At 42.5% G+C, this 528,903-nt stretch overlaps 7 protein-coding genes and 1 long non-coding RNA gene across 28 annotated transcripts; 3 read left to right on the forward strand and 5 right to left on the reverse strand.

Moving 5' to 3' along the window:
• Nucleotides 1-3,566: 3,566 nt before the first annotated feature.
• On the reverse strand, nucleotides 3,567-37,050 carry FHIP2A (FHF complex subunit HOOK interacting protein 2A). 4 transcript variants are annotated; one of them, XR_010606496.1, is made up of 19 exons: nucleotides 36,966-37,050; nucleotides 30,085-30,163; nucleotides 28,007-28,176; nucleotides 25,772-25,876; nucleotides 25,305-25,427; nucleotides 22,757-22,795; nucleotides 20,688-20,984; nucleotides 19,627-19,823; nucleotides 18,335-18,449; nucleotides 18,153-18,229; nucleotides 17,857-18,049; nucleotides 16,502-16,671; nucleotides 15,515-15,658; nucleotides 13,708-13,798; nucleotides 11,916-12,059; nucleotides 9,098-9,238; nucleotides 7,928-8,031; nucleotides 6,408-7,832; nucleotides 3,567-5,228 (listed from the first exon to the last, which is right to left on the reverse strand). XR_010606496.1 is itself a non-coding variant. In XM_065639515.1 (18 exons), exons 1-18 carry the CDS (start codon nucleotides 37,008-37,010, stop codon nucleotides 7,727-7,729), a joined length of 2,340 nt encoding a protein of 779 aa, XP_065495587.1. In that variant the 5' UTR covers nucleotides 37,011-37,050; the 3' UTR covers nucleotides 3,567-7,726. The 4 variants fall into 4 exon arrangements, 2 of the variants coding, with proteins under 2 accessions (XP_065495587.1, XP_065495588.1); XR_010606495.1 differs by having other exon boundaries at nucleotides 6,356-7,832; XM_065639515.1 differs by having other exon boundaries at nucleotides 3,567-7,832.
• ABLIM1 (actin binding LIM protein 1) lies at nucleotides 36,795-253,995 on the forward strand. Of its 13 annotated transcripts, XM_065639530.1 has the most exons (29): nucleotides 36,795-37,083; nucleotides 39,022-39,160; nucleotides 39,761-39,827; nucleotides 41,047-41,099; nucleotides 41,590-41,823; nucleotides 142,671-142,805; nucleotides 158,358-158,541; nucleotides 161,068-161,177; nucleotides 175,513-175,639; nucleotides 176,810-176,903; nucleotides 199,301-199,388; nucleotides 203,957-204,015; nucleotides 206,486-206,548; nucleotides 208,909-208,956; nucleotides 213,154-213,231; nucleotides 215,975-216,130; nucleotides 220,809-220,844; nucleotides 222,101-222,230; nucleotides 231,813-231,917; nucleotides 234,413-234,460; nucleotides 236,805-236,945; nucleotides 239,074-239,165; nucleotides 239,294-239,390; nucleotides 239,959-240,020; nucleotides 240,333-240,393; nucleotides 241,341-241,348; nucleotides 242,597-242,671; nucleotides 245,601-245,681; nucleotides 246,941-253,995. In XM_065639530.1, exons 5-29 carry the CDS (start codon nucleotides 41,733-41,735, stop codon nucleotides 247,052-247,054), a joined length of 2,283 nt encoding a protein of 760 aa, XP_065495602.1. In that variant the 5' UTR covers nucleotides 36,795-37,083; nucleotides 39,022-39,160; nucleotides 39,761-39,827; nucleotides 41,047-41,099; nucleotides 41,590-41,732; the 3' UTR covers nucleotides 247,055-253,995. The 13 variants fall into 13 exon arrangements, with proteins under 13 accessions (XP_065495602.1, XP_065495589.1, XP_065495599.1 ...); XM_065639517.1 differs by lacking the exons at nucleotides 242,597-242,671; nucleotides 245,601-245,681; nucleotides 246,941-253,995 and having other exon boundaries at nucleotides 236,799-236,945; nucleotides 241,341-242,592; XM_065639527.1 differs by lacking the exons at nucleotides 236,805-236,945; nucleotides 242,597-242,671; nucleotides 245,601-245,681; nucleotides 246,941-253,995 and having other exon boundaries at nucleotides 239,071-239,165; nucleotides 241,341-242,592.
• Nucleotides 52,139-54,078, reverse strand: LOC135991197 (uncharacterized). Its single transcript, XR_010606497.1, has 3 exons — nucleotides 53,956-54,078; nucleotides 53,518-53,654; nucleotides 52,139-52,917 (listed from the first exon to the last, which is right to left on the reverse strand). It is a non-coding gene; the product is annotated as an uncharacterized LOC135991197 (long non-coding RNA).
• Nucleotides 253,996-267,002: 13,007 nt separating the features above from the next.
• AFAP1L2 (actin filament associated protein 1 like 2) lies at nucleotides 267,003-338,959 on the forward strand. Of its 4 annotated transcripts, XM_065638835.1 has the most exons (20): nucleotides 268,035-268,144; nucleotides 311,446-311,574; nucleotides 312,100-312,177; nucleotides 316,724-316,815; nucleotides 321,172-321,262; nucleotides 324,367-324,450; nucleotides 326,851-327,056; nucleotides 327,638-327,817; nucleotides 328,404-328,493; nucleotides 329,240-329,324; nucleotides 330,518-330,622; nucleotides 331,277-331,488; nucleotides 333,177-333,322; nucleotides 333,683-333,794; nucleotides 334,729-334,968; nucleotides 335,052-335,229; nucleotides 335,490-335,657; nucleotides 335,923-336,104; nucleotides 336,676-336,798; nucleotides 337,164-338,959. In XM_065638835.1, exons 1-20 carry the CDS (start codon nucleotides 268,129-268,131, stop codon nucleotides 337,188-337,190), a joined length of 2,544 nt encoding a protein of 847 aa, XP_065494907.1. In that variant the 5' UTR covers nucleotides 268,035-268,128; the 3' UTR covers nucleotides 337,191-338,959. The 4 variants fall into 4 exon arrangements, with proteins under 4 accessions (XP_065494906.1, XP_065494907.1, XP_065494903.1 ...); XM_065638834.1 differs by lacking the exons at nucleotides 268,035-268,144; nucleotides 324,367-324,450 and adding an exon at nucleotides 267,003-267,068; XM_065638831.1 differs by lacking the exon at nucleotides 324,367-324,450.
• A 5,043-nt stretch (nucleotides 338,960-344,002) lies between these two features.
• VWA2 (von Willebrand factor A domain containing 2) lies at nucleotides 344,003-364,607 on the reverse strand. The gene is made up of 13 exons (XM_065639357.1): nucleotides 364,556-364,607; nucleotides 363,828-363,902; nucleotides 361,666-361,799; nucleotides 359,646-359,755; nucleotides 354,717-354,911; nucleotides 354,231-354,361; nucleotides 353,399-353,531; nucleotides 351,565-351,620; nucleotides 351,061-351,168; nucleotides 349,344-349,925; nucleotides 348,464-349,015; nucleotides 344,795-344,917; nucleotides 344,003-344,070 (listed from the first exon to the last, which is right to left on the reverse strand). Exons 1-13 carry the CDS (start codon nucleotides 364,602-364,604, stop codon nucleotides 344,003-344,005), a joined length of 2,316 nt encoding a protein of 771 aa, XP_065495429.1. The 5' UTR covers nucleotides 364,605-364,607.
• A 9,550-nt stretch (nucleotides 364,608-374,157) lies between these two features.
• TDRD1 (tudor domain containing 1) lies at nucleotides 374,158-395,909 on the reverse strand. The gene is made up of 24 exons (XM_065639009.1): nucleotides 395,876-395,909; nucleotides 394,432-394,502; nucleotides 394,075-394,222; nucleotides 393,561-393,666; nucleotides 392,334-392,394; nucleotides 391,002-391,106; nucleotides 390,461-390,643; nucleotides 389,672-389,818; nucleotides 389,079-389,247; nucleotides 387,542-387,625; nucleotides 386,946-387,122; nucleotides 385,659-385,766; nucleotides 384,044-384,214; nucleotides 383,161-383,409; nucleotides 381,692-381,814; nucleotides 380,465-380,575; nucleotides 380,115-380,285; nucleotides 378,836-379,081; nucleotides 378,208-378,324; nucleotides 377,877-377,987; nucleotides 376,561-376,728; nucleotides 375,910-376,131; nucleotides 375,685-375,731; nucleotides 374,158-374,250 (listed from the first exon to the last, which is right to left on the reverse strand). The coding sequence occupies exons 1-24, from the start codon at nucleotides 395,907-395,909 to the stop codon at nucleotides 374,158-374,160; spliced, it is 3,222 nt and encodes a 1,073-aa protein (XP_065495081.1).
• A 7,008-nt stretch (nucleotides 395,910-402,917) lies between these two features.
• Nucleotides 402,918-439,605, forward strand: CCDC186 (coiled-coil domain containing 186). Of its 3 annotated transcripts, none has more exons than XM_065639118.1 (17): nucleotides 402,920-403,004; nucleotides 406,997-407,156; nucleotides 417,036-417,726; nucleotides 420,129-420,255; nucleotides 422,607-422,735; nucleotides 423,656-423,868; nucleotides 424,595-424,714; nucleotides 425,356-425,460; nucleotides 425,803-425,901; nucleotides 426,632-426,718; nucleotides 427,559-427,701; nucleotides 430,546-430,801; nucleotides 431,439-431,628; nucleotides 432,634-432,714; nucleotides 433,757-433,967; nucleotides 435,000-435,219; nucleotides 435,653-439,605. In XM_065639118.1, exons 3-17 carry the CDS (start codon nucleotides 417,050-417,052, stop codon nucleotides 435,734-435,736), a joined length of 2,742 nt encoding a protein of 913 aa, XP_065495190.1. In that variant the 5' UTR covers nucleotides 402,920-403,004; nucleotides 406,997-407,156; nucleotides 417,036-417,049; the 3' UTR covers nucleotides 435,737-439,605. The 3 variants fall into 3 exon arrangements, with proteins under 3 accessions (XP_065495189.1, XP_065495190.1, XP_065495191.1); XM_065639119.1 differs by lacking the exon at nucleotides 402,920-403,004 and adding an exon at nucleotides 403,764-403,811; XM_065639117.1 differs by lacking the exon at nucleotides 406,997-407,156 and having other exon boundaries at nucleotides 402,918-403,004.
• Nucleotides 439,606-442,377: 2,772 nt separating this feature from the next.
• Nucleotides 442,378-472,623, reverse strand: ADRB1 (adrenoceptor beta 1). Its single transcript, XM_065638990.1, has 4 exons — nucleotides 472,612-472,623; nucleotides 466,711-468,063; nucleotides 457,258-457,312; nucleotides 442,378-442,706 (listed from the first exon to the last, which is right to left on the reverse strand). The coding sequence occupies exons 1-4, from the start codon at nucleotides 472,621-472,623 to the stop codon at nucleotides 442,378-442,380; spliced, it is 1,749 nt and encodes a 582-aa protein (XP_065495062.1).
• Nucleotides 472,624-528,903: the final 56,280 nt, after the last annotated feature.

Consider the following 528,903-nt stretch of genomic DNA (forward strand, 5'->3'; position numbering starts at 1 on the left):
GGTTACAAACTACTGCACTTCCCTTGGTCCGAGACACCAGTTGTCGCCCACCCACCTGAGCAGACGTGGCTCCTCATCCCTGTGCTGACCTGGTGCCAAATACGCTGTTGGCAGCTCAGAACTGCTGCCCGGTTGTGCAGACACACTCTTTAAATCAATAGAAGGTGTCTCCTTAAGTGTCTGTCTTTTAAACACGACCAAGCTATGCAGTTTTCTTCAGGCATCATAAGAAACTCATGAACCCAATTTTTTCTTCTCTGATAATTTTCATTCCTGTTTTCCTTCTGAAAAACATAAAACTTCATCAGAAATGCCAATATGAATTCGTGAAGCAGAGAGTGCTTGACTTTGTGTCATTTCTATTGATGGCAAAATTCCCACTGATTTCGGTGTGCTTGGATTTTAATTCTGGTCCCACATTTGCTGTGTAGACAGGATTTCCTGCACAGATCGTGCAGCTGGACCTGGGTGGAGAGAAGCAGCTCGGCTTTGGTCTGTACGGTCCCCAACACTCCCCGCCTGCTGCGCTGCACAAACTGCTGACAGCAGAACCCCCAAGGCGAAGGACAAGACGAGAAACATTTTCAGGGATTTGAAAGGATGGAATTAACAAGGCAGGAGAACGTGAGTCTCAAAGGGAGGATAAACAAGACAAAGATTTCTTTCTGTTACAAGAAGCTGAAAGGAAAATTGGCTGGGAATATGCACAGTGTTGATGGACATCCTGCTAATGGTTAAAATAGGAGCCCCTAAAAACCTTAGGAAATAAAAATTCATGACCCAAATTAAGAAATATGAGCTTGACAGGTGCTTCCCGAGGAAGCGGAGATGAGGGAAGTAGAAGTGGGTTTCTCAAGTGAAGGATAATGATGATGCAGAGAACAGGTGATTTGTTCCTTCCCTCCCAGGCAGCTCAGCATGGGGGGATCCTGGTCCCGCTCATCGCTGCTGGAACGGGTGTTGCTTCTGCAAACAGGTTGTTATGGAAGCGAGTTGTATTTCGGGAGCCTGAAAATTGCTTTTCTCAGATTGCAGTAACTTTCCTCATTTATAAGAGACACTCAGGTGGATCAGCCGATCTCACTGCTTTCTAGCAGAACAAATACAAGTTATTCAGGAGCCATTAATTAGCTGGGAGACTGAGGATGTAAATGCATGTTTACTTCATCTCCTCACCGACAGGCTGGTTTCCTCTTGAAACATTCAATGTTTTGTCCAGTTTGGTTTTAAAAGTGTGAGGTTACAGCCTCCTTCCATTTCTCCTGCTCTAGCAGCATTCATGGCCAGGAAGTTTTCACTGACAATGAATATCAGTTTTCCTCAATGACATTACTTCATTCTTAATTGTGTTCTAATAGATTAGGCTCCGTAATTTCTTCAGTCTTGATGCTTAAGGCTTTCAAATCTTTTTATTGGGAAGTAATGTTCTTCTAACTCTAAGCCATAATTTCACTATGCTGAACTTAGTTACCTCTGTTGCCCTCCTCTCTTAAATCAGTTTAATATCTTTTGTTTTCTGCAGAACTTCCCGTGGTCTTGTTACATGTTATTACTCGGCACAACTTACTTTTTCACTGCTTCATCTTTCCAAACTGGAAATGGGATACTACACACCTCGAAATACATTATGCAGATGTATTGTTTCTGCTGTCCCCAGTGCAAATTTCTGAAGCAGGTTTATACTTACCACCTAGGGCTCCCTGTGAATGGCACCCTCCCACTTTTCAACAATTGTTCTTCCAGACAACTGTTCACTTTAGAATACGGTGAGGTTCACCTTTTTTGAAAATGAAGGTGGTTAAGAAGAACATGCTTTTCTTCATGCTCCTACAGCCTAGCACTGCAACGGGATCCTTCCTTTCCCATTTTCCTGTTTTTCAGTACGTAAAATGTCTTTCCAGAGGGAGGGGACACACACAAATCTCTACTGAACTACGATGCTGTAGAGCAGAAAGGTAAAGCCAGCAAGATGTATCTACTTCGTCAAAGTTACAAACATGGACAAAGTTGTCAGTTCCACAGCACTATTCTAGCGGATTTTATACCACCAGCAGGGATTTGATGAAAAATGGTTCAGAATATATATCCTAGTAAGAGCAATTTAAATAGCCTGGTGAGAGACCGTGTTCCAAGATGCATCTTTTTATCCTCATGGATCTGACTCCAAAGATAATACCAGCAACTGGTCCAAAAATTTAACTTTTCACATTTTGTTTCTTTTTTGGCATTCCCAAGGATCTTATGACATCTGAAAACTTTAATCCACCACATGCTCTTGAGTCCCAAATTGCTCTTCAGTTCTGTTTCTTATCCTTTGAAGGGAACCTCAGCTGATAAAGGATGTCCCGGGAACATGTGGGTTTAGGCTGAAAGGGCTCATGCGAGTTGTGACAGATTCACTTCTCTGAGCGTTATTATTATTGCACTTTAATCCAATTAGATTGTGTACCAAACTGGCAAAATCCTTAAGGCTTCAACAGCACTGGTTCTGTTAATATTTGAAGGTTAACAAATTCGGTAGATCCTGCACTACTTGCACCTACGCTGAGAGCTTCAACTGAGAATTTCTAAAATGAGTTAACAAATACGAAGTAGAGACCACACACTGGTAATACTCTGGTCTTTTTCCAGTAGGATGTAGAGCCCCAAAATCTTGCATCAGGATGCAATTGCCATAAAATTATCATGCTTCAATAATCCAGTCATTTCAAGGATATCAAAGTAAAAGTACAAGAAGACATAAAATGTGCAATTTTGATGCATCTTCCTCACTGCTTGAGGAAGCAAAAAGTCCCTAAATCTCAAAATGCCTCAAGCAAGGCACAGCAAATAAATGATCTAGGGTGGGAGATGACAATCTCTGAGACCCAAGAGGATGAGGGAAAGATGCTGAGAGCTGTTAAAAAAGCTGTCAAGTGTATCATCTTGCTGTAGCTCTCTTGTAAAAGATGCAAGAGCACTTGCAGTTGCTAAATACTGAGAAGGAGAAACAGCTTAACATCCAAGTGGAGCCCTCAGAGGGGATCTTACAGAGCAATGAGATTTTTGAAACGCTGAGGAAAACTTCAAGGACATCAAAACTAGATGAGATACTAAGAAAAGATACTCAACAAATACAATTTTAAAATATATGAAACCATATGTATAAAAGCATTCCTCAAAGGCCCTGAAGGAAGAAACGATGCTTACTCACGTACATGACATTTCTATCCAATTCAATAAACTCATGCTGTGACTGACACACTCTGCACTCAAATGCAATAGGAAACCAAGGTCTTGACAGATACTAGGGTTTTCGGGAAGATCAGACGTGAATCTATGTTCAGGTGACTCAAGTCTGGCCATTTCATTTTGCTCCCACTGTTCATAGGCCAGAATGAGCTGATTCACTCCCAGCCCCTCCAGTGTCCTACAGCACTGTACAGGAAAGAGGTTTATCCCAGAAGATGCTGCAGTGACAGACTCAAAATAAATGAAAGGACTTCAGGATCAAAAGCATGATGGAAAATGTTAACGTGTTTTCTGTCTCAAGGTCATCCATACAAAACCTATTATGGATTCTGTAATAACAGAAGCAGTGACTTCATTGAAATTGATTTATTTTGAGAATATCCCTTTTAATCTCCATGCATTTTTTAGCACAAAAAGTTGGAATTTATCACAACCTCCTTCATAAAACTTAATATTGTATGTCTGGTAATGTGGCTGTTTCAACAATTCCTCATTGGAAATCCCACACCCGTGAAACCTTGGCAACACTCTCAGTAAGTGACCTACACGAAGTTTAATAGAAAAATTTTACTGAATATCCTCTGTTTAATGTAAACAAGGCAGGAGGCAAAACAAGGATATATATTTTATATAGTTACACTATTTTACAGGGCACAGAAAGTACTGAGGATCATGGTTTGAAAACCCTGCATGATATGCAATATCAGATATGGATTTTCCATGTAGCCCCAAGTCTACGACACAACCCTTCAATTTTACCTAGCACTTCGGTTTAGTATTTCTTTCAGCAAGACAAATACCACTAGTAAAATGTCATCTGTGAAATACACAGCAGGTTATGGTAGAAATTACCATGCATTTACAAAGCCGTTCCATGATTACTTGTGCCCTGTAAAATCAAGTGCAACAATCCTTACACTAATCGTAGTGTAAGTAAGCTTGGGATTCTGGTCCTTTTATATATATATATATGTATATATATACATAGGTGATGTACAACCAGACTCAAGCTGTGTATCAAATCACAGCTTTTATATTGCACAGACAAATACATAGTAAGGACATTACACAGATGGGATCTGAATACCAGGAATATTACAGTCATATGAGAAACTAAGGACGAACTTGTTCTACCAGAGCTAGCACATGGCTTATTACAAAATTTTCTACATCGGAGTCTAAATCAAATACATACTGTAAATGGAAAAAAAGTAAAAAACGTGTCTATTTACACACATGTGCATCAGGGTTAAAATGTGGTTTGGATCTGCTTTTTGAAATAAAAAAATTACTCTAGTATTACCTCTCAAGTATTTCAATCTAATACTAGTGGCCGTATTCTCTAAAGTGATAAGCACTTGCATTTCCCACTGACATCTGGAGGATATGCATATGCTGTGAACTTCAGGCCATGTATTTTCTCAGGTGTCCATTTCTGGGTAATAAATAACCACATACAAACACACACACAGAAACAAAATGGGCATCTCAATGACATGCATAGATTGGAAAGGTGAAAACATGGACCTGAACTAACTTCTAACCTTTTCTTTTTTTGAAAAAAAGTGCATGAAAAATATCACCACGAAAAATAATTAAACGAGTTCCATGTCTGAGGGAAGATTAAATCACTTTTACAAAAATAAAGGTCATTGTCATCATGTACGGTAATTAAGGGCTTGTAGGCAGCGCTCACAAAAACCATTTAGGCCAAAGCAACTTGGATTGCTTCACTTTCACCAGGATGGGTCCATGTCTTATCAACTAAATAACATTTAGTTTGCAAGAACATCAGCAGTGTTGCTGGAGACCGAACAATAATATGTTGAATTTAAAAGTGTTTATAGCTATATCTACCTATTTTTTCTCATGAACAAGCATGAAGAAATTATGTTTGCAGCTCAGTAGCCTGTTTTGCATTAAATGCCAGAGAGGTTGCAGCAGTCCTTCCAGCAGCTGATTGATACAACTCCTCAGTGTCATGAGCTCAGGTACCACTGAAAACAACAACAAAAGCCGCGATGTTACTGCTTTCATTTGAGATCAGTCATCTCTCGAATGGCTTTATAAATTGTTATATTACTTGGAATGCTCTTGCAAATTTTGTTTAATATTTCTCTCACTTTCGTTTATAGTAGTAATATCACTTCCAGTTTCCACTGAAATCAAGACATTAGAAGTATTCTGGAACATACACTTGAAAAAAATAAATAATAAGATAGAAAATTTAAGGAAAAAGTAATTAAACTCAAGCAAAACCAACAAAGACCTAAATTCAGGAAAGCATCAGCATTTGTGCACAACAGCTTAACTTCGTTCATGTAAGAAATTGTGATTTAGGAATAAAATTATTGAAATGAAGCTTATGTTTAACTGCTTTGCTGAACTGGGACCTTATTTATAACAAATGTATGTATCAAACATCCTCTGCATAGACATTTACATGTTCTAAACTGTGTGTCAGGTATCTTATATTAACAAAGCTTCTAATATGGACTGACTGCAATACATATTGCTAAAAATTATCTGCTACTTTCAAGTTACGTTTCTAAAGAACAAAAATGAAGAAAGTGTCACTTTTTAAACTTTATCCTACTATGCTACTTTGACCTGAAAACACTTTGGGGCTAAATTTCGCAAAAAAAAGGAGGCGAGGAAGTAAAACATGCTTTTGTTTGCCAGATAAATGCAACACTTTGTACAAAAGCCTCCCAGTATAGGGAGCCAGTGAATACAAGTTTCACCTGCCAAAATATTTCCCTGGTTCCAGAACTGCTCTCTCCAGCTGAACCTGTACTGGAAGCTTTTAGAGCAGGATCTTCTTCACTGTTGTGATAGGAATAAATGTAGCCCACTAATGTGACACTGTTCTAATCAATCTGCTAACTTAAAAGGCTTCTCAACATCCAGGTTCCATAAATATTAAAAAAAAAAAATAGAACCCTCAAAGGCATGGATTCAGAGCAGAATCTGTTTCATGTAAATTCAGAAAAATTCTAGTGACCAAGTAAATTAGTCCATATTTGTGTATGAGCAATCACATCTGAAATGGGCATTAGTTGTGCAAATGGGACGGTAGGAAAGACAAACGAACACAATATAAACACAAGGAGCTCAACTGTACCTTGCTTGTCTACGCTATGATATTTGTAGGAGCAGAAGGAGGGACCACACACCTGTGCGGAGAGCAGGACAGGTCTCTCATCCAAGTCCCTCAGTGTCACCTGAAGGTTAAAGCCCGGAGCCCTGAACCTGCGGTGCAGAGGTGGCACTGGGGGAAGCGCAGGCTGCAGCACCTGTCACGCTGGAGAAATAGAAGCAAAGCACTCTGAAGTCCAAACACTTGCAATGCAAATGCCTGGCCTGGCTGATAGTATTCATATTGAGAAAGATTCACTGACAGACATTTCTGCATCCCAGCACTAGGAAAACACGGTGTAAATTTTGGTCCTATATATGGTATCGACACTTAAACTGAATTGGCATCAGTCAATCTTTTGCTGAGCACTACTGCAATGGTTAGATAAGCAATCAAAACATTTCAAAAAATGACAGAATGTTTATGCTGCCAATTTTCAAGGCACAAAAGATTCTTAAGCCAATTCAGGCTAAATATAAATTTAAAAGAAATTAAAAATACTGTTTCAACAACAATTACTAATGACCTACAATAACTTCCCTGTAAAGGTGACATGAGCCAAAGCAACTAGAGTTCACAGGCAGAAACCTAAAGCAAATCTAGTTACACAGATGAGCTGAAGAGCAATCACTTGGAATGACACAGACAAACATGCCAGAAACACGTACACTTCAGATATATTTGTTATGGTTGTGATGCTGAATCAGGATTAATTCCATTAGTATTGATTTTATACTGATATATCTCCTGGAGTAATCCATTGGGGAATCAGTCTCAGAATTGTCCTTAAGATTCACCAAAACAAAAATGATCCCTCATTAATATATCCCACTGTGTATGGATTGGTGGATTTTTTTAACCTCTTCATTTTTAATAACACACATCGGAACTATAGTTGTAATTTCCTTTCATGTATCCAACTGAGAAGAAAAAAAATTAAGACATAAAAATGTTAGAAAATTAATTCGCTTTTAAAAAGTAACATGGTCACAAAAAGCGAACTGGCATGTGTGAGCCCCAGAACATACAAAAGACCCAACTCTCTAAACATTGTCATTATAACAGAATAACCAAGGTCTGATGTCTGTGGTTCTTCATGCAGCTTTTGCAGCTCTTCACACAGTGGCTAGAAATGCTATGTATTGGTTTATCCCCAAATGCCTTCAATCATATTCTAGGTCCACTTGAATCCCTCTCTATTGCGATGTCAGCACCTGGTGGGAGTAACTTCTCTTCCAATTCTGCCAAATGTCAACTGACGCTTTGCCAGGAGGCATCACCTCCTTTTCTCTGGGTGTTGTCAACAGTCTGAAACAGGCTGGGTGGTTTTACAGCCTGGCTACTCATCAAGGCTGCTCATGGTGTAGACGAGGCATGATACTTCACAAACGCAATGGCTGCCAGCTCTTTGCAGAATTCTTCCAGCACAATCACGCCCTCTAGTAACGTCATGTGGTCAATGCTGAGAAAGAGAAAAAAAAAATCAGCAGAGAATCAAGACTGGCACACAGAAAAACCAGCCGTGAGTCTTGGAGAATATGCAATGTATTTACTCACATGGGCCCTTCTGGCTCCAGGCCCAAAAGGCGTTTTCTGACCAGCAGAAGTTTGGGAGTGAAATCTGGGATGCGCTGGATTCTAACCATGAGGTCCCCAACGACCTGTGAAGCATAACGCCATCAACACGCAAAGTTAACACCTTTGAAGTGTGCCTGGTAGCAAGGTTAACTGGCAGTCTCCAGTGCCCAGGATGCAGAGCCACTTCAGCACCCTCACAGGCTCACAAAACAACACGCAGAGTATCTGTTCTGCCCCAAAAAAGGGTGAGTGGGTGCAGAAAGTAAAGAGATCCAAATGGGCAGGAACTCTCGAGCCTTACTAGCTGTTGCCACAAATGGTATTACTTATTTTAATTATGCCAACGATTAATTTGTCTTAGTAAATGCTGATGCAGGCAACTGAGCAGTAAATTCCTGGGTTTCAGGAAAGCACAAAGGGAGAGAGTGAAGATTATATTTTGAAATGAGGAGGGCTGCTGGGAAAAAGGGAGCTAAGCCCTCTGTTAGTACTGGGCAAGCACCATTAATATGCTTCCGACCAGCTAAATAACAGCTGGTGCGTGGGGCAGGGAAGGGATCTCTGACTGAGAAGCCGCAGTGTGACAGGCACCCAGCCAGCACTTCTAGGATGCAGCTCTGGCAGGAAGAGATGGAATCTGAGAGGGAAAGGAAGGAAAGGGACTTTTGAAAAATCCAGGACTTCAGCATCAAGAACAGAAAAAAAAAAAGGATGAACAGAGATACACATCACGGCACAGAATATTCAGGAGTGTCCTTTGCGTGTGTGTGAACCTGGTGCAAACCTCTACTTGGCCTGTTCTTACAGCACTACCTGATATTGCCTGTAAGTGACAACGATGTGACCTAATCCAGTTTAAAGCAACATCATTGCCAGAGAGGTGATTTTGCATATACACAATGAAACTAAGCAAATGAACAACTTTCAAGACATGCAGAATGAAAAAAAATGCTGGGAAATACATTTTCCAATGGTTTTGGTAGAAAATTCATAATTCTGATTTTCAAATCAAGAGCATAAGTACCTATGTTCAGTGAGAAGCCATTTGCCATCTTAAACTAGCTAGCAACAACCACCACTAACTACAAAGTTAATAAATATATCACTGCTGTACAGCCATATGTAAATATTAACTGTGTGTTTACTCACCCTGACAATGACAGAGAAGAGAGACCTGCAGCCAGACGCCAGGTTTACGTAAGGATCCAAAAGGTATTCATGTATATGAGGATGGGGAAACAAGGACAGTTTGGACAACACTGACGTAACCTGTAAATTTACATCATAGGGCTGCAAAGAAAGGAAACACAGGGCTCAGTTATTTCATGCTGGCTTCTTTTCATCCAGCCAGTGTTTATTTAACTACTAGAACCTTATGCACAGGGATATGAATATATAAAGATAAAAAGTTAGATTAGAAGACAGGCCCAAAATCTCTGCTTTCCACAACAGGACTGATATGAATATGACAGTTAGTTATTAGATGCTATTATCTCTGTAACTGCTACAACCACTTGAACCTCTTGCACACTTGTTTACTGTAGGATATGTCCTCTTCCTGTAAGACATTTCTTCAGCTCAGTAACTAAACAAATAGCACAAAATCAGCCTAGATTAAACATCTGCTTGCTTCTCCTGGATAACTGTGAAGTGTACGAGCTCAGGAAATTGAGAGAGGTAAACCCATGTTTACAGCTAATATGGCATTTCTCTTTGCCTCTCCTATTTACTTTTTTCTTGGAGAGAACCATTGCAGAAGGCCTGGTCATCTGGTGGCAGCATCATATGGGAGATGAGACAGTCCTGAGAAGGCAGCATGAAATTCTGAGCTTTTTCTATACCTCCTTCCCCAATCAACCACACGGGAGAGGCAAAGCTGTCAGATGCTGGAAGACGCTAATCAGTCACAAGGAAAAAAAATTAGTACCTAACTTTCTAGGCAAAAATAGTGACTAGCTTAAAGGATTTTACTATTGTAGTGAGAAACTCATTTCCATAAAAGGAAGTATTTTCACCATAGCTTCTTTATGTTCCGAGTGCTTTTTTTTTCCGTCTTTGGTTTTCTCATCACAGTGAAAACAAGCTGATATTTTAATTCAGCCCCAAACTTGCGAACTAGTGGAAGTTCCTTCCATCTATTCAGTGGTGGAACAGATGACGTTGATGAGAGATGGACAGACATTCCCCTTGTACACACCTATGCCAGCCTGAAGATGTTACTGACACCCAGATGGTTTAACTTAATCTTGTTTGTTTTACCTGAAGTGGATCACAGGGCACTCACTCGATCCCTTTGACTGCACACCAGCAGTAACATCCTCAGTGGCATAATCACATCTAGAAGAGTATGATTTCTTGGCCTCAAATTATCATCTTAATGCTCACAAGTTAGCATCCCACTCAAGAATCAGAAAACAGATTCTTCCCTTTTCCAGACTGTAAGATTTGGAAGAACTCAGCTTCAGATTAAGACAGATACATTTAGATGGGTCTACATGTCTTTAAGCTTGCATTAGCCTACTCAACAAAGATCTGACACTTCATACACTTGCCTGCACGCAACCATCTCATGTCATCTCAGGCGCTCAAGAGCATCTGCTGGTCCCTTGATGGTTCCACAGAGGGTGGATCCTGCAAGATCTCTGTTGTGACCACAAGCTTGCAGGAATATCTTGAGCACCACAAAAATGGCAACAGATACCTCAGCTCAGGCAACTGAGTCGAGCTTTCAGTCAACAGAGTCAAGGAAGCTGAGATGGCGATTCACTTCACAGTAGAACAGATTTGCTTTTCAGTCTAACAGCTCCAGAGACTGCCGGGGCTGTTCTGACAAAATTTCCACTGACTAGATGTGGGCATCTAACTAATATTTAGGTACCTCGCTCCTCAATTCATTACCACACACTGTTGCATTGCAAAGGGAGCTGTCTTATAGATCTTTTGAAGTGAAAGCATATATTTCTCCCAGTCAGTAGCAGTTATTTCTGCACTTGGTATTCCAGCAATAGATTCATTCCAATCTAACCAATGAAGCTCTCAGACCGTGGACCGGAGATGTTAGAGGTAATAGAGATCACTACATTTTGAGTTATTGTGGAAAAGTTACTCTGCAGACAGAGGCACAAATTCCTTCCATAAATCCATTCCACTGTCTACCTAGTGAACTGTAGACTGTTTTTAAAGTTGTCTGAGTCAGTCAATTCATTAGGAAGCTTTGAAGCCATGAGCATTATTTGGTTTTCACAAGAAGAAAAGGAAAGCAACTAGTAACACGTGCTGCATTGTTCAGACAGATTGCTGTTGTGATTTGAACTAATTGAGAGCATTAAGGAAAGCTGCTTCTTTACACAGAGCTTTTATTTCTCTCCATATGTCAGCAGACTCGGTTAGACAGCCTTATATCAGATAACACCCTAAAAATTTCTCTGTAACTAAAAAGGTTTAAAATTTTCAGAAAATTCTTACAAAATTCTTACAAAACAGTCAGTTCCATAGAAGTGACATTGAAGTTCACTGAAATGTGGCACTAAGGAGCTCTATGTTATTTGCTGAAAAATGTACATGCTTTCTCAGTGTAAATGCTAGAAAATGAAAACAGAACCAGTGATGCTAGTACTGAAGGATTCCTCAGATGCTATCTTATCCTCATCTTTTATCTTAAAAGATACTATTTTCTTACTCATCAATTTAAATTATATTTCTGGTCAAGAAAATATTTGGTACACAAAAAGGTGGCTAACAAAGAGAAGAGAGTTTTTGTTCTCTGCTTTTGTGAAATAATACTGATCACTGTAACATCCTGCAATCTACAGAGACCTGCAACAAGGACACGGAACGTTACGCAATAATAATCATATGATGCTCAGTGGACATCTGAGTGATGAGAATACACAGGACCTTATGGAGATTAGTCCTTTAGCAGTGATGAAGGCATCAGAAATGGAATTCATAACCTGCTTTTTCTTACCTGATCAAGAATCCTGCCCATTCTTTCAAACAGGACTTTCAAGAAGTGTCCTTCAAAAAATGGTGCTTCTAAATTGCACTTTTCCAAAGATCTGGGATATCCAGGCCACTCCCACCGTAAACAGATGACACAATAATCCCGAAACTAGAAAGAGTAGTGAAGAAAAGAGACTCAAACCTCCACGGAAACCATTTAATTTCCTTTTAATAGTCCATACACCTTAAAACCATAATCTGTAGCTAAGTAATAAATCTAAGTTCAAAAAGAAATGTCACTCTAATGTAAACGCTATCAGTTTCTATGCAGGCAACTCATTTTCTTCTTGACATTCATGCTATTAGGGTAGTTTCAGAAAAAATGAGTGGAGAACAACAATTGCATTCATATACACACTCTTTTTCTCAGTCCATTACCCCACTTTCACCCTGTTATGTGTAGTTTATCTCAGTATCCAATTGATACTGCTCCCTAATTCCCAGAAGAGGAAAGGCAGGTGTTATCTGCAGGAGATCCAAATGAAAAGTACTTCAGGGGTTTCTCTCCCCTCTCTGTTTCCTATCACCCATAACAGACTTTCTCAACCTCTGCCTCTGGTTTGCTGTGGGCTGCCTGATGTCTCACTTTCCAGGAATTACACCTTGAAAGGAGCACAGGTTATAGCAGTGAAAATAAGGAACCCAGGAATAAACAGTAGCAAAAGAGAGACAAAACACACTCAGAAATTCTGCACTGCATGTACGTTACCTACTTGTGCAGGCTTCCAGGAATAGAAATACGGAAGTAGAACAGTTATTTGGATGTAATAGCAGCAATAGGCAGGGCTATTCTTAGGGGGGAAGTATTTTAAGAGTAGCCATATCATTGTCACGAACTGACAGAAACCAATTCTGTTCTCTAATAACTCCCAGAATACTCTTTTTCCCAAGGCATGAAAAAAATACAAAGATGATATGTGTTTTCTGGCATCCAAGAATAGAACATAGGGGAATTTTACATCAATCTTTGTCTCCCTGTTCTCTATTTTCTATTTTCTTTCTCCTCAGACTACAGATAAAATTATATAATAAGTACGGAAATTCAAGCTTCCCACCCTAAACTGCTGATATTATAAGTCAGAGGTTTTGGAATATTTATGGAATATAATAGTGCCTACTAAATATAGCTCTCTCAGTTACTCTACTCGTTTGCATTATTTTTTTTTATTTTAGAAGATTCACAGGGCTTCAATAAGAAAGCTGCAAATAAACAGTGATTGTCCTCTGACCATGGAAACTTTAGATTGTTTGTAAGAACAAAACCTGCATTACTTCAAAACTGGAAATCAAAGACCTTTCCCTATCTACCAAAACTCTCAACTTCAAACCTGAATGCCTTAGGCTGCGCATTCCCTGTGATGAGCCTTTATTTTTAAAGTCCCAGATTGCATAACTCCTATGCAGCATTTTAATTTCCCTCTAGTCCTTTCAAACAGCTTGGCAGGCAATTCTCCAAGAGAATGCAGATAAATGCAAAAGCAAATTAAGAATCTATCTGCAGTTCAGATTTTCTCTCAGTGTATTTGTTACATGAATATTAATGCACTTAATGTCATCCATCATTCCCACTAGAGTAATACAAGGGGGATTCACCGTCAAAAGACCTCGAAAGGTAAATTTTCATTAGAAAATAAAAACTGGATTTTCCTATCTTCCATTACTAAAAGACGCATTTAATAGGACTATTTATAGAACCGTTTGTACATACTCATAGCATTTCAATTTCTCAAGGACTCAGGAAGACTTCACTGACTTACTTGTCTGTGGGCATCTCTGAGGTAAGTGTCATAACCTGTACCCTCCACGTGGTACGATGACTTGGCTTCATCAGGTACAAGACAGAGAAAACTAAAGAGAAAAAAAGTACATTAATGAATATCTACAATCCACAGAGCACCAGATCAATACTTGCTCACCATTCGTAACAGTGTACACAATACTGAATTGCTGGCCAATTAATCCACAGATTCTACCATAACTTTATGTGAAGAACAGAGAATACATAATCTATCTAACTGCATCTATTCTAACTACTGTTCATAATAACAAGATATATACATCAGAACTTTCATATTTAGCACTAGAGGTAAAAATCTCAGTGGAAGCATTTTCTGAGAATTAGCAGACAGAATGGAGACGAACAGGAATATTCATAACCAGGTCAAGTATTTGCTAAAGGTCAGACTCAATCTTACTACAGTACATGGAAAATCTACTGGGGAATAAATGAGCAAAAAGAGAAGGAGAATTGCAGTCAATATTCCTCTTAACCTACTGCACAGGCAGTTTTATTTACCATAGTTTGTTCCGGTAAAAAATGAACACCTAGGAACATAAATATTTGCCTATAAGTGTCCCAGTTACAAATAACATTGCCTTTGCCAGGTATGTAGTGCAAATACTGTATGTCCTTATTACTTCACCAATATCAGATCTAAAAAGCATCAGAAAATTCTGAATCTTATTACAGAGGAACTGTCTTTAAACAATAAACCCCTAAAATTTCTGGACAGCAAAATAAAACTCAGTCTTTGGGCTCTGTTTCCAAATTTCAGCTTTCTCCACACCCCAGGAACTGCTGGAGGCTCCCGCAATATTTATATGCAGAAAGATGTAGCAGGTGACTTTTCATATGGACTTCATCTTATCTGAAAAAATACAAATTTGCAAAACACTGCAAATCCTGGTAACATTTCTATTCAACGAGGGAGATGACACGAGGTGAATTTAGGAGAGTGTTCTTTGCATCTTTGCTCCAAACCATGTCCACCGTAAACTATATATAGCAGTACTGCGGGAAAAGGGCAAGAAGCGACAATGCCACTTTCTGCTGCCTGCCCTCAGGCGGGTTGCTTCCTTTGCCTAACACCTTTGCTTATTTCTGGACAAGTAGATAGGTCAGCACTGAAATACCAGTGCTGCTTTGCTACCGTGTACTAACAGAGCAAATAGTGTTTGTCCTAATACTAGTTGCTAAGAGAATTACATCACTAAGTTGCTTAGAGCAGAGCCGGTCCTCTTGGCAATATCCAATTTGCAAGATGTGCAACATGCACACAGGTGTGTTACAGGTGACAGAGATGCCCCTTGATTTTCAGGGAACAGAAGGTTTTCTCTATCATGGCAATTATTTACTTTTTTATATGTGTTTAAGAAAGATTAGGAAGTTTGAGGGCTTTTTTCCCCTAAAACATTTATGGCAAGACTTCCCAGACTTCTCCAGGAAAGTAAAGTCCTGTAACAGCAGTTTAAGTATAGCATTTTTTTTTGCGAAAAGAAAGTTCTATAATCAATGACACTTTCATCGTTAATTCTGAGTATTCAACTAGACTATTAGCTATAAAGTTCTTACATTTTTCTCTTTTGTGTTGAATTATTTTTACTCATTGTAAGCTCTAATCTTTCAGGAGTAGCTTGCTGATAAAATGCCACATAATTTCCTTCTGTGGAGTCATTTTACCAGCTGGCACAGAATAACATCAATTACAGAGTACATTTAATTTGCACAGTATGTGCAGACACCCACACATTCAGACATTTCTCTAAGTGTTTGTTTCAACTTACCTATTTACAATTTTATGAACTTCAGTCTTCCCATCATTTTTTGGATGTTCTGGACTGGCAGGTGGAGAAGCACTGAGCCACTCTTGAGTTGACAACGTGTTGTCTGGAGACAGATCAGTAAATAATGGATCTTCCTCTAGGTCTCTGTAAGATTATGGTAGACAAAAACATAATGATTCACAGAATATTATGGAAGGCATGTAAATCTCTGGGGCAAAAGGTATGTTTTCTGTTTTTCTATCATATGCACATCTTTTTACCTAACGAATATACAGAAACACCAACCTTTACAGATACCCAAAAAACTTTATTTTGAAGAAAATCCTAACTTTTTAATCTGAACAACATATTACATTTTTGACTCGTACAAAATCACTGCATTATATCACTTAAAGTCACATTTTTTACATGACAGAGAGTTACACTGCAGGAAATCTTAAGATTATTTTACACAACTCAGAAATATCTAAATTAAGATGCCTAAAATAGCTGGTGTGACTAGTCCTTACCCCTTCATCAGTAAAAAAAAGGAGTTACAAGAGTTACACAGGGTCTTTAAAAGGATTTTATGTAAAGTGTCCCAGAAAAGTTCTTCTATCAAAAAATTATTCCAGAACATAAATATAAGCAAGAAACCCAAGTGACTGACTTCCAGGAATAATCTCATTGAAAACAATACAAATATGTATAGACTTAAGCTAGGTAGATGCGTAAGTAAATTGATACATGAAGACCTTTGGGTGACTATTGTTCAGGAAAGAGGCTTTTGATAATTTTAGCTTTTCTGTTACAGTTCTACCAATTTCCATAAGTTGCTGATATAATAATTTCTGCATCACTTTATGTATATGGATTAATACGTAGAGCAATTAAAGTGTTATCTGTCCTCACTTTTCTTTCAATTACTGAAAAAACCCAACTGTTTTGTTCTAAAAATAAGGATCCAAGTTAGCTGTTGTGAACACTTCCCTTAAAAAAGAAACTTACACTGCTCCTGCAATCTGTCCATTCTCCACCACATCTTTATCTTCTTGACAGAGAGGCTTGTATTCCATGTAGTTTCTTTCTTCTAAATTTCTCAGAACCAAATTATAAAGAATGTGCTCATTGGGTTTTTGCAAAAGGTGCTCAAACATTCGTAAAGTCATTATGCTGATCTGCAACACAAAAAGTGAAAATTCAGTAAGTGGAGGCACTGCTGCCTTATACTTTTAACCTTATATCTGGTTTGCACATCCTAGAATATTGCAATTACTTATTAACATTATGGAGGGAAGCAAAAATCCTAAGAGAAAGGGGGAAATTGTTATGCTGAATGTGGTATAAACACAGATGAAGAGTTCACACACATTTGAAAATCCATATGTGGATGCACTGTTTCCTGTAAGCCAAAAATTGTTCTAAAATCTGCCAAAAGAACAATACAAAGAACATTCAGAGAACTTACAGCTTAGCTTTCCATATTACAATGAGATCCATACTGGAAGATGGTTATCGTTGTGCCAGTGAGACACAGAACAGGACTGAATGTTAGTAATAAATCCCAGAATAAAATAAAGTAATACTGGGATACTGTGACTAGAACTATAGGCTAAGATTTTTACATGGAGATATTATGTAGGCTTTTAAAAGTAGACTGACTTTAAGTAATACAGAGACAGTTTTTAAAGACAATTTTAGAGTGCTTACCTTTGCAAAGATCAACTAATTTATAAAGAGAATTGATTTTGATGGGGTGAGCAGGTAAGCATACTGAAAAAAGTGGATATATGAAGGCAGAGATCCGTATTTCAGGCAAACTTGGTTTGATTTGAAAAAGCAGAGTGTGGAGGCTGTTTCATGGAAAAAATGAAACAAGCACCTCCTGAGGAGGGATTTTACTCAAGTCAATTATTTTAACAACGTTCACTGTGTGTAAAGTGCTTGAAGTTACTATATCACCTTTCAGTTAGCATTGTGTGTATTCTCTGATCACACTTACTTGATATAAAATAAGTTTTTAACTATACCTTATACGATAACATGACAGAATTGACACAACATGGAAAATAAGTGCGACAGAACATATAACAAAGCGCAAATTAAAATGCAATTACGGAAACTGATTTTCCCCTATCATATTGATAAGCCAGCCCAACTAGATATGCATAGGGGCAAGGAAATTTAGCAAAGAATCTTTATTGATGGGAACAATGTGCTAGCTGGAAAAAACAGTTTCACTTTCATTTTCTAAAAAAAGTTAGTTGACACAAAGATGAGAAGACCCCACTACGACGTTTTTACAGCCTCTGCGCAAGACAGAACTGACCAGCAGACATTATTATGTTGTAACCACTTCTCACCTCGTCAGAAATATGATCACAGTGTTCAATTAATCTGTGTCGCAATGGATGTCTGTTGATGTCTGTCAAAGTTTCTGGCTCTCTGTGTTCTCCAAGTATAAAATAAACTATTTCCTGCAGCAGTACATCTGAGTTCACTTGACGAACAATGCGATGCAACAGTGCAGTTGATGTGAGGATTCCAATCTCTGAACTGCACAAAAAGTTTCATGTCAGATAGGCAGTGGATTTCAGCTGAAAAAAAAATCAGCCTGATTCAGATTCTGTTCTGCTGTGTCTTGCAGGATGCTACTCACGTTTGCATCAGCTGGGGTTCCAAAACATCAATGAAAAATCGTTCCCGCATAGCTTTTGCCATAGCAACAGCCGCAGTCTGAAACAAAAGTACAAAATGGTGTGTCTCAAACTAAAAAGCTAAGAAACAACTGGAACTACTTATTTGCTGAATATATTTGTATCGTCGGTAAAAATTTCAAACCTTTTGTGCTTCTTTGATGAGTTGATCACAGTAGTCAAACCATGAAAGAAACGAAATCAACGCTCTTTTCCCTGGAAAAGCAGATGCATCCTCTTTGTGGCTATAGGAATCCAAACTAGACAACACAGGGAAAAATACTTACTTAGTCTGTAAGTAACTGAAAAATCTTGGACTTTATTCTTATTAAACTTAACAGAATGAGTAATGCTCTATTTGCAATGAAGTGAACATTAAAATAGCTTTTCTGCCGGTCTCTACTCATCTGGCAGTGCTATCATCACACAGGTTTTCAGTGGAATGCTAAAGGACACACAGTATAGACAGCAGAATAATTCTGGTTAAGCATTTCTTGAGTCAGAAGGGAAAACTGATCACCTAATCTGTTCTTCCAGGAAATGCAGACCACAGAAACTGAATCAATAACTCCTGTAGTCAGAGAACCATAACATGAAGGCAATTGTTCTTCTCTACTCTGTAAACAACCTCAATCAAGTTCACCACAGCCACACAGTGTATACCTGAACTAGATTGTACCTTTCAGAAAAACACGTGTATCTCAATTTAAAGGCTCTACAGAATAACAAATTCACCATTTTCTTTGGTAAAGCAGTTCAACAGTCATTTATACCACTGTTTAAAGTTGGTTTGTCCCTTTTATCTTCAAACTTCAACCATGGGAAATTTTGGTAGTTGTTTTGCATATACCTACTTTTAGCCTCACTACTGATATATCAGGAACAATTCATAATAATGAAGGCAGAGTAGGGAAGAGAAGCGTTTTGAGAATCCACCATGCAAGCAGTTAGGCTAGCAGGCATGTATTTTTTACTTCATGCCGATAAGTTATGCAGTTACTCTTTCCTTCTCCTTTTTTACTGCAAAAATTTTGCAACAACAGCCTGTTATCGAATACATTCTTTCTGTCCCCTGCAGCAGCTTACGCTGCTGTGTACAGTGAAAAGTTTATGTTTCCTAAATCCTACACATCTGAACAAGAAAATAATTTGTACCTGATACTGCAGCTACACCACCACAAGTTGCTAATGTAATTCAGTGGAAAAACCTGCCCCCTGAGGAATCTCTGCAAGGGACTGGCAGCCAAACCTGGCCCCGTGGCAGAAATCACACGTACCAAAGTCGTGCCTTTACTCTGCAGCTGGGATCCCAGCTCTGCTCTTGAGACTTTAGCGTGGGGGTGTGAGTATTTTATACATCTTATCTACCTACAGAAAACTAGTTTCAGGGAGAGGTATAGTCACCTTGGGTATTAAATATAAAAATAAAATTCTTACCCCCAGTTAATTGCCTCCACTGTTTCAATGTCTAGGGGATCCAGTGACTGAGGAAGGGCTTTGTAGAGAGTGGCCAGCCTGTCTGTCAACAATTCACACAAACAAGTGCTTTGAGTCAGGCACTTGGCAGCTGCTGGTTCTGGCAAACTCACCAAAAGCATGAGACCCTCACAGGCCTTCACTGCTATCCGGCCGTCCTGGCAGAAGGACATGGAAGAATTAATCAGAGGGTGAAAAAAGCTCACTTGAAACCAAGAAGCAAACGTCTCCCAAATAAAACCTCTCCATTCCCCCCAGTGAGCGAATGCATTTATTTTCGTTGCCTTTTCAGTCATTGAAACTTAATTCTATGGAATTTGGATGGTATAAAATAAAGAATCTCCCCTGAATCGTGTCAAGTACTACGAATGCAACTGCAGCCTTCAGGTTGACACAACTAGGGCTGTAGGTCAGCTTAAGACCAAAATATTAGGCAATGTAAACTATCACTTAACAATAATGAGGTGCATCATCAGGTTCAGTTTTCTGCTCTCACACCGCTGTAGCGATTACAGGCTTACCCGACCCTCCTCTGAGTTTTCTGAAAGACCTGAGTATGAATTCAAGGGTGGAGCTGGGTAAGACATACAGCAGTTGTTTTAAAAGAAATCAAACCACCGCAGATAGCCCAGTGCCTTTACAAAAAAAGTGGGTTTGGTTAAATCAGTACAACTGAAAACACTTTTTTTAATATTCTCTTGTGGTATATTTAACCTAATAATTATCCTATGTAGCCTGTCTGCATGCAGCATCCTATACAATTTGCTCAAAAAACACCTACATTACCATCAACAAACTTAATATTAATTTTCTCAAATAGTATTTTTACTTTAATCTGAATTGGCAAATAAAATTGCCAATTTACAAAAACTGCCTGCAAAACAAACCTCGTTTTACTTTTTATAGTTGAAATACAGTATGTACATACACGTATATTCACTTCTTCTGCCCACTTCACAGAGCACCCAAACTATTTCATTTTATTACACTAAACAGAGAAAAAAAACCCCTCCACAACTCACAGGACTTTTAGTGAGGTTTAGTAGAGAATTCACTAAATTATAGTCTTGATTTGGACAAGTGGTGGAGGACTCAGGTGATGACGTGACATTTAGTTCATCCAGACTGAACGAGAGATCATCTGCCTGTTGTAGCAGGAGGTCGTCGTCATTCTCCATTTGCTCCGCTCCAGCAGCACCGGGTATTTCTTCAGGCTGAACGGGCTGTCCCGTGTCTGTTGTCAAAGAGTCTTGGCCTTTGAGCATGTCTTCTGTGATCGCACCTGCTGATTCCTTGGAAGCCATTGCTTTTAACTTGCTCTGCAAAGCATTTTTGTTGCGATTACACAGTTGAAATTACTGTTTATTCTGAAGCATAAACTTACTAAAGGCAAATTTTTGACACCAGCCTTTGGAGTAGGTCTCTACAAGACTGGATGCCGTAACCACGTAGAATGTAATGGGTTGTGGGAGCATGGGGGTTTTTAAACCTAGAACATTTTTTAATCTGCTTATATTTCTCTTAAGCCTTGTACCATTCTGCTTCAAGTCTGAATACGCCATTTACAAAGAGATGACATCTTTTTCTGTCCACCAATGAAGGCACATATCACTTGCTTTGCCTACTATTTGATAGAGCTTTTTCATTTCCATTTAATGAGTGCACCTTTAGACTTCAGCACACACTATAAAACTTTCCTTCCTAGGTCAAGGCCTCAAATTCATCTAACGTCTGAAACACTATTTCCAGTTGGCGTCATACAACTAAACTCATTCTAAACTGCTTGAGATTTTATCTTCAACAGAAAAGGGAAAAAAACCCCCAACTTTTATGACAGCAGAGTACTCTCAAGTTGTGTTTCTCATTAAGAAAAAACTCCATAGATGAAATGGAGAGAAGATACCAGAATTTAGCATTGGGCACTGAGTACTGTAAGAGACCACAAAGAACGTCCTCAGAAGCCACAAAGCATCACTACTTAGCCTGAAAGAAAGCAACCACGCTGTCTTCGCATAAATCTGTCTTCAGCACAGAAAAAGACATTTAAATTTGTGCTCTGTGATACCAAGAAGCAGCTCACAGCAAGGCAAGAATTCAGTGTTCTTCTGGCATAAGCATGAGTGAATAATACTTTATTAGAACCATAAATTAGACTTCAGCACAAGACATTTTTTCAAGTGAGTACAGTAGTGAGATAATAAATCCAAATGGTTTCCCTTCTCTGTGATAACACCAAAATTATTGCAAATATATCTCAAGCATTAATAATTTAAAAGAGTAACCATTTGGGGTTAATGGCGTTTAGTGCATACAAACCAGCAGGGACATGACGGTCTTAAACAGCAAACTAGAGAACTGCTGTGAATTCTTGCTTGATTGATGTGCATTCATTGTGGAGAATTTGTACAGAATGTTGTGATACACTCATAGAACCGATTCCCTGGAGAGGCAAGCCACTGGTAAAAGCAGCACACTGCATGCTATAAAATAAGTATGATTTTTGACTACACTAGAAAAATTACTCCTTCAACATACATATATATATATATTTACAGTGTGAAATGCGTAATGCTGCCAAGCAACCAGAATGTGTCTGTCTGATCCACGCCTGTCTACCCCTAAATCTTTTAAAGTCCTCTAGCATCCTCCCATATATTTTATCAATACACAGGAATATCTGAATCACAACAATGAACCTTGACCATAAAGCAGAACTAAAAGCTGGAACTGCATTTCACTCCTGGATTACACACTGTTGCTGCCACTACTCAAGTAGCAGGCAGGGTTGCCAAAGAGAAAAGCTACTTTTTTTCAAAAATTAGAAAATATTTTGTTTTACACCGGCCTATTACCTCCTGTCTGCACTCTCTTGCCATTCAAAAGGCCGTTGTTTGTTTAGCTAAGGCATCACTGAGAAGACTTAACATATAGAAATGTATAAACGCCTCTAGAAATTTGTCCATAGCTCATTGCTCTTCCACTGGCAGGTGACACAAAGTGCTCTGTACATTGAACAACACACAGGCAGAGTTTTTGCGTGTATTTAAGCTTCTATTGCCTAATCATGCAATTCTGCAGCTTAGCTGCTCACCTGCCTCCTGTAAAGGTGCAAAACAGGATCCTGAATGACCTAACAGAAAAGGTGACATAAAACACATAGTCAATGTTTTCTAGACAAAGTACTCCTCTAACTGAATCCTGCACCAACGGAGAGCGGACAACATAAAAATACCTTTTTATATTTTCATTATATGTGACTATCAGAGTTTCAAAATCTGTGGTGGATGATGTTGTGTCTGAGTTCAGGCAGATTTAAAAAGAATTCTGTGAAAAAATGAAGTGCTATCACAGCTAACGAGAATCTCTACTTAATTCACGGTGAGAAATATAAGGCTGGTAATTTGTAGTAATGAAAGTAGAAGTGAATAGTAAAACTATTGCTCATTTTATGAAATGCAGGTACAATTTTTTAACAGACACTATATTAGAACTTGTTTAAGGTCTCAGGAGCAGAAATAGAAACACAGAAAACCAAGTGTCCCTTTGCATGGAACCAGTTGCAAGGAGAATCCTCGTGTAAGATGGGATGAGATGGGGCAAACGAATAAGGAAAAACACGAATTAACAAGTTTAGCATAAAATAATGACTGAAATAGAGGTGATAAGTCAAACATTCTCATGTATATTCTTCCTACGCAAAACCAAGGAAAACTCAGTCTAAAGAAAAGAATAAATTAAAGCCGAAATAAAATTAGCATACTGATTTTAAAGGTTTAAAAAGTAGAATCCAGTTCCTCCAGTGTTTATTTCCACAACAAAAGTAACCTGCTGAAGAGATACGGTTAGGCCATATAGCCTTATTGGTTATGCAATATAGGTGAAAGATCTTACTAAAATATAAACAGCACTCCATCAACAAACTATTTGATACGGAAATGATATGAACAAAGGAAATAAAGGGTTTGTACATAGTTTTTTATGTTCATAAAATACTGTAGAAACTGATCAGGAAAAGTCAAAGAAGGAAGAAAAACAGACAGATACAAACAGACTGCTTAGGAGAGACCTATCTGCATTTCAGTGTATAAAGTGCTGGGAGATTTGAGAGATAAATGCCATTGAATTCTGCAAATTTACCCTTTCATGCATTTGAAGGTCAAAAACTACAACGGCACCTCAAAGAGGCATAGACATGAACCAGAATATTCTGTTCTAATATCGGAGAACTCTGCACCCCAAATACCTTATCCGGAAACAACTATCAGAAGTCGTGAAGACGTGTGCCTTAGGCTATGACATTTAGAACGAGGTTGTGAAGGAAACCGGAGCTACAAGAAATGTTCTTCAGCTTGCCTGAACTCTATCAGCAGCATTTTGTGAAACTAGAGATCTCTTTAAAATTTGGAATAACGTTTTTCCATGTCTGATTTTTAATACTGTAAGCTTGCTATTTTGGGGAAGAACACTGATGTCTAACAAAACACTTGAGGTTCTTATGATTGGGGTTCTCAGGTTGGACTTCAAGGGCATTATTTGAGTATAAGAGCCATTCAGAGGGTTCTTTTCAAACCATACAACTTAGAAAAATTACATCGAAAGTAATCCTGGTTCGGACTTGTACCACGTAAAATACCTAGCAGTTTGCTTCTGAGGGCTTCTCGTGTTCAAACACTAACTTTTCAATCCTTACACCATTCCTACCGCTTGTACAACTACAGTGGATACAATGGCAATCAGAGTGGTATTTAATCAAGGCAAAAATAAACTCAAGATGGATTCTTTACCTTATAAGTGATATCCATATATTCAGTGGAAAATAATGTATCTTTGCGGTTTAGCAGCCTCTGCTATTACAGATCTCGTTTGTGGAAAGCTTTTAAAATACTCCTGAAGGACACTATATCTACATCTTTTCACCACAGGAAACACCAAAGTGGGAGCAGGAGGCTTTTCTAAATGGACTTTTATAAATTAAACTTTTATATGCTCCTTCTAAATGGGAACAGAAAGTCAGTCTAGAAATTATTTCTCCTCCCACTCTGATTTCATCAATGCCACATGTTAAGTTCAAAGAGGGAGTAAAGATTTTTGGCTTTCTTACAGCCAGAAAATAATGTCATGTTGTAGATTGCGAGCTGGCACTGCAGCTATACCATATGTGCCACTGCCAAATAAGGGCCCAATTCTGCAGAACACTTTGCAACTTGCAAGGTTCCAATGCCTCATGCAATATGTCCCTTAGTCTTTATTGGGCTGAAGACAAAACAACATCAGAAATCCGAAGTCTCCCTCACCCAGTGTTCTACATTACGATTCATATCCCTACTCTAAAAGCCCTTTCACTAGGAAGGATAAGGATGTCAGGCAGGTATATTTGTGAGCTCTGAATGAAATTCTAGTAAAAATAACCAGATGTATCAAGTCTCTGGAAGAAAAACAAACAAACAAACCAAAACAAACAAAAAAACACCCCAAACCAAACAAACACTCCCCACACACACCTATTTTCTAATATTGCAGGAAAAACTCACAGAGTGAATGAAAACTCAGTTATGAAGCACAATGTGATACCTCCGGTTCCCTATTAGATTTTGTCTGTGACACTGTAAATACACCTGGAAATGACCGATTTGATTTACCTCAAGGAAGAAGTTGACCAGGTATGGATCCTGTTTCAGCTTTGCACATACTATACACAGAAACTGAATTTCTTCGTTTTCTGTTGGTGTTGCCAGAACTTCACCACACAGTCTGATTAATTTCTGTCACATAAAGAAAAGTGAACAATTAGAGAGTAAGTTATAGCTTTTTCTGCAAATGACAGACTGAATTATTTTTCTATATACATACTACAAAGATTTATGATTATTGACTTGAACATCTGCTCTAGATTTAGATTGCTATGAACAGGATTTCTTTATTACTTATGACTTGCATTGCAGGGGCAGTTCAAGGCTTTAATTGTCAATACATTAAAACTGATACTGCACTCCAGCAGTTTCTTTAACTCACTTGATAATGGAAGAATTACAGATACTATTAGATACAGCAGAATAAGAGAAACTTGTCATGCAAAAACATAGTTTACTTAAAATTTGAACAGTACCTGCACTGGCCTATGCACATTTATGTGGGGAAGAAGAGGTTGCCGTATTCTTCCAAGAAGTTTTGTATAAAAAGCCAAAACTTGCTGTTTCATTCCTGGAGGACACTGAAACAAAACCAGATTAACAGTAACAAAAATACAATGAGTGCAGAGAGAAACATAGATGCAAATTTGTCACTCAAAATGGCTAAATAAACAGCAATAATTTATCTGAAAGTATTTTTTAAAAAATCACCATCTGTTAACATACCACTTTTATCAATATGGACAGAGATCAACAAAAACATGTTGCATCTCATTACTCTTTTCTTTTTCAGATTATTCATACTTTCAGTTAATTGCTCTAGTGCAGACTTCTACTGGTCTTTCCAGGAAATATTCCCTATCAATACAGCGCTAAGGGGAAATCAACAGAATTAAGTGGCTACAGATCAGCTCTCTTTTACGGTACTGTGCCACAATATCCAGCAATTCAGTGAGTCAGCACATGCAAATATACAATGATAAACTATAAACATCTTAATGTCTACAAAAGCTTTTAAAATTCATGTGCAATTAACCTTAACAGATAAAGTGTTTATAAATGCACAGATGTTCCAGGACAAGAGAAAGCTGTTGTTTTCCCTGAGATTCAGCAGAATGTAAACCATAAAAAAAACCTCATTCTACTGTCCCTCATGCACTATGTCAGATGAAAGTACTTCTTTATCTCCATGAGATCTGATGGCTCGTGGTCCTTTATGTACCTTTGTTTCTAGCTAAATCCCTCCTGACTCTAATGTGTTCGACCATGTTAACAAATGCTGTTATTCCATAGGTTAATTTTAAACCACATCATTTCCCTCATCTGGTTCACTGCACAGGTGAAAGAAGCATGGGTGGCAAGAGCCAGCAATGGCAGCTGCCTGACCTGGTTCTCCTTCCAAGGTAATTATCCTTAGATTGTTCATTCCTAATTGTCACTCAGTTGTCAAGCAATCCATTGAAAAGAACGGCCAACTGTGTACCATCAGGGTGCATCTACAATCATGTAGTAAGTCTAAGTGGTTGCTGTGAAAGGATATTATTCATTTTGCAACAGATCTTTGCAACATCCTGCAAGCACTGAACTGTGTGTTTACTTCAGATGTATCAACTCACAAGTGGCAAAGTATAAAGACAGGCTGTACAAGAATTGCTTGTGCAGGCGTATTTGCATGAGTGCAAAATGACTTCTCTCAACTCTTAGAAACATATTACTAATTACCCGCTTCACATATGTCACCATTTCATCTCGGCTTCTTGGCAAAGTTTATAGATGACTGAACGAGCTGTATTTCTGAGCAAGTATTTTCAATTCATCAGGTATCTCAGCCTGGTCGTAGGACAGCTGGTAGAGCAACAGAAATTGTATAGTTCTCATCCTTCCAGAGCAAGGAACAGTCCAGGCTCAGACAGCTAGTACCCTGCATTGTCTACATATGTAAAATCCAGTAGATTAAAAACTCACAACCTGTAAAAAACTGACTGAGAATGAAACAACAGAGAGCTCCATTTATCCTTGGAATGGAATATACCATGATTTCTAACTGCATCTGTATCATGATACAAAAAGTTCTAGCACAAGGGCTGCAAAGCTATTTCACCCCATGATCCCACCAGCCCCACACATTTCAGCTCATACGTCTGTCAAGACACATGCCAACAAGAATGCACCAAGACTATGAAGATAATTTCCCATGTGCCACAAAGCAGACATGAGAAGAACCAGACAACACTGCCAAGGGCTGCATTCATACCAAAGACTCAGCTGCGAAAGCTGTCTGGGGATCAGCTTAAATTAATGTTTTCTGACATAGAAGTCTTTCCGAGCAGCAACTCATCACATTCAGAAAAATTAAACAAAATTAGTATTTAATCCACCACTTTTCACCCAAGAATCTCCCAACACTTAACAAAGGACAGAGAGGGACTGTCTTGTAGAAGCCAGAAACATTCTAGACTGAAAAAAAATATTTCGTCTCCTTCTGGCTTCACAGTCAATATTATCAGACTGGTGAGTAATGCATCTTGGGGTTCTGCCTTAGCATCTCTCTGGTTGTCTCACTCTAATCACGCTTGCAATAGTGTCGGTAACATAAGCAAACAGCTCTTTGCTAGAGTTCAGTGTCCCACACTACCACCTACTGTAGAACTTCAGTCCCTGTTACAATTGAGAGCTCACACAAAAGATAATCTCTGCTGAGAAGTACATACATCAGCTTTTCCTAGTGTGTAGAGTGTCTCCAAAATCTTGTGATGTAGCAAATATTCCATACATGGTCCTGTTTCGCCTGATTCCCTCTCATTTTCTTCTTGAACTAGAATATCCAACATCTGTTCCAGGTGAGAAGGAATGTTGGTATCAGTCACAGGAGCTTTGTCATCTAAATAGAAGAGACAAGCAATTAAGAATGATTAAAATATTGTCCTCCCTTTTCTTAAGTTCAGTTCCAAATTTAAGATTCAAAAACATGACCACTCATTTAAAGAATCTTTTATATAGTATGTAAGTTTTTCAACATGTCTTAAATCAAATTTTCAGAACCGTATCTGGAAATGTAAACTGGAATATGCGCCAGGCAGATATCTAACCTTGCAATGGGGAAAAGGTGAAATGCCAAATTTCAAAACATGCGTTAATTACACAGTCAAAAAGGAAAACTTTTAAAGCCAATAACCAAGCTTAGGGAGAGAAAGGTTCAAGTCCCAATTTTCCGATTAGTATCCACCCTGTCCTGATCACTTCTTCTTTGACTCCTCACATAGTAATTCTGAAATCTACACACAGCCTCTAACACATCAGCTCAATTTGCAGTCGAGCAGTTCCTTTACAAACTAGATAATAAATAGTTTTTTCTAACGTTAACAACAAAGAAAACCCAAACTCTATGCTGCTTATTCTTCAAAAGTTTATACATTTGTCTTTTATACTTTCTGCATTAAGATAGCATTCTGCCAAAATTGATGTAGGAAAGGGTAATACTCTGATTTCATTACACTAAAGTCATGGAACTGTCATGGATTTATGCCACTAGCAGTGGGAGCTGGCACTAACATGTTGCAGAGCACGTCCTCACACGGAGATTTTCCATTTTATTTTTTTCAGCTACATGCTACTTGAAATATAGCCCACTAGGGAAATGGTTACTACTTCTTATGCAATAACCTAAAAATAACTGTCACTTGCATGCAAATGGCAACAAGATCACAAAGGAAAACTGCCATGTCAGAGTGATTTTGATCTCTACCACAACGTTCAGTTAGCCTGGAGTGTTTTGCTTGAGTTTCCTAGGCATAATTCTGCTCCCACTGCGAGGACAGAAGTACATCCACTGAGTGGAAACTTGTTTTCCACCAGACTTTTGAAAGTCTGGGAGAGAGGTCGGCTTTTATTCTGCACCACATAATCGCAGGTATCAGTTTTCCCCTACCACCCTGTCATTTCTACCTCGGGAAACATCACATAGCGTTCCAAAAGATGGGTATTTAGAACCAAGGGTCAAGTTTCGGCTTTTAAGAGTAAATGTTGATCTAAACAAGATCACCAGGCCCAGACACAAATACAGATTCAATAGCTATGCTAGCAGAAATGCAGAACTTGAGGAAGGCATGGTAACATTCACTTTTAAAACTTAATAGTTTAATAACTAGAACTAAAAATTAAAAATCTAAATGTTGTGTAACCATTGTAGGAAACCAAAGAAAAGTTTAAAGAAAAAGCAACTACAGCCATATTTCATCAGAATACCCATTTTTTAGAAGAGCAGAGTAAGGGCTGGATAAGTTTTAACAAAATGTATTCTAAACTTTCTCACCAATTCACTTTTCAGAGCTATGTTATCAAAACAAAAACACCTAATACTGAGCACACAGAGTTCAGATGGTCTGGTAAAATCTATGATCACAAAATAACTTTTGTTAAAATCCTAGAAAGAAGAAGAAAATCTCTGATGCAAAACAATAAAAAGGTCAACAGCAGGAACTACGTTTCTGTAGTTGTCTGTTCAGATTAAACAGAATATGTGAAGACAGAAATTGGGTCAGACGTGAAAAGGTACAACTCTCTACATGGTACTCAGGAAAGACCTTCTCTCGATCATTTTTCATACCTACTTTTTAAGGGATGAATGGAGGTACACAATATTTTTAATTACTAATTATTATTGTTGGTATTTTGAGAAAAGACAAGACTCATTTTAGTATTCCTTAATCTTTACTTTTTAACAACACTGAAATTGGGAATTCTAGTTTTCACAATAAAGAGACAAAACCAGAAGGTTTTCTTCTTTTACCTGATGTCTCTATGTAGTAATGAGTGATTGCTTTCCAGTGGTAAACAAAATCTTCTTGTAATGGAAGGGAAGGTGCAAGCTATAGGGGAAAAAATAACAAACAAAAACCAGTCAGGAATGAAATAAACATATTTCCTTAGAGATAAAATTGAATTTTATTTTATGCTTGGAAGTAAACTGCTGCAGACTAGTGCTACGATTCTTACTCTATGCTCTTTTACCTTTAACAAGGACAACATACATTATTCATGGCATAAGCCCCATGTCATATTGCCTAGGTTGTGAACATCAGTAATAATCTCTGTGATGTCTCTATGATCAGACAAGCTATTTGAAGCAACAAAAGCAATCGCTCATACAGCAAAACAACAATAGAAACGTAGGTTAGAATTGTTTAGCTCTCAGAGTTTTGTCCTGTCGAAAAAAAACATGTTCTTTTACATTTGTTCTTGGAGCCATCATCCCTTTCTGTACATTCTGTTTTCCTCTCTCCCTCTGTTCCCTCAGAAATACTGAATAGCTGCTTCATATAGTTTTTGCCATGCTTTTTACTCCTGTTAACCACAGCTTTCAAAAGATCTTTGTTTCTTTTTTTTTTTTTTTTTTACACCAGGCTGATCGCCACAGCTTTGACTGGTTGTTCTTTTTTTAACAAATACACTTCTTATTTCCCTTCAGAAACTACAGATACCACATTTGAGATTAATAACTCTGAATTCCTTTAGTGTCTCCTCGTAGGGCCTAAAAAGTGCTGAGTTGCCTCAGTTCTTGTACAAACAGAAGCACACAGTTCAGACATCTGTATAATCTTCACTGGGTACTGCTGGTCTCCGAAAAAGCCTTGGAAGTTCTCCACATCAGTCTTTCATTTTACTTGAATTTAATGACAATTAAACTTATCTTGGCAAAGACATAAAGCCCAGTATATGAACAGCGTGCCCTGCTGTGATAAGAAAGTGGAATGCTAATTGTTAACGACCCTTTGCACATAGAACTTTGAAATGTAAGACTTTAAAAAAGTAGTGATAAGTATCTACACCTGCATCCTGTGTGGAAATGTGTCCTCACAAACGGCAACGAGGAAATCAAGCTGGCATTGCTTATCCATTCCCTGACAGTCTGTGGGCTCATGAAGTCTTCCATATTTCCAGGGCTGGGCACTGAGAGCAGCACTGTAGCACCAGCTACCACAGAAGAAATATCAGGGCACTGCACACTGGACAAAACCAGTTTATTTTACTAAGAAGTTTACTAGGTTATTGAAATTCAGAAGAAAACCTGAACGAACTGAAGACTGAGCACATGATATTTTGTATCACGCTTCATATATCACACTTGGCTGCTGCAGATGTGTATTTCAAGCAATGTAATGATCATTTTGCATCTTTCTGTAATAAAACTATACCTAAAACTCAGCTCGGGCTGATGAATGGCACAGAGATCACTCTTGAGGAATACCAGGTCTTTTAGACCACTCTACTTCCAAAGTAATACATAATAGATAACATTAAAGATTTATCCTTGACTGATGCGATTTTCCTCTCTGCTGCTTCTAGCCTCATCTGCCTTGAGATGACTTTAGTGCCTCTGAGCAGTGCCAGGAAAAGGATTTCGCTTCTCAGCACTGTCAATAATTTATCCACTGCGGGAGAGAACCTTGGATACAGACATTCTCCCTCCCAACAAACGCCTCCAGGGACTCCTCTCAGAGGTGAAAAGGTAACTCAGGGACAGGTCGTGCCATTTTTAATTAAAATATTCAGTGATTTCAGAGTCTTCTCTGTCGAGGACTGCAAGACAGAGTTATCAAACAGAGATACCATTAGCATGTGTGTGCATCTGTGCTTGTGTGTACATGTTCACCTACTGGGAACATTCGATCGACCTTGACACCAACTGGACCTGGTGATACAGAGCTATGGCAGCTTTGCCTACATTGAGCTACCAGACTCAACAACCAACGATACAGAAAAAATGTATTTCTTTACTTGTTCAGTTAAAGTATTCCCACCCCCAAATTCCTTTTCCCACCGCAGATGGACATAGTATAAATCTGCTTTTTACAGCACAGCTTTTCCCAGGAATATTTAACAGAGATGTAACTCCAGCAATGATATGTATTATTCTGAGAGAGGCATCCTACTGACCAAAAAAACCCCAATCCTCTTAACTGAGTTAGTTATTCAGACACAAAATCAAGGTACAAACCAAGGTACCAGCTTATACACAAACAAAGCCCAGCACTGGAAAGCATTAGAAAAATGTGAGGTCCCAAACACTTGGTTGACATGCTTCAACCCTACTAGGACAGGTAATTCTAGGATGAAGCTGTAGTTTCTATTTTAGGATGAATTATTAGCTACCAGCTGAAAAGAAATACGTCACAGTTGCCAACCTGAATAATCACTCTTTTTTAAAAGTACACATACTTTTATAAAGACTCTGAAGCAAAACAAAATCAATTGTTAAGGCCATTAATCCCTGCTATTTGTCTAATTTGAAGGAATTACCCTGAAAGCGCAGTTATTTCTCACAGTTATATTAATTCATTTTGATGTAATTACACATGTCGTTACTAATTTTGAACTATTAGTTCCTAATCTCAAAGTGAAGTTCTCCTCCTTTCGGGAAAAAAACCCCAACATCTTAAAGATTGCAGCGTAGGTGTTGGTATATCAAATAGCCAAAACTCACTGAGCACTCCTAAAAATCAGCCAATTTGAGCAGACATTGTTTAGCTCTTCCATCTGGTCCCCAATTCCAGCAGTCCAGCTCCTGGGACTGAGCGAGTGTTCCCATTTACGAGCTAAATTTAACACATGCTGCCTTATCATTCTGGTGACAATCCATTACTAATGATCTAACCCCACTCCTTCCAGAAAAAGTGCTGTTCTCAGGAGAACTATCGATCTTTGGCCAGAACTACAGTCTGCTCATTATAAAATCTGTCCAAAATACAATTCCACGTAGTTTTCAGAAGTATATAGAATTTGTGTTTAGGCAGGAAAAAAAAAATGTCGAGATCAAAGAAACCTATAAATATTCAGTATTTAACAGCAATTCCTTTGTGCATTTAAAAATTATTGTCATATTTTTCACGTATGCTTTTCAGAACTGCAATTCAATACAAAAAAGAATGGAAACAACCAAAGCTGTTGATAGCCTGCAATACCTTTTGCACTAGTCCACAAAGTAAAGAAAACACTGTATAAAAGAATAACAGGTACTGTCTGGTCAGAAAAAGAAAGCAGAAACTGGGCAAAAAAAGAAATTAATAAGTTCATACACAGTCCCCTGACTAACACAAGGAAAACTGCAGCAGTCGGTTGATTTTTTTTCTTCAATCCTACTACTTTACTAGTGTGAAGGTTTGCCCCAAGGGAAAATCTGAAAAAAGACTAATGCTTGAATGTTTATGTTATTTCTTCAGCTGGGGAATGAACCGAGTTTATAATGGTCACTGCTTTCAAGCATAAAATTAAGACTGCACATGCTTGCAAGCCATGTATTAAATTTTGTCATCGTAATTTGTTAATAGCAGCACAATATCAAAGCAATCGGTAATGGGAGGTCATTACATCTAGTAAAGTGGTTTCCAGAAGAATAAATCTTGTCCTGAGCAGTTATGCAGTTAATGATTTTGGACCAGTACCTGTAGCAAGTGACTCAGTTTCTTCCAAAGCTCAGCTTTGCCTCAAAACATGAACAGAAAAGAAGCTACATATGAGCATTTTAAGGTACCAGTGTAAGAGATACAGTGGAATAACAGGTTGGTAGAGAGGGGTCCCAAAAACGTGCAGCAGATACCAAAATCTAAATTCACTCCCAGATAGCGAGTGACAGAATAATCTTGTCTGACAGCAAATTGCAAAATTCAAAACAAAAACAATCATATTTTTCCTGCTCAAGGTAGACAGCTCAAAACCATCATTTTGACTTCACTACTAAGATGAAACATCTCCTGATAGCCCAAATCAAACACAAACAGAAGTCCTTTGAAGACTGAGTGACCACTTTACAGACAAGCTGTTTTGTCTAGGGAAATATGAGTGAAGAGCACAAGATAAGAGAAAAAAAGAAGTCTAACTTGCTGCTTCGTTATTGTGCACTACATTTTGTACATTCCTGAGAATGTGGCACTCCTGGAATATGTCTGGGATAAAAGTATATCAGAAATGCATAGCAAAAAGCAAACATCTGGAGACAAGCTGTATATAAACTGTCACAGACTCATTAAGATTAACCTCATAAAATACTCCCATGTGTATTAGACCATCAACCTTTGGAACTCCTCGTCATAGTTCAGAGAGGTGGCATTTGAGGGGAAGATAATGATTATCTAATAACACAGGAACTATTACTATTTAAACACATCTCTCAGTCTGCAGGCCCAGAGGCCCTGAGGCAGGACAGGAGCATTTTTATAAGTGACATGCAGGAGAAAGGAGAGGGGAGAAGGGATATCCAACCATCCTGATTTAAAGTCGTCCTCCCAGTGAAAGCCAAGCCTAGGCACTTGGAGTGTATTTGAGTGTCCAGCTCAGCTGAAATCTGTTCAGCTGCAGCTGAATTCCTCTGGGATGTAGAAACCTAAAACCTTTGAGAATTGATATCTTAGTTAGCAGTTATGTTGCTAATATTGAGGGCTGAAACAGGGTCCACTTGAGGCTGCATGAGCTGTACTTGCTCGACTCCAAAATCTCTAGGTTCTGAAAACAGCAGGCGGCATCAAGATGGACTTCTCTAATATTTAGGATTTACACCAATTTTCAGATTTACACCATCATTTTCAGAGTAGAAATGCTAAACAGCCCACATACTTCAGTTAAAGAGAGAATGAAACAATGATGTGAAGTCACATACGGCCCCCAAACTGGTTAAAAGTTTCTATTTCTCAGTTCTGTGCTTGAATTACTAGGTCAAACTTCCCAGCTGAAGTAAGAAACACTCTTAACATCCTCTTGCTTTTGTGATTCCATGCTTCTTTCCTAGCATGTGGTGCTTGGTATTTGTCACAACCCCACAAATGCAATTTAGTGCAGTATTTATTATAAGGAGATCCATCACAGTGGTGTTAGCAGGATCAGGCAATTCTAAAAGGGACAGCAGAGTTGAACACGGATATACAGCATGTTGTTTGATACCAGTCACTTGCAAAGTGATGTTATCAAACTCTACTTCTCTTTTTCTTTTTATTATCATTCTTAATAAAGATCGTCTAGCCCCTACTACCTCTAGTTTTCCCCTTTTTCATTCAACTCATTCTCATTCATTTTTCCTAGTTTTTTATGGATCTCAAGTAAATGAAGGGGGGGGAGATTGTTTGTTTGTTGGGTTTTTTTGTTTTGTTTTGTACACATCACTAATCTAAACGTTCTTCTAGGAATAACTTTTATTAGCTATCTTGAATTGGTAAGCCTGACAGAATAACTTCTCCTTCACTCCTGCATCTCTTAGTCATCCACTCTTATTCAAAAATGTGGCACATCTCACCATAACAAGATTTCTTTAGTCAGGCAGCCACTAATTTCTGTTTCTCCTCCAGGGAAAGCACTGTCTATTGAAAGCATTCATATGTGGTCATAAAGAGTTTTCAAATAAGTCGCTTTATCATTACTTAAAACATTTATTTCCAATTGCCACTCTACCACTAAAAGAGGAGACTAGGAACCTGCAATTAATTAATACATGCTTAACTTTAAACCCTGAATAGTCCTGCTAAAGCCTGCAGAACCACAGGCAGAACTAAAATCAAGCATATGCTCAAGTAGATGCAGCATCAAAGCACACATTGATGCACAAAGGGTGCCCCTCACATGAGGTAGGATTTGGCACGAAGGCTCTTTTTTCAACCATTTTAAGCATTTCGCTTCAACACTTTCCGCCTTCCCTGCGAGCAGTATTTCACAACCAGTTTTTAGCACCTAACCAAAGATACACCTCTTCTAACTCAGTCTCGCAGGTGCCCTGGCTTACTGAGAAAGGTGCTGAAAGCCCAGACATTACCACCAGGACCCACCTCACCGAAAAGCAAACAAAAATAAATCGTGCAGACGGTAAACAGGCAATAAATAAGCAGGCAGCTGGACGCGGCCTACAGAAATGGCAGCAGCGTCAGAACCAAGCCCTGGCGCTTCCCTGTCCCCAGGGCGGCCCCGGGCTCAGCCGCGTGAGGCTCCGTGAGGAAATCTGACCGCACATACACAACCCCAGGTCCTCTCGGCTTCCCCTTCCACCCCACCCAAATTAAAAAAAAAAAAAAAAAAAAGGAAACCAGGGATGAAAACATGGGTTTGGAAGAGACAACACCACACAAAAGCACCAGAGACAGCGACTGCCGTTGTCTGTTGCCCACAAGAAGAGAATCCCCAGAAGTCTGCTGAATTCACCCCCTTTCTTATGAGCCGTGCAGAAGGCGCCCAGCACGGCCGGGCCAGGGCCGCCCTCAGGCCCCGCGCAGCACCCGGGCCTACTGGGAAGAGCTTTGCCCGGACAGCCCCGGGCTGCTCCCGCAGAGCCCCGGGCTGCAGCCGCTCCCTCCTCCCCGGCAGCCCCGGCCCGCGCTGGGGCAACTCGCTGCCTTGGCGGGCACCGCTCGGGGCCGCCGCTGGCCGCGGCCTGTCCGGGCGGCTCGGCCTCCGCCTCCCTGCCCCGCGGCACGGGCGAGCCGGGATCGGCGGGGCCGCGGCTGCCGGCGGATACGCCATTCGGCAGGGCCCCTCGCCCCCGCAGCGAGCCCCGGGGGAGGCGGCAGGCCCGGGGCACCGCGCTTAGGGACCGGGCCGCCCGCTCCGCTCCGCTCCTCCCCGCGGGGCCCGCTCGGCGGCTGGGCCCGGCTCGCATCCCCGGCGCGGCGTGGCCGGGCCCGCCGGCGGCCTTACCGCCTCCACGGCGTGCTGCAGGATGGAGGTGAACTTGGAGAACATCCTGTCCCGCGACTGCAGCAGCCGCTGCCGGGAGGACCGCGAGAGCTCCTCGATCCGCCGCCGCCGCTCCAGGGTGAGGGCTGCATGCGGGGGCCTGGCCGCGGGGATCGGGCGGGCGGGCGGCCGCCGGCTCTGCCTCTCGCTCCCCGGCGGACACCGTGGCACTGACTCCGCCGGGCTGCGGCGCCGGCTGCCGAGGCTCCGGGTGTCCGCCCCGCCGCGGCCTGCAGGGGCCGCCACCCTCCGCACGCACCCGCCGCCCCGCGGGGAGGCCCCGGCCCAGCCCGCCCTGCTCCGCCCGGCGCGGCCTGGCCCGGGGCCCGGGGAGCCGGGAGCGCCGTCTTCCAGCCCGGGCGGTGGGGCCGCTCGCCGTGCCCCCGGCATTACCGATTGAACCGGGCCGCTTGTGCCGGGCCTGCCCGGAGCAGGGACCCTGTGCCGGCTCCCCGGTGTGGGGCGCAGCTCGGGCTGCCCCACGCCACCCCCGGCTCTGCGGGCAACTCCCGGGCAGAGGGCGAGGGGGAAGGGGCGCCCAGCAGCCCTGTCTCGCTGCCGTCAGGCTCCGACCGGGGCCTCTGGGTCTGCACATGCCGCCGCTGTGCTCCGTGCGGGCTGGGAGAGCTCGGCCTCCCCGCGCTCCTGGGTGGGCAGGTGGGGAGAATTGTGTCCGGTAGGGAATATTGTGTCCAGTTCTGGACCCCTCAGTTCAAGAAGGACAAGGAACTGTTGAGAGAGTCCAGCGCAGGGCCACAAAGATGATGAAGGGAGTGGAGCGTCTCCCGTGTGAGGAAAGGCTGAGGGAGCTGGGGCTCTTTAGCTTGGAGAAGAGGAGACGGAGGGGTGACATTAATGTTTATAAATATGTAAAGGGTGTCACAAGGATGGAGCCAGGCTCTTCTCAGTGACAACCAATGATAAGACAAGGGGCAGTGGGTACGAACTGGAACACAGGAGGTTGCACTTAAATACGAGAAGAAACGTCTTCACAGTGAGGGTGACGGAACACTGGAACAGGCTGCCCAGGAGGGTTGTGGAGTCTCCTTCTCTGGAGACATTCAAAACCCGCGTGAACACATTCCTGTGTAACCTCATCTGGGTGTTCCTGCTCCGGCAGGGGGATTGGAGTGGATGATCTTTCGAGGTCCCTTCCAATCCCTGACATTCTGTGATTCTATGGGAGCAGGCCTGGCGGGGCTGCCCAAAGGCCTGGCTGGCTGCATGTTGGGACACTTGGGATATGTCACCGTCTGCAGGGACAGCGAGGTCCTCAGAGACACGTTGGCATGCCTGGCTTTCCACAGAGCAGCGATAAGGGCGATGAACTCAGAAAATCAGTGACATGTTGTTGCTGCTGGGTGAGAGGGGCTGCTGGCCTGGTCCTGGCTGTGGCCCTGGGGCTCGCAGGGTACCGCAGCGTGACAGGGCTTGTGGCTGTGCGCATGTTACCTGTTTCACTGCTGGTTCTTCCCCCAGAACTTTGACAGGAAACTAAGGGGAATTTACTTCACCTCCAAGCCACGTACCTAAGAGAAAAAAAATCATCCCTGCCAATTTTGCTGTGCTGCAGGGAAAGCAGAGGTGAGGTGGGCTGAGCAGAGGTTGTAGATGTGGCTGGTGGGTGGTGTGATGTTTTAGGAACAGCTGCAGTTCATGGGATAGTGTTTGGGCACTGGGCAAATGGATGTTGGGGAACAGAATTGATTTGGCACTGGGGGAGCAGAGTGAAATGCTGGGAATGTGACAGAGCAGCATGGGGAAGGGAAGAGGACCTGTTGTACCTAGTGGAGGAAAACTTTGTAATTAATTTCTGGACATGAATGAACATCTAGTTCTTCATACACTAGGAGCAAGGAGAGACACAGAAATCAAAAGACAGGACAAAGCTACTATTTAACTGCTGTGTTTTAAATAGTGTCATCTGGGAAGTCTGACTATGACTGTTGATCCTATGATGAAGTCTTACTAATGATTCTGCTGTACTGATTTTTGTTACTACCCCCATGCTTTGCAGGCTTGAAGAGCCACGATCCGAGTACCATATGGAAGTAAATGCCAGTTGTATGTGGACACCTTTGCTGAAGTTGCTAAGGAGCAGAGCTAGCTATTTCCTTCTCAAAATCCAGACATATCAAATAACATAAATTTATAAGGTAATTATGTTTTTTTATTTGTTTTGGCCTTTTGTGTTTGTTTTTTATTTTTTAGTCTGCTTGTTGTGGGTTCTCAAAGTTATATTCTATAGATGTTCTTAGGAAATGTAAATTTGCTATGTGGGTGGTCATATGATGAAACATATGTACCATCTCTGCATTTATGTAATTATTAACTGGACAGATGCTACATTTGGAAGGTGCCTATCTTCTGTGATTTAACTTGAAAAGTTCTGTTAGGCTTTTTAAGTGCTCTAGGAGGCAAACGGTTCTTCAGATGAATTTAAGTGTTGTCTACTATAGTTTTGCAATGTATCCAGCATATTATTGATATTTATGTATATTTTTATATGTAAAAACTTGTATTTATTTGTATTTAAACTAGTATTTTTATGCTGTAAGTACAGTTCAGGAGCTACATTCAGCCTGCTTATATGGTTCGTATTGAAGGTTTGTATTGCTTTCAGTAAAAAAACACAAGTTGTAGGTTTGAATGCAAACATGTTGTCGGCAATGGGCTGAGTAGTGGCACAGCTTTTCTGCTATCAATGTGAGGGTGTTTACCATGTTAATGGGCACCTTCCTGTTCTCTCACCATAGATACCGTTTTGGAGCCTGCATCATTTCTGAAGAAAATGTGGATTTAAGGCATGCGTGCTTGATTAAGGTATCCAAGAGAACATGGTAATTTAAAATGCTCTTTGCCATCCATTTGTTTTTGCAAAAATGCCTTTTGGGTGTGCCTGGGCCTCTTTATCTCTGTGCAGCGGAATGCATAAAGAAACAGTAAGATATCGTGAAGATATAAAAGGAGACGGTTTTATAACAGTGAGAATATTCCTAAGCATACTTCACAATTTATGAAATCATAAGTTGCCTCTTCACAGATGGTGAGGTAAAGCTTTTCTAGTACTTAAGGGCCTCTTATTATTCTAAGAGTGCCTGATGTATATAAAAGCACTTTGTTAATATGGAACATTTCATTGTGATTTGAATTCATCTTTTGGTTGTAAAAGTGACTTCTTATTAGGACTTCTCGATATGAAATGCCTTACAGTAAAGGAAACAAAGAAAATATCACAATTATATTATTATCTCTAAGCTTATTAATCAAATTGAATCTCTGCAAATAACCCTATATTTACTTAACAATATATTGATCTTGATTTTGTAGCCATATTGCAGAATCCAGTTGGTGGTGCTTATACATGTTGCAAATTGTAGGTTTTCTTTTAATACTCTTTTAAAGTAATCTCAAATTTCTCAAATTTCTCTAGTATATGAACGTATTTCTCACAGCTAGGAATATTAGATAAATACCGGCAGACCACTAATGCAGATCCCTGGGAACTGATGGAAGAATTATTTCACCAGTGTTAGTGCAAAAGAACTGAGCTGAAGTTACAATCTGTTTGGATAATTCGTGTTCTCATTGGAGGTGATGCAGCTGGAGGTGACTCAGTTATGGACAGGCTACCAATGTCGGGTGCAACAGTACATCTTCACCTGCTCGTGCTTGGCGTTGTTTGCACTGAAATAAACACAAACATTAGTCCTTATTTTAATACTCTTGAGAGCAGAGCTCTGCTGGTTTTGTTTGGGTTTTTTGGTGAGGTAGTTCTTTTTTTGGGGTGGTGCATGCAGTGAGTGTTTCGCCTGAATGTGAGTTAAGACACAGCTTGAAAGTGAGGCTGTTTTAATTGATAGAGCTTTTGGGAACTAACTTTTCTCCTTCTTGCAAATTAATGAAATTGTCTAGATTAAATCAATTTAAATGGAGTGAGACAGTGAGATAATGTGCTAGCCTTTCTATCTGAAAATCTCTCTGCTATTTAGATTGATGGCACCAGGCCAGTCCCTAATGGATGTATTTGTCTGCATTACAGAAAAACTTCCTGCAGTCTGGACTTTTGCTTTAGAGGGGGTGAAAATTTGGAAGGTACATTTTTGTGCCCTAGAATGAAAAGTTGCTAATAGAGCTATGCATAACATCTATTTATATTCTGTACAGGAATTTATTGTGTTTATAATAACGAGATTGACATCTATGTTTTTAGTGACTACTTGAATGAAATAAAGAATGAAGTGTTAGTGGCTCAGCATGATCTCTGCTTTTGAGGAGGGCTAAAGAGACATGTAAAATCATCTTTAATACCTTTCTGATTCTGGGCTTTATTATAGAAAGCGAGCATTCTGTGCATCGGATACCGAACAGCACACAGTGGGATTGAAGGCCAAACTATGCTTCTCCCAAATTTAATCAGTGTCTCATATGTGATATTGTATGTGCTGCTTTTCACTGCCATTTTCTGTCATGAATTTTCTGGTTGTCTGTGCTCTCAGCTGTGTGCAGCACCTCCCTGCTTGCTGGTTCTCTAGTAGCACTACGTAATCAGCTCATGCAGTATTTCTTTAAATCCCATTTTCAGGTATTTCCTGGTCTGTGCATCCTGCTTCACATCCGCACATCTCTTCCTTCTGTAGAGACGTTCATCCTCTGATGGGTTACAAACTTCCGAGTCATTAATTTATTGTCTAATTGCTTACCTGTCACATCTGCAAGTGTCTTTTTATGCCATTACTCATTGCTACTGTGGAAGACACAATACTGGACTGGATGGACAAATATGCATGCTCAGCAGGATATTTCATCTGTACTTCAGGTACACTGTCACTACTACCCTGCTTTAGCGTATATAATAGGTTGTAAAGGAGACCACGAGGAGGTCAGAAGTACATATTGTCAGTGAAATGAGCTATTTATTTTCCAAAGACATCATGTTTCCCTCAGATGTTTCTATTCCATTGGAAGTGTTATAATCCAAGCTTTCCTCTATAAGTAAATACATGAATGTTCTTCCATACGGTATCTGCAAGTGTTAGTATATAATTAATTATTCAAAGCAGATAAAATACTCTCAAATATGATCACTGAGAATTTAGCCAGTTTCACTGAAGTCTGCAGGTTAGCAGGACCACAACTTTACTTGTTTGCATGGTAACGGAGGCTTGAAGCAAAGAGATTAAGGATAAACATCTGGGTTTATGCTATATTGCCACTGCAAGAGTCTGAATGTGGGATAAATAGACATAGAACTGGATTTTGCCCCAAAATCTTGGAAAAAAAAATTGAGTGGTCCTGCTGCTATAAATTGGGTCCCTCAATCATTTGTCTGTGTATCTGCAGAGAGGGAATTCTAGCAACCAGAATCTGAATGTATTTCTGTGGATAATTTTCGCGCTTAGCCTTGACTCTTCTAAGAGATTTCAAAGTCATTTTCAGATCAGCTCTGACTGCATTATTTGTTTTCTAATACATGATAAGATTTCATTGTTACTTACATCTTTGGATTTAGGGGTATAATCTGTTAATCCCTAAAATGTCATCACATAATCTGTTTAATCGTCAGCAAAAGCTGATCCTGATAGTCAATATGTGTTATGCAAAATAGTTCAGGCGCACTACTGCTGTGCAAGTATAGAAACTTTCAGATCTCTCTTTTGCAGTTCTCCACAATTAAAACTAGGGTTTTGACAGAGTTCCCCTTCATCTTTCTTTGTACTGAGGCATAACTGAAATCTTTCATGGTGTCTGAGACTTAATTTTGGCATTGTAAAATGTCTTAATTTTGAAGCGTCTAAAATATTTATGATGCGAGGTATTCAGTAGTGGCTTCATGATTAATTTTAAATTATTGATGGTGCAACTGTCTAGAAAGGCCCAAATACTAATGTTCACTATCCATACAGTCAGGTGACAAATGTCCAGTGATGTTCTTCAGTATTTTGTTACACCAGGAAGGTGACCAGTTACTCCTGTGAGTCCCGTTCATGGCTTCTTGGTAGAAAGCTGCTCTCACTTGCAGATGACACAGGTGACCTCATTTCATCTGTAAGACACAAAGCGGCAAGAGAGAATCCCCCATAGCTATTTTTAGGAAAAAAATAACTGTATGTATCCTATGTAGAATGAATCAGTATACCAACTAGTCATGGTACCTCTGGGGTTAACTGCTGTGTGTTACTTGGCTTGTAAAAGCTTTAGTTGCTACACATGACAGCCCATCATCTTAGCAGTTCACTTGTCCCACTTGGTTCTCAAATGATGTTATTCGAAGCTACAGGACTGGTTTGATTTCACGAAGACATTGACTTACCCCTGTGGCTATCATATCCCACATGACATTTGCATCTTTGCAACAGCTAAACCCCGGTGAATTTAGGAAAGGTCTTGTATTCAGAGACTGGCCCTTCTTGACAGCTGACTGAATTCTTGTGTGGTTCCCAAAGAGGTGAGAGTGACTATGTACATCACCATTACATTATTTTACCCATGGATGAGGGTAGAGGGAGCCATCTGAACACTTCCAGTTAGAATTTCATGCTCGGAAGCTGTACTCTGAGCCAAACTGCATTTCCAGAAAATGTACAACTTGATCCTTTGTAATTCTTTCTGAGTCATCAGCCCTGCAAGAACGAGCGTCTGCACTTGGATGAAGCCCTTAAGGAACTGAGCTGAAGGCATTACTGACAAGCAAAGAAAATGAAGTCTGTAGCAGATCTGGGATCATCCAGAAATGTTTCTGTTGCTCGTCCCTTTTTTTTTTTTGCCTCAGGCTGCTTTGGGCTAGTTTGACATTCAGTCCTCACGTTGTGAAATGCTGAAGTAAGCAGCCCTGTGTTTGTAATACGCCTAATTTAATGGAACCTGTTCCTGATTAGATCTTGGAGTGGTGCTATAAGGCATGGTCCTTGATTCCTGCCTGGCAGCTCACCTGCCAAGGAAAGTATTTCCATCCATTTACTTTCTCCGGTTTTGTGTTCAGAAGCTGTTCTCCCTACTCTCTGGGTCTCTGGGAATTCCCAGGTGGTGTCCTATCCAGATGTTATTTGTACCTGGGGTGCTTGACTGCTGCATCAGACACATGCAGTCTGCATTTCCTTCATCCTTTCTGGCAGTGACAACCAGACAGCAGAAAGCCAATTGTTATATTTGGCGTTACGGGTACAGCATACGTCAAAATTCTGTGTACAAGCGTAGAAATCGTGTACCGGCGTTATGCAGTTTCCATGAGCTGTTGCAAAGCAATTCATCCCGGCGGTAGATCATAGCCCGCAGAGGGCAGCCTGCCCTCGTGTTTTACGCCAGCGATGCGCTCAGCTGGAGAATTCAGTCATCTGCTGGCATCTCTGTCTGTCAGCGTGACTTGCTGTGAAATAAACAACTGAACGTTGCAGAGAATGAACATCAGCCCTAAATTCCAACAGATTCAAAAGTGGACCAAAAAAGAAAAAAAATTGCTTGACTAAATTAAACCTTCTGGTATTTTTTTTTAAACATATAGAAAGAAAAAATTGCATGAGAAAACTCAGCTAGACCTGAGCTTTAAATACCTCACATGCACAACAGATAAGTTTGTTCATAAATGTCAACAGGCAAGAGAAGGAAAATAACCAGAATATGTGTACCTGAATGTACTGGACAAGACTAACAGGGTAAAAGCGATTTTATTTTTTTCCAAATCTCTTCAGGAATCTTTCAAGATTTCAAGTTACTGTTACCACAACTGTAAGACTCTGACTTCGGCTGGTTGACCCATGTTCTTTCACAAGTGTGTCCCGAGTCCGTGTGAAACAGTCACCAGAATTTCAAGCAGATTTTGTCTAAGAGGTTGTGTCTACACACAGGCACGTGCCTTAGCTGTAAAACTGCTGAGTGGCAGGTTTGGGACTAGGGGTTGCTGTCTTGACTGACTATGACAAGAAACAAGGCATTCAGTTCCTGAAGAAGAGCCAGTACTTTGTGTCTCTCAAATTGTGTCCACCAGCTAACTAAATAATGATCTTGATGTGCTCTGAAGGGAGGCCTGTCCACTTCTATACTTCTCAGCCAGAGGGCCCTGCAATGCAGTGTTCGGAGTAGAAAATAATTGTAAAGAAAATAGCATTTCAGGAACTAAGACAGCATCAGTAGTGTTTGATTTTCAGAAGTATGGGAAGGAACCTAAGTATCTGTTATGATCGGATGTCAAGTTACTCACTAATGCACTTTCACGTCGATTTAGATAATTAATTTCTTTGGCCTCAAACTTTCTATCCCATATAAGCATGACTGTTCACAGCAGAACGTATATGCTTCTCAGAGTTCATCTGACTGAAATTGCAACTACAGGTGGATTTTCACTTTTGATTCCTAAAACTTTCTCCCTGTATAGGAGTGCAGAGAGATTTTGACTATGATTTATTAATAATCTTTGCTATACTTGGTGTGTTATTCATAAATACCTTTGCTAATGTGAAGTTTGACCAAGAAAATATCTGTCACGTTTTATGTTGATAGCATGATGCAGAAGTTACTCTATGTAAAAATGCTTGTAGTTTTAACCAACTCTGATTGCATAATTTAATTCAGTTTGGCCACAGCAAATTCTTTAGGGTAAAGGGTGGAGTAGGGCACACAGTGAGATAATGCCCTTACTTGATGCATATCTAAAAACTCTAATTTATAATTAACAACAAAGGCAGTTTATGGGATTGTTTCCGTATCTTCTGTAGGCATGCACTGAACACAAAATTAGAAGAAAAAAAATACTTAGGAGACAAAATTCACAGCTCTTGTTCATGGTACATACTTCGTAAGTGAGACTGTGAGAACCTGATGCAAAACCTGATTAAGTCTCTGAGCTCTTTGTTGGGATCTTCCAGGTAAGGATACACGTATGGAGTGATGCCAAAGTTCTTCAGCAGTAAATGCTGGCCAACATTTAGTTGATCTCTCTAAACCTGACTAATTTTGTCATTTTGGCCCTAGTGCCCTAAGTTCCCACAGGCACATTGGCCATTTTGGTGCAAGAGCAACACAGACTAGATATCAACAGGCTTATTTGGGGGCTTTTCCTTAGGTGCTAGATCACCAGCATTTCTTGGTTATATAAAACCTATAGCATTTTTGCAGTAGCATGATCTTATATTATCTGTGTATGAAATGTTGGCTTCTTGAGTCTAGTAGTAAGTACTGACTTAGGATAATGTAGGTTTAATATTATATTTTTTGCCATAAAGGTGCATGTGCCACAGACAACATTCAGGGTCGGATAACATCCAGAGGATTAAGAAAATTGGTTTTATACAATGAAAAAAAAAAAAAGGAAGGTAACTTTGGTCTTTGTCTCGCTCAGAGAAACTTTCTGACTTATTTTCTTTTTTTTTTGGATAGCTAAGTATCTTTAAATATATATATTTGTGATATTTGGAAAAAATTTTCGGTAAAACGTTTCTATTAATATGTCATGAGTAATCTGGAGCTCAATTCTTCTTTGAAATCTCAAAAGATATTAGTGGGAGCACACTGAAATCAGTGAAAGGCCATGTATTTATGTGAATTTGCTGTTCACTACTGGCTAATTGCAGATCGTAGTAAGAGTCTTACATTCAAAGTAAGAGAGCTGTCACTTTCATGTCATTCATGTGACAGAGAACTATTTATTGTGGTGTTATTAAAATTCTGATTAAATCATAAGACTTACCAATGCTGTAGGTTTTGTTGCTTTCTAGTGTGACTGCTATAGATCTGATTTCCCTAAGAAAGGAGCCAGTGGAGTTATGGTGGAACATATGATAAAATCTTGTAGAAAACCCCTGTAGTTTCTGTCATTCTGCAGCATCCCAGTTTCGGTTCAGTGAAATACCGTTAAATAGATTATTCAGGCTAGTCCTGGCCATCCTTGCTCTTTGCCTTGCCCACAGGAACTGTTTGTTGAAGTCTACTTCTGTAAGATTTTGTCTTTTGTTCCAAAAAAAAAGACACTAACTTTTGTCACAATGACCTGATTTCAAGAGGAAACACACTGTGTTGTGCAAAGATGAGTGTATTCTGACTGATGAGTTTTCTGCATCATACAAAGATGTAATGCTGACTTCCACCTGCTCTTTCATCCATGCTAAATCATTCTTCCCTGATTTTAATGAAAAAAAAATTTACGTACAACCGATGGGATCGTAATTATTTTTAAAAATACTGTCCTACTTTCATATGTGGCAAACATTCAAAAGTGATGAGGGACAAACAATGAGATCATAGACCTTTTCCCTGGGAATTGATGTGAAAAGTATCAATAGTTTATTTCTTCTTTTTGAGGGGATGAGGAGAATGTAGGGAGAAGGGCAGGGACTGTAGGGACTAGTACCAGTTAATTGTTGGAAAGCCAAAGCACAGACCTTGCAGTGATATATTACAGATATACAGCATACTACAGAGATGATATAGAGTCTGACGTGAGGTGTCTGAGTCTTGGTCCAAAAGCTACTGAAAAGCAAAGGTGGGGATTCTCACCCACATTGCTCTGCAGATCATGAGTGGGGCAGTGTATTGGCTGTAAGAGTTCAGTAAAAATGATTAATGTTTCCACATTTCAAACTTACAAATCCAGCCTTCAGTGCCTTAGCTGTGCATTATCATTCTTTTAAGAGTTTTCTGTTTGTTTAAACCCAGTATACTTAATGGAAGGAAAACTGAATTTTCTTTTATATATGCACACAGTGGCTAAGTGACAGCAAGGTATGCTGCACAGGGAATACACTCCAATATTTAGGATACTTTTCTTTAAAGATGCAGTTTCTATTCTTTGCTCTGACATAAATTTTCTTCGTGACCCTGGACAATGTGCTTTGCTCCTCAAGGGCATTTGGGCATCTGAAAATACCAATGGGGGATTTGAAAACACCTGCTGTTTGGTAAAATATATTAATCTGTTTGGGTGTCTCTAAAAAATCCCAAGGTGCTTGTTTGCATCTCTTAAAGCACAAATACCTTTAAAAGATGGTGTTAGTGGATTTTTTTCCACTATCTGAGTTTGAAGCCTAGTTTGTCTGTATAGTCAGTAAGAAAATGCAGGAGGTAGGATCCTGCTTCCCAGCTGACTAATTCAGAAGCCTCAGGTAGATGCCTGAAATGAAACAGTGTCAATCGCTGCTCCTTAATGGACTTCTAAAGTAGTCAGGAAATGGCTTGGTCAATCAAACAGCTCAACAGCTTGCTGCTGCTCAAAAGGATCATCTCTTTTCCTTCTAATGGTTCCTCCTCACCCCTTCCTGGCTGTGCAGTTCTGTGCTGGCTTTCTGTCAGCACCGGTGTTTATCTGAGCCTCTGGTTTCTTTCTCTGTTCTTCTGTATCCTTATCTGGCAGAAAGCTAACCCAGGGCAAGAAAGTGAGCAATTTTTTGCTAATGAATGAGCTAAAGTAGTTCCTTGAGGGTCAGACCAGTGGTGATGGTGCTGCAGTAAGAGGAGCAGGAGCAGGGCTGGAGTAAGAAGAGGGGGCGCACAGGAGGGTACGTGTCCGCCCCTTGCAGAAGCAGCAGTGAACTCTTGGGTTGGCTTGTCCATCTTATCTGACTCAATGTCTTTTGTCTAAGTATCTGAGGTCTTCATCTGTAAAGTAGTCACAATGATGTCTCGCTCTCTGTACCTCTCTTTTTCACCTTCTTCAGCTCCCTTCCACGTTCCTTAGATGTTGGCAGGATCTGAGACAGCAACTGCAGGAGCTGATTCAGCTGCACATGTACAGTTTGCCTGACTGGTACTTGTAGCTAATGAAGACACATCTTCCAGAAATGGTAGCTGTTGAGTTACCACTGCAGATTTTCTCCTTCATTTTAATTTATCTTATTCTAATATTTGTGCTAATTTCCACAAAACTTGTAGGGTTGTAGAACTCTTTCTGAATCATACCTTTTAATCAACTTGAATTGAAATTCTCCATATCCAAATCTGAAAATTCTTGGAGGGGACTTGACAGACAGACAGAAGAATAGAACTCTATCAGCCTCAATTCCACCAAAAACACGGCTAAAAAGCTCTTTTTAATAAATGAGTGCAGTATGTGATCCATTTTAGCGTTCTCTAACATCTCTGTTGAACTTCTCTGCCTTAGAGACTTTACACAATAAATGGAATAAAGTCTTTGTGTTCTATAGAAACCCAAGTTACAAATGTCTTTCCCTTCCTACTTCCTAGCAGTATAAAGAAAGGAAGTTCTTAATTAAAAAGCTAATTTCTGCATGTTCCTGAGCCTTTTTTTTTTTTAAAGCCATCTATTAAGTGTCACATGGGAGAACCCTTGATAGTGCTACTTAGAAACTCAGTGAAGGAAGTGCATAGGAAATGACTCAAAAATACAAAATGCTGTCATACTGCGTTGACTGAGGAAAACCTTTACTTTTTTTTCACAAGAAGGAAAACTTGAGTTGTTTGCAAGTGGAAAATTCTACTCATTTCAGTAAAGAAGATGGAAAGGAACTGTTTTTCAAGTGGGTGTCAGATCACCAAGTGAGGATAATGCCATAGGAGTTGGGAAGGAGAGGAAGAACTTAAGGTTTATTTCATTCCTGTTGCAGGATTCAGAAACATTTGCAATGGGCAAGAAAACAACAACATGAGTACAATGCAACTGAAGGGTGGGAAACACTGGGGTAATCCACGGCACATAGAGCTGGGTGCGACTGTAAGTCATTGCTGTGTGTGAGCACAGACACAGTATCAGAGAAGCAGACATAGCGATTCATTTCTTGTGCATTTATCACCTGAGGAGAAGGCACGTGTGTGCTGTCCATTCTGCTGCCGCTTCCCTGCTTTCTTACACATACACACTCTCTACTCAGGGGCGATGGGGAAGATGAGTGGCATAAAGCACTGCCCGGGGTTCCTCTGATGGAGCAAATTCACTGGCCGGGCTGCGCTTCCAATAGCAGTGGGAACACCTGTTACTAGCACCCATCTCTGCTCTGCGGACACGCAGTGATGCGATTTTCGCCACCTCTCTTACATTTGAGTATTTTGGTAATTAGTTATTTTGATGGAAAATTTGTGTAGGCTTCTTGCTAGTATGAAGATGTATAGTGTAGAGCAGCGTGGAGGAGTGTGATTCAGTCTCTCCTGTCACTTAGGTTGTGTGCTGGCTTCTCACTGAACATCACAGATTGCGCTTTCTGTTTCTCCGTTCATTGTTGCTCATTCTGAAATTGATAAGAGTCAGCTCTAATGTTTTAATTTCACTATTCTGATGTGGCCTTCTAACCTGTTGTTCTTGACAAACTAGATTGTTGTTTTGCTTAACTCTTGCCAGCATCTAATAAACTGGTGGCATAGGGGTTTTCTTTTTAGTGTGGCTTGGGAGTATTCGGCTTTATTAAATGGGAGGCTCAGCTACTGTGGGGAGGGGTGTCCGCTAGACACTAACCATCTTCTTTGGTGCTTTGCAGTTGGTTGCTTTTATTAAGGTGCTTGGAGGAAGCTGAGTCCTCTTTTTTGTATGTTAATGCCAAAATTTACAGACAACATTGCTATAATTTTTATGTTTATATACTGTTCACATACAGATATGCAGGTGTATAGTTGCTCTGCTCTGTTGCTGTTCCGTGGGTGAATTTCAAGTTGTGCCACAGACTTCAGTGTCAGATCATAAACAAGCTGCATTGCTGTCGAGCAGCACTGGCAGTGATTTCAGAAGAATACCCGCCTACCCGAGCACTTTAAGGAGCACAAGGTCTGGCGGTGCTTTTTCCAGCCGTGCTTTTGCTGCCGGTGCGGCTCTCCCCCCGCGCATCCCCGCCCGGACCGCACCCGCGCCGAGCGACATTTCCCGGTTGCCGAACCAGCAGCGACCATCGCCTTGTTCCGCGGCCCCCCCGTCCCCGCTCCCGCCGCGCAGTCACGCCTCACGGGAGCCGCCGCGGCCCCGCGCCCACGGACACCGGCACCCACGCACCCCGCCCCGCAGGGAGGCCCCCGGCGCCGCCCCGCAGCGCGGCGGGCAGGGAGGGAGCGCGGCGGCGGCGCGGACCCGCCCGGCCCAGCCCAGCCCAGCGCCGCCGCCCCCCGCATCGGCCGCCGCGGAGGGCGCAGGGCGGCGCGGTCCCTGCGCTGTCGCCGCCGCTCCGCGGCTCCTCGCCCGGCTGAGCCATGTCTGCCAGAGGTGGGTCTGTGCCGCGCCGGGCTCCGCGTCCCTGCGAGCGACCGGGGTGCGGGCGGAGGAGCCGCGCTTGACCTTGGGCGCCTGATCGTGCTGCAGTGCCTCGCTCGCTGCGCTTGGGCGGAGGTTGCGCGGGCGATTTCGGAGCAGGGAGAGGCGAGGAGGTTTCCCCTCACACACACCGGCCGTGTCCTCCCGAGTACCATTGTGCAGCTCGGCCGTGGCAGGAGCTGCAGAGCGGGCTGGGCGCCGCAGAGCATCCTCCGGGCAGGGCACCCCCGCACCTGCCGGGCGAGGCGTGGGGACCCGCTGCGCCTCTTCCCAGCGCCCGGGGAGGCGGGGGGCGGCCGTGGGGGTGCGGCGGTTTAGTGCGTTTTAAATGGTGATGGGAGCGTATGAAAGGAATATGGTGGTGTGGGGGAGGTTTAGGGTCAGAACCCGGTGGTTATTACTACTTAGGAGATATTAACTGGTTGGTACTGGTGTGTCTGCTGAGCGCTGCTGAGGCATCTGGTTTGTTCTGTCGCTTGTAAAGCAAGAGATCCCTTCAGGGTGTGGTGCTAAATCCAGTGGTCAGATTATACCTCTGGTGGTGGACATTTCATCCGGCTTGAAATTAACGTTTTGAAGTTTTACTTCAAATTTGCATTTGTTTTAATAATGGCCTAAACTTGAATAGCCTTTGTCCTTTGCATGCATTTGTGCGTAGGCTCTGACTGTGCATTTGGTAATTTTGGGCTGGAGATGAACAGATCAACCCTTGTTGACTGCAGATCCTGCCTCTTCCAAACTTCTGCTTCCGATTTGAGAAACTGATGCAGGTGTGGCCCAAGACTGGTGCTTTCATTTTGTGATGGTTTTTATTTTTTTTTATTATAGTTAGTAGCAATTAAAAAGCTGGAGGCATGAAGTTAAACATTTTCTGAATGTTGTCATAACAAAGCAGAAATACTTGCAAGCATCTCTTTTTTTTTTTTCCCCCTGAAGGAAGAGAGAAAATTACCTACACAATAATGACAAGTCGAAACACCCCTCAGTTATCTCCAAATTGAAAAAATACTTTGTCAAAATTATGTATTACAAATTAACAAACTCATGAATATAGGGATACATTTTTTCTGTCCCTTTATTTTTCTGCATCTATTAAATAGTGCTCAGCATGGACCAGCTCTTTCATTTGCCTGGATTCCTATTGCCATCCAGATGAGCTTCATGCACATGGAAGGTGTCGGGCAACTGCTGAAAGCCTGTCAGCATTTTGTGGTTAGGACCATATTCCTAAAGCATCACACTCATTTCAGATATGAATAATAAATGGTGTTAGAACAGTATCATTCTTCATGGCACAGTATTATCCTTGCTTTAGGAAGAAATGGACCGTATCGGTCTCCAAAGAATCAGTTGCTGGAAGAACAATAAGTATATTAGCCTCAGTTCTGTGCTAAGGCTGCATTAGTACTTGTGGGGAAAACCCAGCAAAGCTTTATGACATGGGTTAGATCTGTTGTCTTCAGAGGGGTACCCAGATTTGAGGAAGCGACAGAAAAATTTTGCCATTTCAGCTCTGCAGATGACTCCCCACAACAGTACTGTACAGAATGGGAATCCAGGGAACATTTCCACTGGCCATATTCCCTTTTCCTCCCCCCCACCATCCCTTGTTCCTATTCATCTGCACAACACATGATGTTTGATGCCTGCTAGATTCTGCTGGAGAGCTGCCTGGAGAAGAAGGGTGAAGTCTTTCTCAGCCTCTCCCCTGCCATCTATTTTTTTCAGAGTAATTAACTGGAGAGAGAGAGAGAGAGAGAGTCTGTAGGACTTCAGGGAAGTAGTGAATAAGATTCATAAAAGAGATTAAGATATTAATTTCTATCAATATCTGCTTTAACAAATGGACTGACTTGGAAAATAAACATGTCTGTGCAAGTAAATAGTGTTATTCAGTACTGACCAAAGGCTATTTGTGTATGAAGCAATATAGACCTTTGTTACTAATAACCATTTTAAACACTACTGCTGTTAAAAATCTTACATATGAACTTACTTTTACACACTTATGTGGTATGATGGGTCTTAATGAGGTTACTCATGAGAATGTAGCTCAAATAAGAAGTGAATCAGTATGGGATTAGGGCTTTGTTCAAATGTCAGATAGTGGCCCTTTGCTTCATGAAGGCAGATAACCTCATGCATGTGCAGTCTCATTAAAACCACTGTATCATTGGGGTTTGCCTGCTCAGCGAATATTGATTGTTAATATTTTATGTTGTGTTAGTTGTCCGAAAGGTGATCGTTATTATTCTGAATGCATCAGGCACTTGGAGCTGTCTGCTTGTTGGTTATATACCAAACATAACAAGAATAGCAAACGAGTTAAACATTCACCTGTGCCATTTTTATTATTAAACTGCAGAAGATATTCAAGGGATAGTAGAAAACACTACAATATTATCAGTGTTCAATCTGTGCAGCTCTCTATTCATCTCTTTTGCTCCAGGAGGCAGCATGGTCTAGTGAACTGACTGCAAGAGATGACAGAAGAAACTCCTGAAATCCAGTGGTACCTCTGTACTTTTGGAACGTTCCTTTTAACTCTTCTGCTCTAGTTCCCTGTTGTTATTTAACCAAAACTACCCATATAGTCAATGACACTATGACAGATTGTAAGTCAACACATAAAGTATAACCGATAACACAAATTCATATAGTTTTGCCTCAAATGGAACTCTGGATGAGGAGTTTTATGCTTCTCTACTTGTAAAATGCAAAAAAAAATGGTAGCTAACTTTTTCATAGAGGCTGCTGTGAGGACTAATGGCTCACCTGTGCTTTAAGATGAATTTTCTGAATTTTCCTCTGTTTTCTTCCACCCTTCACAGGCGAGGTTGTCGGAGTCCTTTATGCCTGTCCCTCACCCCTTGCTGTTACAAAAGCGTAAGGTCTCTAACGTTCTTCCACCGCTTCCCTCATAGTACAGCTCTAGCAGATGTTTTGACCACGTGCCAGATGCAAGAACGTAGACGAATATTCCCAGAAGCTTGAAGAAATAATCATTTTGGAAATCTTGTGACTTGATGTGATTGAACTGGGAGCTGAAACGAACTTTGAAAATCCCTTTTCACTTCCCCGTCGAGCTGGAGCCCTTCCCAGGGCTCTCACGCCGGGCTCCGCAGCCTGTTGGGATCCGTGCAGAGCTGCCATTGACGTCAGTCGGGCTTTTCAGTTTTGCAGATCGCAAAAAGCTTCATATTCTGCTTTCAGCTGCTGTTAAGTAGTTGCTGTTAGGACTCATATATGACTGAATTTGGGCGTTGGAGGAAACCTTATAAGATTGTTGCTTACCTAAGGGCTTGTTTGCAAAGAGCTGTAAATCCCCTGGATGAAAGACATTTTTCTAAAGCCAAGTATAACTGTGACCTAGTTGTGCATGTTATCTCAAACTGCTTAAAAACTGTCAAAACTACTTGTTATCATGAAGGTCTAAGTTAACTGAAAAATGGCTATTTTTAACTATTACAATCTTCAGTTATGCTACAGCAAACAGGCACAAAGGGTAGTGTTTGCTATGGCCCAGTAGGAAGACCTTTGCTAAATTTCTTTTTCTAGATGTTGAAAGAATTAGCATGAGCTGTATTTAGTCTAGTAGGCAACTTATTCAGGAAAAAGAAGGCACGTGAAATAGGAGGTTTATCAATAGTGGTGTCTTTTTAGCCTTTTTTGTGCCATAACAAAAATCACTGCATTTTGACAGAAGCCAGCGTCAAAGAAATATTATTGCTGTCTAATATTAGCAGGTTGTGCTGTGCCACTCTGTTGCTGCAAGTGTGGGTGTTGTAGAGAAAGTAATTACATTTTGAAGCCTACTCAATAGTGAAAGTAGTAGAATTGTTTAGCTTAAGAATTTATTTTATAATACAATCTTTGTCTTTTCCTCTTTGGTTTTCTAACAAATGTAGATCAAGCCCTTCTCATTCCAGACAAATAAATCACCTTAAGGTTTTGTCCTCATTTTACAGGTGAGACAAGAAGTGAAATGATTATTCCGAATATGGGTAAAGACTTATGGTTTTTTTTCTCTAGTTACTTGTTTTAGGGCTTGAACCTCAATTTAGTGGTTTAAGTAGCTCAGAGCACCTGGATTGTCACCACAAGCTGTACTTGTCTGTACATGAGAATCAGTAGCTGCAGCCAAATCTTTAGGCCTGGTAGAGCTTTTGTTTTGATGAGGATGAAGACAATTTTACTGAAGCGCACAACTTAATTGGTAGTATCTCTTTTAAACTGCTCCTTTTTAAGTTTTGTCTCGTCCCATCTTTTTTCCCCCTCAACAAAGCTTCATCTGTGCTGTTTAACTTTTGTGATTAATGAAAATTAGTCCTGAATGCATGGAAAAAGTTGCATAGGCTAATGGCAACAACAAGAGGAAACTGGGACAATGAGGTAGAATCTATTTTAGATGCATGGCTTTGAAAGGAATTGCACAGAAGGAAAATAAGCCTCAGCTTATGGATGGAAAAGGCAGCAAAATTGCTTTTAGTGAAGAACACCAGAACCTCATGTGTTTTGCAGTCTCTGAAAACAATCTTTTGGGTTTTTTTTTTTCTTTAATAGATTTGAATTGAATATTTTGAATTATTTTTAATCTAATCTGTTAGTAAAATGAAAACCACACATGGTTAGTTCATGTGACTGGTGTAGTATTTCTTGGGTTTGCAGTGTAAAGGCAGAAACACACACTGGAAAGCAGACTTCGGCCTGTAAGTTCCAAGACCAGCAAGTAGCCCCTCATTTTTTTATCATATGCCGTTTAGGTACAATGTTTTTATAATTAGGTGTTGTTCTTCATTAAAACCCAAAAAAACCTCTTAGACATTACACAGTAATAGGAGAAAAAACCTCTATGAGACACACATTTTTTTAAATGCTCAGCCCTTATTGTGGCATGTTTTCAGAAAGAACTTAATTTTTAGAAGCTCACACTCAAATAAGAGTCTCAATACTATAGACGTTATTGAGCATTACATTCAGTATGTTTACCAGTACCATATGGTATGTAGGGAAATCTTTAATTTGTAAACAAGGCTGGACCAGGCAGCTTCAGCAAGGTACACCTGTGATGGAGGAGCCTTATGTTCTCCTTTTCCCATTCATAAGCCAGCATTAGCACTTGGGTGAGTCAGTTCGTTCCATGTAAACCATGAAACACGGGCACATCCACAACACCGTGCCTGCTGTTTATGTGCACACACTGAGTTGAAGTCAGGGTGGTGCTGATGGTGCAGAGCATTAGTGAGAGCTGAACGGGAGCTCCCTGAGTACCTGCCCAATTTCTTGTGTGGGTTTTGCAGCCTGTGTTGACTTCAGTGCTGTGGCGAATGGTTTGCTGTGGCCCATCTTAGCAAACTCAGCTGTGGTGGTGACTATGGTGTGATGACACAGCCTTGGAGTTACTTGGCCATGGCCAGAAAAGACTGCATGCACCTCACGCTTGGTGAAAACTATTAATCTGTTCATCTAAGATCTATGTTTTTGAAGAGGAAGGAGGATTTGTTGTCATCATTTTAAAAAAGACCGAAGTGTAAAAAGGTATGATGAGCCAGAGTGTTTCATGGCACCACGATGTTCTCTGCCTTCAGAGAAGAGGTGCTGGGAGTCCCTGCTGGGCTGGGGGGTGGCTGAGAGACACGGGAGAGATGCTGTGACCAAGGGATGCTCTGGGGCAAGAGCACGAAATAGGAAACATCCAGAAGAGAATGTTCTCAAAAGTGAGCCATAAGGTTATTTTGTTCCCCTGTGGGATATTTGCAGTTTCAACTTACAGGGAGCTGAAAGAAAAAACGTGCAAGTCAGTCAGCAGATTGTGAGTTTCTGTCTCCCTGAAGCCCTTAGAGCTGTGCTTAGCACTTTTTGGAGCGTGCTGAGAAGTCCAGTATGTGTTGCTGTTGATTGATGAAGCCAACAGCGTCTTTTTGTGTTTCATGAGTATAGACATTTTCTTGGTGACTTACTGGCATGGTGCTTAGTAGTGATCTTTTTGGAGACAGCTTACAGAAGTGAGTGGTCTTATCACAGGGGACTTTCTGAGGGCATCACGATGAGAAATTTTAGTTCACTGCTTCCTTACTAATAAAGATGGTTTATTTTGTTTCTGGAACTGCACAAACAGTTCATGTATTGTCATAGAGATGGTAATGTTTTAATCTAAAGTGCAAAGCTGAAATAGTTTTTTTTTAACATTTTTTTAGTACTTAGCATTCCCTTTGCTATCCCTGAAACCTCAACATAGTTGTTTCTAATGTGCTCTCGTTTTAACTACTGTTTCCTCCAATGTAAGTCCTGTATGAGTAAGAACTGTGGGATTTCACTCAGTAAAAGGATTCTGCTTTAATTACTGTTATTATAAACTTGATTTTGTTTCTATCGCATCAGGCTTGCATGGGGCATCTTTGATCAACAGAGAAGTCATGAAAACTGCTGTTCAAATTATGGTTTCTTTTTAACTAATGATGAAAGCTTTCAGTTTATTTTTGGCATCAGAAAGTCTGGGAGACAACCAGGTTAGATAAGAGATTAAACCTAGTTAATGATAAAGGAACGTAGCTAGGAGAGTATACTAACAGCTCAGAAAAAGATGTTCCAGCTCTAACTCTCTGTGACCCTACACATACAGAAAATGCAGAATGGTTTATGCCAAAGTACTGGCTTTCTCTGGTCTCCCAGGTTGCCACTTCTGTTAATGTGCTTGTGGAAGATTTGACTTCAATAAAGACTGTGGAAGGTGAATGAGTTTCATAGAATTAGAGTGCAAAAGAAGAGATGGATTTAGGACTTGCTGTTTCACTGAAGATAATAGTAAGTACCTTGTTCAGTGGAACAGGGATATAGTTGAGCCGATGGTCAATAGACAATGTGGAAATCAATGGTTTTCTCGGAGTGAAAACCAAAAGAAGAAAACCCCTTTTTTTCTTGAATGGAAGAACACCTGAGTGAAGCACAAATCTAAGCACCTTTAAAATTAGGTTTAGTTGCACAAGGAATTATGCTGAGTATTACCCATCATGAAGTAATCTTTTATGCCTATTAATGAAAGTTGACATTATGTAAGTATACTAATTTTCTCTGCCGAGGACTTTCTTTATTCCAGTCAGAAGGATGTGTACACACATGAACAGGCTGTACTAAGGTGTGTGTGAATGCCTCTGTTCCATAAAAAGAAATCTGCAGATGTCTTCAGTGGTTTCTAATGAGCAGAGCTGTAAGACCTTTAACTGGAGTTGTGCTCAGTTTTATTTTTTTTAATCTTAGTTTCATCTCTTCTCATGAATATCCTCTGCGTATGAATGTAGGTACATGAGACAGGATTTGAATGCGTCTATGGCCTTCTGCTGCTGCTGCATAATTTTCTCTTTTATTGTCCTAGTAAGCCAATAAAACAATTAAATGATAGTCAGACAACCCACTAAAAACCTGTGGCATATGTAAATAAGAATAAAACTTATTGCAAGAAGACAATGCTGTTATATAATATGTGGTTATCCAAAACTGTTTATTCTACTTTATGAGCTGGAGATAATCCCAAAATTATCCGGTCCAGACTTTGATCTAAGGAGGAATAATAAAACTTTGATCATTGTTGAACTGACAGCTGCTATAAAAAGCCTATGTCATATTTCTCTCTTAGTAACGCTGGCTAAATCCAAAATAACTGAAAAAAGAATTTGACGATTGAAGCTTAGGGATGCTTTCTGATTTGACTTGAAGTAATCTCTGTCCAAAAATGTCTGTAAATATTTTTTCTGGTTTCTGTTGCCAGATGTTTTGATATTTGAGATGAATAACAAAAATGTTTTGTGTACTTGGATGTGTAATCCACATTTGGAGGCCAGTGTTTCAGAGAAAGAGGCTCTGGTTAACAGATTATGTTCATATATAATACGATCAATTTACAATAAAATTCTGATGCCATTATCTTGCTTTCTATCTTTCTGAAAATGTCATTTAAAATTTAAAAAATGTAAGTGGCTAATGTCCGTGACTGTATTATAGTTATCAGAGTGATACCATGTTTCTTTCCATACTTGCAACATAGTAAATGTTTTCCTATACATGTTTGTGTAGGAAACACAGCTTGTGATGTTCTTCCTTCAGAGTTGTGGCCAAACAGTGGCAAATTTTTTTAGGTTTAATATTTTAAAACTTAAAGAAGAATTAAAAAAATGCCATCTAACCTTTTATTCCTCATAATTTGAGATTTTTTAAAATAGCAGAATTGTAAGGGTTAACAGAGCTGAAAGACTTGTAAAGTTTCTTTGGAACTTTTGGATTTCTACCCATAATACATTCATTCAATAAGGAAAATGGCTGAAAACTTAGACTCAAATGGCAGTTGATTTTAGGATCTTTAAAGTATTTTGTATATCTAGATGTAACATGACCTCAGTCCCTAGGTAACGTGGGGGTTTTTCAAATCTGTGCAGCAGGGATGTTGAGAGGTTCGTGTCAGGTTTGGTACCGTGTTTCAAGAGTGAGGTGCCGTGGAAGGGCCACATCTTGTTCTTCTTTCCGCCGGGCTCTGTGGATTTGGCTTGTTCTGCACGGTTTGTGGTGGGGCAGAAGTTGAGCAGGGCAAGATTCGACCTCCCCCCTCTTCCGCTGTGTGTTCTCCTCCTGTCTGGCTCCCTGCTTAATGTAGATTATCTGCAGATGTAAAGTTTTCTTTAATAACACTGGTCTTGTATTTTGGGCAGTAAATCCTATTATGCTAAACATGTTCAAAATTTAGGTTTGGGAGATTTTGTGGACTTTTCGCAATAGCAGTTTCCCTCTCGTTCTCTGTCCTGCTTTTGTGGATACCAGGAGTTCTCATTTTTCCTTTCTGCGAGGCGCACAGGCCAGGCAAACCAGTGCTAGAAGATGCACTTTATTCTCTGTCCATTGTTGCCACTGCATATTTATCCAAAGCAAAAAGCCTGTGTGCCTGAAGGGGGATTAAGAATCCTACCGTCTTGCTATTTATGATGCTCAGGAGGTATTTTTAGCAAAGGTTGTTGGTGCTGCTGCCCGAGGGGCTGGCTGAGGGCGGGCAGGTCAGGAGGCAGCCAGCCGAAACTAATGGGTGCTGTGGCTGGGGTTGCAGGGAAGGGCTGATCCCTGCAAAGATCCCTTCGGTGGTTTTGTGCGTGTGTATGAATGTGTATGTGTACACAGAAACAGATTTGGAGTCTATGTATAGAAAGCAACTAAATCACCTGTGCTCACTGCAGCCATTTGAAAGAGAGGAGGAGATTAATTCATTCTCTGTTCCACACAATTCATCTTCCTGAAAGATCATTAGAGTTACGTGAAATGTTTTTCATATGATACTCAGTTTCCACAGCTGAACCCTCCCTCCAAATGTACAGGTCCAGCAAGATCTGTGTGTTACTAATACAGATTATGACTCAGTTTTCTGAGGAAGCAAGGTCGAGATTAAGCCTTGTTCTGCCCTTGTTAAATTTGCTTCCTACACTTTCCCCTGGAGACTAAGTCATGAGAGCAGTGGGTGAAGGAGATGGTGAGTAAGAGCTGGAGAGAGTGGAATAGAATAGAAGGGCACCTGAGAACAGTGAGCAAAAGTGACAGATTTCAAGCAAAGTGAGGCCAGAGAGTGTCCCTGGAAATCCTTCCAGCTCTTACAGAGACAGAACTGACACAGACCAGAACTGGCCCTGAACCTGAAAAGATTAGACGAGATGGGAGCAGAGAACATTTGGAGAGATACAATAAGTGTCCTGATGTCAAAAAGCTTTTTGTTTTGATTTATTTGTTTTTGGGACACCCGGAGTAGCCCAGCAGTCAGTCCAGGGGAACACTGGAGCGACTGTCCTTAGGCTTGCTGCAAATATTTTTGTGATTTTCTGGAGGGAGTGGAGGGAAGTATTGCTTTGAAGTTGCCGGATGTAAAACTCTGAGCTGCCTAAAACCTCTGAACGCTTCACAGGCTCATGTAGGAGCTGGTGCTCTGCCAGCTCTGATTTTTAAGCAATTAGGTTTCTCTCCCAGCCTTATGAAGTTCTGCTTCTTTTTCAATATCACACAAGCATAGGGCCTGGGAAGGGAGGGAGGAACACGTGTGCAAGCATATGACTTTACAGGGAAAAAATATAAAATGAAGTTTGGTGCCATGTTTCTGTGTTTGTGTAGCAAAGGGCTGATTCTCATGGAGACTAACATCTCCAGCCCGGCTGTGTGTCCATCCTGCTGAGTTACAGTCTGTGTTGCTACTTGAAAGTACAATCTGCTCTTTTCCTTGAATACACTGTTAATTCTTTTCTGCTAATGCTTTTCTTTGCACTGCAAGTTGAAGTTTCACACAGAAGTATTAAGAGATTTCCTAGGACAATTAGGAAACCCCATCAGCTGGGGAATGTAAAGGAACTAGAAAGCATAATGCCGACGGAAGTCCTATGTTAACTCGCTGGGAATGGATTAATTATGAGATCAGCTATGATGTCCTCTTGATTTCTGACTTATCTAAAGAGCACCACAGATGCAGCCAGAACTGATCAAAAGTGTTTTCATGAACACAACAACTAGTTTTTCTATTTGCAAAATTCACTTAATGTAAATGAAATTGGAGAGACAGAAGGAATAACTGGATGAGAAAATAAATTCCACAGGAATCATCACTGCTGCCTAAACACTAGTAATGCTATTAACTTTGAGTTCCAAACTTAACAGTTTTAGTCAGAATATATCTTCCTTCATGCTGGCAGGAAAGCTCAGTTTACTTAGTGTGTTCTCATTTTCTGATTTCCAGCAATAAATGTTATATCAAAAGTGTGGCCAATGGACCATAGAAGAGTTAGAGTGTCTGAGATTTTTCCAAGTTCTAGGGTAAAAAAATGATGTCTTGACACCAATATGGGGGAGAGTTGGTCAGTTTAAAATGCATGTCAGTGTTGCCTGCTCAGAATTTCTTTCAAGTGCGGAATTCTTAGTAAAGAATTAATTGATGTTTCTTCCCCACTCTGTATTCCAGGAAAAATACTCATCATGGACTTGATGAGTTCTTGAATCCTATTAAGTTTCATTTTCTACCCCACCCTCCTTAATTTCTGTATGCAAAATAACCCAGTAGGAAATCTTTAATTTGGCTTTTCATTCTGTCCAACATTATTTACTGCTAATATTTATGGGTTCCGTAAGCATGCTACTCTTAATGCTTCATCTTGGGAGTGCAAATATTTAGCATCAAGTTCATTTTCCACTAGGAACTAGAAGTTAAAAGCCTTTCAGACATGGCTGTTTTCCTGTTTTATATGTCTTGAAAATGTCAGGCAGTACTGTTGGTTACACTTGAGCACAGTATTCTGCAGAATCAGAGGGTGAGAGCGACACAGAGATTTGATCTTTCCTGAGTGCTTCAAAAAATAATCAGCATGCCTTTTATTTCTGATCTGTTTCTTGGCTGAATGACTTTGCTCATTTTGTGGGCAAAGAATACATTGACAAAAAGTCTTTTTTAGTAGCGGAGCTCTTTGAAGACAAGCTGTGCCTCTTGTGTTGTGTGAATCTGGAATAACTGTGGAGGCCAGCAGGGTAATTCCAGATTTATGCTGATAAGAGAGATGAATTGGTCAGATTTTTGGTGAGGATATGAAGTAAAGGAAGACATTGAATAGAGGATGGGTGGTAGAGACAGTTCATCCTGCCTTGGAAAAGGCACAGAGCTTGTTCAAGTCCCTTTCACCATTAGTATTTTCTAACATAGGGTTCTGTGCTATGGGACATACGGGTTTATTCAGCCGTGTTCTGCCTGAAACCCTATTTTGGAGTCTTGCTTTAATTTTTTTTTTTTTTATGTTCATTTGTATATGACAGCACTACAGAGAACCTCAACAATATATTGTTATTTAGAAATGTAGTTGATAATGAAGGTAGTCATACTTCAGCATGTGTAAAAGAACGTTAATTGTATATGCAGTGATTCTTAAGCTACATGGAGCTGCATAAGTATTCCCCCCATTTGAAAGCACAAAAGTAGGCATCGTGGTCTTTGGGAAATTGTTCATCCTGGCAGTTACAAGAGTCTGGGTAAAATCTGTATTTCATCCACAATCTGCTTTACCTGATCTAGATAACATACTATCCTAGAAGGAAGGTGTGAAAATTACTTTTAGCTGTTTCTAGAGTGTTATGACTGAAGTCAGATGTAGGTTAGTGCAGAGGAGTTATATAAAACTCTTAATGAGTTCCACTTCTGTATATTAATCAAAATATTGGTTTCCCTTCCTCCTTCTCTCCCTTCTTCCCTCTGGGCTAAACCCTGCTCTGAACTGCGCACCTCTGATGAATTCTCTTGCCATCCTGGCAGCCACATTGGAAAACTGCTGGAAACATGAGGAACTCCACGAATTGTATATGCATGTATAGAGATGTTTTTATTCAGTTATTCATGATTTCTGGTCAGCCGAACCACAGACAAGTATCCTTTTTTTTGCCTAGTGCACAGTTTGCTTTCTAGTCGTTCCTTATCTTCTCTGAAGAAAGCGCAGTACCTGGATATAGTTGTTATTTAGTTTTAATACCTCTTTGCTATAGCTCGTGTGCCAGTAGGAGCACGGAGGTCTTACCCCTGCTCTAGAGCATGGTGGCTTTCTGTTCTGGAGGACATAAACACTGTCAACACGATGACGAGAGCTGAGACATTGTTTAGTAGCCAGGGGCAGAGATTTATTGCATATTTTCATTACCTTTGCATCTTTTCATTACCTTTTACAAGGTAAACACCCTGTGAAAGTGAGCTGCAAAAGAGAAGGCAGCATGTTGCATTATGTTTCATTATGTTTTCTGATGCTGAATTCATATGAATTTCTTCTATATCTTTTTTTTTTTTTTAAGCAGAGATTTGGCAATGGCTGTTTTTCAATTTATTTGACGTTTGGCCATCTGGAGCTGAGCAGAGCTTTAGTCACACACGTTAGCTGTGTTAAGTGGAGCAGTGTAGGATACAGGGCCCAGATTCAACTCTGAAGTAAGCACAGTGGAATTAGCAAAGTTACACCAGGATGGGACTGGGTCTTTCAGGTGGCCGTTTGCTATGCGGTTTACTGAGAAATTTCATCTTGTTTTCTCATTTCTGGGGGAACTTGATGTGAAAATGCTCGATATGCTTGGGGTAAATTGCTGGACAAGTAAATGGAAACCAGTCAAATAATTTCCAGCACTTTGTTTCTATCCAAGTTAAAATAAATAATAAGTACTTCTCTCTTGGTAATGCTTTGTAGGGAATTTGAGACCTGCTAATGGCCCAGAGCTCGTGCTTACAGAACCTGTACTTTTGGGCTGCGTTTAGGATGCATCATATTCGCAAGGTATCTCCCCAGGCCCTGCATTGCTGGAGCTCTCTGCCCCAACTTTTCCAGAAGGGATGGCTCCAAAAGCAGAAGAGAGCGAATACAGCGTTATTAGGTGGTTGAATGATTTACTGCTGGTTTGTGTGTTGACTTTGTGCACTGTGTACAGGGAATGGTATTAGATTCAGTGGACAAGTTCCCTTATATAACATTATCTCCATTTCCTTGAAAATGAGGCTGTCAACACCCTTCTGGGTAACCAGGTTTATATTCCGCAAGCATTATTACTGGTGAGGTTTCTGCAGTCCATCATTGTGATGTCCAACTTCCTTAGGGGTCACATGAACTGTTTTTCGTACCTTGTGTAACAAGGCACCAATGAGCCTGTGTCTCCAATCAGCTGACTTTAAAAGACGCTTGTATTCTGTGTTTCAGGTTTATCTCTATGTGAGGAAGAATATAACTTTCATGACGCTTTCCCTCTACTTGTAAGTTGGCCTTGTAAGTGTTTTGTTAGTACCAGAAGGAGATTGTTGTGGTTTCTTGAAGGGAGGTATCAAGACGGAGCCTAGTTAGGCTGGAGATGGTGCCACGTACAGGAGCATGAACTATATTTCTGTTGCTGAAGTCCAGGTGTGCAGCAAACAAAGCCTTCTGTTGCTCCTGTCTACAGATCAGAGGTGTGATTGTAACTTGCCATATGACATGACATAACAGCTTTAATTGAAATAGTTTGGGTAACAGTACAAGGGAAGTCACAGCGGCTCGAGTTTTAGGAAAGAACCTGTATGTTTTGATGAATAGGCTGAGTTGAAATTCATATCACTGTGATTAATTGTTAGTTCCCAAGCTTCATATGAGTTTGGGTATGGCGACTGCTGCCGTGGTTGTGCTTTTGATGTGGTTTTGGGCAAGTCCCTGAGATTCATTTCAGAACGTCTCTACCCATTTTGGTTGCATTCTTGCAAATTTCTACCTAGTATACTGCCCAGCCCGTCACTAAGTTTTTTTCCGTGTGTGGCACAGCTGGACAGAATGAAAACCAGCAGGATTATAAATGTATGCAGCTTCAGGTGTTATCTTTATTTTGTAAACAGGTAGTCTAGCTAACAGCTAATGACTTCTATTCCTCTTGGACTTCGTTTTCTCAGCTGCAGACAGCTGCTCACAAACAGCTGTGTTGGTCCATATTTACAAAGCTTTGAGGATTAATGATTAATGATTTTAATGCACAATACAGTAGAGGAACTTCGCTAAATCAGTGCTCCCTCATTTGGTGCTCATGCTCTTTAATAATTAAAATTATTGCCCGTAGTGTTTTTCTGCCTTTCCTGATGTCCAGAAGAGCAGTTCTAGACCTGACACAAGTGCTTGTATTCTTGTGCAGATGAGCCAAGGCCTGAGCCTAACCGCTGCCATACGGTGGGGTCAGGAGCTGCAGGACAACTTCCCCTCAGCAGCTCTGAGAAGTCTTTAGGCAGATTGTAGAAGCTGATCTGTGAAATCACCTCACCTGGATTTTCAGATTTGGTGTAGGAGGAATGGTTAAGAAGTGCAAATTATGGGAAATGGAGTATCATATAGCCCAGATGCAGAATCACTCCATGAGAAAACACACTTGTGCTACTGTTAGTGAAGTTCATTGTAAAGTATCTGGTTAGCGGGCATTTCCTGAGATTTAAGTGCACCATCATAGATTTTATTTCTGGAGGTCAGACTGGCTGATGGTAGGTGCCTTAAAATCAGTGGATCGTGGAATGAAAATAAGTTGAGGCAGCAGTCATGGGACACACTTTGAGCAGGACCTCTCACCATCGCAGCCATCAGCTGTCACCTGCAAGTTGGTCTTTTCCTTCAAGTGCAAACTGTCATGCCAGTCTGGTGAACAGAACTGCCTGTTGAGGACATGGGACAAATGAGGTGGCTCAAGGCCTTGCCTGGCAACATTTACTCTCATGGTCCAAACTCAGACTGGAGTTTGTAGTGTGAAGTCACCTGTATCACTAGATTTTTGGGATTTTATTTTGAAAGCATTGATTACTTAGCTCTGTCCACTTCCTGAATTTGTGGTTTGCTAAGCAAGGATGTAATTTAAGAGAGTTCAGTCTTTATAGCAAGTTGCTGTGTTTAAGAAGATTCAGAGAACGGCAATTAGGAAGTTTTGTGTCTGTGTTACCACTGATGTCATTCAGAGCTGGCCCTAATTTTGCGATGCTCCACTGCTAAGTACAGGCGAACTCAGGCTTTCCTTAGTGCTGCAGCTTCTCGCCTACTCTGTGATTCAACATACCGGGTGTCAATGGTTGGTGTGATCTACGATGGCAGGTGCAGGTCGAGATATAGGAGAGGATATATAAGATGAGGCTGTTACAGTTAAGGGGATTAGAAGGCACAGATGATGGCATAACCTAGTAATGCTGTGTTGGTCCTTCCCTGTCATCTATTCCAGCACACTAAGCATGTCTCCCGTTACCTAATCCACAGTGGTGCCGTCTCATTTGTGCAAGAAGAACGTTAATGATATTTCAAATAGGCTTAAGTAGGGTTTAAGTGTCATGCAGATGTGGGCTAATCTTTCGCATGGGGTTGTAGTCAGCTTTTTATGCAAATGCGTAGTTGGCCTTTTTGCTCAAATGTAGATAGGTACGAAAATTAACAGGTTTGAATTACAAATATGAGTTCTTTGAAGTCCACTTGGTAACCCAGAGAGCATCGCAGTATCTCTAACACACTGTCCTGAAAAGATATAACAGACATTTACTACAGCATTTCATAATGCAAATCTATTTCTAGGTAGGTGTCATGTGATTATCAGAGAAAAAGAAAAGCGTTTTTGGGGGTTTTTTTTTAGTTTGAACAGGGTAAGTTAAAAGACAAAATTGAGTTTTTCCAGCTTAACTGCTTTAAAAGAAAATACAATTGGGAGAAATCTCTGTAACTGTATTATTTTATGTTACCTGCCCAGTCATAAATTGATATACCAGGTGATCAATTTGGAGAGGAAAAAGTCCAGAATAACTTAAAACCAGAGGCTTGTATCGAAGCCACGCTAGGGAACAAAATAGAGCAGGTTTAAAGCTGTGTTTGGATGACCTTCAAATCCCATCTGCAGATTTCTTTTTAGCTTCAAGTTTCAAATGTCAGCTGCAAGTAGATCATTGCACCAGAAACACTTCGGCAATAAAAGATCAAGGATGTCCTCTCTTTGCATTTGTTTTAGAGGAGACGGAACTGCGTTCTCTCCTCAGGAACTGCTGTCTGTGGGTAGACTGATGCCTCTGGACAGAACTGGGAAATCTTGCACACTGGCACTGGGTTGATGTATTAATCAGGGGTGAAAATTGGAATATCTCCACTAGGTAAAACAAAAGCATTAAAAATCCACTATGTTAACATATTGTAACGTACTGCTTTCGTCTGGTGTTCAGGTTTTATGTCATGAGGTATGAATATCCATGGCTAAGAGCTGTAAAGATTTAGAGAGTGTGGATGTTGGGGAAAGACAGCCAAAACAATACCAGTGTAGAGTCAAGTATATTTAGCCAGTAGTATAATCTCTTACTTCCTTGAGCTACAGAATTTACCTACAAATCCAAAAGGCAGGCTGAAGGGAGAAATCTCTATCTCCTGTTTTAGTTGTGGGCTTCCCTCTTGTGTTTCCATTGCTTATATGAAAGAAATGGGGATAAAGGGGAAGTATATACAAGACATTGTTATTTTAGAAGCAAAATATTAGGTCAGAGATTTCTGTCAGCCAGGATGGCCCTTGAGTCCAGTAAAAACATTTGAGCCTTAGCTGCCTCCAAGAGGCATTTGGGAGAACTGGAAGGTTGCTCAGAGAACGAAGAAGCTGCTCTGAAGTGCTGTGAAAGCTTCAGGAGCTTTAATTGTTGCTACTGATGTCATTCAAGCCTGATTCCCACTGGAACTTCGTTTGTGTTAATTATGGTCCCGAGGATGATAACTTGGCAAACGCAGCTGCAGCGTTGCTGTTGCATCACTTAATTACTCACCAGGCTGGGCTGGAGAGAAGTCGTGTTTCTTTACTTTTTATAAACGGCTGTAGAGAAGCAGAAAGGTTTTGATGACTGAAAGTCCCTTTTCAGCCGTGTTACAATGTGAGGGCTGCAGGATCCTAACACTAGTGTGCAGGTCTCATATAGTCATGTTTTCAAAAGCATTGGTGGTGCTTTTTATCAAAAAGGAAACATGAAACACATCAAATCCACAAAAGCAGCTCATCTCTGACTCCTCAATACAGCTATAAGAACAAGCTTTATGAATAAAATTAATCCAGCTTTCATAACTTTTAAAAATAACTTTCACAGGTGAAGGAGATCGTATTAGGAATAAATTGAAGATACGCAAAGTGGTTTTCCTATGCAAATGTAGAGGGATTATTTCTGGGATGGTTTTGGGAATAGTTTACTTGCAGTGGTGATGCTGATTTCCCTGTAGGGTTTTTAGTCTTCCCTTAGTGCCTCTTGCTGACCTGCTGCTTGAAGCAATGCAAACATCCGAAGAACACCGCTCGTAGGATTCCCCAGCAAAGCCTCAGCTGTAAGAACGTGGCCTTTGAAGTGACTTCTGTCAGTTCGTCCCTGCAATGCTCTGACCCTCTCTTTATCTGGTCCTGTTAATCATAAGGAATATTTATGGAATTTGTTGTCTGAAGTGCAAGCTGTAGCAGCTGAATGTTGTTTCAGCTAAACTTTGAAGCTGATGAGATGGCACGTGTTTACATTGCTGAACTGGGTCGCTCTTTTTCTTTGTGAAATTTGATTCTGAACATGCTTGGGAGCAGAAATAACACTTTTCTAACACCGTTATTTGGTTCTTTAGGCAGATAAAAGCCTCAAGCTGCTTTGTGTAACATGCCTCACAGATCCTCTTGTTGGCTTTTTCTAAGGCAAAAATAACTTCCAGAAATGTCAACTGAGGTGAGAAATTATTATTTTGGAGCTTGTAAATTAAGCTAACTGCACTGAAGTTCTTTTTATGTGGTGATGGGAAACAGTGATAAATATGACATATTCATAGTGATAAAGATATTCTACAATCTGTAATTATGTTCTTCCTCGTTTGTTAATTAACTGATTTCCATGGCATTCTTGCTGGGAGGGGAGGGCTGTGTTTTATTAGTAGAGCACTGCAGAATTTGGTTTTGTGTCCGGTGGGCTGCACTGCCTGCCCTGGGGAGCACCTGAGTCTGGAATGACCTTCCTGGTGCTACCCAGGAAAACCTCGTGCAGTGCCCCGTGCTTGGAATATTCCCCAAGATGTGCTTCATTGTGCTACAGGTGACCTGCCTTTGTGGTGACAAAATAAAAAATGACCTGGCATCCTGCCTTGTAGGGTGCTGAGGTACCTGCTAGAAGTGCCCTGGTATCTGCTGTTGCAAAACCAGTGAGGTTTGTAGCAGATCTGCATTAAGGTCAGGATATTAAAAATTAAAAAATACCATTTCCAAACGGTTGTCCCTTCTTTTGTTTGTTTGTTTGCATCCAGTTTAGGTCAGGCGCAGTGAAATTGTACTTTATGACTGAAATAAACCTGCCTGCTCTTGGCTGCCAAGATGCAAACAAACAAACAAAAGAAGATAGTATTGAGAAAATCACTGCCTTCGTAGATCAGATTCGTGTCAAATAGGACACTAACAAACTTTTTTTGAAACATGATTTAAGGTCATTTAAATCTGTTAAACCCATTTTTTTTCCCCTCCATTTTTAAAACTGTAGAGATTCTCTTTAACACCAGTTGTTTTGAGTTGACTTATCCAAGGCAAACATTTAGTTTGGGAAATACTTTTTTTCTTTGAGGAAGAAAAGGAATAAAAAGTGTCATCCCAAAAGAAAAATGACAAGGCTGATAAATTAATATTCGTAGGTACTTGTTAATTGGAGAGAAAGCTTTGATGATTTAGTGTGGAGGAGATGCTTCTCTTTTGGGCAACTACTGATAGATAAGGTGAATCTTGCTCTAATAAAATGCTTTATACGATTAGATTTGCAGTGGGAAGCCCAGCAAGGCTGGGTGAATGATGGGCGTTGTACCAAGTACCATTTACACACTGTGAAAGATCAGTGCCCGGGGACTTGCTAATCTAAACAGCAGAAACAGAGAAACTGTTTGTAGTCCTTATTTATCTACTTATAAAACCAGCTATGTAAAGCTTTTATTTTAATAATTTGGACTCTGGTAAGTTGTTGTAAAGGAGCTGGACTGACAGCAAATTGACGAGAGTTCATCAGAGAAGCACAAATAGACACAGTTCATCAAATGGACTAACCATGACATGTATTATAGGTACACGTAAGATGTTGAAAAATGAGTGACAGATCCTGAATCAAGTTAATAAAATTCACTTTGCATGGCAGAGTAATGGATTCTTCATTGCAGATCAAGGGAGACATGGCATTGTTTAGGGAGCGCTTTTGAGCAGAGGCGTGTGCTGGTGTTGTGCTGCATTGGGAAGGTGTGAGAGAGACTTTAATATCTCTGGCACATTTTCAACTTTGGCCATTACAGCCTGGTACATAGATAATCTATGTAAAAATGGCCGTTTAAATCAATTTCTTTACTTTATTCAGGCCAGTACATTGAAATGAAGCTGTATCTTACATTATTTTAGCTCTAATGTACCTACTGATCTTTAGCAACGCACTAAGAATCATGAGATTTAGAACATCGGTCTTAAATATATTTTCCACAAAAACTGAAAGGTGAAAGTGATGCATGGAGGACATTTGCCATCCTCAGATGGTGGCCACTAATTTAGGTCACTTCTGAGTGTAAGTACTGAGGCTGTCAAGTGTAAATATGACTTATCCCCCAGCAGATTGGGCAGAGGAAGGTGCTTCAGAACTGAGTGCCTGGGGGACCGGCCTCCCTCCTCCGGCAGAACGTCTGATGGGTGTGGGGGAGAAGTTACACAGGGATTCACGACCGGTTCCTCAGGGCCCCACCATTAATGTTTTCTGCACTGAAAACTGCAGCCAAATATTAATAGTTCTCCGCTCTTTGTTGGCATTCAGCTCACACATCCCCTTTTTGCATAAACTCTTGTTCTTCCACTGTAGTCAGTTCCTCGTTCACCTGTAATTTCCGATCTCCAACTGTGGTCATCTTTTCCCTTTGTGGTGGTATACAAAATGGCACCGGATAAAATGTTATTGCTAAACTACATAACTGAATTTTCCTTACCTAAAAATAATTATCCAAAAAGATATTGGGGCACAGTCTATTTCTTATAAACTTTGTTCAAGAAAATCGTGCATTTAGATCAGGAAGCCAGGTTTAAAAATGTTTGGATCTCTGTTTTCTGTTTCTTAACCACAACTATGATCTTTGTTCTTGCATATTATTATGATATGCCTCTGATTGAACATATTAATTTTTTTTTGCTAAATAGTTTGGGATTTTATATGCTAGCCCTTTCATTGTTCTGAGATCATCAGGTTCTCCTGGTTTGAGCACATACATGGAGTGTGGTGTGGCCCTGGTTCAGTTGGCATTTCCCATTTTGTACTTGTACCCTGCTCAGCTTTCTTCTTGTACTGCCTGTATGTTCAACACTGGATGTTATTGAAAATTGAGGTGAAAGGGTTGTTGCATATACTGACCTCTCAGAGCATTACACCAAACTTCCTGATGATTCTTTGCTGGTTCTCTCTGGTAACTCTGAATAGCCCTTCAGGATTGGGTGTTTACATGAGTAAGTAGGGAGCCTGCCCACATCAGATTTTTTTCACCCTGGCTTTTATCGCAGATAGTTTTTGCATGTTTGTATTGAATCTCAGCCTCCTCTGTGTCAATCTGCAAGGCTTTTGGATCTCTCGACGTCTGTAGTAGTTCTCTTAGTTCACCATATTTGGACATGAGGCACTAAATAGTTGCAGTCCTATGGTTGTATTTTCAGATTCACCTTGCTTGCATGATGTGCTAGTGTGTAAACAGCTTACCCCTTGGGAACAAATGAATGTCTTTGCTGGCAGTTTGTTTGTAGATACTGATTTGATTTGAATTAGCCATGCCAGAACTCCTGTGACATAGTTTTGCATCCCTAGTGTCACGGAGGCACCCCAAAAGTCAGTTTTAGGTGGACAACAAATCCCAAAACAGACTTTATTCTAGCCGGAAAAGTGTAGCCAATAAACTGACTAGAAACAGGGTTTATACAATTATTTAGCACTCCGACAACATAAAATACAGGCTCGGATATCAGTTGAGGAGATTACTGGGGTACGACAACAGAAGAATAATGAGAATCCACAGCGTGCATGCACACACTCACAAGAAACAAAACCAGAGGCTTCTCACTCCAGGGCACCCACAAGAAAATAATCACTCGCCTGGGTTAGGCAAGGGCTCACACTTGCCTGGGTTAGACAAAGACTCATTCAAGGATATATCCAGTAAATAACCACTCACCCAAACAAGGAGGTGAGATGTTCTCAATCCCTGGAAGTCTCCTCAGCTGCGTCCCAGTCTAAGGGGAGGGCTCCAGTTCACAATCCCGCTGCTCCGAGAAGACCACTCAAAGGTGGTCTTCAGTGGGGACCCCATTTCATAGCCTGGTCAGATCTGGCTGTGGGCATTACAACATGGTCCAGAAGCTTCTCAGCTTCTCTGGGCACCTCCTTTGTTAAGGACCCTGTCAGTTGACGGAGGGACCCACCCCTCCTGCCGCCCCAGCTGGTGGAGGTGAAGTCACCCCGTCCTGGGGCAGGGGAGGATGTGACTGTCAGCACTTTGGTCCCACCCTGGGTGTGTAGGTGGGGACAGGCACAATGGGGCACAAAAGGCGCTAAAGAGCCATCAACTGCCCCATTGAAGGCTCCCGGATCTCAGGGGAATGTGCAACTGCCACACCTAGATATAAAATGGGGTTGAAAGGGAGAAAGGTGGAATGACCTACAGTGACCGTCAGACATTCTGAATGTCCAAAGGAACTTGCTGCCTGTAATTCAGTTTCTGAAGTCTTCTGGAGCTGTGTCTGCAGCTCTTTTGAAGGCGGTCTAGACCTGGAGCAGGTCAGCTTTGGTCCAGACATCGTAGCATTGTGATTGCCCTGTGTGGCCCCCTTGGCGCACCTCCATTGCTGCGGAATTACAGGCTTCACCTGTAAAAGAAACAGGCAAGTCAGTTCTTCTAGCAAGAAGCTGATTTTATTTCACAGTGTAGTAGGTATAAGGAGCAAATTTAGGCTCTACAGTGTTTCACAAGTTCTGTTCGGTCTCGGGGTGTCGAATCTATATCCCAGGTATTTTATCAGTTGTGCTCCCACTCTGACTCTCCCAACTCCTTTAATCACTTGTCATTTCCCCTGACAAAGGGGGTCAGTGTCCCAAGGTTGGAGTAATTTTCTAGAGCATCTCTGTTTCTTCCCAGTTACCCCCCAAGAGTCAGGGCTGAGCAGTCTGCCTGTCTGGGCTGGTTCCCTCACCTGTTCCCTCAGTTGTGACGTTGCACGTGCGGCCAGGGAAGAGCGTAAGGAAACTGCGGTGAACCTAAAATGAAAAACTAACACTTTGCTGGACTGAGTTGGGTTTTCTTTTGCTGAAATAGATCTGATATACCAGGTAGTGTCATACTGAAGCAATAGGGTGGGGAGGGTATCAAGCTACTTGCGTCTCTGTTGCTGTAGTGGTATTTATTTTCCTTGTTATATTTCCTTTTTCCTGTTACTGTACTTCGGTGTAATAAAAGCAGCTGGTCTTCAAACAGAAGAGAATTTTTTTCAGAGTTTCAGTAAATAATTTAAAACAATTACAGGTTTTATTTGGATGTATGTGCATCCTGTTTCCACTGCTTGTGGCAGGGAACAGTGTGGGAGGGATTGTTAAAATCACTTATTGCTTTTTCTGTTGTCAGTGTGAGCTGGTGGCCTGCTGGGATCCTTTCTCCTGTGCCCGCAGTTTGGTGGTATGAGAGAGAAGCAAGCAGTATTTTTTTGGATCTCTCTGTTTGTTAAATACCCTGGCAGGGATGGTTTGTATCCCTTTTCTCTGACTTGCAGCCATCTGACGGTAACTTGTTCTTTCATTCCTCTCAGCGGTGCAGTCTGGAAATCTCCCACTGATTTGTTCTGTTTTCCTGCCAGTGTGCAATTTCAGTGGCAGTAAGGGAGTGGGTCCCTCCTTGTTTTGGGTAGGGAAACTTAAACTGCAAGACAGTTTCACAGCAATACGTTACATAATACTGCGCAAAGCGAAAAGTAATTAATGTGGAGGTGGAAAAGATATCCCTGCTACTCAGTGCAAAGTCGGCTTGCCTTTCCGACAAAGATAGTTACCTCCTACCTCTCCATTTCCATGAGACGCTCTCTCAGAACCCCAAAGATTAAAAAAAAAAAAAAAAAAAAGAAAATTGTCTTTAATCTTTAGCAGAATCTGGCAATACACGCAAAAGCTTGAGGCAACGTTATTCTGTCACCTCAGCTGCTTAGTATTTGGAAACAGCGAGGAAATAAGTGAAAAAAGACCCAATGCCCCCTCCTCAAGGCTGCAGAATTCCAGAGTTTTCAGCAGACCAGCCATATTCTCATCTCATGCTGCGCTGGAGAAAATCTGAGTAACACAGTGAAACTAATTAATTTTCCCAGTATGGCTAAAATCACAGTGTCACGGCGTATGGAATTTAGGAAAACTTCAGTCTGTCTAACTGCAGTAACTATTGAATAACTTATTATTGCAGAGTCTGAAGAGGTGAAGCTCTCCTGAAGACGTTCCCTGCCCCAGAAATGACAGGACTGCTCAGTTTTATCTGTTATACCCTTTCTTAAGCAGCCCTTCATAAAGATTTGTTTTGCAGCAGTCTCAAGTTATATGAGGGTATGATAACAAGAACAGAGTCTGGCTAAACCTCCTAACTGGTGCTCATCTGATTTAGACAATGTATAATCATAGATTAAAAATACCCTGAGCTTGGTTGCATACTAAAAATACTGTTCAAAGTTCTTAGCAGCTGTTAATAGAAATAGTGTACTGTTGGCTAGGAGGTACAGTAAAAGCTGAAAATATAAAGACTGGGTTTCTTTTTTTCTCTTAAATATTCATCATGACTTGAATACTCTGTGTTCAGATTAATATCTGTCAAGCACTTGCTCAGGCTGCTTATAAGGACCGAAGACATAAGTCAAAGGGGATAGGGAATGTGGCATATAAAAAGTACTGTTCCTTTAAATTGATCCGTGATGCAGGTTTTCCTGCAATATTTTGCAGTTCTGATTACTTCATCTTAAACTAGAGAAAGCTCAGAAAAGGGAGATTAACATGGTCTATGCTGGAAACACATGATGAAAGACTAAACCCCCCTGGGATTATCTTTTTAGGCTCCATTCTTTATCCCCTTTCTGTGTCGTATCTGTAGCTAAAATTATAAATGGTACAGAAGAGAGAGATAAGGACCATCTATTTTCTTTCTTCTTAACAAAAATATTGGGGTACTCAGTTAAATACAAATCATGGCAAAGCTGTAGAGGGAAAAATGAGAGTGCTTGGTTAGACTTTGAAACTCATTGCAACAGGCTTTTGTTAAAATCAAGAAATTAATGAAATGAAGAAAGAAATTGAGTCAATGAGACTAATTTATCCAAATTCCTAGTTGTACTGAAACTAGAAAATTATTGGTTCTGAAGTGCCGGGTATCAGGTGAGAGGGTTATGCTTCACACTATCATAAGAGCATTGTGAGACTGAAGGAAGTATGGGAAAGTGCTATATGTCAATATTGCATTTTTTTTAGAGTTAAGAACATGTGCCAACAAACAGTTTTTAGATGCCTGCACCAGCCCTGGGCATGGCAGCCGTGCTCCTAGTGCTGTCCAGATCTGAGCTGCATTTCTTTCCTGAAATAAAGCCCCAGAGATGCAGTTGATCAGGCCAGTATGTTTCATGCGATTGCCAGTCCATGTTCTCCCCTTGAGTAGTCTTCATATTAGCTTTTTCTGTGGAAACCTGAGAACTATGTAATTGTCTGCATTGCAAGAAATGCAGTCCCAGGAGTGTGTTTATCTGCAGAAATACTTTGTGTCCTTTTAAAAATCCAAGGAATTGTCAGTAGAGTGTTAACATCAGTACGGTACTTCTTCTTGTCTGAAAAATTCTGCATATCCTTTGTTTTTCTTTTTGAAGTTTGAGGCTTCTCTTTTCATTGTAAGAACTTACTTTAAAATCCAGAAAAGCTATATATTATATATTTATCTAGTATTTACTTTTATTTTGAACAGGTTTTTTTCTTCTGTGATTGTTGCCCCAAGACCAAATTAGTGTGTATATTTTGTAAATATTGCTCTTACAAAATTTTGGCCTTACGACGCATCTTCTAAAATGTGTTATGCTCTTCACAGGTGTGCATGTTCTGAGTGTAAATCCTATTTACTGGTAGACATCCTATAATCTCAGTTGCCAACCCTCCAAATTCAGTAAAATAAACTGTATTTTGTGGAAGTCTTGGCAAAAAGTGCCTTTTATATACAGTAAAAACAGATGATGGCAAGCATAGCAATCACCATATTGCTCAGGGGTTTTGAGGTATTCTGAAGGAGCAGCAGCATTAATCATGTTACCACCTTCAAATTACATTCACCTTTTGCTTGTGGAAAAGATGCTTCTGTTTGCAGGGACCTGCAACCTGGATCTCCAAGGATTAGCACGCTGGGCAAGCCCACCTTGGGTAGTTGTTGATACTTTGAGGCAGAATGCTACTTCATTCTGTTAGTACCATTTAAGAATTTTCTAAAACTTAGTTTTAGAAACTTTGTTTTAGCTACTGATCTTTACCTGTGATAATTTTTGCATCCTATGTCAAACAATTGTTGTTGTTAATGCTGGAGGTGAAATGAACAGGCTTTGAAATGGTGACTTACCTTTGATTTTGGGAGTAACTTTTATGAATCTACGGGGCCTAGAATTACAGAAACATAAAGCAGACATACATTTTCTATTATCTCTTAGTGGCCTTTGTTTAACAGAAGGGAGAATGGAAGAATTTTGTTTCAGGACTATTTCTGATGCAGAATTATTTATGTATTCTTTTCATTCCTCTTCCCTAAATACTGTCTAGTGTTCTGCAGGGCTTTTTTTTGTTTGTTGTTGTTTTATTTACTTATATATAAATTATAAGCAGGGTTAGATTGCCATACTGTTTTATTTATGTATTTATTTCTATTTGTTTATGTATTTATTTACAGTTAGATTGCCATACTGTTTAGCCCAGGGAAAGCTGCCTTTAGTGGCAGATAACACCGAAAAATGACTTCACTGCTAGCAAAATGTTTTTAAGATTTGGGGGACTTTTCAAAGAATTAGTTAGGTTTGTAGTTCTCTCTGGAATTCATTTGAGTGAGAGAGTATTGATGTTACTTCTACCATTTGTATCTATTTCTTCTGATCGCAGTTTGAGTGGAAGTTTCATCAGATCTGGGACCATGGTAGACACACCTCATTACAAGTAGCTGCAATTATCTAACCGCGTGTTCTACATAATTGTTATCTAAAGTGTATGGCATTAGGTGATCAATAATATCTGTTCCTATTTTAAAAAATATTGAGATTCTGGTTTTTAAACCATTGTATTTTATTTCACGTTCAAATGAGAGTAAGAAGATTACCTTCTTTAATTTTGCAGCTGCGTGCAAATGAGTAGTATTTCCTTCACCAGTTTTAAAAGAGATTTGGCAGAAGGCAGACTGGACAGTAGCTGCATGGTCAGGTGACAGATGAGACTGACATTAGGAAGATATTTTAATTTTTTTTTTTTTGTTTTAAACCTTGTGGCACTTATGTTCTCTTTATTTTTGGCATCTGAGTAATCATCAAAGTCATAAATGAAAGAGATCTAAATTTTTCTGGAGTCTTTACAACGTGAACTCCATAGCTGTACAAAACTTAGAGAAAAAAACCACAACATTTTCTCTTTTAAAGAGGGTAACCTTCCCCCAGTATTTTTTTTAACTGTAACTGCGGTAATTTTTTTCCATTTTGAAAGCTCAAAAGCCTGGAAGTTGGGAAAATTGTGTGTTTAACAATCATTTCTCTGTTTTGGAAGCTATACCGTGTTACTGAGTTTATAAAACAACAAACAAACAAACACAAACAAAACCAAAACCCTCCAAACAACCAAACAACAAAACCAAACAGAAAGAGCCGACACTAACGCTTTACTATACAGTTAAGTTTTTAAAAGTCACAGAAGCAGCCAAGGTAAAACCTTACAATTCATGTAGGAGAAACAGTGCATAGACAGACAGATAGGTGGGGTCAGCTAAGGAATGGAAAACAGAAAGATTTAGGAATATTCCCCTGCCTCTTGGCTGTCTGGGTAAATTAGGCAGGTATTGCTTATGTGTCTGTTGTGCCTCATGTTTTTTTATCTTGTCTAGAAAATTCACCTGATGAGTGAAGATGTACAGGTTTAATGGCAGATTTATAAGACTTTTCTTTCTACCGTTAATAGTCCCTTGCTGTTGCCCCATGGAGTTCCCAGAATGCCTGTGCTGGGGAGGACGCTTAGACATTTGTCAGAATCACTTCATTTCAGAACAGCTGGCTTGCCGTTGTTGGTGACTCTGACTTCTCTCTCTCATTTTAAAAATTTAAATAATCGGTGTCTTTTAATTAAAAGAAATGCAGCTTGCTTTAATCCAACGCTAGTGAAGCATACAGCTGCTGTAAAGTGTCTGCCACTAATATATTTAAAATAGTATAGCATGGAGTTGAAAGCCTGTGTGTACTTCTCCAAAGATTTTGGGGTATTTTGCAGGATTTAGATATTAATATTGAAAGCTGCTTTGGACAAATTTGGGTACTCCTGTAGCTGGATACCACAGTGATGGTGCTACAGGAAGCTGTAAGGAAGCAGAAAACAGAGCAGCACTTTATAAATAAAAGAGCTGGTGTACCAAAGAGTTTAAGTGAATACTTGCAAATCACATTTATGTGCATCTTTTTTCCTTGAATTTTGATTTAACTGAAATGGAATGGTGGGAGTGGATCTTTTCTGTCCCTTAAATAAACTTTGAAAAATACTTGGCTAATTTTTTTAGGATACATACTAAATCTGAGTACCATAGTTTCTGGGTGCCTATTTCAGATAGTTACAATTTGATTTTTGAGAAGTGATGCACAGACTGTCTTAATCAGGCAAAGGAAGAGATTCAATAGTTTGCCTGGAAATTCTGTTTTCCATTCCTGTTGGCATCCCTGTCTTGTTCCTTTACCACACTGCATTGCCTGTTTTAAGCAGTATCAGGGATGGCCTCAGAAATATGAATATGGTATTATATTTGGCGTGCTCTCCAGGCAGGCTTCTCATCCAGTCCTATATAAACGTTCATTTACAGAAAGAAAATCATTTAAACCAAATTCTTTAAAGAAGTATGGACTATTTATCTGGATCTGTCAACCTTTGTTTCTAAATAAATAATTCCTATTCAGCTGAAACTGTCTCTCACAAATAGCCTGAGATGAATCTGTGCCCATGAGCAGGGTTGCTTACAAGCTCTATCTGAACAATTGCTGAATACTGACAATGTGAAAGGAGGAGCAACATCACATGTTCTCCTTATGCAGATATACCTGACAGTCTCCTCTTTCCCCATGAAGGTGGTAAGTACAAATGAGTTTGAATTTGAAACTGATAATAGCAGCAGTGCTAAGAAGAGCTTTTAGAATTTGAGACTTGCTAGCAAATTATTGATGCAACAAAGTGGAGGAAAAAAAACTTACCATTTTCTCTTGAGACCTCAACATGACAAGTAGCATTTTAGTTTCCCCAGGTTTGCGTCTTTCCTTCCTTGTTTAGCGTTTTCAAGAGGTGAAAGTTACGGCGAAGTACTGGAGCACTAAAGGCAGGCAGTCTGGAAACAGTACTGCTAACCAGTGTTTGCCAGCCCACTCACAAGGCTAGAAATACACTAGAATAATAAACAGATGTGATAGGGGAAGGAAGGCATAAAATTCAGTCCACTACACAGAATAATGGGGATTTTCATTTTTAGCTCTCACCAGGAAATTTCCGTGAGTAAGGAATATGATGGATGCTTGGCCTATCTATTATACTGGTGTTGGATTTTTGACAATTATACTTTTAAAGTTTTAAAGACGTTTGCCTTCTGTGCTCTGTGGATCTTTTAAATCATGCCGCTCATCACCACCTTGCTTCTCGTGCCATTTTTGTAATGTAAGGCAGTGTCAGACATGACTCATCCTTGAACGAGCTTGGGCGAAGGTGAAAGGGTCGGTGGCTGCACCTCTGCGGGGTTCTCTGTGTCAGGGCTGGGAGGGCACGGCCGCGTCTGTGGGCTCATCGGGAAGGTGCTGTTGGATTCCTTGTCAAATCAAGATTCTGACTGCACTCAAGTTCCTAAAACCACCTCAGCAATCCCAGATCAAATTTTAATGAGATAGTTATTTTTTTTGTTTTCCTAATCCACACATAACTGCTTGCTACATCTTTACATCTATCACTGAATAGTTTACTTTATGGATATGAAAGGCTCTGGTTACTTGATTATGGTACTTTCCACTTCTTGTCTCAGTGTTGCATGAAGTGGTTGTATTCCCTCTAAGAGACAGCTTCTAGCCTTAAGCATTACAGTTTGCTGATTCAGTTATCGCATGTGCCAGTTCGTTTCCTGTTGTTCTGTTACAGTTTTACTGGTAGAAGTCATCCCACGCAAGACTGTCTCCTAGAACTTGTCTTCATTAGGCTGTGGGTTTGAATGCATGCAGGTAGGACACTTAGCAAAGTCACCTTTGTTCTTACCTTGTGTCATCTCTGCTTCTTCTCTCTTGTCTCTCTTCAGGGCTTTTCTTTTGTCTTGGAGAGGATAAGGAGTAGCTGCATGTTTCTGAGAACCAATATTTGACCTATTTAATTCTACGACAAAATGTAGACAGAGAGTAAAGCAGAGAGAAAAAGTTGTTCATGGTTAAACAAAATTCTTTCAATCATACCGTGAAGTTCATTGGCTTCAAACAATGTGCTCTGCTCTCAGGGCATGGATTTACCCTCAAGCAGTTCTGTCCTGCTACTGTATTTGTAAGTCCTATCCCACAGGTTCTCTGGATGTGAAACTCCTCCTGCTCACTGACCTGGGAGTTTGGCGTATCAGGACTTTGTATCAGCCTACTTCATATTCCGCTAATGGTTGTAAATTTCTTTGAATTCTTTGGGACAAACAGTGCTATGTGTGTAACTCGGAGGTTACTCGGTGGGTGGGTGGCATACACTCTGTAAAAAGCATAAAGTTTGGTCTCTTTCTCCTTCGTCTCCTGAGTGTTACATAAGAACTTTCAGGAAACCTTCAACTGAAGAAGACAAAGCACTCTTAAGGATTTATAGTTTTTTGTCAGTCTCAGTGTTAGACCTAAGGCAAGTAAAACCAGCCATTATTTTCCAGTGCACACAGTTGTGAGAGATAGAAATGATATTGCTCAAGATTCCTCAGAAAGTCTGACAGAGGTGGGGTTTAAGCTCAGACATCTTGGATGCTATTTCAGGCTTTCAGTTACCACCTTCTTCTTGCTCTTCCCTGCCTCCCTCTCGCTGCCTTTCCACTCAGACCTGCGTACCGGTAATAGTGGCACTTCCACAACAGCGCAGAGTGAAGTAGCGCTAGAGGATCACTATCACCCCCTCGTGCTTCACTACACACACTCTGGCATGCACGCATGCTTGCAAACTCGCAGTAATTTATATAGGTGGCAACATAAGGACAAATTCTCCAGGATTTATGCTATGTCAAGTTTCACTGACAGTACAGCTCAGCCTCTGGCATCCCAAAGTTTTACACTCCTATGAATTTCAAAGTAACTGGTGAAGCCTTCAGTTAACACACTACCACTGGGCTGATTCTCTTTAGATAGTCAATGTCGTACTGATTTATCAGTAGAATACTGCACAAGTTCTCAAGTGCTCGCTGCTTTACAGAATCATCGGGGTTAAATGCAAATTCTTGACACATAGAAGGAAGCTACTCTTCCAATTAGGTAAAAATGTTGTCTGACTAATTTTGTTCCTGTAGTAATGCTGTAAGAGAGTAGAAAATGACTTAAACATTGTGATCCTAGGGAAGATGTATTATTTGAGAAAGTGGGCAATACTGCTTACAGCTTCTTGTGCAAAATATTAGGAAGATGCTTGGCAAGCAGCACGAGTTTCTTCTCAGCTTGTTTTGCCTCCCATCTGTCTATTTGACTTTGTTCCACTCTGCAAATGTAACTTCCTTGCATTGTCAATTGGTGAAAGGGTGTTGTTTGAAGGAAATGGTTCATAAAAACTTCATTAAAGGTTTAGGGGGGAATGGCAAAAGCAGTCAATCTGTCAAAACAGGTTATTCCTGTCCCCTAATGAGGCAGCTGGCAACCCAGGTTATAAGGAAAAGTCTCAGTGTTCAGTGACTGCTACCTGATCTTTGAGCCTGTTTCCAGCTCTGAAAACTTCTGTAAAACGCTGGCTGTTTTGGTTTATTTGCTTTGAGCTCCTTCGGTGGTCTCTATATAGTCTGCGCTCGAGGAGAACCCAGGGGCTGTCAAGTGCAGCTCAAATCGCAGTTGGCATCATGCACAGCATCCAGCCCCGAGTGCCTTTGGAGTGAGGCCTGACAGATGCGTCATTTGCTTTTGCTGCTTTTTCTGATGTAGCAATGTATCACTTTCAGTTAGTACTGAGATATTTTTGCTCTATCCAGAACAGTGAGTTTTATAGCCATGATTATTTTTGTGTTAGAAACAAGACTGTAACAGCCTTGTGTGAGAACATGTTGTGTTATGGGAGGTTAAAGTGTAATGACCAGGGAGATAACGCAGGGAAGTTTGTTTCTTTCAGTTTGTTCGCCAGCCTAATAGTTTGACATAGTCTGATGGAGAGACAGAGGAACAATTAATTCAAATTAAATAAAGAAGTGAATTCAGAGTTGAAGGGGCTCTGATTGATCTTAATTTATTCTTGTAATGAGCTAACTGAAATTGATTAAGGTCATTATTATTCAGGAACGAGAGTGTCCGCAAAAGTAGTTTCTGTAATCTATTCCAAAAGTTAATTTGAATTAATTTTCTGAAGTGTCCGCAGGCGGAAAACCCATTACAGTCTGTGTATGACGACTACAAGCACTCCAAAATAAATCGACCTGGCTCCAGGTCCTCAGTGCCGCCATAGGTAATGATTATAAAGAAGGAGACTGCAGTATTGCAGCGGGCTGCAGGCAGCACGGTGTTACACCTCAGGGCCATGTCCCCAGGTCCCTCCTCTGTGTGAAACGGTTGCCTCGAGCTTGCGTCAGGGATTAAGGACTCCTTCAAATCTCATAAATGTTACCAGACTCCTACTCCCAGTGCATTAATTTACATTTGCTTTACCTTGGCTCTGATGTACGCCACCTTCACCCACAGCTGAGACAGCAAGTCTTTAAACACTTTTTCCAACACTTAAGCCAGAATGACTCTGTGGTTCAGCTGCTGGGTAAGACTAATGCCAGGTTCCCTGAGGAACAAATACACCACCTGGCCAAGGAGCTCCAGTTGTCTGGCCCTGTGCCTTGCAGGCTTCCTTGTACTGCCAAACATTGCCAGTTAGTCCCAGCGTGTAATTTTTTGTTGTTGCTGCTGTTTTTATTATTGACTCAGCCAAGATTGTTTTGAAAAAAACCCTTTTAAATTCAGGAAGGCTGTGAAAAAGGAGGAAAGGCTGAATGCATGGGAACTGCTCCGAGCTGTTTGTAATGTTCCCTCTGTAAATTAAAGCTGGAATATCACTCTTGTGCTCTACCTGTGCCACTCTACCACATGAAAAAATTGCTTGAGAATATTCTGACAGACTCCTCTGCTGCTTGGAGTAGGATGCTTGTTTGAACATCTCTTCAGATTCAGGGCCCTGTCATACGCTATTATTAAATGACTGTGCTGGTCACAGGCGCTAATTCAGCAGCCCAGGAGATCCCTTCTATACTCAGAGCTGCCTAGAAAAGACCTTTGCTTTTATGGGGTAATTCTAAGGGATATGCAGAGGTGGTTTTTTATCTTCTATCTTCTCAGATGCCAAGTGCATTGACTTCCTACGAGTCACAGTCCCTGCCTACTGAATCGATTGTTTCCACAGTACTCCTGCTGTGGAATATGACAGTAATGAGATACTCTGCAATGAGAAGGTACATTAGGATCACAAACAAAGAGCTCATCTCCTTTGTGATAGCTACTACCAAGCCATAAAATACTCTGATACCTTAAAGCCTTGCTTGTGAAGCTGGAGCTACGCTGGGCTAAAAACTGAGCTCATGCAGAGAGTTATACATGGAAGATGTCCAGGAGCTGAAGTCAGCGCAGGCTGTGGCTGTTGCTAATGAAGTTGTGTTGGTGGCTGCAGTGCCGGGACGGGCAGAGGTCCAGCCTGGGGAACCAACACCTCTCCCTTCCTCGCATTGACCAGAGCAGGTGCGGCTCCTGTAGGTCATTCTCAACCTATTCTGAGGACAGCTAAATCTTCTCCCATGTGGTTCAAAGGTGGAGGCATTCGTCCTCCATTCTGCAATATTAATAGACAGTGTCACCTCAGAACACAGTGCTGGTTTTTGTAGTCCTCTGGTGGGGAAACCAGGGATGTAACCTGGAGGTCAGTTCGGCTGGCAACAGTGGAACCTTGTTTGTGCAGCCCTAGTTTGTGAGTCTCCGAGTATTTGTTTGCAGAGACCTTACAGGTGCAGTGTGTAATGGGCTTACACAGGGAAAGACGTTTAGGTGGGAATTCATTTAAAGAAAGATTTGGAGCCGTCTTCCCCAAGAGTAGTTTTTTCCTTAAATAGAATTTTTTTCTCCTGAGCTGCAAACGAGAGTTGTCACTACAGGCAGGTCTGGAACATGCATTTCAGCTACTTTTAAATAAGCATCTCTATTATTTAGTTCAAGCACAGGACATTTAATTACCTCTCTAAGGCACTGGAACCATTTAAAATATTTCCAAGGCATTTCCAGCTCATCCTCCATCAGGTTGCCTTACACTAGTTATATTCATAGTGTGCATTTAAATTTATGAGGTGCCTTTAGATTTTGGTGTGTGTGTTTGTGTCAGAAAGGAGCATCTGTTCTGGTATGGCAGAGTTGAGTAGGAAGCAGTGACTTCTAGATATCCAGGATTTTTCATCTACTTTAACTGCATTATACACTAGAGTTGGTTTTTTAATTATTTTTAAACAACTTCAACAGGACAGAAACACTTAAGCTTTTTTTTCCTGATTTTAGTGTGGTTTTACCCAAAAGTAACATCATTTGCACTGAGGAGCAGTGTTTTTGATTTCTGACAGTGTGAGCAGAATGCATATCAGGACATAGGTACTGCTGATTATTCCCAGGATTAGATTTTTTTTTACTTTCTTATGTGATTATAATTGAAGAGCAATAATAATGACTTTCTCTGATGACCCAGCTCATTTGTCTAGTTTGGAAGCTGCTTGTACTCTCAAATTTGCTAAAACTGACTTTCTGGAAAATGAGACCGTCATTCTAGATTTCCAGGAATTACTGCTTTGCAAATTAATTGATGTTAATAGTGAAGAATATGCCTATGTTTGCCAAGACAGATGACTAGGAAGTGAGATGGGGGATTGGCATGATCAGATCAATTGGAGATTTTAAAATACAATTGGATAAGGTATTCTAGTGCCTCTTGGAATAGGCTGTGGGTGGCCTGGAGATAAGGAAAATTATGTCTCGTATCTTCTGATACAAAATGCCTGCTTTTGAATTTGGAGTCTAAAACTCAATACAGCATTTAAGGGTTTTTGTTTGTTTGTTTTTAAATGGATGGATAACACCATAGTTTATTATTATTTTAGTATTTTAGATTGATGAAAAGAGAATAGTAATTGTAAATTTAGTCCAGAGATCACCAGGAAAATTTTCTTGGCACTGCAAAAGCATGAGAACCATCCAAAATGCATCTTTAAGTACACAATAAAATTAAGCCTAGCAATGAGCCAGTATTTAAGATTAAAAATAGCGTTCGGTCTGAAGCTGAAAATAGTTCTGAGCTGGAAAAATTAGTGACACTATAATAAAGCTATCTGGAAACTGAGCTTCTGAGAATATGTGATCCATGTAAAGGTGTCTATGTAAAAAGGACAAATGCTTGGAGTGGAACAAAGGCTTTGTGTTTCCAGTGTAGGTGTCTGTAAGGTATGTGTTATCCAGCCTTTCAAATCTCTCATCAGAGACATGTAGTCTAGATGGGATTTCTTTTGAACTGCCTTTTTTTGGCAACACAATTGACCTTGAGTTAGTCTTCTGATTCCCTTTGGTGTACATAAACAACCTGCTAAAAGGCCAAACGATTTGTTGGGTGGTGGTTTTTTCTTCACGTTTGATTTGTCATGGAACAAATGTGAAACTCATGATAAAAATTAGTAGAATTAGTGTGTTAAGGTGTCTTCAGCATACATAAATTGCTGACTAAGTGCTCAGTTAAATGCCAGCTAAATCTCATTGGCTTGTGTTAATTTTTGTTCATAAAATCATTCCATGGGTTCTCAGATGCCAAAGGGTGGAATTGTTTTCTGATTTATCTGGGGTGCATGGCTAACAGCTCGGTCTTTAAATAGAATAAACAGACCACATAACACGAAAATGAGGTGTTAAAAGGCCTGGCTGGTATCCCTTTAGTGAATATAACAGGAAAAATGGACAAATGGAGTAAATTGTTACTAGTAATCCATAGGAAAGGGAGGAATTCCCAAGTGTTGATTGTTTCCATTTGGGATGGATGCATCTGAACACCTTGGGCTTCTGAAATAGTGAAATAGCTTTTCTTAGCACTAACAACTGCTAAATTTCACCCAGTGGCGACCACCCTTTAACCTCTTTTTTCTGGACTTCAGTGTGTAGCAGGGGCGCAGCTTTGAACTCAAGTGCACTCACTATTCTCCAAGCCAGCACATAAAGAAATTGATCTCCCATCATATATTTGTAGTCAAACTGGGGGTTATGGACCAGATGGGTGGACTACAAGGTTTGCGAAAACCTGGCTAGACCTTCAGGCTCAAAGTGTCAGTGTTTCGAAGTCCAGCTAGCAGCCTGTGCCAAGCAATGTACCTCAGGGCCTGATGCTGGAGTTACTGCTGTTCAACATCTTTATGAGTGCCCCAGGTTGTGGGGCAGAATGTCCCCTTAGCATGTTCACAGGTGACACCAGGTCAGTGCACTGGAAGGAGCGCAGGGCCGCCATTCAGAGGGACTTAAGCAATCTGGAAGAATGGGCCAGCAGGGAGCTTGAGATGTCCGGCGAAGATAAATGCGGCCTTGCACGTTGGATGGAAAAGCTGAAGGAGCTGGCTTTGTGTAGGCCTGGGCAAGAGAAGGCCAAGGGCTGATACCAACACTGGCTTCAACTATTATACGTGAATGAGTCCATGGTTTCTCTATAGCCCCCTTCCCCACTCTCCGTGGTGCACAGTGAAAGGATGGAAGACAGCAGTCACAAATTGCATCAGGAGATATTCCAGCTAAATAGAAAGATGTTTTTTTTTTTTTCCCACAGTGAGTGTGTCTGAGCCCTTGATAATATGACCTAGGGAAGATGAGCAAACTGGAGATTTTCAGAAGTTGATGGAAAAAGGCCCTGAGCAACTTGATCTGGTTTTGAAAGTAGCCCTGCTTTGGGCAGAAGGTTGAACTAGGGATCTCCAGAGGTCCCTTCCAGCCTGATTTGTTCTCTTGCTTCTCTTTTAAGACTCAGGGATTCTGATGGCAGCAGAATGTGGGGCTCCTGCCCTTCAGCAATCCAATCCGCCGTCTGCAGGAGGTAGGCACAGGCTGTACTTTTTTTAGGCTGTAATCTTTTTATCCTTACTCATATCTTAAGGGACAGTGAGGATATCAGTGGGCTGCTTGTAAAAGAAAGCACTAGCCGTAAGGTAGGATCTGACACCAGAGGAGTTTCAGCATTCACATAAGAAATTATCTTTTCCACCCCGCAAGCATTGCTCTTGCTTGTCAGGGCTCTTGCTTTGAAACTCTCTCCTCCTGATGGCGAATGACGTGACAAATGAGTGATGGTCAATGTGAATTTCTGTATCTTCAGTCTCTTGCCCCACATATAAGTCCTCGTCAGAATTCCTCTAACTTTAGCAGAAAATTTGGGCAGAATGGAGAAAAAAGTTGCACTCGGATGAGCTCTCTGTACTCCTAGAGTGTGGTTTATAATGTAATGTGGAACTACTGGTTAGATATAGCAGGTAGCAGTGGATGTGGTTCTCATTTTCTGTCCTTTGAAAACAGATACTAAATAAATAAATAGAAACACTGGTTCCGCGAGGCATCCCTTATGCATTTTAACTAGAAGCAAATGCCATTGCCCTACTTCTAAATAAAACTTTCAGCTATAAAATCATGTGAATGTCAGTTAAAACAAGGATAAATCTCCCTTTCTCTATCAATTTTAATCCTGCATGTTTCTGACTGTTTAACTTTCTTTACTGCTTATTTGTTAGATAAATAGAGTGCAGATACTCCTGAGGTCTGTTATGCTAGCACTTTCTTTTTTTTTTCTGCTTACCGTAACAAAATACGAACAACAACAAAACCAAGACCCAAACATTATTTACTCAGGTACACTAGTGTTTAACATCCTGATATTTCCAGTGAGCCTATTGACCAGACAGGTGTTGAATTTAAGGTCGTAAAAACCCATTTTGTTTAAGTTTCTATATCACCTTTTTTTTAATTGTTGTGATAAGAAAGAAATTTTCTTGGTCTAGAGTCACATCTCATATGTAGTAATTTCAGTGGTAATAAAATTTTAATGAAAGCTTTTTTTATATAGTCCAAAAGGCTATGATAAAAATTGCCTTGCAGCAACAAAAAAAGAGCTATAAGGCATCATTTGAATTCTTCCAATATTCTTGCCTATCAACTGTGCTTTATACTTAAAGCACATGGAGGACTATAAAAGCCTTTAACACTTTCAGATTTGCCTCTTTTAGCACATTTTTGAGCCTTGGTCTTCAGATATATTGGTGATTTATCTACGCAATAGTTATCATATTGAGACAGTTATTTTTTTTAGTTGGACTATATTGTTCGTTTGTTCTCATTTTTAATGTGCCCATCAGGCATATCCGTACTTCAAACAAAGAAACAAAACTGAAAAACTGTCTTGTGGGTTTCTGCCTAGACTTCTAAGTTCTCTGCCTGGCTTTCCTGCTGATCTGTGGTGTGCAAATTTAGATTAATTAATTCCTTTCTATGTCCTAATTTTGTCTCCTGTCCTGTGGTTCTCTCACCTGTTCAGATTTTAATTGATACAGAAATGTTACTATGTTTTTGACAGATCTTAGCCCAGTACTGTCTTGCCCTCAGTAGAAGCCTATAGGCTTTATTAAAATAAAAATAATAGTTTTGCTGTACAGTAGAGGGTTTTTTTGGGGGGAATGACTGTAGAGAACGTTTATGCCTTGTTTGATGACAGGATGGTGGTGGGTAGAGCTCTAAACAAGGATGTGTTGCTTCAGCCTAACAAAAGAGAAAATATACCTGTCAGGATATGACACTTGTGAAGGGGTAAGAACCATTTTAACGAGTGGATGATGTTGTCACCAGAAAAAGGTTTATGAACATCCCATTAATAAATGTAGTGTAGGAGCTAGAAGAAAATTAATCTCCACACCAGCCTTCCAGTGGAACTTGTGAGTGTTCCATGTTTTAAGGTGGAACTCGATAAGGTTCTGTAAGGAGCTGTGTGGTGTAATAGCCTGTGATTGCTGACAGCTGAACATGATACACTGGAAGTTGTATCTATTCCTTCCATCTGAGTATGGTATTTTTCTATGCAGTGCCACACCAAAATTTCTTATAAAAAAGAACAGTGAAGTCTTCCCTTTAGATGTTGCATTATCATTTTCTTTCCATTCTTGCAAAGGATGGAATATCAGAAAGACACTGGTAAATTAAATGAACTTCCATTTTAAAGAGTCTCAGCAGGTGATGTGTGAATCTGGCTGCTGGGAACGGGCACGGCCTCAGGAACCCAGAGCACGGAGCATCGCTCACGTCCTGGTGTATCACACCACAGACTGTTCTGAGCCAGGTGTGATGGCTTGTGCTGAAAATCCGGACACAGATAATACCGCTTGTGTTAAGGCTGAAGAAGAACATTTGCAATACTGACTTCTGCCTATCACTGTTTATGCCGTGGGCTAGGAAATTCTACATTTTCATGCAGGTTTTTGTAGAGAAAATTGTTATTACATCCTTGTTTTTCCGTCTCTTTTTGCAGAGCGTAAACAGAGCATATGAAAAAGTTTTCACTAACATGAAAGAAAAAAAGTGGACAGGAAAAAAAGAGGCACTGTTTAAACTGTCTTCTTTTTTTAAAAAATGCTGTCGTGCTTGCAATGACGTACACTGAAAGTAGTCTTTTGCATTTCTGGTCTGTTTGGGCTTGCTGTAGCAAACATTCACATGGGCAAGATGTATACGTGAGTATCAGTAAGTTTTCTTTCATGTACGGTGCTTACAGGCCTAGGCTTTGTTTTAGTGTAATAGAGACCAACATTTTTATTTCTGACAATCTTTACAACTATTGCTCATGGTGAATTAATCCTTCAGCCAGGACTTTCATTTAGGACTTAGGTCACTTCTTTGAGGGTTAATAGTCCTCCTTGAAAAAATCAAGGATGTAAATATTATTCTGCTGCTGACAGAATGTAAATATTTTTCTTTTCCTTGAGAATTGTTTGGCAAGTGTATCATAGTTGCAACCAACTTGTATCAAAATTAGGACCATTCAAAAAGATCTGTTGTAAGTTTTTTAAAGGCAAGGACCGAAACAACGATCAGGATTTCAGTACTGTAGTACAGCATTTAGTAACTTGCCAAAGATGAAGGAAAAAAGATGGCAAGAAATTAGGATTCAGATTGTCAGCAGATGTAAACTGATCCCTCCACTATAACATCATCTTTCTCAAAGAGAAAGTTGGTGGTTTTTTGGGGTTTTTTTTTAGTATCAGGGAGCAAAATCAACCATAACTAGCTGAGTATCTGGCCCAAAGTTATTTATTATAAAGATCTGTTAAATGCCAGCCTTGGACCTCACTAGAAGTTACTCCTTAAGCTTAACACACTTTCCTTCTGAAAGATAAAGCATTTGCTTAACCAACAAGTTGCCAATAAAAAATAGAATTATGGAAAAGTTAATTAATGAGGTGGTTTTAATAGGTTCTGTTTTATTTCTTGGCAACAGAAAGTATATGATAGTCGAGTGTCTGCCAAATGTTTTATCTCCCTGTTATCCATTTGTGATCCATTGCCTGGCGCCTGAATTAAAAGCTGAGTCGGGGAAAGCAATTGGTATCAGCGAGTTCCCAAGCTGCCTTCGAGAGTGGGAAGGCAGAGAGAGGTTGCACGTTATTGTAGCTTTGCAAACACTTCGCTTAGCTTAAGGAAAGACAAGGTTGTTAAGTAAATCTTTAAATGAAGTGTAATGGGACACTGCCTTTTTAGTCTGAGAAACTATTTAAAGCTCAGTGTATCACAACCGGAATATTTGCATTTCTTGCAAGTGTACATTGAAATCCCAGGAGAATTGACTCAGTCTCCTTCCTTCCTGCATGGATATGTTGGGGAGCGTGGAATTTACTCCTGTTCTTTGCCTTCTGATAATGATTGTAAGGACACAGACGCCTGGGCTTTCTCATCAGGGCTGTCACTAGCTCAGTGTGTGACTTCAGAAAATAACTTGGTGTCTATATGGGGGGAATTTTTAAAGCTATCTGCCTAAATTTAGATCTCTAAGAACAAAGACTTTGTATTCATGCAGATGTTAAGTCTTCTTTCAGATTATTTTGTTGGAAAAATTTGGCCTCTATGTTTGCTTACCTGTAAAACTGAGTGGTGTCGAGAGACATGATAAAATATTCTGAAATCTTTGTGCAGAGAAAGCATGTAGAGAATGATTATTTTATTTTAAGTGGTTTGTTTGTTTGTTTGTTTGTTTTTTATTTTCTCCCAAGGACATAGGAATTTTGGTCTGAACCGGATCGAATCAGCAGGTGACAGGCTTAAAAGCAAAAAAAGCTATTTTGGATGTGTTTCTTCATATAGCACTGGAATACAGGATGGAGTTCACTGCTTCAGAGTATAAAGCAATGAAGAGGAGGGAGACATTCCAAAAGGAATAAGAAAAAAATTCAGAGATAGGTGTATTGGCAGCCGTTAAACACTGATCTGGAGGCAATCATCTCCAGCTAAACCATCATTTTGCTGTAATGTGAGAGAGAATTTAGAAGGATCACTCAATATTTGCCCTGGTTCATATTTTTTTTCCCTTAAGCACTTCCTCTTGACTACTAGCAGAGGCATTGCAGGTTTTAGATCTTTATTTATGCCTTACCTAATTAAAATACCATACAAGTTAATTAATGTTTTTAAAACAGTGAGATCATCAAATGAAATGGATATGCAAGAATTTCAAATGATGTCTGAAGGGGAAGGAAAGGTCTTTATTTAACTACAGAGATTCAGTATTCTGCCATTGGCCAAAGCTTTCTCATAATGAATTTATCTACAGGCTGCTGTCCTGGATTCTAGACGTGTCTGGGTACTAGTAGTTCTGTATTAATATAGTCTCCTTTTAAAACCATGTGACAGTTTACAAAATGCTCTGGGATATACTAGGATGAAAAGTGCATAAATACATGTAAAATGCTATAATTAAGATGCAATTAGCAATGCACAAGAAGGAAGTGTTTGCCTGGCTACACTTTCTGTCTATAAAGTTTCATTTTCTGGAGCGCAGAATACATGGCATATCACTTGTTCTAAGCAGTTGCACTTGAAAATAATTGCTGTGTAAAAGCTCTGAAGAGGTTATTGTAAATTTGTTTCTGCTGCGAGACAGAGGCATTGAAAGTGATGGAATAATTTCACAGGATGAGGAAAAAATTCCGGAGGAGTCACCACTGGGAGCTGTAAATGAGCAGCAGAATTACTATTCCAGCAGTCGGGACTCTCAGCCTGGACTCGCAGGTGAGGGGAACTGCTGAAGGCACGAGGAAGAGTCGGGTTGTACTTTTCCTCCTGTGATCTCTTGGTTCTGCTGCTGTCCCTTTGGAACCAGCTCTGGTGAAAAGGTTGTGGCACCACGGGAACTGTGTAGGGACATTTTCTCTTATGTGGGACTTGGGGTGAGGAGAAATAAGGAGATAAGCTATGAAGGAACAGGGTAAGTTCATTTCTTTTGATAAGAGCTTATTGGTTTCGCTAAAGTCTCTGTCTTTTTTTTTTCTATTGTGGTTTTGTTTTGTTTTAAATAAATAATGTTCAACAGAAGGTGTAATTGTTAGACCATTGGGTTGGGATTCACAAAACCTAGACTCGGTTTCTAAGCTGGGCACAAGAGTTTTGTGGTCCTGGACAGATCACTTAGTTTGCCTGGTGTTTTCCTCATCTGTAGTATGGAAAGAATGTCTCAACAAGAATAAAATCTTCCAGGGAGCAGGCTGAGCTAATACGGTCTAATGTTGTCTAAGAAGAACTGCTTTTGAAATCTGAAGGAGAAATTGTGATGCCTTGTGTGTCTCCCACTGGGCACAACAGGAACATGCTGCCTCATGAATCCCGTGGCTGTCTGAAGCAGCCGATAACGTTCTTGATCAGTAGGTTTTCTGATAGCAGGTAGTTTATAATTGTGGGTGCTTCTGGTTGGGTTACATGAAGTCTGGAGGAAAAAGAAAAGGCAGTAAAAGAAAATTAAAATCACACAAATGAATTCTTAAATTTAAGAAGTGTCAGATTGTGTAGTGGAGTCATGGAGAACAGTGTTGTCTTGCTGTTCTTCTGGCGCCAGTGTGGTTCTGCATATCCCTTGCAGCACAGGGATTGATTATTCTCAGTCGCTTTGTAGGAAGTACAATAGGCCTGAGAACTGTGTAGGATGGAATAAGCTAAAGCGGATGAAATTGCTGGAGAACTAATAGCCAGCAAGTCTCTGCTGAACTTTAATAGCCAACAAAAACATCCCTCTGCTGAGCATGATAGACTGCAGTGTTTCAGAGTGTAGTCACTTGGCGAGATTTATGTGGTTTTTTTTCATGGGAACAACATAAAATGTTTATGGCAGCACACTGGCAGATTTCAAATTCTGCAGAATTTCTGGAGGTTAGACCTTCAGCATTGGGAAATGTGTACAGAAATTACCGAGATGAGACTCAGGACTAGTACAATGTGTGGGAAGTGATCGCTTCTCACGTCGTGTACTAAACTACTGGCTATGGTCAGTTAATTTAACATAAATGAAAATCAACATATAATCAATTGTGTTGCAGAGGTGATGTGTATGTACCTACAGAGCTATACAAAAGACAAGTTAATACGTGTCTCGGATATAGCGTCTAAAGCTATAGCTACTAATAATAACTAGTGTGAGCATGATGACTTGTACAGTATGTAGATGTATATTGAATCATTCTCATCTTCCTTCTCTTTCATCTCTTCACCTAAATAAAAAAGATATAAATGTGGGTACCTGTGGAAGTCACACTGGGGGAAACTCCAGGAATTTGTCTCTCAGTGAGGACAGAAAAACTTGTTTCTGGACCCACAGAACTTCTCTTCACCGTTGTATCTGAGCTGGATACACGATACACAGTTGTATCTAGGAGCAGAGTAAACAAAATAAATAAATGCTGGTGGTCAGCACTTCCTAGGAATGTAGTGCTTTAATTTTTTTGTCTGTAAAACAGGAATAATTGTATCTGCTTACCACATCAGAGTCGTAGTAACGGTAATTAAAGTGTGGAGTGCTTTGATTATTAAAAAGAAGAACAGGGGTGGAGAGAAAGCAGTGTTTCTGATGAGCTAATTGTTTTCAGTCAGGCACGTTGAAAGTCCAAACGGAGTGAACGCCCTGTCCTGCACTCCACTTAATTTGGCAGCAAATGAAATGTGTAAAGCCAAAGGAGCAGAATGCCAGACTGAGAATAAAGGCAGAGAAACCAGATTCTGTGCCTGTGTTTACATTTGTCTGTGCGTCTGCATGAGTGTGTATTTTTAACAAGCTCGCTGAGAAGATGACAATTCATTGCGGTCAAAATGAAGTCAAGAGTTCAGGAAATTCAGGATTTAGTGTTTGAAGCAGGGAATGAAACATAGTCGGCCAAAATTTGGTTGGATTTAGCAGTTCCCACCCAGGAACCCGAAAGTTTTTGTGTGTTTCTGGGATCTTTTCATGCACGTTTAGAGGAGAAAAAGCTTTTTTTTTGTCATCTAAAGTGATAAAATGGGATTTGTGTTACAGCAGCATCTCTCAATCCATAGTAAAGTACACAGTACAGTAAGAGTGCTCTAGGGAGGGTTTTGGGCTGCAAATTGTCAGCGTCTGCACCTTGTGTTTGGCTGCTTTTCAGTCTCCTTTCCTAGGACATGAAGGTTATACAACTGCTCTGTCAGTCTTCCCTCTCTCCTCTTTTCAGGGAAACAGAACTTAAAGATACTAAACAGTCATTGGGGTACAGGAGAAAGATGAGAGTGAAAGCAGTGTGTGGTTTAGGAGGTATGGGTAGAAATTGAAGATATTGAAGCAGTTATGGAAGACAGCTTAAGGGTTCTGTGCATGGATTTAAAGGACATGGAGAGGAACTGGGAAAGCAGACAAATTGCAAGGAACTGAGAGTATTTCTGGGAATGGTATTGCCAAGAGGATGTTACATGGAGACAGAACAAACCTGATGGGTGTTGAGGATGTTGCACGCTAATCTGTCAGAGAAAAAAGATTCATTAATACAGCTGCTCGTGGAACAGTTTGTCTCTGGATCTGTACAACTGCGCAGAAGGAAATGCCTGGAAGTCTACACTTAGAGTTGGCCTGATTGCCTCTGTCTGGGTGGGACGTTGTGGGAACTTAGAGAAGATGCCCAGGACTTCGGCTTTCCCTGCTGTGTGTATGGAAAGGGATAACGGTGTTTCTTTGATCCCCGTCTTCCACAGGCTCTTACCCTTTTGTTTAGGTGCAATATATCCGTAACTGAAAGCAGTGGAGTGGAGATGAGACAGAGTGAAATAGAAAGAAAACAGTTGCAGGACAAAATTGAGTCTGTTTGCAGTCAACCTTTGAGGCTGGTTAGGGTCCTTTTGTATGAAAAAGAAAGTTACCAATAGTATCAGCTGCTCTGAGGTGGTCAATACATGGAAACATGTCACTGTTTGAAGGACAGCACACCATGGTCCTGATGACTAATAGAATATCTAGAGGAAAATAGTCACTCTTCCTTTAAACTGTTTGGGAACACGGACACACCTGTTTTGCTCAGGCCACTCCCTTAGTCCTGTTCAACCCAGGAAATACGAGGAGTAAAGCCATAGAGTGAGAAGGATCTCTGCTGTTCCTCCAGCTTGTCATCTGTCCTCCGAAAGGCTGTAGCTTTTGAGGTCCAGGAACACTACTGCTTGAGAGCCCAAATGGAAGTAGAAATACATCAGAGCTCCGCAAATGGCAAAGGTTCGTCCTGGGCTATAGCTCTGCTATTGAATTCTCTATTGATAATGTCATAGGTTAAGCCATCCATAGGACATTAATTCTTGGATTTACAGAAGAAAACCAGGCTGAGGAAGTTCTGTTGGACTGAAATTGGGATGTTTGTTGCTAGAGCAATTTCTTAATTTTAGTTTGTTTTTCCTTTACTGATTTAACAGTTAAACTTCTCAGTCTGTTGTATTCTGTGAACAGTGAACTTTGTGACAGGGCTGACCAGTGCGTGCATGTAGCCATATGTTTGTCCCCTGGACTGGATTTTTTTAATATAAGGAGCAGAGCACAACTCAGTGCAATTAAAACCAGGCTTGTTGTCTGTGTGTATTTTTGTGAGAGGTACCTCACTGCTCTGTTTTGCAGTTTCTCAGTAAAGATGATGCCAGCATGCTATTGCTGTGGGGCAGGTTCTGTACAAAGAGCTTTTAAAGTCTTGTAATGAAAGGTGGCACAAAAGGTCAGAGTATTATTAATTAATGCTTTGAATGAAAAGTTGATAACTGATCTGTTTTAGGGTGCTGTTGAGGGCAGCTTTCTTTGGAACTTAACCTGAGGAAACGTTGTTGTACAAAGTGTGACTTAGTGACCGGGCACACCTACGAGTCCTGGCTGTCCTGCCACCGGCTGTCACCGCTGTTTGCTGGCAGCGGGACCCGGAGCAGCTGCCGCTGAGCAGCACTTGTTCCTTGAGCAAAGGTGCTGCAGGTGTGACCGTATAGCACAGAATCCCAACGCGTAGCAACCCGCACGGAGCTACTAGGAGGTGTGAGTCAAAGCACTTAGCTTCTAAACACCAAAAGCATGTTCAGCACAGTTTTGGTGGTAAGTTACAACAAAGTAGATACTCTTTGAATCCAAGAGGCATGCAAATCTCAGTTTGCTTAGTAAACATTTCTCTCTTTTTATACCACAATCTTCTGAAAAGGTGGGCGAAGAGGCATAAATATAAAAAGATATATTTAGCTTTCTTGGTAACTCAAGGGTGCGTAGTTGTTTTGTTTGTTATGCTTGGGCAGATAAATAAACCTTTAGGGTATCCCTTTGACTTCAGGGGTTAGAACTGGAAGAAGTGAAGTCTTATTTTTTCTTTATATTGTCTAATCCAATATTTGTCACTTAAAATAACATCTCACACAGATATCATCTATCTTTATGGGTCTGGAGCTTAAAAAATGTGCAGGTAGACATATTAAAGAACTGTGTACTTATCTTCATGAAAAGCGTCAATTTACCTTCAAAAGAGCCCACAACCCCAACTCTCTACTGTTTATAACAACAACAACAAAAAACCCCTTTTTCCATTGCTAGTTAGTCTTCTAGGCCACACAACCTAATGTGGAACTAGATATAACAGTTCTGTTTCTGTTGTTTCTCTCAACGTGTGCTGAATTAAGTGCGCAAAATTACTTCTTTTTCCCTCCTTATTTCTTTACTATTTATTTTTAAAGTACTATTTTGGATTTATTATGTTAATATAACTTTTTCTCCTCAGAAGTACAATACGATAGCATTTGGTTAAATTGTTGCGATATGGGAAACTACTATATCATTATGTGAACATACCGACCAAATTAACATTTGTCCAAGTCCTGTGGGGCTTAATTACAGTGAGGTTGGGCTGAATACCTGATTCTCCACCTCCTGACCAGATAGACTGAGAACTGGGGAGGTCTTGCTTATATATCTCTGCCTGCTTTGGCCAGTGCAGGTGACCTCATCTGTGGATGTGAAAACCTCTTCTCACTGGTGCATCCTGTGAGATGGACACATGTAATTCCATTAAAGTGGGTAATCAGAACAGATTGTTATATTTTTCTTTAGTTTTTAAGCAGTTTCACATGCTGGCTTTCACATTCTAGAAAAATGATCCACTACTTCTTTCTGTTGGTTGTCTATTTTGGATCAGAAGGCCTGACCTTATTCTGATGATAATCCGGTAAGCAGCTGGAGAACTGACATCTCGTACTTCTTCAGAATCAATTAATTGGTTCTAGGAAAAGTACTGGAAGGGTTTGGATTCCAAAGAAATCATAAGTGTGGGGAAAAAACTCAATAATAAAACAATCAGAAAACCAGTATAAAATAATGCATTATCTTGTAATTCATTCATAGTTAAAAAGGAAATAGCAGGAAGCTTCCAGCTAGTTTCAATCTGAAAATATGCACAACATATGTTTATAACATAAGGTTCTCTACTGATAAGTCCTGTGATGGTCAGCACCTGTTTTAACTGATTCATCTGAAAATATTGCTTTATGCTGCTAGAAGTAGTTCATCAATCAATTTTTATTAGCACAGCCTGACAGGTTGGCTGGCTTGCCTACTTTCTTTAATTCTTGTTTTTGTTTTTGCTGTTGTTTTGCTATTCTGAATTGCAGAACTATTCCTAAATCGTACCAGAGCAAAACAGCTACCAAAACACTGAAGATGCGTAGAGAGTGTTAATACCAGAAGTGATGCTGAGGCTGATCTGCGTGGAAAAGGGAATTTTTTTTTGTCATTGATTTGTGTCAGTGGTAAATCTGTATATTAAATAAGTACCACAGTGGTAATATCAACACAAATAAAACTAAACTTTGCTTTAGACTGAAGGAGTGTTTACACTTAAAAACACAAATGAACAGACCTCCTAGTTTGCGCTAGTAGAAGTACTTTGCACTCTACATAAACTGCAGAATCAGTTCCCATTGTGGAGGAACTGTCTAGACGCAACGTTTAATGTAACCATCTGGACTTTACATCGTGTTTTAGTTACAGTTTATTTAAAAATAATTTTAAACCTACACTTTCATTTAAAGTTCACCTGCTGGAAAAACTCCTTTTGTTAGTAGCCCACGACACATATGACCTTAACTGGCCAAACCAAATAACCTCAAGAGATGGAATTTGGTCAAGCAGTGGCAGGATAAGATCAAGAAATTCTCGCTGAAGAAATGCTGCTGTAGATCATTGTTGCAAATATAATATGGTAAATATCAATCAAGCAGTTGACAAAGTGGTCTTCGATTCTTTGTAGCTATTCCATTTGACTCATTCACCACTCCTATGTTTATGATACCACTGAAACTGTTATTTCCAGTATTGTAAGACCTTATTTCCTACCTTCTGTTCCAAAATTGTAGCTTGCTAGGTGCTGAATGCCCTCTGCTTCCCCTGCAGGATCAAGACTCTTGATGTAGCACTACCTTTGAATAACTCTCATAGGATTTGATGGGCACAGCTTCACAATGTTGTACATGTCAGGGAAATACCATGAGATAAGGCCTATTGTGTCTTGAGTGACAGTGGAAAAGAACAATCCCAGCCGTACCTGTTGTTAGGTCAAGGACATGTTTGTCCTTTTTAATGTCCTGCCAGGTTTGGGAGTTTGCTGTGTTTTTCTGGCTGTTGCCAGATTACAGAATTTATTAAAGTAGATTGCTCTTAAAAATTGAGGGAAAAAAACCCAAGCAAAATGAGACCCTGAGGTACATGATACAATATATGTAATTTCCTGTCATGAATAAATTAAACCAAATTCCAAATCTTTTGTCTGCCCCATCAATTGTTTTTTCAGATGTGTCCAGGCCTCATTTTTGCCTGTCCAAAGCACGGTCCCTGTGTGAGAAGTGAGCTGCTCGTAGAGTCATAGTTTTGCTTATCTGACGGTTTCTGGGTTTTTAACGTGGCTCTCGATGGCTGGTGTGAGTGCGGCTGATCGCACCAGGAGATAGCGCTGACCGCCAGGGGAAGGGTTCAGCGGCGCCGTAGGATTCATTTAATTACAAACCAAAGAGTAGCCAACACAGCATATTTAAAGCTGCTTTTAGTAGGAATGTTGGCAGCGGATGAACTGGTCTGATGTCATTTCTGGCATCCTGTATCTTGCTGCCATACTTTCCACTATATAGAAAGGTAACCTCCTATTCTTAGTTTTGACAGACATTGACAAAAAGTTTGTGCCGGCTTCTGGTAGGTGCTTGAATTAGTCCTTATAGTATGAAGAAGGAATCTCTTTCAGGGCTTCACTGAAGCTAGGAGAGGGCACCATGACTGCAAAAGTTGTTCTGTTAGAGTTATGCCATGCTCCAAGAGTGGCTGTGATGTTGGAGACCTCGAGAGTTTGATGCAGCAAGAGAAAGACTTAATTCTTCTATGATCACATGTGCTGGTTCTACATCTACAGAAGATCCACTGGTAGGAGAGAATGGAGAATGTTAAACTAAGATGTTCAAGAAGTCCTGCAGTGGCCTAGGGGAACCTTTCTTCTGATATAATTATTTGTTCAGCATTTGAATAAAGTTGCTGTGCATATTTCCGTAATCATGTGACTTGTCAGAAGAGAGAGTATAATAATATCCACTTTATTTTAATACGTAACAAGTGGAGTGGTGCTTTCTTTGGTGTCATGCTTGTAACACATCGCTCTTTGTAAAGGTACAAGAAATAAATATGAAGATTGAGAGAACACTGAGCTTTCAACTTTCATCTCTTTGCTTTCCAACTTATTCCTGTCTCAGTTACTATGAAGTCTACATTGAGAAGAGAATGTTACAAAGAGTTTCTTCTCTCAGCTGGAAGAAAAAATGTTGAAGTTCAAGAAAAGAAAAGAAAAATTCTGATTAAAAGAATTACATTTATCTTGAAAGTCTTCGCTCACTTGAAGCTACCTTTGTGATTGTCTGGAAAGCAAAATTAAAATGAAACACAATAGGGAGCTATTTTAATGTACCATCTTCAGCTCTTCAGGCCTTTAGCTAATATAATTTAGTTGTGGTTTGTTTGTTTTTTATTTGATTTGATTGTTTGGTTCTTTACAGGCTATTACAGGCTTAACTGTTACACAGTAATGACCACAAGTAAACAGAAGAAAATTAAAAATTTTAAATGCTTTTCCACAGTACTTATTTGCTTCTCAAATATCTGTTTGAATAAAAGATACCTAAACATTGCTGAGTAGGAAAAAAAAAAAAAACACAAACAACAAACCACAACATTTTGGTACTGAATATCTGAAGGACTGCCAGCTTCTGCCAGGATCCTTTTTGCTAATTATTCCCTAGAGTGGCTTAAGAGTCTCTTTAACTTCAAGCACAGTGCGTGGCCCCATGGAAGTCGTGGAGTTATTTGTAAGCTTTGAGGTAGGCAAGCACTGGAATCGTGTTGTTGAGTCAGTTGTTCGATCATACAGAGTCTTGGAAGTGCAGCATTTTTATATTTATATTTCATATAGTTCTCACTATATCCTACCCACAAAATTGCATGACTTGTCAGCAATTACAGTTGTGTTTTTTTTTCCTGCTGTAAGTAAAAAAGATTGGTTTTGCTGTAGGAATACATGGTGCAGTGTTCTTGACATTACAGATCAATAGATTAGCCTTGTGTTGCCAGGAAATGAAATGCTGAACCACCTCATCTTGTAATAATGCAATAGATGGATCCATTAATGCACACACTGTAATTTTATGTCTGAAAATAGTTGAGGACAGAGATTTTTTTTTTTCCCATGACTAGTCCGAAATAAACATTAGAATTAATAAAGTAAGGTAAATAGCCTTTGGTTGGATCATGCGTTTTGTCATAACCGGATAACTGTGCACTCTTCTAGTCACAGCAACTGGAGCAACAGAGATTTTGCTTGTTTGGGGCAGAAGAGATAAAAATGGAGTTTTCAGATGAGAGAAGATGTACAGAGTTAGTTATGTTTGCCTTATCTGGTAACATGATTCTCCAGGGGAAATGAGCACTTTTAGTGTTAAATAAGGGCTGCGATCTGTTGGAAAATCATTAAGAAATACAGTAATGAAGTTGGAAGGTAATTAAGATCAAGGAGAAGCACTCAGCTATGCTTAACATGACCTCTTTTTTTTATTGCTAACTAGTTACTCCCTAGTGTTGTCTGTGGTACTTCTATAGTTCCCAGTATCACAAAATCTGAAAACTTCAGTCGTTAATGTACCAATTGTTACAATTCCCGTGTGAGGGGGGAAAGTGATATGGGAAATGCAGTAAAAGAGATTAAGGGAATGGCTCAGAGATGAACAAGTCTGTGGGAGAGCAGTGGCTGCAGGTTTCTCAAATCCCAGGTTAGCATTTCAGCCCTTCAGTCTTAATTTCTTGCTATTAATCTCAGTATTTATTAATAATTTGAATAATTGATTATGGAAGCACATACCTTGGTAGCTGTGATGGCATTAAATACTAAAAATGGATTTCAGCAAATGGTTTTGCTGCTTATTTAAATGTGGTAGAATGGGATCTCCATAGGCTGTTCTGGATGTGGCAGTAATTCATGTGGATGTTGGTGACATTCTTCACCAGTACTTGTCTTAGTGCAGCATCATCCCAGAGGCCTTTGATCATTAATAGGAAAATAAATCAGCATTGCAGGTGCAGTGCCATAGGAATTGCACATTATTTCTGGGTTCCTTTGGCAGATTGAGGTCCAGTTCTGAATGCATGAATTTTCAGCTTTCTGCCTCCAAAGGCACTGCCGTTTTTCTGTCACAGGTTGGGGATTTAGTTGTCTGTCTTTGCTTTAGCTTTAAACCTGGTAGAAGAAATAATTTTAAAAATGAAACTGGATAACCTTCAAAGATACCAGTTTCCTGCAAAAGGCAAAAAAAATCATTTGAGAAATCTCTCTTAAAAATGTTCCAGTTGGTGAGTTTGAGAAGTACAAGGAAAGTGGAAGTTATTGTTTGTTGGGGTTTGTTTTCCAGTTCCACAGAACAGCACTGTCGAAAGAGTTAATATTTTGTTAGCGAACTTAAAGTTCTACAGATGGTTTTGTTAATAGATTAACTCTTATTTATTTGCAGTATTCTTGGTGGAAGTGGATTATCCGATATAGAAACAATGTAGTTATGAAATGGATTCAAACCATTTCATTCCCGGTGGTTGTACATGTGATCCCTGACAGTGGCTGATACCTGATGCTTGAAAGGAATGTTTTAAGGCTTCCAGAGGTAGTAGACAATACTTTGCTACCTGACATTGTTGTTTCCCCCCATCCCATCATTTAAATATTTCATTTGGTGATTGATTTTTCTGTGTACTATTTCAGGCCAGCTAATAAAAGCACATGATGGTAAATGGCTGCTGCTGCTCTCTCTTTTGTCCAAGAAGAAGATTATTAGATATAATCTCAAGCTTATTGTTTAGATTTTTTTTGTTTGTTTAATCTTTATATGCACTGCTTCACTGAAGGGTAAACTTGGTGGGTTCAGGGGTTTAGGGAAGTGAGTCAGGTTCAGTTTCTGAACATACAGCAAAGGGAACAGCGTTGCCAAGAGCTTGTTCTGCTGCCTGCCCAGCAAAGCTGCTCTTTTGTTATCAAGGGCTCATGTGCCATGGAAGTTCTCAGCCATGGTTGATAACAGGAAGCTGAGCACAATGCTTTACTTCAGCTGGAAGATTTTGCAAATGTCATCGGTTGGGAAAGGAAATTGTCACCATGTGGTCTTAGTTAAGCCTGAGATAAAAATGTAGCTGCGTTTTTTCTTGGGTGCAAACTGTAACAGAAGAATAAAGGGCAAAGCGATGTTTCATGTGTGTTTTGGAATGAACAGCAAGAAGAAATCAATGCATAAAACAACATTTGCTTTCTTATTTCTGAATTAGTTTAACAAAATAATTTGTGCATGCAAATCTTGCTGTTAGTGTATAAAGATGAGATGAAATTTGCAGCGCGCAACCTCAGGAGATCCCCAGATGGCTTTTCAAAGAGTTAATATTTGATGTAGATGTAGATTTGATGTAATATTTGATGGAAGATGATACAAATGTCCTATTCAGACTTGAACTGGCTGCTGTCCTTTCACAGACCTCATGGACTTGACAGACTTTGAAACAGATCTTTAATACCGCATTTTGCACGTGTGTGCTGCAGAAGCAGGTGTTTTGGGTGGAGTTGGGCTAATGATTAGTTAAATGTCAGTTCTAATAGCAGTGAAGAAAAAATTTTGACTTGACAACTTCTTAACAAGCCTATATGGGAGACTCGTGCTTAATTGGGTTCCTCAGCTGAGTTATAACACAAATCATTTTACCTTTGATATCAATTTGAGTGAGCCCTTTTCAGTAAGCCACTCTTTTTTTTTTCCAGGATAGAGATGCCCTGGGGCTTTGTGGTCTTTATGTTCCTCCTGCCACAGGCAGTAGTATAGCTTACCTTATAGAACCTTGTATGGGCTGAAACCAGTAAACTAACTTGGTAGAGACCTGTGGACTGTAAAATTCCTGTCTATGTGGATCCTTCATAGCCCGTAGCACGATAAAAGACACGAATGCCTTATGCTTTTATAGACAATAAATTTGTTTAAGTAATATTAAATATTAATAACCAGGCTTCTCAATCCGTTGTAAAATTTACATCTAGATGTACTAGTAGAGATCTCTTTTTAAATTGTCTACCTGGTAGTAACAGTGCTCAGTGTGGACATCAGCAGTCATTATATGATCTCTACTAAATATTTTTTCCTGAGTGGATGTGATCTTAGTGCAGAAGCAGCAAGTGTTAAGTGAATGGAGAAAAAACCAGGTGTGGTGGACCAGGATCATATTTGTTTATGAGGAACACCTGTTGTTCATTGGTAATGGTCACCTGAGTCAGAGAGTACAGCCAAAGCCCTTCTGCAAGTATTTAGCTGAACAGGTGTCACTGATTGTGTGATTTGTAGTGGATTTTTTTGGTTGTTGTTAATGCTCTTTCTCTCCTAGTTAGTCTGGCAGCGCTCTGCCCTGGTCTCTGGAGAGCAGAACAGATACAGGTATGTGTGGTGGCTGCAGCTGGCCCAGAGCAGGATTGCTGGGTCAGTTCTTGGGTATTTTCTTCTCAGCCAAGATGGCTAAGATAAGATGAGCTTCACCTCCGGTGAGGGAGCTGAGAAAATACCCTTTTCCTGGTGCTCCTGGCTGTGGTGCTTTAGTTTGTTTGAAATACTTCATGCTAGAAAGTGCCAGAAAATATGATGTTAGTACTTGGGCTCTGTTTTTGTTTGATTTTAGTCCCCAGAAGATCTATAGCATTGAGAAGTGGTGCGTGGCAATATAAGGTGAACTAGTGGTGCTGTTACAGCAGTGGATGTGTTTGCTTGCTGGAGTATATTGTAACACACTTCTTTATGTGGTAATTCTGTTTCTGGGTCTGAGCTGGGTGAGTATTTTAAATGTCTCACTGATCTGAGCATAATGCCACCAATAGTTCCACCTGTGCAGCAAGAGAATGGATTTTGTTGCAATTTGAAGATATTTTCTGTAAGCTATTGGAATATAATAAGCTGCGATACTTTTTAAGGGCTAATAACATGATTACTTCAAAAGCCACAAAGTAGCTTTGTGCTACCGGTTTTTAAAGCTCAGCAAGTTTTACGTAGTACCTGAATTATTAATGGAGATAAATTGGAAGAGGAAGCTCTGTTGGCTTCTCAGTCTCAAGCAAGCAGGAGCTGGGTGACTCTGCAGGGAGAGGCAGCTCCTCCTGAAGCCATGAGCGAGCAGGTCCTGGGCGAGGAACCCCCCAGCGACAATGGCTTGTGTCACTATGCCCAGAAGATGACGGCCTGTTTTGGACATTTAGGTAAAGAAATTAAAGATGTGCGTGTGGATTTCTTGGTCTCCGTTATGTGATGAAGTGTTTCCTCAAGTTCACAGTAAATAGCTGAGTGTTTTGTACATCACCCTGCGGTCTTGAGTAAGTAAATTGTGTGTGTCAAAAGTGAAAAAGCTGCACGTGTGGAGTAATTTTACCACAAGGAGAAAGATTTTGTTTCTTTTTATCTGTGTGTGTGTACTTGAATGTTAGAACTATTTTTTTACTCTCTCTTTTGCTCTTTTAACTATTTTATTGGTTGGATAACTATACTTCTTGGTATAAATAGACATAACGCTTGCTCATTTTTCATTTATGTGAAGGACCTTTTAAATTTTTTTTCCCCTTCTCCTTACTCTCAATATCTTTGAGAATTCACACATGGGAGAAGAAAATTATCCTGTTGCCTTGGATAGATGCGTGAAACATCGTTTGGGGCCGTCTACCTGTGCAGTAAATGCGTTACCCTCTGATGTGGTATCAGGGGAAAGGAAAATTTCATTTTGTTTTACATTGTTTTCTGTGTTTGTATTTTGATTTTTCTTTGCACTTAGGTTTTGCTGAAGTAGTATGACGGAGTTCAATTTTATTTTTTTTTTGGTTGGACTTTTTGTTGCTTTCAATGCAAGAATAAAGTCACAGTGAAATGTATTTGCAGGCAGTTTAATTCTGATGGCAGAAGCAATTAAAGGCAGCATTAGTGCACTACACATTTCTGCCTTTTATTTAGCTGCAGGGCCAGTTTAATCCTGAGTGTTGTTCAGGAGGATGAAAAGATGTTTCTTCTACTATGATTTTAGCCCTTGGTGTCTAATTTTTGCTGTTATTCAGCACCTGCTCTTCTGTTGTGCAATTTATTTGTGGATTGCTTTCAAATTTTTTTTGGTTCTTCTATTCCAGTAGCATTACTACAGAAGCTTCTATTCCCGGTTGCCTATGAAACGTGTATGTATTTTTATCATCGAGGCAGCCAATGAGTTTGGTAAATTCAGAAGGAATTGAACAGGAAATGACCTTGAGATGGCTGAAAATACTTAGAAATAAAATATTTATAAAGTTGGTAAGGAGATAAAATATTTAAAGTAGGTAGTCTGCCTAATTCCTGTCTCATAGCCAGTCCCTTGTGGGAACGGTCAGTCTGGAAAGCGCCCATACCTCAAACTGCGCTCTGCGAAGCCTCGAGCCCCCAGCACTGAGTACTTGGACTAGGTACGGCTCTGAGTTGGCAGTCATTGAAAATTATTTTGCTACTTGGCAAATACTGAGGAAATTTCCTCAACGCTGCTTCTGGGTTGGGCGCCTTGGATTCCTGAGAATGTGTTTCAAGAAACATAAGGACAGGGTTGTGCCCTTGTGTTTTCTGCCTTTTTCTTTTCTCTTCAGCAAGAACATTAGAAATCAATCTTTTCCACTTAATCGAGTGCCTGACTTAAGTGGCGGGAGATTGCCACTGTCTTTTTGATTATGGCTATGGCTAAATGCCGATGCCTGGTCACTGTGTGGTGTACACGGCTGTTTGTCCTTTACCTTGGACACCAGGATCTGACCCTCGGAGCCAACCGCTCCAAACAGCCCTTCGTCTGGCTCGGGAGCCACTGTGATGCTTCCTGGTCTTATTTTGCTCACTTCTACTTTTTGCCCTCTTTTATAGTGCATATTAACATGATAGAGGCTGTTGAAGACATACTCTGTACTTAAAAAACACAAAAAAATCATATTGCTTTGTGTTATAAGCTTCAGCTAGTATGCGGCCTTTGAGATTGTAGTTATCAGACAATGACAGCAATAGCCAGGGCTGGAAAGGGGCATCATTAGAGTGGTCTCTCTTACTTTTAATTAAGCAGGATGCTTCTCCAGTGACATGTTAGGGTTACAAAATGCTAGTCTAAACAGAGCTGTTCCCATGGTCCCCCACCGATCCCACGTCTTGCTGGTAGGAGGAGCCTGGATTATACTTCGCTATCTGAAATAACATCAGACCCTTCTACAGCAGTCACGGGCTGACTGCTCCCGTGGCGGGGATGCTGTGGGAAAGGGGCACGGACCTCCGCTGCCCCCCAAGCTCACGCTGGGGTTGCAAATGTTGGAACAGTTAAAAAAGTTCCTGTACAGCTCACCTTTCTGCTTTCTGAGGGTTCTGAGTTAGCGTCAGAGCAATGTGTACTTTTACCTCGCCTACCTCAAAGGGTGAAGTCCACCTTGACGTGTTGGGGAGACGGGATAGTTGGCACTGCTGTTGTCAGATGTCAACATCCGTCACTGATTATCCAGCAACAAATAGATATTCCTATGCTAAGCTGAGAGGTAGCTGTGTTATGAGTGCATCAGCTGTCTCCTATGAGTCATCCCTTTGCTTTAGGCACGGAATGGTGATCCACCTTCAGCTGAAGTGGGAGAAGCTTTAGGAGTTTCAGATGATCTGTCTTTTTCCACCGAGTGGCTGTGGTGTGCAGGTCAATAGGTTGTGAAATCTGGGAGAGAGTGAAAAATTGTCACAAAGCTTCATTTCCTAGGGGGAACACTTGAAACACAGCATTTGCTGAGATTTCTGATCTGATAGAAGATACTGTAAGGCAGACCTCAAAATGCTGTTTTATTGAGCCACAGCTCTTCCTCAAATGTACATTAGCATCAACGCATCAAATCTAGTACAGTGGTGCTGATTTATTCCAGCTTTGACCCACTGTGTCCATGACTGGTTATAAACCCAGGACAACAGCTGTTTAAGGAGAACTGTGATTTCAGGCTTATTTTCAAGATAACATAGACGTCCTACTTGACAAATAAAAAGCAAAGGATCTCATAGGAGGTGTGTAATACTAGGTGATCAAGGTCTGGATTTGTGAGATGATATTTTCTCTTTAAAATAGTAAATAAAGCAATCTTCCAAGCCTGTCTCCATCTATAGATAGTACTTGAAATCTGGGTTTCAAGGGAACAATTAAATGACGGTTTCTCTCTGTGCTCAGTAAGCCTGTTAGTGTTTTTTCCACCTTCTAATTTAGCAAAAGCCTAACTGGAAGCAGTGCAATTATTTCAGCAGGTCATTTTGCAGCTGTAGCAAACTTCTCTGTGTTAAGGGGAATTGAAACCTGGGCCAAACACAGTCTGCACAGTTTGGGAGTCTGGCTGAGTAAAGAACCTGAAGTTGTCTCTGAGCAGGTCCTGGTCTACCTGTAACTTTCTCTTGCAGATGATGCATGTGGTTTTCCTGTTTGTTTTTTTGTTGGTTGGTTGGTTCTTTTTTTTTTTCTTTTTCTTTTTTTTTTTTTTTTTTTTACCCCCCCCCTCTTTTTTTCTTTTGCTTTGGAATTTCCTGTGACTTTCCAGTGCCCCGTTGATGATTAACTCTGTCTTTACCCAGGGAGAAATATTCATTAGATGATTAGATTAGCAAGTCACTGGAATTGGATTAATGTAAATACTTCTTGTAAGTGAAGCAGGAAGTATCTGTGGTATCTGCAAAGCTTCTGCTGTTGGCTACACAGGAAAGCGGAGAGGAAGAGCACAGGCAAACCAACCCTTCATACTTAGGGGAAAGCTTAAGGGCTTTTGTTTGGAATAGGCAGTGAAAGCCGCAGAAGGAATTCTCTAAAGAAATCTGCTTATGAAGCAGTGCTAGCCAGCCCTTGCACATTCCTCAAAAAGAAGGACCAACATGTTCTACCTTTCCTGTAACCTTTTTGCTGTAGCACACGTATGACCTGGCATGGAGCAGGGGCACGGTAGATTATGTGCACAGATGCACATTTGTAGCTTATGATGATGATTCTTCCATAATAAGATTTTTGACACAGCAAGGTTTTTTGATTTTAAACTAATCCTCTTATATACCTCCGTTACGTTCTTTCTCTTGTCCTGAATATTAATCTGATTTTCAGATACTCTTTATGATTTTACTTTTGATTTTTGCATTCCCAGGGATGAGTTGCAACTGATTACAATAGTTCTAGATGGCGTCACCTGACTAAGCATACTGACATAATCTCTGGAAGATAATCACTAAAAATATATCTTCCTTAATCTCCTTTGCTGGATAAGAGAAAAAGAGAAGGATTGGTAAGGGCAGTGTGCCGTGAGTAGTAGACTGACTACAAGCACCAGAAGTTGCTTTTCCTGGCTGCTTCTGAATAGAAATGCCGTCTTTCCCCATCTTCAACAGCTTTGGGAAGCTGTGTGGATCAAGTAAAACTGAAGAATTGGTGCTGGAAAAGGTGAAATTCCGAAATTCAATCAAAAGGATGTCCATTATTGAGGATGGGGATATTGCAGAGGTCTTGTATCTCATTCCAAAGCAGAGCTTGCTGAAGCAACTGCCCTACTTGAATCCTGATGACTACTACTTGTGCGAGCGGTTATTTGACACTCCTGAGGATCTGGGTAAGTGAGGACTGGCATTGGATCTTGGATTTTAGCTGGTGAATAGGCTAAATTGCTTCACAGTCAGCCTGGTTTTTTGTGTAGTGGCAAGATACTTTATGACAGCAAGTGTATTCAGGTGTGGAGAAATATTTTATCACTGACAGAGAGGAGGGAAAGAAGAATAAAAAGCCGAATTGGAATCTCAATAGTCAAAAGCAGTTTGGATATAGGTGCAGCTCTCTCTGTGTGGCTGTCCTGGGACAAAGGAGACTTCAATGTGCAGAAGTACTCAAGCTAGAAAAATGCCTTTGAAAGCACAACATCTTGTAGTAGTGTGTTCCAGAGCTTTCCTATGGGTTTTATGGAACTATATTCCCTTTTGTTTGTTTTAAACCTATTGCCAAGTAACTTCATCTGAAGCTTCCTCATTCTTGAATTGGAAGAGGTGATTAAAAGTCTTTCTGTGTTCACCTGCGTCTCATCACTTGTGAGTTTATTAGAATTCTGTTGTATCTTTTATCCAGGTACCTCATGTTCCAAGATAAGCGGTCATAATTTATTTAGATGCATTTTGTGCAAGACCCAGTCCATGCCTTTGATTATCCTTTTTACCTTTATTTTTTAAATTCTACTATAGCCCTTGAAAAATTGTGTAATAAAACTGTATTCAACATGTAGCATAATGTGGATGTTTGTACAGAGGTATAACAATATTCTCTATTCCTCCCAGTAGTTCCTAAAATTCAGTTTGTGTTTTTCATTAATATTGAGCAGTGGTTTATTCCTTCATAGGGCTATCAGTGGTGGGAGGACTTATATCTAGAATTCATCAGCTTAACTGGTGTATTACAATCCATTAAAAAAAAAAAAGTTTCCTGGAAACTCCCATCTATGAAATTGGCTATAAATGTTAATATGAAGTTTTCAGATAAATTTCAAAGGTATTATCTTTTAGGACTTACTTTATGGACCTCAGTTTTGATAACCCAAACTAGTTATGTACTGGAGTTTTGCCTGTACTTAGCAGATCAAGAAAACTGCTACATACTTGTCACTCTGCTCTTCAAAATGTTAATACTGAGTGATTGTATATGGTAGACAAGTATTTTTAAAAGATCTGCTTTTAAGTTTGTCATTTTGTCAGTGCCAGATAACATCTTTTCCTCTGTACAAATAGCTTTTTGCTAGTTAACTCTGTACCCAATGAACTTCTCACTGTAAAGGTAATACTGGCTAAAACCCAGATGCTGGTTTAGATAGTTACTGCTTCTGAGCGATCAGTTATTTTAAAACTACAACTTTAATTAAGGTGTTGCTAAAACATGAGGCAAATATATAATATGGCTGTGAACCAAAAAAAGCAGGTATCATTCTACCTTGCCAGCCCCTGCCCAGGGTTTCACATTGGTAATCTGGAGAAAACTTCTGCAATTTAGGCACTTTGATAAATCACAGTTCAAGATAGAAAATTAATTGAATGTACAGTGACCAGCTATATGATCAATCCATGCAGGCCTCCAAAGAAATTCTTTGCCATTGTAGCTGGCTGGGAGCCACCTTTTCGCACAGGTACAGTTTTCTTTTAATTTGTATGGGACTTAAATCGATCTAGAAATCTGCAATTTTGCATTTTTTCCCTCATCTCTAAGAGAACACAAGGATAGTGGGACAGGTTCTGATTAGCATTATGCTGCAATAGGTAATGCAAATAAGCACTGGGGCTATTTTTCCTTTCATCCTACAGTTGGGGTGCTACTGTGCAATAGGATGGTTGTTGTGGTCCTGCTTTCCAGTGCCATGAATAATGCTATCTGAAAGGCTGCAAGGTGTCTGGTGTCTCAGCTTTACTGAAATTACAACAACTGGAATCAGAATCTCACCTACCTAGAGCAAAAATAGTGGAATGATATTGAAAATGACCTGGTTGTAAAAGCTGTATGTGACTTTAAGATGCAAAACGCATGAGTCTGTCTCTTAAGCCATGTGCCTGCTTGGGGATTATGGTGCCTCAAGTACTAGGAGATTTAGCAGTTTATATGCTCTGCTGAAAGACAGTTTCCTGTCCGTATTTGGCTTTACAAACAGAGATTAGAAATTGTGCTGTTCAAGGCATTTGGAGAATCACTAAATATTTTCCTTGCTGCTTGTAAGTGGAATCATAACCATCAGGAAGGGTTCGTATTTTAGGTTTTTGGAAGGTCTGCAATTATCAGCTAGTGCAGAGCTATTTAGGATACAGGAAAGTGAGTCTTTTGAGTCTCAACAATTTAACCCGCAACTTGCTTTTACTTAGCACTTGTGTTATAAAATTCCATCCTCTTGGTAAGGAGAATGGTGGAGGTTAAATGGTGGCATGATACTGACAGTCAAAAGTACTCTAAAAATTCAAGAAAACTTTAAAAAAAGAGTTCAAAAGATTCTTTGAATTACTGAAAGGACCCTCATTTTGCATTTCCCTTGAGTCGTTTGGCCAAGGACTGCTGCAAGGAGGTTTGCTACAAACAAGTCTGGCTTAGCCTAGAAGGCCTGGGTTAGCACGTGGCTTTGATCCTCTGGAGGCCAGACTTGGATACTAAGAATTCTATGGAAAAATGTCTGATATTTAGAATGAGCAAAAGTTCAAAGTTGGTTGCAAAAGAGCAGTGGAATTTTAAAGAGCAGATTGGCTTGGAGCTGTGTGGTGTTGCTTCTTGTATGGGGTACTGTCATCTGTCACTTGTGCAGATGACACCTTGTGCACCTCTCCAGAGTGGTGACTCTTTGGATGTGGCAGCGGGATACACCTGAGGGAAAGGAGATCTATACCGTATTACCTAACCGACCTCATGTGTGAGTTTAGTAACTATTTATGTAACAGTCTTAATTTAAAGCAGTGCTTGTGAGAATGGCTGCTTGTGTTGGATCAGTCAGATATAAAGGAAGACAAAAAGAACCTGAGAGGATGAGAAAAGCATGGGGGGGGAGTCCAGAGAACATGAGAACAGCTCAATGGTAAAGCCAGGGGGCAGACTGGACTGGTGCAGGAAATTATATGGAGAACTGAGTGCCTGTGGGAAATGGGGGTCTGGGGAAAAAAAGGTCTGATTTCTATGTGTATATATTTGCAGGGGGGAAGGGTGCAGGACGTCAACATGGTGATGGGAGCAAAGACACAGAAGTAGGGTGTTCTTGAGAGGAATGGGTTTGACAGATTTTAAACCAGACATCCAATTCTAAAATACTAGCTGCAGCGTAAGCGTTTCAGGCTTTGCCCACTGTTTTACGTCTAAGTTCCCACACGTCAGCTGGCTTGTATCAGTGGGGTTTTCTTGTTGTGTTATGGCAAGAAAGCTGGAGCCCCCCGCTCAGGAGATGAGCAGGCGGAGTTTTGTGCACCATTGTCATCTTACGCTCTTAGTACCCAGCCCAAAATCACCCTGAAGGCTGCAGATTCTTTACCACCAGTCCATGTCATTACCTGGTCAGAAAGAAGGCAGGCACAGATGGGGAGGAGAAAAAAACCAAAAACCGTAGTATTCATATTTTAATCTTTGGTCTTACCTGCTAATGGTGTTCACAGTAGCTCCCCCCAGAATGTGTACTTGATGTGACCTACAGTCATAGGATTTTAATGGTGCTGTGTGAACTTGTCAGGTGTCCAAAGCCAAGCAATCTTGAATGTGGCAAGTGGTGATGTGGGAGAGAAAAATCCAGGTTCTGTTGGCATTGTAGTAGGTGGTACCCTGTAGATGCTGGGAGGTGCTGTACAGACTGCTCATGTACTTCAGATAAGGTAGTTTTTCTTTTTGATAGCTTTTCAGATGGATTCCTTCAAGTGAGTGCTCTCTCCTAGCCTCAGTCCTTATATAATTTTCTTGTTTTATAATGCTGACTTATATGATTATATGATTGAATAGGGAGCATGCTTTTAAAGTTTGTGGTAATCCAGGTTTAGGAGCATTATGTGATTCTTCTGAAGGACAATGTCTGAATTCAGAATAGTCCTGATAAGTCAGCTAGATTATTTGAAATCATGCAGCTGAATTTCAGTGAATAAAAGTGTGAAGTGTTTGACTTGTACAGATGAGGAATGGAAAATAACACAGCTCCAAAAAAGTATATGCAGGTTAATTATGCTTATCACACTGTAAATATAGATCAACTGTATAACACTGCTGCAAAAAAGCCATTCTTTTTCTGGGTTGTGTCAGCAGGAGACATGAACAACAAGGAAGAGAATTCTTCTGTTCCTGTTAACTGAAGAGGACTCTGCTTGATACTGTCTTTAGGTTTGGACATTGCATTTGGAGAAAGATACTGATAAATTGGACGCAATCTAGTAAAAGGCAGTGAGAATAGTATTAAGAAAAAAAGACTTGTGAGAAAAGATTAATAGAATTAGGTTTGCTGAATCCAGGAGAGCAGAGATAAGTGAGGGATTTAGTCAATCTTCAGATGAATAGGGGGTTGTCAAATGGGGATGTGTTCTGTATTGTCCTGAGAAGCACAGAAAGAGGTGCGTTTGCAGCAGGGAAGATCCAGTTTGTATAATGGGAAGTAACTTTCTAGACAGGGAGGCAGAGAAGTGGTGGAACAGTTTGCCTGAGCATGTTGTACAATCTTTTTGGAGGGTTTTATGAATCTCACAAATGATCTAGGTGCTTGAGCCTACCCAGCACAGATGTGATTTTTTTGAGTCTTTCAGAGTCTTTTTCTGTGCTTACAGATCACTGTCAGCTAAGGACCTGGTTGAGTGCACTGACACTTGCTTATTTTTTAATTTTTGTCTTTAAGAAGTACGTGGCCCTAGTGTCTTCAGTTTTGGGGAAACTGGATTTCTCCCTCCTTGAAGTCCCATTTTTCTGGGGACAGCTTTGCAGTGTTACAATACAAGTTTCTAGGCGTATTGTGCTTCATGGACCAAGCATGTCATGGAACTTTGGTATCACCCTGGGAGCAGCCTCCCTCTCTCAGGTGCTTTTCAGCACCTCTGGGAATTGCTGGCAAACCCTCTGCGATACCAGTGCGGAGCTGGGGTCCAGCATAAGGATCACACATCCCTGACGAAGACCATCAAAGAGTGAGAAACTTCCCTTTTATGCTTGCTGCAATGTCTAGGTATTACCCTGGTGTTAAATAGCAAGGACTTGTTTGCAAACTTCCCACAGGTGGAAGTTCTCCCTCTCCCTCCTCTTCTCTCACTTGCTGATACTGGATGAATTGCTTTCTTCTCTGCCCTTTGCTGCAGTAACAGTGCTGATGTGGCTTTGATCCTGCAATGATTGCATCCATTGAAGATGTAGTTGCTTATTTCATCAGCTTTACCAGGACAGGATGGTTTTTCACTGCTCACCTATTGGATCGTAAACACAAGCAGATGCCTTTGCTTGTGTTACTGCAGGGATCACAGAGTGGCTGCAGTGAACAAAGTTCACTTGATGCAGTTGCTTCAGCATTCTGGGGACAAATAGACTTGTGAAAAATACTGAGTAGTGGGTTTGTGTTTGAGTAAGAAATACAGCTGAAACAGCTTCTCTGTTAGGCCGTAAAAATCATTGCTTCTGTAAATATGCACAGTTTGATTTTTTTTTTTAAATTAAGAAGAAAAGGTAATCAATTAGGACCAGTTCTTCATCCTCTGCCCATTTGCAGCATCTCCACTCCAACTTAATCACTGTCACATTTTACGTCAAATATGTTCAATGTCTTAACGCTTAGCTTCCTGTTTCAGATTTCCATTTGCTGTGGGATAAGTTGCTGCCGGTGTTCAAGATCAATCCAAGCTAATTTGCTTAGTAGTATATCAGTGGTTTAGCACTAATCTGCATTAACATAGCACGATTTAGAGCAACTGCATTTACCTCTGTAGGGCTCACTGCTCCCTCTGCACCTAAATTCTTTGTTATCTATTATCCAATAAACAAGAACAAAACTGCAGTTCCTACTGTTATTAGATGCTAGAGCTAAATCAGCTTTAAGTAGAAAGAAATAATGAAAGTTTTGTGGTTTGCTTCCTCTGTGCCTATATACGTAGGCAAGAGCAGTAGTGAGAAGACAGTTAAGGGGAGTTGAAGCAAAGATGTCTAAGGGTTGAGGGCAGCTCGGACTGGAAAGACCCGCTGTATTGTGGCTACACATCCCCTGCTGTTCTTTACAGGGAGTCCTGCTTTTGTTCTGTATCTGATTGAAACTTCCTCCCCTGTGTCCATCATTCGCAGTTGTATAACCTTGGTATTTTAATCAAACAACCCAGGCAGAAAGGCAGTCCCCTTCGTGGGCAGGGCTGAAGCGGGACGATAGATGTGGCTTTGCCCTCCTCTGCTTCAGGTGGCAAGAGCGGCCTCTCTTCTGCCAGAACATGGACATCCCAGGCGACCGCAGCCTCTTGCCGGCAGGAGAGATGAGATACAGGTGAATCTGAAATGGAAGCTGCTTTCAAGCTGAAGAAATTCCAGCCTTTCTACCAGTGGTAAAATACTGGTGGCACTGGAATGGGGAAAAGAGAAATGCATATTGCTATTACTTCTCCTCTGAAAGCCGTTGCCTGGGCCTGCTCTGCTTGTGCAAAAGGTGAAAGAGCAGGAATGCTTCAGAGCAGAGAGAAGGGCATAGGAAATGGCCATCTTCACTCGCTGCAACTTTGACTTCGGAGCGTGGAGGGAGTAGAAGAGAAGCTTGGTATATGTCCTCTTCCCTTGCTTCATCCACTCCCATATGTCCCTCATGTAGAATCACAGAATGAATCAAAATGGTTTGGGTTGGAAGGGACCTTAAAGATCACTTAGTTCCAATCCCCCTGCCATGGGCAGGGACACCTTCCACTAGACCAGGTTGCTCAAAGCCCCATCTAACCTGGTCTTGGGCGCTGCCAGGGATGGGGCATCCACAGCTCTGGGCAGCCTGTGCCAGTGCCTCTCCACCCTCACAGTGAAGAATTTCTTCCTTGTATCTCATCTAAATCTCCCCTCTTTCAGTGTAAAGCCATTACCCCTTGTCCTATCACTACATGCCCTTGTAAAAAGTCTCTCTCCAGCTTTCTTGTAGGTCCCTTTGGCTACTGGAAGGCTGCTGTGTACTGGTTGATGAGAGGATGAACGCTGCTATAATTACTGTTGGCTCCTTTTCTTCCTTTATGCCGGAGAGATGGGGATATCGCTAAGTACGCTTTTGTATACAGGGACCTTAGAGGTACCTTTTAGTTTGACAGAATGACAGATGTTTGGTAGACCTCTGTGGGCTTTTTGTGAGTAAAATGGAAATAGCTGAGGGGAGGAGAAGGGAAGAAAGGGAAGCAGGAATGCTCTTCACCCAGGTGATGCAGAGAAGGTGAAACTGAGAGAGAAAGATGACAATGTTAGAATGGGAGCTTGTGATTACAGTTTTTGCATTATCTTGCTTTTGATTTTTTTCCGTTTTCAGTTATTTTCCTGTAAGAAGCAGGTCTTTATGGTGGGATGCAGAAACATTATGGCACCAGGGAATGTTTATCACTGGTTTGTTACATTGTGAATTAGACAGTGGAGCTGTCTCTGCAGTTTCAATGTAAATCATAGCAGCATTAAACTGTAAAATACAAAAATATAAATCCAACTCGCTGATTAGTATACATAGATACTTGGAAGATTAAATATCATTTGTTTATTTTTTAAGTTGGCAAACTCTCCTTTAAAATATGTGACCCTTTTCTTTGAAGCAGAGGCAATAAGCCATCCGGTTTGGTGTAAACTAACTGTGAGCAAACCTTCTTATGCAGCTGCAGCAGCAAAATAATTTCTGTAGCTATCTTTCAAAAATTCTGGTTGGTGCAGACGTGTGAATTGGTTTATCTACTCTGTTTGGAATATCAATTTGTTGTATGTCAGCTTAATATTTTTATGATGACCCTACTATTGAAACAGCAATAAGTAATTTAAAAGACAGCTTCAAAGATAGAGGCTTTTACATAGTGAAGCAAGTGACCTCCCTACCTAGCAGGTAAAATCGAAGAGCCGCTAGTAGAAAGGTTTCAGAAGCTGGTGTGAGGTGATAAAAAGTCTATTTGTTGTAAAAGCTTGTTGGAATATATTATTACACTATGTAGCCAAGTTGTATCTACTTGGAAAGCATATTTTTTTATCTTTCAGGTTCTTTTTGGTTCATTTGATAGGGCATTGGGCTGGGAAATAGCTGCCTGGAGTGAAATACATTTGCAATACAGTTTTAGGTGCCTTTTTTTTTTTAAGATTCCTGTGTGTAGTTTAATATGGAATCAAAAGAGAAGGAATTTGTCATTTGGCACAGTGAAAATTGATTAGTCCAGTTTAAATGTGAGGGTGGTATATATCCAGTGCCCGTGTGATGGGTTGCCTCATCTTTGGGGACCATGGATTTTTCGTTATCACCTGCTTTGCTGTGGGTTGTGTTGCTGAGGCACACACTGAAGGTTAATGCCTAATGAGCTGACCTGCCATGTCTCTTGAGGCTGCAAGACAAAGAACTTGTTTCTTTGCTCTGCAAATAAACTGATTGGCAGGAAGCTGCTTCAATCTGGTATTTCACGGACCTCTCATGGAGAAACTCTTTAGACTGGTGAGTCTGCTGCATTCCTGCTGGTTTCACTGAGGCAAGAACTCCCAAGACAGGCTGTGTGGGTTATTCTGCAGAGTTAATCCAATTCTGAAGTGGATTATCAATGTAAAATCTCCTTAATTTTAGGCATGCACAGTAAAGCATGACACTTGCATATATGCTTTCCTGTTGGAGATTCTTGTCTTCCTGCAAGCGATTTGCAGTTTTTAGCAGTAATCATGGTTATGGTCAGTAATGGCTACTGACAGTAGCCTCCGCCTAAATCTTGCAAAACTTGCAAGACATAGGCACAGCAAGTGAGAAATGGAACAGTTTGAGCGATTTTTCTTTTTTTTTTTTTTTTTACATGCAGCAGAACAGCCCCTGTCCTAAGCCAGAATAAAAACTCTGTCTGGCCTTGTAGCCTGTCTTCATCAGTGGCCTACAGTAGGTGCCTAGGGAAGAATGTAAGTGTCAAGTAAACAGCGATCCCTTGTTTTGTAATAAACAGCACATAACCATATCTTGCTTTCTTCATGCTACTCATGTTTTTTTTTTAAACCATGTCTCTCCCTCCAGGTCTCTTCTCAACACAGAAATATCCTTATCCATTTAATATCTCCTTCTAGACAAGAAACTTCTGATCGTACTTGTCACTTTTCTCTAACTTTCGTATTTCTGTTACATCCTTGGTACTGTTGTTACCTTTGGCAAGATGGTTTTTATCAGCAATAGTACTAGTTGTAATTGTGATTTGGCTGGATGAATTTACTTTGTAGCAGGTGAACAGTGATGATTTTATATAGTTTAAAAAAAATACGGAGTTTTAAACTGCTGTCACTACAGCTTATTGCTGTACTGTGTCTCAGTTCCGCATCAACTATGTGTGCATAATGTAAAAGTTCACACAGGTGTTAAGAAAGCTTGATCTCCTTTCTAAGGATTAGCGATAACATAAGAAGTTTGGAAGCCAGTTGTTATATCAATATTATCAGTGTGTGTTTATGGGTAAATGTCTGTACATACCTACAGTAAGAAGATGACCCAACAGTGAGCTTTGTATATTTTGGGGGCCACTGCAAAGAAGTATAATGTAACCAACTTTTCTCATCTGTTTCTAAAGATAATCTGGAGGTTTCAGATGCTTTTTACATAAGCGTGTGTTATAGGCTTCTTAATGTTTGGAGCAAAGCCACCTGCCCTTGTTTCCTTATTTTGTTTTGCAATAAATTACACATTACTCTTACTGGTTTATCTGTATTTTGCAGACTATTACTGTTACACAGAATAGCAGGCTACTAAAAAAATTTTGCTTGCAAGAACCTCAGAAAATGAAACTTTGTTTTAAGAAATCCAGACCTCTTAATACATCAAAACCCAATAGATATTTTATTCCTGAGAAGTCTAATTCAAAAGAATATTAAATGGTTCTATTAAAAAAAGCACTAATATCAGGATGAATACATTATGTATTTTGCTGAATCAGGTGATGTAATTGGTAAATTTTAATTTCATTTACCCTGAAAGAACGATGATACATGACTGTAAACACCATTATTGCAAACTGTCTTCAAAACAGCATGACATAGGCTGCAAAGAAAAACCCAGCACAGCAGAAAAGTTGTGGGTAGCATCCAAGCATAAGGCATTATTTGCTTGAGGAGCAGGCTTATCAGTAAAGTAATGTGATTATCCCAAGACGTAGGGTTGTGGGACCATAGCATATCTTAAGAAGGATATTATTCCTTTCTGGTTGGTCTGTGGACCCTCCTTTACTGTTTAAAACTTGTGATGGGGCAGTACAGAGGGTCTGAGGTGAGATCAGGCTGTGGGGCCATCATTGCTCCTTCATGTTCTGCTGGTTTCACACAGGGCAGCATGGTGAGGAGATGGGCTTGAGGAGAGGTTGGCAGCCTGAAGTCCATTGCACAAGCCGCAGTATGAAGTCATTACACAGCAAAAACTGTGTGGAGGGTATGAGAAGGCTAGAGGATAGCCGTAAAGGAACTTCTCCTGCCGCTTGCCTGCAGGTTGGGAGGACGAGCAGATTTACTGGGGGCACCATAAGAACCTGGAGAGGCACAGGAGCAGCACGTGCAAGGACAGCCTGACTCAACACCTCATGTCTGTCTACAGAAGCAAACCCCCAGCTCTTCACACCTCCTGTGGGAGACAGTTTTGTGAAATACAGGCTGAATTCTCCTCAAGCAGTGTGTCTGGGTGAATCTGAATCTCTACCAATGTTACCAGCTTCGCCTGGGTCGGTTCCCTGCCTGTTACGGTCCTCGAGAAGCACCACTGCTTGAGCTGTCTTCAAAAGATGGACAATCTGCCAATTATCCTGATGTCTGAGGGAGAGGCATCAGAGGAATAGCTTGCTGGAGCAGGATATGTTCAAGGGGAACAGAAGCCAGGAAATACTTAATCGTACAGCTTTTGAGGATGCTAAAACTGGAAACTGTTGCGTCTCCATCAGGGCACTGGGACCACTGCTGGGTCACAGGTCTTTGCAAGAAATCTCATGCTGACATTGTTGGTTTGACTCTGAGCAGGCACAGTTGAGTCAGGACAACGATTAGAGCGGGGTCACCTTTTCTTTAAGGGCATGAGAGAACGGGGTTTCCTTCCTGGAGAAGGGACTATTTTGCAAATTGCCATAATCAAGATGTTATAGAAGTGATGGCTCTCGATTGACCTGGGTTGTACGGTGGTTAAGCTGTGGAAGCCTCTGGCAGGATTTCTTGTCAAAACTGTTTGTGCCAGGCTTTTTGCCAGAGGCAAGGACATTAAACAGAGGGTATTTTTCTGGATGTTATTTAATAGAACAACTTCTCCCCTTTTCTGTTTGCTAGCAGACTGTTCCCTTCATTGGTTGATGAACAAGAGATATTTGTCAGTTTTGAAGAAACTGTATAAAAACTGTGCACTGATACTTCTAAGCCGTGATCTCATCTATGAAGAATGAGAACAAGATAAAAATATGAAAGCCAGCTTTTAAAATGAGAATAACAAATCTTAAATCATGGCTAAACTGCTTAGTATCTTACATGTACTTTTTCAACATTATCAAGGTACAAGAAAAAGCAAAACAAACTGGTTTAACTCTTTCTCAGTATGGCTCTCTGCCTCTTGCTGAATGCACAGGGTATTTTTCACCAGAAAATAACAGCAACATAAGCATGTTGTTTAGCTGTAGTATACTCATGGTGACTCTTCCATCCATACTCTGTTCAAGGGAGACTCTCTATTTAATTTGTACAGTGCAAAAGTTTATTTAAAGAAAAAAGTTTATTTTGCTTTCCTTTAAAATATGCACCTCTAAATAACAATAAATACTAGGAGTTTGTTTCTAAAACTATCTATTTCTCTTTCATCTCCAGTTTAGGGTATCTGAGTAGATTCTGAACTGTACAGCAGGATAAATTTTAGTCTTAAGGCTTAAAACAATAAGATAAAAATCAAAAACCATCCTGGTGTAAAAAGATTTTTATTTCCAATACTAATGTCTGCTCTTTATATCTCTTTACTCAGAAGTGGATTAAATTTGACTCTTAAATCTCCAGTATAATTTCCTGCAGTCTGTGTTTTTAAATTATTTTTGTGGACAATCTGTAGTCCAACATTGCGGCCTTCCGTGGCTGAACGACGTGAGGAAAGACTTCTGTTCAGGGTGAGATGAGATAGAGCAGCGCTAATCTCTAGCACATGTGAAAAATGGAGGTAATGAACTCGGAGAACACAAAGTCCAGATACTGGCGGGCAGCTTCTGTGTCAGCAGCTGCCGGAACAAAAACTGGATGATAATCGTTGCAAGTGTTCTGGGGGTGTCTGTGGATCCCAGGAAGGGGTTAACAGTGTCCATAGACCCTGCTCTGCACATCAGATCAAATATTTATGAATGAAGGTCTGATGTGCCCCTTTCAGGGGGCTGTCCCCTGACTGTTTACAAAATACGGGTTGAAAAAGAACACAGCCAGGTTGAGTTACAACCTGACATCTCGAATGTGTCAGAAATGTGACATAATGGATTGTGCCCCAGCGTTGGTGGGGTTCAGCCTGGCTCCCTGGTGGAGCCTCCAATGTTATTAATAGTAACACAGTGAGTCATAGGAGCAGGAATGTCAGACTGCCTGGGCTGTGCTTCTCCTACACGTTAGACTGCTAACAATAGAAAACCAGCCTAGATTTGTTAGAATGGAATAACTGTTTTTTTCCATGCATGTGCCTGAATCTCTGCCTCTCTCTCTTACTTATTTAATAAAGAACATCACTAAATAACAGATCTTTTGGGTGAGGCAGACTGGCTTGTTTAATTTCTTTCTGTTGTTCTGGGTGGCATTTATACAAAACATTTGGAATTTATTGACTGCAAATATTTTTAACACTTTGTCTATGCTCTGATTTTTTTCCAGCAGGTATCAGCCATCTGCTGCTCTGTCTGGCTGATGCCTACAGCTTGTTTCTTTACATTAATTTCTCTCTCCCAACACACAGTAGCGTTAAGAAGGAATTTCATTGTGGAGGTGTGAGCTCCAGTTCAAGTCCAGCTCTCGAGTCCAAGTCTGGGCTGAACATATACTGTGTCCTACGGCAAAAGCTAAATGTAATTGCACCTCCATTGTGTAACCTAAAGCACATTTTGCACTGGGTTTTGGTCAAGCTGAAGCTATAGCCCCATGAATCTGCCCATAATCTATCCCAGAATATCTTCACGTTTGACCTTGTTCCTATTACTGAAGTCACCACTGTCTTTGGCAAGTCAATTCATGTCCCTTTGTAATTTTCTCTGCCTCTAAGCCACAAATACTAACATTTACTCTCCAAGCAAAATTATGATGGCATAGGTTTATATTAGTGAAGTCACTGTTAGCTACCTAAAATGAGGAATGAAGTAAGTTATAAATAAGGAAAAAGTGGCAAATAATAGTAGTGACAGAGGTTCCCCAAAATCTTGATACTGGCAGTATTTATGTATTAAAAATTATACATGTTAAGTGTTTTTTAATGGGTATTCAGGGTTTTGATTAATCATATCTCCGAGCTTTTCTTCATAACTTTGAATAAAACTATGCTTAGAAAAGCTTTGTTTCTCACCTCTGACCTGTATCATTTAATAGAAAACAGAAATATTCTGAAGCTTACTTGATGATGAGACTTGGCAATATTGTAAAGGGCTGTTTGGTTTGTTTTTTAACATCAGTTTCCTGACCAGTCCTTTCTCAGGTAGAGTTTAGTGCCTGGAAAACCATAACTTGGAAGGTCAGTGGTGCTTTGCCTTGTCGGGGGGTGAAATTCCGTGTAAGTGCTGCTGTTTCAGTGCACAAACTCTCTCAGTTCTGTGGGTACGTATGGCTGTCATCTCAAGGGGAAAAGTGTAAGAGGAGTTGTAGTTTACAATTATTTGATATTTCAGAATATAGTGCTTACCTTAACTCACAGCAAAAATTTCATCTGTGGTACTTAGTCTCTGGCTCTGCTTCTAAACCCAGGTGCTCACCGAGCGGTGACAGTTCTCATTTTTATCATTTTTATTGTTACTTCAAGGTAGTGAACAGAGTCAGTATTCTCAGCTTGTGCAGATTCTATGTTACTCTCTTCTGTGCTATGGTCAGAAGGCATTGAGAGACTATTAGCATATTTTGTGGTCTAGTAATGGGCATTTGGTAACAGCTCTAAAGTAAAACCAGGAGTGGATGAGCAGTGCTCACCATAGAAAAGCCACCGTACCCAGCCTGCCTCAGCACTTGTTCATCTTGGGTTTCCCCTCTTGATCCTGGCTCAGCTCGAGTAAATAAAATAATAGGAAGCTCCTAAATACCACTTTACGTTTCTCTGTGTGTTTGAACAGCTCTCCTGTTCTCTCTCGCATCTTCTCACTCGCGGTTTTTCGCAGATTGCCTTGGCAGCCCCGCTCGGCGAGGGCAGAGGAATGCAAGGTGGTGTCAGGGGCTGGAAATGAGGGACGGTGGAATTCCGCGTTTGTTCCACGGCAGCGGCTGGGGCTGGTTGTTCAGCACAAGGGGCAGAGTCCACAGGCAGGGTAGGAGCTGCCATTAGACCACAGGGGAAGAAGGTGAGAGGCACAAGAAGAAAAGACAGTGACAAGCTGAGCAGATCTTGTGGGAAATCTGACCAAGGAATATAATTATCTGGAATAAGCTGCCTTTTTTTTTTTAAAATCCACCTCAGCCACACGCTGCTGGAAGAGAGATTGTGTTTAAATTACTTCAGTTAATTCTTGCTGCTTCCACTACGAAGAAAATTTGTTTGCCATGGTGAAAGAAAAAGGTAATTCTGTTTATTGATAGACTGGAGTAGAAACAACATAATGTGCCAGCCATAATCACCTCAGGTTTAAACCTTCAGAATTTGAAATGAATCATGCTTTGATTGACAGTTGCTGTTTTCTTTTCTGTTAAAGTGATGTGCCAAAACCTGCAGTGGATTGCATTGATTATCTTTGTACCTGTTTTAATAAGGGTAGAATCTGGAACACACCTAATTTAGAGTGTTTGCACAGCTGGGGTCCTTCTATGTGTATGTGTAATGTGTAATTTTCTTTTTTTTCATGTCATTTAACCCAAGTTTGTTGACTGTTTTTTACCTCTGTTTGCTGCAGTTCAAAGAGCTGTGGCCACCAAAGCAGTTAGCTTAAAATTTTAAAGACAAACACTGATATATTTAGTAAGCTTGAATTGAGAGGGTGTTATTTTACCTTTTAGTGAAAATATTGATTATATGAGATTTTTGCTTAATGTTTGAATTTTGCAGCAGTAAATTAGTGATCAGTTTCAGTTCCCTATAAATAATATTTTAAGCCTCCTGCTGAAGCATTTACTAGTCAAAGAATTTAGAAATGGTTGTGGGGTCTTTCCCTGCCGTAATAGTGATCTGCATGATTTATTGCATTGTGAAGATGTGAATTGTGTTCTGAATTGTATTTGAGTAGTGGATTGGATGTGATTTTGGAGCATGATGTTATCACAGACCTAATCTCTTTTTGTGAAGAGGAGGATCTGTGTTCTTTGCTTCTGAGGACTCTGTAAAAGATAATATGGGATAAATTCAAACTAGGGAAGAAACAGATGCGAAAAGTAGTAATGTGGAGCAAGAGTGAGCGGTTTTTCAACTCTAAACACCCACGTTAAGGTTCTTTTTAATGCTGTAAATTGAATAAATTGAGTGAATTTAGCTTCATAGATGTTTAAATTGAAGAGAGCAGGACAAATGAATGCCTCGTTAGCCTGTCGTAGTGTGTCAGATGTATCGAGAGAGTTATAGGCATAACCATTATACGGTCTACCCATAATTTTTCTTGATGAAAAGCAGTGGCCCAGCATAAATAGTATTGACTACATAGCAGATTTGAGATCTATTGCTTCAGATTTACAGGATCATTTTTATAATGTCAGTGGTGAACTGTTGACCTGCTACCAGGATCAGAAAGCCATATGAGAGATGATTTAAGTGGCAGTTTCACCCCAAATCCTTGAAACTGCAGGTTTCAGAATCATTTGAATCAACTATGCCACTCCTCATAAAAGTGTATTATCATTCAACTTATCATAATTGTTGCTTGTTTTCTAAGATACATTTTTAAATTAGGCGGCTGATTTCCTTGAACTGGACATAAAACGTGTCATCTTTTTAGCCGTGTGTTCAGTTTTGATCCTTCGGTCTGTCCGTGCTCCCCACCCAGCTGATGCTCAGTTTGTTGGGCTCCCTGTGTGACGTGGGGCTCTACCTCAGCACTACTCTGTAAATACAATTTTAGCATCTTACACCGTGAAAGGTGTCATATACCTGCAATGAAATTAAAACGAACCTGTTGTTTTTATAAAAAATGCAAGGGAGAAAACCTCCTATAAGAGTGGGGAAAAATTGACAGTAGATGGTTGAAAATATGCAAAAGACTTGTATTCAAATTGCTTCCTTTCCCCCTCCCCACAAAGTTTAATACGTTATTTACAACGACTACTAATATTGATGTTGACTATAACTTTTTTCCTGTTCACACAGATAATAGACTAAAATAACTAAATGCTGTCTTTAATTTTGTTGTATGATTACTGACATTTTGTATCTCATGGCTGCAGAGTTATCTGTTTAGTATTTTTTCTTTTCTACCTTATTACTTTCAAATAATATCTCCAGATATTTTTTGTTATTTATTTTGTTTCTTCCTTGCCTTTTTTTTGTCTTTTTCTTTTTGTTTTCCCCCCTCTGCTTTAGTCAGAAGGTCAGGAGTTATTGCTGCTTTCAAGCTGCTCCAAACACCGCTCTCTCGAGTGATGCTCTTGCAAAGTGCAGCGGGTTCCCTCCCTCTCAGCCACGGCTTCGATTGCTGTTTGAACAAGCTGCAAACACGTTCAGTCCAGTCTCGCTTCATAAACATGTTAACTGGGCACTAGAGGGGCTGGTTTCAGCTAGAAAAATACAATTCCAGTTCACTGAAGTGCGAAATGGTTAGTAACAGTTTTTAGCAAATTAGCATGCTTCATTATGCTCATATTGTTGAAAGATTTCGGTGTCTGCCTGGTTGGTTCATACACAAAAAAAATCCTGAGGCCAGGGTGTTTTCTGCTGACGCCAAATGGCGCTTCCTAAATTATGTCTGACTGATATCCCATTTTCATGTCTCTGACTGTGTACTTATCTATTCCCAATTATGAGCCTGTATTATCTTATTCCTCGGCGATGTTATTGCCACTGTGTTGCATCCAAGGGCAACTTTCTCTCTTTATATCCTTAAACAGAAAGAAAGTTTAGATATGCACATGCGTGTCTTGCTTCTCTCTTCTGCAATTTAAAACCCATATTGAATAATCTATGTTATTAGTGCTTTGATGTTGAGGTCCGTGTGTGAGTTGTGAGCCTGCTAGCCATGTTGCTGGGTGATAAGTGTTGTAGCTTCATTTTTACCTCCATTAGTTCACATAAGCTGAGGATTTAGCCCCGGTTCTTGATTCCTTGACCAGTTGATAAAAAGACCGTCCAGCATTCACCTGCTAGTCTGTGAAAACATACTGGGAATCAGCTTTGAACCCGGTGAGATCTCAGATTGGGTCATGTCTGGCCAAACCTATGGAAGTGGATTAGTATCTCTTCATGCCACACTTCTCCATGCTTGGAAGGATAAGAGAAGAGGAAGGGTTGAAGATTTTTTTTGATTAAGGAAGCAGGTACAGAGGCTTTATGATTTCGGTTCTTCGCATGCTGATTCTCTTGGAGGGTACGTGCTGGCACCTACTGGGTACCAAGTTGCAGTAAACTAGATCGTGTTTCCATGTTCTCGCTGTCTCTGTGGGTGTTCAGTTGGTGCTGGCCTTCCCAGTAAGCAACACAGAAAATGAACTTCACCAAAATGTTAACTGCGTTTCCTGTATATTTTGCCCTATGGTCTAGTTCAGTCTTGCAGAGCAATTTAGTTCTCTGCTGGTTTTATTTCATGCTTTCGGTAAAGCAAAGATGCTGATACCCTGTAAGGTTATGACCAAGAGGGCTGGTTTTGTGCTTGCAGTAGCTCCAGTCTTGTCTGTTCTTCCATTCGGATATCCCGAGAGCTGTGAGCCTCCAAAGCAGCTTTTAGTCTAACTTTTCCTTTTGTTGTGAACAGAACTGCTTTAGATGGGGTTATCCCCAAAAGGCATGCAGATGTTACCTGTGTGTTAATTCAGAGGTGTTCTCTATCTGGAACACCATCTCTCCAGTGCTCTATTTGCAGTCTCAACATTTATTCCCAATGTGAATCAAGAAAATGTTGAATAATGGACTTTGACTCCTGACGCTGTCTCAGCGTCATGGTTGTTAATGAAACATAGTCTTGATCTGAACTCATGACTTTGGAACTTTTAACCCTGGGTGACCTGGGAAAGTCTCCAAGTTTGTTGCTTTTGGAGCACATGGCACGATTATGCAATCCACGTTGGCAGGGGCAGGACTAGGGTGTTTTATTTTCTTTTTGCTTCGGGGGTTTACTTAGTTTTAAATTTAGTTCTGCTTGACAATTTGCTTTTGGGGCTGGACATTTGGGGTTTTGTTTTGGTTAAGTCAATGTGCTACCTTGTACAAGCCGCAGAAAAGGCATTTTATAAATATGCAGAGTAGCAGATGTTAAAACATACTCTCGTAGTTAAAGTACTAAACTACAGAACAGTTCTGTGTTAGAGACTCGTAAGGTGACCTTGGGGAAGTAATTTGATCTCTCCTTGTGTTAATCTGTAAAATGAGGATAAGAACATTCCGTTTGTCTGCTTGATTATTTGAATCAAGTCTTTGGACCAGAGAGTTTCTTTTACTTTGTTTCACAGCTGTGACAAGGAAATCTTAGTCGTGGAATTTAACCGCTTCCATTTCTTTAAAAAAAACCAAACCAACAAAAAACCCCCAAACAAACAAACACAAAACCCAAACAAAAAACAACAAAAACCCCCACAATAAAATCCAGTGGTATGTGAATATCTTCTAAATTATCTTTTTATTTTTTAAAGACGAAACAACTTGAAAGGAATTACATTTTTTTACTGGAAAATTTATGATGTTGCTTGTCCTGTACTTTCTTTTTCTAAATGTATTTTTAATATTAGGTTTCAAGTTGCAGTTCTGGTGTGCAGTGTTCATACTGAGAGAAACAAAAATACCCAAAGAGATGCCAGCTCAGGCACTGCATGTTTGTTAGAGATTTTTATGGTTTTGTTTGTGGTTTTTTTTTTTTTTTTTTTTTAAATAGGACTTAGTTCACATGAGGGTACGAATATTCATATCCTAAGAGCTGGGCAAGCAGAGTGTGCAGTCCTGCCGTGCCTGAAGGCTTCTCTGTTTCCCAGTAGTGAAATTCCATACATTCCTTGCATCCCAGCTTCATGTTAGGAGCCAGCTCTCTGAAGGATATGATGGCAGCTATTTTATAGTGAGAAATGGGAGAACTTCTGCTGTTGATCTCACTGGAGAGGAGGGCTTAGTGGTTTTAGTCATTGAATTTGAGACCACAGAGTTCATGGGTTCAGACATGGGCAGAGGCAGTTAAACCGTTCCACCATCTGGAACTGTGAGTGTTGAGGGCCAAAAACCAGGTCTGAGTAGGCGAGGCTCAATCAATGTCATTTATTGGCAATGAAAAAACTTTTAATTACTGATTTGGGTGTTGAAAATAAAAGCAAGCAAACACACAGAGAAACACGTACTTCTTTCCTTACCCCTGCTTTGATGTCTCTCCCGCGCTGGCATTATCTCCTGTGTTTCCTCTGTTTTTCTGCATCCCTGCAGCTCTGGCATCTCTCCTGTGTCTCCTACCGAGTGTCTGTCTTTTCAATATTTACTGCCTTTTCTAATGTACATGTTTTCGCAGAGGTGCTATGTGCTCCTTTGGTTCTGTTTTGATGTGCAGTGGGTCCATTTTGTCCATTGCTGAGATGGTTGGAAGCAGCTGTGACCAGCACAGTGCGGTCCGTGACCACCTCCCACCCCGGTCCCCCCTGCAGCACCCTCGCTGCCGATCCCTGCTGAGTACAGAATCATAGAATTTTATGTTGAATACAATTGAGTACACTGCAAACTACATGGTTGGTTTTCTTGGAGGAGAATCCAAAAGGCAAGGCTTTTAAAGATAGAGTCTTGGCATAGTGAAGTTGTGCATGTTTAAAATACGTTAAGCTAGGGCAAAGAGATGTTTTTTTCCAGAGGGGAGTTAGGAAGATTGGTAGGAAAGAACTTGCAAGTTAGGATGATAATTTGGCCTGCTACTGTAGGAAAGTCGATTCTTTTTGTGGAAAAATTAATGCGTACCAGGGGAAAAGACAACCAAGTTCCACTAATCAAAATGCGCTGTGTCCTTTGGGCGGGAGAAACCAGAGAACAGGATTTCATTGTTTCTGGGGGCAATCCATAACTAATTTAAAAAGGATTATTTGTAACAGAGTTGGTTTTGCACCTAGAGAACAGTCAGTATCCCCAAAAGGATGATTAATCCTTGCCTTCGGTGAGCCTGGATAGCTTTCAGGCTCACTAGGGATCTGGCTGAGGAGAACTCTTAGGCATTGTCTTAAGCCTATTCTGTTCAGCAGAGTATCTTGTTGAGTCTAATTGAATCACTGGGATTTAAAGCTAAGTAACTGCTCCAGTGTTGTCTCAAAGTTGGACTCCATTTTTAGAGGCTTTGTGATATTTCTGCAGCGAAGTTGTGTATTTTATTAACAGCGGTCATTTTGTGGTGTTAGCTGCATTGAGAGAAATAATACTGGCTTTTATATGGACTTATCAAAAATGCTATAAACCCAGAAATGATAGATGCCTTGTGTAGCTCAGTTGTGTATGTTATCTGTTATTATATTCCATATGGACGTGAAAACAGAAGCAGGAATGTGGAGGAGTCTCCTCAAAACTGCAAAGTGAGGAGCAAGTGCTAAAATAAGGGTCAAACTGAGCAATGCCAGCTTTTCACAAGTGAAATGTTGCATTTCTGCGATATGAGAGCCTAATAGGCAGTGTCAACTGGAGAGCTCTCTAATTCCCAATGCTGTTAGCACCAGTTCAGTCTCACAGATGTCAGTGTGATCTGCATGGCAGTATTGTGGAACTTTGTCTTAGTTCATGATCTGGTGCAGCAGCAGAATCTTAAACTGATACCAAAATGAAGAAGTGATCCAAATACAAATGCAGCCTTGCGGAACAATGAGGGTTATCTTTTATTACTGCTGGGTCAAACAAGAGTCAATAAATGGCCTGAATGACTTGTTTGTTCAAAGAAGCAGTTGCATTTGCACTTTTTTTTTTTTCAATTCTTCAAAGGCACCTCGAAACAAGATTTGATGGATTTGAAGAGTGTCTGCTTGCTGTTCCACACATGAAGTGCTAGCCAGAGGAACAGGCTGTATTCAGTGCTGTATCGGTCGTTAGTGCTTTCTCTATGATAGTCGATTTACCAAACAGTGTTTGAAGCTGACAGACTTCCAGAAATAATTGACATCGAGGAATTGACTTCTACACTGCAAATTTTTGCGAGGTCTGGGTGCCAAGACGGGCAGCTAAGCCCAGGGCAGGCCTTCTGAAATCTCAGGTTTACCAGCTCTGTACGTTGCAAACCATCCTGGGAGTCAGGAGCCATGTGAAGAGTTATGTTGCTCCTTAATGTGCCTGTCTAGTTTTAGCCTGAGCTCAGTCAGAAGAAGAGATTGTAAGTGTGGGGGACAGAGCTTCTGTGGTTGAAAAGTGATGGCTGAGGACAGGTCTCTGCCAGGGTCTTCCACAACCCTTGGTGAGATTGCTGGTCGTACCTGAGGGGAGATTTTACTACAGATTCTGTTCCGAAAGATCTTTGACAGGCCTGTTTCTGTGCAGGCTTTCCCTTATTTTTCATACACGCATCAGACTGTAGCAATGATACATCACTATGAAGATACCAAAAGGTATCTGGGAGACCACTGTCTTAAATATGTCAGTGGTCCTCCTCAGGTAATCTGAGGGTAAACAGTGGGAGAATTGGTGTTTAAAATTAGCATTTTTATATTGACTTGCCTCAAAAGGGAATTTAGTTCCTTTTACTGTATGGAATGCTTTTGGCAGCCTCAAAAGAGGAAGCACAGGGGAACTCTGGTTAAGAGTGTGGTGCTGCTGACTAAAATCCCCATGTGGGCTGCTGTTAAGGTAGCTAAGACACCTTTTTGACATTTCAGTGCTGTTATGGGTAGCCAGCACTCATCAGTAAGCCAGAATTTCTGTGCTGTCTGGAAGAAGCAATTGCCTTTTCTGCTAATTTCAGCAACTTGCTTTCGTGCAGCCATGAGCATCCTTGAGGATTTGCAGTGTATAGTTTGACACTTCTGTTTACTTATTCATCGTTTTGAGTAAGATTTTGATACGGATATCAAGTGATGTGTATGAGATGGTTGCTCAGACTACTCTTAGGAGCTCTTGAATTTCTAACTACCCCTCTCCTATGTTAGAAAAAAAAAAACCCAACCAACCAACCAAAACAAAACCAAAAAACCCCTAAATACTCTTGAAATAGTGACTGAATCTTCTTGTATATGGCAGGTGTGTTGAAGGAATAACTCAAAATTATTTTACTACTTACAAGGCTGATAAGGAGTTTCTACGTGTTACAGGCTTTCAGATGTTAAGTATGAGAAACGTCTGCTTAGCAATGATCCTCCAACCCTTCAGTAAGGAGTTTTGAAAGATGAATTGATTATCTAGAAATACTGACCCTTAGTAAGTTGTTTGTACAAGTAAATGCAGAGAACTTTTGTGTGCGTGATGAAGATCACTAGGGACGTTCTCAGAACATGAGATAAGACGATCAGGGTTCGCTATCCTTTTATCACCCAATTTGTATCATGATCCATTTTGTGAAAAATTACTCTGTACTAGTGTAGAAATATGGCAGACTAAATTCACTTCGCTTCTTCCCTTTGGTTTGCGAACTGCTAATCAGTAATCCATCTGTTGACAATCATGTTGGGTAATGAAGTTTTTGATTCAAAGTGTGGCTTAGCTTAGTCAACATTTGTTTCAACATCATCTGTTTCACAGCACATCTTAGCTTGATGCATGCTTCGTTGTAACATTAGTGTCCTTTCATTACTGAAAATAGTTTTAAAACCATTTGTTGCTTTCCCTGTTTGAGGTTAAAACAACTCCTGATCATACTCAGTTAGCAAGTTGTTCATGACTCTGCTTTGAAAGGATTAAAGCTTTTCTTAAACAGTAATTGTCATATAAGAGATTTCACGTAACAAACATAAATTGAATGATTTTGTGAAGTTGTTTTGTTTTCTGCAGTATAAGTGATGCTATAGAATGTGCTTTTGTTCACCTGCCAAGTGACCAAAGGCAAACACGCGTGGACAGACATGGTGGAAGTTGTTGTTGCTCAGCAGATGAAGGATAGTGCTGCTGCTGCTTCAGAGAATGACGTGTCCTTCTAAATAGGCTCTGATGCTGTTGTGCCGAGAACAGCATCAATAGTGCTGCCACATTTTAACTGGATCGTGAGCTGAGTTAGCAATGAGGTGTGTTTGTACCTGACAAACTGAGGAATTGATCAGGGTCCTGATAGGTTTGAAGCAAGAGTAGAATATCCCAAGTGCCTATGCAGTCAGGCATAACCGCCCACTAAAAAACAGTGAGATTTATGCTTTGTCACTGTACAACTGAAAATTGTACACCAAAGCTACAGAAGATCAGAATCTGTGGTGTAATCTTCACTGAGTCCAGATAAGGTTATAACCATGTAAATGCAACCGAATTTTCTTAATCTCTCAATCGCTATCAAAATCGTGGCGAACTGGATCCGTCGAGCACCTTTATTTTAATCACAGAACAACCACAGGTCTATTCTAGCACGCAGACTTTTTGTGTATCTTGTAGAAGGTGATCACTTTTCAGACAGGATCAAGCAGGTGCTGGTGTTAAATACCTCCCTTAATTCTGAACCATTCAGATGCTTAAATCTTCATAAGGCTGAGGCTTTGGGCCCAGGTCTTGCAGGCTGGTTAGTGGGGAATTCTTTGTCGTATCAAAGCTCTAGATAAACGAAGAGGCTTGGGAGAAGGACAGGAAACATCAGGCAGAATAGAGAGAAGCATGTTTGCAGTTGTGTTCTTAAACTTTAAAACATGTATTTTTTTTCCTGCTGTGTTTTAAAGCTCATCATTTCCTAGCCTTTCTACATGTATGTATGCAGGTGGCACAAAGCTTTTTAATTTTCTTTGACACTTTACTCTCTGATCTTTTATTTCATTCTGTTACTTGCATCAGCTCTATCCTTGTGGCGTGCATGCTTACAAATATCTAGGAAAGTACTTAAATACTGGCTTGCTTATTTAAAAATAGTATATGTTTCATATCTTCTTTTTAAAACTTGATTTCTGGTTTTGAAATCTCTGCGCTCTATTTTAATGCAAATTAAGTGTTTGATATCTTTAATGACAACATTTTCTCAACTGCCTTTCTTATGAGCTACCCTAGCCTGTCATCCTAGTTTAACATTTTCCACTTGTTAATGTCTATATAACTTATTTTTCCTTTTAAAGATTTTTATTTCTCAAGATAGCAACGCACCCTGTTTCTAGGCTGGACTCGTGCCTTGTCCTCTGAGCATTTTGTGAAAATCTTTTAGTTGTTACAGTACCTGCCAAAGGGTGTGGGGGGATGTGGAGAGAATTGATGCAAATCTGTTAATTACTCTGAGTCAGCCTCACATCTGGCTGTGAGACGCTGTTTTGAGGATAGATAACTCTGGTGTACTTTATTCTAGCTGAAGAACTGAGGCTGAGAAGCGTGCATTATGGTGATAATTGAATAGGATATGTAAGAAAAGTGTCATTTTTTCTTAGGACTTCTCTTTGTTAAATAAGTACAGGATAAAACCAGAGACAGAGACCTGGGATATTAGTCATGATTTCTGGATCTAAACCAGAACAGATGCGGGCTGTGCTGTCCATCTTTACGTGGCTTTCTCACATCATCCAGCCTTCTTTCCTGCGTTGTCCTACTTGCTAAGCTTTAACTTTGATCCCACGAGCACCCCAAAGAAGGGAGTGTGAGCAGCTAGTGTGCTCTCACCTGTGTGTATGTGCCATGTATCACCGTGATCAGGGCACTTGCTTTTGCAGTGCCAAAGGAGATGCTGTCCCGCAATGTTCTCATGGCTGCTGGGGTCCCGTTTGCATCTGCTGGTTTCAGCAGCAGGCTGATTGTAAGGGGAAAATAACAATACTTCCATGGAAAATATCAGTAGACATTTAAAAACTATGGCAAATAACTACAAGTTTAAGATTTTTTTTCCTGCCCTTTTAAAAAATAGCTACTCTGGTTATATGTAGATGGCAAAAATAGTTTTAAGACAAATTGGCACTCTGTAGGAGTGATACAGATAAATTTACAAGGAGAGAGAGAGTTTTTAAACTGTTCTTCAAATGTGATTTGAATGGCAGTAGTATGAGCAAGCTACAGTCTAGGGTTTTGCCTTAGGCTTTTTCATACATGTGTGGGCATGCAGCTGACTAGTATCTCTCTATGGGAGTGCCTCTTTTTAGGATATCCTGGAATTCCTCAAGATCCCTGCCTGATACCTGTGGCTGCTTTATCTGTTCCTGACAGCTGGAGGTTTGATTTCGGTCTCAGTCGCTGTTTGGTCCCGTTAGCTGATAGGATTCTTGCAGATTGAAGATTCAAGAACTGAGTCTGCAGATAAGGAAAACGACACTGCGTTTTTCATCCCTTCTTTTTAGTAGGTATTTCAGTAACTCCTCAAGGCTTCACTGTGCTGAGATTTTACAAAAGAGGAATGTCTCGGGTAGCGTACGAACTATAGACAGGCTTTACAAACCAGAGGTTACAGACATTCACCTCTGCGAGAAAACACAAAGGATGGGAGAAAATTACTTTTTCTCCTTTCTTTACAAAGGGAGCATGGAAAAGAAGTGATAAGCCAGATCTGGTTCTTTAACTTGGTTCTCAGGTGTCTCTCTTGCACCTTTCATCCAGGAATAGCTTTTTCACAGCTGCTTGTCCTGGTCCCAGGGCCTGCCAGCCGCCCTCTGTCCTGTCCCCAGCAAGTGGCCGCCCAGCTGGAAGTATAGGACAGTCACTTGACAGTGTCCAGTTGTAAAACCTTCGAATTTTGAACTTCAAATCCTGTACGTTAATTTAAGAAAAGTGCTCCAAAACCATATCAGGTATTTTAGAGAGAGAAGGCAGGGAGCACTGCTGCCTGAAGGAAGATTTGGTTGCATTTCGTGCCTTGGCAATCTCTAGTACGGTTATCTTACCTTCATCCCTGGAAGCAGAAAGGAATGGGGAAATTTGAAGCAGGCTAGCACAAAACCACACAATAGTTTAATGCCATTAAATTTTTGCTTTATTTTTCCATCTTAGTAGCTCTGGTTTTGGCCAAAAAACACAGCAGCCAATTGAAAGTTAGCATTTCAGAGTGTGCTGTCTGTATTACGCCACTCTTCAAGATCTAAAGGACACAGCCGTGAAATCCTGAGTGTCCCCTTGCCTATGCTGCTGTGGGCACAGCACATTCTCGGTGCCACGCAAAAGCGCCCAGAGGTTGTGGAGCTACACACATCCTAGCATGAGGTTTGAAGTTACACCTGCTGCGACATGGTTAAAGTTGACTGAGTATAACTCCAAGCTTATCTGTGAAGGTAGGCACGCAAATGTGAAAACTACGAAAATTTACTTTTAAAAGAACAATAGCTTATATCCTTCTCGTGATTAAATTTAGAGGAAGCTGCTTTTTACTTCAATTTAGAGCAGAACTGAACCCAGCCTGTTTTGCTGTGACCTCTGCTTTGCAGCATACGCATAGCAAGGCGTTTCCCAGAAGCTTCTCTCTGGATTCCAGTACAAGGCTGAGTGTTCTGTGGCTCACAGCAGAGACATGGAGTCTTGCCAGCAGGAATCTGCAGCTGAGAGTCACTTAGCTTGAACCTTTGGTTTCCCAACAGTTCTGTGTTCAGGGAGAGGATCATCAATAAGGGAGGCTGCAGTATTTATTTTCCTGGTTTTCTTTTATTCAACAACCGTTACTGTTCAGGTAGTTGCTGTAATTTCCAGTTCAGAAGGGTTTGGTGCGAATACTGCGGTCTTTCTTCTAGCTGATGCAGCAAAACATGTAATAGGTATTAAACCTTTGTACAATGAGTTGTTCTACATAAAGAAGCATTGACAGGACGGTTTTGAACTTTGCACAGCAATTTTTCTTTCATTTTGCTCAGAAGGTGCTTTAGGTTTCTCATATGAACACTGGGTTGTTATTGGTCTTTTCTCTCCCTTTTTCTTTTTAGTTGTTTATTTTTCTTTGCAGATCTGGGATTATTTTGAGATGCTTTGATAAAATGCAGTAATGAGCACTCTCAAGCTGGTAGAGTTGCTTTGGATTTCCATCAATATAGTGCAGTTGCAAAATGTAATGAAATTGTGTGATTCACAATGGAACATAAGGAATGACAAAAATCATGGTGTTATGTCGATGGAGTGATGTTACCACAAAGCAATACTCCAATGACAAAGATTGTATTCCTCATAGAAGAAGGTACTATTGATTTCCACCCCCCCAATAAACAATGTAATCCAGACTTCACAGTTCTCCCAGTCAATAAATTGGATATTAAATGGGACACTGATTTGTCTTATTGGAAACCCAGATGAGCTAAAGAAAGCATTAATTATTAATTAATTATTCAGTTAAGCTGGTCTTGTAAGCAAGAGTGGAAGTCTCAGCCTAGCTGTTATTGAAAAGTTCTTCTTTACATGACTCACCTTTACATATCTTCTGTATGTTCGTTAATTAAAAAAAAAAATCTTTAGGCAGTACTCAATAGCATTGGAAGTTAAAACTGATATAAAGCAACCAGAAACTTTGGAAAAAGTTTTATCGATGATCTCTTGTAATTAGTCTCTGTACAATTGTGAAGACTGTGACAGCTATGCTTCTATAGGTACTGTGGCTTTCATAGTTACTCTTGAAAAGGAATAAAAATAAGACTAAAGATTCAAATAAATTGTTGTACCTGTTTGATATGAATGCGTGCTTCCAGCATCCCGTTGTTCAAGTGTAGGCACTGCACTAGTTTAACTACAGTTGGTTTAAAAAACCAGTTCACTTAGTAGCCTGGGTACTTTGATGGAATTACATTTGTTTGAAAGTAGATCTATTGTGTTAGAAGGTGCTTGCACCTTGCTGATATGATATGTTACACAAAAAGATGCATGCACCTTTTTATACAGGTTAGGGTAAACTGGTATGATCACATCTTGACTTAATCTGGCATGATCTGTATGTGGACAAGTATCAGTTCACCGCAGTATACTGGAACTGGTAAATACTTGACTTGTGTTTATTATGTTACCCACACAGTACATATGTATTTTATGATATGATGACAATTGTGAGCCCCGATGCTGAACCAAGAATTCGTTGCTCTGGTAGCATCTCTCCCTCAAAAAGCTATTGATTTATGTTCTTTTAATTTGGAAGATAGTTGTGATAATATATTTGGATTTGAAACTTTCATCAAGGTAACGCAGCTCCTCAAGTTAGTGTTGGTCCACTCATGCACTTTCCAATGAATGGCCCTTCCAGAATTACAGCAGATGTGGAACGTGTAACCTATCAGGACTGACTTACTGTCTTGGGTACTTGTGATTCCTTCCATCCCAGTGCCTGGGAGCCTTGTTCTCTGTGTTCCCTCTCACAGCAGGGTAAGGCTGACAGTGCTGTTACACCTGATTTACAGTCAGGGACACTCAAGACACAGAGAAAAACGTTCAGATAACCTGATTTTAAGCTGACAGGTTACAGGCTCAGAGACTGAGCTGAACGTCACCGTCTGGCTGTAGTCCTTTAGAGCTAAGGGCATGCCATCCGAAGAGCCCAGAGATTGTGGAGCAGGGGTTGGAACCTGAGTTATCCAGATCCTAAATTAACATCCTGTCACTAATTATACTGTGTGGAGTCTGTTATTGTCTTAGTCACGATACAGAGCTGCCCTATTGCACCATTGCTGCTGGTGCACGATGCCCGAGGATCTATCCTCTAGTGTGCAGCTGATGTGGGGAAGGGTTGGTGCGGGCAGAGCCCAGAAAGTTACTTTCTCAAGATATGAAGTCCCTGTAAGGAAATGAGCCTAATTCGGAGTTTTCAGACCCAAAGCAGTGCACAGTTTACATGTCCAGTAGGCTGGCTGGACTTCAGTCAGAAACATTTAAATAAACTGCTTGTGAAGGTATTTCTTTTTCTTTAATTCCCCATTCTGTCCTCCCTGGTATCCATGAAGGGCCAGCTCTGCCACTGAGAAGCCCGGTGTGTATTGCAAATATCCAAAGGAAAAAGATTGCAAGCAATTCCTTGCAGAAGAACAGAATTCAACTACTCAGTCTTGACCTACAATGCCAAATTGAAGCCAGTGAGACAAGCACCATAATTAGCTTCCGTTAAGAGACCAGTCTGGAAAGAGCAGTATTTGTATTCATTTAAATGGCTTTAAAGGCAGAACTGGAAAGAACTTGCATCTTTGGACCAGACTTGAAAACGTTTGTTTGCTCTGTAGTAAAGAGCAAGAACTTGTGTTTCAGATCAAGAACAGAAGATGTGGAACCTGGCATGCAGAATATGTTAGTGTCCTCCACCTGTGAGTTTGAGAGAGCAGAATGTTGCAGGTACAGATTTCACACTTCACCATATAAGTCCTAAGAGAATGTTTGCCCAAATCCTTGATCCAGTTCCTCATTTGAGCAACTTTAAAAATTCTGTTACCTTTTCTTCAGCTGGCATCAGGCCCATCTCAGGCTGTCTGGATCAGAGGGGGGATTTTTCCTTGTAATAGTTTAATTTGCTACCATTTGTCTCTGTGCTTGTCTCTTATTTTCTTTCTTTCTCATTGCATAAACGATGTGTTTCCTTGGTTACAAGTTAATAGTTAATAGTCCTGTTTGGAAGAAAAATAGCTTCCACTCCAGAAATATGATGGCATTGCAGACTATTAGATGAGGTTCACTCAAGTCAAGGCATTCACTGTGCTCTTATTTAAATGGAGCTGCTAATTGAAATACTGCTTCGCGTTGCCAACTGCATTCTGTTCACCAGTATGGACTGAATAACCGCTCAAGGGAGATTGCAATGAAACTACCTTAAGCTTGAGTAGAAAAATGCAACTATTTTCTTTGAAGGCTGCAGTGTGTGGGGGGTGAAGAATCAAACAGCAGCTGCCCTATTAGTTTGGCTAGACTTGCAGCAGAAATTATTGCTTGGGATTTTTGTAATCCTCTATTCCTGTTACTCCTGTAATCACATATTAGGCTTTTCTATCATTAATCTTGTATTGATATAATGCAGAATTTCTTCACTAAGGCATTTATAGAGGACAGTATAATATAGAAGAACTTCATTAAGTGATGGGGTTTTTTCCCTAGAAATTCATTGAGGAAGGGGAGGAAACTGATGCAGTAAATATGAACAAGGTATCCGTTACGTTGCTGAATATGCAGTAACCTGAAAAAGAGTATAATCCTGGCTAGGTACATGTCAGGAATTGATCAGGAAAAGAAAAGATCTGCAGCAAACACCAAGATAAAAATAATAAAGATGATTCCCAGTGACAGTGAGAATGATGTAGGTGTAACAGCACTCAGTCCTTTGCAGGACAGGAATGGCATAAAGACAGAGATACGTTTTCTCTGAAACATTCTGACCAGCATCGCTCGTTTGAGAACAGTATTACAAGGCGGACAACTTTCTACTGCTAGAATGGGATGTGGGAGGGAGATTTCAAGGAACATAGTTTTGTTTGGGAATGTTCTGGGTAATGCTTTCCGTTTCAAACAGTACAGTTGAGACTCAGTCTTGCTCCAGCTTACGTCTCTGGATTTCTGTTCGGGCCCCAAGCTGCTACAGGACACATCTGAAGAACAAGTTAAACATTTTTTACAGAAGCCAAATGGGTAGCAATAAAACTTTTATTACAACAATGAAGTACACAATAAAGCTGACACAAACCTTTCCTGTTCCCCTCCAAGCTCTGCTCAGGGCTCTGGGGCAGCTGATCAATTACCGGTACCTGGAATTTTGTCTCCCTGACTATATTGCAGATGCTTTGATTATTTCTGTTTATTCATAATGTCTCTAATTTGCATGCAGAGGGACATTTTTGCTAGAAACAAATAACATTGGCTTCTCTTCAGATGTGCTTTCTGTGTTTTAGGTATGTGCTGTAGCAAAATGGAGATGTTTGTAGTTTCTATTTAATATGGTCATTTGCATGCAAACTCAGGCTGCGTGGTTCATCTGGTTTCCCAAAACATGATTTGTAATTGCATTCTATTAATTCTTTTTGCTTGGATTGTATTATTTCTTGGATTAAAATAGCCCAGTTCTTGTTGCCTTGGGTGCTCATTGAGTGGTTTGCACACACTCAGGTTCTTGGAAAGGAAAGCTCAGGCATTCTGAAACACTTTGTGGCACTGAAACTGTGGAGGGAATTTTTCCCCATCTTTCCATGGCAGCCTCTGTGGAAAGAGGTAGTAGTTGATGTGAATGACTTAAGTTACTGGTTTAGGAGAAGATTATATTTTTAATAAAATGATGGTTACTTTTTAGATGAGCATAAAATGTGAATAGATACATTTGTTTTGTGATGAAATGTGTCTGAGAATGCAAATTTAAGTACAGGAGGAAATCTTATTTTTTTGTCTGGGTTTAAATCATGTGTGTTTGTTTTACAGTGGCCCATCCTCAGGAGCCTCACCACCCCTCCGAAAAGCCGGTCATCCACTGCCACAAATGCGGGGAGCCATGTAAAGGTGAAGTCCTCCGTGTTCAGGCCAGACACTTTCACATCAAATGCTTCACCTGCAAAGGTAAGACCTTGATATACAGCTGTTAGAAATGAGTCAATTTCTGCAAATGTACCTTGAACCAGTGGTGAGAGGTCACGCTTCCTGCGATCGGCCAATTACAGGATATTCTCGTTGCTTAGTATCTGAAGAATTTGTGCATGGAGAGGGTAAAGAATGGGGGTGAAATGGCTGAATCACACATGTACAAGCAGCAAGGTGATCAGTTCCACACAGCACAAATTCAGTATGCAAACATCTATGATTTAATTGAAAAGGAAGATTATATGAGACATTATTTTATCAGGGGGGTGGGAGAATAAATTTGCCACCACTAGAAGACTCAAAATAGCACATTCTGCTCTGAATATGGGTTCATTCTTTTTATTTTCTACTGTTCATTGAGTGCAAACTACGCAATAGATAATTATACCTGAAAGAGATGGAAAAAAAAAAAAAAGCCTTAGCTCTTTTTAATATTGTTTTCAATTTTATTTACTTTGTACAGTTCTATGTAGACAATTTCTCATATTTCCCAAATAGTGAGTTAGGCCGTAATTAGACTCTGGTTGCTTTGGTGATGTGTGTGTGTGTGTGTTTTCCTGTTTATTTGGGAAACAATGGAACAACACTAAACATCCAAGATGAAGTGCTTCATGGAGAGCCACAAAACATAGGAAGAGAAAGTATAGCCCTAGCTATACAGAAATCCAGTGTAAATAGTTGACTTGGTTTAAAATGTGTTGTATGTATTTCCTGTTATTTCCATATATGGGATGAGGGTATGTTTAGATTGTATAGTGTGATGAGGTGGAAAGGAATATGGCATAAGAATGCTTAAGAAAATTCTGTCTTTTTTAGTTTTTGCTCTAAGTGCTTTTTCAAAGATTTGGATAAATCCGGATTTTTTTTTTTTTTTTTTTTCACCATTAACAGCAACCACTGCTTCTCATTAGGGATAGTTATGAAAATTATGCTCCTTTTAACTGAATTGATTGCTGAAAATAAGTACATGTGTTCAAAAAAAACCCCACCAAAAAGCGCCTAATGGACACTGACATCTGAGAGAAACACGCAGGGAGGTCACTGAGGAGCATGTGCTGGGGTGAGGGGGGCTCAGCCCCACATTTTAGGAGAGGTGCCTTCAGTGAGCGAGCATTGCGGAGGGTGGTTACAGGAGGGAAAGGAGCGGGAGCCAAAGGATGTTTGCAGCAGCTGTGCTGACACTGTCACCCCCAGAAAAAGCTGAGCCGGACCTCTTAAGCTGAATGGCCAAAAAGATGTTCTTACTTTGCTTGCGGTTGGATTTTGACTAAGTTCTAGAAATAGTATGTGCACACTGTGTACGTGTGCATAACACATATTTGTGTGTATAAGCGTATACACACACCTGCTGGGGCCTCCCTTTAGCTGGGCCTCCAGTCTGTGGGCTGGGTCCCCTCTTCTGCTGTGTGGGGCTCCAGCTCTCTCTGGGTCTCCACTCTCTGGGCTGGCGTTCTCTGGGTACCCCGCACTTTTGGGCATCCCCAACTCTCTAGGTCTCCACCTCCACGGGATCTTATCCTCTGAGCCTCTCACTGCTTCAGGTGTCCCTGTGCGAGCCTCCCTCCCTTTCTGGCTCCCCCTCACTTGGTCTCCCATGGTTTTGGGGCTCCCTGACTCTCCGGGCCTCCCTCTCCACGGGCTGGGATTTTCTGGGACTCTCACTTTCATGGAAGCCTCCCTTTTTTTGGAGCCTCTTATGCTTGGAGACTCCACTTGTGAGCCCCCCGCTCTCTCTGAGGTTCATCGACTCTCTTGTTCTCAGCCTCTGAGGGCTTTGCCTCCCTGATCCTCCCAGTTGTCTGGGGGGCCTCCAACAATCTTGGGCCACCCCAACTCTATACAAGCCTCTGCTGTGTGAGCCTCCCACCTTTTACTGCCTTCCTGTGCCTTCGGACGTCCCGCTCTTTTTGGGCTCTGCTTCCCCCTGCTCCCCACACACACACTCTTCCACTGTGTGAGTCTCTCCCCTTCATTCTCTGTGCCTCTCCTTTCCTTTTGGCTTTGGCCTCATAATCTCAAGGACCTCCATGGTGTGGGCCTCTCCCACTAACCTGCCCTGCCCATCGCTGGGCCTCCGCTTTGAGCCTTGCCATCAGGTGTAAGTATCTCTGTGTTTCTATATTTGTATTTATACCTGCCTGAAAGCTGTAAGGAAGCTGCATGGCAGGCCCTCTGTGACCACAACAAGGGCTCGCTGTGGCTTTCTGTAAAAAAGAGGTTTAATGAAGCATTAAGTAATTGTAAAACTACTCTTCGTGAAGTCATCGCCTTTGAAGATGGGTGTTCTGAAGCAGGAGGCAATCCTGAACTCCTCCATACAGTTTCTGTTTAGTGAACAACAATACAGAGTTGGCTGAATTAAGTAACTCTCACCGCAGTACGTAGGATGAAAGGTGAAAATATGGAGAAATGTATCGGCCCACGTGGAACAAGGGAAGGGTTGCTCCTGCACAACCAGCGTCTGCTGCATTCAGTCCTAGCACAGCACAGTGTAAATACAGTGCAAGGACTTGAGCTGGACGTGGCAGAGCTGGTGGTAAAGGTGCTGGAGTAACTTACAGTAACTTAGTACCTAAAACAGAGTAGCAGAATTGACTTTTGCTTCCCTTACACCTAAGTTATCTTTTCTGAAAGTCCATGTCTAGCACATAATACTGCAGATCCAGACTTTGAAAAGTGCCTCAAGTCCAGTCCCTGAGTTTGTTGTATTTTTCATGTTCCAGGTGTGAATGGAATAGAACAGCAGTGTGATTACTGTAACTCTGGTCTTCTGCTTCATAAATAAATGGGACATAGCAGAACTTAGAAATATTTGTTTTCCTATGTTACAAAAGGTTGTGGTGTGTTGGTTTTTTTTTTTGAAAGTCACTTGAGTCATTTGCGTGCTGAAAAATTAATAGCTAGAGTCTAAGAAATTCTGTCTTTGTGTTAGTTGTGGCTTTTAGTTAAATACAACTAGATAGCTCAAAAAATCAACTTAACTTTCTTCTGGATATTCATGTTTTGTGTCTGTCAAACTAGAATGGTATCAGCCCATCATGGGCAGCAGAGAGGAGCACTGTCTGCACCATTCCTGAAAACTCTTGGGGTAATGCATATGTCTGTCTGTATTAGAGCTGCTTTATTTCAAGCAGTACTTGATGTCGTGTAATGCCGAAGCAGTTCAGAACCAGCAATAAGTGGTTTCTTTTACTCTTTCTGCCCGTAGTGAGTAACGGTCTCAATGTACAGCAGACCCTGCACAAGGCTATTTCCAGCAGCAGCTCCTTTGAGTCATGAGGGAGAATGGTAATTCAGGCCAGGCAGAAAGAAGTGTGCCAAGTACCCTCCTGATAGAGCAAGGGACAGAGGTAGCAGAGCTTTGGAATTGTTCTCCTGCTGAATGCACTAGATTAATCTTGTCATTTCTCCTTTCACTTGTTTTTTAGTTACTTACACACTGCTTTTGTGCTTTAACTATTCTGTTGCAAGGCTGGGTTTACTTGGATACTTTTTATTTTCTTCCCTAGGGCAATATCTAAACTCATTGTGGCTTCTGTTTGTGGAGATAATTCCAAGCTGATGACAGTTTGATATTCTGTAATATTATTGACCTCAAGACTGCTCGCATGATCACTAGAGAAGGAAGAGCTATAGAAATCTCTCTGATGGAAATGAAACTATGATTTTTATCAGTAGCTTGTTAAGGAAACTTTAAGCTCGTGGAAGGTGACTGGTTGTATGTGTTTACTTATTGTTTAGGAGAAAGGGGTGAGTGCGGCTTCTACCCATTTGTAGTATTTGCACATGCTGGTTTGAACTGAGAGAGCAGTGCTGAATCTTAGAGGCTTTTCTCTTGCTGTTTGTTCAGTCTGTGCCTTATTAGTTGCGTTTGTCAGCAAGTAAATGTCATCCTTTCGTTCATTTGTCTTTCACTGAGAGGAGGGAAAGTAGGGTGTGTGGGATGTTACTCCAAGTCCTATTATGAATCTTCTACCTGCTTGTTTATTCTTGGTGTCTCATATTTAAGTGAATGCACTCTTTTGTTTAAACCATATAGTTATTTGCTTTTATTGCATGTTGTCTGACCATATGGTTCACACAAGCGGGACACAGCTGTTCGAGTAAGCATTTTTTTTTTTCCTCTTAGTCTAATGAGTTTTTAATTTGACATGACTATGACTCTACAGGAGTTAGAGCTAGACATACAGAGTGTGGTGTTAGCCAGAGGAGATACTGGGATACTCCTGATACTGGGACTGGAATGCATCTGACATCCAAGGCACCTGTAAATGCAACTTTTTCCTTCCAGTTTAACAAAGCTTGCTCTTGAGAGTTCAACTCGTACATCTATGGTGTGTAAGACTTTAACAAGCACATACTTGTCTGACTGCTGTTGTACCTGCTGAAAATGCCCATAGGATTAGTCTTATAATCTAGTGAAGTTGTGGAAAAAATCCATTTCCTCATAAAGCTGTCACACTAGTTGTGTAGTAGCGGGGCTTCAGTGTGAACCTGTTCTTATTTTTGCTCTGTATGGGATTCCTTTTTTTTTTTTTGTCATTGTCATCCATGCTCTCAACTTTGTGGTTACATCGTACTGTGTTCAATAGGATTGTAACCCTGCTTCCCCAGGTTATGTCAGAGACGCACAGGCACTCCGTGTCCGTGGTGGCTGCTGCGCTGCAGGGACGTGGGCCTCCGCGCTGAGGCAGCCAGCGCAGGACATGCTCATGTGCCGTGTTACGTGATCAGACAATCGTCTTCTCCTGTAGTTTGGTGCTCTGTCCATCTCTGGAATCTTTCTCAGAAAAGAGTAACTGCCTCCTGATAAAGATGACAAGTAAAACCTCCATCGATTGACGTGTTCCCGTACCCCCGATAAGATGCAGGTAGCTGTAGCTCCCTGCCTGCGGAGAACCAAGTGTATACAGCTGGTTTGTCCTATCTGCCTGGCGAGGCCGGATAGTTCTATTTGTGGCTCCAGATAAGAGCTGATTAAAAGAAAAAAAAAAAAAAGGAAAAAGAGCTGAAAATGGCATGGCCTGTCCCCCAGAAGGTGAGGTGTGCCAGCCCCCCGATAGGCAAAGAATCTCCGGCAGTCGGCAGCTGACTCGGAGTGGCGTTAACAGGGGCTGATGGACGGGGCAGGGACAGGAGACGCTCAGGAGCGCAGCCCCAGGAGCTCTACTCGGAGCAGTTCTCTTTGGCTGGTTTATTGCAAAGTCACTTCCCTTGCAAAGGAGTTACACTGTTGTGTGTTACAGGTGCCAGTTTAATTGGATTCTGCATTATCTCCAGTTGTAATAAATAAGTCTTAATTTCTGTTTTTCCAGGAGTACTACTTTAACCACTCCAAATTGTTAATGGTTACCAGGCAATGGAAGCAGCAGGCTGAGAGGAGGACAGGTTTGATGAGGAGGCTGGAGGGAGAACAGACTGAGCTGGATAACTCCTTGTTTTACTTTTTGTCTTTAATAAGCATTAACACTAACAAGAATGAATTAGTAGCTTACAAAAAGTAAGAAGTTTTTCTTGTAAGAATCTATGTACATGAATAACTTTTGTGGAAGAACTAAGACTGTTCACTGCAATGGCTATTACATATGTAAATGTGTGTCGGATCAAGCCCTGAATTACAATGTGCACGAGCAGAGATCTGAATATCTCAAGTTGTCATCTGATACAAATGATTGTTTTCTGTTATTGTCAGTTGATTGTTCATTTTACCCTATTGCATATACTAGGAGAGGAAACTTTGAGGCTAGCAAAATTGCTATAAATAAGACTTTATTATTAAGCCTATGATTCATCTTCTGGGTTAGAGGGAAATGTTGGTTTCAATACAGTGTGTTGCTCAACAGAACCAGCTTTAAGCTTTCATAGTAACAATGTCAAAGTTTACATAGCTTGATTTTGGTACATGTAGAGATTGGTTGCTAACTTAACAAGGTAATGTAGAATTTGTGGTAGGAGTTTTTAAAAAAGTAGACAGTGTCCCTGTTCTTGATGTCAAATACAAATAGGAAAGCATAGTTTAGCTTCCGTATAGCAGCTTAAACCAAAACAAAACCCACAACAAAAAACCACCTCAGAAATAAGCAATCCTGCCATGAGAATATGGATGGTGTCTTAAAGTTTTCTAGTCCTCATTATGTGGCATATATGTCTGTAATTTGATTAGGCTGTGCCAGGTGGAAATGTTTCACTGTGTATGAATGTTTTACATGCTGTAGCACTATCAGATATCAAAAGTAAATTGCTAGCTAATATTCTTACTAATTATAAGGCCAAAGCCAAGTCTTGGCATACAGGAAGCATTCCACAAACCCAGAGTATCCCATGGAGAAGAAACTTACACCTTCTATTAAAACACTGCCCTAAGTGAGCATAAAGGAGCTTCTTAATTATGGAACAAATATGCTAATTTTCCTCTTTTGAGTTAGATGTCTTTCAAGCTTATTTAGGAAAGCCCACATCAATATGTACTTCTTAGAATCCTTTGTAGTATGTGTAGGTTCCAGGCACGGGTCTGTTTCTTTTATGTGATGGCTTCTGCAAGGCTACATCATCTGTAGTTCAAGCGCTTGACTGGGAAGAAGGAGGGTTCCTAAGTTTAGATTTTGGGATGCTCTGTGATCTTTGACTTTGAACTGGATCTTCCTCCCATGAAGGACTGCGTAGAAGTTAGGGTCATGTAAGCAGACACTGTATCAACAGGCTGGAATGTGTTTTAAATCATTAGTTCTTTGACCTTTGATCTGTCATCAGATTCCTTCTGTGGCGGCAGGAGGAGGCTGTAAACTGGCTGCTGGGTAGTCTGTGCTATTAATAGTTCAGTGTCAGCAGATGGAAAGTTTAAATATGAGGACATTCTTGTAGTAGATACCCAGTGCGGTGTTTGAAAAGACCCTTACGTTTCCACAAATTCTTCCAAAAGAGAGACTGATCTATGGACACGGTAACGTTAACTGGTGGATAGAACGTGCTCCTTCCTGAGTGCTGGGAAATTATACGAGGTCCCTTGAAGCTCTGAATCACCGAACCAAAGAGCCTACTTTATATAAAAGCTCTCCAGGCTTGTAATTCTCTTTCAATACACCACGATTCTGCTTGCCAGATTGTGAACTCCCCTTTTCAGCTTGGTTATTGAAACAGCCTTTAACATTATTAAGTCTTTTGATTTTTCTCGAGAGTGTTTGTATCTTCATTTTTTTCCTAAACCTGAGTGTTTTGGCTTTCATGTAAAGAAAAGGGCATTTCTAGTCATTAAAATATAAAACATTGGTAAATATGAGCCTGAAATACTCTAACAGCAGAACACAAATATAAGGGACAGAAATGTTACAATATCATGGTTTGGATGGTCAAGAATTTGGGGATCTGACTCAAGATCTTGAAGGATTATGACTCTGCATCCTTTCTCCATGGTAGAAAGTCCCATGGAAGGGAATGAGGAGATGAAGATTTTAAGGGTGAAAATGAGAAGTACTTGTTGTTGAAGAGATTAGTACACAAATCAAGTGAAAAAATGAAAAGGGGGGCACGCTGTTGTCTGTGTGCACAGAGGGGCCCGATGAGAGACATGGAGAACATGTAAAAGGACAGGAAATCATGTTTGAACGGTTTAGAAAATCTAGGGAGCAGTGGGACTCTGCTCCTGGGAAGCTAATGGAGGTTAAAATTTCTCCCATGAGAGGAAATGGGATTCAGCTGTGAATTCCTGTGTTCGGGTAGTTTGATAGGAGAGCAAGCCTTGGTGTAGCTGTAGTTGCCCTTCCTACATTTGCATAGTTCAGCTGCTGTGTCCTGAAGCCTGTTCTTTTTCTTGCAGTGATTCCTGTTGGTATTTCACTTCAGGTTCAGGTAGGGCCTGGGAACTTTGCAAGACAGGCTGCAAGATCTTCCTAATGAAGAGAGACTGAGGGAGCCGGGTCTGTTCAGCCTGGAGAAGAGAAGCTGAGAGGGGATCTCATCAATGTTTATAAATATCTCCAGGGTGGGTGCCAAGAGGATGGACCAGACTCCTTTCAGTGGTGCCCAATGACAGGATGAGGGGCAACGGGCACAGACTGAAGCACAGGAGGTTCCATCTGAATATGAGGAGAAACTTCTTCACTGTGAGGTGCCAGAGCCCTGGTCCAGGCTGCCCAGAGAGGTTGTGGAGTCTCCTTCTCTGGAGACATTCAAACCCACCTGGACACGTTCCTGTGTGATCTGCTCTGGTCAACCTGCTTTAGCAGGTGGGTTGGACTGGATGATCTCCAGAGGTCCCTTCCAGCCCCAACCGTTCTGTGATTCCTGCAGAAGACCCAAACTCTCCTGGACACACAGGCAGCAGGGAGAGCTCTGCCTTATTAATGGCAGCAGCCTTTGGGATGGCAATAGGCTGGTTTGGGTGTGCAGCAGATAATAAACTATATCCAACCCCTTGGCAGTGAAAGTCACCACTCACCCTCAACACTTGTGGAAAAGTGTCTCAATAAAAACTCCCGAGGAGCCCTTGCTCCCTGTTGAAGAGGCACCTTGGCTGACGCGATTATGGGTGCTGGCAGTAGGGTTCAAACTGGACCCATAGGTCTGTGTTACACTGTTCTGTCACCTGACCCTTTCCTGCCCTTCTGCTTGTTTTCAATAGCAATGTCCTCTCTTATTTGGGTCGTCTTTTCCAAATTATTTTTTCGATTTTTCACATAAAACACTGAATTGTTAATTTTGCTTTAGATGTTGACAGGAAAAAAATCCCAAGCAGTTTCATCCCATTCTAAAGTGGATCCTTGTTTTGCTCGTGGGGTTTTAATGCTATGAATAGCAATCAGTTGACACTGATCTTAGTTTAGTTGGGATTGAAGTCTCTTTCAGTGACCAAACATTTGACAGGAAATGAAATTAATTGCACTACTTGGCTGTTATTGATGAATGCTGACAGATGTCATGTCAGATTTTAATAAACTACTGGATGCCTTTGAAAGTAGAGGGCCAGCAGGATGCTTTACAGGTGCTTGATGAGTGTTGCAGAGCATCATTATAAGAATATGGAAAGTCGCTTGGGTTTATTGTCATGTATCTTTCATTCGCCTGGCTTGTTTCCTAAGTCTGTGGATGAGGCAGATTTGTTTTTTTCTATTCTTAATCCTTGGTTTGCTTATTTATAATCTTTTTGGAGAGATCTCTCATCTAGATAGTTACAGCCAAGCTATCCCAGGCTAAACTTTGACATTTTTCCACTGATTGCATTTTCTTCAAGGTTCATTTCCTACAGACCCATAAATGACTTTAATCTCCACCTAGTGCTTAGTTTAATGTGAAAGGTGTTTTAAATGGTTGAATGATTCTTGCCCTTGTTTCCATCCTGGTGCACAAAACATGGATATTTTATTTGGGAAGCTGTCACATCCCTGCATTATATATGGCTGTTGTTTACTTGCTGTTGGGCTCAGGTACTAACTACTGTCTGTTAAGTTGCTAGAAAGACTGAAATATATGCATGGCAGATGCAGACAGGAAAGTTTTCCCTGTGCACTATCGTTTGTATCTCCGATGTTTAAGAGAAAACCAAAGAAAAATGACCTCGTAGGGCTAAAGGCAGTGCCATGGTGTTGATTGGGAAGTTAAGTTAAAACTCTGAGCTCATTTAAAACTCAGTCATCACTGGTTGTTTCAGTGGAGCGAATGCTCGTCTTCAATGTGTAAGGGTTTCACTCAGGTTCCCCACTGAGAATTCCTTGTGTCACAATGCCAGTGGCACTCGGGAGTCGTGCAGGCGGGGTATTTGAAATGGAGGGTCAAGGTTTTTCAAGGGAAGATGAGAAGGGCCTGGCTGGAGATGAAAACATGCTTCTCCTGGAGATCCCAGGCCAGTTTAAGGGAAAAGAGGAGAATTGGAGTCTCATGTTTTGCGCAGGAGATATTTTAGCTGCTAAACCTTTCTGCCAGCTGGTGACTAGATAATGAAGCAGATTTTAACATCACCTATATTTGTCCCATGTATATAAAGCTCTTTCCACTTCCCAGGGTTGTTTATAAAGTCAATCTGTTGAAATGAGAGAGATTCCAGAACCACTGAGAGTGCTGCATACAGTTCCAAACAGCTTAAATCAAAATGCGTCTCTCATCAGTGTGTGGCAAAAAAAAAAAAAATCTGCTGTGACAGGAGTGTGACAAACAGTTATCAGGATCTCTGTTGCAGCTTTTGCAAAAAGCTTTATGCAATTTCTTAATGGTGCCTTTTAATCTTTCTGCAGTGGCAGTGCTGCAGCATGGCTTCTGAGATTTACCATTCTCATGTGCTCTTCTGATGATACTTTGAACATTCATTGTTTAAATGACTTAAGGAACCGGACGTTATGCCATCAAGAGAAGTGCTGATAAGAGGAAAACTAAGGCAGAGAGAGACTTAGTTCGTTTGAAATGTGGAAACTTTAAACTTTAATAAGAACACGAAGCTTGCTTTCATCAATACTGGATTTGTTAAACGTTCAGGCAGAGGAAAAAAATTATTTTCCCTGTATATTTGTTTAGATGTAGATGATAAATGGAAACATTGCCAAATTCCTTTCTACTTTCCAACAAGAAATCCATTATGTCCTAAGAAGTAAATGCTGTGTGAATATTTCCCGCTTGAGAACAGCACCATTATTCTATGAAGCTTAGAAATACAAGGAAGAAATAAAACCCCAACAGGAAATTGAATTTGCACCTTATTTAATGCACAGTGACAAAGCAGATCATTAGACTGTTCCTAATGAATACCATTCACTTCTGCAAGCTGAGAGCCCATGCTCATAGAGTCTGCTTGGGTGGGTTTGTTTCTTCAGTGTTGAAACAACTTTTACTTAACATCAACATGGAGTTATTTTACTAAGGGCCTGTTTTTTCAGCTCTCACTGGCAATACCCTTATGGAAACCCTACATAATACTCAGTAGGATGAAATCTACTTCCGTTCACTTTGAAAAAATCTGCTCTCTTAGTTTTCATAATACCCGTTAAAGCTTGGAAGTGACTCAGCTTAAGAATGATCCCAGTCCCTTGGAGATAGATCATGTTGTTGAAGATAATGGTTCTTTTTTATTTAAATAAAAATGCTGTGGTGTTTGTTTTTTTTTTCCCTCTCTCTCTCTCTATGCTTCTGGTACCTCAGGGGATAGAAATGCTTCCCAGTGTCTCCTGTTTCAGAAGGGAGGTTCTGGTCCTGTAAAACATAATTTCTTCCATTGTATCAAGCAGGAAAGGTCTTGAGGAAATGTTATTCTCCTGTAGAACTGTTTCCATGTGATGGATGTTTAGAGAATACCTCTCACTTCTTGCTTTCTCAAGCATCATTTGTGCATCACTATTGGCTCCACTAATTAATAATATTGAAGTGGTGTTGTGGTTTTTTTTTCCCATCAGCATAGGAAAAAACCCCCAAAGAACATTCATTGTTTCCTATTAACTGTCATCATTTTGGTATTTGTTTTTATTTGATGACGTGATATTTGTATCACAGCTGGTTTCTCTTCGTTGCCTCTGCTGTTTGTGCATTTTGAACGATGCTGGGCAGATGGTCTTTTTTTAATAAAAACAATTACAATTGGTCCATCTTTCCTGTGGTATTTCTACAGTGGTCATAAACATGTGTGCTGAGGCAGTATGTTTAAGCTTGAGGGGATTTGTTGTCAGAACCACGACTTCTGCACAGTTGGAAAAAGGAAGGGAAAAAAAAAAGCTGTTTAAATCCATTCCTTGTTTGAACAGCACACTGTACACCAGGCGTGGATCCAGTCATGTTCATTCTTTCTGATGGGATCTTTGACTCCCAGTGAGAGCAGCTGGAACAGCGTTTTTCCGACCATGGATGTTAACAGTCTGGGTGACCCTTGTTCTGCCCGTGTAGCTTAAAGCTGTGATTAGTGATGGGAACACATGCGCCAAGTTGTCCACAAAAATCCGTTGTGATGTGGGGTTGCCAGGACTTGTCTTAAATTCTTGCAGATTGGTGGGTGCTTCCTGCTGTGAGAACGCCAAAAATGATGGATCTGCTGGTGGTTTAAGCAGTTCTGCCTGTGCCCGAATTCATGACTTGCCAGTATGAGAGAATTAACTCATTCTGAGTTATTGACAAAAAGAGACTGGGTGGACAGGAGACTTCATAAAGAAAAGGGCAATACAGGGAGCTTCTTTTTAATAATAGTAACTACTGTATTTACAAGACTTGCCAAATAATTTTATTTCCCATTTTTGTCACTGGGCTTGAATCCCTGTGGCCATGCAAAAGGGCTAGATCTTAATAACTATTACTGCATGAACCCTTTAGGGTTTGCACGGAGTTTGCAGTGGTTTTTTTGCAAGCAATGATCTACCACAGACCTCTGTATGATATGTTGAAGCTGGGTTTTCAGAAGAAACTAGAACTGAGGTTGCATTCAAAGTTACTTTTGATCATCCTGCCTTATTAGACTCATTGCTTGGGCAGGCCAGGAGAGCCATGATGACTGAATTTTTCGAAAGGTGACTCATCGGTAGAACTGGGGGCAGTAGTACAGAGCCAGAGAGTTCATATATGCAGCTTCGGAGGCAGATCCAGCAGCATGCTGAGTGCCTTTGGCTTGAAGCTGAAATTTACGGCCTCAAGTTATGCCAGGGAAGGTTCAGATTGGATATTAGGAAAAGGAAACAGGAACAGGCTGCCCAGGGCAGTGGTGGAGTCACCATCCCTGGAGGTGTTTAAAAGATGTATAGATGAGGCTCTTAGGGACATGGTTTAGTGCTAGAGTGAGGTTATGGTTGGAATTCATGATCTCAAGGGTGCCTTCCAACCAAAATGGTTCTATGAATTCTCTATATCGATTTGGACGTTAAAGCTACAAGTTAAATTACAAACTAAAGGAGGTTAGGAGGAAACTTTTGCATAGACATGTGAGTACTCCAGAGCTCTTTATGAAATGTAGCAACTTCTGAAGTATCTACTATTGACCGCTCCATGACAATACTCCAGTTTATACACCATAAACCCAGGATCTAACAGTCTGAATACTGAAATAATCCCTAACAACTTTTAAGCATTAAAGTAGGATTCTCAGTCACTCCATGATTTAATCGTAAGGATCCACCAAAGATAACTTAGAAAAGCAAACCTATTGTAAGTGCCCTGTTTCCCCAAAGATAAGACAGGGTCTTATATTAATTTTTGCTCCGAAAGATGCCTTTTTTACATGTATAGCTGCCTGGACACTACTTAAATTGTCTTTTTTTATGAATTACAACTATTGCTTATTTTTGGAGTAGGGCTTATATTTCGAGCATCCTCAAAAATCCTGAAAAATCACACTACGGCTTATTTTTGGGGTAGATCTTATTTTTGGGGAAACAGAGTAGGCTTAGGTTTCACCTCTGGGCCTCCAGTGGAAAACGCCCAGGATGGTCCCCAGCCCAGGAAGAGTCTAATGTGATGTGGTCTAGAGGTCATGGTATTTTCTGCATAATAGTTGCATGCTATTGTACCATTAGTTTGAAAATAATATTTTAAACGAAATGGAAATCAAAAGGAAAAAACGGAAGGAGGTGTACCTGAAAACCAGCTTAACACACTTTGCAGTATTGTAATAGAGCCTTAACAATAGTTCTCTGTAATTCTCCGAAGTCACTCATTATTGAGTTTGACTGCTTGTGGATTTAATGCCACCGTGAAATGTAATTTGTTTGTACATGAGATATTCACAGTGTTCTATGCAGAAATGTGAAACCAAAAGAATGCCAGCACTGATACCGCTTCAATTCTAAGCTGCATTTTAGTGCTTTCTGTTTATTGTTATTCTATTAAGTATTGTTACAGTAACACTCATTAGACCTCTGAGCCTTGGCAACAGGCAAACACGGAGGATTTGCAATCCCTGCCCCAAACACCTTGCGATTTTGATTTTCAAGGCAGGTAGCTAATAGGAGAGAATGAGTGTCTTGCACAACATCATGCTGGAATTTGTTGTGGAGAGATGAATTGATCCCAATTTCCCTGATAATCTTTCTCTATTTCATGTTTTAATTTTTTCAAGGACTCTGTAGCTGCAGGGACCTAGAATGCTGGTTATTTATTTTCCCTTAATAATCAGAATTTCTGATATTTGATATTTTGATATTTGATCTGAATGTACTTGGATGGTATGAGGAGGGCTGAGATGGAATTGCTTGCAGAGTTAACCTAGCATCCTAGACTACTGTGAACAGTAGTTTGTCTTACCGAATTACACAGATACAGCGATATACAGAGGAGCAGTAGGAGTGGCCTGAGAGGGTCATAGATCTATTTGTTTAAGAATTCATCTAGCAGCTTCTGTTTATGCTTTCTCACTGAGGTGAATAAAGAGGAATTTTAAAAGCTCGCATGAAACAAGTAGTGGTTTTGGTGCTACTGTGGGACAGCAGTAGGTTCAAGTCCTTTGTTCAACCCAAGCAGAAGTGCCCATTTGGCACCATGGATCTTTCCTTAAAGCAAAACAGGCGTCTGATTGTGATGTGTTTTGGTTTGGGCGAATAAGCATCTAACAGTGAAAAACTGCCAAGTCACGGGAGTCCTTGACGGGTCCTTCACTGTTTTACTGATAAAATTATTTTTCCCACTTAAGTTGTACATGGTCACAAGTCTCTATCCGGATATTAGAGTTGTTTCTCTAATCCGTGAAGTACAGGGAGTTTAGTATATAAAAGACAAAGACCAGTGCAGATGAGGCACTCAAAGATAATAGTAGCTCTTGGAATATGAATTTGTTCAGAATACAGATGGGAAAAACTCTTTATTCCTGTTTGCTTTATTCAGTATTCAATATACTATTATATAGTTTGGCTTCATATATCATGAAGTGTATATAGTGGAGATGTGGCTTGATTTTTAATGCTTGATAGTCTCTTCACTGCAGCTTTCTCCCAGTATTTATGTCTAAATGGCAACTGTAAAAGCAACCCGAACATTTCAAAGATCATACTTTTTAAAGCAAAATGAAAAGTATTAATGCAGCAAAGGTGGAGCAGCTTGGTGTTATGTGGGGACTGGAGGAGTTACTTAAAACCATACAACATTTCTAAAATATTCATTGTTTCAAAAAGATGCAACACCTTGTAAGTTTCTTAAAATAAAGCACATACTTGCAGGAAAAATGTATGCTGGTGTATAAAATAGTAAAATCTGTCCTATTTATGGAATCAGATCTTTTCTGCTCACCTCCAGGCCCGGAAGTGAAAGCAAGATTGTGTTGGTACAAATAACTCTGATAACGTGATTCACTGGATGACTGGAGGTAACTGAGGTCTTGGCGAGGACCAAGCACCTGAAAGTTGTTGTTATGCAGATTTCTCCAAGGAAAGTCTTTATTATAGGCTCTCTTGTAGCCAGAGAATACCAGCCCTCTCCTGGGATGTCAAAGCATGTAGTGACAGGAGGAGAAAGCAAAAATGTGGTAGAAGTGAGCAAGACCACCAAGGTCATCTCATTTGTTGGCAGCAGCCTGTTGCTGACATCCTTAGTTAGGTGTATTTTCTCTCATCTATCTGTGTGGGTTTTTTTTCTTTTTTCTTCCAGTGTGTGGCTGTGACTTGGCACAAGGAGGCTTTTTCATTAAGAATGGGGAGTATCTCTGCACCTTGGATTACCAGCGCATGTATGGGACCCGCTGCAATGGTTGCGGAGACTTCGTGGAAGGCGAAGTAGTAACAGCTCTGGGAAAAACTTACCATCCAAGCTGCTTTGCCTGTACCGTTTGCAAGTAAGTCATCTCTTTCAACTAATATGGCATGAACCCAGCACAAGGAAAACAGAGAGAAAGGTGTCGCCATGAGACACAAGTCTCAGGACATATTTCTATTGGTGAAGCACTTGGCTGTAAAAAAAACCTGCTGCAAGTCTGACTTTGAGGGTCTTCAAAATACCACTCACTTATTTGGGGGACACAGCTTCTCTGTTACATATAGTTCCCTGTTCTTAGAAAGTTACCCTTACATATGAAAGAATTAAATATCAGGCTTACATGTTGAGATAACGGATGTGGGTTGATTCAGGCGATCAGCCCAGCTTGATGGGAGAAATGAGGCAAAGCAAAGTTTTGGGTGCTACAACAGACAAGTCATTTGGGCTATAAGAACTGTTAAACAATTGAAAACGTACTGGAGCTTCATTTTCGTATCATGTAAGAACACATGGCTTTGGGACAACTGTGATCCTCCTCTTCCCAAATACTATTTATTGTCCCCACTGAGAGATCAGTCTTCAGTTCCACAGGGAATAAAAAGAAGTTAGCTAAGGCTGTGTGGATGGGACAAAAGGTGGCATTTTTAACTTGTACTTTTGTTTAAACTCTCACTAAGATGTTCATATAGAATTTAGGAGCTTACCAAGTAAATCTTCCGTGTTCTCTCATAGCCTGCTCATTTGAGCAGTTCTATACTTGAAAATCTCGGCTGAGCTTTGCAGCCTAAACTCAGCCCAAAGTCTCCATGCATAGCTGGCTCTAGGCACTGGGACTATGCTACAATTTAGGCTGTCTTAGCATGTACCTTATTGCTATGGTGATCAGTAAAATATTTTGGATACACCAGGGGAACTAAAGCTTCTGTAGGTTTTTATAGTAATGGCACATTTTTTATAGTAGTAAAAACAATCTTGTAGACATAATGGGAAAGTAAAGTGATATTATGGTGCCATGGTGATTCTACAGAAAGCCACCTGTGTTATGTGTGTACTTACTAAGCTGGAATTAAGATGACAATCAGATGGTTAATTTCTGCAGTTCTGAGCCCTACAGGTGAAACAGAACTTTTTTCCCAATAAGTTTCAGTGTAATGCCCGAGGGGCACATAAGGAGCATCTGATAGCGATGTAGGTAGATTTAATAGAGAGGGAGGAGCAAAAAAGACAGGGCCTGTTCCTTTGTCTGAAACTTAATGCAGGACGGTGACATGGACAAGAAAGGCAAGAATCTACATTCTGAGATAATACCTTGTTGGAGATCTCATCATATGATGTGTCTGGTTGTTAGTGTGGCAGACTTGCCAGGTGCTACCATAATCTTTCACAGCTCTCTCTGACGAGTAGTTTAAGAAATTTTTTCTATAGCCTGGTACATTTTTCAAGACCTTTTATATTGAAAGTATTTTGATCATTTTTCCATTTGGTTTTAAACAGTGTGTGAATATCCTGCACATCAGTAATCATATGATTTGTATGTTCCAGTTTTATTTCCCAAGAACAGTGTGAAAGTAGGTGACACAGTATGAAACATGACGTTAATTTTCTGTACATTGACTTCCATCAATCTTTTTATGTTGAATGAACAAAAGATGAGTCATTGGAATAGATTCACGAAATGCGGTATTGCCGCTGATTTATTTATGGCCCACTTAGGAATGGCAGTGGAAAGGAAACTAGAACAATGCCTTAAACATTTTATTTTGTAGAAACAAGCAGATGTTCATTTGTCAAGCACAGATCTGGAGCGAGGTGTGGTGTAGGTGGGTCTTACTAAAGATTTGGAGTTCCTGAACCTTCTCATTTTAGTGAAATGCTCATACAAAATGTTGTTCATCTTCCGTTTTACACACCAAATAAGAGTTAACAGCAATGTCAGCTTCTGCCTAACGACACTCACCCATTTTTTGGCGTTCAGCAAATAATTTCAAATTTCCGTAATCCATTCAGCCTTTACCTTCTCCTAACAACATCTGCACAGGTAGCAATTACAGTGGCGATTCCGTAATGTAGATACCTATTTTAAATCTCTGGGAGAATGAATGTGGACAACATTTCATTTTTTTTGCAAACTGCTATATCCACTGTAATACAGTCACGTATTTTATTGCCGAGTACAGATGAAATTAGTGTATTTATGAGTGACTAGTTCCACATTCCTTCACTGGCATCAAGACCAATTCCGATTCTTCCTTTGAGTTCTTTTCTGTACCATTTGCTACTCACGACATCATGCTGAGACCATCATAAATGTAGCTGTTGTGTCTTAAAAGGATTTCACTGTCTCTACTCTTTAGATAAAGTACACCTGATAACTTTTTAAAACCAAAATACAAGGCAAGTGTAACCTCTGCTCTGCTTGCGTCTATGGATTGGATTTCTTCCAGTGTCTGACTTTGCCAAGGCCACATTGCAGAAACTATTTGGCCTGAGTTTCTGTAAAATATTGATTACACTGGGGGCAGGCAGCAAAATTAAGGCGTAGGGAACAGAGGAAAATTTCTGGCGTAACCTTTGCTAAAATACATTTTTCTCTTTAACTCTCCAGGCGTCCATTTCCACCAGGCGATCGAGTTACCTTTAATGGAAGGGACTGTCTCTGTCAGATGTGTGCTCAGCCAATGTGCTCCAGTCCAAAAGAATTGTCTTCCTCCAGCAGTAAGTATGAAATCTTCCTTCTGAAGCCTCTCACTTTCCCAGGCTGATCAACATTTGGTTGAAAGCAATTTAACGCAATGTATTGGCTTTTTTTTTCTTCACCTTTAGAAATGTGGGCTCTCTCTGGGAATCTTTTTTTTTTTCTTTCTTTTTTGTTTTTTTTGTCTTCATGAGAAGTGACACTTACATATTTCAACATGAACACATGACTTTTCCCTAATGACTGGATTTTTAAAAGGGATGATTTTTTTAAGGTACTGGAAAGGTACTTGATGGAATCTGAGGTTTCAGAGTTGATAAATTCCTTTTTTTTCATGTATAATTGCACAGGCTTAAGTATTCAAAAGAGGAGAAAGAGGAAATTAATTTTCTTGTAGCACTTTAATTAAATTATCCCTTAAAAGGAATATCACCAGGATTATGCCTCCAGTGGACTGATACCACAATGATACTGTGATCAGAACTTCAGGAAGCAATTATAAAAAATGGAGAAAGCAAGTTAAGGGGAAAGAGAAGGAAGAAAGTTTGGGAGGGAAATGAATTTGCTGTTGGGTTTTACTGTTTTTAAAAGATAATTTATAAATTACTGATATTAATCTCTGTCTCTAGTAGTTAACTTTTTAAATTTTTGGAGATTTCTGTTTCTTTCTCTGACTGCTGGATTGTATGCAGCACTCTAATCTGTAACGATTTACCGAGTATAGTTTTATAATTCAAAATGGCTGCAGTTTTCCTTGTGACACTGGGCAGTTTTTCACCAATGTTGGTTTCCTTCAGGGAGACACTGTGTATTTTGTACTGGGACTTTGCACTTCAGAATCCCAGGATCTCAAGGCAATGTAAAGACAAAGTTGGATAATGTTTGTGCTCAGTGGATGGGTCAAGTGAATCTCAGGTTATTTGATTTGCCTGAGAACATGTAATCAGACACTTAAAGAGAAAATGAGAAAGTTTTTTGCTGTCATGCCTTTCTGTCTGCTAAGTGATAGTTTTCTATTATAACTGTAGATTTGGAGCTGAAAATGCACAGGCCTAATCAGTTAAGGAAGAGTTTAGGAACCTGAAAAAAGCCTTACAAGACTTACAAACCAAAATAGAAATGTATGAGGTACTTCAGGCACCCAGAGGATCCTTCTGAGACAGAAGAATAATGTGGAAATTGCATGTGAATTACTGATATTTGGGAGGTATAGCTGGCAATGAACTGCAAGGGGCCCTTGGGCAGGAGTGACGTTCTTTTTCTAAGCCTGTCACAGCACTGGTTCCCAAACAACTGGTGTTCAATGGGAGAAGTATCTGGATCACAATACGTCTGGTTCTCAAAACGCGGCGCGGTTGTCCAGCAGTGTGGCCGCTTCCCGGTTCCGTGACTTCAGGTGCCAAAATTGCCCATTGCAAATGATGGACTTGAGGTGACTGGTGAGCGAGCAAAAGAGCTGGAGGGTCCTTTACTGACAGCCAGAGTCTCTGCTTGAATTGCTTCTTGGGTTCTACACTGCAGCCATACGGAGCAAGGAATAGAAAACAATCTTCCCTGCTACTTGTGATTTTTTTATTTTTTTATTTTTTTATTTTTTTTTTTTAATTAGAATTGTGTCCTGCCAGGCAAACTGCCTCACCAATACACTCAGCAAGAGATCTCCGGCTCTTAACAGTTTAGAGTGCGCTGCTTCGAAATCTGCAAGTACCTGCCACTGTGCATATTGTTCCTTTAGGAAGAAAGACCTGTAGGAAGATATAGTGTAGAGTTTCTTGTCATTTTAGAGCAAAACTTGCCAAACCAAGACAAATAAAAGTGAGACCAGCATGTGTTTATAAGTTCAGAAAAACTAAATTAAAAGAATACTAATGAAGCATCCTCTGTCTTCAAAGATATGCCAGCTGCTGCTTTGGCTTTGTCCAAAAGTTGACTTGGATACAGAGAAGTCTTTCTTGCTGGCACTGAAGAGTAAATTTTAATTAGTGTAAACCGTTTCAGATTGCTTCCTTGTCTCTCCTGCTGGCTGAATCAGACGCATCAATTTTTTTGAATGCTTTGCCCATTTCTGAAAGGATTTTTTTTTAAAATGCAAGTTGTTTTAGAAGACAATCTTATTCCTACTATGCATCTATTTTATATCCAACATTGTTCCAGTTTCCTCTGATTGCTTCCAAGTAGATCACTAGGGGTGACTTTCCTTAAAATAAGGGAAGCTGAAAGTGGGGAAATTGAATAGACTGCAAGTATATCAGGTTTGGTTGGCTTATGTAATATAAAAGGAAGCCTTCTGGCCACTAGAATGTCTGCATTAATGTTGACATGCAGTTTTCTGATGTCTGTTACTTCACATAAAAGAAAGGCTTATTGACAGCTTTTCTTGGATTTTCAAGGAAAATCAAATGCCTCTACATAGAGGGGTTAACATCTTGAAAAACATGAACCTGAACATTGTTATGCTCTTTTACGGTTCACACCAATGAAAATCAGAAGAAAAAGGACTAGATAATTAATTTTCCTTTTTTTTGTTTAATGTTACTTGGGTCCATGGTACTTATTTACCTTATTTATATTAATAATATATTTATTTCACTGCACATATACTATCTGGAATAATTATAGCTATTTTCTCGAAGAACCATTTCAGTGACTCCTTTCTAATTCTAATTTTCTAAGACAGTCTTTTTCAGTATACAGGTGCTACAGAGTAATCATAATTCATGCTTTAGTCCACCCTATTTGTTAGACACTGCCGGATGCACACAACACACTAGCTTTGGGATTTTCATTCATTCCTTTCAATCGGCAGGAAATCTAATACCAAATACCTGCAAACAGCTTTGCAGGAAAGTAAAGGGGTGGTGTTCTTTTTTTGTTATTGTTTTATTTGGTATGACTGATAGATAAATGAGATGTGATCTGTAAAGCAAAGTGACTGGGACAGATGTGGAGCAGCACAGCAGCAGGGGACAGCTAGACAGCACCGACTAAGGGTGTGATGGTGCTGGCTGTTCAGGGTTTTCAAGATCCTGCCAAAGGCAGGAAGTTATTTTTTTTTGCTCCTAATAACGAAGTATCAATAGTTATAAGTAAGGTATCCTGCTAATTACCATTTCTGTTTTAAGCAGTGTCTTTTGCATACAACATCATGGTTACCTATCTTCAGCTCTTTCTATTTTCTGTTGTGTTCTATTGTGTTCCAGCTCCGTGCTAACGCACCCGTGGTTGTTCTGGTCCGTGTTGTCTTTCCAGAGAAGCATTTGTGCAGGCATCTGTTATTTCTAAACTATACACAAAACTGCAACTTGTGTGCTTGGCTGTTTGGCGATGGGTACCCTGCTTACTCTCTCTCCCCCCATTTCACCTTCTTCCAGTTAAGATCTCCTCTATTATATCTCTGTTGCCTAGATGACAGCCTCATTTCACCAGCCCTCAGCATTTTGTATCACATATTCAGTGGGCTGTTTCTGAAGGCCACCTTTAAAAATCTTCATATTATATGTTTTTTTGGTGTTTTGATTTTGGTTTTTGTGTTGTTTTTGTTTTGGTTTGGTTTCTTTCCCCCTAATTTCTTGCTGTAATTTAGGGTAAAAGAAGAGTTAAAGTCAAACTTTTGAGTCTTTTGTCATCGTTGTCATTGTTGTTTGTGGATTCATGGTTTATTGTTTCCGTGTTGGCAGAGGAGAGATTATCTAGCGGTTAATTCCCTTGCACCTGGGAATTCTGAGTGTAGCTTTCTGGTCTTTTTATACATGTTTTATGTATCAGGGTAGATAAGTAAATTTGAAGGGTTGGTTCTCTACCAGCAAAATGAAAAAGTAACGCTGCCCTAGCTTACTAGTATGTTGTGGTTATACTCAAATTGAAGATGACGTGGTGCTTAGATGATGCAGTACAAAGTACTGTGCTACTGCCCGATTCTTACCTATTGATGCTAAAGGGATAAAAATTAGAAAATTTGTATGTTTTTAACTTGTGTAAGGAGAAATTAAAGTCTAAAGTCTGCCTAAATCTTTGTTCTTCATTCATGTTGGGGTTAGATACCTTTGAAAGAGTAGCGTGAGCTTTATAATACGTCTTTGAAATTCTGCAGAGACTGTGTGTCTTTGAACACAGTTTAATACATTTCTCTCTTTCTTAAACATAGATTATTCCCTTAGGCATTCCACATCACTATTTCCATGGTAAAGCATTTCAGTAATAAAAATGTTATTTCTCTACCTGAGACTGAGCCCTTTGTCTGTTAGTTCCTTGTCTGGGTGCCGGTAAGGAAGTTTTAGTTATTTCTGATTACCTTTTTGCTGAAAGGTTGGATTATTTGAGTAATGTGCATGAACTAATAAAAAAATTGCATTTCAGATGAAAAGTGGGCTCTCTACATGGTTAGGAAAACAACTCCTTATCCAAAGGAAATGGAAGCATTACAATCACCTAGCAAGAACCTTCATTTGAAAAATTAATCTTTTAAAATGATGGTGGAGATCTTAAGTTTCCTTTTCTTCAGTGAAACATATACTTGTTCTATATATGCCGAGATACCCAGTGATGATGCGGTTTGGAACGAAGGACGGAGAAGATAAGTCAGCTCCTCTTTCTTTGTAAAGTCTCTTCTGTGAGTTAAGGGCATCCCAGCACAGCCAGGATGTGGAGCAGGGTTTTCAAAGTGGCCAGTGTTACATGTGCATAAATAATCTTCGGGGCAGCTGTTCCCCGACCAGCCGGCGTCCACGTGGAGATTTCACAATACTGTTTTGTGTGTTTGTCGTTGTCTGGCTTGCACATTATGTTCTGGTTCAGAGAATGTGAGTTCTCTGGGACAAATGCTTTCATGCCTATCAGTCAGATCCTGGCTCACAAATGGGGATCTTAGCTCTATTGTGATATAAATAATAAGCTTAATGCTTAATGAACTTATGGGAGAAAGATATCTTTGTTAATTATTCAATAGCCTTATCTCTTCCAATAAGATGCAGCAAAGCTCCCAGCAAATATCTGAAACTTCCAACAAGGTTTCTGGTAATGCTGAAGCGGAGTGGAGCCAACATACCTTACGGTGGGCAGGAAAAAAGGGGAATCAGCATTTGCCTCACTGCCCAGAAAGTGAGGGGAAAGCGAAGATATTTTTGAAACAACAAAGCATCAGAATGGAGAAGCAAGTCTGCTTTGTAGCCATCCTTTAAAGACTGTCTAATTCTTAATGCAGTTTTATATTTGGGACGTAACTGTCCTTTCATTAGATGGAGATACAGATGATTGTTGCCAGTGTTCAGAAATAATGTCTGAGCTGAATTTCAGGCATCACAAACTTCTGCATTAGAAGTTAGCTGAGTGGATGAAATGGATGCAAAATTCCTTTTAATCATAGTTCTTGTGAGTAGTCTGCAGCTAGGACTTGTAACTCCTTAGCCCCATTTAACTCAGTTTTCATTATTTTGGTCTTTAGCCCTTTTTCCTGAGCTGTCTGAAAACTCCTTCAAGTCCATAGAGAAAATACTTCAAAAGCAAAGGAGAATAGTTGGCTGGCTGTTTGTGAGCAAGCTATCTGCAGTATTTTTTTGGCTTTTAAAGGTATTAAGCAACATGCAACACATGGTTTTTAGCTCGTTCTTAGGAAATATCCTACAATTTCACACAGTATGTCAAAGCTACATAGTAAATATAGGTATTGTACAAATGTAGATAGGCTTTAGTGCAAGACACTGAGCCCAGTTTTGCCTTATGGGATACACACAATATTCATAAACAGTGAATGTCCTGGGGAACTTAGGCTCAACAATTTTGGTTTTGAACATGCAGTTTTAAAATAAAATTTTAAAAATTCTGTGTATAATTTTGAACCTTAAAGGTTTAATATTGTTTTGTGCCATAACACACAGATTTTCTTGTTTCACGATTCCTGGTTTATCTGCTAAGAATACAGAAAACACTCATACTTCTGTGGCATTCAAGCTTGCGCACCTATGTTTTGGTACTGGAGATTCAGTTGAGGATTTTGGAGACTTAAGGGGCTCATTTAGTCCCATATCTACTTTTTCGATTTACCATAGAATCAAGACATACCACAGACATCATTGTGGATTGATTTCAAACACTGTGATTTACATCACTGATTTTAATAATGGTTTACGTGAGAACCCTGGAAACCTTGATTAGAATAATGGATTGTAACCTTGTTTTACATTTAGATTTTTAATTATGAAAGGCTAATTGATAAGCATGAGGATACTCCATATTTATACACATTTAATTAAACTAATATAGCTCTGCATAAATTAATCATATTCTTTAACATCTATATTTTGTTCATGAATGGCTGTTTTTGCTCATCATTTATGTTAAGCTCTATTTGAATGGAAATTGAAATGCAATTAAAATGTATAAAATAGCATTGTGGATTTTTTAAATTTCAGATACTACCTGAAATGTGTTAGATACATCAAGAAAGTAAATGCACTACAATTTATTTTAATTCTGGAGCAGCTGATTTGTCAAGGACATGTAGCTTATAAAACTATTTACTTTGGATCATCATGTCCTTGAAGATTTTAAAAGTAGCAGAACTTATCATAAGTGAATTTATTCAAAGGCAGGAAAAGGAGAGCAAGTTTATTCTCTGTGTGTTCAGACCTCATTTGGATTTTTAAAATTTAAAATGCTGTTTGTTTTAAACGAAATCCTTGTGGGTGGTGGTGTTGGTTGGTTTTTTGTTTTGTTTGTTTGGGGTTTTTTTTGTTTGGTTTTGCGGTTTTTGTGTTTTGTTTGTTTGAATATATATATATGTATGTATCAATATTCCCCTTACTTTAATCTAGGGCAACTACATTTATGGCTTAATATATTGAGCATACAGTGGGTCTAGTATTTTACCCTGCCCCCCCTTTTAAGAATAAAATAAGCAAATCAACATGCATGTAATGATACAAAATTCAGAGCAAAGGTGCAAACCCAAGCACAGTTCCTTTCTGGCAAAAGTCATTAGATTACACGTTGATAAATCCTTCCCATGACACTGGCCCGCTTTTGTGATTACTTCAAGGAGATTTACTCTTTTGAAGAATTCTGCAGTTTTTGGGGTGTTTTCATAATTTGAATTGTTTTCTTGGATTCATTTTAGTCCTCACTTCTGTTTTATAACAGCAGCTAAATTACTTGAGAGGCTAAATTACTTCCTTTACTCAGATGGGTATTTTCATTGCTTTTTTTATAATAAGTTGCCTTGGATCCTCCTCAGGAGGAATATGAAGCATTGTTATAGACTAACTTCAGGGTGACAGAGACAGGTCAGGAACTATATAGAGAATACAGTTGTTGCAGGGCAGAAAGTTTCTGAATTATGAGTTTTCTATTGAAAAATGTTCCTTCGCAAAAATTACTGTTTTTCAGGAAGGTATTTTCAGTCCAGTTTACCCGTTGTTTGGTTGGTTGGTTTTTGGGTTTTTTCATACTTTTGTGTTACATGTAAATTAGGCAAAACCAATTGTGAATCGACTATAGGAGTGTATTGGTTCTTATTTGTCTAAGCGTAACCCCATCTTGAACTTGGAATCAAAACAGGTCCATCTCCTTAGCTTTTTCCAGAGAACTACTCATCAAAAGGTAATTCCAAAGGACATTCTGGGGCAAGTTCAAGGAATTGCTCAGAAGTGGGTGTTGCATGAGGAGGCATCACGAGCTTGGAAAACACAACTAAAGGAGATCCTCAGGGATAAGAGGAATTGTCATGTTCAGCAAGCCTGCCAGGTATCAGGAATCAGAGGTCACTTTAAAAGAATATGAAAAGTTGAATAATTTTTAGCTAGATCTTTATTTGCCATGGCTTGTCATGGAATAAAAACCTTCCTAAAAGTTGCAGTATCTTTCATTCCTATTGCCGGAGGTTGTACCCTGTTGGAATTGCTTGCTTTCCAAGAGTAACAGTTGAAAATTACCCAAAATAGTCTGCAGATGAAGAGACACAATGTGCTTTCCATGAGCTGGATATTAAACAGTGAAGGTCGTTTGCTAACCGAGCAATTCACTTGTGGTACTGCGAGATGGAATGGTGAATTTGAACTCGGTTGGAACTCAGTACTGAAGTGTGGTAAAAGAAATAACAGGGTAAAGACTAGTCTCAGCTTAGATATACCTGACTGTGGCTTATCCTTCAGAGTAGTTTTACAGCTGGGACTCTGGGGGTGCTAAGCTGGAAAAAAAACAATCAACCCAGCCTTCATCTTTCATTTATGGGATAATTAAAACTCTTCTCTTAAATAGTGTGTAGCATGTCTGCTGTTTCTTCCTCGTCCTATTTCATTCACCCTTTGGTTTTGGCACCTGTGTTCAGGCACCTGTGTGAAAGATGGGGTTGAAGAAGACACTGAGGCTGATGTTACGGAAAAAGGCCACGTTGGTGATATGTTGCTTGCAGGGACAGTTTGCAGGAGTAACAGGTTAAAAGGTCAATTGCTTTGGCCTTCTTTGGGAAAGAGGTGTAGAAAAACGTGGGAAGAAGGGAAATACTGTTTCCTTTTCCTGTCTAGAACATGAACACAAATACTTACATCCAAACAGAGGGGAAAAATAGAAACTCCTTTGATAAAATAATGTCATATTAACAAACTAGATTTGGGGAAGAACATTCATCTTTGCAAATCACTTTAAAATTACATCAGATGACACAAGAGCCATTTACAGTAATGATATATCCAAGATGTATGTTAAGCAGTTTCTTAAAATGGCAAGTCAACGTTAGGCACTCATAGGTGGTTAACAGGGACCTGTGTTGTAAGCAAATAATGCCAGTTCATGCCATTGTGATTTCTTTCTGTATTTAATCAACTAAAATAGTTTTATTTCCCTAAGTATTTATTTTGAAAATGTCAGTTTTCCCCAACTTGCTGTTTATAATAAACTGTGAAAGCTATGCTCCCCTTCCCGTGGGGAATTTATTTCCCTCCATTGTATGTACCCAGCCTCTTATTGTTAGATTTCAGGAGTACAAGGCTGCCCGCATGGGTTTGTTTTGCCTTTAGCAAAAGGGCAATAGGCCATTTTGTTCTGACAAACATTTCCCATCCCTGAATTGGCAAAGAGGAAGGGTCTGGCAGCAGATTTCTTTGCAAAATTGAGTTACACACTCAGATCTAAATCCTGGATGTAAAATTCCCAATACTGCATGTCCTTCTCTGACTTCCAGAACTCATCACTGCCCCAATGATCAAATGGTTGTGCTTTAAACTTTGGAAGTATTTATTGTATTGTAAACAGACAAAGTGAGTTTGTATTTTTAGCTTTGACAGAAATATCCTGATGATCTGGAAAAGCCTGTGTGATATCATCAAAACATTTAATTTTAAAACAGGCCTTTGAAAGGCATTACCTGATCTGTGGTTAAAGCGTGACTGAGCAAAAACTCTGATCTTCCTAACTCTATGAGAACTTAAAATTGTGCAACCTTCAAATTGCCACAGAAGAATTATTGGGATGCAGGTTGTTTTTCAAGGTTGCTACTAGTTATTTACAATTAGAGATTTCTTGGCCTTGACTCCAGTGATATTTGCCTTTTCCTTCACTTCCAAATCACTGTTCCTCATAGCTTGCTCTTTAGGTCCAGCTGTGTTTGACAATGTATTTCTGTGTAAGTCCAATGAAAACTTGTTTGTTGATGATGGTAGTAATAATGCCCCTCATTCTGCCCTGCTTTACCTGTTTCAGGGCAGAAGCCTGCTGGTGCTGTCTTTATAAAACTAATTTATCTGTGTTTTATAGCAGGGGGAACAGTTAAAAAAGGAGTATAAAATAAGTGTTACTCCTGTGACTCATAGGGGCTGTGGCAGCGTCAGACTTTATCTAGACGTGCTACTAATGGCCATCAGGATTGAAAGGAACTTTTTGGTGACTTAATTATGGATCATTAAGTCAGACTGCAATTAACTCTGCTCACCGAGCGGAGTTAACGTGCTTGTCTAAAATGCTCCCTGCACGTGACTTTGCATAACCGTGTTCATTAGGGCTAAAGCAGGGACAGGTGATTTCTTCAGTTATATGGGGTGAGCAGAGAATGTGAGGTAAATGTATATTTGCTGGTGAATTTTCAAAGCGATGGAAATGGGAGCGGGTGATGCCGTACGCAGTGTGCTCAGGGTTAATCCAGCTGTATCGCCTGTGCAGGGATGGGGGCTCCTGCTATTGGCTGAGCACAGGGGAGGGAGGCAAAGGAAGAAAATCCACCGCTTAATTTAGGCAGTGACGAATGGGTTGCTGTGCAGGATGTGTCACTCCTGGGTGTCTGGGGTAATGCAGACGCTAAAAAGGGAAACGCATTTTCTCCTCATATCTTTACAAGCAAGGTGTCATGGGTGGCAGCTCACCCCGGGCTACATCTTTTTGTGAGGCTGCTTAAGGTGCTTGGGGGGTAGAGGTGTTAATCATCCATAATATTATCATGCTGTGCTATTTTCCCTTGTCCTGCCCCCTCACTTTTCTGTGCTTTCAGGCTGGCTGACTCCACATCACAGCCCTTTTGTCCAGGCATTGGCATTTGCTTTTGTGTCTGGACACAACAAATATGACACCCTTCTGGACTACTTTCTTCCAGAGCTGTAGCTTAAATATGTTAGGATATATCTTCAGATTGAGCAGGCCCAGCCAGAGTATGTGAAAGACACAACAGGTATATTTAAGCATCTCTGACAGGGAATCGTGTAAGAAGCTTTTGCTTGGCTAAAAAATGGTGCTGTCAGCTAATGCTGTTATGAGAGTGAATTCAATTTTATACACAATGTCTGAGCAAGTGGATGTTTCCTGTAGAAGCTGCAGCTGTTGGCGTCATAGGCAGCCCAGGGAGGCTCCACTGTGATCTGGGTAACTACATGTCCAGTACTCTCAGATACAATCCTTTTTCCCTGCTTAGGATGGATTTGGGGGCATGCATTATCTTACTGACATTCCTGGATAACCTTATTCTGGTTGGGTCCTTATCGAGGTCGTACTGCAATGTTTTTATTGAGAGATAGCTGTGATACAGCTGAAGATTCTGGTCATGGACACAAAACATATGAACAGTGTTACTTCCTATTTTTTTTTTCTGCGAATCAGTGCTGTGGAACATCTAGTCTTAAGTCATCCTTCAGCTCAAACTTAATTGCACATAGTGTTTTTTGTGGTATGTTTTTCTTTAGACCATAAGAACAGCACCGCTCACTCTGCACTTGAACCAGTACACGGCACTTTCCTCTTCTTCGTTATCCTGGCACAGCTGAATGTGTGGATGTGCAAGGAATAGGAGTAGGGAAGAATCTGGGTTATAAGACACAAAGAAAGCTCAAGGTCAAGGGTTCCAATCTGTCAGACCCAGGTATGAAGCCAGAGAGGACTCTGGTGGGAACTATTGCACAAAATTTCAGGAGGTGTTTTCAGATTTTTTAGCACAATTCAGCTCTGGCATGCGGTTGTGGACCACTCTGTCATACATCACAGCCCTTTTATTCGCAGCACGTGCTGGTTATAGGTTACGCTCATGCAGATTGTGCTTAGTGTGATAGTGAGATCCTGCCTGCATATGCTGTGTGCTGCTGACGTTCAGCCAGAGGCTTTAATGTCTCTCATGCAGGCCTGAGATCATAAATGGCTTTTATTTGTAGAATTTGGCTGAACAAATGGTATTTTTTTAGCTCAGCCTGGCCTTATTTGCTTTCTATTTTAAGAGATAATGATAATTGCTTGCTTTTCATGTATATACCGAACCATTTTGCCAGAGTTAAAATCAGATTTAGTTAAAAGCCATCTGAGCCTAAGATGACAGTACTGGGCTATTAGCTTACTTTAATTCTAGACGTAAAACATATCTGTGATATTAGCAGAATGGAAATAATGATGTTAATTTACTCTTGCAAAACACTTCAAGGAACCTAGAAAGAGTAAGTAAATGTCACTGTTGCTATAGAATAGTAAAAGCATGTTATCAACCCCATATATCACACACGAGCACAAGAACGAGCACAGCAACACCACCTTTGGCTTACGAAGAAGCAGCTAAATAGTAGGGATACTTCATGGATCCCTGCTTCCTCCAAGTAAGTGGTTTTGGCACCAATAAAGATACTGGACTAGATAGACCTTTTGTGTAAGGTGATTTTTCTAGTGTGACTGCTTCAGAAATTCAATTAGAAGCAAAATATCAGCGAAGCATAGCAGTTAGAAGCATATCTGAGAAATTTCAGCTTCACAGAAGCAGATTTTTTGAGGGATTAATGTAACAGGGCATGCATCCCGGTTTGGCAGGACCCCAGGTCAGCAATGTGGAAGCTGGCACGCTAGGGAAGGCAGCAGCGCTGGGAACCTGAGAAATGGGCGCTGTTTAGAACTGCAGTTCTGCACCCACTGAGACTGGAGGAAAGATCCCATTTGTTGCCACACTTGGGAGGCAAATCGCAAGGTTTCATATTTAGCATGAGAAAAATAGGCTGGAAGTGACCTCGAGAGATGATGTAGTATCCTCCCAAAACCAAAGGCAAGGTCGGGGTGCTAAAGCTACCCTGGCAGATCTTTGCTTGTCCCCTCCTCAGCCTCATGCTGGGAATTCCAGAGCCTCCCTCGGTGACCTGTTCCAGCCTTGGCTGTCGTTACAGAGTGGCATGGAGCCTTGAGCTGGCACTGAAGAGCAGAGGGATCCCTTACATGGTGTCAGTCCTTGTCGTTTTATCATTTCAATTTGCAACATTTGTCCTCTAGAGTAAAGTCCTGGTATTAGGTCGTGTCAGGGTTGTTTTTCAAGTCCAAGTCGTATCAACAGCTTGTGACTTGCATTTTATGACAAGGTTCCATGGGGCTTAGCCCCTTTTTTTTTTTTTTTTTTCTTCCCAAGGGGTTTGAGAAGAGTAATGCTGACAGAAAGAGGGACATGCTGCAAATGGTGACATGGATAGCAGGAATACACAGAATTTATAATATTTGGGGCTCTCTTGGCCCATTATCCAGCTAACAAAAGTCAGGCTTTTTAGTGTCAAAATGGGTGACTCTCATTATCAGTTGTGATAATAAACTTGGACTTGCCCTTTTGCAAAGCGTTGGCTTGCCTGGGCTGTAAAGCCATGAGGAGATGAATGTTTTCAGGCTGTATCTGTTCTCGCAGCTTGAGCAGTGCAGCAGGACGAGCTTTTCCCCAGGATGAGCTGAGCTTTAAGTGCCCAGATCTCTCTGTTCCTCTTGGTCTCTGTTGCTTTTTGTTGATGTTTCAGTCACGTGGAGGGGGATGTTACATTTGCCAAAGGAACGCTGAGTTTGGGGATAATAAAATATGGAAAATCCTTTGTTCCAGGCTGTCTCCTGTGTGGCTTCTGTGTGTGCCTCAGCCGACGGGCATTCCCTTTCTGCTTCACTGCTCTTCCAGGCCTTCCCTCCCCTCCGTCCCTCTGTCCCCCCGGGCTGGGCACAGAAGCTGTAGCACAACCCTGACAGTTCAGCGCTCTCTCCCACATCAGTCTCTTCAGATCTTACCATGTGCTGAATTGCCTCTTACCAGGAAAGTTCTCCTGAGTATTTTAGGTTTGAATGGAGAGGAATGGGAGCTTAGGGCTGAGCCAAAGGTTTGTGATGTGACATGAGACGTCGTGGCATCCCCTGGGACAGAGGGCGTTCAGTGCTCCTGGCTTCAGGTTTGCGTTCTGCCATCAAAGAGCCTTTCAGAATCGCAGTGAAAAGTGAGTGTCAACTGCTAAGATAGCACCAAAAATCCCTGAGCGAGAGTCCTTGTGCCCATTAGAGACCATGAGAACTACAGTTTCCCACACCTGCAGGTGGAAGACAATCTGCCCTGCCGTGCAGCCTTCGCTGCTGTCACCCTTGCCTTGGGCCCTCCCTGGAAAAAGGTCTGTCCCTCTGGTCCCGGCTGAGATGTGTCACCGCCCTGTACTGGATGGACACGCTGGGCTTTGCTGCCACCCGACGGGGACGTGCCGATGGTGCTCACTGGGGTCTCCTTGTTCAGCTTCGCCTCAGCAGTCAAGTTCTCGATAAAAGCAAAACGAGAAATACCAGCGATTGCTTTAAAAGATGGGAACTTCGTGCAGTGATGATTTTTGTAGCTCGTTCGTAACAAAATGTGAAGTTTGTACGGAGCTTGCCTGGCAGTCTTTGAATCATAAACAGCATGAAAAACAAAAGAGGTACTTTCCCTCTGCTATTGAATATATCTATAGTGACAAAGATTGAATCTTTTTGCAGGACCTGAGAAGTGTTTGAGGAAAGGAAGACACACGTAAATCTGCGTTGCTGTATAATTCTGCCCTGTGGTCATCAAGGGTTGCAATGGGTGGCTGGTTAATGAGAGTTAACGAACCAAGTAACCGATAACAAATGCATTTGTTTGTTTATTTGCAGATTGTGCTGGTTGTGGAAGAGACATAAAAAATGGACAAGCATTGCTAGCTCTGGATAAGCAGTGGCACCTTGGGTGCTTTAAGTGCAAGGCCTGCGGGAAGGTCCTAACCGGAGAATACATCAGCAAGTAAGTAACCTCTGCGTCTCTTCTGCACTCCTGGCGTGAGCTCTGGTTGCCAATGGAGAAGAGTTTGCAGCAGAGTTCACCTTTCAAAATCCAGTTTTGACCACCTTTCCATATACACCAAAATCTGTGTTCTCACTGAAAGCCAAGTTGGGAAAGGAAAGGAAACTAAACTGAAAAGTGCAACTGAAAGGCGTGTTTAATATTAGTCTATATTTAATACCAATATATACTAGATAGGGATGTATGTTTCCACAAAGGATTAGTTGAATTCCTGCATGTGTTTTCTGTATTAGCCATATAAAGCTTTGTGACATATTGTCCTCCAACATGTAATTTTGAGGAACAAAAGTAGGAACCTATCCATTGCTTGCCTTTGCTAGAGAATAGCAAAGCATGATGATGTGATTGGTCTGACACTGTGTTTCCCATCTCCACGTAAGAAACTAATGAAGAGGATTTTGAGGGGAAGGAACTCTAGAGGAAGTGAATGGGGAAAAATGGTGTAATGATAAAATAGAGGGAATAAAGATGCAGTTTCTGTTCCCCCTTTAAGCATATAACAAAGAGAAAAACTAGAAAAACAATGTATGTTTCACAAACCTGTCATTAATAGGTGTATAATATTTAATAAAAAGTAGCATCTGTAATTCCTCGGAAGTTCAGTGCCTGAGAAATACTCCTAAGCTCTGACCAGTGTTTCCACTTTTACTATATGTATGTTCCTTTTCATACTAAAAAACTAAATAACCTTACACTTAAAAGTAACTGATTATACTCTTGCAGACTACCAAAGATTTTTTTGCTGAACTAAACAAAACTTGCCTGCCTATGATAAAGATGTGATCTCCTCTCATCCCACTCTCATTCCACTGATTCCCCAGAATTGCACCACCTGTAGGTGAAGAGAGACTGTTCTAAAGAATGAGATTTACTTCCGTGGTTTCTACTGGATGCTTTTTCTTGATGGGAATTTAAAGAATAATTCTAAGAGGCACTAATGAGAATATGATGGGGTTTTTTATTCTGCTACAAAATATTCCACTTGAATTCTCTCCCATTTGCTTATCGCTGTGTGTAAGAGTTCCAGATTGAAGACAAGTGAAGAGTATAAGTCATGCTGTAACCTGTTTATTAAAATGTGATTTGTAATTTGTGGATTTTTGTTTTCAGAGATGGTATTCCTTATTGTGAAAAGGACTATCAAGTTCTTTTTGGAGTCAAATGCGAAGCATGTCACCAGTTCATTACTGGGAAAGTCCTAGAGGTAGGTGTTATGTCCTCATGCAACTGCAGAGAATACAAAAATTCTCATAGGAAAGTTCTACTGATTTTTAGAGCAAAGGTTTTTCAGAAATATTTTCAGTGTTTTAGCTTTGCAGTCATGAGGAAAAGGATGTTATAGGGAATTAATTGCACTGGTTTCTATAGATCTGTGGTTTCTGTGTTTCTCTTTTAATGGTGATCTGCCAAGTCTACTGCACTGCTTGTTCTGAGTCAGATCTGACATATTTGCAGAGGTAATTTATGTATTAGAATCACCTTTGGCAACCATAAGTTTGCCAGAACTTAGGACATGAGATTTCTCTTCCTAAATGAGGCCAGATGATCTGAATGATGCTGAGAAGATGAGAGAGAGAAATGTGCTGGAGAGGTAAATTATATGATCAGAAACAAGAAGGCAAAAAAATCTGAAGCATCTCTTTTGTTGGCTTTTTAGTTGGAGTCCTCAATGTTACCATTGAAACCAGCCAAAACTTTATAGATATGTGCATCTTTTATTGTCAGTACTGATCTCCATCTCTCATGGCTCTGAGTCCCCTTTGAGCTGGAATCCTTGAACTATGCATGGATTAGTCTGTGCCATCACTGAAATGTTTAGGGGGCAAAAATGCAGAGGACCTTCCTCGTCACACCATCACTGAGATAATGAGAAGCAAAACTGTTATCTCCTTTCCTTGTAGGAAACTCTGTTCAATTGAAAGAACCTGAGCTTTGAGCTCAGGTCTGGAGCTGGGCCATATGGCTTGACTCCAGATTTAGTGGGTTTTTTTAATAGTCTACTTTCCGTGTAATAAATAAATAAAAATAAACTCTAATAAATTTTGTGGAAGAAATGGAGCATCACGAAGAAATTCAGGTACAGGTGCATTTTGTGAAGAAGAAACTGGAGGTACTGTATGTTTTACAGTGAATAACAGAAAATAAACCTGAAAGTGTTAAAAAAACCAGCTGGAATTTGGTAGTAAATGTGTATTACAGGTTCTGTTTTTAGTGTCACATCTGCTACAGATATAAGACTGTGTCAGCCCTCGTATGGGAAGTTTTACATTTGATGTAAAGTGGTAACAACTTGTGGTTTTAGTTCTGGAGGTTTCTCTGGCTGAGTGTTCAGAATATTAACCAGATGGTAACCACCAGTTGAGGGACTCGGAATGTGTGTGGACACCTGGTGCATTTGTCACTGCATCTACTGGAAGGGAGTGCGTTTTTTTTTAAATTAGCCACGCTCTTAGTCTGCCTCCTTTGCAATGTGTATCTAATTCCTTTGGAGACCCGCATAGATAATTAGTGAGAACAGTCTGAGTTTTCACTTGAGTACAAATGCTGTGTCTCTCACTTTAATCTAGTGGTCTGCTACCATCTGCTTATCAATTCCTGTCTAATTGATGTGTTTTCCAGTTTAGTACTACGTATTGGTGACACCAGAGTTGCATTGCAGTGTGAGAAGCACTGCAGAAGAGAAGGAATTGGATTTGTGAGATTGGGAAGCATAAAATAATTCTAAAATTATTTTAGATGCACATGATAAGTGCTCTAACCTGCAAACAATGTAACCTATTCGGAGGCATGGAGATGAAAATTATAAACCAAGAGGTTATTGGAGTCTGTGGAGAGCTGGGAATAAATAAGCTATTCCTATTTGGAGCCTGTTGTGCAGTGGATGTGAATATAGCAAGGTTGCACTCAGGTCACTCGTCCTAGCATCACTGAGAAAGAAACCTAGCTTTTTGAAAGGATCGTGAACTTTATCTTTTCAGAACTGAATCACAGAATGGTTGGGGTTGGAAGGGACCTCTGGAGATCATCCTGTCCAACCCACCTGCTAAAGCAGGTGTACCTAGAGTAGATTGCACAGGAATGTGTCCAGGTGGGTTTGAATGTCTCCAGAGAAGGAGACTCCACAACCTCTCTGGGCAGCCTGGTCCAGGGCTCTGGCACCTCACAGTGAAGAAGTTTCTCCTCATATTCAGATGGAACCTCCTGTGCTTCAGTCTGTGCCCGTTGTCCCTCATCCTATCATTGGGCACCACTGAACAGAGTCTGGTCCATCCTCTTGACACCCACCCTGGAGATTTTTGTAAACATTGATGAGATCCCCTCTCAGCTTCTCTTCTCCAGGCTGAACAGACCCAGTTCTTTCTGTCTGTCTTTGTAAGAAAGGTGCTCTAGGCCCCTCACCATCTGTGTAACCCGAATATATTGACACTAAGCAAAGATTAGTTTAATTGAACTAGAATTTAGCTGTCCATCACAATCTAACCTAAAATTCAGGTTATCGAAGACATCATTTCCTGGGCAGAAACTTGATGCAGTTGTTTCGGCCCTAAGGTTGGTTTCTCACTCCATAGTTCTTACTCTTCGGATGACTATTTATTATCAGAGGAAGAGACAACATTTTGCTGAAGCAATGAAACGTGCCCAGCCTCTTGCAAGGATCTACCTGTTCTAAGAATCAAAATCAGATAAAAAAAGAGCGAGATTTTTCTGCCCCTGCAGAATCAGAATGTGCTGATGAATTAGAAACAGACCCTTTGAATGGTTTTGTCAATACAAGGAAATATTAAGCATGGTAAGTTCTGGGTAAGGCTAGAAATTTTGCTTGAATATTTGCGGTTCTCGTTGATTATCAGAGGCACAACCCATAATAATACAGTAGAGGGCAGCACTAGTTCTCAATATGTAACTAAGACGAACCTCTTGCAAAGCCTGTAGTTGAATTACTCATATAGTGCAACTCTGTCGTGATCCGTTTAAATGACATTTAAAGGCTGACTGCTATCTGAAAGGTACAGACTGGACAAGTCTTTAGAAACTTTCACCAAAAAATTAGTATTAATACTGTGTAGTCAGGGAGGCCATTCAGACATTGGCTGAACTGCATTTCAGTATGTATTAGCAGTCCAGATAGTCCATGTTTTAGCATTCTCCAGGTATCATCTGCAGATGCAGGAGAGACATTGCAGCACTTTCTGTCATTAGGTGGTGCTTGAGAAGAACAGAAGGTACAGGTGAGCAGCAAACATTCAATAATCAGAGCAATTTATCAGAACCGTGGGTTAGTTTCTTGGCACATCCTTGAACCTTTTACGCTGTTAGAGATGCACAGTTCCAAAGGTACAGTATTTAATCCCGCTGAATTACAGTAAAGGAACGAATAAGTCAAAACCTAGGGTGAGAAAATCATGTGTCAGCACGTGTGTCCCCTTTGGGCAGGAAAGGTAGTCTGAAGGATGGGGTCAAAGCATGACATAAATCCACTGGTAGTAACAGAGACGAGAGATCAGAAGCAGCCACAGGGCCATGGAAGATGATTCCCAGCACAAGATGCCACAGTTCAGGGAGGGCTGCAGACCCGCTTGAGGCAGGAGAATTAACAATTTCCTTATCCTGTACAGGAAATCACCCACAAACTTTCAGTACACCTGAAGTTTTAACTTGAATAAAGCTCAAGATTCTCACAGGAGGATTACTGTCTTCCCTCTTTGTTTTCTTTGGCAACGTTTCTTTGGCAAATGTGGGTATTTTTGATTTGTATCACGCAAGTTGTCTCTTGTCCTGCTCCCTCTCTTGGGAAGGAAACCACATTTTTGGTGTAAAGTAGCACAATTACAGGAACTGTCTAGGTAGAGGTTATGGCATCACTGACCAGCGCAAGTTATACTTACTAGCATCTGGTAGGAAAAAAAAAATCACTGATCAGTATCTTCGTTTTTATTTGTCAATAAAACAATTTGTTATGTCAGGAGCAGAGTATACTCATCATCTTCAGCTAAAGAAATGATTAGAAGAGACTGGAGGCAAGTATGTAGTACATTGTATGCAAAGCCTTCCCTCTAATGGATCAGAAGTGATTAGCAGCTTGCCATTGTAGTTCTGCTTTATTTTCTACTTGTTCTTATTACATCTCTGCTTTGGGTTCACAGGGGATGGTGATATCTATTTTCCCAGTAAAATATATATTTTTTTTTTAATTATTATTTAAAGAGAAAATTAAATTCTTTGCAATGTTACCAGCTTACAGATCCTGCTCATGTTTGTCCCTCGGTATGGCTCTGCTCAGTTCAGAAACGCATTACTAGAAGAACAGTACTTATTTTGCTAATATCCACATATCATGGATCATAGATCTAACAGCTTTCAGTAGCCATGAAAATATGCAAGAAAAATACCATGTGCATTTAAGGCATCTCAGATAATTTGTCATGTATTATTTGGCACATAACTTTCTGTGACAAATAATCACAGATGATAGATGAGCGCATGCCAACACAAAAATGTGATAAGTATCCAATGTGAAATAGATATTGCAACTTTCTTGGGCATGTTGGATCCTTTTAATACTTAAGTATTTCAGGGAATGTTGTCAAGGCAACACCGATCTGTATTCTTTCTTTTGGTTTCTCGAACAGAATCTTTATTTGTGAAAAATTACTAATTTCCCATAAACTCTGAAAAATGTTTTTATCAGGTAATAACAGTGTAGAGAGAGCAAGGACTTTCACATAGACTTTCTACTCAGCTATTTTTTTTATAGCTCAAGGCTTGCCTATTGAAAGATGCCCATCTGATCCTAATCCTGCAAATTTCTGTGTAGACACGTGTAACTCCACAAATTTACTTAAACTTCAGCACATATTTAGGTATTTGAAAGATGCTGGCCTAAATAATTTTTGGCATGGTTATTATACACAATATAAGTATTCCTCCAGGGCTTAATTCAACATATGTTATATGAATGAGAAGCTTTCTGTTGACTTCAGAGAATGGTGGATCATGCCTACATCCATGTATTTCATCTTTGCTTATCTGAAGAGTTTTACAAAAATTTTTAGTATTCTCTTACTTCTGCAGAAAGAAGACAGCAGGGCAGAAAAAGGCGGATATTTTGCATGAAATCATACCGAAAGTTTGAGAATAAGATTCAGGTCTTACAATTTTAACTGCTTTTTAATTGTACTGGTATGAACAGGATCTGATCTCATGATCTAGAGATAGAAATGTATGTATCTGCTATCAAATCCCTCAACCATCTTGCTACTCTACCCATTATTTTTCCAATATCGTTTGCTTAATATTCATTTGCAAATAAGAAGTCACTGTGCGATTCCTCCTGGCTGTGCGTAGCTCGAATTCCTGTTCTCCTGCCTGCCCTGTGTGTGTTTCCATGCTCTGCTGACACTTGCACCCCACCTTGGGAGCAGTGGCGATTTGCCACTTGAACAGATGGGGCTGGAAAGAGAAATGCCAGGGCACCAGAAGGCTCCCTTGGCTTCAGCCTGCAAGGTCAACTTCTGAATGTGTTTCTGATTTCGTAATTTATGCTGAGCTTCGCCTGGTTTTAAAGAGGAGTAGTAGTTTAAGATGTGGCGTTTAATGTGAAGGAGGTTTAGTTCTTGTAGATACTTTAATGTGTCAGAATTTCAAGATGTCTCATCTGTGCTGCTAACTCTGAAAGATGTCAATTCTGAGGCACCTTGGCTTCTGAAGTTAGAAATAAATAATAATTATTGGGAGGAAAAAAACCCCAAACAGCAAAAGCCACTGTGGTTGTGTAAGGAAACTGTGTCCATATTCAAGAGGCAAAGAATGGGAGCCAGAGGAGCCTGCAAGTTTCTTCAAGTATTGTTTTCGGAGCTACGTTTAGAAACCTGTGCTGTGAGGGATGCAGAGAAGTTTCTGCTGATTCTTTACATGCGAATGAGTCGGTTCTAAATAAATAAATAATACATAAATGACAGAACAACGTCGCTGTTTCCCGTTATGAACTGTAAATTATTTATTCGAACAATAGGTGTTTATATTGTTCAAGGATGTGCCTTCTGCCAACGCTTACCCATGCAAGCAACTTTGCTCATGTGGTGAGCAACTTTGCTCATCAGTGTTCAGATGCTTCAGTTGATTGACTTTCAGGGAAAGTCGGTAACCTACATGTTTTAAGTAATTTATTTTAAGAAGATTTAGGCTCATAGCTCACGTGAAAATGTCACCCTTCTCTGCAAAGATGAATGCAGCACAGAGTTCAGTTTGGTACTTCGGTACATTCATGCATCTGGTCCTATGTTCTAACAGCAGTACACTTTATACATTGAGGAACCATGTAGAGAATCTCTTAAAACAGAGGTTTATTTCCATTCCATTCAGAAATGTTAAATGAAAGGCTAACATACCGTCTTCTGCTGAACGATATGTTTAGCAAGTCTGTTTTCATAGTAGCTATGCAGGAAGTTTCACAAAATGTATCATTTACTGGATTTTAATGATGCAACCTGTACTGGTAATACAGGTTGAAGTGAAGTAAAATTTTAAACACTTCTGTAAATGAAGCAATTGATGGACTGGACAAAGACTGATGATATGATGGATCCAAACGGGTTTGTTTTTGGTGGTATGTTAAAGTTGTAGTAAAATAATATCCCTGAAGAATACATTACCATTCTTTTTTCATAGCGCTAGGCGTTTACTGGTTTGGATGTCTTACAGGCTTGGGAGAGACTTTGTTCTCAACCAGTATGTCCCAGTCATGCCTGTCATCTTCAGACACTATAAAAATGCAGGGGAAAAGGCTACACAGCAAATGAGAAGCACCAGTGGAGTTCTGTCCATGCTTCGTTAGCTCTGTGATTTGCTTTGCTTATGTTTAATTTTACTGCTGTTACAGTAAGTGAGGAAACATGAACATGTTGCCTGAATGTCCCAGGTAAATTGTTAGAAAAAGCAGAAGCACATGCTGTGATTGTTTGTCCGACAAGTATATCCTGCAGACCACAGGACGTTTTTGATTGTGGAAAATACCTGTTGAGAGATCAGATAGGGCCAGTGCACAGGACCCACTGTAAATTAATCAGATTTGTCTGAAGCGTGATCCCACCCAAAATGTGCAAATAGAATCAAGGGATGCATGTACTGGTGTGGCAAGTGACCCCAGTGCTCCGCCTGCATTTATCTGCGTTGGACTAGAATATAATCTCAGTGTAACTAAGTGTTTCTGACAAAACTAGACTGACACCCAGGAGGCTGTATAAATTCTTCAGAAGCCCTGCAAGTATATTTAATAACATCCAAAGAAAGAGGGCACTAATTTTGCACTCGCCACACGCCTCTCCCCAAGGGCGAAACGCTCAGAGTTGTATCAACGTCAAGCGATGAGAAATGGTCCTGCCCTGCCTGGGCCGGTGTTCTTCCCCCTTTTCCTTTTTCAGAATGGGTTGGCCGAGCTGCTGCCGAGCAAGTTTAATGTGCAGGGAAGGAGGGTTTTGCTGCTTTTGGAGGGTGCGTGCGGGAGCGTGAGGCACAGGGTGGGCGCAGTCCTGGGCGCTTTGGTGACAACAGAAACCGTCCCTGCATCGCTCCAGGTCCCGCTCCACACTGGAGCAGCGGTGAAGGGAGCCAGCTGGTCGGGCTGACGAGGGGATGGACTCACACTAAGAGCTATCATCAGAAGGTAAAACCCTTTCTGTGAGACTAGACCTGAACTAGATAGGGTCCTGGCTTTCCTTTGGGGGAGAGGGAGGTGCAGCTTTGTGATTGAATAGCTCGCCAGTGATCCCAGAACAGGGCGCTGGTACTTTTGTTCCTGTGCACCAGAAAGGTTTTTGAAAGGCTGCGTGTAATTCCGTGGTTCAGCTGAAGAGAGTGCAGCTCACATGTTTTTAAGCTGCCGCAAAGAGAGGAGAATGGCACAGAGCTTGGGCTGCTTCTGATTGCAGCTGATTGCCGAAGTATCGAGGAACAATATGATTCTTTACCTTGAATAATTCTTAATATAGTTTGTTGGCTCTTTTGATCACTTCTGGAGATTTGTTGCATAGAAATAAAGTCAGAGGTTGTTTCCAGTTTCCCAGTCTTTTTCCTGAGAAACATATTTTATCAGTTAACCTAGAATGCCTTTTTTTTTTTCTTTCTTGTAATGTAGGGTTTGTTTGTGTAAAAATGGGGAAATGAGAAGTTTAATAATAACTCAGGATATGGGTAAATGGTTCAGACAGGTCGTGTAGCTGAGCAGCAGCAGAAATTAAATTAAATTTAGACTGTCCTTCTCCGATGAGATATACACTAGTGTAATTGTCTAGAATACCACACCATGCACAGGGGCAAAAAACTAGAATAAATATACTTCCAGAAAACTAACTTTAATTGCTTCATGTACAAATCTTTCTAACAGGATTTAGGTGATTTCTTCCCCCCCTCCCCATCTCAAAAGAATGAATTTGGCAAGAGAAATGTATATGTGTAGTTGGGAAAGGCTTGATATATAAAGATGACAAGGGGTATCTGAAGTTGACAGAGCCCCAACAGAAGTTTGGTTGCTATGGGAGCATAATCGCAAGGCATTAACTTCTCAGCAGTGGTTTGGAAACCATCCTTCAGTCAATTTGAACATCAATAGGAAGGGGAAGAATGTTAAGAGGGTGTAGGGATGGTGAATAAGAAAAGCAAGTTGTAGCAAGTAATTTAAAAAAATACCAATTAAAGCTTCCTTATTGCCACAAAGGGATTTGTGAAATCTTGCAGGTGCTTATAAAAATATGGCTTATTTGTCTAAATTGCTTTCTTGAGTACAGTATTGCTTATTAGGATTTATATTTCCTAGCACAGCATCTTTACTTTTTACCTTTTTGATTTAGTTAAATATTCTCCAGTGTGTTTCTTGCACTAAATATTACTGAAAGACTTTAGTGGGCTGAACAAAATACTTTAAAATTACATTTCAGTAGAGGAATTTATATGAGTATAAAGTTTCATGGCAGCAACAGTAGCCTTTGTGATATATAGCCATTGCATGTATTCCAGTAACACACAACAGGTACATAAAACAAGTAGCTTTTTCATATCTTGGGATGCACATAACACATACCAGTTTTTAGTATGAAAGTAACTTATCTGGATGACTTTATTTTTCTTGTTATGTAGCTGTACTAAGAATTCAGTTGCATGGTTGTCACTGCAGAACACGTCTTGTTCTCCTTTTGGAACACTCTGCTTTAGGGAAAACAGTTCTCTATTTTTATTTTGGAGCTCCCGTTGCTGCTTCTGTTCATCTTTTAAACCCTTGCACTGTGCTAGTGCTGCCTGCCACAGTCACCCACAACAGAGACAGAAAATTCATAATGATCCCTGCACCAAAGTACTTCCACTGAAAACAAAACCACCTCCAGTGTTGCCATCTGACTGCCAGCGGGGATGTAGTGACAGGGGAATGTGAGGCACTCTGTAGCAACACCAAGTTATTTCAGCCAGTTACTTTTTGTTTCTACTGGACTGAGATCACAAGGAAAAAATGGATTAAGTGGTGAATTTTTTTTTTTTCTCAGGATTGTGATCTTTCATTTTTAAGTCCTCCTATCAGTGGAGATTTTGCTACTGACTTCTAGAAGAGCAGGGTAGGACTTAAACCTGTCCCCTGTAAAAAGTCATTGTTGGGAAGAATGTAGCAATAACAGGTTTGAAACTTGAGAAGCAGAGAAGAGCCTGTTGGGGCAAGTCTGTGGCTGTCACCTGTTTGTAACAGGCTCTATCTGGGTATTGTGCTTTGTGTTCACTATGTGAGGGCTCCATCCTCTCTCGTTTGTCTGCTGCATCAGGCTGCTTTCCTGGGGGCTGGGGGGAGCACGAAATGAAAGAAAAACAAAACCAAGACTGAAAGATATGTCTGAAATCTCTAGGGACTTTGAAACCCACAGAATTAACACCTGTCTCTACTGAGCAGGTGCTTTACAGGTGAAGAAATATGATACACCTGAGTATTTTGTGAGTGATTAAATGTTTGAAATGACCACTTGGAGCACAAAATGGGTAGATTTTAATCACATGGTCATGCTACATTAGGAGATCATAGAGCTCTAATAGTTCTTTGGATAGATACCTGGGAAATATGATATTTATTACAAGCCTTTTTCTTTCTAAGAGGGCAAAGTAGCACAAAGCAAGAAATGCACCTTTTCATCACCAGCAACACCGATGCTCTGGCATTTAAACTGTCTGTGAAAACTATCTTGGGATGGTTTGTGGTTTGCAGAGGTTTCTGAAATGAGCATCATAAATCATTTCAGTATGAGTTAAAATGTTAAGAAATTGGCTTTTACATATAGGGTTCAGAGACAGATATTTTTTAATGTATACAGATGGATCTTCTGTTGCTTTGAATTCTGTAAAGTGTTTGCATCTTGGCTGGCAAATGATTTTTCCTAATAATAAGGAGAGTAAGAACTGAGAGAGAGAAAGACTTTAGGCAGACTTAGCTCAGCAGCACCTGGAACTGCTGCTGTTGATGCAACAATCAGGGACCCCCTGTACTCAGTTGAAAACTGAGTGGCAGCGAATGATTTAGGTATCCCCTTCTGCTTCATGTCCATCACCTTCTTCCTCTTCATCACTGTAGCAATATGTTGTATCATGGTTATTTTGTTGGAACAGTTTTCCTGTGGTAACTAGAAATCTTGAGTTTATGCGGAGCTGGAGAAAACAAGGTAGGGAGTGAAATCCCTGTGTCTTGGCTCTGACAAATACAGTCTAATACGATGTTCATGCCAGCTAGGATTCAAAAGTACACCTGCATAGTTTTGCATCTGTAATTGGAAATCACAGGTATCGGCAGTGAGAAAACCGAAAAGCAGAACAAAAAAAATGGACTTTGCCAAAAATAAAAAACTTTGCTTTGAGCAGAGTACATGTTGGTAATCTGACATTTGTTCACGGTTATTCTATTTGAAAAAGGGACAACTATTTATCTGCATTAACTATCTGCTGGTTACCTTGATGGCCATTGATACTTCAATTTTAAATTTAGTGTAACGAACACTTTGGTAAGAAATACAAAACAGGGATTCATGAGAAATGTCTGGATGTAGTAAAATCCAGGCTCATAATTATGTATTGATGACTCTGGAGATAAGAGCAATGTGGTTGGGAAGAAAAATACGCAAAGAAAATCTGTCCCTTCCCTAGATTGTCATCTGTTGCTTATTGTGACCCCTAGCTGGAAGAGATTTCCAAAGGCAGCAGGTAGCATTGCAGTTAATCACGTATAAAACCTGTTCTGTAGACTTTTAAAAGCATTATCATATCGGAATAGTTGGAATGACAGTGACATTTAGGATCAGTTTGCTACAAGAGCAGGCTCTGGTCACTAAATGAAAAATATTCCCTGCTCAATTCACTCCTAATGTGTTTTCCTATTAGAACAATCTGTGAGTCTGCCAGGTTCAAAGTAGTATATATTGAGTGTTTTGTGTCTGCTTTGTTTCTTGCAGGCTACTTTTGATTCTCTGGTTATTTTCTACAGATGTACTGTGTGTGACCTCATGCTTAGTTTCTTTACCCCCTCCTTTGCTCTTCACAACTTTTATTTCTCGGTTCTTGGAACACTCCCTCTGAACTGAATGCAGGCATCAGAATGGAGACCAGGCTTTGCTAAATCACACACCAAAGCTTGCAGAGTTCCTGAAACAGCGTTTTGACAGCAAACTAGAAAGACAGTTTTGTGTTGGACGAACAAGAAAATCGGCTACAGTTATTTGGATCTAGTGGTGTGCTATGCGGGTCCAGCGGGGCTGGGAGTCTGAGAATTTGAGTTTTCCGCTTGGCTCTGCTGCAAGCATTTGTTTTGAGCCAAGGTGAGTTGCTTTGTCTCCCAAGCTCTCACTTGCTTCATCAGTTACAAAGTGGTTTGCAGTTGCTCACTGAATAGGTTAATGTGAGTTGTGCCTGGTGCTACACTGACCTGTTTTCTCAGCCTTCCCTGTAGTGCAGACCCCATCTTGGTGCTGGACCCTCTGGGTCAGTACCAATTCCGGTGCTGATGCAGCACACCCAGCCCCAGAACTTCTCCTGGTGTTGCACTTGAAGTGTCTCTCCGAACCACAAGCCACATCAACATCATCTCCCTTCCAGCAGCAAAGCCCCTGCTCTACCACGGATTTTGCTGCTTAGACAGCTCTCCGTGAACTGATTTAACTCTAGTGAGAGATTTTTCTGGTGTAACCTTAGACTCTAATAGATGGTCCAGAACTGTGCTCCCTAGGAGCACCTTGATGCATGTGTAAAAGCTTCTCTCTACGTAAAGCCCATTGAAATGGATCTTAAGGTCAGAGGTACTGTTAAAATAATCTTGCGTGACGTTCTCTTTTCAAAATCCTAGAGCTTTTCCCTAGAAACCAAATGAGAACTTACCCTTTGGAAACTTACACAGCCTTGTCATGAGGACTGCAGAGTGATTGTAAGGCCGCAAACTTCCCCTCTTGCTGCTTAAATTACCTTTACTTTTTAGAAACTACCTCATTTTGAGGTTGAATATGTCCAGCTTTAGCTTTTGGATGTTATCATAGTTTTTTCAATGGGATTGAAAAGCTTTCTGGGAGATGAGTAGTGATGTTGTCAAACCACCTCTCTCAGTTGCTGTTGCGTACAACACGACCCCCAGTCTCACAGGGCCCTGCTTTCTTCATTTGCAGGCACGTTATTCTTTACTGTTAAAATGTACTTGTTGTGTTTAGCTAGCTTTAAACAAGCATTGTCTTGGAGTCATCTGCAGATTTACCAGGAAGGGTTTTATATTCTGGTTTTATATTCTTACCTGGGCCCGTAGCAGAGGCACCTCACGCAGTGGGTGGGAGGAAGTGCTGCCTGGGGTGTCTGGCTCAGCGGAGCCTCCCCTGCTAACACACCCATCTGTCAGAGCTGCCTGGCCCTATATTTCTTAACACTCTTGAGGACAAATTATTCAAGTCTCCGAATTTCTAAACGTTGACTCATGGCAAACACTATTCAAAAAAATCTTGCTCCATAAACAGTATCCAACAGCAAAAATATATCATTCAGCGTTGTCAAATACAGACCTGAAAGATACACCTCCTGAATATTCCTGCCTTTTCTGTGTCATCTTTCATTGTTTTTCATGTACAGCTCACAAGGGACCTTTACTTGATCTATGATTTTGATATATTTTTAAAAATTTTTATTTTTTGTTGTCAAGCTTTAATGAAGACTCTTATTGTCTTTAGACATATTGTCCAAAGTTTTTTCTTTGGTCACTTTAACTTTCTTAATGACTTAGTCATTGCCTTTTTTTTTTTTTTGGTTAATAGTAACTCAGTTCGTTCCAGTTCAGTTGATTTTTCTGTGTCTCAGGCATATGAACCATGATAACTTTTTTGTTTGTATTTTAGAGTACAGAATTTGGGACGTTCAGTAGGATGTCTTAAAAATTCCCGGGTTTATCCTTTTATGGTTATTTTAAGATCTAGGAATATGTTCCTTTAAAATTGCACATGCACGTATATATGTGTGAACATATAACAGTGCTCTTCTGTTTATAAATGCAATCAAATCATGATCAGAATGGAAATAATTGCTAACTTTTGGAATTGCGAAGAACCTTTTAATATTAGGATGAGGTCTAGTATTTATTGCCTGCTGTCAGGTGCGATGTGTTCTGATTTATGAAATAATTTTGTTGGTTTTTTTTAAGATATAAAGGAGGTTTGTTACCGACTCTTTTAGCTGAACTTCAGCAGGTTGAAGTCAGCTATAGTTCTACTGACTGAGAAAGTTGTTTCTAAGTAAAGAAACCAGTAATATCTCGGTCTTCCAAGGTACATCCCATTGCTTTGGCGATACCGTTGCAGCACTGCAAATACAACTTCAGTTAGCTGCTGATGCCTGCACAGCAAACTCTGTTATTAGAAGTTCAGCCGGGGAGCAGGTCGAGGGAGTAACAGTCACTTCATGCAGAGAGTTGAACGGAGAAATGTGGTTTTGTTTCACTCTTGTGCTCGCGTATTCCTGACAGCTCAGCAGTCCTGTTATCACCTAACGAAGGGAAACATGGAGATCACTTGGAAATGGGAGATTCCTGGTGTTACGGAAGATTGCATACGGTGTGTGTGCGGTACACAATGCACTCGCAGGGCTCCATGCCGCCCCTCGCCTTGTGCTGTGGAAGCCGCGCTCAAACCAGGCTCAGGGCTTGGCTTTGCTCTCAGCAGGCTGGGAGCTGTGCCTGGAATGGATTTCTCGCCTCGCTGCAGGGACTGATCACTTGGCTCAGCAGACCTATGCTGTAGTCTTGGTGGTCAGTAGAGGTGTTTTACTGGCTGGTTAAGACAAAGTTATAGTCATGCCGGTATTACCGGGCTGTTTGAAAAGGCCCTTGGCACTTTGGTGAAATTACTGTAAAGTAGCTTTGCTGGTGGATTCTGATTCCAAACTAATCCAGCAATCTGAATGTGAGTGTAATCAAGGCCTTTAGGTGAAGTACCTTTTCATGTCAAAAACTCATGCTGGACAAAGTGCACACAAGATAAAGCCCTAAGATTACAGACTATATATTATAGAAAGTCCACACCTGTACTTATGAACTGGACCTGTTCCAGCATTGTTAAGACAAGAGGAGGGTTTTGCATCAGGCCTTGCCAAATACTTGCTGCTAAGTTCAAAATTAAAAACAACAATCTGGTTTAAAAGAAAATTGAATGGCAGATGCTGGATTTTGCCCTCATATGCACCTAATATAAAGGAAATGAAGCCAGTGAATTCACAGATTTGTATTGTAATTAGATTAGAGTGAAAGTATGTAGAAAATCCTGTGAATTCACTTAGCTGTTCACTGCAAAACAGAACATGCACCTAAAGAAAACACTGCATGCATTCAATGGTTACCTTCCTTTTTTTTTCGGAATATATGTGTTATTTTAATAAAATTTAGCACATATATTTCCTCTGGATTGTTTCTGATTAGCTACATCTTCACTCACTGGGATTATGTTTCTCTGTGCGTAAGCGTAACCCAGGATCCTAACAGAGGTGCTGTAGAAAACCTGGCAATAGGCAATAAAGCTGTGTCTGCTATTGCTTTGCTCCTCTGTGCCACCCGAAGTATTCTAGCCGGGCACTTTAGGCTACTGTGGCTACATTTCTTAGTTGAGTGGAATTACCTTCTTTATGGTACCATCTTCTTGCTGTTAAATATTTAGATAATATAAGTTCATAGCTTTGGTCCTGCGTGTAGCACTAGGTGGATTTGCCCCATGAAGACAGAATGAGTAGCTCCCACAAGGCCCGTAGCCGGTAGTTCAGCATTTCATCTGTGTGCGCAACTTGCTCAACACTGGGCGTTGCAGCGAAGCGAGAACTGCAGGCAGAGCTGGCGGTGCAGGCACAAGTGACCGCGGAGATGTTACTGAAGTCAAGTCCCATTGATATTCAGCTGCCATGGGGACTGTCACTTCATGCCAGCAGAGCAGTTGCACAACTGGCGATCCAGCCTCAATCATTACTCACATGTTTGCCATAAGGAAAAACTATATTCCAAGCAGCTGATAATTGCATTGCTGTTAGCAGCGACTAATGAGTATGAGTATTGTATGCTGACAGAATTAACACTGATAAGTTACGAAGTTTATTATAGTCTATCTGCTAAGGAATATACTCACATGATATTGGTAGTCACTATTGGGATGCTGGTATTTCTGCGTAAAAATCAGAAACCAGGCGTGAATTAAGAGTGCAAGTGCTCACAGCAGCAGGACAGCTGCAGTTTGGGCTTACCCAAGGCAGCCCAGCAAGCTCTGGAGGCCTCTGATAGAAAGTCCTGGCTCTAAAGATACATATCAAACAAGGACTTGTCAGGCTAGAATTTTTTCAGCGTTTAAATTGTGTTACACTTCCCTTCCTTTGGTACTAACAGAAAATTATGGTAGATTCTGAAGTTCTTTGGAAGCAGAGGAGCTGTACTTTTATTTTTGTATGTGAGCACAGATATTTGTAGTGGCTTGCTAAACAGATAAGAGCCTGGGAAAAATGGGTGGACAGTTTGGGTCAGGATGTTATTAGAGGCAAATTTTGGTCTTCGTAGCGTTTATGCTGTTCCAGCCGCTCATGGGATCACAGAAGCCTGCAGAGAAGGAACAATGGAATTTGATGTTATACCAAACATCAAACGGGGTTGAGGGTTCTGTGACCTCTGCAAGTAATTAAAATAAAGCTTCACTGGAAAATGGTAGGCTGCTGCCACAGTTCCTGTTGTACAGTTCACAGCATTCCTTAAGGGGCTTTAAAAAATGAGTCCAAGTTATTTTTCGTGCCGCTCCTCAGTCTTCCTTAAGAGAGTTAAGAAATCAGGTCATTCTCCTCAGAGTTATGGTAGAACTAAATATTTCATTAGGCTTATCCATCAAATGGGTCCATTATACCTGTTCATAAAAAACTTTTTAAAAAAAGGGAGGCGTTTACTCTTAAATGTCCTTTGCTACTCTGTAGCAGTTTTTGTGGTATTTAAATAATGTTAGAAAAGTAAAGCTTTCTATATGTTTAATAGCTGTTTGTCAGGTGGCTGCTAAGATACCTTTGAATGGAGAGGGAGTGAGTGCAGCTGTGCAAATGTAACACAACAAATATGCATTTAATTGTGTCCTTTGGCCGGCAGAAGATGTCTGCTGGTAATCAGTTGTTCCTCCAGCAGACCCACTGGCATGGGAGCTCTCCTGGCGGGATTCTTGTTGTTGTTCTCTCTGGCTCTTGTTCACTGTTGTTCTGGAAGGAAGGACACAACTGAAGGCATGACTAACAGGAAATCTTAAGCTCTCACATTCCCCAAAGAGGAAAACATTTATTTAATCAGACTAGAGCTCTACAAGCACTCAGAGAATAAAAGTCGTGTGAGAAGTGGGGACAGAAGGGATGGACTTGGAAAATGCAGTCCTGGGCTTGTGAACAGCTTTTACCGTGGGGTTAAAGCTGCGTGTGCTCAGTGCAGGTACTTTTTATTAGTAACTGCCCGGTTGGAATCATTCCTGCAATACCCACTGACATCAGCTAAGGAGGATTTGTGTTTTCCAGTTGAAGTTATTTAAGAGAATAGCGTGCTGGAAGAAGGCTGAAAATTGATAGCTGCTGAGTCAGAAAAGGTGATCTATGAAAGATTTGGTCTCCCATTATTAACTATTATTGTAGGTCACAGTATTGTTCTAATACATAATAGAGCTTGTACTTCTGCTAATGTTACTTGGGACATGTTGTCTGCGTCATACACACATCAGGCTCCCCAGTGAAGCCCATCAGCTGTGAATCCTGACGACTGAGCCTCCAACCATCATTCATAAGCCTTAGAGGAGAGGTGATTACATGATTTTAGTCTCAGGACTGGTCATGAGGGACACATTTCTGTAATGGTTTTCCTTGATAGTGTTTCTCCAAGGTATTTTATGAAGGACATTGAATTTTATTTAACCTTCTTCGTAGATCAGGAAACTGAAGTGTAGTGTTGCTAAAAACTTCATTCCTGCGTAAGTCCTTAAATTACCAGAATAAATGAAACCTTAGTACTTTGCATGTTAAACCTTGTTTTCTGTACATGAATATGCATATAATGTACATATTTTGTGTAGCAGATATATTTAATAATTGTCCTGGAAAATAAATAGAATGCATATATTGCTGGTCAACCATGAATCAGTGAGACTTACAGAACCATGGAAAGCTATTCAAATTTAACATATGTATATTTACATTTATAATGATACTTATACCTTTGGCTACTGTTTCTTCATTCTGCAATTCTAAGGCTCTGGAGTATGATAAATGAGTATATACTACTACTTTTTTTTTAACCTAATTTTTTCTGCCTATTGTGTTTAAATGGGATTTAATCTGAGGACTATTTTAGATTCGTCAGTGTAGGTAGAAGATAAATAGGAAAGTCAGAAGAGATTGTATATTCTTATAAACGGATAACTGATGTTCTTTGCTTCTAGTGCAAATGCAAGTGCCAGTTGATTTAACAGAGAGTATATAAGCAGTGACAGTAACACGTAGGTTTAATATTTCATTTGACAAGAAACTTTGCTGCCAATTCATTCAGTTCCATTCAAGAATTTGTATGCAAAGTGATAGTGATGATGTTCAATATTGTTTTGGTTGGTTTTAGCACTTCTAGCTAAGCAAAACTAAGGTATTTTCAGCAATGAATTCAGCTTAGTTTAGTAACTAAACTTAGTTTAGTGACAGTCCTCTAAGGTATGTGTCATAGTTTGCACTGGATGGTTTGTATTGTCCTAAAGACCTTAACTAAAGCTGCAATAATTCAGAAGGGATCAGAAGCAATATGATGGATCAAAACCTAGTGGCCACATAGCTGTTTTTTGAACAAAAAAGAGATTTGTTGCTGCTGGCAGGGGGCAGGGTGCTGCTTGAGAAGTCCTTGTGTAGCAAAGGTAACTGTAAGGGATTGCTGGATGTGAAGTGAAGGGGTAAGGAGAGCCAGGCATGGGGAGAAGTGACTTTAACCCTCTTGCACCTTGGCTGAAGAACGTTCATGGTAAATGCGCACTGATTTAATGCTATTTATTACACCCAGCAGGACTGAGATGCAAGCCTTACAGTCCCCAGCACAGCAGCATAAGGTTACAAGAAGCTGCACATTGGCCATACTGAAGGACGGTTTAGTGGCCTGAGAGCTGAGCAAGACCCGATATCTGAAAAGTGTGAATGTTTCATCCCCTTCTAGATCCAAAAGGTTTTCCTGTTACTTTGCAAATTTTTAGCAACTGATTTTCTCAGATGATCTTGAGTCTTGAGTTAGCTGAGATGCAGATTATTTTCCAGCGACTACCCACTGAAGAAAGGTTTCCCATCCTGAATTGTAGAAACACGACTGAGGTGGAAAGCGCATGAAAGTGGTTTGGAAGTGTTCAGCAACCACTGCAGCTGCTGTGGTGTGTAACTCCCCCAAAACCTCTCCAGTGTGGGATGTGTCCGTGCATCCACCTAGAAAACGTGTGTTATCTGGGGTGTGGTGTTCATTCATCATCACTCACACTAGGCTGAAATGTGGCCAGTTGTTTCAGCCCTGGGGAAAGATCCGATAAGCTTGAAATCAATCTCTTTGGCTGTTTTGAAGAGACACGTGTACATCATTTAAACTGTATTCTCCTGACAGTAGCATATCAGAAGTTTTTCCAGGAAAAATTCTTCAGAGGTGCCACAGGCCTGCACATAATATTATGATGAATTCTGGATTTGTTTCCCCTATAAATAGTCTGGCTTTTAAAAACATGTAAACTGCTTACAGCAATTAACAGATAAGTACTTGAATCCAGGTGCCCTTTTCTAAAGGAACCTTAAGAAAAACTTTGTGATGAGGAGAAAAATAAGTGGAATATTTATCGGATGATCAGGGCAAGTGGAAGACTTATTAATATTAGCATTAGATGGACCAGATACAGACCCATTTAGGATCAAGCTAGTAGAAGCAACCGACCAAAGTTGCTGTGAATTAACTGCAAAACAAGGAACAGGACACTCAGAAGCCTGGGGTAGGACTGCCAGAGTAGTTACACAAACCCCGAAGGATTGGCAGCTTTTGCTTATGACGACGAAATGCAGCATTTGATTAAATATGGCTTTCTTGTTCCTAAACAAAACGAACAAACAGAACCAATCCAACAAACAAAACCAAACAGAAACCTCAAAAAAAACCCCAGACCAAAAACACTTCAAAGGCCAGACTTGAAAAACAGAAGCTGGAACTGTACAGGTGTGAATCTGTGATTTTCTTTGTCCACATGCCACGGTCCTCTCACAAGGTAGATATCTCTGCTGGATCCTAACTACCCTTCTTAAAACTACTTTGCCTTAGCTGAGCATTGAGGTGCTTATTAAGGAATGATTTCTTTATAAAACCTATTTTGTCTGATTATGTAAAAAGGTTTCCATCCTTCATGTCTGGGAATTTAGTAAAGCATCTCACAGGACACAATCCCACCTCAGGTGGGATATCTCAGAGGTTAAATAATAATCGCAGGCTCTGTACTCTTTCCAGTTCAGATTATGTAGCTACTTAGCTAACCTAATGAATACCTTTTGAGGAGCTATGAATTTTATTTCGGAAAAATCCACATGCCTACTGAAAATTTGAGCTCTGTTAAGCAGCAGCACAGTTATGCTGCAGAGATATTCTTTAGTCGGATGAGACACGCTGAGCCCAGAAAAGATTCCTGTTTTATTATTTCAAATCTATTTTTCAATTACTGTCTTCCTGTTTGGAGAAGATCCTTTCTGGCAGTGATTCATCCTTCTTAGGAATTTTTTATATCTCATTACCTGGGAGTGGTTCCCAGGACATCAGATTTGCCATCATCTTTAAATCAAGTACATCTGAAATCACGTGTGACAAGCGGCTCTGTGGGCCCCACTCTGCTGAAGAACCTCAGGAATGCTCAGAAGCTGGGATTTCTGTTGCTGTCGTTGAATACAGATAAAATTGCTGTTCCTCTGTATGTACAGTGTTTATGTGAGGCAGAAAGTGCAGAAAAGGATGTCGGCTTCTGCTAAGTGCTGAGCTGTCTGAATTTGAGAGCTACCTTTGAACCCTGGTCAATGTGACAGCCCTAAGCTGCATATATCTACAAGTAGCTGTTCTTTGTATGTCTGCATTCAAGGTCAGAAGAGCTGTGGTTTGGTGCTGGCATTACGTTTCAGATACATTCACAGTTTCTTCATTTTTTTTTTTTTAAATTCCAGTCTTGAATGGTACTGATGGGATACCTCAGGGGTTAAATAATTGTGAGAGCCGGAGATAAAGAGGACAATCAGTAATGAAAATGATACAAAGAGCATTAACTGTGTTTTTTCCTTTTCAGTTCAATATTGGTTTTGTTGCTGTGAAGTCAAGCATCGATTTTGTGTTTCCTCCCTCATTAGCTTTTCTTCCTCGAATAAACATATCTTGTAGTGACCTTTCATTCTCCCTTTTACCAGAGCCCCTTTTTTTGCCTGATAGGTCTAAATCTGCTGTGCAAAAAATACTAAATCGCATTAGTCTCCCTGTTCGGTGCCCTCTAAGAAGCAAGAATCAATAGCAAAGGCAGGATCTGAGTAAGAGAAGTGCAGGTTTTTTTGCAACTGAAGCGTGAATGTATGAATAAATTAACAGCATACTGAGTCTCTTCTCTGGCTTTGTATTGCTGAAATTTCTGGATGGGAACTGTTGTTTTTGGTAATGAAAGATAAATAGTTATATCCACAAACGCCACTGTCTCTATGAACAGCCGCCTTTCCCAACCGTCCCCAAAATCTAACCCGGGTACTATACTGCTAATGCAGGAACAAATGAGAACATGAAAATTGAATGGTACAACTTTCCCTGTAGAAGGACCAGGTGGTATATTTGGTTGTCCGGTATTTATTAGGTACTTTAATCCATATACTTTATCATCTCATATAAATACTTTTAAATATTAAACCTGTATAACCAATGTCAAATGTGAACCAAAAAAATGTTGTTATTCATCTCAATAGACATAAGGAAAGGTTGAATTCAGTAATTTTACATCTTGAGTACAATGAAGTAGGATTTGATGACATTTTACAAGTCGGCTACAGACTAAACAGATATGCATACAACATCTCAGTGGAGGGGGAATATTTTGTGAAAAAGGATTTGAGATTAAGTTGTCTGAAAAGACAGATAAATTTTAAAGACTTTTTGAATTCATTACTTGTCATTATTAAGGGTCATTTTCTAGGAACAGTTATTTTTTTATTAAAAAAGCCTGATGTGGACATTGCATGCTTCATATCTGATACAAGGAAGTTAATACATTGGTCCTTTTGGTCTCCTAAGGAGAAGAAATCACATTAATATCTGTGCCTTGATTTTTTCCTGTCTTTACAGCTCTGAAATCTGATCAGATTTGTTTATTATGAGTATCAATCTATTTAAGAGATGAATGGTGGGGTGGATTTGGGTAACAGGATCTAGAGTTTTTAGCATCTTTACATCAGTAGTTTGAATTCAACTCATGCTGTCTGTGCTAGTGTATCTTCTGAAGTCAGGCATCTGTGAATTAAGTCGATGGTCCCAGAAGTATCTTTAGAAAGCTCTATTAATGCCCATTATCAGCAGTGTTGGGAAGAAGGTCAAGGAACGGAATGGCAGGATGAAAACTGTTGTTCATTGTCTAAATTCATCCATAACAACGGGGCAATTGAGAAAATACATGTTGTTTGACAAAATGAGGAGGCAGCATGTTTATGGAAATATCTAACTGCAGTGTGACGTCCACTGCCTTGGACTGTTAGATGGAGATTTAAAAAGGTGTTGGGCAAATCATGGAGAATAGATAGCAATGTAGCCTCTAGCCAGGAAATCTTTAAAGCACTCATCACCTGAATGGGAAGGCATGAAGAGGAAAGGCTGTTCTGTATTGTCTTGTTTCTTACAGCCTTCTACCCCAAGTAATCACTGCCGGGCCTCTGTTGAGGACAAAAGACTGGGCTAGATGGACTGAACTAAGAAAAATGGCAGTGGTCTGTCAGCAACTAGTGAGCGCTCAAAAAGCGATGCAATGCACTGATCCTTCATTTTCCTTTTTTATCTTTGTTCAGGCAGGTGACAAGCATTATCATCCAAGCTGTGCACGATGCAGCAGATGCAACCAAATGTTCACAGAAGGAGAAGAAATGTATCTGCAAGGTAAGGATGTCTCCATTCCAAAACAAGGCAATCAGACTTGGTCATTTTTCTGTCACAGACCTCAGGAATTTATAAACTGTCTCCATGTAACATGGGTAAGGAGGACTTCATAGCCATCCTGTCTTCATTGCAGTGTTCTCAGACTTTTGAGACCCTTTTACCCTCGTGGGTGCTCATAATGGAGACTTTGCTGAGGCTGTGTTTTCAAATGCTGTGTAGCAAAAATGAAATTTATTAGGCTGCCTCTGAATTTGGCATCTCACAGATAGCTTAGCCCACAGATTGATATATGAGATAACAGACTGAATTCTGCTGATCAGTTTCTCTGCTCTTCTGGACCACACTCCAAACTGTAAAAGGCAATAGAAAAACTTCCAAAGACTGCAGTGAGCTTGTTTTGAGTCATGCAGATCTCATCCTTCATGTCCACTGACAGATGGTCTCCTCCCATTCTTAATCATATTTGCTTGCCTTGCCTACTTCCCTTTTACCTGGTCACATCTCTCTTTTTATTCCCATATACTTTATTTTCGTGTTTTTCTACAGTCACTTCTTTCGTGTATGTTCATTTTAATCTCCTCTTTCTTATTAACAGTCTCACACTCCAGGGTATTGCCAAGCATGTTTTATTCGTGATCTTTTCATATAAAAAAGAACATGCCCTTTTCTTTGACTGAAAAATATCCTTGATCTGAATTCTACCTACTCTCCCAGAAGGTAGCACGTTAACTATTAAGCTACAGTTATTTTTATTACTTGCTGTAGTGTTAATTAATGTTAGTAGAAAGATGTATAATACACATTTATGCAAGCTGGAAATCAAAGTGAAAAAGGCAGATACATTATTGGGGTTTTGTATATTGTCCTTATGTTAGAAAACTTGCTTGCTATACCTGAAGGGACTGTAAAAGAATAGGAAAAAATTATGAAAGTGTGGTTGCAGCCATCTCTTGAAATCCTGAGGAGAGATTCCTTCTGGAGAAATTCCAAAATAAGATGATATTGTTAAGGAATTCCTTTGAAGCAAACCTGTGTTGTTTTGTAGTTTGGCCTCCCTACTAGTCAGTCTCTCTCATCTCTCACTGACCTTATACCTGAGTCATCTTATTCCAGCTCTGCACAGAACCGCAGTGTGAGAGCAAGGAGAGGCTGAGGGAGGGCTGGGTAGGGAGTGCTGCTTTGGGATGGCAAACTGGAAAGACTGATTTGAAAGCAGCAGTTACAGCATCTGACAACTGGTAATCTTCTTAGTTTCCTCACGTTGTAGTATGATAAAGTACAGGCAGAGTTCAAGGTGAACATCAGTTCATCCTTTGCTGTTATTAATAACAGCTGTTTGCAACTGATGCTGTTTGCACCAGTCTGGCAGAGAGCTGGAGTTCATGTCGATTGGGCAGGCTATGGTGTAGACTTCTGCAGATCCAAATAAGACAGAAACCATTGCTTCTACTTAAACAAGGCTAGATTTTGTCCCGGCCAAGTTCAGGTGAGAGAGGAGAGGAACCTGGCTCCTTGATCTGCCATCATTCTCTTCTTGGCTGTATTTCCCCTTCTGAATTGGTGTTCTTCATGCTCACCCTGGCTCAGAGAAGGGGCAGCCCAAGTTGCGTTGCTTTATTGTCCACAGGCTGTTTTCTGACTAAATAATGTTATTGCTGAGTGTGCTCCAGACTGTCCTGCCAAAGCTTTCCCTGCTGAATTCAGCATGCTTTAAGTGTAAGGGACCCAAAAGCCCTTCCTGTGCAAAGCTCTCAGCTGAAATGTATATCCTCACTCCATCCAGATGGGTTTACTCTAGGGTGCAGAATAACAGCATTTATCTGAAATAAAAATACAACACTACAACACCGAAGCTAGAACCAAAATCACATTATTGATAAAATATATGAAAATAGGCAGCTTCCTTCTCACTTCTAGTTGTCCGCTCCACAGGACATGAAAGCACTGCGTTGGGATTGCTTTGTATAATAGAGGAGCCCGACAGGTTTATGGTAGCTACTTGTATGAGAAATGTATGGGAAACCTGCAAAAGGAGAACATGGAAAAACAAGCTGTCTATTTTGGGGCTTTCTGTGTTAAGGATGGTTTGAATACTAGCAGAAGCCCTCTGGCTTTGCCCTGCTCCAACACAGGAAAATGAAAAGGAAGCAGCATCAGAAACTTTCTCTTTTCCCATTGACTTTCTAGTAATATATTGCTATATGGACTACCTCAGAAGACTCTGGCTGAGCTAGGCTGTTGATTAGCATTTAGAAGGATGCTTTATGTGATTCTCACACAGGCTTTCGTGCTTATTCAATGTGTAAATAATGGCCTGAGTTACTGGTTTTCAGAGAGCTGTATGTCAAAACAATGGTATATGCAAAGTAAAAAGCTGAATCAATGAACATGTTGCTTAGTGTCTGCCAAGTGAGCAAACAAACATATGTTAAGAATAGGAATAACGACAAATTGCTGAACTGTTTCCGGTGGGAAAAAGAGCGGCGATGCAGCTTGAGAATTTACATGGTTCCAGACATTTCAAAACAGATTGACGTGTTTGGATGAATAAAATCGACAAGTTGTAGGTGTCTCAGAGTTCAAGATAGTGAAGAATATTTACATTTAACTTTTTCAGCCTGTTCTATCTGATTTGGGGTTTTTAATTTCACATATTTCAAACCTCTTATCATTTTGTGAAAAAAACAAGACAAAACTCACAACCCTTAGCTAAGTTTCACCATGAAAATGACATCCAGACTCCCTTATGTTTCTTTTTCACTTTCAGCAGTTCCAGCGTTCTCTTGGAGTGTCTCTAAGGTTGTGCTAGTTTGTACCAAATACTGCCTGAAAATGCAGTGACAAACTTTTTCTTTGGTGGCGATGGTTTAATAGAAAAGAAATAGAGGTACAGAGGAACAGAGATCACTTTTCTCAGGGTCACACAGGAAGCTCACAGCTGAATTGGAGAACTGATCCTAAACCTTCTGAATTTATCAGCCTTATAATAAACATGAGCTCCCTCCCTCCTGAGTGCCTGGATCTGTCTGCCCTCCTAAGCCAATGCACAGGGCGTCCTTCTCTCCCGATACCCCTGTGGGGTCTTGGCTCCGAGGGTGCTGTTTGTTGACGGAGAAGGTTGTTGGTACGTTTCTCCCTGCCAAACGCACAGTTTCTTCTTCCTCGGCTTAGACTCAAAGCCAAATGTCTCAGACCCGTGACCTAAAGTCACAGCGTTCTCTCCAGTCTCCTGATGATGATTATACGGTGTGCTGCTGGGAAGTGAAATCATTCCTGCTGGTCTGTACTTCTGTACCGAGCCATGTAAGGGCTCGTTAGAACAAAATTTCCGGGGGGGGCCTGGCCTGTACCTCTCCTGGGCTCTGAGGGTGGGGTTTCCTCTGACTGCACTTGAGCTAATAGTCACCAGCAGGAGACCTGGACTTTGCTCTGTTTGGTTTCTTTGTGGACAAAGTGAAGAGGTGACGTTCCCCCTTGCAGACAGACAAAGCTCCGTGGTGACTGGAATGAAGTTCGAATTTGACCGAAGCTGCAGTCAGTGTTAAAAATCAGCAATAGCTTCTGCTCTGTTTCAACTTGGCTAATACCTACCAGCAGCTTCCCAGTAGTGACCACAGTTGACACTCTGTTCCAAGGGACAGCTAAATGGGATGGAGCTGCTCCTTGCCCCTGACACTGCTCAACCCTTGGGGACAAATAGATATTTCCTTTTTTTTTTAACCGCATAAGAAAGAAGCCCATGTTTAGGGACACAAACAGCAAAGACCTTGCCTTTTTAGCAGGATGTGTAGCTGGAATATGCCACATGGAAATACCAGTGCAGGACATGCCTCTGACCTTGCAGAGTAAGGGGTAGAAATGATGTGTGTGCCAATGGCAAGTGTGGAACACCGTGGTATACAGAGAGGCTCTTTTATGTGCTGCTTTGTAGCACCGGCATCATACCGGCCTCCCTAGCTTAGTGCAGTGGCTGAGAAACAGCCCTGGCTTTGCTGCATCATGAATTTTCTAGTTTTGCTTTTCCTGTTACATTTTGCAGAATTGCAGGGAGAGGAGATCAAAATAGTAGTTTACAGTAACTGAACGTGACATGTAGTGCTCAAGGAAGTCAGAGGACTTTCCAAGTATTAATGGATTTATAATCAGAACTTCCTTTTTATGTGTGGCGCAGGATGTAAGGGGAGAACAGAGCAGGTAACTATGGCCCAGTTATTTTTCTCTTACCCTTTGTCCTGCTCAGAGAAACCCTCTGTCTTTCAGTTCCTCCAGCTGGTGCTTGCTGACTTGCTGCTTGAGGTTATTTGAGTTTTAATTAAGAATGCGTGCAAAGTGCTTTGACAGCCTCAGGAAGAGGCTGCTGTAGATGAGCCAAGGATTTGAATATGGGTTTTTTCACTTGTATTTCCCATGAGCTAGAATTGAATGTGAATTACTTGCATAGGTCATACAGATTCACCATCTGATGCAATGAAGGGATTCTCTTTAATAACTGACCTGTCATGACTGGAAGTTATCTGCTTTACTCTGAATAAAGATTTTTTTTTTTTTTTTTTTTTTACCTCCCTCAGGTTCCACTGTCTGGCATCCCGACTGTAAGCAATCCACTAAGACTGAAGAGAAGCTACGGGTAAGCCGAATTCGTGTCAATGACACACGAGATATTTTGCCCACAGAGTAACTGAATGCTGTATTTAAGAGTGACCTTTCCCATGTTTTTTCCACCTAGCTGTCACCACTCTGGCAGAATAAACAGTGGAGGCACTTCAGAGGTATTGCTCTGATTTTTAGGCTTAACCACCTTCACGTAACTGTCTCCGTGCAGTGCCTGAAAGATAGTATTATTTACTGACATACAGACATGGCGAAGCCACTGAAACATTTCATGTCTCAGTTTTTGTGAGAGAGACTCACTTCATTTCATATCTCAATTATTGTGAGACTCCTAAGGAGAAAATTTGAACAGGGCAAATGCTTCAGTATATTTTAGTATTTTTGCACATCTGTATAATTGCTTTATAGTTATCCCCTGTTGTGCATGGTTATTTACAACATTTAGACAATATGGAAACTTCATCCTTTGCCATCCAAATAAACCCCAGTTTAAGTGATCCTATTTTGAATGCCAAGAAGAGCTGCAGTTACCCTTGGAGCCACTTCAGCATATCCAGACAAATTTGCTGGATCAGGTCCTCGATGGCAATAATGCTGCACTGATAAATGCTGGAGCCTGCCTTTTTGCATGCACCAGGCAATTTTAAGCCCATATTCACCCATCCATCTTCTGGACAATTTACTCTTTTTGATGTCTCAGCTGGTCTTTGAACTTTGATAATTTTTCTTGATATGAATATTAGAGACTGTATATGAATAAAATGTCTTTCAGATAAGGAAACTAAGAGGTACTGGCACGGAGGTACATAGGATATCCTGCGGGTTGCGTTCGATGTGTGGCTCATTGACAGGAAGCCACGTTCTCTAGAATTTGTTCAGATGCAGTGGTCTGTAAAACATCCCCTGCAGAGAATTTACTATGATCATAGGTAATGTCCAGATAAATTCTTTTTGAGCATAGTTCATGTTAGTGTGGGCTGTACTGCTAATACAGAAGTATAATTGGCCCTAGATGGGGATGGGATCTAGCACGGCCAAACATCACTGTAGGTACCATCCAGCATTTGCCACATTGTTCTATCCTGACTTTCCGTAAGAAAATGGAAAACTATGCTGGACTGGATTTTCTTCCTCATTTAACAGTTTGAATGTAGGACAATGTTTCAGCCCTGCATGAGTGTCAGAATGCTTGTGCTTTGTAGTGAATGGTTGGGGTACAAATACCTCCCTTTCACTTGGAACCAGGAGTCTTATCAAAGCACTCCTGACCACATTTGCGGCCCTTATGAACCTTCTCCAGCTGACTTGGCTTTCCATTCCCCATGGAAATGGCCAAAGTCATCTTCCAACATTTTCCTTTTTTTCCATCACACATTCAAGCATGTCAGTCTTCTTCCCCCTCACCTAATTTTAATTGAACTGAGTGAAGTAAATTAATTCATCCACCTGCAAGACTTTGCCTAAGTGAGTTCTTGCAGGAAAATGAAGTGAAGCTAACGAATGCATCTTAAGGGAACATCCGAGAAATGCTATGGCACAGCTATCCAAGGTTGCCCTGTTCCTGGATGAGAGCTTCTATGCAGAGGTTTAGTATGTCTTTAAAAGGCATTGACAAATGTGCTGTACTAAAACTAGCTGGAGAGATGGAGAATTTTTAGCTTTGACTGTACGACACAAGTAGCCTCTACACACTCCATTGTAAAGTCAGACACATTTTAAAATCAGTTTGAGTTCACTTCGATGGCTTTGACATGTTTCCTTCTGCTGACTCGAAGGCAGTACAGGTAGGTACCAAAACCAAGGAACTAGGAACTATGTACTATTTGAATATGTCATCAGTAAATTACAAACTATACTTTGATTTCTCGTTTTTTTATGACATACATTTAGACCTGATGTAAGAATCAGAATCTGGTTTGTGAGTTGAAAAATATATGATAGAGCCACTTGCAGGGTCAGGCCTAGATTTTCTCATGGTTCTGCAAAAAGCCAGTGAGATGGCCTCTGTTCTGCTGGGTTTCCTTTCCCTATAGAGCAAAACAAAACAAAAAGCACTTTTATCATTGAAGTCACTTTAGAAGTTTTCAGCAAGTTCTGTTTTCTTTTGGTAACTGAATTGTGGAATAAACTAATCAGCAGTCTAGCTGGTCAGGATCTGAGAAGGGAGTTCATAAAAACACCGGTTGCTTTAGATCTTCCTCCCACTGGATATTTATGGAGGATTACAAAGCCAAAACAAGCAGAAAATAAAGCAACCATTTGTATGTTAAAAAATATACATTGTTTAGGACTTTTTACAACTGTCTGATGGTTCGTCATTCTACAGGGATTAATAAGGAACATAGATATTCTAACGCAGAGATTATTATCTAGCAAGAAGGTATTAGTAACTTGATTTAAAAAAAAAAAAAAAAGATCTTAACCACTGGGCTGGAGAAACTGCTTTCCTTTTCACTCTCTTTTTTCCCTTTTGTGTTTCATGACAGCATTCCTCATCTGAGTTCTTTTATCCAAAGAGTCTGGTTCTCCGTAGGCCACGCTCTGCAGAGGTTTGCTGTTGTGTTTTCATAGTGTTGATAATGGTCTTCTTTACTGAGAAGATTCTTCATTATTGTCATTTGCTGCGCTTGCTACTACTTCTGCCACACAGCTTTCCTGTTATCACTTGCCACCTTGGGCACTGACGCTGTATTTTGCATCATGTGGTGCAGTGTTGTTTGTTAATGCTCACATTTTTTTTAATTTTGTTTCATGAAATGCTTAAAAGTATTTATTTATTTATTTTAGAATCAGGTGAGTTTTATGGGGCCGTAGTATTATTCTTCCAGTATTACAGAAAGTTTTTCTTCTAAAACAAAAAAATCAGACTGCAAATATGAAGCAAATGAAAACGGTGAAAAGCATCTGACTTTAAAATGACGGTTAAAAAGAAAGAGCTTTTCGTGAACAATGACTCGTACTTTTTAGAAAAAATAAAAGTCATCAGTTAAATCAGTTCCTTCTTTACATGTATTGACCAACTACATATGAATACTTTAGTTGAGAAAATACTTACAGAGTTCCAGGTTTGGATATGTTTTATGTGCTGCCCAGGAGTATTTGCCTCACTCTAATCTGGGGCACATCCATGTCGGAGTTGGGAGGTCCTCCCTGTCCTCTTGACTCTGCGCCATCGTTCTCCTTTCAGACTTCCTTGAGCCTGCTTTGCATCTACAAACACCACCCACCTCCACTTCTTCTCCTTCAGGGCAGAGCCAATTTATTAGTGGTGTCTGCTGGGGGAGCCGTGTGGCTGCACCGCATGCGGGCACACCTGAGGGAGCTTCCACCTGAGAACCAAGGATGTACTGGGACGGACCTGGTACAGACTGGTGGTTGCAGATGGAGTCCGTGCCACTGGATTTCCATTGTGTCTGCTCGTGCTGCCTTCATGTCTCTAATTGCAAAGTAGACATCCTGTTGTGAGCCAGGGTGGGGTATTGGTGTTAGATGCGGCGTGCAGGGTGGTGTTCCGTGGTTAAATCCATTGCTGTGATCCGGTGAGGGTGAACGCAAGCCCCGTGCCCTTTGTCCAGCACAGGGCTGTCAGCAGTTAACATAAGGTGTTGCAGCGCATTAACCACTCCTGAACGCCACTCTCTCTGTTAGCTACAGAAATACGTATCAAGAAAATACAGCTATAAAGTTGTGTTATCAGTGCTCCTGAGGAGGGCAATGTGTCTGCAGTCCTAGGCTTTATGGAATCGAATGCTGGAGTCTGAGAACAGCGAACTGTGGGACCGTTTCACCCATCTTTTAGGCCAGTGCAGTGGTTTTTTGCATTCAGCTTAGCACGCGCGGGTCTGAGTTTACAGTGCTGAAATCTGTGAGCTTTCGGATTAAAAAACCAAATCCTGTCCAATGTATTAGGAAAATATGCAAGGCAAATTAGGAGCAGCCCCTGTCAAAATAAAGGTATGTTCTTTTTCTTGTGTTGTAGACTGTGTAGGACACAAATAGCGTAGGTTCAGATGAATATTCCTCTTGTGTAAACTTGGTCAGTATTAAATTCTCTTCAGATTTAACATGCTTATTATACAAAGTGTATTTCAAGACAGATTTTGGCTTCAAGTGTTCTTCAGAGTAGACACAAAGATACTGTCATTGCTCTTGCTATAAATATGGGCTAAGGGCTTGAACCTCAATTAAACTTATAGGTTGAAAATTGTAGGGTGAAATACTGTGAATTCTCTGAGAAGTTTGGTGTTGAATTCAGTATGTTCTAGACTTCCCACTTTATTTTCTTCTGCTTTCCGCTGACTCTTGGCGAAGGATACGTTTGCATGAGTAATCTTGTAAAAGATTGGTAGCAACGTGCCTTCAATGATTACATGCTGGAAATTAATTCTTTTCTCTAACCTTTGTGTCTAGAAAGAAAAATTAGTTGTAACTTATTAATATGTGTCCGTGTGAGTTTGAACTAATCCCATTCACTAGTTTTGCCTTGATGCATAAGTAACATAGATTTTTTAGACTGAAATAAGAAGTGCATGCATTTGAAGGAAACACTCTAGTAAGGAGAGGGTACAGCTAAACACTGAGGTGCTTTGTTGGTCTTGTACGCAGCCATTGTGAATTACTGAAATCCATAGGAAGTCAGCGTTTAATGAACCCTTGTTCCAAGACCTGAATATCTGTAAAACCTTGTTGCTGATGAAGCAGGTACTCAGAGTAGCAAGTGTTAGGCTGAGAAAGCCAAATCCTTTGCTATTGCAAAATTGTGTCTGCCTAATAGAATAAATTACATACTAATTGTCTATTAGTTTATATATAAACGTGCTTCATTTAAAGTAGCTTCTGAGGTTTGGAGAATTTGCTTAAGCTGTAATGTTAAATGTTATTAAGTGAAAACATATTTATTCTTCTGCAGCTACTATCACCACCTTGCATAATGAACTCTATCAAAAAACTAAGGCAGGTACTGTAAACAATGCTGACGATGCCTTTGTTAAACAACAGTGCATCCATTTGGCCAGATGTTCTTGGTGCCTGCACTTGTAAGTTTTCATAGAGCATGATTCTGAACATCTGTACTTGAGAAAGCTGGAGCCACTGCATTGTAGAAGCATCTGAATGATGTGAATGGCTCTAGTGCAGTTTTGTTTTGCTTTGTTTTGTTTTTAGAAGTTTATTTAGATGATGCGCCATGCATGATGACATGACAAACTGAGGTAAACGCAGATGAACATCTTAAGCTTTGCAATCAAATATTAAAATAAAAAGTGAGTCAATTTGGGGCATATGCATGGGTGATATGATAACTGAGCACTGAAATTCGCAGTGAACCTGACAGGATGAGCATGACAGTTGGTGTTACCTCTGCCAGTCTGCACATGAAGTTGGTGAAGAACTTTTGCATTGAAGACAAATGCATGAAATGAAGAACAAAACCATAAAAATATGAAGTCTGTGATAAAGCGGGAAATACTGAGAAGTCTTGCAGATTATACTTGAGATGCTGTGTGATCCGGTTCTTTCCTTTGGCTCCTTTAATGACATGCATGATTTTCTATTGACTGAATTTCTATTGATTTTTTTTTTTTTCATATGCTTCATAGACTTCCTGTATCTGATACAGACATCCCATATTGATATATTTACCATTGTTACATCCATCTGAGTGGAAGAGGAAAGAAAAAAAAAATTACTCTTCTATTGTCAGAAAATGTGGAGAAAGGCCATGCACCACAAGAAAAGATTAGCTGTAGTTCTTCACAGAAATTTGTTTTAAGTTTCTCTGCACAAAAGTGGCTTTGTGAAAAGCTCCATTTGAATTCTTCAAGAACAGTCATGTAAAGAGTGTTCCCGATCTGTTTGTAGAAGCAGCAAAGCAGCTTAACTTGTTTTGTCAGTGGTAGTGTAGAACAAATGTCACAGGACTATTGTGATGGAAGGAAATACCTCTAAATTAATGCATTCATATTAAAGGGTGTTTCCTCTAATTTCTTTACCTGTCATCTTCAATAATGTGTGCAAGAGATGCCTACGTGAAATCTCCACTGAAGGTTAAAGGTTAAATCAGAGATAGCTGCTATTCCTGTTTCACCTGTGCTCTGATCAGCTCTCCTCTAGGGTGGAATTTACACCTCATTGCAGTTATATCAATAGAGAACTTGACCTCCAGTGTGTTTCTTGCCCCGTTTAAGATATAAAGTCACAACAGCATCAGGGATTCTCGACTGCTAATGAAGGTATAATGTATGATCTAATAAAAGCTATACCCCATCACGGATTTTCAGTCAGGAGCTATTTATTATAGATCTGTTAGGAGAGGAGCCAACCATAGCAACTAAAAGGATGCCAGAGGAACAGCTTATATGAGGGAATCTTTAGCATAGATTTGTTAAGGCAAGCAGCACAAATGTTTTTAAGAGCAATGCAATTGTCTTTAGGGGAAAGTGCAAAGCTGTGACGGATTCCAGACCATATGGGAGCAGCAGAGTAGGAAATAGCCATCTGTGATGGGAACAGCCTGTGTAATTCAAAACAAGAAACAGGGCAAAGTGAGGCAGGAAGGGTGAGAGTAGATGTACGAGTCCTCTCTTCCATGCCCTAACTTCAGAAGTATGTTGTCAACTTAAACAAGATACAGGACCTGGAGCGAAAAGAGAAGCTGCAGAGTTCCAGGTCTGCTTGGATGGGGCTTCTCAGGAGGGAGCGGTGTGTGCTCGGGCAGGGCTGGCGGGATGGTGTCCTGCCCGGGGAACGTGGAGCTCGGCAACAGGCGGGAGGTAAAACTGATGTACACAAGAAGAATTACAGAAAATAGAAAACTGGTTTTAAAGGGTGTTGGATCTGGCTCATGCCTGTGTTAATAGAATGGTAATAAGGAAAATGGAGCAAAAACTCAGTGAGGAAATGATGAAGAGGTGCTGCAACTTGTCAGTCCATCTGACAACCGCTGCTGTGCTCTAGGGTTAAGAGCACCTAAAAAAGTTGTTAGCAGGATGTGGCTGAAACTATATCTTCTTAAGATGTCTATGTAATAAATTAACTGAAGTGATAAATACTAGTAAGCTTTCCTTTGCTGAAAAGGTTTTTAGCAGTGAGACTAAGAGATGAGACTAAGGAGATGGATTGCGGGCTGAGAATTTCTTGTTTTCTGAAGTGATTATAAAAGATCCAGCGTGAAGAGCAGCCAAGGGGGCCTGCCAGGTGGGAAGAACTGCCTCTAACAATTGTTTTCCTACAACAGGGAGAATTGAGCAGACAAACTCTTTAAGTATGTCTGCCAAAAGCCAGGGGTAACAGAGGCACCCCTAACAGTACCTCAAATGCTTAATGCTGTTCTCTATGTTGTAATGAAAACAATTGTTTTCCATAGCAACTGCAGTAACATATTACATGTGTCTCCACTCAAGCAGACAGTGGTATAAAATGGCAGAGTGGAAGGGGCAATAAAGCATTTCTCAACAACAGCCAGATTTTCCAGCTTAATTCTTGTAACATTTCCCTGAAACAAGTGATTGTTGTTGGGTTTTTTGCTTTGATTGTATCATGGGAGGAGGTTAAGGGCGGATGAGATATTTCTGTTCCTTTTCGGAATGTAGGAATTTGCAGCTACAGAGAGAAAAGGAAAGAAGCACATGAAGGTCCAGCTGAGAAAGTGTTCTCAGACGTGCTCTGGAGACGATTTGTGGCTCCATCAGTCCGCGGCCACATCTGCTCTCTGTTTGATCTGAATCTTCACGTTTTTTGGTGGAACATGTCCAAAGTCTTTTGTTCCTCTGGCCTTCCCTGAATGTGGTGATCTCATTTCTACAGATGAAGTCGGAGGAAGCCTGCTTGTGTGATCCATGACTAGTCTTCAGCATTTTTAGTACGGATGGTTCCAATAGCTTTCCTGGCTATGAAATAAAAGGTAGAAAGGCTCTGAAGTTGGTTGAAGGATCCTTTTGGGAAATGTGTGCTGAGAGATAAGAAAGGTCCAGTAGCCTTCTTGTGTTCACTCCAGATATTTCGTAAGAAAATTCAGCAAGCCAGGCTGTCAAGCCTTGTTTCTCTTCAGTGTGTGCCCGAAAGTCCCTTAGTTCAATGTCAGAAGCTGACGAGGTAAGGACTATTTACCAAGATTTAATTTTCAGTGACTTTGAGCTGTCCCACTGCACTGGTGTCATCAGAGTCATCTGCTGATCCATTGCTTTGTGATGGGATTTCGTTTGTTGGAGTCAATTAGGGATCAAAAATTGTTCATAATTTCTCAGTTGAGAGTGGGTATGGTTGACTACCTTTGTGTGTCTGCTGTGTGCCAAGTTTAGGGGTAATTGCCACAATAGCCTGGGTAACTTTTGATCAAATAGGTATTTTTCAAATGCATCAGGTTTTCTGGATCCCCGCATCTCAGTGATAAGTCATTTTGTCTGCTCTCACAAAACCTCCCTCAGGGAATCAGTGTCTCTTTAGTCCTGATGAAATGCTGGAAAATCAGCTAAATGTTTAACAGCACTCGCTCTGTAGGGCTGTGACTGTTTCATGGATTTCAGTTTGCAGAACATCGTCCTTAAACTTCAGGACTTTTGCAGTATGGGGAATCATGAAATTTCAGTTTGGCTTTCATGTTTCATCTAGGTCGTGCTGCAGATATAGGGAACAGCCCCAAGCCAAGTAATTCTGGGCCTTCTATGTAGAGGGGCTGAATTCAGTTCTGTATTCATAATGGAAATCCAGTGGTTGAACATCTGGAAAGTGATAACATGTGTGCTGAGCGCCTCTCAACAGTTTGTCTGCTGAACTGCTGATACCTCTAGCTGCTTGTGAACTAACATTTTGATAAAATGACCAGCAGGACTATCCTGGATTGTACTTTGTATGGCTCCTTGCAGTGTCTCTGGCAGGTGTTGTTTGGTTTTGTTCATTATTGTTGTCAGTCTTTTACACTGTATGGTTTAGAAAACCTCCTTCCACTCTCACAGCACTCCTTCCCCTACCAAAAAAAAAAAAAAAAGCCCACCTGCCTCACAAGTTTGTGAAATTTGCCAGAATGCTTGCATTTGTGTGGATGTTTTTTCCTGAATTCAGTTAATTTCAAGATGTATGCAGATTTCTTCACTTAAAACCAAAATTACCAATGTTAATGGCTTCAGGTTGCTCTGAAAAGTTACTTTTTGTTTTTCAGCCTACAAGAACATCATCAGAAAGCATTTATTCCAGACCAGGTTCCAGTATACCTGGCTCTCCAGGCCACACTATCTATGTAAGTATTCCTTCTGGCAAATAAACTGCTGATCCCTTGCACACGAAATACTCCATACTGAAATAAATCACTTTCATACCGGTGCTAATGCCTTCATTCTAGTGGTTAAATTGTTAAAATTCTCACCATGACAGATATAGTTCTTATAATTACAGAATTTCAAGAACAGGATAGGCCTTTTCTAGGTCACATTTCCCTTAGTAAGGTAACAGTAAATCTCTTGAAGTCCCTTGGTGATGTGAAGAGATACAGAAGGCAGAGAGGCCATTTGCCTTAGGGGTTATGTGGGAAGATCTGTGCACCTTGATGTGCAGTTCTTGAGAGATCTGCTGTCTGCACTTGGAGGACACAGGGAGGAGAGTCAACCTGGGTGATTCAACACCTTCCATTTCAGAAGTCAGATGTTTTGGTTGTGGATGGAAAGGTGGTTTTTATTTAAGAACAAAACCAATATTAAGCATCCTTCTATTGCTAAACTAACAGTGCTGAAAATGCAAAGTTATTGATAAACTATTTTCTTTGTGACTACCTGAGATGTAGAGTTTAATATGATTCCTTCAGTAATCGAGCCTCCTCTTTCATTATTTTAGAGGATCTCTCACATCCTGGCCTCATTATTGATGCCTTTTGAGCCCATAAGATCTTAGAAATTAAAAGTGGAAATACATCAGCAGAAGGTCGGCCCAAATTTTTCAAAGGAATAATGTTTTTCTCCTCTTTTATTCCAATTATCCAGGCATTTCAATGTTGTAAATGTCAGTACCCTTTTTTTCTAGGCAGAGAAGTCCAGAGGGTGAAAAAAGTCATCTTTTGTGGCTATACTAATGTGGTTCTAAGGAGGAAGAATATTAACTCAAATGTACTTGGGTGAATAACGGAACAGCTCAGCCTTCGCAAACTTGCTGTATTTACATGCATATAACCTGTACTTCCAAAAACTCATATTCATTTGAGAGTCCTGTTCCTTGAAAGTCCATATAACATTTGTCCTCATACAAGACATGCTCTTGGATGACCTGCACAAAATCAAGGGCAGAATTGGGATGTACCAGCTAAGAAAGAAAGTCACAGGAAGACAAGATAGTGAGAGAAAGTTAATTATGATTTTACCGATAACCTTGAGATTATAAGTGCGGGGTAAGACACAGAAATTTATCAGGTACATGTGTAATAATGCAGAAACTTAGCCAAATTACAAATCTCGACTCCTGAGTTTAATACTAGTTCTTCAGTGCATTTCAACAACAACGAGAAAAATTAGCTGATATATTAAAGGTGTTCACACCACAGGTAGCAAAACATAGAGCATGCTCTGCGGAACTGCCATTCTGCTGATAGTATTGACTTAATGAACTGTAGCTTATGAAACTTAACTGCTGCATAATAGCACAGTCTGTAGAGCAACGTGGTGGCCTAGACTGGGGGTCTACAAAATCCAATATAAATATACCATAGGTATTTAAGAATATCCAGACATATTCACAGCTCATTAACAGACAGTGGTAAAAATATTACAGAAGTAACATACATTAATGTGTCTACATATTTTAAGGATTAAATTGGCTTAAAGTATTTTGTTATATCTGGTAAGTCAAAACTATGAACAGATTTGAGGCTGTTTTTAGAAAGTGAACTATTTCAAACCTTTCTTCTCTGTCAAAAACTGTTTTGTATTGTTTCTAGTTTTTGGCATTGCTTAAGAACCACCAAGACCAGTGGTAGTTAGGAGAGCTTGTGAAAGCAAATGCACTTAAATCTGAAAATACTCTGTGCTAGTACTCAGGAATAATGGAACTAAATGTGAGTAGAAACAGATGAGCCCCATTTCCTTGTGCGGCCTACTATGAATAAATAAAACGTCTTGTGGAAGAGTTGAAAACCAGTTTGAATATGCTCTTTCAGCTTTAATCATCAAGTGCATTTTTGTAAGATGGGTAAGAATGTATGATTTTTTTTTTTTAATAAATCATCATTTAAGTAATGAAATGTATTGCCTATCTAAACTATACGTAAGGCCTCTTTCTGGCTCCTTCTGATGCGTTCAGCTGCCTTTGGAATGGATTTCCTACTTCCATTTTTTAACTAGCCAAGAGTTCCTTGCAGTCTGGGTGGAAACCTGGTCAATGTTAGTACTATGTAGCATGCAGTTAGTAAGCAACATATGCCTTAGTTAGAAGCTTGGGTGTAGCTTGAGTGGTGAGTACAAGGTAATAATTTGAGTTGGGAGTTTTGATACCCAGTCCTGAAAAATGGTCCTGCTTGCCTTTTATTTCTTTGTAATAAGTTGTATTTCCTCTTGTGTCCACAGTTTTAAGTTGCCTTTCTGTCTGTGCTCTTCTGCATGGAATCCTCTCAATCTCTGTAATCTGCAAACTAAATCGATGTTATTGTACATTTTACATATGGGAAAACAAGAGCAGAAAGGTGAAAATACTTGCCTGAGGCCACAAAATTAGTCATTTGCAGAGCTGAAGTTTCCAGCTCACTACTGGGGCTAAGAAACTTTTTTGTTAGATCTATATATGCCACGTTCTTTCTTTCCTAAACTGAGAAAAACACTGTGTGCTTTTTTAGGAGGCCAACTGGAGAAGAACAAGAAGCAATCACTTCACATGTGGAGTGCCAAAAAGAGTTTTCCATAGCAACAGTGTGACAACAAATACACAAAAATCATAAATTGTGTAAAACAGAAATTACCAATGCATTTGTGTAAGTTAATTTATCTTCTGTCTTTGACCTTCAGGCAAAAGTAGACAATGAAATCCTTGATTACAAGGATTTAGCAGCCATTCCCAAAGTCAAGGCCATTTATGACATTGAACGTCCAGACCTAATTACTTATGAGCCATTCTACACTTCCGCCTACGAGGACAGACAGGAGAGACAGAGTCTTGGAGAGGTAATGAACCGACAAGCAACTCATGCTGCTGTGTGCTTTATTCAGAGCCTGCTTCGCTTCTGTCCTCTTTTGAAACAGTTTCTAATTGACACTGCTTGGTATTGTTGTTGCTGCTGTTCAAAGTGCTTTTTGTCTGTTTGATCTGGGTTTAATGGGAACAGTCACGACGATGCACAACTAAACACTTGGTGAAACACCGACATTAACGCCAGCAGAGGAGTGGCAGGGGGAGGCTTGCAGGTTGGCTGTGTGTGTGTTCTCATAACTCGTGGATATCCTGCGCTTTGGGTACAGCAAAGCCCAGAACGTGAGGCAAAAGCCAACCTGGCGTGCTGTACAGCAACGATATTCACAACAGAATATGAGGAATACCGTGGTGTTCTACGGCACTGAAAGGGTTAAGAGCAACAGAATGCTTTCCCTCACACATATTGAGGGGAAATACATTTCTGGAGCACTTTGCTAGACATCCTGGATAAAATCTGAACTAGGTCAGGATGAAGTGCCCTGCCACCTGGGAAATCAGTTGTGTTATGGAAATAGCTGCCTCGCTTTTTAAACTGCTGACATTTAGTAAGGATTCTTGTATCCTGCAACGACGGGAAAAAAAAACCAAATCTAATGTATTCTCTTAAATTGGTATTTAAAGATATCTTTCAGGTTGTAGGGTCCCCCAGTTCGTCAAGTGAACTTCCATAGCTGCAATTACTATTTACATAGTTCCAGTGCAGATCATGAAGCAGATTTTGTCATGTAATACCATCTGACTGTGAATCAGAAATGCAAATTCAGATGGGCATGGAAAAGAATTTGCTTCCTTGCAATCTCAGTGACTTTACTGGCTGTAACTGAATTGAGTACAAAGATGAACTGAGGAAGAAGGAAGGACAGTAAGTCATTCAGGCACCAGTGCTATGAAGATGCCCAGATCAGTGACTAATAATCTGCTCTCTTAGCAACAGATCAGACCTGCCTCAGTTTTTCTACTTTGTTCTTTAATGTTTTATAGGGTTGGTCTTCTAAATTGTAACATGAGTTGGAATTCGGGAGACTGTTCAACTCAGGAGTAAGATAAGAGATTAACAGGTCAAAATATTACAGAATTTCCCCCCTCAAATTTATGTTGGTAGTGAATCTAGCTGACGTCTGGTTCAAAACCACTGTGAGATGTGCCTGTGACCTCTGACCAGCTCCAACAGGCCTGACCCATTCCACAAAACCCTCTACAAACGCAAGAGTCTTGTTATTAACAGAGGAGGAACTAACCTCAGAGAAGGTGAACTATTTGTTAATCCTTAAGGGAAAGCTTCTTGCTGACAAAGCCGAATGGTGGAAGCTGTCTGCCATCAATGCTTGTTCTGGAGATAAGTAAAAGCCTTTGGGGCTTTTCTTACCCCGTAAGTTCACCAGAATTAAATCCACTTAATTTCTGGTGACTACAGAAATTCGTTCTGGAAACAGAAGCGCTCTCGTCTTCTTTTCAGAAGATCCGGAGTTTCCACCCAATGCTACTGCTGATTTCTGTCACCTTGGGCAAGTTACCTCACCTCTTTGTACCTGTTTCCCTTCCCTTGCCCTGTTGAGAACACAAGACTATCGAGGTGATCTCTTACTTCGTGTTGTGGAAATCAAGCGACACCTCAATATTGGTACATCATACATCAGTCACTGTCGTATTTAAAAAGCAAAGGAGGTGACATTAAGTCATGGCAGGGGTTTGCATGATTTAACCTGCATTCCCTTTGCAGAGTGTGTATGTGGTGGTGTTAAATAAATGAGGGTGTGGAGTTTGTACATTAGAAATGCCCTTCACCATGATTTAAAAAAAAAAAAAAAAAAGCCAAACTCAGCTAAGAAAGATTTCTGGGTGTACAAGGGAGATTTGCAAGAGCCACCGAAGTTAACCTAGTAGCAGAGACAAACCTTAATTACAGGGAGTGGGCTACAAGAAAATTATAGTCATAAAACACAGCACGAGTCTTTCTTCTTTCTTGCAATGGAAGGGAAATCCTTTGAAAAGTTTCTCGCTCGTAATCTCGCTTGGTTTTCTGGAAATCTGTGAGGAAAAATGTTTTCCCAGAGCACCATCTAGTGGTACCAGGCAGTTGAGTTACAGATCTGCCGGCAGTTAGTGGGGAAGAGAAAAGGAGCTCATGAAGAGGTGGTTTAGTTTCTAATGTAAAAGAGATGAAAAGATACAAAATAAGATCTGTAAATAAATTTTCTGCTACTGAGGTTGACCTTTAATGTAGTTGCAGCGTTTCCAGAAACCATCAGGTTCTTTGTGTCCTATAACTTCTGCCCTGCCAGCAGCAACCTTATTAACACTGAAATCGTCTTTTCTCAGCTCTGCCTTTTGCTGCATAAATATTGAGAGAAGCAGCATTTTACCTGCACATCCTTTGTTTCTATATTCTGTCTGTTGAAAGAATTGAATGTTTGTAACAGCTTTCAGTAAACAAGCTGTCCTAAAATGAGAAAAGTTGTTTTTTCTAATGTGATAGATGTGTTTCAAAATGGAGCAGGCACCCTACCTGGTAGTTCAATAAAAATACAGTTAAAATGAGGTCGGTGCAAAATGCTGGAACTTGTGTTATGAAATGACACCTGTAAAAGTTTGCAGAAATTTCCCAGAACACAAAATTACCTGTACAACTATAGGTATTAAAGCAGCCTCTTAGGTCTCAAACTGATAGAGCATTCAGCCTGTTGTAGTGAGTAGAAGTTTTACTGTAAATTTGGTCAGAACTGGCTCTCTACCCAGACCTTTTATTTTCTTTCTTTTTTTCATCTGAAGTCAGCACTCTGTATTTCCACTGGCATACTATTCTGGAGCTGAGCTGTTTCTTTTCGGCCAACTGCACAGTGTATGTCAAACTGACTAGTATAGGCTTATGTGATAGCCGGGATTTAAAAGACCTCATAAACCCCAAAGAAGCAAGCATTCCTTGGCAGACTCAGAGTTTGAGTTGTGGCAGTTCACCTGTGCATGGTACAGCAGCAAGTTGGCTGCAGAGTGTGGTTCCACTTCCCAAAAGTAACAAGATGTTGTCAGATAGTGATGGAGTAAAAATACATGACAGGTTGGTCATGGATTCAGCATATTACTTTTTGGGATGCCTTCCCAGTCTGAGATTCCTCTGGCCACCTTTGGCAGCAGTCATTACCTGAGCAGCTAGGCAACCACAGCAGATTATGGAAATTTGCTTATTTACAGTGATACATAAATTACTAATAGAAAAACATTGGAATGCACATCACAACATGTGCTTTTTTCATTCGTATTGGAAGTTGTAGATTAGGTCTCATTCATTTTTGTGGAGAATGATGCTACAAAGTGCTGTGTATTATATGTTTCATGTAGACCAAAGTTTTTATGACTGCTGCTGTTAGATCTATAATGAAATGGTGCTTTGCTGTATAGAGCTCGGGCAGTTACAAGGATTAGGAAAACAAGAATGTAAAGGACATTCAAGGCTTTGACAGAAAGTAGTGAAAGCGGTCTTTAAAAAGCTTTACGGGAACTTGCTGAAAAGGAGATGTTCTGTACCCGAATAAAAAATGTTACTCCTTTGTTTGGACACTTTTCATGTGCAGTGTCACCAGCTCCATGAGAGTTAATGATTTCTCAGTGCCGAATGTATAGCTGGGTGTTTGTGAGCAGAAATTCTGCCTGTGTTTTACACTGCTGCTGTTGTACGTTATTGTCACAGTTAGACCAGAATCAGCAGGTTTGCTTCTGAGACATTATCTTAATAGCTGTATCATTCTGCAATAATTGCGGTCTTATTTAAAAGCATAATCTCTTGCCCAGTTTATTATGGCAATTAAATAATATTGAAGTTTAGTGCCTGAAGAAAATAATTAAATCCTGATTTTCCAGCTTCAAATTGTCTTGTGATTAAAGGGCACATAACTGGTAATTATACATTGCCTTTATTCTTGTTCGTACCATCTGTCAGCATATGCATGATCTTATGCTTCATTTCTAAAGGTATTTCTTGCCTCAGTTTCCCTATCTTTGTAATAAAAACTTTTCATAATATTGTGCATATTTCTGCCCACTGGCATATGTACAGTTCTTTCAATCTACACGCTTGTAATTCCTGTCTGTCCTCCTTACGTAACCATGGAACAGCACAGACACTTAAAGGAGATCGTATCAAAGAAGCGTTGATGACAGCTACGTACTCCTTTGCTTGGATGTGAAATGTAAGGCCTTGGGGGGAAAGCACATTTTTGCCACAGTATGTGTGTTGCAGGAAAGACATGCTTCTTCCTGGAAGTTACTCTGTATTTCTGATGGCACACAAAGCTCTGAGTTAAGTTTATTTACTTTTGAGTTCCACTTTAAAGATTTCTTCATAATAGGCATGGTTATTAAATTAATAACCCTTTCTGATTTTGATCTTTACAGCTATGTTTTAATTACCACAATGATTAGATGGCTGAGAGATCATGTTGCATGGTATTTGACTGAATTAATCACACTTCTGAAGATTCTCCCAGAAACTTTAATTGCTTCAGTAATTTATGGACCAGTTCCTGAGCAATGTGGAAAATGCAAGTTCCAGTGCAACAATGGCCTCAGTAATTTGTGCATTGCCCTGTTCCGGTTATTTGCAATGATGTTAGCGTATGCAATGATGTTTTGGTAACCTTATTTTTGTCTTTGCAGTCTCCAAGGACATTATCACCTACCCCTTCTGCAGAAGTAAGTTTGGTGGCACCTTTGGTGGCAGTATCTTATTGTGATTAGAATTGTTCACTTCACCAAATGCAGGTGTTGATTTTGTTATCAGTCTGATCCATCTCTACCGCATAGCCGCGTTTTCTGAATATTGAAACTTACCAAAAATCAACTCTAAAAAGAAAACATCAAGTTCTTATTGACAGATTGTACCAAAAGTGAAGCTGCCACTCCTACCCATTTGTTGTCTATAAAGCGGAGTTGTCTGCCCAGCAGACATCACTTGTTGTACATTTGTCCTTCTTGTGGCAGAGGTGAACTCAGGCCTCAGGAGCTGGATGATTTCCATGAGCTAAAATGCTGCTCTAAGCATCTGAAAATAAGCCGTGTTCGCTGCTAAAATATTTGCAATTCTGTCTTGGAAAAAAATGTCACTATGGTTTGGTTTCATTTTGCTTTTCCCTAGGAGTTAAGTTGAACATCACAATAATGTGAAACATTTGGGAAGTAATTTGTCAGGGTACAGTAGATGCCATTGCAGAAACATTAGCATTTCAGGGGTGGGAAGTGTTGCTTATTTGCAACAAAAAAGTTGTGGTGATTGCTGTGTGTTTAAAAAAGTGACTACAAAATTTCTCGTAAATCTTCGTGCATTAACATCAGTCCTGTCCCTTTTGTCCTGGTTTGGTGTGCTTTGTGGGGTTGGGAGAGGTATTTGGTTTTGGAGGGGGTTGTGTGGGGGTTTTTTTATTGGCGCATTTTTTTTTTTTCCCCAGGAAACCAAGTACATTGAATTTTGCCATACAATGAGGTGTCACGTTTTCAGATACAAGGGGAATCTAATTTGGAAACTAAATACCTTTTGATGTAGCTAATCAAGAGACATGGTAAATCAAGCCAGAGAGCTCTGTGCTGCAGCTTTGGATCCTTGCTGGTCTCCCCGTTCGCGGGCGGAAGGCTCATGGATCTCATGCAGCACAGACCTGCTCGGAATTGCAGGTTCCCTTACGGAGTCATGGGAATGTGGGAAAATCTAGGATTGTATAGAATTTAATAGAAATTACAGGTGGAGTTGGAACCTTCCAGACTGAACTCTGACCCAGGCTATAAAAATGGATTGGAGTCTTGGAACAGATCATTAGAGAACAATAATAATGAAGCAGGTTGGAAGCTTAAGGGATATTGTTATTTCAGTACCTTCTGTCTTCAGATCTATGAAAATGCTGCTAAAAACATGTAATGTGCATTTACATTTATTAGTGAATGCTTCTATTCTGCAGGGTTATCAAGATGTTCGGGATCGCATGATTCACAGGTCGACTAGTCAGGGCTCCATTAATTCTCCAGTGTACAGTCGTCATAGCTACACACCCACCATGTCACGTTCCCCTCAGCATTTCCACAGACCTGGTAAGGGCAACTGCATTGCAACTACATGTAAAACTATTATTTCTTTATTATGTCACTTAGTAGCACAGCAAAGCGCTTATTTCTCTTAGCAGTGAAAATTTAGGATTGAAAAATTGTTGTGTATTTTAAGATCTCATTTTCTACCTGTTTTTTGTTCTTGATCGATGCAGGTTTTTTTGCACTAGGCTGATGCGTGTTTCTTACATCATAAATATGGATCATGTGGTTTTGTTTCTGATTAATTATTTTAAAAATCTTTGTATGTTTGTGAAAATGAGCAAAAATTTGCAACAGTGAATCACAAACTTCATTCCGGAGTTTGGAAAAAGTATCACCCGTTGGAAACAGAAGTTATGGCTTCACTATACGGAAGTCAGTAACGTAGGATTCCTGCTTCCTGAAAACCAATTCGTTTAAAGCTTGGTGCAGCCATAGAGTCTCAGATTCAGCAGCAAAACCCTCAGATATTCCAAATCGCATGTAATTTTTTAAAACATAAACTCATGGTTCACAAGGTATATTTCTTAATTACAATTGCCTGGGAACATTTGAAAAATACGCATTTCATTTACTGGTTTAGCAGTGATGCACAAGTTCCATGTACAACATAGAAAATGTACAGGTCATTCAGGTTCCCAGTGCATTCAGAATTACTGGTCGTGTATATAAAGCAAGATCTGATAATGATCAGTTCATCCACACCCAAATTGCATAAAAAATACGTCTCTAAATGCTATTCATTGAATACTTTTCGAGACTGATTTTATCGTTTATGGTAATGAATTAATCTTCATGATCAGTTTTTAAATTGCGATACAATCATGCAGTTCCATCTTCCTTGGTGATTACAGCTGAACAGTTGGGATGCCAAAAGCCCATCTACAATAGGAGCTGCACTTTTAAAATTAAAGATTTATAATAGAGCCACCACTGTGGAACTCGAATGCTGTAGCCATTTCCTAGTGGGGATGGGCTGAAAGCAGCTAATTGTGTCTGTCAGTGAATGCCTTATTTAAAGGGCCCAAGGGAGATGGGACAGAAGCAAATTGTGTCTGATGCTTAGTGTTGGCAGCCTGACTGTTTTAAGATGATGTTAGGACTGAAACTGAAAGAGACCTAAAAGCGTGAAAAAGCTGCAAACTTCTGTCTTTTGATTCTGGCAGTTCTGGGGGGATTTTTCCATTTGTATCAGTTGTATCAGGGATATGGACAAATCCAGGCCCTATTCCAGACCTCACTGTGATTGAGTTTCACTGTCTGTGTTCAGTCAGGGACCTTCCCCGGAATCAGTCTCTGTTTGTGTAACTCTTGTGATGGGTGGATGGGCTCAAGACAGAGTTTGGATCCAAATGTCAAATCTTCAAATTTTGCAGCCTGAGGGATTTTCTGAGGAGATATTTGTTCAAACTTATCTCTGTTCAGATGATCTCAGGCTTACCTGTTTCTGTTTTTTATACAACAGACACAGAAGTAATTCTGTAGAATTTATCATTTTGATCTTTACTACCCTGCTTTGGGGTAGTTGTTAATGCTACTTCATAATTTTCCTATGGTAATTATGCATGTTGAATAATAGCAAGCATATATTTACCATTTTTCTCCTAATGGCACTTATCATGTTATTTGCAAGAATAATTTTTCTCTGAATAAACCCAGTGGACCCAGATAACTTCTCTTTAGCTCCCAACTAGTCCTTGAGAGAGAAGTGAACCACTGTGTTGATGTTGTCAGCTAAGGTTCTTCAAAAATTGGAGTGCTACAAGTTTTGAAAAAGTTTGCAGCCTTTTCCTCCTGCAGTGCCCTAGCCGAGGTTGGCAGCATTTTTGGAATATCTTACAACAATAGCAAACAGCTTGCATGCCTCTTGACTGACATTTTTTGGTCAGGCACTTTTCAAAACAGCTGCTTTCTTAACTAATAGAGCATTAGTGTTTGTGATGTTGGCATGCTGGTAGCAGGCTACTTTTCGGTAAAAAGGCATAGATCAGAAGATCGTTAAGCCAATAAATGTTATGCTAAATTAGTGATGCAGTTCAAATCTGAGCCTCTCTTCTAATACTTCCTGTAATTTGTCCAACATTTATTAACCCTCCGGTACATCTTTAACCTTTTTTTTTTCTCCTTCCTTCTTTTCAGAGTCCTAATTGTTCAATGCCTTTTATTTTCTTCCTTTGAAGCCTCCTTCCCTGCCTTTCTCTTATCGTTTTTCTTTGTTTTCGTTTTGTTCTGCCCCCCGATTCCCTGCTGCCGCAGAGCTGCTCTCGACTGCGGTGCAGCGGTTGTCACACCTGCGCACGAGCAGTCCCAGCTCTGCCCACCATGCCTCCCGCCCCAACTCCCCCTTCCGACACCACTTCATCCCCCATGTCAAAGGTAAGGAGCCAGGTCTCCCCAGGGAGTACCCCCCAGCCTGGAGATTTATTAGCGTTCTGTCAAAGCTAATAAGGTGTATCTCCGTGAGGTGGTGGTTGGCTGTGTAGCTGAGCATGCCTCGAAATGTGCCGTTACACTTAAAACTACGTTAGAATAGACATAATGTCCTTTTTTTCGGAGGAAATATGTCATTTCTAAGGGCCCTAGTTGGAGAGTCATCAAGCAATTACCTATTAGAAATACAAAGCGAAGCGTTATCATCTACTATGTAGAACCTATATGTGCATAATTTAGCTTCTTTCTAAAGCAGTACATAACAATCACAACAGCAGTTAGCATATCAAATTTAATTATTATTTCCACATTCTTAAAACATGCATTTAAAAACTGACTACAAATATCACCTGGATGAGAGCGAGGTGATCAAAATATGGAGAAGAAAGGAAAAAAGATTATGTGAAGATCAATGGCAACAAGGAAGCTAATAATTGTTAATCATGTTGGCAATAATTAGTGCCCAACAAAGTAAAAATAAAATCTCTGGGCCTCTCCTCAATTAGCGAGAATTGGCAGACTCTGCTGAAGGTAGTAGAGCTGCAGAGATCTACACTACCTGAGGACCTGGTCATTTCTCTTTTTTTTTTTTTCTTTCAATCTGTTATTTTCCATGGTTTGATTTGGCGGGAGGGTTGTTCTTGTGTCCCTTCAAGCAGCTCATTCAGCTCAATAAGCTTTTAGTTTTGTTTCTCACTTTCTGGGAATGTGGTTTTACTTTTATTTCTGTTGGAGCACTCTGGCTGTGCCATCTCTTCTGTTGGGGGAGAAGGTCATAGCTTTTATCACCTACAAGAGCTCAAAAAGAGGCAGTTGACTAGGTTGGACATAGATTCTATACTGGAACCACTGATTAATGTAAATAAGCATAAACGGGAGATAATAAAAAAGAGTTACAAAGGAACTGTTGCCATGAACTTTCAAGAAATGCTAATAGATTGCAACGTTACAGCTCTTCTAGCATTCAGATCACTATTACTAATTTTAATCTTGCCTTTTCTTAGATGATTTTTATTAATATGCACTTTCAACTTCCCTATTATGTTACTATAAAAAAAAAAAATCTCACTTCAAACTTAAAAGATTGGGACCCTTAAAAATAGATATGCTGCTCATTTCAGCATGCAGTTAATTCATAATCCTTGCAATTTCAACATTTCTTTGCTGTAAATCCAAATTTCACACTCACACTCTTTCAAGGGGCATTTTCATTCTTTTTCTGTTGAGAAAATAGCTTCTTCAACAGATAAAGCAGAAGAACTATTGGAAATCCATGCCTCCTCTTTTCAGATTTCAAAGAATTACCTGGCCTGTAGATTAGGTATGTATGTCAGTTATCGCTACAAAAGGCCAAGAGGGATAACAAGTGCTGTAGACAGGGCGTTGGGTGTGGTTCTTATCAGATATGGCACACAAGACACGGTAAGAATCTATGATTTTCTGAAAATTTTATATTAAGGTCTTAGGCCTGGACAGGCCTACAACTTGTGTTGTAACTCAACGAAGCTCCCGAAAGCCCCAGTTCATATCACTGTGGCAGTGCCCACCATCTGAGGATCTGGGACATTTAAGAAGGGGCAAGTAGCATGTACCCACATCTTGTAATCCACATGGCTGAATTGAACGAGTAGTCTTTTAATAGCTGGTTGAGAATAAGAAGCACATTCTTAAGGTGACTTCGGTTAATGTGGTGGGAATATCCCCACGGTTTTCATTTCTTTTTGATAAGTCCAGAGTCCCAGCAGGATGGGTGACGTAAGAAACACTGAAGAAGCTTCAGAGAGGGACCATCAAATAATTCCAAATCTCATAGTGAAAAAAATATGGCTGTTAATATATTAATACTATCAAATGGAAGGATGTGGTAGTGATCTGTTCAGTGTCTGGGTACCTGTGTGGTGACAGAAGGTTCTCCCATATAACAGGCAAAGATACAATAAGTTTCTGTGTTACATTTAAATTAGATAAAAATGGTCCTTATTTCCCTGACTTGTTTAAGACAAAGATGAATAGCTATTGAAACAGCTTAGGAAAGGTTTTGTCTTCCCATTACTACAAAATATTGAAAGGTACAAAAAGTCAAAAGGCCTGAAGACCTTTGTAATTTTTCCAGCATGTTACATGATCAACCAAGTGCTCACAAAACATTAGATGAACAAATGTTCATAATGTTCCCTAAGTCAGAGCAAGCTCTGGCTTGTCCTGTAAAAGGAATAGGATGGAAGATAATTCCTAATCAGGTATACTCTGATAATACACATACTATATACATGCATATATGTACTAATAGTATGCATGCACTTAAAGACAAGATGATAGGGACTGGTAATATTTTTGTTAAATAAATCTCTCTACTATTACAGCACTTACATGTAAGTGTTTTTATAGGAAGAGATAATATAGCTTGCCCAGTACGTAATTTGGGGCGGACGGTGTTCAACGTTTGAGTAGCGTTGAGTGAAGTCCAGTTGCACTATATGGTATGTCCTCTTCACTAGTTCATGTTTGTAAATGGATGTTTTGTCATCAACTGGTGAGGTTGATCTGGGTTTCCCACGTGGTTCTTCATTTGTCCTCGCGTACTGCATGTATCCAAGCAGCCACGTTTACATCTGTGCAGCAGAAAAGAGAGATTAGTCTGGCACTGGCTGCACCCAGTGCAACTCCCAGTATTCTTACCCGTAGGGATTTGTCTTGGGTATTCTAGCTGTCTGTTTTCAAAGTTTAAAGAACTGCATTATTTTACCCTTGAGAGTGGCATTTTTATGTCTATTAGGGAATTAGACCCTTGTGAATTTATCTGCAGTGAGAACTATAGCACTGTGGTAGTTAAATGGATGTGACAGATAAATTTGCAGTGATTCAAAGAAGAGGCATCATGATCTCGGTTGTATTTGGTCAGCCTTTCTCAAAGCCACTTGTACTTTTAGCAGAAGGACCAACTTGGCATAAGTTTGTAAGAAGGATTTCATAAAGCTATATTTTTTTTTCTTTAGGTGAAGGAGCATAATTTTCATATATCATTATGATAATGAAAGTGGCATGTGACACGTTATGTCTGTGTTATTTCAAGCTGGAAAAGTAGACATTTAGACCAGTTTCAGTGTGTTTTCATACAGCATCATGTTTAAACAAGCATAATGCTCAGGCCTTGTAGACAAGGCCAAATGAAAAGAACTTTGAAGAGTGAGGAGATTTAATATGCCTCAGAAAGTCTTAGGGTTTGTTAATGTCTCTCATCTTCTAAACAAGCTGGAAAAGGGTATAATACACATCAGCTTAGACTTAATTTAATCTCATTTGGAGTCTCCATTGAATTTGGTCTTGTCTCAATAAAGTACTGTATTTGCTATGAAAGAATCAAAACAAGTCCATGAATGAAAGAAACCCTGACCCTACTGGAATCAGAGACAAAAGTCTCATTGAGAGCCAGGATTTCATCTCACATGCCTAGAATTTTTCAGAGGCATTCAAGAATATTGCAAAGCCCCTGTAAGATTTCTGTGTTTAAAAAAAAAAAACAAAAAACAAAAAACAAACCTCCAAAGTAAAGTGCATTCCTCTGCTCACAGACCTTCCCGTAAGGAATCTACCCACCTTCATAGTGTATTTTGGCTGTGGTTTTCACCAGTTCCTGCTTTCCTTCCCTGAGGCAGCCCTCTGAAATCTAATGCTCTCTGTGTGATAACAATTTTCAGGGTCTTGTGGATGCAGCTGAAAGCTGTGCTCTGGAAAACAGCCGTGCTTTGGCTGCTTCGTGGCTTTCAGTTTCGAGCTACATATCTGGACAAGATGATGAATTATAGTTTGACAAAACCTGAGTGGGACTTAGGGTATCAGGTGCTGTTGAGCTCTTTTTTCATTTGTCTGTTCAGAAGTAGAGCAACAAAACTGCAAATTAACAGAAGACTTGGTGTTGGTTGCATATGGGGTTTTTTTGGCCCAATTCTGTGGACTTAGCTTGTGAATCCCACAGTGAGCCCAGTGGTGAACACATCAGAGGGCAGCAGGAACCTGCATTACCCTGTGCCATGCAAAGGCAAGCAGTTCTATTCCTGACTGCCAGGGGAACCTGCTCAACAAACGGAGCTATAGGAAATGGGAACTACCTGATGGAGCACGCAGAACAAAAGAAAAAAGGCCTCTGAATTTCATTTCTGAGGCTGCTGTGCTCAAGTGATTTTTTTTATATTAAATTTACTCTGTTATCTCTTGACATCCCCCACCTGCCTACACACACACACATTTGAGTTCATGCCAAGTGTGTGGGAGCTAGTTTTTCCTACAGTGTTGGTGACCTGGAGTACTCTTGTTGCTTTGTGGAGTTATCACTAGTTATGGCATATCTGAGATAATATGAGAGACTTTTCTGTGCAGGCACAGCAAGGAACCCAAATTCAGAGCGTGCACAGCCCCTGCTTTGATGCGAAGCCACAAGCAGCCCCTGGGAGGCAGGGACAGGCAGCTCTGCTTTCCTGCGTGCGTATGCGCATCCCACAGATGCTGGCGTTGCTTTCAGAAATTGCGGGTTATTTTACATCAGCATCTGAAACACTTAAGCCTTGTTGTTAGAGTGGGCTCATCCGGGATGATCTAGTGAGAATCTAAGTAGATGTGCTATTCCCTCTTGCAGCGGTTGGAGGTAATGAGACTGCCATCCTCGAAAGTGTAAAGGAGAGTGGTTTGTCAGTACTAGCAGGAGTCATTAGGAAGAGCAAGGCTGCACAGGAACCCCAGGAAATACAAACCAACAGAGACATCTGTAAAGCCACACATGCGAGAGGATACCACACTAATTGCCTGCTTTCTACCGTATGCATTACACAGCATTACCAGATCTCTGTAAACAAATTACCTGTGTACCAGGTACAGGATTAGCCAGCATACATTTATGGATGTGAGCATACTTAGTTGTGTCCAGTTGAGATAAAGAGGGGGATATAAGAAGGATTTCTTCCCTGTATTTGTAGTGTTGGTGACAGAGGTGTTGTAAATTGAACATGTCCACATTTTGACTACCAGTTCCCAACAGGTAAAATGTATTCGTGACTCTTCTGTTAATAAATCCCTTTTGATTCTTCTCTTTCATTGAATATACTAATTGCCAATGGAAGCAGAAAAGCAGAATGACTTGTCTCTTTAAAGGTTATAAATGTTAGAATTAATTATATTTTGAGGCCATCTCACTAATGTTTGGGGGTTTTTTCCCTTATAAAACAGTGATTTTGATGAAAAGTGACTCATCATTTCTCAATAGAAACAAAAGACATGAGTAAAATCAGCTTAACCAAGTTAGGTGTTTCAACATCATAGTATTTCAAAGGCTGGACAAGTAGAACACAATATTGGAATTGCCAAGTAAAGGACCATAGATTGTGATATGACAATATTATTTTAAATAATTGTTCATACTGCTTTTCAGAGTTGGTAAACCTAGCACTTATTGTTACCTGGCCAGAAGCTGAGCATCGCTGTGCCCAAAACAGAAAACTACCACCAACTCAAATTGTTGAAAGAACATGTTTGAGGGATATCATGTACATTAAGTCACTCAGGGCTGAAATATCCAAATGGTAAATACAGAATTTTGCACGTGCATTCTTCTGGACAAATTTTGCACAGCCAAACTCCCTAAACTGTGCGTATAATTTTAAAAATATGTATGTGCAGATGGGTTAACTTGTATACTGGTAGAGGACTCTGTGGCACATCTCTCTTAGCGAGGTTTGTAAAGAGCACTTTTTTTTCCTCCCTTCTGGTGCCTTTCGGTTTGGCAGCTGACCATTCAAGTGAAAGAGGAAACGCTGTGTAAAGTGTAAAGAAAACTTCCTTTCCCACCCACCCGCCACCACCCGATATATAAATAAGAACTGTGCTGAGGCCAAGATTTTGGGTCCCCTAACAGGACACAGGAAACCTGCAGCTGAAGGGAGGCCTGCAGTTTCTTCTTTGTCCATTTCTCCACCCTCCTCATTTTTTTATTCTCACTTTGTTAATCAGTTTTTCTAGTGTTTTTTTTAAGCCCTTGTGCATACCTGAAAAATGAAGGGGTTTGATGGTCCCCAGCTTTTCACTGTTGTGGTCAACCACATCCATGTAAAATGAGCACTTATGCAGATGGATTTTGTTTGGGTGAGTTTGCACTAGTGCGAAGAATGGCACAAAGTAGAAGGCAGCAACATTGTTTTATGGTACACACACAGTCGTGTGTTTGGATATCTGGCGAAGTCTTGATGCTTAGGGACCAGCCAGCATGGTTCCACAACAGCCCTCTCGCCTTGACAGATACGGGAACTTTCAGGGCCGTTGGACTCCTGTGGTGAGTTGTTAGGAGGCAAAGAAATAGTCCTGGTAAGAGCAATGCTACAAATGGAACAAACTGCATGCACAAAATGGAACTTAATCAGATGTCGGATTCAGATTTGCTAAATCAGTAGTGGTGCAGTATTGTCACCAGAGCCAGATTTGACATTGACAGAGATTTGAGGTGCAACCAGTGATACAAGTGCATCCACCACGTGGGCTGCGTTGCTTTACAAATTATTTTGCTACATCAAGAATTTCCTACCAGAGAACTAAACCAGTGAAAGAGTGTGTATAGAACAGTTATGCCTTTTGATATGGGCCAAGTGACCTAACAGCTATTTTCCATCTCTAGCTTCTGAATGCTTTTGGTTTAGGGAACTGTAGTAACTGCCAGCATCTGCTTCTGTCTGCTTGGGAGTTGGTTTCATTTTGGGTTTGCATATCAACTACTATGCTCTGTGCCTGCAAATTTAACTCCAAATAGCAATCTCTGTACTAAATCATTGCCAAGTAACCTTCCATTCTTCTTTTCCACGCTGCCCATCTAATCACCAGCTGCGAGCACACAGCTCCTGCCTGCATGCCGTCAGAATGAGTCTGAGCTGCTCAAACCTGAACTCCAGCCTCAACATGAATTTTTATCTCTGCAGGAATATCAGGAAAAAAAAAAGTCACCAGGGCTACCAGTTCTTGTTATTGTTTGTATTTTTGGTTTAACTTCTTTTCTCCCTGGAGGTTTTGATTCCACTGATTGATTTTTTTAATTTTATTTTATTTTATTTTTAATTTTGTTTTTTTTTTACTTGCTCTCCCTCTTCTCATTTTGTTTTCTCCATTCTTTCATTGGAGGCAATGAGCCGTCCAGCGGTCGGAACTCCCCTGTCCCCTATCGGCCCGACAGCCGCCCTCTCACTCCAACTTACGCTCAGGCCCCTAAACATTTCCATGTTCCAGGTAGGAGCTGGCACTCTATGTGTCTCGGTGTCCTGTCACAGTGTAGAATGTAGCCTTTGTAACTTCTGTCTTGTCTCCATCGTTTCATGCTGTTTACCATGGGGTGCACCCGCAGGGTTTGGAACTGCCTGCTCCTGGGCTTGCTGAGAGGAGCAGTGACTTAAGAAATGAAGGGGGGATTAATTGAGATTTTTGTTTTCAGGGTCTGTTGATGGCCTGTGAGCTGGTTATGAGCTATGTAGGGCTTGATTTTTCTTGCGGTTGCGCCAGCTGAGCACCGGCATAACTCTGCTGACTTTGGAGGAGTGGGTTTTGATTCACAGTGACACGCAGAAAAGAGTTGACCAGTGAGCCGTTACGTATGTTGTTCGTTCAGATTGTTGTGACTTGTTTCAGTCCTCAACTAAGCAGTTCTAGTTTAGCGTTCCCCTTTTTTTTAAAGCAGGTGAGGATGTTTCTTCTTGGGGAGGTTTAGGTTGGACATTAGGAAAAGGTTGTTCACCCGAGGATGCTGGACACTGGAACAGGCTCCCCAGGGGGCTGTCACGGCCCCAAGCCTGACGGTGTTCGAGAAGAGACTGGACAACGTCCTCAGACACGTGGTGTGAACTGTGGGGTTGTCACATACAGGGACAGGAGTTGGACTCAATGATCCTTGTGGGTCCCTTCCAACTCAGGACATTCTATTATTTTATGATTTTACTTGTGTTATGCCATGGCTTGGTGTCCTCAGAGAGACTTGCACATCCACAGGGGTTTGCATGCCTCAGGATGTCCTCTCTATAGAGGGCAGTCTCTGTTTTGAAGTGAGCTACACAGGTCTTCCAGCCTTGGAGAAACTTATCTGTCGTGGATTTTGACGAGATGAGGCTGGTGTGTCCCTAGCATTGGTGACATGCATCTCCTGACTGCACCAGTGCCACCTGAAAGCCTTCTTATGTCCAGTTATTCTTCAGGTCCCCTTCAGTCTGCACTGCCAGAGGTTACTGCCCTTCCTCCTTCCCTCAGATCTGGCAGATGAACTGTTTGTGGGAACTTCTTTTTTCAGTCAGTGTGACCTGGCCTGGCTCAGGTATGCTGGTTTAACTGCTTAAGCTAACCTGGCTCACCGCGACTTGCGTAAGCTGTAGCACACTTGCGTGAGTAGCTCCGAGTCCCAGTCTGGAGCGTGGTGGCACAGCTGTCCTCTTGAGTGGGCACAGCGCAGCCACAGGACCCACGTTCCTGTCCTCCTTAGAGCCCTCTGCGGTAGGTGTGCGCAAAAGTCCTGCATGACTACCCTTTGTACCTATTTGCTGGTCAAGTAGCCGTACCAGATCACTAACAGGAACCAAATACCTCAGTGTCATCGTGCGCAATGAATTTGCTTGTTGAGTCAAGGGTGGAGAGTTCTGCAGATTTCTAGGGTTAGCTTTCCGTCATGCCAAAGGCTGAGTTGCCTGCTGTAGCGCTTTAATTGGATCTGCGATACACAGCATGTATTTCTACAATGCTTTTTCATCTTTCATTCTAAAAACTTTTTTACAGGCAGTATGAAGTAGCGAAGTAGGTTTCTGACGTTAATTTTCTAGTTCCCAGTATCTCATTTTGGTCTTCTAAAAAGATTTTGACGGATTTCGCACTGTAGCCCTAATTTTGGATTAGCTTTTGTGTTTGTAGGTGTGCTGAAAACATGAAGTGTTGGTTTGGGTGGGGAGGTAGTTTAGACCAAACTAGTTCCTGTCTTAGATAATTATTTGTAAAAATATGGTATCTTTTGGACATGCTGTAGATTTACTGCATTAGAGTTCCAGTAGGTGTTTTTATTGAGATTTACATTGATAATGTGCAATGTGGTGGGTCTTACATTAAAAAATTACAAAAAAAAAAAAAAAAGAAATAGAATCTATCCTTGTGGTTTGAGAATTATTAGTATATGAGTTAATACTGCATAAAGCATCCCTTTAACTCACGGAGCTGTAGCTATTGTTGACTGTTTAAAGCTGTGTCAGGCAGCTATGGTTTTGAAGTGGGTGGTAGCTCACTGCATTCTCCTCTGCTCAATCCAGCCAGTCAGTTGGAAAGAAAATTGAGCTGACATGACCGAAGCACAATTTTCCACAAAAGTTATTTGGGGTGGTTTTCTCCCAAATAGCTTGTGTCTTCACCATTGAAATGTGTTGCCTGTTTGCATTTCCTCTCTAACTTTTATCCCGCTGACAATCTTCTGAATGTTTAAGATGTTCATAACTTGTTTAAAATGTTCATAACTTGGATGCATCCACATGATACAGAATCAGCTCCAAAGGACTTCATGCCACATGTCTTTGACTTTCCACTTATTTTTATGTTTTCTTTAAATAATCTGATTTTGTGTAATGCTAGAAATAGCTTTCTGGCTTTTTCTTGTGCTACATCCTTGATTTGGTCTGTCTATTGTTTTAGCATTGGAGTTACCTTTATCTACAACTGAAGTGGTTTTCATATTCCCATTTTTCTGTTTCTCAATTTCACAGATCAAGGTGTCAACATTTACAGAAAACCACCCATCTACAAACAACATGGTAAATGATCTTTCCCTTTTTATGTCAAAAGTGGAGTATCAACTAAATTAAAAGGCATGCAGACTAGCAAAAAGCATTCAGTTTTTACTTCATAAGCATAAAGAATTAGTAGTCCAAGCTTGAAACAGCTGTTATTGCATGTCCTGCTGAATGACTACGTTTTAAAGCATGTTGTTTCATTTGAATCATATGGTTTAAATCTTGGCCATGTTGATATTAATGGCAAAAATTGCCATTAACTGGAATTTTGCTGTTTCTTTAGCATTATGATGCCTTCCTATATTTCACTTCTCTAAGTTTATATTTTCAGAATTCAGGTACTGATCATGTTTAAATGGAATAACAACAGACCATTCTCTGGCAGGGGCTTCATGGAATATCCTTATTTTATACACAGTACAATTATTATTTCAACAGCAAAGGTGGAGATGTTATGATCAGACTGGAATTCCAAATGTACCTGTGGCTTTAAGAATCTTTAATTATTGATGATAATTCAGGTGACTTGTCACTGAGAGGACTGATTTGACTCTCGAGCCCTGCGGTACAGCTCAGCACGCTGTACTTATTTCTCCGGGTGTTTGGATTCCGGGTTGGACAGCAGTGTTAGTGCTCTGATCTTTTTTGGTGTAGATGTTGTTACAGCAACTCTGAACTGACGACGATGGCAGGATCCCACTGCCTCACCAGTCCTGAGCACTGCCGAGCAAGGGCCCGGCTGGAACGGAGCGTGTTCACTGTTCACTCTTCCCTTCTGCTGTCAATAGAAAACTTGGAGTAGGAGATGGTTTGGGTGTAACATGGTGAAAGACACCACTTTTTAAAGATTTTGAGTTTGCATCTCTTTGCACACCCTTTATCCAAAGAAATATCTTTGGGGTTAAGTAGCAGATCCGCAGTACTGCAGGGTATAGGTGAACAGTTGGCCAAGAGCCATTGAGCTGAAATGATCAGCAAAGCCTGGGAAGTCAATTCTGTAGTCAGGAGTGAGCATTGCAAATAGCACTGCTGTGGTTTTACATCAGGGTTTTTTCCTCTTTCTTTTTTAAGTTTCAAACCATATGCTCATTTTGGAAAAAGTCTTAACGTTATTTTTGTTTTGTTTTTATGGTTTTAATGTATCTCCTCACTTCCCATTAACATGTGAATGTTTAACCACTGACATCACCAATTCTAATACGTAAGTACTGTTTGAAGTCATGCTTTTGTAAACTCTGACCAGCTTCCTCCATATCTGCAATTACGCCTAGGCCTTCCCAATCATAAAATGTTCAGAATTCCTAATGGTATCCAATACCGATGTTCCTAAACTACCCAGAATGCGTTGGATGAGCAACACAGTGCTTCACTTCATGAACAGAGGTCTTTCTGTTTAAAGGAAAAGAAAAATTTTATATATATATACACACACACATGTATTTATAAAGGGGGCAAAAAAAGTCCAGAGTCCTTGTTTCTGGTATGATAGCTTCATATAAGAGAAGGTGATTTGAGCTAATAGTTTGCAGATAAAAGGTAGTTAAGGCTGAGTTTAATGTAAACTGCATCCTATTGGAATTTTTTTTTAATGTCAAGAAGTGAAAGCCATAATGCAAGTGAAAGCCATAATGCACATCTCACATGCTTTTAAGAGACTTCTGCATAGACTGAAATCTTAAGTGGATGCCCCACTACTGAGATATTTTATTGATGAGGTTCATTTCATTGCAAGTGCCTTTCCCTGCCAGGCTGATCTGAATGGAGTTTACTATTTATTAATAAACTCACAACTGCTTTTATTACTACTGCATGCTAATAAGCAAGGGCATGCAGCAGAAAAAGAAATCCACTCGTTAAATAAACATTTGTTTCAGATTTCTTTTTTGTTTTGCAGCTTTTCACAGAAACATAGGACATAATTAGCATCAGTAGAGTTAAAATTAGTGCTGTTCCTATAAACTATTTGTTTTCTTGCCCTAGAGGGAAGACAGATCAGTACATAAATCTGGTTTCATCTTCACTGATAATCAGCTGTCCTTAGGAGATACTGGCAAATACTGTTAGACTGAATTTTCTCACTCTTGCCTGATCATTCTAACACTGCGCAATCCTAGTCAAATCCAAAGCTGATTTGGGGTTATTTTGGGGGTGGGGAAGAGGGAGGAGAGGAAGGTTTGATTCCAATCTCTTGGCAAGAACAAGACATTACTTTGCTTCAAATTGCAATTAGAAAAGCAAAACATGAACATGTTTGCTTTAGAATATAACTTCTTGTAAAGTATAAAATTTTGCCAAAATAAGGAAGACCTTTATACTGATACAAATTATTACATAGCTAAGTTCCCTGATTGCCACCTAGATGCAGCTGCTTTGGCAGCACAGAGCAAGTCCTCCGAGGATATCATCAAGTCCTCCAAGTTCCCAGCAGCTCATGCACCAGCACCCAACGAGATCCCAAAGATTGAGACGGACCACTGGCCAGGTCCTCCCTCCCTTGCAGCCATAGGTATGCAAAAAAAAAATGATACAAGCAATGCGGCTTAAAAGGTACTGGTAACCAAAGCAGATTAATGCTCGAGCTGTAGAGATGGGTAGTGAAGATGATTGTGTCCACTCCAGCTGTTTGCACAAAGTGCAGTTCTCTGGTGAGACCTCCATGTCTGTGAATTTAAAACTATTGAATCACGTTGAGTAGAAGAGGTTTTGCTTAAAAAATGTGGTGTGACACACGAGCCTGACTTCTTTCAGTTATTGTCTATTTAATCTTTTAGTCCTAATCTAATAGCAAATATTCCACAGAAAATACGATTGCTTCCAACCACATGGCTGTTTTCATGGCAAGGAGCAATGACTGATGTGGAACTGTAAATGGACTAAAAAAGTCCTGATTTTCAGAGTTATTCTTTCTACAGACTTTGTAGTTTCCTTCTGTGTTGTTGCACTACAGGTATCTTTTCTTTTATTTAAATCACGTCCATGATAATTTTTAATTTTTGTTTTGTATTTTTTTTCCTCTGTTAATTTTTATTGACCCCCGTAGCATAAAATAAGCTATCTAGCCTCGTTCATTTACAAAGTCATGTCTGAAACACTGAAGGTGTTACCTGTTCCAGGCTTCAGTGGAGGAGAGGGTGGTTTTCATCGCAATGGGATTTTCATAGAAGCACTGGGAGAGGAGACACAGGGTGGGAGAGATCAGTGACCAATTAAAGGGGCTGCATATGCAGTGGCAAGTTTTTGAAATGTCTTTTATATAGGATTTCAACCTGACAAACATTACAGTGACAGTGATAACATCTACATAGTTGGAACTCTCAAGACAATGCTTGGGGTAACTACAGCATCATTGTACCCCAGGTCTGAGGTTGGAGCCTTTGTGTGGAATTTTGGCTCTCAGCTCAGTCTCTAGGCAGTGAGACAACTTTTAAACGTCTCTAGTGAAACTGCTTTGTATAGTAGCTATCAGGTGGTTTTATTACACCTGAGAAACTAAACAGGACTGTTTGGAAATTATAAAGATAAAAATGTGCTCATGGGCGTATTTTATTGAGAAATAAAAAGGCATCATGCAAGATTAATCACTAAAAGCAAACCCACAAGCCCCAGCTTTTTCAGCTTGTTGTCTGACTTTGAGTGTGATATTTTGCTTACAGAGCTAGAATAAGCTCAACTGTTGAAAAAGGGAGTATTACTGGTATTGCAATGACAAGTCTTGCAAAAGCCTGAGACACCAAACAAAATAATAAATAATTTAAACACAGATAATTTCTCCATAACTTTTTATCTGTCTCCATACTAGAATGAATTTAACACAGCTGTACAAAACATTCAATTGATATAAACCTTCTGATAGTTTAGTTGCAAAATTTAGTTTTCATTGAAATAAAACACTGAGTTTCTCTAGCACAGGGTTGGTGAATAACTATATCAGGAAAAAATACTGCTTGCAGCAATGTCATATTCTGTGTATTCGTGGAAGTGTCCTGGTGTCCAAATTGGACTATTTCTTAATGATATTCAAGAAAATAAAGATTATTCAAAAAAAGTACAGAACTAAAATGTGGGACACCTATCTCTTAGTTAATATCAGCTTTTCCCAATGGATCAAATCAGTTTGCTTCATTTTAGACTAAAAATAATGCCTTCTTTATTCCAGATATGAGTGTCCATTTAGCAGATTAATGTAATTTAATTTTCCATTTGAAATGTTAATTCAAATTTGCTTTTCTGAGTCTAGATAAAAGTATAAATGTAAATTAGACTTTATGCTTTGAGCCACTGGTATAGTTAGTGTTGCCGTTAAACCTCACGTTTCCAGAAATAGCAATCTGAGCTGCTTTTTTTCTATCACATTGATTCATGGCTTCTGTATGCAGGACTTGCTTGGTTTGGAACTCATGTGCACTTTAACTTCTTGTTAATTTTATAAGAAGCCTGATAGCCATCGGGCAGGCTATCCAAGAGAGTTTCATTAAGAATGAGTTTTGAAAAAGTCTTTGGAATCTGCCAGAAAATACTGCTTTGTTTATTCAGTAAATCAGACTGACCAGGACTTTGAAGTAGCATTGAAACCTTCAAGCTGCGGTTGCACTGATACACCAAGTTCTGTCTGTGCTGTGGTTTTATGGAAGCAGGAGCTGACATGAGGCGCAGATCAAGTGGCAGAGAGGAAGATGATGAGGAGCTACAGCGGCGCCGGCAGCTGCAGGAGGAGCAGCTCATGAAGGTGGTTATGAGCTTGTCTTCATGCTCCTTCTGAACACCATCCAAAAAGTGCCCCTTTCCTTTTTGTAAGCAATTTCTACTGATGCCTTGATTATTTTTTTTATTTTTTTTTTTAATTGCCATTTATAGCTCAACTCTGGTCTGGGACAACTGATACTGAAAGAAGAGATGGAAAAGGAGAGTCGTGATAGGTCAGCCCTTTCTGCCAGTCGTTATGATTCTCCAGGTAATTCATGTAGGCAATAAAGCTAATAATGAACAGTGAATAGTGAGCACCACGTATACACATATCAGGCAGTCTCCCAGAAGAGGGGCCACTGGGAATACGGCTTGATAAGTGAATTGTGATGTTCTCCTCTCAAAGAGTGGCCTAGTTCATTAGCTGGTTTTGGTGAGGGGAGGAGTGTTGGGGTTGGTTTTTAATCAGAAGAAATATAAGGTTGATGATTTTCAGGTAATTTTGAGGAGAGAGGTTTTCTAATGGAGATAAGGAGTGAGGTAAAATATTCACTGACTGGTACATCACACACATGCTAATAGGCTGGGTTATTAAATTAAAATAACATATTTTGCTTAAACTTCCTATCACTGTCTATACTCTCCTCCCAGGGACACAAATGAGCAACATTTACCAGGGGGGCTGCATATTCCTGACACAACCAGTCGGCTGACATTTTGATTGAGTGTATTCTTTTAACTGTGTTTTTTATGCTAGTTGGTTCCTCAAATGTTCTCATTTTTGAGTTTCCATGGGATTCTTCCAATAAAAGATTTTTCTCTTCCTCATTCAACAGCACATTCTTCAGCCTCCAAAACCTCCTCTCTCCCTGGCTATGGAAAAAATGGACTTCATAGGGTAAGGAGATGCTGATTTTGAGAAGCAAAAGGTGGCTTTAATTATCTATGGTATTTATTTCTGTATTAATTGTACTGGACTTTCAGTTTGATCAAACTTGCTTATAAGACTATCTGAAATCAGTCAAAACCTAATTTCCCTTCCCACAAACTACATTGTTAAAAAGGCAAGAAAGCAATGCAAGAAACATTGTGAAAATTGAGGAGGGGGTTGGGAAAAGGCTTGAAGTAACTTATTACCCCACATATACCAACCTGCTTGTGAAGTCATGAACTGTGAATTTATGTGCATGTCCCTCTTTTCCTGTTACAGCCGGTGTCTACAGATTTTGGTCAGTACAACAGTTATGGGGATGTGAGTGGTGGTGTCAGAGGTAAGGCCGAGGAGCCTTTTTACTTGCCACTTCGGTAGTGAACATGTTGAATCATTTCTGCCATTTTACTGTGGATGTGGTTACTTTGTATTTGCTCAATACATTTTAACTTCCTCTGGGAAACTCAACAATTAACTCAAACTCTGCCAATACCTATTAAAAAGTTTGGGTTTATTTTGCTGTGTGGAGCTGATCCTTGTTTATACCAAGGAACTGCTTTAGAATTGGTGCAAATGGAAGGCAGGTAACATGTATATTATCAGGAATATGTACTGGTTCTGTTACGGTGTTGTGTTCCTCTGAAAATTACGTTGCACAGTCTGAAAGAATGTGCCACAGTGAAGAAAGGAGGGTAATGCCTTCTAATCCCTCTTGCTGCTCATTTATTTTCTTTATGACTTTGAGCTCTGATTTCAGTCATTGCCTAATAAATATTGGTGATATTTATGAAACTTTGAGAGTTAATGTTTTGCAGTGGTTTGAGCTGAAAGTCTAGTTATCTCCAAAGTGATATTGATCCCAATGATCTTAGATACCCTACAATCGGTCATCTTCTGTTGGTGCTTGTGTCTCCTTATAGACTCTGGAGGAATCTAGATAGCTACCTGATGGCAGAAGTTAGGTGAAGGGATTCCTGCTCTACACACTTGAATTTTAGTTGGCTATTTATTCACTTGATTGTGGTTTTGTGTCTCTTAATATTTCCAAAGTGACTTGATTTTTTTTGAATGAGAAGGTTGCTCAAAATGAAAAGGGCTGCAATGTTTGGAGTGTTTGACTCTTTATAAACAAAGTCCAAAAGTAGGAAGGTTACTGGCCTTAGAGAATGGGGTGGGATTTTGAAAAGATCGGGCAGACCAGAAGACACAAGGGTTATCTGATAGATTGTGAGTGATTGCCGTTCTTCCACACTCTAAAGCTGATGAGATTTCTCTTTTTCTTTTCAGATTTCCAGGTAGAGTACAGGTTTTCATCAATCAACTGACAACAGAACTAAAAGCATCTACTTCCTTTTGAAGTTTGAATTTCTGCTACAGGGAAGGGTTTCTTAAGACAATAGCTTTGATTTTCCTGCATGTTTAAGCATAGTCACCGATGTAGACTCTTATCAACAAAAAACAGGCACAGCCTCAGATTCTTCCTTGTTACCTCCCCAGAGCTGGGGTGAGACAGCTCACACCAGTTCTGTGATTTGCTTTGAAAAATCCACTGGCTGTTGTACATGAGTCATCTATAATAGTCCTCCCGGGACAGCTGAGGCTGGATTTATTTCCACCCTCTCTAGCACTGACATTTAGAAAGTCCGTTCTGGAGGCAATTTTCTCCCATGCCAGGAGCCTTGAACTTCTCATTTTTACCCTGGCATTTGCTCTCCAGATATGATGGCTGGTCAGTAGTTTTCTACAGTGCTGCCATCGCAGATGAGCCAGTAAGAGGCGTGCTTGCAAATATAAACCCTTTTACTCCAAATCCTGTCTGCAGGGTTTTTTCTAGAATGGTTTGAGTCTGGTTGGCTCCTCAGCACAGTCACAGTATGAAATCGCAATTTAAGAAAGAGTTTAATTACTTGGATAATTTTGTTAATGTTGTATCAAAATCATGATGATTGGAAAGAGAATAAGATTATGGGAGGAGAGAGGAGTTATCCATGTATTTTACTCAAAACATTATTTCATTAGGAACAGTACCTCTGTCAAAACAGCACCTTTTTACCCTATCCCTGTTTGTGTTTGTAGTAAAAATTTCCCATTATAGAGACAAAAAAGAAAAATAACCATCCCTCAGCTGTTACATTAAGTGAGAGGAAGGAAAGCCCAGAGGTGTAGGAGTGCTTTGTATGCTGTTGGGTGGGATCTGAATTAATGCTTCTGCATATTTGTCCAGAGGAGAACCCTACGTAGCCACTGGGGTGGGAAAGGGCCCACCACTCTCTCGGGGTCCCCAGGTCCACCTGGGGAGTGACGTTGGCGGGGAGCTATCACCAGCCTGAGCAATGACAGAGGCTGTGATGGCAGCGAGGATGGAAGGGTTCCTCTGCATGCCTCAGAGAAGTGGTAAACTTTTGATCTATATAAGGCGACTAAATATTAAGACGTGAAGGAAGTCTCAGGGCCGGTTCACCTTTGTTTTCACCACTGCTCGAGTGCCTTTACCCTCTGTGTGTGTAACCTCTGTGTCTGATGTATACCTGTATCCGATGCAGTCCCTTCCGGATGGTCATGTCCCTGGAATGAGAATGGACAGAGGAGTATCTATGCCTAACATGTTGGAGCCAAAGGCAAGTGCAGATGTTATTCACTTTCGTTCAAGACAGTGAAGATTTGACTGTGAAATGCAGATAAAATATGGGAAATGTCTTGGTTCTTTTGTTTCTCTTTACCTTTCCCTGCTCCTTATGTGCCAAACCTCTCCCTTTGTTCTGGACTTTGCCTGTCCCAGGTGTTAGTGCTCAGGCAGGCTGAGGGCAGCCAGGCTGCTTGGGTGAAAGAGAATTTTCCAGAGACAAAACAAAGATACTGAAGATGCTCAACAGCAAGTTCTGTGTCAAGCTTCCACTAGCCAAACCAGCAGGGCAAACTCGATGGGGAAGCCTCAGATCTGTCATGTTGGAAAAGTGATGCAGATTATTGTGGCTCACAACACACTGTTGAGGCTGTCTTCATTTAAAAATTAATGAAATACATGGATACAGTTAGATACTTACATGTCTGTCTGGATCTGTTCTTAGCTCTCAGCGCTATTAGTCTGACACCTTTCAATAGCGTTGAATTCCCTAGATGAGAAATTATTCAGGAGATTTATTGGGAAAAAAGATACAATGCCAGCTAAATATAAGATATAAATTATAATGCTTTCGCAGCTATGACTAGAGCTGCCTGAGTCAAAAATGAAAATAATATACAGAAGGGGATTCAACCAGGGCTGTGTTTTAAATCTTATCACTTTTCTCTGTTGCTGGTGAACCTTCCAAGAAATCATGATTTTGCCAAAGTTACAAGGATCAGCATTTCTGTAGTTAAGTGAGGAGTTCGTTTTGCAAACCAGATTATACTTGTGCTTCCGAGTCACCTCCAGACAAACTGTACAAGGCAATAACCCTGGCTTTATAAGCTGAAACCGCAGTGCGATGTATATTAACAAGTGGTTTTATATATTATATAAATAAGACCTTGGGCATGTCCCCAACTCCTGAGATACTACTTTTTATTCCAAATAATTGCTCTTTCAGTGCAATAGACATTGTTACAGCCACCACTGCTGTTGATGCACCCAGTGATTTGGAATGTTATTTTGGGTGACAAATTCTGTCGGTATTATTAGTGATAAAATTTATGGGAATTTTCATGAGATAGTAGTAGGTCACTTTCTGTTGATGTTTATAAAGACCCTCAGCTTGTGTGAATTGGCAGTATTTTTATGCACAAGTGGTCTGACATTTACTTAAACTTGGTAAAGTAAAAGAAACCAACTCAAAGTCAGCATGAAACACATGAAAAATGAAAATTAATAAGTGACAAAATCTTACTGAACGGTTCTTCAGAAAGGACAGAATTTGTGCATCCTGGCATCTCAGATTGATACATGCCTTGTTGTGAATACCTAAATGTAAAATGTACTTACCACCGTAGATCTTGACTTAAACTCCGCCTGTTTAAATATGAAAAGTTACATTTAAGTTTCCTATAATGCTGTATATGGTAGCCAGTATCAAACATAAACAATGTAATTCAAAGTATAGACTTAATTGTACAATTGTGACAATGTCAGAATCTCCTAAGAATCATAACTTACAATTGGTATGTAAGCACACATTATTTAGATTATTATCACTTACAATAAACTCAGTGGTGTGTTCACTGGTGCCTGAATCTTATTTTATTTCTAAAAAGTTCATTGAGATAATTGTTGACAATGGAATGAACTTAATTGCCTGATTCTGTATGAAGACCGATTAGGTTGACTTTCTTCTGATGTTAAAATAATTGGATTAATAGCATTTGATAATAGTTCAGCTGTCTCTCCAGGAGAGTTTTGGTGGTCTCACTCTTGTTCTCAGTGAGCAAGTAAAACAAGATCCATAAATAACAGAAAAGGCTGAGCCAGTCGCCACTGAAATCTGCAGAAAAACTTCATTGGCTTCAGTAGAGGTTGGATGAGAACCTCCCTGGATCGCTCTCTTCCTACTCGGCAGAGATGAGCGATGAGAAGGGCTATAGAGAGGCTCTGTCAGATGGAATGTGAGCTCTCTGCAGTCATTCCAGGCATTTATGGAAGTACCTGCCCAAGGGAAAAATCCTAAAACAGAGTTTTATTTGCCAGAGATGATTCCAGAAACTGATCTTAAAGCACATGGTTTTCTGAAATCCTTTCTAAGCAGCATTGTTTCTGTTGGACTAAGCTGGTTTGAGACCCGCTAAGAGTAAACATTTTACTTCAAACAAGGAACCTGTAAAACGAAAGTGAAATCATTTATGCATTGAGGAATTGATTATTGCTCGATAACTGATTTGTATAAGTGTGCAATGTAAAGGGAAAGCAAGGGAAACATTAATGGGAGATGTGCTGGACGCATACTCTTCTGAATTAGATGAAAGCGTGTAAGACAAATACGTCTACAAAAGTGTGCATTGCACAGCCAGCAAGCACAGTGGGCAGTTGTTTGAATTCTTTAACTATCCAAAAAGGCAAGGAAAATCATGTGATGCATTTTGATTAATGCAGTGGCCCCCACTAACCGATATCTTGCTTATTCAGTTTGCCACTTTTTCTGATGTAATTTCATGTGGTTCCTTTTTAAAAATCCACTAAATGTCTGTTTCTTTAGAGCTGTCCACACTTTGGCAACCATCAGTTAGACCAATGGGTGCCAAATATATTTGCCTTAATAAACTCTTAAGTTTATATGATAGTGGATGAGAAGGTGTATTGGCTAGAGAGGACTGTCTGACCAAAGTCAGCTGTATTATATGCACCATAAAAATCAATGGGGCAGGCAGGTGCACAGTAGCAGCTTGATACTAACCAAGTTTTGCTGTGTCCAGACTGGCTTGCTTTTCATGCAACTTTAGGGGGGGAAAAGTGCTGTAATTTCCTTTGAAAAAGAAACCAAATGTTTGTGTAGTAATGAAAATGAGACACGTTGTGTTCTTTTTGCCTTAGAATGTAAATAAATCTCTTTTTTTCCCCCTTTTATACATTGTTAACAGATTTTTCCATATGAAATGCTCATGGTGACCAACAGAGGGCGAAATAAAATACTAAAAGATGTAGACAGAACCAGGCTTGAGGTAAGAGAAGCAAGTTCCTAAATGCTCTTTCCTGCTGAAGTTGTTGTTGCACACTTGAAAGCTGAAAACACTGAAGTCTGGGTCCTCGTTAGGCTGGGGAAATTATTCAGCATGGAGCAGGGAAGGAGGAGTCAGAGGAAGCAGCCGCTTCTCCATGAGCGGTGCTGGGCCAGGAGTCCCCACATCTCTGTCTCTCTGCTCCTCGACTGAGCCTCTCACAACCCCCTTATGTTTTCAAGCAATTAATTGTATACTTGTAAATTAGTAAAAACCCCAAAATTGGTGGGTTTGTGGTCATAAGATCCATAATGGAATGGAGACCAATACTTTGTTTGATCTTGGATCATTTCTTAGCTAAGAGTCACTGTCAGCCATCCTTGAGGATCCAAAGCCTAACTTTCTTTAACTCATCTGCAAGTCCTGTGAGTTGGCTGAGGATTTAAATCTCTGCCAACAAATCAAAATTGTTTAGAACTTTGTGGATTAGAAAGACTTAAGCAGCCCAGTGGAAGGCTTGGAATATTTAAGTCATTTGCAGTTAGTTCATCTTCTGGACGGAAAGGGCCGCAGAAATTTGTTTAAGTAACCATTTATGCACATTTTTAGACTAGTAGATATGCAATTGATAATTAGAATTCAATGTTGTATTACATTAGTGCCACAGGTAGACACTTTCCCCATTCAGTGCACTCTAAAGCAGCTGATCGAGAAGTAACCTGTGCACAGGACAGCACCTAAAAATGTTTCACTGGCAGTAGGGAAATGTGCTGGACGGTTCGTCTGGCCAGGCATCATCTCAGAACTTCAAATGTAGCATGTCAACCTGCAGCCTTTCTGCAAAGCTCTCCTGCAACCCAGAGTCTGTTTGAACTCTCGTATGTGAGCGAGGGGACAAGCTGCAGCCTGGGACAGGGTGTGCGGGAGCTGGCTTTGTTCCCTGTTCTGTCACTGCTTGTTGGGTGACTTCAGATAAATCATTCTTGTCTCTTGCTTATTCAGCAACTGAAATAGTTCTCCTGATTTCCTTTGTAAACTTCTCAGACTTAACAAGTTGCAAAATGTTATTGATTCATTGACCACCCGAGTTGATGAGGAGTCAAATCAGTGTATTGCCAAAGCATTTTTATTTCTTGCAGTGGTTCTTACAGAGTGACATGAAATACCTAAGGCACTCGGCACTCCTATCTCCTGTTGTGTCTCTTTGGCTTTGACTGACCATTGCCTTTTCTCCTTTTTTTTTTTTTTTTTTTTTTTTAAAGCGTCACTTAGCACCTGAAGTTTTTCAAGAAATATTTGGCATGACGATACAGGAGTTTGACAAGTTACCTCTCTGGAGACGCAACGACATGAAGAAAAAAGCAAAACTCTTTTAATCTCCCTTTAAACAAACCGACAAAAAATGATGCACAGGATATTGTATCATACAGTCCAAACTATTTGGAAGCAACTACTTATCCACCAAAAAGGGAAAATCGCATAGTGGCACCTCTGTACAGAGCAATTGAACAAGATGAACATGTGCTCTCCTGGAACACAAGGAGAAAATATCTGGGCTCAGAAACAACAGTGATAGTTTTCAGAGGTGTCAGCCTGTGACATGATATTATACAAGATAGGAAACTGTTCTCTTCTTCTCCCTCAATGATATTCCCTTTACTTCTCTCCACAATATGATGGACTTTATTGCTAGAGCCAGGAAGTGCCCTTAGGATGCCTTTTAGACTAAAGTAGTTGTAACCACTCAAAAAACTGGAAAAGAATATATATATATAAAAAAATATATATATATGTATGTGTGTGCGCACATGTATTTATATCTATCCATCTATCTGTGTGTGTATGTGTATATATGTGTATATATATGGAGAAGGAAGATTGGTAATGCTCTGTAGCGAAGGAGAAGCCCTTTGTAACGTATCCACGTGGTCACATTAAGTCTTTCACACAACTGTTTCTTAACTGTCACTCTTTTGAAAAGGCATCTTCTTCATGTGACACAATCTGCAAACGTGGGCACCCTGCTCACGTTCAGTGCATACCAGTTGAATTTCTGGAAAATGGACTCCTTGAACTTGTATATATTTGCTAGGATATAGTAAGTGAATTGCTGTGTCTGTTGTCAGTCTTCCCTCTTCCACACTTTCTGCTTGAATTAATAAGGCTGGAGCTTAACCAGTCATTTGAATAATTTAATATCACTTAAGTAATGGGAATAATGGAGAAGAGTCAGTTTTCTTGTAATTTAGTCCAGGAGATGAGTGGATGGGAGTGGGAGTGACAGAGTGAGAAAATGCTTTTTTTAAGTGTGCCCTGGTTCGCACCCAGAGATTTCAGAACAGCCTCCCTGCTGGTGATTACTAGTACAGCTCGTCAGACTGCAGTGGGGTTGTTGGATTTACATCAGCAGGGAAGATGGTTCTCTGCAAGCTAACACACAAGTTCATCCCTCTGTGGGAGGAATGTTCATGAATTAAAAGGTACCATCGAGGTGCCATGCTCTGCCAATAGAGGCTTTTTGATTAAATTGCAGTTGCTGTTGTCAATATGGCACAGTGCATGGGGCCAAGCACTCTTTTTAGTTAATGTAGTTTTTCGCTCGTGCTTGGAAAAGAGGGCACAGACTTTTTTTTTTTTTCCTCTCTTGAAGCCTCAAAGCTCCAGCCTTGGTTATTTTTATTTCCCTTTGTGCCTGACTTGGTTTGTGAAGGCAGAGTAATCATGCAAGACAGTTTCTGAGCTGCATTGAACTCCTTATTGCTTTCAATCTTCTTCCAATATGCTGCAGCTTAAAAAACTGCCTGTATATACCTTAACTGCTTCTGGGCAAGTCCTATACAGAGGAGGACATGAGCACCAAAGTCACTGAACGAATGCATTGTGGCTGCAAGGTCAGCTTTTTCTCTTCTTGGTGCTTAACTGCCAATGCGTGCTGCACTAATGAGCCTGTCTCCTCATATGGGAGAGGGGCGTTTAGGTTCTGTGTCCGTCAAAGAATATCAAGGTTTCATTTTTAATGCAGAAGCTTTTGGCACTGGAGACATCAGAACCTTTGTATTTTCTGTGAAATGTGACATTGGTGTAAAAGTCGGAAAGTCGGGAAGGGGAAACAATCCTGGGTAGTTGTGAGATTCAGTATCACTGTGTTGAGTTCTCTATTATCACCAGATGGCATTTCACCATGAAATGTGCAGGACAGCCCAAATCCTGCCGCCTCTTTGCTGGTTCAGGAAGTCCTGTTGCAACAGGTCACTGTGGTTCCTTTGATAAAATCTGAGGTGAGGATACAATATGAGTCAGTATGAGAGACAGATACAAGGGATCAGCAGCTGCTCCACGTCCCCAGAGCGAAGGGGAGGGTGAGTCGGTGGCACAAGCTGGAGAATGTGCTGCAGATCTGGCACCACAGTCCCCACTGAACACAAGTCCTTGGTGACACTGTGACACACACAATTGAGAGTGAACTCTCTGGACTTACTGAGATTGCAGCAAGGATCAATTCAACATCTTTTACTTTATTTTTCAGAACAAGCATCTGAAAGGATTCTAGAGAAATGCTGAGAAGTAAACGGGAGTTTTAGGGGCACTGGCAGTTTGAGATGCATTTTTGGGTGACTGCTGAAACCAAATCCATACGATGAAAGAACAGCAATGTTTCACACTCGCAGGCTTTGGGAATGCTGGAGTCTCAGAAATTCAGGGTTTGTCACTTGCAAGGTGCAGCTTAACTTCGAGGTGAACATTGAAGTTTTTATGCATTCAAAGTATTAAAATTCTTCAACTTTTGCCAGCCTACATCCTATAAACAATACTGTGCTGCTGCCTCTCAAACATAGTGAGCATTAAGGGTCTTTTAGCCCAAGTCACCTTGACAGTAAACCTTCTTGATCCGATGACTTGCGCTCTCAAGGATCTGAGCTGCCAGTCTGCATTTTTCTGTCCCCATTTCTAGATTACTGTTGAACTTCTCAAACATAGATGAATACACTACCCAGTCTATTAAAAAGTGACTAAGGCAGGTTGTTTTCTCTCTTTTCCTTCCTCTCAAGAAAAAAAAGAATGACAGGGTAATTTGTATCTGCCTCATCAACTTGGAATTTAAAGCTGCAATTGCAGCTTGGGAAGGAGTGAAGAGAAGCCCAGCTTAGATGCTGCAGAAATAATTACTTTCTAACTGGATTTTTGGGCCTGTGCTGGTTCACATCTTGCTGGAGTGGAGTACAATCAGTCAGTTCACAGCCCTCCGCTTTATTTTTAATAGTGCTTTATTTCTGATTGAGAACCTGAGAGGTTTTCTAAGCTTTAATTTTCATGTCTATAGTTAATTCCCCTTAAATGTCCCAACCACCTACATGTACACACACCCCAAGAGATGGTGTGTCCATAAAAACAGTGCTGCAGCCAGCTGTGGGGTGTTGTGTGTTTTCTGCAGTGGCCTGTTAGCGATTCTCACTGCAACATTTTCTGTTCTTTCATCTGGTCTTCCCACCTAATAAAAACAGAAATGTAGCCCCAGGGAAGATTTTCTTTGTAAGCAGTGAAACATTTTCCTTTTATCAATTGAGTAGAATTTTCTTGGGCAGTTCTTTGTAATTCCCCTCTTCAGCATTCCCTTGAGATATGTCATGGGTTGGACTAGATCATCTCTAAAGGTCCCTTCCAACCGAAACCATTCTATAATTCTATGCATATGCCTTAAGTATAATAGATACTAACGTTCTTCTAGCTCCTGCAAGCATTTGAGCTTCTGATAAAATCCCATCCAACTCAGAACTCAGTGCTCTCGAAAGAATGTCATTGCCAAGAGGACTGAAAACTGATTGCTTTTGTCTTGTTTTTTTCCCCTTTTCTTCTTTAGGAGTGTCACAAGAGCAAACACCTGTCAAACCATTCATTTGGGGTGTCATTGCAAAATAACCACACGTGTGCAAAATGGGATTATGTGCACATGCAGGTTCTCAGTCACAGGTGCACGTGTAGCACACGCCCCCCCTGTTTGGAGTTGAGATACAATGTGAGTACTCAACCTGGAATTTGCAAACAATGCATAGTGTTGAACAGACAGTGGTCATTAAGTTATGAAGATTGTCACAAATGTGCTTGTGTCTGTGGGGCTTGTGGATAACCAGTTCTGTGATAAATTGAGTGTGCAAAAGGCAGGGTCTGTTTCTCACATGGAAGTGACAGGTTGGCCACAGGTAATATCATTGAAAAGGCCTCCTCAGGTGTATATGAGCATTTGCAGCACGCATCCCTAGCAGTGCTCAGATGGGTGATACGCTGTGCAGTAGTCTTCATATTAACAGGGAATCCAGAGATCTGACTTAGTGGGTTTTATGCCCCTTCCAGATACTGGTCTGATAATTTCCATGAGAACAAGTAGAGAACTGTTCAGTGTTACAGTGGGAACAGCTGGCCATACCCTCTATACCGGTGCCTTAACTCAGTGTAAGCTCCAGCCTACTGTGGGTCAGAAGTTAAAATAAATATGTTGAATTGAATGTGTTGTTCATCATCTCTGAAGATAGTAGAATTAAGGCAGCTTGAAGAGCAGATTTGGAAATCACTAAACTGTTCACTATTTCTCAGTGAAGCAATGTGATCTATTGTGGCCCCAGTTTAGGAACCTGAATGTAGCATCTCAACTGCCAGTGTCCTGTCCCAAACCTGTTAAACTTTCTGTACAACTGGAAAAGTAAGTTCTTGTGGAGTTTGCTCACAGAATTGCTTTTTTTTTTTCTTTGTTTGTTATTATCTCATGCTGGTGTCGTTTAAGACAGATTTTAGTGGCATCTCAGAAACACACTTGTTTTCAGTTTCATTAGTAGCCTTTCACTAAATATGGCTTGTGATGCATTGTGGACATAGCTGCAGTGTGCTGTGAAAGGTTAGACTAGAAAAACAATACGTTTCTTATTGGCTGCATGTGGGACAAGGTAGTTCTGTGGCTCCAGTGGTGCTTTTACTTCTGTCAAGACAGGTGTTGTCTCTCTTCGCAAAGCCCTGTAGTCCTCCGTCTGTGGGCACAGCACTGATGCTGCCCTTTCCCCGTTGCAATTTGGAAATCCTTTCTCAGCCATGCAGTTCAGATGTCCTGCTGTTCAGGGGATGTCACTAGGATTCTCTTTTGTAAAAGATCGTTATGCTGAAATTAGACATATTTTTAAGTGGAAACCCTTCCTGCAAGCCATGGTCCTCCTCGTGTATTTATGCTGTGTAAGGTTATATTGATGGATGGAGAAGGGTTCGGTTCTGGGAAGGAGGAGGGCTGGTGTAAGCTTGATTTCTCCAAAGTTTGCCAGGGTAGTGTTTAGCAGACTTAGAAGAAAACACAAGCATGAGCCTGTAGTACCTATTTCAGACTGTGGGGAAGTCAAGTTTGGAGCTCATATAGATTATGAGCATCTATGCTGAAATAAATTATATGAAGATATTACAGGAAGGGATAGAAAAATTAACCCTTAAAACAGTAAGACTATGAACATCCTTTAAATTCAGCGTGGAACCACTTATCTTGGTACCTCCTGTCTTAGGAGGAGATCTCGGCATATTTGGAAATATCCTTGTAGAGAAGACCAAATGGAAACCAGCCTTTCTCCCACTCATTCACTGCTTGCCTTTGGAATTTATTTGTGGAGGAGGATGTCCGCATCCTGTGAGTTACCTATGGCAGTAAAAAATACCGGTCAGTGCTAATGATGATGCAATAAAACATGTGCAGGAAATAAGAAAATCAGCTAATCTGTCCTGAAATGCCCGTGGTCTTTCCATGTCAGAGAGATGCTTGGGGCTTGACTCCAGACCTCCCTTTCCCATTCGGTTAGCCCCAGGTCGTGGTTCAGTTTGTGCCCCGTCAAACTTTTTGGCCCTGTCAACACACCTGCTGGAGTCCAGCATAGTCTTCAGGGTAGACCAGCAAGGGCTGGTCTCAGCAAGATGTGGTATGTTTTTACCCCATTGCTATGTCATGAGGAGCTAGAGAGAGCTACTGAGCACTGTGATCGTAGTACAATGCGCCTTTTCTCTTTTAATGTGAAAACACCCTTATTGCTGTGGGTTGCAGGACTGCTCTGGCTGGTGAGTTTTTGCCTTGTGATTCCTCCCACACACCTTTTTTTGTGCTTAAGAAAATAAGAAACAGTGAAGAAAATCTATCACGATGCAAAGATACAGACTTTTTAGTCAAACAACTCTGCTGGCAGGAGCAATGTGTTGCCCGCATTTGGCAGGGAGAGAATATTATTAATTTTAATGTAAGCATCAGTGCAGGAAGTGGGAATGTAATTGCCATTAATGTTGTTTGCCTGTATGCAAAATGAATTATTTGTTGCCCAAAGGCCTTCTAACAGGGAAATAGATTTCTGTTAATGATTTGCTAAAAAATGCTTGTCCGTGTGAAGAGGCAATACTCCCACGTGCATTGCGGTCTTTCTTTTGAGGTAAAGAGATGACTGAAGGCAAACAGGATCACCAGAGTTAATACCAGTGTTGCTCCCAGGACTTGCAAAGCTGAGGCCTGCAGGACCTCGCTCCTAGGCTTTAGGCAGTGAAGCATTTCAGGCAGCAGAAGCAGCTATGGGAATCCCAGCGGTGCCTTACCAGGCTGAGTCTCTAGCTCCCTCAGGTGCTTTGACAGGTCCCCCTGGACACTGGCCTGGGCTTTTGTCACTGAACAGCTTTCAGAAAGCGTTTCCCACCCCCAGATGCACAACCGCTGAAGTCAGTGGAGCCTCTCGCTGACATCTGCACACTCTGGAACAGGCTCTTTCTTGTCTGGCGAGACCAGGGAAGTCCTTTACTGCCGTGTCCACTTGCAGCAGCGAGCTCGGCGCGTCGTTACTGCATCAGTCCTGGCCCAGCAGCGTGGCTTGGTCCTTGCTGACAACTCTTCCTATGAGGGGGCCTTACAGCTGGGGGCTTTTTTTTTTTTTTAAGCTTGGGAAACTGAAACTAATTTTTCAAAGGCATACTTTCCTTTAAATCAGTAGGTTTTGGCAATAGAATTTTTTATTATTTTATTTTTCTTTTCTCCTCCCTCTACATGTTTCAAACCAGCGTTTTGGGGAGGTGTCCCTGTGTTTTTCATTCATCTGTGAGACAGCTCTCTTTCCGAGTCTCTGTAAAAGTGAATCAATGTCTTGTCTGTACAGTAAGTCTGCTTGTATGCATAATGAAAAGTTGAGCTGGGTTGCCGTTCTATACAATTAGTCTTTCCACTGTCATACTGCAAACAGCACATATTGCACTCCTGTGCCACTGTAATCTGCATCACTGTTGTACTCAAGTCAATGAATAAAGTTTGGAGCTTTATTCTTAATCACTGGATTAATGTTGTCTCTTCTTTTTTTTTCCATCTTGCAGAGTTGTATCAAAGTGCTCTTACAAAACAGGATGAGAGAGGGAGAGGTGAGGCATGAATGACCAGAGCAAGACAGAGGAACAGTTGCACAGCTTCAGTGAAATAATGGCAAAAGGTTTGAAAATAGACACAAGGCTCCCTGTAACTAAGTCACTAGAAACAGGTATTCATAGTAACCACAAAGAAGTGTTAGTTTTGTGTGGTCAGTTTGTGGTTTAAAAGGACCTGAGATATCAGTGAGGTCAACTCGGTCTTGCTGTTACAACAGCTTCACAGTCTAAATGGTTTCCTTTCTTTATCCTTACAAGTTCAGCTAAAATTTTAGACCCTGACTTGAAAAGATATTTATGTGTCTTTGTATTTAAAGTTAGGTGTTTGCTTAATTACCTGGAGTTACAGCTGCGCAGCTGTGGTCTGGGTGTAGAAGACAGGGGACGATGCCACTCAAGGCAATAGGGCTATAAAACACCTCAGAATGTGCAGAACACCCAGGTCTCCAGCAGGCCATAGTAGCAGCAGAATTAAGCAAACTATACCTCAGAGGAATCTGTAGCAATTCCTCTCATTGCTTCAGGAGAAAGACTTATCAAGGGACATCACTCGTTATTGCATGTGGATATCCACTGGAAAAGAAGCCACTCACAGCTCTCTAGGTGACCTGCCAAACGTCTTCACTGAGTTAATTTGAACTTCCTGCAGTTACAGGACCTGGAGCGACCAGAGCTGGAGCCTCATTAGGATTGGCCTCTGGGCTTGTTTAGTGAAGGGGGGTGGGTGTGGTGTGGTGATGTTACTATTTGAAGTGGAACCACGGGGGGATCAATCCTAAAAAAAGCCCAAAGCGGGTGGGGAAGAATCCTCCTTCAGGCCATTATCACCTGAGCTGCAGCCCTGTGTTTAGGGGCAGGAGCGATGCAGCACGTGTTCTGCACAGCGTCCTTGAGCCTACAGAAAGCCCCTGCAGCACCCAGATCTGTGCCCTGCAGAGAACGTGTTCCACATCTCTTCCACTCCTCAGCCCTTTGAGACTCATCCCTGCCCTTGCCCTACCTTGATACTCTACACAGGTTCTCTTACAATGAAGGCAGAGGTTCCCTCAGTGTTTTACTCTGATGTACTGTGTTGGGTATTTTTAATGACTGAGTCTCAGATGAGGTGGGGGCTCAGGTTCCTGCTTGGAGAGCAAGAGGTGGGGAATTCAACACCACCAGTAAGTTAGCCTTTAGCAAAGTTCATATCTGCCCCGTTCACTTCCAAGGCCATGCCTGGATTTTTGTTGTGTCGTATTTGTGCCGGAACTTGTGCAAGAGAAACTGTTCTCTGGACAAATCCATCACAGTGACCTGGTGGCAGTTAGATGCTGCTTTTCTTTGGATGGCTTACTCCAGAGATTGCATTTTTACTATAGGTTGGACAAAATCAAATACAAAATCAGAAAATCAGATTCATTTATTACAAGTGCTGGAAATTTGACTCAGTGAAGGGCAGAAGCACCACTTCAGCAAAGTAAAACTGTGTAAACATGGGGGATTTGTTGTCTATATTGCTGCAATGCCTAATTGGAATAGCTCTAATCCTGAACTCAACGATTTGTACATATGGGGTGGAGATGACCCTTGCTTTGAACATTTAATGGGCTAATTTTCCACAGCAATGTAGGCCCATGGACTTCAGCAGATTGGCGCATGTGTACCAGTATCCCTTGTTTTTCTGTTTCCTCCAGGTTTATAGACATTTCCTGCCCGGCCACTTCACAGCCCTCAGAGCTGTCAGACCAGGTATGAATGAGGGCATAATAACCCATTTTCTATCTTTTTTTTTTTTTTTTTAGGACCAGCACTGAGAAACCTCAGGTTTTTTAGGAAACCATAGCCTCTTGTGAGCAAAACTCAGCTGACAGCACCTGGTGCTGTGCAGGCCACCGATGGGAAGTGCGGGGCAAACCTGAGCCAGAGAAGAGTTAGGAAGACACACAGGACATTTTGAAATGTCTGCTTCTTTGTCTGAAAGGCAAACATAGAGTCTAAGAGAGACTTTTCAAAAAAGTTTTGCGCTGCTTGTTTTGCTTTCCACTGGACAACCAGACGTCAGGGAGATGTTTCCTCACTGCTCTGCAGGGCAGGACCCGACTCCCCGCGTGCAGCCCCCAAGTGCTTCCATGGTAGGTGCTCTCTGGGCATCTGTCTCCTATAGCCTCCCAGGGCATCTCCACTCGGTTAGGGACTAAGGAAGGTCTGCACATGGAGAAGTTCCCACAGCGTTCCCCAGCCCAGAGCAGTTGGAAATATCATCGCTATGAATCTTCTCCTGCGCATAGAGCAAATTCACAAGCATCCGTTCCAGCCATCCGCTCCGCAGTGTGACAGTGCCAGCCAGCCTAAGCACATTTTTAATTTCCCTGCAGTTAAATACACAAGCCCAGTGAAATCTAAGTCCAGGGTTTCTTTTATTTTTTAATTGTCAGACCATTTTTCCCTGCTCCCCTCCTCCCCACAAATAATGTGAGGTTTATGACCCCTGAGTAATGACTGTGGAATGCACTGCATCCTACAGCCATAGCAAGGCATCTGGCAATGGGAATCTTCACAGTATGTCAAAAATACACAGATAATACCACTGTAAATAGCTCAGATCAAAACAAGTCAAATGTCAATGTTAATTTGCTGTCAAGTTTATAGCCCAAGACCACTTCCTCCTGCAAAAAGAGAAACTCAGTTCCTAAGTGTGACTTGCTCTACTGTCAGAAGCAGCTTGTTCCTCACCAAAAATCTCCCCAAACTCTGAATGAACAAGAGTGGTTTTTTTCCCCTTGCCTTTTTATTTTTTCTGTAGCTTTTGTGCCTGTCTGCTGCTGAGGCTGAGGCTGGGAAATGAAACTTTGGTTTTGCCTGCCATTTTTCTATTGTAAAAAAGGACCCTTGGGAGAGATATTTACTGTTTTCTATGGCTCAGTCAGAGGGCGAGAGAGGAGAGTTGTTCCAGGAGTTCCCATTACAAAGCATTTTTTCACATAGGCTCACTTTTATTTTTTAAGGACTGGGAGATTAAAGAGCCGGCAGCACTGGAGCAGGAAGTTTGCTGTACGTCCAAAGGTCAGGTGGGTCTCAGACAGCCACTGGTTCCAGCTCTCTTTTATATACACACTGCAGATTAAAATGTACATCCCGGGCTGGATGTAGTCTTGGTAGTGATGGGGGCCCAAGGGTTCTGGGAGGGAAAGGAAGAGAAGGGGAGCAGGAAAACGACACAGCGCGGGCTCTCCTCAGGCTGTGATTTCAGAAGACAAAGCACTGGGCGGCTGTTCAGCAAGCTTAAGGTATTCCCACGCCCCCACAGCTTTTTCCTGCCATCAGATATGTCAGCATGACTGCTTGTGAGGTCGCTCACAGTGACATTCGGGAACTGATCCTGCCTAAGAAAACATTTTTTACTTTTTATTTTGTTGCATAGAGTTGGGGTTTTTTTGTTGTTCTTGGTTTTTTTCTTCGTCTTCTTTTGAAATGGAGTCAGTTCCCTGCTTTGATTTAAGCAGTGGCCTCACAAAGCAGTTGTGCTGGCATGAAAATTGGAGTGGGCACAAGTGGATGATGGAGTCTGAAGAAAGAGTTAGAGCAGAACACATTAAACTGCTAGGGGTTTTGCACACTTTCTGTCATGAAATCACAGTCTCGAGTCCATGGCAGAGGGGGTAGGTGGTGGCCTTCCTGTAGTTCCTTCAAGCCCAGCAGTACCATCACACCTAAGCAGTCAGTTAGGAAGGGTATAATTGTATGGGTGTTGGAGTGGAGGGAGAAAAGAGTTGAGCTCCCAAGACCTGTCCAGTCTGTGCTAGATTGGTGTCCAGAACCAAAGACAGGGGAGAGCCTCTGCTAGACACTTGTGCCTTGGTGTCTTTGCTAAAATTGGGGCAATATTCTTTGGACATAAATCTGGAGAAGACAAGTCTCCGCAGAGAAGAGCCCTTCTTAGTGAAATTCCCAGTCTTCATAGTTGGCAAGAGTAAGGGGCTGGATGTAAATTAATAGTGTCTCCCTGGGCAGCCCAAGGAAGGAACATCAAAAGGCAAGTCAGGTCTGAAAGGAGCAGACTGACTTGGAGGTTGACTTTGCTGTTGGAGGTCTCCACTCTTGGGAGTAAATCCATTATCTATTTCCCACGATTTGGGCTATCCCAGCCCCCACAGCACCAGGTACTGGAGAGTCGATGGTAGAACCAACCCTCTCTTCAGGACTAGCCCAGTAAGGCTGCCAGAGGGAAACAGTGCTCCTCCTTGGCTGAGTCTTCTGGACTTGGGTTAGATGCTGCAGAGAAAACAAAATGCAGCTTAGCCCATACAAGGAATTCATTGATCTGAGGTCTTTATGTGACAATAAGTGTTTGCGGTGAAACAGAAGGCAAGCTAATAATCGGAACAGGTTTTACAATGAATGAACTGCTGCTAGAGAAATGCCTACTTTACAGCCTTGATACCATGCTGGATGTTAAATGACTGCCAGGAGCAAACTCTGTGGTATCTCAGTTAGCTCTTACCCTAATTATCGTTTACAGAGGAGTCCCAGCTAGATGAATGAGAACTGCAATATGAAGGACTTAAGTAAGATTTATTGATGTGACTACATAAATAATTCCCCTTGAAATGGTCCATTTAGAAGCACAGATATTGTGAGAGAAGAAAAGCCAGTGATTGATATTTTGAATCATTTAAAAGTGTGTTTTATTTGCATGTTTTGGCTTTTGCTTTTCGTTCTACCTGCCCCCTTTCCAGAAAAAAAAAAAAAGAGGGTTTAGTCCTCTTACTGGCCAGGTTTGTGAAACAATAGTAGATAATTGAAAATAAACTTCTGCTGAGGCCAATAAACATCTAAATCAGGGGTGTCAAACTCATAAATAAATAGCTACTCCTACATTTGTACAGTCCTAAAATTACATTCGGCCCTTTGAAGGCAACCACGAAGCTGATGTGTCCCTCCATGAAAATGAGTTTGACAGCCCTGATCTAAATGGTCTGCCGTGGTGCTCAGGCAGCCCCAAGCACGCCGTTTCGGTGCTCCGATGTTGCTCTGAGCTCTTGGCAGTCAAGGTTTGGTTTTTCCATAACTAATTGTTCAGCTTCCTGAAAAGCACATTTGTGCTCTTTCTCCCTTGGGAGCAATCCCAGCAGAGGACCCTCCAGAGAATTTTCCTGTGTTCTGCCAGCTCGAGTCATGACGGAGTTACCAACAGACAGATCAGCCATCTGAGCAGGGGAAAAGCTAGCTGAAAAGCTGGCCCTGTGAGGAAAAAATGAGTAGCTTTTAGTCCTATCAGCAAGCCCATCGGCCTCGACATGCAGCCAGCCTGTCGCTAGTGCTGACATACGGGAAGGGGTGAGGGAAGTCACTGCCATTCAGTGGCAGCATGTTTTTAAATAACTTGAGAACACCTCTAGCAGTGCGAGTCCATAGACACGTCAGCTGAACTCACAGCTGCTGCCGTCCTGCCGGGCAGCCCTGTCCCTTCCCGCTCCCGCCCAGGGCCACGGAGGCCACTATGGCAGAGTGCCCTGAGCCACCGCGGCCGGGGGCACGTGGGGGACTCTGCCCATGCTCCTTTCCCATGGTGACAGCACTACTGAGCCACCTGGGTCTTCAAAGGAACTTGTGAAACACTCTTTGAAGACCGGAGTCAAGAATGGTCCTTCAGGAAAACGTCTCCCTAGAGACCATCTTGGCCTTGTAAGGGCTCGTGCTGCCCAAAGGATCCTTGTTTGTTGCTGCCGCCCTCATTCTGCTCTTGCCTCTGGAATCACCTCCCTTGAGGGGGGACATTCCTGTGACTCCCTTTTCTCCACAAACCCTGCTCCTCTTATCTTGTCCTTCCTCAATCAGATTATTGCATATGGACGAACGTGTCCATTACTCTGCTTTATCTTTGCCTGGCGGGCTCCTTGCAGCCCGTGTCTGCTCCCACAGGTTTGGCCCTGCCCCACCACAGTTCTGTCAAAGCAGAATTAACCCCTCTACAGGTCCTGGCATTCAACTTAGCCTTCTCCTCATGGGGACACCCAGGTGAGTTCACCCAAAATTAACTAAACTAAATTTACTAATCAACACCACTCCGGGCATTTTCAGCCTGAAATAAAATGTCTTTAGTCAAATTAGCTCACTGTGGAATGGAGCAAATTTAAACTAAAAACACTTAAATTCGAGAGGTTTGGAGGTTTTGGATCTCCCATGGGAGATCCTAAAGCCACTGCCACTCACCACCACTCCTCTGCTGTGTGACGCCACGATAAGCTGCAGCACTGAAGCACCTGAAGGTGTGATTGCTGTGCGCGACCATGGGCAGGTTATTTTAAGCAACTTTCCTTGGTGGCTGAACTGTGGTAGCTTTCTGCTGAGAATGAAGTGCCACAACAACAATAGTATTTGGTGGGTGGCCGATGAGGAGCTGGGAAGCGAGCAGAACTTCCACTGGACAGATTCCTGGACAAGATCTCTTGACATGACTTCAGTACTGAGAACTGCCCATTAGCAAAAACATCCTCCTGTAGCAGGAACCCTCATGTCTGTATCTGTCTGTGGAGAGGTCCAGAAAAGCGTGGTCCAAGATGGACCAGATCTACTTGTGTAGTCGCCTCCCACCCCGCATCATCTGTTGTGGCTCCCTGGGGATGGGCAGATGATGGCTTGGACGTACAGGGCCCTCAGGCGTTGTGGGACACCCTTTGCTCCTGCCACTTGTGTGTGAGGTGACGCACACCGTTGCCTATCTTAGCCAGTGGTGACCCTAGCGGCCTGTGCCCCTGGGCAACTCTCCCAGTTGCTCCCTGGCTCCAAAAAACCCATTTCTGGGCACCTGGCCTGCAGCGTGAAACAGCCTTTGTGTGATATTTTGTCAGCTACAGATAATTGAAAAAGGCCTACATAAAGTCCTGATTGTGTCACAGAACAGGCTCTTCAGTCATCCATCTTCCTATTAAACTTGTGAATTTCAGCTACTCAGCCCTGTTGGAGTTATTTTCCCCTTCCCCTCCTTCTTCTTTTAAGCTTCTATTTATATTCTCTCAGTTGTCTCTGCCAGAAGATCTCATGTGGATACATTAGGCCTTTTCAAAAGGAAAGTTGGATTACAGCGATTTTTCTCCCCGTAGGACACAACAGCTTCATCATTCATAACAGAGCAATACACTATAACTTCATTATAGATGGCATGAAGCTGGCCTATTTAAACAGAATACTTAATGATAGTCTGGAAGGCAGGAAAGATTCAGCTCCACTGGTCTACATGGGAAAAGGGAAACTGTGTTTTTTGGTATTTACTGAGGCAGGCTTCTTGACTCTTAATTAAATCTCTTTTCACAGGAAAAAAAAAAAAGAAAAAACATGGATGATTTGACTGACATGGGTGAGATCTGTTACCTGGTAGTTACTTCTACTTTGGCAGGTAGTCTGACATACCCTAATGTCTAATATTAATAGCAGACACGGGGGCTGGAGAGGAAACTTGGACTCCTCTGTAGTACTTAGCCTCCACTGAAACAAATTCAGTTTTTGGTGCTCTCCCATATGGACCACAGATTCTCATTCTTTTCCCTTTCCCACTTCGGCAGCACTGACCACAGAAGTGTGTTCTGCTTATTGACTTTGGCTGAGTAGAAGTGGTTTAGGCCTAATGAAAGAGCTGTGGACTGAAAAAAAACCTCCTTTTTGGGAAAATGCCAGAATAAATAGCCTTCTGTGAGCTCACAGTTGACATCAGACCACAGTTTGCGGTGATGATGGGGGAGACTTAAAAAAAATCCCAATGAAAATACAGCTAGACATAAAAATTAATGTTTTCCCATATTTTGATAAAACTAGTTTTTCTTCTTGCCTATATAAGTTTTAGTGGTGCTGAAAGGTGTCGAGAGTTCAGCTCTGTCAAGGCAAGTCCTCTAGTGACAGCTTGATAGTCCACACAGGGTTTTTGTAACAGCTTGGGAGAGATTTTGATCAATATTGGTTTACTGGTAAAATCCGTAAGTGTAGATGAAGCTTCTAATATTTGTTTAGCTGAAAGCCATGATTTCCTATCCAGTCCCCTCAAAAACTTGGACCATGGCTAGTTATGTATCAGAAATCTGTATCAGAAACTCTTAGGAAGCTGACAGCCAGGTCCTGTGGCGCCTGTGAGTGTTACATGCCAAAATATTGATACCTGCTGAGGTCTGATGTTGTGAGCATCCCCATGTGGAGTTCAGAGGGGCTGGGAAGAAAAAATGCTTTTTTACTTCTTTAACTGGTATTGAATACCGTCGAAGGAAAGCTGAGGGGCTTCTCTGGAGAATCAAGATGGTCTGAAGTGGAAAATAAGTATTAAGGAAGAAATGGTTCTAGGAGGAACAAATGCCCCGGCTGTTGAGCACACCGTCTGGTCAGCACATCTCATACTTCAGCCAGAAGAAGGTACTCTATCTATCGGGGGAAAGAAAAGAATTCAAGCTATTAGAGCTCCCTGTAATTTGGTCTAGAAGCAGTTTGGACTCAACAACTGAAAAGGAAATGTCAAAGAATGGGAAGCCAAGAGAAGCTCATCAAAAAGACATCTGGTCCTGCTGTCCTCAATGGGAAATCCCCCCCTCCCTCCAGCCACCCTCTTCCCAGCCACGCTCTTTTGAAACAGTTAATGTCTGAGAGAATCCAAAACATTGCTGGAATGTATCAGCGATGAAGCTTTTGTATAGCTGAGCAGCTGAACAGCTCTGGTTTTGTTTGTGTTAGGGCTGATTGTCTTGCCTTTCATCGGTGAAAGTCAGAAATGGCTGGACAGAAGTCAGTGGAGCAACTAAGGCCAGTTTAAGCTGGGAGGAGAATTCGATCATGTCTTTTACAGCCAGAATCATGAAGCACTTCACAGGGAAGCAAGAAGACCTCAAAAGGGCCACCCATAGCCAGGATACTTGCAAATCTTATAAGGTGAAAGATTCATGTCCTGTTCTCCAACAGAGTACTCACTCCTGTTCCACCGAGCAGCTTTGCTTGCAACAACCATGCTATCGCAGACAGTGACCCATCTGCCTCTCTGTTTCTTCTGGTCCTTTCTTCACTGACTGAGCCCTGGAAGGCTCCCAGTGCCTTCCTGGAACCAAGGAACTAGTCTGGTCTGCTATAAAGCACCCATAAAGGTTATTTCTGGGGAAAGATGCTTCATTGCTGGCCATGCTCCTGACTTGGTAGCCTGGGATCAGTTCAATTTCCCAGCACCAGCTGTTCCCTTCACCTCCCAAATCAGAAAATCTGGCAGACAGACAGGATTCAGCAGATGAGGGGAGAAAGACATTGGTGGGAGCTCCATAAACATACTGAACTGTCAGTGTCTGTTCTGTGCTCCTGGTTAGAGGGAAGATCAGGGAAGACTTTCAAGATGGGCTTATGACCGATGATCCCTCTTGTCTAGTCTCAGCTGTGTGGTACCACCTGCTTGTGCGAACATGTTCATGAGGTTTCCTCCTTCCTTCCTTCCAGCTGCAGGTTCTCACCATTTACCCAGTACTGCTCCAGTCTTGCCTCACTCTTCTGTGACCCAACTGGGCCTCCTCATCTGGGAGAAGAATCTGCCATTTTAGTTTTCCACCATTTCAGCATGGAAGTTGGGTGAATAACTGTGAAAATGATGATAGGAAGAGAGATCATGTGGCCAGAAGCAAGGAGAGGAGAGCACAAGAGACTTCTCCCTTTCAGAGACACCAATATTGTTTTGCTGGCTCAACTGCCCCTAGCTCCACAGGCTTCCTTGCTATTCAGATGGATCCACATATGGACAAAAGTAATTTTTCCCCCCTCGGATTATGGGAGCATTACAGCCCAGCAGCGTAGCCAGGGATGCCGAAGCAAAGAAGCTTTTGGCTTCCTCATTTCTTGGCATTTTACAGGACACACCTCAGCTTTGATCTCAGCACAGATCTGTCACAAAACCCACCTCTGCTCAGATCTCTCATGTCAACTGCCCTGAAAGAGTTTTATGCCTGCTTGACCACAGCTGTCCACAGAGATGTTACACCCTTATCTAAATAGGTACTTGAGCTGATATTTGGAAGAAAACAGGAGACTGCTGTGCCACCGTTCATCTGAGCATATCTCACTGCTAACCCTACTCTGCCAAGCATCTTCTTTCTCCATCTGTCCTCCAGGTGCCTGCACACTTGGAGTATTTGACATGGCTCCCCATCTTTCAGGAGCTTGACAAGAGCAAGTTCTTTTTACTTCTGACTGAGCTTGGTCTTACTGAGTAGATTCCTGAACCAGGTTTTCACAGCCTTGATAAGTGGATGAGGAAGAGAGAAAGAAAAACCCTGTGAAATGAGAGATACCCTTCATGTGTGGAGGAAATTTCTACCTTTTGTTCTGCCAGCTGGAATATTTTCCCTGAAGAAAGGCAGAAGTCTGACCACTATGGACTGCTGCAACTGGGATGAACAACATCTGAGAGAAAATACCCCAGGGAGCAGCTCCACACAGTCCAAGTCAGGTGTGATTCCTCCTGGCAGTCTCCATCAAGCATAACTTCTCCGAAATCACTGGAGGGCACCTGCACACAAACTCTCATGGTGGGATCCCCTCCACCTTTCACAACGGAGGAGTCAATAACTTTCACAGACTTTGATTCATGCATAAATCAATAAAAGAGCAACTCAAATGCAGCCAAAGAGAAGAAAGTCATAGCAAAGATTTAGACAAATATTAAAACATTAAAGACTTTGCTGATGCAAAACGTTAAGTGTAACAGCAATAATATTAATGAAGCAATGTACACCTGCTCAGTGCCAATATTTGGGGAAAAAAAGAAAATAATTTAGTGTCACCAGTGGATAAAAGGATCAGGACCATGCTTCTGCACAAGGTATTTAGCCAATCATTATAATCGTTTATATATAGAGTTTGTTTAGGCTTCTAAATTTATACTTGATTCCCTCTTTGCTTCACAGGAAGCAAAAGAGCTAAAATTACAGGATTAAGGCCAGGGAAGTAGAATCGTGTCAGTTGAAAGCCAAAGGTGATAATCTCACTAGCGGTCTGACGGTCTATTAATACAGCATGAGTATGCGGGGAAAACAATGTGAAAACATGTAATCTATAATATGATACTCTGCACTGAAGGATGTCAGCCACATAAAGAAAGTCTTGAACAGGATGAGCTCGGCCCTCAAGGCTTGACACACCTGAGTCATCACTAGTAATGTGCAGGAAAAAAGCAGGGAATACATGGGTACACAGGTAGATGGCTGTTATTTTATTGGCTTCAAGAAGCTCCACCAGAAAAACCAGTACTCAAGTATTTGTTCCAGTTGAGCATAATGGCAAACATTTAGACTTCAGCATCAACAGTGGGGTTATTAATTCTTTGCACTAAGCAGGCTCTGAGTATTTCAGGAATAATTTCCCCAAACTCCAGAACACAACAGCCTGTTTGAAAAAGAATATCCCAAAGTATTTTAGGTACTTCCTAATGCAAGAGGAAGGGGACAAACAGGAAGAACTTGTATTCCTCTGGTGTTAGTATTCATCCCATTGTCACCTGCCCAGCAATTGCCACAGGCCTAACCAGCAGCCCTGGGATTCCAGAGCATCCTTATCATGGCTGGGTAGGGGAAAGAAGGGACAAGCAGGGCATGTAAAGGCTCTGGGGCCTGAAGACAGGAATCACAGGTATCTGATGCCTTGATCTTTCAAATCATCTTTAATTAGTTTCTTTAACTGGTATTATCCTTAGTCTTGCTGAGTTCAGAATGACTACCCACCAGCTTCAAGATACAGGCACACTTCAAAAGTTTCCAAGATCGGGGCCTAGCCTGCTAGATTCTGAAAGCTAGAGCCAAGAAGTAGCTGGAAAGAGCTCTAAGAAAAGTATTCCGACATTCCTAAATATATTTATCTAACCTGTTTTTTCTCTAGTCATTGAAGACTGCTATCTGCTTGCTGGATCTGATGGTTCAAGCGTTTGGCTTGGCTGTCTTTTTGTGAGGTAGTTGTGTACTAACAAGAGACAAGAAGTGCTCCAGCTTCAGCTTCCTTGAGCGGCATAGCCCTTTATCTAAACTTGCTCTCATATGGAAAGTTTCCATGCGGCAGAAGTCACTTTCCAGTTCCACCAGACGCACAGACCCTCTGTGAGGTGTCACCCCTGACAGGCACAGCCTGGGAGGGTGGGGGACAGCAGGGACATGCGGGGACCTGATAAGTGGCAGGACAGTGCCCTTCCAGCCTGGCTGCTTACTTCTCTTGTGAGCCAAAAGAACCTGCTTATGGCTATTTTCAGAAAATTTAGGGAGGACCATATGATTGAGGTTTGGAGGTTTTTTCTACACGCACAGCACTGCCATTTCCCAAGGCTGCCTTGGACCATAGATGTCAATGGTCTGTGACAGGTCTGAAAATTGGGAAATACGGATTCTGTGAGCCTCTTGTTGTTTTTGTCCAACTGCCCTCTTCTTGCTGACACCATGACCCTGCTGTCTCACAGAAACAATGACGCTCTCCCTACCATTAGACAGACACGTGGAAATTACCATTTGTGAGTACTGCAGAATTTTTAAATGTGGGTTGGTGGCCAAGAGCTCAGCTTGCAGAGCAGAGTCAATGTGCAAGGGGCTGCACAGTTTGGGGAATCCACCTGTCTTCCCTGCAGCTCTCTGCAAGAAAAGGTTCACTTCCCTTGCAGGCCACACCACTGTCTTCTTGTCCACACTTCAAAACTTTTGCCCAGACCCCAAAGCCTGTGAGTTCTATGAGGGTCAAGGCAGTGAGACGAGGATTAACCTCACAAAAAAGTGACTTTAATGTGCCCCTGGTGTGACCCTCATTCTTCAGTGGAAGGAGGACCAGGTCTGCACACAGCCAGCCAGTCCATATGGCTCTGGTGTAGGATGCAGAGCTGATTTCTGGTTTCTTATTTTTCAGGTCACAGTTGATTTTCTAGTTAATGGTTGTATCTCTTTCCACAGGAACAGCAGAGCTGCCCATCCAGGTCAGATCTCGCCTCTCCTCTTGCCAGACAGGCTGTGTAACAGGGAGGTATGGCTTTATTGTCCTCACGCTGATGGCTTAACTTTAATTCTCAAGACAAAACTTCCTCTGTATACCTTGTCTATTGTGACTTTGGATGTTCTCAGTGTTGATATGCACATTGAGTTCCTGCAGCGTCTCAAAAATATTGGCCTTGGGAACAGGCTGTCACCCGTGTCTTATATTGAGAACAGACTGGATGTCCACTTCTCTGTTTGTTATTATTTGTGCATTTTGGGTACGGTGGCTCTGTCTGTGGTGTTGGAAGTCGGGTATGAAAAATATTATGGGAACTCAAGGACAGGGACATCTTCCTGTGCTACCTGCTCTATCCAGGAGGCAGCTCCCACCAGGAAGCCTTACTGAAGCCACTGGAGAGTGCAAACACACTAGCTCAAGGTTACAGACAACAGCTGCTGCAGAAAGGTGGACGGAGAACCCAACTTTCCAGCCCACCAGCCCAGAGCAGGACAGGAGGTGGGTCACAGGCTGCCTCTTGCCTGGGGTCTTAGATCTGGGAGCCCCCGGGGACACATGCAGCTCTCCCAGGATGGCCAAGGCCTTTCTCTGAATGTGCCCAGAGCCCCACTGCAGCCAGAGCGGACACCGTCCTAAACACAGGGAGCAGCCAGGGCACCCCCGCCCCGGGCAGAGCGCCGGGGAGCAGCAAGGGGCCCCAGCAGCCACCGCCAGGCACCCTCCTCCTGTCACCGACCCCAACCCTGCTCTTTTCCCAGGGGATCGGCAGCCGGAGGGGCTCCACGCCGATGGGGAGGGTTCGTGCTGTGCGGGACAAGGCGCGGGGCCGATCCCCGTCCCCAGATCCCAGATGTCCATCCCAGAGCCAGGTCCCCCTTCCCCATCCCGGAGCCCCGATCCCGGAGCCCCGATCCCGGCCAGCTCCGCGGCTCCGGGGCGGGGCGGGCGGGGCGGGGCGGCCCGGGCCGGCCGGGGGATCCGGCGCCGCCGGAATAAGAGGCTATCGGAGCGCGGTGGCGGAGCGGAGGCGGTGCAGTGTCCCAGAGCGCTTGGGGAGCTGGCGGGCTGCGGCCCCTCGCTGGACCCCCCCATGGATAAATACAAAGGTGGGTTAGGGCCCCACGCGTGCCTGTGCCCCGCGGCAGCCCCGCACGGGGACCGCCGTCCTGCCCTGCCCGCCGGGGGGACGTCGGGGACCTGCGGGGGTGGTGTTGGTGGGGAAGGATCTTTGGGGGTGACAGACCCGCTGGCACGGGGCCGCCGCGGCTTGCTGTCCCCACGCGTGGGAAAGCGCGGCGGCGATGGGTTGCGGCGGGCTTGGGGCGAGCTTCAAAGGCGATGGTGTTTCCCGACAGTGGGGCCGGGGTCAGCTCCCGGAGAAGGGGGTCCCCGCGAGTGGGGCCGAGCTCAGTTCCGAGGGGTGGGGGAGTTGTCCCGCGAGGGTCGGGGTCCAGCTGCGGAGAGGAGGAGACCAGCAAGTGGGGACGGGATCCAGCTCCCGGGAGAGGCGACCTCCGGCAGTGGGGCCAGGGATCGCAGTCCCCGCGAGTGGGGCTGTGGTCCCCGCGAGTGGGGCCGGGCGGCGGGAGCGCGGCTGCCGGCGGGCGGCGCCAGGGAAAGAGCGGGCGGCGCGGCCGGCTCGCAGCACAGCAGCCCCGATCGGGGATGTGAGGTCCCCTTGTATCTGCCCCGGGCACTGGGTAGCAAGAGAAGGAGGAGCAGGGGAGCCCTCTCGTTTTATATTATACCATCTGCGGATCGGGACCTTTTTTGCCACCTAAAAGCAGCCTCTTGTTTCGTTTTCTGTCGCCACTGAATTTGGCTCATGTTGCCTGTTCTTTTTTCCTAAATTGACCATCTGCATGGACTTCCCACCCTCGCCAACTTAACAGACACGACATTGAGTGTTCTGTTTTCTGACTGCAAATAGGTTTGGTGGTTAGGGAGAGGGCAGGTGAGCAGCCTCCTTGCTTTCTCTCTGGCAGATCTCCTCCGGCTGATGGTCACCCACGGCCCATTTATTTCCCTGCAATCAATGGCTCTGGCGCTTCCTGTGTGATGCTATTTGGTCATTATCACTGAGAACGGCTCGTCTCAGATCTGTAGTGCTGTGGGCAGCTCTTGGAAACTTCTCAGACTTCAGTGCTCCGTGCCAGCTGAGGAGGGAGGAGAAAGGGCGAGGTGCCTTGGCATGGGACACTCAGACGTGTTGATACTCTGCGATTTCTGCTCCTGCTAGCATGTGAAAGTTCCCTCTGGAGGAGGTAGATCTAGAACTTACATAGCACAGAATAAGTCTGCAGTGAATTTTACCTGTGGAGAGGAAATGTGGCTCTCCTTGTGACTCTGTCCTTCTTATGGAGCTTGAACATTTAGGCACAGAGCTCGGTACTTGACCTGTGTTTCTGCCTGACTACATTTGGACTTGTTACCTTCAAACTGGCAAGGTTTGGTTAGGACTCAGGAGATGCCTTCAAGCTAATAGCCCTTCTTCCCTAATCCTTCTTTCATGGGGACTTTATATGTCAAGGTATTGTACTGTGTGAAGTTAATTTTTGCCAGGACTGTGTATTTTTTTGACTATGCAAGTACTTTAGTATTCTGACATGGCTGGCACTGTGCTGCCTGTTGCGTTTTGATCCGTTTCTTCCTTACAATCGATACTTTGCAGGCCCGATAAGCACAATAGTAGCATAATGTAAAAGTGATGTTAAAGATTATATTACAAGTCAAATATTGTGTGGTCTTTTTTTTTTTTCCTTTCCTTTTTTTCCTGGCAGGGTCTGTACAATTCCATTCAGTTCCAGTAGCAAAGTGGTAGATTCATTAAGATTCAGCTATGTTTTGTATATTGTCTTTTTAAATATGCACACTGCTCCCTCAGAGCAGCAGGGATGTGTTCTGCACATGTGTAATGAATAGCAAGTGCAACTGATTGCGGAGCCTTGCCAGTCCTTTTTGTGTTGCTGGGAATGAATGTGCACGCGTGGGAGCAGTTGTGCGTTAATGAGGGTAGGAGGCATCTCCAGCTCCGCAGGGCAGCTGCAGGTGATGGCAATAGCTCGTTTAGTGGGTGGGAGGTGTCACCATCATGATGGGGCGGCTGGAGTCACCTGGGGCTGGTGAGGCAGGTGGTGGGGAGGGAAGGGCTGGGGGAGAATGTGTGGGAGTTGGGAGCCCTGAGGAGCAGGTGGAGAAAGCAGGCAAGTTGTTACTAATAAGCACAGGGGACATGTGCCTGTTCTGGTGGGGATATCTTGTTGCTGGTATGGGGAATCTTCATCCTTGACGCTAGCCAGGTAGAGTGCTTGTGCAGGGAAATCCTGTAATGATGGAGATGGATGGGCTCAAAGAGCTCTGAGTGATGAACTGGTGTTCTGGGGAGAAGAATTTGACTACAAGATCTTTCCTGTTGCTTGAGAAATGAAGGTTGCAATCATCAGCAAACAAGAGCACTTCTTTCCTTTCAAACACAGGCAGGGATGTGCTTTAATCTGAACTCTAACCTGCCACACACAAGCGGTGTCCCTCCTGGAATCCACAGGAATCTCATCAGGTGGGGTGTGAGCCTGGGGCTGGTGGCTGGCAGGGTGGCACCCACGGAGCGGGAAGAGCTCAGGCTGTTGGACTCGCATGGTGGGAAGTGAAGGAGGGATTGTGAAACTCTCCTGGGATTGGGTTTCCTTTCCCAGCCTCTGCAAATGGGGTTGCAAGGCCGGCTGCATAGGGAGACATTGTCTCTTGACTCTTGTTAGGCTGTTAAAGCTCTGAAGGATGATCTCGATATGTGGCAGGAGTTTTCTTCTGCCAGGCTGCAGTAAAGAGTGTCTACCATTGGTGAAGATGCTGTTTGAAAATCCACCTTCTCCTTGTGATTTAGGAAGTATATGTGAGGTATAAAGGGCAATGGACCCAAGAGGACAAGAGGGAGACTGGCAGAGGGCAGGTGTGAGTGAGGGTGGTCACTGTACCCACAGCTATGTAGTGACAAGGACAGAGCTGCTCATGTCTTGCTCTTCCTCTGTTCCCTGCTCTCTCCCCTCCTTTCCATGTTTTTTGCCTTTGAAAATGAGATATGTACAACTGTCCCATCTTGTGATTCCTGTTACAGTGGCGCTATGGCTCCTTGTCTACTGCTTCCCCTGCTTGTCAGACGTGGCTGGCTGGTCTGTGACCAGCCATCTCCAAACTCTGGGGGGGATGAGGTGCTCAGTGCGATGTTACTGATGAGGGGTGTGTTGTTGGCACCCTGACTTGTCTGTCATCCCCATGAAGTCCTCCCAGACCAGCCTTTTGTCACAGCAGTCACGGGTGATTCCCCTGTGATGCAGCCCCATGCATGGAGTCTTAAATATCAAGTGATGTGAGCCTTGAGAGGTTTCTAAGATTATTCTATTTTTAATGTGTTAGAGCTCTATAATGGAAATCAGAGTGACTTGCAGCCCAGTTCTTCAAAGAAAGGTGTTTGGCATTCTCGTTTCACTGTCTCCGTTGAGCAAAGACACAAGCTTTGCATTTCTTATCTGAGGGTCTCCCAGGGCTCTGCAGGGCATTGGTGGTGTTTGCCGTGCTCCCCTAAGGAGACGAGCATTGTTTGACTATGGAGGAGAGGTTGTCTTCTTAACAGAAGCCAACAGTTTTGCCTTGATAAGGATTAAAATGATGACTTGGTAGAAAGACAAGGTGTTTCCTTGCTAGTTAACATGTTTTAACTGGGAGGGGATAGGGGTGTGGGACTGTTTGGGACTTTGGCACGTGTTCTTCTTAACAAGGTCTTGCAAATACAAGGAGATATGCTTGGGATTAAACCACAAAGTGGAGACAGGAATGAAAGATGTGAGCCCTGGTAAGAATCTGAGGCCCTTCATAAACTCCTGTTAATCAGTGTCAGAAATTGATTGGTTCATATTAACATGATCTAGGCTTTATACAAAGATATGTGGTTTCTCCTCAGCTGATCATCAGCACAGCTGTTGTGTTTAACTAATTGCCTTGGTGTGATTTGCAACTGGAGAAAACAGGGTAATGTGCTGCCCTGTACCAAATCCAACACAGTTTTCGTCTGCTGGGCTGAGCCATCTTTTAAATGCAGATGAGAACTAATGTCCTGCGTGACCTCATAACATATACAGTAACTCTCACATATGTGAGAGTGACCTTGCTTGGTTTTGGAGAATGGAACAGATTATGAGGAATAGGCAGCAGGAGTGCAGTCTCATTTACTCAGCGGGGGTTTAGGAGATGAAACTTTTTTCTGTGACTGAAACCACAGCCTGTCTCAATTATATATCTACCATGTACATCCTGCCAAGCCATCCTACACACTGTCACCTGTGCTAGTATAATATTTCTGTCTGTCCTAGCACAGCTGCATTTCTTGCATAAACAGGGCACCGGAGGACGCTCTGAGCTGTATTGGATGCACATGAGTGTCTCCGGTGCTCCCCAGACCAGGGCAGGCTCATTGCAGATGGGCGTGAGGCTGTAGGGATGCTGATTTCAGCCCCATGTGATGGGGCTTGAGGTGTGTGTGTATTTGCCAGGCCTGGGGTTGCTCCTTTTGCTACCTCTCAAATGGTCACTGGGGCTTGCTCTGTCTCCTGAGGGTAAGGGCCAGGGATCCATGTAGTGAAGGGTGGTGGGGGCAGTACCCCTGTAGCTCTGCCACTCCGGGGTCTGTGCCCCACCTGTGTCACTACCAAAATTGCCAGGAGCCAGCTCCTAGAGGTAGCAGAGCTCAAAAGCTCTGAGCCTTTGAGCATCTGCCTTTGGACTGGTCCTGGCAAGGCTCAAGCCCTCACTTTTCTCTTGTGGTGTTGACTTAGGTCAGGCAAGTCCTGCTCCCGTTCCTCCACACGCCTTCACTTCTCCCCACAGCAGGCTCTGTGCACGGCTGGGGACTGGAGATACCATGTGAATGAGTTTATTGTTCAAGGATTTTCACTGATCGCTTTCATTGAACACCCACAGTCCAGGAACACAGGGAGTGTCTATGCAAAAATGCTGCTTTATTTTGGAGCATGGCTGGTTCTTTCAGCTCCCAGCAGCGGTGATGGACTGGGGGCAAGCAGGCAACTGGGCAGCCCACGTCACCCAGGCTCTGCGGGGCTGCGCCCCAAAGCACCACAGGCTTTTAAATCTGAATTCTGGACACCCGTTCAACTGCATACTTACTCCACAGTGTTTCCATCTCAACATACAGCACATGTGAAGGATTTAATGACTTGACCATATCCCTTAAAATTTTATGGCAAATCTGGGGCCTGAACCCCAAGCTCCCTAACCAGTGGCCAATGCCTTTCTCTCAAAACCATCCTGCCTGGATCAGGGAAACTAGGGATGCTGTTCTCTTGAAGTCCCTGTAAACTCTAATTTGCTGTACCCTCTGGGAAGGTAGCGGTCATCTAAGGCAGGGAAGTGCCTCTTCAGGCAATAGCAACTGGAGAGTCCAGAGCTGTGGGGGGACATCTTGGGAAACCAAAAAGCAGGGGTGCACCTATGATTAAAGACGATGCAGAGGACGTGCACCTAGGATACAGGTGTTCCTCTCTGAAACTGCCTGGCTGAAGCTCAGATCCAGACCCAGCAGGTAGGTTGGGATCCTGCAGTCACACAGCCAGTTTGATGGCCTGTGTGTTGTTTACTTCATCTTGGAAGTTGAGTCATTTGCGCATTTCTCTCGGATCAACAGACAAGATGGACTGGTCCAGTCTGTGCTGCAGACTGTCAGCACAGCTCTGTGGGGCAGAGGTGGGTCTGACATGGCCTTGCCCCGAGGAGCTGCTGGTGCAGGTGCCGGCACAGCCAGTTTCTGGGCTGGAACCGCTTATTTGGCTCTGGTTTTAGGGCGGGTAGGGAAGTGTCAGTGAACCGGCAAGTTCCCTGGCAGTACCTGGGAGAAGTTGTTTCCATGGTAAGAGCTATGCTGCAATTTGGAGAAAAGGGGTTAAATTTGGGAGTTTCTTGCTGTGTGCTACACTGCATGGTAAAACCTTGTGTGAACTGGATGAATTACTGTAAAAGTTCACAAAAGAAAAATCTGTTTAGAAGTATTCAATAGGAAGACTGATCTCCCAGCACCTAAAGTTCTGATTTTTTTTAAAAAAAGAAAAACTAAAAATTACTTGAATCCAGGGTACAGAGCTTTAGGAGGAAAAATGCCTCCAAAACAAACACAAGTTGCTAAGGGTGGCCAGAAGAGCTGAGCCCTTTGAGAAGCTGCAGTGAAGCAGGGCTGGGGCTGTGCCCGTTTGCGCCTCTTCTGTGGGGCTGAGCGTTCTCTCCGAATCCGGCTTCCCACTCCAGCCACAGCTGAAGGAGAGAGCAACCGGGGCCAAAACCCTCGAGAGTGGTTCAACTTCCAGCTGGTGGGCCAGGATGGGCACAAGAGCAGCTGTTGCTGAAGGAGGCGGGAGCGTGGTAATTCCTGTGGCCAGGGAGGGTTTGGTTTTCCATCGCCAGCGCAGCGGTGGGGACCAGCTGTGGCAGTACGGGATCTGCAGTGTGACAGGGTGCTGCAGGGGGAGGCCTGGGAACTGCATTGGTTTGGTCTAAAGTTCAAAAGAAGAGGGTCAGGACTTGCTAAAATACTTTTTTTTTTTTTTTCCCCTCCCCCACTGACCTATTGCCTTCTTCGTGGGCAAAATTCCATAGAAAGCACATCTGAGGATGGTTTGGTGTATGGCAACATTGTCTTTGGTTATAAACAGCTCTGTCTGGAAGTAAATATCTCAGAATTATGGGATCAGACTGAACCTCCCACATAACATATGGACTTGGCCACTTGCAATTTAATAAAAGCCAGTATTTTCCCCCCTTGGGTGGACTGTGCTCTGTCTTGCATAAAGATTTTTCTGATGTCTTTTTTTTTTTTCTTTTGGATCTGCTTAGGATAAAAGTGTAGTGCAAGGCTTAGAAAAAGCCTGGGAAATAAGGATCCACAAGCTTTAGCTGGCAGTTCAGCCTGTGGGCTTCTTATTTCTGAGTGTAGGAATCTCCTCTTGAGATAATCCGGAGCAGTAACTGCCCCCAGCATGGGGGTGTGCATGTGTTTTTTTCACTTGGTTTTATAACTTGGGAGACTGAATCTTTTAAAAAATATATCTTTAGACTCCCAGTCTCTCTAATACTTAATGCATCGAGGCTTTCCAGAGTTGGCACCAAGTTTGGGGTGTAGAGTTGGGCAGCTAAGCACTTGGGATGCTTTTTGAGGAAGTTTGCATAATGCTTTGGCAGCAGTGCTTTGAAACTGGGGAGTCTGAGCCAGGAGGTTCTTGCAGTTCGTGCTCAAGTTGTGGCTTGAGCCCTTCCCTCTTGGACCGAGTTAGATGGGGAGCAAGTCTTGGGCTGCTGCGAGGAGGGGAATCTCCTTCCTGGAGCCTGCGTGTGCTCCGAGGCAGGTGGCGAGGGGAAGCGTGTGTGCAGGCGTCTGTGGGCTGAGATAAGGTATCTCCAAAGAAATCTCTGATCCCAAGTCACTCTGCAGATCTCATCACTGCAAAGTATGACAATTATTAAGGCTTGGGAAGAAAGAGCTGGCTCTCAGAGAATGTGGGTTGCACAAGGTTTTGCGATGTCACTAGTGGCTTTAGCTGAAAGTCCCTCCACAAGTGTGTGTGAAATGTGGAGATTTCTTCTGCCGAGGAATGCAACCGAGCCAGCCGCAGCCCCACAGCCTTCCAGTAGCACCATTGATTTGTCATTTCTGTGGAATAAGCCAGTGCATGTGTCTGGCCAGTCCCAGTGCAAAACAGCTCGGATTTCTGGTGGTCCCACTGTGAATGAGGTGAAATCAGTACTAACACAAAGATGCTCTTTGGTGTCTACTGGTTACAGGGATGCAGTTGTAGCAGTTAGGTGGCCACCACTTGTGGTAGTGAAATTTAGGCTGCTTTTAAAAGCAGAGATGTGGCAAGCTGAGATTTCTGAAGCGGCTTGTGACAGTTGGAGGCCATCTGGCCCATCCATCCCATCAACAGCTTCATCCTTGCTGCTTGGCTTGGGAGCATGTCCTGTCTTCTTTATTTAAATCTGGTGTCTTCAAGGATATTTTGCATTTTATTGCAACCTCTAAAAATCTGCCTTCTAATCTTGAGTGGTGGCAAGTTCTGCTCTTTTTATTGTCGTACTCTTCAGACTTCTCCATTGCCCTAGAGTATATAGAATCAGATGGAGAGCTGTGATTGTAATGTACAGTTCCACATCTGCTATAGGATTGCCTGAGCTTGGCAGCTGCTGAAGTATAATAAAGCCTTGCTGGACAAGGGAACTGCTTGGACTAATTGGTCTCAATCTGCAGAGCTGCTGAGATCTTTCTACCTTGCTGTAGTCAGCTGGGCTGAGGGGTGGGATGTGCACCATCTCATCTCACCACAGCCAGGTTTTTGGTCCCTGTTAGGGATGTGTGCATGTGCTTGTGGGTGAAGGCATCTCTTTTTGCTAAGACGAGTTGTGCGTGAAACCGTATGAACCAGGTTGGAGTGGAGATGTGATGCCAAGGCAGGCAGGTGAGCCTGGCTGCTGCCTGTGGGCCAGGAGCCCTGTCGCCAAGCCTGAGGCCACAGAAGAGCAGGCTGCATGCTGAGCCGGGTGGCTCTCGGTCATCTGCTGCTGCAGGGGTCTCAAGTCTGCTGGGCAGCACAGTGGCTACGTGCTTTTCCTCCTGATTTCTTAGTGAGCTGTGTGGGTGGCTTGCCTCATCCGGGGCATGTTGCAGCTGCTGCCTGGGGCTGTAAGTGGAACCAGTGCTGGGGCTGCAGACGCTTTTGGAGTTCAGCAACCTCACCTGTCGCGTTGAAAGATGGTCACAAGTACCGCAGAGCCATGCAAAGTCACCAAATTGTGTGTGTGACTGCTTTCGGTGGTTTTGGTTTTCTCCCACCCCGGTATTTGTGCTCCACGCTTAGTTCTGTCTTGTTTCCCTGAGCAGTGGAGTCATAGACGAATGTGGTGGTTGGCGTTGCTCAGCCTACATGCAGTTGTGGTATCTCTAAAAGCCAGTGACCTCTGGAACAAGTCATCTCTACAGAGCAACTTCTTGTGTGCTCTGCCTCCTTCACCCCACCAATTCATCTCGCAATACCTCTTTTGGCTGGTCTATGAGAAAACTGTAGAAAATGTGAGGACTAACTTCTCACGATGGTCATAATCAAGTGTTACGGGATTCTGTCTATAACTTAACTAATCGTAACATTGTAGGGTTAATTGTACAATCCCATTTCTGTACACCAAGCACGCACATCACTTTTCTGCTGATAAGGATCTGTCTTGCTGCAGGACTGGGGCTGGGTGGGCTAAGGAGCAACCCAAATGTTCTCTGATGTTTGCAGTGAAGATGTGCTCACCTTAACACAAAACCAAGAGGTCACATTTCTTCTTACTGATAGAAAATAGAAGTCAACTACTGTACCATTTAGCAAAGTAATGCTTGTAAATTATTTACTCTTGACTTATGCATGGTATTATTTTATATAAACACAAGTTCTCATTAGTGCTTCAACTTTATCCCATCTTTTCTTTTCCAGTCGTATTAGAGGATACATACACATGTATCCATGCACAGGGTCTTTCAACTTTCTCTAACAAGCTATGCTAGCTGATGATATTATCTAGTTGCCTAGATGCTGTGTCAGTTTAATTTGCTGCTGCTAGAGCTTTGAAACTTTTTCTCTGGTGAGATGATACTTCTTGGAAATTTGTTTGTCTTGCAGGTGCTGAAAGGAATTATTGGCTTGTTTGGTACTGGTTGTCCTAATGCAATACTGTACAGACCTTGTAACTGATTAAAGCATGTCAGAAACGTATCAACACTTGCAAGCATGGCTTGGCATATATCTGAGTCTGGGTAAACTTTAAGGCCTGGTTCTAGGAAAATTCCTCAGTTTTGTAAATCAACCTCGAAATGTATTCACTATGCTAACCCATAATCTTGATTTCTGGAATATTGACTTGTAATTCTGTCTCTGATCCAGATCCACAGCTGTAGAGACACTATTAATGTGGTCTGTCATCCGAGTGCTTGGATCATGGTAGCTAGTCACACTGTCAGTTCAGCAGGCTCTTGATTTAATCACCTGTATCTGCCAAAATACCGATCAAGTCTATGTAAATGTGTTACACCGGCTTATCCTGAGCCAGCAGAAACTGGTGATGTATGAAACAGAACAGACCTGGGCAAGGATGTAGTTGCTTTACGCCTGTGTCTGTTAGCACTCTGAACTAGTTAACTGCAGCAAACCTAGTTTTCAGATCAGGTTGTTCAAACAGATGCTCTTTTTGAGTGTAGAAGAGGTCTATTTCTGGAAATTGAAGAGGGAGTTGGTGGGGTGGGGAGAAGCGAAACGGCAATCAGAATTCCTGTACGTTATGCTAAAGGCTGATTTCCCACGTCTCGCTGAGAAGAGAAACAAATGCTTTCTAGACCCAGGAGGCTCAGCATTCTCCAAACCAGAGTGATTTATTTTTAATTCTGATAGTTCACTGGAGCTCTTAAACCGAAAGAGCAATGGCAGTTTTATTATACTGCTCGGAAGGGAATGCAGTGAGCTTTGGGCAATGCCCCGCCGGAGAACCTGGGGTGCTGTAGGAAGGGGGTGCGGGTTCTCCCGGCAGCCGGGCATCCGCACTGCCTGGAGCCCCCCAGCCTGGGCACAGCCGGGGTGCTGGGGCAGCACCTCGGGCAAGGTGTCACCCTGCCTGACATTCTGTATTAAATGGCATGGGATGTAACTTTCTCAGTTCTTTGGACCAGCTACGTCAGCCTTCCTTCAATTCTTTGGCTTAAATAATGACATCCTCCTAAGGTTATGTGCTATTGTTTTTTGTTTTGTGTTGTTTGGTTTTTTTTTTCTTTTGTGCTTTTTTGGTTTTTGTTTGTTTTGGTTTTTTTTATTTGTTGCTGCTATCATTTCAGCTATGGTGAGTCTTTTATTCTTGTGGTGGTCAGTTGCAAATCCCACAGGAATGTCAAAGCCACGGGGACCAACAGGAGCACAGCCAGAATGATACTTGTGTGAGAGGGTTTGAAAATCGTATGTAGGGTGTCCTATCAGTGCTGTAATGAAGTGTAATGAAGTGGAGCATCCTTGCAGCTAACACAAATGTATAGTTCTGTGTATGCTCTTCTTGATTCCTAAAGTAGTTTAACCTGCAAGTTAATCACTTTTTTTTTTCTCCCTATACTGAGCTTTCCTGCAGCTTGAATGTGAACATCAATCTCAGATTTTTCTCTTGTTCAGAGCTATGTAGAGCAGGACATGGAACAGGCTGTTTACTCTCTCTTTGAAACGAGTGTTACTCCAAAACCAGGATAAGAACTGTGGACTGTCGTGTCCCACTTCCAGATCACACGTTGTTACATCAGTTGGCTCCTTGGTGTCTCTGTTAAGAAATGGGTAGGTCTGGAAGATACTCCAATTCTTTCTTTAAGGTATTCTTACAGTGTTTAATTCTGGTCAGACAACCACACACTGACACTCCTGGTTAGCTACAAAATCTTTTCAGTTTGCTTTTGTTCCCATGCTGGACTGAAGTTTTTGTTGGAAATGCTCTGTTTTCAGCATATGTTCTCATTTTTCCTGATAAACATGAATGTCTGTTGGCCCACATTTAGAGGAGGTGGGAAGGGCCAGATTCATTCCTGGTGTCACTCCAGCATAGTCAATGGGCTGACCACAAGGACCAGACTGGATCTAAGACTTATGTTTACCACAAGTTTTACCAATTTTTATCGATACATTACATAACCATATTTCTGGTGCAATTGATAAAGATGCCTTTGACATGCCAGGAAATCTAATTTTAACGTAACAAATGCTGACTTCTGATAGAGGAGGAATGTAGAGCTGGCAAATCCTTCACCAAACAGAAATGCCAATGGTTCTGGGCGCTAATAGCACAGATGCAGCTGACCCTTGCTCCAGACATAATTATTTGGACTGTGAAAGATGAGGAGGCTCTACCACGCTGGAGACACGCTTTATGAAAATGCAGCCAAATCATCTGTGGAGATCTCAGCAAGGGCTGAGGAGTTGATAGAGGAGCCTGCACTATAGCACAGACCCCTCTGTCCATAACATCTTCAGCTTCTCTGATGCTCTGGGCTGAAGCCTCTTCAGCTGCTGATGAAATGGTGCTCCTGAGAGTGTTTGCTAATCCCAGATTCTGGGTTGGAATTTCAAGTTTTCTTTCAGCCCTTGATTATACAATTGTCTTCCCTCGTTCATACATTCACTTTTTGTCTGTTATTCACAAACGTGCAGGCTTGCTCTGCTATAGTAGAGCAAGAAGGAAATAATATATTCCATTTGAATATGGAAAGGGAGCTGGTGTTTAGCAGAGGGAGGCAGAGCTGGCTTCTAGATGAAAGAGTCAAATGCCAAACTGTTTTGTTTCAATTTGAGCAAGAGAAGCTTTGATCTAGAGGAGATGACTCAGTCAGTAGCAGGGAACAATTCTTTATAGTGAGTTTAGAAATAAAATCTGAAGATTTAGGCTATGATGGCTTTGACACGTCAGTCATAGTGTATATTATGTGAAAATGAAAAACATAACATCTGAAATAAAGTGTGAAGGCTTTTCTGAAAGAAAAAACACACTTCTGATGTTGGTTGCCAAGAGTTTTCCTGAAGCCAGAAAGGACTGGGGATGGGAAGATCACGGCAATTGAGATGGGAATAATGAGCAACGTGGACAAACCGGGAAGGAGACAGACTTCTTGTAGCACAGCTCAAGCCAGAGATGGGGCCTGGATGAAAATATGGGTCTCCTGGCCCCAGGTCAGGCTCCATAATCTGTGTATGCTGCCTCCTCTTCACCCTGACCCGACGTGTCCCCTTTGTCACCACTCTCAGCACTCTGGATGCGAAGGCAGATGTGGCCAGACCCCGCTCGGCCACAGGGTTGGCTCGGGTTGCGTGGAGCAGGCATGGCCAACTCCTCGCTACTGAGCTGCTTTTATTTGGAGCCAGGTGTCCGGACCCGGCTCGCTGCAGCTGTGTTCCGTGGCGCTGCAGCTGACCCCGCAAGCACAGCTGGACCCGGGCTGGGTCCCTGCGCCGGCCGCAGCACACACGCCGATGGTGAGCTGTGCGATTTGGTTGCCGTGCTGCGTGGCCAGGAGCCTGGGGATGTGGTGAAATGCATCTGGCTCAACGCAGCAAGCTGTTCGCAGTTCCCTGTATGAAAGTGTCACTGGTGTTCATTATTTCTGCAGCTTTATTCTACATCCAGCCACCAGCCTACACTTTATTTTGTGCTACTGCCCTCTGTAGGGTAAGAACAAATGGGTATCTACCTGGAGAGAGCTTCAGAGAGCATTTCTTCATTCTTTCTGGTGCCTGTGTGCAGTAGGTGATGGAGACTTCTTTGGCACAGTCACTTTGAAAACTCCTGCTATCTAACAGCTTATTCATGCTGAGAAGGATGGCCCAGCCCTCAGCCTTACAATCCCACCTCCTTGCCTGCACCATCTCTGGCGTTCGCTCTCCTTCTCACTCTATCAGCAGACTATCGCTAGTTTTTTGCCAGTTTATTTTTCTGCTGGCTTGGCTTGCTGACAGACTGGGCAGCAGTGGGAGCGGAGCAGTGTGCTGGGCAGAGGGACCAGTCCATTGGGTAGCAAAGCACTGTCGAGGATGTGCAGGTCCTTCAGAGGTGCCTGGCAGCAGGGACTGCCCTGGTCTGTGGTATAGACCTGGTCACAGAATTTGTTACAAAACAGTAGTCTGATTAGGTGGCCCAAGCTATTGCTGGTATAGAGGTGATGAAATCAGAGAGGGAATAGATCCTTTTGGTCATCTAGTTTCTCTCATGTTCCAGAAAGAATGCATCTTCTGGTGTTTTCCCTATTTAAATGTGGAATATTCCCAGACTTGCCTCAGTTCTCTTGGGGTTTATTCCATGGTCTCATTACTTGTATGGATATGATGTATAAAGGCATCATCTTATTAGTGGTAGATGTGTATAATGGTAGAGTAACAAAATTTTCTTTCTTGGCATGGCGGGGGGGAGAAAGACAAAAACAAACCAACCAAAAACCCACAACATTTTCAATGGTGCTAAAGAACAGCCAGTGCTGTGATGTGAGAATTGGAGAAAGTATTTCTGTACCAGGAGATGTGCTGAGGATGCAGCTATCCACACTGCATGCTGTCACCGAATCAAAACCGTCCTGGCTGTCACGGGCGTCATAGCCAGCCTGTGCTCGGCAGGCAGCTGCTGTCCTCCTGTAATGTCACCATGCGTCTGGTCAGGCTCCTGCATGTGTGAGTGCAGAGGTTGTGCTTGGAGATGGTTCAGAAGCCCAGGGCTTGCAAACAGAAAATGGAGAGAGTGTGTTTGGAGGGAAGGAAAGTCCTCGCTGGCACTGAGCTGGCTCCGCACCTGGGGGTGTGTGGGAGGGAGGTGGCACCTCCTGTCCATTCCACAGCACAGAGGGCTGAGAGCTCCCAGATGTCACCAAATCCTTCTCTTCCTCTTCCAGCTTCCCTTTGTACATACTGTTATCATGGTCTGTTTTGCCAATGCATTTCCAGGAACTACCACTGTTTTCAAAGTCCTGCAGAGACAGAAGAGAGGTTCTTTCTGTGAAGGCTTGAGAAGCAGATGGTTGCTTTTTTCTTTTTTTTTTTTTTAATAGTCTTATTGCGGCAGAGGCTCCCCTGCCACAGAGAAGACTTCTGCCCAAGAATTGTTCTTTTAGATTGTCTTCCCCTAAATCCTATTCACTTCAATAGAATATTCTAGTTTTGAATATATTTTTAATGAGGCTTTACTATTTGACACCAAAGGGACTCTGAGAAGTCTCCACCCTAACCCCTTGCTCAGAGCAGGGCCAACACTGAACTCAGAGCAGGTCACTTAGGGATTTGTCCCGTCAAGTCTTGAAAAACCTCCGAGGACAGAGCTGCCACAACAAGTTTTCATGGAGCAATTTTTTTTCCCATGTATCCAGTTGGCACCTTCCTGTTTCAATTTATGTCTACTTCTTGTTCTTCCACCATGCACCTCTCCAGAGAACCGGGCTCTGTCTTCTCATTAGTGTCCTCTCAGGTTTTGGAAGGCTGCTCTTGGTCACCCAGACCTTCTCTTCTCCCGGCTGTGCAAGCCGTGCTTGGGTGCCACTCGTGTCCTCCCGCTTCCAGTCTCAACTCCTTAGTGCCAGGGGCTGGATGCTGCTCGTGCAGTTGTGGACACTGCAGCCTTTCCCACAACTTTTGCCAGTTACTTACTGGGGCAAAGTGCTGATTTGTCAAAAAATCTGAGCCTTGCTCTGCCAGGAACTGTACTCATTGCCTGTGCCTGGACTTTTGAAATTTGGGAGGTAAGTATGAATATAGATAGGTAAGGAGGATGGGAAGAAAAGTGTTAGGTGACCTTATTCTGTTCTCTGACTACTATTCTCAGATGGGATCAGCATTGTAATTGATCTTTTCAACCGTAGTCTACAGAAGAGCTGAAGTACTTCAGTTCACTTCAAGCGTGTGAATAGCTCCACTGGCTCTGGTAGAGGCTTGCAAGGTTTCTTGGATAAAGGTGGAAAATAAATTCAACGAAGCTAGAAAGGAAAAGAAGGGCTATTGCAGGGATATGAAGGGGATTATGTTTGATTGTGTCAATGGAGATAAAAGCAGAATTAAACTGACTACGAAATACAAGCAAATGAGAGGCTGATGGACTGAAAGCATGTCACAGTTCTGGCTAATCCCAAGTAAACACCCAGCAGTAAGTAGTCTGGCAGTATGGGTGTACACCTAGTTTCTGGTGGTGCTTCTGATATTCACATGCTTCAGTTTACTCCTGTGTTGAGTGCATAGAACTGCCTTTACTATAAAGAGTATTGTGCAAATTAATAGCTTTACTCAGTGGTACCATATTAAAGGGAAAACATTTTCTTGGGAGTAGCACTGGTAATGTGTATGTTGGCAAAGAGGTTAGAAATGTGGGCTCCAGTCTTCCAGGAATCAGCCAAAAGGTTTTAACACGAGATGTTACTGAGTGTTCTCCAAGTGAAGCCACTGGGAGCTCGTGGTACTTTTACTTCTTGACAGAAACAGTCCACTCAATAGAGTGGACACACATGGTGAGAGTATTTGTCTACAGCTGTAAAACTAACCTTTGCAATCGGTTGGGGGTTTTGGTACAACTTTAGATCTCATAAAATTCATATTTATGACTTATAAATAGCAGTAAATGTACCTGAAAACTTGGATGCCATAAGCTATCAACTACTCTTAATGTATGTTGAAACAAAATGTCGCTTCAGTCCAGGATTGCTGGCAATCCTCAGAGCTATAGGTGTGTCCGGTACTGCAGTATGGTCATGGAGGTCTCTTAGATGGAAGGAAATTGATGTGATAAACATATCAGAAGACCAAAACAAGACTGTAGAAATTTCTGCTTGCAGCAAAGACCATCATTTTTAAGTATAGGACAAAGAGATAATAAATAATAAATCCAGCAGGGAACAAGAAAATTATGTAGCAACTGCAAAAGATCCAAACATATGGAAAATTCAATTCTATGGAGAATTAAGTCACTATTATGTAATGAGGATCAATGGAAATGAGCTGATGTCAGTATTGGACTGGCTTAATGCATAGATGGAAAATCGTGTCCTGTCAGAGAGACCTGCTAATAGGAGTGAAAGCTCCATGCACGCTGCATTTCCATTAACTGTTGCTGCTTTTTTTTTTTTTTTTTTTTTTTTTTTTTTTAAACCTAGGAGGGGCTTGATCCAAACCCAACAGAAGTAAATAGGGTGTTGTCGCGGGAGAGGATCCGAGTTGCTAAACTCCTCACACCCACTGGAAAGGGAGCTGCCATGAATGCCCTTAGCTTTTCTGCTTGCTCTGTGCCTGCTCTGATAGTCGACCCACCCTCTGAGCCAATTCACCTGCCCAACCTAGCAGGGGAGAGAGAAAAAAGAAAAACAAAAAAACCCCAACCAAACAAAAACAACCCACCAAAACCCTTTTGTTGCTGTGTGTATCTTCCACTGAATTAGAGTTGATAGGACTCAGTGCAGGGGATAATAGACGCCACTGCAAGTGCAAGGGAGGGCTGAAACTATGAGGCCAAAGGCAGGGAAAAAGAAGAGAAAAGAGGAGCACAGGGGTCTTGTTAGCATTTTGGGTTCCTCGTTTGGAAGGTTTCTGGGTCTTTGAAAGAACCTTGATGTTTCCCAAAGTGAACTCACAGGTAGGATATGGAGGGGGTTATGACACAAAGAGAGCAAACATACTTATCTTCAGTTCCTTAGGCATTTCTTCTCCATTTCTAGTAAACCTGTTCAGCTTAACTCAAGCAATTTCTGCACTGTGCAATAATCGCTCTTAAAATGGTGCTAGAGAGGTGAAGACACCCTTGGCTTTGTGAGCAATGTTAAAGTGATTGCGTCTACTTCCTGCCCTGTAACTATGTAGATCCATTGAAAGTTGGCCAATGTCTTTTCTGAGAAACAGCTGCTCAGAAATTTGGGAGGAAAAATATTTTATTCCTCGCATTCTGGCGGATTTGAGGCTCACCAGCTGGTTGAGAAGCCTGCCAAGGCTCCGTGCTGTTGTGGAAATGTACAGTAACTGGGCATAAGTAGCTCTAAGCCCTTTTTGGACTGAAGTGTGAAAATGTCTTAATGCTGGGAAGCTGTTGAATGTCTTTTTCAAACTAGAAATAAATCAGAAGGGAATTGCTCTGTCTTTGCCAACAAATAAACTCATTCTGGGGAATTTACTCTCCCTGTTTCCACAGCACCTCTGGATTCTGCCTGTTGGCTGGAGCTGTCCAAGGCCCGCATGCTGTTAATGTCCCTGTTTGAAATGCGATATTCAACCTAAAAACCCAGTTCTTAAATGGGATTCTTTGACTGGTTGTATCCATAATTTGTGTTATTTCAATCTAAGGACCAAATTCTCACTATATTGAGGAAAGTCTCCCATTGACTTCTAGACTCTAGCTCTAGCAGGCTGGGTTAAACATGGAGAGGCAGATGATATCTGTCAAAACGACTTTGCTCCAGCAAATGCAATTTCTGTCAGTGTTTGGGTTTTTTTGCTGCTTTTTTATTTTCACCCTGAATAAACTATTCCGATTTGCTTTTCTGAACTCCGTTCCCAACCACAGCATGGAGAAAACCTTATATGAATTATTTCGTTTGACTGCTGTAAAGCAAGTATTTTGTTTGCTGTGAATTGAAAAGAAATATGTTTGCACCAGTCTTAAAGCCTGTCTCTGAATGGAAAACTGGATTCTTTCTGGCTTAGGATGCAGTGGTGGTGCTCAGCCATGGGGACAGCCTTGTCCAGCTCAAATGTGTGCCCAGGTTGGGATGTTCTGGTCCAAGGGGGTGGACTGTGGAGGGGTGGGCTTGTAGATAAGTAAAGAACTGGCTGGATTTTGGGGCTGAAGAAGAAAAAGGTTGTGGTTCGTACTGTAACTGAACTCCTGCCTTCAGGGTGTGTGGGGAGGGCCCTTGCCTGCAGGAAATGGTTGAAGGCTGCGTGAGCTGTATTTAGGCATTTTTTGAGAGTTCTGCATACACATCCTATCTGGCCAAAGCTGCTCTCGCTTGTGGCCAGGAGCTGCTTCTGTGCGGCTTTTACAATGGGATAAAGATAGTGGATGCTGCCATTGTAGTAAGGGTTCTCCAGGTAGTCTTCCTCCCTCTGCTTGGAACAGGCCAGTCTACTTGTAGCAACCCTGTCCTGTGCTGAAATGCACATCGAGATGTCTTCACCTATTATTCACATGGTGTGAATTTTGTGTTTGTCATATGCAGGGACAGGAGTTGGACTCAATGATGCTTGTGGGTCCCTTCCAACTCAGGACATTCTATGATTTTAATGTAGGGTGAATTTTTCCCTTGGGATGTTCAGGCTGCAAGATGCCAAGAGCTCCAGTCTTTAACAAAGCAGCATCAACCTATTTGTATGATGTTTGTATACACTCTGCAAAATTTCTGAACAAGATGTTCTTCTAATCCTGTGAAAAGGAAGGCCAAGAGAGAAAGCGTGGTGCACTGGTGGGAAGTGTTCAGATGCTGCCAAAATGGTGTGATGTAACTTGACCCAGTGCCAATGTTTGTGCTGTAAACTGAATGCAGGTGAATGTCGATTAAAATGAGCCCACACAGTGTCTATCTCCTGCATATGTTGTTTGGTTTAAGGTAACATCTAGAAATACAGGTGAGGGAACCAGATTCTGTCTGTCTGGTGAAATATGAGTGTTCTTGTCTCTGTAGTTTCATCCTGAAACAGAAACACAACCAACCCACAGATATGCAACGTTACTCACTCTAACTATATAAAGAACCCCAGACGCACCTCACTACTTATGTTTAGGTTTTGATGAGCAGACAGCTTGGGAAAATGTTGACTTTATTTATTACACCCTATCATCTTGCAGTCTGGATGTGTGTAAAACTGATAACTGGCTTGGTGGCTGAGGGGAGAGCCGTGGATGTTTGTTGATTTTTTTATTAAAGCTTTTGACAGTCTCCCGTAACATCCTCCTAGGCAAACTGATAAAGTACAAGCCAGAGAAGTGGATGGTGAGTTGAGGTGAAAACTGGTTGAACTGCCATGCTTAACGGGTTTTTGGCTGGAGACATGAAATCCAGCCAGAGGCCAGTCCCTTGTGGTGTGCCCCAGGGGTGGGTACTGGGGACAATATTGTTCAACATCTTCATTAGTGACCTAGCTGAGGGGGCAGAGTGTCCTCTGCAGTTTTGTAGATAATACAAAACTGGGAGGAGTGGCTGATTCAGCAGATGGTTGTGCTGCTGTTAGGAAGGACCTTACCTGCCTGATGGAACAAGCCAACAGGGGAAAGAAAGTCCTGCCCTTGGGGAGGAATAACCCTGGGCACCTGTATATGCTGAGGCCAACCAGGTGGAAAGCAGCTTTGAAAAAAAACCAAAACAAAACAAAAAAACCCACAAACAAACAAAACAACAACAACAAAACCAAACCCAACCAAACAAAAAAAACCAAAAACAAAAACAAAAAACCCCAAACACTTGGGGGTTCTGGTGGCCTCCAAATTGAACATGAGCCAGCAATGTGCCCTGGTGTCAATGGGCCAACAGCCTCTGGGGCTGTGTTAGACAGAGTGTTGCCAGCAGGTCAAGAGGGGTGGTTTTTTCCCCTCTTTGTCCCTGGTGAGACGCATGAGCAATGCTGGCTCCAGTGCTGGCCTCCCTGGTATGAGAAAGAAGTGAACATACTGGTGCTGGTTCAGGAAAGGGCTGTGAGGATGACGAAGGGATTGGAGCATCTGTCACAGGAGAGGAGGCTGAGAGAGCTAGGACTGTACAGCCTGGAGAAGAGCCTGTTTGGGGGGATCTCACCCATATATATAAATGCCCAGTGGGAGGACTAAAGGAGATAGACAGGTTTTTCTCAGTGCTATCTGGTGAAAAGACAAGAGGCAGTGGGCACAAACTGGAATGCAGAATTCCATTTTAATATAAGAAAAAGCTTTTTCACTGTGAGGGCTGTTAGAACCTGGAACAAGTTGCTCCAAGTAATGTGCTGCAGCTGACCCCACTCTAAGCAGCAGCTTGGATTAGACAGTCTCCAGAGGTGCCTGCCCACCTCCCCCATGGGAGCAGTGAAACCTCTCAGTTGTCAGCACAGTCCTTTGAAAGGATTTCTTTGATTGCTGAGAAAACTGGGATGGAGCATGCATCACTCCAGCCCTATCAGCTGCTCGTGCCAGGTACAACCTTGGTAACAGAAGAGGAACTTTTAAACAAAAGAGCATGCAAGCCATCCTATGATGCTTCTTCAAAGAGGCACAATCTCTGTCGGTCAAGGGAGTTTTAGCTTCCTGGAGCAGAGCCGATGTTCCCACAACACAGCTGCATGGATGAACACCCATCCCATCACACTGGATCTACTTTTGGCACACTCCAGGTAGCTGTGAACTTGTGGCTCTTAAGCTATTCTACAGACGAAAATCTCAGTGTTGACAATGTACTGTCAGGGCTGGAAAAAGAGGCTTTTCTGTGCTAATGGATTTACTGCCTCCCAGATTTCCTCGAAGCACTGCTAGATGTGTCATGCAGAAAGGTGGTTTCATCAGCAGTTCTGCTTGGCTTGAGGGAAAACACTCTTTTACTTGGTTGGTTCAGCATGAAGTCTCCCTTGACAGGTCAGTCACTTCCCAGGCACTCCCAAGCCACTGTTTGCTGTTCCTTTGCCACGAACGAAAGGTGAGCTCCCACCCTGCCCAGCCATGGTTGATGTGAGCAGAGCTGCTGGCCAGGTTGACCTCTAGCCCAGCCAAGCGAGGTGCTCACCGTGTCAATCCTTCTTGCCTGCCCTCTGTTTTTAGAGGTTTGGAAGCGTCTCTGGGATGTTCCTCATCAGAGGATCTGGCACATCCAGTCTCCTACACGTACTGGAGTTCAGCTGGGCAGGAGGGACTTCTAGTGGAAAGGCACATCTGTTACTCCTTAAGCGTGACCACTGTCAAGGTTTCCATCCCTCCAGCAAAGCAGTTTGCAGCCAAAGGCTTGATAATCTCTGATTTTTCAGGAGGAGAGGGAAAAGGAGTAAGTCTTCAGGATAACTGATTCTTTTTTTAACTGAAGAGATTAGTTTTGTTTTAAATTACAGTATATTGAGTCAGTGTCTTTGACACCCGCAGCTGCGTTGGTGGAAAGCTGCTGGAGGGCTTGGTCGGGCAGGATCCCACGTGTCTACTGGAGCTTTGTGCAGGATGCACCTTGCAAGGAGCCTCGCACAGCCGCTCGCAGAGGGTGCTGCATGGCTCCCGTGCTTGACTTTGCTTCTCCATTGGGAGCGTTCCTGTCGGAGAGCGCGAATCTGCCCAGCAAAACAAATGACATTGTTTTCACATGGTGTAAAACCGCTCCCTCCACCTTCCCCTGCACCGCTGCCCGTATCCCAGCTGTAAATCCTGAGGGGAAGCAGCGGGCTGAGTCATCTGGCGCTGCGAGTGTATTTACAAAATAGAAAGGCTGGAACACTGCAGAGGCTGGGGGAGAAACCAATACACGAAAGATCTTGGACAGAGATGGTGGGTTCCCCCCACACTCCTTTCCTGTCCTTGGGTTTGGTTACCAACGCAGATCACCAGGTTTCAGCTGTGAGGTGGTCGGTAGGAGCCGGTCCAAGAAAACTATCGAGGCATCAAACTGCTGGGCTAAATTTGCTTGCTTCTTCCTTGAAAATCCTTACACGTGAGCTCAAGGCAGGGATGGAAAGGAAAAAGGCTTGCACAGGGAAGGGCTTTGAAGATTTGTGATGCTTGCAGCCAAGATAAGAGGGTTGGCTGAGTTCACCCCACAGCACCCAAGGTGATGTGGAGGTGCCTGTGTAGCTCTTGCCATTTCAGCTGCTCCTTGCATTAGCTGCAGCCTGCAGCAATCTAACTTTGATCTTGCTCACACAAGGGTAAGCGAGAGGGAGCACTAGGGCTGTTTTGTAGTGGGTTAGCCTGCTTTATCTGGTGGTTCTGCACCCTGCTTGTGTTCCCTCCTGTCCCTTTTCCTTCTGGGATAATGAAGTTGGAGCAGAGCAGTTTGGGTTAATCTGCTGGGTCTCTCCTTCCTCTGCCTGTTCCAGCAGCTGATCTCTTAATGAGCAAAGTTGCCTGGGGATGCCATTTACCCAGGGGAGGCAGCTCCCACTGCACTATTGCATTGATTTCTTGTGGAATCTGCATGTCCAGCCTCACTTGCGGGTGCTGTTATCTCCTTCCACGCTTTCCCTGGAAAAGCTGCTTTTCAGCAGAAGGGCTGTGTCTGCAAGCGTCCCCCTTCCTGGAAGGGACAGGATGAAATGGCTTGTGGTCCTGTTAGAGCATGAGGTGGAGGAAGAGAAGTACAGCGGAGCAGGATTTCTCCTTTCCTCCCCGTATATCACACCCACGCTATGAGAACAGGGAGTTTGCTGAAGCAAATGGGCAGGAAATAGGAACTGAATAAAGGAAAGGGTTTCTTTATGAGTGTGACCTGTGGGACACGCTGCTCGGGCCGAAGAGTCCCTGCTATTAGCTTAACTTTTCAAAGGGCTTACTCACTGGATGTAACCCAAATAAAAGCAGTAAGTCTGCACCGTGCCTTGTGGCTAAGTAAAATCAACCTGTGTGCTTGCAAGAAATACAAAGCAAGTATGTCATTAGTAACTTGGGCTGGGATGGGGGCTGTACAGCCACTGATGTTAAACAGTGTGGTCTTGCAGGCAAAACCTGGAAAACCTGCCCCTTGGCAAGGCAGTGCACCCAGGGCGGGAGAAGACCTGTGTGAGGTGCACTGGCAGTATCTCTCTCAGTAAAAACTCCACTGTCCCCTCTGGTCAGGGCCGTGTGCCATGCTGAGACACAAAACTTGCTATTTTGAGACCCCAAAACACAGACCTGAGCCCTGCTGGCTGTTTTGCAGGTGGGCTGCTGCTGCAGTGGATCTGCTCCATCGTGGAGCACCAGGTACCAGGTATCGATTTGGGCATGCTGGTCCAACCTCCGCTGCATCCCTTGGGCTCGCCAGGGTCTTGGTCTGGGATTTGAGGCCAGCAGATTTGTTTGTTTGTTTAATAATGTTTTATTCATTTATTCCTAATTGTATATAGTTCTCGTCGTTGCTCAGGCTGTGGCTTTCAGCTATCTTGAAATGAAAAGAAAATACATGTTTGTCTTCCAGCACCTTGGGAGCCAAGGGAAGCCTTAGCCAGAGCCAAGATGTAACGTGGCAGTACAAACACTAATATCTGATCTTGCCCCAGATTTGTAATTAAGAGATGATGATTTTCCCAAGGTCACCAGAAGGACACGAGCCTACAGGATCCAGTTGTCTGGCTGCTATAACGCTAAACCTGTTCCTATGGCGATGAGCTGGTTGCCGTTGGGTTTTGTGCTGATTTCAGGATTTTTTTTTTTTTTTAATGAGTTCGGCAGTGTATCTCTCTACTTCCCGATGCAGCCAGGATCTCAGCACAATTTCTAGGCACCACAGCATCCCGTAAGGGCCGCAGGCAGTGCCAGGCGCTCTGCGGGGACGTCGTGAGAAGCAGCCCTTTCCCAGGGGGCCCTCAGTCCAGATGCCACCATGGAGGTGAAGGGGGCCAGGGGAGGCTGTGCTGGGGCTGCCGCTCAGTTGTTTTTTTCTCATAGTATTTTTGTCAGAGGAATGCACCTCCTGACCCGCTGCCTGGGAGAGCGAGGTGCCGGGAAGGGGGTCCCAGCCCTGCTCCAGCTGCAGCTCACCAGGCTGTTCCTATTTTGGGAACAGCTGGGTGTATCTAGGTTCCCTGGGTGCGCACTGCGTTTGCCTTCTTGCCTTTGTTAATGCTCCTTGGACAATAATGAGGACCTGGAAACCAGTCATAATTTATGATTTTTTAAAAATTATTATTATTATGTAAGCAAGAGGCAAAATGCATCATGCTTAGCCCTCTCACCTTTTTGGAGAAGGGGTGCCTTTCTGAGTGGGAAGCGGCAGGGAGGGCTGTGTTGGTGCAGGTACCAGCCAGTTTTGTCACCTGGGTGCTCTCCCAGGCCACACTTAGTGTAGCAAGGGAAAGAAAATATATTTTTCTCCTATCAAAAAATTGAGTCCTGCTTCTGCTGGAAGGTAAAATGTATTAGGAATGAGCACAGCATACATTTCAGGAGCTCTTCTCCTCTCTGCTCACTGGTTGGGATGCTTCAGGTTTTAAGCTGACGGCCAGTTTTGAAAGCACAGGTGTGCTCCTGCCTGCTTTACTGCTGAGACTTTCCTCCCCCAGCCTGAGCACAGGCTCAGATCCCATCACAAATTTGCTTTAAAGTGAGTTGTGTGCGCAAGGATGCACTGTCAAGGGATGGAGTTACCCACATGCTTGGCTTGAACCAGGGCCATAAATAGGCCAGTCACAACAGTACAGTATTTTGTAAATGTTTGCCTTTCTGAGTTGCTAAAAGATGGGATTTATTTGTCATGGATTAAAAGAAACGTATGAATTTAACACAGCCTTCAGATCACCCACCTACTGTACTTGGTACGTGCTTTGCTTCTGGTGATGTCCAAGTCTAATCACTGTGCTGAGTGGGAGTAGCCCCAGGGATGGATCCCTTGGGGCTCTTCAGCTCCCTGAGTGAGATGAAGTCCCCAAATCCTCCCTTTGTGGTGTGACCACAGCAGTGTGTCCTGGGCTCCCTGTTTCCCTCTTTTTGTGGGCATCCTGAGGAGCTTTTGTTCAGCACATCTCCCATCTGAGGTCCTTCTGGAAACCAGATGTGTCAGCTCAGCAAGACATCCTGCCTAAATATTTTCAAACAGAAGTTTAGGGATGTCTTGTGACTCGTGGTTCGAGAGTTGTTTGTTTTTCAACATTGGTTTTCAGTCTTGTGGCTTATCCTTCTGCAATGAGGTCGGATCCTGATCTGACTGTTACCAGTTGGACCAGGAGCAGCTCATACTGAGTTGGGTGGCGTGAAGGGAAGGTTGGAGCAGAACCCTTGTCCACAGGGTCTTGTGAAAGGTGGCTGAGAATGCAGCTGCTGTTTCCTAACCCAAATATTAGCATGGGGCAAGCTCCTCGCAGAAGCTGCTGAATCTCGCCCTGGTAAGGTGTGCTTGCTGGAACTGCAGTTGGCAGTGGGAGAAGGGAAGGAAAGCAGGCAGGTTAGGACATCAGTGGGGATTTTCCTTCTGTAGTGAGAAAAAGAAGACTGTGGAAGTACTTAGAGTAATTTCTGAGTTGGGCTGTGACGTGCAGGAAGAGGCTGGTTTGGGGGTTCCCGGGTGCGGTGCCAGGCGGCGTTGCTCACTGTGCACGACATTGGGCTTCCCTGCGGGATGCTGCACTAGGATGCAGGCTGGCGTGGCCAGTGCTGACCCCTCTGTCAGAGGACCTCTGTGGGAGATAACTTAAATTTCCAAGCTTTTCCTGCCACTGGGAGGGTGAGGGATTACCAGTAAGACAGCTGGAGTTTATAGGCCAAATTTATTGGTAATTCTCAGCTGCTGTGGGCTTTTGGGTTAGTGCAAAAGGGCTCTTAACCTAGTCTGCTAGTGCAGTTAAGTGGGACCTATAAGGGTTTTGTAGCACCACTCTGGGATGAAGTTGTTGGAACTGCCCTGATGAATCAGGCCCAGGGGAACTCCACTGGCATCAAAAAGTCTGATCCTGGTATCCTCTTCCACTTACAGCAAGTAGAATGTTAGGGCTTTTTTGTGCGTGGTTTGTTTGGGGGTTGGTTTGTTTGGTTTTTGGTTGTGTTGTGGGTTTGGTTTGGTTTGTTTTTTTCCAGAAAATCCTGACCAATCAGGAGCTTGCTGGTTTATTTTTTTCTAAGCAGAGCTGCACATAAGTATTTTTCATGAAAGTTTCTGAGGTCCTGGCTGGTATTTCTGATCATAAAGAGCCTTTGTGGTGATGGTACTGCCCAGGAAACCCAGGCCTCAGCCTCAGAGATCATTGCCTCTGTACTGTGGGGCTCCTACACTGTGGAACATGTAGGAACACTGTAGCATGTATACATGTGTATGTAGGGGAATGACTGAAATGGGAGACACCAGCTCCAGAGGAACTGGTGTTTGTTATGCAGAGGAGTTGCCTGTGATTCTGCACCACCTGAGCTCTGCTTTGGTCCTCAGTCCATCCCCTCCTAGACGAGAGCTCCAGTAGCCCAGTGGGCTTATTGGCTATTGAAGGGTGGCGAATTCTGTCTTTCTCTTCTAAAAATCAAATAAAATTCCAAAGTTTGGGCTTTCCATCAAATGTGGAGTGGTTTGTGGTTTCCCATTTCAATGAAATACAGCTTGCATTTGCTTCACTTTCATCTTGGTTTTTCGCGGTACTTTGGGATCCCTAGAACCAGTCATCTGGATCTGACATGAACTGGGAAAATTCTGCACTGTGTCTGTTTGTGCCTGCATAAAACTAGAGTTTTCTGATCATCTTTCTCCTCTGTACTAAAATTAAAACTTTTTTGGCAGTCTTCAGTGGGGCTGTTTAGATCTATACCAGATGAAGACACAGCTCAGGTAGATACCTGTGGTGATTGCACAGCAATAATGTGATCTTTATGTACACTTCAAGCATTTCTGTGCTCTCAAAGGAATGCTCCTTTTATATGTAACCCAATTTATTCTAAACCCAACCTTCCAACTTCCAGTGCAAATCCAAAGGTCCAGGTAGACCTGCCCGGCCCGTTGAGCTGATGTAGCTGAGGAACACTCATTTCCATCCAGAAGCTGCGGAGGTGAGCATGGGGAGCAGTACATCCAATTGCCTTTGATTCATGGCCCAAAACCCAGGTGGCTGCTTGCATATGGGTCAGGCTGGTGGTACCACTGGTGCCACTTCACAATTTGCTCCAGGAGGTCTCTCTGCTTCCATAGCAAGATGCCTTTGCCAGTCTGCCACTGTGTCCTGAAATGTGGCACCCTTAATATACCTTCTCATGATAAGTCCTTGTTCAGGAGTGGTTGCATTTGTACAAAGATCGTTCTGTTTCCCTTAAAATTGTGTCAGGAGCTTGTGAAAGAGAGGCCCCATGAGACCCGTGGGGATTAGTGACATAGGGTGAAAACTTCCATTCCTTGGAGATTACAGTTGGATCCACAAGCCTGGAGCAGATGGGATCCAACACAGCTTGAACTAAATCCACAAGGAGCATTTGAATGCTGGGACAATTTTCAGTAAATACTTTGTGTTATGACATCCTGTGAGCTTCCTCAGAGTGTTACTGGAAGCCTGTTTAAGCTTGCCAAACTTCCAGCAAGTTTTTTTTCTCACACACTTGACAGATAAGCAACTCCTTAAGTACCTTAACTGGAGTGCCCCACTGAGCTGGGAGCAGGGCGGTCCGGGAGGACCAGCTTCAGCAGCTGCTGCTGCTCCAGCTCATTCCTCCAGCCTGACTCACCACATCTCACCTGCACCTGGTGAGACAACACAAGCCCCGCTTGCCTTCAGAGGGCTGTTGACTCAGTTTAGTTGTCTCCGTCACTGTCTGGATATCAAGTACTGAGTAAAAGAGTTTCTGCTGTAGGAGAAGGGGTCAAGAAAATGGGCATTAATGCCTTCAGGTAGGGAACAAATGATGGGAAGGAATGGCTCTGGTGGAACACCAGCTTTGGGTGCGCTCCAGAGCTGCAAATCTTTTGGCCTTGGGTTTTACTGAAGACATCTCTAGCTTTGGCTCTTGCTCTCTCAGAAGCATTGAGACCTCCTGGTGGAAGGGGCTAAATGTTGAGTTCGTTGTGAGCTGCTTCAGCTTGCTGAAGAAAACCAGAGCAAACGTCGCTTCTGGTTTGAGCTGTGCTTTTGCTGTTGCAGCCACGTGTTTGTATGAATCCTCCATTCAAAACCTCCTGTGGCATAGCAGAGATCTAAAAGCAGCAGAAATTCAGCAATGATCCTTGGTGACTGGAAACCACTGAGTTTTGCATTCAGTTTGATCACCACACCTCTCCAGCTGAAGCAGTGCTCCTGGCCTGACAGGCAACTCACCACAGAGCAAACACCAGTGCTCACAGGCCCTGGAAAAAAACCCAAACAAACAAACTTGTGATGAAGGAAGATAGACTGAGCCACGTATAAAACCAGTCCTCAAAGAAATGTCTTATCTCTGAGGGGTTTGCAGAAACCCTCTCCTGTTGGGGAATGATGAAAGCAAGACAGCTATTAGAGAGAAATGGGAGCAGGAAGCATCTAGTTTTTGATGGTGGCATCTTTCTCACATTTTCAACGATTGCAAGAGTTTTCTGTAAAAATGTTTTGAGACAGATATTAATGAAACCGCATTTTTGATACAGGCTAGGGAGCACTGTGAAAGCTAAATAAACTTTTTTGGCAGCAGTTCATCTTTCTTAGCCTTGTGCACTTGCTCAATCTGTGTCCCTTTTAAATTCTAATAACTTCCTTGGGTACCACAAACACTCTGGCCTTGTCACTTCTCCTTTTGATGTTTCCTTCTCATAATGCAGCCTTTTCTGAAGTGCTCCTGCTGTCAGTCGGCTAACTAGTCTAAAACACTCACTCCCCTGCTTCAAAATAACTTAATTCCTTTCCAGTTATTAATACAAAGAATGGCTTTCCTGTTGCTGGCTGCTGACTCATGTGAGAAAGGTAGCGTGTCAGCCAGGAGAGCAAGTTCCTGCAGCCACCTAAAATAAGGCAGAAAAATTGAAAAGCAAGATGACCGAGGTGGGAAGCACAGGTCCAGGTGCAGTGAGGTGTGTTAAGAGAAAAACATCGCAAGCCAGGGTTGAGCATCAGTCAGTGCTGAGTGTGAATCTTCACCAAAGCTTAGGGCATCAGCCCCATTGCTGAAGTGTTGTGCTTTGACCTAAAAGGCTGCTTGTGGTGAAGGGTGACTGTCGAAGAAAGTACATTTCTGAAAAATCTCTGAAGTATTTAACTGCACAGTAGCCTTTCTCAGGTTTGCAGGAACAATTTATCAAGTGTTGCAAAAGGTGAGTGTGCAGTTTGGCCCAGAGACACCCAAGCTAGCAAAGAGGCAAAGCTCACGAGCACCATGCTGCTCCACAACGCTGTTTCCAGGACCTGGTGCCACACTGTGTGAGCACACTGGCCTGCTCAGGGCAAGATGGAGATGCTGCAACATTGAGGGCTATAAGCTGTTACACATTTTTCTTGGCTGACCTTTCTTCCCACTCCCTCCTTTATCCCTGTATATCTGCCAGCACCTAGCTAGAGGTAGACTCGCTGGTTTTCATTGAGGTGTCTTGGCCCGTATTGGGGATTTCACTTGTCTTCTGCTGCTTTATACCAACACGAAACACTGAAATACCCTTCTGAGATGATACCCTGAGACAGGCATACAGAGGATTTGGGTAAGACATGCTGGAGTGTTGCCTCCAAAGAACTCTGGATGAGGATGGATAACCACGGGTAGGGAAAGTGCAACGAAGTCCTTGTTGCTGAGAGGTTCCTATAGATCCATTTTCTCTTATACAACTTAGAAACAGTTTCTTGCGCTTTCCTTGCCCACCTGGAGGGGGAATTTGTAGAAGCATAAGTTGGCATGTCCCACCTGAAAATTTCAGACAGATTTTTATTCAAAATGGGGAGGAAATTTAGATCATACATTTCTTGAATGCAATGGAAGACTGAAGAATTTGGCTTGAGCAGCCCTTGAGAGCCTGGCAGCTCCTGTGCTTGTGGTTTTCAGTCTGTGTTTTGTGCAGAGCGTGACATGCTCAGCAGCTTACCCAGGCGGCTGTAACACGTGTCCCTACCGAAGACTGAGATGGAGCTTATCGCTGCTCCCTGTCCTTTCCATCTGGCTACCAGGACAAGCACTTTTTCCCCTTGGATAGTTTTTCATGCTGTTGAGTGTCAGGAGGCAGTGACTGTGGGTAGGCAGCAAACTCCTGTTGGTGCCAATGTAAGAGAAATTACTGCCCTGGGGTGACTGCCTGACAGAAACCTTGTTTTGGAGGCAAACCTGAGATTACGATTGTTTTTCTTTTTAACTGAAGTCAAGCGATGAAGCACTAGGCACAATAAGTAGAAGCTTTTCAGTGAACCAGAAAGAGACATACGGTGGCTACATCCCAACTGCTGTTTGGGGTGGGACTCTCTGGGTGGGAAAGCCCACGCTTCTTCCCCTCTGTAGTAACATAAGTGAATGGAGCAGCCTTCAGAGAAGACAAATTCAAATCCCTTCAGTCAGAGGAGGGATCTGAATCTACCTCCTCACCTCAGAGGTAAGAGCAAGAGGGCAACTGCCCTGACTTTGAGGATCCAGCCTCCTCCTGCCACCTTTTTTTTTTTTTCCTGAAACAAATAAGTGAAATCAAAATTACTTTTACTTTATCTCACAAAAATAATCACATTTTAAAAATTTTTTTCAGTGAATTCTGGAACAAAATATGCCTAGCCCTAAAAATGGGGAGTATTTTCCTAGTCATTTGTCCTTCCTTTCCTTCACCTGCTTGTCTGCTTCGTAGAAAGCCTGGGCAAACAGATAACAATAAAACAAAATAAATTGCAAAAAACCACAACAGAAGCAATCCTCATGTTTTTCCTAACCTGAGAAGACTGACAGACTCTGTGGCTTTTTGCTCCCTGGCTGCCTCAGCTTTGCCTTTGAGGCTGGAGCTTAACTGCAGAGTTAGTGTTAGGAAAGTCAAAAGGTTGAGTAGATGTTTGCAGTGGCAGCCTACAGTCCCTCCCTAAGCCATATCCAAGATGTACTGCTCCCTGAACAGGTAGGCAAAGCAACATCTCTGCCATCTCTTTTTCTCTGGGCTGTCAACAAGTTGAGCAGCCAGTGGTTTTGGTAACTTCTCTGCAAAACTGGAAGGCTGCTGGGTTGGCTGGGGCTGGCTGTTCCTTACCAGATAGCCAGCAGTCATGGGGATGTGCATCTCTTTATGCCTGTGAGTACTAAAAAACTATCTCGAGGGCAGTTCCTGCTTGCAAGATGTTAATCATGTTGTCAGTTGAATTGTGTCCAGCACTGGAGGCAGAACCATGGACTAGCCAGGCTGCACTTAGCAGTGAGTAAATAGAGAGTTCCTTCAAGTTATTACTTTCATTAAAAGCTATTAATTTATTAGTGCCAACACTTAACTGTGTTATGTTTCCCTTTTGGATGGCAAGCACAGCAACATGGTTTTGAGCAAGGGCAGCGTGGCCTGTCCTGGCCACAGGGAGCTGGGCATGAGCTGTGGATCCCAAACCACTGCTGCCTGCTCATGCTGCTCCCTCGGGCGCATACGTGCTTCCAAATAACCTGGGTGGGAAGGGATCCTCAGTTACTGAGGATGACATAAGTGTTCATTAGCACGTACTGCTGAGAAAAGAGAAATTCCAGGCTGCAAGGATGACTCCGAAGTCTGTTAAGAGGGAGATGAAAGAGTCAAATGTGGGTTTAGAAAAGCTCCAAGGAAGCTGAATTTGCTGGAAGGGTTTAAACTCATTCATCAGCAGTTTCTTGTCACAGATTTTCTGCTGAAATGGTAAATGAAAATAATGATCTAACTCTTAAATCTGTGATAGGATTAGTGATACCTTTGGCATATTTATGTAATGGGTTTCAGAGATTTAATTTAGAGTATTGTTCCCGGTCTGGAGAACTGGCTCTCATTCATGTAAACAAAGTGCAAGACAGACAAAGTAAGAAAATCTTTTTTATCCGGTAAATGGTTGTTTTGCTGGTTTGAGAGCTGTCTTTCATTTCCCATGCTTCACAGTCAGGGCAGAAAGGGAGAACTTTTCCAATTCACATGGAAAAAAAGAAACACCAGCCTTTGTGCTGGTTCTCTGCTGCCTCAGCCCCCGTGGGCTCCCGCGAGACCCTGCTGGGGAAGAAGGCAGAGGTGTGATGTGGTTGTCTTGTCCTGAGCCTTCACTTTTCCACCTGTGCGTCTCTGAGTTTGACTTGCTGCTGCTTGGTGATGAGACTCAAGCCCAGGGTGCAGGTGGTGGCTTCTCCTGTGACCCTGATAGTCAAACAAGGTTTATTTTTCAGTCGTGGCAGCTCTCTCGGTGCTTGCCTCCACCATACCTCCTAAGAGATTCCCCCATGCAGCAAAGTAGCTGTGGGCAGTATAGATGTGGTGCTTAGGGACATGGTTTAGTGGTGGACTTGGCAATGCTAGGTTAACGGGTAGACCAGATGATCTTAAAGGTCTTTTCCAACCTAAATGATTCTATGATTCTATGGCAGGTCCATCGCTGTAAGTCAAACCATTAGGTAGGTCACTGTAGAGGTCGCTTATCTCAGTATGTAATTGTCCATTGCTTCTCTGATCTCTGCTCCATGAGCCTGACCATCGTACCCTGTGGGACCTGGATCCATAGAGACAGAAATAGGAGCTCCTGTTGTACCTCCTCATGCAGTGGTGTGCAGCTCCAGCAGTCTCCATGGCACTGGCATCCTGACCCTTTATTTTCACTGGTTCCACACTGGTTTGCGTATTACTGTCACTTACCCAGTATGGTCCTGCTTATAACAAGTATTGTATCACCATTTCGCCCCCAAATATTGTCAGCTCTGTTTTAGCAGAGCATTTTTCTTTCATACAGTGAATGGGACCTGTGTTGGAAGAGTAGTGTGCGTGCAGCCCTTGCCTAAATTGGGTGGCATGGGAGAAGCTCTTACCTGTGAGTGACGCTTGTTTTCCCCAAGGCAGCCAATACTTGGTTTGGTTATTAGACAGAGAGGCTTTACTAAGAAAACATATTTGGGAGTTTCTTGAGTAATGTGGGGATTAATAACAGATGCCAAATGGTACCAAAAACTTGAACCGCATTGGAAAACCTGTTGAGCGATGAAAGCGATGTTTGGGGTATGAAGCAAGGCAGAGCCTCTGTTTCTGAGTGTTGCTGCAGCATTAGGACAACACTGGTGTTTCCCCACAGGGCACATGCGTCTCAAAACAGCTCACGTGGTGCCCAGCTGCTTTGGTAATCCATAGCAAACAGGGGAGCTGCCTGCTCCCCAGACACTGCTCTTCTACCCTGACTTCAGTGAAATGTCATGTTGGAGGTGTGGGAGAGGAATAAAGGTGGAATGTCATGAATGTAAGAGTAGGGATGTCCAGTCTTGTCCTCAGGTCACCTTCTGGCATCCGTGCCCTCCCTGCGCATGTGGGAGGAAGCTGTGGCATCCTGTGGTGGTAGATGTTGGAGACCTGCTGGGAGATACTAAGCACTGGTGACTCATGGCAGGAGGGGGTTTGTAATTTGACCTCTGAAGTATTGTGTGGTCATTCCTAAACCTTCCCTTTCCATGCTTCTTAACTCTAAACTGAAGTTTAGTAAATATTGGTTTTCTTTGAATCCTGTTGCTAGAGGGCAAGCTTTGGTCCTTGATGACATCTGTAGACTGCAGGGAGGGAGATGGGGGAAGCGAGGGGTGTTGCTTTGGGGTTTTTTTGAGCAAATTTGCCTGCTGATGGTCGTACACTGGGATTCCAGAGAAAATCTCTAGTTTGCACATTGTTTCATCAGCACTGCCCAGCACCTCAGCTGCATGCTCCCACCCAATGCGTAGGCTCCCAAGTTACACCGAAGAGGACTTAAGGACTCCGTGCAATGTTTGGATGAGGGATTGAGCAACATTATTAAGAAAGAAATCTAGCAATCAATAACAATGCTGCTGTAGGCTCTGCCAGCCTACCCTGATATACTTCAGGATACTTTTAAAACCTGTTTTTCCCCTGCACTAGGGCAATAGCCTGGTGTAGTCATTCTGCTTTTCAGCTGTAGCAATTGAGGCCCAGCCCTGGCTGGTGTGGCTGAGGAGCCCCTGCTGCAGAGGAAAAGACTGGGGACGCTAGGGCTCTGTGTCTGTCATTCTCTCTGACCCCATAGCTCCTGCTTTTGCTTTCTCAAACATAATTGCTTTCCCCTTGTGTTTCTGTTGTTTGTTGAAGAAGTGATGCCATTAAATCAACAGAGAATGGTGGGAAAATGCTTTGATATGAGGCCTTCAGAGGGTGTGTGCATGTGTATGTATGTGTGCATGTCCTCTCTTAGAAAAAAACAAAACAAAGCAACAACCCCCCCTGTGTATCTGGCAGCTTCCTTTAATTTGTGTCTTGCCTGCAAGAAAGAAATCCATCTCCAAATGTTTTTGGCAGTTAACCTCCTTTATTTGTATTGAAGTGGTACAAACTGCAGGGTGTTGCTCCAGGGCTGTCATTCACCATCATTGTGATGGTTAATCTTGTGTAGGACCTTGCATTTTCCCAGTCACTGTTTTGGGAATACGCTACCTCAGGCTTCCTTTTTCCCTGGGGAAGAGGGGCCTGTGGCCGACAGGCCCCGGCCAACATTAGGACAGCAGTGTGCTTGCTATTCTGCTGCTATTCTGTGATGCAGAGAGGGATGGAGATGTGCTTTCCTCTAGATGTAGCCACGCAGAGTGATGAACAAGGAGGATACAAAGTTTGCCACAGCATTTTTACTACAGTCATAGAGTCATAGAATAGTTGGGGTTAAAGAGACCCTCAAAGGTCATCTCGTCCAAACCCCCTGCAATGGGCAGGGACATCTTCAACCAGATCAGGTTGCTCAGAGCCCCATCCAGCCTGGCCTGGGATGTCTCCAGGGATGGGGCATCCACCACCTCTCTGGGTAACTTATCCCAGTGTTTCACCACCCTCATTGTAAAAAATTTCCTCCTCATGTCCAGACTTGAATTTCCCCTCTTCTAGTTTAAAAAACATCACCCCTTGTCCTGTTGTAACAGGCCCTGCTAAAAAGTCTGTCCCCATCTTTCTTATAGGCCCCTTTTAAGTACGGAAAGGGGGCAATAAAGTCTCCCTGGAGCCTTCTCTTCTTCAGGCTGAACAACCCCAACTCTGTCAGCCTGTCCTCCCAGCAGAGCTCTTCCAGCCCTCTCACCTTGGTGGCCTCCTCTGGCCCCTCTCCAACAGATCCATGTCTGTCCTGTGCTCAGGGCTCCAGAGCTGGATGCAGGACACCAGGTGGGGTCTCACCAGAGCAGAGGGGCAAAATCACCTCCCTTGACCTGCTGGCCACGCTCCTTTTGATGCAGTCTAAGATATGATTTGCCTCGTGGGCCACAAGCGCACATTGCTGGCTCATGTCAAATCTTTCATCCACCAGTACCCCCAACTCTTTCTCAGCAAGTCTGCTCTCAATCCCTTCATCCCCCAGCCTGTATTGATACGGGGGGATGCCCTGACCCAGGTGCAGCACCTTGCACTTGGCCTTGTTGAACCTCATGAGTTCACATGGGCCCACTTCTCAAGCTTGTGCAGGTCCCTCTGGATGGCATCCAGTACCCCAGGCGTGTCAACTGCACCACTCAGCTTGATGGTCGTCAACTGCGTACTGATGGAGAGGAGAGCAAAACTTCACAAAACAGAAAAAAGAAAAGCAACAAACAAACAAAACCCCAGAAATCAAACAAACACAACAACAACAAAAAACCCAAACCAAACAAACACACAAAAACAAACCAACGCAAACAAAATAACCCCAAACAAACAAATAACCCATCTTAGCTGAAAACTGAAGGAATAAAGGCAAAAAACAGCAGAAAGGACTGTGGGGGGAGAAGGGAATCAATGGTGGCAGCTTTAGAGGAAATCTCGTTTCTCTCTGTCACACCGCTGTAGGATTCAACTCTGGGGCTTGGCGGCAAACACGAGTCCTGCTTTGTAAGGATTGTTGGGATTGTTTTCTTCCCTGCTAGGAGGAAACCTGCTAATGCCTGCTTTTGGGGATATTCACCTTAGAAAGTGGACTCTTTAAAATCCTGCCCTCCCTACCTTGGTCCAAATTTTTCTAGTTGTCAGTTATCTTGATTTGGTTTGATCCTTACTTACCCTCTTGGGCTACTGCACCAATGCATTTTCTTTAGCTGCTTCCCCGATGTTTTCCTAGCTCGGCTCTGCCCCAGCAGGAGTTACCATCTTACGCAAGCGATGTGTGACCTGGTCCCCTGCATGCTGAGGATGCAGCACTTCTCACAGAGAGGGTCCGATCAACCCCCACCCTCTATTGCATATAATAAAGCAATAATGGCACTAAAATACAAGAACGCTCGGTAAAAACTCCTTATGACACAGTAAATTTAATGTTTTGCTTCTCTTCTCTCTCCCTTTTTTTTCTTAATTTTTCTTGGATGCTGTTTCCCACCTTCCAGCAGACGGAAGAGAAGTCTGTTGTTTGCTCAGCTAACTGAAAAAAAGCTTTGTGTGCATTTTCTGCTGCCGTTTTGTTAAAGTTCAGGGCTCTTAGGTTAGAGCTGCCGCTTCTCAATACGAGTCTTGTTCGAACTTCCAGAGCAGCCCACGCAGAGCTGCTTGGGTTCATCTGCACAGTTCACAGCCCACAGCCGACAAGACACGTTGTTTGCCTCTCTCCTTCCATGATTCATACTTTGCAACAAAGAGGAGCCTAATGCTCCCAACATGGGTGTGAAGCCAGGCGGTACTGGATTTTAGGTACATCAATAGCAGTCTGGGTGTTTTTTTTCCATTCTTCCTTGTGAGCACTCATTACGTCTGAAAATCAGGCAGCTTTGTGATACTGGTCATAACTGGCTGACACTTGTCTGGCTTAATAGGGAAAACATTGTAGGAGTTCTCCAATTATATAGCTTTCTTATTTTGAGGAATTTTAGCTTGTCTCAGGTTTGTGAATTTTCGCCTTTTATTCTGTTTAATCTAGCAGTGATCCTCCAATGAGAAAGTTCACTGTTTATTGGATGCTTGGTGGGTTTTTTTGTGGGGTGTTTTTTTGTTTGTTTGGGTTTTGGTTGTGGTGGGGGGGGGTTGTTTTGGGTTTTTTTTTCCTTTCCGTTTATAAACACAGTACTTCTTATTTTGCTGTAGGGACATTTCTCTCTCTCTCTTTTTTTTTTTTTTTCCCTCCCCACAAATCATTAAAAATCGTATGATAGTTTGGGTTGGAAGGGACCTTCAAAGGTCACGTAGTCCCACCCTTCTGTAATGAGCAGGGACATCTTCCATTAGATCAGGTTGTTCAGAGCCCTCTCTGTATTTATATATTTATAATTATTTTTTCCATTAAAAAATTCAGAAGTTTCAACTGGCCAACACTGGGTTGAGCTTTTTATTCTTTTCCCATGAAAATCTAGAAGGAGGAAGGCTGGCCGGTCGTTGCAGGTGCAGTGTGGGAGCAGAAGCCTGGTTTCTGGTGATTAAAACCAAGCTGGTAAACTTTAGTCCACACTTGTCTGCTTTTTTCCCTGCTCATCAAACTGCGCGAATGCTGGTGGGGTTTCAGTGTGGTGGGGATGTATTTCGGAGGAGTAGCCTTCTGGGGTTCGACAGAGATGTTGCTTTGTCCTGGCTCCGTCTTTGGGCAAGCCCTTCGCCACGTGTCTTCCTTGCATCACGTTACCTGCATGTGCCAAAGCCAGCGGCATCCAGAGCAGGGCAGAGGAGCCGTAACCCCTGCAGAAGGGCCAAAGTGTTGCTGTAGCCTTTTCTCTCCTGCTCCTCTGCAAGACCCTGAAAGCAGCAGGATGAGGAGGGTCGGTTGCTTTGCTGCTTTGGAAGGCGGCCCTGCCTTGGGGGTCATCCAGCTGTTACAGCTGTCACCATCCACACATCTGCCTTTCCTCACAGCTGGGGAGAATGGCCTTCTCTGGCTGTCATCCTGGGTGACTTTTCCCTCTTGCAAAGGCCGACTGTTACTGTAAGACTCCAAATGAGCCAAGGAGGGCTGGGCTGGGTCCTCCTGCTCTGCTGACAGCACTCGCTATTCAGCAGCCTGAATGCAGGCTCTGTACCCGCCTGTCCCCTCTGCATGCCCGTCAGCTGCCCTATTGATTTTATGCAACGAAGGAAAAAAGAAACCAGGGCAAGAAAGGAACTTCTTTCTGCCAAAGCAGCCCCTGGGGAATCCCAGTGCTGCCAGCCGGGGCTGGTCAGTGGGAAATGGGGACTGAAAGGCCGCCATGGGATGTCCTGTATGGGGGAGGCTCTCCAGGGGTGTGTGAGCACCTCGAGGTGCCCCTCAGGAGCCCCCCAGCTCCTGCGGCATGACACTTGCATGAATCATGACTCCTTTTATCAGTTTCACTATCTCTGGACTTTCCAAGGTGGCTGGAGCAAAAACGTTGGCACACCACGGGCTGCAGGTATTTACCAGGTGCCGGAATCCATGCTGTTTGCCAGCAGCTTAGCCCAACCCCTTCTAGGAGGGGTGAAGCCGAAAGTACCAAACCAAGATCCTGCTTTCTGCTGGAGGGTGGGAAATCTCCCAGTGCTTCGGGATCCAAGAAAGATTGGTTTGGGAGTGAGATCAGCAGGCTGGGACACGGGAGAGCTCAGTTGTGCTCCTGATCTGCTGGAGGATATGCTCGTATCCTTGGACAAATCGCTTAATCTCTCTATGCCTTAGTTTCCTGGTAGCAAATGATGCTCCTTATCTTTCACCTCTCATCTCAGTAGAGGAAAGAGTTTGTCTTTTAGTATGTATCTTATTACAGTCCTTTGTCCGGTGGCTGGGGCCCCTCTACCTTGATAAAATAAATAATTAAATTTAGATTGAGTGATCTAATATAATCCTGCCCAGTGGTTACTAAAACACTTGAATGAAAGTTCATTCTGAGCCTGTCTTTCCATTTCCTCATAAGGCCAAGACATGAAGTAATTAGATGTAGACATAGGTTGTTATTGTAGCACAATGACAAAGATCAGTGGTTATTGGTAGGAATGGCTTTTATAATCTAGTTTAATGGTCATTTACCTTTCAGTGACCTTGGTGTCAGGCAAAATTGGCAGCTCTTCTACAAGGAATGTGCTTCCTCAATGGGGGCTTTGCAAACTGCTGCATTTTTTGGCTCTGGCTTCACATGAACTAGGATAGACACTGCCGCAATGCAAGAGATTTTCTGTCTGCAAAGAAAGGCCATAGACTTCTGCGAAAAAAAGCCCTTTTCAATCCCGTCCTACTGCCACTGAATTGCCGTTGAAACAGATCAGTCGTGTTTCAAGCAATTCTTTGCTTATTACTGCAACCATAGTTGCAACCTTCAAACAGAGAGAGGCTGCTGTGGTCAGAGGGCTGCCCAGGAGTTTCTGTAAAAAGGGTTGCATTGGTTTGGAATAAGAGGAATAACATTTCTCATCCTCCACTTAAGTGCATGCAAGAGGAGCTGGTAATTCTGATTGGAACTCCTGCCCTGTAAGTCCTTATTACAGCAGTAAAGATGTTACATTTTTATACACTTTTAAGTTCAGTCCTTTCAGTGATGATCATCCACTCACCTCAGACTCAAAACAGTCAAGTTTTCCATTGGCTGTGGTCATAGAATCATAGAATCCTGAGTCGGAAGGGACCCACAAGGATCACTGAGTCCAACTCATGTCCTTGCAGAAGACAAGCCCAAAATTCACACCATGTGTCTGAGGCATATGATGCTCCTACACCTCCCTCTATTGCATGCTGCAAAATCCTTATGGGTTTCATCCAGTGACTGGTGCCTGTGGCCATGGGGAGTAGCAGCATGATATGAGGTGTGCTGTGACATCTAATGGTATCCCACCTGTGGCCATGCTTTCTCAGGAGATGGAGCAGGTCATATCCTGGGGCTTAAGATGACTAGATTCAGTAGAGATATTCACAGTGACCTTGGGTAACTCTCTTAACTCTTCTGGGCCAATCTCAACCTTAGAGATTGTCTCCTGTTTTCCACAAAGTAGGCTGAATTTTTGCAAGTGCTGTGGAGGTATTAATTTGACGTGGTGCCTGAAAGATTACTTGAGTCACGTTGTACTTGGGGTTTCATGAAGTGCCATGAGAGCTGAGAAGAGCAACAAAGCTGTGGAAGGACGTTTCTCAAAAGCATCTCTGAGAATTGCACTGCCTTGTGGCTCAGGATTCTTGTCTACTTCTGATCTCTCATCCTGCTGTTTACAGGCACTTGATTTTGCAAACACATTCCTTGCATCTGTAATTATTGCCCTGCAGAGCGAGCCTAGCTGCAGGAATCATCTCTTTATCTGCTCTCATTTCTAAACTGCTAAGATAAGGAGAGCAAAACAATGATGCTTGGAGGAAGAGCCATTTGTTTCAGGCTGCTCTGGATAATCACCAACCTGGTTTTGCCATAAGCATGTTCAATACATCATCACCACAGCATGGTAGGTCTTTAGATGAGATCAAGCAATGGTTTCTAGCATTCAGTTCCTGAGATGGTTTGATGTACATGGGCTCTCAACTGTTTTTAGTCCTATTCACCTGCTGGGACCTGCTGCGATTCTTGCTTCCACAGAGGATCTTGTAGACTCCCATCGTATTCATTCTTCTTACTTCTCACATTCATCACTCTGATAAGTGTTAGCTTGTTCTCCTTCTGATATGAGACAATGAATGGTCTCATTCATTTGAAAGGCAGTTTATTTTTGCAGGTATCGGGTTTGGATTGGGAAAGTCCAGCTGAGATCAAAGAGATACTTGCATAGGAGCAGATGGTTTATATGCTGCATCTTGCTGAAGAAGAGCAAAATTAATCTCTCTTGATCCCTGAAGTCTGAACCCATTGAAGTCGGACAGAGTCTTTTCCGCCAGCTTCTGTGGCCCCAGGATCATGTTCTAAATGAGTTGCTTTGAGTCACTAGAAGCCTGATTTCAGCTTTGGTGGGCTGGAAAATGTAACCTACTGTATGGGCTGTGCTATTCATAAGCATGCAGCCCTGTGTGTATGCTAGCTGTTGATGCCTATGAGAAGAATAAAGTCATTTTCTGCAGTTGTGGGGGTGGAGGAGGGAATTGGAATTATAGTCCTTCCCTGCAATTGCGGTATCATGACATCCACACAGGCAGCTGTTGGGATCTGACCCGCTTCTGAAGCTTCAAATTAAGGTTAGGTATTTTTTGTGCTGTTTCTTCTGGTATCATCCCTGACACATAAATGCCCTGTCTACCAGGCCTGACCAGCAGGAACTGACCTCAGTTTAAATTTTCTGAACTGGGCCACTGAAGCAGATGAGTGAGTATAGCAAGGCTGTGATTTGGCCCAGTAGAGTTTCCTTAAACTTAGAAGCAGCAGCGTCCTGGAAACTTGAGAGAAGCTGGTTATGAATGTGTTTGACACCAAACACTCACAGTTCATTGTTTAATGATATCAGTGGTATCTAATATTAAAAAAATACTACCTGTTCCCTTACAGTTTATGAAAAAAAGCTGTTGTTTCTTGAAGTGATTCTTGCCTTCTCTGGGTTACTGAGTGTTACAGCTGGGCAAAACAGCAGCTAGCAAAAACATTCAAGTCAACACAGCATGATGAAGGCATTTTCCATTCCCTACTGGTCCTAAATCAGACCAGAAGAGAATTAATTTGGAGTAGACAGTATAAAACGAAGTGTGAAGAACTGCCAGTTGGTAGTCTCCTCTGGAGCCATTACTGATTGATCTGGAGTCATTGAAGAGTTTTACAGTCAAGCTAGTGGAGATTAATACAGCTTGAGAGCAGCAACATGTTTTTCAATTAATAGTTAGCAACATAAACCTTTGCAGTGTAAATTATGCTTTATTTATCAATTCTCTAACATATATTCACCTGAGGAAGGGTCATCTCGTGGCTAAAGATGGGAAAATAAAAAGGTGGTGGCTCTTTCCTGGTCTTATACAGATGTTCTTTGTGATCTTGGGAGTGGTAGCACTGAAACTAGATACGCTTCAGAGGCTTTGCCCTATGAAACCAAAATATTAACACTTTCCGAGTTCAGTAGTGCTTTCTGTGACTCACACGGGTACTATGGGCACGTGCAGCGTGGAAATGCTGAAAGTAAAGGGGACGGAGCATTGCCCCAGTTAAATTGTCTCTATGTCACACTCTTTGGTGCTGTGCTGAGGGGTCACAGCCTGGTTTGCAGCCCGGCAGTGGCAATTCCCAGCTTTGCTGCCCATCTCCCCCGCAGCTCCTCAGCTTCGGGGAGCGATGGAGTTGGGAAGCAGAGGAGCCTCCAAAGAGGAGGAACGGCCCTGGCTGGGTTTTCCGTGCTTTTCACACACACCGTCATTCTTGCATAGCGCTTCCTCCCTCCACATAATACTCTGTTATTTCCTCCCTGGGACAGGCTCCTGCCACTGCTGCTAATTAGCCCATGATGAACTTTAACATGAACAAAAGCAAGCAATTAAGTGCCTGTTGCTTCAGTGTGAGCCCTGTCAGAGAAGAGATTTGTTGGTGGCAGAGCTGAGTAGCACCTCCTCAGAAGGAAAACAGACCTATTAGCCTGGCTGAGCCGTCGGTGCTGGGGACTGGTGTGTCTGAGTGTCTCGTTGCGGGTGTACAGGGATGTCTTTGGCATGGCAGGTTCTCCTGAGACTGGCTGAGATGCTGCTCAACCTCGAGTCTTCAGTGCCATGTGGTACAAAGATCTCTGTGGTCACCACCCAAACCAGACAGCTTAAGAAGTTACTGAACTATGAATTATGTATATGCTTGGTTTTTTGGTGGTGTTTTTGTTGTTGTTGTTGTTTTATATGTGTGTCTTTTTTGGGTGACACACATAAATGTTTTTAAATCTTTACAGATAGAGAAATCAGGAGGAAGCTTGGAAAGAAGAACAAGAAATAAGAGTCTTTGGTAGATCCAAATCCAGATGGCATTTGAATGATGTTTGCAGGGACTCAAGATTCAGGTGTCAAGATGTTGCTAGCTGTTTTTGAGTAATCTCAGCCCTAATGCTCAAAATCCCTCCAGGTTTTCCTTACTCGAGCAAACAGTCCTATAGGAAGAAGAACAGATATTTACATGGGATTTTACTGGTGTCTGAACAGAATAAGACAACTCGGCGCCTTTTTTGTTGTGGGACCCACTTTCTTTTCAAAACTAGAGGAAGGGTTCAAGCTGGAAAACTATGAATTATTCCCGGTCAGAAAAAAAGCAGAAGATCTTGGAAAATTCAGAATTAATGTGTGTCCTCTTTTGAAAAAGCCAACAGTTGTCTCTGTTGCTGTCGTAGCTCTCCAGCAGCTGCTCACAGAACTTGAAGATTTTCTGAGGATACTGGACAAGGAGAACTTGAGCAGCACTGCTCTTGTGAAGAAGAGCTTCCTTTCCGACCTTCTGCGGGTCTACACCAAGTCCAGCGGTACGGGCAAGGGAAACCGAGGACAGGGTGGTGGGGTCCCGTGGGAACTGCTACAGGGTCTTGAAGCAACATTTTCTTGGAGGCTGGTGGGAAGGGGAGACATGAAAATTAGAAGGAGAAAATGAGATTATTTTTGCAGTGACCTCTAATTGTTTATGTAAAATTACTATAGTTATGTGTCCAGCTTTACAAGCAAAGGATTCCCAAGATTCCTGATACTTTCTGTTTTCCTTATTAAACCTTAAGTTTATTTAATCCACTTTGTAAGATACACAGGATGTACTGTTTGGCCAAGTTAATGTTTAAGTAGAAATTTTAACTTATGGAATTTCCTGACTATAAAGCATTTATTTTTTTCAGCTCTTTATTATTGCTTGAGGTTTTTTTTCTGCACATTGCCTCAACCAACATGCTCTCCCCGAAATGTACTCAACAGAGACACTTTTTACATCTGTCTTTGTGGAAAAACTTAGCAATGTGAAAGCAATGGGTGCGTAAAGAGTTCACTTTTCCCTTTGGTTGCAGGTGGCGATGAGGAATATATTTATATGAACAAAGTGACCATCCACAAACAGCAGGGTGACCAGGAGAAACAAGACAAAGGTAAGGATCTGAAGATTAATGGTTGATCCATATCTAACAGGGTGATGAAGGCACACATGGTTAGAGCTTTGCTTTACTGGCAGCTCTGAGGACTGAGGCAGCTGATGGTCTGGAAGGACTGCCATTTTCATTACATTCTTTTGGAAACCATGGTCCTTGCCAACACTGTGAGGTTATTCCTGGAAGTAGCACTTTGGAGGGCGTTATTTTGGGATAAAAATGTTGCCTTCTAAGGCTTGCAGCTCCAGTGCCTGAAATATTTAAGGCAGCCCTCATGTTTCCTTTGGCCACAAAACAAGTCACTTCACCTCTTTGAGACCTTGAAAGCGTGTGTCTTCTCTAGTGTGTCGCTCTGCACTAGCCCAGAGGGTTTGCAGCATCACAACCTTGCGAGGCGAGTTCTCGAGTACACCCTTGCCATCTCTGGGGGCAGAGCACCTTCATATCCCCAGGGATGCGAGAGTTCTGTGGTGTATGAGCCAAGAAATTAAACTGAGATAAAATATTAATTTCCAATTTAGATTTCCCGGGTTTTGAACCTGTAGTGTGACGAAGAACATAATTCTCTAAAAACATCCTTGCTTTTTGAAGTTCATCACAAAGGCTTTTTTGGTAGTTGCATGGAGTGAGGTTATTACTGACACACATCTCCTTAATGCACACGTAGTGAGAGGCTGACCCTATCCCAAAGCTTCCAAACCTGGTAGGTGAGAGAAGAGGACACATCAGTGCAGCCTGCTGTCAGCGTGCTGATCCTGCAATAGTTGGGATAGCTCCACTTCCACAGTTGTTTGGTTTGTTTTTACTGTTTTATGGTGGGTTTTTTGTTTGTTTTGTTTTGTTTTTTAGACTACCTGCAGCTGAATTTAGGTTAACTTCAAACACTCCTGAAGACAAGATGTCCTCCCAGATTACATGTGTAGGTCCAATGTGATCTCCGGACGGGGCCCTCTGGGTGATGCTGCAATGCTCCATAACAGGATTGCACAGCCTCCCAGTAGCTCCTGGCAGCTGAACAGCAACAGAAACATCTCTTTATATAAGTTATTTATATAAAGCTTGCACTGATCCACCATGCTGAAACACAGGGGCAAATTTCAAACAATTTATTTTTAGAGTTAGTTCTTTTATTTCAGATTTTTCCCTATCAAGGCCATAAGCCTACTCACTCAGTTGCTCCCTGTGGGACCCAGAGCTTCACTCTTTCACTGTTTTCCACAACCTCCCTATTCCAAGTAAAACTTCTGAGTTATTTGGAAATGCCGAAGTCAGTGAGACACATGTATGGGACCTTAGCCACAGCTACAGCTGGGTGTACAGCCCTGATCCTGCCTCTGTGACTGCACGGAGCGGTCGGTGCCTTTCTGGTCAGTGGTGGGACCTGCAGGTTCGGGCTTAGCAGATGGAGGGGGCCATAGTACCCCCTGGTGCTAGGGGGTGTGATTGGGATCCCTCAGGGATTATGCAGCTCCCTTTACCCCTTTTATCCCCCGCAGCTCTGTGCATTTCCTTTCACCAAAATCCTTTGGTGGAATGTGGTGACCACACTTTTGTGGCTGAGGTCAATGGGACTTCTTATGCCCTGCAGAGTTTCTTCACCACCGTAGCTGTGCTCAGGTATGCTCTAGCAGCACAGAGTGAAATGCTTTCTGAAGCAATAATACATCAGCTCCAAAAATCCCCCCTCCAAACCTTAAAACATGCTATTTCTGCAAAAAACGTATTTCACTCACCATTTCCAATTCCATCAGCAAGGATTTAAGCTGAACAGTGTGTTGCTTTTGAGATGCCTTTTTATGGCACAGAAATGGAATTCACTGCAGTGAGTGATGAAGGCACCATCATTTACTTGATCTCATGTACTTGAGAAACACAGCGAGTCTCTACCCTGCAAGTCTGTGGGGCTCTTCACTGAGCCAAATGCCATCTGCTTCTGGCAGTCAGCACAGAAGGATCGAGGTGCAGGAGTCTGGGAGGTGGAACTGATGCACAGTGTAGGGCTCCTGGTGGTGCTCACTGCGGTCCTCTTAGCCCAAATTCCAGGAGGGATTCCCTTTTACAAAGAACAGAGAGCACAGATAAATAACAGTTTGCACAGCTGTGAATTTCAGCAGGCTTTTTGCCCACTTTTTCTTCTTCCTCTCTTCTGAATTCTCTCCAAGTTCCAGGTTTTAGAGAGACATCTTTATCAGAATACACCTGCAAAGTGGTAATGCTTATCTAGGAAAAAAAATACTCTTTCTGTCCCACTCCAATAGGGAAACAGTCTGTGATTTGTGGTGCTGATGTGTGTAGCAGGAGAAGAAAGGGGTATGTACAGCACATGCTGTGTGGGCTCTCTATACAGAAATCGTGCATTAGGTGCTTGTGCCCGTATGCTGCACATAACAACAGCTGCTCTCTGCAACCTCAGAACAGAAAACCCTGTAACATCTCCCAGCAGTCTTGTCAGGATGAAGGTTAAAGCGGTGGTTCTTCCTTCACAGAGCCTGAAAATCAAAGCTCCATCCCATCCTGCTCTGCTCCTCAGCTGGACTAGGTGGGCAGGTTTCCAGCAGGGTGAGGACCGAAGCTGTGGTCTCCATCCCGTGCTCCAAAGTTGGTGGGAGGAGGAGGAAGAACTGCTGGTACAGAAACCAAACAGCATTTTCTGGGCATGGTGAGGTGCAGTGGGGTGATTGCTAGGTTTGTTGGAGAGTCGAGAACAGATGGTCACCACTTGCAAAGGGTTTGGCAGTGGTTTTTGCTGCTGCAATGATTTCTCTTCTGTGGAGCTGAACATGGGAGGTTCTGCCTGACGCAGGAGGATGCAAGTTGGCCTGTCTGTTTCTCTCTGCTTAAAGGCCTCTGTGTGGACGACTGTGAGTGCAGAGATAATCCCTTTTTGGAGAGTAGCCCACTGGGGCTGTAGGAAATCTCAACCTCGTTTCTGCTGTTTCCAAAACCAGCTATGGCCTCAGCAGCTGATGTTGATGGAAGGGGTCTGCCCTGAGAGTGCCATCGCCATGGTCCTTTACAGAAAAGGACAACCTCCAGGAGCAGCCTGTAGATATGACTCTGGCAATATAATCATGAGCTGTTTCAGTGGGTGGTTCTCCCCATGATCAGTCTGTCATAGGCTCCCCCGCTTTACTCTGTTTGAACCTTACATGATGTCCAGCAGCCCTACTTGCGGGGTGCAAGCAGCTGCTTGAAATCTTGGTGTCTGTTGATCTACGGGTCTCCATGTCTTCCTGACTTACTGAAGTTAGCCAGTGTTGGTGACCAGGAGACCTGCATCACAGGGAGCAATTTGTCACAAGAGACGTGTTTTGGGCTCTTGTGCCATCAGGCCAGGAGTGGTCTGCAGCCTGGCAGGGCAGAGCTGTCATTGTGGTTTCCAAGCCCCAGACGCGAACAAAGTAATGTGGTTTCCAGCTTCTATTTTTAAAGCCCAGAAATATGCAGCAAAGTTCCTGCCCATGTCTTCTGAGTGCAGCGCTAACTGCAGCTGGGCACTGCGCGATGCCTTGGTGGTTTCTGTGTGTGCCTGAGGAATATGGCTGGAGCATCAGCAGGTGACTAAGGGAGCTGGAGCATCAACTCATTGCAGATTTTGCACCTAATTCCCTTGCTTAATTTACTGGACTTGCAATATCTGGATATCTTGGCCTCATTTCTCCTAGAGTATTTGGCAAGAGACACTCTGTAAAAGGGGACTTCCCCTCTACACAGAATAATGCCTTCAAAGCCCTTCATTTTTCAGCCATTTGTGCCGTTTTCCCACTTGTTCCTGAGCATTGCTGCATTGCACTGTCTTGGAGGTCGTGGGATTTGGGCACTTGTCTCAGGCCACCCAGGAGTTCTGTGGTGGGGGAAGAGGGACTGAATGCAAGTGTTCTGAGCCTTCGACGTACCCTCCAGCTACTGAATCACTCTGCATTCAGCTGCTTGGAAAATCTGACTTTCCAGAGGCAGACACAGATTGCCTGGAGCAGTTCTGCTGCCATATGCCCTTTCACGTGGTTGGCCTGGGCTGCTTCAAGAGCATCTCTTCCTTCAACAGCAATTGAATTACTGTTCATGGCTGTCTTTGATAAACCATCCTGCAGCCCAGCTAGGCAGCAACCTTTGCAGTTGGATCTGGGAGACGGGTGGTATTAGCTCCAGTTTTCTGGAAAAGCAGCAGAGGCAGGGACAGTCTGTTCTGTCTGCTCACAGCAGCAGGGATCAGTGCTAGCAAGGACTAAAGTGCTGTGGATTTCCCGATCCCGTGTAGGGTCTGCCCAAGCTGCTTCTCAAGACCCTTTAAAGTTTCAGCAGTGGTTCTGAGCTTCACAGTTTTCCCTCCAGAAGGAAAAACACACCCCAAAATCAGAGACCAGTTCTTCTGCTGGGTCTCCAAATGCCACATTCCTGGGTATGGCCTGAAATGACATGGTGGCCCTGCAGTGCTGCCTGTAATTGTCACTTTGCTTCCTACTGAAATAGCTCCTCACTGTTCCTGCACAGCGCTCTGCTGGGAAATGCCACATGCCATCGATATAATTGTGTTTGCGCATTGCAGGGCTGGATCGGAGAAACTCCTTGACCAATGGAGACTCAGGACTGCATTCGTCCCCTCCTCAGAAGAGCCTGCCAGACCTCCCCCCTCCCAAGGTATGTTTTGGAAATCCTTTGCTTTTCACTGCCTAGCCTTCCGTCTGGGGATCTGAACCCCTGGAGGCTCCACTTTTGTTACATACTGTGCAGCACGGCTAAATGGAGAGACCTCTGCCCGTCTATGTTAGTGAGGCAAGGTGAGCTTTATTTAAAAAATAATAATGATAAAATGAACATTCAACTTGGCACTCCCCAGTGTAGGGGTTTCCAGCTGTACATTTGGTCTTTGTGAACGTTGCAGGTCAGTGTGCGGCTGGTGCGGGCACTGTGGCTGGCTGGTGGCCCCGGCAGGTTGGCCGTGCTATGGGGTGGCTGGACATTCATAAACCCCCGCTGTCCCCAAAACTCATGCACAGGTGGAACAGGCAGCTGAGGGAGCCCTGGGCTTTCCGTGCATGTGCAGGAGCACTGTGTGAAACGGGCTGTATTCCCTGCCAGGGAAGCCTACACCCATCACACGGTAATGCAAGCTCAGAAAAGGAATAGAATTGAGGTTTTCAAAGAAACAAAGGTGCGGTTGTCTCTTAACTATTGCTTTGGAAATCTCTGCCAAGTTGTAAAGCAGCTATGCCCAGGCTGCTGGCATGAACTTAAAAAAGCCAGAAATCCTTCAGCTGTGGGGTGGTGGGGCGATCCCAGGCAGCGCCAGGGTCTTCCTCACTGGCAGAGCCTTGCACAGTTTGGTCATTAGCAGAGAAGATCAGGTTTGCTTCCTGGTGTTGTCTGTGCACTGGGTGACTGTGCCGGGTGTTACACCGGTTGTACAGCCCACAGGTCTGCAAGGAGGAGTCGCCAGCACTGTAGACTTTTCCGTAGGGCAGCTATGAATCTGGTCAGGCTCCAGTATAAATCTAGCCAGGGTCCAGTTCAACACCATCAGCTTTCAGTGGGATTTTGTCTCTGTGCCAGCAAGCCAGTCAGGCTGTCCTTAAGAGGCACAGGTCATCCTAGAGACCCTGGATGTCGCTGTTCAGTAGCTGATCTGACGTGGGAATTGCTGTAGTTGGGATTTCGGGATGTGAAAGGAAAGGAGGGCAGGGAGTATGCATGGGGAGGAGACGGAGGCGTAGAGGGGGACGGGGTGGTGCATCCGTGGGGGAGGATCTGCTCCTTTCCCAGAAAGGAGGACACAGGGTGAGGCCCCAGGACCTCTGCCCAGGGGGCTGTGTGGCTCAGCTGGAGTTAGCTGGAGGAGCTGGGAAAGCAAGGAGATATGATGGGATGCAGCCAACAAACCCTCGGACATGGTGCGGTTGCCTGCTGGGAGCCGCTCCAGCCCCGGGGGGGCCCTGCCCACACAGCTGTCTGGGGATTCAGTGCTGGAGCTGGAGTCACTGGAATGACCAGAGCAGGGATTGCTGTTTGGCTTTGGGTTTCTCAAGGCTGGAGGAGGTGGTGGCCGTGGCAGGGAGGTGGGCAGGAGGATGGGGGTGCGGTGGAATGAAGGCATGACTGGGGAAGCAGCACCTGGGTGTCCCCAGGACATCTGTGCTTGTGCTTGGTGCACCCCAGCTTTCTGATAGGGCAATCAGGAAGCTAAATGAGGGAATTAAAGAAAAAACAGTCTTGGATGTGTAGCTGAGAAGGGTACCTAAGCCATCCATCTTCTCCCAGGCCTGTGCTGGGAAATACCTTCTCCCACCTGCTTACCACTGGAGCTGACCTCCCAAGTACCTCCTTGCTGTGAGCATCTCATGTCAGTGGGCTGTTGGCAGCAAAGATACCCAAGCTTAGTTCAAGGAGTGGGGCTGGGGAGAACTTTAATGTGGTCCCAGTTAGAGTGTGAAAATTGCTGCTGTGGGGAAATGAATCTTCGTGTCTGTGTTTGCTGGTCCTGGCGCGGGCAAGAGCCACGACCGCCTGTGCGGTGGAGGAGAGAGCACAACTCCTCACACGGAAACAGGGAGATTAGGAGAAGACCTCAGAATATATCTGTTTTAGCTCTGTGATGTTGCTCTACATTTGCCTTTGAGGCACAGGAGAAATTTGGTGATAAAGCTCTGTACAGCAGATTGTCTCTGGTATTTACTGACACCAGCAGTCAATGGGCAACCCAACAGGGGCAGCCCAGCTGGATCCCACTAATTTCTTTGGATTTGTCCCAAGGCAACCTTGAAACAATGAGTCCTGTAGGCTGTGGCTCAGACATTGGTGACCTTTCATCTGTGGTAGCCCTGGCAGCTCTGCTGCTTTCCGCAGCCGTCTACTGAGAAGGTCATGCAGCACGGATGCAGATGCCCAAGAAGGTTTTATTTATGTGCTCCATTGTGCCGTAATGCAAGAGGCAAATGTTCTGTGTGAGGACCATTCTGAGTTAGGTAACGCAGTGTGTACTCTTTGACTTAAGCTAGAGACAAAACAACTCCACGCCTTTAAGGAAAGAGAAGAGGAAAAAAATAGCTTCTGGGGCAGCTGAGGTGCAGTCCCACCTAGTCCCTGTTGGCTTCCATTGTCTGTAGGAAACAAAACGGAGCAATCCCTTTCCCCACCCCTTTCCCTGACACTTGTGCGATACTGTCAAATAAACCCACAGCATTTCTTTGCGTAGGCAGTTTGTGAGCTGGCTACACGCATGAGGCCACCACAGATGACAATTGCACACACATTGCCAGGCCAGGGAAGGGATTAAGTAAAGCTGTGGAGTGGCTGGGTTTGTTTTTGTTTCTTTAATTTAGCACATTAAGACAAGTTCCTAAACCTTTAAGTGTTTGGAGGCGAGTGTTTTCCGGCGGTGTGTCCTACCTAGCTCTGGAAAGCAGCTCAGACTCTGCTCACAACATTTGGCAGACCCACGTAGGAAGGAGTTTTCATCCAGAACACTTGAGAAGTTCGTGAGGTTGGCAGAGCCATGGGCAGCTTGCCCATGTGGGAGCAGAGACGTGTGATTTTGGCCAGTGTGGTCAGGGTACCCAGCTCCCACCGGCTCAGCAGCATCCCCCTTCATGGGCAGTTGCTGGCCAGAAAATCTTTTCCTTCAAAGCTTCCTTTCTGCTTCTGGACAGCAGTACCTGTTGGAAATATCCAGGGCAGGATGGGCAGCTTTGAACTTGCATTTTATGATGCTGGCATGACCTGCAAAGGGACCGATCCTGCCTTAGACTGCTCTGCAATGCTGGCGCCCAGCTGGCCCCTCTTCTCCAGGCCACCAGGAGCAATCACATGGGCTGGTGTTGAACAACCACGCATGATCCGTGACCTTCAACATTGCTGTCTCTGCAGAGAGGGACCTGCTCTTCTGCCTGTCCTCCTGGGACGAGTTGGGCTTTAGCCTTGCACACACTGAACATCCCATCCAGGATTTGCACAGGTCTCCATCAGGAGCCAGTTGAAGGGGTGTGAGACAGAGCATTCCGTTGTCAGATGACTGGGGGTAGTTTGACCTGGGCGAGGAGAGGGGGCACCTGACTGGGGAACAGGGCGATGCTGCTGTCGGATCGTGGTGCAAGAGGTGGGATGCCACGTATTTTGGGCAGAGTATAAGCTGTGTGCTTGTCCTACTGTGATCCCTGGCTCTGCTGTCTCACATTCAACAGCCATGTGAATTACTTGAAAAGTAAAAAGTTTGTTCTTAGCTTCTCTTTTTTTTTTTTTTCCCCCTCCCTCATGTGTTGGTATTTCTAACGGATCAAGGCACTGTTTTTCCTGCCAGCCCTTGCTTGTGTTTAGGGAGGGGCTTGGCAGGCACCACAGGGATTTTCCAACACTTGGACTGTTATCAAAGGCTGATTTTCCATCAGTGTTGTTCATCCATTTCCTTCATTTTTTGCTCAGAGCACAATTAAAGATTCTTGATATAGTTCCTAAAGCAGAGATTTTCAGCTGTTGGTTTGCTATCAGTCAGAAACTTGGAGACATGACCAGCAACTGCTCAGGTTATGCTCTTCGGTGTAAAACCAAGATTGCACAAAATGTCTGACCTTCTGGTTCCCTGTTGATATAATTAATAGCACAGAGGATCATCCCCAGTTAAGATCAGCAGCTTGGGGGGGTTGGTGCAGCAGGCAGGAGTCCCAGTTCATGATAAGGCAAATGGGCTTGGATTGCTGCTTTTGAGGAAACGCATGACTTGATCTTCCCCAGGCTTTGAACAAAATTTTTAAAAATAATATTTATGACATAATTATACAGTAGTTTCAAATAACTCCTTTATATTTGAGCTAACTGTACTCTGGAAATGTTCAGCAGTCTTTCTTCCCTGTCATCTCAACCAGTTTGCATTAAAACCCTGGTATGCGCATCTAAAAGGTCTCATCCACTAGGATGCACTTCAGTGCCAATAAAAAGGAGGCCTAGTTGTTTTAAACTATCTGTTTTTACCTTATATCATGATTCTTTTATTTATTTACTCTGCAGATTCCTGAAACGAAACAACCTCCAGTCCCCAAGATCGAATCCCCAGAGGGATATTATGAAGAGGCTGAGCCGTATGATGTCTCTGTAAATGGTATATCACAGCTAACTCTCTGGGGGGTTTCATATGGGAAATGGAGGACTTGAGGTTTATGAGAACGAGTCAATGAAAGTGCGGACGTTTCTTACAGTTTGTGTGATAAATTTGTTTTCTGATGCTGGTCACACTTGATATTACAGATCCAGTGCTAGTTGGAAAGATTACTCTTTTTTTTTTTTTTTTTACTTTCCTGTAGAAATAAGTATTAATAGTATGCCTGGGCTAATGTAACATCACTGTTAAATACTCTAAACCATTGTGGGTTCTATTTGTCTTGATGGTTTTCTGGCAGACAGGCTGTACTCAAACACAGGTTTCTACTCAGGAGTGGGTGGTGAAGCTGTGGTGGCTTGCATTCATGTCCTAGTGCTCTAATCATCCCTTTGGGGCTCAAAATCCATGACTCTGTTGGTCTGTTAGAAGTGATAACTGTTTTTATAATTGACTATTTATTCAGCTCTGTCTCCTGTGGCAATTTAACCGTCTGTTAGCTTGATTAAAAAGCCGCACTTCGTGTGAGGGGACAGTGTGTGGGTTGCCTTTGCGCACACTCGCTCGTCACCTTGGCTGGTACCTCCCAGCAATGTCCTCAGCAGTGTCACCGGTACCTGTCACCCGTGGCCCACTCCCACTTCAGGGGTAGACTGTTGCATGCAGGCTGAGCTCCCAGATTCTCACTTCTTAAGATGTATTCCTGCATCCTTCCTTTGGTGAACACCCTTCATGAGAGATTACCTCCCCCTGATCTAATAGCAGAGCTGATCTTGTCATCGCTTTATAATCCATTTAAGCCCAAATGAGACAGATTACATCGCTCTGCTGCAAAAGGGGATCTCTGCTCATCAGCCCTGACTGCAGTGGAGCAGGATGCAATGATGTACACGCTGTGGGGCAGAGCTGAGTGGGGAGAGTCAAGGCAAGCAAAGAAGTGAGAGTTAAGGGTAAAAGATTATGATCTAAACTCTTGGCCGTTGAATCTGAGCTGCTTATGAGAGAAGCTGAGTCCTCTCCAGCTCCAGTGTTCTCCCTGGCACTGCTTGCAGTGTTTGGGGGTTGGCGTATCTGAACAGCCCTTGCTGCCTGTGTGCACCTTGCGCTCCTGGACAAGTTGTAGCTCATTGCGGGTTGGTGTTCTCCCTGGGGCTTCGAGGTTACACTGCTAAACAAAAAAGGGGGATGCAGAAAGATCTTCATTTCCCTGAACCATCCCGTTTTGGCTGCAGCTGTTTTACAGCGGTGAATGGGAAGATTACACCCAGCTCAGGTGGGAAAAGGTTCAGGCTCACCACGGCTGGGGTGAAACGTGTCATTTGGTGCAGAGGAGAGGTCCCCCCAGCTCTGCCATGTGTAGGTGCCAGCTTGGTTTTGCTGACATGCTCTGGCTTATTTGGCTGAGGGCAGGGCTGTGATGTGTGGGGTGCAAGGGGTTGAAACCCTCTCGAAGCTGGGGCAGCACAGGTCACTGCAGCCTTGTCCCCGTGGGGTGTTTCCAGTTGCCTGCACTGTAAGATAAATGGACTTTTTTTTTTTTTTTTCCCCTCTTGCACATTGGGAAAGAGGATAATGCACTAAGAGCCATGGCTTTTAAAGACATACACCAGATTAGCTGGAGCCTGGCCATGGATCCGTATGCTGGGAAACCCAGATTAAATTATCCAGGCAGATCCATGAACTCACGTTGTGTTCAGAGCCTTGGCTAGCAGGAGTGATAAGCACACACCTCTGCTTTTCCTTGGTAGCTTGCTGCTCAAAGATGCAAATAACGCCCACCACCTGCTGAAATCCAGGCCGGTCAGATGCCTAAGGGAGCAAGGGACCCTGTGAGCATGGTCAAAAAAAGAGAGAGGAAAAAAAACCCATTTGATGGGAGCGCTGTCAAAATGGGGCAGTCTGTGACTGCTACAAATAGCTGCTTGACTGGCAGTCTCAGGCTGTGGGAGAGGTTGAAGCGTAGCACACTGTGCAGAGGGTAGGTCAGGCAGCGACAGAAGCTGATGGTGCTCTGCTTTGCGTCAAGAGATCAGGCTCCAAATCCCATGGCACGTGGGGGAAACCTGCAGGTCTCAGTCCTGCCTGTTGGTTCCACAAGTACAAAACTGGGTTCCCCATCTCTTTTTCCCCTCTCGCTTTATCAGGTGGTAGTAGTACCCTGTACCTGTTCTACGTGGAATGATGCTCATTGCTAGTAACTGCCTTGAGACCTTGATGTGACTGCTGTTGCTGAAGAGCGGTCTGGACATGCATGGGTTTTCTCTGGCCAAATATGTCAAAACCTGACCCCACTGACCCCCCAAGCCCTCTGTGCTCACCCCTTTCTCCCCATAAGCTGAGTAGGGAAGGGGCTGGTGGTCCAGGGAGCTGCTGATGGTGCTTCCGACAGAATTACAGCACGAGCCTTGGAAGGCGTCCACGCATCTCCATACAAATGGGCGTAGTGAAATGTAACAAAAAGGGGAACATCACTAAAATTAGTGGGTGCACTGCCAAGAAAAGGACATCAAAGCAAGCCTCCAGATGGGCTGAGGAGATTGAGGATTTGTGCAGCAGCCGAGGTGGGACTATGAGGCATCGCTTTATAATCCATGGGTGAATTAATTAAAATGAAGCGGGCGGGTGAGACCGCTGGGTCTCGGGGTCCCTCTTTCATCAGCAGGATTCCCACCTCTCCACTGGGAATGCCTCTGCCTTTCATTTTACAGCTCCGGCAAATGCTGCTGCTTCCCTTTCCTCCTGGGCTGAAATGTGTTAAAGCGTCTTCGGCTGTGTTTGCATGATTGAAGGGTGCGATAAGAAACAGAGTGAAAATGCAAGGGGCAACGTGACTGCCAACTGAGCAATAATTATTCCATCTGAAACAGCTCATCAGCCCTGGCTGATTTTAATTATGATGATGACGATTCTGTTTTAAAGGGAATTGCCTTTTTTTGAGGGGACGGGTTGCAAATGTTGTCCCTGTTCAAAGTCTCACTGTACGGTGGGCTCCTCGCAGGCCAAGGGGGGAGTGCGGGGCTGAGCCGACTGATGCCCTTGTTCTTCACATCTGCTTATCTCTGGCTTTCTCTCTTTGTCTCCCTTTCTTTTTCCTTTTGACTGTGCAGGTCTTTTTGGTAGGCTTGCTGCGGCTGGACCCAGGCCAGGGTTGCAGGTTACTGAGGGCGTTATTTATGCCACAATAACGATGGGTATGGCATGCTTTCCAAACCTGAGGTGCTTTCTTTAAAAAAAAAAAAACAAACCCACAAAACCAAAACAAACCTCAATTTTAGCGGAGATGAGCGGGTGCCTTCCCCTGGTATTGCCCATTATATGCATGGACGTTAACCACCTCTCCCTTCTCTCTGCCCATGCTTGATGTACACAAGGCAGCACTTTTTGTGCCTTTCCCCATGCTCAAGATGATGATGAAGAGAACTTCCCTGGTCTTTATTCCCCCAGTTCTGGCCACTGATGTGAAGCTGATATGTGGTAACGCTGGCTGTATTGACAAGTAGCGAATGTTGAAGGTTCTCTGCTCGGGCAGAGGCAGCTCTGGGGTATGAGATGGTTGGAGCTTCCTGCATCGTGGTATTGATTTAGCTCCCTGAGAGGCTGTGGGAAGACAAACAGGAAAGCAGAGGTGGATTAGATGAAGACATCCAAGGACGTGGCTGCCACTCATGTCACAGCAATGAGAGGATAAAACTGCTCTTTGTTGAAACTGCCTGTAGGTGGAAATGGAGACATTGTACTGAAGTGCCTGAGAATGAATGCACAAGAATGACTTGGGATTGAGTGAGCCTTAGTAGTGATGACAGTGTTGTCTCGAGTCACCCAAACAAAACTTGTCCCAGTTTCCCAGCTACACACCCTGGAAAACACCTTTCCATTGTAAGGCCATGGCAGTGTCACCACACCAGCAATGGCTGCAGCTCTTCAAGCAAAGAAGAGCTCATCTCATGAGGCACTTGTGGTTGTGGTTGATGCACTAAAGAGAGGCAAGGGCTCCTGCTGAGGGAAAGGTGGCAGCCTGACACCCAATGCTTAGGTGAGGGGCACCAGAGACACCCAAAAGGGGCCAGAGGGGCAGTTAGCGACAGCCCCATGTTGATAAGGAAGAAGGTTTAGAAGATGAGGTTCCTTCAGACATCCTTGCTGCTGCAGAAGGAAGGGTCCCTAGCAGTGCAGAGATTCAGCTTCTTGGTATTTCTAGGGATGAGAAACCTCAACAGTTTTACTCCATCTGAATTTCTGCCCAGGGTTCCTGTGGACAAGGCTGGCATAGTGATAATGCGTTAGGGGGTAATGTTTTCCCATAAAAGATGGACAGTCTGATACATTGAGTGTCTGGAGATGGTAAGCCAGTAGTCTGCTGTCAGCACCATTCAGAGAATTTGAAAGGGAGCATTTGCTTTTTAATAAATTTGTTTAATCGATGCAGCTCTGATCACTTGAGGGATGTCATACAGTGAGATTTGACTGGGGGTAAGGCTATAGCTTTGTTACTGCTTCTCAGTTCCTTTTATTTTAAGAACAAATAAACCTGACTTAAGAAATGTTCTTCAGTGAAGCTCCTGATGCTTTTTTTTCCCCTCTTGCTGCTTTTCCTCTTTACTTTGCACCAATCTGATAATGTTACTTTCATATGGATATTAAGATCCTATGAGAATCAAAATTAGATTAAATTCTGGTGAGAGAACCTTAACAATATTCCTCTGTGCTGTAGGACAGGAATGCAAAACCCTACACAGATGCTGCCCAAATCTTACCATCTTGCTGTGTGAGCTTACCTTGCAAATAAGAGCCATACTGTAAACACCAGCAGAGCATTGCAAATTCCCCTGCAGTCAGTGGGAACATTTTTGTTGTTTCTGATGAGCCTGGTACCAATAACCAGCTGTTCCTATCAGCTGAAAACTCCAATAACCTACAGCACATTAGAGTTGGGTATTGAAAAACCTAACTCATCCTAGTAACGTAGCAATCCATTTAGGAGTGAACATGAAAAATGTGAATACTGTTATTTACAGCTGCCACTTATGACTAATTTTTGCTGCTGCAACAGTGTAGTACTTCAGAGCCCCTTGCTGCCCCTTGGATGCTGAGAGAGACCTGTTAGCCCAGAGAGGGAAAGCAGAATGACATCTCAAATACAATAGATCATTGCTTGCTGCATGGCCTCGCAAATACCATCTTCTGACATTCAGAGGACAAGGGCTGATTGTAGCTTACTGTTGCCTTAAAAATTGTGTTTGGCTTGAAGTGGAAAGTAGAAAAAGCATCTTTGGCGGGGGGGGAAGCAGCAAACATCAGAAAACATCTAAGGGAATGTTCTCAAATTTGTGGTCAACTGAGAAGTGTCTTTTGAGTGTTTGCTAACTGAGACCATTAGGCACAAAACATTGCAATGAGATTAATACTGGGCTAGAAAGAAAAAAAAAATCTATGAGGGTTATTTTCCTGTTGATTTTCCTCCTGTAGAAGAGCCTCAAAAGACACAACCCTATACTGGAAGCTTTTGCATGTGTGAGCATGGCTGAGGCAAACGATAGGCTCAGAGTTGTCCTAGAAATGTATTTAATGACAGAGCTTTGCTTTTGTTATAGAAGATGGTGATGCTGTTAGTAGCTCCTATGAATCTTATGATGAAGAGGAGAGCAGCAAAGGCAAGTCAGCAACCCATCAGTGGCCATCCACGGAGGCCACCATTGAGCTGATGAAGGATGCCCGCATCTGTGCATTCCTGTGGAGAAAGAAGTGGCTGGGACAGTGGGCAAAACAGCTGTGCGTTATCAAGGACACCAGGTTGCTGGTGGGTAGATCCTTCACCCTCTGTATAAAAGAACCTATTTTCATGAGCTGGGGAAGGAAGTGGCACTTCAGGGCATGTTAAATAGCCGGCAAAACCAAAGTACCTCTAGAAAGAATGCTTCAGAAACCGTGTCCCCAGAGACTTGGGGATCTAATTCTGTTTTCAGAAGAGATGTGGGCATGGGGCTGCTGAGGGGGTCACAAGGGCACGTTTGTGGCCAAAATCCCAAACTCCCCAAATGCCTAGAGATGCTTTTTGGGGAAACTTTTTGAGGTGGTTAAGCAGAAGGGATGCTTATCACACTGACTAACCACATACTTGACCCTCTAGCAGTATCCGTAAGAGGTATTTCGGACTATTTATGCATATATGTAGATGGATTGTGTATCTCTATATGTATAGAAATGTCCTGTGTGTAGTCCGTGTAGACATCTCAGTCTTGTAGGACCTATAGGACCTTGTCTTCCATCCACTTAATGTGTGGTTGCATTGAGCCACTTCTAGGGTTGAGCTCACGCCAGCAAGCGAGAGAGAAGTCTCCTCCTCAGCTTCTTACCTGCCCTCCCATCTTCCTTCCCCAGTGCTACAAGAGCTCCAAAGATCATAGCCCTCAGCTTGACGTGAATTTGCTGGGCTGCACTGTCATTCACAAGGAAAAGCAAGTGAGGAAGAAAGAGCACAAGCTGAAGATCATCCCCACCAACGCCGACGTCATCGTGCTGGGGCTGCAGAGTAAAGACCAGGCAGAGCAGTGGCTCAGGGTCAGTGGCGCCTTCGGGGCTTGCCCCACGGCTGCTCCCACGCTTCTACCCCGGCTTCGCTGGGAGACCGTATCTTATCTCAGTCCTGTCCTTGGATGCTCTGGCTCCCTTCCTCACTGCAAGCCTATATACAAGCACACCACTTTATTTCCATGTCCTGGGATAGCTTCTTCCTGCAGCTCCCTGCTGCCTTCTGCACAAGGGAGGCTGTGGAAGGACCTTCCAGCTCAGCCGCTGCGGCAGGAGGGATGTCTGGGGTGGGTGCCCAACATCAGTTGGCTGAGGACAGGGGGAGAAAAGGCTCTTTCCCTGAGATGGCAGCAGAAGGAGCCTTCACAGAACCCTGGGGCAGCAGCGGGGCTGCAAGGCGCCGGGGCTGCCTTTGCTGGCAGCCTTTCCCTGGCTGGCTCGGATCCAGCAGTGTCTGCTGGCTGCCTGCTGCAACACCAGCAGCGTCCCCAGCATCCCAGGGAGCCTAAATCGTGGGTGTCCCAGCCTGCTGTGGTTTTGCCTGTCCTGGGTGGGGAAGAGGTGTTGATGCTGTTACTGCAGCTCTCTCACAGGTGATGGCTTCCCCTCTGCACAGGTCATCCAGGAGACCAGTGGTCTGCTCTGCGAAGGAGGCACTGAAGGCAACCAGTACATCCCAGATTCACAGCGTCTCAGTTACCCAAAGGTACACCTTGTCTCTACAGTGAAAACGAGCACTTAGGCTTTTCCACCTTGTTCTTTTAATAAATAATAGTTGTAGGTGAAGTAATTTTATCTGAGCAAAGACTGACATGAATGTAACCAGGCCCCTTTTCTGCTGAAAAGAAGTGTTATTGGAGCAATCTTAATTTTCCTTTGCAGTCTTAATTTTGTTGCCACATCTTTCCCCAAAAACTAACTCCATACCAGGCAGCAGCACTACCTCATCCAACAGAGCAGTTGTGCTCACCAAGAGCTTCAGAAGAGACATAGACCCTTGGATGCCAGGGCTTGGACCAGTCTCTAGTTTAGGTTTAGGTGACATTTCCCTGGGGTCAGCTTGTTTCAAAACAGTGGGAGGAGAAAGAAACCTTCATGAGTCTCTAGTGGACACCCAAAACGCACCTGTTTGTGCATCTGGCCAGTTCCTCTGCCCATGCCCTCTTGTGGGGGCTGGCAAATGCCCCCACCAGCCTGGCTGCAGGGCAGGAGGCCATAGGTGCCACCACATCATCTCAGAGTTGAGCCTGGCTGGATCGGTTCATGTGTCATATCTGCCCATGCTGGGCTCAGAAACAACAGAGAGGGCACAGGGTGAATGCTTGAGCGGGAGAAAACATCTGCCGCTGACCTCGTAATTTAGGAGGAGGGAAAAAAGCACTTGTGGTGGGTGCTGGCTGGAGGAAAGGGTCACGTGCATCTGCAGAGCTTGTGTCTGGTGCTTGTTGACAGGTGGAGGTATCTGAGAGGTACTCTGCGGCCTCTGAGAGCGGAAGCAGCACGGACGGCCACCCAGAGACACCGGAGATAAAAGATGGTAAAACTTTACCCTGGGAATGGGGGTGAAACCAGGTCACTGACCCTGCACGTGCGGTGAGGGTTTCTGTAGTGTCTCCTGCCGCTGCCACCCCAAACTGACCTGATGCAGGGTGAAAGCTGTGTGTGTATTCACTGCCTGTTTTTTCCATAATGAAGTGATAGGTGGATGTTGGCATTTCTTTGCAGTTACAGAGTTGGGACAGGGCTTGAGAAACCTGGGTGCGATACCTGCCATACTACACAGATCCTGTGTGACTCTGGGCGAGTCACTTTGTGACAGTTTGATATGGCATAAATCCACCCTAAGTGACTTTCCTCAGAGGCCTCTGCAGAGAAGTTGGAGTACCTGTGTGAGATACTGAGCTGTCTCCAATGGGAGAGTTACACCTTCACACTAGGGCATCTGACTTTAGGATTTGAGCTCCATTCTCCATCTATAAGATGAGTCAGTTAAGTACATTATAAGAGGAGATGTTCTGTTAGAAGTGTGGTGGGACCCATCTACATATTGGAGAGAAAGAGAAATCCATGGTGAGGACTTGCTGGAGCCACCCAACAGATGGAGCTCGGCTGCTCAGTCCCTCCACATTAGGACTTCATCATTTCGTTGTGCTACAGAGAAAGAAAATGCCCACTGAAAACATCCAACTTGATTTCTTACCAGGACTGCCTGATGATTACACAGCCACAGCCATGTTCACACACTGACTGCTGTGTTTAGTGGGAAAATGCTGAAGAGCCTCTTTGGGCATAAACATTCCCCTCCCCACCCTGAGCCTCTCTTTTAGAAAGGACAAGACTTGAAAGCCATACATATTTATGGGTAATGATTTTTAATTCAATTTTTGTAGTGTAAGAAAGTGAAAGGAGGTTGGCATCTGCCCAGCAAGACCTGAGCAAACAGCCTTCCCACAGCTCCTGCAGGGACTGGTGTTTGGTCAGCACTAACCCATGTTTAATGCAATATAGATTCAGTGTTTTGGGCACATCACTTAACCGAGATTACTTGTGCTGCTCACTCACCATCTCCCTGGGCTTTAGACTATTACAGCATATCCCTGAGTCGCAGGTTTGCCCTCTGCAAGTGATGTGTGTGCCGCAGGGCTGTTGGATGCAGGACACCCAGCTGGGACAGTGGGCTGTGAGTTGGGAAAGCCCCACATACATCTTTTTCTTTTTCCTTTCTGGTAGTTAAGAAGAAGTGCACAACTGGCCTGAAACTGAGCAACCTGATGAATCTCGGGAGGAAAAAATCGAGCTCCCTGGATAGCCCAGAGAGATCCCTGGAGACTTCCAGTAAGTGACAGCATGAGCACCTCTGCAGGGACTTGTCTGAGGGCTGGGTCTCGGTGTGCAGGGCAAGATGAGCACCAGGCATCATCCCCTTCAAATGCACATGTGCCAGGCTGTCCTGCTGTGGGACGCAGGAGGTTGCAGTCTGCTTGGTCTGTGCCAGTAAATCCAGGCGGGTTGTGGTGCCTCTTACACATGAAGGTGACTGTGTGGCTTACAAGGGCGGGCAACAGCTCACAGGGTGACCCAAGAGGAAGGGCAGGCAATACCAGACATGCACGCAGAGGGCACCTGTGCTGCTCTTCCTGGGCATCAGCCCAGTGTGTGGGAGTCGGCAAGGAGAGGGTTGTGTGGGTCAGCTGGTATTCACCACCTGGGAACAGCTTCATCCAACCATTTGCAGCCAACTTGCTGCTCCAAACCTAACCTGAATTTCAAAGAGTTTTGTTTTGAACAGATTTTTACCCTTTTCACCCTGTTTTGTATGGACAGGACAACTTGTCTTTTTGATTTTACTCTTTGTTGTTGACCGTGGCTTTGTGTTGTGTGATGATCTCAGAACTTACTCATCAGACATCCCTGTGCACACAAATGAATTTGAATTCCTTCTTCCTGTGGGGTGGAAAATATACCTAAGTAACCTGTGCTTGCTTGCAGGTTACCTTAATGTGCTAGTGAACAGCCAGTGGAAGTCCCGCTGGTGTCAGGTAAAAGACGGTCACCTCCATTTCTACCAGGACAAGAACCGAAGCAAACTGGCTCAGCAACCCCTGAGTTTAGCAGGTTGTGAAGTTATCCCAGAGCCAAGCCCCGATCATCTCTACTCCTTCCGCATCCTGCACAATGGGGAAGAACGGGTCATACTGGAGGTAGGCTGTATACAAGCACTCTCTGCTTTAAGTCATCAGTGTGGGTGTCTTAGTACGCCTAAATGCCAGTGAGGTCCTCCAGAGGAACCCTCAGTCCAGCAAAACAGAACTTGAAGTGTGGGACTTCGGTTCATCTGCCTATGGTCACCTAGAAGGTGTCCCACCTAGCTGGGAATCCAGCCTCTGTCTGATGCTGGTGCCTCCAGAGGACCATTCAGCCTTCATCTTAGGCGCTCATCTTAGGATGGGATGAAGGGTCCTCTGGAGGTGCCCATCTCTCTCCAGTGACTTTAGGATAAGGTTATGTGGGATACATTTCAGGTGGTTAATGTTAGATGAGAGGAATGCCACTTAGGGCTTTAAGGCTGTGGTTAGGACGAACACAGAACATCTTCTGGAAATGGAGAGTCCCAAAGCCATGGGTCATGCATCCCAAGTAAACCGATCACAGATCTGCCCCTGAAAGTGCAAGTGAATTCATCTCCATCTGTTACTTTCCTTTGCCTGCATCCAGGGCTGTTTATCTCTAATCTTAGTTCTCTCTGACGACAGCGTGATTATAGTAGGAGGTGGACAATGTGAGCAATTTCCTGTATTTTTCCAGTGGGTGGAATATTTATAGCTAAACAACTGACTTAGACTGCCTGCCATGAAGTTCGAAGGTGTTTTTGCTTAGCTTCTGATTTAGGGCATGTCTGTGTCTAAGAAATTTTGCTTAATTACAGATGTAAAGAAGAGGTGCTGGGAAAATTTACATTTTGTGAATGGAAGAATCTGTATTTTGTTGGGATGTCAGACTCAATGTACAGGCTGGCTGGCTTCCCAGGGACTGAAGTCTCTGCTAAGTAAAACAGATTGGAAGCTTAAAATATACTTTCCAGTTTGGGATACAGTTGCCCTGAATTTAACTTTGTGCTTACTGCTCCAACTCCTCAAATCAAAGCAAAAGATGCAAAGATGGCTGCATCAGCCCACTTCTTCTTGCTTCAGGTAGAAATCCCCCACTCCTGAGAGGTACATGTGGCTTGTTGCTAGAGCGGACTTCAAGGCACCATATTTAACTCTTAATTTTGCAGAATGTCAGACTGTTCACTGCAGCTGGGAATTTGGTACTGACCATGTTATAGCAAGGGGCACTTTCTGAAGTTCTTCTCTGATCCTACTGTAAATTCTTCCCTGTGCAAACAGCCCTGGAAGAGGTTCGGGCTCTGGCATAAGGAACTCTCAGGCTCTTTGGTGTGCTTGGGTCTCCCTGCGCGTCGGTGTTTGGCAATCCCATTGCTGCACTCTGCTGGTGCAAAATAAAACCCGCATGTTCTCCTCGCCAAAGCCGGCTCTCCACCAGCGTCTCCAGCCATGGAGACTTGACTTCTCTTGCTCTTGTAGGCAACCGAGTTGATAATTGTAAGGAAAATGCAGCCTGAGTAGAAATTTTAGGAAGGAGTTAAACAAAGAGCTGCGTTCATACATCTTCCAACTTTGCGAATCAGTCCATACAGAGAACGGTACTTCTGTCTTCTTTTACTGTGGTCTCAGGTTTAATACAAATACTTGGCCGTTGATCTGTCCCCGTGCAAGCCCAGAGGACTGCCAGCATAGTGCTCTACCCGACGCTAAGTCAGCAGTAGCCTGGGGAGTGCAGAGGAATTGCTGTTGCAACCTGTACTGTCTCTCTGATCACCTTGTAGGCAAAGTCCTCAGAGGAAATGGGCCACTGGCTGGGCCTCCTCTTGTCGGAATCAGGTTCGAAAACGGACCCGGAGGAATTTACCTACGATTATGTGGATGCTGACCGGGTTTCCTGCATTGTGAGCGCCGCGAAGAACTCCTTCTTGTACGTCAGTGGTAACGCACGGGGCTGCAGGGACTGGTGGAGGGGAAGCAACTGGGGTGGTGGGTCCCTCCACTTGTGAGAGGGTGGCTGCCGCGGGGTTGGGTGCTGCACGCACGGCTGCGACTCGGTCGCTTTCTTTGAAAGCACAGTGTGGGACAGAAAAGCACTTGTTGTCCCACGGTGACATGTCTAACCTGAGCTGCAGCTGCCATGGGGTTGGTGGCATGTGCCCGGGTGGCCTTTGCGGTGGCAGGTTGGTGGGGTGGGCTTGGCCACAGGCATGCCCCAAAAACTCAGCATGGCGCGGCCACACAGCAAGACTGATCTCGCCTGATGGGATGTCCCGATGCCTGTTCACAGCTTAATGCAGAGGAAGTACTCCGAGCCCAACGCCTACATCGACAACCTGCCGAAGGGCAGGATGCAGCAGGAGGAGCTGTACGACGACGTGGACCTGCCAGACCTGCCTGCGGTGAGGTGCCCAGCACTGCAGCGAGCTCTGCAGAGATCATGGGCAGTGAAGGGGGCGGGTTTTCAAACTGCAGCAAAGAGGATTCCCAGCTCCTGGGGAAATCTAGGCTTTTGCAAGGGGGCAGAAGCAGGTGCTGGAGAGGAGTCGCTAAGGGACAGGAAAGTGGCTTCCAGCAGGGTGCTGTAGCGATCCTAAGGCAGCTGGGATGAAACCCCACAGTTTCCATCAGCAAAAAACCATGGACCATATGAAGATACTGGATTCTTTGGAACCCAGTCTGTCAAAATTCCTCTTGATATCTGTGAGGTCAAGTTCTGTGTGTAAGGGTGTTGGTCTCTTCTCCCAAGTAGCAAGTAATAGGATGAGAGGAAATGACCTCAAGCTGTGCCAGGGAAGGTTCAGATTGGATATTAGGAAAAATTTCTTCACAGAAAGGGTTGTGAAGCAGTGGAACAGGCTTCCCAGGGAAGCATTGGAGTCACCATCCCTGGAGGTGTTTAAAAGGCATACAGATGAGGCTTTTAAGGACATGGTTTAGTGACAGAGTTAGGTTATGGTTGGACTCGGTGATCTCAAGTGTCTTTTCCAACCAAAATGATTGTATGACAAGAAAGACAGGCCATGCTGGGGAACAGGGATATTACTCTGGGAAAAGCAAAGGATCTGCTAGGGGCTGCTAGAAGTGTGACAGTGTGAGATCCCTGGGTGAGGCTGCTGCTACCATTGGAAAGACTTGGTGAAGGAGAGTAGGAGGGCACTTCCCATGAGTACACCAAAAAGCCCTGTAAGAAATGACTTTGTTCTTTTAGAGCACTTGAAGGTTTCTGGAAAATACTCCAGCTTGCCTGTGATGCTGCTGCTGCTCTGCAATGAGACTTTGTAGGTCTGACTGCAGTAGATGGGCCCTTTTTAGGGGAACTTTTTCCTTTTGCAGGAAGAAGTACCCAAGAGTGAGAGCAAATCGGAAGGGGATCAAGACAGAGTGTACCTGGATCTCACCCCAGTGAAGTCTTTCTTACACTGTGCTGGCAAGAGGTCATGCCAGCCTTCACCCCTCAGCTCACCATCTTTAGAAAGGGCTGCCAACAGGCCTGCAGCAGAGAGCACAGCTGAGACAGCCCCCGTGGCTAAGGAAGCCGAGCCCTGCAGTAAGGCGATGGAGACCTTGGAGCAGGTACCGTCCTGAACCAGGGGGCCAGGCTTCATCAGTGGGCCACATCCCCCTGCCACATCATCCCATCTTGTTTCCCCCTCTAGAAAAACCCAGAGAAGCCGGAGCCTGATGAAGTGCTGCCACGGACACCCGCCGTCAAAATCCAGACGCAGCAGCAGAACATCGCCTTCCCCCAGCCGGCCCCCGAGCTGCCGGCAGGCGCAGTGACAGCGGGCAGTCCCCAGCTGCTGCCCGCACACCGGCCCAAGATGCCGCTGCCAGGTGAGCAGGTGCCATCTGGGGTAGGGACATGGAGCAAGGTGCGGCTCCAGGCATTAAATTTTCCCTGTGGTTCAGCTTGCCACTACTATACCATAGCTTCACAGTGTCCAAGGGATCAGTCCCCTGGTTGGTCACTTTCCAGACACTCGTTCGTTTCGTTTCTAAGCACCTGGAAAGGTTTGGTTGTTTTGTGGGGTTTTTTTCCCTCCTGCTTTTTTCCCCTGGCTGAGCTTGGTTTTTTTGGTGGGTTGTGTTTGCAGCAGCAGCAGTGGAAACCAAGCTGGGCAAGAACAGGACAGAGGCGGAGGTGAAGCGATTTACGGAGGAGAAGGAGCGGCTGGAGAAGGAGAAGGATGAAATCCGGGCTCAGCTCACCCAGCTGCGCAAGGAGAGGCGGGAGCTGAAGGAAATGCTCATAGGCAGCACAGGTAGAGCGGGGCAAGGGGTGATGTGTGGAAATGAGCCAAACTGGGACCACAGGGAGGGAGGGGGCAACGAACCTCAACCACCTGGGGTCACAAGCAGCAGGGAGGAGACTTGGTGCTTTGAGCTGAACCATGTAGCTCAAATTGCACTAGAGCAAGAACTTGCTCTGTTGCACTCTCTCTTGGGGCAAAATATAAGGAAAATGTACACGACATGATCCCTGCTCCCCTCATGAGTTCCTGGCTGACGTCATTACTCCTTTCACAGACAAGAGCCTGGAGCAGAGGCTGAAGGAGATAGAAGAAGAGTGCAAAAGGAAGGAGAGCCGGAGGGTGGACCTGGAGCTGAGCCTGGTGGAGGTGAAGGAGAACCTGAAGAAGGCAGAGTCTGGCCCAGTGACACTGGGCACTGCCGTGGACACCACGCACCTGGAGAACGCAGCCCCCCGGGTATGTGGGGGCATCCAGGCTGCACTGCAGCATCCCGACAGCCGGGACGTTGCAGTCTCAGCCTGCTTAATAACTAATAACAATATTGTATTATTATAATAATTATATCTTATATATTTATAGATTATATTTATATATTTATGTTGATTTTTATAATATAAATGTAATAAGAATGAGGTAACAGCAGCGCTGGGGTGCAGGCGAGCGGCTCTATTTCCCTGTAGATGCTTGAGCAACACTGTCAGGCCCATGCAGCTCTGACTCTAGCTTCTTCTATGCTCAGCTGAGCCTATTGGTAGTTTTTGGGGGGAGATTCAGGCATCTAAATTCCTTCCTGGGAACCTGGTTCCCATGAAATGTAGTGCCTGAGCCCTGCTCTGTACCAGCACTTAAGTTCTCATACCACATGGCAAATCCTGATGTTGATTCAAAATCAGCATGACACTGAAAAATGCCTCTCGGTGCCAGTGGGCTGTGACTGTTGAGCTTTTCTAGATGGTGGTGGAAGGCAGCAATCTCTCTCAGCAGTCTGAAGTTATCACAATTTCTCTTATTTTTGTTGTGGATTCAGGCAAAAAGCGGCAGCCCAGCGAACAGCGCAGAGAACTCACCAGTCAATTCAGCAACGGCTTTAAAAAACCGGCCTTTATCAGTCATGGTGACGGGGAAAGGAACAGTCCTACAGAAAGCTAAGGTAACACACTTGTTGGGACAGGATTAAATCCGTCTGGGACAGAAGCTGCTTTCCCCTCCTGCAGCAGAGCAGACCGGCTGTGGTGGGATGAGGTTGTGGTGGGTCTCATGTCTCGGTCTGGGAAGGAACCCTGACCGAGCACCATTCAGAGCAGGCCAGCCTGGTTTTCATCTGGGTCTTTTCACCTGGGCTTGCCCTGGCTGTGATTTAAATGAATGAATGTGTGTATTGCTTATAACAGAGACATCCTTGACCCGCCCTGTAACCAAAAACACTGGGGTACCAGATGATAGGGTTGATCCTGTGCACATTACAGCTACCGTGACTTGCCAGATTTGCCTTTTGACTAATTTATTTCTTGGCAGGAATGGGAGAAGAAAGGAGCTAGTTAGAACTACATTTTTCAGAGATGGACTAAAGACTGGAATTGCCATGCATGGCCAAGGGGATTCAACCATCTGTAGGTGGAGGCTGGGTGTGCAAACACAACCACACGCCAAACTCCTCCACATCGCGCCAGCTGCTCAGACGCAGCAATGGAGTCAACAGCTGCCAACAGGAATTATCCCAAATGATCTTGCTCTTTCCAGACAAGTCCCAATCATGTAGCTAAAACAATAACAACCAGTGGCAATCTTTGCATCAAATTCCTAACCCAGTCGATGTAAACAAGAATGTTACTGTACATAGGGGTGTTTTGTGTATTTCTACTCTGAAGGTTTATCGATGAGATATTAAGGTTTCTTATTAGCGACAGTAGTGCGTTCAGAAGGGACCTCCACTATTCTTTATTCCCCAGTGGTTTTCAACCTGTTATGGCAAGTTGCAGTTAACTAAAGTCTCACCTGTCTTGCTGCCAGTCATCACTCAGCTGCATTTTTTCCAGCCTTCAGTTGAGGGAAATACCCATGTGTGAGCAATGCTTGAGACATGTATGAGAAGCACACAGCAGCCTGTCCAGGGGATTTTTAATCGGTGTCCTGATGGATCCCAGCACGTGCTTGTTCCTACCAGCCTCCTGCAGATTTTCCAGAGTATTGAGGAAGATCCCTGCTCACCTTCTCACGCTGTAAGTTGTGTTACAGACCAAGAGCTCTGGGCAAAGAAGATCTGCCAAGCAGATTCAGTTAATTTTCTTGAAGAGCTTATCTACTTCACCTGAGGAGATTGTTCTGGGGGGGGGAAAAAAAAAAAAAAAAAATCACATTTGAATGCTTATTAATAATTTATCAAAGGCTGATGGTCCTTCAGCCCTGGAGCCCAGGCTCGTAGCCGAGTTGACTGTGCCAGGGCTGTTTTCCAACCCTGCAAAGCTAAAGCAGCACTGGTCCCCTGGCTGGGTTGTTCCTGGGGTCCTGTAGCCGCACCAGTGAGCTTCACCCAGAGCCAAGGTAAACACAGACAGGCAAAACCTTGTACCTTCCTAACCCGTGAAAACCTCTTGACAGACCTGAGGCAACCTCGAGCTTGTGGTGGCACTGTGGGGAGCAAGGATGTCCTGCTGAGGGGCTCTGGGCTTGCTTGCCACCACCACAGAGCGGGGGTGCAACAAAGCGCTCAGTCAGGGTATCCTGGAGGTAAGAAAAGTGTCCTCGCTCCTATTTTTACTTTGAAAGTCTCCGCTGCAGTGCAAACGGAGGAATTTGCTAATGCCAGGCCTCAGGAGTTCATCGGCCTCAGCTCTCAAGCCTGTCCCTGTGCAAGGTTTGCACATAGGAAAAATTCGTGCAAATAAACCACTGAAACATCTGGCTCAGTACGCAGGCAACTTTCCTCTCAAGCACAGAGAGGCCATGGACACCGTGACACTTTTGTTTTGACCCATGATGAGCTGGCAGGAGACCCCCTCTACACCCTAAGTCTCTGTGTAGTGCCATGCCCTCACCATACACCCTGCTGTCGTCCTCCAGAAGTTGTCCAGACATTTCACAGTGGTACTGAGACAGCGATGGACGAGAGCAGCTCTGCTTTCCCCACCACAGCCCAGTCAGCTCCAGCGGTCCTGCTGGGATGTCTCCATCAGGGGATGGTAAACTAGGCAAGTCCTGAGCAACACCCATTCCCCAGACAAAAAGCATTAAACAATGTCTCTGTGTCCCCATTGTTTTCCTAACTCAAGGCATTTCCTTTGTTGTAACTGTGACCTATAAAGTGGCGCTTTAGAGGGTTTTATAATAAAATGTTGAGTATATTATGTGACCGGTGGTTTTTTCTTTGCAAATGTGGCTTGTCCCTACTCCCCAGTAGATTTCAAGCCCACCAAACCCCTGTTAGTTACTACAAAGTCCCTTAGCTATGCAGTCTACAACTGCAACGGACTGTATTTTAAGTGATTTAGTCCTCTGTGGTGACTGCACGATCAACCAAAAAAAAAATTGCAGACAGCTAACCCACCGAGAAATAGCAATAACCCAGACAATTTGCATGAATACATCTAACATGCATTCCAGTAGCACGGTTCCTTTTGCACAAAACAAGCAGAGAAAAATGCATCCACTGCCTTCCTCTGGCCACTAGATAGCAACTGTGTGCAAGGCTTGGTGCCTCCTGCAGTCACTGAAGGGAAAACCAGGATGGGGTTTAGCTGGAAAGGAAGGAAAAAAAAATAGTAAAATAGGTAGTTGAGGCCAATCTTTACAGAATAGACACCAAACCAGATACGTTTCTGAAGAGCTTTTGGTGGCTGTAGCACTACCAGCTCCACTCCCACAGCTTGGGAAGGCACCATAGCTACGGCACAAAATACCGCATTGAAGGACTGGGCCAAAGACATGGCTGTGTGAGGAGGCAGAGCTGCTAGGAAAGGAAAACGCATCATTTAATGCTTATTGCTTCGTTAGTTTTTTCCCATTGTGATTCTCACCTGTGCACGATGCAGCCAGGCCACCATGGGGCCCACAGTATGTCACAAGCAGAAGCCCATACTCTTCTAGAAGGAAATTTGCAGCTACAAACCATTTTTCTTAGCAAGTTTCTTACCCGAGTACCTCCAGTTCTTGCTTTGGATCCACGGAACAACCCTACAATAGCTACTGGGAGATCCCACCAGCCTACCTAGCACATCCAGAGAGCTAGTAGACACTGGTTTTCAACTACAATGCAAGTGCCAGATTTGGAAAAAAAAATATATATATGTATCTATATCTATCTATCAATATATCTTAGGGGTGCAGAAGTTGGCCTGAAAATTTAAGTTCTCTGGGGGTATAAATGAAATTAATTTACTTGTACTGAAAAGAATAAGATTGCAGGCTCCTAGCAAGCTGACGAAGCCAGCTGGCCTTAAGGAGAGCATCAGCAGATGCGGAGCCAGCGCTGCAGGACCTTCCGCAGGCTGTCCCTGGGTGTTGGTGCCCAGGGAGGGTGGCACAGTGGGGTCCACATCCCAGCTCCCCCGCCACAGCCTTTACAGTACAGGCACCAAATGCATTTGGTCATCACAAGCAAGCACAACTTTCCTTGCTGAGGGAAGGTAAGACTAAAGGGGGTGAAATTCATAGCACTTACTTAAATCCCAGTTTCTTACAGGAGAAACTGGCTCTCCCCTGAAGGCAGCACACAGCCCGCGACCAGCCAGGGTTCATCCAGCAATCCTATGGAGTGAGAGGAAATCACAGCTGTTAGGAACAGCCCAGACACCTAAAAAATACCTGGCACAGACCCCGTCCCCCACGCTCCCCTGATGCCAGACAGGATTAGCGCTGGCTTCGCAGGGACTCCAGCTCCTGGGTGGCTGTGCCAGGCACCAACATCAACCCAGCCTCGAGGGAACGAGCGCCCATCAGGTAAGTTCTCATTAAGTATTTCTGATGTATTTCACTCTCACCGCAAGTCTGTGAGAGTGAATTTAATAAGGGATCATGTCAGAGAGCCAAGTCACTTACGCTTTTCAAATAAAAATTGGCAAGAGAAAAGGCCTAGAAATTAGCCAGGACCTTCAACTCAAATGTTTAATTAAAAAGCAAAACAAAACCACACCACACCCAAAAAACAAAACAGCTCCAAGAACTGCTCAGTAGTGTCCTGCTTGCCCACGGGATCAGCAGGTCTCTCCAAGACCATCCCACACATCCTGATCCTGTTATGCGCTTGGCTCTCCCCATCTCCTCCCAATGCCCCAATACCTCCTTACCTTGCAAAGTGCTTTGTCCTATACAAAAGGAGAGCTGGTGGGTGCTGCCACAGCAGGTCTGAGCAACCATCCAAGGCTTCAGCGTTCAGCTACATTTAGGAGGAAGGTCACAGTCGTAGCACACAGGGATCCCTGGGGTATTTTTGGGCACAGACACCTCGGCCAGATGCACCCAGAGGCTCAGGGCTGGGCTTTAGGAACCAGCTTTCCTGAAACTCCTCTGAGAGTTTCAAATCTTCCATACCACCTCTACTTGAGAAACGGATGCACAGGGCTAGATGTATCTCATCCAGCATGAGATTTCAGTCTGCATTTCCTGAATCACACTTAGAGATTTGCTTATCTGTGTTTAAAACCAACAGGATGGTACAAATGCAGGTTTTCCCCCAACTCAGGACCCAGGCAAGCATCCCTTGTTCCAGTAAAGCCCATGCACTCTAAAAATATAATTACTAGCTACATAATAAAATAAAAAGAACCTGCAAAGATAATAGCCAAACCACATTTGCCACAAGTTAAAGTGGTCAACAGCACTGTACAAACTATCCTGCAGGCAGAGAAACAAGGAAAAGGCTTTAAACACCTGCATGAGGCTGGGAAAGCACATCCCAGTTCCACGGCTGTGTGCCCAACAAGGTAAATCCGCTTCAGTTTGCGAGGGAAGACTGATCCTGCAGAGGACAAGAGCCTGCGAGGAGTGAACGAACGATGCTGTTAGATAAACTACAACAGAGAAGCCTCCAGGGAGCTGCGAACCCAACGACATAATGGGACAGCGAGGGTGAGAAGAGGCCGTATCTGACCCTCCACACAACAGAGGATGTGCAGGAAGGCTGGGGAGAGTTTTCAGAGCAGGCTGGTTGGAACCCGGCCAGCTCCATGGATGTTTCTGCACCATAAAAATACAAACCACGTCTTCAGATGTCAGCTCTGAGTCTGATCTAGCCCATTCTCCCTAAACAAGAGGCAACTGACAGTTTTACAGCAGAGGCAATGCCTAGCTACAGCCATGCCTAAGTAGCATTAACAGATTAGATCCTCCTTCTATCCCAAATGTCAGCCCTTCAACTAAGCCTCTGTCTTGCTGTGCCATAAGACACAATCTTCTAAGGTGGCAGTGAAAAAGAAAGAGGAAATTCTCCTTTCTCCTAGCCTGGCTTCTCCCAAGAGGTACAATAGTGCTGCTCCTGTCCCAGTGCCAGCTTTAGACCATTCTTTTGACAACGAACCTGCAGAGTAATTTGTGTCTCTCTTTGTGCATCTAATGTTACTATTCAAACATGGGGCCAGGACATCTGCGTGAAGGGATTTTTCTTCTTCTGAGAACAACAGACTCTATTTTCACAAGCACTGTCAGTCACTGTTGATGTCTCTGCCTCAGCCCTGTCCAGAGCTGCTCCTGCTCTCCCGAGGTGGTGGACACCATGGGAAAGGCAGCAGAGAACAACCCAACAGTGTGAACCACAGGCCCTGGGGGGGCAATTATGTAAATTTTACAGCTTCATGGGCAAATTGATCTAGTGATCCAGTGAGAATGATGCTCTGAAGGATGCAGGCACGCAGCCAAACTGTCTTTGGAGACACATGCGAACCATCACAGCCCACCAGCTTGTGCTGCAGACACTGCTGCTGCGCTGGGGACAAGATCAATTAAAGCAACGAGGGGAGGCAGAAATGCCATTCAGCTCACCCAGCTGGTTTCAGGACAGGACAAATATGCTGTTCTCCTCAGCCAGCTCCAAAAGGAAAGCGAAGCAACATGGCAAAGCTCAGAGCAATAGAAACAGCACCAAAAAGAAAAGGTGAGACTTGGCCTGGAATGGGCAAGAAAGAAAGAATAAGAGAAAAACATTCACTGGCAAAGGAGAGAGCAAAGCAGTGGCCAGCAGGAGGACAAAGAAAAGGAAAAGGGAGAAAATGGGGGGAAAAGAAAGGGAGGGAAAGAAAGGGAGGGAAAATAAAGGGAGGAAAAGGGGAAAGTAAAGTATCTATGAGATTTGGGAGGAGAGGTCCAAGCCTTTTCCTCCTCTGACCTGCACGTTGCCTGCACTCACTCGTACGAAGCTGCTCAGAACACTGTCCTGGTCCTGTCCCCTCCAGGTCACTGTGGCTGGCAGATAAGAGCGAGGCTGGGAGGGGAAGAATAGAGTTAAGCCTGAAAGCAGATAGACCAAGGTCCAAAGACCAGCAGGATGGTACAGACCTACATCAAGGACCTACAACAGACCAGACCTTTATTTGGAAATGGCTGGGGGATTGCCCTTACCTGGTGTGTTTGCAGCACAGGTAACTGGATTTGACCTGGGCCAAATCTAGAAGAAAAAATAGCCAGTGCACCTACCAAGAACAACAACAGACACCAACTGCCACAGCTCTGCTTCAGAGCTGCATAAACCATTGAAACCTCTTGCAAAACCAATCCTTTTCAAACCTCTCCTTATCAAAAATACATGACTACAAAATGCCCATGAAGCTAAAAAGCATATTCAATCACTAGAAATATATTAAGAGAAGAAAGCAGCATGGACAACTTATAAAACAAAACAGAGGCTTATAATCAGTTCTCCTTCCTCTTCCTTGTACTTGCCTTTGTGCATGTAACAACCATTCACTCCAGCACCTGGCTCCCAGTGCATGATCTATGTTATCCCCCTTCAGCAGAAGCTCCAGAATTGCTCAGACTCCTACATATTTTTAGATTAACTCAAAGATCTCTCAAGAAGTCTGTTTAAAAAAAAAAATCCAGAATAAGAATCTGGATGAGGAAAATACAAAATGCCAAATAAATACTTGAACACAAATATTTACTTCGATTAAAAAAAATGAACGAGAGCACTTGGGAAGCCCAGTTTGTGCAATACAGGAACAGGGAACAGCCTCAGCACAGTCCCTGTGCTGGAGCAGCTCAATCACTGCCAAGGGCAGTGGTGGCTTTGGTGACTTGCTGGATCGTGCCTGCAAGTGGCAGTGAGTGTTCCCAGATGGGGAACTGGAGCACTCGGCACATCAGTGTCTCTGATCCGCATGTCTTCTGGTGTGCCAGGAGGCTCTGGAGAAGTGCTGCAAACCACTTCAACTCCGCTGCACGTGGGAGTGAAGAGGAAGGACTGGGGATCTTGGAGAATCACCCCGGAGCACTCCTGTTGCAGAAGAGAAACACAGACATGGGATAAGGGCTTTAGGACCAAGGGATAAGCTCATGCTCAGTCCATTAAAATACAAGAAGCATCCTCTTGGCCTTAGTGGACAAAGGTTAGAGAGAACTCCTAGGCTCAGAGCACAACACTGGGGGGAAAAAAAACAATTAATTGAGAACTTCCCACTATGGGCACAGGACCACGTCCAGGGAGCCAGAGGCTCATCACCTCCTGGCCATTGCTCCCCTGATGAAGAGACAAAGGGGAAGCTTTTGCACCACAGAAAGCACTGGAAGCAATAAGGGGTCACACTCCAACAGAGACAGCTCCCTCCCATTAAAAGGGAGCCAGAGCTTTCCACCTCAGGAATCACGGAGGGTTTGTTTCTTCTAGCAGGACTCTTGGAAAATGGGCAACAAACACAGTAGAAGACAACTACCCAAAATATTAGAATTTCAGGGGCTGCCCTCACAGTCAGCTCACTTAGTGAACATGTAAAACAGGACACAGCTTCTTCAGAGATGCCCTCGTTCCCCTCAGCAGCCCAAACCTCTCCACTTTCCATGTGAGAGAGGCCACATCAGCACCAAGACCCAGCCACCAAACAGCTATCAGAGAGTTAGAGCCACATTTCTGCCCAAGGGCGAAGTGGAGAATGTGGGATCCGTTCAGGGGTGCTGGGCAGAACGCATGACATCTGCTGTGGTTGGCATCTGCTGATCCTTACTGCTCTCACAGTGGGGTCCTTCCCAGCCGTGGCACTCGCAGCGGTAGCTCCCAGACCCCAGGATGCACGTGCCCTGGTTCATGCACGGGTTGGGTTTGCACAGGTTCACGGGGCTTTTTGCTTCTGCAACAAACACAAGCAGAATAGAAGGCTCAGGAACATCTACAGAGTGTTGATAGCTAGGACCTACGTCGATCGGGAATGCTGCAAAAATAACAGCAACCACATCCCAGACATCAGAAAATGCCATCTAGGGCTGATGGGATGGGAAAACCACATTAACACGGCAGAGGGTGCAAGCCTACAACCCTGTCTTGACACAGAGGACAAGCTCCTCTGTGTTTAACCTGGAGAAGAGGAAGAAGAATGGCTTTGTTCTGATCTGGAGGCTAATTTCCTAATAAAGCTTAAAAGACTGACATCATGTTAGGCTGAATGGCAAAGAAAAGCAAAACAGATCACTCTCAGCCTGGAGAAGAGGAGACCTCATTGCGGTTACAGCTTCCTCACAAGGAGAGGAGGAGGGCCAGGCACCAAACTCTTCTTTTTGGCAACCAATGACAGAACCCGAGGGAATGGCAGGAAGATGTGCCAGGGGAGGTTTAGGTTGGACATCAGGAAAAGATTCTTCACCCAGAGGGTGCTGGACACTGGAACAGGCTCCCCAGGGAGGTGTCCCGGCCCCAAGTCAGACAGTGTTCAAGAAGAGACTGGACAACGTCCTCAGACACACGGTGTGAACTGTGGGGTTGTCCTGTGCAGGGACAGGAGTTGGACTCAATGAACCTTGTGGGTCCCTTCCAACTCAGGATATTCTATGATTCCATGATCTCCAGAGCTGTGCACTGAGCACGGGAGCACCTCTAAAGCCCCCACATCCAGACGCTGACAACGCAGAGACACGTGCCCTGCTCCAAGTGGTTTACAACCCCAAACGCAACTAAGTTCAAACCCCACTTGGCTCTGGAGAGGACCCGAGTTTCCACCAGAGAGGAGCAAGGACAAGAAGTCAGGAAGAAACAGGGATGGCACAAATGGAAAACAACACGGGAGAAATATCTGGGTTTCTTTTCTAGAAGATCTGAGAGAAAAGCCTGCAACCATGGCCCAAGTTGTCACTAGCCCTGTTTTTGTGAAGCGTGTGACACCTTCCCCAGCCCTCTGAACACGGCAGAGCCCAGCAGGCAGCAGGGCTGGCAGTGTTTCGGGCTGCCTTGCTGTCAATAGGTTGGGTTAAGCAGCAGCATCCCAGGGGGATTTGCTTCCAGTCTGCTGGCAGGTCCACCACAGCATTGGTAATGGTGTGAAATTCCTCTGCTGAACAACTACACGGTGTAAAGGCTGGACCTCCTAGCTGTGCCTTTTGCTCTGTGGTGGAAAAAGCACACAGATGGAGTAGGAAAAGGGGGAGAAGGAAAAGTATAAATTCTATCACTATCCATCAGGATGGTTACTACTGCTTACAGAATGTTGTAATCATTCTCACATCAGCTCTCAACCCACATCTAAGATAAGCAAAATGATCGTTGACGTTCACTTTTTTGACAGTCAAATCCTAGATCTGAGACATCTCGATCTTTAGTTCCTGTTGATTTTGTATGAAGGCAAGCTGGGTTCAACATTTTTGTTGTCAGGAGACATCGCAGATGGGGTCCTGTCTGACAGTGTATCCCCAGAACAGGCACTTTCATTTTAGTCATAGGTTGGTAGAGCCACCAGCAATGAAAGCTGGAGGGACCTCTTGGACCCAACACCCATCTTCCAGGTGCTGGTTGCTCCCCAAAGAGCTTTTCCATGGTGCTCTGCTCCACGTGCCATGTGTCCATCGCTTCCCTCCACGGCTGCTCAGGAGGGATTTCTGGAGCTATTCCACCCAGACGTCATTTCTCTGACCTCCAGCCTACTGTTAACATGGTATCATCTAAAATAAGCTTCTTGAACTTCAGGGATTATACTCTTTGATGATCCCAAGAGCTTGTATTTCCATTAATCAGATTCATGTATATTTAACGCTTGGGATCTCTTCTCCTAGATCTCCGATTGTTTTTTTTTTCTGGTCTCCTTTCAGCTGGACCTCAGAATAAATATGATATTCCAGGTGTCCAGAGGCAGGGTATGTTTCTCAAATATTTTTATCACAAGTCATAAATTTTTGAAAGTCCTTTCACAGACAATGGTTCTGCTATGTCTGCAAGTCTTGGACTTGGAGTAGAAGACTGAATGAAGGGTTTATATCTTTATATCGCTCTTGGTCCCAGCCTATCTAGTACAAACAGCGATTACCTGCACATGAAATGAAAGCAGCAATTCAGTCTCAGGAAATGATATGTTATTACCCTGGCTCACTGAACCTTGCTGGCTCTTCCCCTTCATCTCTGGCGTTGTAGTTAATTTCATGGTACAGTAGATTGTTTTTATAATAACACAGCTGAAAATACCACTGCAATAGGAGCACATTGAAAAGCTCCAGGTAGAAATCGTCTGCAGGGCCTGCCAGGAGACCGGCTTCTCACCCTGAAGAGACGGCACTGTAAGTTCTTCCTGACCCTGAAGGAGCCACGGGCATGCCCAGAGATGAAAAGGACCTTTGATTGTGCCGTTAATCACATGTTGTGCTGCTCAAAGCGCTTCTTAATCTGATCTTACAAACGGGTTAAAACATAAGACCAAATTCCTAGATGTTAAACTGGGACTATTTTGGATAAGAAACAAGGCACGGCATTTTAAAACAGCGAGAGACTAGCTGGTGCAGCAAGGAATCAGAAGCACTTTCCCCACCACCACCATCTGCAAACAAGGTCTCCCGTCCTTTCTGAAAAGCTCATTTCCATCGTACACAGGCACTCACACTCAGCATGAAAATGTTTCAAACTTGAATTCTGAGTTGGTTTTTTCCCCAACCAGAGACTGGCCTGCAGAACTCAAGTTTTTCAAGGAAGTGCACCTTTTGTTTAGCACAAACATGATCTTTTACACAAATATTTGAAAATTCTTCTCTCTTGAATGCTTTGGAGACAAGAATTTGATCCTGCAAACAAAATCAATCACATCCTGTCTGAAGGCCCTGGGTTTAACAGTCTGCAGGTTTTGAATTGGACAGATTCTGAATTTAGGATGAAATCCTGTGCAACACAAACAAAATCTTAAGAGCTTATATGAAAACTGCAGTAGTGGGACACAAAGGAGGAACGAGAGTGATGAGGCTGAAACAGAGGTTTCAGACTCACCACTTTGTAGATGCCTGGGCACAAAGCTGCTGAGGGACACAGCACAGACCTCACTCAGGGACCAACACTGTTGGCTGCAGAAATATGTCCCCTTCAGCTCCCCCAGCAGCACTACTGTAATGCACAGCAAATTCTACAGGTTTAAACAACATCAGAAACCGAATAAACTTCTTTTTCTTTCAGATAAGGCAGAACCTAGACCTGTCAGGGCTGGAAAGAGCCAGTCACACTAAGCCTTGTCTCACCCACTGGACAGAATCTTTGGAAAGCTGATTCCTATTCCTATAGGATTCATTTGACAGTCATCAGATCTATGCCATAGCTTCCCCAGCCGTAAAATGCAAAAGGTAATATCAAGCTCACTTGGTAAAGCATCAGAAAACCTATGATAACAATGGCTGGTGGCACCAGCATAAAGAGTGAGGATGGGATGTTCTCTCACCTTCACAGATTCTTTCAATGATAAGGTCTTGGTAATACTGCAGGTCTTCATAGGAGGAGATGTGGATCAGGTAGTTGGGAGACCCAGCAACCCTTAGCAGCGTGTCCCTCTGTGCATCCCCAATGACAACCACAAACACCAAGATCCCGTTGTCCCTCAGCTGCTGTGCTGGGGCAGCTGCATCCTCCATGCTGCCTCCATTTGTGAGCACCACCACCACCTTGTTGACACCAGGTCTTGCTCCTTTCTGCACTGTCATCACGTCACCATAAATCCGCAGCAAGGCCCTGCCAGCAGAGGCTGAGTCCCCAAGGAAGGGCGCTTGGTCGACAGCTTGGAGGACAGCTGAATTGCTTGTGTGGGTGTCCAAAGCGAACACGGTGTGAGCTTTGCTACCATAGATGACGAGGGCAATTTGGGTGACATCCCGGTTGATGCTGAAGTGCGAACAGCTGCTCCTGACAAAGCCTCTCAGCCGCAGAAAGTTCTCCAGGCCAACTCCAGCCGAGGCATCCACTGCAAATGCCAAATCAAGAGACTGCGCCTGGCAGCCTGGATAAAGGAGTGCAAACACATTATTTTCCATAATATAATATATATGGACTCCTTTCTGACCAAAAAAAAAGCAGGGGGGAAAATGGTAGGCAGAATTAATCACTGCTGATCACTGACTCTGGAGGGTGATCTATGACCCTTTCACACCAATAGATCGAGATCCATCATAAAAAGCAGTGATGGAAGGTTAGCCCCTGAATTTATGACTGACACAAACAAAACGAGGACATTCATCTTTCTGTCCTTCCCACCTCCTCACTGGAGTTCAGCAGACCTCCTCGTGGGCTGACAAACTCACCCCTCAATGCTCATATCACAGTCTTACCTTCAGGATTGTCCACACTGCAGATTCTTCTCTGCAGCTCTGGGATCCTGTTGAACAGGTCCTGGGGGTCCAAATAAGCAATTGTGTGCTTTGGATTGCCAGTCACCTCTGTCAGCTCTGCTCTCATGAAGCTGCTGCCTACAGCGATCAAGAAGAGATCTTGGTCCCTCGCATACTTGGCGGCTTCTGCCACTGGATCCTGGGACTTGGAGTCAGTGAGCAAGACAACAACACGTGGGAGCTCATCCCGCACATCTGCAAAGACCGGGGCGCTCCTAAAACCATGCTGTGCAATGTACTGCAGGGCTCTGCCTGTCAGGGTTCCTCCTCCGCTGAAATTCAAAGCATCAATGCTCTTCATGAGACTGAATGCATCCTTGTATTGGCGCACTTCAATGGGTATCACGACGGTGTTATTGTACTGGGCCACTCCCACATTCATTGGCGCGTCCTGGCCCATCACTGCTTGGAGGAACCTCTTGAGGAACGCCTTGTAGCGCAGGAACCCTTCCAGCGTGACCTCCGCCGAGCTGTCCATCAGGAAAAGGAGATCCACACTGCACTCGAGGCTCAGCTTCGGTGCTGAAAAGGGAGACAGCAATTTATCATACGCATGGCAACAAGACAAGCATGCTGGGCACCTCTGCTGGGGTCTGCTGGAAGCCTCATGGTGTGGAGAAGGGACATCGTGTCCAGTAACTCAAATAGTTTGCCAGATGTGGCATGAGCTGGAAGACAACTGTGCCAGGACTGCGCTTTATTTTGGTTGGATGACACATAAGCCTTTAGAGACAGGAGGAGAGACAGGACACTCTGTGGGAGTCTGGGGAGATTCATGATGGCAAACTTCAAATTAGAAATGACAACTCCAGTCTTAGTACTCTGTGGAAAACACTCCAAGTTTCAATATCTCATATGCTGGAGAAAGGAGAGAGTCTTAAGCACTAGACCCTCATCTGTAACACCCTGAGACACTTTAAAGGGGGAGTCTTGATTCTGGGGAAAGTAAGTACCAAGCATTTTCTGGAGATCAGGACCTTCTTGGGTTTCTTACATTGAACTGCCAAAATCAGGAGTCCTTCCTGGGCCCATGTGTGCAAGGAAGGGACAAACAGACATCCCTGTGTGTCTCTCCCAGTTTCTCTGTTCTCCTGCTCACATGGCACCTGCACTTAGAAACAAAGGCAGCCGCCCCAGGGTGAGACTGTCGGTGCTCTCCTTATCTGTGATGTTTCTGAGCAGCAAAACCCAGTCACTGGGCCTGACACAGTCATAACCAGCATGAGAGAATCATAGAGCAGTTTGGGTTGGAAGGGACCTTCAAAGGTCATCTAAGTCCAAGCCCCCTGCACCAAGCAGAGACATCTTCATCTAGATCAAATTGCTCAGGGCCTGGCCTTCAGTGTTTCCAGGGATGGGGCATCTACCACCTCTCTGGGCAACCTGGGCCAGTATTTTACCACTCTTGCTGTAAAAAATTTCTTCCTCATGTCTAGCCTGAATCTCCCCTCCTTTGGTTTAGAATCATTACCCCTTGTCCAACTACAACAGGCCCTGCTAGAAAGTCTGTCCCCATCTGAGAACACTCAGCCTGTCTCCTGCAGAAAAACCCAAAATCTGCAGCCCAACCCCAGTCATCTCAGTGGCTGCGCGAGGGGCACCGCGAAGGCAGGACACGGCCCAGGAGGAAGGAGGGAGAGAGCAGCTTCACACCTACCGCAGTGGATGTCTCCTCCGTACCCCAGCGGGCAGAGGCAGTGGTACTTGTGCAGTCCGTCTGGGACACACGTGCCCCCATTCTGGCACGGCTGGGAGTCACAGGGGTCTAAAGGAGAGCAGGGAAGGGAAAGATGGGGAGTCAGCAGGGAGCCTGCCCCTTCCCGTCCTGTGCCAGCGTGAGCATCGCCTTTAGTGGAAAAGGAGTCAAACCTCCACCCCTCTTAGAATCATAGAATCATTTTGGTTGGAAGAGGCCCTCGAGATCATCAAGTCCAACCATAACCTAAATCTAGCACTAAACCACGTCCCTAAGAACCTTGTCTCTGGCCGTAAATACCCATGAGACAAAAAGAAGGGGACATAATACAGCTTCTTGCTAAGGATCACAATATCTTGCTCAGAACAAAATTTTTTCAAGTGAGAGCAGAAGCCCATGTTTTTATTCTTTAGTTCTTACCTTCCCTGCTTTGTAAATAAAATTTTGGAAAAGGCTAAGTCCTACCTGAGCATACAGTTCGGAAGCATCTGGATGGGTGTTTTATCAAGACTCTCTTCCACCTGAAACAGAAGGAATAAAACTTACCATGAATTTAAAGATTAACAAGGTATCTTCAAGCTTGACCTTACTGTGTTTTAAATGGAACAAATTTTCCTTTGAAAAGGCAATTTTTCAAAACAAGTATTTCAAAAGAAAGTGTCCATTCTGAGCGGGGTTGCAAACGAAAAAACATAATTTAATCAAATCTACTCTTTTATTTTTCAATTCTACCTTTTTACATTTAAAGATTATTAATGTATTTTTGAAGCTTAAATTATAGTTTCTTTTAGTTGCTACAGGAGATGTTAAACTTTTTGCTCTAAACTGGAATGAAAATAAAATTTTACAGCAACGAGAATTTCTTATTCAATATTAATTCTGGCATCTAACTTATCCCGTTGTAACAGCTAGTGGACAAGCAAGGTTTAGACGGGGAAGAAATCCCCAGTTCTCTGCTGAGCCTCCCACTGGGATTTTTCAACTGTTTCCATCATTTCCTTGCCCTAAAGTGGCATGAAAAAACCAAAACAACACCATAGAGCAAGAGTGTATATTTGCCACACATAAGAATGCAGCTAACTTTGGTTCCTGACAGTGAGAGGATTTCTGCTTTAAACTTGCATCCCTGTTAATCAGGTTTTTCTTTCTCCAATACATGCAGCTTCACCATGCCACTAATCTTTCAGTGCTCTGCATTAGGGCTGCTCAAACTCAGGGAAACTGTGGCCAAAACCTCTCTTTTGGGACGCTGTAAGCAAGCCAAGAGCTGCACTGCTTTCTCATGTTGGCTCGAGGTACAATATATATATCTGGAAAGGCTCCCAGCCATTAGGACACCTCTGAAATTGTCCATACAATCACCCCGCAGCGTATCTATGCAGCAGGACATCAATGCACAGCCCAGATCTGGGCTGGTTTTCAAACATTAGTCTGACCGCCTGATGCTCAAACAAACACATGAAGCACCTCTTCAAAGGAAAAACAACCCCTGCTACCAATTTCTGTACAACACCACTTTCACCCAGCTCTTTTTATCAGTAAAGAGAGCATGAAGCTGCTTTGCCCTTCACAGCTCATTTTTAAAGCATTCCTCCCATTGTATCGACTGCAGTGACAATTTTATTTGAAGGACCTGACATGGTTATGGGTTTTCAGCTCCAGTCTCCTCTCCCCGGGCAAGAGGACATTTCCCTCCTGCGGCTCGCTGCCATCGACCTGACAATGCAGCTCTTTGTGTGCCGCCTGGTTTTGGCACCGTCACGCTATGACTGGGGGTATTTTCTGCCAGTGACTGACGCCTCTCCATTGAAAAGTCCTTCCCAAGCCTCTAGCCAAGCAAAGGAAAAGGGGCTTCTCTGGAAGCACAAAGCCAGCGTGGACAAAAACAGAACCAGCACCAACACAGCGAGCCGAATCTAGAAACCCTCTGCAAAACAGCAGGTACAGAGACGTAAACTTCAAAGCATCTTGGCTCAACAGGTAGGAAACCGTACTGGTTTTGGCTGGGATAAAGTTAATGCAGAGTTAATGCCAATTCCATTTATAACCTTTTTAGTACTCTTGGGCAAATCATCTTCTGCTTCTCTGTCTCAGTCCCTCCTTTTACCATTTACTTCCCAGATCAGGCAGTGGTCAGATCAGGGGGAGCCTGTTCTTGGGCATAAAAACCATGTTTACATTAGTCTTCTTAGGGATCTTCATCACAATAAAGAGTCATTGTGAGATAAAAGCCTCATCACTGTACCTCTTACATCCCCTCTGCCCTGCTCACTTTTAAAGATGAGGGTGCCCAGCTCACCTGTAGAAAGGGCACAGCGATGCACGCACTGCATTTGGCTGCTTTGAGCCTTTCCAACACACGTAATTTCCAGCCAGCTCTTTCACAGTCTCCAGGGTCCTGCGTTCGCAAGGGTGGGACTCAACTTTGCAGCCTGTAGCAAACAACAAATCCAAACTAGGATCAAGGGCCTGAAAACACAAAGTCTGTGTGGGAGTGGAACACCGCTTTGAAATGGATTAGTTTTCCTCATCTACCTGCAAACAGCATATAAGGCAGTGCTTCCAAGAGCCCTCCATGAGGCCCTAGAGGACAAATTTTCTGTCAACAAGCTCACCAGCCTACTCTACTTTCTGGGGTGCTCACTCTTCAGCCTCCTTTGCGTCGCTATAAAACTCACACTGCTGAGTTCAGGGTTCAGCAATGACTTTTCAGCCCCTCTGGTGCCTTCATCATTCACATATTTGATTTTCTTCTACCTCTGGACCAGTCTGGTTCTATCTTTTCTACCTCTTGCAATCCCCTGGTGGCCTCCCCTATCACACAGCCAAGTCTACCAGAAGATTTAATACAACTGTGTTTAACCCTCTGTCTCCCATGACATGAGCAAGGACCAATATTGCCATTTCCAGAGGCGAACTGAGACACAGAAATATTACAGGATCCTGCAGCTTACAAGTGTTTGGGGATGTAGCTGGCAAGTTTGCCCTTCACTTTGGGCGCAAGAGGCAGGTGACCTCAAAGCGCAACATCTGCTAATTCCCTGGTAGGCTTTCTGACACTGCCTCATCTTTTCTCGCTCAGCGACACACTCAAAGCACAGGGATGGAGATGGAGCCAGGACAGGCGTTACCTGGAGCGTTAGTGCTGCAGACAGAGCCAGTCAGGGTGCTGTACAGGCCATTGGCAGCATCGTTGGCATCTCCAGCAAAGAGCACGTGCTGCTCGGTGGGCTCACTGGCCAGTGTGTGCAGCTCTTCCCACCTGCCAAGCAATGGAGGGGTTCAACCACTTAGTCATCCCCAAAAAACTGGGTATCCAAACAAATCCTGTGCAGCAAATAGCCAATGCAAAACGATGACACCCTTCAAACAGTTTTCAAGATCTTGGTGTGTTTATTCTCAGGCAGTGGCAGAGCTCCACTTAGCGGAAGAGCTTCCTTCACCCACTCTGGTCCTCCTGTACACCAACCAGTGTTTTCTCCAAAATTATGCTACTCTCCAAATTCTGCTCTTCTCTTTCCAAAATTCATATCTAGCAGAAGACCATCCCTCACTTGCCAGGACTTGCCATTTGTCTAGCTGGGCCTCCATTTCCAGCTGTGTGGAAAGTTTCCTACCTTGGAAACTTGATTCCCACTGCAAAAACCACGATGTGTCTCTCCTTCACCTGCATTGCAGGCATTGCAGTGCTGTCCTGGGACTTTCCATCCGAAATGATGATCATGACTTCAGGGACACTTGAGTTTCTGCCACCTGGGAACCCTTTGCGTAGAATGTACTTCAGAGCCCGACCTGTCTCTGTGCTCCCACCTCTAGAAAGAAAGGAGATAAAAATCAGAAAAGCAGAAATCAAAGCTCTTCTTCTGTTATTGAATTTACCATCTTATTTTCAAATTTCCACCCTCTGGTAGTGGGGAACTTAGTACATTTCTGCCTGTTGCCACAGAACACATCCACAGAGGTGTCCAATCCTGTTATTCTAGTCATCTTCTTACCCATAGGCCCCATCTACCCACCCTAACCTCCCTTATCTCCAACCCAGAGCGTTCTCCACAAGAGCATTCCTACAATCGGAGCAGGAATCACAGCTCTCAGATATTTATTTCCAGCTTTGACAAATGTCTCAACTGCTTCTGTTTTTCCATCTGAAAACTGTGCTCACTTCTTTAAGAGTTGTGTGGAAAAGCTGTTTAACAACAACCTCTTGCACAGTTCAAGCGGGCAAAATAGACAAAGACCAGCATCTCAAAGTGGTTTTCTTCCTCTTGACACACCAATGTGCTATACATTCTTGTCACATATCATCCCTTTCCCTCCATGGGACCTTCTGCTCTTCTTGGACCAGGAGCCAAGGCATGGAGCTCCATGTCCCAGCTTGTAACTGAGAGTCTGCAGACCAGCAGTGCGCAGAGAGCCTGTGCCTGTTCCTCCCTGGCTGATCTGCAGGTTAATTTGATTCTCTACAAAAAGCCATTTGTCCATCCTGTAGTAAAGCTCCTGAAAATACAAATGCTGAAAGCTTCTTAGTGTATACCTGGAAACTCAGAAGGACTGAAAATGAGGCATGCTTTTTTCAGGGCTTCACCAGTACATTTTATGCTAGGAAAGCAAACATTCAGAAAAGCCACCTGATGCTCCAGTTGTCTAAATTCATGCTAAACTCAATTAAAAGCAATACCCTCATCCAGCAGATTGCTCACCAGCAGTGCTGGTATGACAGGGAAGGTGCACCAGCCACTGACGTTCACACAAGCTGTGCCCCTCACTTCTCATTTTGGAGACAGGAGTCAGCTACCTCAATATTTTGGCAGCCCTTGAATTCTGCCCTGGAGAACAAAATGTTTCTGAGGTAGAAAGCAATTAGTTCAATACTCAGCAATCCTCCCAGTAGCAAGGTATTAAACCCACATGAGGACTTGGATGCCAAAGGGGGCACATTCCATTAGTGACATAAATCAGCAGGTAAGATGGGCTGCTGTCAAGTGTTGGGGAATGGCAGACCGAGCCTTGGAGCTGTGCAATAATTCCCAAGGAAAAGCAACCTTGAATGTAATTTTAGTAGAAAATAAGCTACAGCTTGCCAGGGAACAGCTTCACTCAAAGATGCTTTAGAAATCCTGAGACTAATTTCTTACAAGATTATTAAAAAATGAGATTTGCCTAGTGTTGGACACCTCCTTAACCCAACAGCCTGCCTGCCCTGCTGAGCCCATAGACACTGGAGCTGGGTGGTTGAGAGGTGTCCTGCACATGAGCACAGAGCCCCGGGGAGGGACAAGAGAGGTCAGGTCCCTCCGGCAGACGAGCGCACCCAAGAGAAGAGCTGCTCCCTGCAGGCAGCCAGGGTTGTGGCCAGTGTCCACACAGTGCTACCGTCCCTTTGGTGATGGCATACTGGATGTGAACTGGGAAGGAGCCCCTCGTTGCAGGGGGTGCTGAAAACACAGCAGAAGGGAACAAAAAGAAGAGTGCTATCCATACACAGAGGTCTAGGAGGGGAAGGACAAGGTGTGGTTGTTTTTCTGGGCTGCACGTTTACTGTAGTTGTTATTTCTGTGATTCTGTGATTCTTGCTAGTGAGCTCTGTGGGGCAAGGACTGTCCTCCTCTGCTTTCAAGACTTCAAATGACTGTTATCGATGTGTACACAAGACTGGGCTCCATGTTCTACTTACCATGAAATGTCATCAAACATGATATATAAAATGATAATCTCTGTCATGCTGAGGCAGGAATGATTACATTATGAGCCAAACAACGGAGATTTAAGTAAAAGCCATGAGTAACCTAACAGAGACCTTGGAGGGGAGGCAAGAGGTCTCTCACTTCTGTCTTGCAGAGTGAGGTTTGGTGGACTGTGCAGCTGGATCCTGGCTGCCACAACTCCCCATCTACCTCTCGCGCTCAGACTTCGGCCACCCAGGCACCCAACCCCTGCTGCCACACACCAGACGTGACTAGCTGAAGCTTCACACCAACCACCTGTGTTCCCCACTCAATCAACACCAGGCTAAGACCTCACTGCAACATAACACAGCGAGCAAAAGCTTTTCATCCACTGTAAAAACTGAGGGCAACTCGCACTGCAAGTTCTTCAGCTGTTGTAGCCAGCTTTGATCCCTGCCTACAGCACATCATCTCTTTTTGTTGTTGGAGGGCTAAACATCAGCGTATCTCAAAGGGGTAAATCCTGCATGGACACGAGTCTGTCTCTTTCTTTCTTGGTAGTCCTCCACCTGCACAACGTGAGAGCTCTCTAACATGCCATGCCTGGCTGGATGTTTGATACCAGAGAGAGCCCAGCTTCACCAGGAACACACTCCAGACCTGTTGATAATTAAGCCACCAGATCAGAGGAGACATTTCCAGCTGTCTTCTAATTCTGTCCAAGGACCTGTCTTGTAAATCACTTCCTACAATTGCCTTTTAGTGCTGCTTTTATTTCTATCCAGAGTAAGCAAAGGGAATCCAAGTGTTACTCCTTTCTTGGAGGCATCATGTTCTCCTTCAGCTGTGTTGACACAAGCACACCCCATTTTCCTTTCTGAACGTCTTTCCTTTGTTTTAACACTGGATTTGCTTGCTCTAGAAAAAGCATTTGACCATGTCCAAGTTCATTCTTTTCTGTCTAACCTCTGATTTTCACATAAACTTTTTATTTCAGTACCTCCTAGGCCCTTTTGTTTAGAACGTCATTCTTTAGGTGCTTCCTCCTCAACACTCCACCGTTCCAAAGCACACTCAACAACCATGTGTTCACTGCATGTCCAAATCTGCCTTTTCCTGGCCAGGTGTCAGTAGCTGTCAGACGCTTCAGTGAAAAGTGATGTGCATGAGGGAAAATATATTGTGCAGTCAGTTTGATGACTAAATCTTGATGAACTCAGTAAGCTGTGAACCCTAAGGATTCAAAAAAAAGTTAATAGCCTCTACACCAAAGCTCATTAAATTCAGTTTCTTATCAATTTGCATTTGGAGGTTCACTGTTTTTTGACACAGCAAATGTGAGTTTAAGGCATTATTACTCCAATAACGATTTTCTGAAGCCAAAGGAGTTGTGGACTTCGTCTGCTGCCTTTCCTCAGGAACAGCACTAAGGTGGTTTTTCTCCTGTAAACAGCCATTGGCTTGCATGAAACAAATTAATAAGAAATTCAGCTTCTCAGATTACCCTGAAAATTGGTTGAAATTGGCCAACAAACTCAAAAGCTATTTGGACAGAATTCACAGAGAGAGACCAGCAGTGTCCGAATCAATCACAAAAGCTTCACTTCGGTCCGGTACCGCCGCCTTTTGAGCGCTCTCACCTCCGCACCCCGAGCACGGGGCTGAAGTTGGGAAACGTCTCCCTGGCCAAAGTCTCATCAGAAACACATCAAGGAGCCTCTCAACCGAGATGTCAAACACCTCGTTTTTTTCAGAAGCCAACTGGAATCCATCCCTATTTTATCTATTTCGAAAATGTCAGCTTTTCATTTAAACAAGATGAAACAGCCGAGCACAAGGGCATTATTTCTGTTCAATCTGTCAGCGCCCACGTGCTGTCATCAAGGAGTTTCAGTGCCAGACACCAAACACTGCTTCACTTTCTCTGCTCTCACAGACTTTTAACCAACAGCCAAAGAGGAGGAATGTCTCTTGTTTTCTGCTAAGTTTTTCCTGTAACACTACACAAGAGGTTTTCTCAAGTTGATAAACTTATCGAAAGCAACAGAGCAAAACCCAGTCACCTGATCTTGCTTGAAAAAATTAAAAGTGAGCACATCTGCTTGTGATATGCACATCAAGCTGAGAGCAGCAGACATAGACGAGAAACGCCGATCTAACCTTTAGCCCTAATGCAGATCAGCTAACGAACGAGCAGACACCCGCAGGCCACACCAATACCTCTTCTCTCATCAAAACAAGTGTTATTTTGGGGTAGTTGTCAGATTCTTTGTAGATCTAAATATATTTCTTGGAGATGAAAAGTCTGCATGTTGAGAGGTTCTAAGGAGAGTGTTTCTTTGGGCTTCTGGCTCCGTTTCCTGAGGTCGTGGGAAGACATCCAAGTCTTAACACTCAGGAAGAAAAAAGGTTTCCGTCTGAAAACCTGATCCTCTTGAATTCAGCAGACAGATGGGCACAGATATCAAAATTCATCGCTATCTCACAGGATAAAGGAAATTGTAACCACCAAAAAATGAAGATGCGGACTGTCCTCCTCTGCTCAGCCACGTGAGAACATCACACTTGCTTTTCCCTGGAAGGATCTCGCCCACCTATGGCACAAACGGTCAGAAAAACCTGCCAGGAGGGTCATGGAAAACTCTCCCTTATTTACCACGTCATAGCAAGACACTGAAAACTTTCTCCCTCATCAGCTTTCACTGACAGAGACCAGGTTGCACGTTTTTAGCAGACTGTGGATTATGGACCACAGACAGTGTTCATCCACCGCCTGCCTGGGGGCGTCAGGTTGAGGTGAGAAGCCTGCACCTCAAAAACCTCTCAGTCCAGAGATCATTCATAGCCCAGAAAAAGAAAAAAGCTGTAAAATAAGCTGACCTGAACACGATCCTCTTGATTCTCTCTTTCACTTCTTGTTTGGTTAGATACAAATCCAGTGGGAATTCAAGGTGGGGAGTTGAGCTAAACTGTATCATTCCCACGCGGACCTGAAAGAAAAGGTTAAAGGTTGTGAAAGGTGCCTGTGAGACTTTTACCATTTTGATCAGTTTACAGATTTGAGAGCACTATACTGGATCAAGACAAACACTGTTCTGCATGTTGAGCCACTGGAAGTCAAAATGAACTTCAAAAAAAGAGAAAAAGAGCATAAACCACAGCACTACCTATACAGACTATAAGCAAAGCAAAAAAAGTTAATCTGCAAACAACAGGAGCCGCTGCTGCAGTTGCGGGCAGCTCAAGATCTATATTTATCCATTCAGAGCAGCTAGTAGCCTCAAGGACAGTAAGTTTATAAATAACACCTTTTATATCAAGCCTTTTATACACTGTGCAGGCAACCCTTCCACTACCAAAAGCAGCTCCCTCTGGCATTGAGCACAGTAGGCAACACAAAGCAATTATTTTTCCACTATCTCCTCTGAAACCATTTTCTATAGTTGAAAATGCCTGAAAATGCAAACAAACTAAAATGTCTGTATTGGGCAATACATCCAGAATATTTCACAGGAAGCCTTACAAGATGTTCTATGGAATGTGACAACTTCGAAGGTGAAAAGGCTACCAATTTTCAGCCTGGTCTACATGAGGGTTAAGAGAAATAGTAGGGGAAGGACGGTATCTAGAAAAACAAAACAAAACACACAACCCACCAAATCTGCAAATATTAAAGTTTCAAATTCTTTCGCCTAAGCCTACGTTGCAGTTGGTTCCTAGATAAAGTCTCTACTTAGTCTCTATTTAGTATGAGCCACAAAAGGGAACGTCCATTTAACCTGAGCCACCCAGCACCATTCAAAGCCTCGCACACACTCCTTATCTCCTCACCACCACTGCCCAGGCTGCGGAAAGCTGCCTGCGCTGTACGGCTGCAAGCTGACATCTGAAGAGTGAAATATTTCTTAGGTGAGAAAACGATGGAGGGGAATGGTGATTTCGGCTTCCAAAGGACTCTGCAACAGGGGCAGAGCAGCAGCTTTCGATTTTAGGACCCGGAGCAGTGGTAGCAGTTGGTCTGGAGGAGGATTTTGGGCACAAGTCTAAGCATCCCTGACGTGGGAATCAGGAGCAAACACAAGACCTGTCTCTGTTCCCTTGCTCCCAGACCTCTCTGAAGAACCACACACGGACCAGGGGTCCTCAAAGCCACAGCACCCCCAGACCACCCTCTGCCTCAGGTTCCTGTTCCTGCTACGCAGAGACCTCACGTCTGCCACATCCAGCAGCCCCAGCTGGCCAGCCCTCTGCTCTTCTCTGGTGAGCACCAGCACTAAAGTGCTCTGCACCACTAGCAGGTGGGGAGTGCAATGACATTTTGGAGACCTACAGCACCGTACAGATCCCCAAATGCCTTGGTATGTGTCTGGTGCCTTGCAATGAACTCCTTTCCTTCTGCCCTTTCGGCTTATTTTGGAATAGAGACCTTCAAGGAGAAGCAGAGCAAGCAGACTGTACCACTTACAACTGTACAGAAAGGTGATCAACTTGCCAGAGACTAATTCTGCAACTCTCCAGGGAAAAACAACAAAAAGATCCAACCATTTTAAACTATAAGCATCCAAACTAAAATAAAACTTGATAAAAAAAAAAAAACATAAACTTTAACTTGAAAGATTATAGAATATTTTATTCTATTTATAGTCTATCCTATTCTATATATATTCTATTATGTCTTTTCTCAAGACCAAATGGAACTTTTTAAAATCTGTGAAAAAATCAAGAAATGTTCTCCAACCACACTGCTTCACAAAGCTCCACTGCATCTTTCTGAATAAATACCCTAGCCCCATGCTGGCTGCTAGGCTGAATTTTGCAGTTCCACTCAGCATGTTATCACTGGCCTTCTCACACATTGCCAACCTGTTCGAAACTAAAATGAGATATTCTTGACACTCACCCTGTCTGGATGGATGTCCAAGGCATCGCAGAGCTTGCCTGCAAAGTGCTTAGACCTTTCAAAGCTTCCTTTGCCGATGCTGTAGGAGCCGTCCAAGAGGAAAAGGACATCTAAGGAAGCCGAGCACTGCATCACTGGGAGAAAAACAGACACGCTGTGAAACTGCACTTTATTAGTGTCATTCTCTGGGAGCAGACAGCCAACAGCAGAAAGCCCAGACAAACGGACTTGCTAAGGACAGACTGGGGCAGCCAGGCGTTCCCAACCCAAAGCCCTCCTGCACCCCTGCTCTGCAGAAGTGTCAGCCCAGCCCTCCCAGGCTGCAAGACTTTGACCTGAGATTTCGGGTCCCCAGCCTGGCTTTAGCAGCTTGGTTAAAGCGCAAGAACAACTCCAATGAGCCGATGCAGCGACACCGTGACCGGCAGAGCGAGCGGCTGTGCCAACGGGACCTGTGGCCTCTCCCACCCCAGGGCATGGACATGAATCCAGGAGGCGTTTGCAAAGAGTACAGAGTCCCGCGGAGCCAGATGTGTTTCATCTGCAGCACATTTTTCAAGACACGCTCTTATTTTTCTAAACACAGACTCTCTGAACAGCTCCGAGGCGCTGACAGAAACGCTCTTCACAAAAATCTGCCTTTTATCCCATCTTCAGAGATGTGTCCTTGTATCACCCCTGCCTGCATGAACACGACTGCTTCCAAGGTCCTGAGGTGCTTGTGCTGCAGTGAAAGCCCACAATTTCACTGGCAAAAATTGAAAAAAAAAAAAAAAAATAGGCAGTCTGCAGACTCTGAAGAGGCATTTTTCAAAGCATTGACACAGACATTTTAAGGTCACCTCTGCAGCATTTACTAGAACCAGCTTGAAGGGAAACCAAATCCACAAGCTCAATGCAGGGAGCAAGCACACCAGCCTTTTCAGAGCCCTTCTGGCCCATGCCTTTTCTCTATCCCCATTATTATCACCATCTTTTTATTATCACTACTTTTTTTCCAAATCATTCCTGCTAGCAAAAACCTGAATTTATAATTAGGGTTTTCTACCACCAGATTATGAGGGATTGAAAGTTGTAAAGCATTCCCTTCTGGGTCGCTGGTTCTCCCAGCGGGGCAGCCAGCCCTGGCCTGGAGCACCGCGGTGGGGATGAGCTGGAGCACGGCCCCTGCCAGCACCATCCCAGCTCGTCAGCCTTGTCCTCACAGCTCATCTGAACATGGAGATGCAACAACCCAGCCGCCTGCCCAAGCATGCTCAGAGAAAAATGCCGTGCCCCCATCCCGCCATGGGTTGGGATGGAGAAGTGGACTTCGGGGAGTTCGGTGGTACAAGGAGTGGGGAATCTCGGTGTTGCAGCTGCGCTGGTGCACGGCCACGGCAGAGACTTGTGCACAGGGTGTCTGCAGCCCACTAAAGGGCTCTGGGTGATGTGCACCAGTGAGAAACGTCCAAATACAGCACATCAGGGTGCAAAGTCCGAGCTGTAACATGGTGCTATGGGATGGGGCTGCAGGGCATGCCTGGCATAGGAAAAAACACTAATTTATCACTTGACAGACAAATAAAAGTAAATAAAGGCTAGCAGGAGAATATAATACAGTCTATAAGTAACCGATTGCATGTATATCACAAGAGCTGTAGGTGAGCATGGTCTGCTGGCCAGCCAGAGCCCAGTCATCCCTGCTCACGGCATCGTGGCTGTGCTGGCTTCACAGCCTGATTAAATCAGCCACATGAGAGGTCTGGTCATGAATCGAATCTGTAATTAAACACAGCTCCTTGAATCAGGATTGATTGAAACAGGCTCTGAAGGAACCGTCAGGAACACCAGCCAGTTGGCAAATAGCCGATTTTGGGCAAAACAGAGTAGGTCAGCATCCCAGAAGAGCTAATACCAACAAGGGGAAAAGCCAGGCTGGTGCAGAAGCTGCCACAACGCTTGTGCTTGTCGGAGCATTGCTGGGGACTTTATGGACTGAACGGGGTCCAATAAATAACATAAATAACTAACTAACTAACTAACTAACTAAATAAATAAATAAATAATAATAATAATAAAACCACACCAAAAAACCAACACGAACACATAAACACCACCGCAAGAAAACAAAAGAAGGAATTCAAAAAATAGAAAAGGCTTGCTTTAAAAAACAAACTTACACTGGCCAGCAGCTGAGATCTTCCTGATCATCTCCTGGTCAGTATGAATTTCTTGAATACCCAACACCAGCAAAACTGTGGGACCAAACAGATAATCAACCATCAACACTAGAAATCGCCTTAAAAAAAAAAAGGCACGCAGGCTTGAAACTATAGCGACTATAGCAGCAAAACCACTGTTTTGCTGAATAGCTTTCACACTTGCAGAAAATAACTTAGTGACGCAGCACGGCAGTGTCAGACAGGATCTACAGGAGGAAATTCCTTCTCCCCAGGACACAGAGAGCAGGAGCAAGGCCAAGGACCCAACTCCAGCACACGGGGGGACGGTCCCTCTGCTCACTGCGTGCAGGGACACAGAGCAAGAATGAGAGCTAGGCCAGGCTTAGGCTTCAAAGATTATAGTCATAACTACTGGAGACACCCAATAATTGCACTGGAGAAACTGATGAACTTTATGACATAGTAACATCAGCTTTTCCCATATCAATTAGACACTTCCTGTAAAAATCAGTCACACACATTTGAATTATCAGAAAAGCTGTTTCTCCAGGTATTATTTTCTCCCATTCTGTGTGAAACTATGCTTCAGAGGTTTATCCATAAAACTCCCAGAGAGGCACCAATTTGGCTCTCATTCCTCAGAACTAAGAACTCCAGCCAGAGACAGGGAAGCATCCGAGACCAAGACAGAAACCACTGATGCAAAATGACAACTTTAAACATACCTTGGGGAAGCAGGAAAATGCAGATGGACTCAAATGACAAGAGGTCCATGGTGACAAATCTGAAAGGAAAAAAAAAGGAGAGGAATATTAATTTAATTTCTAAAGTCAGTTTCTTTACCTGCAGCTGATCATCTCCGTACTGGGTGTCGTGTGTGATGAGTTCAGAAACGTTTGGTGTGAGAGGCAAAAGCAACTCCTACCCTGGGGAGAAGGGTGGGAAACAGATAGAAGGAAAAAAAAACAAAAATGAGGGGATCAGAGAAAATAAAGTCTGCCTGTGTACTCATCTCCTTTTCAATCAAAAGCAGAGAAAACGAGTTTTGCAGGGGAGGAAGGGACTGCCCAGCCTCCCCTCCTCCCTGTCCCTCCATGGCCACCCAGACTCGACTCTCATCCCTTCCTGCACCTCTTTCCTCTCACTGCACCTCCCTCCCAAAGCTGAGTCCCACCGGGGCCCCCACTGCTCCTGGGGAGCTGGTGGAGATCCAAACGCAGCTCCCCTGTCCCCCAGGACAGGGCAGAGCCACGTCCCCCCGACCCCGCCATCGCCTGGGGCTCCGGCTGGGACGCCCCGCTGCGGAGCACAGCAGAGGGGACCTGTCCCACGCCTCGGCCAGCGCTGCTGCCCGTCCTCATCACGGGGCTTCAACACCACCCAGCCGCAGGCTCTTTCATGCCTTACATTTGCTGAGGACCAGCTTTCTGGGGAGCCGTTTTCTATGTGTAAGTGTCCAGCAAAGTCAATTTTCTGCTCATTTTTCCTTCGAAATGAAAAAAGGCTGCTGTCACATCGTAAGTGGACTTCAGTGACACTTTCAAGCACGCCCAAATTTAAACCAAGCGTGTCTGGTAGAGGCCTTGGCTTTCTGTTTAAGTCAAGTATATTTATTTTTCCTCCACATTAAAAGCATAGAGCAAATCTGACCAGACTCAGGCTGGGTCTCTGCCTGTCTCATTGCAAAAACAGATTTTCGCCACACAGCTAAAGACAAACAAGTGCATTTCTTGATAACCAGTTCTATTAACCTATTGTTTTCCCAAGCAAATAGAGAAGACTTCTTCTCAGGAAAGACTTTTCCCTGCAGCAAATGGTTTTTTAATAAGTAGCTGGGAAGAACCGATACTTGTTAGTGAAGTCACCAGAACAGGTTTCTTCCCATCACGCCAGATGCCAATTCTTTGGAAGTGTAATCTGGCAAACCTGACGCATCAGGGCAGCGGGGGTCACAAATGGGTTCTCGGGGTGTCCCACAGGGCCCCCACTGCCTGTCCCCATCCAACCATCCACTTCTGTCACCCTTGGACACATCTCTGCACGCTGGCTCCTGCGAGAAGGACACATTAGTCAGAGGAAGGAGCCCAGCAGTGGTTCCTCTCTTTGTCTTATTGTTTAACCTTGGATTTAATGTTCAGTGCTGGCATCTCGCTTCCTCAGTTTCCAATTTTTTGAGATTGGGTGTCAGCATCCCTGTGTCCCGTAGGTGGGAAGACCCTACCAACACACAGGCGTACCCCCAGGGACATGTAAAACTTTAAAGCCCGGGACATAAGCCAAGCTTTAAGCAACAGAAACTTCTCCTCTAAGCAGTCTCTTCTCTCCAGAAGAATGGGCGAGACACCTGAAGCAACGGGCTTGTTTTGTACCAGAGTATCAGCCTCTGACCCTTCCCTCTGCCAAGGGAACCTCTGGCCCCCATCCCAGACAAGCTCGGTCAGAGCAAGGGCCCATTAAGCCCATGCAGGTGCCTGCACCTCACAGCAGACATGGCAAGATACCTGGAGCAGCTCATGCTCAGTTACCTGCACAGGTCCACAAGGGAGAGGGGATTCAGTAAGTGCCAAAGGGATTACAGACACAATAACGCTGTGTCTTGCAGTTCTTTACTGAGCTCCAGGTGCTTCACAAGCACCACCCTTCAACGCATCCTCTCAACACCCCCAACCAGACTGCGCTGTCAAATCAACAGATCCCAAGTTTGCTTAAGTAAAGGGAGGAAACACAAAACACGATTTCATCAAGGAAGCCCTTGTGTCTCTCAGTAGCTTCAAGCCCTGGGACATGCCACGGAGGTAAGGTCATCCTTTTGCCATGCCCCCAGGATGTGCTTTCTGGGAGCTAATTCCAGAGCACACAATACCCAAAGGAAGACAAGTCTCTGCTTGCAACCAGATGTGACAGGCGTTGGGGGATTTCAGGCTGGTTTCATATAAAACATTGACAGGTCGAAATATTTTTACAATTCAGTCTTATCTTGGGCTTAAATCAACTAGTTTGCAGGATGAATTCTTTGCCTTTCAACCCAGCTAGGCTCCCAGCAGCAGGAATTGAAAGAAACCTTCATCATCACCCACTGCTCATCACCATTAGCTCAACATTAGCAGCAACCAAGCAACTTCAGACAGCAGCTTTGCTGCGGGATGGGGTGGTATGCGAAGGACCTTTTCATTTTATCTTCCTGGTCATCAAGAAAGGGAATTTCAAAAATGTCTGCATTAGTACTGGGTTAATTTTTTTTTTTAATCACACTCAGTCAAAACTCCCATTTTTTTTGTACCCAAATTGTCACCTGGCCACATAAATATGAAGACGACTTATGTAAAGCTAAGAGTGTAACCACAAGTACCTCATTTGGAGGAGCGAGACAGGAGAGGGGAGAGGTAGAGGGGGTAAAGCTCTTCTTGACAAGCATCTTCCCAACATGTTTTTCACCATCTGCAGAACATCTGAGCTTGCTTATTCTTACTAATAAGACAGAACCAAATTGGACCTGAAAACACAGAATGAACTCAACACCAGTGGCCACCATAGTCACCTGGACGTGGACCCAGGTCCAGCAGCACAGCTGTGCCTCCAACGGGCCAAGCGCCTGGATGAGAGGGGATCCAAAAAATACCATGGGCTGGTGGCTCTGTAAGAAAGGGAAACAGGCTTCAGTACCTTGCAAAACTTGCCTGGAATGAAACACCACAACGAGATGCTATGTGTATAACCATACAAACACACCCCATTTCTACAATTATCAGAACAGTTAACATCATGTACACCGCTTTGGGGCAAATTTTACTCCTGTATTGAGACAAGAAGAAAGATACTTAAAAGTACGATTCAGTTGCTTTAATTCATTACCACCTCTTCTCAGAGACCTGGCTTGCAACAAAACCCTATATTTTCCGTAAGTAAATTTTCCTTTTTCCTGCTTGCCCAGGTTTGGAGGCAGTGGGCCACCTGTACGGGGAGCTCCAGGCACCTCCTCTGCCCACTGCAGGCAGCTAACGGTGGGAGTCGAAACTGAAGGGGAGGAAGATGACAGGGGAAGGTTTAAAGGTTTAAAAGGTTTAAAGGTTTAAAAAGTTTAAAGGTTTAAAAGGTTTAAAGTTTTTTTTTTTCCTTCTCCTTAAAGCAAACATTGCAAATTTCAGTCTAAAACTTTTGACTTTTTTTTCCTCCAAGTGATAAACAAGATTAAATTTCCATAAGATATTCTGCAAAACCAGCTTGTTTATTCCACCTCCTCTAGTTCTGCAGCAGGTAACAGTTTTGATGGGCTCTTTTCCCTTATGCAATAAGGGCTCCTCTACATAAAAAGACTTTGATCTTGCAGCAGTGCTTACACGGGGTACCGACAAAATCAGCACACTGCAGATCAGGTTCTGTACAACCCATGAGTTACAGAAGAAGAGACACTTTCCTGACCCAAGAGCCTGTGCTAAGCTTAACTGTGTAGTTTGTTCTGACAGAAGCACTCACGCTACTGTCTTTGCCTCTGGCTAGAACAGCAGGAGCGTTTCCATGAATATCTCCTCTTTTTTTATCCTTTGCTGGATGCCACATGCCAGACCACCCAGCGCCTGGCTCAGCATCGCAGGCGCCCAGCACTGCCTCGCAGGTTCCACTTAAATTTGAAAAGAAACTTCTTCTCAGTGAGGGTAACAGAGCCCTGGAACAGGCTGCCCAGGGAGGTTGTGGAGTCTCCTTCTCTGGAGACATTCCAACCCGCCTGGACACGTTCCTGTGTAACCTCATCTGGGTGTTCCTGCTCTGGTGGGGGGATTGGACTGGATGAGCTTTCAAGGTCCCTTCCAATCCCTGACATTCTGTGATTCTGTGAATGCAGATAACTTGGCCACATAACCTGCTAAGAACTGCTAATTCAAAGCTATGGGTTCTGGTGCAATTACTGTAACTGTCCCCCGTCACCCCTCACCACCCTGAGCTCTGTGAATTTGGGAAGGCTGCAGCTGGGTGCCCGGCTCACGTCCTCACCTGCATTGCCTTGTACCAGCCAGAAACATGCACACCTGAGGTGGGTCAACTACGGATCTGCCTGCACTGCAAGCAGATGTGGATGGTTCCCAAAGAACGAGGTGGGAGGGGATCCCGCTCCCTGCACCCTTGCAGCAGGCAGCTTTTCATGCACATCAGCAAGATGACATCTCTGCTTTATTCCTTTGATGTACCACCACACCATACTGATGCATTTGTCCAAAAGCTTCCCAGAGGAAAGACCATAGGTTTGTTACCTTGTCTCACAAGGTAGAAGGGGAGCTCCCTGCCTGTGGCAGAAGCAAACCACCGGCCAAAGACCATCAAGCTGATTGTTAATGAAGCCAGACCTCAAACCACAGGCACCTGCTTGCTGGCTTAGAAGGACAAACCTCACAATACCACAAGCAGGAATAAGGACTTAAAGATTGCAAAGACAAGCCTTCTTCTTGAGGAAACAAACTTCTAGTCTGCCCTTCCCCAACACCCAAGACTGCAGAAGAGGAGGAATTCCACCTTTGTAAGCCAGTTGGTTGCAAAGATTATCTACAGCAGAGGCTGGAAGGAGGGGGGGAATCCTTTTTTGCATCTCAGGTATTCAATTTAGCTCTCTGAACATGAAACAGTCTGTCCTCATCTCAGCATGCATGACGCCAAGATGCTCCTAATCACCACATACCCAACCCCTTTTACAAAAATAACTCCAATTCACGCTGCTGGTTTGGCTGGGGGGGGTTGAGTGCATCCACCACACTCATCTCCTGCTGCATCTCCGTGAGCCCCAGGGACAAGCCACAGCCTGGGAATCTTCTCCATGGCACCGCTCCCGCAGACACACACGAGCTGTTACCTGCATGCGTTTTCAGGACAGAGGTCTGCAGGCCCTTCCTACAGGAGCTTTAGAAAGTGGGAATCTCCCACATGATTTTTCTGCAGAACTGGGGTAAGGTTAAAATAGATGGGTTTTTAAGTCATTTCATCTACTTATTCCTGTTAGACTCTTCCTAGAAAATCCAGACATCTTTGGGAACACAAACTGAAGATGGTGCGGTTAACTACTCCAGCACAGTGCACAAGGCATGGGTCAGAACACATACAGCTTCTCTGAAGAAAGTGGGAAAGCGTGGTTATATGTGGGGACTTATCTCTGGTGATGCCTCGTCGTCTTTACACAAAATAAGCAAAATGGGAGGCAAGTTAGCAGAAGCCTCCATAAGATAATTTTCACAATTTTCAGGTCACATTTTAACGTCTGTTTACATTTTCCCTGCTACCTCCCTGTTTTCTTTCCATTCCAGCCCACTGGGGAAGGATATTCGTTCCTCTTTAACATACATGGAAACCAAGGTGCAGAGAGACCAAGTGACTTGCACACAGGTGCATGAGTTTGTAGCACAGCTGGGAACCCTTAGACCACATCAGGAAAAGCCACTGTTGCCAGGTACTCGAAGACAGGAGCTACTCTAATTTCTTAAGTGAAGTGCAAGTGCCTGGGCATATTCTAGATACCATTCCAGGTCCTTCAGTCCCTGCTTGATCAAGTTGCCTTTGTGTCTTTCTGCAGAAAGGTTTTCACTCAGGACATGAGACACAACCCGTCTGAAAGCCTGCCCTGGCAAGTTCAGCTCTTTCCCCTGGCCGCACACCAAGACTGCTAGAAACGAGTCAATTAAAGCATTACAGCACGGGCTAGGGCTGGTTTCCTAGGTGGTGGATTTTTTTTTGTTGTTACTTTAATAACCAAAATCCCCTTTACTGAGTAGAGGAGCAAAGCTTACACTCTCAGTAGTGCCGTAGGCAAGACACAGCGGCTGGGGCTCAGCCTGCCCCTCTTGCCAGGTCTTCTGACCTGGGACGAGACCCCGGCAGAGCAATGGGGCTTTTGGGAGCCCCCCACCATCACACGGGCTCTCCGATGCCCGCCGCACAAGCGCTGTCCCGCCCCGGAGGAACCAGGAAAGATCCACGGCTCCCGGGCTGAGACCCCCCCGACCCGACCCGCCCCGCCCCGGCAACACTCACCCGGGCACAACCAGCTCCTCGTCCCGCTCGGCAGCACCGCCCCGGCCCGCCCATGTGCTCGCCCGGGCTCCGCGGCCCCGGCCCGCCCGCCCCCGCCGGGCTGCGGCTGCGGCTGCGAGGGGGCGGCGGCCGCCGGGGGAGGAGCGGAGGGGCCGCGGCTCCGAGCTCCTGTGCTGTGCCACACGGCCCCCGGCCTCCGAGTCAGAGGTTTAAGGTGTTATCGACTGAAAAAGGAGGGGAAAAAAACCCAACAAAACGCGGCTCGAGTTGCGTCGTACGTTTTCCCTGCAAGACGCGGTGTTGTGTGGCCCTTGCGCACCTGATGGGTTTGTGAGCAGCCTTATTCACACCTGGATTTATAGTGTTCAGCTGCAACAGCCTCTCCTCATCATCACATCCTGCCGTTTGCAATCAGGATTTGGAGAAAAAAACCCCAAACGTCTGTGCTACATTTAAAAGTCACAGTGCTGTAACTGCTCATCCAATAGACCAAGTACAGCAGATGTCAGCACCCCGGGACGTTCTTCTGGTGCAGAGCTAACAGGCAGAAATAAAAAAACAGTCTGCAGGTTACCTTGCACCACCAGCAGCCACAAAGTAACTTACTTCATGTGACTGAAAGTGCCATATTCAAACCTGCTACACCTAGAGGAATAATTGACGGCCAATTTTTAAAATAATGTGTTCTTTCTTATTTTTACACCTGAAGGTGTGCAACTGTAGAAGCAGAAAAGAGCTCTATGAGTCAATGTCCTTTGAAAAGCGTTAACTTCATGTATTTTGGAATTCTAAATAGCTACACTTTCTAAGAATAAACTGGAATTTAAGTTTGTAATAGAATTATTCCCCAACAGAAACTGAAGCAGCAGATCCCATTCCTAAATCATTTTTCCTTATTCTGCTTTTCACTTTTCTCCAGCGGGACATGTGGTGCCTCCCGTGCTCACCCCGTGACCAGTCCTTACCCTTGAAAGCTGAGCGATGCAGGAACTCACAGCAAGGACAGACACAAGATGAGCCGTGCCATGGGCATGCAGCACCCAAACCTCGCTCAGGGTTGAGCTGTTCTCTTTTTCTCTTTCCTGCAAAGGTGTGACTCCAGTGAAAGGACAGGTAATCGGGCTAGATTCCACCCCACCACGCACCCGCCACCAAAAAGCAGCTCCCACAATAAAAGCCAAGGAGGAAAGCAACACCAGAGCAATTAATTTCAAATACCCTGGCACTACAGGGTGGTCCAGCTCTGGGGAGAACATTGCCTTCCAAAAACATTGTACTGCCTGGACCTGACAGGCTTCACCAGCCTGTGTATGTACTGGTTATCACACAAGAGTGAGCAATTTCAGTCAAAGAGTATTTTGCACATCTCTTCCCACACAAAACTGACCACAATCAATAACTTTGTAATCTGTGCAGACAAAACACTCCTTGCATCTGCTTCACCGTATGTAAAGTTAGGAATGGAACGCAACACCAAGTGCTAAATAATAAAAAAATACAAAATTTCAGTCAAATCCAGTCAAAGTACACTCCTGTTCCTGCAACGGTGATTCATAAATGAAAATGATCTTTTAAGGATTAAAAAATCCTGTTGGTTTTCAGTGTTATATAATTTTTATTAAATTTGTACTACTTCCCTTTCAGAAGTGTGATGTTATATGGTAGTATAGAATCTAATATAATCCATAGCTGATAGTTTATCAGTTCAAAAACCAGATTTCAATTACAGATTAAAACTAGCAGAGAAAAACAAAGCAAGAGGAACCCAAGGCTACATGAAGAAGTCCAAGAGGTTTTCACATTTCTTGCTTCATTTGTCTCTACATCAATGTTCCCAAAGATTTAATCTGAAATTAAGGAGTGAACTACATCTCTGAACCATGTGCAGTCTCTTCTCCTTTCTAGAAGGATCATTGCCGGATACCTCTGTGCTGCACCATACCTGGATCTCCCAGGGAAACACCAACCACCACTTTCCAGGGGTTTTTGCCTGCGCAGAACAAGCAAAGATTCACTTTTCCTTTCTCCTGCTTATGAAGTGCAGACAAAGGGACTGCTTTTGACTACCGCAAAGTCATCTTCTGAAATGCAATGACTAGTTGCCAGGAGAGATGGCATGTGGAAAAGCGAACATGAAAGTTGGGAGGACTAAAGCATCAGCAGGGTGTGTTGCATGTGGTGAAATGCTTGTGAAAGTCGCATTTGTCCCAGGATGTCAAAGGACCCTTGAGAGACAATCCTGGTTCAGAATTCTGAAGACCCAAGTGCGTTTTTCTAATTGTTGGCTACTGCAAGAATATGATGCAACAAAAACTAAGAGGCAGGAAAAAAATCTGAGGCAATTGAAGTGTAATAAAACATTAAGGCAAACAAAAATATTTCACAAGTTTAATCTCAAGATCCTTCCAATTGGCACAAAGCCCAAACTTAAAAGATATACTTTACGTGGACAAAGCAGCTGACCCTGAAGTTTAAATAAGCAAATGTCTACTGTGCTCTATGAAGAATAATTAGGCATTCCTTAGTAACGTTGCCACTGGATTAGTCAGAAATGACAATTGGGTATCAACTACGTTTTAGAGAAATACTGAAAATCTGTTAATAATTTGATTTAGCATTTTTGTCATATCCCGGAACGGGACTTTTCTATTATGATGTGAAAAAACTTGATGGGGTAGAAATCCTGACAACATAGCTACAGGCAAACCAGCTGTAATACAGTTTACTTCAAAATGATATTCACAGATGCATATTACACAGCATGTTAATAAACACGTAAATGTTTATTGATTTTAGAGAGAACTACCTATATGCAGTCCAAGACAAGATTCAGCCTTTACTGATACTTAAACCAAATCTATGAAGAACAATCTTCAGTCCAACTTCAGACCAAAAATTAAGTTGAAAGCAGACTAATCCAGATCAGATACAGTTCTTCAAGTAAAAGCAAGGGTACCAAAGTTGAAGTAAACTTTACAATAATTCCAAATGTAAGTTTGTAGAATAGACTTAAAATGCAACAGTCGTTCCATTAAGTTATGTACATTCAACAGCAAAATAAAAGCAAAAAATCTTAGCAGCACATTGTGGTATGAAACAAAAACAGAACATAAATTTTAGCCTGCAGCTTTGAAATCCTTCAAGTTACATACTTATTTCACAATAACAATCCAAGCATACAAATAAATACATGTACTTAAACAGCAGAATTTCTACAAAGCAACTATTTTTTAAGCTGACAAATACACTCGCTCTTCCAAAAAAGGAACTGCAGCGACCTGGTATACATACAAATGAAACGGCACATGTCAGAGACTCAGTGCTCCAAGAGATTTTTCATTTCAGCAAATCCATCTGGATTCCCATACTTGTTTAAAAGGAAGAGTAGGATCTGTTCATGCTTTTTAAGCTGTGGAATAAGCAGATAGAATTAGACATATAGAATTTTTTTTTTTTTTAATTGCTGATTTCATATTGGGTTAGATTCTAAACCTGCAAACTCAGCTAAATCCCATATTAGTTCAATGAATATACAGTTCCTTGCTGTAAAATCTTCTGAAGGGGAAAAAGCCAGCAGAATTGTAGCTGACTTCCTCCTGCTCCCCCCTCCCTTTTCCTTTTTCCTGAAGCAACAGCTTCCTCAAACCAAATTGACAAAATATTCAAATTAGGACTGAGATCAAGATCTTAAGTTTGGTTATTCACACACATCTATTTCCTGATACTTTCAGGTATATTAGAATCTTCTGTCTTCTCTTTGTCTGCCATGAGACACTGAACCAAACTTACCCAAGTAAGGAAGAATAACAGAAAACAGTGACCAAACTGAAGTTAGAAAAGACGTAAGGTAGATCAAGCTGTAAGATCGGAGAGATAGGGAGGGGAAGGGAAAGGGAGGTTCAACAGCCTACAGTGGGACAGATAAATCAATTACACTGAGGGACAGCACAGTTTTCCTGCCTTTCTGCCACTAACTCCTGGTAACTACACCTACCCTGAGGCAGCAAAGGTCTAAATGACCTTGAACAGAAATGCTCTTTTCCTACCTCCAAAATAACATAGTGCATGTTTTTGGAGAGGGGTAAGTTTGAACCACCCTTGAACAGTGTTTCTGTCTTTAAAATTCAAAATATTGCTCATTCATCTGACAGAGATCCTCACTTTGAGAAAGGCTGGTGCATCTTTTCTGGTACACTTCAACTTACTTTTAGTAACGTAAAGTTCTAACTTTTCATAAATAGTCTAAGTAAAAATAAAAAATTAGAAAGCTTAAAACCAGAAAGCTTTCAAAAATTACAGGACTATGCCATATCTATAAGTGACATTTTTTTTCAAAAGGAAAAAAGCCCAAACTTTCAACTGGCAAACACTGTTACAAATTCCAGTGTTCTACTGAACTCAGAATCTCAGCCCTAGCTCCATGACTGAAACTGTGGCACATATTAATATTAATCTCTGCTACCCAAAATACACATTGTAAGGATCTTCTTACATGTGCAGCTGTGTGCCAAGTTGTATCCACAGCAAAGCACAGCCATATTACCGAAAAGAAAAAACAGCTGCCCTTTCTCCAAATGACACAGTTAATGCAAAACGCCACAACTACCTTTATACAACAGAAAACAGTAACACTCCTGAGCCTGCATACACAGGCTAATGAAGTTTCAGGGTGCTCTAATTATTACCACATATAAAAAAAACCTGAGATGCGTTGGGATATTCACTTTGCGTATCTTCAATGTTTCAGTTAGCTACTATCTCCCTACTCCATTTGCTTCCATCATAGGGTTTCTTTTAAGTTCTGGAAATAAAAATTTTGAGTAGTGCTTGGACTGAATCTTACTTGCATTTTTAATTCTGTGCAGCAGCATTTGGTGTCACCTCCATCACCTACAAAAAATAAAGCAAGCGAATGAGTAAAATACACACAGACACTGCTTCCCTAATTTAAGAGGTGACATGTGGAATTCTCTAAGATTTTTGCAAGGAAAGTCACTTAGGCATGCCACGTGCCCATACGTCTTCAAATTAAGTTTACATTAAGAAGTAATTAAGTGAGAGTAAGTACCTTGATGTTCAGTACTCAAGTTTTCAGCCCTGCAGGATTTGACCAAACCTTCCATTACCAGTTCATCAGCTACATTCACACTACCATTTTCACTAAGTTTCTCCACTGTTACTGAATTGACATTTCCATTAATCCCTTTCACTGTAATCGTGACATATTGATTCAATAACATTTCTTTCAACTTGTCCAATAATAATGAAGACCACTCGGCTTTCTCTATTCCTGCAAAAAAATAGAGTACAATCATGTTTGTTCTAGAAATAATTCCTTTATGATATGACTTGAATCTTACAAGTAGTGCTATCACTCTTTTAGAAAATATGCTGCTAAATTTTCCTAATATAAATAGCTTATTCTGCAGATAAATAATTAAAAACGTACTTTCTAAACCAGCTTTTGCAGTATTAACCAGGACACCATTTCAGCAGATCATTACATTGTTTGTCAGTATTAAGGAATGAACATTCATCAGGATAGATACAGATTTATAATGTTCAAGAAAACACCCAGTCAGGGGGTTTTTGGAGGAATGTAGTTTTTTGGTTGGTTGGTTTGGTTTTTTGGTGTGTGCGCGTTTAGTTTTTTGGTTTTGTTTTTGTTGGTATGTTTGTGTTTGGGTTTTTGTGTGGTTTTTTTGTGTTTTTGTTTTACCTGCAAGTGAACATGTAATTGTCTGAAAAGGCAGCTTTAAGTAGGATTCAGTGATGGGCAGCACCTTTGAAAGGGGTAAAATTTCTGTCTTCCCATAGTCTGCATATAGTACTTGCACTAGAGACTCAGAAACGTCTAGAACAAGAGCTCTGTACCAATGGCCATCACCTGAAAAGAATGGGACAAGAAAAATCACATGTGAAATACCATCTTACAAACACAGCTTATCCCAAGAACAAGAATCTGTAGAGTTTTCCAGGAATTTTTAAATACTCTGGTATATACAAAAGACCACTTGACAAGAAGCAAGCCCCTAGAACAAGCAAATAGTTTCTGACTGCTGTATTCATAAAGATTTAAGTGTTGCTTTCAGACTTTTGCTCAAATTATACAGATTTTTACTAAAATACTGTTTTAAGGCTGTCTGCAGACTGTATTTCTAGCTCCTTACCCTTGTTTTCCAATGCATATTCCCTCTCAAAATACAACCAAATTTAAAAACTAAAAAAAAATCATCCTTTTTCCTCAATTATGCTGAAGAGCCATAAACAAACCAACAAAAAAAGTGGAAGTTAAAGTGTCAAACACTTAAGTATAATCTCATGGTCTGGCTAGTACTTTTGTTAATTCATCTATCCTGTTTTCTATGAGCTGTTGTCTAGCACACAAATTCATTTTCAGTACTTTGACAGATCTCCTGCAACAATCCACATGAAATCAACATTTAATTTTTATGAGTCAATGCTACTTTATTTTTAAAATATTGAACTAATATAGCAGCAGAGTACCCTCTCTTATGAAAGATTAAGAAATAAAGTAAGTTTGCTCACTGTTAAGAATACTTTTAACTTGAACAGCAGTTCAGTGAGCGTGGACAGCTTGCCAGGCTAACAAGGCAGAACAATCAGTTGTCACAGGCAGCATCACCACCCCGTGCTCACACAAAGCAACAACAAAACCACCATCCAGGCACCCCCGACCCAGGAGGTCTGTATGGATGCAAATGCACCATTGCTCTGCCATGAATTTCATGCCTCCGTGACTCAGGAGAACATAAATTTCAGCTTAAACAGTAATTAGCTGTTCTTTCCTCTTAAAGCTCCATAGATTTTGCAGGGCACATCCTATTCCTTGTTTTCTCTCCTGAAGTGTCACGTGGTTTCTTTGCCCTAAAGACACAGCCAGGCTATCCTTTGGAACAGAATTAAGAGATCTGCAAGTAAAGTTGGTTTTTTTTTTTTTCCTTTGTCTAAAGCAAAAATGAAAGTTGTGTTTTACACTGGTCAAGGAAATGTAAGAATGAACAATCGCCCCACCTGAAAACAAGGCACAACAGGCTTCTCCCAGCTGTGGTCTGAAGGGCTGGGTCTTACGAGACTGGCAATAGCTTTCTATTTCAACCAACTGCTGATGTAGCTTCTCTTGATCTACAGAAAAAACACATTTGATAACTAACCACATTTAAGTATAGCGAAGAGCATACTAATTTTTAAGTTCCCCCACTCCCACCTTCGTAGTTTTTTTATATTTTTCAACTGTCAGAGCTACATTACCATGACGTTCAGTTCACTATAGGCATTCATTTTACTAACTAGTTTGCAGCAGGACTTCTTATTGGTATTAGGAACAGTGAACACCTTTTCTTACCTTTAATTTCAACTGGTACAGCATAGAACAAGTCTGGGCTTACAACTTCAGTTACACAGACACATACAGATTCACCTATAGCAAATTCAATTGACTTCCAGTGTCCACATGAGGTTTCTAATGGAAATAGCAAGAAAATGAAGTGTAGCACTTTCCTCCAAGCACATTTGTATTATAAGTTACTGTTACAGAGTATCTTTTTGAATTTTACAGACAACTACACATCCTTACCTCAAGAAGAGGAAACCAAAACCAAGATCATTCTTGCTTAATTTGCTGTTCATAAACTATTAGCTTATAAAAGCAGCTGAAGTAAAAAGAAAAAAAGCCTCCAAAAAATAAGATATTGGAAAGTAAATGTGAAAAGTTCAAGTCATAGCAAATTTGTAACTCTCTACTATCAAATACTCAAATAAAATTCATTTAAGACAAACGCAGTGATTTTTATCCATCGGTCTATAATGCCACCTGAAGGGCAGCTTGTGTTTAACTGTAAAAGCTGACAACATAATCAAAACTACGCAAGTTTATTATTGATGTGAACTATAGTTAAACAGCAAGACCATGATTATAGACTGGAATAGCGAAAATTCTTGTTCAATCTAAAAGTTAACATTCATTTAATTACCTTTTTTGTCAACAGACTTGTTTGGAAGGTTATTTGTATCTTCTAGAACTTCCTTTACAGCCAATTTTTCAGAGGTTAATATCTCATTGATCACTTTTGGATGACCTGTGGAATTGTCAATAAGCTCGACACCTGCCCCATAGCTGGAAAGGGAGGTTACTCTGGCTTGAAGCTTTATCCCTGCAGTGTACATGTGAAATCTTGCTGTAGCTTCTGGAATCCATTTGCTGTTACCAGGCTTTATACCTAGGAAGTAGGAGAACTGCTCAAAACAGCTCCATTAAGTAACTGTCTTCAGCATTATATTTTCCTTTAAAAAAAGAAAAGCTTTTTTTTTTTAAAAAAAAATTAAAGCACAACTCGAAATACCAAAGCTACTTTTACTACCTCAGTGATACACATTGTACTTCATCCTGTTCACTGGTCTCCCTCCTTTCTTCTAAGAGAACACATTTCCTAAAGACTCCCAAGGCTTTTTTCCGATATTATTCTACCAAGTAAATCCTTGCGCCTTAGCAAGAATAACACTGTTGAGACTGTTTATTAATTAGTTTAATGGAGCTTTTTTATCAAAGGAGCAGAAAAAAAACTGTTTCAAAAAAAACCAACGCAAACCACAGTAGAAGACACCTTGACAAAATGTGGTTTTGAGCTTTTTGCTTTTCTCCCCGTTTTTATTTCTAGAACAAGTAGACTACATTAGAAAGAATAATTCTGTAGAATTATGAGTGATTTGGTGTGGAAAACTAAGAGGCAGAGAACTGGTAGAAGACTGAGAAACAGCAGTACAGTGCCCAACTCTGCAGGAATCAAATGAAACACCCCTACAGAGAAAGGACAACTTGCTTCATAAAAACAGATGAGCTCCTTTGCCTGCAAAACTTTTGAGAAATAATTAAGTTGCACAAAAGCACATTTACTCCTAGCAAGGTGGCAACCAAAAGCTAGTAAGCACTACAGATGAAGCAGAACTAAATGACAAGTTCCCTTTGACTGGCAAATCCATAAGTAACCTGGACGCATCCCTATACAATTTACTCTAGGTGAACCTGCTTCAGCAAGTGGGTTGGACTGGATCTCCAGAGGTCACAAGGCTAAAAACAACAGCTCCCACAGTTTCCAGAGGCTGGAAGCAACACAGACATTTATTATAAAAACAAAACGACGAAATGCAAACCAATGTTCTGTGAAGTACCCTGTTATCACCTCCTTCCCCCAAAGCAGCAAGTCTCTAAATGCAAAAGGTCTTATAAGAGAAAGAATCCATATGAAGATCCACCTGAAAGCCAGCATTTAATTCCTTGAAATGGAAGTTTTAGGAATGAGGATGGGATCTGCCGTATTTTATCCATTGGTACTTCCTCAACATTTCCATAGTCCACAAAACATACTTTAACAGATCCATCTGAAGTAACGTTTTGCACCAAAGCACGGTACCAGTTACCATCAGCTAATTAAAGAAAAAAAAAAAATTACTTCACACATTTAGTAAGTTTACCAGCATTTATTTTTTAGTAAATAAATCCAATTCTTTGCTACCTTCTGCCAATGCAAACTATCAGCTTTTTTTTCTTTACATTCACATATGTTCACTGTAAAAACAATAAAATATTTTAATATGTTACTTACAAGGGAAAAAAGCACAGCAAGGTTCTCCGTTCTCAGGCTTAAAATTATTCAGTGGTGTTTTCTGACAGTATTCAGACAATGATTTGTTAAGTGAGTTTAGAGCAAGTAACTCTGAAAATTATGAAGAAAGAAAGAAAGAAAAAGACGAGATCAACAAAACAAGCTGACCTGAAATTTATCAATACTGTTCACTGTATAGCTTACTTATAAAAGATTTGATGTGAGTTTTCTGTGAATTTTAGAATCAAAAAAACAACCTGTTGACACTGAGTTAACTCTTTAATTTACTAGACAGTCTTATTAGTAGGAAGAGGTGAGACAGCTGATACTTACTGGCAAATTAGTTCAGTATCACAGCAAAATGACCAGTGATTCTTCCCACTAATCCAAAAAGCAGCCTTCACTCCAAAATCTAAAGTGTATTTTACAGCCATGACAGATCATGGGATCTCACCCTGCTTACTTTTTTTTTTTTTTTTTTTAACATCAAGTCCTTTAGGCTTTTCTATAACATCACTTTTAGAGACGAATTCAGTCATATTTTAAAAGTGATAAGCCATGAAGAATCTATACTATCCCTAGGTAAGTCAAGGAATAAACTTCCCTCATTTTTTAAGATCTGCCCTATATTTTTAATCTGAATGCATTTAGCTTCCGCTTCCAGCCACGGAATTTCACCATGCTCATTTTCTAGTAAGTTAAAAAGGCAGCAGCTATCAGAAGTCTTTCTATATGCAGCGGAACAAGATTATTTTTCTGAGTTTATCCAAGGGGCAGTCAAGTCTCAAAAGCTGTGTTTTCTCATTTTCATGTAATTTTCTCTCTTTTGGATCTTTGTAAGTTTTTATAAATTAGAACAGGACTGAGTACTAGAAGTGAGCTCCAGTCAATATTGGTATGGGCACAGGGAACATTTCTCTTACTTGCTATCTTTTGTTTAGATAACCTTTGCCTAGGTTATGGTAGCTCTTTTCACTTTTCTCTACATTCTTAGCTTAAGTTTTATTCAACTGGTTACCTTCAACATTTTCAGATTTCAGTCTCAGAGTCACTACATATCACAATCCAATTTCTTCATCATTCCACTTGTATTCTTAAGATACAAAAACTCAGAGATAAGCCTTGGTGCTCCAAGCTCACTTGAAACAGTAATGCATTACAACTATAATAAATGTCAAATCAGGAAGCAAAGAAACTCGCAGAAGGAAAAAAGCTGAATAATCTTACCACTGCTATTTGAAATCTGACAGTAGAACTCTCCAGGATTGTACAGCGTACACACTACGACATCTACTGTTTGTTTAAGAGTTAATTTACTCCACTTGCAAATTCTTTTGTTTGTTGTGTCCTCTAGAGAGGAAAGAAGAGGCAAACAGCTGTCAGTGAGAGTACTGGAAATGGTCTAAGGAGGAGAAACAACAAAAAGATTAATAGAAAGACTGGTTGCAGAAATTTGCACTGTATATTATACTCCAAATATCTGAAAGAAGTTTATTATTCTTCCAATTAGTTCTCTAAACCAAAAAGTACACCATTTCTTAATTTTTGGCAAGTTAACCAAGACCTACTGTTATAGCATGCTGGATCCAGCAATCACAGATTTAATCACTAAATTTAAGTAAAGCAAACAAGTTAATGAAAATGTATTTTGCAAGTCAACAGAGAGATGTATCTGTTGAAATTCCAATATAAAAGTGAAAGTTTTAAAACACATGAGACAAAAGTTGATAATCTGTTTAGAACCTCCATACTAAAGCTCCCACTCCGTGCAAGAAATTAAAAAAAGTTGAGAAGCAACCAAGAAACTTAAGTAGTACAAAACAGGTCTGTGATGATAGCCATAGACCAAAACGTGTTTGGATAGAACCATGAAAGTTACTGGTCATTTGAATTTTATACAGGATTCCTTACCCTTCTGAAAAAAGATAAAGAATAACCATGTCCTGGCCATGAAGCATCTAGTAAGGAAGATCAAAATTAAGGGATTTGGACACAACCTTGACAAGACGACTTCCCTCAGTTTTCAGTACAAATGGATTATGGGAGAAGAGTTTTACCAGAGATAGGATAGAAAAGAGAGGCTTAACATGCTTCATGAGAGAAGCTAGGAATCTTCCCACAACACAGAGAAATCTGACACAGAATTTGCAAATGTCTGAAATTGAAACTTTGGTCACTAAATGCAAAAGTCCTAGAAAATGTATTTGACTGCAGTAGTCTTTACAACTTCAAGGTGATACCTAAATGGCCTTTTTTGTGTGAGGGTTTAGGTATGAAATATAAAACAATGAGGATGAAGTACTATTTGAGCTAAAGGACAAGGGCACAAGAACAAGCAGGTACTAACTAGTCAATCCTGCTTCAACTGGAAACTGTAACACTTCTAACCAGAGAAACTGAAATATTAGTATGGTCTTCCAAAAGTACGCAATTGCAACTTTGTTATGTATGTATACACATATATATACACACACACACACATATGTATGTATATATATATATATATACACACACAGACACACAAGCAAACACACGATTTCCTCATGGCAAAGTTGCCATAGCTGAACTTCAGATCTGCAAAGATTAGAATTCATGAGCCAGACTGGAAAGTTCTTACCAGTTAAGAACCTGCATTCTTTGTACCCACTCCAGTAGAGGTAAATAACGCCAGTTCAGCAGGATGTGCTCGTACTCACCGTTTGCTTTCTTAACATCACTCATTCCGATTGCTGGCGAGGCCACCCTTGGTTCCTCAGCTGCACAGCCTTTCTCTATGAGACAGCTTGATATATCTATTACTGGAGTAACTGATGCATCTACAAGCTCCACCACACATCTATAACTGTCTTTATCCACTACTTTTACTGTGACCACTGTGTCTTTCACCAGTTGGTTCATAAAAGAAATAGATTTTGAGGTCCAGGTTCCTAATGGTGGCTTAACACCTAAGAAGTCAGATAGCATGGACAGGTTTTCAGGACAGTCCAAGTCTCAACAATATGTGGAAAGGTACAGTAACACTGCTTACAACAAAAGATTAAGCAGCAGTACTACAAAAGTTCAGAGTCTAAATAACTGAGTTTGGAATCTTGTTATAAGCATGAGGAGTTGGGGGTGAGTTACTTTCGTAGTACTTAGATTTAATAAATAATGGTCTACTAGTAGTTTCACTAGATTTGCCCCAGGGGACTGGGACAGATACAGTTCTGAATTTCAAGATGTAAAATGAAATTTTACACCGGTGTTAGAACCAAAACAGATTTAAGAATTCCACACATCCAGTAGATGACTGAATTTTGCTTAGAAAAAAAAAAGCACATGCAAAACCTAAACAGATGTGTTAATATAACCATGTTTTCCAAACATACGACTGCAGGTCACCAGGTACGTTAGGAGAGATTTGTCATGTTTTATAGATACGGCCCAACAAACAAGAAATCTGGAAATTCTGGAAATCATGCCTACTGTTATCTCCATCCTCCTCACATTTCAATATAAGATACTACAGGTGTGATCATTAACTAACTCCACTTATTTTGCCCCTATCCAGTTTGAAACAGCTTATCATTTATTTCATACCTGCCAAGGCACATCTTATGGCTTGAGCTGGCAAGCCCATTAATCTTGGAATTATAGGACGAAGTCTAGCCAGCGGAAGAACTTCATAATTGCCATAATCTATATAGCCCACCAAAACAGAATCTTCAGAAACATATTCTGTAACAGCAGCACGATACCAAAGATTGTCTTCTAGAAAGGAAGATACAGATGTTCATTGTACTGCTTTTAACTTCTGAGAACAGAATGATTTTTTTGGTCAGACCAATATAAAAATACAACATAAATCTCAACATAAACCATCAGCACTACAGTTCACGCAAACCTTTAAAAAATCCTTATGAATGCAACATCTACCGCCATCACCCCTCGCATGAGTTGCATGTTGCAAACTCATTCTTTCCGTAAAGAGCCCCGCCTCACAAATATATACTGCAACAAAAAATTGACTACATCACGTGCGTGTAGTGCTTAAGCTCAATACATTTAAACACACACCAAACAGTATTTCAGCTGACCACAATGACATGCAATTCAAAGGCCACACAACAGATCTAGTATTTAAGTATTTTAATTCAATTAAAATATTCGAGAAATAGAAATACAAGCTTACTCAAGTTTACCAGGACATCTGAGGTACTGAGCTGACAGCTTTCCCTAGCCAGGCACCTGAAACCGGTGCTCATTCAAATGCTAAGACGGCTTATTGACAGTACCAGCTTTTTCTGAATGTGCCAAAAAGCATTTATTTCATCTTATCTGTTCAGTTCCGCAGTTAATTTATTCAAAGAAGCAAAACCACAGGAAATAGAAAGAAATAAATGACTGGGAATGTTTTATCAGTCACATAAAGAAATTATTGCAGCAACATTTCTGACCAGAAAAAAAGCATAAGAGGTTTCTTTTTCTTGTTTAAAGCTGCATGAAATAGAGAAAGATCTGTGAGGAAAAGAGATTCATCGTCATCCTACTGCATTCAGGCAAACATGACTTCAGACTCTAATAGACAAAAGGTATTTCCTTCATATAGGCTTAACAATTCCTAGCACAAAATACTGTTTTATGCAGAATAGGAGTCTGTGTTTGGGCAAGATTTAATATTTCATGAGACTTGTAGAAACTTGACATCAGTGATAAGTGTCATGTGGAAACTAAGTTATGAACATACAAATCAGGACTACCAGGTCTTGGCTAAATAACATTTTGAGAAGTCTATCTGCATCATGACATATAAACCCATTTCTTCTGTCCCTTTTTTGGGGTCTAAAATTTCAAGTCTATATTTATTTCCAGCCACGTGAAATAGTGCTTATATATATCTATATCTATCTATATGAATATAAAATTTCTTCATGATTTCTTAAAAAGCTCCTTTATACAAAAACGAACCCAGCGTTAAAGACTTTGCTAAATGAAGTGACCATGTTATGGTATTTTTTTAAACTAGTATTTTATAGATGTCATCATTAGCTATTAATACTTTTTAAAAATCACTACCAAATGCTATCAACAGCTAAAACCAGACATGAATAAAATAAACTCTATATTAAACATTTCTAAACATAATTATTACAAAAAACAAACACATTTTATAAAGTTACATAAATTAAGAGCCATATTTTCACTCCATTTTTACCTGTGAACTGGGCGCAGCACACATTTCCAGTAGCGGGACGGAAAGCTGAACTACTGGCAAATTTGCCACAATGTTCATTAAGAGATACCTGAAGTTCAGCGAGTTGACCTGATGTTAAAACACAAAGGTTTTGGAACATATGCCATCATTTAGTTATTACAAAAGTACAAAAATCTTAAGTTCAAAGCTTGGAAGAACATCTTGTAGTATCATGGAGATTATTTCACATAATGTTTAACATAATACCAAAACAGCAATGAAACTAGGACTCTTCAATCAGTAAGACGGAAGAGAGTCCTCACTGGAGTCTAATGAATCACAGTGGAGAAGAGGACAGGGATAACCAGTCGCAGACTTATTTAACACAGGAACAACTGAAGCCAGCAGGAATTGAAACCAAGCTAGTGGAGGCATGCTGGAAAGAAACTAAGGAAGACAACTCTTCAAACAACAGGCAGGTGTCGAGTGTCACTTCTTGCCAAAGGACATGCTACGCTACGAGTCTACATGGAATTTAAAGGCTGCACAAGTACACAGAAGAGAAATCCACTGTAGGAGATACATCAGATCACATCCAGCTGCCAAAGCCCTTTTAGCCCCCAAAACACCCACTGGCTCAGGCAGCACTGTGAGGACACATCCTACAAACTTACTCTGCTCTTCCTCTCTCCAGACATCTGTTTATTGCCACTGTCAGAGAGGCACCAGAAGTCCCTGCAGCCTGGCACTCTGGCCCACTGTCATGTTACTTACGGTCTTATGTTTTATTGTACCAGAATACACCAAAGCAGGGTTTGGGCACTATTAAGCTAGCCTTCTCATACTCAGATATTCTCCCCATACTATGTAACAAAGAAGCTCTGTCCACGCACCCAGCCTATAAGGAAACATTTCCCTCCAGGGGTAAAGCAACAAGGCATCAAAGGAATAAACAAAGTAATTAGAAAGTCACATTTCTGGAACAGGAGAGAGAACATATTTAACATTAAATATTCGTGATACAAATTGACTTCAGATTGCTAAAATCCATACCACACCATCTTTCTACTCTGCGCTCCTCAGCCCACAAATTATCAGCTTACAGGTTAGCGAGCGATAACAGCTAGAACTGCCCAAAACATTCTCTACACCACTATGGCTTGTAACCGACTGAGGCATGACCTAATGCTACCTGGATTCATCATTTTGGGTCAAACTACAAGACGAGCAACAGCTCCCTCCAGCCCCTGCTGAAGAGAAAAATGCCAGACCAGGTATGTTACATCCCGCTTTCAACGTGTCACTTACGGGCATTGTGCATCTGCTGACAGAAGAAGTTTTCTGGATTTTCAATGCAGGAAACAACACCAGAAAATACATCTCCGACACATAAGGAGATACAATCAGCAACTGAGTTAGCACAGTGAAGAAATTCTTCATCTTCAGGTATTTTCTCTTTACTTCCCTTAGAATGGTTTTCTGACACTGTACATATAAAAATAAATTTTAAAAAAGAGGTTACTGATCAAAAGCTAGATGACTTTGAAATGTGCAACCTCACCAGCCAGGATTAAAACTGCACTAAATTAAATTTAAACATGCTAAAGCAGTTTTGTTTGTTTGTTTTTCTTTTTCCTGACTCTTTGGACCTTGAAGGCTCCTGTCATATGAAATTAATGCTCATATAATCATCACTAAACAAGTACTTTAGACTATTAAAAGCATATGTGCTACTGTCACTAGTGACCTGAGGGAAGCTCTACTAGCCAATATTTTAAATAGGAGGCAATGCAAGTGGACAGCCAAAATATTTACTACTTTCAGAATATCACACAACACAGGAGGACTTAAAATTCCCCAAGCTTTTTCCGTCTCTTACTAAGAAGTTTGATTTGCTTGCTTACCTCTCAGACAGTCTGCTCTTTGGGCATTACCTCCTGGAGTTAAATCAGACCTGATTGCTAAAGGTACTTTATCTAGGCAGTCTCCTAAAATACACATGTAAAAAAGAAAACAATTTACCATCTAGGATAGTCATCATTTATTTCAGAACCATCTTCTGAGCCTGACCTATATCCCTATTGCAAGGTGAGGATGTTCTACGTATTTGTTGAGTACTTAATATGCTTAGAATTTCAGAGTAACTCAGCTACTTGAGTTTTCTGAAGATGTTCACAGCTCCAAGACTGTTTGACTAAATAAAATGAGCAAAGTAGTAACAATCAACATTTACTCATCCCCACTGAAGACTGTTGGCTGAAAAACTGATTGCAGCTTTTCACACAAGGATTCACAACTTACGTCTGTATGAGTATGCAATGAGTTACCAAGATTTACAAAGAAATCTTGAGTTTCTTAGCTCTTACATATTCCATTTCTGATATATGAAGCATTATTTCAAGCTTTCAATATAATTATTTTCAACTGAAAACCTGAATACAGATGCTTAAGTTGCTTGTAAAGTCATGGAATAGATGCAGGCAAGCTTTCATGAATGCAGTGACATTTTTTGTGATCTTCTCTTCAAGAGGCTGACAAGCTATATTGCTTTGCCATTAGTGTGCTGTAAAGCAACCAAATGTGAAATATGCCCAGCACAACCCTCAAACAGTTGAATTTACACAGGTCTAAGGTGAACCATCATGTTATAGATTGCAGGGACTATGACATGGCGATAAGCTTCCTGCACATCAGGGATTTTTGCAAGCCAAGAGGATCAACGATCGCTTCCTTCAAAATTTCTGTGGGCTGCACACCAATGAAAATACGCTCTTAGCACTGTATCATTCTTGCTCTGCAGACGGGAAAAAAAACAAACAAAAACCAACAAACCACCAAAAAAACACAAACAAAATAGCCCTCCAAATCATGACAACAAGCACACAATCAAAGCCAGTGCCCTCCGCTCAACCAAAAATCTGAATTCAGACTCCTCAGAGGTCAGGTGCTCTGCTCACCTCTATCCACTGATGCTCGCTAAGTTAGAAATAGAAATGTGCCTAGAGTTCTCCAACTAGATGCAACAATATCTAGTGGTTGCACTTTCTGTGGGATATTTGTTTAGTGAGCTTGTACGAAATAGAACAAAAGTTGCAAAATTCTGAGTGGAACTAGAAATTGATATTTCAGGTACAGACATTTTGAAATGACTTCTATATGGAAGAATGAAATAAAAGTAAAACCAACCAACCAACACAACCACAAAAACCCAAAACCAAACAAACCCAAACCAAACCAAACCCCCAAAAACCAACCAATCAACCCACAAAAAAATAAACCAAACAATCAAGGGCAGGTTGTGACAGTGACAAGAAGGAGAACCAACAAAGAAAAACAACTCTCCTCTTTTAAAGATATTGGGCAGGGGTAGGGGGGAACGAAAGTGAAAATGAAAGCCTTATCAATTGTATTTTTCCCCCCCTCACACTACCAAGTACTTACCAAAATCTAGAAGAACATCTACAGCAAAACTCAACATCATTTCCTCCTGTAATATGTCAACAACAGTTACTGAACAGTGCTTTCCCATGAGCTGGGAAGAAAAGCTGGCAATGCCTTCATTCCGTCCTTTTTCTTTTGGATCATAATTAGCAAAGGAACACTTAATGGCCTGGAAAGAATTATAATTAGAACAAGAAGGGATAGGGGGTTGTTTGCCCTTTAGAAAAAGCAACTCAAGGCTCTCAAAAAGTCTCTCAAAAGGCTCTCAAAAATATCATCTTGCATATAAAAGTTAAAGCTGTTGGAATTTGAAGCACTATCAATTCAGTTAACTTCTTCACAAGAGTTAAGAATTAGGAAATTAGGCTCAAACTGTAAGCTGCATTTCCTCTGATTCTCCTACTATTTATGCTGGTTTAGTGAGTGAACATTTCAGAAGGTGAACCTTAGTGCAGTGTAGCAGTTTTTATGCATCACTTTCACTGAACACAAAATACTGTGATAATTACAGTTACACTGAGACAGGAGTTAAGACTCATTTCAGACCTATTCATTTAAAACACCTCAGCTACTGTTAGGAAAACAGAACTCACACATGGAGGAAACAACAGTTCCATGTCTTTGTGCAGAGCTTTAATCCAGGAGAGTGGAATATTTTCTTCATTTCCATAATCGATATAGAATACTTGTGCTTTCTTTTGCAACATATCCACATCTTTTACCAGTGCTCTATTCCAGGTCTGTGTAGGAATAAATTATAATCTTGGTAAGAACATAACGTGTTGCTTTACCACATTAGATTTGTTTATCCAATGCACTGACCAATTCTGAAGTGACTGAAATGAACACAACTCACTGTAGTGTTGACTGCTGTGAAGATAAAATTATTCTCCTATGGATATTGGCTACCATACAGTAAATCAAGAATCTGCTAACAATGGAGGAGAAAAAGGGGAAGAAATACAGAAAAGGGATGGGAAGGGAAACAGAAACTAGATGTGGCTATAGAAATGCAATCCAAGAAGTTGGGTAAGAAATGAAGTAAGAGTAACTTCCTTAAATAAGCAGAGTTATATTCCAAACTGATCTAACTACAGTAGTTTAAATTTGCTAAGAATACACACAGCCTTCGAGCAACAGTAGCACAAAAAGTGCCTACAGTGTTTGAGTACATACACATATCGAAGTAAACTTCCTCAAGTGGGGAAAAAAAAATAATCAGTATGTTGAATTTGTGTTCCAGATGTTACAAAGTTAGTTACTACAACAATTCCACTCCAGTAAACTGACCTCTAATTAGCAGCATTCACTGGTAGAGACATAAAAGCAAAACAAGAAGAGCGCAACAAAGAATGGTTATTTTATGGATGATGAGACACTACCTGATTCGAAGAACACCTTGCAACGCAGACTTCCCCTTTGACAGCAAAATATTGCTCCTGAATAACTGTGTTAGCGTAACAGTCTTGCAGTTTCACAGAAAGTTTACTGATCTGGTCTAAAACTTCCGGAGAACTCATCTGTATATAAAATTCACTTGGACTCTTGAACTTTGTTACTGTACCCTAAAGAGAAAAACCATAGTAGATGATACACAAGAACAGTCTACAGTATATTATTCAGGACCACTATTCATTTCAATAAATGCATTTCAGCCTATATCTGATTATGTTCTTTTGTTTTGAACCTAGCAGTAATTAACTGCAGGGAATAAAACCAGGGATGTTCACCTTCCCAGAAACAGTGTTCCTCACTTACTCCCCCTACCTCTGCTTGCATTTACTCATCTTTATAAAAATAAAACAGTTTTACATGTGAGCAAAAAGAGACAAAGAGCTGAGGTGACATGCAGCTATATACACTTAACAAAGTTCCATATGCAACCTAACAAAGCATTGTAGGATTCTTCCATAATAAAAGTACCTGTACTTCCATAGCTTTTTTGATCCCTAGAGTCTGGAGATCTGAAAGCATTATTTTCTTGCTGGGCTCTCCTGTCTTGACGGAATCCACAGATGTTGAATTACCCTAATTAAAACAGCTATAAGTTATGTTTAAACTGGAGTTGTTCAGCTGTAGCTCCTTGTAGTAACAAACAAAAAATAACTTTTTATCATTTCGAGCGGCATGTAAAAGAGTGCTTTTGTTGACTTTCAACAAGAAGTCTACAGACTTTGTATTACTCTTGAAAATAACTTAAAACATTACCACAGATATACCGAACAGACAATGAAAAACAACTGCTGAAGTCTCACACATTCGCCTCCTCCTTTCACACCTATTTTACAGGATAATTCAGCCGTATTTCCTGCTTATGATGCTCGCACATGTAAGTGGACCTGAATTCCATCTGCTTCTTTGTAGCCTTAACACCACACAGTAGATTATAGCTACTGCTTGAACTGTAGGCAGCCATTTGAAGTCTAAACATTTAGTGTGACCTGCTTAATGCATCGACAACCTAAAAACGTTAGAAAAATTATCTTTTACACATCGTTAGGGAAAACCTCTTACAGTTGGACCAACATACTGCAGATAATGCACAGTGACTGAGATTATTGTTACAACTGCCAAATTAATTGTTTACTTCCAAAGATCCTTCTAGAACATTTTCCATAAAAACGCATCTCACAGTACAATAGTAAAACACATTTGATTATTCAATATGCAATGTAAGGTCTCTTACTTCCAAGGGCTTGCTTGAGATTCAGATGAATGAGGGAAAAACAAAACCTTCTGTTATTTCAAAATAAATTTGCTACAAATCGTTTATTCATCTTGTACGACCTCTTCGTCTAAAGGTCCCTCACTATCAGTTGATCAGTTTTACTAGAACATAGTCAGAAGCATGGACAGCAGAAAGTTATCAGGATGAACTAACAGAAGTCTCATGACTCAAAATGAAGCTTCCTTTCTGAATTCCTTCAAAAATTTAAACAGATGAATGAGAAAGTGCAAAGAAGTGTATGACAAAGGAGTTTTCTTTTTCCTAAAATATTTCTCTAGCAACATCACATCTGTCTTGATTTTGAACTTTTTCAGAAACACAAGCTGTCTGCTGGTATTGCTAAGGGCTCTACAAGTAACATTTTTAAATGTTTCTCCCAGTCACTTTTGATTTGAAGCACTGATCTTTCTAAAAGGAGTAAATTATAATATTTGGAACTCATTCCTTTCCTGTACAGGTTAAATTAAGCATATTGCAATAAGCTCACAACAGATCCATTCAAGACAGTGAAAAATCATATTCTATACCTTAAGACAAACTCCTGTCTCAGTTTTAGCAGGTAACGTGCCTCCACTGTTATTACTTACACTGTAATCAGAGAAAAACATGTTAATTTTAAAGAACCAAAGACAGACAAGTAGGACTCGTAACACCTACTTGCAAGTAAAACAAAAAGGCTGTGTTCACAGTATGTGTTTTTTGTCAATTCTTATTCTGCCTCCAGGAAAATGTAGAATGGCAAATTTGTTAGTTCCCTGTCACCCAAAATCTGGTGTGTTTTTCCTGACGCCATCAACAACAACAAAAAATAAATTTGATTCAAATGGAGAAGAAATATCACACAGTTGTTGTGGAGTTCTGCTAACACTGTAATCCCAAGAAAACCTCAAGAACTACAAAATCAAACAAAAAGAAATGTTGCTATTTCAGTTGAATACATAATGAATATCAATATATATGCCAGATTATCCCTGATGCCAGCCCCACTCAGTTGCTGGAGCAGAACTTATGGGAAAAAAAATAATCTCTTGTGAACTTTGACTACGAACACCTGGTTTCAGATTCACTGAACTGAGACTATCAGTCCTTGCTAGACATTGTCAGCTCAAATGCTCAGATCGCTCCCCTAAACTGCTCCAAAGCCAGCCAGTCAGTTTGTACTGTGTCATAACCTAACGGTGCTTACTTTAATCAAAACACATTAGGGACTGATCTCTTGAGCATCTAAACTGGCATGTCAAAAGCAATAATGAGCAGCTCGAGAATGGCCAGGCTGAGACAACTTCTTCTAATTGCAGCTGTGTTCAAAGATAAAATATCCATGAAGTTCACTGAGGCTACAGTTGGATTCAAACGGTGCCTCTTCAGCACCTGTTAGATGCAACCCATTGGGCATTCCACTGCTGGAAAGCAGTGTCTCATTTCTCCTCCCTTCACCACATCATCAATGGCAATAACAAAGTCATGTGATAAAGCAGTATGCTTACTGCACACTCATACAGCTCCGACACAAGTCAAAATAATGCTTTTGCCTTAAATCACACTACAGAATGCCTTAAGAACTCCGACAATATCTTTCCAGTCACCCTTTTAAAGCAGCAGACCTAAGTTTTCTGACAAGTATGAAACAATTTAGTACTAACCTAAGCAGCATATTTTACTGTAATAGTGCCTTTACGTGGTCATTAAAGTTGTATGAGGAAGGAAATTGTCCTCCTGTAAAGATTATTTGGCAGAACTTTTAACAAACTTACTTCTGTTTAACTGGCTCACATACAACACTATGTGCTCGCCAGTCTTTCTTCTGACAATCTGCAGAGCAGTAGTATATTTGCTTGCACTGTGAACATCTGAGGGATCCTTAAAAAAAAAAGTGAAAGAGAAACATCTATATCAGAAGAGACAACAGCTGTTAAGATACAGACTCCATGTATTACTTAATAACTGCTTTATAAGATGGTTCCACTACAGTTCTAAGCACATACAAATAGGTACTTGTATTCACATGTAGCTATCAGACATTACTGCCCCAGATGTCCCAAATTCCTTCTATATTTAAGAAGGGAAAAAAAAAAGCACCAAACATTTTTGATTCAGGAGGTGCTCTCTTCTGTTTATCCATTCCAAAACTCCAACTGTCTTCTGAATAGTCACTATATTTGCATCCGAGAGATAAAAACACACATCCATTTTAAGACACTACTAAGCAAACCTCCTGATCTGGTTTCACCAATATACATCACAGACTACAGGACAACAGGCACTTACCAAACAGACCACAATGATGGCAAGTCCTCGTTTGAGGGGGTGATAATAATGAATTAAAAAGACTCTTATCATAGCCAATAGAGAAAACATTTTCAGAGGAATATTTCATGTTCTTTGGCTTCTCATGAATCAAATCAGAATGTGACACCTGTGGAATAAAAATTTAGGTGATTCTTACCCAAAAGAAGCCGCCCATTGGTTTGAAATACTCTAATGTACCAAAATGTACAGCCCTCCTGCCCCTACCCCTTTTGGGTCGAAATTTCAAAGCTCTAGAAAGAGCAATATATGCTGATCATTTATGCTATCTAGAAATGCTCAGAATATTTGGGGCAATTATAAAGTGCAGTAACTCACGGTATTTCCTTTATCAGCTGCAGCTGTCAACAGCAAGTTCTCTCTAATAGTTACACCTCCCATGGAACTTCCTAGAAGCAGAAGTATTTGCAAAGGGATCTGATTAACAATGCTAACACATTCCTGTGTTACGGAGTACTTGCAGGAAAATAAGAAGGCTGTTCTCTGCTCCTACTATTCTGCTACCACATTTGAGCAAATGGAGATGCTAGGATATGACACACACTGCAAGTCACTCTTGATACTATGTTTATTCAAACCTACCATCAGTGGAATTATTAAAGCACCAGTTTCACTGCTCTGTGGTTATCACTCAATACTAGTCCTAATGTCCTCCATCCATAAATTTGTTTCAATTGTTCAGCAGGAACAAAAAAACGTTTACATAATTTCCAATATCCATAGGGCAGAAATTCAGAAGAGGCAATTTTACAAGTTTTTTCAATACTGTTAAACATGTGGTCTATCTTTATACTTATGCATAGTTTTGTCACATCAACAGGTGTTCAGAAACAAAATACTCTAAACCAAGAGATTTTAACTTTCCAACGGGTACCTTATAAGCCTTATGGTCTTTCCATTGAGTTTGTTATCAAACAACTGTTACAAGACAAAAATTCAGCCAAGCCTACATACCAATATTCTAGGAACTATGTTTTTATACGTGGGTGACTCATTTACCTACAAAAAAATTGTTTCAGTTCTAGATTACACATGCCATTCTAAGCTTGTTCCAGTCCAGCAGGCTTATTAGCCCAAGTTTTTCACCAAGCCAACATAAAGCTTACATGGCCTTTTTTCCCCACCTGGAAGCAAGTTGACCTTGTAAATTTTGCCTAAACTAAAACTCTCGCCTAACATGAAATTTCATGAACACTCCAGGCTGAGGATGGCTGCATACCACGCTACCTCAGATCTCCCAGAATGAAGTCTTTTTTTTTTTTCTTCTCCCCTCATTTGCAGTAAAAGGGAACATGCATCGGATATCACTGATGAAGGCAAGAAACATCGCTAAAGGAACTCCAACTCCCACTGCACGTATCTGCACCAACTTCCCCAGTACTCCTATTAGCCTGGTTTTTTTTCCAATCATCCAAGGCATTCAAGCCCACGCAAATTTGGATAATTAGGAGTTAGCTGTATTTATAAGCCATATTCATACTTAAAATGTTTATCAGTAATCCAGCACATACACAATTATGGAAGAACAAAGTCAAGATATGTTTGTCAAGCTGTGGACAAAGTCTCTGTTATTGCACATGTGCTGCAGTTAAAACTTTCTGTACTGTTTCTACACTTGGCAAAACACACCCTGTATTGTTTGTTCACAAAATACTGATTTTTTGATCGGTATTTCAGAAATTCGGCCTCAAAACAGAGCTTTTCAACAGGAAGTTGGTACCTGTGATTCTGCTGCTTTAACCTTCATCTACAATGTTATTACCTTTGTTCTTCAAGTGAAGTGGTTCTGCCATCATGTAAATGTTCACATCAGAGTATGACGAAAGGAGGCTGTGTGATGAAACGTGGCTGTAGGCCAGGTAACTACAAAAGCATGGATTTAATGATTAATTCAGGCAGGCACACAAATTAAATATTAAAATACTTTTAAGTCATGTTCCGAAGTTATACTTAAGCATCAGTTTTGGAAGGTTAATTCTCTACTATTTCTTTAATTTGCACAGTAAAAAGTAGAACACTTCCTGCATTAAGGACTCAACAACGAACGCTCCAGACTAAAAATAAACAACAAAAAGCCCTTCGTGAGAGGAGAGCACGGAGGAGCTGCTGTCACAAGCTGCACGCCAAGCTTGCTGGGCTCCCGGGCGACCTGTCTCTCTGGAGAACTCGCTCTATTTTGGCTAAACCGTCCTCCCGCTGAAGGACGAGCTGCTCCCACCGGCTCCTCGTGGCCAGGAGCTCAACCCCGGGCGAAGGCCCAAAGCCCTGGGACCAGCACCAGAGCCGCTGCCTGAGGGGAAACGGCTGGGCCAGGCTCCGCCAGCACGACCTGTTGTCACCTGCTTTCCAAACGCTAACCCGCAATATAATTATTTTAAATGTAAAAATACCCTCTTGCTACATTACACTGGAGAAATCGGCTTAAAATGAACTCGCAAATAAAGCGGTCTTCGAACTGACGCCGCAATCAACTCAACCAGCAAAGAGGTTTCACGACTGAGCACCGGTACGTGCTGTTTTAATTAACTCAGGACAAAACTAAGCACCCCGCAGCCGCCGGCCGGGGCCCAGCCCCGGACTCCAGCCCCGCGCTGCCCGTTCCCGCCGCCCCGAGCCCCTTCCCTCCCTCAGGGCAGCGCTCGCCCCCGGGCGTACCCCCCCGAGGCTGGGCCGGCTCCTCACTCGAGGCCCCGCGGCGGCTGCAGAGGCAGCCCGGGCGCTCGGAGGGGCAGGACCGCGGCCCCGCCGCTGCCGCCGTCGCCGCCACACTCGCCCCGCCCCGCGGCGGCCGGAGATGGGGCGGGGCGGGGCACGTGCTGCCCGGCCGCTCGGAGCCGGCGCGGTTTGCCCGGGGCGGTCTGTCCGGAGGCCTCTGTCGCCTCCGGCTCCCCGGAGGTCTCGCCGCCTCACCCCGAAAGGAGCGGGCAGTGCGGCTGAGGAGACCCGCGGCTGCGGGCGGGAGCGGGCGGCGGGTGAGGCCGCTCAGCGGGTGGGTTGGCACCGTCGTGTCGCCGGTCTGGAGAGCCAGGGCTGTGTGGTTTTCACTTGGCTGGGTTGTTAGCGCCCTGAAAACAGGTTAATCACAAAATGGACCGCACCCCCTGTGTTGCAAGAGATGTCTTTAATTTTTTTTTTACTCAAAAGTATCACTGTTCTTACTCTGGCTTGAAAAAGTGAGAGGCTGTGAAACATCATGGAGGTGCTAGCAATCACAGAGCACCGGGTTGGAAGGGAACAAAAGTGTCCGATGTAGGGGAATCCACCGCTTCCCTGGGGAGATTACTCCAATGGCTGATTGTTCTCATGGTGAAAAATGCTCTTGTGTCCAATCGGAACGTCCCCAGGAATAACTTGTACCCATGACCCCTTGTCTTTTCCATGGGACTCCTTGTAAAAAGCAAGTTTCCGTCTTCCTTGTAGCCACTCTTTAAATACTGGAACATGGTGACGAGTTGTCCCCAAGCTGCCTTTTCTCAAGGGTCAACAAACCCAGTTTTCTCAACCTTCCCTCATGTCACAGCTTCCCAGTCCTACGATCATCTCTGTGGCCCTTCTCTGGACCCTCCCCACATCTTTTTTGTGTAGCTGGGACCAAAACTGAACACTGTATTCCAGATGTGGCCTCACAAACGCTGAGCAGAGCAGGATGATGACTTTGTCCCTGCCGGCGATGCCCTTGCTGATGCAGTAACCATTCCTTAGCGATCCATGTACTGTGCGGCTCTTAGTAATGCAAAAAGATGAAAGAATAATTAAGAGTTACAAAATACCAGGTACAGAGAGCAATGTATAATTTCAGACAAACCTGCAGGTTATAGTCGCATCTCTGGCTGTACCTGAACAGCCTTGGGCTTCTGCCTTGGGCTGTCAGTGCTTCCCAGCAGCAGGAACACCCGCATCTCGGGCCACTCGTTCATAGTGCAGCAGCAGGAAGGGTGTGCAGCTTCTTTCTGTAATTTCTCCAATAAAATGAAAATTATCTCAGTACATCAGTCAGACAGCCTTGTTTCATCCAAATTCAGAAGGCGGCTGGAAGATCTGTGCAAGAATCATGAAATTTGATACATCAAATTGATACATTTCTATTTTAAAATATTTGAATTTTGCCTTGCAGCCTAGGAAGTACACATCACTTCATCTCCCATTTCCAATCTATTCTCTGCTTTCATTTGTCCTTTTTCCTCTTTCTTTTCTATATAAGGCTTTTCTTCTTTTGTTTCCCATCCTCATCTCTCTACACTGGAAAACACACTTCATCCTCAACACTGCTGCAGTTATGCTACTACTTAGACATGCTCTTGGGTGTTACCAGTGCTGTGCAATTAAACTTTCACCAACAATAAATGAATCTGGCCTATTTTAGTGCCTACCGTGTTGTACTTATTAAAGTGTATAAAATCAGTGATGGATTTTATTCTTACACGTTCTGTGCGGCAGGGAATAATTATCTCTCTTCACAGAGAAGAAACTGAAGCACAGCTATTTTGCCTTAAAGTCATTTGGAGTCTGGCTGTGACAACATTTCAGTCTAAATCTTCTGTGTTTAAGTCTAGGATCCTGTCTGCCAAACTATTGTTCCCTGGTAAGCATTCCCAGAAGAACAGGGAACAACACATCAAAGGTTTGCTGAGCTTTTTCTGGCTGGTTTAGATACTACCCAGCAAAGTCAGAAGAAAGACTCTTCCTGGCTCAAATGAATTTTCAGCCCTCAGATGCAATCTGACTAGAAATTGAGTGTATGGGAGGCTGCTCTGAAAGCAGGAGGGGAAATTAGGTAGGATTAGGTGGGATTTCAGGAAATCTATCTGCCAAATTTCCCAGTGTTTCATATCAGAGTAGGGAGACAGGGAAATTATGATCATACAACCTCCATTACCTCCCTGCACCTTGTTCCCCAGTCTGCAAGATTAGCCCAATAATCTTTGAGTTTAAGAAGCATTGCTCTCAGTGAAGCATTAAGAAATGCTTCTCTATTATTCAGACCTCTCAAAAAAAAAGAATTAGACTGTGACTTAAAATAACCACATTTCTAGTACATTTGGCTGGCCAGCCATTTCGATCCCCAAGGCCTGCTGAATCAAAACAATGCTGCCAGTTTGAACAGGCTTTTGAAATGACACTAATTAACACTATAGACTGATCTAAGTGTATTGACAGGCCGCAATGAAAAGGAAAATCGAGTATCCCACTGGAGACAGAACTTTATCAGCATGTGAACTGGCACGAAGTTTTCTTGCTGTTACAAGTGGCGGAGAATGATTGAGCCAGGGCACATGTTGTTTTCATTGGTTTTGTGTTTTAGATATCAGTCACTGGGGACTCTCAGTGCCTCAGGATACTGTAACAAGAAAGGGCAGGAAATGACAGCAGTAAAATTAATTCTAAAAAGACAAAATAACAGGTCTGGCTGCAGCAGTGGAAAAAGATGAATACGAAGGAGTGTCAAAAGCAGCTGGGGAGAGTGCTGTTAGCATGGAGGCACATCAGGAGCAACATCACAGGACCTGCAGGAGGTTGATGTGGCTTGCCTACAATTTTCAGTAAGAGCTTTGGGCTTGCCTACATGTAGGTTCTGTAATAACTGTACCAGTGTGTCATTAGCTATAATTTGTAGGACCTAAGTGCCTAGGAACCAGCTGGGACACCGCTGTGCTACATGCTGAACAAAGGACAGTCCAACAACATACAATGAAAATAGTTTTTTCCAGGTATAACTTACCTGGAGCGCTTGTATAATCACAGTCACATGTAGGATTTAACTATATTGTCCATAGATCAGACAAGACAGTGGTGGTAAGGCCTCGGCACAGGACTGCAGCCTCAGCAGTGCTTCCGTCCCCATGGAGGGATGATGGGGCTCTTGGGCCTTTGTGGATGGTGCTCCCTGAAGACTCTGGCAAACCACGCTTGCATAGAATAAATTAGTTAGACAATGAAAGCGAGCGATTCCTAATGAAGAAAATAATAACTCTTTATGTAATCTTGCCATGATGCAAAATGCAGGAATCAAATCAGCCCGCAGTAATTGCATTATAACAGACCAGCCTTCTGACGAATGCAGAGGACAGGAGTCAGCCAGCCTGGACCCCGCTCCCAGCTCCTCCTCGGCAATGCCACCCAAGACCCTCCAGCGCCAGCGGTTCCAGAGGAGTGTGGGGTGTTCAGCACATCTGCTGTTTCAGCCAACTTGTTTTCCTTCAAAGTGGAGTCGCTAGCACTTCTTTAGTTGAAGGAGAAAGCACAGGATTGTAAGCCCCTTCAGCGGGCAAAGTTTTAAAAATACTATGTATAATTTACAAATGTCACCTGGAAACTGAGCAATTACAGGAACACTTACTTTTGTTTTTCTTAGATAACAAAGCATGAGCCAAGAGCCAGAATGACAACCTTTTGAAAATACGGGCCAAATTCTGCTTCTGCCTCTGCAATGCAGAGCTTTTGTCTGCAGCAGAAGTCTGTTGTGTAGGACTGTCTGTACTTCAGATGATAAGTTCTCTCACTCAGAAATTGCCTTCCTGTGCATTTGTACGTGCCAGGTGAGAGCTGTCTGGCTAAGACTTACAGTAATTCAGTCATTCTTATGCATGCAGTTTGGTGAAGGGGCTCTCTCTATGTCCTGTCATTATCATTCCCTAAGTACCTGTGTCTGCCTCCTGGGGATAAGATACCATTCAGATGAAAATTTGGCCTAGGCACAGGTATTATAAGAGTCAGAACTACTTGGGCATCTGTGCTGGGACTAGAGCCATGGGGAATCTAGCTGAGTATGAAAAAAATCCTTTTAGTCTGCCTTTAAGGAACAACTCTGCTAGCCAGGCTCAATTTTCTTAACCGGATTTCAGTCCTGCTGAAAAAAATGTCTAGAATGAAAGGTGAGAAAATCAGCTGAAATTCTGCTAGGTCTGGTGGGACACACTAAGCCACGGACGATTAACGTCAGTGGGACTGCGGGCGAAGCGAATAGCAAAGCAGAAGCATAAATCTTAGGAGGATGGGGGCCAAAGCACACTTGTGTGTCTGCAGTTGCCTTTAAATAACTGGAAGAGAAGACCAAATAAAAAGCATTTGGGCACTGAAGTAAGTGTGTTACAGGGCAGCCAGGCTGGGGGACTTTGCCTCTCAGCTGCAGGACGGGAGTGGCAAAGAAGCATTTCTGAAGGCAAAGCTTAGACTTGGGCTGCACGGCAATTAGCAAGTCAGTGTTGCATGGCACACTGCTTTCTAAAAATGGACAATTTTTGCTTCTCTTTATTCCACACCTGATTTTTATGTATTTTTAGCAATATGAAATGTGCAGCATAGTATGAGCAAAGCAAAGACTAGATTTTTGCCTTCAAAATATTATTTGGAGGTTAAAGCTGAGGCCACAAGTTCTTTCTGCAACCTACTTTATTTTATGTTGTCACCTACATAATGTTTTAAAAGACATATTCCTTCATCTGTCTCCTTCACTGCGTTAGAGGTTACGATATCGTTTAATTATCTGAAGCAGTATATCTTTCCCAAATTAATGAACATGCAAAGATAGTTATTATAGCTCTGAATGGTTTGCAGATTGATGTTCTCTAAAATCCCAGTGTTGTTTTTAAGGATCTGTAAAGAAGTTTCAAGGGAGCATTTTCTAGGACCCCAAAATTTGCATTTGTGGCTCTGAAATTCCAAATACCTGGAAAGAATAAGTAGAAAAATGACTTGCTCTGAAATAACGCTCCCAATTAAAGTTTTTAGGTAAAATTATGCAGCACATTCTGATTATGCAGCAATCTGATCTAACATCAAAGTTAGCCCTGCTGTGAATAGGAGATTAGACTAGATAAGCTCCTGAGGTCCCTTCCAACCCAAATAATTCTTAATTTTAACTTGCTTTTCTATTTTTATGTTCAAGAAGTTCCTGCAGGAAAGATGTGAGTACTTAATTTAGCTGATCTGCTATAGTCAGTGCCACCGTTTTCACTTAACAGCTTGTCTGCTAAGGTGTTTTTTCCAATGTATTCTTTATTAAATAAAATAAAATGGCATTTATGTAGCGCTCTGGATTCCAAAAAGCTTTGTGTTCCACAGAAAAGTTGCTGCTCCCAGCACTGAGATGTTCTCCAGGTTTTTGATGCCCGGTGAATTTTCCAGATTTTTTTAATCCCGTCAGAATAAGGAATGAAGTGTAAACTGATGCTGGACTCTTTATTAACATCACTGGATTCACATGGCATGTGGGCAGAGGTTTTTGACGTCGTGTAGGTTTTGGTTCTGGAAAACTGGACGCTCTTTCCTTAGGGAAGCAGAGATGCTACTAATCATCACTTGTGCACCGATCTCGCCAAAAGAGGAGGTATCTTTGTGACCTCCCTCAAACAGCTGGGGTGAAGGCGGCCTTCTGTTCGGCAGCTTCTCGGGGCTGCGGTCGTGGATATCACCGCACGATGCCTCACAGCAGATCCCTTGCCCAGAAAGGCTGTAATGTGTGCTTGAATAAGAAGAGAAAAAAAAAAAATTCAGCTCCTGATTGAAATAATATTTATACACATGTTCTAAATTATCTAATGTGTGAAATTCATCAGCTTCAGTTCCTGGAGCTGTTGGCACCTCCAGCTGTCTCGTTTGGTTCCCTTCAACCCACCAGCGCGCCCCTCCCGGCAGCCGGCGTGCGTGGCCGTTCGCGCCACCGCCCGTGCGGAGCGGCCGCGCTGCGCGGCCCGCCCCGCCGGCGCCTCAGCCCGCCTGGGGGCGGCTCTCCCCGGCCTCGCCCACCGCGGGCCGGCCCCGCCGCCGCCCCGCCCCGCGCTCCCGGCCCGGAGCGCCGCCCGCCGCCGCCATCTTTGTTGATGTGTCAGCTCGCCGGGACGGCCGCGGGGGCTGTGCCGCCATGGGGGAGCTGCCGCCTTCCTAGCGAGCAGGTGAGGGGCTGGCCTTGCGGGGGCCGGGGCGGGCTCCCCGCTGCCGGGCTCCCCGAGGGGGCGGCGCGGGGCCACCCGCGGGGGCCGGGACGATGCGGGGCAGCTCGGCGCTCCCCGGCGGGGCCGGGAAGGGGCGGCGGTGCCAGTGAGCCGCCTCCCGCGGCGTGCCGGAGCGAGCGGGCGGCGAACCCCGCGGGACGTGACCGCGTCGGCCTCTCGGCGGCCGCGGGGGCGGGGACGGGGAGGCTTCCCCGGGGGTCCGGCCGCTTCCCCCGGGGTCCGTCTGGGCCGCCGCGGGGGACCCGCGGGTGCAGGTGGGGACAGGGGCTGACAGCGGTCGCGCCGGGTCTGTGGGTGAGGCTCAGGTTCCGCAGGGAGCAGAGGGACCGAGTGACCCCAGGTCCGGGGGGTAAAGTCCCGCCTTAGCAGCGCCTTCGGAGTCAGGAGCTCCCGGGCCGGTGGCTCTAGCTCCTGTGCTGGCTTCTAGTCTCTTTGTTTCTTGACAGCTTTCTCCTCCACGTTGTTAATTAGGTTGCCCCGTTTGGTTGGCTGTGTGCTGGTTTCACTACGTGGTTAAATAATTCGATAACAAAACCCATCTGCCGTTACACCGGTGTGGAGGTTATTTTTCAGAGCCGGCTGCAGCGTTGCGGTAGAGTACGTGTCCTTGTTTTTGCAGATGGTATTTGCGAAAGCGGCTTGTCCTTCTAGGTTAGAAAGCAGGAGGCTTTACGGCAACTTCAGCAAGGTGATTACGATGTAGGCTTGCCGATTTTTGGCTCTTGTCCTGGAAAACAATCTGCACAGGTGAGTCTGGTGCAGTGAGACTGTGCAGACCAGGAGAGGATCTTGCGGAATTTAAATCTGCATGTAAGATTAGAACTAACAGTAGCCTGGCTTTATTGTTGGTTTGCTTTATCTTCTTGTAAAACTGCTTTTCAGAAGTTAAAATATTGCAAGCAGAAAAAACCATCTGACCAGTGTCCCAGTGTGTTTTGTTGTATAAGGAAGTTGTTGAAGCAGCACAAGCCACAGCTGCATTTTTGTATTGATGAGGAAATGTAATTGCTCTAATTACTGGCTGCTATGATGGCTTATGTTGCCATTGACTTTAGGGGAGATGTTTAAGCTCTAAAAGTAAGAGAGGCTGAAATTCTGAATATGTTTCAAGAGACCGTAAATTTGAAATGTCATTAATTTTGTGAAAAACAGTAAACTTGTTCTGTATTGCCGTTGAGTCATCATCTTTTTGAGAAATTCTTCAATCACCATTTCTTGGCTTAAAAACAAAATTTTCGGTTGTTTTAAAAGGCTTGACTTGGAGTTGTTGACAGATGTTTGTTAGTATTGTGAGGTTCACTATTTCAAAGTATTGAGAAAAGGACTGAAGAACCAAATATAGAGAATGATTTCTTTGGTCTTAATTAGCAAGCATGTTGCTTATCACTACCCAAGGCTAATATTGAATTTCCTGAAGCTGGCTTTTTAAAGACCTATGGAAAAAAGCAAGTGCTTTTCTGTATTTAATAGTTTTATTATGCAGGACAAATACGTTACGTTAGTAACCTACAACTTCTGTTAACATGTGGGCTCCAGTACTTGACAATATCCTTTACTTGGTTCTGGGCTGGCTTGTTCTGAACTAATTTTGCTGTTGCCAAAAACAGTATTGGAAAGCCTTACTGGTAACTCTTCAAGTCATAGACCAAGACCCTGATGCCTTAAATTGAGGGGAAAAAGAAATCTCATCAGAAACAAATCAGTGTCAGAAGAGACGAGTAAATAATGGAATACTGATTTTTCTTTTAAATGTAATAATATTGTATATAATACTACCTCTTGTATTAATTAGCAGAAGTCAATTTTCTATAGAACTTACAGTTGACTCATTCAGATCCTTAAAGGATTGAAGCTTTTTGCTTGTTTGTTTCCAGGATACTGGAGAAACTCCGTAGGAAGGTCAGTTTTGAAAACAGTAGAGCGTTACCATCATCATGAATGGTGTTTTTCAGTATGCAGTGGTCAGGCAGACAGTGATGCTGCAGTTGGAATTTTACAACCATGTTGCATGTTCTGGAAACAACATTTGAAAACTTCTGTTGATGGCAAACACACTGGCATCTTCAATGCCAAATATGCCAAGGCCCATATCTTACCAATACCAATATATTACAATGTTGTAAGAAGATCTCCCAGTGCTCTAACTTTTATAATGTGAACGAGAGTTGTGACTCAGTTGTAGGTGGAGAAGACCTGTCTTAGGTCTTGCATGCTTTGTCCAGGTTGTGAACTTGATCATAAACTTGATTTCTCCCCCTCCCTTAAGACATTCTTCTTTGCACAGGTGCTGTTACCAGTGTCAGAACGTGAATGCAGACAGGGTCATGGCAATGACTGACTGCCTGGTACTGGCCTTGTCAGGAGTGAAGTTGAAGGCATGGTGCTAAAATCCTGAAAGGTTACGGTAGTGGTGTTGCTGGTATTGCATCTGTTGCTCAAGGAGAGTCTGATTTTCTTTCCTTAGAAGAAGAAGAGTTGTTCTGTGCTGAAGAAACTCTGCTAACAGAAGATCATGAGTCTGTGCATAAATCCTGAAATATCCAAGTCTCATTTGAAGTTCACAGTAAAAGGATGCTGTTCCTTGAATATTGTTTTCCCCTGAGACATGGGCTTCCAACCTTGGGACTAGTAAGGCAAAAAATAACTCTCTCAAGGTGTACCCCATGACTTGTGATGGGATCAAATCCAGTCCCACTTGTTAAACCTTAACTGATGAAGTTTACTTTGGAGTTGTGCTGTACTTGGCTCCATATGTGGAGTTAATATGACCATAATATTAACCATTTGCATGAGATCAGTGGAAAAACTAGTGATGCCTTGAAGGGATTCATACCATATTGCTCAACTATCTAACTTGTGACATAAACAAAGAGAAGCAAAGATAAAGTTTGAGTAAACCTTGTCTTCTAAAGTACTTGGCTCATGTTAAAAGAACTGATGGTAATGCTGCGCTTTGCACCATGGCACTGTATGCAATCTGTGTTTATATCAAGTCAGATTGAACAAGAGAAAAATAATTGAGATGAGTAATGAACTGCTAAAAGCAAGGAAATCCTGAGAGTACCCAGTGTGCATGTGCACCATTCCACTCCCCTTCAGGCATGTGCATCAAAGCAGGTCTTTGTGTGAGCTGAATCAGGGCGCTGGGTCAAGTTATGCCTGGGCTGGAGGACTCGGTGTTCCAGCACACAGCCAGCTTCAGCACGCCTGCTGTGAGTCACCAGTTGGCCTGTCTTGGGTTTTACAACAAACAACACAACTATAAGCAAAAAACAAAACAAACAATCCCAAAACAAACCAAACCCAAAACCAACCAAACAAAACCCCAACAAAGTGATTTTGGAGTGTAATTGTATGTATAGCACGTAAGCCATCCTACAGTTTCATCTCTTACCTGAGTGTCATAAGTTGGAAGTTAAATCTAAATTGAAATGGAGTAGCAGTTGTGTGATTCTAATAGTTGTCTGGTTGTTAATGGTTACTTTAATGCCTCTGTCTTAGGATAATGTGTTCAAGGATAATAGAAAGTACTTATTATTCTATTGTGATTCATCTATGATTATGTTTCTAATAGGATATTTTGTAGCATGATATTTAAAGGAGAGGAATAGTCCTTTGTGGAACAAACTGTTCAGACAAATAAATTATGGCATTCCTAATAACAGCTATGGCATTTGTGAAGCTTTTTTGTGTGTAACTTCTTTAAGTCTTACTTTGCTTGCTGGTTGCTTCATATGTCTTGACTTGTTGAGAAAACTCTAACAATCATTATCATTCTCTTTGGTATTCTTTGGCCAATAAATCCCAATTAACTCTTTGAAATAAAATCTATCTCTAGTGTTCCACTGGATTCTATTGCATCTCATGTTAGCACTTGAATTTGCAATTGAAGACTGGCTAAATCACTTGTACTCCATCTTTTTGTTGCCCAGGAACCTGCAAGAGGAAAGTGGATCTGTAACTGGGCTGTTCCAATGGTGCTGATGTGCAGGTTTTGCTTTTGTTGAGTCTTCTGATGAACATCAGAGCTTCATTGAGTAAAGCCTTTTAACTGCTGAAACTTCAGTCATACGTCACTCCATGTCATAGATGGTGAGAGTTGAAATGTAATGCAATATAAAAAATATCTCTTTACCAGAGCCTTTTAGTCTATAATGCAATGATTGGGGAAAGAGCTAGCAAGTTATTGAAGTATAAATGATAAATGTGTTCCTGTTAAAGTTATGTATTTGTCTTTGCTTCGTGAGCTTTAGGAGGTGCCTACATGAAGAGAGATGCTTGTGAGTTGGGATTCTGCTTGAATGTAATGAACCACTTGAAAAAGTCAATCTGTGGATTGGGATTTAATATTACATGTGCTTAACATGAGCGAATCTGAGGCAGAGTTGTCTAAATGGTGAAGTACATATTAATTACGCATTTGCATGTATGCTATAATGTTGTGTTACTTCTTTTTAAAATTACAATTACTGTTGAATCACAATTTCCAAGGGCTGAATGTGAACCTGTTGTCTCAGGATAAATGTAGGACAACGCCGATCTTTCTTCATCTGAATTTTTTAAAAATAATGCCAGAAAAAAGGCACATTTTGAAACTCAGTATTACTGAATTAAAAGTCAGCCCTCAGTTTTACGGAAAGGAAGCCTTAGTTTCCTTCCTAACAAAAAGGGGTGAAGTTCCAGCAAGTTGTGTATTTGCTAGAGAAGAGGAGCTTGTAGTGCTCAGTGCATTTCAGGTCAAGACACAGAACAGTGTCAGACATGTCATGGAAGGTCCATTTGTAGTTGAGTCCAGGAGAACCGTCAATGTCGGTAGGTATGTCTGGGTGTGTTGTTGAGAGCTTCAGTTGATAGTTGGAGGGCTGGAGTAATGGCAAAGCGTACTACAACATGACCTGAAGTGTAAGCGCGAATCTTCAAAATAGCTGTAAAATGCATGCAATTTCCTCTTGGAAATTCACACAACTGCATTTTAATTTACTATTGGGTCATTCAGAAAAAAAAAATGTTTTCTTTGACAGCTGTAATTCTATAAGGCTAATGTTTTCCTTTTTTTAAAAAAAGTTGCTCTTCTAGACCCCCCAATTCTAGATTTACCTATAAGTTTGGATTTCTTTAGTAGCCTTTTTGTATGTGTATGTGTTGGGTTTTTTATTATTACTATTTTTATTATTGGATCACTTTAAAAGGGTACACAATTAAGTTGATGGTATTTCTGCCTTTAAATGTAATGCATGTCAATGAACAGACCTCTTGATGTTTGGAGAGCCATTAGAAAGATAAAGTAATGAAAACTGAGGAAACAGATTTTAGTATCTGTTTAGACCAGCTACAGTTTCAGGTGCTTTGGTGCTCACTTTGCTGTCCCGAGAATTGCAGGTGGACAAACAGCACAGTCATCGTGAAAGCGCATTACATTGCTAACTGCTTTAACTGGGCTGTAGGATTTTCTGTTCATCTCACACCTGGGTCATACAGAGATAAAAACCATAACTTTCTAAATATGCAGTCAAGCTGTACGTCCCCTTTCCTAAATTCAGTTTTGCCAAACATGGAATGATTCGTGTCAGCGTCTGGCACCTCCAGTATCAAAATGAAGTTATTCTTTTTTCCCTCACTCCCACAACATTGGGATCTTCTAGGAAAAAAAAAAATCTGTGTAAATGCATAAATCAAATGAGTGGGTTTTGGTTGAATTGGAGAAGAGGACATAGAGGAACAGAGATATTTGTAAAATAAGTTGGAATCTGATACAGAGAATAGTAACACAGCACCTGGGATAGACAGCTGCTTATTTGAGTTATGTAGCGCTGCCTGAGTCTTCTGGCCTAGTACTGGGCAAAAAAAAATTGCTTTTGCTGGGCAGGCTGAGGATGTTAAGAGTAAATTCTTGTTCTGGCTATCTTCATAAGAAGCTGGCCAAAGTACATGCATTGTCCCTTCTCCTGGGAGCTGTCAAGGCAAGCCGCACACTGAACCTGAACTGCATAATAAATGAAGTTTAGTTTAGTTTAGTGTGAGTTCAGAAACGAGAACCAATATGGAAGGTTAGTGATTATTGCAGAGCCTTTGAAGAGACTACTGCTTAAGGGTGTTTGCTTAGATTTTAATGAAGAATTTTCAGTGGAACTTATCTTGAGAAGGTGCCATCTTGAAAAGCAAAATAAAGAATAACGTCAGCAATTTTGTGAGTTATCGCAGTGCACTTTGAGAAAGAACCATGAAATAAGGATCTCAAATTACAATGTAAAGAGAATTGCTCTGAAGCAATTTGAAGGGACTTATTTTCTAGGTAGGTCTTTTCCTCTAAGCATGTGGACTTTGTTTTGAGATATGCGGTGTTTCCTTAGCAAGTTTACAGCACAGACCGCAGTGGTGATGCAGCTGTATGAGTTGAGGTGACACCCATGTAAGAGTGGAAGGGACTAGTGTGAACTTGGGCTGCTTGCCTTGGTGTCACCAGATTTTTGTGTCACTTGGCTGCTTGCCTGGCCTGGTCGTGGCACTTAGGACCATCTGCCCGTGAGCCATGGAGTGCTCATCGCTCCGCTCCTTGTCCCCACCTACCTTCTGAAATGTATTGTGTCTGTGTTGCAGCTGTGGGTCATTTCGAGACTTTATTACTTAAAGGAAATTTGGGTGCTGTGACAGGTATGGATGGAAGGGGGAAGAGGGTGGCTTTGTAAATTTGCATTGTACTTTTATTTAAAAATGAGCTTGTTTCCTATCCTAGAAAACCTGTGTAGACGCTTTTTACGTATCCAGAGGTGAAGAGCATATGTGATCTTTGCTAATGATGACAATTGTGTTTTCACTGTTTCGTGGGTTGTGTTTGTATCAGTTTGGAGAGGAGACGATTCCTTCTTCATCAGTGTCACTGCTACATCTCTCTCAGGAGCACAGCTATGAGAGAAAAACATCCACCCAAAGACGATGCAAAACCCTTTCTTGTTGAAAAGAACTGTCAGAATTGACTGCTACTGGCCATTATATTCTATAATGCACGGTTGAATGTCTGGCGAACTGCATTTATTGTATTAAGTTCTTGTTATTAGTCCCCTTTCAGAAGATTTTGTGCCTCAGAGTCATTCACCTCAATGCTCTTCGCTTCCTTTCAAAATTCACCCTGGTTTGAACACGATTTTGTACATGCACGCACCCGTGATGCATTAGTCCCTCCTTCAATTTTTTGCCCCATTCTCTACAGTATGCTTAAGCTTTGTACCTTAAATATATATTTTTCTCTTGTAGTAGTGATTTTTATGTCTCGGGACCTTGACCATCAGTCTGTTTACTTACAGAACCACCCCAGGCACACACTTCTGACATTCTTTAGTCTGTTTACTTTAAGAGAGCCCCATTGTGATAGTTACTAGGTGACAAAGCACGCACTTTCTTTTTTTCCCTTATTGTTAGTGAATTCTTCTAGATAGCCACACCTCAGAAAATGCGTCCTATAGTTGTCATTTAGTATGTTTCTTTAGATGTAGTCTCACGTGTATTTAGAAATTGGCTGAAGCAAAGTAATTTCCTCCTTCTCAACTATTTACAACATAAATATTGATAGCTTGGGTCAAGCTATCTTTTTTATGAAAATAAATGCTAGCATTAATAGTGTGTCTGCTTAGAAAAGTCCTTTGTAGTCAGGGATTTAAAAGAATCATGCTCGTGGTCCATTAGAAGATTGACAAGGCAGCCAGTTTGAAATGGCATAATATTGAATTAAAACTTACCAGGTTCTCAGTGTGTGCCTGTAATCAGAGAATAACAGGCTATGGTGGGAGAGGCTGTGTTCCTAATTAGATCTGTGCAGACAGAGGGGAATAGGGAATTGCTTTCATCACGAATTACCTTCTAGTGGCTGGGAATCAGCAGTACTGGAATGGGGGGGGAAGATTTTCAGCTGGTGGGCTGGACAACCTGATGGGCAGCCCAGGGTGAGGGTGTCGGGAGCTTCTGTAAAATGTGCGTCTGCCCTTTTCGGCAGAGGAAAGGGAAGGGTTGACTGTTTCAGAAACTGCTTTTCTCCATGCTTGGTGAACGGACTCTCAAGTGAGACTTCACTGTTAAAGAATGTATGGAAAGGAACAACTTTGATATTTCTTTTAATTTTTTCCCTCCCTCTGTCTTCCATCTTTATTGCTGCGTTTTCTTTCACTTTATACTGGATAATGGGCAGAAACAGGGGAAAGAAAAGGGAAAGGGAGGGAGAAAGGGCTAAAATTTTGATGTTAAAATGATAGATCTTAGCTGTCTGCTAATACAGAAAAAATATAGTGTTCTTAAATTTTCAGACAAAGTTTTCTTCCAGTGAAGTTGAACAGAAGAGTTAATGTGGTGATTCAGTGTAGGTATTGCCTGAAATCTTTTTTATTTGTAATATTGTTTCTAGAGTTGTACCTGTAAAAGCTATCCATTGCTGGCTTGTGTTGCAAGATGTGTGTCAAACAGTATACTTGGAAGAGCGATGCTAGAAATAGAGTAATTAAACTTACTTTATTACTGCATGTGAAAATAAATTCTCATAACCTAATTTACCAGGCTGTATACCAGTTGTTTTAGAATTTGAATTTGAATTGGAGGAGCTTTTAAAATTACTGGCATGTGTCTTCTAGCTGCTAATTGGCTTTTTATTTCTGCAGGTAATTGCTATGGTTTTAGTCCAGGAACTAAATATTAATGTCTGATCATATGCTTTCTTATTTAGTTATTTTATGTAGCTTAATCTCGGATTAATAAACAGTCAAGTGAGTGTTCAAATATTATATCAATGGCTCCTCTGGGAATTCTTTTTTTCATTTCACTGTACAAATTAAGTTTTAAATAAGTACCTAATAACCATAATTTTCATAGCAATGATGTAGTTCCATTATTAGAGTTTTTAATTCCAGAAATCCAACTAACATCATGTAGCATTTTGACATTATACAGGACCATGTTTGAAGGTTCTTGATGTTCTCCCTAAATAATCAATACTTACATTGTATCACATACTTAATTGAAGACCTTAAATTAATGATTGACACATTTTGTGATTTTTTTTTTTTTTTTTTGGTCATTTGATCAGAAGTTAATAGAGGATGTTTCTATTGTGTTTAAAAAAAAAAAAAAAGTGAATGAAAAAATACTGTTTCCTTAGTCTTTGCTTTACCTTACATACCTGTGAGACATTTCTGCATTTAGAAGTTCTTGTATTTCATATTGGCAGGTTCTCCACTCCCTGCTTTTAATTCCAGGCAGTTGTGCTGTCAGCAATTCAGCAGATAAGCACATCTCAGTTAAAATAGTATGAGAAATGTTTACAACCCTTGCCAGTACTAGCCTTTAACGTTGCGTGTCCTGTGGCTGCAGTTTAACTACTTCTCCAACTACTAATGTAATATTTATAATGGACATTGTATGCGCTGATGCAGATTTAAATGTTTTACAATGTTTTCTAAATGTTTTTGTGAATACCATGAAATAATGAGGAAAAGTGTGAATGCTCCTTGCGTCTTTGAAGAACACATCTGTGATGAGAAAAAGTGTCAGTGTCTGTTTAGAAGAAAGAAAACGCGAAGTTTTGTTTCTGAAGGGTACAACTTGTCTATATTCTGCTGTATGTCTGCAGAGAGCTGTTTTGTTTGTGCAGACCAGACCCGTTATTGCTGCGAAGGAAACTCCACCGAGCTGTGTTTGTGTTCCTCGTTCTCTGCTACTCGCATCAGGAGGTTTGGGATTGATAAGTTTCCACATGGGGAAGCACAGACAGCTGTCCGCTCCGCTTCAGAACAGGGGCAGGAAGGTGTGATAAAGTATCAAGCTAATTGTGAGCTGTAAAACGGAGGAGGACTGGTCAGACCAGTTGTGTGAGCGCTGGGAGTCCTGTCACAGCAGAGGAGAGTGTTCTGGGGTGACAGAAAGCGTTCTGAAGCATTCCGCATGCCACGCTGGGTGTGTGGCAGCCTCACTAGATGCCTTGTTATTCGAGGTATGTGGGCAAGCTGGGCTGGGCTAATCTCAAAGCGCTAATTCCCAGATGAGAAGTTCCTACTCTGGGCGTTTTAAGTTGACTTGGCAGCGATTACATCTTCCCGTGGCACAGGCAGCAGAAGGGTCACGGGCTCTGAGGGTGAGGCAAACATCACACGGAGGGGACTGAGGAGCAAGACGCTCTTGTCACATTGTTCGCGTGATGATCAGCCCTGAGGAAGGAGCAGAGCAAATGTTTAGAGATGCGAGCTTAGCAAAACAGTGCGAGAAGGTCGGCCAGTGCTCGCCTGGCACTTTTTGTCACTCACTGTACATTATGCTTGTCTGATGCGCAAGCAACATATCATTACATAAAACAGTTCGTCTGCTTGAGTCAGGATTTGCCTTTTTTGATTGCTTTTGACACCTTCTGATAGCATCATAAAAGACACTAAGCTATTCTGTTTCCTTAATGCAGTATTTTGGACAAGAGCGATACCATAACCTTAGAACTCCCCTGATTTTGGAAGAGTCACTTTTAAGGATGGGTAGGATAATAAAAGATGGATGTGAAACTTGGAAAGACATGGAGCTGCTATCAAATATTTATCTGGTGTCCAAATATTATCTGAGAGTTGCTGTATTTATATGTTTGATGTGAAACACTACAGTCTGTTTCACATAGCTACTGCTGGGCTGGCAATGTTGATCTTTTTAAGCTACTTTCACACAAAACCTTTTGCTTACAAAGAAGGAGCCCTTTCTTTAGTATCATTTTCTGTCTCTGGCCTTATAAAGGGGTATTCGCTGTATTTGATTGCCTCGAGTAGGCACAACAAACTGGGTATTCAAGAGACATTTGAATATCATGATGAACTTCCATTGACAGTTGCTCCACTTGATTTTTTTGTCTGAATATTTGTGATGTGAAAATAAATTGTGATCCTATGACAAACAGTTACATTTTATTTCTGTTTAAAATTTAGTAATTAGAACATGAAAGCTAGTACTATCCAGCAGCACTAGGAAAAAAGAAATCTGCTCAGGTCATGAAAAGTTTCAGATAGATGTGGGCAGATAGATCTAAAACCCAGTGTACTTGAATCAGAAAGGCTGTGAACATTCTTAATGTGGTAAATTATATTCTGGGTACCACTGAAAATTAGAGTCGGTCTGCAGGGAACACTGAATCATCATAATTTACTTTTCATGCTTTAACAGATTTGTACAGTCACTATTCAAATTCCCCAAGCATTTGATACAAAACCTACACTTTATGATTAAGTATAAGATATTATGGATATGAAGTTGGTAGCTTTTTATTGCTCTGCAACTAATTGAGTTATGCAAATAATTGTATTTCTGCTTCCACATAGATTAATCTTTCTCTATAATACTAATTCACAATATTATTTATAGAAGGAACTAATGCAATAAGATGAAAACTTAGTATCCTTCACAATGTGCTATCTTAACAGGGATGTATTTTTCACGAGTTCCTTTCGTATCAAGAGAAATACCATCTGTTTTGCTGACTGGATGGGAGATTTTAGGTGTGGTAACCAAAATGGAAGTTCACACATCTGATTTTACCACTTTTCTTGTGAGAGTGGTGAACTGCAGCAGCTGGGCAGTGATGAGCATCTTTGAGGCCATAATACATGAAACAACTGCACACCTCTTGGGTTTATAACACTTCAGAAAGTACTTCAGAAACAGCTTAAAATGAGCCAAAACCCCTTCTGATCATTCAGGAGAAAGTGTCAACAAGAACTTAAACTAGAGTAACTGCTGTAGAAAAAAATTGTACTTCAGCTTTATGTTGATATGGTCTCTTTCTGCATCCGAGTGTGTGGATTATGAACTACCCATGACAAGAGGGAACAGATACTAGAAGCTGAATTTTTCTTCCCTCTTAACTAACTAATTTGCAAATTATCATATGGTTATTGACTGTGTTAAATGCACCAGTCTCAAAACACTGGAGTTTTCTTAACAGCTTTTTAATTAAGTAAGAACTAGCGTGTTCTGCTACTATCAAACTAAATACTTTTTCTTGCAGTGAATGTGCGTTCTCTTTGCTTGCAGATTGAGATCATCAGTGGGGGTTGTTGCTTTTGTTCATTTTATTTTAGAATAACAGTAGTCCATTGTGAACTTGCATGACTACCAGAAGTTATCAAAAAGTAGATAGGTACCAAAAGAGGAATTATTTTGGCTGCATAAACCAAGTGGATGGATTTGTTGGCTCCAGTGTTGACCTAAGCATAAATCCTTTGAAGCAAAGGAGAATCAGTGTTTTGATTCATATCAGAGAATATCTGTTTGTAAAATGGGGAGTCCTTGTAAAAGTTTCATATTGTATATAAACTCTTGCATTCACTATCTTTATTCTCATTTGTAGCTTTCCTTGCCGCTTTCTTTCCGGTTCCTATTTATTTGTACTTTAAGGGCTGTAGCATTGAGGGGTTTTGCTTTGAAACCAAAAAGGCAAAGTGGTTTTCTTGTTACTTAAAAATGTATAATTGTCATTTGGAGATTTGTGACTGTTGTCCTGTCACCACATGTTCCTTGTCATACTCTCAGCTTCATGCTCGGTTTTCCTTGTGCTTTCTTCTTGTTGATTACCTGGCAGTTGTAGTGCAGCTGTTGGTTTCTTATACTAGTGGTAGGTTTTTTGTTTGATGGTATTTACAGGTAGAAACAGCTGGGCTGAGGCTGCTGCTTTTCTTTTTTTCCTTTTCTAATTTTTGTGCCTAATAGCGAAAGGTGGTAGTGGTAGCAATTAGCCACAGACCTGCTGGGATTCATGCATCTCTCTGTTCTAACAAGGTAAACTCAGCACTAGGTCGTGGTTACGAGGCAGGACTCGGAGCAGAGGAGCCAGGCGGCACAAAGGTTTTCTTCTCCACGGAATCAAAGCGCAGGGCCTGGAGCGCGTAGCTGAACGACTCGAGTGTGTGAGAGAAAGCAAGTATGAAAACAAGCTTGATGTTGCAAGATGGCAAGGTTACTGCTTCCTTTGAGGTGATTGTTGGAATAGCAGAGCTGAATTCATAAGTGGAAAAATTTGCCTTCTGTTTGTAAATAGTCTAATTTATCCAGTATCAGGGGATAGGGTTGCATCTAAAAGTTATGACTGCTGTGACGAATTCCTCCTAGTGCAAATGATAGGATGAGGCCTTCTCATGCTTGCTAAAAATGCCAGCAGTCTTTTCAGACACCTGACCATCTGGGATTCCTGAAAAAGATGATACATCCTTATAACCAGCTCTTCCATGAGTGTTCTAGCTATTCGGATCTCAATATGGTGCCCTCCTAGTAGAACACTTTCTACATAGCTTTTCAACTCCTCAAATGTTTGCCCTGCGAGCTACTTTTTGAGAGAGCAAATCTGCCACAGACCATCTGTGCTCTTCCAGCAGGGGATTTTGGTGCTTGAGAGCAGATGGGAAAAGAGAATCTCAGCCTCTTCCTCCCTTTTAGGCTGCTGGGTACAGATCCGTTTAACTGTATGGGTGGTGAGTGAGGTTGTGACAGTAAGGAAGGTGAATATTCTGGCTGCATGAGGGAGTTGCCCTATGTTGTGTAAACGAGTAGGTCAAGGCATATTACTGCTTTGAAATGGTGTATAGGAAAATGAAAGCTGCAAGGCTCTAGATTTTTTTTTTTTAATTGTTCTTTTATGTCTGGGTGTTTTTCTGAGGTGATTACTTGTATTTCTTGTGGATTTAAATAATAGAATTATTAATTCTAAAAAGCTCTGCTTTTTTAAAGTCTTGGCACTTATGTCCCACTGCTTCCTGTTTGCTATATTTGATTTCTCACCCTCTTTTACAAAAACTTGTACTGGAGCATTTAATTAAAAGTTAGGCTAGAGAATCAAAAAACTCTGCATAACACTTATGTGTCTAAATATTTTTTCCCTCTGAATTTTACTTCTCAGTAGCCATTCTTTCTCCTCTCTATTTCTTTTAGTTTTGAATATAATGTCTCGTGTAATGTGAATTCTGTTTCTAGATTTCCAAAGGAAGATGATGGAGGGATATTTAACAGAAATGCAAAGCACACTGGAGCCAGTCAATCTGTCAGACGATGCCTCTTCCCGGTCCCCACATGATGAGAAATCTGCTAAAACGTCTGGAATGAAGGACTGCTCAAGCATCTGTTGTACTGGAGGTGATGATGGTATCTCGGAAAGGGAATCGAGGCTTTTGCCCTCAGACCGGGATTCAACAGCAATTGGCATGAGCGGCAGTGAGGCCCTGGCAGAAAATGAGGAGCAGCAGCGTGGAGGGTCAGGCTGCCGTGCCAGTACCTGCTCTGAGAGAAAGGCAGAAGGCTCCACAAAACCTGAGCCTTTATCTGGTGAAGAATTTGAACAAGATCCAAAAACTAATCAGACAGAGCAGTCATTAATGGAAATATTACAGGAGCTAAGGGAAGAGTCTGACTTTGGGAAAAACTCTAGTGATAAAATTTACTCGGAAAGCCCTTACGACACAGACTGCACAAAGAAGCTTATTTCCACAATACATCAGACTTCCTCACAGGAGGATTTGCTAAAGGAAATAGAGTCTGAACTCTTATCTACGGAGTTTTCAAAGGAACGAAAATTCCCAAATGGTGTGAGGAAGGGCGAACATGCCTTGGCAGCGTTTGAAAAGTGTGTGCAAGATAAGTACCTGGAACAAGAACAAACTATAAAGAAGTGAGTATTTGAGTTTGCTCATCACAAATGGAGGTGTGTATCGAACAATTTTGCTTGTGTGTTGTGTGCAGCTGCGTCCAACGTTTTGCTATGAAACAAGTAGTCTCTTGTGAGTTGTAAGGACAGTTAATGAGCTTTTTAAAATCATGTTCTTTAAGTGAGGAATTATTTTTACTTGTGGTATGTACTTATAAATAAAACTGTGTGCTTAGATCTCTGAATTCTTGTGGAATTTGGCAGGAACTGACGAGCCAACTGTTCAGCAGAATAGCCTGTCAACGTCTAGGATTACTTGAATACTGTAGAAGTAATGGCAATATAAAAATAGTCCAGGATTCATTCAGTCTATATATGTCTTTGGAGAAATGAAGCTTTGTAATTACTTACTCCCACTATGTGCACCTAATTTGTGAGTTCGAAATTGCTTATTTCTTTTTCAAGTAGTATTCAGTCTCCTGTCTTAATCTAACCAAGTTGCTAATTAGTTGAGAGCTATTCTTTGAGTTGGAAATGTCATATATAGATAAACCAAATGTCTTACCACATTTTATAGCAAGGCGTTTGAAATGCATGGCTTATAAACTTTGCTGTGATAAGCTGGGCTTTATAGTTCTATTAGGCAGTAAATGACATGAGGAATAAATATTGTATTCATCAAAAGCCAGTTCATTGCTTGATTTCTTGATTACCCCACATGGTGTTTCGTATTCTATTACCACTTTAGAAGTGTTTTTTGCTAACAAACTATACCCTCTAACTTCAAATTTGTTCCTGTTTGCAGAGCTGGAAATGAATGTCCTACTTTTCATCTAAGGCACTCTGATGTGATGGTGTGGGAGAATGTCAAAGGGAGGGAAAGCAAGCAGAGGGAGACGCCCAAAAAGCAGAGCAGGGAAAGAATTCTCTTGCAGTTGACCTCTGACAGAAATAAAATATGTGAGGAAAGTCAGTTGATGACAGGAAAGCTGTAACTTCGGTAACTACAGAGGAGGAGGAGGAGTGGGAATCTGAAGTGGTGGGTGTGTAGATGGTTTTAAGTCCAGGAGATGGTAAGTTAACAGGTTATTTAGGTTTTACTTGTTTACTGTAAACTCAAAGGCAAGTCAGTGTTTTCAGCCATGGATCAATTACTTTTTCAGAGGCAACTGTTTATATGCATACATATATATTATGTATACACACAGGAAAGTTTTTATATAAACGTGTCTTTGGTCTCTATTTTTTTTTTGCCAGCTGCTATCCCAGCTGCACCCCTTTGACTCTTGGGGACTCGCCTCAAGAGTATAAAATTGCTGTGGAACGTTTTATGTTTGGTCCAAAGGGCATTCTGTGTAGGGTTGATTTTTGTCCCTTAGTTTATGATCAGCAGAATTTCTTGTAACACATTGCTCTGGAAATAACCCAGTTTTCTCCTGCGGTCAGATCTAAGATATAGAGGTGAGCAACAATTGTGTGAATTAAGAATTTGTCATCCTGGAATATTCATTAACAGATTAACAAAACAGTTCAGAAATTCTAAGCTTGCTTTCACTGATAGCTTGGAATTCCTTGTAATTTAGGAGACTAGTTTGTTTAGAGAATTTTTTTTTTCAAAGGATGGTAGGTAAACATGAAAGTATATACGTAAAGGGATATTTGATTGTCTAGTTCAGGTAAATGCATGCCTCTCACAAATTCATGCAATTAGTGGCCAAAAATATCTACCATCTAGCTGGATCTTCAAACATTTAAATATATTTGAGACTGTTCAGTCAGTAATTCTGACAATGTAACTTCTGAGGTTTATGCGTAACTATTTTCTGTTGCAGTGCTGGAAGGTCAGACTAAATATGTTATAGTTGAGGTGTCAGCTTCAAACAACTGAGCTGCAAAGGAACAAACTGTTGCTAAAAATTTGAACTTTATAAGGAGTATGAGCATGGATGCTATTGTAGTTACATACGTACTCTCGACTTAGAAAATCGGGGTTCCATTTCTGACCAATTTGTGAACTTCAAGGGCCGCTCTGAGCAATCCATGAAATGAGAACAATACATTTATTTTCTGATGTTTGACTGGCAGAGCTCTCTTATTGTCTTACAAGTAGCTCAGAATTGTTAACATGTACAGTTCTATGGTTATATAGAGGAATTAAATGTCTCCCAGCATCATGGACAATAACAAACCCCAAATGCTGGAGACAAGCAATTTGCTCACAAGGAAGGTGCTGCTTTCTGGTTTGGAGTCAAGTTTCACGTGCACAATATACTTCTGGTTTGTTTTTGTAAAGCTTTTGTGGATTTCATTGGTGTTTCTGATAAAATTTGCAGATCAAAGTGGAAAAAACACGCATCTCAAAATTTAAAACAAACAAACCCAGTACTGGGGTACGTTGCATTTAATTTCATTTTTTTTCTTTACAGATTGATTAAAGAAAATAAAAAACATCAGGAACTGATTTTGGAAATTTGCTCAGAAAAGGACAACTTAAGAGATGAATTGAAAAAACGAACAGAAACAGAAAAGCAGCACCTCAACATTATTAAACAGGTACTGGTAGCAAAGCAGAAGCGCTGGTTAGTGTCCTGTGTACAATGTCACTATTGCCACTGCTTAACAATCATTCTTGGTAGCGTAGACTAGAAAGAAGTGCCTGTCCTCATTATCCTAAGCTTTTTAAGAGGATAAATCTGCTCTTCCATTCCAAGAAATATTATGCGTTGACTAAAAGCATTTAGTGTCTTTGGATAAACAGACTTTCTAGATTCACATCACTCAAGTGTTCTGTATCTGGAAGTCTCTCTTCAAGTCAAGAGGTTCCAGTTTTGTGGGTTGCCATGGTGGGTACGTTACGGGTACCTTGGCTTCCTGCTGGAGATAGTGCGTGTTGAAGGCTTGTTAGACGTCTTTATGGAAAATGACAAGTGCAGTCTTTTACCCTCATAGTATGAATTATTTCTTGTATGTAGACATAAAGCAGATCTTATGTGAGTGCTTTATCATGCTCAATTTCTTAATTTGTCATCTTTATCTTCTGTTGTTAACTACCGCATCCGCTAACAGAAGCAGATCGGGGGTGTAGTTCCAGTTGTTAAATGTTAACAATATGTGGAACGTGTATAAAGAGTAGAGCATATTAACTGTGGTCTTGCACATTATTTTGGTGTTATAGGTTACTATATACGGACATTTCCGCAGTGAACTGTTAGAACCATGAGAGGCCAGAGAGGAACACAGAGCTGGTTTTTGGTGTGGGAAGAAGAGGTGTCATGTCAGGTGTCATTGCTTGTCTCTTACTGACTTATCTGCCAATGTTCCTGCAGTTGGTTGGCTTAGCTTTATAAACCCGATTACAGCTTAGAAATCTGGAGAGAGATAACATTTAAAATACTATAATTTCTGTTTGTCAAAGTACTGGTGATGCTACCCTAGTTGTCAGGTGTCTGTGTTCATACCTGCATCTCTTCGCAAAGCAGCGTATCGGGCTTGCGGTGTTAGAGAGAAATGTGTTCACATAGGTAGAAACTTAGGCTGTCTTTGGTTAATTTCAAAGAATCTTTAAAATCCATGGTGTGATTGAAAATGGATTTGAAAAGTCTTATTTTTAAGCTACAAAGTGAAATTGCATATGCCCGAATCAATCAACATAAGCGGCTTACTCGTTTGCTCTTGTCTGTATTTCTATGGTAGCACTGTATGATTTCATGAAGCTATGTCACGCAGCAATTGCTTTATTGCACTCTGAAAAAAATACTGTGAGGGAGTTTCTTTTGCTTTCTGCTCAGATAAGTAGGATCTGTGCTACATGCTTGCAGTTCATATCAGAAAAATACTGATTTGGAGTGTAATACTTCTATATTGTAGTTGGATAGCAAGTTGCAAGATACATTGCAGTGAAAAACTTGAGTTTTTTCATTTGTGAGTGTTTTAATGTCACAATTTCTGAGTTTGTGTTTTCTGGTAGCTTTCAAGTAAACGAAAGCTTGGCTTCATGCACAACTGTAAGCAAGCTGTACATTCATATTTGCATGTGTAAAAATTTTTTATATGATTCATTTGGAAAGCTGAACAGGGTTTGATCAATTCATTGTGTTGTAATAGGAATATTTTGGGTCGTTGCCTTTTATGTAGCAATTTGGAATTGCACAAAAATGTAAGATCCTGATGTTGAGGTCTTGTACTTTTTTTACAGCCCACCCCACTCAGCCCCTAAAAAACAAACCAAACTAACCCTGGTGAATTGGGTTTCCTCTGGAACAAGAGGGTGGTCTCTAAGGCACAATTTGAACCACCTTTGGGTGACATTACAGCTTATGCAGCCACCACTTGCTCTTGCTCTAGCGCTGCTGCTTCTCGTACCGGACCCGCATGGCTGCACAGTGGACGTGCTCTGGGAAGTGTTCCAGCTGGTCATTATTCTTCAGCTGGATCAGGTCTCTGATTTGGTTTGCTAGACACCTAAAAAAAGTGCCAGCACAATGACTGAAGCTCATTTTTTTAAATGAATTAGTTCCCAGTCCAGTCTGGATGCACGGCTGCTTTGCGGGCACAGGGATTGCAGTGAGAGGGTGGAAGGTGAAGCAACTCCAGAGGGCGGCCAGCTCTGCTCTGCCATCTCAGCATTTGCTGTCAGTCTCATTTTTTGTGTACTAAATTACTGTGCCTCATGTTTTACTTGATTTGATGCATCTTCAGTCTTGCTGAAGATGGGAATTGACATTTTTCATGCTTATACTGTAATACGAAGCTAAATGTTGATATGGCTAGTTGCAGCTTCCCAAGTGTAAAATACAGGTAAATATCTGTTGAAGCATCTGATTCTGTGTGAAATGTTCCTGCCTGTAGAAAACATGATCAAAGTCTTATTTTTCCTATAATTGTATCATAATGTTGCCTTTTAGCTGGAAGCGAGAATGGAAGAGCTTAATAAAGAAGTGAAAGCTAGTAAGGACAAACTCGTAACTCAAGATGCAGCAGCCAAAAATGCTATTCAGCAGTTGCATAAAGAGATGGCCTTTCGAATGGAGCAGGTAATACGGAAAACCTTGAATTATTGAGTATTATATGAACAAACTTGGTCCTTGTAGGAAACATATATCCTAGGTGGTTAGACCACTAGGTAAATTTTCCAAAATGGGAAGTACTAGTGTGCGGTTATATATGCATTTTTGATAACTGGCATCAGTGAATTTCTAAATAGCTGTTAACATTCCAGAGTGCCCGATAACTGTTTTTCTGTGTACATTTATATATATGGAATTCAGCCCTCAGGGAAATCTCATTTTCCTTGCCTGTAAGCTGATCTTGGTTCAAAAGGAGCTAAAAGCTGGCAACGGCTTTTTTCAGACAGGCTATCACAAAATTAATATTTTTCTCAACTCCAGACAAAGCTCTTATTTTGTCTCGTGTATTACTGAGAGCTGAGATGACTTCCTTTTTTCCTTCTTAGTGTCGTGTTATGCCAAGTATTTTCTCAATTGTATGAATTCTAAAGCTCAGTGTCTGATTCTTTTTTTTATTTGCTGGGTTGGGAGAGATCTGTGAAAATAAGCCACTGAACATAAGGCACCTGAAAAATAAGCCCCTGGATTGTGCAGTTGGCATGTGGATGAGGGAAGACAGACGACTGGTACTAAGTATCTGCAAGATCGTTTTGTTACTAAAACTTACCAAATACACTTCTTTCCTTCTGAAACAACAAACTATATTCCAATTTATTAATGTATTGATAACTCATTTGAGATGTTTAGCTGTGAAGCTGCAGCCACTTAGATATTTACTGTTAGAAGTATGAGTAATTCCAGTACTTAAGTGGGATCTAATTTTAGTCTTTGCAAAACTGGGGCTTTTGAGCTACTATATGCTACTATACTGAAATACTGAAAATATCTGGTAGTGTCTTTCATTATGAAATACAAGGTTGATTCATTCTGTTTTAATATTTCTCAAGGCAAACAAGAAATGCGAAGAAGCACGCCATGAAAAGGAAACAATGGTGATGAAATACGTCCGAGGGGAGAAGGAGTCACTTGACCTCCGAAAGGAAAAGGAGATACTTGAGAGAAGAGTGAGAGATGCAAACAAAGAAATAGAAAAGCATACTAATAAAATCAAACAACTTTCTCAGGAAAAAGGAAGATTGCACCAGCTCTATGAAGCTAAGGTACATTAAGTATTGCTGTGTGACTTGAGTGAATGATTAAAAGCACTATCAGAACAACCTTATCACTTGTTTGCTGTTATACTTGGTGAAAGAAACCTCTTTTCATTTGGTTTTGCTTTATAACTGTGAAAACCCCTTTCCTGCAAGTGAAGGGAAAGAAGTTACCGAGGTCTCATGGTCATCTTTTCGAAGTTCCTTTTAATATTACCCTGAGTATTGGTTTGTGAAACTTTAGGGTTTTTTTGACAAAATCAAAAAGACTGCTTGTTGCAGATGCCTGGTTGAGGGAATTTCTAACTTGTTTGGATTTTTTTTTTTAAGGCTGTAATGGTATTAAATTATTGCAGTATTTTTCTGTGTTTTCACCCTGTGTTTTCTCTTTTGTACTACTAAAAGTTGGTAATAAAGCAATAGGATTTTTCAGGCCCAGTTCCAAATATTTGCCCTTTTTTTAGAAGCCAGTAAGAGATTCCCACCAAACTCTTAAAATTATCCAGGCCTCTTTGTGCTGCGCTTCCCAATTCTATTTCATGTGAAAGATCCGAAAATTGATACATCAGTAGAGTTCGAACTTTGATTTGGACTTGAGAAACACAGTTTGAAAATTTGGCTTAATACAGTGGTTTGCAGATACTGGTATAGAAGGTTATGCCAGTGAGCAGGAGTCTTGTTGTAGAAGAATTGGATGATTTAAATCTATAAATAAAATCTGTACAATCTTCTTAGGATGGTGAAACCACTCGACTCAACAGAGAAATAGAAAAATTGAAAGAAGAAATCAGTTCTCATGTTATCAAAGTAAAGTGGGCTCAGAACAAATTGAAAACAGAAATGGATTCGCACAAGGTTAGTGAAGTGGTACTCATACCGTGACATGGAAACACAGTCAGAGGAATGTAGTTGCTATACTGTTTGGTGTGGCCGTTTGTGTTGTGGGTTTTTTTTTTTGGTTGGTTGGTTTTTTTTTTTTTTTTTTTTTTTTTTTGTCATTGTTGTTTTTTTTGGTTTTTTGTTTGTTTTAATATAGTATTAAAATATGTTTCTAAAGTGTTTTCTGTCCAATTTGAATACTTGCAGCAACAGTCAGAATAGTGCTCTTATTGATACAGAAATGGAAATGTTGAAAGGATGTGAAGGGAGGATGTGTGAGAGGGAGAAACCTGTTTAATGTGGTGATCAACTTTTTTTTTTTTTTTTATGAATTAACTGTTGGTTTAGTTTTTATGTGATAGAGTTAAATCCATTATCTGAAAATGTGCATGGCACATAACCAAGAGGTCCTTTTGTTGTGCTTTCAGTGTTGGAACAAAATTGCATAAAGTAATAATTGAATGGGAAGCAAGAGGAAAAATAGTGCTGACATTTTTTGTTTGTTTTTGTGGCTGTTAATTTTTTCCAGACTCAAATAGGAAACTTCTATTATGAGAAATGTTTTTCCCAGATTGAGATAAATAGGTTTAACCCATTATTTATTTCTGTTTCTCTAGGAAAGCAAAGAACGCCTCAAAGATGCAATGACAAAATTAACTGAAGCAAAAGAAGAAGCAGACCAGATAAGGAAAAACTGTCAAGAAATGATAAAAACCTATCAAGTAGGCACATTTTATCATGATGTTAAACTAGTGTTTAGCATCTGAGTGTCCTTTTTCCTCCTTTTCTATCTTAAGCCGTAGTGGGGAAGAATTACCTTGTGTGAGCTACAAAGCTGAGATGAGTAGTCACTGATTTCCTTACTTAGAAAGTTGTTGAATAAAAGGGAAAATGTTTGTCTTGGTTGGCTTGCAGTGCGGGGGGGCTTTCTTAGCATGTTCAGAATTATTAGATCTGTACCTACAGAAAAGAGATTCAGTGATGTGAAAAGCTGTCTGTATTCTCATAAAACCAGAAAGGGGATTGTCAATAAAACTGAACTTCAATATCTTCAATCCTTTCAGGAGTCAGAAGAAATTAAATCAAATGAATTGGATGCAAAACTCCGAGTAACGAAAGGAGAATTAGAGAAACAAATTCAGGAGAAGTCTGACCACCTGGAGGTAAATATGTGGTGTGTGGAGACAACACAGTTGGCAACTTAGTAGTTAAGAATGCCATGAGTTTTAAATTTTGAGAATATTATTTTAAGCTGCTTACAATTTTTGCTGAACACTTTTCTTTTTGGCATAATACTACATCCCAGGTGTCTGCCTCTAACCCTGATTTTTGGAGCATGTTTTTAGCCATTACTTTGGATTAACTTTTTAAAAACAAAGTTATGGGAAAAATATGATGTGACAAGGATGAAATAACTGCTTTTGCATTTATGAACAGGAACGTTGCTATAAATTACAGCACAAATTCATATGATAGGCAGTATTTTGCCAAGTTATATGGCAAGGAGAGACAGGGAACAGTTTATGTTCTGTGTAGAGATTTGCTAGCCCAAAAGCTAAATTCTCTAATGATTTAGTACCTGCTCACGCTCATATATGCTCATGCCATCTTCAGTTTGCCTAGAACTTTCCCTGAGGGCTGTTGTGGCTTCGATTTGTACACCTAAAGCCAGACTGTGTAATCTCGCTTTTGTTCTTGGTTCTTCTGAGAATAAAGAAGCTTTTAGGCTTTGCGTTTCTTTTTGAATAAGTAAAACAATCCTTTAGGGTACCTGTTCTGCCTCAAGCCCTCTCAGCTGTTGTGGTGGCCTGCATTGGCCCAGATTTTTTTGACATCCCAGGAGATGCCACTGTCCGTTTACATTTCTCAAGGAGCTTCTCACTCTTTAAAAAGGTGCATCATGCAAAAATAAAAGAACTGGAAGACTTGAAGAGAACATTTAAAGAAGGCATGGATGAGCTTCGAACGCTGCGAACAAAGGTAACGTGTGCTGTGTTGGATTGCAGTGCGGCTAAAGGCACAGTGCTGGGTTTTGGAACAAGGCTACTAAGTCTTTTAATTGTATTTTTACTTCTTTTGGAAGAAACTGTGGTTAGGGACTAGCTGGTGTACTGTGATGGATACGTCACTGTGGCTCTGGGTAACCTTTCTGAAGGAGCATCAGGGAGTATCAGTGGATCCATAGTACTACAATGTTTTGTTTCATGGTATGAACCTCATTTGACTGAAAAGTTGTGAGAAACATTTTAGTAAATATCTTATAAATTTAGTAACTTTGGAAAATGAAGAATACTTGTAAACTTTTCCTGCCCATGCAGCTAGTTTTTTGGAGATCATACGTACAACCTCTGTAAGCAGAATATGCTATCCATAACTTCTGAACAGTCTATAGATTAGCGAGCCAGTCCCTCTATCCAGGGCAGGGATTTAACTCAATGGGACCTTAAAGAACAGGGAGGAGGACAAAATAAGGGATTGGCTTGTTAACTGGGGAAAGATGGTGTCTTTGGATCTTTGTCCATTAGACTGCTAAGTTTGAGTCTTTGGACAAAACTGATGTTAATCACACTTGTTTAATGTGATACTATTTTTGCGATTTTTTTTTTTTTTGTTTTTTTTTTCCTGTTTATTTTTCTGAATGTGTTTGATCTGAAATATTTGGGATATTGTTCTAAGCTACTTGGAATGACCAAAAAAATAACACGGGAGCTTTGTATAACAATCTATAGACATCATTTGATCATAATAATACAGCTCTGAAGTTTGAGAGAATAAATACTTTCTGATTATTTTTTTTTTTTATTCTTTTTTTCTATTCAGGTAAAATGTCTAGAGGATGAGCGTTTAAGAACAGAAGATGAGTTATCCAAGTATAAAGAAATCATTAATAGACAGAAAACTGAAATTCAGAATTTGCTGGACAGAGTCAAAACTGTAGATCGTCTGCAGGATCAACACCAGAGGTACAGCTGTGTATTTTGAGAAACAATTTAAAAGATTGTCTGGGATGTGCAAAGTATTTTTAGTTGAAATTGTTGATGCTTTAAGATGTAATTTGAAGAATCCCTGTCCTAATTTAAGTGGTTTTCCAATCTAAATCAGGATTGCTAGTACCAGAGACAACCTTGGTGGCCTCTTATGAAACGAGGGGATTGAGACTGATCAGTCTAATTCTTACATCTTTAATTGTTAGAACAAGAAGTGCTTGCTTTCTGGCGTGCTCTATAGGAAGTTATGTGGTTTAGGTTTCTGCCCTTTGCTTGTTTTATTGAAAGACTGGGGAAAAGCAACTGAACTGGAAAGGTAGATTGCTTAAAAATTGTGATGGATGAATGCAAGAATTTAACAAAAACTATTTTATATGTTTGCCAGATGCTCTATTCAGAGCTAGAGAGCACATGGATTTCTAATGGACTGAAATTCATTCTACTGTGTCAAAGTTTGCTCCTTTAAGAATGTGAGGGAAGTAATCTCAGGGAAGAGTTGGATTCGTCGACGTACCAGGAGTGTCTGAGCATAGTCATTTTTCTATGTGGTACATATGGACTAAAATGTATATACAAGTTCTGTCCACTGATTCTAATGGTGTTGCATAAACAGAGAGAGACAAATGTTGGATAAGCAGAAACCACCCATGTGTCCTTCCTGTGCTTTTAAGCAGTTCTTATTTATAATTTAAAAATATTTCAGTGATTATATGCCTTCCTCAGGGTTTAGAGAATGAAGCAGTTTCCATTTGCTGTGTGCTGGTCAGCTATGTTGGCACTGTGTCATCAGCCTTTCCAGGGAAACTGTGACCTGTGAGACACAATCAAAGTGTACACTTCGATCAATAGCAGTTATTTTTCACTTGGGATCTTGCCAAATGAATTAAATAGCTGTGATCACAGTGTGAAACAAATGTGTTTTTCCAGTTATCTTTTCCTTGCGGTAACTGAGACATGCTTAAATATCTGTCTCTCATTCCTATTCCATTTGGATCAATTTTATAAGTATCCTTCCCATGCAACACTGATTATCCCTACATCAGGTTTCATATTGTCTTTAACTTCTCTTTTAGAATGACTTTAACATGTTGCCAGTACTCCTTAGAATGTTTGATAAAGTTGTGGAATCTCAAACAGAGATTTAAAACTTGGACCCGGAAATTCCTGTTACCATCTGTGAAAGAGAAATCCTGGAATCTTGACCTCTGATTTTCCTTTTGTTGTATAGAATAAATAAACTTACTGCCTTTCATTTTTTTTGGAAGCAAATGGAAGGATTTTCATCTTAATTCACAAATCTTATGCGTTTTCTTGATGAGGAAAGAATAGAGGAGACAGGTTTCTTTAGCCTATGGAAGAGAAGACGGAAGGGAGAAGTCCTTAAATGCATAAAAGGCTATTACAGCTGGAATGTTCAGCTATCCCTCTTCACTGGAGGCAGAATAAAAATAAAGTGTTGCAGGAAAGATGATTTTGGGTTGAATGTTGGGAAGAACTTTATGGCTGAGCTGGACACTGATTACCTCCGGCGTTGCCTGGTCTCCTTCATTGGAGAACTTTAAGGATAAGCTCGAGGTATCTTTTAGGATGGTCTAAACATTTAGTTTTGGCTGGTTTGACCCTGACCGTTAAGTAGAAATTTCTCCTGTCATAATGAAACAATATATTTGGCAATGTAACATGTAAGCATGGCTGCCTGGCACAGGTTTTGAAGTGGGAGCTACAGGTGAGATATTTTGCAGCATAAATGGCTGAAAAAAAATCAGTGCTGTAAATTGTTCAGTCTCAAGTCCTCTGAAAGGTGGAATAAGCCTTAAAAGGACTGTCAAGGCAGGGTGCAATACATGTGATGTTATATTGATGTTATCCTTAAGTAGTGCAATGCTAGCTAACTTCTGTTGTCATTGACCGCATGAACTCCCCATTTTGGTAGCTGGAGGCATATAATTTATAGTAATGGAGTTCTAGTAGAACTTTGTAACAAAATTATAGTTCATTTTCAGAATTACTAATGATTTGCATTGCCTGAGCCTCACCTCTGCTTGAAGAAACATTTTGATATGGGGTTGTTGGTTTAAAATGAATTGAGCCTCCTGGTAATTACACTGTCTGACAGGGAATTAAATGTGCCCTTGCTTTGTTAAACTTTAATTTTATTTTTAAATTTGAATACACACACTCCCTGTGGGAGAGGTGAGGGTTTTTCTGTTGATGTCGGAAGGTAAAGCTTTAGAAAGGTGTAGAAAATCCTATGACTGAAGACCTAATGCAACGATATTGCAAGAGCAAACAAGAGGAAGACACTTTCAGTCTAACTTTAACAGCTGTTTACTTTTGGAATGGATTTCAATCACTTTCTCTAAAATGTTGATTATAGCAGAACATACTGCCTTTCTCACTCGAATGGATTGCAAGTGATAGATCAAAGGTCTCCTAATGGGAGTGCTTCAGTAGCTGCAATAACTTGTTTTATAGAGGATTGGTGGAGAGATAGTGGAGTAAGATGGGTCCTTTGAATTGGAGCTGCTCTGCTTGGGTAAGGATAGTTCAGAAGTCACCAGACTGCTGTCCTGGTGAAGCTCAAAACTGGAGTATTTCCCCATCTCTTAAAGACAAATCCTCATACAGAATGAGCACGTGTCATGAAATGCAATCTGCAAACTCCCTTGGCATTTGAAACTATCCAGTGACTAACAGGTGCCCCAGGGTCATTAATTGTTCCTCTGCCTTAATTGGTCTCTACCTGAATGCCTTTATTTCAGTAGGGTTTCATATCTTTAAGCTGAGGTTATCGCTAATAAAATACAATTGTTTTGACAGAGATGAACAAGAAATCACTGCTTTAAAGGAAGAAGTAGATGGTTTCAATTCTCTGATTGCTGATCTACAGAAGGACATTGAAGGTAGTCGGAAAAGAGAATCTGAGCTATTGATATTCACTGAAAAATTAACCAGTAAGAATGCACAGCTTCAGTCTGAAAACAATTCCTTACAGAGCCAGGTGGATAAGCTTTCTTACAGCAAAAGAGAGCTCCAGAATCAGCTGGAATGTGTTCAACAGGCTAAAGATGATCTGGTGAGTACAGTGGGCAGCTTGTCTTTTGGGCTAGGGAGATGTCTCATACCGACAAAGATGTGGCACGTGAATTCCACCTTGTGTCTTTACTTAACTGACTGCAATTTGTTATTGAGTTTACCGGTTTGACAGAATAATAGCAGCAGGTATGAACACCTCATGTTTCTAGGGGGAAAGAAATCCTGAGGTGCATGGCACTGGAATGAGGGGATGTTACTGTGTTGTTCTTTCTGTCTTCTGGGGTACAGAGGTATTCTCTCTGCAACTGTTATTGAAACAATCAAAAGGCTGTAATTTGTGAAATTCATTGCTGTAAACTGTTTCTTAGGTTCTGCTTATACTGTGAGATAAACGTGATTTTTAATAAACTTAGTGTGTCCTAGAAGGTAATGCAACTGCACCGTACAGCTCTGCATGGCTCTGTACTGTACCACGTAGATGTTTTGGAGGTAGTTCAGGAGTCTTACTGCACCATTGCGTTGTGCTGCATATTCATTCGCAGTGTTTAGCCTAAATAATAGAAGTAAAATGTGAATGATTCTCAGGTCAAAAGTGCAGAGTTACGGCTGTTGAGCATTCAGTATGGTTAGGCTGGAATTTTTTTGTGTATGACTGAAAATAAAAGTACAAATTTCAGGCCACCAGGTTGCAGAAGGAGGAGGATCAGTGCAAGCTGGAGGTTGAGATGCTCCAGGCTCAGCTCGCTTCAGAGCAGAAAGAACTAACGGCGCTGAAGACCCACGTGGATGAACTGAAAGATGAACTGACTACCCAGAAGCGCAAACATGCAGCAAACCTGAAAGATCTCACGAAACAACTTCAGCTAGGTTGAAATTATTTTCAGATACAATGAGTCGGTCCCATCTCTGAGCCCCTTCACAGTGTCTGGTGGAGACTGGGGTCCTGTCTCTTTGAGTGCAGCACCTTCAGGCTCTCCCTGTCCCTAGGCACGACGACAGTGAGTGAGCCAGTTAGATCTTGGGGAAACTGCAGTTAGAGGAAACAGACTTTGGCATCAATTTTCAGTCCTAAATATAACTTCTGACGTGGGCTTAGATATAAAATAAAATATGTATTTGTTATCACCTATGTGACTACTGAAATGTCACTGGATATATATGGGCCCTGGTCTGTGTAGGAGTATATTCAAGTTACTAGAAGTTTCCCAGTTGCTGACTATACCAGGAATTGCTGGTGAAAGTTATTTTTTAGTATATTAAACAGACCACTTCAGTTTTTAAAGATGGGTATGGAGAGATTGGCTAATTTTGTCAACAATTAGAAGTCATTAAATACCCACCAATGCATATGCTCTGAATGCAAATAGATTTGAATATAATCAAATCAGTTTGAAATTATTTGCAAGAGGACATCCTGTTGGCATTGTGCAGCACAAGTTCTGCGTCTCTCTTTGTATGTATGTGAGCAGCTGTACACTTTCTCTCTGGATCCCCACTGCACGAGTGGTGCTTCTGCCACAAGTACTGCACTCAGCTCCCAGTAGCGATACAGTAAAAACCAAATTTAAGTCTTATTGTTCCCAATTAATCGTATGTATGACATTACCCCCTTCAGCTGGCAACTGCTGCAGGGTATAGGGATCTGGGTGGGTGTTGAGGGCAGAGAGAGGAGAGGTGCTATTTAATTTTGTGGTTGGTTGTGTGTGTGTTTGTTTTTACCCCTGAGATTTTTAGTTGCCACCATTTCTTTCAGTTGTCAAGCCCTGTTAAACTAGTGGTCAGAGAGGATTAAGAGTTTTTGTATGTTGTGTAACACTATGATTTTTGCCTTTCAATCTCCTGTTGGTAACCATCTTTTCATTATACCTTCAGCACGGAGGAAATTGGATCAAATGGAAAATGGTAATTATGACAAAGAAGTCAGCAGCATGGGGAGCCGTTCCAGCTCATCAGGTAATATAGCACATAGCAGGGCTACCGAAACAATCCTTCGATGTTAATAAGGTTGCCATGGTGTGCTGCCGTGAGCCTTGCTCTTTCTGTGGTTTGTGCGTATGCGGTGTGTGGGCAGCCTCCCATTAAAGCCAAGCAAATAGCTTTTAAGCACCCAAATGCGCTTGGCTGAATGCAGTTGTAGGTGCTTATTCTTATTACAAGATTAAAGTTTAATATTTATAATGTTTAAATGTTTTGGTTCTTTTTAAAGCTCTTTTATTTTGTATGCTTTTATGTTTGGAGGAAGCTCAGAGGACTCCAGTTTATAGAGGACCCTCTTAAATGCTGCCAGAGGCAAAACAGAAATGAGCAGTGGCTTCCAACATGGTTTAATTGCACTATTGACAGTTGCAACTGTGTAAATGAGAAATCAATTGACATATTTAGAGGTGTCTGTATATTTGTGTAAAATTCGTTACTTTCTATCCAGTTAGAAGTGGTTATCTTTAGCACTGAAAACAACATCTGTTTTCTTCCTCAATATCTTTGTGCTTTAAGTTGGGTTGGTTCTGTCGGTGTCCTGTAACCTCACTGTGCAAGAGAGATAAATACTTAAAAGAACAGAAAGAAAATATTTCAAGCTCTAAATGATCGGTTCTGTAGAGTGTTTATTTATAGAGCTTTTGTCAGTCTGTTCACAGTTTTCATAGTGTTGTAATTTTAGTGGACTCTAAAACAGATACGTTTAAAATCAGCTCAGTCTTGTACAAAGTGATATGAATGAATATGAAGGTAGTTATGCAGGAGCAAGCATTACTGAATCAAGCACACTTATGTTAAAGGAATTGTTGAGGGGGCTGCACTGCTGTTTCAGCATGTATCTTCTTAATGGTGTAAGGATTGCTTATATGAAAAACCACTAATGTATGTGGGAAACCAACATTCTGAAGGAAATATCCTAAGCTACTGAAATGTAATGAATGCATGCACTGCACTAAGGGAGATGTTTTACCTGATATAAGAGCAAAAAGAGCTTTTACAAATGCGGATGTGTTGGCAGGGTCCCTTAATGCACGCAGCAGCACCGAGGATCGGTCACCTGAGAACACTGGGTCTGCAGGAGCTGTGGATAGCTTCCCCGAGGTGGACAAGGCCGTCTTGGTTGAAAGAATACTAAGGCTACAGAAGGCACATGCTCGAAAAAATGAAAAGATGGAGTTCATGGAGGATCACATTAAACAACTGGTGGAGGAAATTAGGAAAAAGACAAAGTATGTTCTGAGTTCTGTTTGTATGATTTTTCAGTGTTGAGCTGGTGCACTGGACAAGTATTCTGTCTGGATTTTGTGTCAGACAAGTAATTGTCTAAATGAAAATATTTAAAACAATAAAAATATTGCAGTGACAGTAGATCTCAAAGCTAGGATTAGTCTTGGGGTTTTTTCCTCCTTATCTTTCCTCAGCAGGTACAGTAATTTCCTGAGTTGTTTACTACTAAAACGTTTCAGGAGGAATAGAATGGTGCAAGTGTTTCTTGGTAGCAATATGGTCATCAGGTAGGTGATTCGAGGCTGACAGAGTCCATTCCCTTTCATGTGCTTAAAAGGGTGCTGATTGTGTTTGTTTTGGAAGGACAATCTGCATAATTCCAGATGGTGTCTGGCATGCATAGGAAACAAACAGTGCATCAGAGCCAAAGGCGGTCAGTATTTAATGTGAGACAAGGTTCCGCTTGCTTGGAAATCTCATCTTACAGGATGATGTCTGGAACTTCACTTAGGAGAGGGAGAAATTGTGACATATGCCTTCTTCTGGAAAGTACAGTTGTCTAAGTATGGCCTTTGCTTAATCAGCCTATACATTTATGCCCATCTGGTACTGTTTCATAGAACACGATCACAGCTTGTGAAGGCTCTTGAGCAGAGACTAATTTTTATCTCATCTGTAGAAAGCTCAAGATTCCCTGTCTGGAGTCTTTCAGCAAAGAAGAGTAGAGAGGGGCATTTTTAAGTACATTTTTTTCTCCAGTAGTGATATTACTTTTTCAAAATACTTCTAAATGTGTAAGCCTTGTGCATTGTGTAGTGACTCAGTTTACCAGCATCTCTGATAGCACTTGTGGTATCCCAGGTTTTCCCCTGACCTAGAAATTGCGGGAATTCATTTTTACTGCATTTTCAGTAATACACTACTAGTTGAAAATAAAATTATTCTTATGTCAAGAATCTGAAGTTACTTCAGTGTTTGACTCTTCACTGCCTTGTAATGCTATGATTTTTTTTTTTTAAATTTGTTTCCCGCAGAATTATTCAGAGTTACATTTTGCGAGAAGAAGCTGGAACGCTATCATCAGAGGCCTCTGACTTCAACAAAGTCCACTTGAGCAGACGGGGCGGGATTATGGCATCTCTGTACACATCTCATCCCGCAGATAGCGGCCTCACGTTGGAACTCTCCTTAGAGATAAACAGAAAGCTGCAGGCTGTACTAGAAGATACATTACTGAAAAATATTACGTTGAAAGTGAGTAGCTATGCCAGTTCTTCCACACGTTCTTGTGGTTCTGGGATGTGTGCTGTTAAAAGGAGGAGCCTTTTCAGAAGTCAGCTCATTGTGAATTGGTGATGCTGATACCTTTGGGTTCACAGAGAGTGATTAAATATGAACCTCTGTTTTGGGACCCTTCCTGTAATTACCATTCCCCTTTAATGCTATATTTTCTGTAGAATATTAGTAATTGCAAAGAAGAAAAAAAAAAAGCTCGCTGAGAGCTTTGCATCCTTTATTGAAATGAGCTTTGTTTTCTCCAGCTCTGTTTAATCATTTGTGCTTGTTCTGGATGTTTGAAGGTATCAACCTGCTGACATAAACAGTAATTTTAACATATTGGTGCATTTTGTGCTGATTGGCTCGTTTTCCCTGTATAACTTACCCTATCCTTTTTTTTCCCCCAAAGGAAAATCTTCAGACTCTAGGAACAGAAATAGAACGGCTTATTAAACACAAGCATGAACTGGAACAGAGAATAAAGCAGACATAACTAAAAATTTTATGGAATAGCCAACATGAAGATGCAGAAAAGGCAGGTGCTACAGAGCAGTTTTTCACATTTTTCCTGAAATTTTGTTGCCTGCCAGCACAAGCATCCAGTATTTTGCATCTACAGCCTTTAACCGTACAGGCTTACTCGTGTGAGAGATCTGCAGGGTTTGGCATCGCCGTGGTTCTGTCTACCCAGTACCAGCCTGAGGTGTTGCTGGATTTTACTACACACTACATTTACCTAAAACTTTTATTTGAAATGACATACAGATGCTTTGCAGCGCATACTATGTTTTGAGTGAGTTGCAGTGAGATTTTGATTTCTGCACTGTGTAATTAATCAGTCTCAATGATGGAGCTTGAAAAAATAAAACCAATTATGTCTTAGTTACTGTTGAACATATCCAGTGTTACTGAGCTTTAAGGGTTTTCAGACATTACTTCCTTTCTCGCATATTATTTCTGATACTTAGGTTGATTAATCATTTTGACATAAGCATGGAAAAATGCTTTGTCACAAAATTTTGAGTTTTAAGTGGTGGCCATGAAATTGTGTATGTTCTGCTTTAGATTAACATTCAACTGGTCAGTTTCTTTCTTCAGTAGTGAAACAACAGTAAAACTAAGGGATTAAGAAGATTTGTGACTCAGTTTTGAGTATGTGTAGTTGAAATGTCAATTGAACAAATCCTGTAAACCCATGATCTTTAGACATATGAATCTAAAGAAGTCTGATATCAGGTAATTGATTAATAAAGTTTTCCAGCCTTCTGTGTAACTAACAGCATTTAAAAGGTAGGAGTTTTAACTGCTCATTGTTACAAATATACAGGTAGACATCGTGATTGCATCTGTTTCCAGATGATCAGAAAATCTGTTTTCAAAACCAAATGGAAGCTAATTAAGTTTTCTAATCAACTGTGGCTAGACCAGCCAGTGAAAGTCATGGGAAGAAATGGGAAATACATCTAAATGCGATTTTAAGCTATTGGTTGGACTGTTGAAAGTGGCACAGGAATCTGTGCAACTCCTTAATTTTACTGTTGTGAAGAATCAGTTGGTCAAAATGGCATGAACTGAGAATTTTTACTGAGTGCTTCAGTGGCTGAGAGGGTGATGGAGGAAGAGTATCAAGGTGACAAGGTTCCAGTTAGTCACAACATCGTGTTCACATTTTATTTCCACGATAAGTAATTTACAGGATCTGAAATATCTCTATTCCAACAGTAAATGCGTAGATTTCTGTATTTATTGCCTTTTGACCAAAAATGAATTGACCAGATCACAGTGTAAATAGATACTTAGGGTTTTTATTAAATACTTGAACTTCCTATTATGATGCAAAAAGATTCAGTGTACATTTACAATAGCAATGCGTTAGCTATTTTAATTAGAAAGGATCCTCAAGGGTGGGAGGGGGGAATCTGTCTTACCACAGGCACCATTTGCTGTATCATACACAAAACAAGAGGCCCGAATCCAGCAGAGCACAGGCGGGTAATTTCTCAAAGCATCTGGGTGACTTCGGGGAGCGTATTCTATTTTCAGGTGCCACTGAGTCACGTGAGCTTTGTAATGAACCAAGCTGGGCAAATGGGTCTGATTTTGGTTTGAGGAGTTCGATTCAAGACAGTGAGGCTTCTTTTTTACTTTAAAGATGGGCATCTCTGAAAGCCCGTGTGGGATCAAGACCTGGTTTGTGGTCCAGAGGGCTTCAGGAGTCTTGGATGGCAGGTCCCTTCAGTGTCAAAGGATTAAGTATTTCTTTAGAAAGGGAGCGTGGAAACAAATTATTTAAAACGTGACCAAGCATTGTAGAAACTGTGAGCCTTTAATCTGGGTGGGTTTTTATACATATATTTTTGTAATTCCTGAGAGCAACCGTTATCTGAAGCGTTAGGGAATTTGGAGCAGTCCAGTCATGGAACTACTTCTGCTTTACTGTTGTCTAAGTGATGTGAAGAGGAAAATACCTGGCTGTGCTGAAACAGATTTGTCACCAGCTTCCAGGGAATGAACAGGGAGTTGTTCGTGGCTGAACTCGACCTGCTGAAAGAAAATGTTTAGAAGAATTTGCATGTCAAAACATAGCTTAGCTCTTGTACTTTGTGTTTACACGCTTTAGCGTACCAGATCCCTGGATGTTTTCAGGCATTCAGCTGAATGACTCCAGTATTTTAGATACCATGTTAATATTGTAATCATTTAATGTATGTTCTCCAGGTGTACAATGTGAATGGAGGAGAGGTGTGGCACAGATGGAGTAAGTGCAATGACATTGTGGAAATTCTTACTTCTTTTTGGGATGATTGTTTCTCCTTTTAAGTTATTTGAGAAACCTCGTTAGCTGTCCTCCTGCCCTCCTGGAAATGCTGCTTCCCCTCTGCAGCACTACTAACTTCTCAGATTTTTTTTTTTTTTTTTTCCCCTTGGAAATGGAGACACACACAGCAGCCAAAACATCCAGTTGCCTATTGTGCACGGTATTTTCATGGACCAAAGTCATCTTCTACAGGCATTATTTTAAACATGCCCGGTAGAGATGGAAATTTCATTCTAGCTTGCACGTTGGCAAATGACTCACTCCAGTTAGCCCAGAATGTGCCAAGTACATGACAGGGTCAGCCAGGAGCTTTGCTTAACGATGTTCCTTGTTCCTGAGCGGCAGAGGCTGCAAGGCCACCTTGTTGCCATGGGGTGGATTGTCGGGAGCGTAATGTTGTTGGTGCACATCGTGAGAATGGCTCCTGTGCAAAGGTGTGTTTGGGTCAGAGGGTTCACGTGGGGGAGCACCCGCTGGTGCAGGGTGGGAGCAAGAAATCACATTTCACTTAACCTTGTTTCAGAAAACTTTTTATATTATGAACCCAAGATTGAAAACTGCCTTCAAATAAACTGAATTTTAGAGATAAACTGGTAAACTAACTTTGAAGGCAGCCTGGGGCAGTTAGCTACATCCCTCTCGTTGAAACTCAGTGTCCATTAGAGATGTAATTGCCACAGGCTGCTTTTGAAAATTCCAAGCTTGTAGCTAGTTGTGTCCTACAGGCTTAAACATCTGTTTCTTAAATGCTCAGGGTGGTCTTTTTAATTCAAACATCGCACATCCAGATGTTGTTAGAGGCCCTACAGGAAAGCTGCCTATGCTTTTCCAGCCTCTGTAAAGTCCAGCACTGTCATAGTCTAAAGCCAGAGCCTCTGAACTGAAGAATACCATTTTATTTTATAGAAATCATTGGTGTTCTGCCACGTAGACTTGTGCAATATTTTTAATTTTGATCTCCAGAAACCAGTGGAGATCGATTTGTTCCTCAGATGTGTTTTCATCATCTTCACTTGTTGCTGGCAAAGTGTGTTGTATCTCCAGCTAATAAAACTGAAGTTACTCTCTTGAAATGTTTTTCATTACAATATTTTGGTTCATAACTAAAAAATTTTTAGAAGTTAAAAATCAGATCTCTGGCTTCCACTGAATCGAGTGTAAAGCTGAGTTGCCCGCATGTTGCAGATATTCGAATCTAGGAGGGGGTTCAGAGAACAAGGTCTGTCCAAATGAGCCTTCACCCTCCCCGCTGTCAGTGGAAATGACTGTGATGGTCAATGTCAGCAGTAGGTGGCACCAGAAATCAGATTTACTGTGTCTCCACAACAACCTTAAACCTGGCACAGGGCAGAAAGCTGTGTTGCAGGGGGAGCTGGGTGGTGTTTAGAGCTTTTCCAAGATGGATGGATGTTTCCTTCCCTTTTTTGTGTTATAAATGAAACTATGTTGAATCTTCCAATATATCTATGTATGTTGTCTGTCTAGGCACAGATTGTCTATTGATTTAATTTTGTAGATAACCTGTTTCTGTATAAAGTTTTTGAAGAGACCACTATACATTATGTATATATTGCACTTTGAAATAATAAACATAAAAACGTGTGAAAGCCTGGTTTGGTCTGTGGTTTGTCCCCGTGCTGATTGACTGCTGCCAAAGCTGGGGAAAAGAGGGCTGCACACCTTCCATACTGGACTTCATCTCCTGGGAACGGGTGAGGCTTTTCCATCTGGAGGACAGTTCATGGTGTGTTGTGCTGCTGTGAGCCTCTGCCAGTCCCAGTAAGTGGCCTTTGCTGGTGTCCTCTTTTTGCCGATATCATGTGAATTTGACAAACCTGTAATCCCCATAGCAAGAGCTGGTTCCCTTGGCCACAGCTTCACATTTGGGACATCATTCATTCATTCATTTTTTTTATTCCCTTGCAGAGACCTAATGTAGTTTGGCTTTTAGCCATAATATTGTTGTTTAAAAAAACCCCAAAATTAATGAACAGCCAGCAATCTGACATCACTGCTTTTTATTGTGGCTATGCCCATGTTAAAAATACAGGAATCGTGTTTGTATGGGCTGTCCTGCCCTTGCAACCTGATTGCAGGGAAACAGAACAATGGAAAAAAAAAACCCAAACAAACATGAGGGGGATAATTTACAGAGTTTATTCTAGTGTGTCTTTGAGTACCTTAAGTGAGTGAAGGTGTCCTATTTTCCATTGAAATTTAATGGCAAACTACCACTAGCTTCCCAGGCTCAGGGTGAGATCAGTAAGTTTTCTTGTTACTGTTAGTTGAATGACCCTTTGCTGAAGGTGATTTGCAGTTCATTTTTTCCCAGTCTTTTCCACTGATAGCAGATACAACTCTTGCTGACAGATGTGGCCAAAATAAAGATTTATTTGTGCTCCCCAAGTACTTAGCGCTGCTATTTGAAAACAACAGCCTGAAGCTAAACTTCTTCACATACAAATCTTGGCTTTGGTGGTTATTTGCAAGTAGCCACCTGGTGAACAACTTCCCACCCCGTATTACAGATTGGTCTCTATTTCAGGCTGATGCGGCACAACTGTATTTGCAGAGGGAGGGTTCTCGCAGCACGGTGGTGTGAAGTACTTGGTCCTGAAGCAAGCTGGTTTTGTACTGGAGCTGTGGGGTAATAAATACATCACCCAATGCCAGCAGTTCACTTCTCTAGCCAACTGCGAAAGAGGAAATCAGCGCTGCTATTTTTCTCACCCTTCCTGCTCTATTTTAGGGGTTTTTTTTCTTAATAGAGAGGTATGGTTGGGGTTTTGTTTTTGTGGTTTGTTTTTAGGCTATTTCGAATTAAACTACAGCGGGTCTGTGCCAGATTTTGCAAGATTTTTGTATGCATGAATGTAACTTGCAGTAGAAGAGTGCTGCTGAGCAACTTTTTCTGGTCTGATGTTTATAAATATGCCATTAGACTTGTCTGTTGCTGTTCTGCTCTGGTTGGGTGTCCTATAGTCAGGAAATCCTCTGGTCTCCAGGTTTTGTAGGGCTCCTCACCACGTGCAGCTGCCCAGTGATCACAGAATCACACAATGGTTGGGGTTGGAAGGGACGTTTGGAGATCATCTAGTCCAACCGTTCAAGCAGCTCCCGACCCACTGCAGGTCACTGCTCAGCCTTCGAGGCAAAGCAAGGAATATCTGTTTGCCCTGGCAACGTCAGGCTGTGACCTGCAACATTTTGGAGGTGGCTACACAGCTTCCACATCCTCCATGCTGCGGGGACACATCTCCTCGAGCGAGGCAGGACATCTGGCAGTGAAACCCCTGCGTGGCTTCAGGTGAACCCTCTCCCAGCATCCACAGCCCCTTGTTTCACTTGGCTATTATCAGACATTTAATGAGACATTTCTGGGCTCTAGAAAGATCCAGCTGGTGCCAATCAGGTGTTTTCCATCAGCAAAGACTGGCAGAGAAAATCCTGTGCTTCATAAACTGATCTAGTGAAGTGAGCAGCCATCGGTCTGGGTACCCGTGGCCCCAGACCTCACGCTTTGAAGCCCTCATGGTTTTTCTCGGGCCACGCAATCCTGACACTAAACGCATTGAGACGGGCTGCCAGCAGAGAGTGACTGCCGCACTGACGCTGTAGGTGCACCTCTAAACCAGGACCTGACAAAACACAGGTTGGATCAAGTTCCCTTTGCTCCTCAGCAGGTGAAGCCCTTGGAAAAAAGATGTGACTGTTTTGGCAGTAAGCCTGTAGCACGAGGCTTGCAGATTACAATTATTTTTTTTTTTTACCTGAATTACGTCAAATCATTTCCCTCTCTCAGACTTCCCTTGCAATCTTCCAAGGCTGCTTGTTGACGGTGAAAGACCAGTCAACTATTTCAAACTGATTTGACCTTGCTTGGGTTGGTGACAGAGCCCAGACCTTACTGGTAGCGGTCACCTTGTAATGCCAAATCCACTGCAGCGTGTCTCTCATTAAAGAAAAGGTTGGGGCAACCACAAGCTGTGCTGAGGCACGGTGGCAGGCGAGCTGCCTCCCGTCACACTGGAGGAGACCGTGATTTAGCTTTCCTTGGCTCTGGCGGTGGCTGAAACAATAGGAATGTCCCCAAAGGCCAGGACACGCAAGCCAGCAGGGCTTCTCTGGAGAGCAATAAATGGAGGCACTTACGTTTAATTAATTGTGTATCAGAGCAAACACTGGAAAAAAACCCAAACCAACGAAGCAAAGCGGCGAGTTTACCACTGACTGCGGGGGGAGCCTCTGCCAAGAAAGCAGCCTTGGATCGGAGAGCGAGGAAGCGAAGCCCTTCCAAAGGGTGACTCAGAGCATCCTCACAGGCTCCTGCGCTGGACCGGGGCTCGGAGGAGCAGCTCCTGGCCAGACACCGTCCCTCGTGCTGGCACCTCTGCCGGGATGGTGAGCTGATCCCTCTTATGTATATATAAAGATGAAAAAATCATATGTTTTCCAACGTGAGGTGGTTCCTTTGGTTTTTCAGTCTTCTGGCCACCAGGGATCTGATACATGCAACAGCACAGGGACTTTGAAGGACCTCCTGTTCCCTCACTGACCTGCCGGCTCATCAGCTCAGCAAACCCTTCGCTGGGGATGGAGTCAGCTGGAGTCGGTGAGGCAGGACTGCAAAAGGAGCCAGTCTTCCCTGGAGAGAGACCAGGCCTGCTTTATTAACTGAGGTTGTGAAGATCTGCTTCTCAGTGAGCAGAAAACCCGGCTTGTGCTGTCAGCAAGGTGGAGCAGACCCTGCAATGAGCCTTGTGCCTGTGGGACTTTCCTACCTGCAGTTTGCCTGTGAAATGAGGAATTGGGCTGGTCCATGACGCATGGAGGCCGGGTCTGAACGACGACTTCATTGCTGAAAACATCGCGCTTGCAGAAACAAACAGACAAAAATCCCTGGTTAAGTTCGGCTTTGTGCCCTCGATGGGTTTCAGAGGAAGGCAAGCGTGGCTTGGGCACCATTAAATCACAGTTTTGGAAAACGGGCCAGTCAGGTGTGCAAGACCACGGAGAAGCAGCGTCGGGAGCAGCCCCCGTGGGTGCTGCCCCTGCCCAGCGCTGCTCTCAGCTCAGCCCTCGCCGGCTGCTCCCCCGGCACTGCGGGCTGGCCCGTCCGTAACACACGGAAAAGGCTTAAAATCAGCCTACAGGGGCTGGGAACTGGCTAGCTGGTGAAAGGCTAAGAGATGGGGGGAAAAAAAAAAAGGAATGTTTTCTCTAGAAAGGTCATCCTGGCACAAGAGCAAACCCGACTTGCTTTCGGTGCTCCACGGCCTTGTAACTCTGCAGAATGAACTCGGGCTGCTGCAAGCCCAGGTCTGGAGCACAGCTGACAGCACGAGCTTAGCTTCTCCTTGTTCCACCCCAGGGCATCCAAAATATGCACTTTTGAGTGGATATATATGAAAAAGAAAAAGTCTGGCTCTGTTTGGCAGCATGGCACAGAAATGGCTTGCACAATCCTATTTACTTTGGAGGTTCCTTTTGGGAAACATCTGCCTGTGCTGGGCTGTATGTCGGCTCCGAACTCCATCGATTTTCACTTCTCGTCTTTCTTCTCTGCGCTCCTGAGCGTTTGCTGCTGCACAGGAGGAGACACCCAGCCCCTGCCAGACCTCCCTCAGCTTTGTAACCACTCGTAGTCCCTTTCCACCAAGGAGTAGGACACAGCAGCAGCACAGAGACCGTCCCCTGAGTCAAACCTTGCGCTCCCAGTGCTGCTTTCTCACAGAAAAATCATTGGGCCAATATTTTTCCCGTTTCTTCCTACATCTTACAACAAGAAGTTGTGAGGACAGCATGTCGCTTGCATTTCTAGCTTGCTCTTAGGTTCCTGGAGGCCAAAAGTTTGTCAAAATTGCTCTATGTGGTGGGAAGTATGGCACGCACCACGCTTGCCCCCGGTGTCATTTCATGTAGTATAAGGACAATTTTAGTCCAAGGTAAGTACTGAAGGATGAAAATTAAAGGGAAATTGTGTTAGTCATTGGGAACAAGCAAGGAAAGAATTGCAAAATAAGTACTTTGCAGTTTGGATTTGCAGAGGCGAGCGCAAGGTGCGCAAAAGGGGAAACAGAGAGTGCAGCTGGCAAGTGTATGTGTCTGCAAAGATGCCCTAACTACAGTGCCAAAGAATCAAACCTGCAGCCAAGAAAAACACCGTTAAAATAATGCAATGACATAATCTAAATGCTGCTAGTGGAATCTAAGTTACACGCAGAACAATCAAGGAGGAGAACACTGACAACATTGGCTTATGTAACAGGGATATAGACCTCCCAACTGGCAGGCAAGAGGACGCAAAAGTAAACACAAGTAAAAACAACGTTAGAAAGAGGGACTCGACCTTACTGAAAGCATCAGCCAGGCCTGTCCCTGCGGGGTGATACTGAAGTAAGCATGAAGACTGCATGCTCAGGTTTATAAGTTTTTAACTGATTAGTTTAAAATCCACCACACTCAAACATCCCACCAGAAGAGACTCACCTGTTGAGCAGAGCAAGCCAAGAAAGCTGCAGCTCAGCACCAGGACACTACATCTTGCTCAAACAGAAAGCTGGATAAGGACACGATTAGCATTTTTTAAAAAAATATAGGAATACACTTCACCAAGGGCTTGATCTCTCATCAAGAGAGGTTCTACCTGTAAGACAAGTACTGGTGGTTGCACTGCGGGTGGGAGACAGATGCAAACTGTGTTCTCTAGGCTTCTGCTCCACGCCTTCTACATGCTATGAAAGTTTTGTGGTGCCTCCACTACTTACACTAGCAATCAGTCAGGTTACAGAACTAGACATGCAAACATGCAAAAGTAGACCCCCACAAAAATATAAACATCCTGGCTCAGACCCAGCCCTGTATTTTGCTAAAAAGCAGTGAACAAAAATGTTTTTATCAGGGTGTAAAAGGTATTTCATTCATCCAATACCCTTTATTAACAGGATGTGCCTTTGGTGTATCTACTGATGAGCAGCGTTTACAATTCATGCTTCACAGCTTCATCTGTATTTTAGACTTTAATATAAGCAACACGATGCAAACCCTGATAAGCGGGAGAGGGGAAATGCGTGCACAATACAAGATGTTCCCATCAAAATCTCAGTTCCTCTTAATGCAAAGAGGACCTACAGGACACAGTGTTGCTAGGGCAAACATCCTATTCAGCGAGCACCTCCTCAAACTGGGAAGGAGAGATCGTCTGGTGTTTTAAAACACAGCCCTCAGTTACCATGTCCTGAGAAGTGCCTGAGTGACCACCTGCCCCACTCTGGGACTGGGAAAGTGGGATGTGGCTGCAGGCTCACTTGAGGATGCTCGTGCTGGACCCCAGAATGGACCCACACGCAGGCAGCAACTCAACAGGGAGGCTTTCAGCAAAGACCTTTCAGTGTGAGCCTCCAGGCAGGCTCAAACCCACAAACAAGTCACTTCACACCCTGCCCTGCCCTCCTCTTCTCCCCCTAAAATGTCTCTTTGCCTGCAGCTTTAGGACTTGCAGGTCCGTGGGCGAGAAGGTGCTAGCACCCAGAGTCATCAGGCGACAGAAAGTACCCGAGAACAAAAGATTAATGTTAATGTCCCAGCTTCGAGTAAGCTTGGCCGTTAGCTTCAGGAAGTCTTCATCATTTATGCAGAGGAGGAAGCAGATGGAAATCACAGAATTAATTTGATCTGAAGAGATTGTGTTCTGGAAAAATACAGGCGTCAGGCCCCATTACTCAAGGTGGCAGGCGTGGGGACAGGACAAGCCACGCGTGCTGTGCAAGCGTGAACGTGCTGGATGCAGATCGGTGGCATCAGCTGAACCACACGCTTCCTCAAGTGAAAGGCCCAGGTCAGCTTTGCAGGCGGCTGCAGGGTCCCCCAGCTGGGGCGGCTGGTGACAGGCAGGGGGCCGGCCCTTCCCCACAGCCCTGTCCTGGGAGGACGGGTGAGATCAGAAATAACCAGGGCGAAAGGGAGAAGAGGTGGGTCTGGAGGGGCAGTTCCCGACCTCTCCAGGGATGGACGTCCCACGTGGGAGCCAAGTCCCACAGGAGATGCAAGTCTCCCCTTTCCAGTGGCCCGCAGACCACCTGCGTGAGCTCGGCAGCTTGCGCTGTGTTTAGCATCACGAGTAGTGATGCAAGCCCCACTTCTCACTTCTTTCCATTGCACAGAGAGAGCAAAACCACGAGGTGACAGCTACGGTGACAGCTATAACTACCCAACATGGAGCCAGGGCTCTTTGTGCAGAGGCTGGTGGAGGGCTCAGCAGGCTGCACTGCTTTCCCTTCGCTTTGCAATTGCTTTTAAAGACATTGATTTCAAGGATCATTAATTTCGAGCTCTGTACCCCATGCTGCAGACACCGGCCCTGGTGGCTTTTTAAAGGTGATGTATCCTATCCCCTTGGCTAAATTTTCTTGTGGGTCCTTGCAGCCAGAAAGTCCACCTGGTCTGATAGCTCACATTTAGGATGCTTGCAGAGGCACCAGAGAGAGCTGCAGCCTACCTACTATGGCCAATAGGCTCCTCATTTGAGGCTGCCACCAAGTTGGCAGCTAAAACTACTCTTGCTGTGTACTCACTCCTGTGGATGATATAGATGGCTTGGTAGAGGAAGAGTTCATTCGAACTTTCTCTCCAAAAGTAAGATGCTATGTTTTGTTGTGTGACAAGCAGATACAGGACACTCCATCATGCCTTGGTGCCATCTCCACACGCTCTGCCCCAGCCATATTGCAGTGCAAACCCAGGGCAGGGTTTGACTTTTGTTCTCAATGCAGAGGAACCCAGAAGCAGCACCTTTTGCAAAATAAGAGCAAGAGAGTGGTCTAAAGGGGGCTGATGTGTCCCACCATGGTTTCAATGATTCTGAGAAGACAAGCCAGTGACCAAGTACCAAACTAGGTGGTTTGATTTCCCCTTGCAAAATGGGAAAATGGTGCAGACCACAAAGCCTTGCAGACCGCAGCAGGGTTGAAGGCAGAATCGTTCCTCCCAGCCCTTGGTCTGGCACCACAATGTGCCGCAGCAGTGCTGCATTTCTACGTGGACTCCCAGCTCAGCTCCAAGGCCAAATACTCAGTTGCACATGCAATGGAGCCACAAACTTCAGACCAAAGGTAAACACAACACACATGTTTAGCACCCTTGTGGGTATGAATAGGCTATGCATTAATTCACGCGATTGTGCTGATTAGCTTGTAACATGATTTGGGTCATGGCCTGTTGGGCAGTTGTAACTCTGTCTGACTTTCTAGCTCTCCCTGTCCTTGTGTGAGGACCTGCCTTGGTCCACAGCTGCTGGCCCTCCAGCGAGAAGGGGTGTTGCTGCGAGTCTGAGGTACGTTAGACAAAGGAAATGGGAAAAAAATTCCTCAGTTTAGCCACAAGTTTGGTTTTGCTTGGCAAACTCACATTATTTGAAGTGTCACCTCTGCACTGGCATGGGCAGAGGAGGGAGAAATGGTGCTTTTGGCTGTCAGGGCTGAGGCCACCCTTTCTCCTTCTCGCCCCAGGTTGTGATCCCACAAGCATTCAGCGTATGGTACCCAGCTGATATGGGGTGATGGGGGCTCAGAGGAGGGCCGTGCCAAGAAGCTCAAGTGCCTTTTCCCATTGGGCATGGTTCACCCTGCATGCTGCAGGGTGCGAAGGGGGTTAGCAAGCACAAGCGGCCTCTCAAGCTGCTCTAACCTGCCTCTCTCCCAACGCAGAAGCATTTTGTAAAACGCAGTCACTGCTTGAAGTGACCCCACAGGCACTTTCAGATAGTCATCATCATAGTCCTGAAGTAGTTGAACAGCTATTGGAACAAGTACATGACAAAAGCCTTTCCACTCCTGTCCCTCCAGCACCACTTTTGGATCCCATGATTTCTTCTGAAATGATTCAGCAGTAGACTCTCAGATAGTCTCCATCTGGTTAAAAATAGTTGCTTGCCTCATATGGCTTTAGCATGGTACTGTCAACTGTAAAATGTTCCACCTTCCAAAAAAGTAGAGTGAAAAATGAAAGTGAGCTTTCACACATCATTATTCTCCACAGTTAGACCTCCAGAGCTCATTCCAAACCCATCAAAGGAGGAGAGACGAGCTGGGAGGCCGTGCAAGAGAGATGCTCGTGTTACTGTCTGGTGCCCCGTGTCTTCCCAAGAAGCTTTGCCCCCTACACAAAAGCAACCAGGCTGATGGTTCACTCCTTTCCCAAGACAAAACACTAGCTCATTTTCAAGAAACATTTACTTGTTGGGTTTCTGGAATGTAAGAAGAGCTTAGTCATTGCAGCTGGATGTCTCCTGATGTCAGTTAGGGGAACATGCTCCAGCAGGGAACCAGTACAGCCCAGTTAGCTGAGCCACATTCCAGAGCTAACCCATAACACCGGGGCAGGACAGCATGAGAGCCTGCCAGCCCTCTCAGCTCCCACACTCTGTAGGCTTGTGGATCAGCAACGGGCTTGTACAGTGTGACTGGCTGGCCTGAACTGCATGTGTTTTTGGGGAAAAAAAAAAAGGATAATTTGTTTGTGATAGTGGACAAATGGTGCAGATGGTTTATTACACTTGACTCTTGCTTGAAGCTTGAACGTGTTTGCATTCAAGCCCAGATGCTGGAGGGTGTGAGGTGGGACCCGTCTGCCACAGAGGCATTGCAGGGAGGTGGTAGCGAGGCATGGCAGAGCAATAAAGGGAAAGTGCTTCAGGTCCAGCCTACACGAGACAGACGCACTTCGGCAGTGCCGCCAGCCCCTGGTGCTCCTGCCCGAGGAGGGAACCATGGCACGGAGGGAAAGGCTGAGCTACAATTTACCTCATGGCCCCAGGCCAGAGGACAGAGCCACTTGCAGTCACCGGCTGAAGCATTCATTGTGGCTTCTCCCATCTGCTGAGCAGCAAACAGCCTTGGTGGTGGTCACCTGCTGCCAGTGCCGAAAAACTTCGGAGAAGCCAGAAGAGATGCAGAAGTATCTGTTGCTTTTCACTGCACACTTCAGAGCATCAGAAGCTGTCTTTAGAGGCTGTATAACAAATTGATGGTTAATACCTACATGAATTAATTTTTTCCCTCAGAGTTGCATTGCTATGCACAACAAGCAATCCTCTGCTCTCTTCCTCAAGGTGATATGCTAAATCCTGCTCCCTGGGCCGTGGCAACCAGCTATTCCTGGAATATGATCAATCTGCAGATGGCAGCTGTGGGAACTGCAGGGATTCTGCATTGCTGAGCACCATGGTCAAAGCCTGACCAGCATCAGTGGGGCAGGATGGGACCACAGAGTAAGACCTCCCACAAACACCTAAGCCAACCAAGTGCTGCAGGCTGTCCATGGGCTGCTCTCAGCACCCACCTCTGCCCCCAGGCATCACTCTCTGGTGCCGCTGCTGTATTGATGAGGTCCCGGAGCACACCTATCACACCAGCACATCGCCTCGTAGTGATAACTTCATCATTAGCGTTTGCTCTGAGTCACTCTTGGCAAGACAGGGGATGAGCCCAGAAATGAGAAACAAGCGGTTTGAAGAGTGCAGAAAGAGTCCAAGTTTTCTAGCTGTGGATGCCTACCAGCGTGCCAGACCCCAGGAAATATCTGTGTTTATGGGAAGGGACATTTTTCACAGGCCAACAATTTTAATGTGCATCAGGCCTCATGCAATTTTTCTTTCCATTTACAATTTTATGTATTTTATATGATAAAGTTTGAAGTGCGGCTTTTGTGCATGAATGACACAGTTTCCACAATATTTTTTCATATGCAGAGATGTTTTGATCTCATGGGGCATGAGTCAACTCCTATTTGAAGCCATTGGAGTCCTTCCAGAGACCTTCCCAGAGCCTGGCTAACTGGGCAGCTGAGGCCTGATGTGTTGCAGGTGCGAGCTAGCACGACCTGCTGAGGTTCAGGACAGCTCGGAAGAGCAGGTCGATCTAAGAAAACCTAGATCAGGAAATTACACTGATAGCATTCATCATGCTCGGTGCAAAAACTAAGTCTCTGCCCCAGAAATGCACATGCTGCAACACCACAAGCAACATTGGGCAAGTTGGCAGCAGTGAGCATTCAGCCCACCAAGACCCCCAAAGTCTGCCCATCCAAAGCAGGGGCCAAGTCCCTTAATCTCAAGGCTGCAGGAATCAGGGTGAGCTACAGGAGTCATTTGGCTGAGCTCCCTGAGTGGGACAAACATGTCCCTGGGTTGCCTGGATTACACAGACCAGGTCCTGCACCCTCAAAAAAGCAGCACCGCTTCCCGTGAAGATGCCCAAGACTTCCCACAAAAGGGTGGGATCCCACACAAATTTATACAGGTGCCCATCCAGTATTCATGAATTTTATTCCCCCTTCTTAAGCACTGTTGGAAGAATAATTTCTTTTTTTTGGTAGAAGTAAGTTTCAATGGGGAAATGTCAGGTTCTTCAATTCAGCAAAACTCTGGCAATTTGCCTCTGCTCAGAAAGGTGCCCCTGTTCTGCAGGGCCAGCAAGGAAGAGAGCACACCCAGATTCTGGAAAACACATCAGACCCCAAACGAGCAACAAACAGGTCAGGCCCACAAAGCTACCCATTGAACATCCTCACCATTTGCATGGCTTGCACACATCTCTATAGCTCTGTTAGTGATGAAGAGCTGGCGAGAGGGGTTTGTGCTGTGATGCTCAGCACACATCGTTTATGCGTTTGCCCAGAAAGTGGTCTGCGCCATCAGTAAATGTCATTGTGAGGAGGCTGGGAGCAGGGATTCAAAGAGAAAGATCCAGCAGGTGGTAGCCTCTGCCTGGCTCTGCTGCTGGGGACCTGGGACTGCTCTGCAGGGCGCAGGGCTGCAGCCCTGTCCCCAAGGGCGGCTCCTCCATCACCAGGCCTGCTGAGGAAATGGCACATGATTTGGAAATTAAGCAAAATACGTTGTGTTTATGAAACAACTCCTAAGAAATTTAAAAAGGGATTAGCATTGTTTACATACAAGCTGGATGGACTCTAACGTGGTGCATGCTCTGTTGTGTCAACTCCTGCACCTGCATGAGATGTTTTAAAAAATCCTGACGAAATGAGGGAGCTGAACAACTGAGTGTAATCAGCCCCATCTTGGTGCTCTTGTTAGAGCCACACTGAACATTTTTGCTAACAGAGCTGCAGGATGTTACAGAAAATCTTCTCTCCAAAGAGCCTCTGTTCGTGTCTGAAGGAAAGGCTGGTGGAAAGCAGGGAGAGGACCTGCGAGGGAGCTGGTGTTGGGGCAGCCGGGGTGCAGAGCCCTGCTTCCCCTGGGAAGAGGGGAGCCCTTGGATGGAGTCCAAGCCTTGCAGGGCTGCAGGCTGCAGAACACAGGAAGGGCAGAGCAGCAGCTCCGCTAATGCCACCTCCATCCCCTCTCAGTCAAGGAGAAGACGTGGCCGAAGAAGAATGAACCTGAAGCACGTTTTCTTGTGCTTTCCCAAACTATCAGAATTACCAAATGTGCTTTTCACAGTGTGCATTGGTTTTCTACCCCAGAAAGTTTCTGGACCCCTTCTTAGCAACATGTGTTCTCCTCTCTCTCTTATCACTTGCAGAATGTCCTGCCTGGACCATGTTTGCTTTTAGGATGACACCAGGATTCATTCCATAAAAGGTTATTGACCTGGGAAGAGAGAGTTTCTAGAACTTATGGGCTGGGCAACTTCTTGGAAACTGCCTTATCAGCACGGCTACAAACTGGAGTTTTAACAAGCCTTCCTGAGCTGCACGTCTCTAGTTCCTATTCCTGCAGTTTGGTATTCGTCTCTGTACACATATGCTTATTTTGCAATTTGTTATTTAAAGCAGCTTCAAGCCAAGGTTGCCACAAAACCATGAAACCAAGCTCAAATGCTTTGCTGTTACTGAAATAAGGTGTCAGCTAAGTCCTAAAGCAAACCAGTCAAGGGGAGCAGACGTCTGGGCACAGACACCGTGTATAGGCTGGTGCCATGAACCTCACATGTCATCTTTCTTTGCTGGTGGAGAAGGGAATTGCTGGGAGTGGGGGAGTGCTGGGTGTTGTTATCAGCAGAAGCAAAAGGTGGTAAAACGGGAACGGAGAGGCACTGACTTTGCATAGCAAGGGGTGTCACCAGGGTGCACGCTGGTCTCTAAGAGCTGTAGAGGAGGACTGAGAGGGAATGGATGAGTGCAGAACTCCAGCGATTTTAAAGAAAACCTCATGATACATTGAAGCCTTCTGGGGGCATGAGCCTGCGCTTACACAGGGACAGACTCGCTCTGAAGTTTTGCAGAGTCAGGGGGGCCTGGTTCACCATAAACCCCAGGGGGGTCTGCAGTGCCTCAAGCCTTCCCTCCAGAGCAGGTCTGGCAGCCCAGCCCCTTGTCCTCCCTCAGCACCTCCACCAGTGCCTTGGCCCAGACCAGCTTTTGGAGTGATTCCTCCACGTGCTGCATGGCCAGGCAGCCTCCATCCCATCAGCAACTGGGGGACCGGGGGAAACATCTTTCCAAGAGAGCTGTAGAGACCACGGGCTTTGCATCCCCGAGGTGCAAGGTGTAGATCCGAGCGTGGACCACAGGAGCTGGCCAGCAAAGCCCTTCAATGCCGACAGCTGAGCTACTCCCCCGCCGCCCTCGCCGGGGCAGGCTGCTCGGCGAAGCCAGTGTCTGCCTTGGAAACAAATGTCCACAGAGCCACGGACACGCGACACCCATAACTTCACATCCTGAATTGCTGCTATGACAATCCTGTTTGCTCAGTCTTAGTGACCGAAGTGAACCATAACCAAGAAAAACTGCAGGATTATCCTCGGGCACCTGTTCCCATGGAATGGATGATCATAGCTGCCTGCACCAGATGATGACCTCTGGGTATCTCCATGAAAGCAGCCTGAGCAACACGACCACCTACCAGAAGAAGACCTCCTCCCGCTTCTGGATGTGGATGCCCCTTTCCCAAGTAATTTCAGTACAGCAGCTGGAGGCTCCTCGCAAGTGGAGGCCAGTCCATGTGGATACAAGCATGAGAGTTCACAATTTTCTAGCACGCAGACTTGCTCTCCAAATAGCATCGTCTCTTGTTTGGCTGTCTAACAGGGAGGTGGTTGAGAAGTATGTGCTGCAAGCTGTGGGGCTCATAAGATAGATAGCAGCTTTGAAGCACTTTAAAATAAGTTGTTTTTCCTCCTCGTTGTTCCTTGTACTTTTGCTGTTCAAGCTCGGGATCTGACCCACTCACCTCACAACATGTAAGGGCTCTGTTGTGCAGCGTGTGCATCCACAACACAATGGCAGCTGATGTAAGAGCTATTTTACTGCAGAATGAAAACGTTTCATTACAGAAAAAGAGATCTTCCTCAGAGCTGTTTACATGGGAAAGCAGGAAAACCAGAGAAGGTCCAGAGAGATTTTGGAGGGACTCAGCTCAGCTCCTGTAGGTGGAGGTGTTCTGCTTAACCTCACCCTCCAGACATGAAATTTGTCCCACTGTGCCCTTTTGTTTGGCTTTCTTTTGGGATTGCCTTGAACATCACAGTTAGCTGAATTGTCTAAAGTTGCCGCAAGGCTTTGCAGTGATGCCCCAAGGTTCTGCCACCAGTCTTGAAGCCTGAGAAAGAGCCTTTGGAAGAGAGAAGGGATGTTCTGGAGGGGAGGAGGAGGTGGCCACCATCTTCACACCAGAGGGCATGATTAAAGTGAGGGAGTTTGAGTGTAAAATAGGTTCCGTGTGCCACTGGAGCCCCAGGGACAGGTCTCTCTGGTCCTGGGCTATTGCACAAGTGTGTGATTCTCCAAAGCAATGCTAACGTGCTGCTGTCCTCACGCTGCAGAGGTGTCACGCAGGCCTGGGAGCTCGGGCTGTGACCAACATGTGTGCTATGGCTGTGCCAGCACCAGATTAAATGTCCTGGGCCTCCTCAAGGTAGGGTATCTCACAGTGGTGGTGACATTTAGTCCCCCATGGAGCTGCAAAGAAAGTCCCTTAATGGTGCAGAGGGCTATTGTGACTGCCCCAAGGCCTCCATGAAATGAGCTAACACCTCTCTCCATCGTTCTTCTCAAGGGCATCCTCCCATCCCTTAAGCAGGTGCCTTGGCAAAAAAATTACTGCAGTCACAGATGATTTTTTCTATAATGGAACGTAACATTAAACTAAACACTGGAACATGGAGACAAACAAAGCAAAAAAATCAAGGGAATAATCCTTAGCTTGGGATGATTTTTGCAAAACATTGTCGAAATTAGGTTTCATTGGAACAAAAAAGTATTTATCATATCTGTCAACACTGGAAAATTATGTTTAAATTAAACTTCATTTTAAACCCTGAAGATGACCCAGAAGTGATATGATACTTATAAATAGCTTATCATACACCACAGTATAAAAAGTACATTTATCCTTTTGCTATTGAGTCAAATTAGTTGTTATGTATGAGATGGGAATTAGTTTTACCCCTCTGCCTATCAAAACAGAGAAAAACATTAAAACCACAGGGAGAAGAGCAACAACAGCCCACAGGTCAGACTCTGCTGTGAAAAGGACCATAGGAAAATGGTCCCCATTGGAAAAGGCCACTCAATGCTGAAGTTTGTGCAAATTTGGGCCAAGACCAGGTGGTACCAAGCATTGTGCACAGGATTTCAACCCCTGATGTGCTTAAAAGCTGTTCTCAAGCCAGATCCCCATTTTAACTCGGTTGCACTGTGGATGGGTGGCTCTTTCCAAAGTCTTCGCCCTGTTGTTTTTGGCCACAGCTTTGATGGGACAGCAGGACTGCAGACGACTTCTTGTGCCAGCTCAGCTTCGAAGAAACAAATGTCCTGTGGCCCCAATACCAAGCACTGCAAAGGCTCTTCTGACACGGCTGAATAAGGCATTGTAGGAATTGTGCATAAGAACGACTGTGCAGCTGCTTCAGCCAGCCAGGGACCCCCTCAGGCTGCTGGTGCCCCCACTGCAAGCTCACCATGCTCCTCGTGCATCTTGGTGGCTCATGTGCCATGCTTACCAACCAAGGGGCAGAGTCCCTAAAAAGAGATGTTACATGAGACCTCAAGCATCCTGACTGTAGTGGTGAAGATGCCTGTGCCAGAGGGCAACAGCAGGTACCAGAGAGGGGATCAGAAATACGCTCCTTGGATATTTCAATCTTCGAACCTCAGCTAAAGGAGACTGCGTTCCTTTATCTGGGCTTCATTAATATCCCATAAAAACCCCACAAATATTGCCCTTTCTTGGGGCCAAGCAAAGTTAGCGTGCTCTGCTCTGGTCATGGCTGTGGCTGTAGCCCAGATAGCTACACACATGGAGGATGGAGATGAGGCCATCACTGAGGTGGCAGGGAGCCAAGAAGGTGACCGTGGATAATTTTGCGAAGCCGCCCAGAGAGGGGAGGTGGGAAGTTGGTGGAGAAAACTGAGCTCCGGGTGGTGGGAAGCTCTGAGCGGCAGCAGCCAGGAGCCGAGCGGTGACATGGGGAGATAAGGCTCTTGATGGATGGACCTCAGAAGGTTTGAAGGCTTTTGTTCTGTTTGAATAAGCAGTCAAATATTCACACAGATAAGCTCCAGAAATGCATCTGATCTGAAGCCCTTTGTATCTTAAAAAGTAGGGCTGGAAATAGCACAAGAGAATTCCTTTGGGGCTTCAGCGGCTCCCAGGCTTTCTTTCAGCAGCACCAGGCTGTCCAGACCTACCCGTGCAAGAAAACCAGCAGTCTGGACAGCTCTAACAGCCAGACCTTCCCTGAACATCAAGCATTCGAGTGTACCCAGGTACCAGTCTTACAGCCTGGGGGATGGGGTGATGCTCCTCCGCTTGGTCACTCTCTGCACATAGCTGCTATGGGTGGTTTAAAACATTGCTAAGGAAACGCCCTTGCTCACATTTGTGTATATCTTAACATATCCGCTGTCACAGAGTTTATATAACATTGGCTGGCACCTCTTCATGAGCAGAGTTATACTCACATCGAGCATCTCGTTGCGTGCAAAGAGCTGCAATAACCTGCTAATGAGCAGCTGCTGATAGCAAGACCAGACAGCAGCACGGATGGTCTTGGCAGACTCCTGCCCTCCTCATGCACCTCGCTCAGACCTAGATGAGGGCTGCAGGCAGCACCAAAGATGGCCAGCAATTATGCTGAACTTTAAATTGCAGTGCTTGAATGGAGTGCTTTTGGAGAGTGCATCATTTCCTTGGAAATGAATTATAATGTTGTACTTTACTCCACTGAGTTTCCTTGTACCATAAGTTGTTTAAACAGTTTCTCATTATGCATTTCCCACTCGGACAAAAAACAAACTAGAAAGCCCGAGGCACCAAGGCTGGTAGGAAAACGGAAATCCTGCTCTGGCCATCCGAGTGGGCAGAGAGCAGCTCCCTGACTCTGGGCAGATGCTGGACGCAGCAACAGTTTGGGGCAAGAAGGGGCAGGCAGGAGCAGCAGCAATTTATGGCTCTGCAGAAAGTCTTCAGGTGACCTGAACACCTTTCAGGTTCAACTTCAAACAAATACAACTCCTGCTTGGTTATGTAGGGCTTCTGTCTGAGCAGCCCCCTGCTTTTGGATGCTTTAGGGAGGACCCAGGTCCAGACCCCGAGGGCAGAGCAGCAGAGGGCTTTCAGCATGGGTGGGATTCCACCCCATCTGGGGTCAACTCATTGCTTCCCCTTCCCCTGTGTCCCTCCCCAGGCTTCCCAACTTGCTATTTATATCTTTGCCCTAATGAGTCCCCCCATCCTCCCCTCAGCTTTAACATCTTCCTTGCCAAGCGGTGTTTGGAGTTTACATGAGAAAGCTGTTTATGTTATATAGCTTTGTAATAGTTTCCTCCTACACCACCTCCCTTCCTTCCCCAATAAAAAGCCCTCTGGCACGCTCAGCTAAGTCCATAAACAAAGGAGGGGTTTGGACATCCATCTAGTTTTTGGTGAATCCAGTGGGGAAATAATGTCTCTCTTGAAGGATGTTAAAGCCTGGGCTCATAACAGTAGGAAACTAGTGTCCACCCTAAGTAAGGAATCACCTACTTGCAGCTACCTAGCATAAAACAGAGATGTCCACGCAGGAGGCCACAAGTCATCGTTGGACACAGAAGGTTAACCTTGCATGTTTTCTTCACTGGTCAGGATAGCTTTGATGGTAGTAAACTGATGTGTTTGCTAAGCTCCAAATAGTTGAAGTTGTGACAAGAGAGCAGGGAAAGGAGAGCACAAAAAAGCAGCAGTGTTTTGAACTCACCTAGGCTGATGAACAGAAGCAGAAGGCAATGCAAATCCATTAGGCTGACTTTTCCCTGCAGAGGAAAAACAGGCGCACAAATCCAATTCATTATTCTCCTATTTAATGCTAAGTAAGTCATTGAACTTTACTACTTGATCTATCCATTTTCTTTAATAGTAAGGCTGGAGGAAATCCTTCTCTTCTCAAAGGGGTTTCAAGTTTCTTGGTGATATCATGTAAAAAGTACTTGGAATGTATGAGTAAAAAATAGCCGCATTTCAAAGGGAGCTAGAGCCATGCAGATAATGATAAGTTTTCTCTTCTGAAGCGCAGAACCAGAGAGTGGAGGTCCCTGGGAGCTCAGAGCACCATTGTTCTTCTTCCAGGCCTTTATCTGGAGACAGGCCCTGCGATAGTCTCAGCTAAGGCCACCGAACGGATTATCTGCTCAGAGTGCTAATGGCATGCATTTGACAACATCAACTGTTTAATTTATGAGGTGCCTTGTAACATAAAGGCAAAGAAATCCATACCATGCAAAAGCCCAAGCACATCCGGTGCAATGAAAAAGTATCTGATCAAAGCCCAGCCTGCTCTGCGACACAACTTTCTTAACTGTGGCTATGTAGAAATGTTCTGTCTTCCTAAAAGGCATCTTAGCAGATTTTGTACAGTGATGGCAACGTTATACAATGAGAAATATATTAATGGAAACTATCCAGCAATGAAATTATTCCAGACTTTTTATCATTGCATTCCCTGCTCCCGCATAAGCGAAGTGCGCAGGAATAAAAGCAGTTAAACATCACCCACCAGAAGACACGCACGGTGGGGATTACCTGCAAGTCACTAACAGCTCAGTGGTGCCCATCAGTGTTGGGATCCACACAAAGACATTGTGCAAACGGAGCCACTCTATCTGGGGAATTATTTTTCCAATGCCTGCGGCTCGTTGCCATGCCATTCTATTGCAGCTGGGGACAGCTTCGTGCTGTCACCTGGTACCTGAATTGCTCTTTCAGCTCCCTTGGTCCAGATCTCTGCCAAAAGTTGAGGTATCTGTCCCATCCTCTTCACTGTGGTGTATTTACACAGTGGATAATCGGACTTAAATCTTGTTTTTCTTCTATTGCACAAATCTTTGTACAAAACTATTTTTTTTCACTTTTCGCATGCAATGAGAAGCTTAATAGCTTAGTCATTAAGCTTTTGAATATAATATTCAGTGTTGCCGCTGAAGAGAGGGAAGATTTAGGCGGTAAGTCCTGCTTTTCCAGCATGGGTCAGGCAAAACGTCAGGCCAGAGGGTGCTGGTCCGGGTCCCAGCTTTCGCAGCATCACCCCCAGACATGAGGTTTGTGATCACAGCAAGGGATCCAAACGGGGGCTGCTACCAAAAGAGATCATCTCAGCCCTGTCGCTCTGCACATCCCCACACCTCTCGTGCCATTACCCATGTGTGTGCAACTTGTGTGGATCAGCTGAAACAAATGTTTTCTGAAAGGGCTGTTTTTCCATCAGATGAGCCCATTGCCCACGTGGCTGCGCGGGCAGGAGGGCTGGTCTGGGCACTGGGACGTGCAATGGGGGGTTGAGGGCTGCAGAGGTGCAAGTACCAGCTCTGGCTTGGACGGACTGATGCCAACAGCATTCTGCCAGCTAGCTGGGAAACACCTGGCAGTGAAACGGGAACAAAACCTCTCCTGTGGATGCTCTTGAGGTGGCCTAGAGCAGTGTTACAATACTGATTGTTACTGGCAATTACTGCAGCAGCAGCTGCCTTGCACTGAATATCACATCAAAGCCCCAAAACGCCTGAGTATTTGAGGCGAGCTGATTCATGAGCAGATCAGATGCTCTTGTGTCAGGATCCGGGATTTTGGGTGCAGTCCAGTTGCACTGGTGCTGCAGCTGTCCTGGTGATGGGAACCTGCCAGGGCACCAGTGATGCTTTGGCCGGGGTGTGGGGTGTGAGCAACAGGTTCCCCCCCCATACTGCAGCAAGGGCAGCAGCCTGCCAGGGAACGCATCCCACACCGCTCTCCATGTCGTAAGCAAGCTAATTGAGATTTTATTTGACGGCTCCCAAGCGTGTATTTAGGGGCAGAACAGACAAACAAAACATTCCTCGCTGAAGGCGGGCTCTGTGAGCGGGCGAGCTGTGAGACAATGGGAGCCTTGCAGGACGTCTCCCAGTTTACCTGCTCCAGTCCAAGAGGAAGCGCTCCTCCCTCCGCAGCACAATGGTGGGTTGGCGAACCCCATGGGCTGACACAGGCTGGCACACACCTTGGTGTCGCAGGACGCCTCGGGGGTGCACTCGGGCAGGTTGAACTCCCCACCAAACCCAGGGAGAAAAGCCTGGAAGGAGAGATGGCTCGCAGCTGCACCCCAGCAGCTCTCCCTGCTCCTGCCCGCCCATCACTATGCAGAGGCAAGGGGGGTGTGTTATACACCCAAACGGGAGCAGAGGGAGAGCGGCTGGGGGCACAGTGAGCCGTCCCTGGGATGGATAGCACTTGCCCAGCACTGTGGCTTGCACAGGGTGCCAACGGCATTTGTGACTCTCACTGGAATGGTCAACAAGGGGCTTCTCATCTACACATGGCAGCTTTAACCCAGAACTTCCCTGATAGGAAATCCTGCCAGGGGCTTGTCTGAATTCCTGCTTCTTAACGAGCGCTCTTTAAATTTTGGCCTCAAAGCACTGTTTAAATATCACCACGTGGCAAATATTTGTCATGAGCCATTGTGCTGTCCCTGCAGTTTTCCCTTACACTGGCAGGGGATTCTGCAGTCCCACTTTGAGGGAGGGCAGCTGACAGCATCTGAGGGGGCTGCAGCACTCTCCCGGCCCTGCAAAATGACTTGTTGGTAGCTGAAATATTTATACACCTAGCAGCTGCTGAGATTTTGAGCTCTTCAGTGGCTCTGATTGCCTCTTTGGTGTATACACTTAAATCTGCCTTTCAAAGCATTGTGCCAACAAGCTTAAAACCACTTATCAAAATAATGCTGCTGGGAAGAAGTCTAAAGATCATGGCTTTGAGAGAGACACTGGGCCAGGCGTGCAAAGGTACACCACTGCCTAGAGACACACAACAGTGGCTAATGGCTGGAGCACCCAACTAGTAGAAAATCCTCATTTAATCCCATTAAGGACAACAGGATTCAGTGCATTACACAGGATCAGAAGGGAAAAGCACACCACTACATCTGAGATGCGCTGCTAACCATGGCAATGGCAAAAGCCTGGGTAAGCTTCTGTTTTCTTCTCCAGGTTGTGGACCTGGAAATCAGGACTCATTTCCTATTCGTTTGGTGCTTTCACACCTTGATGCTGCTGGTATTAAGTCCAAGCATCAGCCCTGGAAGGAATGGGTATGACCAAACCCAGACCATGCCTAGCATCTGGCACCATCCACATTGATGCGGACTGCTGCCAGGGCACAGCCAAAAAAACTTGTGCTCCTGGGCGCTAAAGCCGAGCAAGCAATCACCACCACGAAAAACGTGGGAGCCAAGCGTGTGGGAAGACAAAACGGCAGTTTGCGAAGCAAAGGCGCGTACCGAGCTGCCAGATTCTGTGAGCCAGGAAGCTGATCCCCAGTTTACATAACAAACCCAAACTCTCCTCCATCGGCAGCTCGGCGGGCCCGATGCTGTCGCTGGTGCTCGCAGGAGGGAGCGATGAGTCAGGGGAGCGGCAGCTCGCACCGGCACGCCCGGCACAGCACCCCTGCACCCGTGACAAACCCCACGGAGCAGCTCCTCTTGCGGCACCGAGGGACAGGACAACTGCTTAGGGCTGGGGGAAGCCTCCAGGTCCTGCAAAACTCGGCATAAGCTTGAGCCCCTTGGAGGGGATGGGGGGATGCCAGGAGGGAGGCGCATTTCCCGGGAGCCATGAATGGGCTGGGAGCTCTGCAGCTTTACGTTGGCTGAGAAGCTGCTCAGGTGTGCTTTAGTCTGCTGCCGTTATCCAAAGAGAATAAGAAAAACTTTTAGGGATGTTTAGGGCACGTTTCGGCTGCCGGTCCCTTGCTGGCACTGTATGGAAACAGTCTTACCTCTCACTCTTAACCTGCGTTTCTATAGTGCATCTGCCTGGTGCATCCCTATCAAACTGGTTAGACTTTCCCAGTAAAAGGCAACACCTGTATCCTGGCAAAAATGCCCTGATTTTTGCCGTTTGCTATGACAACCCCAGGTTTGCTTGCCAGCATCACCTTTTTTATTATTTTCCCATCTTGGTCACTTTTTCAAGCGCAGTTTGACAGCCTGAAGTTACTGAATTGCACGAATAAATCGCCTGCTGCCTGCTGTTACCACGGCTGCTCCTCGCAGATGGGCAGGAGGACAAGCATCTCAAATAAAATGCATATCGATTTCTTCTGCGAGAAAAATTATCACAAATATTGTTGATCTTACATTATATGCGATTGTTTATATAAAGAGAAAGACTCCTTACTTCCTCCTGGGGCGTTGGGAATTTGGCAGGCTCTGAAAGGGAGTCAGCGGTGCAGAAGGGTAATGCTCCTCCGGGGGAGTGTGCTTAGTGCTATTGCAGGAGATCACATTAGTGCTTTTGACACGATCAAACAGAAAGCTCCAGCTGAACAATGAGTTTTTAGGACGAAAAGTGAAATGTTAAGAAGGTGTGTACGTCTCGGTGAATTTGCTTCATTTCACTCGTTGATGTGGCGGTAACAGAACTATTTTTAGGTATAATCCTTCAAACAGAACATGACTTCTCCTTTCTGATTAGTACAAAGCTGGCTGCTAGTCAAAGGATAATTATTTCCCAACACATCACCTAACACACACCAGCAAACAAAACACTCATTATTTGAGCTATCCAACATTAACTGTTGTTTAGCAGTTAACGTTTTCTTGACAGCTTTGAATAGGACTGATTGCTCCAGCTTCATTAGCAGAGGTCATTTACCGCTGGTAACAATACTTTTCTGCAGATACTCTCTCTATAAGATTAGATTATCAGGTCAAATTCTGCTCCCAGTGACAACGATGCCTGACCGCGTTTGGCCTCAAGAAAGCCTGCTCTTTCAGTTCATAGCTGCACAATTTCCAGCCCTGCAGCTGATATATTACATAAAGGAAGTAAGTGCACTCCACTGGACGGGAAATTACAATAAATTAGGAAAGTGTGCAGCACAAGGAAGGTTTGCAAAATAGCCACTTAAAAGTTATTAATAAAACATTGACTGCAGATAGGGTTTAGGAAAAAAAAAAAGCTGATAAAGAAGTTGTCCTTATACTTGAAAACATGTGCATACCCAAAAGGGAAAGCAGTATTTGCAGAAGAACGGTGCGTGCTGTATCGCAAACACCCAGCTGATGCTGTCAAATGCTGCGTGTGCCGTGGGCACAGTTCGGATCACAATTTTAAGTCACATTTTTTGCATGCAGTTTTATTTGTTCATCAGTTATTGCTTGGAGCTACAGTCAGATAATGCTGAGGGTCGCGGTCCCAAAGTGCAGTGAATTTGGAGGAGTGTTTTTGTGCAGTGCTCACTGGTGGGGAGGTCCTTTGCAGGCACTTCGTAGCCCACTGTGTGTCTGAAACATCCATCACTTTCCTGAACACATGGAAAACAGAAGCCAGGCTTCCCACTGATATCTTCCCATCTAAGCACGTGGAGGGGTGCAGCCTGCTTTGCAGAAGTGCTGAGCAAACACCACTTAGAGCACGGCCGGCGCCTTTGAGAATCGGGCGTCTTGCACGTGGAAGTCTCAGCCACCCTCAACAAATAATTTTGGTCCTGGCAGACACTGGATGTTTTCTCCAAGTGGGTTTTTGTGCTACCTGGGTCTCCCTTTCCTGCAGGCCTGCGGCTCTTTGCTGTTACTTCCCTGCCCACGTACGTGTGCAGCCGCATGCCTACCACCTATCCTTCTGACTTGCAGCTCCAATTGCTAATCCATGTCTGGCTTTCATCAGGAAAAAAAAATATTCATCCTGAGTGTTTGACTCATTGCCTCTGGAGTATTCCAGCTGCCCCGTAACACTTTTCAGAGTATCCTCCTTCTCTGCAGAGAACAGGCTGTTCTGAGTGTGATCCCCGGCAGACTGCTCGCCAGCAGCCTCCCCTTCCTCGCACACGTGCGTGCCACATGTCCCGCTCTGTCTGCACCGCTACTGTGCCACCGGCTTCTTTACACCGGGCAACACGGACTGGCCTCTGCCATCCGCGCTGCCGGGTGTGTTATCTTGGCTGCCTGCGAAGGGGCTCAACGTGCCGGGCTCCAGACTCCTCCAGCAGGTCATCGACTGGCCAAAACTCAAAGGCGGACACATCCCCATCACTTTGCACACACAGCTGGCCCTGCTGAGGCCAGTGAGCAAAACTCATCCTACCTTTCATCTTCTTCATTTCATTTCACTACACTTGTCCAGGGAAAGCGTGACCCAGTGCAGTTATTCAGCAGGTGAAGCCGGGCAAGTTCTGGCCATCAATCTCCTACCTAAGGACCCTGTTGGGCCAAAACTTTAATCGCTTTTCAAATTCTAAGGACACGAGTATTCAGATGGTTAAAATTAAGTATGTGAACTGATGCATGAGATGAAGATTATGATCATGATCACGATGATGCACACCACCCTGTGCACCCTTTTGGTCCTGTTGTCTTTGCCAGAATCACACACAAAACCAGATTTAAAAAAAAAATCATTCCGTGGTAATACCTAATTCACTTATCACCTGATCTGACATCACCCTGGCATTTTAAGGAGCCCATTTCGCTATTAGCAAGGAGACACCGTTAACTGCAGCTCACATAGAACACCAGTAGGATCAATGAAAAGGTATTATTTACTGCCCTAGTCCCTTTATTTTGTCTTTGCATAAAAAAGTAACCTTTTTTCCCCCCCTGAAAAGTCATCATTATAAATTGCAAAATACAAGTTCCTTAATTTTCAAAATTAAAAAATGAACAAATAGTTTCCAAAACAAACCATTGGCCTCCACCCTAAAGAACTTGCTTTGGGAAGTACTCTTCCTGGGAGCTGATTTCTAATTTGACTATACAGAGTTTAATAAAGCTAAAAACAACTTCACTTTTATTCTGTACTGTCTCTTTGTTGCTTTATCTGCCATGTATTCATCGCTGTAATGAAAAACTTTATGAAATCACAAGGATGCGGCGTGCCTTCATAAAGCAATAAATGATGACAATCTTTTGGACCAAGGACCCAATCTGCAGCTCTCCTGCTCACAGTACCTTCTCACTTCGATCAGTCCAAACACTGACATTCAGTTATCGTAATCTGGCCCCCAAGGAATATGTGACTATTGGCAGCATCCTGAAGCCACACTGCACATGACCATCAGCTTTGTATAAAGTCTGCAAACTAAGGCAGTTTTATTTCCCCCAGTGACAACAGCACAGATTTCCCCTGATTTCAGCAGTGTTTTAAGTCTGTCCCAGAGTCCGATCCTGCGCTGGTTACACCCCAGCCATTCCCTCGGAGTTTAACTCCTTTTTTATAGTAAAAAGGAACAAAAGCCTGGATTCCTGCGACCGGCTCCCCGGCTGCCATCTGCCCTTACAGGGCACGAGCCTCCTCCTGCTGCTTTTCAGGCAGGGGTCTCCGCCGACCCCCACGCTCAGCACCGGGACCCAACCCCCCCAGGACACCCACCGCTCCCCTCAACCGGCAGGATCGGGCCCGCTGCCGCCACGAGGTGGAATTAATTGTGTGTATGGCATACTGAGATTTCTTTCTACGTGAGCCCATTTTTAGCTTGCAAATTAAGCATCCTCTGGACTCTCAGATACTCTGGTCTCCTCACTCCTGGCTGTGTACTCCTAATGAAAAAACAAAAAAAAAATCCAAAAAGGAATAGTTACAGAAAATGAGTGTATTCATTATCAGAGTGGAAACACCTTGTCTTTAGCCATTAATTCTAAGGGAAGTCAGCAGACCTCGGTGCAACAGGAACACAATCTTATTGGGTTTCAAACACGTTTTTTAAAATACTGTGTCAGGAAAAGCCATTAGATAGAGTTGTATTGGTAATCTGAGCCATCTTTGGAGAAAAACAAATGCTGTTCTTCCCATTATAAGTAGGTATTGTTTCAAAACCTATAGAGACACTCTTGATTGTGCTGCAATGGCATTTATTGCACATAGACCAATTACTTACACAGTAGTAAATTGCACCAGAGTATAAATACGTTATAAAACACACACACAGAGGAAAATGGAAATGACACGCAAGTGCTAAAATAACAGCAGATTCACGTGGACACTTGGAAATAAAAATAAAGTCCCTTAAGATACTTTAATTTATAATATGGATATATTTACAGTACCTTCATAAAATAATATAAAAAGTCACTCTCAATAAAACTATAACAGATCAGAGAAAAACAGAAATCAGTTTCAGGGTTGGTGTTATTCAAACCTCCATTTCATTTTAATTTGCGTGTGTGTACGTGTGTGCAAGTAACATCTTCAAATAACTTTACAACTCTTAGCACTGTGCAAAAACTGGCTTTGATGCCATTTTCAAAAAAAATGTGCAGTAAATTTTTGTTGTTGCCAGGATTCCCACCCGCCCCCCCCCGTTCATCTGTAATTACAATGAACAATCTGCAGAAGGCTCCTCACTGACCACCCCTTTTTCATAAAATACTACTAATGGTACGTAAATACGCTGTTTAATATAAACACGGTCAGTTTATTCCCCTGTACAATATGCACAGTTTGAGGTAGAAGTTTCTCAGCCTGACTGCTATTGTCTGGCCGAAGGAGATAAGCACAATAACTCACGGCTTGCTGATGCAGAGGGAAAAAGCACAAGAGAGTGGGTTGGGTTTTTCTACCCCCTTTCAAAATATACCTGTGCTCCTCATTATTTTTCTCCATCGCTGCTCTGTGGAAGAGGGAGCACAGCTACTCCAAGCTTAAAACTCATCCTGTTTGTGGGTCCGTACTCTCCACTGGGAGCACCTGCAGCACAGACCCTGCGCCTCTCCAAGAACCACCCGGACTGTGGGTGAGGGAATGAACCCCAGGGTGTCCGACAGCCCCAGGAAGGTGGGGGACAGCTGGGACCCCAGCTGCAGCACCTCCATGCTCAGGTTCAACCAGCAGTATAGTCCTGGGACAACTCACCCAAGGGACGGGTGCTGCCACAGCCCCTCCCGAAAGCGCTTCTCCTAAATATAAGCTAGCTATCTTTGGGACAGGCTGTTTATTTTCTTTGTTCTCCGGTCAGTGGGTTTCCTGTTTGCTGTAGTTTCGGATGAGGTATGTCGTACATGAGTTCACCTGCTTTTATTCCTAAGTAAACACCCGCTCTCTCCCCGCTAAGACAGGGATCAGGTTTGCTTAGCATTAGCTTTACCAACAGGCAGCTGCCGGGGATTTTTTTCCTCCCATGTGTCTCCCTGTCTGTCTGTTCCCCCTGCCCGATGCAGCCTCCCACACCCTCCCCCCTATACCTTGGACTCCGAATCGGATGTTTTGCTATTTCTCTCCTCCAGGCTGGACTCGCTGCCGCCCCGCGTGCCCCCGTTGCAGTCGGACCACGTCCCTCCCAGGCTGCGCTCGGGGGAGCCCACGGTGCTGATGAAGCCCCCCGGCAGGTGGGCCAGGTCCCCACCGCGCCCGTCGGCTTTCCGGGGGCAGCTGAGCAGCCTCTTGAAGGCCTTACGAAAGTCAGGGCTGCGGCAGTAGATGATGGGGTTGAAAGCGGAGTTGGCGTAGCCCAGCCAGTTGAAGAAAACGAAGAGCCAGTCTGGCACCAGGTCCCTGTTGAAGACGTTGACGATGTTCACCAGGAAGAAAGGGAGCCAGCAGAGGGTGAACACCCCCATGATGATGCCCAAAGTCTTGAGGGCTTTCTGTTCCTTCATGGCCATGATCCGGGAGGTCTTCCGCTTGCTGGCTCGGCCGTTGCCGAGCATGGGCTGGTGGTGAGGGTGAGGAGGTGGGGGCGGCTGTGGCTGCTCGTGGCTGCCGTAGAACCGGCCCTCACACCGATCGATCTTCCTGATCTGCTCCTTGGCCTCTCTGTACACCCGGAGGTACACAAAGATCATGATGAGAAGGGGGATGTAGAAAGAAATGATGGACGAGGCGATGGCGTAAGCTCTGTTGGTGACGAAGTCACAGCAGCCCGGGTCCTGGTAGCACTCCAGCGCCTGGGGGTCCTCATCCCGCCACCAATGCATCATGATGGGCAAGAAGGAGACCAAGGCAGAGATGGCCCAGACGGTGCAGATGATGCCCTTGGCCCGGCCCTTGGTCATGAGGCTCTGGTAGCGGAAAGGTGAGGTGATGGCCAGGTAGCGGTCGATGGCGATGACGCACAAGGTCTCGATGCTGGCCGTCACGCAGAGCACGTCCAGCGAGGTCCAGCACTCGCAGAGGAAGGATCCCCAGAGCCAGGTGCCCCGCACCACCAGCGTGGCCCCGAAGGGCACCACCAGCAGCCCCATCACCAGGTCAGCACAGGCCAGCGAGGTGATGAAGAGGTTGGTGAGCGTCTGCAACCGCTGCGTGCGCCCGATGGCCGCGATCACCAGCACGTTCCCCGCCACGATGAGCAGCACCACCAGGACCATCAGCAGGCTCATCCCCACAGCCCACTGCTGCGACAGCAGCTCGGCGGGCAGCTGCCGGCTCCCGGGCGGCGCCGCCGTCACCCCACCGCCGGCCACCGAGCGGTTTTGGGGGCCCCAGCCGGGCGGCAGCCACCCATCGCCCATGGCTGCGCGGGGCGCTCCGGCCGCCGCCGCGCCGCGGGCTGGAAGGCGGCGCCGCCGCCGCTGCCGCCGCCGCTGCCGCCGCCGCTGCCGCCGCCGCTGCCGCCGGTCCGGGCTGCCGCATGGCCCCGCGCCGCGCCGCCGGCCCGCCCCGCCCCGCGTCACCGCCCGCAGCCAATCCGCATCGGGGGGCGGGGCCGAGACGCCCCGCCTGGCGCTGCCTGCGCTGCCTGCCCTGCCTGCATCCTGCCCCGCTGCCTGCATCCTGCCTGCATCCTGCCCCGCTGCCTGCATCCTGCCCCGCTGCCTGCCCTGCCTGCATCCTGCCCCGCTGCCTGCATCCTGCCCCGCTGCCTGCATCCTGCCTGCATCCTGCCCCGCTGCCTGCATCCTGCCCCGCTGCCTGCCCTGCCTGCATCCTGCCCCGCTGCCTGCATCCTGCCCCGCTGCCTGCATCCTGCCTGCATCCTGCCCCGCTGCCTGCCCCGCCTGCATCCTGCCCCGCTGCCTGCATCCTGCCCCGCTGCCTGCATCCTGCCTGCATCCTGCCCCGCTGCCTGCATCCTGCCCCGCTGCCTGCATCCTGCCCCGCTGCCTGCCCTGCCTGCATCCTGCCCCGCTGCCTGCATCCTGCCTGCATCCTGCCCCGCTGCCTGCATCCTGCCCCGCTGCCTGCATCCTGCCTGCATCCTGCCCCGCTGCCTGCATCCTGCCCCGCTGCCTGCATCCTGCCTGCATCCTGCCCCGCTGCCTGCATCCTGCCCCGCTGCCTGCCCTGCCTGCATCCTGCCCCGCTGCCTGCATCCTGCCCCGCTGCCTGCATCCTGCCTGCATCCTGCCCCGCTGCCTGCCCCGCCTGCATCCTGCCCCGCTGCCTGCATCCTGCCCCGCTGCCTGCATCCTGCCTGCATCCTGCCCCGCTGCCTGCATCCTGCCCCGCTGCCTGCATCCTGCCTGCATCCTGCCCCACTGCCTGCCTCCTGCCCCGCTGCCTGCCCTGCCTGCATCCTGCCCCGCCTCCTGCATCCTACCCCGCTGCCTGCGCTGCCTGCCCCGCTGCCTGCCTCCTGCCCCGCTGCCTGCCTCCTGCCCTGCTGCCTGCATCCTGCTTGCATCCTGCCCCGCTGCCTGCCCTGCCTGCATCCTGCCCCGCTGCCTGCATCCTGCCCCGCTGCCTGCATCCTGCCCCGCTGCCTGCCCTGCCTGCATCCTGCCCCGCTGCCTGCATCCTGCCCCGCTGCCTGCCCCGCTGCCTGCATCCTGCCCCGCTGCCTGCCCTGCCTGCCTCCTGCCCTGCTGCCTGCTCTGCCTGCATCCTGCCCCGCTGCCTGCCTCCTGCCGCACTGCCTGCATCTTGCACCGCTGCCTGACCTGTCTGCATACTGCCCTGCGGGGGACGCGGGCAGGGCGGGCTGCTGCCCGCAGGGTGCATCACCAGCGGCTGCCGGTGCTTGGTACACCCTCCCGCTAGTTGGAATGGGGCTTGGGAAAAGGCAGGTTTACACCCCAAAAATATTCACTGCCACTCGGGTCCAAAGCCAGGCTTTGTCGCCTCCTCTGCAGCCCCGAGGCAGGTAGGCTCCGCGTCCCTGGGAAGATGGCATAAGTGCATCTCATGCCAGAGATACCTCGCACACCTCCATTGCCAGACACACTCATGTGAGCTGCTGGAGCAGATGCTCCCCTTCTTTACACCTGGAAAGTGTAAAATACCAAATACCAGAACTGCAGTATCATTGTCCATTGAAAAGCAACATACACCTCCCACGGGATATCTCTTTCAGGGGCAAGCCCCACACTCACAGCTCCCTGTGACCAGTGCTTCCTGCCCCAGCCCGGGCACCCCCACGGCCCCCTTGGCTTGGACTCCATGTAAATCCTTCTGGATTAAGGGATGGTGCTACCAGCTCTATGCAGGCTCTGCGGCTGTGGCTTCTTCCCATCGCGAGCCCTCGTTGCCTCATCTTCCCCATCCCTGCCAGACCAAGCCACTGCAGGGCTGGGAGGTGGAAGTCCCAGCTCCCATTTCTGCCTTTCCTCTGTTGCATCAGACGGGTCTCTCTGGACTTTTAAAAATGCAGCTAGTAGCTTTTACCCGGTCTGGTCAAACCACGCTAAATTTAGGGAATGCTCCAAGTATTAGTACTGTTATTTGGTAATGAGCAATTAAGTACATGAAGCATCCCAGGGCTGTAATGCTCAGATAACAGATTCTGAGCAAGTCTCCGCACGGCTCCCATCCACTTCCATGAAACCTGCTCCTAGGAACTAGTTGGGCTGGATTTTCCTTTATTCGCTCAGCCCTGTATTTGGCTCCGAAGCTGGAAGATTACTCTTGGGTGCATTTAACTGTATTACTCCTCTTTTAAACCTCTTAAAATAATGTGAAACAGCTGTTGGGTAAATGAGAGCAAGGTCCCCTCTCTCCTTTTTTCTAATTATCAGCATGTCTTACAGCAGCACCAAACATTCCCCACGGCAGTCTGGCAGCGACTGGAAGGCACAGTTATTATTATTTTTTTTCCCCTATATATATTTATTCTGCTAAGACTGCTCCGCTGTTCCAGCTGGACCATAAAAATCCCTTCCAGGCTTAGACTTGATTTACAAGGTCACAACCTAGGAGTGATTTATTTATTTATTTACACACTATTTATTTAACCCTGACTAAAGGCCGCACACCAGCACGGACCTGCTGCTTGGCAAACTATTCCCTCGCGTTCCCAGGGACTTTGCTTTGCTGCTCGTCATCTGCTGGACCAAAGTGCGACCCTTTTCGGTGGGAAGGGCGGGAAGCACAGCATCTTCAAGAACAGAGGGAGACCTTAGGCTGAACGAAAAGCAGAAGGATTGTGGCTGGCAATATTTGTACAGAACTGGTATCTGTAATCCTGATTTAAAAAAATAATAATCTGAAACCAGGTTAGGAGAAGGAGCTGTGGGATAGAAACATTTTTTTTATTTTCTAAGTGTAGCTGCAACACTTAAAGTGAATACAAGCACTGTGGTTCATCACCACACCAAAGCCTTCAGAGCTCAGACACTTGGATGAATTTTGTGAACATGCATAGTCCATTTTAATGCAAAATCAGCCAGATAAAAGACGAAATCTTAAATACTTTTCCCAAGGTGACACTGACAGCAGGAAGCACTGTTGAGAGTACTATGTGGCTGTTTTGCTTGCTATTCCTGGAGCACCATCCATCTGTCATCTGTTCGGATCCATTATTGCTATAGTATCTTTATATAGTTAATAAATACTGTAACCTAATAAAATGCCAGCTCTTTGCCTATCAGGCTGTCCTATCAGATCTCCAGCTGGAGATCCTCATCCCACCATAAGAAAAGATAAGCTTAAAGGATGGAGAAGTGAAAGAAATTACTAGCAAGAATGCAATAAACCAGAAGACGCATAGTTGTATGTTGCTTCCCAGTATCCTTGTTGGTTCAACAAGCATCAATCTGGAATGCCAGGTCAGAGCTGGAGCCAGAATGTCTTTGGGAAACAATGCATATCCAAAGGAAAAAAATAAGCAAATTTACGATTTCTGTACAGAACATCCCTCTGGCCCTTTCAGCACAGACCAGCCAAATAATCATTGTAGGCTTAACCCCTTTCAGAACATCAACTTTTGCAAATCTCCTTTAACTCAAAATTTTCTTTTAAATTTTTTTTAATTTTTATTTTTATTTCAGAGAGCTTCTTAGGACAATTTATTATAGCTATTTGTTTGCATGTTATTTAAGGATGTTAGGCCAAGAGAAGAGCTTCCAGAACTGAAATGGTTTGTTTCTACATGCTCTCAAGATTGCAGTTTTTAATGAGCAACTAATTTGTTTTTTGCTTTGGAAGTCATTAAAAAAAAAGCCCAAACTCTCAGTAGTTATTACGACAGATCAGTCTTATAGAGGATAATGGATAGATCCGATGAAAATCAAAATATGTTGCATTTGAGGAACCCTACTGGCATGAGCTGTGAAGCTTCAACATTTCAGGAACTGAAGTGGGTTACTGCGGTATATTTTTAAACCCAGCCCTTTGAGATGCTTTGCACAGCTTCCTGCTCCTCTTCTGGCCTCTGTCCCCATGCAGAACAGATTGCAAGGTGAGGTTCCTATTTCATGGGCATGCATCCCCAGCAGCACTGGGGCAGGAGAATGGGGCTGGGTACTGGGGCTGACCCCTTCCTTCGTTGTTGCAGCAGCTAGGGCAGCACTGGGAGCAGAGGATTTGCTGTTGCCAGCTCTGTGTCCTGGGGACAGGCAGGTGACTTGCTGCTGGAGAACATGCCTGGATCTGCAGGGATGCTCTGAGCAATGTGTGCCATGTCTTGGCACTTCTATGTGGCCTATGACGTCGGTTGGAGAGGGAGGATGTTGGCAGAGAGGTGACAAACGTTTAAAGAAGGATGGTGGGGTTAGCAGATGAGGAGAGTGGAGAGGCAATTTTAGCTTTTTGAAGACATAATTTCGTAGTGTATTTGGAAGAAGAAAATATTGTCAGGGAGGGAGGGAATAATTTAGATTAATACAAGGAAATGTAATGAGTAGCAATGTGATGAAAGAGAAAATTTGATATGAATATCTGAAAGAGCTTGTAAGACATCGAACCCATTAAGTTGCCAGGAGTAGCACGGGATGTCTCATCACTTGAGCCTTTATAGTTAGGCTTGACAAGACTCTCATTCTCAACTTTGGATCAGACTGCATCATGTCTAAGATGTGGACGTTTTCAGCTCTTACTTTTGGCTTTAACATGGTTCCTTACCATGTCTCAGCAACTTGGTTCTTGGCAAGTAACCTTCAGTTTTCCCCATGCAAAGAAAAATAAATTTGATCATCTGCACTACGGGGTAATGAGTTGGATTTAAGGAAGTTTTACTGGAGAAATGAAGTGAAGGAGCAGTTTCTCTGTGGCTGTGAGGCTGGTGTGGACCGAGCAGAAATTTCCTGTGGGCCAGCAGCCAGGATGAGCAGTTCCCTGCCAGGTGCAAGGGGTGACTGTGCTGCTGACTGTGACCCAGAAGGATCTTGTCTTCCTTGTCCAGCCTTGGTCCAGTCAGGCCCTCATTGCAACCAAATGCAGGCACCACCATTATTAACATAATATTCTCCTAAAATACTGTGGGTTGTTGTTTTTTTTTTTTTTTTTCCTCTTAAGGTATTGATCAAAGCCAACTGAAATGCCTGGACTTCAGACTCCCATTGACTTCAGTGAGCTTCATGTTATTGTAATTCTTTGCCTGGAGAAAAAGGGCTATGTAAAAGCATATTAAAATATATTTGATGTCCCTTTTTCTTCCTGCTATCTTTCTAAATCTCTTTGTAAATCTAGCATACATCTGAGAAACCATTTTGTGTTCATTACCTGGACAGTTTGACTGAACTGAAGGAAAGCAGATGAGAAACATCTCTGCAAATCTTCATGTGAAGTGATCAAATTTCACCCTCTCTGTGTTGTCCCAGGAAGAAACTGGCACTTGGCTCTATTCACATTGGACATTTGTTATTAGAGAAATAGAGACATGATGGAACATTGCCACAAGATCCATGTCTCTTGTTTTTAAAATAAACATCTTGGCTTTGACTTGACATTTATTTTCCATAAATGCCCGGTCTTCAATTTGGCATTTCAGCAACAGTGCGAGGCTGTTATCCTGCAACAACATGCAATTCCATTGACATTATCTCTTGATTACATGTGACAGTGCACCAAACACTGTATGTAGTTTCTTTTAGTTAAAAAAATGCTATAAAAATATAAAACAAATGTATTAAATAACAGAAGCAGCTATACTTTCCAGCCCTATACTGTGCATGTGATACCATAATTACATGAGGTAATCTATGTAGTACTGTGTGCTACTTTAGTAAGCACACTCTGAGTTTGACTTTGGGGGGTCCAGAATAGTGAATGAATATTAATTCCTGTTGACTGGAAGGCTGTAGTTGATGTGTTGATTAGCATGTACAGGACCAAGTGTATGAACCTTTTGGAAAGCTCTAACCCAATCTGAACAAACAAATAAGTCTTGATGCTCTAGAAGACCCTGCCACAGTAATCCAGCCCTTGTTTAGAGCACTTTTTCAACAGGAGACCCTCTTACAAGAACGCTGATTAATTAATTCCCTTCAGGTGATGAAAGAGATGCGATGAGTATCTGTCTTTCCACCTCCTTCTCATACACCAAGTAAAAAGATGATGAGGAACAGCCAAGCCAAGGCCTTCTTGCCTCCTTGAAATCTGTGTTGTGTTGTTGCTAAAAAGTGAAAACTCAGATAAAGGCTGACTTTGACCAGTGAGTTCAGGTAGATCCAATCCTCCCAGGGTAGACCGAAGACTCTTTTTTCTAGTGCTCTTTGGAAGTTCCCAGATTTTAAAGATTCTCTGACTTCTACTGTATGACCGAGACCAGGTCTCTATTTTTCCTGTATTTCATGAGAATTGTGATGCTTTTTATAATCCTATCCACAATTTTAAAGAAGTGTAGAGCCCTGGACTGAGGTCTCAGGGAAGTGAAGGAAGGGGCTGTTGTGACTCTGGAAAAGTGTCTCTCAGAAAATGGGTTTGGTCTTGCATGCGCAGAAAAAGTTTGAACTGCAAGTAAAACTTCTGGCTTGTACCAGATATATTTATTTGTTACACAGAAGCCTAATACAAAAGGAGTTGCTCTGATTTATGCTAGTTGAAGAGCTGGGTCTTTGTCTATCTAGCTGATAGCTTTCAATATTCCATCCACCAGCCTCACTCCATCCCTCTCAGAGGAGGTCTCTAGTTCAACTTTGACGTATCTCACCCAGGACACTTTGCCATTTGCATGATCAAGACTTGCTGTTGCTGACTGGGCCTGGGACCGTTGTCCCAGTTCAAAGAGTGTTTTTTGCCATTGTATTAGTATTCACCCTGCAGGAATGAATTCTCCTGAGACAAAAAAGATGTTCAAATTTTGCTAGGAATGAAGCAGGTTTGGTGTTTCTGGAAGCAGTGTGTTCTTTTGCTATTGATGCAATTTTTGTAAAGTTAATGCCCATAATTATTTGACAGAAGCATTTTATTAACAATCTGGACTAATATTAATCTGGAACAATAATAATGTGTTCATTAATCCAGATTATAACTAAGGGTGGTCTTTAAATGCTCAGTTTGCCAGGTCTTACTCTCTGCATTGTCCTATACTTTCTTGGCAACCAGATTCCTAGACAAAGGCCCTAGCACTGTGAGAAAACCCTGACTAGGGCTGCCTCTTTTTTAGGCATCAGCTATTCGAGAGGGGTCACGAAACATTTTACAGCAGGCCATAAAACAGTGGTGGCCAGAACCTTTGTTTATACAGAGAGATTGTAGTCAGAGACCAGAGCAGAGGGGTGATGACTGGGAGTCCTCTGAGATTTTAGTCTGTTCCTGCTTCAACACATACTGGCTGCAAGAAGCTGCTTTATTTCTCCATCATGAAGCTTACCCCTCTGTAGAATGAAAGTTCCGCACTTTGGGAAGAGTCATCTCATATTTTAATTGGAACAAAAAGCCAATCCTTTTACAAGCACCCACTGAGGTGTGGAGATGTGAGAAGGCCCAGTGACAGTGTTTTGCTATCAAGCAACACACTGGTTAGTGAAGTAAGTCAGGAAACCATTTCTTTCTCCTTCACATCATGGAGGACTATAGCACACAAACTAGTGGCTGGAACATGCAAAAACACTAATTCAGATGGGTTGGGGTAGAACCAGTATTTTCAGATGTGTGGGAAATCTGTGTATATATTCTGGATGGCAAAAGACCAACTTGAGCAGCGTGGCTGGGGGTCCAGCTCCGGCTGGCTGCGATGGTGGGTGCATGGCTGAGATGGATTTGGGCAGCCCAGTGTTGTTGGTTAAATGCCTCCAGATGTAGGACTGAGGCTTTGGATTCTGTAAGGACATGGGTTAGGTCTCCTACTGAGAAAAAATATATTCTGCATTTTTTTAAGCAAGAAAAGTCAATTGCAGTTCATGCTAGCTTAGGGCAGTACCCTGGGAAAGAGCTCTGAATAGCTGAGGCAGTGCTACAACATGTGAAAAAGCTGCATGGTTATTAGTTTTTGGTGGCATTAAGAGCACCTTTTGAAGCTTTTGGGGGTTGCTGAGTTACATATTTTATATTTTGAACCTGTCTTTCAGACAGTTCATAATGTTCAATGACAGGCTTTTTCTAAGTAACGGTCCTCCTAAGTTGCCTTGGTATCTTTTAAATCAACTTTGATTTTTTTTGGTTAAGAGGAAAAACAAGTCTTGCCTTAGATTTCATAAGCAGTAATCACTGCCTATTAGCCTCTTGTCTGTAGCCCTGCATGTCTCTTGGCTAGCTATCAAATACACAACACTAACCTGCCATGCCAGATGCTCAAATAGATACTATCTTTAATATGCATTGAATGGAGCAAAGCTACTGTAAAGTAACAAGGGATGTACTCCTCCAAAAACTATGGGGATCCTGACTGTTTTATTTGGCACAAATAATCACAGGATTAGCTAAAAGAGAAGGAAATAGTAGGATGTGTCCGTTCTAGATGAGGGTCTTGCAGACCCAAGTGAGGTTGCCTTGTGTAACATGAGAAAACCCAATAGCTATGTTATCTTAAAAAAATACCCCATGGAAATCTATTGCAACAACTTTGGTCTATTTTTTTTTCTTTTTTTTTTTTTTTTTTTCCTAACCTGTTGCTTTGGACCACTCTGATAATTGTCTTTGATATCTGCTTCTGGAAACTGCTAAAAATGTTAACAACCTTAACATCAGCCTTAGATATAGTCAGTGCATGTCATGGAGTGAAAACTGCTGTGGTTCAGTTGTCACAGAATAAATGGTTGACTTGCACATATCCTCAGATCTGGCTGAACGAGCCTACTACCAATTAACGTTCTGCCCTGGCTGACTTGCAGACAACTGGACTCCTCTGGCAAGTGGAAAAGAGAAGTGCTAGCATCCTGTTGTACCTACTTCTTCTTAAAGCTTAAAGTAATGCATGAGCTTCTACTAACCTTTTCTTACTGGTTATGAGACACCTTTGCTGGCCATTTCTTGGTGGTCCTGGTACTGCTAGTTTGGATTAAGCTGTCACATATGGACGTTTTGCTCTTCAACAGTTGTGAACCAGGGCATGCACTTTTTTTTTTTTATCTATCATAAAATCATGCTGAGATAATAATAAATTGCCTCACTGTTCACTGGTTTGCTGATCGATTTGTAATAACAAATTATAATATTCTGGCTCTGCAAATAACAACATATTTCTGATGGCAAATCCTCTGTTTAGGTACCACCCATCGGGAAGTATCTCTTCAGTCTTCGTTTAGCACCAGGCACCTGGTACAATAAGGTGAAGTGCTGGGCATTCTCCAGTTTCCTGGAGGTAAAGTGGATAAACCTGTGCTCTGTACTTCTGAAACTCTGGCCAGAATTTAAAGCTATTTAACTACATCTTTCAGTAAAATTATCTTGGTCTTAAAGCACTGCTGTAACTAGAACTAGAGCTGAAGTGACCCTGGGTCTGGCTTTATTTTCAATGTCTTTCTTTTCACTGTAATTTGTCCCAATTTTTTTTTTTTTGATCTAAATTACTCTCCTATATTTAATACTTAAAACTCTGTGTTGTGTAGTGTTGGAGCCTGACAACAACCTTATCCGACTATAGTCTGCTCAGAAATTTGTATGATTCTCTCTCTCTGTTATGGACTCCATAAACACCCAACCAAAAGCCCAGGATCCAGATGTCAGCACAGTGCTGGCAGCTCCAGTCAATCCCTACACCTTTCCTGATGAGCCATCCTGGTGATGCCAAATCACCAAAGATTTCAAGGCTCCTTCATGGCTAGTGGAGCCACAACACCGGAGAAGCAATAAGGGTAATAATCTTAGGGTATTAAAACTAAGGAGATGACAGAAGGGAGGCTCTGATGCAGCCTGGTAGTACTAGATCAGATTCCCAGGGATCTGGGGAAGATTGGAGGTTACTTAACCCCTTGCAGGATTAGACCATCACTGACCACCCCCCTGAAAACTGCGAAGCCTTCTTGTCAGACTCCTCAAGCTGTAATTACTTTATTTTATAAAAGAGGAGGGAATCGGTGTGCAGCGTTGGTGATAGTAACCTCCACAGCATGATGCCTCTTCATGAGGTTGTCCCAAGTAGAGCAAAACGTATTTCTCTTGAAATGACATTGCCTTTGACAACAGATCACAGTATTTGGCACCTTAACCATTGCACATATTTTTACGCTTAGAAAAAATGCCCAAGTTCTAGAAATTGTATGGTTTTGATTAAAAAAGATGGAGAGAGAGATGGTTAGTCAGTCAGTGTGGATAAAAGTTGTAGTGACTTCACTGGAGCTTTACTGGAGGCATTTAACGGAGCTCTGCCAGTCTTATGCTTCTCCAGTTTTGTTCAATGTCTGATGAAACAAAGTCATTCCTGAGCCCTATCTCAATTTTCATTTTAAAAGCCTAATTTTGAATTCAGCTTAACCAGACCTCCGTTTTCCCCCTCTTCTTCAATCAGCAAGATATTAAATAATATACAAATACCTCAGTGTGGCTTCAAGCCAAGTTCATTAATGACCAAGTGATATAAATGACACCTGCAAGAAATTCTTGATATTCCTGCTGCTCATATAAAATGAATTGGGAAAAAAAATAGAGATTAACTTTTAAAGTTTTCTCTGTTAGCTATTATACTTAATGCATATAGTTCCCTCATATCTGAGTAGCAAAAACTTACACCTGCCAATACATTTGTAATGCATTAGTAACAATGCCATGATTATATCTAATGAATACTCTCTCTGCTCTCACCAGGCTTTTGTGAAGCTGAATAGCTGTGAATCACTTTGCAATCCTCAGCTGAAAGCTCTCCTATAGACAGAATAATATTGCTATTTTAAATAGCAGAACTGTTATTGAGACACCTCTGTGTTCAAGCTGTTCTTGACAGTAACCACAGGCTACTCACTGCAGCCTCGAAATCTGAAACTGCTAAGCTCGTAGTTAGCTTAGCTATTCTCACTCAGCAAACACCTTGTTCCTTATGATTTATTTATCCCTGTATTCTGCAGTCTGTCCAGGAATGAGATTGGGGTTTTTTTACACATTAATCATTCATAATGATTCAAGGAGTTTGTCTATGCAAAGGTATTTCAGGCCACAGGCTCTCTATGAACTCTGCCTTCCTGATTGCTTTGTGTATTTGCTGTTCACCATGTGCTGTCTGCAGAACTCATGGATCACTGCAAAACACATCATGTGGCATTGCTTTTGCGCTCTGACTGATGACTCCCAAACCCAGGAAAGGCATTTCTGGAAGGCACAGGAGGGCTTCTGACATGAACATTAGGGCATATTGCTGTTTCCCAGGGCTCTGCAGCTCTCATTCAACTGTTTCTGGAATTGCAGATTCACTTTCACATATTTTTGGAAACTGGGTTGAGCAGCTGGCATTGTTCTCAACTTTTTATTTGGGTTGCTACTAGCAGTTGTACTATAGTGGGGTTTGGTGGTTTCAGTGAGAATGACTGAATCTGGCATGTAGTAACACAGGTGCCTTTCTACAGACCTAAAGGAGGCTAGTTAGATCAAAGTTAGGAAGAGAAATCAGAGAGAGAGAGAGACAGGTTAAATGACTTTCTCAGTGGCGCCCAGAAGGGCTGTTGCAAGATCAGACTGCAACTCACAACTTCAGCATCCCAGTTGGTGTTTGGTCTGGGATTACTGCCTACTGATTCCACCGAACTTGTTTTTTTTTCTCTTTATACCCATTTCCTGCTCTTATTACTCTTGGCACCAGTTACCATTCCATGAAGAGACATTTTTGTGGGAATAGGACTAAAAGGGTAAGGCCCTTTTTTCTCTCAGTGAAAAGGTCTGATAATCCTGACATGCTGTAAGGTTTCTGGGGAGTGGTGACTGCTATTACACAAACATCACAGGCAGCAGTCACATGCAAGACATAAAATAATCCCTCCACTCTATTGAAAATAGAGTAGCAAATCTATGCTTGGCAATAGTCTGCCGGCAATGCCCATGTCCAGATTTGGGTGCCAACTTTTAGAAATATGTGAGCCTAGTGGCACGATCCCAAAAGCAAGCAGTGAGAACAACCAGAAGCCTTGACACTGTGGCTGGAGTGGAAAGACTGAAAGAACTGGGTGCGTTTACTCCAGAGACATCACTAAAGGGGCACAATGACAGTGTAAAACGTTCCTGCAAAGAAGAGAGGAATAAACTGTTCTCTACTGGATCCAGGACATGAAGGAATGGACAGAGATTGCAGCAAGAGACATTTAAGCTGCAGTGGAGGCAGCTGGACTCCAGCCTGGGCTGCCTGGGGAGGGAGTAACTTTGTGCTCTGAAGTGAGGCCTCCGGCTCAGGACCATCACTGAACTTCAGAGTTTAGACTTCTTCTATATGGAGTAAAGAGAGACGTTAATTCTGGCTGTGCTTGAACTCTTTGAAGAAGCTTTTATCTCTACACGGACTGGTGAGGGAGCCAATTCATTAAAGTGCCTGAAGTTAAATGGGGTGGATCTGGGCCTCAGTGGCTTGCCTTTACTCTAGGGGTCATTATCGGACCCCGTGCCTTCTATGTCATGGTCTCCAGCTTCTGCTTTCATCATTGCTTTTCAGTTTCCTTGCTACGTTCAGCAGTGAATATTCACTTTACAGAAGTTTGAACAACCTTAGTATAACACATATTTCCTGTTCTTCAGGGAGGTTAAAGGTTTGTTTACTGCACCAAACTGTTAAATGAATTGCCTTTTGAATATGTAAACATGATTCTGAAGGCTCTATGAACTAAACCATTTTTCTTCTAAAATAATTGGTAGTGGATAACATTTTACCTAGTGGGTTGTATTCCAAAGTAAGTGCTAAAAAGCCAGATAAATGGGAAATAGATTTTAGTCTCAGTTTTCAAAGATCCTTTATAAATATGATTAAAAAAAAAAAAGATACCATGGAAACGTCCTAATAATCTGACTGCTCTCTCAGGTCATGAGATGTAGCATTAAAATCTACCTATAACTCCATTACTGTGGACCAATGTAGGACTGGGGAATTGTCTTATGTTAATTAACACCAAACACTGTTTTGTAGCAGGGCAAAGATCCCCTCCCCAGAAGAATCATACCGGCCTAAAACTCTTGAGGTAGTACATTTAGAAAAACTGATGTTTATCTTAAATGCCCTCTTCCTTTTTTTTTTTTTTAAATCTTATTTTTACCCTGAGCCTTTGAAGTGTACTTGCTTTGTTTTCCACGTTGTTTGCCTATAAGGAGGTAAAAGATGAGGATCTCCAATGAACTCTCTGCAGCTGAAACTGGGAAAAGCGTGCTCTTGAAATTTAAAGCTGGAATCAAAACACTTGCATTGGGAAAGCTGTTGCAGCATGACAGGAGGTCCGTGACATGGCATATACTATACTCATGCTCCCACAGTCCCTGTTAGCAGCAGGAATGAACGCTGATGGGATGACTGCAAAGCCTGATGGTGATTCTTGCTTGTCTTCTCAAGGAAACAAGACTTATAAACTCACACTCTCAGTGGTGTGTGTACATACAAGTATTTCCTCCTGTTGGCTAACTTCAGCCAAGGCTGACAGGAGACAAAAGGCCTCTGGTAGAATAAGCTCCTAGAAATGTTGATGGAAATAGGAGTTGGGTGGAGTGAAGAGAACCTGCTAGTGCCTGCCTTAGGGAAAGGCAGCTGCAGAACTCCTTTCACAGCAAGTATCAAACAACCCACACAGAAGAGACCTGTTTGAAATGAAGCTTCCCACAGTTTTAATTTTCACAGGAGTAATTGCTGAAAAGATATTTGATTGAAGTCATGGCATGTAGAAGCTCTGCTGCCACCTAGTCCTATAGTCTCCCCAGCCCCCAGTACGTTGAACCCCCTTGCTTCCTATTGACAAACTAAAACAAAAGACAAGTTAAAACATCTCCTGGGAGTTACATTTCTCTGTTCTGTATTTGTTCTGCATAGCTAATCTTTATTTCATACTCACTGCAGCTATTGCTACAAATCAGGATTGACTTTTCTTCTGATTGCCAGCTTAATCAGGTCTACTTGATACCTCATAAAGCTGTATTTTTCTTCCAGCTCTATAAACAGTGAAGCTCCTGGACTCGCCTAGACCATAGCTACTGTTCTTACACTGCTGTAAAGGCATGAACTGTATCAGAGCACAGCTTGCTCCTGCAGCTGCTTTGGCTCCAGAGGGGTGTTTGTGTCAGTAAACTAATCACACATGACTTGGACAAGAGGCAGGCAGGAGCAGATAAGGGGCTGTTTTTGCAGAGCCCGTTCTTTGTCCACGACCGTGTTTTGGTGAATGAAATCATCACGGTGCAGACAGCAGTGTGACTGAACAGGAAAGGAGCCTGGTTGCCCCTTAGTTAAAATCCCCACTTGGTTATGTGCTCCCAGGCTTGGACGAGTCATTTAACCCTTGCGTGACTTCTTCTCTGAGCAGTAAAATTTTGTGTAAGAACAGTGGCCTGTTGTCTGGAGGTGGTGAACTATAATACCGTTCAAAATGACATATATGCTAAATAGCCAGACAAATGGGGAAAAATGCTTTATTTTCCACTTAGGAAAGAGAAGTAAAAAACCTTCCCAGTAATTTCCTGACATGTGTGACAGAAGAAATAGCTTTTTTTTTTCCTTTTTGTAGTGTAAGATGTATCCCTCTAGTATGAGTATTAAGCTAATAACTGGAACATTGTTAGCCCTTGTGCCATGAGCTAATTAGGGCACAGTGTCTCTCTACACTGTCTCTCTTCCCTAGATGCAACACAAATTAAACAGTAGTTTCCTAGCTGAGAAGTTCCCGCATTTGTTACTTTGGTGAGTAAAATGGAGACAGTCTGCCTATGGGTGCTACCCACAACATATCAGCCTGGCTTTCTCCCTTCACAACACAGCCCAGACCCTGCTATGGAATGAAGGAGTCCCCTCTTATTTCCCTGGATAAACACCACGACCATTTGTAGCTTTATGTGCCAAGTAAATAACAATCATTTATTCTTGCTGTTTTTATGGGGTGCCCACAGTGGCCACCTGTTTGGCATGTGACTGATTTTGAACGTCTGTGAGAAGAAAGGTGGCCAGGGAGGAAAATTCTTCCAGCCGCACTGGACCTCCAAGTCCTTGATACCCTGCACAGCCAGCAGAATGATGAATTTCTGAACAGCAACTGGGGAAACAAAAGGAAACTTCAAAGAGAGGAGTCAAAGATACCCGGAGGGCTCTTGTGGCCACATTGAGAGGTAAGACCCCAATGTTCACGTGCGTTGTCCAAGGGGAAGTGAGACACTTCTGAGTGTGGAAATTCTGGTTTCGCCGGAGATGAAAGCTTACCATCAAACGAGAGCAGAATTGCTAGGACTCCCTCTCTGATGCCTGGATACAGCAACAGCCGTTCTCAACAGCCACAGCAGAGGAGCTACAATATGGCCTGCCGAGCTTGAAAGCAGGCCTGCCTTTAAAACAGAACCTAGTTTTGAAAATGTGATTGACTGCATGTGGTCTCAATCTCACATGAAGATGATTGCAGGAAGGAAGCTCAGGTGAGCTGTGAAAGGAAAGAAAATAAGCACTCTGTGACAGATACCAGAATTGTCATGCTGCGGAAGAGGACTGCTGTGAACATGGATGGAGAAGAACTTGTGTGAAAGGGAGTGGAGTTAGCAATGTAATGGGACATGTCTTGAAAAATGTCTTTGAACAAGACACCTGAACATATCTAGGCCAGCTGAAGAAGGAGGAATATCAAGAAAAAAAAATAGCATAAATCCCCAACGTTACAAAGCAGAACACAAATGTGATAAGTCACACTCAAGCAGAAAGGTATGTACAAAATAGCAAGAACTCTCTGCTTTGAGAGAGAGACACAACACTGAGACTAGAGGAGACTTACCTATAGATTTATTTATGTAAAAACAGAAGACCCATAGACAGGCTGATCCAAACAGTATATTGAATATGGCAGGCTGGCCTCCATCATTCCTTTTTGTTTGATATGTCTTCTCTGCAATGCTTAAAAATACGAACCTTCATCAATTAAACAATGCTGGATGTAGTTTTAAAACCTTGCTCAAGAACCACATCCAGAAACTCAAGACAGCTGGCTGGATCTGAGCCAGTGGATTTTGACTTGAAAAACAAAGAAAACCCTCCTATGAACTGAGAGGTCTATTACTATCAGTTTGTCTTTGTTTGAAAAGAGCCATTATCTGCTTCCTTAGGATAAAAGGTAAATAGTTCATGAACAAAGGAGAAAAGGAAAAAGGAATCCTCTGGTCAGAGAACTGTACATTTTGAGGCAGCCTGTTGTCAGGTCATGGCATGGTGTTGTCATTGCCACTGGCCTGATTAAACAGGGAAATAGGTTAAAAAAATGAGTAAGCTCAGAATTTTTCATGGGCACTGGCTTCTTGCATCCAGGGTCTTCAGGTTGTGACCGCTGGACTTGTACACTGTCACTTCAATTTCCACTCACCCAGCCTGAGTGGGTGGAGAGCGCTGTGCCAGAGCTCACACTTGTCTTGTGTGTTTATTGGCACTTCTGTTGAGTTCTCCTGCTTTTCTCCATTTCCCACCTCTTTTACAGTCTCAAGGCATTGGACTGGACTATATGTATGCTCCAGAAGTTCTTCTTGCATCTTTCCTGGTTGGACGGGTTGAATGTGGCATTGCAACCTTGCAGAAGTTTGCAGGTGTTAGGCCAGAGTGGAATAGCTTCCCTTGTACAAGCAGGTGTATGAAGAGAGAGCAGGATATGTCTGTAGGTCCCCGACTTCTGCCCTTTCTAATCCATCTCCATTTACCCATGGCCTGGGTTCTGGGTAGAGATCTGCATGCTGACACTGTAACCCTCATATTTCATTCCATAGACTGTCATTTACTGTGTAGATTAGATTTTGATTTTCTCGAGAAGCTCTTGCTAATTGAAGAGGATTTTGGATTAGTACATGAGATCTAGGCTGGACCATGGAATCAGCCTACACAGATCCTTTTCTGTGCCTTGTGGCACTAGAGCACTAGTGTCCATCAATACAGACAGAAAAGTTTGAATCATTTCATTAATAACAGATAATTTGTCTCTACTGTAATTACATTTCAGACTCTGTGCTGCTTTGCTCTTCAACACAGTGACATCTATCAAGTGTTTATTGCTGCCCTGGTTGCCTTTCTCTCAATGCATTAACCATGCAGAGAAACCCCAATTTGTTTATTACTCATTGTCATGACAACATGTTTGTGTTTTGCTGCTTGTCATTTTACAGCCTCTAAAGCTGAGAAAACAACACTGCTGTACTTCAGCTCTATGAGCCACTTTACACTCGTTCTGCCCTGAGGTCTTTCCTGAGTTCGTGTCAACTTCTGTTTAGTTCCCCTTCTCTGGGGAAAACAGGAGGAAGGGGGCAAACAGTTAAATTATGGGGTGATGCCAGGATGGACCAAAGTGGCAATGAAGAGAAAACAAGGAGTGACATTACAGTGATGGAGACAAACCTCCACTGTCTTAGCACTGATATACAGGACAAATCCACCCATCTTCTTCTCACTTTGGATACATAAATGTGACAATATATTTAGGAAATCCATTGGCTCTCAGCCTTCCCTTTGCTCCAAGATGTTACAGCTTGATGGAAGAAGGGAGTCCTACTTTCTGAGAGACTTTTTTTCTTTCTTATGCTCAGTTTCCCCATCTGTAACTAAGGAATAAATTTTAGACTACTTTTATATACTATAGACTACTTTTACATATGAGCCATGGATAACATTCAAATGGACAGGGAGTGTTTTCCGATAATGGGATTGTGGCTAACACTATATTCTGGCTGCTGTTCTTCTAAGCATTAAAGACCTCCTCTAAATTATAGAAAAATGTCAATGATTGTATTAATAAATATGACAATCCCAATGGGTTTTAAATAGCTGTTCACAGTTTCAACAAGCCTGCCTCAAAATTTCCCTGCAAATGAGAAAGTTAACACCTGACTGGGAAATTTATTAAAGTTGCAAATGTTAATTTGCTTCTAGGTTGATTGGGGTCACTCATGTTCTGCAAGAAAATTGCACAAAGAGGCTTGACCCAAAACACTGAATTATTTGAAGAATACTTCAATTTCAAGAATATCTGAATTGGTGAAAATTTTAATGGAAATTTTTTTGTTCTTTAGAATACCTCGATCAGAGCATGTTGCAGAATTGATGTTGCAGAGTTTTCCAAAGTGGCCTGGTGTAACAGTTCCTGTTACAGAGGTTGTTGGGGTGTTTTTAATTTTTATTTTATTCCTCCCCCGCCAAGAGAACTGGTGCCACTCCTGGCACTTGTAGTGCCATAGCAAAAAACACTTGAAAGTACTACCCTTAGTGAAGTGGTGTTCAAAACATAATTATATGTAATTGGAAATGGAGTTGTCTCTGGGAAAAGAATCAACATTCTTAAACTTCCTCCCAAGCCAGTCATGCCCATAGGACTGTTTTATGCACTACTAACACATAATACAATGATTTTTGTTACCATGTGGCCCGTGAAAGGGGACTGAAATGCCTTTCAGCCCTTGGTAAATGAAAGGTACCATATAATAAGATTTGGATAATAAGTTGGATGGAGTGTTGTTTCTTTGATCTGATCAAGTGAGGGTATAAATCAGTCACATCTCTGAGTTTCTTAATCTAATTCAGTACCTCAAGCTGCGGGTGCTGTGTTTGGGAAACATCATGGAGTACAATATCTGCAGCTGCCCTCACTTCATCACTTGTAACTCCAGGTCACTGTGGCCCATCAGGGTGACAGACTGGAGTGAGACAGGTGGACCTCATCTCCTGGTGAGGTTCTTGCCATCTCTATTTTCTGTCATTCTGTATGAATGACAACAGAGTTCGGGCCAGTACAATTACCCGTGTTGAATTTCCCTAGCACGCAGCAAATTCTGCCCTTCCTGCTTGACGACCTTATTTTCTCCTGTACCCCAGGGACTCAGATATCATCCCAGTGGATCTGTCCAGAACTCTCCAGCTGTGTCCCTTCACTGGGTGAGGCCATTTGGGTGCCAAGACTCACAGATCCTCCCTCTCAGTAGCTGATGTTACTTTGGCATGAAGAGAAAACGAAGTAGCTTAAGCTTGATTTTAATTAAACATTTCCTGCTTTCACAATGAAAGTAGAAAACACATGTGGGTGTCTCCTCACTAAGTATGAAGGAGAAAATAATGCTTTGTAGGAATGGCAAAGATCTTAAATCCTTTGGCACGTCTGGCCCAGTTCACTTTCCTTTGAAGTCAGGCTGGGTTGATTTACTTGGAATGCTTCCCTCCTGTGCATGTCGTGGAGTCCTGCAGATGATGAGGAAAAATGAAGACATCCTTAGCAAGCGTGCTCTTTCAATGAGAAAGGATTCTTCAGAGAAACAGTCTGTTTTCTCGAATTCCTAGCTCTGTAAGGAATGATAGTATATGAAATATCATTTAGATTCAGTCTCAGAAAGGGTTATGATATTTTGTTTTCAGTATGACTGGAGGGAATTGATTGTTTTGTACAACTCTTTGTGTACAACTTATAATGCTTCTACCTGGGCAAAACTATTCATGACTGCAAGATACAGCTATGGCTCTGCTGCCTTCCTGCCAACTGCCAGTATGTTGAACTACCTCCAAAGGTGCCTTTTTGGAGAAAGGAGCTAATTTACAGGGAAATACACAGGGCAGACAAATAGCAGTCACAGCCTGATTAACTAGATGGTCTACTCTTCTGAATCAATACACCACTTTCTAGTTTTGCATGTCTCATGATGTCGTAAGGGACACTTCCATGGAAGTGAAGTTTACATTTCCTAGGAGACATGGAGATAGTGGTTGCATCTATTGTTGTTTTGGTTTGAGTCCTGTAACTGAACCCAAACTCCTTGATCATGTGAACTGGTCAGCGCTCTGGCACTGGGTTGGAGTGTGTTGGCCTCTTGAGCAGAGGGATCGGCTGGTTGCACTGAAGGTCAGTCAGGGATGTTTTCCTTGGAGTGCTGCCTTCCTCTTTATGTTGTGCAGCCCTTTGAGTGATGAATTAAAATGAAGGCACTCTGAGGAAGTATGTGGAAAGCACACTGTTCTCGTGCACCATCCACAATCATGTGCAAGCTGTGTGGACGCAACTGGCTGTAACTCCAGTTGGCTCTGAGAACTCAAGCTCAAGCTCCAGTACAGCAATCGAAGACGTGGCCATGGAAAGTAGGAGAGGAGGGCTCCCCTGCCCCCTGCCCCTCCTCCAGGACAGAACCACCTTTGCCTTTGTCGTTCTTGCCCATTCCACACAGACGTTAATTCACTTATTTTTCAGAATCACAGTTTCTGTGTCATCCTCAAGCAATCTACTGCACTGCTTCCCTACACTTGCAATTAAAAGATTTTTCCTAATGTCTGGGTCACAACTGATGGTCCAGCTCCGAGGTGTTCCCAGCCCCGTGTGCCACAGGGTTGCTCCATCTGCCTCTGCAGACCAGGCTCCCACGCTGGGCAGCGCAGCGTGCCACTTGTCTCTTTTGCAAAGGCACAACATCTACCTCAGCTTCTAATTCTATTTCTCCCCTTTTCTGCAGTTATTTTTGATTATTTCTGCCCTGCTCTAGTCCCTATAGAATTACCTTTCTTCCAGACATTTTTTTTTTCCAATTTTCCAAGATATTTTTGTATTTTACCTTGGTTGCCAAGGCACTTGCAGCCCCTCTCATTTCAGTGGCTTCTGCAAATTTAGCAGGTATAGTCTCTCTTGATGGAATCAGATCTGAAATCCTCTACATAGAAAAGCTTTGAAACTGGAAATGAACCTGACATCCAATTTGTCCAGCTTTCTACAACCCAAGAGGCATTGGCTGAAGTTTTTCTTTTAATAGCCTGCATTAGCATCAAGGAATACAGCAACTGCAGCTTGACACAAAGCTACTGTTAGGGATGTTAGCCCTTTCCTAATAGAATATATATGGCATCAGAAAACAAAGCTTCATCAAAGCTTTATTAGAGCAGACTAGTGAAGCTCAGGGGATGGAAAGGTTAGCTAAAGGCTTTCAGGTGTGTGGCCTTTTTCTTGTCAGTTTGCAGTTTTATTCCAGTGCTCATATTGTGATCTTGGCACAGATAAAAACCCCATTTGTATGTGATCAGGAAGCAATACTTACTACCTCATTTTTGGACACTGCTGCAGGGGACAAAAATGTATTTCTTTCATTATGCACACAGACAGATGTTTCTGGATAAGGTAGATTATATCCAAATATTAAGGAAATAACTTCCAAGAAGAATTTCTATCTTTCCTGGTATTAATCTTGATTTTTTTGTTTTTAATTCAAAAAGGCTATTTACTATTACTTTGACAAGATTTTGTGAAATGTGCAGCCCTGCACTATCAGGCATGAAGAGTTATTGTGACAGCACAAACCATAATGCTATCCATATAACCCATCAATCACATTTTCCAAAACACCCAATAAAAGAAAGTGGCTGACTATCCACTTCCTGACTGGTTTTACTCAAAACAAGCAGAAACTAGATGAGAATTTCTTGAGGTCATGCAAACTGAGTCAATGCAATCCTGACTCCAGACTCATTGCTGTTAAGAGAGATCCATTGCAATTGCAGATGATGATGATATGATCATGGCATTCATTTCTGTTAAACAACGTGCTGCCCTTTTGTTCTTGTTCCCTGGACTCTACTTTCCCTCTTAGTAAGGCAGGTCCAAGGGCAGGGACAAAGACCTGAATTCTCCTATCAGGTTACCTTAATGCCCTGAGGGTCTCCTTGCCAAGTGGCAGAAAAACCTGACTTGGAATAAAAATTGCCAGAGCTCTGTTGATTTCTGTATACTCAGGATAATTTGTGCCAGCAGAAGTTTTCTCAGGACTCTTAAGAGGAAAGAAACTAGAGGATTACAAGGAAAATTGTACTGGTATTCATGGAAAAGGCTAATCGTGTGTGAATATGGTCATGCTCTGGCTAAAGTAATTGCTGGCACTGGAGAGTAGCAGAAGTTCAAGTCTGTCATTGAGAACAATCTGTCCTGGCTCATCTAACACCGGTTATCATGAGAGTTGTGGATGGGGGCAAATTGTCCTGACCCACTTGCGTCTGGCAGGTCTGGCTTGTGCATGATCGTGGTGCTCTGGGGACAGCACTGGAGAGATCAGCGCAGGAGCCCATTTGGCCTTTTAGAGCATCTTACCTGCGCTCTCTTGTTCAGTCTTCTGCAGAAGGCAGCAGCAAGCAGTACAAGGGAGAAGCCAGAAGATATATGGTGTTTGAAGACAGAGAGATTCCTCTCCATGGTTTGTCAACGGTTTTAGTGAGGTCGAGCAGCTGAGACTATTAAGAGATCTTGGGAGGACAACATGAGAGAAGGGGAACTGTTGCAGTATTTGTTAATGTAGAGCTCTTCTGAGGTCAGAAACCCACTGGTGTAACACAAACACAGGCAGGGATAGCTATAGCTCCAAATTAAGATGACAAAACAAAGGGTTAGTAAATGTCCTGAGATACCCTAAACACCATCAAAAGTCAGAGGCAGAGCCAGGAAGAGAACTTTTTGAATGACTGATGGTTTTGTTTATTTTTAAAAATTATTAAAATCCCTCCAGCTCCCCACCCCACGAGTTTCTGGCGTTTGATGTAAAGAAAACATTTCATTTCAGATTCAGGTGTTGTGGGGTGTTCTAACATCTATTTTCTTGAATAAAGTGGAGGGAAATTTCTAAATGAAGAGTCATTTCCAACTGGAAATCAAATGTTCTGGCTGGAATTGCCAACATGAAAAATTTCAGCTTTCACCATTTATTGTGGTTTGTTATTCATGGATAGTTGAGCACAACTGAGACAAATTCACAAAACGTTTATATTGCTGGCAGGTCTCCTGATGCTTTGCTGAGTTCCACCATAAGGAGCTCCTGCTGTATGTGGTCTGCCAGGACAATTTGCTTAATCTACCACTCGCCAGTTGGCATGTGCCTTGCCAGTATTATTACCCATGGCCTGTATCAGTTGACATAGTAGCAGCAGAAAACAGGAGCCCCTGTACACCATCTTTTTAGACCTTGGGGTCTCTAGGCACTCAGGAAGTATCAGTTCTCTGTGCGTATTCAGTAGGTACGGTCACAGTCTGAGCTTGGGCTGTGGTATATAGCCCATGGCAGCCACCTACCCCAGCAATACCACAAATGTTGGGTGCTACTGCATAAAAATGTGCACCCCTAGAGCATCTCAGTCAGGTTGCTGTTACAGTTGAAGCTGATCTGTCTCTGGCTGGAACCTGCAACTCTAGGAACTCCCCAGTTTGCTTGAATGAATCATTCCAGGGGCATCTGCAAGCCAGCCTGCACGCAGGCTGCTTTATCTATGGCAGTAATTATTCAGCAGTCAGTGAATCTCTCCTAGGCATTTGAGAAACCTTCAGCTTTCTGGGAAAGGACAGATTAAACTCTCAGTAGTGCATGCCTTTATTAGCAAGTTCATTCCATCCTGGTTCTTAAAACTGTTTTCATAGATTCATTAGTTTAAGAGAATGTGATTATTTTTGTCACAGAAATATCACCACAGTGCTAACAGAAGCTTATTAAACTGGATATTTGAGTGGAAAAATATATTTAGCATCTGTTTGCAAATGCATGTGGCTTGACAGATATTAAAATGACACAAAACTCCTCGTTCAGACAAATCTTAAAGCTATTTATAGCTGTTAGCTTTTTATCTCTTATGTGTTAGCTCTTCATATCTGTTTATAGAATCACATAGTGCACTACAGGACACAGGACTTCAGCACCACTGGGAGTTACCATGGTGTCTGCGGGGAACAGAACATCAGGATCTGAATTTTGGTCTTGTTTTCATTTTGGAGCACACACACGTGCACACATGTGCACACACAAATATTTCTGGTGCCTGTTACTTCCTAGGACGAAAGGATGAGGCTCCCTGGTGTGCCTGGAACACCATCCATTTACAGTAGGAGGGGGTTTGGGCTGTATGATTTATGCTATGCTGCTGCAGGCAAGTACCAGTAAGAGATCTGGTAAAGAAGGGGATGAAGAAACTTATATGACTGGCAGTAGCTGCAAGAAGATGTAACCAGAGTACATTAAAGCTAGTATGAAGGTTTCAACAGCTTTGCTGTTGAACCGTGTTCTGTACATGTTCATGGGCCTCTGGGATTCACGTCATAAAGAATATCAGAAAATTATGAAACAGAAATCTCCATTTCTGCCTAGAGAACACAAAATCCTGAAAATTGGGAAAACGAGTTAACTTTTATCTCCAAAGTTCAAGCTGCTTTCTGTTCAAGAAGAGGAGAAACACAGACGCATGATTTTAAAGTGCTAAAACACCTTTTTTTTTAAATGCAGAAGGAACTCAAAACAGAGAGATTTAACCTACAGTGGTGTCCACTGTTATTTTCCATCTTTGACCATTTTGGGTAATGACATGAACAAACAGAATTCACTGGAGTCTGGGTTTAAGCTCCTGGCTCATATTCCCGGGACCATTGCCAGCTTAATGAACTTTGCCCCAGGTTCTGTTTGGAGTTTTCACCATTGGTTTGACAAAAAGCGAAAGGTATTAATGACCTGATGATTTAGTGCTTTTCATCCAAGATGCCAATGTTACATCACCAAGCTTCCTAAACAAAGGGCCAGATTCTTGGTTGTACTCAAGACGCCTTGCGCACAAGTCAGCGTGTCATGCACAGAAACTGCATGAAGATTCCTGCCATATCACTCTGATTTTGTTCCTGTTTGGCACAGTCTGGTTCATCAGTGCTGTCTTTGAACTGTCAGAGCTGCTCCATCTTACATTAGACTTCAATGGCAATAAAAGGCCAGAAACAATTCAGTTGATGAGCGAGAAGAGGCATACTGGCCATACAGTTCCTATAGCCTCACATAGAACAGAAACTTTCTTTTTACTCCTACACAGATGGGATATCATGCTTGCCCTGAAGTGATTGACACCAGGCTGGAGTGTTGTCACAGAGAGACTGTGCCTAGCAGTGAGAAGCCATGGCTTAGCACAGGAAAATCTAATCCTTGTTCACTGCGCTAATTTAAAAAAATATTGATATTTCTATTAAAACTCATAGACTTTGGTTAAGAAATTAGGTTCATTTTTTCTCAGCTTTATGGAAAAGATTGGAGGATTGGCTAACCCAGGCAGTAAACAATCTTGAGTTTACATTTCCTCTGAAATATGCTATATGTGAGCACTCTGAAACTTGTTTTCATGGAGAATACCCTGGGCATTTGCCACTTGCTACAAAAAATTCTCTATTAACATATTCCCATGAGAGCAAAATCCAGATTTGTTTCTCCTATGAGGGGTACAGTGATGTAGTTTTCACTGCCCTGTCAGGTAAGTACTTGGCTTTCTCCTGAACAATGGTCAGAGCTGCTTGGGAAACTGGTTTTATTCCCAGACACACTCCTTGGGTAATATTGCTGTAATACTTAAAAACGAAATACTCTCAAAAGTTCTCCTGAAACACATGTGACACAGGCAAATCCTGCTGTTTGCTATTGTAGATAAAGTTAGGACAGATGGAATTACGGCCTCCTAAACATCTGGAAGCTGCCACCATAAAATCTCGTCCTACCTTTTGAGTCCAAGGAAACAGAACCAGTAATGTTTAGCACTCTATTCAGGTGATCCAAATCAAAGAGCTCTGCAGGAACAGCACCACTCTTCGTAGGCAGCAGTGGCATTACAACAACCCAGACATTTACTTTTTCCTTTCCTTTAGGGTAAAGATGATTCGAAGACATCCTGATGTGTGAGACATAGCTGAGAGAAGTAATGAGCCTTCTGTGGCATATTGTGAGTTGATGTAAGGAAATGGAAATATCTAAAATGGGCAAAAGTTGGTGTGACACAAAGCCCATGTTCCCGGCAAGACTTCCAGCAGCTACAGCGAGCACTGGGGTGGTGACATCTCTGTAGAGCCCTGATGCTGTGTCCTGCTGTGGGACATGGCTAGAAAGGGAACTGCTGGGAGCCCTTGATGACAGATCATTGATTTCCTGTTTTTCTTCCCCAGCTTATCTGAACCTCTGGACTCACTTGTGTGGAGAAGAAGGGGAAAAAATAGAGCTGCAACTTGCTATTATGTTTTCCCAGCTTTTTTTTTTTTTTTTCAACTGACCTGTGATAAAAAAAATGTTTCAGCTTAGAATAGCAGAAATGGTATCAGAGAGTTTACAGACAAAAGGAACTATCTGTTTCAGGCACCATTATATTTAGAAGCAATTCATCCTTTACATTTCCTTCAAGCTATCTCATAGCAGTAAGTGGAGGTGTTTCCCCTGTGTAACACATGGAGCAGAGGATGCTGAGGCCACGTTGGCCCTAAGTGCCAGGGAGCCGCCCATCCATCCGTGTGCCAGGTGCTTTTACTGGAGCACAACTATGGCGTTGGTTTGGGAAAAGGAGTGCTCACCAGAAACTAGCAAATATTTAGGAAGGTCGAAAGATAAGGCGTTAAATTGGAACTGGAATAGGACACAGATGCTAACAGATATAGTTACAACAGAGATTTGTAGAGAGTGAGGATTTTGTACAGGTCCCAGTGTGCAATGGTGCTGCAGTACATATAGCACTGTGCGTTGTATGGCAAGGTGAATTGCCTGGGTGTGCCTGTCTCCCTACTACACACATGGTAAATCTCCATCTTTCAGCACCTTTGCTTCACCTCCCACCCGTGGTCTCAGTAAGCAATTTGAAAATTATTTGGAAGGTTCTTCCTATGATAAGTTTTCATAGAGCCCAGAAGAATGGGACCACAAGCCCCGGGTGGAGACTGTCATTGCTAACATAACTCTTCCACCAAATAAAATACAGGGTTTCCAGTTTCTTTGTCAATGAGTTATCTCACTTCCAGTCACACTGTCTTTATGCATAGAGCACTTTACGTAAGCAGAAAAGGGTGTGGTTTTAGTAATGAATATATGGGTAGTAAAATTTTCACTAGCACCAAACATCCAAGTCACGAATTCCTCTTCTGCAATTGGTTTCTGCTACTGGTATCTTAAAGTGGTTTTTCACATAACATTAAGCTTTTAATTTCTTTCACAAACACATTTTATCCATATTGATGTTTATGTAACACCAGCAACCACAGGGCTTTACAAAGGAGTTTTAAAAAGTTTAAAAAGCAGGACTTGGCAGAGAGATACGTTAGGTAATGTCCAAGTCTACCTATATAGAGGTCCTATGCATGCACATACACATATGTATTTTCCATTTATGTAGCACTTCCTGTTTAATGCTTAACTTTGCATGGCTCTGTTCTGTTAATGAAGAGTTAATTCCTGGCATGTATTTAGATTCATTAAAAAATTATGAGAATAACTATTAATAATAACAGGCCTAGAGACATTAAGCAAGATTAGGAAAGGAAGAAGACTTTGAGGTCTGTGTTTCTCTGCAGAAAGAGTATAATCCCTGACTCTTCTACTGTAATTCTAGATCTAAGCACCTGTAAAGAACCGTGGATGCTCTTTCAGTCTGTGTTTTCCATGGAGGGGAAGCAGTTATCACACTTGCGGTGGGGCTAATGGCCGAGAATTAGCAGCCTTAGTCCACATTTTATTAACTGTGCCTTGTCAATCAAGTAAGATGCTTTCAGCACACAAGAATTAAGAAAAATCTGTCCCCAAAAAATTTCTGCCTTAGGTCAGCTTACAAACAGGAGGAGGAGAATAAATGAAATTCAGCTGTTACTCTTAGCAAAGTGTGGCTGGCACATGAGATCTGGTAACCTTTGGTATTAAGGATCACAACACTCACTAAAAAACAAGCAGTCAGCCACCCTCCCCAAAAGACCATTTACCTAACTTTCATGATTGCAGAGAAACTTGAAAACATAATCTATGAAGACAAAATGTATAGTTTTTAAAAATGCTTTTCGATTTCAAGTCAGATTTTTGACCTGGAGAAAGTGTGAGGAGGAATGCATTAGATTTTTTCTGTATGAGGTCTGTACACTCATTGTGAAATTATTTGTGTGAGAGGAGAATACAACTCTACTTTGGAATGGTTTCGTAATTTCTGTTGAATTCGTGAATTGTGTGATAGAAACCGAGCCCTGTCAACTAGTAGGATCTTCGAAAAGATGCTAGTGTGCTTCTCCTATCCAGTTCTATTTCTAAAAATACCCAGCAGCTGGTGAAAAATGAAGTCTGTGTATCTCGCGCTGCCCCAGAAGTTGCGAACAGCAGCTAAATGCAAACCTGATGGGGCACAGAGATGCTGTGAGCCAGAAGCTGCATCTGTTCACTTCCACCCTGGGAAACAGATGAGTATGAAGGCAACGAGTGGGAAACCTCTTCTGGCCCTTTCTTCGCTCTTTGTTCCAAAGAAGTGATGGAGGAAAACAGATTTCCTTAAACTTTAGAGAGCATTTTGGAGGTAGGAGAATGGCAGGACTGATTCCCTATCTTCTAGCCGAGGATTTAGTTTTTGGAACGGTGCTGCAGTTAGTCCAGGAAGCTAAAATATTTCCACCCTTGCAACACTGAAACAAAATTAGAACATAATTTGGAATCTTTAATCAGGATCCCAAGTGACTGTGGCCCACACGGCCTCTTTGAATTGGCAAAATCCTGAGAAGATCACAGAAACATGAAGCAACACAGGGAAGCCTGTGAGGTGTCAGGAAGACGCCTCCAGTCTCTATGTCACCTCCTCCCACTGCAAAAAAAGAAAGTTTATTTGCAGTTTTACTTTTCATTGGCTAGTCATTATTTACCACACCTAATCTGTAATTGATGGCATAGATTTTACATCCTGCAAAGTTAAAATATCACTTTTTCCCCAATAACTGATTTTATAAAGCTTTGCCATGTTATCATGTGCCCTTTTAAAAATATACAGGATTCCTGAATGCTCCTTCAAACAGAAATCACAAAGTCTGTATAGAGTAACATGATAGAATAACATGTAGAGTAGCACCTACATTACACAATAATATTGCAATCATGATGTTTAAACTGCAAGTCACAAGAAGTTAGAAACAAAAACTGATGTCTCTCTTCAATTTTAAAAAATATTAGCATGAGTATGTCAAATTCTCACATGCCTCACTGAAATACAGGGAAAAATGTATATCCTGTGGACATAATATAACAGAGTTCATGATATTGCAGGGAGAGCCACCACATTGGTTCTTTTTGCAACCTGGGACCCTTCCTGCTGGCTTCTGCATTCAGACAGGAGCTTGGGACCTTGGGACGCTGTTGGTCTGTAGCTCCTGGGGTCATAGAGCCCAGCATAAGGGCAAAACGGCCAGCGTGTCACTCAGCTCTTCTCTGCAACAGGGCAAAGGTGAAGATGAGAGGGCTGCATTCGAACTGGTCTGAAAGGCAGACTACTATCAAGGAGTCAAAACTCCTGGTTTCCAACTTTGAATGCATCTCTTCATGCGGGACTTCAGCGAGGTCCCTAGTGAGTTGGGAGGTACGGTTCGAAGGCTAATTAAATACGAGAAAACTCTCCTGACTGACGCTGTGGCCTTGCTATATTGTACGGTCCTTGTGCCAAATCCCTAGACCACTGTTTTCTTCTCACTCGCTTACCACTACTCAGATAAGCTTTTTATTAATTCACCTCAGCCGTAGATCTAACAGCTGACAACTGCTGTGCCAGCTGCAAAGGTTACAAAGGCATCTTTAATATCTGGAGCTGGCTAACGCACACAGTGCTTGCTGTGCAGCAGTAAAACATCACAGGAAGGTGATATGAAGCCACTTCACTCTCGTATGGGTCAAAGCTGCACCAGGGGAGGTTTAGACTGGACATTAGGAAATATTTCCTTATTGAGAGGGTGGTCAAACACTGGACCAGCCTTCCTAGAGAGGTGGTCAATACCCCAAGCCTGTCAGTGTTTAAGAAGAATTTGGACAATGCCCTTAACAGTGTGCGTTTAACTTCTGGTCAGCCCTGAAGTGGTCAGGACTAGACGATCGCTGTAGATCCCTTACAACTGAAATATTCTGTATTCTATTCTATTCTAATTTTATGGCCACATGCCAATGAAAGCTAGAAAAAAGGCTGCAAATGCATGATTAAATATATTTAGAAAATGTGTTTGTACTCATCCACTTGCGTCATGCGTGTTGAATACAGAAATTTGCTCTTGCCCCTGGTTACCTGACATCCAAAGTATCCATTTTCCATTTTTACATTCACAACATGGAGACTCCCTTCTCTTTCCTTTAATTGTAGTTGGCTTCGCGGCGTCTTTTAGTTACCACTGCTCACAACTAAAACCACATGAAGGTAAACAGTGCAAGATTTTCAATCAACATAAGTTTTTGACAGCTTGTCCCCCAAACCCATTTATTACTGACTGCGTCGTGCTGTCACGTTGGATGACTTCTGCTCTTCAAAGGCATAGACCTGAAGCAACTTCAACATAGATTTTCACACATATCTCTGACACATCTAATAGGTGAGAAGCTGTAATTTCAGCCAAGGGTGGGATACTGGATCTCTGTATGGATAAAAACCACCACCTCAGGCTATACCAATCCTGTGCAACCTCAAGATGCTCAAGGAAATATCAGTTTTCATGTTGATGCAGTGTCACCTCAGATTGTGCCTCTCCATCAGACCTTACCAGGAGGCAGAAGTAACTTCCTTGCAACTTCTGTACTACCAAAAGATTAGTACTAAGTCAGACTGACTGAGTATTAAGCTTTGTGATTTAAGGCTCCAGCTTAAGAAACAATGCAAATTCACTTGTATTGTTTTATACACACAAATCCCCAGGAGCAAAGAGCCAAATCCTCCTCTTCTCCAATGTAAACCTTATGCCGTCCGAGGTGCCAGAATTCCAGTTGCTTTGGATTTGTACTAGACAAAGCAGGATTTGCTTGGTGTTTTTTGTCTGAGATTTATTTCTTTCTCCTGATTGGCCCATCTCTGATGAGAGTTTAATATGGTAAAATGAATAACAAAAGAAAAAAAGCCACTGCCCGAACTACTCTAAAAACAGCAACCTTCCCACTTCCTTCACCATCTCACTTGTAGTTCCTCATATGGTAATATTAGCAAGGGTGAACTTCTGAAACTAAGAGTTTAAAAGTCGATCACCTTTAATCAGTTCAGAGAAAATGAATTTATCAAGTGAGTTGACAGGCTGGTCAACCCCTACTGCTGTGTAATCCTACCAGGGCAAGTTCCCAGCTCCGTGGCAGCACTAGAAATGTTCTATCTGCTGAGTTGATTACATTTTCTGCTATGTCAAACTTAACTAAAGAAGGAAAAGAGAATAGAAATTTATGTTGGCATCTGCCTGCTGAAAAGATCAGCAGTAGAGCCTTGGCATTAAGGAGCACGAAGACTAGAAAATAACCCTAAATTAATATTGCCTGGATTGCTCATAATTTAAGAAGCTCCCTCTGGTATCCTTAATCCTTTCCATAAAAAATGCTACATTGACATATGAAAAGTAACACACCCTTACAGCTACAGATGTTGTTCTAGTACCACGTTTTACTCCAGAATAGAAAGGAACCAGAGACAAAAGAATTTTTTGGTATTTAAACAGGAGTTTGAATCATAATGGGATTCTCTGTAGATTGTATTTCTGAGGGCTGCAGGTGAACTCGCTTCTTTAAGGTTCTCTGGACACTTCTTTTGGGTGTGGGTGCCAGTAGACAGTCCTCCTGTTATAAACATCTGAACACCTCCAATAGTTATTCTCTAATCCCTCTCAGACAGGGAATTGTTCTCTTTCTCCTTTAAGGATAATTAAGGCATAGAGCAATGAAGTTACTGTTCTGGATGACCCAAGGCATCTAGGTAGGGGTGGGAATGGACACCACAATTCAGAATTCAGTCCTCTGATCTGGGTATTATTGATTTTTCTGAGACAGCTTTTTTTTTTTTTTTTTTTTTTGTGCTGCAGCAATGAAATCCAAAAGTAGTCTGTCACATCTCAGCTACACGACTTGCCTTGGAAGGGAAATACAGGATTCTTATCTTTGATGACTCTGCTATACATTTAGGTCATTGTCTAGATCTTTTTAACATATGTACCTCAGCCTATGATATAATATTATTTTCACCCACAGGAATTTTCTTACCTGAAATAAAAACTACTTTGAAGCCGTACGAAATTAAACCACCCTATACATGACAGAAATGAATTTATCAATATGAGAAGCAGGTAGGTTCAATATGGGTTCTAGCATTTCAGCCCTCTGCAGAACACATCTGGCCTTTAAAAAAGAATTTTACATGTTATTTTTAAGAGAGAATTTACAGCAAATTTGTGATTTAGTCCTCCCACAGTATTGTTTCTAAAGAGCTATACATGGGAAAATTCTCCGAAGGGTGACAAATCTTTTCTTGTGGTACCTGGGAAACCTTTAAGCTCCTCAGCATTAGAAGCGTGGAGAAAAGATCACACATCAATTAGCTTACTGCTGAAAATTCAACACTTCCTTGATACTTGATGCAATTTTTGGCTGTTGCTGGGTTGGTTTGGATATGGGAAAAAAAAATACTCCAGAAGCACTACCTACTGCAAATGAGTATATAAAAATTATTTCAGAAGCTTGTTAAGTTTGTGTAGTGCTATCTTTGCTGGATGAAGACGTGTAATGCTGAAGACGATCTATGAGAAGAAATAGAGCTTAAGGACATCTGATGATACAAGGCAGAAAGTTTTGGAGGAACAGAAAAGCAGGTATCAAAGCAACCGACCTTGGAACAGAGATTCTCATTAGCAACTCTTTTATTTGCTTAACTGGCACTGGGGATATAATCATGTCATGGTTATACTGATGCTGGCAGTGAATACAGAAAGGCTTGATATCCCTTTTCCTTTACTGGCAAGGGATACCATGCAAAACTGTGGTAAAAAAATTAGACTCTGTGTGGAAAAGAACAAGACAAATCCTGAGATATTCAAACCACTTTCCCACTGAAATTTAAAAATGTACCGTAATTGGAAAAAGAAGAAAACAACCCTTAATTGATCCAATTAATGATTGAAAGGGGTAAAGAACTGCAGAGATACTACTAATTTCCCTTCTATGTTTTTAAAATATATTTTAAAAAATCCACATCTTCACAATTTGTTAATGAAATAGAACATAAATATATCTGATACAGCAATTTTGCTACTTTTAATCATACTAGAGTAAGTGCAAGGCTTTGATTCTTGGGGGAAGGTAGACTTCACAGAATAGTTGAATTTGGAAGGGACTTCTGGACGTCATCTTGTCCAAGCCCCCTGTTAAAGCAGAATCTCCTAGAGCGGGTTGTCCAGGACCATGTCCAGTGGATAATGTCCAATTCAAATACCATGTGAATTGCTATGATGGGGATCAACACTAACATAAGGGTTTTCATCCTGTCTCTCACTTGATCCTTGTGGTACATTTGTGTACAAACTCTGTGGAGATAACTTGATGTTCTAGATCAGCAGGAGGAACAAGAATGACAACATGAGTGAATGAAGCTCTAGGGCATGAAAGAGAACACAACTCAGCTTTTGAAGTCATTACCTCTGAATTTTCAGCATGTAAAGCAGAGCATGCGACGCTTCAGATAATTTGATAATTTGTTCTTATAAAAGCATGAGGTATGTTTTATATCGCATCAGCCAGTCCAGCATATTCCGTTTACAGCATCAAAGGGATGTGAACTTGAACCTCAGCTGAAACAGAGACCGTTCTAGACAGTGTCCCAAGATTAAGCAATGTTTTAAAACCAAGTTCAACATAAGTCTTCTGTCCTCTGTGGAGGAAGTTATCACTAGTTCTGCAAACAGAAAAGAATATCTTATGTTTCCCACAGTAAAAAGGACCCCACGGACTGAGAATCCAGCCAAAATCAGAACCACCTCATTGTATATCATGTTTATTTTAGCTGTATATCTTGGGCTCATGAAGTAATCACTATTGCAGTGGGCAAAAGGACAATATTTATAAAGGTTCAGGCAACCAAGCATTTATAATTTTACTGTAGAAGCATACATCTTTCTGAGGCAACAAACATATAGCAGACTGAATATTTTTCCCCACTTGAAAGAGGAGGAAATCTGAAGAGGCTGAAAATCCGTTGCATTTTAAATACCATGAAAAGGATTGGTGGTTTTCATATCTATATTTAGTAATGATAAACATTGCACACAGAGATTCATAAACCTCCAGAGGGTACTGAAACCTTCTTGTGCTCTTGTAAGAAATACGGCGGTACCTGTTCTCTTAGTGAGGCAAAATGCAGCAACTGTTTAACATGAAGAAAGAGATGCAACAGTTTCCCAGGAAACTATCTTGTGGTTAACGCAGGTATTAAAAGACACTTTTAATTCACAAATCCTGTTAGAATCACACACCATTATTCTTCCTTTTTATTCTAAAAGGTGACAATGGGAGCCAAAGTCGCTTCACATTTCTATTAAAACTGAAGAGCTAGTTGCCCAAAAATCATGAGTCAGAGGCCCAAGGAAGACAGACCACAAAGCTGTCTCCCTCTGACACCTAGCCCGGACCAGATCACTCAAAGTCCTGTAACAACGTGTGCTATTTCGTGTGATGGTGCATTATCTAGGATGACTCATCTCCCATAGACCTCAAAAGGCAGGTGTCAAAAACGTCTCTGTTTACATGGGTGCTGATGAGGCACTTCCTTGCGTGCCTAAATTGGTTAAAGAAGAACGTAGAGTCATACAGGTGAATCCACACTGGCAGGTTTGGCCACTTGTTTTGCACCTGCACGTATTCAAGTGTGCCACAAAAGACAGGATGTGCCTCCCAACGCCGCTGTCAAAGCAAAGGAGTCGATCTGAGTAACAGCCTGAAGTGAAATTTTTTACTAAATTTAACCACGCAAGTTATTCAGTATTCTGTCTCCTTTGCCTTTGTCCGGGTACAGAGGTATGACCAATGTGCCTGGTGACTCATACCAAGAGACAAGAATAGCATCAATGAATTACTTGAGTGTTTACAGCAGGGCTTGCCAGAAAGGTGCCTTGTTCACAATTTTAGATAAGACTCCAACTGCACTTTGTCATACAAAGTCCAATTCCTCTGAAACCTGAAAAACTCTGACTTCATTAAGCTTGTCTCAGCTAAAAGTTGCTATTTCTATACCTCACATTAGCTGAACTTCCACATGGGTCTTATATTATTGCAAGACTTGTCAGAAATCTCTCAGCAGGAGCAGTAAATGCCAGTGAACTGTAAAAGTGAACCATCCGTTTCTAATAGCATACTGAAGGAGGGTGATAACTTGTTGAGTAGATTATCAAGAAACTTTCTTACATGATAAATCTCTTTCGTCATTCAAAAATAAGGAGAGACTGAAACAGGTCTGAAGAAAACAACTTACGTAATGCAAATCTTCCCAGGACCATCAGACGTTTTAGTGGGTTTTTTCCTCAATTCTAGCTTTATTACCAGAGTTTTGCTACAACTCTCCAGAGAACTGTGCACACTGTATCTATGAATAGTGTAATTGTGAAACAAAGGTACCAGCTCAAATGTTTACTGTTGTTCTCAGTACTGGGACAGCAAGTTATCTGCAGATAGTATTCTAATCAGATGCAAATACAATTTTATTACATTTTAATTTGAAGAATGTTTTAAATCAAATTAAGTTTGGTGGTAATAATCCTCTAAAAAGACAACGGGTGGCAAATTATTACATCTGTGAGTATAAGACTATGCATGGAGTTTTTCCTTTAGGTTGTTTCTTAAGGAGGCAACACGTGGATCTGCCTTAGAAGGACAACCACATCCACAGGTGAAAAATAACTTTTGAACTCCTCTGGAAATCTGCATGAAAAGAGTAAAATGTCTATCTGGCATTTCTAACGGTTTTAAAATATATAATGTGCCTTTCTTTTTTTTCTTCCTGTGGGTTATTACAAAAAATAAGTCACTCTGAATCAACATTCATGTGATGAAAACTCCGAGAACTGCAAAAAGGCTGTTCAGAGACTCTGTTTACAGATGTCTTCATTCAAGGATCTCTAATATCTCCATGCTCCCACGATCTGCATTGCTCTACACAAATATATCTACAGACAGAAACATTGTTCAGGCATAACTACACTGGTTTGTCTATCTCTGCCACATATAGGTGAGCTCTTCTTTTTCCTTCACCTTTTCTGGTAAGGCCACTGTGGAGCTGCTGTTGCTCATGACCATTGCATGACTCTCTTGAGGTGGTAGCAAAGCCTACTCCTCTGTGAGTCCACTGTGGAACTTGTGGTTTTGTAACTTAGCAACTTCAAACAGAAACAAGCGTGATATTGCTTTTCTACCTCTAGCAAAGTAAATATAAAATGCCTGAATGTTCTGTGACCAGGTTGACACAGTCAGGTGGTGTGGAAAAATAAGTCTCTTTGCAGCCTTTCATTTCATTCTTTTATTTCCCAATCCCATCCACTCTTCTATGCTTGTCCGACATCTGATCAGTTCATTAAACAAAATATTTTACTTCTTGGTAAACATCTCAGAGAACTAGTTTTTTTGGTGCTGTGCAGGATAAGGGCATAGAAGGTCAGACTCTCGATTCCTGACCTCCACACAGTCCTTAGCCACCTCTCGTCTTTCTGGTGTTTCTGCCTGAATACTGTTTTTAAAATCACTTTAACAAAGCTAAAACTCAGCTCCCCCTGTGTTTTTCCAGTATTTCACCATTCTTAATTGCACAATCTCTTTTCCTTCACTTTTTTCCCATTTACTCCTCAATCACTCCAGGATTGCTAGACCAATGAAGACCAGAACCCTCTGTGCTGGTACCACACTTACAGGTATTAAACTACGTTGGAACCCTTAGCATCTATGTACACCAGGCAGATAAAGGAAAATAAGTGGATCAATGGTGGGTTCTGCAGTGATGGTAGGATCAGGTATAAATGCAAGTCCCTAGTAGATCCTAGTTCTTCTTCTAAAATGTATTTTCTTTTCCTTTTGTGCATCATGTATCTGGGAAGCCTTCATTTATTTCTAAAGTTTTCAGGTGATTGTAGCTCACTTTGAGTGTCTTTGCAGGAAACTCATCTCAGTTGAGCAAGTGGGAAGACCTAGCCTGAGCTGGGAGAAAACTGTCACCAATGTCTGTGAATCACACAAACATAATTTGCATTTCAAGCTGACCTGGTGCATCTAGCTGTTTCATAATGAGAAATTTACTGAAATGATGCTGTGTCTGCCTACACAGCCCTTCATAGCAAGGCGCTGATTGCATTGGGGATCAGAACAAGCAGCTTTCATCTGCATTTTAAGAGACTTGCCAGAAGGAAAAAAAAAAAACTTTAGGGTGTTTTTTTAAGTGAAAAATGGTTTCTTGGAGGAAAAGAAGCAGAGTTGCTGGTCCTCAGAGTACATTTTGCCATGATACTTACTTATTCTTATCCTGCCCCTCCAGCGACAGTGAAGCAGCAGGTGCCTGTAGCTATATCAGGACGGGAGACATTTGGTGCCCATAAAGTTATTACATGTGGGAAAAGAGACTCGCATTACCCAAAGGCTGTGCTGTCAGGGCAGCAGTTTGGAAGCCATCCTGCTTCCTTATGGTCAACAGTTGTTTTCATCTGAGGCTGCAAATCAGTCTCTGAGACTTCACTAAATTTACACTAACTCTTAATGGCCATCTGTCTAGATTACATTTCATCCAACACGGTACGCTTTTAAGAGAGGGGCTGAAGGAAGAATGGACAGGAAAACCAAGCTGCCCTGTCACCTCCTATAAGCGCTCCCTTAGGCAGAGAGAGCTGCAAAAATCAACGAGTGAAGCTTGCAGTGACAAGTGGTCCCAGCCAGGTCTGATAGCAACAGACCTGAGCCTCCATGACCGTTAAAACTACGCCCTTCCACTAACTGCAGCCAACCCATTTCCTTCTTCACACTACAACCCACTGGGGGTGTGAGACGCTGAATTTGCACGTCTGAGCTCTGGTGGCAAAGAGACGTGCTAAGTGATGGCAGGTGCTTGCTCAGAGTGTACACGTGCGGTGCTTACAGAGGCTTCTGAGGAGGGAAAAAAAAAAGAAGAAATAAGACTGGATGCAGTAATGCAGTCTGTCCTTTTGGTTTAAAGTTGGGAAAGATGTAAAACAAGATAGCTGGAAAATATCACAAGGATGGCAATCAAGGTATCAGATACTCAGCTCCTGTTTCTGGATGAGATGACTTTTAGGGGACTGTAATTTGTGTTGAATTCAATTATACCTTGTGGTTAAAAAAGCTGATTAAGGATTTTTTCTTAAATGTAAACACATTTTCCTTTGACAGTTTTTTAAATGAAATATTTCCTCTTGGATACAGTGAACCATTTTTTATTTTAATCTTTTCCAAACGAAACTTCCTCTTTTGAAAAGGTGTATTTTGCTAAAATTATCTTTAAAATTAAATGTCTCCAAAAAGAACACTAAATGAACTGAAATCTTAAAACAATAGAGCTTAAAGGGGAATGAAACATAAAATGTTTGTGTCCCTGAAACATTCCTGCTTTGTTTTGTCCAGAATTCAACCACTTTCCTCTGACTTCTTTTAGAGTTGGGATGCATTGGGTGAAAGTCCCCTATATTTTCCTGCAGAGTAAAGGCCATCAATAATGCTACATAACACGAGTGGAGGTTAAGCTCTGCAAAGGTTGAGCAGAGACAGATGGCAGCAATAAACCTTTCCACCGACTACTGCAAAAATACACCTTTGCCACTCTTAGATCATTTTGTTTGAGGAAACCGAAGTAAAATGGCTTGGAAAGATAATACATTGTGTGTCATTGGCATTAGGAGCACGCAGAAGGAGATCAGCAATGGAAAATGTTCCTGCACAAGATGCTGTATCTGCTAGGGTTTTTTTCTTCTCACAACCTAAGTGTTAATCAACACAGCCAGTGGTAAAGGCTTGACTTTTTGGGGCTTCACATAGTTGGAAAACTTGTTGTAGTTGTGAAGCTGACTTTTACTACATGCATTCTTGATGGGCAGTAGTGGGGGAGGAAGGGAATGCAAAAAGCTCCATATTGTTTTCAGACTTACTAACCGAACAGAAGCTTTCTTCCAGACTTAACTGTGTATTCAGATCATTGAACTTAAGTAGATTTTGTCTTTTAATTAACTTTCAGTGGCTGTAAAGAATATGAACAGAAAACTGCAGTTACTTCTAATTTATAGTATACTTCTTGCAAAAGAAGAGGAGACTGAGGGGTGACCTCATTAATGTTTATAAATATATAAAGGGTGGGTGTCACGAGGATGGAGCTAGGCTCTTCTCGGTGACAACCAACAGTAAGACAAGGGGTAATGGGTTCAAGCTGGAACACAAGAGGTTCCACTTAAATGTGAGAAGAAACTTCTTCTCAGTGAGGGTGACAGAGCACTGGAACAGGCTGCCCAGGGGGGTTGTGGATTCTCCTTCTCTGGAGACATTCAAAACCCGCCTGGACGCCTTCCTGTGTAACCTCACCTAAGTTTTCCTGCTCTGGCAGGGGGATTGGACTAGATGATCTTTTGAGGTCCCTTCCAATCCCTAACATTCTGTGATTCTGTGATTCTGTGAAATTGCTGCGCTATGCACATGCTAACTTCCTACGTTTATATGAATTTCCACTCTGCAGAAAAATAAAGCAAGGATGGGGCATGGTGGGTCCCTTGAGATGACTGAAGAAAGTAAAAGGACAGTTATGGACCCCCACACTGACACGTTTTGTTTTTTAGCATCTATGTCATTACAAGAGTACACTACACTGGTGTATCTCCTACATCTGTCAATATTTTTAGCACAATTCAATCTCTAAGCTGTGTTGCCACTTGGTGAACCAGGCATCTGATCCACATTGAAGCACCAGGAATTTGCTCCTTGAATCTGTCCTTCACTGTGTGTCATGTAACCCTGTGACAAGATATGTCAAAAATCCTATGCTTCGTTGACTCAGAAGGATGCAGAAAAGGGGTTTTTAAGAACAGATTTGATTTGTTAGAATGCATTTAAAGACTACCTAGAGTTTCTTTGGTGTCTATCAGAAAGGTTGAAAACTCTGTCAAAGCTTATACAAGCATTTTAAGTGGAAGCTTTCTAACCTAAAGCTAAATGAAATAAAATATGCACTGAAGGAAAAGAGAACTGAACCATTGTTTCACATTTTTTTCTGTTTGTGTATTTGTAAAATGTTTTCCAATGGCTGCACAGATCCATTTATTGCAAATTGAAGCAGACTCACGTCAAGCTTAATACAGCTTTGTCTTGGCTTGTATTGCATAACACAGAGTGGTTTCTTCACATCCCAATTACCCAATAGCTAAAACACTACAACATGACAGTATCTATAAAATCGATGTCTTTCTACCTGCTGTGGAGCAAAAAAGGTACTCAGTTCTATCAGTCCTCCGTATACAGACTAGATATCTATAGTTTGTCTTAGTAACTTTTTATGCAGCAGAGAGACACAATGCACGAAGAAGTCTCAACAGCTGACTCAGCAAATCAGTCAGTATGGTGTCATTTAATATAAATACTGGGGAATCACCCTGTGTGTGGAATGCATTACATTTCATTTTTATTCAGCAATGTGAAAAAAACTTCTAAAACAGCATGAAAGCATCTTTGTTAGATGCATAAAGGAGTACTGGAAAATGTCAGGAGAGCAGTGGTTTTAATAGCAACCTCATACGGTATTTTATAGGTTTATAATTGAGGACACTGCATATATATTGTGTGTGTGTATGTAAACACCTTCTTCCCCACATACTTGGTAGACAAGCAGTGTAGTGGGAATCTGGAAATCAGTGGCTTTAATTTTTAGCATCACCATTGGCTTGTCCAGTTGATTTTGACCAAATCCATTTTCTTTCAGTGCACATTCCTCAAATACTTTGATTAAATCACTGACAGTGTTGCTGAGTTGTTATGAACACCTGATCTAACTAATTTAGCACAAAATCTGGTAGATGTTTATCTCAGTTTTCTGTGCCCGGTGGAGATCAGGTGGGGCCAGCTTTGTCGTTTGACCCTGGATCAGTCTGATGTCTCAGACTCTGGTGTGCTGTACAGCACAACTCTGTACTGGAGGACAAACCAGTTCAAGGCAGTGGAGTGGACCTGAGCACAGCCAGGGAAACCCTCAGGAGCCAGTCGTCTTGGCCGTGCCATAACAGTTGGCTTGCTATGCATGTCACGTTTTAGCAAGAACAGCAAGTGATAGACCAGGAAATCTGGGATGGTCCTACAGTTAATAGCTTGTGCTTAAAATGAAAAAAATAAGCATGGCTGGTGTCCATTATGGTAGGAATACAGATGGCTCAAAACTATTTTTCTAAGTAAAGGAATTAAATCACAGCAAGTTGAATAGTTTGTGGTTACTTGACAGCGTGGTTTTTTCCAGCCGAAACCAAAGAAGTCTCTTTTAATTGATGTCTTCTTTCCAGAGAAGAGTGTGCTCCCTCCTAATGCTTGGATCACAGACAAGCCTGAACCAGACCACCAAGCAGCACAAATCTTGGCCAGTGGCTGATGTAAAGGCAGACTCAAATCCAGATCTGTAAATCCAGATCTGTAAATCCCACCTCCGCCATTTGTCAAACTGGAGCAATTAGGGAGTGCTGAAGGTTCAAAGCTTGTGAAATCCCATTATTTTCTCTAAAAGGCTTAACAGGAACCTGTAATTTAAACACTGCTCCATGTATGCAGACTAATGCAGGAACAAACTTGGATTTCAGCAAGGTATCTCAGATTTATCCTGATTTCTCAACCCTTACATTGACCTTCTTTGCAACTCACTTTCTGTAATGGAGGAGAAAAAGAGGGAAAATCTGCATCTTCTTATCTGAGAACCTCTTCAGAACATAAATGGGGATATAAATGGGAAGATGGGCACAGGTCCATCCTAGCGTGCTTTCTGTCATAAATAGTCTGTTCTGCAGATGGTCATCAAGATGATACGTCTTCTAAAATACAATGTTTTCTTTATACCCTGAATTTTTTTTAGCAGTAAAAATGCAAGGCATTGTATTAAGTCAACAGCGGTATCCTGTGGTCACTATAGCCCTTTCCAGCTCTCTCTGAATACATGGAAAACAGCAAGTAGCCACTATTCCTTGCAGACCTCCAGTTGTTTCATGAAATAGTCTATCAAAAGGCAGTAGAAAGGAGACTTCCGTCTCTTGTTCCTAATTCACTGCTGGAGACCAACTGTTCCAAGTCTTACTTCATAACCTGCCACCAGTATGAAAATGAATTTAAAAAAAAATCACACTTTTTTCACATACCTATTCCTCGGTTATTGCTTGGTTTAGAACAACATTATACACGCTAGATGTTTCATATTAGCACAGCATTAAATCACAGATGCAGAGCTGAACCCGCAGCAAACATTTTCCAGCGGTTTGCTGAGCCGGCAGCTCGCTCAGCGGCTCTCGGCCGTGCCTGGCGTGGAGAGAGCGGCGGGAGGCTGGTGGGAATGGCCAGCAGCACCACAAATTCCAGCAAAGGACAGGAGAAAGGCAGAGGCAGCACGGAAACAGCCCTTCAGAAATCAGGTTAATTTCTTCCATGAGGTTGAGCTTGAGTATTACTTGCTTTCAGCCTCACGCTTTAGAAATGTTATTGCTCATTACACCAATTTTTTTTTTTTTTTGCCAGACAAAAATGATGAAGAAAACACAGGTGGCGATCAGATGAGCTCTTTACCTTCGATAACACAGGTTCACACCCTAAAGATTCCACATGAGAGCAGAAGGTCCCATAGGTCTGTGGCCAGTACAGCACCCAGGCACAAAGATGAGTTTGAGCCAGGCTTCTGAATCCGTGCCCGAGTGAGATGGAGTGGGACAGTTCATGCTCCTCATGCTCTGTTTCTTTCTGGCAGAGCTGGAGAAATGCTGTATCAAGCACTCACTTCAGTGTTTCTACCTAGCTAAGGGCTTGGGAAGAAGGAACCCCCTCCATTATATTCAGATTTTCTTTGCAACACAAAATGACGTGAATAATTACTTCAATTAGACACTTTTGAAACTGATGGAGTCACTGGAGGAACACTGGTAGTGAAGTATCACTGTGATCCAACATGCACACTCCGTGAATACAAATTGGCAAACAGAGGTTTAAACTCCATCTTACGAGAAATTTCAGAGGGAACATGAGACTTGTCAACTGCCACAACAGCTTGAACAAACCTTCAGGCTGAATTTGTGATGTAACAAAGTTCTTGCTGATGCACTTCATCGCCCACAGCCCAGATACTGCATGTGCTTCCTATTCCACATGCTCATCACTTAGTCTCTTCCCTTTGATTAAAGACAACAGATATTTTTAGACCCCATTACTTCTTTTCTCTAATTTCTTTTGTTCAGGCTTGGGGCCCCTGTAATTGGCCATGGCCACGTTTGTTGTGAAGGAGGTGTGAACAGGTTGGTCTCCTGGGACTTTCCTTCATGACTGGGCTTTTTTCCTCAGAAAAAAAAGAAAAAAAGGAACAAAGAGATTGCTGAACACTTGCCTAATTAATATAAATATGTATGGCTTATCAGGGTGTTAGATGTAAGGAACACTAAAGAGGAATAAGACCTGGCTTTTCAAAAGGATTGAATTCAGCCTGTAATGGTTTGCAGACATATCCAGCAAATCTCCAGATAATTAGGCCTGTTTCTGGCATACCAAAGCAAATTGTTTAGATATTTTTCCCTTTAAAATCACATTATCTGGAATGGCCTCATTGATAGCTGAAGGATGAAGCTCAGAGGCATAAAATACTTTGTGCAATACAACACAGCCGTAATGGTCTTTTCCATTAGTTTCTGCAAACTTCGTTATTTTCGTTGGACAGGCTGCCACAAAAGAATCAGGCAGCTTTCAGAGCACACGCATTACCTACCACTGCTGAACTGGTAACCTGGAGTGAGAAGGGGCAGCATCATCTCAGATGGCTGCACAAAGAAGAGCTCAAATGAAAACGTGCTGACAGATCACTGCTTTCTCCCTCTGCCTTCTCAAAGCCATCTAATGTACTGTCACTTCCATTATTACTGAAATGAAAACATACAGGGCTTTCCTGCCTGTGGAAAATGAATGTATTCCCATCTATTGCATACATGTGAAGCCAAGACAAAATTAGTAAGAACTTTGTTTTAATACCACGCTGAGAAGGTTTGATTCACTGAGTCTCCTCGCCTCAAGACGTGCTGCTGCCTCAGAGCACTACTCCCACACATTCTGGTTTATTACCAAAGCTCACATTTTATATGCAATTCTTAATCCTCATGTTATTTTGTTACTCAGACAAATTTATCCAAGTCTATCTGCAAATTTTTACAAATACAGACTGTGCTGTCTGAGGATGAAGGAGTCTGGAACCAGCTGCAAAGGGAGTAAAACATCATGTTTTTCATTTGCTCACAAGCTGCAAGTCAGGAAACTCACCAGACCCTTTGAAAACTCCCTTTTGCTGCACTCATGGAGGTAAAGGCTGGTAAAACGAGGCTTACTAACCCCATCGTAGTCTGAATCTTGTGATAGGAGGTGCTCTAAACTTATAAAAAGTGACTCCTGTTCTCTCTTCCCAACTGCGACTTCTTAATTCTGGGGTGGAACCCCACAAATTCTTTATAAGTCAATTTTATCATACATAAAATGATGGAACAACGTGCATCTCTACCCTGTACATTGGCCTCCTCAGATGTGACAGGAGAGTGTGTATGACTTAGATCTCCACTTCATGGGAGCATTGTCTTCTGGCTGATTTTCTCAGTTTACCACAGCTGAAGATCTGTCCAAATAAGTGTGAAAGTTTTTTCATAATACCTCTTCCTTCGCCAGCAACGCATAATTTAATTGTGTCTTTCTGTTGTCCCTTAAAAGGGTCAAAAATCCTATGCTTTGTTGATTCAGAAGTATGCAGGAAAGTGGGGTTTAGGAGCAGCTTTGATTTGTTAGAATGCATTTAAAGAATACCTAGAGTTTCTTTGGTGTCTATCAGAAAAGTTGAAAACTCTGTCAAAGCTTATACACATATTTTAAGTGGAAGCTTTCCAACCTAAACCTTAATGAAATAAAATATGCAGTAGAGAAAAAGAGAACTAAACCATCAATTCACATTTTTTTCCTATTTGTGTATTTGTAAAATGTTTTCCAATGGCTGCACAGGTCCATTTATCGCAAATTGAAGCGGACCCGCATTAGGCTTAATACTTTTAAAGAGCCCCGCATGATGCTCCACCAAACCACAGGGACCCATAGGTCATCAGATGGAAACAACTGAACTAGATTTCCAAATATTTCATTATGCTGCTCACAGATATATTCATCAATTCCCCACACATCCTGCTACAACATAAAAGAAATAGACCTGTAATATCCCATAGTTTACACAGGGTGCATGCTATAATTCAGCATAGTAGAGAAGAGAGTCATTGGTAGGATAACTCAAAGCATCAGGTACTTACTACTTGCCATGAACAACAGGAAAGAACCAGCTCCCCAGCCGAGTTCTGATCTCAATCACTTAAATGTCAACCTGAAACAGCTGCTCTGAAATTAATGGATTTACACCTGCATGGTTGAGAGCAGAATCTAATTCTGAATCTATAATTTAGAGGGGGATTGCCTTGGTACCTTGTTATTTTCCACATTTTGGATTGCTCCAAAGTGCATTCTGAATCTTTAATGTCCATAATTGATTCATGGAAAAGGCATCATCATTAAACTAATTTGCTTTAGACAATTCTATTCACCTGGAAGTTTCAATTCTTTGTATTCAACTGAAAGAATAAAGAAGAAAGCAAAAGGAAAAGGACAGAGTCTCTGGAAAATCAGGTACTTGACTTTAGCCATCACCTACTTATAGTGCTGAACTAAATAATTGGCTTTCCGTTTCAGACTTGTTCAACATTAAACTTGAAGAAAAGTGGTAGGTAGCAGTTACGGTGCAAATTTGGATCTATATTGTAGGAACCATCTTGTAAAGTTGTTAAAAAACAGTTAAGACATGGGTTTGTGTATAAACTATCAAAAACCGCATAGGAGAATCTTAACACTAAGTATTAATAAATGACAGTGCTCTGGGCTCCCAAATGCTCTGAGAAGTATTGCCAGGCTTACATGAAAGTAATCTTCATTATCATTAATTTTCAAATGTGAGACACAGACGTTAATCAAATGATGCAGCTTTTAATTTTCCCCTTTTAAATCTCAGTACAGTAATTACGATTTGATATTTCATCTCTAACAGTCTGCCAGCTGGAAATGCTGATGTATAATGGCAGGTTGCTTTCTCATCTTCAGACTTTGGAGTAACCAAACACATATACAGCAAAAAAGCTGTAAAAGGAGAAATAGATCCATTTAGTGCTGCTGAAGGTTTCCTATTGAAAACTCTATAGAGATGCAGCAAGAATAAAAATAGCATGTAATAACTAGTCTGGACTTTTTAGTGGAAAGAGGGGACAAAGGCCATATGAGTATTTGCACTTCTAAAGCCTTAGGCTGAATTGTGATAAGCTAGTAACATGCAATTTAACCAACTTTGGTTGAAGTGTGATGGAGAGAGAGGATGCTTTCCCTCTTTCTATCAAGCTCTACTTGCTAGCTCACCCATTTTTCTGTTGTTTTTAGAGATGCATCACAGTCATAAAATCTGATTTTGAGCAATCACCGCCTATGAATGCCACAAAGGGTAGCGCTTTCCTCATTTGGATTCATATGTTTCTGTTAGGAAGACTACGGTGAAAACATGGAATCAGGTTGTTCCTAATTACTAGATTAGGTTATCCTTAGCTCTTTTTTTTACTTCATATTGTTCAACAGCAACAACAGAGGGATTGCTCCTCTAGATGAAGTCCACCATCCACTTAAACATAGGGATGAAGAGCCAAGGAGCCCTGGAGGGGACATGTGCTGGATGTTTTTCCAGGAAAACAGACTCTAACTCTGGAAAGTTACAGATGGCTTTAAGATTGAAAGCCCATGGAGTGGGTCTATCTCACTTCCAACCCAAATGTCAGTGTTAGCTTCTATAACTGTTGATATTCTCAAAAGCCACTTTAATATCCCACCTACATGGACTATCTGCCTGCTCTTTTTGGAGCCTCCGTGGCTGCTGGACCACCACCAGTGACTGGGTACAACCTCACAACTGCCTGCTGGACTGTACAGCTCCCGGCAGTGAAGAGTTAGGAGAAGAAAATAGTTTTATTAACAGAAAATAATAACCATAGGGAAGGAGTCCTGTGTAAACAGGCTTCTGGATGCAGCTCTATAAGTGAGCAGATCAAAGAGTAAACAACACTTGACACTGCTAATGAGTCACTCTTGCTGTGTAAAGGACAATGATTTTGTGGAGCTGCTATTTTGCAGCTGCTCTACAGAAGATCCGCATTAAGCTAAAGCTTTTCTTCCACACTTCAAGAGAATAGCATGGGCTGGAAAGGAGATGAGGATTCCATTCTGAATTCAGTTAAATTCTTCCTTTTCGTAAGTCAGTTATTTTCTCTTTCCATATCTCAGTACCTGAGGTACATCCTTCTGAGACAGCTATACCTATGACACAGCTGAAGTTTGACACATTAACTTTTGAAGACATATTTGAATAGATATGAAAGATAGATCTGTATTTAAACTAAGATATATACACATCATTACTGCACTGATAACTGTTTTACATATGAAAACTTTTAATAACGCCATTGTGTTTACTGGGACTATTCTGGATTTTCACTATCATAAATAAGACTGAGATACCAACTTGATTAAGAAATGATTTTAAGTATGAAAGGGTTCGGCAGTCTAATTCTGGTTCACTTAGTATAGGGGTATAGATAAAGTTCTGTCTATAGATTAATATCACTTGCAGGAAACCTTTCAAATGCATGATGCTGGGAAATTCAAACTTCCCTTTGTAGCCATATGGAAGTGTATGATGTCTTTCTTTTGGGAGTTTATTAGGAACATGGGTCAGCAACAGGACATATATGTAAAATGTCTATAGAAATGTTGCTCATCTTCATGTGACCTGTAGAAGCTAAGGTCGAATTTAAAGCTGGATTTAATAAAGTCAACTATATTCAGCTTAGTTTCTACTTCTTTGGGAAGCTACCTTAGTTTATTTATCCTCCCAAGAAAAGTTTGAAAGCTTGAATTTTTTTTTCCTACTCTCCTTATTGATATTGAAAAAAAAATGGGAAGAAGTCATGGCAAGTTCAAAAAAAGAAAGTAAATATTGCTCTTTGGGCTGAAGAACCATGGCTGCTTTAGCATCACTATTGACAGAAGCCAGAGAAAGGGCAGCAATTTTAAAATTTCTGACTGTCCCTGGTAATGAGCATTGCTCTCAATCAGCTGAGGATGGAGAATAGAGTGACAATTCAAGCTATCTTTTCCAATGGCATTTCAGGTACCTCTCAAAATGGTAATGACCTGCAAGTAAGGATGTAATATTTCAAATGTTATGAGCAAGCAGCAAACGGGGCTTTTTAAAGTGCTGATATCGTCACTATGAGGTCCAGATGAGAAAGGAAAGGGAACAAATTGACTGTACAAAATCTTCTTTAGTAATTTTAAACAATGCACTACTAGCTCTGATGTGAAGTGGCTCCTAAAATGTGCACTGATAAAATTTGAATCTTCAAAATACATTGTGTTATTCAGTGTTCGAACTAAGATCTACCTGGAGAAAAATTAATTTCACAGGTGTTAGAGTTACAGAACTCAGCAATGGAAATTAAGTAGATGTCCCTGCATTGATCAGCATCATATGCTCTTGTACCTTTCTTAATGCTTTGTTTAGCCTCATTTGAGCAAAGTGAATTTCCACATTACATTCATTTCCATACACCTCAGGAAGAAAAAGTTTACATTTAAAAGCGTGTTCCAATGACAGAAAGAAAGAAAACAGTAATTTTAATAGAAAATGGCCCTAGTGTCTAGAATATTGAAGTAAAATTGCAAAATTAGAGAAATGAGAAAGGTGGTGCTTTCCTGTGCTCAACTATTGTAATGGAAAGTACATTTTAAGGCAGTAAAGAAGGATGAGGTAGAAAAAAAAAAGGCAGAGGGAGAAATAAAAAGCCAAATAGTCATAAAAAAAAAATCTATAACCGAGTTGGCAAAGCTACATGCCAAGTTTCATCTAAGGACATTGAATTTTAGCTGACAGGTACATCTAATTTACTGCTTTGTTTTGGACATCAGGTTAAAACATTTTAAAGAAAAGCTGGACCAGCACAGCTATGTCCTGAGTTTTCCAAGCATGATGAGCTCAGCTTGGAGAAGAAACTGAGTATTCGACCTTACTGTGCAGAGCCTGGGTTCTTAAATTTTTTTCTCTCCTATTATATTTTAAAAGGGTTGTTAAATCATGTACCTTATCAAAAGAAAATGTTTTCAGGGCAAGGATTTAAAAGCTCAAGAAGGACTTCAGACTACACTGAAATAAGGACTCATGCTTAAGGGTAGAATTCAGACTGCTTACTCAGGTGGTGTTCAAGTCTAGTCTTGCAGAGCAACCAGGTTGCTTGCACTCCATCGGTGCCCAACGCCAGAAGAACCTAACCACCACCTCCATGTCTGACATTAAGTTGAGGCACCCACATGCATTTGGGAAGGCCAAAGCACCGGGGCGCTAGTGCTTCCCTTTGGGACAGCAGCAGTGGTCCAACAGCCCACCCCTGCTCGAGCACTCCCTCCCTCTCCATCACAGGGCTCATGCTGGGAGCCCTGGCTGAGTCCTTGCTCAGTTTGGTGGCTGTTCTTGGGGTGAAACACATTCATGGTCTGAATGTGAAGTGGATAAATGGTGGGGTGTGTGACAGAACAACTCATGCAATTGGGTCTTTTCAGAAGTCGATTTTAAGCACGTGCCTAGCATCTAATCTAACACAGTTACATTAATTGTTCCTTTGTCAAATGTTCCTCCAATACAAGGCTCGGCTCTTCCGTAGTCATTGAAAAGCCCAAGCAATAGGCATATTATCTCCAGATCCAAGCTAATGCAGTTACTTCCACTTTCCCTATGATTTCCAAGTGATAGTATATCAGGGAGCAATACTTTTAAGTTGTTATACATGTGATGTTCCTATATGATGTGCAATAGGATTGTATTTCCATATGATAAAGTGGTACATTAATATACTGGTCTGTATTTGCATAGCCCTTAAGTGACCTCTCAGACGAAGGGTGCTATGTAAACTTAAGTACATGTTAAGAACAACAAACTTCATTTCTGTCAGCTCTGTTGAAAGTTTAGCTTGAAAGTTCAGCTCACAATTGCGATTATTAGTGTCATATCTCACTTGCCAGACCCTAATGTTAGGAGATACGCTTGACATACAGGCAAAAATTTCCTGTCCCACTTCACAGTAGATTGGAAAATTTCTCCCATCGTCTTGTGTGTCTCAAATGAAAATCAGTAGCCTGGGTTGCTGCCTCTCTGCTGTGCATTCTCTGTCACAGTAGCCAAGATTTTCGGCTTCAAACAGCGTGCCTGAGCCAGAATGAGCTGCAGAACCTTGCAGCTCCCAATGATTTATCTTTGCTGCCAACGTGCAGCTAGCACTGGTTTATCATTGCATCCTTGGTCCAACTTCGAGAGTGGACCACAATGGCAAGTGAAGTTACTCATCAAATTATATTCTCCGTGGACATGTGTCCTTTTTTTCAAAAGACACATTAAAAAAAAAATAGATGAAATGTTTTGAAACGCTACAGCATGACTGAAGTGCTCAACCATGAGGATGTCTAGTAACCAAATAGCAAGTGATGCTGCAGATGAGAACTTAGATGAGCTGGCAGAACAGCCTGAGGTCTGTACACTCTGTTGCCTAGCCACGTTTTTAAATCATTGTAATTACCAAAATAGTCTCGAAAGTCTGCTTTGTCTTTCACCTTCCCAACATAAATAAAGTCATGAACATGTCGGCTGGATTTATTTTGTGTATTTTTGCTTTCTGCACATTCTTTCTGGTTTAGGAGAGAGGTATAGTCCTCTCATCTGCAGAACAGGCCCAGTCCTGGCAGCAGCTGTTCAAGATTAACCACATTTGGGGATGAAGTGTACTGCATAAAAATGGCTGTTATTGTCTCCTCAGCACTGTGCTTCAGCTTGGTTCTGGAAGGACCTCCCAAAAGGAACTTCTGTTTCCCATTTTTCTCAGTATTTCACCTTTCTGCAAAGGCAGCCTAATGCCAGTTAGCTCTGATGATATATTCTTGGAGGGTGGCTACAGGAACACTGAGACTAGACTGACACCACCAATAATAGGTATTAAATAGGTGTGAAGTGGGCAATGCTTGTTCACTTCCTACTTGGATGTCTTCTGGACAACAGAAGCTCTGGTTTCTCACAGGAGTAAGCGGAGTTTTTGTGCATCTAACCTGAACAAAAATGTTATCTATACGAATGAAACCTGCAATATTCTATGCATGCTTCTCTCCTCCTTGACACCACATGACCTATCAGAAATCTTGGGTTTATGGTCATGGATGTTGTAGCACATCTGCTGCAAGCTCTTCTATAAACTTTGCTTGTGGATTTTCTCTCAGAATTTTAAATCAACTTTACAGGGAGCCAAAGTCCAAGGATTTGCAAATGTAGTGATTTAATCAACTCCATAACCACATGCCCAGGTATATATTTTCCTACAGTTTCAAAATAAGTCTTTCATAGTTGGATGATTCATTCTCTTTCTTGTCTGATGTGTAATTTTAGCAGTGTTACTTGTTGAAGAAGAAAAGCAGCCAAGGTCAAGCTTTAGCTGGAAAGCAGTACGCTGTTTTGAGGCACTTGTCGTTGTCAGAGGAAGTAATGTCAAAAGAGACAGGGAAATGAAAATCGCTTCTGGATTCCAAGGTTGTGGAAGCATTTGTTAAGTATTTGCATTGTGCAAGGTTCTTTAAAGAAGCATTCTTCTAGCATTTTTTTTTCCTCTGTGAAAAACATTCAAGTTGCTTCAAATTTCTCAGTGAGTTTGTCTAGAATTTGCAATACCATTCAGGTGACTTTGCTTTTGTTATTGCTGCCACCTTGAAGCTGTCGTCTTCTAGTTCACAGTAATGGCAAAGTAACATAAGTTACTGTGGCCTTCACAGTATGGGGTCACTCAAATAACCCTGCTGATGACATAGGCCACAAATGTTCAACTCATCTTCTTAAGTTGCTGTAACTTGACTTCACACATAAGAATATTTAATTTTTTTGAAAACAGCCTGATGCGCCAAGGGCCCCCAGTCGAGGCTCGGTGCCTGTGACACTGAGTCAGGGATGTTCTCAACACCCACAAAAGCTCCTGCTGTCACCTCCACCACTTCAGAGGGGCTTAGGCGTGAAGCCAAGACCCTCATCTGGGGTCATGATTTCCAGCAGCGCCTGGCAGTTTGGTGCTCGCTGGAAGACATTGCATTACTGTTGATGCCCTTTGGTTTGGATCTGAGCTCTCTAAGGCTCTTCCACAAAATGCTGACCTATGGATGTGAAAACCCGCAGCCATGTCCGTTCTGGAGAATGTTGTCCTGGCTGCCTAAGCAGATTTAAGAAAATCACTGATAATAAATCTTTCAGAATTTCCTTTGTATATAAATTGGTATCTCTATTTTCCTTTTTTCCTGATAGATTTTATTCGGTGATTTCTATCCCACACAGAAGCATACCTTTTTAAATATAAAAGACCTAATGATGCATAGCTGCCACAAACAGTTTATAGTTAAATTAAACATGTCAAAAATGTGTTCTATACCTAAAAAAGAGATTAGTCATCTTTGTTGCCTCCATTTGTAGACACCAGAAGAAAACCAGCCTGGTGTTCAGAAAGCGCTGAACAATCATCCTTTGAAAATTAGATCCATTTGAGAGAACGTTAAGTTGGGAGTCCCAGAGTTGAGTGCTTAAGTGCTTAAGCCACTTAAAAATATTTAGAACAGAGAGCTCACCGGACTAATCTGGAAACAGTAGAGCGCCCCTAAGATTTACAAAGATGAAAGACTTTATGGTGGACTGGCACTGCATTAAAGATTCCTGCTTGATATATCATTTAAGTTTGAACTTAAAGCTGCTTAGGTTATTTGATTTTTTTTTTAATTGTGTTTATTGAAAGATGTGCCATGTGAAAGTGTTCATAGGTTTTAAAATCAAAGGAAAAGAAGGATTCCAGGAGATTAAAGATAAGAGTGTGTTAACCCCCCAGATTTAGGATGACAGAGCATAGTACAGTGTACGATATCTTGCTCACAGGATTGAGAATGTGTACTACTGAACTGGCATGCATAAAAAATTTGACAATAGATATTAGCCACCTGGCCATACCATTGAAAGAATCTGTTTTAAGAAGTTGTGTAAATAAACTTTGATAGTTTGCATAATAACATGTTCTTATCGTCTCTGAAGCTGATGAGTTCAAACAGCAGGACATGGGAGATTAACAAGAAGAGCCTCTTTGGAAGTGAAATTAAAATTAATCTGTACTTTGAACAGACTGGAACATTTTTGCCACCATGAGAAACTCTTACAGATGCATTATAGATTTCTTCTTTTTTTTTTTCTTCAAAGTTTTATGTATTTATTTTTTATGGTAAATGGTACCTGCAGGCTTAATTCAGGGCTTTTATCTCCTTTTTCACACTGTGGAAGGTTTTCATTAAGAATGCAGAAAATGCAATGCAACCTTTCAAATATCAGGCTAAGAAAAAAAATGATCTAGGAAATGCTTTTTGTGACAGGGCTGTTTAAATATAATCACATATCTGTCATCGTACAGGCCTGCTTATAACAGGTTGTCAGTTCTCCTGGAGAGGGGGTGATCTGCAGTTAGAGGTTTTTAAATAAGTAGGAGTGTAGTATTTTTAAAAAGTCTATAATGGACATTTAAAAAAAAAATCAATAATTTTTATCATTTATTTCTATTAAAGCAGCACTCAGCAACCCCAAGTTAGGGCTACAGCCCCACTGTGCTAGGCACATAGTAAAAATTAGTATGTGCTTATGCAGCTATGTGTTTAATATTTATGGGCAGATCTCTGCTACAGTGAATAAGCTCTTTGCCATCAGCAGCAATGCGCTTGGACATAGTTTTGAAAAACTGGGGGCCAACAAGTAGACTCTACAAAGATCATAGTCTTCCAAAACAAATCTGTTGTAGAATTTGTCTTATAGGGTATTTGGTCACAGAGACTATGTCTATACCAGCAAATTAAAGCCGTGTAGAACCTTTCCTTGGCACTCAGAGGACCTGGCATGGAAGAGCCCAGATGTTACTAGACTCTCTGCTTGTAAACTACCTGGCCCCACCACCAACTCAACCCTGTCTTGGAAATGTTAGGAGCGGTGGTACTTGTAGGCATCAGGCAGGCCAGGGACTACCCTAACAACTTGCTTTTGCTTACTGCGCTGGTCTGAAACATCTCACTCCTATTTTATTGGACTCCCTTTGCATGTAACATCCAGCTCCTGCTTCTAAGTTTATTCTTGGATTGTTGGTTCTTCTGGGCAGGCAGCTCCTGCTGTGCATGGTCCTTCGCTCGCCATAGCTGGGTATCTGGTGCAGCACGTCTACACCTGCCTGTGCAGTTCATTGAGACCTGCAATTTTGTCTCTGGGCAAATGCCGACATTTAAAAATGAGTTTTCTTTCTCAGTAGCAAAAATAACACGGAAATGATTTTACTCTGATTTAGAACTGATTTCATAAGTCAAAACTGAGAAAACCCCCAAAAAGCAAAAGGTATTTTCAGCTGAGGTTGAACAGCTAGATATTCGGGGAGCAGGAAGATAATGTATTCTAGAAAGCTGGACCAAATACCTTATTTACACTTTTCTAACTGAAAAAAAAAAGAAATGCCACATAAAATTTTCAGTTTTGCACAGAAATTTGTAATTTGATGAAACAATAAGCAGAAAAGCTTGCCTAAAATAGTACTAAGCCAGTACCAACAAGGCCATTTCTTAGTTATGGTCTAAGGGATTAGGAACCTGATATATATACACAAAGAACTGAGTATTCTCAACTCCCACTGCTATAAAATAAATAAACCAAAGTTAGGGAATCTGGAAAAAAAATTCCTAATGTAGTATCCTTTCTTTTTTTTTTTTTCCTGAATTGTATGTCTTAGATGCTTATTTCCCAATGTTAATGTCATGTACTACATGCTTTACATTTCAAGTCCCTCCATTTTGCCAAAAAGAGAAAACAGCACATTGTTTTTTTCCAATATTTTCCTTAGAGAAAGCATTATCTTAAAAAGAAAATCAACTAGGGGAAGGTGTGAAAGAGTTAAAAAGGCAACTTTCAGTAACAAGCTAAGCTGAGTATCGCATGTATGCTGGAATGAGGCTTTGCAAGTTAGTTCTATAAAACATGAGAAAATAAGGTTAGAACATCAGACAGGAATTCTTCAGGATTAAAGGTAAAAATAAACCAGGCCAGAGGATTTAGGTACAACTGCAGAAGCTCCCCAAGAAAAGGCTTCCTGACCATCCGCCTGCCTGGGTGTTCACGCTGGAGCACCCTGGGATTCCTCACACGACTCCATCCCAGGGCAAGGCTTCCCACCTTCTCTCGTTGAGCAGGAGATGTTGATCCTGGCAGACTGCTGGCTCCAGTTACCTCTTGTTCATGATCTTCCAGGTGCTCAGTGCCAAACACGAAGTCCGGTAGGTGTTAAGAAAGAACGTTGATCGGCCACTCAGATCTGCATTACAAGGGTAACAACCAGCAGATCAGGAGATGCCCTTGCGGCTTGTCCAAAGCCGTGGGGTGAACTTCTGTGGGAATTAAACACAGCCGCAAACCCCACCTCCTGCAGACACTCCAAAGGCACCCTCTGCAACAGCCCACGATGGGAAGGCCCATCGCTTCGCTTGCACGTGTGTAGGATCTGTTGCATTTTGGTGGAACACAGAGCTACCACAGTGCAGGATCAAACCCTATGTCCGATGCTCTTTTGGTTTTCATCTGTTCCAATCGATTGACTCTTTATCCGTGACAACAAATTAAAAAGGCCAATAAATATTGTGAAGACAGATGCATCTCTGGCCAACATCAACATTTTTTCAACATGTAATCAAACATCTCTATAAAAAGTGTGATAAAAATCTTTGGACCCTTTAGGACTTAAATGTAGTGTTAGGGAATAGACGCGTCCAGCTCAGCTGAACTCCATGTGCCCTTCCGGAATTCCTGGACTAAGGACATAATCCTCCTAGTTCAGGAAGGTTTTTTACTTTATTTCTTGTACATTGCTGAAGCTTCAGTGGGACAAGCAATGGGACATTTGTCTATAAACAGATAGGCAAGAGCAAGACATTGGAATGATGGAAGCAGAACTTCAAATTTTCTAGAAGCAATTTATTTTATTTTTCTGGCTTCTGAACCTATTTTTAAAGCTGTTTTCTTAAGATTAAGCACTGCTAGGGAAATAAACCTGTCATACCACTGTTAATATCATTTATATTACCATAGTGTGTAGGAGTTCCTCTCAGGAAAAACTCCATGGCACTAGGTGTTGTATAAACAAATGAGGAGAAGAAGGTCCACTGAGAGCTTACAACTGATGTACACCACCAGGCAACAAATGATACAGTGCAGACAATGAGATATTGTTGGTTTCAGAGCTAATGATCTTAGTCCAGGACACCCTAAATGTTGACAACATTTCAGTGTTGTAAGAAAGGCTTTGCCAGCATTGATGAGGAAATCTTTTTGAAAATGAAGGGAAGCCTCAGAGGTAGTTTCTGCAAGGTTTAAAAGATTAATACTGGAGAATGGTGCAGAAAGAGGAAAAAAAATCAGGGGCCAGGAGTTGGTATCTTGAAAATTAATAAACCCTCACAGACAGGATATGACTATGCTGTGAATGGCATATCGAAATATGCGGAGGTGCAGCATATGCTTGTTACTAGCAAGTAGGAAGAGCTGGCAGTTGGATTCAAGAAATACTCCAGTCATCATCCTTCAGGCTACAAAACCAACACTTGACATAGTCACATTTTGGATGGGTAAGAGCAGGACAAGATTCTCTTAACTAACATGGCATGTTGAGATATGAGGTAGAAAACCTTGAACAAATGTCCAGACTAGAGAAAGAAGATGAAAGATGGGGGAAAAAAAGTCTGCAAAAGTGCAGATACTGTCCAAATGCAAGGACCTAGTGAGATGCTGAAATCTGAATGAATGCTGAAGGCTTGTCTGTCATCAGCAGGATTGTTTGATAAAGGAAAGGAATAACATGAAGGAATAGTGAAGAGATGATCGGGAGTTTTCAGCTGCATTAAATTCTTCAAAGGAAGATAAAGGATGAGACTTAAGCTTGGTAGAAAGAGACCATTCTGGAGGAGTGAGGAAGGACAGGCAGTTGCTAAACTTGGTACCATGCAGAGACCAAGTGTGCAATGGGAAGGGGGAAGGAAGAGTGGCAGTCCAGGGGAATGCCCACCAAAAGCCGGAGGTGGGGAAGACAAGAAGGACTATTCAGCCAAAGACATGAGGAAGGAGCAGTTCCCAAAGTATGCAGAGAGCCAGGAGAAAAGGAAGTACAGAAGCAAACAAAGTAAAAATTTCAAAACTAAAAGACTGGTTGCCATGTGTTGGAGGCAACTGGCAGGCCAAGGAGACTGAGGAGATTTGGTTAGCAAGAGATCATCAGAAACCTTGCTGAGAGCAATTTCAATGGTCAGCACAGGACAGCCAAATCAGTGGGATGTAATATAGAAGTGAAACAGAGGAAGCAGGAGCTCTTGCCAATGCACATTTCATCAGCGTAAAAAGGGAAACGGATATAAAAGTTAGGAATATTTTTTTCCAATATGGGAAAAACTACATTTCTTTTGTGAGTGAAAACAGCTACAAACGATAGTCAATGGGCTGCAAGCTTTGAGAGAACTAATTAGAGACATGAAGGTAGAGTGAAAAAGATCAAGTGGTAGTTATTAAGAAGAAACTCAGCAGAGATTAACGAAAGGAGTGCAGCAATGGAGGGATAAATGCATCTATTTGCTGCCTGGGAGGAATGTATAAACTCCACCGTCCAGCTGGAAGCAGGAAAATTTATTCCACCTACAGGTTCAGCCTTCACACGGTTTATATCATAGAGTCAAAATTTGTACTGATTTGGGTTTCCTCCCAAACTGACGAGTATTCAGTAGACTTTAATGCTGAGATCTACTATTGTAGTGCCATGCTGGAACGCAATCCTAGTGGAGTTTCCTAATTTCCTTGGCTGACGAAAAAACCTGACGTATCATCGTTTACAACAGTCCTCATACAGTTAAGCGGACAGGTCAGAATTGCTTCAGAATAACTTCATCATTTTTTTCTGATAATTTCTTTACTTGACTGCGAGCATTTCTCGGTTTAAAATATACAAGTTTTCCAAGCTAACAACATAAACTTGAGATTTTTTTGCAAATAGCAAATTAGCTCTTTCCTGGGACCACTTTAATCATAAATATGAATTTCCTTCAAGACTGTGAGAAGCTTCAACATGCATTGAATCCAGAAGAATCCTGATCATTTTTTTGCTTGCTGCTGCACGAGATACTCCACAAGCTTTCTGCATGTTAGGAGAAGGTGGAAAACAATTACTATGACAGGTTCATCTGAGCTGGACTGTTCTTGGAAAACAGATGCATGCCTGCTGTCAGATATCTATTATAAGGTAGTCCCTCCTACTGTCAAGACCAAAACTGTGATACGAAGAGTCCCAGAAGGCATCACAGTGATTAGGAAACCACAGGATGTGAAAGCAGGAGAGACCTTAGACCAAGTGTATAAGAAAAAATACATAACTATGTGAAAGGCAATATACTTACATAGACCAGAAGCAGGTCACAAAGTTACGGAGACTCTCCAGCCACTAACATTTAAAAATATGTATTTTTAAAATCAGCAAGCTCACTGTGTGCTAGAAAAATATGCTTACACTTCTATATATATATAGCACCTATCCTACTTCACTCCTCTTGCGAAAGTTCTGTACTTTTCCTGTATTTTATGCATTTCCATATAACTTAAACTTCCTTTGATTCGAGTCTACAAATAACAGCAGCACTTCATAGCACTTCCACTGCTAAGAGCATGGCAAAAATGCTAATTAAATCCACCTTCTTCACTCAACTGCGTAGAGAAAAATTTAAATGATGGGTTTCTCAGTAGCCCCCAGCAAATTTCCATTGGATTTAACTGCCATTTAGGTATTGATGCTCCTGCACACTGCTTGGTGCATTTCAATGTTATATTCTCTCCTGTGATTCTATTTGCCGAATGTATTAAGATTTGCCGAATGTATTAAATTTCTGAAAAACAGTTACATCTCTCATTCTCAGCGATCTCTGTATTTTTGTATCAACCCCAAGCAACAACTTGGAAAACAACACCACTTTAGTCAAGTCATGAGTGTGTCACCGTGCACAAGGCGAGAGGGGGAAGGTGTAACGACTGCTCACACTTGCTGCTGACCATGAAACTGCTGATTCTGCTTTGCTGAAAACAGGTCACGCGTGCTGTCATCTCAGATGCGGAGTTCATGCCTTTGCCAGGGAAGTGATGCGCTCTCCCAAGCCTCGCTGTATAAAAAAGATATTAAACCTGACGTGCTGCCTTCTCTTTAGTAAATATAGACAGTGTTAGAATGACTTTTCAATTCTCAAGGACAATAATTGCAACCACAGCTTCAAAGACAAAAAACAACATTGCAGTTCCATGGTGGATGGAATTCACAAGTGAATATACAGTGCAAGGGTAAATTTGACTAAATATTTGGTTTTACTGAAGCAACCTCCTCATTGCTATCTCACTACTCCTTAATATTGCAGCTTTGTTCAGTGTTTGGAAAAGATGCCCACTCTTCACAGCGTGGTGTTAGGAGCTCTGAGCACTGCTAAGCCCACGTACTCTGCTTAATGGAATGCCTGAGATAGGAAAAATATGGAGAGATTTTTAAACTAAGGGTTACAACTTGCTAATGCTTTTCCAAAAAATGGAACAAACAACATGTGCTGCTGTAACAATACTTTAGAAAGCTATTCTTTCATGCTTCAAGGCTGAAATCCTCACCTCTGCTTTGACTGTTGTGCTTAAGGAAGAGGGCAAAGGAGAACAAACTGGCTCTTCAAAGCCCAGTTACAGCAAGGGTAGAATTTTGCTACAGGTAGCAGCACGTAAAATAGCCATCATGTATTGTTTTCAGGTTTTGGTGGGATTCTGTGCAAAAAAACCAGGCTGACAGGCAGAAATGAAAAAAAAAAATCATACAAGGCAGCAAGGTCACGATATTGAACAGCCACAGGAAACTACTTCAGATGGGAAGGACAGGGCAGGGAGAGAAGCCTTTGAAAGCCCCATCTACCCAATCTCCGGGTAAGTTCCTCTTGGCAGTAGATTGCTGAATCCCTTGCAATAACAAGAAAATATCTCAGCCCCATTAGCAAATTTCAAATGAAAGGCTCCTTTCCCTTGCTTTTAGAAACAACCTAATTAATTGTTTCCTAGAGCAGCGACTTTGCAACCACAGAAATCTCTCCGCAGCTTCCTGACTTGTGGCAAAACACATGTAAGTTTGTACATAGAATGTAAAAGTCTGTGTAAATACAGGCTTATTGTTCTAAGAATACTTAGCTAAAAAGGGTGAAGGTGTCCTTTCAGAGGTGACGACTGAAGGCAAGTAAACTTTCAGCTTTGTGATCCAAGGCAAATGCTCACCAGGATGCTGAGAGATCACAGGACCTCGCCTAAGCCAGCTGAGTTAGGCTTGGCAGAAGCTTTAGATGTACTTTATAACAAAACACAGAAATTGCAAATAAATTTGTTGGAATATTTGTCAAATTCAGACTTATCGCATCAGGCTGAGATGAATGTATTTAATCTGGACGGAAATCAAAGAAAGCTGAGTTTTAGAAGTAGTATGTATAAATGTTTTAAATAT

The sequence above is a fragment of the Caloenas nicobarica genome, chromosome 7 (genome assembly GCF_036013445.1).
Source record: "Caloenas nicobarica isolate bCalNic1 chromosome 7, bCalNic1.hap1, whole genome shotgun sequence".
In the NCBI taxonomy this organism is placed as follows: Eukaryota; Metazoa; Chordata; class Aves; order Columbiformes; family Columbidae; genus Caloenas; species Caloenas nicobarica.

Bases quoted from the DNA above. Each gene is read 5' to 3' on its own strand.
- FHIP2A (XM_065639515.1), bottom strand. From the start codon at position 37,010: ATGTTCTCCAAGTTCACCTCCATCCTGCAGCACGCCGTGGAGGCG. The intron at 19,824-20,687 runs GTGAGTTGTGGA...TCCTTCTGCCAG, and splicing joins TAAACCTCACTAAAAGTCCT to GACGGCCGGATAGCAGTGAA. The intron at 12,060-13,707 runs GTAAGTCAGTGA...TACTCTTTCTAG, and splicing joins TCAGAGATGCCCACAGACAA to TTTCGGGATTATTGTGTCAT.
- ABLIM1 (XM_065639530.1), top strand. From the start codon at position 41,733: ATGCCATTACTCATTGCTACTGTGGAAGACACAATACTGGACTGGATG. The intron at 142,806-158,357 runs GTAAGACCTTGA...TTTTTCTTCCAG, and splicing joins CAAATGCTTCACCTGCAAAG to TGTGTGGCTGTGACTTGGCA. The intron at 220,845-222,100 runs GTAAGTTTGGTG...TCTATTCTGCAG, and splicing joins CACCTACCCCTTCTGCAGAA to GGTTATCAAGATGTTCGGGA.
- AFAP1L2 (XM_065638835.1), top strand. The intron at 331,489-333,176 runs GTAGGCTGTATA...ATCACCTTGTAG, and splicing joins AAGAACGGGTCATACTGGAG to GCAAAGTCCTCAGAGGAAAT. The intron at 335,230-335,489 runs GTGAGCAGGTGC...TTGTGTTTGCAG, and splicing joins GCCCAAGATGCCGCTGCCAG to CAGCAGCAGTGGAAACCAAG.
- VWA2 (XM_065639357.1), bottom strand. From the start codon at position 364,604: ATGGACCTCTTGTCATTTGAGTCCATCTGCATTTTCCTGCTTCCCCAA. The intron at 353,532-354,230 runs GTAACGCCTGTC...TGTTTGCTACAG, and splicing joins CTGCAGCACTAACGCTCCAG to GCTGCAAAGTTGAGTCCCAC. The intron at 351,169-351,564 runs GTAGGACTTAGC...GCTCTCCTTTAG, and splicing joins CTTCCGAACTGTATGCTCAG to ACCCCTGTGACTCCCAGCCG.
- TDRD1 (XM_065639009.1), bottom strand. From the start codon at position 395,909: ATGATGGCAGAACCACTTCACTTGAAGAACAAAG. The intron at 392,395-393,560 runs GTAAGTTTGTTA...CTCTGATTACAG, and splicing joins TGTGAGCCAGTTAAACAGAA to TGTAAGTAATAACAGTGGAG. The intron at 378,325-378,835 runs GTAATTAAATGA...TATTTCCATTAG, and splicing joins CAAGTCTGTTGACAAAAAAG to AAACCTCATGTGGACACTGG.
- CCDC186 (XM_065639117.1), top strand. From the start codon at position 417,050: ATGATGGAGGGATATTTAACAGAAATGCAAAGCACACTGGAGCCAGTC. The intron at 425,461-425,802 runs GTAGGCACATTT...CAATCCTTTCAG, and splicing joins AAATGATAAAAACCTATCAA to GAGTCAGAAGAAATTAAATC. The intron at 430,802-431,438 runs GTGAGTACAGTG...TACAAATTTCAG, and splicing joins AACAGGCTAAAGATGATCTG to GCCACCAGGTTGCAGAAGGA.
- ADRB1 (XM_065638990.1), bottom strand. The intron at 457,313-466,710 runs GTATAGGGGGGA...TTTCCTCTGCAG, and splicing joins CATCCGATTCGGAGTCCAAG to GGAAAAGTCAGCCTAATGGA. The intron at 442,707-457,257 runs GTGAGTTCAAAA...GTCTCTCTCCAG, and splicing joins GCTTCTGTTCATCAGCCTAG to GGAAGACTGGCTCCTTTTGC.